This window comes from Phodopus roborovskii, unplaced genomic scaffold (genome assembly GCF_943737965.1).
Source record: "Phodopus roborovskii unplaced genomic scaffold, PHOROB, whole genome shotgun sequence".
Taxonomy (NCBI): domain Eukaryota; kingdom Metazoa; phylum Chordata; class Mammalia; order Rodentia; family Cricetidae; genus Phodopus; species Phodopus roborovskii.
In genome coordinates this window covers 17349074-17925789 of record NW_026126447.1, presented here as the reverse complement: position 1 = coordinate 17925789, position 576716 = coordinate 17349074, and the positions used below count along the sequence as shown (strand labels likewise).

Sequence of the window (576716 nt, the reverse complement as noted above, 5' to 3'; positions counted from 1 at the left end):
TGTCTTATTAGTCTTTTGCTACTATTTATTTTTCCAAGTGGTGTGTGTGTGTGTGTGTGTTTCTATTTTAAAGACTGAAAAGGGCATGGAGTTGGGTAATCTGGGAAAAATTAGGGGAGCAGAAAAGTATGATCAGAACATATTGTATGAAATACTTTTTTTCATTAAAAGGCAAATAAAATAAACTTTTAAAATTAAAAATAAAAATATAAAGGACACACACCAAGACCAGTTACGGTCGGAAAAACAATCTAAAACTAAATCTGAGAACCATGTTGGGTACTACTTATAAAAGATACATCTAGGATAAATAGTGGTTTTGGCCAAAATACAAGTGCAAAAATGCAGTGTCAACCCAGGTGTGTTATAGTCTTTTAGAATAGTGGAACAAAAGGCTATAAACAAAAATATAAAGAATAAAAGTTACTGTTTGGTAATGCAAATGAAATATATCAAGCATGTTTCCCATTACTTCCAACAAGGAAATAATAAAATTGAATGAATAATTTCAAAATGAGCAGAAAGTGACTCCTGAAGACAAACATTTATGAATAATGTTCAAATGAATATATATAGTTTAATCAGGAAACTATATATATTCATTAACTGTGATGGAGGATGTCCTGTATGCTGCGAATATGTGTTGCTTTTATTGGTTGATGAATAAAGTTGTTTTGGACTATGACAGGGCAGAATGTAGCAGGGCAGGAAATCCAAAAACAGATATAGAAAGAAAGAAATGAAGGAAAGAAGGAAGGAAGGAAGGAAGGAAGGAAGAGAAAGAGAAAGAAAGAAAGAAAGGAAGGAAGGAAGAAAGAAAGAAAGAAAGAAAGAAAGAAAGAAAGAAAGAAGAGTCAGGAGATGCCATGTAGGTAATAGAGAAACAAGATGTGAGGTAACAAGCCATGAGCCTCATGGTAAAACAGAATATTAGAAATTGGTTAATTTATATGTACAGCTAGCCAGTAAGAAGCCTGAGCCATTGCCCAAACAATTATAATTAATATGAAACCTTAGAGTGGTCATGCGGGAACTGGCAGGAGGTGTGTGTGGGGGGGAGCAGGGACCAGAAACCTCCAACCAGGTAAGTTGCCTGCTGTCATACCTAAAGATCTGAGTTTGATCCCTGAGACCCACAAGTTAAAAGGAGAGAATTGACTCCTGCAAGTCTCCTAACCTCCACTTGAATGTGCTGCCATGACATGTGTACCCCAGACCCGAGCATCCCCATATACCCCATATACTCCATGAACATAAGTGAGCTAGGTAGTGTGATGGCTCAGCAAGTAAAGGTGCCTGCCGCCAAGACTGATGAGCACGAGTTTGATTTCCAGAGGATCCACATAGTGAGAGGATAGAACTCACTCCTGTAGGTCATACTCTGATCTCACACACACACACACACACACACACACACACACAGAGAGAGAGAGAGAGAGAGAGAGAGACTTACAAACATAAACAAAACTAATGAGAAAAAATATTTTTAGAAGAAAAGAAGGAAGTTAAATATACAGCTTAATAATAGTAGAGAAACTACCTTAAATGCCCTTCCCCAATAATGAAATTGATGACTTCCTTATATGCCATCCTAGAGCCTTCATCCAGTATCTGATGGAAGCAGAAGCAGACACCCACAGCTAAGCACTGAGCTGAATTCTTGGAATCCAGTTGTTGACAGGGAAGAGTGATGAGCAAAGGGGTCAAGACCATGCTGGAGAAACCCACAGAAACTGCTGACCTGAACAAGGGGGAGCTCATGGACTCCAGACTGATAGCTGGTAAAGCAGCACAGGACCGGCCCAGATCTTCTGAATGTGGGTGTTATTTAGGAGGAGTGGGCAGTCTATGGGGCCTCCATGTAGCTGGATACTCTTTCAGCCAAGACACATATGACAGACTTTGAAGATCCCCCATGGAAGGTCTCACCCTCCCTGGGGAGCATAAAGGGAATAGGATGGGTGTTGGGGGGAACAGAGGAGGAGGGGAGGGTGAGGCAACTGGAATTGACATGTAAAACAAGCTTGTTTCAAATTTAAATAAAAAAATATATAAAAAAATTAGAATAGGACCACTATTAAAATACACATGCATATTTAGAGAAGGTACAAATATAAATTTTTATTAGGGAGAAAATACTGTAAATATTTGAATTGTTCCATATTAGTTCATTACAATAAATTCCAATGCTCTTAAAATATACAGCTTAAAGAAATAGGAAAATTACATGAAAAACAAACCTGAAATTGATTGATCTTACAAATTTAAATGAGACTACAAATGACTTATAAAACCAAAGTTGGTTTTTAAAAATATAAATAGAACTGGTCAGTTCTATTTATGTGGCAGTTTTAAGAGCAGAGACAGGACCAAGCCATGCTCTGCCCAGGAGGAATATGGGAGAAGGGAAGTGGCAGATGCTGAGGACTCTGCTGGGAAAGATGGATGCAATCAGATCTCAGCTACTGCTACAGTCTTGGGAAATGTCAAGTTAACTGTCCTAAAGACTTCCCCATCCTCAGAGTAAGTCTATAAGTGAATTTGTGCTTCCTCCAGAATGAAATCTTTTACACTTCACTAGATCAAACCACAGCAAGGTTAAATAGAGCAATGGGGGGAGTTTATTACATACGTTTATAAAACTCTGTCATAAGGGGCATGTGTCTTCTAGAGAGCTTTACGCATAATCAAATGCCCCAGTAGGACTTGCTTGGGGAGGCAAATCAACATACCTTTTTTATACATAAATGCCAACAGTTTAAATTTCCCATTTCTTTGGATGCTTCTGGGAATTCTTCAAAAGCTTGACTTCTGTGACTCAACCTATAGCAGCAACTGTGACTCATAGAGGTGGCCCTGTGACTCTTTGCTCTTCTATTTGCTATCTTGCTTTGTAGAGAACACCCAGCTTCTCATTTCTTCCAGGCAGTTTCCATTGCCTTCTTCTCCAGGGGATCTTTTCCTCCCAAACCACACACTTGGGAAGATCTGATGCTTCTAGGACCTAAGCCTGAGCCATCAGTGCATTCATCTCTGGGGCCATTTGATTAGTTCAAGAGAGTAAAGTGATCCCAACAAGGACAAGATACAGTGGTATTTTTGTTGAGCCCCCTGGGGGAAGTTAGCATTCTTTCCACTGGGCTTGAGTTGCTGGCAGCCTTATTGATGCCATGTATAAAGGAGTCATGAAGAATGGATCCCAGGGATGGTGACTGTGATATCAGAGGGATTCCTGCAACAATCTTACAGCTTGAAATGGGTCTACTCTTCAGCCTTTCAGTCTTGACATCTGTCAAGTTCTCACTACAACAAAGAACAGAGTTGTTTGATTGGCAGAGCAGTGAAGTGAAGTCTGGGTCTGAAAGCCATTTGAAGCTCATGTCTACCAACATACCAGCTCCCCCTCTATCCCTCTCTCCCCCCTCTCTGACAGTTTCCTCAGTCATGGGTGGTCATTCATATTTCATCTGCCACATGACTCAGAAATCTCTCCTCTGTGTTTACCCAAATGGAATGGAATCGCCACTAGTCAGATACCTTTGTTTCCATAGTCACCAAGTTTCTTTTGAGCTGTTCTGACAGCTTTTGTCCAAAGAATTTAAAATTTCCCCCAAAAGGCCCCAGCTCCTCCTTCCAACCAAACTGCTCACCACTTTTTCCAAGTGTGCCCATTCCTGTCAGAGTTTTGCATACCTGTGTGCAGAGGAGCCTGGTGAATGAGAGCTGTGCCTCGGCTCTTCCAAGGCCAGCTCATGTTTCCTAATTCACCATGCCCCTATCTTGGGAGATAAAACCCTGGTGAATAACTTTTCAGTATACAGTAAAAGAGATAGGGGAAGGTGGAGGACCTTTCCGAGCTCTTAGCAAACATTTTGGTTCAAGCCACACATACACATTTTTAAGACCGCTAATTTTTTTCCCTAACATTTAAATGTTTTCAACTCACTGACTCAGACTTATTAAGGATTAATAAACCTTTGCAAATCTCTTCTTGTCCGCCATTTTAATAGATCTGTCCTGCAGCAGTCTTATCCTCACCCCCTCAAAATAAAACAACACCAAACAATAAATCAAGACCACTGAGATGAAATCCAGTCTCACATCACAGAACAGCGGCTTTATGGGTGGAACGTGTGCTTGCTAATTTCAAGAACAAATTATTGTGTTTTATTTAGTGCAGTTCAACTTATACCCCTTTAGCTACAGGAAATAAAAAATAAAACCCACAGGCCAACTTTAATTTGGCCCATTTTTCCTTTCATGAACATCCCCATGGTACAAGAAACTGGTTAATGTCAAGTCCAAAAACCCCTCTCTGTCCTCCTGTCTGAGAGTAAACAGAGCCACTCAAGCTGAGGAGTTAAGTCACCTCCCATGTCAGAGTGCCTTATGAAGCTTCGATATTAACAAGGCTCCTACCTGGCAAAGCCCAAGTCAATATGTAATAGATTTAGGCTCGCTTTAGCAACTGGATTTTTGGTAAATCTGACCAAATTAAACCCAGTATGCAAACTAATAAGGAGATTCCAAAATTACAAGATGCGTGCTCCATAAATATGTATGTCTCATAAATGGTGAGGTAATGAATAAAAGGAGATCTGGTGTCCCTTCATGGTTTCCTAAACTAATCTTTTTCAGTTGAAGCAATTCTGAGTAAATATTAAATCTTTATTAAAGAGTAATGATTAAGAAAAAAAAAAAAAGAAAGAAAGAAAGAACCAGACCAAGAGTCTTCTTCCCTTAAGCTGGGAAATATGAGCCAAGTTTTATTGAGTATAGTTTGGTTGGGCTCAGTGAGAAGAAACTCATCTCTGTGTTCTAACTGCTGCTTATAAAGAAAAGGGGGCAGGCACTTGTGGTCAGAGGAGACAGAAAAAAGGAAACTGAGAACTCACTGGGTTGAAGTGGTCACACAGAGGCTCATAGCTGCATAACTGCAGGGATGGCTCGGTGATTAAAGGTACTGGCTACTCTTCAGGAGGACCCAGGTTCAATTCTTAGCACCTACATGGTGTCTCACAACCATCTCTAACTGCCATTCTCAGACATCCATGGCCTTCTTTTGACCTCCTTGGGCAATGTGTACTCATACACACAGGCAAAATACCTAGACACATATAAAATATTATTTTGTTTTGTTTTTGTTTTTGTTTTAACAAATACAAGAAACTGGGAATGATCATTGTCTTTATTTCCCACTGAAATGGCTTCTGTGCAAGTTTTCCAAAACTGGCCTCCAACTAAAAGCCACTCTGATTGGCTCCAGAATTCAGCTGTTCAACTAATCCTGTGAGTGCTCTTAGGTGAGCACCCTCCCAACGTCGTGGAGGAAACTGGCTGATGTCAAGTTAACAAGCTCCCTTCCTCTCAACTTCCTCAAATGTCAAGAGGGACAATAAGGACAACTGCAAAGCAGGTTCTGGAGAGATGATGATGAACTGATTCACACAGCACTGGGGAGACAAGAATGGCTGTCATACTAAGAACACATTAGATGTTAGCATTGTCATTGAACTGTTATCTGAGGTAAGGGAACCAGATCACAGGAAGATTCCAGATCACAATTCTGTAGAGAAAGGAGTGTCATGCATTGAAGATGTTGCCTTTAAATGCTCTTCCAATAGTGTGATCCTTTATCTTAGCATGTGGGCCCGTGCCACCAGGACCAGCATTGACAATGCCTTCAGCAGGGAGCGGGCACCTGGTTAAAAACTGAATTGGTTGGAATAGAATAAGACCCCGCCACAGTACCCCACTTGTGGGTTGGTACCCCAGCTATGACCCAGAGGGGAAAAATACTCAAAGAAACTAAAACAAGAACTGCCCAGCTTTCCCGTTTGTGGCTCTGTGCTGGGAAGACAACTATAAACCTGTCATTCTGGTGGCAAAAAGATGATGCCATGTAACATGCTGAGCCGACTCAGCTTCAGACCTGGCGTCTGTTCTTGGGGCCTCCCTCACAGGCATTGGTCATTGTACTAGTTATGGTTTTTGTTGTTTTCTTGGGAGTTTTTGGTGTTGTTTTTGTTTTTTTTTTGTTTTTTGTTTTTTTTTTTTTTGTTTTTTTTGTTTTTTTTGTTGACTTGATAAAAGTTGGATTCTATCTGAGACGATGGAAACTCAGTTGAGAAAACACCTCCATTTGGTTGTAGGCAAATTTGTGGAGCATTTTCCTGATTAACAATTGATGTGGGAGGGCCTGGCCCACGATAAACGGTGCTATCCCCGGACAGATGGTTCTGAGTTGTGTAAGAAAGCAAGCCAAGCAAGCTAGTAAGCAGTGTTCTTCAATGGCCTCTGTTTCAGTTTCTGCCTCCAGGTTTCTTGTTGCTTGGAGCTCCTGCAGTGACTTCCCTTGTGATGGACTCCAGACAGTAAGCTGAAATAAACCCTTCCTCCCCAAGTTCCCAAGTTGCTCTTGGTCCTGATGTCTATTGTAGCATTAGAAACAGAACGAGGACAGGCACTGTAACTATATGAGTATTCTAGAGCAAGACATGTATTGCATAGATTGGGGTTATCTATGTACAAGGGTCCTCTGCAAAGGCTAAAGGACTCAGCTTCTCTCTCTGTCTCTCTCTCCCTTTCTCCCTCCCTCCCTCTCTCTCATTTGATTTTTTTTTTTTGAATCAGGACCCTATGGAACTCTTTCCTGAGTCTCCTATCTCAGCCTCCCAAGTGCTGGAACATCATGACTTGTATCACCAGTCAGCTTAGAACCCTTTTAAGCAAATGTGTGAGCATCAACATCTGTTTCCTAGCCCAGGCATCAGCCATATTCCTTGCTTTCTTCCTACATCCTGACTGTTAAACATCTATTGGCTCTCCTTTCTTAACAACAACTGGGTACTAACATTTCAACTTCCTGATCACACATAGAAGCCAAGGGTATGTGGCTGTCCCTGAAACTCCAGCTATTTCTTTATTTGGGCTGAAGGTGTCCACACAGCTGCTAGTGCAGTGGGGGCTTTCCAGGGCCAAAGCAGAGCTGTGCAGCATCTGGAGGCAGTTGGTGTGAGGCTAAGAGGGCAGTGTGGGTGTTCCCTGTCACTCTCACCGCTGTCCTTGACCTCTTCCTTCACTCCACTCATCCCTCTGACATGCCTTTCCTTACACACCATTTCCTCCAAAACCATGGCTCTTGAAGAAAGGAGTGTCAAGGAAAGCTCGGTTCTTTATTTTATCTGTTGTTGTCATCCACGCCATCCCATGCTAACTAATAAGAAAGTGAATATCAGCTGTCAGCCAAAGTATCTGTTGGTTAAATGAGTCTTAAGTCATCTTCAATTCTGCCTTTCCCTGCTCACTCCTGTCCCCACACATGGCCTTTCTAGACTTGCAGTCAATTTCTGAGGGGGAAAATCTACACCCAAAAGCACGAAATCAAGGAAAGGTACCAAGAAACACATAAAGGATGTCAAGTCCTTTGGAAACAAGCCCTTTAATGTTTACCTGAGCCTGCTTTTGGGGAGGCGGAAGCCACAAAGACAGACATCCAGGAGCCACCTCCTTGTTCTCAAATGACTCAAGGACTTTTCAATAAGGATTTCAGCAAGGGCATGATTGTACATTACAAAAGGCCAGGGAGGATCATTTGGAGACAGAGCAACAGCCAGCTAGTGTTGCAGATCCTGTTGTGTATCTGAGGCATTTCCAGGTGACTTCTGATTCTTGTCCCTCAGGGCATTGTCCCACAACCAGAATTGATTGGTTTTTATCAATGAGTCACCTATCTTTGAGTTCATATCTCAAGAGAAGTGTAGTCTTTGTCTGATAGCTTGTGGACCAAACCCACATCAGTAATCCCTTGGCCACCAGTCCTCTTATGATGCAGGTGTGCAAAACCAATGTATCTGTCCTCTCTCAAAATGCACACCCAGAAGGTACTATTATTGCTATTAACAATACATTAAGTAAATGCAGAAGTGACTGCAAGCAGAAACAACAATCAAAACCCCAAACCAAGAAGAATTAACTTTGTACCTTCGCAATGCACAGTATATCACACTCACACAACCAATTAAAAGGGCATGTCATCTTGTTTGGAAAGCATCTATTGATTTTCCAGCTCATCAGATCAGGTTGATGTGTCTTTCGATGGCCTCTATGACATCATCAATATTTTTCTATTTAGAATAATGACTTATTTTATATGCCAACAGCTATAAAGAAACAGTCTACCTATATATATTTCCACAGACACCAGCTAGAGAGCCATCTGGTTTCTCTTCTTAACATATGATATTGGTAATCTGGGGCAAAAGACATGTTTTGGTCTTGTCATGAGACTCATTTAGAGACCACAGTAAATTTGTTTAGTTTAAAAACCAACCACTAAATCATATTTTCTCTATTAGCGGCTGATGCTCTCCACTGTATTTGGTGTCCAAATTGCACTCATTTTATAGTGAATTACATTCATTTCAGAAACAGCCCCCAACTCCCTTCCCTCTGCTGTCCAAGAAAGCAATATAGCCACCAGCTGTGTGATCTTTGGCAAGTGACTTAATCTCTCTGAAACTCCTCTTCTCGTTTATCAAATTGGAAGAGGCTCTAGGTGCCTTATACGTATTACTTCCTTTAACCTTCACAGTAGCCCCACATGCTTAGGACTGTTAGCAAGCCTGTTCCATAGGAGGGGAACAGGCACTGAATGGCCAAGAAACTTGCCAAAAAAACAGTAAATTGTCACTTGATGAAGCCATGTAACTGTCTACAAATGTTAATGTCCAATAGGGCTTGCACTACAGGGTTGAGTAGGGACCCCAGGGTTCATCAAATCAGGGAAATACCAACCCAGACTTCTGCCAGCTGCCAAGAAGGCATTATAGAAGAGGGTTGGCAAGCATTCCCCTTGCCTTAAATTCCCGGTTTGTCCTTAGCGTCTATATGCCCGTGGACCAATGACATGTACTTCAGCTGCTTCATGGTAAAGTGGTGACATGCACGGGGCCCACCGTGTAAGGTGACAATGAAGCTAAAATAGCTCATAGCACAGTGCTTAGACAAGTGGCTAACACAGTCAATGCTCAATAAAGGCAGGATGATGCTTGATTTTCAGTCTTGGGGTCATTCTGGGTTCAGACTCCAACTGATCCCAGACATGAAGTTCTGGCTGGATCTCTTGGTTCAGACTCCAAGCAGTCCTAGATCAGTGTAGTGGCGGGGTGGGTGATAGTCTATCAGGCCCGGTAAGGGACTGATCCTGAGGTTCTCTCAGGTGGGTTCAGACTCTGGGTTCACAGAGGGCAGCAGAGGTAGAACTAGGGATACTCTAGAGAGGGGAAGGAGGGACTAGGTAGCCTGCCCTGGTCTCCATCAAGCTACATGGCTGTGGGGTTCCTGGAAGAGGGCAGACCTGGGGTCAATGAAGACTCACAAGGGGGAAGGAGATAGACCAGGAAGAATGGCTGAGGAGGGTGGTAGAGGAAGAAATAGAGAGCCCTGGCTTTGTACCAGGAGCAGCAGCTGAGTCCCAGAGGGATAACGATGGGCTGGCAGGACTGGCTGGAAGGCAGCAGTAGCAGATATAGGAGTATCCTAGGGAGACCAGAATGGGGGGAGGGGAGGGCACAGGTAGCCAACCTGAGTGCCAGCCTGATGTGGTGACTGTGGGGGTCCCTAAGGGTCATCATGCCCTGAGATAAACTAGTTTGATGATAGTCTTGGCACTTTTCTAGTGGTAGCTCTCATTGGTTAGCTGGTTTTTCACTCCATCTTTCTCCCTGTTCTCTTTTCAAGACTAATCACCAACAGTTTAGGGTGTGCACCTACCAAAGTAATCCCAGCTGGCCCTTTCACTTCTACCAAGGAGTGGAGGGAAGCAAAGTCAAGCCACCAACTCCTTGGGAAAGCATCTTCGGGAGGAAATCCAAAGCACAGAACTGAAGTCTGAAACTTCGACCTGATTTCAGTCCTCATTGAACTGGGTCACCCTGGGCCAAGTGTCTCTACCTCGCTGAGCAGCAAGTCCCTCTCTCTCAAAAGGGGAGACTGAGGCAGAATTGTGGTCTTCATAATGTGTTCTTCTAAGGCTAGTGGCCACAGCAATGTGTTTGCAGGCACCCTGGACTGGGAGAGAAGAAAAACCAAATACCTCATGGTCGTCCTACTGAGAGGTTTTTGTTGGTGTATAAAGTAGTTTTATCTTCCTGAAATAAAGAGATAGCTAAAATTTCAAAGTGGGGTATTTTAACTAATAGACTCAATTTTTATAGAGCTGGAGATATAGCTCAAAGGTTGGGTGTTTGCCTTGTATGTAGGGCCTGAGTTCAATATCCAGCACCACCCCCAAAATTTAGATTTTATCTCTATAGTTACTTTAGGTTCTATGTGGAATTCAGAAGACAGCAGAGAACTCCTGGGTGCTTCCTTTCAGCTTCTCTCTCATCTCTCCTCTTTTCTCATTAGCATCTTACATAGCATCTTACATTGGTGTGCTATCTTATTATAATCAGTGAGCACATGTTAGCTCATTATTACAACTGAAGTCCACGCTTTACATAAGGGTTCATTCTGTTGGACATCCTATAGGTTTTGCAAACAGCACCAAGTGCCTACCCTTGCCATACCATACAGAAAACCTTAGTGTCTTAAATGAGCCTTGTGTGCTCTGCTATCTATTAAGCCCTGGAAGCCAAGGGCTTTTTGCTGTATTTGCACTTTTGCCTCTTCCAGGATGTCACGTAGTTGAAGTAATAAGTATGAAGCATCTTCATATTTACTTAGAAACAGGCATTTAAGTTTCCTCCAGTCTTTCCTGATGGGTGTATGTGTTTGCTGAATAACATTTTTATCTATCTACTCACCTACTGAAGGACATCCCAGCTCTTACAAATGTTGTCAATTGTAAATAGAGCTGCTATGAATATCTGTGGGCAAGGTATTTCTATCTACAGAAATTTGATTGGCAGCTGTCAAGAGTTCCATCACACTGAGCCTCTTGGATTCGTTTATTTATTTTCTGTTGCTAAAATAAATTATTCTGGCAAAGAGAAACTTTGGAGAAAGGAGCTTGTTTTGTCTCACAGTTCCAAATGGACAGAGTCCACCATTGTGAGGAAGACATGGCAACAGGCAGGGAGGGCATGGATGCAGGAGCAGGAAGACAGCTGATCACCCTGAGTGCACACACAGGAAAACAAAACAGCAAGCTGTAATACATCAGAGCCTATCCTGGCAATGCACCTCCTCCACCAAGGCTCCACCTCCTAAAGGTTCCATAACCGTCTCAAACAGAGCCATGAGCTGGGGACCTAGTATTCAAGCACGCAAGCCTATGGGGGACATTACTCAAACCATACCTCCTTCTCAGTCATATCACTCATCACAGTGTCTTCTTTAATGAGGTGTCTGTCCAGATATTTTGACTATTTCTCATTTGTTTGTGTTTGTTTTCTTATTGTTGTTATTTATGCGTGTTATTCTTGAATTTTGTATTAAATATATTTTTGAAGACCTTTTCTCTTGGCCTGTGTCATTTTTTTTTCTTAACAGTTTCTGTCTGGGATCACACTGGGAATGTGAGGATGACAGGAACGTGGGACCTGCCCCTGCAAACATGAAGCCATTTAATGGCTTTCTCTTCTTTACCGGACTCATTCTTCCCCTTAAGTTACCAGGCCAGACTTGTCCCACTTTACTTAATAATTGACCTGCCAACCCCCAGGGATCTGACTACTTGGCTCAAGACTGCAGGGAGCTGCATCTGTTTTCTGCTTGCACTGAATTGAATAAAACTCTCTGCTGCTTAGAAAAGAAAAAAAAGAAAAAGAAAACTAACCTTAATTGATCTTTCATCTCATTCCAACCATTGCAGTTTCCTAGTTGATTTGAATGAAAGATGTAGAATGTTTATAAGTAGTCTGTGCTTTATGCTTTGTCTGCTTTGCTCATTGCTACCCAGGCCACAGAGTGTGATGCCTATGTGAGGGTCACCACCAATAATGCCACGGCTCTTGCCACAAATGTCCTTCACTAGTTTTCCGTGAGAATGAAAGTTAGAGCTGTCTTATGAGGAAAGATAATCCTGCCTTCAATTTCCCTGGACATATGCATCTTTATGGCTAGAACCTGCCCTTGCCTTGGAAAAGATGCCCCAACTGAAGACACAAGGGAACAGAGACTAAAAGGACACAGTAAACGGGGACAACTGCTTCCTGCCTCTCAGCTCAGGCAAATTCTGAAGCATGACAATCCTGAATAAGATGGGGGCCACCTGCTGGCATAAGCAAAAGGCTCTTCTGTTGCCACCCCCACTTACATGGGCATTACTGACTTTCTTTAAGGAGTATGTGTGGTATCCATTAGAACTATGGCAACTGGTGCAGCCAGAAAAATGTCTCTTGGGTTCTAAAGAGCAGCACAAAGACAAATCCAGGGGACCAAGCACAGGACTTCACAACAAATTGAGATGGATGAGTAAACATCTTTGGCTTAGATGATCCCCAAGTAAGTATAGTGTCCTATTGTGCACACTTGTTAAAGTTACATATATAAAAGCTTATACCAGTTTGTCAAAGCTATGATAACAAAGTACCACACACTGGGTGAATGAGACAGCAGATATTTATTGTCTCACACTTTTGGAGGCTCCAGGTTCTAAATCTAGGTATCAACTGTGCTGGTTCCTTCTCAAGGCTGTGAGGGAACGATATGTCCCAGGCATCTCTCTCCATGTCTTAGAGAAGCCATCTACTCCCTGTGTCTCTTCACATCACCTCCTTTCTCGGGGGCATCTCTGTGTCCAGATTTCTCCTTTGTATAGTATACTGATAATGTACAATTAGGGGCCACCATGATGCCTTCATCTTAACTAATTACAGTTGCAGTGCTCTGATTGTTGTTCTTTTGCTATAATTATTGCCTAAGAAACACAAACATGAGACTCAGTGCCCACGTGGAGTTTATTGAGAGAGGGGAGAGAAAGGGGGCCAGCTGGTGGCCAACCAAAAGCAGGGGAGAGAGAAAGAGAAAGACAGAAAGAGCGGAGAGAGAGAGAGGGCAAGAGAGAGAAGGGGCGCGCTTGGCGGGCTTGCTTTAAAAGGGGGCTTGTGCATGCATAACTGAGTCCCCTGAGCAGTCAGGTAAAGTTTGAGCAGCCAGGTAAAGCCTGACATAGCAATGACATGGTCATGAGCGTCCCGCCCACCATCGGGGGCGGGGTTAGCAGACTGCTGTTTCCCAACACTGATCATCAAATAAGATCACATTCTGAGGTAGAGAGTTGAGGCTATATCACATGAGTCTTGAGAAAGACATAATTCAAACTTCACCTAGTCCTCTGGTGTGGGGGTTTACAAGAATCTCTTGTCTCCACGAGTCAATCAGAAATAGATGGCTGGGAATGTGAATCAGTGAAGGTAGCCTATAGGGACGTTCTCAGCTCTCCTCACTCTAGAATGTTGTTCTTTTTCTGGTAAAGCAGACATGGTAAAAAACAAACAGGTTCTAATGTTGAAAAAAAAAAATAGTGAAAGTCACATGATGCTTCTCCCATCTTTGTAAAGAGTTGTTCTAAATTGGCTGCACTGTAAATGACCCCTTCATGCAGCCAGAGTCATGAAACAAAGGCCATGTCCCCTGTGACCTGCATTCAAAGGTTCGGTCCCAAAGCTTCCTGGCCATGCTCAGGATCCTCAGGATTGTTACAGCATCGTTGTTTCCATTTTTCCCAATTCCCTCAGCCACCTTCTCCCGCTGCTCTGTGACACACAGCTGCCATCCCATCCCTTCCCATCTCATATTCTTAAGGGTGTCTCTAGGGTATCTGGCCCGTAGGACATCCCTTTTGTGTACAGCCTCTGGCCCAGATTAAAATCTATTTTGTTTCCTTTCTCTGGTGTCGTGAGTGTGCAATGCTAGAAGCACAGATAAACATGTGTTTCTTTCCATGACGTCAGGCTTTATTGAATAACAATAAATTCACAAAGTATGGCAGTTTCATGCACAGCTATTTGCCAAGTAGTTCCGCTTTTCTCGATAGGCTGGCTGAGGCAAGCGTAAGTAAGTTTTCTTATTCCAATCTTAATCACTAATATCGACTTTCAGATAGCACATTACACATAACATAGTAAATAAATCTCTATGCATGTACACATGTAGGATAGATACAAAGGTAAAGAGGCCACAGCAGAGTCCACAGAGTTCCAAAGAAGCCTAAGAGGTAAAGAAGCTGAATAACAAATACCCAGAGAGTCTCTGCAGGAGTTCGATGCCAAAGCCAGGTTGGAGATGGGATGGAGATGCTGTTGCCACTGCTGCTGAGCTAACTTGCAGAAGGGAGGTGTGGTGAAGGCTGAGGGATGAAGGGCAGGCCCAAGTCTAGAAAAATGAATGGTCGGTGGATGGTGCCAGCTCTAGATAGTTAAACAGGCAGATAGAGGGATGGAAACACCAGCACACTAAGTCAAACCTGGGACTGAACCAAGCCCAAGCCCAAGCCCAGAGGCACTTGGGAGTTCCCGGCCTATTGATCCCTTGCTGTACATACTGAGTGATAAAAGTGATGGGACAATGTGACCATCACCACGGTAACAGTGTTAGGTGTCCTCCCCTTCAGTGCCCAGGTGAAGGAGCAGAACCTTTTCCTTAGTTTGGGTTGTCTGATTTATTCAGCCTGATTTTCCTGATTCAATATTAATACATCCCACATTCCTATATTCTCAATTTACCTTGACATTTGCTTTGATGTTAGCTTTCTATTTTTATGAATCAATTAGTTATCAGTCTGTGCCTAATGGGTGGTGTCAACAGATGGTGTTACCACTGTTCAAGCAAGGTGTAGAGTCATCCTCCATTCTCAAAATGGAGTCAAATGAGACATGTTTATAAAATGGAGAGTTTTGGAGCCAGGGCATGGCCTGACAGAGCGCTGTTTTTTACAATCTAGGGTGACTTAGGGTGGTCCACATCAACTAAAGTGACAGGAAATGGTACATAGGGAGAAGAAGAGGAGATTAACTCCCTATAGATTTGCAAAGTCAGACCAGCTGCTCCTGAGTGAAAGAAAGCCACTGGCCTGTAGATTGTGCAGAAAACAAAGCACTGGCTTTGTTACAGGTGAACACCAGAACTGACCCAAGTTCATCAAGCTGCTGTGTAATTGTAAATTTCATCCCAACACCAGCAATTTCCAGTTGTTACAGCTCTGGAACCCTACTTCTATGGAGAAGGGTCCAATTCCAGCTTCCTTCTAGAAATTTCTGTCTGCCTTTCTCCAATTTTCCCTATCTCAGTTAGATGGCAAGTACATTCTTTTCATTACTTGAAAAGCCATGCCTGATATCTGTTTCTCTCTCACACTTCTCATTTTTTTTTGTTTGTTTGTTTTGTTTTTTTTATCTATAAGCAAATCCCTCCAACTTTATCTTTAAACACATCTCAATTTTCATACTTCTCATCATCCCGGTTCCCCTCACCTTAACCTGTCCCATCACCGCCTTAACCTGTCCCATCACCGGGGTTAGTGAAAGCACTGGTGTCTTCTATGTGTGGTTTTCCTGGCATCTTCTTCCTCTGATGCCTTAAAACTTACATCAAGTAGTGTCACTCCTCCATTCGAGGGCTTCTGAAGCAGATGCCCAGTCATTCCCCAGTGTCTATCATTCTCCCTTCTATTAATGCAAGACTCCAAGCTTTTATCTGGTTAATAGCTAATAACTGACTCTGCTTTCCAAGCCCTTTTTCACTTGGTGTGGACAAAACTGGCTTAGGGAATATGGGTTACAAACAGGAGTAATATGTACAGTATCCTGATCTTGCACTGAGTGAAGGGAAAACTTCCTCCCTTCCTTGCTAATGGGTCGTTGTTGATTTGTTTGCCGTCTGCCCTCTCCCTGACCCTCAAGGATCTGATATCCCTCGGGAAGGGGCACTGTGGTCTTGTTCTCCATCTTAAGCACATATTACTTTCTGAAAAAACAATTGGCTGAGTGAATAAACACTCTTCTCTTGCACATCTGTAAAATGGGACAGTTTCTACCAGTCCTCTTGAGTGAGGATAAGGAGAAAAAGACACCAATGGCTTTGTGTGATAGCTGTCTCTTGGTGGATAACCCATAAATGTTAGCAACACAGTTTGGGAGATTGCCTCAAGATTTCCTGGGCACAGCAAGTTGAATTCTAGAAGGACACTTTTCTATTTAAATCTGGAAATTATTTTGGTTTTCTGCAGAATCAAAGAATTATTTTCCTGTCATAATATCTCTGTCTGTCCATTGCTTCCTCCTCTCAGCCCTCTCACGTTTGTCTCTGTTCACTGGCAATATCCAGTTATTGGCTCTGTCATTGATCCAGACAGCTCTGAAACCATTTCTCATCTTCACTCTGATCACATCCAAGCCTGGAACGCTGAGAAACAAGAGTCAACCCGAGACAGCAATCTCGGGGGAGGCTCCCGCTCGTTGTCTCTTTCAAGCAGGCGGAGAGAAAGTGTCTTGTATTTCTCCAACTTGAATACAGCTTTGCTGATTTAGCACAAATTTCCCATAAAGAGCTGGCCTCTGGGGAGCAGACACTGAACTTGGAAAGTTTTATCCCAAAAGGGGAAGGTGTCGTAAAGTTATGAGTGGCTTAAATGTAAGGGGTTGGAGCTGTCGGGAGCGGGGTTGAATGGCAGCAGTTTTACAACTCTGTAATTATATTTCCTCCCTTGAATGTTCAGTTATCCCCCAAACAGCATCATTATCCCGTTCACCCGATGCAAAGGGACATTATTATTGTTACCAACGAAGCTACTCCCATGATAAAGCGGGTTGTTCTATCAAGTTTTCTCTTATGGTCAATGAAAAAAATGACAATTCATTTCTTCTCCACCAGTTAAATGCTGTCTCCAGATGTACATATGTGGGATCCATTGAAGTCAGAGAGACTTGGACACATTTGAAGTCTCTTTTGTTGGCAAGAAAGTAGAGTTAAGTCAAGCTCTAGAGCAGTGGGCCTCATCCTTCTTAATGCTATGACCCTTTACAGTTCCTGATGTTGTGGTGACCCCCCACCATAAAGTTATTTTTATTGCTACTGTTATAAATCATAATGTAAATATCTATACATGACCCCAAGGGGTCATGACCCAGAGGTTGAGAACCACTGCACACACGAGTATGGTGTGTGTGTGTGTGTGTGTGTGTGTGTGTGTGTGTGTGTGTGTGTGATAGTGGTGGTGGCGGAAGGCACTTACTGAAGGCACTTAAAGTCTATTTTTGAGGCTACATGGCATAAACACAGATGGTTTGATTGCTCTTTGAACCCTCCGATGGCCGTGCTCAAATGTGAATGAAGGAAACAGGGGAGTGCACAGAAACAAACATCAAGTTTATAAAAACATGAGAACTATGGGTCAGGTGGCAGAAAGCATAGTAGGAGACATGACATTAATGTACAAGTTTTGAGGCAAGCAAAGCAAAATTGTATTTGAATACAAGCCTTGCTGCTTCCTAGCTCCATGCTCTTGGACAACTTCTTAAACAATCTAAGCACTGGCAGTCAAGATTCCTCACCTTTTGCCATCTGTAGCAATAACTACATTGTGTCTGAGAAACCGCAGATGCTCCAGTAGCAGCACTTGTAATGGCAGGAACAAGAGGCTGGAGGACGTTGTGTGACTTGCCCTTGCCATCATTACACTTGGCACCCTTCTCTACACACTCACATACACAGACACTCTGGATAGAACCATCAAGACTCTGAGGTATGATACACTCTGATAAAAGCCCACTGTCTTGCTTTCAAGTCCTCCTCAATCACAAGGTTGACCCTTTTACCTCTGTCTCAATGCAGAAAAGTCCTCGTTTTTAGGCCAACAGCTCAAGCCACTCAACACCGAGCCATTCTCACTTAGAACTGGCTCCTAGTCTCCCGTCCATTCTTACTAGCCATTGTGAATGGATGCCCAAGCTTAAACAAGTGGCCGTGGATGCTGCAACCTTCACGAAGCTGTGAAACTTAAATAATATCAAATGACCTAAAATCCTGCCTAGCCATCTGCCCCTTCCATGTACAGCACTTGTGTTTGTGGTTATAATTATCTGTATGGTAATCTGCCTAGAATTTGCCTCCTCCACTAGACTGACTATTTTGTGCAGAGTAAGGTTTGATGAGTGAATACAAAACAGGAGTTAGAGAGTAAGTTGAAAACTGCAAAGCATATATCAGTGTTAGTTCCTAATGTTCTAAGACAGCATGCAAACACCAAAGGACTGGATTACTGGGGTGTCATGTTCCACCAACTTAATTATGTATTTAAGAGATTTGCCTTGTGCAGATAGGGCAGGAGGCATATTACTTCCTAAGAGTGGGAATTATGGTTTTAGCCCATGAAATATGAAAATTCATCACAGAATCCTGACCCAGAAGTTTAAAATTCTGCATTGGGGGTTGGGGATATGTCTCAGTTGTTCACAGTTGGTACTCTCCCATGAGACCTGAGTTCACTTCCCCAAACCCACACCAGACAGGGTTTCTGATATCTGAAGTTACCTGCACTTGTGTGCACTTGCCCCATCCCATAAATAAACAATTGAAAAATACCTTCAAAATTCTGTAGAATTGCTTATTTGGGGAAAAAAGAGAAATCTTTAAAAAAAAATTAGGCCTATGTATATGAGAGATGCCTACACTGTGTCTTCACCTGTCAATTTATTCACACATTTATGAACTTTTAATTAAATTCCTATTTGTGTCAGGCACTGTCAAGGAGGTGGAGGGCGCAAGGATAAAGCAGGGTTAGTGATCTTGTTTTCCTCTACCCATCTATTTAGGAAGCAGCTATGACAACATCACATGGGCAATAACAAAGAGGCACACATGGCAGAGGCAATACAAACCTAGAGAGGACGCTCTCGCCTCTCACTTTGAGTGGGGGTCAGTGCTGCAGGAAGCCTTCCAGAGCCCATGACAGTTGAGCCCATGATGGGTAAATGTGAACTTTTGAGCTGAACCTGGTGAAAAAGATACATTCAGGTCTTAAGAAGGAAAATGAGTGGTGACGGGGTAGCTGAGGTCACGGAGGACTGAACGTTTAAGTGTGTGCCACCTTGGGTTACAGGCATATGGATAATCCTGGGTGGAGGTGGCTGTCCTGGGCCATGTCCAAGTCCATCAGCTGCCCAGGAAGTCAGAAAGAATACCTGCAACCACAGCAACAGAGGAACACTCTTAGCAAGCAGGGACCAAGGAAGACATTTCAAGCACATTCTAGCCACTTGTGAAGTTCCAAGAGGACGATAATAAACTGTTTCCAGTGTTGTCCCAACCAAGTCAGAAATGTCAAAACACCACAGAGGACTTAATCGTCCTCCACGACAAAGAAGTCTGAAAGAGCAGAGAGGGTTTATGGCTGCCATCTTCCTACTCTCACAAATGCACTCTGGTTCAAAGCAAGGAACATTGTTAAATACAGCATCATTCTTCCAGAAATCAAAGGAAGTGCTTTTGAAAGCCTCTGGCTTCATCCTGAACATTTTGCAATTTATGCATTTAAAATCATTTTCTAAGCTGGGACAATGACACAAACATCCATAGAACACAAGCTGCTGTGGATAAGGTTGAGCTTCCTGGTCGAGTTGAACTGAAAAGTGCTGTTACAGGGTGTTTTCATTAAAAAAACAAGTTTCCTATTATTTTTAAAGAATTCTTGTTATAAATAAAAAATATTATTATTCAAGTGCATGCTGAAACGGAATCATGCCATTCTTACATAATGTTTCATTGGATTGTTGCAACCCATAAAGAAATCCAATTAAATTCCCCTTGCAGGCACAGGCCTTCATTCAAGGGTCTTGAAAAAGCTAGTTTGTTGTATTGTATGGCAGGTCGATGAATCGAGAAGCAGAAGGGCCTGTCCCATTTCTTGTCCTGTGTGACAGGATGTGAAGAGAGTCCGCCAGCAACATTTCAAAGAGCCGCATTATCAGACAACATAAAGGCACCCATCCATCCTGCCGCTCAGCAGCTCTGATGCAGAGTACATGCTCCCCCGTGTCTCCATCCAACCAGCAGCTCTGAACACCCAGCAGTTAACATATTGCATTCTAGGGCTCAGACACATTCACTGTTCTTATCCTAGAGACATGGGACAGAGGGTAGAGGCTGGAGTGTGCCAGAGATAAGATAATGTTTTTGAAAACATTATAAAGGAACAGTCCTGGAAACCACACTATACACATGTCTTCCCTACCTGGAAAGAAAGCAGAAGTCAATATGTCACTGATTATGCTATCTTATGTTAATGTGTGTCTTGGTTGCTCTTTGGGTTGTTTGTGCGTTATTCTTTCATTGATTTAAATACTATGTGGGGGTTTCAATTGTTTCCAGACATACAGGACTTTTGTTTTTAAGTAAAAATTTGTGATAAGTAAACAAACACACAAAACGTTTGCTCTGTCCCTCCTTACCATGCCTCTGGCATAAGCAGAAAGGCCCTCTGAACTCACACTGTGTACATGATGTCAGCACTGTGATGGACTCTTCCCTTGCTGCCAGACCAGCGGCAGAGAAACTAAGGTTGGAGCAAACACAAAGAGGAAAACCCAGTGGACACCAGGGAGAAAGAGGAAGCGCTTTGCATTCCTTCCCCAAGTACTATCTGAAAGCAATTCTGTTCTTTTCTCCTACTGACTTGTTTTGTTTGGGCCTTATTTTTCACAGCAAACTTTTTTTTTTTTTTAAAGCAGCAGTTGCCTAATTCTCTTCTACCATTGTGTAAGCAAACATGAAAAGCATATTTCACTGCAGCTGGGGTTGCATAGGACAAGGTTTTCCTTTCGTGTACCTTCCTCCTACACAAAACAGTCATATCTCACAATCCAATTTTCAAAATAATTCACTTATGCTGTTTCCCTCCACAAGAAACATAAGCTTGTATTTGTCTTGCTTTAACAGAGAGCGATGACTTGATTGGTGACAAGATACATAGGCAGATATGATTATTTTATGTGCAAAGATCCCCAGGGAAGAAAGCAGCGGAAGTAAGTGGGAAGCTACCCCAGCTTTTCCAGGTCTGGTGTTTGCAAATCAATTACATGTCAGAAATGATCCTTTCAAGTTCAGGTCCAGAGGGAGAGCTGGTGGTCAGCGATGTCCCTTGGGAGGTGGGGGACCCACTGGTGAAAAGGCGAATTGAAGGTGGGCTGTGGCCCACTACAGAGGGCTCAGAGCACTCTCTCCATTTTTTGGGGATTTTAAGCTTCTTTCTACAAACTATACCCTCCTTTTTGTTAAGCACAAATCAATGCACAATGAAGACATCAAACTAAAGTATAGAACAGTTTAAAGAGTCTCTCTACTCTACCCTTCTAAAGCCCAGATAAGGCACATGAATGTGTGGGTCTATCCTACACATGAGTCCATGTATGGCTTCCTTCAGACGAACCCTAGATTTCTCTTGAGTGCAAACGTAAGACCTCCTTGTGTACCACATCCAAATTGGACACAGATTCTCTCCCACAAACTAGCTGGGGTCCCTAAGAAACCAATCCAGATGAACTATCAAATTTGCCAGTCCTCAAGGGTCAGAACCGCAAATCAGCCTGTTACTGAATTTGGCCCAGGCTCAGGGTGTGCAGTGAAACTTGAGCTCCTGCAAGTTGCTCTTAACCTCAAGTTTCGCTGTGGACATTGCTCCAAGATGCTCGAAGTTTTGCTCTCTTTACTAGAATCCCAAGGGCACACACACACACACACACACACACACACACACACACACATGCATGCACACACACGCACACACACACACACACACACACACACACACACACACCAGCCCCTGAGTCACAATTCTTTTATTAAAGTCAACAGGAGTTGGGTTTCACCAGCTCTATCTTATCCTTTAGAAGAACCGTAACTGTTGACTGAATTATTTTCCCAAGAAAAACAGGCCACATTCTGAGACCTTATTAGAAACTGAAAAATAAGATAAAGGTTGTTGCTCTTTGAAATACAATGTTTTTCATTTTTATCAAGCATCATTTGTAAAATGTCCTCAAAAGTCTAGGAGAAATGGAGCATAGACTGAAGAATGGCCTCTCTCCCTTGCACACATGTGGGATCTGAAAGAAATGAGAACTCTAGAGGATGTGGCCAAATGGCTCATGCACAGCAAGATGAACTCCATGTCCAATCAAGCTGCTAATCTGTTTTGAGGAATCTATCTGCACCTCATTTTCCCTTTTGCAAGCCAGAGTTCTCATCACCAGGCAAGAAAATTAAATTACTCCAAGTACCTACAGCCATAGTCATGATCCAATGCAGTTGTAAAGAAAACATCTGATGTTGAGGTGCATACTCCCCAGAGATCCAGGAGGAAGAGATGTCACAAAACGCTACAACCAAGTACTGGGCATGCAGAAAGATGGGAGAACTTACCTGTGTGGACACCAAGCAAGCAGCACTCTTTGGATTGGCAGAATGTCTTTGGTAGGACATGGCTTCTGAAAAACATTGACAATTACAGGTGAGAACTAGGCAAACCGAGGGATTCAAGGCTGTTTGGGACACATGATTGGGGTAACACAATTTTCTTCAGGGGGAACATAAGGAAATACAAGAATACAAAGCCATTAATGATTGTGATGTTGATAGTAAATTGATCTGTCTCTGAGTCCAAAAGAGGACTGTGAAAATGGTGTCCTGGACCCGTGTGATGTTCAAAGGAGACATTGCAACAAAAGAAAAACATCTATAAGAAGTTGTCATTGAACTAAAAACATAGGCAAAGAGCAGAAATGTAGAGTAGTGCATTAACTCTCCAATTTCTAGTAAATTTCCACTAAGAACCAAAATAATTTAGGAACACATATGTAGCTCAAGGGGAACTGTTGATGTTCAGATTATAGTAAACTTTGAGTACTTTATTTCCTTTTTCACTGGAGACCTATTGACTTTGGACAAAGAGATGTTTATCAGGTAGGGTCATACTTGGCTGAAGGGTCTGGCTTCCAGGAAATTCTCCAGGTATCCTGTGACATCAAGTGTTGCAGCCATCTTCTTCCACCTAAAAGGGAAAAACCAACAGTCAGGAAGAAGCAGAGAATTTCAGCCTCGCAAATGACCTCTTATATTCAGGCTTGTCCAGATTTACATGAGACCAAGAGTTGATCTGAGCGTGAAGCAGATAGAAGGTGCTGTTGGGCCACTCAACAAAAAGAATAATTTCAAGTTAGGTCAGACCTCCAAATGAGCCCAAACAAATGTAGCCCGACAGACAGCTGGTCCTGCCAAGCAGCGACCAAACATTATAAGCAAAATTAGCCAATTAATGGGCTCTCATGTCTCTTGGCTGGATTGCTGGGGCAGCACCAGTGTGGCATTAGAACAACCCCCCACTCCCTCCCCCACCTACCATGGTGCATAGGCAGGCCCTCCACCAGGTGGACAGCAGAAGGATGGTGAGGCAGGAGGGAAGCCAGATGGCCTGGCTTTGAGGAGCTGTGCTCAGCTTTTCCTCTCAGCCACACCCTGTATAGCCTTCTGGAAGTGATTCCTGCTCTCTATGCAAGCTCCAAGCCAGCATTACTTAAATGGATGATTTTCACATATCTTTCTCCTTGAAATCTTTGGATTACTGTAGCAACCGTTTCCTTTTGAAGACTTGGAAGCATTTGATGATCTCTCTTTCATCTTTACAGCACAGCCACAAAAGAACATATGGAAGATGGACACTGTCCCCATTTCATGGGTGGGGAGGCAAAGGTGAAAGAGATCACATCTAGTGCACATATTCATGGGGCAAGCTAGAAGCAGCCCCCACTTCCAATTACAGACCGGACAGCGTATTCCAGCTACACGCTTTGGGTTCTGTTAAAGGATGCTTTTTAAGAGAAAAGATGCAAAAAACACTTCCCTCCTAAATTAAGACAAGTATGTAGCTGCTTGTTTTGTATGCCACGGAGAATAAAAATGCTGCATTTTGTGGCGTCTATAATGTGACTGATGCAGACGTTGAATCGATGCAGCTTCAAAATATGAGGCAAATATCATAATAGCATCATTTGCAATATTTGTAAAAATAGTTCCAATTAAACTCCAGAAGTCCATGTTACATGCTGATGATCTGGGGCGAGGGGTGGGTGCCGAGATGGGCTTTTTCTTAGAAATTCTACTTTGTCCTTAAAGGAGTCTACATGAGGAAGGAGTCTCAGTGTCTACATGAGGAAGACAAGCAAATACAGGCTCAGGAGGGTCCCAACTCCATCACACACCCAGTATAAAAGCTTCCCCTCTAAGAAGAGGTAGGAGCAGCCATGTTGATCAAGGCATTAACACTGCAGAAATGTATAGCAATGTAACACATGAAGATCATTTGGACTCAGGCAGAGCTAAACAGAGTAGGGTAGGAAAGTGTAGAAGTAGGTAGCACATTCATTCCTTCAACTGCTCCTACCACCCTCTGGCACACTGCTGCCACCACCCTCAGCACACATGCTGGAGGCAGATGATCCCTAGAGACCTGAGGGACCGAACTGTGGTTCAACAGGGGTGGGGGTGTGCACCTTTGGAAGTGGGGGAACATATGAATGAAGCCTGCATATCCCCCAAGTCACAAGTGAATGACAGAAGCAATGTAGCAATCCAGAAAGAACGTGTTCCACCTCCTACAGGAATAGGGAAACCACACAAGCATCTCAGAAAAGGAACTACCCAACTAAACGTCGACTTCTGTGAGTTTTTAATAAGCCAGGGAAACAAGGAGCCCATGACTTCTCATCCAAGTCCCCTGCACAACTTTCTGAGAGTCCTTCCCTTAAACACCAGCCTCTTCCTGACTAAATATGTCATTCCAGCCCTGCTCATTCTGCTTGTTAGTACAATGGTGCTAATCCGAGCATGGCTCACTTCAAAAGTTCACACACAGATCCTCCTGATAAACAGTTGTTTTTCAGCCAGACCCATCAGTGGTTCCCCTGTCAGCCCCTTTCAAGCATGGCACCAGCTTTTCAAAATGTTGACAAGAGTTCCCCTCTGTTGCCTAGGACAAGCCATGGTTGTCCTTTTCTGAGCATGTAATTGTCTCCTGGGGAGAGCAGACCGTCTACCCTGTGGCCCAGCCACCTGCCTTTCCCATCTCAGCAACTGGTAGCTCAGACTCCAGCAAACACGAGCGAAAACTGGAAAGATCAGAGGTTGGAGGCAGAATGGGGCGATGAACCATCCGAAAAACAGGACCAATTAATGCCACCCACTGTCATCTTTAAATTGCTGCCCTGGAATATGAGACCACAAAACCAGAAGGGCTTGCCTTTCTCTTTCTAGGGAGGGTCAAACTGTGTCACGCCAATGGCCAGTATGCCTTGTAAGGCAATGGTGCTCCAACATTAATTTCCACCAGGGAAACTTGTCAAATATGCAAAATTATGAGCTCCAACCTCAGAAGTTCTGATTTAACAAACCTGGGGAGAAGCCCAGGAAGTACATGTTTGACAAGCTCCCCCATGATTCACAGACAAGTGGCCTTGAACTACACTCTGTGAAACTGCTTCAGGATCTTGAGCAAACAAAAGTCCTTCACCTCCCTAAGGAACACATCCAGGAATTTCAGCACAACATTCTGCGTTCCATCTATTCCTGAGGATGTTTGAGACTAACTAGAACATTGCTTAACAGTAAAACAGAATGCATCTAAAGCCGAGGAAAAGAGAGCCAGGTGTGAGGCACCCCACTCCCTTCACCCTTGCATTCCAGGCCCCAGTTTCTTATAGCTAGCTTTCTGATGGAAAAACTCCCAGAGGGCCTGGAGCAGTCAGTTTGTAGCCTCACTGACCCCTGGGGGTGGGGAGGATGTGTCTGGAATTAAGCAATTAAGTAGCCTACTATTAAAGGGTGGCTGTGCAAAGACACTAACCTGAAACTTAGCTCTCCATCAGACGTGCCTCCTCTACTTCACTTTGAGGACTGAGACTTAAATGTAGGGCTTTGTTCGTGGCTCCCAAATTCTCATTGTCCTGATCATTTCCTTCAATACCCTTGATCTCAGCTCTAGCTTGGGTAATGTTCTTGTTAGAGCCAGGAATCCTCTGTAGGGCAGAGAGGTGTGGTTACTGCCATGAATGCCATTCACCATGCATTTCCAGCTCACCAGCCTTCCTTCTTACCCACTTGGTAAGATTATACTTTCTAGCTCCCTTATGAAATGAGTGGTGAATGGAATTTATGTGGGTCACTTGTTAATAAAACATTTAATTGCTGGAGTAAGACCTAGGAAGTTCTCTTCTTTCAGACAGGGAAGCTGGCAATATTTGAGATGGTGACTGTCATATCTGCCTGTGTTCCTGAGTGACGCGGAAGAGCTGAGCTATTTGCTGGTACCCAGGTACGTATTTTAGATGCTATTGGCTGAGAAATTTCCCTGGCCCATTGAGCAACAGACTGAGCAAAGTTAAGAGCAACCCTCTTTGTTTTAGGTCGTGATTCTTCTACATTTTCTGGCACTCTTTCTTGACTCAATATCAGGTGTGTTTTGACACTTTTCGGACAGTGTGTCTAACTGAGGAGCAGCCTCTCCTTGCTGGGTGCCTTTCCCTCAGCTCACACAAGACATTTAGAGTTACACTTCTTTCTCCCCATGGCACAGTGTTGCTACCCTGTCTGATCGAAATCTTTTGGCACACCTTCACAATAGCCATAGACATAGTTATCATCTCATCTAGAAGTTTCTTCATCACTACAGGTTTTGCCTAGAGTTTGGAGCTGTGTACAAGTATAACCAATTGTGTTGCCACTATTTTTTCATGATGATAATGTAACCGCTAGAAGTAATTACTTTCCAACAGCTGCCTTGTCTACCTCGTGTTCTGATTGCGAAGGACAGTTGGCAAGTGAACCTCCTCGGATGCAGGCTTTGGCAGCTCACGTGACCATCTGGTTTTGCAATGATGACAAACGAAATTACTGCAGGTCCTGGAGCCTTGGTCCCTGGAAACCATCAACAGAATGACAGCTCCTTCTCTTCAGCTTGTAGCAAGCTCTTCCAGGCAACTAACCACCAGACAGGGGCTCTCTTCCAGAATGCACAGCTTTTAATCTTATTTTGAAGAGCTAATTGTGTGATCTCAGTACTGGGATTATTCCTCATAAAAAAATTTCCAAAATTGTAATTCAGTGTAAAAGGATGATTATAGTCCCAAAGATACAATGACATAAAAAATGTAAAGAAATGGCATTCTTAAACACCATGTGATTTCATAACATACACACATGTAAACAAATAATTTCTGACAATTTTTGCTGAAATTATAAATCAGAAAACATATTTAGTTAAAAATTGATGCAAAAGAGGATAGAAATGCAAACCATTATTCTTTTCTCTAGGACTTGTCTCTTGTATCTGAGCCTGGGAGATGACTCTACATGAAAAAGGTGTTCAGTTAATACTTAATGAACTTGTATTTGATGAACTTAACCCCAATATACTAAAAGTTTTGTTAACACTATGATGTGCTTGAATAGATAAAGTGGGAGTAGTTATGTATAATATAAAGATTTTTATATTAAATATGAATGCACTTACTCTTCCAAATAAATTTATTGAGTGCCTACTATGTGTTACTAACTAGTCTAGGGCTATATATAAAACTATCAGGCTCATAGCATCTATATTTAAATGTAGAAGACATAAAATAAATAACAAATAAGTAGGGTAATCCTAAAAAGGAAAACAACATAGGAAAATGGGAGGTTAAGGGTGGGAACATCAGATATCTTCTCTTTTAGAAGAAATCTAAATGAACCAAGAGTTAGACATGTTCTCTATTTATATAGACAGCATTCTAGAAAGATGAAACAGAATGTCCAAAGGCCAAGAGGCAAGGACTGTTTGGAGTAAAATAAAATATGAAGAATGTTGGGAGCTAAAATTGTGAAGGTAGGTGGGGGCCAGGTTATGAGGTTCTTGGATACCATTCATGGAGAGGACTTTGTTCAAAATGAAGGGAATCAATAGGAAATTTTTGAGCATGAGGATTCTGGATTAAATTTTTTGAACAAATCTTCACTTTAGGATGGAGAATCAGGCCAGTTTGGAATACATAGTGTCTTCCCAGAGCCAGTTATACTTGGTTATATGAGCTTTATTCTTCATGCTTGAGATAATAGACAGACTTTGATTTTGATGAAAAGTACTGGGGTGTGGAGTACTCAATTCTTGCCTTTATGTTACTACCTTTTGTCTCAAAACCTCACCAGAGGAACACCACAACAAAATCCAAGAACCAAAGCATCCAAGATGGTTCCAGAAGCAGCTGGGAACATGAATAGGTTCTTAGGAGAGGTGTAGGATGGCAGTATCATTCTCCAGTGTCTCTACCTTAAATGTTCTAGGAAATGATGACAAAGGACCTTTGCAGCATCTTTATTTTTGAGAACTAACCAAAGGTGAGCTTTAGGGTGTTTTGGCCTCTTGCTACTTTGGGTTGGTGCCAAGCTATTTTTAAAGGAAGGATATATTTTTTTTTTTTAATGAAGGCTTTCTCTCTCTTCCAGTGAAAGTTTTTCTTCAGCCACTAAGAACTTTGTAGAACAATTTTCCCAATGCAAACACATGTTTGAGTCTTTGGTCAATTACAGAATACCCCAAGAGCTTTGTCTTTAGAGTGAGAGGCCACAGGAGAAAGACCAAGAGATAGACATAAAAGGAACTGATCATAAAAGCAAGTGAGGCCCTGGACATGGTGGTGACCTCTCCCCAGTCCTAAGTTGCAGCTGGTGCCACTTTCCCAGGCTCAGAAGTTAAGAAGTTAGGATCTGCCTTCTCTACATGATGGTTTTAAACAATCTATACTTCTCTGACTTGAGTTTTTCTCATTTGTTAAAAGAGAGAGAGATTGGGTCTGGCTTGGGGAGCCAAGTCTTTGATCCCAGTGCTCAAGAGGCAAAGGCAAAAGGATAATGAGTTCCAGGCCAGCCTGGGGTACATAGTAAAACTCTGTCTTTACAAAGCCAAGGGCTGGGAATGTAGCTCAGGTCATAGTGGCTGCCTGGCATGTGAAAAACTGCAGGTTTGATGTGTGTGTGTGTGTGTGTGTGTGTGTGTGTGTGTGTGTGTGTGTGTGTGTGTGTATAAGAGAGAGAGGGGGGATTAGAATAGACAAGTGATCCATGATCACTTTGGCTTTAAATTCACACACAAAGAATGCAAACCAGCATATTTTAGAGTAGTGACATCATCCTGTAAATGAAAACAGATCAGAGGGAAAGATGTGGGGGCATTATAATTGGGGTGCAATGCTGTGCTAATCAGTTCTCTGATAAAATGGAAAAATAATTACAGGTTTCTATTCTGAGAGAGAGATGATCATCTGACTTATTTAGACCAAAGTGACAACTTGGGAAAACCCCACACAGCTCTTCTGGTCTCTCTTTTGGATATGATAAGGTTTTATCTCCCATGTAACTTGACCATCTAGGCTTCAGGCAATACCAGTGATAGTTGAACTTCCTGGTCCTTGAGATTCTTTGAACTCTTATGAGCAGAGCAGCAAAATCAGCCTGCCTTACCTCCCTCCCTTCCAGTTGGGACATTGCTAGGGAACCATTGCTGAGGCTGGCCACTTTTGCCTGTGTCACAGCGACCCAGCAAGGGTGCCAAAACCAGACCCTCAGCATGTGGGCTTCACAGGCAAGCTCGACACATGACACCCCCCCCCCCGCCCTTCACTCTCACAGAGTGGAGAACAAATTCATCCCTGCACAGCAGAGATAGTGTGGGACACTTAGCTTCTGCTCTACAACATGACAGGGTGATGGTTTGCAGTGTCCTGTGTTGTGTAGTCTGAGGGATGCTGGCGAATAAGAGACAGGGCTTGTGTTCCTGACCTTTCTCACAAAAGTACGGTCAGGGGAGGGGAGGGAAAGGGGAATGGAGAGTGAAGTCTAGAGATCTGGGGGAGGACTGTTGCCTCATGAGCGGCCATAGCCATAAGGCACTGGAACCCATGAACTTTGCTTCCCTGCATCTCCACCTTTCCCTCAGAAGCCTGAGGTTAGGAAAATGTCTACTTTCCCATTCAAGCTCATCATCCCTCAAATTCCTTAACGAGAATTCACATCTCTCTTCCTTATCTCTCTTTACCTTTGACAGTACATTTGTAAACACAAGGTGGACCCTGGTAGATTCCTACCTGCTGCCAATGGTGACAGCAGGTGCATGGCCCTCTGGAAGTGGACAGGTACCCTGGCTGCCAGTGGTTGAGAAACAGATTCGCAGACAGCCGCTGCGAGTCGTTGGAGAAAGCAGAAACCCCAAATTCAATTTGATGCCCCCTGGAGACTTCTGAGTGAGTAGGCTTCTGGGAAGGGGCCTCAGATAGAGAAAGGAAGTGCTTTCGGAGTACAGTAAGGGGAGTAGAGAAACCACAGTGTGGAGGCATTGCCCCTAATGCAGGGTGTGCCCACTAACACCAGTCAGAGGTGGTGCTCCCGATAGGAAGCGCTGAAAACCCCTGGACCAGGGGGCAGGAGGGAATGTTTTTGCAAGAGGCTTGGTCACCCTACTTCACTAGCATTGACAGCTTGTTACAGACTCTCCAGGGTCTAACAGAGAGGCATGAGCAAAGGGTTTGCCGACGATCCACCCCCATGCACTGCTCATCCCAAGCCTCTGTGTTTTAAACAGAGGCTCCAGCCTGAGGCCAGGGACTCATGAGTGCTATGCTGAGGTTGGGCTCCAGAATCAAACAATCTTAAATCCAAGGCCCAGCTCTGCCTGTTAACTGACTCTGTTATTTTTGGCAACTTGTTAATGCCCTTTATTCTCAGTTCTCTAGCCCCAGTTTAAGTATTATACTACTTCACAGGGCTGTTGTGAGGATTAAAAGGGGTGAAGTATGTGTGGTAGCTGATTTTGTGTGCTCATTTGGTTGGATATTGATCTCAGCTCTTTTGGTTAATCAACAATTCAGATATTACTGTAAAGTATGTTGTAGATAGAATACATATTTAGATCAGTATATTTGAATAATGCAGATAACCTTTTATAATATAAGCTGGCCACATCTAGTCAGTTGAAGGCATTAGGAGAAAACACTGTGGCTCCGCAGTGAGAAAGGAATCCAGCGTCCTCTTGCCTTGAGACTTGAGACCACACCAGAGACATTTCCATAGGCCTCTACCTTGCCAGCCTGCTCTGCAGACTTAGGGTTTGCCATTCTTGTGATCTTGTGAACCAATTCCTTGAAACGAATCCCGTTTTTTCGCCATCTACCTCCCAAACCCCATTGGTTCTGCTTCTCTAATGGAGTAGATAAGAAATACTGAGTAACCCCACTTCTGGTCACAGTATTAACTCAATAAACTTTATTCCCTTTAAAGATGTTTAACTTATTCATTGATAATTTCATATGCGAGTACAACGTACTTAAGTCATATCCTCTCCCTATCTTACCCACACTACAACTTCCACCACACGCTCCTGCCACATCAAAGCCTTTGCAGCTATAAGAGCCAGGCACAATGGACTGAAATTGACAAGACTTTAAAGTCAAACTATTAGAAGCAAAAAGTAGGACAATTATGTTTTAGACCTTCTGTCATTGTGACAGGATACCTGACACAATTTAAATTTTTTAGAAATTTATTAATTTTAGTTCATGGTTTCATAAATTTCATTACATGGATGAGCTTGAAAGTCTTTCTGTGCCTGGCTTTGTTTAACATGTCTATTATGTTCATCTGTGTTATTGCAAATGATAGGATTTTCTTCTTTTCTAAGACTGAATAATGTATGTATGTATGTATGTATGTATGTATGTATGTATGTATGTACACACACACACGTAGAGAGTCATTTTGTTTCCTCATTCTTCTCTTCCTCTCTGGGTGGGCACCCATTCTTCATGTATCCTCCTGTTAGCCTCACTTTTCAGACCTGAGTTCATGACCTCCCCAAGCCCCACAGCTGTGTGAACTCAGCCTACTGAGCCCTGGGGACCTACCACCCAGTGTAGGTGGGAGAGACTGGAAGATGTAGTTAGCTGGGTGGGAAGGCCACTCCCAGGAGGCCACATTCTGTAGTGGAAGCCAGCCCCACCCCTGACTGATATTTCAACAATTCCAGAAGGAGCATTTGGAAGACACTCTGCCAAAGGGCTACTATTGTTCTGCACTGGGCTTTGGCTAGGTCACATCAGGGCTTCTCTACAGAGTCACAAAGCCAATAGCTGAGGGGAGGAAGAAGCAGAAAGAAGCATCTTGAAAAAGAGGTCAAAGGCACAGAGCACCTGAGGACTCAGCACTATTGTTTTTGGTCCTGACATGGTCCATTGGGAGAAAGAATGGGGATGAAGATCGGGGACTTTGAAGTTAGACAGCCTGGAGCATTGTGACATTGCTCTGTTTTGTGGTCTAGAGCAAGTTGCTTCTCTGAGCCAAACCTTAACAAGATAGGATGGTGGTACCTTCCTTGTTTGGTTGGTCTATTAATTGGGGGAAACAGAGCATGAACACAGTGCCTGGAAGTACAGTGTTACAGGTGCTCACAGGCTGAGGAGCAGCCCTTGAGTGCATGCTTGGAAGCTGGTAGCTATGAGGGCATTTTGTTTTTATTCCCAGTGAAGGAAAAAGGGTGCAAATGCCCACACTCTGTCGTGGAATTCAAGGTCAACTTTACCTCTCCTCTGGTGAGCTGGTGCCCCATCTCCTCACAAAGGTCACACAAAAGAGGAAGTGCCAGGATGTAAGTCACCAGCACACTTTCTCAGAGCAGCTAGATGGGCTCTCAGAGCATCCATCCTCTGGGTGGGCTCTGCTGTCCCTAGCAAACACACCCAGCCCCACTTGGCTTCTACAGTCACAGAGTGGTATGGCCGGCAGCCATGGGAGAGTTCTTTTCCGAAAGTATGTTTTCTGTATAAACACAATTGTAAAATGAAAGCCAAGTGTCAGTGATGGCCAGTTGCACCCAGCCCAGCCCAAGGGTCAATGTGGAGGAGGAGAGGCCCTGTGTCCCATCATGTTGTCAGGATGCACAGACCCTACATCCCCCAGATTCCCTTGGCTGGAGCAATTTAGAAAGGGTCAAGGAAGAAAAGGCAGCAGGGAGGAGGGGGAGGAGGAGGAAGAGGCAGCTGTGGTGGCTAGGGACTTATGCTTAGCTGCTCCCTCTCCCAGGCTCCACAGCCTCGCTAGACTCAGAAAAGTAATACTCCTTCCACTGACTTGTCATTTGACCCATAAAATGTACTGCAGGGGCACTTAAGACCTCCCCTGGGGCAGCATCTGTGCACTTCAGACTCCAAAGCAGAGTTACTGACCATGGAGATGGCCCCGCCATCAAAGAGCCTGCCGGATGAGCTGGGTCCTCAGAACCCCTGAGCTCTGCAGCCATGGGCAGAAGTGTGGAGAGACTCTCTAGCTGCATGTCCATGGCTGGGGTTGAGTGGAATTTTGGAAGGATGATTGTTGGCAACTAAGCCACGGCTTCTTGAAAGCACAAAGCAGGATGGACACACCTCTGTGGGTCAGGAGACAGTAAGCCTGCGACTTGAGCGGCAGAAGCTTTCTGCTCCCAGTGCCACTGTGGCTGTGTAATTCCCTCTCTGACACCCCTGATTTTCTGTCTAACTGATCTTTCCTCCCCACGCCTACCACCATGGGAGTTAAGCTCTTACTCAAATAGCTGTCAAACACTGCTGGTTCTAGCCACATTTTGTGGCCCATGTCTCTTGGACCTGCTTTAAAACCTCGGTGCTTCAAGGAGGGTGGAGGGCAGGGGAGGACATCTAGAGGTGTGACAGGCAGAGCTGGGTTCTGAATCCTTCCAGATGCCCTGTGGTCTCTTCAGAAGGAAAACTTAAGACTCACAGCTGCAGGGCTACAAGTGTGGGGTGAAGCCACCGAGGGCCCCCACATATTTTCCTTGGCTCCTGCACAAGCTGTTGACATCGTTTCAGACTTCACCATTCATGCTCTGCTGTTTGGAGCTTGTGGGCCATGTGCGGCTAGGTTCCAGAGTCTGGGGAAGGTCTGATTGCAAATTGGATGGTGGTGGTGGTGTGGAGGTGGTCCCACTGAGTTTGTAAAAACAAACAAAGATGCACTGAACCATGTCCTTCCTCCACTGGAATGACGGGCGAGGTGAACTCCGCCCACTATCAGCCCACTCCTTTAGTGTACAGGGACCCAGCCAAGACTAGAGTGGCAGAGCCTTTGTTCTGGTTCTAAGATTGGGAGAAATGATGACAAATGTTTGCTGCAGGTAAGAAAAAGCAGAGGTTCCAGTAGCAAATTCTGTCACATCCTTCCAAATGTCACTTGAGCCTGGGCCACTCTGGGCCCATGTGCCTTTCCCTGCAAATTCCACATTGCAGGAAAACCTTGTTAACAGTTCCCAGAGGCCCCAGAAAAGGAAATGGCAGAAGTCAAATGCGTAAATATTAGGAAACTGGGCATGTACGTGGGTGGGAGCACTCTGCGTGTGAGGATTAATGGCTTCAGGTGCCAGCTCTTCTACATGGAACTCCTGTGAGGAGAGCCTCTTTGAGCCCGGCTCGCACAGCTCCACAAAAGCTCTCCCATTCTGTGTCAAAAGGACAGCTAGGAAGGGGATCAGTAGTGTAGGAAAGCTCAAGGCAGATAAGAAGAACCAGACAAGAGTGCCTCTCACTACCCAGACGTCACTGCGTCACTGTGGTGTTGAGAATGTGGGACCCTTGCCTCCCACCAGGGACAAGGAGACTTAGCGCTCAACTTGCCCGGCCTGCCTCTAAGGCTGGCAGAGCTGAAAGTGAATGTCAGCAGTACTCATGCAACTTCCACTGACGGCTTCTGTGCAGAGGGTCAGGGATACTCTGTCTCCCCTCGCCCATCTCCCACAGGGTTCTAAGCAGCCAATGCAACTGCAGGAACTGGGAATCCCCAGTGACGGTTTTGAAACTGTTAAAGAAGCAGTTCTTTAGGGTGAGGGTGACTTGTAGTATAAATACTCTCATGGGGCCAGTTTTAGGCTGACTAGTATTTGGGGACAATTTTTTCTTAGCTAGTTAGATTTATTTACATCTTGTGAGCAGACGGACTGACAGCTACTGTTCTGGATTATTTTTCAAAGCCTCCCACCCCCACATTCAAAGCAGAAAATATAGAGTCCAGGTCCACAGAAGATGTGGGGTAATCACAGTAGGAGGGATCACTCCTCGTGGGGACTTCCCCAGGAAAGCTGCTGATCAAACTCCCTGTATTCAACTCTGTGTGGAGGAGAAATAAGCTATCCTCACCATGGGACGACAAAACTTAAGTTTGTTGGTGCTGGTTACCCTAAGTAATATATGCAGTCACCACAACTGTCTGCACTTAGAGATAAGGAAGTTGAGGTTTGCAGGTTCATGGATTAGGTACCACGGCTTGTAAGTGGAAGAGCCAAAATCTCTATCCAGCCCCGTAAGTCTCCAAAGCCTGTCTCTAGGCTTTGCTGGCTTTCCATGAGGGAGGCCAGTGTGTGTGGCAAGGGTTCTGAGGGCTGCAAGCTTCCCAGAAAAGGAAAACAGTCTCCCTGCCACATCAGGCCTGTTCTGTGGTGTCTGCCGCATTTTCAGGGAAGTCTGGGAGGAAGTTTGGCCATCTGAAGGTCCCAGGAAGATGGGTTCGTTGTGTACAAGGCACTACAGTTGAGGGCAGAGCATGGGTACTCTTCCACTGAAGAACTCCTATCCTGACAAAGACTTTGCATGCAGGTAGACTAAGTGAGACCCCAATGGCTATGAAACACTCACTACCAGGGGCTGCAATGTTTGTGACAGTTTGCTGCAGCAGCATCACCCTAGTTAGATGGGAGCTGCCAGGGTGCAGAGCCCAGAAGGGACCCCAGGAAGCAGCTGCCTGGCTTTGACTGCCTGCAGGTCCCAGGTAGCTTATAGATGTCACCTTTCAAGCATTTGTTTTGCACCTGCTGCTGACATACAGCTGTGGTTGCTACCGCTCACAAGACTGTCTTAGAGACTGACAAAGGATTTGTTGTTCTGATTTCTGGATATGTTTAAAAGAAATATCTGACGAAAGTATTTGAACAAGGCCACATTTGGTTTGACATTTAATGAATCACCCGTGTTGAAAAGGGGGGGAAAAAGTACATGAATTTGGGACTGTCTTGAAAAACACCAACCATGGAAACTCAGCAGGGTGATAAAATGAATCTCAAGGCAGTGGTGGGGTGGGCCAGGGGGAGGGGGGGGGAGGAGGGCAGGGAGTGGCTGCCTGCTCAGTTAGATGCTGCCTGTCCTGGCACTGATGGAAGTCAGGCAGGAAGTAGCTGTGAAGTGTCTGACTTTACTGACAAGGTCTCTCAGAGTAGCCCCAGCAATTCTCACTGCTTTGGAAAAGAACCCGATGAGGTTAGGTTCATTACCAGGCAATGGTGGCCCATGTTTATAATCCTGGGGCTCAGGAGACTGAGGCAGGAGGCTGGTGAGTTTGAGGCCAAACTGAGCTATATGAAAAACAAACAAACAAACAAACAAAAAGATGCAAAGAATGAAAGCCGACTATCCTGAGTACTAGAGCACTGCGCCAGGGTTAAGTAGGCAACGTCCCCTGAAGTCTTCTGGAATGTTTGAGATACAGATTTGCTGCTCAGTCATAGACCTGGGTGGCAACCCTCTGAGCCTGTGCCCCATGTCTCTCATTCTGACCCTCTAGAGGAACAGAACCTTGGCTTTGTCCCTGGCCTCCTTGGCAAGAGTATTTCCCACCCACTACCCACCCGGTAGATCACCACTGTTCACAGCTACTTCAGGCTCCCAGAGGTTCTGACGTAGACTGGAGAGCACAGCCGAGGTGTGAGTCGATGGACATAAAATAAGTAGCTGCAAGGCTGAGAGCCTGTCTGCTGAGCTCTGGAAAATACAGGCTTCACAGACCATTTCTCTCTGGGTCCTGCCCAGCTCCTCCCAAGCCTTGGCATCCCACCATCCAAGGGGAGGAATGGTAACTAATAATAGACATCATTTCCAATAATAACACAGGACTCTCATCCTACTATAGAGTCAGAGGAATTAAAATACTCTGTATGAAAGAAACGGCTTGTTTCATGACTCGACCTTTGGCAAACATGGCTACCAATCCCCAGCCCTCCCTGGGCTGGCCTGTGCAGGTGGAGACAGGGAAATTGCGGTCTTTGCATCACTCACTGGGCCCCTCCCCTGTGGAATTCACCATCTTACTCTTCCCCCTCCTCTGTCTTGCCATCATTCTGTCCCAAACCTGCATCTGAGCTTGCTTCTTTTGTCTCAGGACTGTTGGAGCATGTCCAGCCCAAGGCCTAGGCCGTCTGAGCCCTGAGGCTAGAGCTATGAATAGTAAACTTACTTAAAACCTCATTAAGTTTTTTTTTTTGTTTGTTTTATGCTATTCTTGATTATAACATTTTGCAAATAAAAATGTTATGTTTGTTTTAATATTGATGGTTAGATATGCCTTTAGGTAATAAAATGTAAACTCCTGGCTCAATTGGTAAGGTGCTTGCAAGCATGAGGACCTGAGTCCAATCCCCAGACCCCATTTGAAAAATTCAGGCATAGTGGCAAGTGCTTGCAATCCCAGCACTAGGGAGATAGAACACAGCTTCCCTGCAGTTCACTGTCCATCCAGCCTAGTCTCTGAGGTGAACTCTTTGCCAATGAGAGAGAGTCTCAAGAAGTAACGTGGCTCCTCAGGAACAATACCGGAGGTTGTCATCTGGCTTCTGCACCCATGCATGCACGTGTGTGTACCACACTGTGATGGCTAATCTCAGTTGTCAACCTGACTACATCTGGAATTAAATAAAATTTCCTTTTGCTGAGCTTGACTGTGGGGGATTTTTAGTTAATTGGATCATTTGAGGTGGACTCACCCTAAATCTTGGCAGCTGAAACTTTCTTATGGCAACCTATGTAAAGGGCAAGCTAAAAAGAAGCCTTCACTCTTTCCCTGCTTACCTCACTCTGGTTCATTGGCATTAGAGCCATTCTTTGGGGTTCCCACACACACTGAACACCAAATGAGACACATGGCCTTGTGGACTAAACAACTACTGGATTCTGGGACTTTCCACAGGGAGATCGCCATTTGTTGGACTAGCTGGACCACATCCAGGAAGCCACTCTAATAAAACCCATATTTATATTCTATCAGTTCTGTTCTCTAGAGAGCCCTGACTAATAAAATACAGACACACACACACACACACACACACACACACACACACACACACACAAATAACATGCAACTAAGTGCCTAGGCATCAAATTTAAAAGCTGGTACATATGTTTTGACACATATGTAACTATATCTCCAAACGTTCCCTGTAGTTTCTCCCTTCACCCATAAGCAACCACTAGTCTCATATCACCATGGAAAAAGACACTCTTTGGTGTCTGTCTCCTTTCATATAACAGTGTTTTGGTGTTTATGCAAGTTTTCACATATATTGGTACTTCATTCTTTTTCTTTGATAAGTAGCATTCCATAGTGTGAATATGCCATGCTGGTTTTAGTTGCTACATACTTGATCTTTTTGAAATTTTAATAATGCTGTTGTGGACAATCTAACACAAAGATTTATAATGGCATATTTTCACTCTTCTTAGGTAAATAATAGCTGGGAGTAGACTTCCTGGAACATAGGATAAGTATGGAACTTTCTAAGACGTTGTCAAATTATTTTCCAGATTGGGTGTTGCCATCTGAGACCCCACCCACAGTATAGGAAATTGAACATACAATGTTTTCCACACTTGGAAAGACCCCTGGCTGCCACCTACCTCTTATCTCATAAGCCATCTCTACCAAGGTGCATAATGTCCAAAACAAATCACAAAAGATACACCATACCTCAAACTCAACTGAAGTTGAGTGTCCAGAGGAGTGAAAGAAAAAACACCTTTTGTTGTAAGGATGGCCAAGAGGTGGCCACCATCCCCTCAGCCAACATTTTATAATTGAAACTGATCACTTGGAGCTAAGCAAAACTGATCGGTTTAGTGGCCAGCTTGACAGCTGCATACCAGCCATCAGAGAGAGGATGGAAGGAAAGTACTAGTCTTCTGGGTACATAAGCACCCCAACCTCATCAGGTGTTACAATCATCTCCATCTACTGCAGAAACTATGCCATTGGCACAATGTCCATGTCTGTGGTCCATGTGAAATGAATTCCTCCTTTCTCCATACCCCATCCTGTTGTGGTTCGCTTCACAACTTAGAAGAATTATTTATGTGCTGAGCATATGTCTATTATATGGCACGATCTCAGAGGTCTCTGTGCTCTGGTTATCTTGGATCCTGAGGTTTGGCACCTACAGGAGTGTTTACTGAATTCTTTATGTTGAAAACAAGTCATGCCCACCAACTTCTCCATTCAGGCACACTAGTTATCTGCAAGCTGCAGCTCCCCAGCTCATCAGCATAAGGGTGAGGCCATGGGCAACAGGATAAGACCACTTAACAGCTGAAGCAGTCAAGTGAGAAGACCTTCCCACATTCTGGATCTTTCTTCCTTCCATCACCTGCCACTTGACTCTGAATTTTCAAGGCGGGTACCTTGCACATTGTATCCTGAATGTCATATGGAAAGGAACCCTCTGCTGCCTCTCTGCTGAGATTTGGGCCCGGGGAATTCATTTATCATACTGTGTGAACCAAAGCAACTCAACTCGCCAAATGGTGACTAGTCTCTTGTCCTTCCATGGCCTTTCTTTGAGTGCCATAAGGTAGCAGCTAGGTCTCTGTCTCACTACAAGTTAAGAGTAGTGTCTAGTTCCGGTATTCAAGGCAAACGGTTAACTGACTCTATAGCTTCACATGCCAATGAGTCCGAAGGTTTTTGGTTTATTGCTCTGAGCAGGCTCTCACTATGCAGTCCAGGCATACTCTGAGCTGTGTTTCTTCCTATCTCAGCCTTCTTAGAGACGTCTGTCATGACCAGCTTCCTTCCATTAGCTTTATATATTCTTCGGGTCCCTGTTTGGGGATAAGCTCCTCCAAGTCGGGTACTAATTTTTGCTCTATGCCCTTAGTTTTAGTGCTTGTTGATTTAATAAGTATTTGCTGAGCATCTACTATAGGCCACTCATTATTCTAGGTGCTAGAGATAGGACAGTGACACAGGAAGAGCAGGACTATCCTCAGAAAGTCTGTAGTTTTAGACTTGTGCTGTGACAAATACATGAGAACAGTGACTATTGTTGGGCTCATGGTTTTAGGGATTTCATTCCTTTGTTGGCTGCATCTGCTGCTTTGGGCCTGAGGAGAGGCCCCATTCTTGGTATCAGAAGCATGCATCAGAAGTTGCTCACCCCAGGGCAGTCAGGAAGCAGGTAGAGAAGACACTAGAATTAGGAACATGCTGCCAGGAAAACGCCTCAGTGACCTACTTCCAGTCTCTGACTTTTTACAGCCTCCTGGTGATGCTGTCATACTCTGAATCCATGGAGGGATTAATCTACTGAGGCAGACGGAGCCCTCGGGATCTGGACTCCAGGTATATATACATACACATATATATATATATATATATATATATATATATATGTCTCCAGGCCCAATTTTTATAAAGTATTAAATGCTGTGTATTTTTTCTGCACCCCACTTGACTGTAATCTATTAAAAGTCAGGTATTTCCACAGAGCCCTCAGCTGGCAACCAAACCCTAGGCCACGAGCTTCAGTGGGACGGTTCAGATTTAAACCACACTATATAAAAGGCGCAGGCATGGTGAGTGTTGGAACAGCAGGAGCGGAAACTCCCACAGGACTTGCTCAGATAGCATTGGCCCACCATTTCCAGAAGCTCCATTTTACCCAGCAGTGTGCACCCTCCACTGAGTTCTAAGCCTCTCAGGACCGGGGCTCTGCAGAAGTCTGGTCCCTACAACTGTGCTGCCGCATAGCAAGCATTTCATTAATGTTCATGGGAGCAGGAATAATGACTTCTACACCATGATCAAAAACAGGTTAGGAGGGAAAGTGTTTGTTTGGCTTACATTTCCACATCACTGTTCATCACCAAAGGAAGTCAGGATGGGAATTCTAACAGAGCAGGAACCTGGAGGCAGGAGCTGATATAGAGGCCATGGAGGCCTTCTACTTGTGGGCTTGCTTCCCATAGCTTTCTCAGCCTGCTTTGTTACAGAATCCAGGACCACCAGCTCAGGGTACCACCCACAATGGACTGGGCCCTCCCCCATTAATCACTAATTAAGAAAATGCACTGCAGGCTTGCTTGCCTACAGCCTGATCTCAACTGAGGCTCCCTCTCTCTGATTTCTCTAGTTTGTGTCAATCTGACAAAAACAACAACCACAACTCTCCCCCCTCAAAAAAAAAAACCCAGCAACACATAATTATGGTATTTGCTGTTAAGATTATTATTAAAGTATTATTAAGAGCTCAGCAATTTTAAAGGAATAAGAGTTTGCCCTTACTCTCTTAGTCCTAACATCATCCCCTCAAACTAGTTATTGTCCCCTGTTCTGAAGGAGAAGTTAAAGATCAGGAAACTCCAGTGACTGTCCCTGATGCTGCCTGGCTGGAAGTAAGTGTCAGAACCAGCACTGGAACTCCTGAGCTCCTCACAGAGCCACTCTGTGACCCACAGGGCTTTTAAATGCTCCATATATTCCTTTTTAACTATGAGGAGCAACAACTACAGTCCACCATTCCTGAGAGTTGAGCAATTCATCCCCCTCTGCCATTTGCCCTGGCCTGTTCCACTGCCTGCCCAGCAGAAGGAAGGTGGGGGCTTGTGGTAATTACAGACCGTGTTGTCCTTTTCATTTATGTCTTCACAATCCAGCTTGACACTGTGTCATAAAAGTTTATGTACTGTGTTCTCTCCGCTCCTCACTAATATTTGCCCGCATTCTCCCTGGCCATCCTGAATCAATACCATCTTTCCCTCTCTCAATAAAGAAGGGAGCTGTGAACAAGGCCCAAATGTGCACAATGACTATTTGCGGCAATTAGACGTCACTCTGAAAAATGACCACTCTGAAGGAGAGTGCACACGATCTAAGGACTGGCACATCACTAATGTCCCCCACTAGAGACTCTGAAAATTGCCAGGCTTAAAAAAAATATCCTCCGTCCCCTCCGCTCTTCCCTCTTTCCCACTGTCCTGCTTTTCTTTCTTACCAGAGATAAGGAGAGAGAGGAGCATTCAAATTAGGGACCCCAGCAATCGATTTTTACTTGCAGTTGGTGGATTGTAATCAATGTTAATTAACCAGGGTCTTTTTCAGTCCAGGTTGGGACAGGAGAGTAACTGCACAATATTTTTGACCAAGACAACAGATATTAATGGGCTTTGGTCAGTCAGAGGGCAAGATTGGGAGGAGGGCTGGTACTGAGAGAAAGGGAGGAGGGGAAAGTGTGCAGGAGAGGGAGGCCGGGGCTGCTCTCCTCTGGTGGCCCTGTCTGTGACCTCAGCAGCTTTCTTGAGAGCCTTGGCATGAAGTCCCAGCTGCTTGTGTGTCTTTGAGGAAGGAGCAGACTTTCTGTCCTAGATGGGGTACATGTAATCCATGAACCGTTCTGGCAATGGAATCTTCGTGAAGGAGGCGATGTCTATGGCCGCCCTAAAGCACAGCTCACATCTGGACACTGTAGCCCAGTGGGGAAAGTAGGGAATTTAACCCAGACAGCACTTTCTGGATGTGGAGTTGTCCCTTGGCTTACTCATGCATCATTATCAGGACAATGGTACACAGAGATACACTGTTACATACCAGGGGAGGGTCAGAGGTTACGGTAACAAACAGTACAGAGTCCTCAGCCCCTGGGAGGCTGCCTTGGTAGTTCCCCCTGCCAAGCAGGAGCCATCTTTACAATGCAGCCCACAGAAGAAACCCCTAGCCATGCCAGTGACACTTCCTTTAATGTGTCAGAAGAAGAGAAAAAGGAACAGTTGGAATTGAGAGCAAACTCCCTAAAAACAATCCCCAAAGTCCTGTTTCTGGCAGTACAAGATTACAAATATTTTGTTAAAGTAGAAACTAAAAGTACAGTAGCCCATGGGGACTGGTCTCCTTGAAGGTTCACCAGCAGGTGCATTTTCTTTACTATGTCAATACCATTTTGCTCAGTGTTCTGCTACCTCCAAATGAGGCTTCCAATGCATCTATAAGAGGCATGCTCCTGAAATGCCCTGGGGTTGAACATGCATGCCAGAGAATAACTGTGGATGATGACGTAGTCAGCAAGAATATGAACTCTAATCACGTTGAAGGGTGCCTTGTACTCTGGGATGTGCAAAGTCCCTGTGGTTGTGACAGATAAGGGCTCCTCTTCTCCCAGGCACCTGTAAGGGTCTTCCTCTTGAGGAAGCAGGATGAAACCAGAGAAAATCTGGGAAACGAAGTGGAAAGAATGTAGAAAAAGAAACAGGAGGTGTCAAAGACCTGCATATCAAGAGGCAAGCCCTCTGTTGCATGTTGGGGACCAAAAGGAAAATGCTGTCTTGTGTCCAGGTGCTCACAGAATTCTGGGTTTGATGGGAAAGGAGAAAAAATAGCAGACAGCATGTTCACATGGGGGACACATGTGTGGATACATGCTGCTGAGAAGGAGTGTTCATGGAAAAGGCGTCATCAGCAAAGAGGGGCTAAGAGCAGATGGACAATGAGAAAAGAAAGGAAATCTGGTGCTAGCTATCCCAAGATTCACATACCCAGTCCTAGGTAACACTGCTCTCGGAAGTAAAACTGTCTTTTCTGGAGCTACTGATTATAAGGCAATCTGAGGACAACCTGAGAAGCTGGGTCAGTCATTTCCATGAAGTAATTAATAATCATGAAAAGATGTAGGTAGAATTGTGTTCTGCATTTGACTATGCTGTAAACCATAACGTGTGGTGGTCAGCAATGGAGACTGTGGATACACTAGCAAGATAAGGGTGCAGTTGCAGGGAAGCAGCCACACCTACTCTGTATTTAAGTGGGTTTGGGGGGATCAAAACTCCAGTGATCATGTTCACACAGCAAGCACATTAGCCACTGGGCCTCCCCCAGAATAAAATTCTACATTTATCTGCCCACAGACAAATGTGAACTTAAGTGTTAGATGACAAAGCTGACTCAGGAGACACTCTCTCCTCCTACCTTATAAAGGGAAGGCAGTACCTTTCAGGGTGCTAAAAACCTACATTTACCAGCTAAAGACAATCAAGCAGATACCTTTTGATAGAATTTACAGGAATCCCTCTTAAAAGAAGCTGACTCAACTGGGAAACAATTCCTTCCTTTCATGGACATGATGGCATACTGTCATTTTGCCACTTAGGTAACCCTAAGGCTGAGTGGGGAGTTCCAAAAACCAAGGTTCCTGTTGACCATAAAGATACCCATTCTAGCTCTGGAAATTCCATCTCTAAGCATCAGATTACATGAAAGAAATTCAACCTGTATCTTAAGTCATTGTAATTTGGAGATTGACAGTACCTTGTTTACTGCAACTTGAGTAAGCCATCACCTACTGTGCAAGCAGATAATATTGCTAACAAAATTGGGAAATTTCAGAGTTCTGTGGGTTCTAGAGCTGTTTCTTCCAACCCAACCAGGAGAGCTCAGGGGAAAGTGGCAAAGTGTAAGAGGAGTGGTAAGTTATGCAGAGGAAATACTAGCAAAGGATGACCCCTGGGCCCACCAAACAAACTCAGTTTAGACAAAGACCAGGGGACAAGCAGGAAGGTAGTTGGAGAATATGCACAAGCAATGTGAAAGAAGAATGGGACTAAGAACTTCTGTGACCTCCCAGGAGCTGGGGCTGCCAAAGGGTGGAAGGGATTTGTCCACATAAGGTCAGCCACCCCCACCCCATTTTCCCTGTGTTCCCTGGTCTAGTTCACCTAGAACCCTCCAAAGGGCACCGTCACCTGTTACCCACATTGGTCATGGTTACACCTATGAAAAGGGCCAACAAATTTAACCAAGTCCCCCACCTGTGGGTTTCCATAGCCATATCTCATGAGTTTCTTATAAGTCAAGTGGAGAGCCTTGGACAGTCTTTTGAGTAAGGAGTCTAGGGACATCATATTTAACCTTCGTATTTCACTGGGAAGTGAGGCCCAGGGAAGTCATTCTGGACAAGGGGGGAGCTGAACCAGCTCTTATTCTTTCCTTTAAATCTCTACGTGCTGCTGAAGTGAATGGTTCATGTCTGAGGCCCCATGCAGAGGGAACACGGCAGACCATGATGACAGTTTCTTATTTCAAGAAACCTCACACTTCAAGGTACTTTGAAGAATACATATTTTTGAGACTAACTAAATATTTGGACTGTGTCTTCCCATCCTTTCTTTCTACTCTAAAAGCAAAAACAAGTCTCTGTAATTTGGTGAAGGAATTGACTTGGATGAAAGAGAAGCTCTAACTTGGTGACCACACACAGGACAGTGTCCTGAAGTCTTGAGTTCTGACACACATCTTTGGTGGTATCTCAAAGTTTCCAGTGAATCACCAAGAAAACATAGCCAATCCTCTCCAGTGAACTTGTGGTTGCTATGTGAAAAGGTCACTATGATCCACCCTCTTCACACCACAAGCTAGCAATTCAAAAAGCCATGTTAGCATGGCATAGGAAACCATAGAGATAGTTCATCCACACATTAAATGATAACTACAGATGGCTGTTAATAGACTGCATATATTTGTGAGGACCCTGAGGTATGACATTAGACCTTATTTTATGGCTGAGTGTCTGTGTCCCCCTCTGACTTCCTTCCCAACAAGTCAGTTAGAAGCCCTGTTAAGCCATCTTTCCACATGTGTTTCGTATTCCTGAGTGTCCCTTAAGCTTCCTGGAGAGTCTGATGCCCTCCATGCTTTGGTGGCTCCCATCTTATCCAGGTCTTTCATTCCTAGATAGACGCAGCATGATGGTTCATCTTCACTGTCAATTTTGAGTCATCCAGGAGACATGCTTCTGGGTTTATCTCTGGGTCCCACTGAGTATGGAAAGGGGGCTGGTGAGCACAGGCCCTCCTCTCATTGCTTCCTTTATATATGAGAAGTTTCTTTATATATGAGACGTTCTCATCATTGCAGCTGCATGCCATGCCTACCATTATGCCTCCTGCCATGATGAAGTGTATCCCCTGAACCCTGAACCAAGATAAACCTTCACAAACAAGAAACTTAATACATGGGGCATCTTGACACCATTGCCTAGTTGAATCTCTAACTTTGGTCTTATGTTCACATATAAACTGTTGTGATCCCACTCCTTCACTTGAGGCAGTTACTCAAGATGAGCCCACACAGCTTACACACATGTTGTTGTAATTTTAAAAACACCTCAAAGAGAATCTCGCCTCACATAGGAGGTTTATTAGAAGAGGAGAGAGAAGGAGCAGAGAAGGGGGCAGAGACCAGTAGCTGGAGATAAGAGTGGCAGAAGAGAAAGAGGGAGAGAGAGAGAGAAAGATGGGGGATAGACAGAGAGAAAAGGAGACAGAAGGTGGGCAGGACCCTCTAAAAGGGCAAGTAGTGAGTGATGTGCACAGGAGGTGCTCTTAGTGGCTGAGGAGGTATCCTGTCAGGACCCCAAGGACAGGCCATTCCAGATGCCTGAATGCTAACACATGTACTGAGCCCAGTGACAAAACTCTGGATACACTTGGAGCTTTATTGCTTCCCAGGCTAGCTCCCCCCACCCAAAAGACTTACCATGACCTTACCTTTTCCCTAAAATCTTTTCTGAGTTCCCTAAACATCACTGGATTCAAGAAGTGCACAAAAGAATGAGTGAAAATGTTCATGTAATCCCGATTCTAGTAGAAACAGAACACTTGGAAAGCTGAAATACTCCCCCAGCAGAATAAATTTCAAGACAGAGGTACAATGTGATATTATGCAGCCAAGAAAGAGCAGAGCAAGACAGACTGGTGTGTAATGACAAGAGACAGAGTATGCATAACCTGATCCCGCCACATAAAAATGCAAGTTTCAGCTGGGCATGCCTTTAATCCCAGCACTTGGGAGGCATGTGATTTTGATGCCAGCCTAGTCTACATAGTGAGTTCCAGGTCAGCCAGAGTTATATAGTAAGACCAGGTCTTGAAAACAAAACAAAACAAATGAAAGAATGCAAGTTTCTATATGCATATTATAGCTGGAAGTCTACAAGAATTCTTAATCATTCAGGTCTCTGAACTGGAGGTCAGAAATTGAAATATTTTTACTCCTTTAATATACATTTTTATGACCATGAACTGCTTTTGTGACTAAAAACATTTCTATTTTAAAACAAATAAAGGATTTTCTCCAAGTGTATCTGACATACCTTTCTCCAGGTCAAGCAGCATACCCTTCACCAATTAAAAGTTGTCTTATCTTATACGGGGTGTGTCCATAGGTCATAGAGCACTGATGTAGGAAGTCAAAAATCAATCGAAAATGAACCAGAAACCTTAATGTAAGTATAAAACCTCTGAAAGTGTCAAAAACAAAGAATACCACAATTCTTGACATGGACAAACACTTTCAGAAATGAACTCTAATATCAGGAATTAACTGCTGTGGTCACATGAAAGCTTTACATAGGAAAGGAAATAACTAATGGAATGAAGAGACAGCCTACAGAGTGTGTCAGAATCTTTGCTGTCAGTCTGACGAGGGATTTGTATCTAGAGTAGGTGGAGTTACTGCTCAGGGACAAGATTCTTGCCTCAAAGGCACAAGACCCAGGTCCAATCCCTAGCACTTCCAAAAATAGGAAACTGCTAATTGAATCATAAATGGGCTAATGAAACAATCCTCAAAAGATGAAGTACAAATGGCAGATATACATGAAAAAGTGTTCAACATCACTAGCCAACAGGGACATGCAAATTAAAACATTGAGATTCTAGTTCATACCAATCAGAATGGTTACCATCAAGAAAACAAATAACAGCAAATGATGGCAAAGATGTCAGGGAAAGGGAGCTGTTATGCATTGCTGATGGGAATATAAATTAATCCAGCCATTATGGTTCCTGCAAAGGTTCCTACAAAACAAGATTTAAATAGAGCTATCATGTGACGCAGTATGGCATTTCTAGGTATACACCCTAAGGATACTAAGTCAGCATACAACACAGACACCTGCTCATCCTGCATACCTGTTGGTTATAGCACTGTTGCCAATAGCCTAGTGTCAACCTAGGTGTCTACCAACAGATGAATGGATAAAGAAAAAGGTAGTACATGCATTCAAGGGAGTTTTATCCAGCCAAGATGGAAGGAATTATGTAGTTTTCTGGAAAATGGATACAACTAGAGATCAACATATTAAGAGAAATAAGTCAGACATGCAAAGATAATACATTTTCCTTTGTCTGTGGGTCTTAAGGTTTTATATGGCTAAATAAAACCATTTATATACACCCGGTATGAAAGCAGAAGGGAGACAAGGGGAGTGGGGTGGCTACTAGGAAAGAGGAATGGAGAAGGTGGAGGAGAGGATGAGAGCACAAATATGGTCCACGCACACTTGAAACAGCTTTTGTGAAACAGAGCCCTGTGCACACCAACTAGACATCAATGAGAAACTAAAACAGAAGCCATACCTTCTGCAGGTTGTAGATGCTCTTGACACAGACACACACGGCTGCCTCACCACTCCCTGAACAGCCCCAGCTTCAGACGCCCATGGAAACTGAACAAATCAACATGTGCACAGTGGTTCTTTGCTTTTAAGACATCATCAGGCTCTCAAGGAGGCACTGGGCCACTGGGATGCAAAACGCACAGAAACACTTGAGGACCAATCTGCTGACTCTCAGCCAACTGTCACTTTCCCCTGGCTTTAAGGTTTTCAAATGTTGTCTCTGGGAGACACTGTGTTATAACCAGGGTCGAAATCTATCACTGAGACAAGAGTCGCTCTGCTGAAAGAGAGTGTGTAGAAAGGTGGCTGCATGGGCCTGGTATTTACCTCTCCCTCGTCGGCTGTTTGTTGGACTTGGTGTGAATCATTTAAAGTGCTGACCCATGTGCTTGAGTATCAGTTCCACTGCTGGCTGGAAAGCACAGCCAGTAGATCCTTTTGCCCTTCTAAAGGACAGAATACAGGATGTCAAGGGCGCTCTCTGCAAACAACAGCTGTGTGCTCTCCGTTCTTTGCAGACACACCTAAAAGCAGAAGTTCAAACATAGTAATGTCTGATAGACCAAGAAAGGAAGCTGCACTCTATTACTACCCACTGATAACATCAAAGCACCTAATGACTACACAACATCAGTGTGGGGGGTCACTTCTAAAACCCACTCCCACACCCCAAGATTTTTAAAATGTTAGTTCCACCCACATCAAAAAAATAGCCCTTGAGCGGCTTGACTTTATCAAAGTAATCTGTGGGGTTGTGATTTGTAGAGAGAGAACACCTTAATATTCTCACATATTAACTACTAAGACTGTCCATACAATAGTCACAGCACAGAATAGGAGGGAGTTGAGAACTACCCCCCCCCAGGAGCTGGGGCAAGCAACAGTGGTCAGCATGAGCAGAAAGTGTAAATGAATGGACTTAGGGATGCACCAGCGCTATTCGAGGTCTCAGCAGGCTGCTGCATTGGGAAGTTATCAGAGGCTCCCATGAGACCCAAATCTGCTGAGTGCTGTGTGGGATTTCAGGGACATGGGGAAGGCCCAGGAGCTATGACTCAGATTAGGCAAAGCGCTATTTCCAGTGGGAAACAGCGTGAGAAGAACAAAACAGAATAAAACTGGTGGTACAAAGAAAGAAAGGTGACAAATTGGGGATAACACAAGTAGACAGAGCAGTTGATGACTTCAGTTCAGTCCTCCAAATATTTGTGGGGTGCATTACTTTGTAACAGGGATCAAGGACTCTCTGGGGAGAGGGGAGCAAACTGACAATTTTGAACAAAACAGATTTCCCTACCCTTACAAAGCCCATACTTTATGACGACAGATAAGACAATTAATACCAGATGCTGCTGATGGGAGCCAGGTGCGGGCCCCAGTCCATCAGTCCAACAAAAATGTTCTGAGCTCCTAATCCACTAGGAAGATTTGAAGAGAGAAAAGGGAGAAAAGAGAAGAGCTTGAATCAGACTGTCTGAAGCCCTGAGAAATTCACCAGGCACATCACTTCAAGGGCAGAGGGAGGGTGCTCCCTGGGGTTTCTACCTTCCCTCTGCCCTGAAGGTCTGCTACTGGCTCCTCTCTAATGCTGCATTGTCGTACACAGAGATGACTGCAGCAGGTCCAGCTATTGCTTTCAGATAGATCACCCCAAGAAAATGGGCATGGCTCCTTCTAGAGAGTTCGCTCCTCGAAGCCCCAAACATTTTCTCAGATCTCATTGGCCAAAGTCAACATAACACTTTTAGTGGCCGTGCATCATAGCTGAGTCCTATGTTAGGTGCTAGGAGTAAACATAGAAATTGCACATCTGCCATAAAGCCACATTTATATTCAACTACTGCACTGTCTACTCTTAGGACACTCAAGAATGGCATTGAGGAAGAGAGATGAAGGAGTGATAGGAGCTGGTCAAAGGGCAAGGACAGACTGCTAGAGAAGAATTCTAAGTGTAGAAGATTCCATGAGTCCTGGTCAGCTTCTGTTTTTGGCACTGTTGCTATAATAACTTCTAAGACTTTGTCAAATTAGCTGGGAACCTAAGGATCTGGGAAGGTTGTGGAAGAGGCAGAGGATCGGGATTTTTCTGTGAGACTGTATCTCCTAGTAATGTCAGAAGCTACATCCATAGGCTCTCACCAACATGACTGCCAGACGTGAGCCAAAGACAACACCAATGGACACCCCAAAGTGAATGGGTGAAAGTCCATAAGGCCTCAAGCCTACACAAGGAACACGGGCAACTGAGGAAAGCTGGTATTCCCAGGGAAATAGTCTTCCCTGGGGGGAAAGCATACCAATCAGTTGTCTACTACTAAGTGGTCAGCCCTGAAAAATATTCATATAAGTAACATTACATGTACTGACCAGGTAAAATAGGAATATATATGTATACATATGTATATACAACAATGCAGTTACAATTAATGAAAACAGAGCCCATGTATTTGAAAGAGAGCAAGGAGGGTTTATTGGGATGAGTTGGGGGTTGAAGGGAGGGAAGAGAAAGGGGAAATGATACAATTATATTGAAATCTTAAAAAGTGTTTTTTAAAAGCTAGGAAATAAAAAGTACTTAATAAATCCAGCTTCCTCTCTGAACTGTGAGCATGAGATGAAAGGCAGCAGGGCCTGCCATACTGGCTACAGCCCTTGACTCTGACAAAGCCAGAAGCCATTGTGTGTTTTCAGCACAGATCTAGCATGGTCAGATGTTGGTGGTTGCTTGTCTGGTGGTGGTGGTGGTGGTGGTGGTAGTGGTGGTGGTGGTGGTGTGTGTGTGTTTATTTTTTTGTTTTCTTGTTTTTTTGGGGGGTTGGTTTTGTTTATTGTTTGTTTGTTTTATTTTGGTCTTATGGAGCAAACACAGAACTTTGAATTTGCTAAGCAGGCCCTCTACCATTGACTTCCACACTCAACCCCAGATCATGCTTCTACAAAAAGGCCATGCTTCTGTATGGTTGAGGAAGATGAACGACAGGTTAACAAGAGTCTCTGGAAAGACAAAGGTAAGAGAGTCCTAGGGCTTCGCCTGTCCCTGGGTGGCAAGCCTCCCACCACATGGGAAACGCAGAACTCCAAGGCCTGGATCTCTCTTCCCACTGCCTCCATCCGGTAAGAAGTTGGGAGATTGCTGCTGAGCCTTCTTTAGGGGTTGGCAGGACTGCAATCTGAAAGGAGAAAACATTCTCTGCCCTGAAACTGCACAGGAAGCCTGGCAGTGACACTTCCCCAAGCTCCTGTGGCATCAACTTAGAAGAGAACCCCTGTTGCTTGAAACACAGAGGTGTCTAGCCTCCGGGACAAGGCATTGCTTATGTGGCCATTTTTTTTTAACTGTTGGGGCCTCTTTCCTGAGCTTGTGTCAGTCAGTGAGCATGGAGTCAGCCCAAGAGGCCTACCTCCATGAAGGACCCTTTCCAATCCAGCTCTTCTCTGCCTGCTTCCTGCTGAACAACAATGCAGCTCTGGCTGCAGCCAGCTTCCTCAGACTCATTGCTCTGGGCTGTCATTTCCTTGTCTATTAATAAAAAATGGGAGGGGGATCAAAACCAGATTCAACCTCGGGGGTTTTTTGGGGGGTGAAGAACATCCTGTCTGCTAGGTACTCCAAGTTCCTCAGAAGAGCAGAGGAGAAGGCATATTATTCATGCAAGACAATGTTTCCTACCTCCTCCCCGGGGAAGGTAGAGCGTGGTCCCCCCACACCCTCTCAGCACACTCTCTCCCCACATCCAGCCTTAGGGAGGCTCTGATGGAGAATAAATCACCTGTAGCACAGGCCTGGGAGCCAGGGAACCACGTCACAGGTGCAGAGTGGGCAGTCCTCGAGGGCCCACCCGGCTCCAGCCCAGCTGTGATGGGGCCAGGCTGGGAGGCAGCAGCTCCCTGGACCCAGCCACTCCAGGGACTGACCCTCTCCTGGCCACCCTTCGAACTTCACATAGGCCCCATCTTCAAGCCTGAGCGGAACAGGAGGCCCATTAATAACGCATCCCTGGACCACAACTTCAATTCTTGGGAGTAATAACTAGGGTTTTTTAATCCACCCTGCACATTGGCCTGCTTTTCCATTTTGCTACAGTCACCACCTGAATGGGATTAGAGAAAACAAAATATTCACTAGAGATCACATTTCCCTTTCCTCGGTCTTTGCCTCCACTTGTTGGAAGACAAAGACTCAGGAGGGACTGTGGCTCTGTAGAAGTTCCCGCCATGTAGCTCTGGGGGAGGACATAGGCTCTGTAGGCTCTGCGTAGCTGCAAGGCAGGGCATCTCGATTCACCTTCTGAGTCCAAGGAGTGGCACAGGTGGGCCCACTTCTGAAGGTTGTGTCAGCAACCAGAAGGCTTGTCTCGGGATCAAAGCATCCATGTCTTTGCCTAAGTGAAAGACCTGAGGGAGGAGGTAATGTGTTCTTGGAGAGAAATCGTGTTGCTGTGTATATTTCCAAGGCCTACCGGTTCTCTGTGCCTCCCAGAAGATAACCATGAGCTCCCTGCTCCCCAAGTAACTCATCTCCCTCCCTCCCTCCCTCCCTCCCTCCCTCCCTCCCTCCCTTCCTTCCTTCTGTGCCCCTTTGTCTAGCCCTTCCTTCCTGATTAGGGGAAGGAATTTGATTATCTGTTTTTGTGGGCACTCCATAATTGTTTGGGGAAATTTTCTCAGTCTATTTCTTCTCCAGGATGACTGTTAGAGAGCCATAGCCAGGACACTTGATAGTATGTGTTTGTTGCCTTACACATACCAGCTCCCAGCAAGACAGGGTCACGGACTTCTTTTTGGCCAGTGTCCCCTACCATGGTGTTTTCTTTGTCTTGGAGAATTAGCTAGGCTTCATGGGTGTTGCATACAAAGAACCAACAGGAATTTGGTGATTTGAAAAACAGAGAGAAAGAGAGAGAGAGAGAGAGAGAGAGAGGGAGGGAGGGAGAGAGAGGGGAACAGGAGGAATCAGATGGGATCAGTGCTTATACAGGACCCTGCCAGGAGGAGACAGTCTCAAACCTTTCAGGGACTACTCTGGGTACCCTCAAGGGGGACCTGGCATTGTAGAAGCCATTTGTTAATAGCAAGCTCTTTAACTTCCCTCTCTGGACCACAGCTTCACTTGAAGGTCTCCTTCTAACTCAGTGATAACCATTTCTCTGGCCTGTGAACTCTGGGAAGTGGTTTTAATAGACCCCTTTCCTAGGTAATTTCCACAGAAGCATCTCATTCCAGAGTGTTTTCCTCCCAAGATGCCATGACGGATTCTCAAACCTCTAAGACACATCAGATCCAAGGAAGCAGGACAATGAGTGCAGTACTTTTCACCCTTAGCCATGGCATCCCTCTGCAGTTTCAATCAGGAATCCTTCCTTCCTTCACTCATTCCTTTTTTTTCCTTTTCCCTTCTTTCTATTTCCTTCTTTTCTTCCTCCCTCCCTTCCTTCCTTCCTTCCTTCCATCCTTTCTTTCATCAGAGCAGCTGGATTTTTGAGGAAGTCCTTAAAGCAAATTTCTCAGCAAGATGTGCTCTGTTGTACAGGCTAAGTCCCTGGAAGAAAGGGACTTGGCATACAGTAAGCATAGCCCTAGTAATAGCTCCCTGCTAGTGTGTACTTTACCACATGCCGAGGACATTGTAACTGCTATCTCTTACCGTTAAACATGCTGAGTGGAGTGTAACTGAACCCTGTTATGGAAACGACACCACTTTACAGTGACGTGGCTACAATGCAGACGTGGAGTCAGAGGTTCACAGTTCTAACCCTAACAGACGGGGTTGGAATTCCCTGCATTGTTCCTTTTCTAGTTGGGAGGAGACAATGTCTTCTCTAGTTGTCCTGTAAGACTGCTGGGGAGAAAATGTAAAGAGATTGCTTGATAAGTCCTGATGTTTATAAATCTAATAAGGTGGACAGCCGGATCGCACCGTGGGCCGTCAAAGTCCCAGAGTATCCTCCCCACTCAGTCAGGTTGCCGCCTCTCCTCCATCTCATAGCACTCTTGACTGGTTTGATTAGTAGTTTGGGCTGTGTAAAAGGCAGTATTGTCACCTGGTCACTGCCCTAGTTATTGGAACTTCCCTGACAGGAACTAAGAGACCTTCCCTTTGGCCAACAGGAAGCCCAAGGAGTTGGAATCTTCCCATGAGTCTCAGGGTGCTGTGGGGAGTGGGAACTGAATCCTGTGCCAACCAGAAGAGGGGCTTGCGCCAGCTAGAAGAGGGGCCCCACACGGTTCTGACAAGTTGTCAGGGCACCTTGTAGGAGAGACTGGAGTGAGACAATGAGACAGTGGTAGGCAGGACTACCCTCGACTAGGACTGCTAAATTATACACACCTCTTGCTTGATTTGAACCCAAACTGTATGTAGCCCCAGGAAGACGGATCACTACACCTCATGATTATTCCTTTTACATTGTAGCTACACTAAATAAATCTTTCTCTGCTTCTCATTTTTATTTGTCTCTTAGCAGATGAGAGCAGGTGATTGAGCCTAGGCTTTTAAGTCTCCCGGGACCCGGGTTTTGACACTAACAACTCCAGTAAACTAACTGCATAGTAAGTTAGCCCTAGGTTCAGGGGCATTAAACAGCAATGAGCGTGTATGATCTCCCAGAATCTGTGAGCATCGGGAATCTGGAAATGCTTTGTTTGGGTCTTTCATGAATTTCAGCTAATATTACACTTGCGCCAGGGCTGCTAAAGCTTTATTGGCACCGGATAATATACTCCCAAGACAAACTGCTGGCATGGAGCTGGATGTTGGCAGGAGGCCTCGGTTCTTCCTCATACATGATTTGGGTGTCCTCAGAACGTAGCGTGTAACTTCTACTAAAGTAATCAGTCTAAAGATGGAGCCATAGATCCTCCAATGACCTGGGCTTGAAGGTCCCATACTATTGCTCCCACCACAATCTGTTTCAGAAAGGAGGTGAGAAGTGGGTGCCCCTTTAAGGGAAGAACTACCAACGAGCTGGAGGCTATCGTCTGAAGCAACTGGTCACCTCAAATATGTTTTTTGTTTTGTTTTGTTTTTTGTCTTGGCAGTCAACATTTAGGCCTTTTCCTTGATGTTTATTTGAGTCAAATCAAAGAAGGTAATACAGAGATGAGTTTGGGGATGAGAAGAAATCACAGTAAGGCATGAGCTAGAGGACTCTAGGCTACCGGATCACAAAGTGATTTACTGCAGACTGAGGCACATTCTCTGGGAAGACAGGTGCCCAGTCAAGCCTAAAGGCTTACAAAGCTTTTGTCCTAGAGTGGTTGCCTTGTTCTCTTGTTAATTGTTGAATCTCTTACTTATTCTAGAACCAGGTAAGCCTTCCTATTGGCTGTAGAGCTTGGAAAAAATCACTTTGGGAAGTGTCTCTTTGAAAGGTAGTTATTCCAGTCATTCCCATTTTCTATCCTGCTTTGTCTCTGACAAAGGTTGAGTAAGGGATTATGGCAAGGGCCATGAACTCAAGACCAACAGTGGGTAGCCCAAAGGTAGTGGAAAACAATTAGGCATGCCCAATTGAGGCAGATTGGAAAGCAGAGGAACACTAAGTGGGTGATTTTCACACAGCACTTTACAATCATCCCTACCTAGGTCTGCCCGCTCAAATTATTAGACTTTCAGATAAAGGGCAAACATCAGATTTTATGTGAGTTCTCCTGATGTTTAAGAACGTCCTGCTTATGCATATCTTGCAGATTAGCTCATTCAGTCCCATTGCAACTGTCCATAGAGGGCCTTGCTGTGTGAGACATTAGGGATATGATGCCCACTCATAGCTCTGGTCCACAGGGCTCTCTGCTCCTCCAGCAGATGCATGCCCAGGAGGTTTGGCTGTTGTTCTGTTGTCTCTGTGGGCCCCCTCTGGCAAACATGCTCAGGGAGGTGTTCACTTCCCTGCTTTTCAAAAACAAAGGTCACAATGTTAAGTCCCAGTTTTATGGGGAGTTAAAAGAGAAAGAAGTGTGCCGAGCTTTAAATTCCTGGCTCAGGGCCTGTTCAGAGGTGAGAGACTGTCCAGAGTCTCCAAAAGAACATCTTATCTCTTGAGGAATCTTATCCTTTTCAGCTGAAGTAGCTAAAAGTCAGAATCAGGACCTGATCCCGCTAAATAACAAAATAGCTTTAATTCCCGCTCATCTGTTTCTTACCTGAAACCTGGAGTGTCCATCTGGAAAGGAGGGGCCTTAAACATGTTCCCATTTGAGAAGATCCTGGCAAAAGCGACACCTGCCATCTGCTGAGACAAGCCCTTGGAAACCCATCTAAGGCAATTCCCTCCAGCAGAGGCTCATTCTTTCTGTTCACCATAGTTAACCTCATATACTCCAGACCTGGAATGGAGCTGGAGCTCAGCCATGACCCAACCTTCCAAACACAAAAACTCAGAAGAAGGCTTCTAGACAGAAACGTCATAGTCTCATTTTTCTGATTTATATTAAAGAAAATACCTGTGCTGAGGGAGTATTATGTGAGCCATTAAAGGAGATGGCATCATTTCTGATTGTCTTGAATGTATTTTTATCAGAGATTCTAGGTCTAATGAGATGAAGTGTCTTGAAATACTTACAATTTATCACTTAAAAATGGGTTCATTGATGAGGAATGTGTTCATGTATTTAGGAATATATATTGTATGTATGTACATACATGTATGTATGTATGTACATGTAACAACAGTGAAAGGAAAGGAGACTATGAATTTGAAAGGGAGCAGGGTGCACATGAGGGATTGGAGGGAGGAAAAAGAAGGGGAGAATTATGTAACTATGTTATAATATCACCAAAATAAAAATATATTTAAAAAAAAACAAAACCATTGGCTTCAAGGTTAGGTAAATAGCTCAGTGAGTAAACAACATGAAGGTCAGAGTTCAGACTCTTAGCACCCATGTAAAAAAGCCAGCCAATCCTGGAGGCTTAACCCTGGTGAGTCTCACAGGAAGCAGTATCACTGTGAACAAGTTTTTGTAGTTAGCATTGTTCCTTACATGGCTAGAGAATACCTATTGCTGGTCAAAGCTGAGAAGCAAGAACTCACCCAGCCCCTGCCTCCACAGCATTTGCTTCTCAGCCCTAGAACTCTGCTGGTTTACAGCTGATTGTGCTAAGAAATTGCCCAAGCTAGAACCATGATCACTTTTGCCTAGCGTTTTGGCCTCTCAATCTGCTGGCTATTGTTACCGACTCCAGGCAAACCACCCCTAACACTGACCAGAGACTCACAGTTCAGACTCTCTCTCTCTCCAGCTAATTGTATCTACCCACAAATGACTGCTGTGTCTACCCCAAGATGAAAAACAAACCCCAAAACATAATTATTATTGTTGTTGTTGTTAATCTGGGTACTCTGGATCTTATCTTTTTTGTTGTATCCTCTATATCTGCTTAAATTTAAGAAATGTAATCATGTCACAAAGAAGGGGTCAATTTTAAAGCTATGTGTGTTTTACATAAGTTAGTTACAGTACTGTATTAAGAGATTAACACATCTCTCATTGGTATAGACTTTTATACTGAATCTATGGGAAGCCATGTTGCCAAAGCAGAGGAATGGGACTGCTGTGGAGTTGGACAAAGGGACAGAAATATCTCAATGGAGATGATTCAAAAAGCCTGAGACGGGGAACATTACTGCTACCCTACTTGTAGTAGCAGACCTTGGAAGCCTGAGAGGCTTCCAAGCTTCCATGCCCAGGCTTCCTGCTCACCATTGAGGAGCAGTTCAAACTATCAGAAGTTCCTTGAGTGTCCAGCTTAGGAAAGCAGTTCTTGTCGTAGCTCTGCAGAGCCTCCAGGAGAGCACGCAGTGACAATATCACCTTTACCCAGGCCCTGTGTTTCCCATCTGAAAAGTATGAAAATGAGAAATGGGAGAAGACACCTATTATGTGTCTTAGTCTCGAGAGATTAATGCGATTCTTAATTGGACTCTTTGATCATCTCAAATAATGGCATGTAAAATATTTAAATGTATGCAAACTATTCTTTTGAAGAAATAGACAGAGAAACAAAACATAGTCTTGTCCCATTAATCCTCAAACTTTCCAATAATGCATTAAACAAAAAAAGAAAGAAAGAAAGAAAGAAAGAAAGAAAGAAAGAAGAAGAAGAAGAAGAAGAAGAAGAAGAAGAAGAAGAAGAAGAAGGATCCTACTTCTCACTGAGCATGGAACTCTTAGCTGTGCCTCTAGCTTGCTCTGAGACTCTAACATAGCCCCTTCCTTGCCAGCATCTTTAAGCATGTGTGCAACCACAGGCTGAAGCATTACATTGGTGTCCTGAGCTCACAGCCTTGAATTCAGTGGGGCCAGGCCTTGTAACTATCACTCATACCTGGTGAATTGTACCTTTTCAGCACAAAGAATGGAAAACAAATTTTGCACATTGTGATCTAGACAAAATTAATTGCTAACAATATTTTCCACTATAGTTACCAAATCTCACAGTCCTCTTCCAGGTCCCCTCCATGCTCCAGCAGCCTCCCATGGACCATGAAGCCTCGGATAACCTGGTGAGGGGCTGCTTCCAAAGCCGGTGTGGAGATAAGAGTCTTAATAGGATATGACAGGGTCTGAAGGTCTACAAGAAGGTCAAGAAATGGTTTAAATAATGTTCAGAATGCCTAATACAAATGGTTTTCCTTCCTGTGTATCCAGAACAATCAAAAGGCATTCTGCTATTGTTGGTGAATTACTTCAGCAAAATTGTTTATCACCAAGTCTATTAGCCTATAACATAAACATACATATCAGCTATCTTTTGGAGTAGGAATTTATTCAAATTGAGCATATTCATGTACATGATTTCAAATCCCTGGAGGGGTCCAATTTGGGTCATTCCAGTTCCTGGAATCTTCATTTATATCCACTCATTCTACAACCTACAAAAAAAAAAAATCTGTCTCAAACATATACATTATGTTTGACTTATGAAGCTTCTCAGGAGGGCATGTGGCACTCATTTTTCAGTCAAAAAATCAAGTAAAACCAGGGGTTAGTTAACTTAGTTTTAAACACATTAAAAAAAAGGAATATAAACCACAAGGTTCTAATGTTTACTTGTCAAATGGAAGGTGGTCAATAAATATTTGTGATCAAATCCTAAGAGAAGAAAAAAGTGGGGGTGGGGGAGGCTTGAGGTAAAGCATCTTTCAGCCTCTTAGCAAACAGTGCAGACCGGAATGACAAACTGTGACAAACACACCAGAAAGATGAGCAAAGATACTTCCTGTTCCCAAAAATGTCATCAAGAGGGCAGTCATTTGGGGGTTTTGTTGTTGTTGTTTGTTTGTTTTTAATTGTTTTTGAAGCAACATTCAAAGTTCAAAGCAACATTTTCTGCCAATTTTTTTAGTCTATTGAAAATGAGAACCATTTTTGATTGAGTAACATATAGCCAACCTGAACATTTTTGTTAACTTGCCAATGACAACTTATTTTGTATTATTATACATAGTGCACTCTATGCATATGTGTGTATACACATATATCATGTGAAAATAACACATAATAAGTGCATGACATATGCAATGCTATTTTAAAATTTTTTCTTTGATAATAGGTCATATTATGTGCTGGGCCCTGGTACTCAGTCTTCAAAGATGCTTAAGACATAAGTTTCTGAGAAACCTACAACCATGTAGTATTTGAAACTTTAAAATATTTTTGTAAAGACAGTTGTTATTTACAGGAAATATTTTTTAAGTATTAAAGGGTAAAAGTCACCTTATTTTCCTTCCTTCTCAAATGGTACAGAATCATTATAGATATGTGTGTATATTATGATATACACATATATGCATATTTATGAGTATACATTAATATGTGTGAGTTCTATACACATATATATTGAGAGAGGGAAATCAAGCAGTGTGGTAAACTGGAAAGTGTGTATAAAGCACAGCATTCTCTAGAATGCTGCTACACTCCAGGAACTAAAAACTGCTCTAGAGATGGAAAATTCTTTCCCAGTTTGCTTATGAAGTTCAATTATATCTAGAGTTTATAGCAGGTATTCAGTATGTCTGATGCTAAAATTTCATGACAGAAGACAATTATAAACAAAAATGCCTACACATGCCTGGAAATGTTGAGAACCTCTGGTATACATGAGGCCGCTGTATCCTTGTTGCAACTTTTCTGAAATTCTGAAATGCATTCAGAATCCAGAGTGATGAGGAGACTTGGAGAGGGCAGGGAGGCAGCCCCAGAATTGCAAGGCTGGGTACTGCAGCCCAGGCCAGGTGGCACGCCATGCCTAACCCGGAAGCTGACATTTGGCCCAAGCCTGCAGATTGTGGCAAGTGTGCTCCTTAGATAAGGACATGGCCTAATCCTGACAAGCCTCCAAGGAGAATTAAATTCCATATCATTTAATTTTATTGTTTAGCATATTTTACCATATTTTAATAAGATACAAATAGAAAAGCCATGTCTTTCCTAAAAAAATGACATCCAATTCAGTAACAATCCTTTGTTACACAGAAATTCTGACCTCTAAACTTTCTAAAGAGATGGAAGTTTGGGGGCGGCAAACTTCAGAGTTCAGCATCTGAGCCAGCACAGTTGCTGGGCTCATGGCACACAGGGTGAAAGATCCTTCAGGATTTGGGAGCGGCCAGGTACTAGCCTGTAAACTTTCCTTTAACTCTGATGGTGCCTTGTTAATGACACTGGCTTTACATCCCAAAACAGCAAGCCCTGCCTGCTAGGCAAGAAATCTGACCCTGAGTTGTGAAAATGCACAGTCAGAAAGCATGGGCTCTGAAAGGGGCAAACTCTGGAAAAATTATACTTTTCTCCCCATGACAGCTGCCTTTTGTTTGGGCAAATCATTTGGGGAGCTAACAAAAAAGCAGTTGTTTGCTTAATGCCAAGCCACAAAAAAACATGGAGCCTTCCTGCCCTTCTAGAAGCAAACTCCCTACCCTAAGCATTCTTGAGGATTTGCCTACAGATGGAGGTACTACAGAAAGCACCCACTGTCCCCAGAGCCCCTTATCCCAGGCAGGAGCCACCTCCCTCACCCATAACTCAATAGGACAGGAATCCAGGGAGGCCAGAGAACTCAATGCCAAGTTTGACCAAGCCAAAGAGTGGCTGTAATGGGTGGAGTGGCCTGAAAGCAATTCGTTAATGCACATGGCCGCCCTGCCTGCCAGTTGCCAGTATTCTGGGCCAGAAGAATCTGTTAAAAGAGCATGAAGCCTTGTGTTCAAAAGTTTTGGAGTTTATAACATATACAGGCTCATACACACATGCCCAGAGATACACAAACTGCTTGTGATACATACATTTGATGCCAAAATAAACAAAGCCTTGGCCAAAACCCTTGTAGGCCTGCAACAGGCCAATGTAGCATTTAAAGTCAGAGGCCAACAGCAAATCCCAAACAGTGTTTGTCTTAAACTTAAAGTCACAAGTGGGTATTGCTTTTCCTTTAACAGAGTGGTTTTCTAATATCTTCACTCAAGAAAGATCCTGCCGTGGAGACTCCTGAGGCAGCTTTGCTGTTAGGTGAGTTCATTACCGTAAATCCATCCAAGGCAAGTTCCAATAACAATTACGAGGCCATCAAACCATGAAACCCAGTGACTGCCTTGGATCTGTGACTGATGCCAGGGAAAGGGGAAAGAGAGGTGATAGCTTTCTACAGCTGTCTGGTCTCCTGAGTTTATAGAAGCACTTACTCACAGGGAAGAAGGGGCAGTTTTCCGGGCCAGTCAGGGGATGCACTGTGTTCCCAAGCCCGCAGAGACCTCCCGGAAGTGTACAGGATGCTGATCTTCCTGAAGATGAGACTCCTCACACCTTCCCTTCCAGATGCTAAGTGCTCCGTCTATCCTCTATATTAATGTTCTCACCCTGTGGGTCATAACCCCTTCAGTGATCATATATTGGATAGCGTGTATATCAGATATTTACAGAATGGTTCATAACAGAAGCAAAATTGTAGTTATGTAGTAGCAATGAAATAATCTTATGGTTGGGGGTCACCACAGCATGAGGGATGGCATTAAAGGGCCACGGCATTGGGAAGTTGAGAACCACCGCTCTGTAAAGTCTGTACCCGGAGAAGGGTTGATGCCTTGTAACGCCAGAGTCTAAATATTTTAAGCCACTCTTACTTTTTCATAAGATGTGTTATTGTTTTAAATTTGTGACCTAATAGCCCTGACTTGAACTGAAAGAGTAAGAATCTTTGGCCTGCAACTGGGAGATTTGTTAGGTGTGCTGAGGGCAATTTTTACCAAGGAGTCTCTGTACAGAATTCCCTCAAAGCCTTCAGGTCTCGATTTAATTCCCTAGTCCTAAATCAGCCAAATCCCAAATGGAATGATCTCTCTTGGTACCATATACTTCTCCTCAGCTGCTGCATTTTAATGTGTGAGCATTTATGCTCTGCCTCTCCCACTGAACTCTGTAGATCAAAACTATGCCTGGGTTGACTGCTACCAGTGAATGGCTACATGATTGTGTGGCTGTAGAGGTGGATGGATGGGTAGGTAAAAGGAGAGATAAAAGGATAGAGGAATAGATGAAGGATACATGAATGGATGAATGGTCCACTTTGGCCTATCCATCTTCCCCTGGTCTTGCCTCTCAACATCTACATGGTTAGCATCCAACCTAAAGAAGTTCAGTCTCCTGGGGTTGGTGTTAGGGAAGGCTTCTGAAGACTTGAATCAGAGCAGGAACTGATGAGACTGTCTGCAACAGCCCAGGAGCAAGTCCAGAGGGCACAAGACAGAGAGGGAGAAACGAGATGCAGGAGTACCGGGGGAGAACCATCGCTGGCGAGGGTGGGGGGCGCTTTAGGGACCTGGAGGGAAACCAGAGGGGAGAGGAAGGCTGAGCTCAGCAGAGGTGAGGGAGGCAGCTGAAGAGGAATCAGAAGAATCCATGTCATCGGGACAGCAGAGCTGACAGGGCCTCTCTGAGTGGGCTGCGGGGAGGTGGGAGAAGCAAGTGGTGGGAAGAGAGGAGGGAAAGAATCTTAACCAGAAAAAAAAAAAAAAAAAAAAAAAAAAAAAAGTAAGTAGCAGAGCGAGAAGGAAACAAGATGAGAGAAAAATGCTGGCCCCAAAGGCTGCAGAAGGGGTACCCAGGGTGGGAGAGCCAAAGCCACAGTGCCTTTGCCAAGGGAGGAAACCATAGGAGACCCACCCAGCCAGAATCTTGAAGTCTCAGACTTTTTCCACCTTATGAGCTGTAAATTGATCTATTCAGTTAAAGAAACCTGGTTTTTATTGAGTAATTTCCTCTGAACGACCTCCAGTTTTGAAAATGTCCCCAAACTTCTCTGGCTCTCCCTCCTCCTCCCGAGTCCCCACGTCAATGCCGGTAAATCACAGGGAGGCGCCCACACCCCCCCCCCTACAGTTCCATCCCCCTATAACCGCTCCCACAGGCCCTTGCTTCTTGTCAGACTGCTTGGCTATTCCAGATATGGCCCTTGGTGCTCCTGGGTGCAGAGACCCCAGAACTGTTTGTTCTGCCAGCCAATTCCCAGCATGCCCCTTGCTGAACTCACATCCCGGCAGCCTCTCAGGAGCCCCCAGCCACAGAAAGGATTTCTCACTGGTCCTGAGCCACGTCCTCTGCCTGGCCTCAGATATCAAGGAAATTTCTCAATTTCTTGTCTTTGCTTTCAAATACGGCCTCTTGCAGATGAAAACAAGGGGCTCTTTATGGGAAGCTGCGCTCATCTCTTGCTTTTACATTGCGTCTTTTATGCACTATCCCTCAAAGCGTTTTCACAGACAAGTGCCATTGTCTTTGCCCTTACAGATGGCACCAAAGAAAAGCACAGAAAGTTAAGTGGCTTAATGAAGGTCGCTGGAAATGTCAGAGCAGATTTGAGAAAGGAACCAAGGGCTCCCTGCTCCCAGGAGCAGCACCTGCCCACTCTCAGGCCTGGCTGTCAGCAGCCAGAGGTCTTGAGTGCCCCGCCCCGCACCTGCAAGCCTGCAAATCCACTTCAGTGTTGAGGCTTGCCACTCCCATGGCTTCCTAAACATGAGCTCCAATGTTTGCTTGCGAGGAAGGAGCCATCTTGCAAAATCAATTGAAGGACAATGGACCTGCCAAGACCCTGAAGAGTTGGCGGGGGGTGCCCCCTGGGCCCCTCAGGAGGTGATATGCAGGCGTCAGGCTCTGAAAGAAATTGCATTACCTGGGCAGCTGAGGTTTTACTGCACGCTCAGTCTGAAAGTTGGCAAAGTAGTAATCAATGAAAAGGAAATATAATTGAGAAGATTAAAAGCTGAGGGTGGGTATGGACCGGGGAGGGAAGTGATTGCTAAAGAGGTCCATTTGTATAATTTAAAGGTCGATGCCTCTCATTAAACTCACATCTCCAGACACTCAGGGGATGAAAGAGAACCTCTCCATGCTGACTGGCTGACACCTAAGAGTTTTCTTTGGCCACTTTCAAGAGCAGTGCAAGGCCAGAGAGACATAAGAGGCCACTGGGAGGCGAATTGAGGGGAATCAATACTCAAAGAACATCTGGAGATTTGGATATTTGAAAAATACCACAGGATCTTCCGACCCTCTCAGAAGATAGCCAAACTTCTCCACTCCACCAGAGCAAAAGCTAAATAGGTGTTCAGGGAAGGTCCAGGCTTCGAGGAGCAACAACTCTGCTTCTATCCATGCCAACCCCCTCCCTCCCTGCACACACATGGGTATCTTGCACAGAATACCCATGTTCTTAAGACTTTGGCTGATAGCATGTTTACTTACTAAATAGCAATTGTATTTGTCTCTGAAACAAGTGATGGGATTCTCCTTCCCACTTTTCCTAGAAAGGAAAGTGTGTAGGAGAGAAAGAGATAGGAAGATGGAGACAGAGCAGTCAGTCCACAGGTCTAGCTAGGATGCCAAGGCACAAGCCATGCAGTGGACCACATAATGAGTGCCCCCCAACTTTGCTTTGGGGTCAAGTTGCTACCATGAATTTATCTATTGTATCTTGGTTTTTGTGCTCCCTCCATTTCCTTTTCCATCCTGGTGACCTAATCTGGGAACCCTATAAATGTGTTTTGAAAACCTCAGGGTACAGACAGAAGAGCACATTTGATCAACTTGTTAGTTACTATTGTGGTATAAGATATTAGCACAGATTTAGCAGCTTAAACACATGTTGTTTAGACCTGTTTCTAGGTGTAGGAGGAGTCCACCATGGTCTGGATGACTATTATGCTTGCGGTCTCCCAAAGATGAAATCAAAATGGAGGCCAGGCCTGTGTCTGATCTGCCTTTTTAGGTTCAGGGTCCTCTCTGAGGCTCTTGCAGGTTGTTGGTAGAACCCACCTCATGTTGAGGTAGAACCGAAGTACCCGACTGTTAATTAGGGATAGGTCTCAGCTGATAGAGACAGACCACTATCCCCTGCCCAGTGCCTTTGCCATAACAGCAGCCTGTGACTCTCAGGCCCCAGAGCCCTTGCCTTGTTCTATTTCTGGTCTCTGAGTGCAGATTTATAAGGCTGATGTGGTTAGATTAGGGCCCCAAGATAATCTCCTTTTGATTAACTCAAACCCAGCTAGTTAGTAACCTTAATTACATTTGCAAACCACCTTCTCTGCCCTGTATAGGAGTGACTTGTTGTCACTGTGATGAAAATACCTACCCCAGATGATTTAGTAGAACAAGCTTATTTTGGCTCATGTGGAGCCCTATCACGTTGGAGCAGGCGTGGCCGGCCAATTCAGTTCATCCCCCAGCAATTCAGGGATCAGAGAAAGGCAGGAAGTGGCCAGGACTAATGGACCCCTAAGGACCTATGCCTGGTGATTTCTTCCAGATAGGCCCCACCTCCTGAAGTCTCCATGGCATCTCCCAATAATGCTATCCGCTGGGGACCTAGCGTCCCAAACTCTAGCCCGTGGGGCCATTTCAGAGTTTCATGTGATGTAAGGTAATAATGTGGCTTCATAGTCACCGGTCCTATTTGTCCTTCTCTGAAGGAGGGGATGGGGGGGCAACTAAGAAGCAGCAGCTGCTTAATTCAATTCAAATTTCAGATGAAAAATGGTGGATCTTTCAGAATAATTACTTTCTATACAATTGTTAAGACAAGCATATTAAACTATCACCAATTGTTTATCTGAAATTCAAATTATTGGGCATTCTCCATGCCCTGGATCAGGGCCTGCAGTCCTTGGCCCCAGCCCAGGCTGGCACGATCCTGCAGGGATACAAGGCACTTCTGTGAAGCAAGCAGCTGAAGCACTTTGTTCAGGCAACAGCCCTGGGACGATAAAGGAGGCCTCCACTGCCTTGTTTCCACAGCATGGCCTTCTCTGCGTCGTCCCCCCCCCCCCCCCATGGCCCAGGCTTGTCAACACCCTGCAAACTCAAGAGAGTGATGGCTGTTCCCAGGCCAGCCCTAGCTTTGTGGGTGGGGCATGGAGTCTAGAGAAGAGAAAGGGGGTCCGGGAGAGGTAGAAACAAGCCCTGGCTCTCTCCATCCGTCCTGTGTGGAAGATTGAGCAGAAGCTCTGGCCTCGAGGTGGGCCACACGGGCTCTCCAGACGAAGAAAGCAGCCCTGAACCGGCGGTTTGCCTTGTGAGCCATGCTTGGCTCTCCTCGCGCTCCTCCAGGTCCCTGCCAGCAACACTTCCAACCCTGGCCAGCTCAGTGCTGCCTTTGAACAGGCCAGGCCCTATTAGCCTGATCCTGGGATGGGTTATTCTTTCCAGCTTTCACTAACAAAAATCCCCTTTTGTTTGGACACTCAAGTGGCCTCTAGGAAAGGGGCTTTCATGAGTTGCCAAAAGTGTTCAGATGCGGCAGCGTTTGCGTGTGTGGCCAATTCCACAGCACCTCTGGGCTGATCCCACAGGCTTTTCCCAGGCAAGAATCCGATGAACTTCCAGCAGACCCCCCACTCTTCCCCCGAGCTCTAGCTACATAGGCAGGCCTCTGGCTGTCTGGGCGGCTGGAGATAGGTTTGTGCGTGGACTTTTTACTCTTATGAAATCAATCTGAGTGGAGAGAGTGATTTATATGAGCACCAGTCAATGCGTTATTAGAATTAATATCATTATTTTACTGCTTCCTTTTTTAGGTTTTTTTTCCTCTCATAAATCAATTTAGTTCGATAAGATTGGGCTGAGTTTCGCTGCACACAGATGAGATAGATCAGTGCTGCAGAAGCGAAGGGCCATTTGGTGGGTCCAGACAATGTGTCCATTGTCTTCTGATTTATGGAAAGCTGGGTTAGTGCTGGTGTCATACACACTGGGGGATGTGTTGAAGGTAGTGTAGTCAGTCAGGTTTGTGTTTCATCCTGAATGCTATCCTTATAGACCCATCCTTCCTCAGTCTAGCATGCCACAGGCTAGCCTTTTCTTTGGACACATAATGACCACAAGAAGATGGGTGGGTTTTCTTCCAATCTTCACATTTGGCAAACACCATACACTAAACTGTCTCTTGTTTGTTCGAGTTTCCTTACTGTTTTTTTTTTAAAAAGGGCCTACCTGAGCCTTTTTCTGTCTCTATCTTTCTCTCTGATTTGTATTTTTTAAGACAAGGTTTTGTGTAGCCCAGTCTAAATACCAACTCATTATGTAGCCAAAGGTAACCTTGAACTGACCTACTATACCCACCTTCTGAGTACTGGAATTATGTGCTACTGTGCCTAAGGACATGGGACTTTTCTCTTTGTGGTACTGAGGATGGATCTTGGGAGCTCACACATGCCAGGCAAGTGATTCACTGCTGACCTGTAACCCAAAGCCAACTTGCATCGTGTGTGTGTGTGTGTGTGTGTGTGTGTGTGTGTGTGTGTGTGTGTGTGTTCTACTAGGCATAGAACCTAGGGCCTCATGAATCTTGGACAAGTGTGCTATCTCCTAGTCTTTTTCTTTTTCTTTTTCAGACAAGTCTTGACTTTGCGGCTATCTACTCAACAGAGCCTTTTAGAAATTCCATGCAAATTGTTTTTGCACCCATTCACCTTGTTCAATGCCTCGGCAGCCCCCTTTCCTCTTGTCTGAAAATGAGACATAAAAGATATAAGATTGGGGGATGAGAATGAGGGCAGGGTGTGCCCCTATCAGTAAGACAGTTGCTCCTCGGAAGAATGCAGACCTTAACTGTCTAAAGAATGCCAGCAGGCTATGGTGCTGTGTTTCCCTAAATCTATAACCAATAAGAGACAAATTCTTTTTCCTCTCTTGGTGCTGGGGAATCTGACTGAGGTCCTTGTGTGAGCTCTCCTACTTTATTTCTCTGCAATAGACAACACCATGACCCAAAGCAACTTGGGCTGGACAACACCAGGACCCAAAGCAACTTGGGCTGGGGGGGGGGTCAGCATACAACTCCACACTCCAGTCCACCTTTAAGGAATGCCAAGGCCAGAATTCAAGCAGGGCAGGAACCTGGAAGCAGGAGCAGAAGCAGCACATGGAACTGGAAGGAACAGCCTACAGCACTATTACTGCCTCGGGCTGTATGTGTGACTATTCTTCCCAGGGTGGGTGATGAGTTTTCCAGTGGAAAGTGGGTGAAGAAATGGCTTTTGGAAATGGAAAGAGAATATTAGCATGTTGGGTCTGGAACATGGCCACTAAGATAGCACTCAAGATGGCATTAAAAGTTAGGAGACCTATGTCCACTCCCCCTCCTATGAGATGGGGTGTTGTCTGAAAGAAGCTATCTGCAAGTGTACCTGCCAGGAAGAGCAGGAAAAGGGAAATTAGTTTTCTTTAATTGAGTGTCACTGAGTGTATCAACTACACTCCAGGACAGTCCCCATGCCCAGAAGTAGTTGCCCAACACAAAGCAGAGTCCATGGGTTTTGTTTTAGATTTTTTTTGTTTTATTGGAGTTTGCTTGTTTTGATTTTCATTTTTGTGTGTGTTGGGAGAGGTGGGAGATGGAAGAGGGGAGACAGAGAACATGAAAATATGAAGATGTAGGGGGCACAGGGAGGAAGGGGGATCTGGGAGGAGTTTAGGAGGGAGAAAGAAACCGATCAAAATATATGGCATCCAAAAAATTCAATTAAAAAAGAGATTCTTGCCACCTGACATGTGTGTGGTCCACAGGACAAGGCTGTGCTTCGTCACCAGGGTAGCTGAGGAGCTCACACACCATCAGTCCTGCTGTGCACATGGCCAGACTGAAACTCAGACAAGCAAGAGCTTTACCAAGACGCCGAGGGAGGCCCCAGCTGCCTTCTGTGTTCCTTTTCAGGTACGCTGTTTTGAATAAATACATTTTTTCTTGAATATTCTTCTATCTGGGCTGTGGTGGCATTGATGATGGTGTCATTGAGGATGGTAGTGACTATTATTTCCTTGTATCTCATTGTCTCACCCCTGGATTCTCACTCATATCTGAGCCTGATGGGGGGAGAGAGATAAAGAGGGGAGAGAGAGAGAGAGAGAGAGAGAGAGAGAGAGAGAGAGAGAGAGAGAGAGATGCTCTCCTTTGCTCTATTCAGCCTCCTGGTGGGAGGTGCTGTGCTGGTAAGGTTTGTCCCAGAAAAAGAAACATAACACCATAGCATGTGACCATACTTTAACTATTTATTGGACATGCTCACAGATCATTCCAGAAAAGGATTCCTTTTCAGGAACAGGAATATTGCCAGTGTCTTTGTGTAGGTTTTTATTGATGTGGAAAAGCACTGTGAAGAAAAGTAACATGGGAGGAAAGAGTTTATTTCAGCTCACAGCTCTCAGGTTACGCTCTCTCTATCCCTGAGGGGAGTCAGGGCAGAAACCTAAGGCAGGAACTGAAGCAAAAGCCATGGAAGGATCGTGCTTACTAGCTTGTTCTCATGACTTCAGTTTACTCTCTCACACAACCCAGGACAACTGGCCCTGTGGTGGCATTGCCTTTTGTGAGTTGGACTCTCCTTTATTGGTCATTAACCGAGACAATGCCCTACAGATTTGCCTATAGGCCAGTGATGGAAGCGTTTTCTCAACTGAGGTTTCCTCTTCTTCCCAAATGACTCTCTCTTGTGTTGAGTTGACAAAACACTAACGAGGATGCTCGCTGGTGTCAGAAAAGCTGCGGTCAGCTACTGTTTCAGGTAAATTACTTGATTGTGGTGAATATGATTGCTCACTGTATAAAACGGACTTATACTATTCTATTTTCCAGCACTCTGAGTGAGGTCTGGGTCTGTGGCAAAGCTCACTCTTTGGGAATGTGTGGCATAACTTTAACACCTACACACTGGCTTACATAGACGGACACCACCAAGTCTAAGATCACATCTCCATACAGTGAAGTGCAGGAGCTCTTCCCATCCTGGCCATGAATATCATGGTCCTCCTTGCCACTCAAAACACCCCTGGGCTGCAGCGTCTTGGCATGGCCCACAGGCCCAGCTTCCCTCTGCGCCGCCTATGCACTCTTTTGATTTTATTTTTTACTTTTAACTTTCTTATTTTTTTAATTAAGTTTATTTTAGAACAATCTTTTCTCATTTTCCATACCAATCCCAGTTTATACTCCTTCCCCTCCCCCTGCCCCTACACTTCCTCCCATCCACTCCTTGGGAAGGGTAGGGCTCATCATTTTGAGGAAGGGCCACTTTGATTTTATCGTGTTCATTTGTATCTGACCATCTCTACTCTGCCCAGCACTGCTACTCAGAAACCCTTGCATCACTACCCTGGTTTTCCTCTTTGGTCCACTTTCCTCCAGTGCTCTCAGCCTTTGATAACAGAGACACTTGGCTCACTGATGGGAGTTGTCCTTCTGTATGTATGTTTCTCTTACTGGTTAATGAATAAAGCACTGTTTGGCCAATGAGGCAGAGAGACAGGTGGGACTAGGGGAGGAGAACTCTGGGAAAGTTCTGGGAGGGAAAGGTAGGCAGAGTGAGCCTGCCAGACAAGGTCACTATGCTGCCAAAGGAGTAACAACATGCTGGGGCATCACCAGGTAAGCCACAGCCTTGTGGAAATACATAGATTAATAGAAATGGGCTAATCATTAAGACAGAGCTGGCCAATAAGAAGTCCTAGCCACCGGCCAAAAGTTTTACAATTTAATACAGCATCCTTGTGTTCACTTGGGGCTGAGAAGGGCTGAGGGACCAGGCTGGTGGGAAAGAAACCACTGCAACAGCTCACCTTAGTGCCATCCATCTCAGTGGAGGTCCTGACAAAGACAGATGGCACACGCAAATTAAGACTCCAGAAGGATTTAATAAGAAGGTCTGTGTTGTGGGATGATCTGTTCGTACACTGTGAAGTTGTGTCACTTGAACTGGTTTAATAAAAAGATGAATGGAGGGCAGGGAGAATGCTGGGAAGAAGGAGGAGTCACGAGCCAGATGCAGAGGAAGCACAGTGCACAGGAGGAGAAGTAACAGCCACGAGCCCTGTGGCAGGATGGAGATGAATAGAAATGGGCTGATTTAAGTTATAAGAACTAGTTAGAAACAAGCGTAATCTTCAGGCCAAGCTTTCATAAGTAACAAGAAGTCTCTGGGTCATTATTTGGGAGCTGCCTAGAGGGACAGAGAAAGACTCCCTACAGGCCTATTTGTCAAGGGAGAGTGGGGTGAATCACAAAGCATGATGCAGCTTTTGGACTGGGGGCATGGGAAGTGTTGCTGCTCTTGGTTATAAAAGATAAGGAAACAGGTATTCAGAAGCTGCCAGAGATGAGAGACTCTCTTGTGAAGGGACAGTAGCCTCAGTTGAAAGGACCAAGGTGACAGGAATCCTTGGTCGTCCATTCCTGTCCTCTCTTCTAGCATCTCTACTGGACATACTTCTAGTGTCAAAGAGCAAGCATGGGGCTTGGGGCAGGGAGGAGCCAGGCCAAGGAACCAGAGAATCTGCTCATTAAAGAGTGTGGCTTCCTTTGGCCCACCCACTCAGCACCAACCTGCCTTCAGCTTCTGCAGGCAGCAGCATCCAATCCTTGCTGGGTCAGTACTCAGCACTGGTCTAGACAGCTGGAAGGCCTGGATGCAGGATTCTGGGGTGAGACTGTCATTCTGTGCAGACTTTTACAGACTAAAGTGTATTTTCAATCCTCAGTCCATTTTCCTTCCTTTCTTTAATTTGCAGTGCCCTGCTCTATATTTTGTGGAGCTATTTTAAGCATACACAGGAGATCATCTTGCTATACACAGGGAACAATCAATGTTCTCATTTAATAATTCATTCTTTCATTAAATGCCCCAAGTAATTAAATAAAACATGAATAAATTCCACACTGATATTTGCTAAAGTTTTCTTCCTAGAGAATTCCACCTGTTGGAGGATGTGCTGGGCCTGTTGTTTACCATGGTGAAGAATGAAGTGGGGAGCTCCAGGGCACAGTCGCACTTCCAGACCTCACCGTGCTATCGACCAGACGCCCACTGAGCACTCCATATTTAAATGTGTCGCTCCCAACAGTCAGATAGCCCTGCACAGTTTTCAGGAAACTGTGCCCAGAGCAAGACAAGCAGCACCTCGCCTGGGTAACATCTACAAATGTGGACGGTTGAATAGCAAATTTGTCAGGTGCCAAAACCCCTGATCTTTCCACAGCTCCTCACCTCCCTCCTTGCCGCTGTCGTTTCTCTGGGAAAATGAGTAACGCAGAAGCTTTCACGAGAGCTCACAGAATTCTCCATTCCCCCCCCCCCTTTTTTTGGTTTTTCGAGACAGGGTTTCTCTATATTGTTTTGGAGCCTATCCTGGAACTAGCTCTGTAGACCAGGCTGACCTCGAACTCACAGAGATCCATCTGTGTCTGCCTCCCGAATGCTGGGATTAAAGGCATGGGCCACAACGCCTGGTCAGAATTTTCCACATTTTAACACACCATGACAACAGTGGCATACACTGTTGTAGTTCCTAAATAGTTTTGTCTTGCCATTGACAATACACAGAAATAGAAATCTTTGCAAGTTCTTTGTAAGTTGAGATCATTCAGATCAAGATTCCAGACACACCCTTAAAGGAAGGGCCAGGTGATTGCAGAGGGAAATAGTGGACGATACAAGAGAGAGGGAAATTGGAAATCATTGCGCTTCCTGGTAAATGCCGTTTCCCTTCCTTTCTTCCACGGAACCACCCATTTGGATGCATGTTAGATAAGAGTAGGCTGGGGTATCTAGAATGTTCTTTAGCTGCAGACGTTTTAAAGAGATTTCAGTGGAACTGCATAAACGAATTGGCTAGAACAGGGCTGATGGGAGCTGAGAGCACTGTCCTCCAGGCTCTACCCCACTCATCTCCCTGGGGTCCCTGGAAACTCCAAGCAGGAAGCACAACTCTAAGTCTTGGAAAAGACCAACATCAGGTAGGCCAGCCCACCGGAGATTGAGTCCACCGGGTCAGGGGCGAGCAGGGTCTCATTTCAACACTGCAGGTTCTGCATATTTGATTTTCATCAAAGAATTCCAACAAAGCCCTTTTTCTTTCACCTTTGCAGGTCCCTTGTTTCGGATGAGAAAATGGCGTATGGTTTGTGGCCTGTGTGTGTTGTGTCTGGTTCCTGTGGTTTGTTTTCCTGCTTTGAAAACGAAACCCTTCATGGCTCTGAGATGGAAAGCAGGCCACGTTTTGTCAGCGAGGCCATTCGTCATGTTCCCCAGAGGGGACTGTGAACTCCCGCAGCCTTGGGCTCTGCCAGCATACAGACCACCCATGTTGTAGAGCTGGGAAAGCCACCAGGCAACACATCATAAAGCCAACTGGGCACTAGGCTCTCTGCCAGTAGCCCTCCCAGCCCTGGGGACTCAGGTCTGAAAAATCCCAGGGACAGTAGATCTCACCTGGTGACTCAGGTCTCTTGCACGGTCAATCCTGAAGATGAATTGGGTGGAGGTTAAACTTGCCTAATAGTCCAGAACGAACAGGGCCTCTCAGATCTGCCCCCCCACACACACACCCAGAACAGAGCTCAATAAGGAAATGACTTTACTGCTCTGGTAAAAATTGTTTGGCTATATTTAAGTTCCTCTCTTTTGTTATTATTTTTTTTTTTTACAGTTTTGCAGAAAGCTAGTTGTAAAAACGTAAAAAACGCTCTGCCATGCAGCAAAGACTTCTGTTAGCAAACCTCTGCACCTGCTGTGTAGGGGAAGCAGGGGAGGGAGCTGTGCAGAAGTGGGCTGCAGAAGGAGTTCCCACACAGCTGTTTCAGGCAGCCTAGTGACTTAGCAACTGCTGTCTCACCTGGAAGCTCACTGAAAGTACAGTGGGGTCTCGTCTGGGTTTGCAGAGCTTGGAGCTTGGAGTCTGCATTTACAACAAGGTTCCTGGGTGACTGTGGCCAAACCTGCTTGAGAACTAGGCTATTAGGGAGAGGTCAGTTATAGGAGTCAATGTCCTTCAGTGGGATCCCGAGAAGGTGGGTTTTCCTCTCTCTGGAGGATGAAGGCAGCACTGAACTGTTCAGGACTGTTAGCAGAGCCAGGAGAAAGGATGCTGTTGTTTTGCAAAGGTGTGTCAAGGGGAAGGTGATGAGTACAGAACTCAATCTTCTGAATCTTATTGTTTTTAATGCTTGGTGTAAATGTGGAAATGCACCACTTAGGCTGGGAACCAGAGTGTAGGTCAGAGCAGGAACTGATCGTAACTGGCCTCAGCCAGGAACAAGCTGAGCCCAGAGACTCTATTTAAAACTCTGTTCCGTCTTACGTCTCAGTCTGTTTTTATAGAAAGTGATGACTAATTCCCACTGTAATGTCAATAAAGATGTCACAGAAAACAGAGCCATACCCTTCCTTGGTTCCTCTCATTTGAACCTTCCTCTCATTCATTTCAGAGATGTGCATCCAAGGTACCACTATTCACGCAGGATGAAATTCAGACACTCACAGAGCAATGGCATTGCCAGGCCTTCTTCTACATCCACGGACAAGGCACCCACTGTCGTGAACCCTTAGCTTTGCAGTGGTTTCTAGAACTACTGGAAACAGTCCTAACTCTCTATTCCCCATTGACTGACCCCTATTCAAGAACATGCTCAGCCGGACTTGAGCTGGATTGCTCACTGACCCTGGGGCAGTTGCTCCTTTGACAGCACCCAGACTAGATGATGGGTCCTGAGTCAGGTTTCCCAACTTCATGACTTCAGCATGTGTGACAAAGGGACCGAGCACTCATGCTCTTACAACATCTGGCATGCTCTACCTCTCGGGCCACAGTATGTACACTTTGTAAGGGGGAAAAAATAATCCTAATTATCTCATTCCTTTCCCATAGGGTGGAATGGTGAAGTTTCGATGGGAGGAAGGATGCTGGAAAAAAAAAATAGTTCTTATCTCTTCCTGTACATTATCTGAATCTGAAATCCAGTGATGAAGATGTATGTGGTGGAGGAGGATCCTGGGAGGAGGGGGAATTCCCAAAACCACTCACACTATCTGTTCATGATTTACATGCAAACGGGCGGTGGAGTAGAGAAGAGGGCCACCACCAGCTGTGGCCAATCTCCCATGGTAACAGGGAGAGAAACTGCACAGTTATGAGGATAGAAAGGGGGGCTAGATATTGAGAAAATGATAAGAAGAAAATTAGAGTTATAAAAGAAAGATAAGGTTGAGGATTCAGATTAAACTATTTTAATGAGTTATTTTTCTATTGCTCTGACCATCCCTTTTTTACTTTTAAAAGAAAAGGTATTTTTCTCCATTGTCATAGTCTCCTAGAAGTAATTTGCTGCCCCAAATATCTGGGAACTGTTGGTTGATTTTTCAAATCCCTCTCTTGACATGAGAACAGAGCTTTCGGCCATACCTATCAGGACCAGTTAACTGGAGTTTTAAGATTTGCTTCCTTGTGTGTGGGGGGCCAGAAAGCAGAAAAGTGGGGCTCTCTTCATCTTTACTGCTCTTCTTTTAAAATTTTTTTATGAGAGGATTTAAAATTTTATTTTCTTTTGAGTGTGTGTGTTTTGCCACCCCACCCCCAATGTGTATACTGTGTTCACGCCTGGTGCCCTCAGAGGCCAGAGGAGCGCATTGGATCTCCTGGAAATGGAGTTAACACACAGTTGTGAGGGGTCACATGGGTGCTGGGAATCAAATCCCAGTCCTGTGGAAGAGCAGCCAGTGCTCTCAACTGCTGAGCAATCCCTTTGACACCCCCTTCCTGACCCCAAATAATAACTTTTTAAAAAAGCATGAACACAGGCAACTTCCAGTCTGCATTCACGGTCATATGATCTATCTATTGCTACCATCGTGGAAACCTGGTCTCGTGGGGATTTCATTGTCACTGTGTATGGAATGTGGTAAAGATGAGCAAATGTTTCAAAAGACATACATGGGACATTTTTTTTTGTGGTCAACTGGTGGCTCTGTGCCAAAGCCACCTCCTGTCACATCCTGTGTCACAAGGGAGGGTCTTGGAGTCACATTTCCCACCAGTCCTCTCGGTGTGGCATGAGCTTGTCAATGGCTCACAGCCCTTGCACAAGATTTGAAAGCTGTGTTCTCCAGCATCAGTGTTGTTGTGCAGTGGGCAGCCACAGGGGTTTCCAGGCAAGTTTCAGTGAGTCACCTTCCCTGGCACTGTTGGCTTGTGGTATTGGCTTCCTGTGTACTCTTAAAATCTACAGTGACACTTCAATTAGGGAACTATAGTTATGCAGGTAGCCAAGATTAGCAGAGGGAACACCTAACCCCAGCTCCTAGACCCTTCCATTGTTATAAGACTTACTCTCTCTGGATTGAATTATACCCAGGTTGTTTTCTGTGTCCCTGCCCACATACTGACAATGAAAGCCATTGGGACAGAGAGATCACAGCGAGGGACAGGAGCACATAAGCACCTTCTCTCCTCTCCCTGCTGGCACAACTAACTTGCTGTTTTCTAGCTTCACGGTGCCCACTCTGTGTCCATGCAAGGTGACTAGCTTACTACTTAGCCCAACCCAATGACAATATACATCCATTAACAAACCTACATTGGGTAGGCCCTACTCATGCATAATGTTGTAGAAGTTCTGCCTGTTATATTAGAGCAAATGAAACTGATGTTCAAAGAGATTGAGAGATTTGGTCAAAGACTTCAGTTCCTTACCACTTTGGACTTGAGCTCTAGACTTTATGAATCACTGTCCATCTTTTCTGTGACATTTGACCTTACTTTGCCAGCCCTGTAGCCTCTCGCTGCCATGTATTAAATAAAAGCATTGGTTAAGTCAACATCTGTGACTTTGTCAATGAACAGAGACTGCCTTGGACTAGCCAGCACAAGCCCAAGGCAACCTCAAATATTTACAGGCTTGTTATGAATGGCCCAGGCAGTGAGAAGTGTGAGGAATCAAATAGGAAATTAGAAAGAGGAGAACCAACATGGTTTTCACATGCTTCATTTTCTAGTTATGTAGTGCTAGGTCAGAGCATGTAAACCTCCATAACAGTGGCTTCATCAATCAAGCCAAACCGTCAATGTGAAATGAAATCCCGGAAGAAGGGCTAGGGAGGGGAAACAGGAAGGGCAGCAAGGTCCACAGTCCTAAAGAAATGTATAGAGTACTCCCAACACACAAGAAAGGTAGGAGAGAGAGAGAGAAGACACCAGTGGTGGTCAAGAAGAGTAAGTGAGCATTGAGCCAGTGACTTTAGTTAGGGTTTCTATTGCTGTGAAGAGACATCATGACCACAGAAACTCTTATAAAGGAAACATTTAATTGGGTGACTCACTTACAGTTTCAGAGGTTCAGTCCATTATCATCATGGTGGGACATGGCAGCATTCAGGCAGACATAGTACTTAAAAAGTAGCTGAGAACCCTACATCTTGCAGGCAACAGGAAATGCTCTGTATCATCGGGAGTAGCTTGAGCATAGCAGACCTCAAAGCCCACCCCCACAGTGACACACTTGCTCCAACAAGGCCATACCTCCTTATAATGCCACTCCTTTTGGGCACTATTTTATTTTAGACCACCATAGCTACCAAGAGGAGAGCTTTAGTTAGAGGTAAAACAGTACTGAATAAATAGAAGGTGATCTTTCCCCAGTGGAGCAAAGGAGATCTGTTTTTTTTGGCAGCAGCATGGGGTGTAAGATGGGGGTTGTTGTTGTTGTTCTTTGAGGCTGAGTCCTTTGCATTCTCTTTTACAGGTTTCCAATGCTAATAGCATCAGTTCTACAACAGATTGATTTGAGTTTAAAAGGAACCACCTATGCCCAGTGTTCACCATTCTCTCAATGGGATAGTCTGTGGGAGCAGTGTAACTCAAAGAGAAAAGTAGCACTTCAGTCTCTCCCCTTTATCGCTCTTTTGAAAAAAAAAAAACTGACCATTCCCAAACACAGTAAAACATGCGAAGCATGATGAGGCCACCAAAGCTGGAGCTCTGCCAACCCAGAATAGACACTCAAAAGACTGTCAACTGAATGACATGTAGAGTGCACGAGGGAGAGTCCCAGGGGATGGAGTTATCAGGACAAAATATTTCTTAGATGCTTGGAGCTTTTAAACCCCTCCTCCCTGTAAACTCCCATCAGATCTGATCCTAAAAAGGCTCTACCTTGAGAGAATATGAAGACAGAGAGAAATGGGAGTTCATTCTAGAAAGCTCTCCACCATCCTGCATTGCACCCAAGACTCCCAGCAGCTAGGACCACTTCCTGGCATAACGAGTTATGCAGAATCTTGGCAATTCTCCTCTGAAAGTTCGTGTGAGGGTAGTGAGATGGCGCTTACACACAATGCAAGTAAGCAGATTAAAATTTTTAAAGTAAAAATAAGAAAATAATGTCTATGTCAAGTGCAAAAGACATGATCTTAGAGTTTAAAACTGCATCTTCTGTGGTGGAAAGAATGGAACTCAGTGGAACCCAGCCCTGGGACTAACCACATTTTAACTGAGTGACCTTGGGGAAAAAAACCAGCAGCCTTGCATTGCTCTACTTCAAGAATGAGACGTGGAGAAATGGATTGTGTTCTGTGAGCCTGCATTCCAGTGAGCATAAAATGGTAAGAGTGAGAAAATGCCTTGGACAATGTGAATGTTCTCAGCTCAGAACTCATTACCACAGTCTTGTATTCCTAGCTATGGTAGCCCCTTCTGCTTGCTTAGATTTTAAGTTATAATCAGCATTGTTTATTTATTTGTTTGTTTGGTTTGGTTTCTCAAACAGGGATTCACTGTGTAACAGTCCTGGCTGTCCTGAAGTTCACTCTGTAGACGAGGCTGGCCTCGAACTCACAGAGATCAGCCTGCTTCTGCTGCCCAAGTGCTGGGATTAAAGACATGTGCTACCTCTGCCCTGCAGTTATAACTTTTTTAAATGACAAAACAAGAGCCTCAATAACTAATTCCTAACACATAGGAACAGCAAACAATCACCACTGACTTACAAATAGCACATCAGCAGCCATACCCTCTGCCATAACACGAGCGATGGGAACATCCACAGCAGCACTGATGTGCCAGCAGCTGGACCATAGCATGAGATCAGAGTGGACTGTGTCCTCACTAATAAATGTCAACTGGACTTGAATTGCTCAGTAAAGCACAGTTTAGACAAAGCCAAAAAGGAAACCAAAGCTTTCTCGGTAAACTGGAATCCCAAAGCATAAATAAAAGATTCCACCTGAGAAGGGTGATTTATTAGCTCTCACTTAGCAAGAGGACGCTGAGTCCATTCAGTGACCACAGCTCCAATTGTTTGTTATTGGTTTATGAAACACTCTTGATGTGTGTGCTTGCACACACACACACACACACACACACACACACACACACACACACACACAGAGAGAGAGAGAGAGAGAGAGAGTTAGAGAGAGAGAGAGAGAGAGAGAGCATTACAAAGTTCTATTAAAAGAAAACCTGAGAACTCCGTTTTGGCTTTTTGAAGTGTATTGTTTCCAAGAATCGTCACTCCCCCCAAAGCCCACCTTGTATATGCCAAGCAAAGCATCCTCTACCTATGTCAAAAATGCTGATAGATACAGGATTTTGTTAGCCAGAGAGTTAAGATTTGGAAGCCAGGATTCCCAGGGCTGGACACTAAAAAAAGGGGTGATCCTCAAGGCAAAGACACTGAAAGTCTTAAATGTAAATCTGGTCACATCAACCATGAAGACAGGAGTGAGCCTATTCCACAGGAGAGGAGTTCAGCCTGATGTAATCTTGCTTCTGATAAGGTACTTGATTAGAAATGCTGCATAAGCGTAGAGTTCAACCAGTTCTCCAAGACAGAGATGTTCCTTGCTAAGAGTAGCCATCTACAAACAAAATGTCCCAAGGTTTTTTTACTTTTTTTAGTTATACATGGCCTAAAACATGCAAAAGAAGTTTTCTTTCCCAGTGTAACTTAGGCAGTTTTACTAGATCAGCAGCAGATTTGCAGCACCGAGAAGACATGGCAAGCACAACATGTGAGCAGCCTCGCTCTGCAGTAAAGATAAATGGAGCATTAGACTAAAATTGAGAGAAAATACCCGGTGAGTGGGGAAGAACAAATTGAGACTCGGCGACTGTCTCTGGTTTCTTTTTCTGGTTTAGAATCAATAAGAAGCAAACACTTCAGTGGCACTACACAACACAGCCGACATTTCAACATTTAAAAGCCAGGCTTTGACCATGCAAACCTGTCTCAGGGGTCCCCACACCTGACAAGATGCCTTTTGTCTCCAGGACCAGTGCTGGTGCTGATGTGTTTGACCCTTGGAGGTGCAAACAGTAGGGAGATTATTACCTGGAGAGGGGGTGGTGAGTACACTGTGATGGGGTGGGCTCTGTTGCTCTAACATCCCCTCCTGCTGGTCCCTCTGCTGTCTCCTTCATGAAGGTGGGCTGACAGTCACCTAAGACTGTCTTTTCCCTTATTCCTGCTCAATAAGCAAGAAAAAAAACTTTCTCATTTGTGGAGTAAAATCCCTTCTCCTCCATCTTTTTGACCGACATTAAGTCTCCTGTCCTCACTGTACTTGCTATTGAAAAGAACTAAGAATGAATGGCCCTAATTCTTTGTTCCAGAGGTATTGACTAGGAAGTCAGGTAGCTGGGACCCATCAGACTAACTCCTGGACTCAGATTTACAACAAACTTTGAGTCATTGGAGTTGCACCAGGATGGGAGGTAGACTAGCACAAATCAGGGACTAAAAACACCCAACAGTATGTGCATTAGAACCCTCTGAGCTGCCCAGGAACGGGGAGAATAATTTTGGCTTTGATGGCGGTCTAGAATTTAAGAGGTATTGTAGCCTTCTGTGAGTGAAAAAGGGATGTCTCTATACATAACTCTAAGTACTTCTAGTCCAAGAAAATGGATTTTAAGTTCTGCAAAAGAGATGGACTCAAAGAAACCCAATACCCAGATAATGCATGATGGCAGCTGTTGTATGAACTACAATAATAATGAGAAACAAAGACATTCCTCATAGCAGCAAACAGAAGCACCAACAGTTGTCTAAGGACAGCAAGCTGCAAAGGGGGACATCCCAGAAGGAAACAGAAAAGCCCAAATGTTCCCAAGACAAAAGTCACCCATTACAGAAGAGGAGACTTGGGACTCATTATTTCTTTTAGATAAGGGCACAAGGTCAGAAATGTAAAGATAATTGGATTGTTCTGAGTTCCTTGTAAACTGCTAAGAATAATCCTTTAGCCCTTCTTTCTCTCCCCAAATGAAGGACATTTACCATAATGGAAGGTCTTCCAGAATCCCTCAATGTTAGACAAGTTAGAACTGGTTACTGGCTGCATAGGGAGCATTCAAAGTTGGGTGTGACATTGGCTTGAACCTCAAAGAAGTCCTTTCCAGATCTTAGCAGCTTCAATAACCCTGTTCTGAAATGGAGGAAGGAAATAAGGAACATAACAAAAAACAAGGAAAAGTATAGGAAATAAAATTTTTAAATGTTACAATATAATTCATATTCTAGTATGCACACACACACACACACACACATACACACACACACACACACACACACACACACACACACACACCATTGCCCAAAATGTTCATATGTTAAGATGAATGTATGCTTTAAGTCTTAAGTCATCTTGTACTGAGCAGAAATGGCATAATTTCTGAGAGGATTAGATGCTCACAACATATCCCCAAAATCCACTGTATGATAATAAGAAGCCAGGGATTATATAATCAAGATTCAAATAATGCTAACAGTTTAAAATGCTTCTGGGGAGGGTGGGAAAACAAGATGATTGGGGACAATATAAAGTCCATTAACATGAGCTGAAAAAGCTCAACTGCATAGATCAGGGGATGCCTGCTTAATGGCTGTAGGTTCTGATGGGGTCTTTTAGTTGACCACATTTAAAAAAAAAATGTGACCATTAGTGTAATGTAACATAAAAAATCAATATATTTAGATCACCAAATGTGATAACTTCTCAATTTTCCAGTTAATCAGACTACATCCAAAGATCTACCTTAGTTTAAATACTATGGTAGTTAGTGAAGATTTTTCAAAGTAGGACACCTTCATAAGGGAATGTTGGGGAAAGGCAGAACTCTAGAGACTCAGTGTGACCTATGGGATTAGAAATAAAGTCACTCGGTGCTATTCCACAGAAATAAAAAGCCCACAGGTTCCAGTTCTGTCTAAAAGCAAGACACAGGTAAGGCAGACACAGGCTCCAGACCCATCTGCCTGGGTTCAACTGTTACAGTGGGTGGATGTGCCTAAATTTCCTCATCTGCAAAGTGAGACTACTTCAAGCTCCTTTTTCATGGTGTTCTGATGAAAAAAAAATACATGCTATTATAGAGGTAGTGTTTAGAGCTGGGTCCAGAATTATAACAGACATTGAAGTCTCTGCTACTAAAACAAGGGAGTGGAGTTTTCCTTGGCAGTGAGATCTTGTGTATGCAGATGCTAAGGCTCTTGTTACAAAGTATGAACAGGGTGGTTGAAAACCACAGCAATAGTCTCACAGATCTGGAGATGGGATATCTGAAATCTAGGCGTTGTCTGATTTGGTGCTTCCTGGGAATGGAAGAGAACCTGCCCAGGCCTCTCTCTGAGTTCCTGGCTGCTGGCTGGCAATCCATGCTGCTTGCTGAATTACAAAGCACCACTAATCTCTGCCTTCATCCTCATGTGGCTTCCTCCTCCCTGTACCTATGTTGGTCTCCATACTTCCTCCTTTTCAAGGATACTAGCCATATTGGATTAGGGCTCAACCTTAGGGCTTCTTTTGGCTACCAGATAAAGTCATAGTCTGAGGTACCACAGTTAGGACTCCCACATAGGCAACTGTAGAAAACAATTCAAACCATAACAAAAACAGGCCGGGTGGCCTCTGGCCAGAGGTGTTGCTGACTTTAGTCCTACAGTGCAGCCAGGTGGACATTTTTTTTTTCTAACACTATTTTCTGTCATATCAGGAATCTGACACATAATCCAGGGTACAGTCAATTGCTTGATTTCTTAATACAGGGATCTGGCCTCAAAAACTCATGCAGGAAAAGCCTAGAGCAATGTCGCTATCACTGTTACTTCCCCTGTGGTTTTCCTGTCTAGGCTGGTAGTTACTCCTTTGGAGCTCAGCTATGTCCCAAATCATCTATATTCTTTCTTTGTTATTTATTTATTATAGTCTACGTTCTTGCTTCACTTATTTCTTCCTTATAAAAGAACCAAACTCAGAATCCAGCAATTCCGGAGGAGGAATGATACACCTTCCTAGCCCTGGACCACTGAAGATATTTCCTGCCAGCGTCCATGTTGCCATCAGAACATTCAAGGAGCCTGGAGTCATTGAATGGTTGTAGGTTCATTTCCACCTGATAAAATGGGTTATTTTTATTCTGGGGTTATTTCATTAATTAATGGCAGTGTTGTGGTTATTTTAAGTTTCCCAGTTACCTATCAATTAAAGATCAATTCACAGAACAGCTATGTTTATTTAGCACTGTGGTAAGTGCTAAAGCTTGAGCTTCAGACCAAACATATCAACTTGTAGGGCTGGTTTACGAGCCCCAGCAGCCCAATAAGCAAGGGTATTCTGCTCATTCCTAAGTCCATGGCCATAAAATGCCTAGGACTTCCCCCACTTTCCATGGTGGTGTTTTGAAGTACTGCTTCCTTGCTCCTTATAGCCCACCCTTCTAACCCCCTGCCCTCCTCAGCCACTGCCTGAGACTGCCCCATGGCTCATGCCAACTTCATGCTTCGAAGAGTGTGGCACTGCATTTGGACTGGTCTTTTTTCTTTCAGTTTTATTGAAATGGTATTGCCAACATTTACATATACAGTCATGATGTACACGGTGGCTTTGGTATGTATATGCATTATTAAATAATCATCATAATCCAATTAGCATCCATCCCCTCACATAGCTGTCTTTGCATGTGTGGTAAGAACATGTACTCTCTACTCTCTAGAAAACAACACATTTTGGGATGCTCACAGTCATCACAAGATATAAGGTTTTATCCATCTTGTGAACTGCACATGTGTGCCCTTTGTCACCATATTCTCATAGAAAACAATGACTTCAATATTTCCTAGGCACCAACATTACTTTAGCAGCTACACTTGTTTTTTATTTTAAATTTTATTCATTTTACATACCAACCATAGTTCCCACTCCCTCTCCTACTCCCCCCTACCTACCCACCTCCCCTCTCAACCCGCCTCCTATCCACACCTCAGAAAGGATAAGACCTCCCTTGAGGAGTCAACAATGCCTGGCACATCAAATTGAGGCAGGGACAAGCCTCTCCCCGCTGCATCAAAGCTGAGCAAGGCATTCCACCATAGGGAATAGGTTCCAAAAAGCCAGCTCATGCTCCAGGGAAAGATTCTGGTCCCACTTCCGGGGCCCCCACAAACAAACCGAGCTACACAACTATCACCCACATGCAGAGGGACTAGTTTGGTCTCATGCAGGCTCCCCAGCTGTCTGTCTAGGGTCTGTGTGTTCCCACATGTTCATGTCAGCAGCTATAATTCTGGGCATCAACCCAGAGTTGAGTTCCCAGCACCCACATTAGATAGCTCACAACTGCCTGAAACCTCAACTCAGGGAAAGTAGTGCCTCTTCAGGCCTCCATGGGTACTGAGACACATACACATACCCTTATACAGATACACACATATAGCATGGTTAAAACTCAACCCATTTAAAAAAGAACATTTCTCCTCCCCCATTTGTCTATTAATAAGTGAGGGTCAGTCAGGTTCGCTCTATAACAAAGACCTACATACAAAAATAACTTCAGTGGGAATCCACGAATAGCTTTAATTGCCCTTTTCCCCTTAATGCATTAAGATAGTTTGGGCTGCTGGTATAGGTTGATCTTGTCTAAGATTGGCCCCACCCTGCAGGTTAGCTCTCCTCTACATGTCTCCCATCTTCCTGAATGGGCACTTATTTAAGATGTGTTTTTCCTATGGCCAAACACAAGAAGGCAATCCAGCTCTATTTCAAGCCTGTGTTCACATCGTATCTACTAATCTCCCACTGGTCAAAGTGAATCACTTGGTCCAGCTTATGGTCAAGAAGTGGGGAAGAGTGCCCTCACCTTTTCTTGGCAGGGCCATGCAGGCATAATATCATGTAAAGGGATGAAGACCCTGGACCAGAAAGTTGACCTCTCCATGGGGCAAGTTGCCTATGAATGGCTCATATGCCATACAGCTGGCTTTCTGGCAACAGTCTGAGGCAGTTACAACTGTGACCACTGAACTCTCCAGCTCCCCTCCCCTTCAAAGTCCATGACATTATGTCAAAAGCAGCCCCGCCCACCTCATGTTGTTTTATTAAAAGCTTTCTACCAGGCTGGGAAGTTAAGGGATCCCACCTGCATCTAATATACAGTAATTTACTAATGTAACACAGCACCATTTGCTTTTTTTTTTTTTTTTTTTTTTTTTTTTTTGTCCTTCCCTCAGTCAGTTGCCTGCTTGTTGCATAGTCATTGGCCAAATTCCAAAAATCATAATAGGAAAGAGAAAAAAGAAACTATTTAGAAGATGATTATCTGAATACCCAAGCCTTTCTCCAGGCAATGAATTCACGATGAGTGTGACCAGCATTTAAAATAATAATAAAAGGAAAGGAAAAGGAAAACTTCCCATCAGAGTCCTTAGCCCACAATATGAAGCCGCTTATTTGTTCACAGCCTCTCATCTTTTCAGAGCCATTAACCTTGGTGGACTTGTCAGGGTTTCAACAAGTCATTGTTTAGCTTTGCATGTCCCTGTTGGCTGGACGTGAGGTTCCAATAATCACAGGTAAAGGCAGATGTCAAATTAGATCATTCGAGGTGGAGCGTGAGAACTCTAGCAGGAAGGTGAGTTGAACGGGAGAAGGTGAGTGGGTGGAGAAGGGGAGAAGGCTGCCAGGGACACAGCATGCTGCAGAACATGGTACAAAACCATGGCAACCCTACGTAAGGTTACAGATAAGGTTTATGCTTCTGGCAACATGAAGACAAGCCTGAGTCTCTGGCTCCCTCCATCACAATCAACCTCAGGACTGGAAAACACCATGACAATGGAAGACTAGATTTAGACACACTATGGAACTACTGCCTATGAGGACAGTGATGGAGGAGGGGTTGAGAAGCCCTTGGTACTGCTCTTGCCCACATTACTTTGGGAGGGTGATTGTTGGCCTCTTTGTGCAGAAGGAGCTGGCAGCATCAGCCAGGTGGTAGTTATTCGGTGAACTAAACAGCTATGCCAACATCCTGCCGGGCAAAGAGCTGATGGAAATGGCAGCCTGGCCAGCTGGCCTCCAGCATTCACTACTCTGCCGCCTCCACGTCTACTCATCCGCAGACTGTCAGCATTGGGAGTCTATAATCAGAAGCTGCATGCATTCTACAAACTGATTAGGACTCGACTTAGAAGAAGGTCTATATTTTATCTGGTGACTCAATACAAATGGACAGCTGTGTGTGAATGAAGGAGTGTTTCATAAAACAATGTGTTTACTTGGGAGATACCTTCTGTAATTTTCAACTATTCTAGTCTGTGTGTGTGTGTGTGTGTGTGTGTGTGTGTGTGTGTTTTTAAGTGCTGGCCGACTTACTAAGTTGACTTTGTGACCTACTAATGGCTTTCTACCCAGAGTTTTAAGAACTGATCTATAGAGATCATTTACTCCCCAAGTTGCTTTTCTCTCAGCATTTAAGGGGGATCCTGGATATTGTCATGGACTGATGGAGGAGACAAAAAGCTGAGGGTTAAGACTATAACCCTGTAGGACTTGGAGCCTGATATTGGCAGCTTAACCTGTCCTTCTCAGAGTACAGATTGAGATGGACTATAAATACAGCTGGCCATGTACAGTAGCTGTTGCCTCTGAAGGAAGCTGAGTCCCAGGCCTGTATACCCAGGGCCTAACTTGTGCAGCCATCAGGAAGGAAAGACTACTGGTAAACAATTTGTACCACAAGAAACAGTTTTATTATAACATACAGATCAAGAGAGTTAAACAAAAATAATAAATGCCCTCAAATAGATACAATTGGCAACACAAGGAAGAAACAACAAATGAAAAAGAAGTTTTAAAAAAAGCATTGACTTTAATCATGAAAAGCTTAATATTTGATAGAATAAACACCACAGAAATGTAGCAGGAATGATATAGTCCAGTGATGATGTAAGTAGGGACAAGTAAAAAAGAGAGTAGCTGGGTGTGCTGTAATCCCAGCACTTGGGAAGCTGAGGCAGGAGGATCACCAGAAACTCAAAGTCAGCTACATGGTGAGTACCATGTCAGTCTGCATTATAGAGTGAGACTCAATATATTTTTTAAAAATGTAGAATTTATTAGATAAAATCTAGATGAGATGCTAACACCTGGATAGCAGGAATCTAATTCTAAAGTAAGGAAACAAACAGACACCATGCGGGGTATATTTGAAAAGTAATGATTAGTCAATTTCTCATAATTAAAGACTATAAGAGCTTAGAAAGTTTCAAACAAGACAAATGAGAAAAACCAACACTTTGACATATTAAAATGAAATGTAAGAACATCAATAATGAAGAAAAATTTTGGAAACTTCCAGAGGGAAAGAGCAAATAACCTTCCTGACTTCAGAATTATTGACAACAGCTGTGAATACAAGACGAGGTATAAAAGCCAAAAAATTTAAAAGGATAATGAGCACAAAAGCAATGATGAAAATATAACTCAAATACAGAATACTGCATCTGCCGAATTATGGTTTAAATAGAAAGGCATCATAGACACATTACAAGTGTGCAAGACATTAGCAGGCTTTGTTACTAAGAACTACTTAGAAAACTCAGATAAGAAGTAAATTCAAATTCCTGGAGGGGGAGTGAAAATATGGGACTCAAATAATCTAGTATAGTTTATTATTGTCTAAAGAAACAAAGGCCAATAAATTGAATATAAAGATGGTATCAATAATGAACCAGAACAGATGTTTTAAATAATATCAACAAAAGAGGAGTAGAAACCCAGGAGACATAAAAATGAGGTAATGTATCTGCCTTGTTCAAGGGAAGATTATGGGTGGATGAAAAATGATGAATGGTAAGTAGATGACAGATAGATTGATAGATGATCTATCTATACATAGATAGATAGATAGATAGACAGACAGACAGACAGACAGACAGACAGATGATAGAATGGACATATGGATTACAGACCTGAGATGTCGATGGTATAAATAAATATAGCACAGGAGACACAGCTTTGCTAACATTGCTTTTGCCTGCATATCAAAAATATGTGTAATATAAGAGAAAAAAATTAAAAAGACATTCAAGGAAAATATGAATTAGAGGCCAAATGTCAATTTTAATATCTAATGAAATAGAACAGACATATACATAAAAAGACTATCAAGCATTGTAGACAAGCACTATGCAATCATTATTGGGGTATATGTATCTCATAATACAAACTCAGAATGTATAAAATTGTGATACTAAATCTGGGGGAAATAGGAAACAAGACAACACTCAGTCCCAGAAAGCACAAATGACTGAGTAAATTCTTTGTTCAATTTTAGTCACAGCCCAACCTTCAACTCCAGTTTGTAACAACTGAGACTCCCAAGGGCCATCAGAATAATAGAAATTAATAAAAGATATATGTGTACATTAAACAAATTTGATTGGAAAATAACACACATCTTAGAGAGGCAAAGCAATCTACCCTTCAGCAGGTTTATTCATTGTTTTATAGTTGTGATTTAGATGTTGTGATGATTAATCAACTCGGATGATTTAGAAAAGCCACAGGGATGCATCACTCTGGTTTAGCCATGAGGGTGTTTCCAAAAAGGGAGGACTCGCTGAATGTGGCACCATCCTGTGGACTGAGTTGCCTGGCTGGAAGGAGAAAACAAATTGAGCTCTAGCACTCATCTCTCTCTGCTTCCTGACTGCAGATGCCACACGACCAGCTACTTCATGCTTCTGCCTCCAAGCCTTCCCCTGTGATATGCTATGACCTCAAACCACAAGCCAAAATAAACCCTCCCCTTCTAGAACTTTTGAGACAAAAGGGAGCTGATTGCATCGCAACAGCTCTGACCAAATCAATGGGTAACCGTTTGATGGATTCATGATTGCATGGACTGTCTGGAGTGGTAGAAGCTGTGGAAGGCAAGGCCTGATGGAAGCAAGTAGACAACCGGAGGCCAGCCTTTGAAAGGTTTGTCTTGTCCCTCAGTTCTTCTCTCCTCTCTCATCTCATCTCGTCTCATCTCTCTTCACTTCTCTCTCTCTCCTCTCTCTCTCTCTCCTATCCCTTTCTCTTCCTCTATCTCCTCTCTCCCGTCTCTCCTTTCCCTCTTTCTCTCCTCTCTTCTCTATCCCTCCCCTCTCTCTCTTTCCCCTGTTTCTTCCTCCACCCTTCTTGTTGACCACGAGTTAAGCAGCTTTCCTCCACAGTGCCCTTCCACCACAATGTTTGTGCCTGGCCATAAGCCTAAAAGCAACAGCCCTGGCCAATGGTGGCCGAGACTCTGAAACCGGGAACCAAAATGACCGTTTCCTCCTCCAAGCTGACCTTTTTAAGGAATTGGTTTCACTGACAAAAAATAAAACTGACATAACCTAAGACTGACCTAGGGGGAAACCAAATACTATTGTAGCAATAAAATGGCTTAACAATATTCTGCTATATGAGTAGCTTCCTCTTGCAGCAAATAGGAACAAATACAGAGACCCACAGCTGGACAAGATGAAGAGAGCCAGAGACCTGGAACATTCAGCCCTAAATGGAGTATCTCAATCAAAACTCTCCCCTCAGGGCTCAGGAACCCTGAAGAAGAGAAGGCAGAAAGAGTCTAAGAGCCAGAGGGGTTGGAAGACACCAGGGAAACAGGCCTTCTAAACGCAGCAGGATGATGCACATATGAGCTTACACAGTCTGTTGTAGCATGAACAGGGCCTGCATAGGTCTAAGCCAAAAGGGGTCCTAGCACTGAGAGGGAAAGTGGACACAAACCCTCATCTCTAACCCAGAAGCTATCTCTAATTGACACACACAAATTTAAAAAAAAAAAAATGGTTTTTTCCTATGGAGTCTCACTGGGCAGGCCCATGTCCAGCTATAGATAGGCAACACAAAATAAACTTCTTCTTCTTCCTCCTCCTTGTCTCATAATGCTTTGTGTGGACATTTTCCCCCTACAAGTCTTTTGCTTATGTATCATGGTTTCCAATTTTTTATGTCTTAAAATGATCTTCTAGTAAAAATGTTTAAAGCCCTACACTCCAAGAAGCCTTACAATCAACACATATTCCAAAAAATGTGCTCACGTGGCTTCTAACACTGCTCAAATGTCAGTGTTTGTGGGGAGTGGATAGGGCAACAATTGACAATCCATTCTTCAGGCTGCTATGAGGTAGAGGGTGTATTTGGAGAAGTTAAACATATTGAAGGATTCTAGTGGGAAAAGGCAGTTTGAAACAGGTGTTGGGCAGGGAGGAGGAGATGACCATGAGAACACCTCAGCCACATAGCAGTAGATGCAGAAGAAGCAGGTTAGAGGTGGCTAAAGATTTGCTGCATGACTTAGCAGAGGGGATTAGAAGAGACCAGTTTATAAAGTTGTGGCTTTGAGCTATGGACACCAGATGCTGCGGGTGCTGGAGAAGAGGAAGTTGCGGTGGTATCCTTCAGAATATGTTAGCTTTATTGCAGGGGTGTATTGTGTGATATATGCATGTGTAAGGAGAGTTATGCAAATATAGGAGCGGGGTCATTTCTATAGGGGTCAGATTAAGCAGAAAGTCTGAGAGAGTGATGGCAGGGAAGAAAAGTCAGGAGTGTGAGCCTTGACTTTGGGGGAAAGGCACAGACCAGTAATAACCAAGGGAGACACTGAATACAAGAAAGACAAAGAAATATTGACTCAGCATACAAGTGTCATGGGATCAGTTACAGTGACAGGGAATTTCAGTGGATGAAGACTAGAGGAAATTTCCTTGGCTGTCATCATTGAGAGTCCAGGCATTGATCCTGACCACAAGATGGGAACCCAGTGTCCAAATGCCACCACCGCCAGAGGCCCATCTCTACCCATCCCTTTCTTCTCTATCCAGTGTCTTCATCTTTCTCACGGGGATGGGCCTGGAAGCTCGTGGTTATTGTCTCATCAGCTCCAGATGAGAAAGCACCTCCTTATCCAGAAAGTTCCAGTGGAAGTTCCAGTTTGGCTTGGATTAGTCCAACTTGGCTCACAGGCCTATCCTTCAACCCATCTTTCTGGCCAGGCCTGGATGAAAGTTCCATGTTTCCCTACCCAGGCTTACCTAATTAAGCACTGGGGAAAGGAGTGTCACTGGATCCCAGACTGTAACACAGCAAAGACAGGATGTGAGTGTCCTCAGGGAGCCTGAAACTGGTACCAGTGAGAGGAGGGAGTCCGTGCAGAGATACACTATCCATATGCTAAATGCCATACAAAGGCAAAGCACAAAGCAAATGAAGACAAAAAGGAGGCCCCGTGAATGAAGCAAGACAGCATCTCCTCTCTGCTCTATCTCCCTCCTGTCTTAAAGAGAGAATTTGAAGGAGGACAAGAGCCCTCCCAGCCTGGGATCCACAGGCCTGGCTCTCAGCCCCTCACCACCCACTGCCAGGCCTTTGGAAAGAGCCATGCTTCCTTTAGCGAGGCCTTTGACCTCTCAGGTGATAAAGAATGTCACTCTGGCTGCTGAAAGCAGCCTTGTAATGTGAGAGCCCAATCCTCCCTGGCTGGACTTTCTTGCCATACTCGTCATAGATTCCTTCCTTCACAGCAGGTAATTTTTCCAGTGACAGCATCACTACCCCCTCCGCCCATAGCCCTCTCCTTCAGACTCTGCAGTGGTTTGGGCTGGATCCCGAGTTCCACTTCAGGCAGGGTGCTGGGATTCATCCAAGGACCCTGAAGGGCTCTATGTTATATGAATCATCTCCCTCATGCCCCAGGACATCAAATCAGACTTCACCCCTGGCTCGCTCTTTCCTAGCCCCAGCAGCTCATGGGAGTTTAAATCAGGACCACAGCAGCAGCTCATCAGAACATCCTGGCAGGCTCTCCTTGTCAGGATAGCCCTCAAAGGGCAAAGGAGAGCCAGGCAGATGGACAGGACAGAGGGCAAGACAGACAGAGGGAATGTAGACTTCATGCCCCTGCTGTGAGAGGGTGAGCCATGACTTTCTTCTCTGCTGTTAACATCCAGCTTGAAGGGGACTGCAGTGGCTCCCCTTAGGAATCTGATGGCTTCTTTGAAGCATGCCAGCATTACTGGGCACCGCCAGCCTCCTCCAAGTGAACCAAGTGGTGATGTAAAGAGAAACATCTCTGCCTTGGGCTTCAGAAGGAAGGCTGCGAATATAGTTCCAGACCTGTCACTGTGACTATCAAGGCAGAAATGCCTCACATTCAGCTCCCCAAATAGCCTTGGAAATCAAGGGGCAGATACACTAACACATTACAAACTCTAATGTGGCACACACCTCCTTATTAGTACCTCATTTCCTTTAAGTCCAAAGCATTACCCAACATTTCATCAAAACCAGCTTGATTCTGGAGCCCCTATCTGCTCCTCCAGTGAAGTTCACATACCGACACCTCTGTGTGCTCTACACACACACACACACACACACACACACACACACACACACACCACATACACCATATACATACACAATGCTAGGTAGGCTTCAGTTGATCTTCCTGATCACTGACTTTATCTGGACCAGTTTTATTTGAAATGACCACTTATCACTCTCAGTCTGAACTCCACAAATGATTGCACAAAAAAAAAAAAAAAAAAACACTTCAAAGTGGCAGCATATGCATATGTGCCCCTGGGCACACACAGACAGACTCAAGAAGCTTTCTTGCGAGATGTTGGTTTCTGAGAACTAGCCCTTTCTCCTGACTGGATACAACAAATAGGTCTAAGTCTCCATTATAATGGATGTACATGCTAAGCTCATACAGTGGTTCGGCTGCCTGAACAGCACATACTGTTCTTTTATTCAGCAGCACAAAGTCTAGGTCCTCTGTGTCAAGACCTCATGCATCTACCTTGATCTTTACTTGGTCTTAATTCTCCCTTCTGTAAAATGGGTCTAACATGCCCCAGTGGGAATGAATTTGCATTGGCTCATGTGTTAATTTCATCCAGACCTTCCTAAACATGAAGACATGGTTACTACCATCTAGTACTGGCATGCTGAACCAGGAGATGCAGCCTTGCCTGCAGACCCTGCAGACTGCTTGAGAACACACAGCACTGAGGCTGCTCAGGATGAGCAGCGCTGTCTCCATCAAGCTGCACTGATCACCAACTCGGGTTTCTATTGGACACACAGATAAGGTCAAAGGAGGAGCCTCCACAGTGGCCACTGTGCACCAAGCACTGTGTTTTACTTGGATTAACTCCCTTGCTGCTTGTAATTCCTCCACTGGGGAGAGAGCTGTCATGACGCCCATGCTCACAGATGAGGAAGCAATGCCAGAAGAGTTAAGCAACTTGCTCCAAAAGTGCAGCTTGAGTTTGAGCCCAGGCTGGTGTGAGTACCTGTGCCCCTCTTCAGATGCAAGGTATGACAGAGGGAAAGCCAGTGAGCGGGGAGCCCTGTGTGTACCCAGAGAGAACACAGAGCCCTTTCTTTATTTCCTAGTGACAGATGACAGGCTCTCAGATGACCTTCCCTCCTTTATCTCTGGCTTGTGCGTGGTCTGCAGTGAACCTGTATTACTTTCAAAACAATAACCCTGAAACGATCATTTGAAAGAGCACCTCCCATTTTGTGTTTCTCAAACCACGGAATGGTTTGAGTATGAATGCCTCCCTCCCAAATATACATACGTTGGTGGCTTTGCCCCCCGATGATGGCACTATTTTGGAGGTCCTGGACCCTTGGGATCTACTTGGAGGAAGGTCACTTGAAGCAGATCCTTGGGGGCATCTTATCCATGGCGCCTTCCTGTCTCACTCTTAGCTCCTGGTCCTCTGGGGTGGATGAGGAGTCCTCACCCTCCCACCCACATGATGGTATGCCTAAGTGCACGGAGCACACCCTGAACCATCTGAAAATGTGAGGCACATGAACAATTCCTCCCTTGGGTTGTATCAGTCGGGCGGTTTGACACAGTGATGAGAAGACTTCCTCAGAAGGACTGTCATGCCTTTCAACCCATGCAGCAGACAGTCAGTGAGCTCTGACCATCCCTTCTATGTAGCCCCCTACACAATGGCCTGGATGGAAGAGGTTAGTCTACAGCTGAGAAATCTCATAAATAAGAAAGTAACCTCACACACCCTAAGCTATCCAAGCTCCCGATGTCATGAATAGCCTTGGAACATAGTGGAGAAAATGGAAAAACCCATTCATTGGAACCAAATTTCTACATCCTTCTCTACTTTGTCTTCTTGAGGTGAAAATGGGTTGGCTCCTACTTGCCTCACATTGGGCTTCCTATGACCTCCTGGTTCCTAAGACAGTCAAAAGAGATACTGAGAATGTATGTGCCACCTTTGGGGCACTACACTGAGCTCAGCAGATCAGTGCCAAAATTCCCATTCTTCGGATGCTAAAACGGACATCTCAGGACTCAACTTGATCAGGTTCATAACATGAGTGTTTGTCGCTGAGCTATGACACAAATGCAGGCACACCTGACCACCAAACCTACAGTTCCTCATGAGGGAATAGTGCCACCTGGTTTAGAAAGCCACCCTTCCAAAGACACACACCTAGCCTAAGCCTCTCACCCAAACTGGCACAGCAGTGGTATCTGACTGACCGTTGCTACTTTTGGTGTTGTTTTAAGTAAAAAGCTTTGTAACTCTTATTCTACTTCAGCCAGCCTCTCACTTAGGGCTTTTCCCTCAGGTTCACAACATCCTTCAGGGTCCCTCTGGCTCTCTGAGGTGAAAGCAGCCAGCTTATGAGAAAAGGCACCCAGAGAGACACAACCTCACATCAGCCCCTAGGTGCTGGCCTGCAGGCTTTTCCCAGAATGGGCCTGAAGTGGGTGGGAGGGAGGGAGCGTTCACTTTGCTCAGCCAGTCAGCTCTCCAGGCCAGCAGCAGTAATGGAGAACGTGACAAGCTGTCACTAGAAGCCAGCTCAGTTCTCCAAGACTTAATGGTAGAATAACACAATAGGGTCAGACTAAAAAGGTTCCCTTATGAAAATTTTATCAGCAACTTTGGTAAATGGCTATGGGAAAGGTGCTTTGCTCCCAGGCAGACCTGGGACCCGATTTTACAAGGTACAAGCAGCCTGCATTGCCTCACCCCCACAAGATATTAAGGGCACTCAAATTGAATTAACACCAAATCAAGCCGGTGCACTTAACAATACAAATGCACTTAAGGGATGCCTCAGGATGATTTGTGACTAAAGAAAGCAAAGCAGAGAACAGACTGCAAGCCACAAGGGTGGTGTTGTGTGTCATATACAGGAAAAGCCATAAGTAGACCTTAGGATACCGGAAAACCATGAACTTCGGGGCCTCACAGATATCTTAGACCAAGCTAGAAAGTAGAAGGCCGCTTCTGTGGTATGCAGAAACAATTGGTAAATAAATTACGGCCAGTTTTCTTAGTGGCATGGTCTCCATTACCTCTGACAGGAGTGGAGCCACTCTGTCATGAGACGAAGAAGAGACAAATAATGGCATATCAGGTAGCACCTCAGGAAACTCTTTACCAGTTGCCAGGACCCTCCATGACAATGATCACACTAATATCCTCAGTGACAGCTGAGTGATGAGACCTGACAGGCAGTCCTTGACAAGTCTTAAAGAGAACCAACGGGAAACGTCCCCAGCAAATGAGACCCAGAGTCAGAGCCAGCCCTCCCCTGGGGTTTCTCCTTTTGTCCCTAAACATTTGTCTGCCCACTCCCCCCAAGTGTCTTACCTTTGCAGCCTAAACTCCCTCACTCTGCCTACATCCATACTCACACCCCCTCACCTCTTTCCTGCACACACCCTGTCCACTGAGCTGGAAGACAATTGGCCCATCTTCATAGCTGAGTGGCTCTTCCAGATGATCTTGGAAACTTGGATACATTCTGGACTTGGGAGAATTCAGGAGGAAAATATGGCCTCGCTGGGGACTCCTTCCCATCAAGTGAAATACACACATAAGCGAGCTTTTGTCATCCTTTCACGGAACAAGCCGCCTCCACCCAGGGTCTCCCTCAGAAAATGGGCTCCATTTAAGTTGGAGGTGGCCTAATTTTACCAGAGGTAAAGCTGTTGTTCATCTAGTCGTGAGGTACCTCGGAAACTGGGGCAGGCCACTTCGGATTTCCACTACAAAACAAAGTTTTGAGATGATGTGAAAGACCCTTTCTAACTACTGTTGAGCCTCAGCTAGGTCTTGCTGGATGTAGGAGGTTGGCATTATCAGAGGGGAAAAGGGAAGATCAGCACCCTCCCCTGAACTACCTTGGGCCCTTCTCTACTAGAATTTGGCTGAGGGCTGTAGGGGAGTGATTACTTCATGCTTTTTCCCCCATTGTAAAAATAAATGCACTTGCATCTCCTACAACATTCTCCGGGATTTGTAGCGGGGTGTAGAGATAAACATCATGGACAAAATCTTCGGGAACTGGGAAGCACTCACAGCTATATGACATAATCATGGGGATAGTTATATTAAAAATGTACCTGCAGATCCCCTTCTCATGGGAAAAGTGGGACCTAAGTCCAAAGGAAGAATTTTTAAACCACCCATGGTTTTCCCTAATAGTAAGTAGCCTTCTCTCAGACTATCCAAAGAAAGAGATGAGAACAAATGCAAACAGAGCCTGTTAATCTCCCATTTCATTGTACCAATCCCCTTTAGCTTCTTCCACATAGAACGCTAAAAGAAAACAACAACGTATGTGATCTCTAGCATCCCTGAAGTCACACAACATACCTGGAGGTGTAAGACAAGTGCAGCTTCTCCTTTCTCAGAGCCAGAGCTCTTCCGCATCCACAGACTATTGTGGCAAGGTTATATCCTACCCACCCACCAAGTGACATCACTCTAGGTTCTGTCTTCCACTCTCTCCACTACTCACAATTGTTCCTTATCTATCGCTTACATGGTTTATTGTCTACCCTCATTAGTCCTCTTGTTTATGGTTCCCAAATCTTTATTTAGGAATGATTCATCCAGTCACCACTGTTTGCTGCACATTGACTGGTACTGACCATGTACCCAGCACAGGGTAGGTATGTAGAGGACAGGGGAGACTTAATGCAAAGAACCTACTGGCCACATCACCGTCTAAGACATGCACCTGCCTTTGATTTCTCTGCTTAGCTCTATTTCACTCTAAAATGCAGACCGCTAAGCTGATTGCACTACCTCTAGCAAGGATTACCTCCTACAAAGTAGAAAGGGTGTAGAAGGAGCACCACAGAATTAATCCTGCTCTCACTGTGTCCCATAGGCCAATCTCTTATACCAGGCACTGAATTGCTTGTCCATGTGCCTCTCTGACTCCAACACACGTGAAGCTTTTTAACTTCAGGGTTCTTCCTCCTACTCAGGTCTATGTCCTAAGCACACAGCACAATCCTGCTAGGCAGCAGGGACCTTGTAAGCCTACGTAGAATGAATATATGCCATAAATGCATAAATAAATGACTTTCTCTGTCCGTGACTAGCTATCTCTCTTATTTCTTTTCTGCTAACTATCGCCGGCCTTTGATCCACAAGACTCACAGAGGCAGTGCAGCCTAATGGTGAATGACATAGGTTCTCTCTTGGACTGGGATGTGCTAGCTTGTCTCCTCCTGCCTTTCAGGAGCAGATTGGCAAATATGCAGGATTTTTCTCTCAAGCTGTTTTTAAATGGCTTTTTAGTTGAGATGGGTCATGATAAGGGTATTGTCACCACAGAAATTAGTATTACACACTAGCGATGTGTAGTTCAGGTCTGACATATATGAATCCTGTGGCCTTGAACAAGCTACTAAGTATCTCAAAATATGGCTTCATTATTTATATGATAGAGGTAGTGAGTGCAGCTTTACAAGGTTACTATGGGGAAAGATTAAAGTCTGTAAGATTAAACTTAGTACAGGTTTTTGCATAAACCTTTTAACAGAACTAGTTACTATTTCTAGTCTTACATTTCAACTAACACATGCTTTTATGCCCCTACACTCTTTTTTTCTTGTTTTCCCAAGAATTTATGACAAGAAGGGAATATAGAGAAATGAGCCATACAAGTAGAGACATAAATGAAAAGCCAACAAGAAGGAAAATGAAAACTCCAAATCACAACGTTATACTGGCCATAATAGAGCAAGAGCCACTGAGGGGGTAGTTGAACGTACCTAGGTATAGTCAATGCAACCATGCTAGAGCAGGGAGTACTTGCCGTGTTCTAGGGCGATCTCTCAGGCCATGTGACAAGGAAATGAGGCCTGTGGGTGAGAAGCAGGGCAAGAAGAATCAACCAGGAGCACTAAGGAGCACACAGGGATTGCCAACATGGAGCACTAAGGAGCGCACAGGGATTGCCAACATGGAGCACTAAGGAGCGCACAGGGATTGCCAACATGGAGCACTAAGGAGCGCACAGGGATTGCCAACGTGGAGCACTAAGGAGCACACAGGGTCGCCAACGTGGAGCACTAAGGAGCACACAGGGATCGCCAACATGGAGCACTAAGGAGCGCACAGGGATCGCCAACATGGAGCACTAAGGAGCGCACAGGGATCGCCAACGTGGAGCACTAAGGAGCGCACAGGGATCGCCAACGTGGAGCACTAAGGAGCGCACAGGGATTGCCAACACGGAGCACTAAAGAGCACACAGAGATTGCCAACATGGAGCACTAAGGAGCACACAGGGATTGCCAACATCAAGCACTAAGGAGCACACAGAGATTGCCAACATGGAGCACTAAGAAGCACACAGGGATTGCCAACATCAAGCACTAAGGAGCACACAGGGATTGCTTTCACTTTCAGCACCTGAAGGGCTTTCTTCCATGCTACAGGAAAGCCCTTGAGGCAGGGGAATGACGTGGCTTGCCTGAAGACACCAGGCTGGTGACAATAGAATTAAAATTAGGTCCCAGAGTCCCATCTTCAGATCCACTCTGCTCCTCTGTTGGGGCACACCCTGCTGTCTCCCCGCTCCAGCAAGATCCACTTTGTGATAACAAAAAGATCAAAATATCTTTCAAGATTGAACAGAATCACACTCAAATGAGAAGAAGAAGGGGAAAAAAATCCTACTGGCGTTGAGATAGAGGGGACTTCCCAGGGAATTTCCTACATGTTACTGTGACACATGAAAGAATGACAAGCATAAGCCCAGTGGCAAGAGCAGCTGCTGGGGGGGGGGATGTCCTCATTTTGTTGGCTTTTGTGGGGCTATGGTTATTAATTCATGTTCTTTTGTGGGCCACTCTGAAGTCCAGGTCTTTTTCCAGCTACTCCTCTATGTAGAAACTTTCCCCCAAACTTCTGTCTGTAGCTCCGACTTCCCTTCACGAAACTCTCTGCTGAGGTGGTAGATGGGTGGACACAGAAATCAAATCTAGTTTTCCTCCCTCTTCTTTGGAGAGAAGCAGCCAAAGCAAGAAGGTGTAAGCAGCGATCGATGGACCCACCGAAAGGTGAGGAACAGGCTGTAATCCAGAGGGTGAGCGAATCCATTTACCTTCTGGTTGACAGGAGTGTTTCATTGATCAGGCAGCAAGCAGGCAGAGCCCAGCACGGGGGGGGGGGGAGCTCTACTTTATAGGGATCATGTTAGTGCCCTCCAAGCTGTAGCCATCCATATACACATGAGCTGGTCCCAAAGTCACCCCTCCCAGTGTGGCTCAGAGACAGAAACCCTTTCCTCAACTCCACTCAGAAATGACTCTGGTAGTCCCTGGCACCGTGTTGACTGCCCTCCCCCAAATCACCTGCCTTATCTGTCCAAGATCTCTTTAGATGGACCTGCATTGACACACAGGGGCAGGAACAGCCACCATCCTCCAGAGAGCACTAACAAAGGCCCTGGGAAGGGAAAAACCGCTGATTTGATTTTTAAAAATACCTTTCTGTTATTTGCTTTACGCACGGCAGAATTTCACCACACTTAAGTTGTTTATCTTGCCATAAGCATATCTCTGAGGTCTGCCACTCTGCCACCTGTCTGGGTGACTGAGGGAAATATGGACTCACTGTATTTCTATATATGCATACATGCGCAGGAGGCATCTCTGGGCACGTGTCTGTATCTGTGTGTGAGTGGGTGTGTGTGTGTGAGAGAGAGTGTAATGTGAGAAAGTGTATGTGTGAGTGTGTGTGTGTAAGTGTGTAAGTGTGTGTGTAAGTATAAGTGTGTGTATGTGTGTATGCATGTGTGTGTGCATGTGTAAGTGTGTGTGTAAGTGTATATAAGTGTTGTATGTGTAAGTGTGTAAGTGTATGTAAGTATAAGTGTGTGCGTGTGTGTGCATGTGTGTGTGCATGCATGTGTGTGCATGTGTGTGTGCATGTGTGTATGTGTATGTGTGCATGTGTGTGCATGTGTGTGTGTGTGCATGTGTGTGCATGTGTGTGCATGTGTGTGTGCGCGCGCGTGTTTGGGTGTGAGTGAGAGAGCACCCACACACCACAGAACAGGTGGGGATCAGAGGATAACCTCAGGTATTCTTCAAACCTGCATCACTCTTGTTGTTTGATGCTATACTGTGGACTCCAGGCTAGCTGCCCGTAGCTTCTAGGGAATTCCCCTGCCTCTGTTCCTCCTCAGTGCATGAGTGCCAGGATTAGACCCATCACACTAGCACATCCAGCTCGCATATGAGACTTCTGGCGCTCCAAACACGTCTCAGTTTCATGCCATAGATGCTGTTACTCATTGCAACATTTCCTCAGTCCTTGGTAAGACTTTTTAAATGAGTCAGATGTGATAAAGCAAGCAAACAAAGAAATAAATAGTATCCATTACTAAAAGCCAAACAAGAAACCCACAATCCAACTAAATGCTATTTGCTTCACCTATCCCATGGAAGTCCTGTGTGCTAAACACTACTGTTCCTCTGCAGATATCTGCAGCTGGCCATGGTTCCCAAAAAAGACTCATGTAGACCCCAGTCCCACCGTTTATCACTTCTGTGACTTGAGAAAAGCTGCCTTGACTTCCATCCTTTGTGTGTAAATGAGAATTTTATAGTAATAATTGCCTGGTGTGCCTTGCCCTATCAATATGAATATTATATCAAACAGTGGCGTGGTACAGAAATAGTACCTTATCACTGTGATTGAGATTTTGCCAGAATCAGGAGCATCCAGACTAAAATTGGAATGATTCTAAGATCCTCACAGCCCTGCCCAAGGATGACATGCAAAACCATGAAGCATTCCATATTTTTGGTGGAAGGAGAGAACCAACTCCCATAGTTTTCCTCTCCTCCACACGAGGCAGACGCATGCATGCACACACAAATAAATGTAAAAAGACTGCATTTTAATGAGGCAAGCATGCATTTCAGGAGATAAAAATCTGGGTTGTTTAGTTCTGGAAACCCCCCACACACACACACACACACACACCGGCTTCTTTTTACAACTCATAGTGAAACACTGTGAAGACAGCAACAAACTGGCCATGTGTGGGAGAAAGTTCCGTCTTGGGATGTAGTGCAGTGATACATGGAGGTGAAACCCACACCTTGTCCTCCGCTGTCCAGACAACAGAGTTGAAAGTACAAACTTCAGAGAGTAAGTGCCGACTGTACACCCTGAACACAAAGAATTCAAACACTTGGACTTGCACTGGGATTGTTTTCCCAGGGTCAATCCAGCCTCAGAACTTAGTTGAGGAATTTACTTTGCTCGTTACTTCAGGGACATAAAATGCTCAGTTGAGACAATTATAACTCTATTCTGGAGAACAACAGCTCCAGCTTGACCCATGTTTTATTCCCACCTCTCCTTTGGGCTTTACCTACAGCACCCCCGGGGGGGAGCACAGCTGGGAATTGGGATCTTTGCCGGTCTATTACAAGGTCTTTTTGTGTTCTGTGTCTCAAGTTTCTGAATCTGAAACTTGTGAAATACAACTTGCAAAGCACCTCTTTATGCAGAATACCACCAGAATCTTACCTCCTCCTCTACAAATGAGGGAGAGGAGTAGGTGCCCCTGTGGACAAAGCACCGGCTCGGCTCTTTCAAATATATCTGAACAAGAGCCCCTTAGGCAGACAGCAAGGGACCAGGATGTTCCAGGCTGCCACCGCAGGCTGACAGGCGAAGGGGCTGAAAACTGGAGGAATACAGAAGGTAGGCAAGTGCTCTCACGTGGACAGTGAGGGGAGTGTGGAAGGATGTGGTCATGGGGAGAGAGGAAAGAAAGATGAATGAGGCCTGAGTCAGTCATAGGCTAAAGCAAACAGGAAGGTTTTAAAGTGAGATTTGAGGGAAGGAAGTGGTGCTGAGCAGGGAGGGAGCAATCCAGAGATCTGTCTCAGAAAGCAGCCATTCTCCTTTTTAGGACGGTCTGACTCGTGTGAATATTTCTTGGCGGTACTGACAGATGAGTGGATCAACTTTTTTATTTATTTTTTTTTAAGTGCAACTGGCTCTAGTCTTTTCCTAGAACTTGAATCGGAAAGAATTGAGACTTTCAATTTGAAAACATCCAGAGTCTCACTGGTGTGAAAGGCAGGGGCCACTGCTCTGAGCACACCAGCAGGGCCACTTAGATAAAGAGCACATGGGAAGCGACCAACTCCGATCAACACCATGAGAGTGTCCATGGCCATCTCCCTAACACTGCGTCCAGAGCATCTCTGCACACCAGGGAACATGACCCAGGGAGAGCCTGATGATTTTCAAATGTGGAATTACATGAGATAACCCCCTGCCTGGCCAGGGGCCCCATGCAAGAAAGGACTAGGTGGATGTGTGGGGCTGAGAGACTAGAGAAAGCTCCCATATAAAGATGGAGGAGGGGGTTGGCTAGCATTTCATGGAAAGCATAGAGACTCTAACCAAGCCTAGGCACCCATAGTGCCTTCTGAGAACTAATCTTAGGATGGTTCTAGAAGACAAAAACAAATAAAGGAACAAATCCTCACAAAAATGAACTGTTTGAAGGACTTAACCAAGATCAGTAAACCTTCCATCTTTCCAGCTCCTTCAGAAATCCCCCTTCATGCAATCCTCTCAGAAATTATTCTCCCTGTGTTACAAAGGCCGACAATATCCCCAGGGCTTCAAGACTAAGGGGGTTTTCATTTTATGAAATCTGTGTTTGTACTCCACATGTGTATGGTGCCTAAAAAGGCCAGAAGAGGGCATCAGAGCCCCTAAGACTATGTAGGTAGTGGGATTTGAACCTGGGTCCTCTAGGAGAGAAGCCGAAGCTCTTAACTGCTCTTAATCCCTGAACCATCTCTCCTGTCCTAGATACCAGGTTTTAAATGCTTATATTATTTTCAGGCTTAATTAACATATAATCATTGTTGTCATTTATGATTACTATCTTACCAAATACAGTAATCACTATCCCCCAAATAGCTACTCCGATTTAAATTTTGAGGTTTTTTATTTGTGAGAGAGAGGGGGTTGGGAGAGAGAGGGAGAGGGAGGGAGAGAGACAGAGAGCACCATGTATGCACAGATGCTCATGGGGGCCAGAAGAGGGTACTACTCTAGGGCAGTGGTGCTGAGAACCGAACTTGGATCCTTAGGAAGAGTGGGGTACTAGTTCAGAACAAATAAAATTCCAGTTCCAGAGTTACACCTGTCACAATCCATGTGTGGCAACTAGTAGTGGGTTAGACAGAGTGAATTACTGTCATTGTAGAGAGTTCCACTGAGCAATAATGTTCTAAGACAGTATTCCCCCATTACAAATACTTGGAAAATACATACATTTGGGTAAAAGAAATAAAATTCTCAGTTACCCACTATCCAGTGGAAATCACATAGATATTTTGTCAGCTTGCTTGTCGTGTTTGAATGCATCTTGTTTTGTTTGGGTAACTTAGTCATGATCTATTGAACAGTCAGTGTAACACAGTCTGCCTTTTTACCTTTAAAGCAAGTCTCACCCTATGGGTACAGCTCACAGGGGCAAGTGACACTACCAAGCAATACATTTCAGAAAGCTCATTTTTGAGGTGTGGGGGTGTTTCGTTATCTTTTTATTAGTCACATAGAGTAGATGATCTTTTAAAAAACATACTAAAGGTAAAATTTGTAATTGGATTTCATTTGCCAGCTTAAAAGGGGGGGGGCCAGCAAAATGGCCACATCCCACAGAAGTTACACCTCAACTTTTTATTGGGAACACGCCAGGACTACCAGGCTCTGGAAGGGCCACCTGACCTGGTGGTGACATTCCCTTTTCACGCCCCTTGAACTTGGAAGAAGCCACATGTGTGTCATCGCACACCATAACACCCATCTCCTGCCACTTTAGGATGTACTCAGCAGATGCTAAGGAAGAGCAACGTGCTGTGAAATGAGAATAATCATCATAAAATTACACGTTTCACTTGCCAATAACTAAAACCGGAGGATTATGCTCTCTCGGAGCCTTCATTCCACCACATTCCCCGAGCCTGGCAAGGCTGCTGTGAGCAGCTTATGAGAGAACTCACAGCAAAGAGCCCACACAGAACCTGGCATCCTCCTCCAGAAAGCTTCCAGAAGCCTCCTCCTGCTGGCTGCTCTTCTGCAGAATTGACTGGGCTTTGTCTCCTTTGCTCCAGGTTCTTCTAATTCCCCTCTTTGTGATAACAAGGGCCCCGCCTTCCCACCTACCCTAACCACTCTCCCTCCTCAACTAACCACTCCCAACCAAGCTTGGAGTTTTACGATCTTGCAAACCCCAGACTCTCTCTGCTTCCTGGGACCTCTCTGAACTCTAGATGTATACATTTGCCTGAACATTTTCTTCAGGCATTTCAAAGCCAAGATACGATTTTACCCCGTTCTCCCCCATCAAACAAGCACAGTAACAAAAACTCCCATTCTTCTCAGTATTTCTTTGTCTGCAAGTGGCCTTACTCAGGTGCAGACCTGGGATCCTCCTGACCCTTCTCCTTTTGCTAAAGTTATTAAATCGTGAAGATGCTACCTTTCCCAATTTCATCATCCCAGTAGAACCACCATCCTCTCCTGCCTAGACCACCACAGTGGCCTCAGATTCCACTCTTTCTCCTCACCCCACCTGATCCTGGCTCACTGAAATTTCCACCGCTGCTGTATAACCTCTCAGGCTGCTGCCATCAAGGGGTGAGGGGGAGGAGGGGAAGATGCAATAAGCATCAGCTTTGCAGGTCTTGACACGAGTCCAGGCTCAAGCTGATGGCAGGGACTCTGGGCACTTTCCCTTGGACTCTCTGGCTTCAAGCTCCTTGTCTGTCTAGAGCAGAGCCACCCCCTAGACCTTTCAGAGGACCTCCACCTGAATTCTATAATCCCAGGAACTTGCACTCATCGGGTAGGATTTGTCCAGCTACAACTCTGCAGAGAAGTATTCCCACAGACACAAGATGAGGAATGTTAAGACTTTGCAAAAGTTGCTGTTCCAGAAACAGCATGTGTGCAGGATGTTCCTGGCCAGGACAGTGTTATCAAGGAAGAGCAGAAGCCTGTCTGTCGGCAGCAGACTTAGCCGTGGCTCAGTGGCCAGCATGCTGAGAAAGACAGGGGTCTGGAAAGGCTCACCCTCTGTTTGAAAGGGAGATTTTCATGGGATGTGCTTGTTCACTCTGGATTTTAATGACTTTTCAAAATGTAACTGGGGCGGTGTGGGTGGGACAGATAAAGGCAAGAGATTTGTAGCATGAACAGAGAGAGGAAGAAAAAGAAAGTGACAAGACCCAACAAATTCAGCACTGAGCCTCTGAATACCATGGAGTTGTCATCATAGGAACCTGGTCTTGGGGGTGGAGGGCCCAGACCTAGCACTTAACAATATTGTGGCCAAGCATTCTGGGGCACACCTTTAATCTCAGCACTTGGGAGGCAGAGGCAGGCAGATCTCTGTGAGTTTGAGGCCAGCCTGGTCTACAAAGATAGTTTCAGTATAGTTGGAGCTACATAGTGAGATCCTGTGTCAAAAAGAAACAAAGGAAGGAAGGAAGGAAACAAGCAAGCAAGCAAAGACAAACAAGCAAAAAGAATACTATGGGACAAATTTCATTTTAAAATCTGAAAAGCCCAACTGTATACAACATCCTTTGTTTAGCTCAATAGGTCTCGTTTCCAATAGGAAGAAAAGCATTCTTCCCTATGAAGGTTTTGTGAAAACAAAATAGTGTTGTATTTGTGCAATCCAGAGTTGTCTTTGTCCAGAATGTGCCATGACTCACATGCTGACAGCCCTGATGAGCAGCCCATAAGGAAGGCGATACTATAATCATTCCATCACACAGATGGGGAAACTGAGGCACAGAGACATACACCCATTTATCTAGCTAGTCAGAAGCAGAAGTGAGGCTTAGATCCTCGAACCTATGTTTGTGGCCTCTAAGGGTGTTTTGGGGGACTTAAAGACACTGAGCAGATTGGTAGCTGTTCAGATCACAGGACCTGCAGTAACTAACTCACTGGCTGTGATATGCCTTTCTCCTACCTTTCCTGCCCTGCCCTGTTGCCATGCAAACCACCACCCTCTGTATACAGCAAGCGTTCTGCACATTCCCTCCAGCTCAGGCCTCAGGCAGTATGCCCTAGGAAGGCGCTAGATCCCAGCTTCTTTAACTGTGCTGCATGTCTCCATATGAAGTGCGTGAGTGTAAGGCCACAGAAAGTGTCCGGGAAGTCCTGAGTTTCTGAAAGAGCAACGGCCAAGCGCTAACTGGCAATCGATGCATAACAAATGTGCAGGAGTCTGGCAGTGGTCACCTGAGATGCACTGTGACACTTTACTGCAGCCTCCCTCAGGGTTCAAAGCATCACATGACTCCTCCAGACCATGCACACCCTGTCCATTCCAGTGATGCCAAGGACATCACTCCTTGGCGTGCCCTGGTTTAGATTGGAGGCCATTGTGTGTGATGAACTGAAGGGTTTTTGCTGTACATACTAAGAGTTCTAGTCTCACAGCATCATAATAAAGAAATTATAGAAAGCAAGTTTCAATATTTCCCTGCCATCAGTGGTCAGCACACAGGCATGAAATTGGTTCATCTTTGGATCTCCTTGGGTTAAAATGTTTGATTTTTAAAATTTCCTTTTGAGTTGCTAACTTGAGTGTCATAAGAAGAGATCATTAAGAGAATGTTGACTGAGGACTAGGACAAATTTTTCAACAATTTCTGAAATGACCCTGAACTTACATCTTTCCCTTTGTTCTGTGTATTTACACAAAGTACCATTCTCAGCATGAAATATAAAATCGAAATACCAGTTAACTCTGAAAAATCAGTAACGATGCCCTATCCTACAGGATTAAATATTCATTCATGATTTAATTCTCATGTAAAAATCAACAAAGACACATCATCTCATTAATGTGCACATTTGTTTTCGCCTTTAATAAACCATAAAAGTACAAATAATTGTTTTAGAATAAATTATTACTAGTAAATGTTTGATGTATATACCTTTTACATCACTATCTGTCCAAAACCATATAAACATTTCTTGGGTGAAGGGGCTGAAGGGATAGCTCAGGCAGTAAAGTGCTTGCCATATAAGCATAAGGACTTGAGTTCAAATCCCCTGCACTCTTGTATCAGTTGAGCAGGGACTGGGATCCCAGAACTGGGAAGGAAGAAACAAAAGATCCCTGCAGATTTCTGGGCACCCAGTCTAGCTGGATCAACAAGCCCCCAGTTTAATGAGAGGCACTGTCTCAGAAAATGTGTAGTGTAATCAGGAAAAACATCCAACATCAATTTATGGCCTTCACACACACACACACACACACACACACACACACACACACACGGATTTTATCAGATTTTCAAAAAGGTTGAGTGGAATAAGTTTAAGCAGCCCTGCTCACAGGACAGAGCAACAAGCTCTTGGACAGGAGGCAACCCGAGCTCAGCAGCCAATGTCAGCTCTTGACGGGTTAGTACTTGAACTGACTCCTGTGAGGTTATCACCAGGCACAGCACAGCCTTACACCCCTCTTGGGCACCTTTCACCTGTCCTTTCTTCTGGGGTCCTGTTTCCTAACCCACCTGCTGGTGTTGACAATATATTAGTTCTTTCTGGACCCCAAACCCCCACCCAGGCCAGATAAATGCACATGGTGGGCTCTTCCATAAATGCCAACTCACAGCATGGCCATATGACAGCCCCAGAAGTCAGTCTACAATAATGGCAGAAAACACTCACTGCATTCTTAATGCAGGCCACGCCCCCCATCTCTGTTGACACAGAGGCAGCAGTCCCTCCTGTACCCGTGAGGGCACGTGCCAAGCCTCCAATGGATGCCTAAAATCACGGGTAGCAGTAACCTCTTTGTATACTCTATATTCCTACACATTCAAACCTATGGTAAAGTTTAATGTATAAACTAGGCAGAACAAACTAAGAAACTAAGAAAATAAATAAGAACGACAGAGAAATTATTGCAATAACTGTAGTGGAGTCTCATGAGTGGAATCGTTACCTCTCAAGCTCTCTTGGTTTCTGTTGTACTATAGGACTATTTGGGGACCATGATTGACTGTGACACAGACCCTGCAGACAGTGAAAGCGTGGATGGAGGAGACTGTGGCGCAAAGGAACTGTTGATCTTAATCCACAATGGAGGACACTGAGGTTGGACAGGGATAAATAATTTATTGAAAGGGCCAGGATTTGGATACAAGTAGTGATTTGTAGCCATGCTGATATTCCAACTCCTTAAGCAACAACAGATTTGATTCGGTATCTCTGGTTGAACAATGAAATTAGTGGCACTTCTTTTGAAATTTTAAATGGAGTACGATGACAATTCCCTTTAAAAGAATGGGCACATGGCTATGGGTAGGGAGTGAAGGGGCGAAAGCTGAGACACAGGGAGGCCAGTTCTGAGGCATGGGAGCAGCGGCAGGAGGTGAAGAGGACACAGTGTGCACTTCCACATCCAGGGTCGAAGGAGACCTGAGGGGTGGGAGGTGGGTGGGATGGAGCTCAGTGGGGTAGGTCTGGGAGCATCCCAGATTTCATGAGAAAACGTGCAGATAAATAGAAGGAGAGGACAAGGGACAAGGTAAGTAATAGCTGAAGGAGCAATAAGGCACATGCATTATGTGAGTATCATCACATTTAGGTTGAATTTAAGGCCCATTCCATGAGATGGATCCATACACGGCACTTCTAATGTGGCCAGGAACTGGGCATTAGTCATGGGCCTAGGGGAAACCTAATATTCCACCAGAAGAATATAACAATAAAATGACTCCTAATGACATACTGCTATACCCATAGAGGAGGACATTGTTCAAACCTCATCAGAGAAGTCTGTTCATGCAGTAGATAGTAATTAAGAACGAGATTTACAATTGGACAATGTGCAGAGAGTGGGAGACTTTGGAGACCTCAGGCTTAGATGGGATGTTTTGGGGATTTTTTGTTTGTTTGTTTGTTTTTTATCAAATCCCACCTCTCAAGGCTCAGGGGTACTGAGTGACTCCAAGGACTCAGCATCTTCCCAACACAACAGGGCTGACACATATATGAATACACAGAGACTATGCCACCACACACAAGACTTGCACAGGTTTAAACCAGGTAAAATCCCAGCACGGAGATGACGAAGTGGACACAAAGTCCAACCCCTAACCAGGATGCTATCTGTAACTGATTCCTGCTGAGAAAGGGAAAATCAGTCTTCTCCGATGTATGCTCAGTAGATACATCAACCATACTGCAGGACAGGCCCCTTGCCCAGTACAGTTGGCCAAAACATAACAAACTCCATGTTGTTTGTAAGCCTTTTATTTCTTTTTGTCTTATTCGCTTTCTTTTTGTCTGCTTTAATTTTCATTGGGTTTTTTGGTTTTGTTTTTTTATATTGTTTTCCCTCCCTCTCCCTCCCTCCCCTCCTTTCTTCCTTTTCTTTCTTTTTGAGAGAGAGAACATAAAATTAGTGGGGAAAACCTAGGAGGAGTTGGAGAGAGGAAAGAATATGGTCAAAATATATTGTATGACAAAAATTTTTTTTAAAAAAATAGCTAGCGGGAGACTAAGAGGTTCTGCCCTGGGCTTGCTGAGCTCCAGGTATACACAGACCGTCCAGATACAAGTGTGCCCACTTGCACTAAAGAGCAGAGCTACCAATCAGACTTGGAAGCTGCCAATCTTGAACTCAGGGAACTCAATACCCTGCAGTTTGTGAGACAGTTGAGGAGGACTGGGAAATAAACTCAGCAGGCAATCATGCAGCCTTCAGAGTCTGCTCAAGGTTGGGCTGCAAGAGTAGAGGCACTCGAGGACGTCTATAAGAAGACGCGAGACAAGAGGAGAGGAGAAGCAAGCTGGCTGGAAACAAAGTAAAGTGATTTCCTGAAGGAAGAGCCTCACTGTTGAGTTCAGGGAAACACAGCACATCCATTGGATGTGTCTGTTTGACAGTCTGAGCCACAGCTCTGACAGAATACCATTAGTGGGCTAGCCGTGGGGAAAGATCATCCTACTGGAAGCTCCTGGACTCTCATCTAACCATCGCTTCGAGCATGATTCACCAGTCTGGGGCTTGGAGACTCCCATGACCTGGCCATCATCCAGACCCAGAGTTCTATCTTACTCTCAGCAGCTCTTTTCAGCATTCATTTGTTAGGAGTCTTCCCCCCCACCCCTCGCCCCCCAAAAAAAGTGCTTCTACCCAAATTCTGCCCAACTTTGTGAGTAAACCCATATGGCGAAAAGTCCACTCTTCTTATTATATGCAGAGAGAGTTGTGCTCAAATCTGTCCTTTGATTCTCCAAGCTATCAATAGGTGATGGCCAAGATGCCATGGAAAACAGGCCCACAAGAGCTTTGCTGCATCATTGAGGAGACTGTCTTTCTCTCAACTGGCTCAAGTTCTTTCAAATAGTACATGGAGGGAGACTTTCACTTACCTAAACTTTGCTTGGAATGGACTTTTGGGGGTGAAAAGTAAAAGGACATGAGAGTAACTGGAGTTTTTAGGGATGGAGACGAGTCACCAAAACCAGCCACTTCCGTGGGTTTGAACTAGGGCCGCCTCGTTCTGTCAGCTATGACAACCAACACTTTCTTTGGCCTCCCCAGACTCCAGAAGAGAGTTCAGTAGACAGACCAGTGCTCATTGGTGGCTCTTGCCATGTGGTATATGCCCACCAGACAACCCCTCCTAGGGTCTCCCTGGTTCCTATCATTCTGAACCAGGCATGTTGCCTGTCTCTAGAAAAGTCTGGAGACACTTCTGATTGTCATAGCACAGGAAGGTGTGGTCACCACCCACACTTAACAGCTGGCTAAACCTCCTATGGTTTACCTGACAGCCCCTTAACAAGGAATTATCTCTGTCTAAACACCAGTGGTGCTGAGGCCAAGAAATCTGCCTGGCAGTATTGAGACCCAGTTGCCCACAATGGCCTCCTTATCCCCAGGCTTCTGCTGTGCTCTCCTGGGATTGTTCCTAAATGAGCCACTTGCACTCAAATCATTATCTCTGTCTGTGCTTCTCAGAAGATGGGAGCAAGACATTATCTAGTCTGGTGATCTTCTAATGACACTGGAAAACCAAGCCATGAGGTTAAACATACTGTTTTACATTGTTACAGACAAAGTGAATGTCCAGATGCATATGAAACAAACAAGGATACCCACCACTGAGCTCCCGACCCCATCCCCTTTCTTCCTTTTGTTTTGAGGCATCTGAGTGGCTCAGACTGACCTTGAACTTGTAGTCCTCCTGCTTCAGGGATTATCACATGTGGCTCATAGGACACATAGTAATAAACACTGAAAAGAGCAGGGACCAGACCTAGACGGAGTCATCCCTGTCCTGGACCCTGAGGTGGAAGCGATGAGCAGCATCTCTCAGAGAAACCCTAGTTTCTTTTCCTCCCAATGAGAGACTTCCAGGGCAGCACGAGAGTAACAAAAACAAAAAAAAACAACAACAAAACCCCACAACAAACGAAAACCATTCCAGATCATTGAAGGAGCTCCTCCCTGTCACTTCTTAGTGCCAAAGGACAAAATGGCTGCACATAGGTCCAGTGTGAAGGTAGGTTTTGCCGGTGTCACAGCCAGGGGGGTTACATCTGTTTACAGTACAGGATGTATCACTCCTGAGAACTTCCATACCGTGTTCAGAGAAACAAAAAGGAAAAGGAAAGAAAGGGAATTAAATCTCTGGCTATATTTGATCTATACTTTTTTTCCTCCTGGGGTTTTTCATCATATCCACTCTGAAATGCCATTAAAATAAAACCCTATGTATACAAGCAATAGATTTTAAAAAGAAAGGAAAAAACCCTAATATATTGAACAACCCAACATATACAATTTGGAAGCAGTAACCAGATCCTGTGTTTTGGCCGACTGTAAACTGGGAGGGACGTTGTTTTTCTTTTGGTTATTCTGCCAAGTTAAAAAGGAAGTTGGAGATTAGAGCAAAATATTTAAATCAAAAATGAATCCTTCAATGAAAGTCGCTTGATCCCCTGCCTTCCCAGCCCTGCCTTTCTTCCCCCTGTTGGAAGCATATTTCTCTATGAAAAGAAGTGGTGTATTGTTGTAGAATAGAAGGGAGACGGCCCACTGGGGAGCACACCCATCTCCTCATCTTAAAAGTGAGAGACAAATGACCTAAGGTCTCTTCCCAATCAAATACTGTCTCTATATTCTCAGAATAAATGGCACCATTTTCCCTGGGGAGCTCCTTTCTCCTCTCTCTCTCTCCCTTCCTCTCTTTCTCCCTCCCCTTCCCTCTTCTCCCCGTCTCTGTTTCTATACCCATGTTAACCAAGTTTCCTAGACCCTGAAACGTGGGTTAGCATGGGTAGAATGCTGGGACAATACATTGTTCTCCAAACCTTAAGCGAGAAAGACCTCAGCTCCTCCTAACTGCTTCATTATATGTGTTTTGGTTTCTTGAAGTCGCCCTCAAGTTCACACAAGAGATGTACAGACAGCTGAGGTCCTAGGAGTAAAATTAGAGAAGGGGTCCAAGAAAAAAGAGGCCAGGAACAGAGCTACATCTAGTAGTCACACAATTCTACCACCGCTAGCTCAATGTCTGCTATCGAAAAGATTCTGTTCTGGTCTTTGAAGAAGAACAGGTTCATGTGGCCTTCATGGTCCTGAGCCCAATTCAAATGTGTTTACAAACAATACAACATCAATAGTGAAATGGGACTTTATGACCCCGTGCCCCACTTATTAGAAGCATGACTCAAAACTGTGTGCAGAAAAACAAAACAAAAAAAAAACAAACAAACAAACAAAAAAAAAACCACAGCCCAATGTATCTCTGGAAGAACACTGTTAAACAGGGCAGTGGGGGGGGGGGGGGCTGCCATTCTAGGGACTGGATACACTGTATACATCAAAACTGACTCTTGTCTGTGACTGGTTTTGAAAAAATAATTTCTTGACTCTCCTTTTTGAATCCCTAAAAAAAATGTTGGCAATACAGTACCAATGACAGTCATCATAAATTAACTATAGAGTCATGCAAGGTATAAAAACTAAAAGATAGTAGTATGGGAATGTATAATAATAGTTTTGTTCTCCAGAGGCAAGAACGAATTATCTTTCACATTTGCATATATTAGGTATTTTATTTATTTTTGGGGGTGGTTTTATGTTTTGTTTTGTTTTTGTGATTGTGATTATACTGGAATTCTTTTTTTTTCATAGTAATCTTTTTTTAATTTTTATTTTTCACATATCTATCCCAGTTTCCTCTCCCTCTCTCCCTTCCTCCATCTCTTTTCCTCTCTCCCCCCATCACATGCACCCTGACCACCCTCCCTTCCCAAACCCCCCCTCCACATGTAGGGTGATGCCATCCAGGAGGGGTCATCTAGATCTGTCAAGTCATTTGAAGTAAGGACTAGGACTTCTCTCCTGTCTCTAGGTTAAGGGAGTATCCCTCCATGGGGGATGTGTCCGCAAGGTCCTTTTGTGCACCAGGAATACATCCTAGTTCCACTGTCTGAGGTCCCTTAGACTACCCAGGCCTTCTACCTGAGACCTATGTTCAGGGGAGCCTGAGTCAGTCCCATGCTGGATTCCCAGCTATCAGTTTGGGGGCCTGTTAGCTCCTCCTTGTTCAGGTCAGCTGTCTCTATGTGTTTCTGCAGCCTGGTCTTGTCCTCCCTCTCTGCATCTGGATTCTAGTTCAGCTCAGTGTTTAGTTATGGGTGTTTGCTTCTGTTTCCAACAGGTACTAGATGAGGGCTCCATGATGATGGATAAGTTAGTCGGTGATCTCATTATCAGGGAGGGCATTTATGGTAGCCTTTCCACTGTTGATCAAATTGTTAGTTGGAGTCAGTCTTGTGGTATCTGAACATATATTAGGTATTTTGACAGTTGAAAAAATTTAAAGTCCCATGTGTATACGTGTATCCTGATTTTTTTCCCCAGTCTCTCTAGCTTCATCATTTTGTGACCTCAGAGTACTCCAAAGCTGACCTTGCAACAAAGATGGGCAGAGTGGTCATACTGCCTTTTCCCTAGCATAGCACTGGCCAATGCCCATGCAAGCAATCTGAAAGCCTGGGAGCCCCCTGGTGTGCTTTTACAAAGGTTTTAATTGGGAAAAGCCACAGCAGCACCAAGCAGTCCTTGTAGGGCTCACACATGAACACCTGCCAGTAGACACTTTCTCTGATACACTTTGCTCACCTATAGTGTGTCTGAGGCAGAAAGGAATCTCTCAGTTCTACCTGGTGTGTATGAAAGAGTGAATGTGTACTCACAATGATGATAAAGGGACTCTTGGTCCATGGCACACTCCCTCACCAGCAACCCCACCTAAAGAAGCTGCAGGGCAAGTCTCCATTACTCACTCACCTGTGTGGGAGCTCTTGGTGGCAACCATACAATGATTCATACTGAATTTGAATGGGGATTTGAGCTCCATACACTCTCCAGACCATCTAGATTCATCTCCACAACTTGTCCTCTGGAGATGTAGTTCACTTGGTTTATTCCCTGGAAGCAATTACAGTTCAGTCAGATCAACTGACTTGCTTAGGGGAAATGGCAGAACAAAATCCTGCACTCTTCAGGACCTGCTCAGAAGCTGGCCCTGCTGGTTGGCCTATCAAGCCGCCACTTAGTTGATAGCATCCTGTCTCCATGCCTGCACAGGACTTTCTGTTTCTCACCTCATTTCCAGTCTTCCTTCTCCTAGTACATATTTTCCAGGCTATGATGGGCTTGGCCCAGGCTGTGTCTCTAGCTCACTGGAGTCTGCCTACTGCCAGCTCACAATCCCAAAGACACTAGCTGGATCCTTCCAGTTTCCAGAATTCTCACTTCTCCTCAAACAAGTTGAGTGAGTCTGGGGCAGTCAATAACACTTTAGCTGTTTCTTCATCAAATAGATACAATAATCACAGCTCTCTCTGGGATTAACTGAGACCCAGGGAATAGGATTTGTAGACACAAATTTCCAAAATGGCTTGAAATGTACATCAAGTGTATTCAAAATGATCTCCAGTCCAAGGCCAAGTTGTCCACCTGCATTTCTCCCTCTGTCCACAAAGAGTGAAAGTTTTTCACCTTTCCCAGAGAAACCTGTGCTTTGCAGTATGGATTCCAGACTACGTGGCTAACATTAAACCTCATCAATAAACTGCATTTCTCATTCATAAACCACCAATAGGGAAATTTCGATAAGGAATCTTGATTTTGTTTTGTTTTGTTGTTTTTGTTTTGTTGTTTTTGTTTTGTTGTTTTTGTTTTGTTTAAGACTAGTCTTGCTATTTGACTAGCTTGGAAATCAAAACAGAAATCTACTTTGAGTTTGAGACTGGGCATGGTAGCCCAAGAGGAAGTCATAGCATTTGAGTGGTAAAAATGGAAAAATTAGTTCATTGTCAACCTCAACTACATATCAAGTTCTAATCCAGATGGACTACGTGAGACCCTGTGTGATGAAATGACAAAAGAAATAGGAAGAAAAGCAGCCATTTTAAAATACAAGCATCATCATGTTTAAGGAAGCCATGCCTAGCTTTCTGGGATTGAGTCACATGCACTACAATCTCCCAGCCCCTTAGCCTGATATGTATAGTCTACTACATACTGTTCCTTTTCTCCCACCATTTTTTTTTCTAGACCCAGGGGTTATTTGCTGTCTTAGATAGCTTACCTATGCATTTTTCCCAAGGCTTTGCCCTGCACCAAGAATGCTCCCCTGCTTTCCCTGATCTCTTTCACAAAATTCAACTGGCACAATCCCACATGTCTCCTACAAACTGCCTTGAACATACAGTGGGCACTGGAAGCCCCCTTGCCCTTCACATCTGTGGCAAGTTCAGTGCTGCCTCCTGACCTTACTGGTATCAGCTGAGGAAGGACTAAGCACCCCCCCTTATATGTTAATGTCTGTGCTCCATTCTACCTGTGTGCTCCAAAGCCCAGCTACACACACACACACACACACACACACACACACACACACACACACACACACTCACAAGCCACTCATTAAAACTGCAGCAGTTACATAGCACCAAATTGCCCCACAGGCTTGCACAAAAGAAATATTCTCATACATAAAGCAATGGGATTAGAGAAATTCATCCCTCACAAAATACTTTTTGGTGGCTGAAAAGGGAAGAGTCTTCCTTTCCTCAGTCTCAACAGAAACTGTGCATACGGGTGTGTTTAGGGTACAGAAGTAGAGAGAGGCTTGTTAATTTTAAAGCCACATAGCATGTTTGGCTAAGACTGTGACTCCATTTGTGTATTTCAACCACGTAAAATACACCCTGGGATTTCGGACTGAGAAAAATAGCCATATAAGGAGAAAACACGGCATTCCCTATAGCCGCTCTTGTAAAACACTCCATGATTTAACCCTCTGCTCGGACAGATCCAAGCTCCTGCACTTCACAACTGCAAACAATCAGATTCCTGGGAAGAGCACTGCCTGTGACCTGCATCACTGGGCACAAAGATCACAAACAAACCTTGACAGGTCACACTCAGGGCAGCATGACCCACCAAAGCCCTACAGCTGCCTGTCTCTCTCTCTCTTTCTCTCTCTCTCTCTCTCTCTCTCTCTCTCTCTCTCTCTCTCTCTCTCTCTCTCTCTCTCTGCTGTGGGCCATTCTGAAACATGCAGCAAGACAACTCTGAGGCCTCATTAATCCTCTCCTCTAAGAACACAGGATTTGGGGGTCTGTCTCCATCTTCTGGGTGAAAGGCCATCAATCTGCAGTTCCTCCACAAGAGCTGTAGGAACGAAAAGAAGGTGTAGCAGGAGAAAAGGGAACTCCAGGACCAGCAGCCAGAGGCAGAATCAGGCCAACTGCTGGCCTCCTGGGCTCAGTACCCATGGCCTGAAAATGCTAGTGTTCCTGGCTGGGACCTCTGGAACATGCAGAGGAGGGGTTGCAGGACAGAGGGGTGACAGAGAAGCCAGCTTCACGGCATGTCTGCAGTCTTCATCTTGGTAGCTATTCCTAATACCTCTGATAGGCAGTCTTCCAGATGGTGATGTTGAGGTTCTGATGTCCCTCACATGTAATATGTGACCTATCATTAGAAATATAATGGCAGACACTGCTCATTTCCTTCTGGTATACAGTCTAATCTTTCTGGTGGTAGCAGGACTCTCCCAAACACTCTCAGAAGCACACGCACCAGGAAGAAGGAAACGGTGTACAGCTGGAAACACAATTTCCCAACTCCCATACTACTCAGAGTGGCCATGTAACCAATTTCTCAGTGGAGGTATAATAGTCACAGTTATGTGTCCAAATCCTAGGTCAGGTGTTATAGGAGAAAGAAGGTGTTTGTTCTTCCCTTGAGTGAGCTGGATGCAGATATGCAAGACAAGATGAGATCAACACTCTGGGCTGATGGAGCAAATTAGAGAGATGCTGGTGGCTTTATGGGGCAGTGCCATCTACCTGCCAGGTGCTACCCACCTACAAACACTGCTCCCCTAAACAATCCCATCTGAACAGTGCCATTTCTCAGGGTCCTTGTGACAGCAGTGTATCCTGTGTCCTAACTAATGCATGTGACTTTTTGCTGCCTCAGCTATGCAACGAATCTTGAGGCCATACTAGCTCACATTAATTTAAAAAGCAGAAGGGGGGAACCACAGCTGAGTTACCTAAGAGTCAGCAGTCTTCCCAGACCCAGATCGCCCTCCCTGAGCCCTGCATGGGTGAGAGTGAAGGCCACAGTCCAGCTCCCTCCATGATGGAAAGGTGTCCTTGGGAAAGTCTGCCTCCATAAACGAATTCCAAGAACAAGGGTCCCAGCCCTCTGCCGCAACCAGAGGACTGTGTGGGAAACTGTCATTCATAAACCGATGTATTCAAAGCACCTTCGTCAACAATTTTTCAAGCATGTGTCACATCACAGACACAGAGATATGAAAGCATACACTGTGGTTGCAATTTGACACTTCCTTCTTGGATGAGTTGGCCCTTTATGCTGTGACGTGATTAGGTTGTACAGAGTTAAGTGGTTTGCATGTTGTTGATGTTTGTCATTTGATATTGGAATAGATTTGCAACTAATGTGGTTATATATAATTTCAACGCATATTCCTTGCTTTGTGTATTTGGCTAATGACTCATCACTAGCTGTTTAATTTGTATTTACTTGATACTATGGAAATGGTGTTTGACAAAAAACAAAACAAAACAAACAAAAAAAAAAAAACAAAAAAATTTTGAGTGATTTTCTTACTCAGTTCAAAATGGGTTCAAAAGCACAGAGACAAAGAGACAATTCACATCAGCAATGCATCTGGCCCAGAAATCCCTAAGTAATGTTCAATGCCAGTACTGGCTCAAGAAGTTTTGACTAAAGACAAATGTCTTGAAGATACGAAATACAATGTCTGACCAATTTACAGCAGTCTCAAAACTCTTCTAGCCATAAGAGAAATTACCAAGGAATTCACAAGCCATTCAATTGGAAAGATCAGCAGACAAATTAAAAAAAAAAATCACTATCCCAGACCATCATTATTTCTTAGGAAACATTTATGAACTAATGTGACATACAACAAATTTATAAAAACTAGCTATCACTGTTGGGTGAACGATAGCTGGTCTGAGCATCTACAGTAGTGGTTCTCAACCTGTGGGTCTCTACCTCTAAGACCATCTGCATATCAGATATTTACTTTACGATTCACAACAGTAGCAAACTTGCAGTGATGGCATAGCAATGAAATAATTTTATGGTTGGAGGTCACCATGACATGAGGAACTATATTAAAGGGTCACAGAGCTAGGAAGGTTAAGAACCACTGGGCGACAGCTTATTGAGTCTCTGTAAAATGGTTACTTCTGCAAAGTGTGCTCCTGCAAATGTATGAAATGCACCGAACATTGTGTTGCAGGTAGCTGGCAGCTGCCAGCAGGGAAGAGCCCAATTCTCCTTGACAATTCCCAGACTTATGGGCAACAACCAGAGCTTCACTTGCTGAACAGGTTGTGTGATGAAATTTTGCCTCACCCACTACACTCACCTGACCTCTCACCAACTGACTGACTCTTCTCTAAGCATCTGAATATTTTTCCAGAAAAAAAAATGCTTCCATAAGCAATATGATTCAGAAAAAGCTTTGAAGACTTCATTGAATCCTGAAGGATGAGCTTTGATGCTTCAGGAATAAACAAACTTATATCTCATATCCCATGAGAAAAATTGTGTTGGCTGTGATGTTTCCTATTTTGACAAATAAAACTATGTTTGAGCCTCGTTATAATGACTTAAAATGATGATCCAAAACAATGATTCTTTTGTACCAACATAGTGGTATATATTAGATTTTAAAAAGTAAACTTTATCCCTAATCATTAATTTGGTCCTTTATCTGGCATAAATTTAACTATATTCAGCCTTTTTGTGGTCTAGGCCTAATAGGGATTTTGCATTCTTCTGTTGAATTCTGTCCTTATATTTTAGGAAAATCTCTAATAAACCACATAGATTTTGACTTTTCACGTATGTTAACTGAGGCCATTTTTATGGGCTTAGGATTTATTTGTATTATCTTATTGTGTGCTTTCCTTGCCATATAGGCTTTGCTTATTTTTCTAAATTTTTAGAAAACAAATCAAGCTTTCTTTATTCATCTAATCTTGTTCTATTAATTGGTAATTAATACCTTATTTATGTATTTATGTACACATGTCATATTTTTAGACATATTTTTAACACACATCTTGACTTTGAAAGTATCAGTCATTTCTCTTCACCTAGAAATCTTCATAATGTCAGTCTCTTCCCATCTTCCTGACATAAGTTTGGCACCCAATATCTCATCCACTTTTTATATCCTTAAAATTCATCAACATTGGCATTAGTTCCTATAGACAATTCTTTTTTAGGTTTAATTTCCCTTACTTTTTGGGTCAACTTTTTTTCTACTTGAAATACATACTTCAACAATTTCTTCCTAGGAGTCTTTATGAAAACAAAACTTAAGTTTTTTGTTGAGTGGTATTTTAGCTGGATATAGAATTAAAAGTTTGACATTTGTTTTTTTAGTAGCATTTTGGCCATATCGTCTTAGTACCTTTAGAGTTAGTGGCTACTACTGAGGAGTGTTCTGCCTATCTAATCATGTGTCCTACAGGGAAAAATTTTCTCTATGTTTTTTTTAAAGAAGTTTTTAGTTTTATGGTTTTCTAATTTTATTATAATGGATTTAAAGTTTAGATTTATATATTTTTTTCAGTTCTTGGCTTACTGTGATTTTTAAATACTTTTATTTTTTAATAGCTACAAAATTACAACTTTTTATCTTTGACTATTTATTCTTTGTTTTCTGTTCTCTGAAACTCTCCTGCTCTCTGTACTGTTTTTTTGGTTTCCCATGATTTTGTTTCTGTGATGCGATCTGAATTAGAATTAGATATCTTTCAGTTCAATTATTTTTTTTAAACTTAGCCATATCTACACCATTAAAATTGATAGTTATAATTACCATATCCAGAAGTTTTGTTTCTTTATCTCAGTTGTATTTTCCTTTTACATGGCATAGTATTTTAAAATAGGATGTCTACTATAAGCTCAAGGTATTTGAACACTTGACCTCCATCTGTTGGAACTGTTTAGAGAGGTTCAGGTGGCTCATCCTTGCTGGACAAAATAATGACTAGGGCCGTCAAGGCTCTAAAGCCTCATGTCGCTCCCAGTTGCTCTCTTTGCTTCCTGCTCATGCTCTCAGTTGAGATGTGAGCATCCTGCCTTCTGCCCCTGATGCCATGCCTCCCAGGCACAATGGGCTCTATTCTTCTAGAACCATCAGCCAGATAGACCCTTTCTCTGTACTTTACCTTGGTCTTGTTGTCTTATTACTGCAACAGAAAAGTAACTGATACGTATGGCATCACATTCATATAGTATATTTCTGATCTCTTATTGAAACATCTTTGAGCAATGTAACTATTAACTGAGGTTCTTTAGAGTCTGGTCCTGATGATGCAGATAAAAGGTTGTTCCCTAGCCCACTTTGCAATTTTGGAAAATGAGCTTATCTTCAGAAGGGCTTTATATGAAGAGATCTAGTATTGCTTGAGTTGAGGGAATTAGATATTAAGTGTCATACAAACAAACTAAGCATTATATAGGCATTCAGCTTAGAATCGCACTTTTTTTTATGTTATTGCCTTAACCTGGGTATTCCTAGATCACATGCATAGCATAAATTCAAACTCCAGGCCCAAGTAACACAGAGGACTCTAGTTGAGTTAAGAGACATTCTTTTTTAACCAAAAATGCCAATTAAGAAAAATAAATTTTTGGTTTGGGGTATTTTTTGTCATGTTACATTTTTGTTTGTTTGCATCTGTGCTGGTAACTTTCTTAACCTGCACCTGGCCTGACATGGAAACTACAAAACGTAGGCTTCATTATTCAGAACTCCTTGCCTTTTCCAATCAAAATCTCTACACAACTCACACAGTCTCTGTGCTTCTAGACCAAGTGGGTCACGTTGGGTCAAGAATCCATGTCTAGTGCAGCCATCTGCAGACAAAGTCTCAGTGCTTTACAAATTCCCTTTGTTCTGCAAAGAAAGATAGAAAGACGGCCTAGAGGAAGGAAGCAATCGTTAGAGGACACAGAGTAATTATTCTTCTTCACTCTTCTTATACAGAGCTCTGCTTTCAATGTGGGCATAAAATTATTAAAGGTAAGAATAAGCTTGTGTAACTGAGAGGGACGTTAGATATGCCAGAAGAAAAATCAGGGTGAGCATATTTTATACAGTGGTAGAATTTATTTTCAGCTCTGATTAAACTGGGAAGCTGCCCATTCACACACCTCCTAGCCCAGCGACTGACATAGTAGATATTGAATAAACGTTGGTTGAAAAAATATCAAACATTTGCTCCAGCCTGTTGTATGGGGGGAAAGCAACAGACAGGGGCAGCAGGCAGAATGTGTTCAAAGAGAAACAGAAATCTGCAAGGCCATGCCAAAAGAAAGAAACCTTTCCTAGAGAAATAAGAAACGTGAGGCAGGCAGGCAGAAAAAAAAATACTAGAGGAAAGCAACCTCTTTTGAAAGCCATTGTAAAGGCTCAGAACTTGGAGTGAACTTTGAATGTGCACCTAGAACAGAGATCTTCAGCTCATAAGCCCAAGTCTGGTCACAGAAGACAGACACCAGACACCTTCACCTCTAGATATGCCTGGCCCAGATATGCCTGTGGTCCAGGAAGGCCAAGGGGCCATCTGTGAACTTGGAATTTATAGTCAATAATGTATTAAAGTACATGAATCTCAAATCATCCTATAGATTACTTTTTAATCTGGTCTTCATGGGTCTTGGTCTGTAGACACAAGCTAATGGATGCATCTCCAAATACTGTTATGAATGACTTGATTAGCTTAAGAGCTGTCGACAAGATGATGTGGGAACCAAGAAGACACCTCATCCTACAAAATGCTGCTTAGTTGTTTATTATTGTTATTGTTATTATTATTATTGTGAGTCTTCTTGATAAGTGTTAAGATTTTCTTCAGGGAAGGTGTTAAGAGGGGCAGGCTAACTGAAAACTAGAGTCCAGCAGACTTGTTGCAGAAATGGATGAGATCTCTTTCCCATGATATGGTTTTAAAAAGAGGAAGCAATACTGCAATGCAAAGTCCTAGCTTGCTAGCTTACTGGTAGCAATTATTTAAGCACAAGTATGTGTGCAATGTGTCAAATGCTTGTGTGTGTCAAATCAGATAGCTTCCCTCCATAACCCGTTAAATCTTTGCATCTCATCATCGGGGATCTCAAAGACAGAATTACCAGTGGGAACTTGGCAACATGACATCCGAACCCCGCCACCCACCTCACTGCAGAAACAAAGAGACGCTCTGCAGGGCCCCAAAGGGGATGCCAGAGCCAATAACCCATTAGCATATATTGTGCCTTTCTGTGCCCAGGTAATTCTTGCTAGGAATTGCCACTAAGTGGGTGACACACTTGCCTTCTTCTAGCTTTACTGAAAATATTTGAAATATGAGAGGGATAAGCATGCCATTCAAATTTATATCACAAGTTAGGTGAAAAAATTCTACTGTGCTCATGTCAGACATTCATAATTCTGGGGCAGCATCCATCAGGCTGGTAAATACCGCAGTGGCTTCTTCCTCCCTGAGCTCTCTGTGTGGGCCCCACAGATAACCAAGAGGCACAGTTGCTGAGGGACATCACAACTGGATCTGGGTCCCAGGGTGTTAGGAGAATGCAGACAATTTCCCAAGTCTCTCTGTCAGTCCTCAGTTTTCTCTCAGGGTAACTGAAAAGTAAACGTGATCTTTGTAAACAGCAGCAGTTGGGTGCACATAACCCCTTCCTTCCAGAATTCAAGAGGACAATGCCTGCTGGAAGGTTCTGGCATAGCTCTGTAGACACTATTCCTGCTTCTCCATCTTCATGACCTGCTTTCACTGACAACAGCACCTCAATTTTCTCCTGAGGAACTTCTCTCCCATTGCTTAGGATTTGGGTGCCCTCCTCTGGCCAACAGCTGGGAGTATGACCCACACTAAGCCAACTGGAATTGCCCTTCAGAGACTGTGGATTTCGGTCAAGAGTGGAATTATGATAGAAAGCATTTAGAGCTGATTAAACCTGGAACCTACACCCTCAAATCCTTGGCATTGTTCTCATGACGCCATAGACTTTAGTTGCCCTAACTCTTGACTCTTCCTGGGTTTTTGGAGCTACGCCATGCTCTGACAAGGAAACCTTTGTTTGCTCCTTGGATGCAACAAGACTTCCCTAACTTGTGACAGGACTTCCCCTGCATAGATGAGAAAATCAGTCCTCAGGTCTGGGAAGTAATGCGGAAGCCATGACTCCTCTCCTTGAGACAGCCACTAGCCCTCTCCCTACTGCCGGTCCTCCACACTGCTTTCTTATGCTCCACATCATCCAAGTTAGCAAGCCATCATCTGGTCAACTCTCAAGTCTCTTCTTATTCTCCGGGTACCAGCCTGTTTTCATAATCCCTTCATTCTGAAATCGGTCATGGTGTGCTGCTCTCCACAATCCAGAAACTCGTTCTTATATCCCTTTCCTGACAACAGGTCATTCCAGGGGAGAAAGTCCTTGTCACTTGAACTTTGGCAGCATCCTGCCCCCTTGGCTTTCTCTCCTGTCACCTTCTCCTGGAGAGAGAATAAAGTTTAGGCTATTGGTGGTATGAAAGCCTATCCATGCACACATGCCATGCATAACATTCCCCTGGCCTGCTCGGATGCATTCCTAGACAAGAAAGCTCTTGATCTCACAGCCCATTTGGTGCCATTTTGTGAGCTGAGTGGCACTGGCCATGCTCCCCCTCCTAGAGAGCAAGCAATGGGAGTTGAGTACAGCAAGCTGGGGTCTGCCTTGCTCTTTGGGCTGCCTAAAGAGCAGAGTACCACAAATTACTATATTCTCTCAGAGCCCTAGGTTGAGGCTGAGGGTGTCAACATGGTCCATTCCACCTCATCAAGTTTTCCTACCCAAGCCTCATCAAAGCTTCCTGAGGTCAAACCCAGTCCTCGGGAAATGGTTGGGATTAGAATTCAGGCTATTTCTTGCAGCTGGGAAACACATTCTCTGGGCTGTCCTCGGGAGGCCTGTAAGGAATTTACACCTGTGATTAACTTCACTGGCCATCCAATTTCCCTACAGCCCTGCACAGATCCAGTTGAAAAGGCGGCTCTCTGGCAACGAACAAATCGAGTTTGAGTGAGAAAGCAGTGAGATCCAGGTAATTTAGCATTCTGTAATAAATACTGCCAGTGCAGCCAGGAAGGATGTTTCCAGCATATACAATGAGAGCTGGGCCTGCTGGTCAATACATGCACAACCTAACACATTCTGTTAGTTCCAATGAACTGTTTTAAAAGATATTTTTATGATGTGAAATATTAAATTTACTATTTATTTGAAATTTCCCATGTTACTTAAAACTAGGCTAAGAATTGACTTTCTGTGATATTCAGACGTACTCTCCGGCCAATAGGATGCCCACATATGTGGACCATGTGTTTGTGTTCCAGTTGGGAGGTTACGCTTATAAATGCAGGCTAGAGAACCTATTTTCAATGACTATTCTTCAACATAAACTTTATTTTAAAGCCAAGCCAATCACCACTGTCAAAAAAGTAGGCAAAACTCAACTACTGATTGTTGCAATCGGTGAGGTGAACTCTTATACTCAGGCCAGCATTTAGCTCTGCCACACTGAGCGCTAGAAAATGGAATCTGAGGCATGGGATTCCAGTGTTTCTGTACTCTCCTCATTTCCATGTCTGTTCATCTTCATGTCGATTTCCCCTCCACTCTCTTCAAATGTCATCTGTGCCCTAAATGACAAGCCAGGAGGAGCACCTCTTCAGAGATTACATAAGGCATAGGGACACTGGGGGAGGAAGGAGGCAGTAGACCCATGCCAGTGTGGTGAGCCGCCACCACAAACTTCAGTCTGAATCTCAGGAAGGGAAGTGAGTCAAGTCCCCTGAATCCTGTGGTGACAAACCCACAGCCTGTCACCCTCTTCCCTGTCTGTGGGCGCACCCCTGACCAAACATGAAGTGCCTGGTGCAAAGCAGGGCCAAACAGACCTCCCTTTTTCCTTAACAGGCCACACAAACTCTACTGTGTTGTCTACATTCTTAACCTACGCTCACCGGAACCAATACAATCTATATTAGAGAGCATGTTGGAATTCTTGAAGCACTTAAAACAGATGAAGTCACTGTATTCATGTTTACATACAACAAATGAGCATATCTATAACTGAATATGAATCTATGCCTGTTCATCCACGTAAAAGCGGGCATACAAGTACCACAGTCATAGAAACCATACTACTCATGACTGCAGTGGTGGCTGCTGCTTCTGCCGCCACTAGGGGTATAAAAAGCAACCCTGGTTACCAGTCTGCCATGGTCTGCATGTGTGTGACCAGCTCCCACATTCATGCGTGAGAACCTCAGCCCAGCGATGAGACCAGAGGAGGCTCTGCCCTTAAGAATGAGAACACCATCACCAGGACAGTCCCAGGGACCTGCATCGTCGCTAGCTGAGGACATGTAGATGGCCCCGATGGGAGGAATGGACCCGTTAAACCTGCCAGTACCTTTAACTTGGATTTCCCAGCCTCCATTTTTACACTTGCAGCAATGATCATTTTGACTTTATAGCTTGGCTTCAATCAGACCCAAACTCATGGTTATCGAGTTAACTGCCACAGCAGGCATTGTGGCACACTCCTACTATCTGAGGTACCGAGGATTGCAAAGTTAAGGATAGCCTAGGCAACATAGCAAGACAACAGTTCAGTTTGTTTGTTTGTTAATTAAAAAGTAAAACAGAGCTGAGGCTATGTGTAGCTTAGTGGTAGAATGAGGGCCTCCTGTGCCCAAGGCCCTGGTTCTACCCCCACCACTGTGAAAAGCAAACAAGAAAATAAACTATAAAGAGAACCCCTCCACAGCCCAGGCTCCAGACAAGACCCCTTCCTGCAATGGCCATTCCCACCTGCTGCCCTTGCCCTGTGGTTCGAGACCAGCTTGCAGGCTGCCCTCTCCTTGGAAAGATAAGTTAGTACTTCATTGTCCTGCTTGGAATCCCTGACTTCTAAGGCCACTGGAGGAAGCTGATATAACACAGAAAGATGAAACTTGCTATGCCCCAAATGCCAAGCCATCTGAATATGTGGGTTTTAGCAAACAGCCTTGCCCAGTTCCACGTGTGGCATTAATATCAATAGTTCTGCAACCAACAGGGTGAGTCTCCCTTTTAGCCTCGTGCAGATGTTTAATTAATCAGGGATGTCGTCCTTGTTTGCCCTTGACTGGGTTTCCCTGCTGATTACCCACTGGAAAACTCAGCCCTTTAATGCAAACAACGTCCTGATTAAAGTTTTGTGCTGAGCACCAGGTTTGGGGAGCAGGACTTTCATTAGTGAGCCAGTCTGTACTGTTACATTCAGTTCTGAAAACTTGATTTCTTACACAACAGGCTTTTTGCTTTTTTATGTATCAAGCCTTCGTTCACTCCCTTCTTTCCTCCCAACTTTAGTTTCGGGGGAGGAAATTTTGCTCGGAGTGAATATAAAGTATGAAATTATTCTGACTTTAGCACAATTCCAAGACAAATGGAGTGGTAGAGCGTGAGGCGAGGTGTGCCTACCATTTGCTAATAGTATCCAATACTCCGATCCTTGGTCAGTATTACGCTATCCCTTCCTAGGGGGGTAGGGGTGGGCAGGAGATGGGGATCAGATGATGAAATGAAAACCTTTAAATAAAATATCATTCACACAAAGGAAAAGAATTTTCCTCTGGGTCATTATCAGTGGAAGCCCAGTGAAAAGATAATAAGCACAAGATTCCTGATTAATTAAACATTTGTGCTCATTGTATGCAATTATTCTGGGGGAAAATCAACTCCGGGACATCTGTTTACTCAACCTTGGGTTGAGAAACCACCAGACTGCCCCTGCCCTGAATCTCCAGGCACAATGTCAAGATACAGAACCGCTAGCTCGTAAGACCAAGGAAGGCCCACTGATTTTCTAAGTTAAAAACATGACCACGCTATAGAAGCAATGAATTATGAAGCCTGCATAAATGCATAGAGGGTTAAGTGGGGAAATCTAATGTGACAATGTATTAATATAACACATATTTACCAATATACAGAATCATTTTATGCTACAGAGCAATTAAATATAGATGATAAACACTTTCATGGACACATCAATTATTACTGCTTTTTACCCAGTGAAACCACACTGCTATCTTTTTTTCCTTTTTACCAAATTAGGTTGCCTTTCAAGATTTTCCTAATACTACTTACTAACTCCTGAATTGTCACCCTCATGTTATGTTTTCATCCCTGGCAGGTGTAAGTTGAGGAACTCCCCTGCGTGGCTTTTGAAAACTTAGTCACAGACAGAAATGGATGCTTTTCCCACCTGGCTACTGGTGAGCAAGACCTATAAGTTGCATGTTGAAGAGAATCAGGGTATGAGAGGTTCAACAGAAAGCCAAACAGAGGACAAGAAGTCAATAAGAGAAGAGGCAGGGTAATCAAGTAGCAACTGTGGACATGGCTTGATTACCTACCAGCTAAAACCCAGATGTTCTGGAGCACGCTCCCATCTCAATGCCAGGGAACCCAGTGGGGTAGTCTGGGCTGCAGCCAGGTAGCCTTGATGAGAGATATGAGGGGAACTTAATGTTTGAGGGATTATTAATAATTCCACACCTGACTACCTCTTGTCCACTTGGTCATTTCCATATTTACCCAACACCATATGTGCCTGCTGAGCCTTGGCTCCAATAAGGCAGAGTTTGGATGATCTGGAGCCTCCCAAGAAGGAAACACTAAACCTTTAGTTTCCATGGAGCACTTAGCACAATACTCCTCTAACCCAAACCTCTCCAAAACGCACATGAAGCTTGGCCTTGTGTTCCTGATTCATTTCATCTTCCGTCCTTACCCAAATGATCCTGCCTGAGCTACACTAGGGTTCTAACTGTCACAGCTTGTTTTCTATTGCTATGTTAATACCATGACCAACAGCAAATCATGGAGAAAGGGCTTTATTTTACCTCATAGATTATAGCCCATCACCCAGGGAAATCACAGCAGAAACTCAGGGCAGGAACCTGGAGGCAGGCAGGAGGTCATGGAGGAAGGCTTCCTACTGGCTTTCATTCCATAGCTCATTCATCCTGCTTTCTTATACCATCCAGGACCAAATGCCCAGAGATGACACCACCTACAGTGAACTGGGCCCTTCCACATCAATCAAGAAAATATCCAACAAATTTGCTTACAGGCCAATCTGATGACTGAGATTCCTTCTTCACAGCTGTCTAGGTTTATGTAAAGTTGACAAAAACCAATGAATACAATTGCCCTCTTGTCCTATTCATAGACCCAAACATATCACTATTAAACAAAGAGGAATTAATCAGGGCACAGTCATGATCAAATCAAAGCAAAACCAAAGTCCTCTCAGAAATGTTAACAGCTCAGTGTCTGATGTCTGGGACTCATGATCTTCTGGGCTCCAAAAGGCCTGGGCAGCTCCACTTCCCAGCTTTCCCCTCAACAGCACGAATAGCTCATCCCATAGGCTCTGGCTGGCTCATCTCCACAGCCACTGCTGTCCTTGGTGGTCACCCAGTGGTGATGTCATCTGCAATTCGATGGTGTCTCCATGCACTGTCAGCTACACCCTCACCAATGACCTCTCCCAGACTCTCTTCAGCCCTGCCCTACAACACCAAGCTTTTCGAGCTTTCAAAACCAGTATCACACAGGAAACTCTTACACATTACTAAGTTTGGCTACCTTAGCCTCTTCTCAACCACAGCCTCTGTGTGCTGTCCCTGAGAGATCTCAGAATGTTAGGTTTGGCTGGCTGGCTGGCTAGTGAGCCCCCAAAGAACTGAGTGTCTTCACATCCCCAGCTCTGGAATTACAAGCACATGCCATCATGACTCACTTTTTTATTTTGTTCTGGGGACCAAACAGGTGCTCATGCTTGCAATGGCAAATATTTACCAACTGGAGGCATCTCCTTAGGCTCAGTCCTTCTATATCATATGTCTCTCTCTTCAATGTGTGTTCCTGTGATCAAAGTCTTGTTAAAAATCTAAATTATAATTCATGAAGTCTGAGCTGATGCCCAAGTGTCTACATTTCTTACAACTCTTGAGTGGTCCTGGTGATGCTAGTTAATGAACCATAGTTCGCAAAAATGAAAAATTGGATGGGCTGAATCTTTTGAGGAATATATAGCTGAATATGTCTTCCTAGTACCTCTGGCCATAATCTGTAGGAAGAAGGGGCAAGCATAAATATAAAAGGCTTTGAAATGCATCTTTTATCAGCCGTGTGATGGCATACTCTGAAATACGAACATCCAAGAGGGTGAGTCAGAAGTATTTTGAGTTCAAGACCAGCTGGTGCTACAAAGTAAGACACTGTCTTAGCAAAACAAACAAACAACAAAGCATCTTCTAGACCCCATATGCTAACCAAGAGGTGAAGTGATAAGAGAAGCAGTGCCTTCCACCATCCCTAAAGATAAACCAACAGAAAATAAAAATAGCTTGGGAGTTTGTGGAGGCAAAATGTATTTTAAAAGAATGTATTTGCCACAGATTACCTGTGATGTTCTAAAGGGCAAGGCACCCCAACACACCAGAACTTCCAGGAACGTCTTGGTGTACTTTCCAGAGTCTGGTGCTGCATGTACTGTCACCTCTCTGCATGCTCTTATCGTAGTGTTTCTGTTACTTGCATTCAAGATATGTGGGAACAACTTTCACTGGTCACACAAATTCTTGTGTTCTTATGGCTTTCCTGTAATGGGACCGTTTTTTAGACATGTTCTATACTTTGCAGATGAGGGGTGTATGGCTTATGAAGCTGGCCACATGTCACATAGCAGAAGGTAAAATCAAACTTCTTAAGGACAGCTAGTCCCAAGATCCTGTTCTAGAACTGCTTTCCTACAGGTCCCTCCAAAACTCTTGTTTGTGGTGGGCTAAAAGACCTAGATCATTCTTTGCCTTGGGGTAGGATAACAACCAAGAACTCTTATTCCTGTGTGAGGTATCTGCTCTGATAGGGAACCCAGCTCTTGAAGCAGACAGAAAGATTTTGGCTTCCAAACTTAAATTTTTTTCTCTTCCTGCCATGTTTTTGTTGTTTTGTTGAGACAGGGTCTCATTTACATCAAGTTGGTCTTGAACTCACTATAGAGCTGAATTTAAGCTTGAATATCTGATTATCCTGCCTCTGTGTCTCAAGTGCTAGGGTTACAGACATTCAAGCACCACACACAGCTTTCATGAACCAAACTCTGGGATTCATGCATAAGTACTCTATCAACTGAGCCATATCCCCAGCCTAATCTCCTTCTAGATAGAGGTGCTTTGTGTTTCAACAGAGGGGCTTAGGCAGGTTAGAGAACAGATAGTACGAACACATTGTATTGGTTCCTTATTGCTCATGTGACAAACTACTACTGATTTACTTAGCAAAAGGAAACATATCTGTGACAAAAGCAGACAAATGCCTTATACCCCATTAGACAGTCATTTACTAGTGTAATGGAAGAAATAAAATATTGAATGAACTATTAGTGACACCCACTGGACCTCCCAAGTTCACAGACATCTACTTATTTCTGAGCATGTCCCCATCCCCACCCAGGAGAAAGGAGCTAACTACTTGAAGGAATCCAGGCAGTCATCTTGGGTGGAGTCATTGTAGTCCATCTCTAACCTTTAAAGCTTACTTCTTTGGACAGGCCAAAAGCAGCGCTGCTCATAGGAATAAATTATGGTCGTGATTCATAAGTCAGTGTGTCAAGGTTTATTATTTCTCAGGTTGCTAGTCATTTACCATACTAATCACATCTCGCAGTCAAATTCAGATCACTTTTAAAAATGCAGAGTTAAGGCCCAATGTACGTAAATGTATTGAGTCAAAGAGTTCTTAATTCAGATGGGAACCTCTCAGTGTCTTTAATGTGCTACAAACAGCTGACTGGAGAATGAAAAATACTATGCCCTGAGATACTTTGACCTTAGAACTCAGTAAACACTAATCAGAACCCTAATTTATGTTTTCAGAGCTCGAAAAAGACTTGAATCAGACTCTGGAGGCTCTAAATAATGATGTCTGTCTAAGGCTTGATGGGGTACCCGCAATTCACAGGAAGTCCTTTGGACATGGTCATGGTGAAATGCTCCATATCCCATCCTATGGTTTCCCTCTACAAAGGTGTATGAGGCAGAAATGGACTGCCAGCTGACTAAGACAGAGACCAACCAACAACACTGCTAGGAGGAGGAAAACTCCTTTTTTTTTTTTTTTTTTTTTTTTTTTTTTGTCACAGAGACAACACTGGCCTGGAAAACACAACAAGGTAGGATGAGAAAAGTTTCACCACCAAGTTCATGTTTTACAGCTTGCAATAAATAAATAAATAAATAAATAAATAAATAAATAAATAAATATCAACCCTGGGTTCAGCAATAGGGTGACTCCTAGAGAAACTACAGAACCGCTGTTTTCAGGGCCTAAAAGTACATCTTCATTCCACAGTGCAGACCCAGACCAGCAGTCCCCCTCTGGGAGAATCTAAAGACCATACCTCATTAAGGTGCATACAGCTCCTGCCAGTAATATGTCCCACAAACCATATGGGGCTAGGGCAGTGGACCCTGTGAGGAGGCCTAGGAGCCCTCGGGCACACATTAATGCAGCATTTCCATCCTGCTCCACAGGGAGAGCAGACACCAGTACAGAAGCATGTGGGAGGTCTCAGGCCTCCTTAAGCTCCCTTGAGACTTTCTTTCTGAAACTGAGCCAGTGAATTCAATGTCATTCCAAATGAACAATGTTTTCCTTGTTTCCACGTCATTTAACATGTGATGTCCCATGCATACTCTCCCTCTTGCTGGGAGACGGAGAGAGAGAGGGAGAGGCACTCTGTTCTCAGCCCATCTGTCTACTCACCCCTCGCCGTGCACCAAATGTCCTAGACAGGCTTCCAGTAGAGGCCTCAGTGTCTTGTTCTATACCAGGCAGGAGCTAAAAACAGGCCACAGTAACAAAACAACCCCACAACTCAGTGGCCTAGGAAGGTAGGTGCATCTAGCTCACTCTTCGTGCACATCCCCTATGCATCAATCAGCAGGGGGCTGCACTTTGTCCTCCTTGGGGACCCAGGCTAAATTCCTTTACCATCTCAAACACAGCTAAGTCACACAGAGAAAGGAGGTGGAGAAACTTATCTCGTACTGATTCTCAAAGACTTTGGTTCATACTGTGGAACAGTTCTTCTGCACATGGTGTGAATGTATGTCACTATGATTGATGTAATAAACAAGCTGACTGGCCAATTGCTGGACAGGATAAAGTCAGGTGGGAAAAACAAATGGAGGATGATGGGATGAGGAAGGGTGAAGGCAGAGGAGTTGCCAGCAGGTGTTGAGGGAACAGAAGACAAATGTGCCATGCTAATAAAGGTGCCACCATGTGGCAGAGCATACCTAAGAAATATGTGTTGATTTAAATATAAGAGAATCCCCCATGACAGTGCCCCTTACCAGCAGGAAATAGTTTGGAAAGAACGACGCCCAAATTCCTAAATATTGTCTATGTTTGTTTTCATTTAAATGGACTTGGTTATATAAAATAAATAAAAAAAATAAGTATGAGTTAACTAGTAATAAGCCCGAGCTATTGGCCAAGTATTTATAAGTAATATTAAGTCTTGGTGTGTTTATTTGGGAGTTGCTGGTGGGACAGAAACTTCTGCCTATAGGTTCACATCATTTTATTAGTAGTATTTCTTTTTACAGCAGCTACCACTATTAAAAATCTATCAAACTTTACAAACATCAGTCCATTTACTCTCCACTATATCAAGCTCATGATGAATTTATTTGCCCTGTTTTGCTAGCAGTCATGTAACAGCAAAATTAAGTAACTTATTATAAATCTAGCAATGGCTTAACTCCTAGTCCAGTTACTACCAAATCCTTGCTTTTAACTAATTTGCCTTCCAGACTTGAGAAGTGTCTCTAATTATCTGAGCTTATTTATGTGAGAAATCATAGAAAACTAAAGCAGCTACAGTTATATATTAGAATTATTGTCTTACGGGAAAGGAAAATTTAATTAAAATTAAGCTTCAGCAAACACAGAACGATTAATGGAAGTCTTGCATTCCTTGTCTATTTGGGTGCTAGTGAAATTCTAGCATACTGTCCTACTTGTGAAAACTTCATTTGTTCAGTAATTATTTATTTTTGTCTTTTCTCCAAACACCTCTTGACATGCCTCTGAATAACTGTCCATGGTTCCAGACCCTGTGGATACTTTTCCCTCTGCCCAGTCAGCGGTCTCCAGCTCTGCACTTGTAATCCTTGATTTCATGCTCAGCAACAACTGGATGAACTTGCAGTTTTTAATGCCTAACAGCTTCCTTGACTCAGTTACCACTTGTCAAAATATTTTGATGTTTTATGCGGATAATGAAAGCAAATATTTGAAATGTGAACTATTCTGGAAAGCGCCAAATTTATGGTAATTATTGATTCTAGGTTTTCCAAAATCATTCCTGTGTGTGTGTGTGTGTGTGTGTGTGTGTGTGTGTGTGTGTGTGTGTGTGTGTTTAGGTAACCCGCTACTTTTTTCCTTTCATTTTTTAAATTTCATTTTACATTCAAACCACAGTTCTCCCTCCCACCCCTCCTCCTGCCCTCCCTCACCTCCTCCCACTCCCCTCCACCCACACCCCAGCCCATCCCCAGTCCACTCCCCCTCATGAGTAAGGGCTCCCATAAAGCCAAAATCAATCGTTTTTAGGGTGCATGTGTGCAGGGGGGTGCTGGGGATGGTACTCGATAGTAGAGTTCTTGCCTACCACGCTAAGCCAACAGGTTTGAGTTTCAGCACACATACACAAAAGTGAAATTCCCTCAAATGTGTCTTTCTTTCTCTATCACATTCTTAATCTTGAGACCCAGATTTCCCTTGCAACTGGACTCTTGCCCTTGTGTTTGGGCAAACCAGAAGCAGCGGTTGTCCAAAAAAAAAAAAAAAAACTGAAATCTGACAGCCTTCTAATAAAACTCAATATCCTTTCCATAAGAAATCAGGTTCTACCTGGAATGGTCCATCATCCATCCTCCCACAGAGGGAACTAGCTTCTCTTCTAGTAAGAGCTTAATAAGAGCTGTCAGTCTGGAACCTGGAAGAAGCCAGATTGAAATTTTTCTGTCACCTTAGCAGCTACCCATGAATCTACTGATTTTTAATTGTCTGATGCCCCTCAGCCCCATGGTCAGTGCTCTGGCAGCCACTCAGGTTATGGCCTGGCAGAGCTCTGGTTCAATGGTATGAAGGTTTTAATTAAGTCTCTATCATTCTATTTACCAGTAAAACTTGGGAGTCAAAGGATGGGGTGAAAACCTGCTAGCTCAGAAAGATTGCTGACCTTGCTTTTAGGTCAGAGACACAAGAGACACACCTCTTCCCTCATCCCAAAGCTCAAAAAGGAAGTTCAAACTCTAGTTCCCGTCCTTTCCTTCCTATGAGTCTTCTCTATCCAAATGGCTGGGTTCTCTATGGCCGATTCTGGTCAGCTAGTCACTGGCCCTGATTCAAGGTTTAACTTTATCAGAGTGCAATCAAAATATCCCACAATGCCAGGTTCTCAATGGCAGCTGAAAGATCTTTGCCTTCACATCATGGGAGCAGCTGAGGAAACACATCTCAGATCATTTCTCTAGGGACACAGACAAGATGGTGCAACTCCATCTTTAAAAATCCACGAAGGCCGTGGCTTAGAAGTTAGCTCTTAAATCAAAGGTTTGGAAGATGTGCTCTGATGTTTCGACTTTGTGACAAATTTGTTCCCATTTTCTTAAATTAATCCACTGCTTCCTAAGTCAGTCTTCCAAACAGCCCTCGGGGTAAAAGCCTTATTACCTGTAGGCAAAATGCATCAATCTTGGATGCCAACTTCAACTGACAAAGAGGCTAAATAATAAGGGAGTGCTTGGGGAGAAGCATCGGTGGCTCTGGGCAATTGGTTCTGAGTGCACACCACCTTTGAAAATAGGCCATTCTCTTTCCTAGGAGCCCCAGAATGCTTCGTAGTTACCCTAGATGGTTGGAAGTTTCCTAACACTATTCAAAAAAAGGAGTCAAAATCAGTTCTACAATGGACTGAAGAGATAACCAGGCCTCTCTCTGCACTATAGAACAACTCCACAGGGTCATTCATTTTAAGACCCATACAAGAAGTATGACAGAGAAGCCCAAGGAACGAGCCAGGTGAGATGAAGGGTGCTTTGACCTACTACTGACTTTGTGAACCATCAAAGCTTACTTAAAGGAGAAATAAGTTGCTTTAAAAGTTAATGAATAAAAAGGTCTGGATATGATCGGGGATAAAAAAAAAATAACATGCTGTTGTATAACAGACATCAAAAATATTTTTAAATTGAAAATAAAAAGAAACTCATCTTCAACATCGAGACTTTCCTGTGGAATGGAAGGCACTAGAACCAGCTTCTGGCCATTTCCTAAGATAATAATGTCAACATTTAACCTCTCAATATAAAACCCTCATTGCCCATGCCTTTCCTATTTGGGAGCTTCTTTCACATGTTATTCTAGAATGGGCTTTAAATTGGCAACTCAGCTTTGAAGAAACTGTCTGACTGATGCTATTGTGGAAGTGAGAGGTTGGTATCCAGCATTGTCCTGCCCATCCTTTTGAGTTTGTAGATATTGAGAACTCTGTAACTACTTGCTGTCTCCCTTGCAGTGGGGCTTTGGGTACCACTGTCACAGAAAGACAGAAGTGCCATGTTTTGTGCTCCCCTGCCACCTGCAGCAACTTTGCATTAGGCTTGCTGTGTAACACAAATAAATAAAAGACCCAGAGACTGCATTCCAGGTTCAAGTTGAATAATCAGAAAAGCAAAGCAGCTGGCTACTATCTTCCTACCTCTACCTCAGGCTGAATGGACTGATCCTGTCTCCACGAGCTCTCACCAAGCCTCAGAATGAAACCTTTCCTAAGTGTAGCTGGAGAATGAAAAGCCTCTTTGAGACCCTGCTTCTGTCTTACATACTTCCCTAATGTTGGGATTAAAGGTGTGAGCTATATTTCTCTTTTAGGCTGATTCACGCTTGTGTAAATCTGGGTGGCCTTGAACTCACAGAAGTCCATCTATCTCTTAATTCTGAGTCCAAGGATTAAAGGTGTGTGTCTGGCTTCTAAAGCTCATGCCCACTTCGCTTTATGCATCTTCAGGCAAGCTTTAATAAATCATAAAAATATATTACTACATAGCTGGTTCTCCTAGGGTGGCTTCCCAGCTGTGGTGGCTGCGCACACATCAGGAGGACTTCTTCCTGTGAACACTATTCAAAACTAACTGAAGTCTGCCCCTTAAGCAGAACCTACAATGAGCTGAATCCCTGTCACCTAGATCAGGTGGGTCCCCTCTCTATACTGACCTTGACCGACTCTAAGTTCACTCTGCCTCACTTATAATCAAAGAAATAAGTCTGCCATGTAGGCCAGAAAAATTATTTAATGACCCTAAATTATATAGGTGCAATTGCCAATGAAGCAGATACTCACTCAACTATAGGTTGGAAACACAAACTCCTTGGAAACCAATTAGATAAGGATCGAGAAACCTGAAAAATGTATTTCCTTCTTAGAATCCTAATTTTAAAGTGTAGAAAAGGTTTTGTAGACTGTGGCATCCACTGATAAACTGCTTATAATGGCTAAGATACAGAAACAAGCTAAAAATATAATCATAAAAACTATTTGTAACCAATGTGATATGACCAGGGTAGCACTGAAATGTACCTGTATGATTCCAAGTAACTTTTAAAATGAAAATGGTAATTTTATATGACAAAACATATAACAAATAAACATGTAAGTGCACACAGCAAACAATGAGTTATCACATGCATAGCCTTTTCTGGGTAGAGTCTAGATAGCATTTTTCCTCATTTCGTAAATTTTCAACTTTTCTCTTCTAATTTCTTTAATTAAAATTGCATTTAAAAAACAGATAAGCCAAACTTCCTTACATAAAAGGGGTTATCTTTTACCATCTTACACTGATCAGAATGGCTGACATCGAAAATACCAATGCTGGAGAGGATGTGGGGAAAGAGGAACACTCCTCCATTGCTGGTGGGAGTGCAAACTTGTACAGTCACTTTGGAAGTCAGTATGGTGGTTTCTCAGGAAAATAAGAGTCCATCTATCACAAGATCCAGCAATTCTACCCAGCAATACCCAAAGGATGCACATTCATACCACAAGGGCATCTGTTCAAATATGCTCATAGCAGCATTATTTGTAATAGCCAGAATCTAGAAGCAACCTAGATGCCCCTCAACTGAGCAATGGATAAAGAAAATGGAATGGAATACTACTCATCAGTAAAAAACGATGACATCTTGAAATTCAAAGGGAAATGGATAGAACTGGAAGAAATCACCTGAGTGAAGTAACCCAGACACAGAAGGACAAACACGGTATGTACTCATTCATATATGGATATTAGACACAGAGCAAAGGATAAACCAGCCTACAATCCACAACCCCAGATAAGCTAGGAAACAAGGACGACCCAAAAAGACATACATGGACCCCCCAAGAAGAGGAAAGGAACAAGATCTCTGAGTAAATTGGGAGCATGAGGGGAGGGGAATGGAGGTAGAGAGAGGAGGGGAGAAGGGGAGGGGTGAGGAGAACATGAGGGATCAGGAAGGTGTAGTTGGGGGAGGGAGAGAGAAGGAGAGCAAGGAAAGGGATACCTTGATAGAGGGAGCTCTAATGGACTTAACGAGAAACCTGGCACTGGGGAAATTCCCAGGAATCCACAAGGTTGACTCCAACTAAGAATCTAAGCAATAGTGGAAAGGCCACCTTAAATGCCCTTCCCCTATAATGAGATTGATGACTACCTTATATGCCATCCTAGGGCCTCCATTCAGTAGCTGATGGAAGCAGAAGCAGAGATTCACAGCCAGGCACTGAGCCAAACTCCTGGAATACAGTTGTAGAGAGGGAGGAATGGTGAGCAAAGGGGTCAAGATCAGGTTGGGGAAACTCACAGAGACAGCTGATCTGAGCAAGTAGGAGCTCATGGACTCCAGACTGACAGCTGGGGAACCTGCATAAGCCCTAACTAGGTTCCCTGAATGTGGGTGTCAGTTGGGAAGCTTGGGCAGTGTATAAGGCCACTGGCAGTGGAGCCAGTATTTATCCCTAGTGTATGAACTGGCTTTTTGGAGCCCATTCCCAATGGAGGGATACTCTCTCAGCCTAGACACAGGGGGGGATTTGGTCCTGCCCCAAGTGATGTGACAGACTTTGATGATCCCCAATGAGAGGCCTCACTCTCTCTGATGAGTGGATGGGGAGGGGGGTTGGGGAGATGGTAGGGGGAGTGGGAGGATGAAAGGGAGAGGAACTGGGATTGGTGTGTAAAATAAGATTGTTTTCATTTAAATTAAAAATTATTTTAAAAGAAATTTTTTAATATTACATGAACTAAAAAAGTTATCTTTAACTTACATGTATAAAAAATGCTTGTGGTTAAATTTCCACAGCTCACATTTGTCACCCCTCCTGGCCTGTTACTTAATATTTATGTAGCGAGCCCTTTAATGTCACAGGACTCTGGTGCTTTACATTGACTTTTATGATCTTGCTGGGAAAAGGCTAGTTGCACAAAAAGGTGTTTGTGCACGATGTCTGTGTGCACATCATATATCATTTTGGATTGCCAGACAGCAAAGGAAGAACACCATAAACACTCATTTTTACTCCTAGATGGATTAGTAATTTGCTAAATTTCCTTGTAATTGCATCTAATTATTCATTACATTAGAGTACAAGGTGGTGGCTATAAATTTTCAGTGAAAACAAAATTTAAATACAATGCATCCAAAGTGTCTCCATAGGCTCAAGTGGCAACCTGTTTTCCATATTAGGGAAATCCAACATATGCCAACAGACACACGCTGCTTCTTAATGTGAAGGAGGTAAGGGAGCCAAGGAAGCAAGGCTAAGGTTTTGCTACTCGCTTTTATGGGGAGACTGCAGAGAAAGCCCTGCCAGTTTCTCTCATGGACAAAAGCACGTTGGGACCTAACATGTCCAGGAGCGGGGAGTTTTAAGTACCCCTCCTCAGCATTCTGCCTAGTGAGGTGTGCATCTCCTGGTGATTCAGAACCATCCTGGCTATTGCTGTGCCCACCATTCATCCCTTAACTCGCCATCCTTTACAGAACACACGCCTGTAAAATGATTGCATGGGAAACAAAGGTAATCCACTGAAGGAGCAGGAGGGAAAGTGATACATATAGCAAAATGCTATGACTCAAGGCAGCGGGCTGTGTCTCCGGGATGGCCTGATCATGATGCATCCCTGGGAAGAAATTTCTATCTAAGCAGAGTATCTCTAAGCTTCATGGAGGAGGTGGCAACACAACTGGACCTCAAAGGACACTCCACAGTGGGCAGTGCACACAGCTGCTGTGAAAAATGGTTAGGCGGATCCTCATAAAGCTAGACACAGAATTGCCATCTGGTCCAACAATCGCACTTCTGGCTATATTTTCCCAAAAAGTGAAGGCAAGGGTGGAAATGGATACACTTGTTCACCCATGTCTGAAGCAACTCTATTCACGATAGCCAAAGGTGAAATAACCCAGTGAGGTGACTGGATTTGTTATAATGTGGGAGAGATATATATGGCTTATTCAGCCTTTAAAGGAAATGGAATTCTGATGAAACAACATATCAACAACCATTCAGGAATTTAAATTAACTGAGTGATGTAAGCAAGACACAGAGGGGTAACCACTGTCTTATTCCACTTAGTTGAAGTATTTATACACACTTGACTAGATCTGAAATCACCTAGAAGCTAAGCCTCATTGCATGCCAGTGAGGGATTGCCTTATTAGAGTTAACTGAGATGAGAAAACAGAACCTTAAAGCAGGTGTCACTCTTCTCTGGCTTTAGTCCTGAGCTTGCCAAAGAGAAGACACCAGGTGAGCATGAAGACACCATTGCTCTCTGCTTCCTGACTGTAGACATAAGGTGGCCAGCTAGCTCCAGTTCCTGCCACTGCAGCTTCCTGCCTTGGTGGGATCTACACTGTGTGCCAAAATAAGCCCTCTCTCCCCTAAGATGCTTTTGTCAGAGTTTTTTTTTTTTCAGCAACAGAAAAGGAATGAACACAACCAATCATAGTAAAATCTATAATGTCATAGAGTAAAACCCATAGATATGTGAAGTGAAGTAGTGTGTAACAGGAGTTGGGGAGGGCTTTATCGGGAAGTTAGAATACATGGAAAACTCATTGTTTTAGTTGGGAAAGATGAAAGACCTTCTAGAAAGGGATAGTAGTGATGTTTATTTAATATAAATGTATTTAGTGACAATTAACCATACATCTAAAATGATCAGTTTTATGTTGTACATGTATGAGCAAAAGAAAACACATTTAAAACTTGATAATTTACAGAGAGGAAAAAGGCACTTGAGGCAGAGAAACAGCCAAAGCCAGAGTCCTGAAGCCGAAAGCTGGAGCTTCTGTGCAGAAGATAAGAAACCATTTCATCAGAATAATATTGGATCCACAACGGGGAACACCAGTAACACCAATAGACATAAACATAACCCCCAAAGTGATAGACACAAGAGAGGGAAATGGGTCAGGAAGCTTTGGGACCTTGATTCGTGTCCAGAAGTCAGAAATGTCCTTGGTTCTATACTGGATGGAGACCCGAAATGCCAGAAGAGGTCTCAGCTTCCTGCTCTTTCTCTCCCTTCTACTCAGCTGCGTGGAAGCTGAACTGAAGACATGACTGAACCTGACAGGCACCTGGACAGCTCATGGGTGAGCAGCTGTGCTGACCATCTCGCTGCCCCGGGCCTCAAACCAGGTTTGGACACGAGAGCTCTATAGTCCCTCAGCTAGCAGCTTGCTAATGCCCCATTCTCCAGGACCCACTGTTCCTTCCATTCAGAGGTTTTGCTTTCTTCCTTCCTTTCTTTCTTTCTTCCTTTTCTTTTCTTTTCCTTTAAATTTCCACCTATAATCCTGTAGTATACTTTCTGTCTAAAACTCACCCTTCTGTGGTTATGAATTTTATTCTTTGAATTCATGATACAAGAACTAACTACATGATACAAGTACTAACTAACTCATTTTCTGTGTCCCTTAGCTTCCGGCATCCAAACTCTTGAGTTAAAGTCCACCTGAAGCTAGGAAGCTTCTGGTAGCTCTCAAAGGCACTCCCCAACACATTTCAAAACAGTGTTTGTTCTGTACAGGCCCTACACTATCTCTGCTGTATTATGTAATTCGTTCTCTTCCAATCAATCCGATAACAAGATACTCGCTGTACTAACCTGTCCGGAGACTGAACATTCATCTAGTCACCCTGATGGGGCACCAATGACAGACCAAAGTACAATTTCACAAAAGAGCAAGTTGGCAAGCTAATGGATTTACCGTGAAGGGTTACGTGCTAGAGCACTAGTGATACCCAAACAACTTCATCAATGCAGAGTTCCACCCCATCATGGATGATGACATTTGAAAGCTGTACCATAGAGTCCTGCTTTCATTTAAACTCCCATGCTGTATATATTCTAGCATCTCTCCAAGATGGAGTAAAGGCTGGACTCCAACAGAAGGATCCTATGACCCTCTCCTCCTCTCTCCACCAAGGAAGGTCAGCAACTCTGCTACCATGAATATAGAACTGTCTGTGACTGTATTGTTCTGTTTATTAGCAGCTCATTGTACCCTGGCTAAAGTATTCTTACTCAAAGATGGCATCATGTTATGACTAAAGAAAAATGCCATAGAACACTTATATTATCTCAAATTCAAATTAGAGCTCATTCATAGCAAATAATTTGTCCTGGATGTATCAGAATCCAAACCTCACTGTGTATGTATGTATGCATGTATGTCCTAGAAGTCATATTGCACACTTACCCCTACTGGAGAAGTTTGGAGTTTGAGAGCCACATTGAGAAAGTGATGATGGAATGTAAGCAGGAAACAGAATTCCATGCAGCAGGACGGCATTAAGAGAAGTATGCCCAGGAAAGAGTAACCTGGAAGTTGAGTGTAGGAAGGTTGAAAGGCAGGGGACTAGAAAGGAACTTGGAGTTTTTACAAGGAATAAGAAACGATGACCTGACTGAAGAGGCTGAGCTGGAAGAGGAGGGTGGGTGGAGACAGGAGTTAGCTTTAAGGATTCTGAAACAGACTTAAAAAGAACACAACCTATTCAAGATAAGCTGTGGGATTTACTACTGGAAAGCTAATGCAACTTTCAGAAATAGGAAGCCCAGATAGAAAAATACGTAGATGAAGGAAGAATTTACATTGCATCTGAGGTTAGAAGTGCTTCCAGGACTACTAGAAAAGGCGCTCCTTAGACTACTGGAAACAGATGTCAGACCACAGCCTGGGAAAACCAAAGAACACAGGTGTGAAAACCATAGCTGCATTCCTGGACTAAAACCTGCATGTTTTAAAGACATATGAGTTCCTAGGATTCTCTCTTGTCTCCTGCTTGTTCACTAACCACCAATATACCCTAACGCTACCAACCATCCATGGTCAAACAACAGAGGGGTAGTGGACACTTGATGTCTCGAATGTGAGCAAGGAGGATCATTTTGAAACACAAATGTGGCATTATAACAAAATTTCAATGGAAAAAAATGGCAATAAAGTTAAAAAAAAAATGATTACCCCAAAGAAAGCCAATTAGCAGACAGGATCCTTTATGGTACAATAAGAAAAAAGAGGAGAGACCCAGATAATGAATCTATAGTGCCAATTTCTGACCAATCAAAGACATAAGCCAGGAGTGAAAACTTGTGTGTTGTGTTGTATGTGTTTACAAGGTTCTCAACACAAGGAATAGAAGAGTCACGACTGGAGACACACTCTTGTGAAGAACCCACATCAAGAAGGAGATCCATCCTAATATCCTCCAGGGTAAAAGGGACAGCAAACTTGCATGGATACTGTGGCCATGGCAACAAAGTGAGCATCAGGAGCCACACAAGAAGCACTGCATGTAAAGGCAGCATGGAGGAAAGCCCCAGGGAGGTAGAAATGAAAAGCATCCTGTTTGCCCTGGCCTTCAGTAAAGTACTTCCTATTTGTAGATAACAAGTGGATCTGATGCTAGCAGATGGCCTGACGGAGTGACAGGGGAGGGAAGGAGAGTCCTCTCCCCTCTCATTTCTTCAGGCTCCACAGAAAAGGAATGGACATCAGCCCATTGAGGGCAAGGCTCTAGATTGGGAAGGTGTCCCTGTGGTTCACATGGTCCATGCCCCCTGCCTTCAGAAGGGCAATGCTGACTTTCTTGTTCTCTCTGCTAATCTCTGCTGCTCGCCCACCTCATCTGTCTTCTCAGATAGCTGTTAGCTTCTGGACAATGGGGCCTGCCTCTTTTGCCACTGGACCTGGTATCTGACCAGCCCTGGTGCACAACAGGAGTAGCTACTGCTTGACTATAACAACTGCAGAAATGGAGTCGTTTTTTTTTTTTTTTTTTTCTCCTCTGTTACACAGAAGGTGACAGTGGTTGCAGCCCTACCTCTGTAGAGTATGTGCTTTCTTCTTCGTTATTAAAAGAAACTCTATGTAATAGGGCTTTGGTGTCACTCCTAGTGACAGAGATAAGTCCATTTGCCTGTCATTCTTTTTTCAAAAAAAAAAATATGTGAATAAGTTCACATGAATCATTAAGACTTCATGTCTAAGGGAATTATATTGCAAAAATCAAAAACACAATTTTTTCATAGCACTACTGCCTCTCAGATTGCATCTTTCATATCTGTTCCCGGGACTGTCTTCCAGCAATTGTTCTTCAATGTCACTGTGAACATTTGTCTTCTCTGCCTGTCACATTTATAGCATTTTGGCACTCCCTATGAGGACTTCATCAGGTTCTGGGTCCACGTCCAAGCTTTGAAGTTCTATATATATATATTGCCTGGGAATAACTCCCTTCCACCGTTGTTTCCCAGGCATCCAGCAGCCCATCTACTAACACAGCACTAATATACTCTAGGTCCACATCTGAATATTGGCACCAATGTGCAAGATTCTGTTTTTTATTTTTTTTTTATATCAACAATGCATCTCCAGCTCTCTGGGTACCAGTTATGTAGCCTCCAAGTCAACACAATTCTGAGACTGACTCCCTGGGGTTAGTGTCAGATGGCAGAGTCCGCACGTACACACTGCCTTTAGTGCAGAAGCCAGCCACAAGTTCCATGTTGCTTCCAGTTGCTTCTGACCAACCATCTATAAATTGTGTGCCCACAAGCCTGCCTCCATGTTTGATGACTTGTGTGAGCACTCACAGAATTTAGAAAGCAGTGTGTTTTCCTATTGCCACTTTATTCCAAATGATAAAGCTCTAGAGCAGCCAAGGAAGAGACACTAAAGAATGGAGGAAGAGTGCAAAGTGCCCCAGATCCCATGTTCCCGTGCCCTCTCTGAGCTCAGTGGTCCACCCTCAGAAAGTCAAGGTTAAGGACAACATGTCCACTCCGCTAGAAGTTATCTGACTCACCATTTAGGTTTTACAGGCCCCGCCTAAACACTACTGACTGAATCACTGGCCACTGGGAGTTTGGTCACCCTCAGGCCCCATCCTTTCCCCTAGGTTGGAGATGGGAGTGAAAGTTTCAACCCCCTAACCACAGGGTTGTTTCTCTGGCTACCAGATCCACCTTGGAGCTGCTCAAGGGCCACTGAGAGAGTCACCTCATTAGGTAAGACCATACAGATGAAATATGAATAACAAAAGATGTTCATCTCACTCAGGGAGCTCAAGAAATCACAAGGGCATAAGAACTGGAGACAAACTCCCAATACCAATTCTTAATCACATCATATCCATCCTGATTTTAGGTCTAAATTTTATGTGTCAACCAGCCCCCAAGACAATGGTTCTTAACCTGTGGGTCTCGACCGCTATGAGATTATATATCAGATATTTACATTATAGTTCATAACAGTAGCAAAATTACAGCTATGAAGTAGTAATGAAATAATGTTATGGATAGGGAATCACCACAACATGAGGAGCTGTATATTAAAGGGTCACAGCATTAGGAAGGTTGAGAACCACTGCAAGGAATCCATACACTTGAAAGGCCTAGGTACTTCAGCAGGAAGTGAGGGTGTGCAAATCTTTACTTTAGGGGGGCTTATATTACTGACCTCTCACGAGGGCTTAAGTCTTGTCTCCCTGCTTTGTCTTCTTCTAATCACAGACTCACAGACTCTTCAGCTCTGAGCTGTTGCTCCTCATTTGCTCCCAAACCCATTTCGTAGAGTGCTCAAGGCTGATGATCCTAAGGTTGTGAGGTCAGGAACAGACTAGAACTCCTGTCTCCAGAGAATTCCTTCCTTCCTTTCTTTATTATTTATTTATTTGGCCCAATACCCTAGAGTAGTAATTGCAAGTGCATTAAATAACTCTTAGGGGGGAAATTCTTCCTCTTTCTGTTGTCACTAGCTTAAGCAAAGAGAATTCTCCATCTTGCTCCTAGTGGCTCTGGAACTTTTAGATTAAACTCTGAAAACAAAGCTAGAATCAATAGGGACTCCCGCTGTCTTGATTTATCCTCTCTGTTTGCATTCCCTTCAGAAACTTCAGAGAAAAGAGCTGGAGATTGAGACAGACTCCGAATTAAGTGCCCTATATCTTGTCCACCTATGTACACCTATACAGTGTGTGTGTGTGTGTGTGTGTGTGTGTGTGTGTGTGTGTGTGTGTGTGTACCATATGGTGTGCTACGGCGCTAATGTGAAAGTCGGAGAACAAACTTGGGTTCCGGTCCTTGACTTCCACCTTGCTTGAAATGGAGTCTCATCCATGAAGCTTATACTAGACTAACTGACCTTCAAGATCCTGGGAATTCTCCTGTCTCTGCCTTCTGTCTTACCACAGGAGATCTGGATTACAGATACAGGCTCCTGCATTTAGCTTTTACATGGATAACTCAAGTCCTTACATTGACAATCAAGTGTTTTACTTACTGAACCATCTCCCCAGTTCTGAATATATTTTCTGCTTCTCTGTTTCCTGAAGTTGGCAACTGTCTTAGGGTTTCTATTGCTATGGAAAAAGACAAAAACAAAAACAAAAAAACCTGACCAAAAAGCAAGTTGGGGAGGAAAGGGTTTATTTGCTGTTTATCATGGAAGGAAGACAGAACAAGAACTCAAGCTGGGCAGAATGTTGGAGGCAGGCACTAATGCAGAGGCCATGGCGGAGTGCTGTTTACTGGCTTGCCTCCCATGATTTGCTCAGTCTGCTTTCTTATAGAATCCAGGACTACCAGTCCAGGAATGGCACCACCCACCATAAGTGTGCCCTCCACCACTGATCACTAAATGAGAAAGTGTCTTGCAGCTGGATCTTATTGAGGCATTGCCTTAGCTGAGGCCCCTTACTCTGATGACTCTAGTGTATGTCAAGTTGACACCAAAACCAGCCAGTGCAACTGACCCTCTGCCAACTGGACACACAAACCCATCACCGTTAAGCCACAACTCTTCCTTTCTTATTTCTCCCCAAAATCTCACATTAAAATCACAAATAACTTTTAAAAGACAAGGAGGCTGTTTCCAGCTGGCCTCAAGAATTATAGCATTTTTGTGGGAAAGAAAGGAGGACTACAGTTGGGAGGAGGAGCATCACGGTCTAGTTTCTAGTTCCTAGTTCTGCATGGTGTGAAGAGGACTGACTACTGTATAGGAACTGAACTTAAAGGATTGATGTATAAATACAAATACAAGCCTAGTGTGCTAACTACTGATGGTATACAAGCTAGACAGTGGTGAACACTGTTATCTCAGCACTAGGGAGAGGAAGGCAGAAGGATCAGTTCAAGGAAAACCTGGACACCATATGATCCAGGCTCCAAAGAAAACAAAAACAAATTTATGATAGTATGGAAACCACTCTAAAGACTCAAAAGGTCGAGTCTATCCTAAAGGCCCCATCATTTCAGAATGCAGTTGTATAGAAAGTCAAGGTTGGGACCAGGCAATTAACAGAAGAATGTATGGGATTAAGAAATTGTATGCAATATTTTCCCTAATTTCTCAAAAGTCCAATGAATCATTTCTGTTTTTATTTTATCCATGGTCAAATGATTTCATCCCAATAAATACAGAGCTCCCTCCCTAACTCTACCAAACTAAATGTTTTCTCTGTTCTGCTCATATCACTACCATTTTGATTAAGTTAAATTAATTTTTAGAAGGATCTCTATATATCTGAGGGTACAACAGGAAAACAGGGTAGAGGTCTATTCAATCACCTAGCCCCAAATGCTTTCAAAGAGTTGATGGCTTGCATTCTCCAATTATATTGTACAGATTTATCATTTGTCATGTTAATGGCCTCTGGAATAATTTTTTGCATTTTAGTAGATATGGAAAAAAGGGGAAGGAGAGGGACAGAGAGGAGGAAGGGAGGGAGGGAAGCAGGGAGGAAGGGAGGAGCTGGGATATCTGCTCTATCTTAGTGTATCTTGACCTGCTGGTGCCTCCTGGATACTTTCTGTGCCGAGGGAGGCAGGACCAGGTGATGACAGAGCTCCTTTCCAGCTCAATAATTCAAGGATTCTTCTGCTTCAAAGCATGCATGATCACATAACACAGCAACCCCCTCACTTTTTCTGGACACACAAGAAGTGGAGAGTTTGCTTAAAAATTTATTGAGGAAGTTGGGAAAAGAGCCATCAAGAGATGCACAGGCAAGAAGGGGCCTCTGGGAAGACATGTTCCTGTTTCAGCTCAGAGCTGGTAATGTTTACCCACCAGCTAAGACATTGGGGATGGAGAACAGAAGAAAATGGTTGATGATCTTAAAGGCAGCCTTCAAGTACATGGATTACATGTAACAAAAGGACTGAATGCTCTAATTGGATCTTCATCACCTCATCACGTAACATGGAAACCAATGCTGCTAATCTCTAGATAGAAAAAGCCATGTGACCCTTGCAGTATCTGAATATGAAGTGGTCAAAAACAGCTAGCCATCATACAGACCAGGTTGTATGGGTACATCTTTTCCAAGGTGCCTCTGGCTTCCCTCTATTTCCAGTAATAGCATTCATTGATGTTATGTTGATTTCTGGGGCTGCTTCTCCTGGTCCATGCCTCACACCAGTGAGAGATTAAAAAGTTACAGTCCTTGGCAGAATCCTGTGCTTACTGGAAATCATTCAGGCTATGCAATGGGTCCCATGTGGTCCACACTTAGTTAGCTGCTGCCACAGTAGTCACTTTAGCAAAGGACACTTTGAGGAAAGATAGGGAAAACTGTGAATACCAAAGGACAACCCCCCTCATGTTCAAGTCTGGACTCTTGGATTTCATGTGCACCTGCCATTCTATTGCAAATTATCTAATGAGTTTCTGGAAGGCTTTGAGTTTGAAGAGTGGTTCACAAAAGACATAGATAATAAAGTGGTGTAGATGAAAAGATTAAGCTTACTTGGATGGGGAGTTATACCCCACAAGTGTGGTGCTATCTCCTCTGTAAGAAAGTATACTGGGGACGAAGACAGTAACACCACATTCAGTCCCAGAAGTCAGGTCATGACTTGCTTCACTTCTGCTTGGAAGTCCTTGCCAACATGCCCAGTTCAGAAGTGGACTGTCCCTGATAGGGTCTCTTGCACATCCCCATTCTGTGTGATGAACCCTCTTTCCCTTCCTCTGTATTAAATGTGAGACCATCAGAGACCTGACACCATCCTTGCCTTGCTGTCTTCTTCCTCGCTGCCTGATGCTACCCATGGTTTCCAGGAGTTTGGATTCTAAGAGGGGCTTTTAAACACAGATCTAAATGTGTTTTCTTCCCATTTCATCCTGTTGGTTTTAAGAAACAGCAAGCCTATTCCTACTTCTCATCATCCTTCCCCCCATTTTTCTTGCTAAATCAGGAATAATGCAGTGAATAGTATGTCTTTTTTGGTATTGTAATTCTTCCCTTATGGGAGAAAAAATATTTCAGTTGCCTGTCTTATGCTGTAGCTCTGTTACCACCTCATTACATATATTCTGCTTTCCAGTCTTGTAATATACACTCAAGCCCATCAGTGATTTGGAAGCACCCCTTATTCAAATGGTAGACCCCATATACCAAGGATGAATGCTACCCCATACAAAATAGAGGAAGATGGTGGCCCTAGGACAGCCCTCACAAAGACCCTATACTTCCAAATGGCCTGGCCTGGTTTCAAGTCTTATCACCCCTCACAGAGATGGCAACCAGCTCCATTGTAGAAGGAGGCACATCATCCCATATAACTTGGAGAAAGGTAGCCATACTGGAATTGAGCCTGTAGATGCTCCTCCCTCACACAGGTCAGCCTCAGTTTCATGCCTCATCACCATTTGAAGAGGACTATATAACCACTTCTCCCCAATTCATCTTTGGGTCTACTTACCCCAGATAAGGCCTCAGTGACAGGCCAAGATAATGAGCCAACCAAAGTCCAGTTTAACTAACGAATGCATTTATTTGCATTGCTTAAAGAGGAAAGGTAAAGGGTTACTTACAGTGGCACAGGTAACTCAAAGTCAGCTCTATCACTAAAAGGCCCCCTCCAGCATGGGGAATGACTCACAATGTACAGGCAGGTTAGCTGACTTCTCTACGCCCAGGCAATTATTAGTTTAGTTAACCATGATGAGAGTGGTCTTATGATTTGCTTAAGTTTCAGGAGGCTCCTGACACTTTTGCGTTTTATTCACTGCTTGTGTCATGATGCATCTCCATCCTCCCTTCTGGAGGAAATATTTCCAAAGACAGGAAATCACTGCAGAACACAGATATTATCTGATCTTTTGGGCATCAACATCTGTTAGTGTGAGGTGGTGTACAGTGTTTTATTTTTACAAGAGTATGTTAATTATACAAAGTATTATTCACACATGCATACAATGTATTTTGATCATAATTCAACACCTTTACTACCTTTTTCATCATCTTTTCTCTACCCTTATACATTTCTTTTGTAAGCATTTAGTGTGTGTGTGTGAGAGAGAGAAGAGAGAGAGAGAGAGAGAGAGAGAGAGAGAGAGAGAGATCTTGTCAGGATTCTTCCAGATTCCTAACACCCACTCTCCTTTACTTTCATGCTTTAAAAAAAATCTAGATTCTGCATATGAAATAAAACATGTGATACTTGTCTTCTTGTCTTTGTGAATGTGGCTTTTCACCCCTTAAAGCAATGATCTCTAATTTCATGCATTTGCTTGCAAAAACAACTTTTCTCCTTTCTCTTCTTTTCTTTTTTATTTCAAACAGGGTCGCATTAAGTTGCCCAGGAAGGCCTTGACTCTCTCACTCAGGGCTGACACTTATAATCTTCTACCTCAGCCCCACAAATAGCTGTGTGCACACACATATATAAACGTGTGTGTATGTATATCTACGACGTGTGTGTGTTACATACCCTTTATCCATTCATCTGTTGATGGGCACCGTAACTCAGCTAATGTGAATAATGCAGCCATGAACATGGGAAACAAGTAATATCTATCACAAGCTTATCTGAAACTTCTCAATACAAACCAGGAAGTTGTGCAGCTGGAACACATGAAAGTCTATTTTTAGTTTTGAAGGAATCTGCATACTAAGTTCCATAACAGCAGGGGCAATTTATATTCCCACCAGCCATGTAAAAGGGTTCTTTTACCTGCTGTATTCTTACCCACATTTGTTGGCTTTGATTTGAATTTCCTTGGCGACTAATAATTTTAACATTTTATACATTCTGGATCTAAGACCCTTATCAAATAGTGTAGTTTTCAAAGATTTTCTTCCATTTTCGATAATATTCTTAAAGTTTATATTTTTGAGGCCTTATTTTTTTGCTCATGTTATTGTTGCCATATTAAATATTCTACTGCTAATGGACAGGCCACAAAGAGTTATTCCTCTGAATTTTCTATAGTCTATACTTTGAGTTATTACTTTTGGTCTTCTGTCTGCTTTGAACTAATTTTCTATGAGGTTCAATATGAAATGGAGATCAAATTTCACTCTTTTGCATGTTGTTATTCAAATTACCCCAGTATTATTTGTATTAAAAGAGCTCACTCTGGGGCTGGCAAGAGGACTCAGCAAGTAAAAGTGCTTGCTGCCAAGCCTGATGACCTGAGTTTGACACTTGATGGAATTGAGTTATATAAATTCTCTTCCAACGTCTACATGCACACCATAGCAAGCATGTACATATGCAGGAAGGAAGGAAGGAAGGAAGGGAAAGAGAGAGAAAAAGGAGGAAGAACAAACTAAAACACAGACGTGTGTGTGTGTGTGTATGTGTGTGTGTGTGTGTGTGTGCACATTCACAGGTTTGGACCTCATGCAAACCAGACAAGAGCTCTGCCACTCAGCCGCACACCCACAACAACTGTTACTTATTTTTCCACTCACTGGTGTTACCACCTGTAATAGGTTTTTATGACAAGCTTACAGCACAGAAATCCTCACAGTCCTAACTGTGGGGTACATCATTTCTTTAGAACTCACCTACTATAACCAGAGTTCTCATCTTTCACTGATGCAAACCTGCCTCCCTCACATCAGGCTTACCCCAGTCTTTCTCAGAGATGTTCAGTTGTCTCTTTGTTCTAAAATGCAGCACTTTCTCTCTGGCCCATGGATATGACGACTCCTGACTCATTCTTCTTGACCCTTCCCTTCTTCTCCTGTATATCTGTTTGGACTGCTAGGCCTCCCTCAAACATTCTCAAAAGCTTCATTTTAATCCTGCAAACAAAGCCAAGACCGTGCAGTTACCCTTAGCACATTTTTCCTTGAAGGTGCAAGGTGAACACAGAAGAAATTGTAAGGGATAACACAGAGTTGCACCTGCTTTTGCTCATCTGAACTTTTCCCACCACATCCTTCCACAGGGTATCAACTAGGTAACTCCAACTTTAAGCCCTGTCTATGACCCTAGTTCCAATGTTGGAGGACATCTCTCACATAAGTGTGTACTTGGATACTTTTCTGTGTTGTCTGGTCCTATCAGCTTGTAGTTGGAGGTTTCTCATCCTGTCCACCAGTTCTGGCATAACCACTCTGAGGCTTAATATTAATTACAATTGTTTGGGCGATGGCTCAGGTTTATTACTGGCTCGTTGTCTCTTATAAATTAACCCATTGCTACTCATCTGTGTATTGCCACATGGCCACAGCATTACCTCTGTTCTGGCATCTTTCTCCTTAGGCTGCTGCTAACATCTTTCTTCTTAGGTGGGTGGCTCTCATTCTTCTTGACCCTGCCCTTCTTCTCCTGTTTATCTGCTTGGATTTCCTACATAGCTATATTCTGTCTTGCCATAGGCCAAAGCAGCTTTAATTATCAACCAATGTATTCATAGCATACAGAAGGACATCCCACCTCATAAGTGTGCCCTTGACTAATTCAGACCCCCAAAGTTCCTTCTACCAATGAGACCAGAAAATCTTTTCTTCCCTCAAGCCACCATCATTGCAATCTTGCAAATTGCCCATTGATGGGTTCTCAGGAGTTACTGAGGAGAGCAGTTGAAATCCACATTATCTTCAAAATCTTCTCCCAGAAAACAACCAGTTTTAGGAAGAACTAAGAAGCTCATAAAAGTGTCATTAAACATGAAGATCAGGTCCCCCTGTCCTGAAGTGGACAGGAGAGCAGTCAGAAAGGACACTTGGGCCCTTTGGAGGCAGTAGATGCTCACCTCCTGTCCTTACTGGACATCAACTCCCAGATACTGGTTCTGGGAACCCTGTTCGTTAGCCTAGAGTATCGTGATCACTTCACCCACTCTACAGTTGATTCTCCAGTTGGTAAACATCTTACAAAAGTAATTTTTCTAAAAAATAATGTTGTGTCTTATTTCCAATTTGAGCTTTAGGGAGATGTGTTTGCAACATGGATTTGTTATCTTTATGCTTTGTGTTCATTTTCTTTACAGTTCTTTCTGGGGAGTAAATGAGAATCACTTAGTAGTTCTAATATTCTTCAACTCAGACAGAGAGGCAAGCACATATATCAGTAGCCAAAGTAGCAGAATATTGAGAGTACCAAATTCTGTGAACAAGAATGATGTAAGTGTAAGTGACACACATTCAGTTTTTAAAACCCAGATCTACTTCTGAGTTACTTAGTTCAATGTTATTTAGAAAAGATAGGGAACTAATTTTTAACAGCACATATTTTATTTGAGCTGCAATAAAAATAAATTTGAGAAAAACATAAATCATGAAAGTAGACAGTTAATGGCAGTAATCTCTGGGCTCTGAACAAAATGCATCATGAACAAATTGAATGCTGGCAACTCTGTTAAAAATAAATGATGTTGCTTTTATTCCCAAACAAGAATTGATCCACCTCATTTCTTCATTGTTAAAATTCAGAGGGAAAAAACTCTATTTTGCAGTCTTAGTAATTTGCATCTTTACATCCCAAGTGCTTAGCAGAGTACCCAGCACAACAGAAGCTCACACAAGATGTTGCTGAATTAAGTAGAGGGGAAATGTGAATGTTCTCCACTCAGTGTGTTGTGATTTGTGGAGATGTGATTGCTTGCTTCCCCACAGTGTCCAGCCAAACTCCTCTGCAAGATAAACTTTACCCTCTTCTTGCTGGTTTTATGTGAGTGGTTCTCATTACCCAAACTTTATTACTGTGATTCTATGGTATCCAACCAAAGTTTCACAGACTGAGTCCTTTCAATACTCATATTTCTTGCACAGTACTTCAATCAATCAGGGTTTTGTGGGAATGTAAGCAGAGGTGTTGCTGGAGGATGAGCAGGCAGGCAGCAGGGGGCCGTGGTCTCTCCCGGGACCCTGGAGGAGGAGAAGCAGGCAGCTCAGCTCTCCTTCACCTTCAGTGTGCACAGAGAGCCCAACACAAAAGCTGCAACTTAAGCAAAGGCCTCTTCTCTGTCCCTGATCTTTCGGCTTCCTCAGTATTGACAATCCTCTGATGTAAGAATTGCTTCCCAACCCTAATTACATCTGAGATGACAAGGACACCTAAATCTAAGAGTACATCACTGAGAGGTACTCATTCAGGATCACACACACACACACACACACACACACACACACACACACACACACACACACACACCTAGCTGAAGAAGCTGAAGTAGCAGTAAGTACTTTGTTGTATATCATGGCACTACGGTCATGGCCTTGAGGCATGCCAGAAAATTCTAGATGAGAAAAAGGGGTTTTTAGAGCAGGGTCCCAGGAGCATGTTATTTGGGTGACCACGGGACAGACCAGACCACTTAGCATCCCAGTATCTGGCCTCTTTGGAATTTCTTTTCTCTTTGCCCTTTGAGAGCCCACCATCCAGCTTACAAATAAATACACAAAGATTTACTTAAACATGTCTGGCCTTAGCTTGGCTTGTTTCTAGCCAGCTTTTCTTAACTTAAATCATCCTGTCTACCTTTTGCCTCTGGGTTTTTACCTTTCTCTATTCGATATGTCTTTCTTTACTTCATACTCCATTGCAGGTTGTGTGGCTTTGTGTCTGTGTAGCTAGGGGGCTAGGTGTTTGTGTGTCTGTGTGGTTATGTGACTGGGTGGCTGTGTGTCTGTGTGTCTGGGTGGCTGGGTGGCTATGTGTCTGTGTGTCTGTTTGTGTGTCTGTGTAGCTGGGTGGCTAGATATTTGTGTGTCTGTGTGGTTGTGACTGGGTGTCTGTGTGTTTGTGTGTCTGTGCATCTGTGTGGCTGGGTGGCTGGGTGGCTGTGTGGCTGGGTGTCTGTGTGTCTGTTTGTGTGTCTGTGTGTCTGTGTGGCTGGGTGGCTGTGTATCTGTGTGGCTGGGTGTCTGTGTGTCTATTTGTCTGTGTGTCTGTGTATCTGGGTGGCTGGGTATTTGTGTGTCTGTGTGGTTGTGACTGGGTGTCTGTGTGTCTGTGCGTCTGTGTGGCTGGGTGGCTGGGTAGCTGTGTGGCTGGCCCCTAGTGTCCTCCTCTCCTCCTGTTTTTGCTCCTCTCTCTTCTTGTTCTTCTCTATTTATTCTCTCTGCATGGCAGCCCCACATATTTCTTTCTCCTGCCTTGCTATTGGCTATTCAGACCTTTATTAGACTAACCAAGTGTTTTAGGCAAAGTAACACAACTTCACAGAGTTAAACAAATGCAACATAAAAGAATGCAACACATCTCGGCATCATTAAACGATGTTCCACAGCATAAACAAATATAACACATCTTCAACTAATATTTTATAACACCTTTCTGTTAATACTGGGGTTCTGACTCATTCAAAGCACTGTTTCTCAGCCTCTTTTACAACTAGGAAGCCAAAGGAATGCAAAACAAGAGGTGATATTGTGTCTATGGATCTTCTATAATTTCCCTTCCTACTTTTTGGAGAAATAGACCAGGCTGACCTTGAACTTGCAATCCTCCTATTTCTACCTCTGAATTGCTGGGATTATGGCCTCTTTAACTGCTTAATTTGTAGTTCCAAGATTCTCCCCTCCTTTGTTTTGCTAGTTCCTAGTACACATATGATGGCTGTCATCTATGGGGTGATCCTGAGGGATGCTGGGAAACTGAGAGAGGGATAGAGACCGGATTCCTAGACATACTAGCTTTGGATCACCTTGGTTTCTAATGGAAATACTGTTTTGTCCTCTTTGAGCTACTATAGATTTTGTTTTCCATTAAATGCAACCATAGTAACTCCTAATTGGGGAAGTAAGGCACAAAGGCCAAGCTGAGAGTGAAGAAATGAAGGAGCAGCTGCCAGGAAGAAACACTGTGACGTGACCGTGTTTGTGCCACACAAGCCAAGGAGGGAAAGCCATCCACAGCAGAGTGACTACATCAAGGTACCGTTAGTAAGAACTCTAGTATCCCCTGGACTTATAACATTGATATTGCAGGAGATTCTTATGAGTCTGTTCAGGTTTTGAACAAGACAGAAACCAGACTGAATTAAGTTGACTGGAAGTTGGGACCACAGGTAGATACTTAGGATGTCTGTCTAGATAGAAAAGGCAGGAGCTAGAATGGTAGCTCAGGGTGGAGTGAAGGGGTGGAGTCAGGAAAGGATAACTTGAAGACTAGAGGCTCTGAGGCCTAAGAGATAGGTAGTGGCGAGGTATTAAGTATGAAGAGGAGAGGGCACAAGTCTTTATGAAGACTAAGTGCTATGGCATCTCCTTGTATCTCTTTGGCACACCTTGCATCTGCAACAAACCACCTTCCAAAATGGGTTCAGCAATCCCAACATCTTCCTCTGAGCAGCCACTGGAAAACACCTCAGAGCCAAGCTGACAGGCTCCTTCCTCTCTGTGCTACCCTGTCCCTAATGCCATTCACATCCTCATTGTGCCCCTCAAATCTCTACAGTTCTCTGCTCTTAGATACTGGTGACTTTGCCTTGACTAAAAAATGAAAAGCTTTAAAAGTGAATTTTAAAATCATTTTTCCCCTTACCTCAAACCTCCAGTAATGCAGCTTTCTATCTGCCATCCTTGCCATAGAAATGGCAATCTGAAAGGCACACATTGCCTTAAGTTGTAGCCAACATGGTTAGCAAAAAGGTCTCTGGAGAAACAAGCTTTGGGTTTACAGGTTTACACACTTCAGGGTTTCATAGATTTTAGCCAGGGGCATATGGAAATGAATGTGTGGGTACTCGCAGGCCCTACAATGATTCTCATACCATGAGGAATTATCCTGCCCTGAAGCAAATTAGGGCCAGCTAAGACACATTTCCTTAAGGGATTTATGGGTCTACCACAAATTAGATTTATTTCAAAATCCTCACACTGGATGGATGGATAGATAGATGGACGGATGGATGGACAGACAGACGGATGGATGGATGAATAAGAACTAGAAGGGAAAAAAGAGATCTTAGTTGTCAATATCATCCAGAGAAAAAAGCCTAAGACCTTTCTTCCAGACTCAGAAGACAGGTGACATGACGATTTGCCCACACTTAAGCAGAGAAGTGTTCATTTTAATCCGGTGCAACATCAGAACAAGGTGGGATATCACATCCAGTTGGAAGTGCAGTGAAACCAAGAGACTAAAATTGCTGCAGGGTGCCATGTGGCTGTGGGTACAAGAGCTGGACACTCCTCTTTATGATGATTCTAACCGCAGCCCTAGTGAGGTCTCATGATGGGCTAAGCTGTAGATGCCTGACTGTCCCCAGGGCACCATGTAAGACCCTGTGGGGTCATGTACAAGCACACAGAAGGAGCGAGGCATGACGGTGGACAATGAGTTAACTCACCCTGAAAGAGTCAGAACAGAGATCTGAATAGAGGTTCGTTGTGGGAAAAATGAGCTCAACGTTAGGCATTCTTGGCTCTGGAAAATGTGAGGTTCAAGCTGCTACAGTATAGGCCTAGTGTCTATGATATTCCTTTCTTTCTTGTAAAGGAGAGGAAAAGAGAGAGGAAGAGCTGTGTCCAGCACCCAGGGAACCCTGGATCACTTCCTCATCAAGTTCTTCATCCTTCAGCCAGGGAGTCTGGCTCCACTGCCAGGGAAGGAACAACACTGACTGGTGGGGGGAGTATCTTGTAGGCCTCTCCTTTCACCTCTTTCTTCTAACTCTTCTCTTGCTCCTCTTCACGGCAAGGCTCATCCAACTAGAGAGAGGGGAGTCCCACCTGCCTTCCTCCATCCTATTCCACATCACCTTCCCCGTAACATCAGGTATCTCAGAACTCTCCTCTGCTACCTTTGGGTGGTTCTCAGGGCACGGTTTCACCCCTGCAGTGGGGAACCACTTGGCACTCCTTCATTTGTGTCTAAAACATGGGGGAGGAAGGACCATGGAGGGCAGCTTGGGACAGGTAACCTTGGGTTAGGAGGAGGAGCATGGAGAGCTATCCAGCTTGTCACCATGAAGGTAATCATTTCGCTTCATTGAAAGATGTCCAGGTGACAAAACAGCCCTACAGACTACAGCTAGGATATCTGAATCTTCTTCGAATCCCCCAAGACAGCGCCCCTTACCAGCAGGAAGTAGTTTGGAAAGAACGACGCCCAAATTCCCAAATATTGTGTATAAATGTTTGTTTTCATTTAATTGGACTTTGTTATATAAAATTAAATAAAAAATACTCTATATGCATAAAAAAAAAAAAAAGAAAGATGTCCAGGTGCCACACCTGGATCTAGCCAAAGTCATTTCTTGCCTGACCTGCTGGTTCTGCTGAAAATCCTATGCATCCTAACTCCCTTAAAGTCAAACCTTGCCTGCTGGAGTCCCAGGCCCCTCCCAGAGATCCGCCTATCTCTGCGGGTCCACTTGGAGTTCCTGCAGGCAAGATCCTTGACCCACAAATCCCGGCCCCTGCCAAAGAACGAGGTCTCAGCTGGAGAGCGCCAGTTTCCAGTGAGATCCCACTACCCTGCAAAACCTTCTCAAGTTCCAGTCCAGCCCTCGTCCTCTTCTGCCGGCTGTTGGCCAGAGAGAAGCCTCCTAGAGAGCTTGGACCACACAGAGATACAGACATTGAATCTTTGATCCACATAAGCCCATCTGGGAAGGACCATAGAGAGAGGGAAGAGACACCACCAACACCTACAGGAAGAAACTATGGGAAGAAGGCAATACAAGAGAACACCTAACAACAGAAAGACAAACATGACACCACCAGAATCTAGGGAATCTACACCAACTAGAATGGAACACAACAACAAAGCAGAGGAAGCAGAAGGGTACGACTTAAAAATCACCATCATAAAAATGATAGAGGCCCTCAAAGAAGATATGAGAAAATCCCTTAAAGAAATAGAGGAAAAAACAAACAAAAAGAGTGGAAGAAATGAACAAATTCCTTAAGGAAAGTACAGAAAGCCAAGAAAAAACAATTAACCAGGTGAAGGAAACGGTTCAAGATTTGAAAACCGAAATTGAGAAAATAAAGGCAACACAAATGGAAGGAAAGCTGGAAATTGAAAAGCTGGGCAAAAAATCGGAAACCACGGACACAAGCATAACCAATAGAATTCAAGAGATGGAAGAGAGAATCTCAGGCGCAGAAGATAAACTAGAAGAAATAGATTCATCGACCAAAGAAAACCATAAATCCAACAAATCCTTAACACACAATATCCAGGAAATGTGGGACACCATGAAAAGGCCAAACCTAAGAATAATAGGCATAGAGGAAGGTGAGGAAGCCCAGCTCAAAGGTGCTGAAAACATATTCAACAAAATCATCGAGGAAAACTTTCCAAATCTGAAGAAGGACATGCCCATGAAAGTACAAGAAGCATACCGAACCCCAAATAGGCTGGACCAAAGAAAAAAGACCCCTCGACATATAATAATCAAAACACCTAGCATACAGAATAAAGAAAAAATATTAAGAGCAGCGAAGGAAAAAGGACAGGTAACATATAAAGGCAGACCTATCAAAATTACACCTGACTTCTCCATGGAAACCCTCAAGGCCAGAAGGTCCTGGATAGATGTTCTAAAAGTATTAAGAGAACACGGATGCCAGCCTAGGCTACTATATCCAGCAAAACTCTCAGTCAGTATAGATGGAGAGAACAAGATATTCAATGACAAAACCAGATTTTCCCAATATGTATCTACAAATCCAGCCCTACAGAAAGTATTGGAAGGAAAATTCCAACCCAAGGAAGGTAACTACGCCCACAAAAATGTAGGCAACAGATAATCCAACTACACCAGAAACCTAGGGTGAAGCAGAACAAATATATTCACAATACCACTGCCAAAAACAAACCTAAATCAAACAACCATCAACAATCAATGGTCCTTACTCACCCTCAACATTAATGGTCTTAACTCACCTATAAAAAGACACAGATTAACAGAATGGATACGAAGACAGAATCCATCCTTCTGCTGCATACAAGAAACACATCTTAGCTCCAAAGATAGACATTACCTCAGGGTAAAGGGTTGGGAAAAGATTTTCCAATCAAATGGAAATAAGAAGCAAGCAGGCGTAGCTATCCTAATATCTAACAAGCTAGACTTCAAACCAAAACTAGTCAAAAGAGATGAAGACGGTCATTTCATATTCATCTCAGGAGAAATCCATCAACACAAAGTCTCAATTCTGAACATCTATGCCCCTAATACAAAGCCACCCACATTCGTAAAAGAAACACTACTAAAACTCAAAGCTCATATAAAACCTCACACACTTATAGTGGGAGACTTCAATACACCACTCTCAACACTAGACAGAACCACAAATCAGAAACTCAACAAAGAAACAAAAGAATTAACAGAAGTTATGTCTCAACTGGGGCTAACAGACATCTATAGAACATTCCATCCAAAGACAAAAGAATATACCTTCTTCTCTGCTCCACATGGAACCTTCTCTAAAATCGACCACATACTAGGAGACATAACAAACCTCAACAGATACAAGAGAATAGAAATAGTCCCCTGTATCTTATCGGACCACCATGCTTTAAAATTGGAATTCAACAACAATACAAATAGCAGAAAACCTGCAAACTCATGGAAACTTAACAATGTGCAATTGCACCACTCCTGGGTCAAAGAAGAAATAAAGAAAGAAATTAAAGACTTTCTAATATTCAACGAGAATGAGGATACAACATACCCGAACTTATGGGACACCTTGAAAGCAGTGCTACGAGGGAAGTTCATTGCACTAAGTGCCCATATGAAGAAAACAGAGGATAGTCACATAAATGAATTAACAGCGCAACTGAAAACCTTAGAACAGAGAGAAGCGAATTCACCCGCAGGAGCAGACGCCAGGAAATAATCAACTTGAGGGCTGAAATCAACAAAATAGAAACCAGGAAAACAATACAAAAAATCAATGCAACAAAGAGTTGGTTTTTTGAGAAAATCAACAAGATTGATAAACCTTTATCCAAATTAACGAAAAAGCAGAGACAGAACATGCAAATTAACAAAATCAGAAACGAAATGGGGAACATAACAACAGACACAGAGGAAATCCAGACAATTTTCAGGTCATACTTCGAAAATCTGTATTCCACAAAAATTGAAAATTCAAAGGAAATGGACAAGTTTCTGGATAACTATCACTTACCAAAATTAAATCAAGAACAGACAAACAACTTAAATAGACCTATAATCCGAAATGAAATAGAAGCAGTCATCGAAAGCCTTCCAACGAAAAAAGTCCAGGGCCAGATGGATTCAGTGCAGAATTCTACCAGACATTCAAGGAAGAACTAATACCACTACTCCTCAAACTGTTCAACAAGATAGAAACAGAAGGTTTATTGCCAATCTCTTTTTATGAGGCCACAATAACTTTGGTACCCAAACCTCACAAAGACACAACTAAGAAAGAAAACTACAGACCAATATCCCTGATGAACATCGATGCAAAAATACTCAATAAAATAATGGCAAACCGAATTCAAAAATACATCAGAGAAATCATCCACCATGATCAAGTAGGCTTCATACCTGGATTGCAGGGATGGTTTAACATACGAAAATCTATCAACGTGATCCACCATATAAACAAACTGAAAAAGAAAAACCATATGATTATCTCCCTAGATGCAGAAAAATCCTTCGATAAAATTCAACACCCTTTCATGATAAAGGTATTAGAGAGGTCAGGGATAACAGGAACATACCTAAACATAATAAGAGCAATATACAGCAAACCAACTGCCAACATCAAACTGAATGGAGAGAAACTTAAGCCAATTCCTCTAAAATCAGGAACAAGACAAGGCTGTCCTCTCTCTCCATATCTCTTCAATATCGTACTAGAAGTTCTAGCTAATGCTATAAGACAACAAAAGGAGATCAAGTGCATCCAAATTGGAAAGGAAGAAGTCAAACTGTCTCTATTTGCAGATGATATGATAGTTTACATAAGCGACCCAATAAACTCTACCAGGGAACTCCTACAGCTGATAAACACCTTCAGCAAACTAGCAGGATACAAGATAAACTCAAAAAAATCAGTAGCCCTATTTTTTTCAGACGACAAAGAGGCAGAGAAAGAAATCAGAGAAACATCACCCTTTACAATAGCCACAAGCAACATAAAGTATCTTGGTGTAACGCTTACCAAACAAGTAAAAGATCTATATAATAAGAACTTTGTGACTCTAAAGAAAGAAATTAAAGAAGATACCAGAAAATGGAAAGACCTCCCATGCTCTTGGATAGGTAGGATAAACATAGTAAAAATGGCAATCTTACCAAAAGCAATCTACAGATTCAATGCAATCCCCATTAAAATCCCACCACAATTCTTCACCGACCTTGAAAGGATAATAATCAACTTTATATGGAAAAACAAAAGACCCAGGATAGCCAAAACAACCCTATACAATAAAAGAACATCAGGAGGCATCACCATTCCTGACTTTAAGCTCTACTACAGAGCTATAGTTCTGAAAACAGCCTGGTATTGGCATAAAAATAGACAGGTAGACCAATGGAATCGAATTGAAAATCCTGATATTAATCCACGCACCTATGAACACCTGATTTTCGACAAAACAGCTAAAATTATACAATGGGGCAAAGACAGCATCTTCAACAAATGGTGCTGGCACAATTGGATGAGGGTGTGTAGAAGACTGCAGATAGACCCATGTCTGTCGCCATGCACAAAACTCAAGTCCAAATGGATCAAAGACCTCAACATCAATCCAGCCACATTGAACCTCTTAGAAGAGAAAGTAGGAGGTACCCTTGAACAAATTGGTATAGGAGACCGCTTCTTGAACATAACTCCAGGGGCACAGACACTGAAAGAAACAATTAACAAATGGGACCTCTTCAAACTTAGAAGCTTCTGTAAGGCAAAGGACACAGTTGACAAGACCAAACGGCAGCCCACTGACTGGGAAAAGATTTTCACTAATCCTATATCCGACAAAGGGCTGATCTCCAAAATATACAAAGAACTCAAGAAACTAGTCAACAAAACACCAAATAACCCTATTAAAAAATGGGGTACAGAACTGAAGAAAGAATTCTCAATGGAGGAAATCAAAAAGGCTGAAAGACACTTAAGAAAATGCTCCACATCCTTAGCTATCAGGGAAATGCAAATCAAAACAACTTTGAGATACCATCTTACCCCTGCCAGAATGGCTAAAATTAGAAACACCAGTGATGACTTATGTTGGAGAGGATGTGGAGAAAGTGGAACACTCCTCCACTGCTGGTGGGAGTGCAAACTCATACAGCCACTTTGGAGATCAGTATGGCGGTTCCTCAGGAAAATGGGAATTAGTTTACCACAGGACCCGGCAATCCCCCTCTTAGGCATATACCCAAAGGATTCACATCAATGCAACAAAGACATCTGTTCAACTATGTTCATAGCAGCACTATTTGTAATAGCAAGAACCTGGAAGCAACCTAGATGCCCTTCAATTGAAGAATGGTTAATGAAGATGTGGCACATCTACACAATGGAATACTACTCTGCAGAAAAAAATAATGGTATCTTGAAATTCGCAGGCAAGTGGATGGCACTTGAAGAAACCATCCTGAATGAGGTAACCCAGTCACAAAAAGAGGAACACAGTATGTACTCACTCATATATGGATTTTAGACCTAGATCAAATGATCACCAGCCTATAATTCACATCACCAGAGGAACTAGGATACAAGTTGTATTCTAAGAGATTCATATAAAGTCCCTCACAGAACTGGGAAGGGACAAGTCCCCCAGACCTCAGGTATAGTGGGGGAGGACAGCTAATGGAGAGAGAAGTAGGAGAAAATGAGAGGGAGGAGAGGAAGGCATGTGCGACCAGGAGGATTGAGCCTGGTTAGGAATGGAAAATAGGAAAGAGAGAGAGAGACAGAGACAGAGAGAGAGAACATAAAAGAGGGAGCCAATATTGGTTTGAAGATAAAGTTGAACACAAAGAAAGGTCGAGGGAACTACAAGACTGCTCCCAACTAACAATCTCAGCTTCCGTGGAAAGGCTATCATAAATGCCCTTCCCGGAGAGTGAGATCAACAACTAACTTCTCCATGGAGTCCTCAACTAATGCCTGTTGAAAACAGGAGCAAACACCCATACATAAACACTGAGTCAAACTAGAACCCAGAAGCAGATGGAGAGGACAAGACCATGCGGTAGAAGTACATAGAGACAGCTTACCTGAACAAGGAGGAGCTAAGGGCCACTAGACTGATAGCTGGGAAGCCAACAGGGGTCTGACTCGGACCCCCCTGAATATGGGTCTCAGCCAGAAGGTCTGAGCAGTCTAAGAGACCTCAGACAGTGGAGCCAGGATGTATACCTGGTGCACAAAAGGACTTTGCAAACATATCCCCCATGGAGGGATAACTGCCTTATTCTAGAGATAGGAGAGAAGCCCTAGTCCCTACTTCACAGGACCTGTCAGATCTACATGACCCCAACTGGATGGCATTCCCCTACATATTGTATTGTGGTGGGGGGTTGGGAGGGGAGGGTGTTTAGAGTGCATGGGAGAGGGTGGAGAGGGCAAAAGGGAGGGAAGGAGGGAGAGAGGGCTTGGGGGGAGGGAGGGAGGGAGGGAGAGGGAATTGGGATCGACATGTAAAATAATAAAAAAAAAAAAAAAAAAAAAACGCTTTGACTCCAAAATTTAAGTTGAAGAACAAGTTACTGGGGAAAAGTATTTCTATTTTTGTTTCCACAGAAAATGAAAAGATGTGGATTCCTTCCAGACTAATGTGGTTTGATCACACCAGACCGCCTGAAACAGAGTACAAGCTGATCCTACATTCCAAACAGCTGGACAAAACAGCCCTACAGACTACAGCTAGGATATCTGAATCTTCTTCGAATCCCCCAAGACAGCGCCCCTTACCAGCAGGAAGTAGTTTGGAAAGAACGACGCCCAAATTCTCAAATATTGTGTATAAATGTTTGTTTTCATTTAATTGGACTTTGTTATATAAAATTAAATAAAAAATACTCTATATGCATTAAAAAAAAAAAAAAAAAAAAAGTCAAACCTTGCCAATGTGCCCTGGCAGGGATGCAAGTCTTATGTGAGCTCCTAGGACTCCTGACATAGGTGTGCATGTACATATACACAGCCACACACCACCCTTCCATGCTACATGTAACATGTAACATTCAGGGCTTCTAACTGAGCAAGCATCCTCTTCTGCCTTCTGTGTTATTAGTTCTCCTAAATCTTCCCATCCCAATTACAGTACGGCCAGCCTTAAGAAACATTTACCTGTAGTTGTTTCTGTTCCAGCTTGTGTCCATTCACTTTTTTGGTTATGCTCTCCATCAAATGGTAATTTTCCAGAGGGTTGTGTCCCTTTTACCTGCTTAGAACTATACTCCTATGTCTCCTCAGCACCAGGCCCTCAATAAACATCCAATAAGCAAATGGCAAATGTGTTATCCAAGCACAAAAATTGCATGAACCTCCCCAGAGGAGTTTGCCATCATTTGTAAAATGACTATTAGTTGACAGCCGTTAACTTTGTTCACTGTTGACACTCATGCTGTGCTCTGCTAGGACAGCTCCTAACTCGAAGCACTCACTGGGAAGGATGCAGGTATTAGGGCCTAACCACTTCTGTTCAACAGGTAGTTTTTGGTCAGGCACTGCCCACTGGACTAAACATATTTTCAGGGCACTATGACCACTCTTTTAGCCTCACCTTGTCATTCAGATAGGTAGACTCAGCGGTAAGATGAATATTCAGGGCTGATCCAAACGCCAAGGGATACGAGCAAGATGTTGAGGTCTTTGTGACACTGGGAACGGCCACGCCTATGTTCTTAGTTCACCCCTGGAGTCAAATGAAGAAGGAACAGCCTAGAGCTTGTCCTGTACAATTCAGATCAGCAGTGAGTGCATGCCAAAGGTGCTTGGTGCCCACATTAAGGAGTAGAGCAGAGGAATAATAGAGGTGGCAAGCTTTCTAGTGGAAGCAGAGATACAGAGTTATAGCCACTTTGTGCAGAAGGAAGAATAGCCCTAAATAAGAATGCAAATGGAGGGCTGGAGAGATGCTCTGCAGTTAGGAGCACTGGCTGCTCTTCCAGAGGACCCAGATTCAATTTCCAGAACCCTCATGGCAGCTCACAACTGTCTGTAACTCCAGTTCCGAATGATCTGACACCCTCACACAGACAAACATGCAGGCAAAACACCAATGCACACAACATAAAAATAAATAAATCGTTTAAAAGAAATAAGAATATACATGGACTTGGGCAGTGGTGAATATTTTGGCTGAATGATCGCAGGCCTGAAAGACTGGACACTGATACAAAAACCTGGACTAGAGCCATGAACTGATATGAAGGATGTAGGACCTGTGAGGAATTTTGTACCACCTGGCAAAGCCCACCTGAAGCTGCCAACTGTAACCAGACATTTCTCTCCCTTTAGCCAGTTCCCAAATAACCACTCAGAGACTTAATATTACAAACTGTTTGGCCTGTTAGCTCAGGCTTATTATTAACTAGTTCTTACAACTTAAATTACCCCATTTCTATTATTCCATGTTTTACCATGAGACTTGGTGGCTTGTTACCTCATTTCTCACTTCTCCAGCAGCTGCTGGCATCTCTCCAACCCCTGTAGCACTGACCACGCCCATTGGGGGGTGGAGCGATGGGCGGAGGTGACCTGAGGAAGGAGGTCGGAGGGGGCCAGGAAGGCGCACTCTCTGGCTTGACTCGGACAGGAGAGGATCTGGTTGAATTTCCTGGTGTTCATCTGTCTAGGTTGTAAGTTATTTCTCCCTGAATAAACATCTATTCGGCCTATTTGTTTATCCTGATCCTTATTTACCGCAATAAACCCCACCTTCTTTCTCCCTATATCTCTGCTTGGATTTCCTGCCTGGCTCTATTCTGCCTGGCTATTGTCCAAATAAGCTTCTTTATTAACCAATGGTAATATAAAACATACTTACAGCATACAGAGAGGCATCCCACATCAACCAACCTTAGAGAGGGTACTAAATAACCAAATAAATGCAATGGCTGGGAAAATGATGTTATTTCTCTTTAGCAGCTACTATAGACCTGGCATGCTAGCACACAGAGTAATCCAACTAGTAGATGCAAAGGCTGTTTGGACTCAACTGTATGAACTGCTACCTGCCTAGTCAGTATTGAAGGTCTAACCTATCGGTAAACTAAGGATGAGGCACAGTTGGCCATTTGGTGAGAAACTGACTGCAGTGACTCCTTGATGTAGGAGACTAGTGGTTGGTCTCAAAGGAATAGACAGTAGATATTTGATGAGGGTATGGCTTTGCCTTTCCTACCCAGTGTCTCAATAAACATCACTCTTGGAAGGCTAATGACATACAGATGGGGAAGGACACACAATACAGTGTCTTACCATGAGGCCACCAGTCCAATGCAGGAAAACTGGGATCCACGGGTTCTATAACATAGTACTACCCAGAAGCAATCAGCTTACAATGATAGGAAAGCCCTCTGAAGACTAAGTTATGAGGGGGCACATTCCCTGACAAGATATGGTGCTGTGTTCTGGGATGCCGAACACATAAGAATCCGGGAGCTCTAAATGGCTGTGTGTTACAGGAAGGCTGCACAGCTCTAGGATCAATGGCAGAAGCAGAGGAGGCTCCATTACCATCACCCTGACAATCCTCTTGGCTTGGGTGTCCTGTTCCCACAACACAAAAAGCATTCAGCCATGATGGAGGTAAAGGACCCCAAAGAAAAAAATGTCTTTTTCCAAGGAAGAGATTAAGGATCTTTCTGGACTCTAAACTACAGCTGTGACCTGAGCATACAGAATCATATGTCTGGACACAAGCAAGGCAGAGGGCATGCTGGTTTGTCACAGGAAGTTGATGTAGCCAGCAGAGATGGAAAGGACTCTGCTACACAGCGTGGCCAGGACGCAATGGAGAATCCACCTGGGCACAACCTGGGATGACTTCTCCCAGTTTTGATAGTGAAGGGTCTCAAAGGTTATGAAAGCAGCAGAGGCAATGGCAGAGAGGAAAGGGAATTCTTTTTCACTACTGAAGTTTTAGTGTGTGTGTATGGGTGGGGCACACATGCTGAGGCAACATTTGGAGGTCAGAGTCAGAGGACACCTTGAGAAAGTCAGTTCTCACCTTCCACCATGTAGATCATGGGGAGCAGACTCAGCTAATCAGGCTTGGTGATAGACCTCTTTACCCAGTGACCCATCTAGAGGACTAGGATGAGGAGAATTTTATATATAGCGCTGAGATCAAATGCAGGAGTAAGGGCTGTAGTTTGTTCTCCTACCTTCCCTCTTTTAAATTTTTCCTCAGAAAGCACATTGGAGCCCTGGAAGAACCACTTCTTGATCCTGTACTGCTCCAGCAGCTTACTGCTCACCTCCTTCCAAGAAAAGTTTGCTTTCCTCTTGCAAATGATTTGGTTAACTCTGCAAAGAATTCAGTTAATGCAGCAAAGGATGCGTTTAACTCTGCAAAGGATGAGGTTAACTGACCACCACTGCCACTGCATCTTTGTTCACACACATATAATAGGAGCTGAGGCTATGTTCTTCTGGGCTATCTTAGCCAACTGTAGAGCACGGCAGGGTGCCAGGGTCTGATCGTTTCTACTTCAAAAGGTCCCTTCCAATGGATCCTCCTTGCTGTGAGCTCCACATTGGATTAGCAGTGCCTCAGCTTTCCTGCTGAGTCCCTTCCTTCAGCCTTTCTTGCTCATTAGGTGGAGATCATCATCACAGCCTGAATGCATTTTCTTCCTCTGTCTTCCACAGGGTCTACTCAGTAAAGTTTGTATTCTTCTGACCCTGCCTCAGTATCTGCTTGGATGGCCTCAAACTGACATAGAGAGTAAAATATATGTAATTCAAGATGCAAGTGGCAAGACTCTCATACTCTACCAATGAAAAACAAGGCTCGTCTGAATATTCTCTCTAAACATATAATATGCCTGTGTTGTGTTCCATTTTCATTGCCTTGCTTGAATGGTTTTTAGAATTTGCCTTACTATTAATTAACATACTGAATAATACACCATAGAATTCAAGCAATACAGATCTAAAATTATATATGTATGAATGTATATATAAAACTTTGGTCTCAATCCCCAGAGTTAACCATGTATAACCTTCTATAACCTTCCAAATTTGACATGTGTTTTTATGAGTAAGTAGATGGTCAGTAAATACTGTTTCACAACAACCTTCTGAATGTTTTTAACTTAAAGCTATTACTTTGGACATAGGAACATCTTTGTGTATCAATACACCTCATTCTTTTTTAGCAGCTGTTATTATAATTTTGTCAACAGGTTTTATCATGGAAGAACACGAATATCTAGGCTTGGTCTATTAAACAAGGCACCAATGAATCTCCAGATCACTGTATATTTTTATTGGAATATCTTGTCCTGTGTAGTTCTTTAGCTAGGTATGGTCACATGAATCTGGAATCCGTACTATCTGGAAAACTAAAGCAAGATCACTTGAGCCCAGGAACCCCATCCTAGGCAGCATAGAGAGTCTCCCTCTGTCTTTTGGTGTTAAAGAAATTATACATTTTCAGGCATGTGTGCTACAACTATTTCTCTTCTCTGTTTATCTTTAAACACTGTTTTGGTATGGGTTTTTTTTCTCTCTCTCTCTCTATAAACTTTTATCAGTATTAAATGCTCACATTTACCAGTGTTTTATTTTAGGCTTAGATTCTTTTAAAGGCTTTGTCTGGGCTGGAGATATGGCTCAGCAATTAAGAGCACTTGCTGGTCTTCCAGAGGACCAGAGATCAGTTTGTAGCACCCACCTGGGGTAACTCACAACTGCCTGTAACTCAAGCTCTAGGGAATTTGATGCTGTCTTCTCACCCCCCAGGCACCTATCTGCATGTGCATGCACACACGCGCGCGCGCGCGCACACACACACACACACACACACACACACACACACACACACACGGCAAATGGCTTTAAAAGGCTTTTCTGTACCAATACAACAAAACAAACCTCTGTATATTCCTAGCACACTCATCATTTTATGTATTTAAAGCTTGACTTTTAGGAATTTATTTCAATATAAACAATGGAGTTTTATCCTTTCCCAACTAGCTGCCAATGATTCTAATATCATTTCTTAAGCAAAACATCTTTTCCCTCCAATGTGAAATATACTAAATTCCCATAGTATCTCTTAATTATCACATTTTCCATCCCATAAGATCATTATAAAACCCATGTTACTCAGCCATGTGTGAAAAACAAATTAAATAAACAACAGAATGGAAACAGTCACAAAGACTTGACAGTAGGAATGTTCTTTGGGGACCACTTCACTGTTAGTGTTCTGTCCAAAGTTCAGCAAGACGGTCCACACCTCCAGTGTTTGCCATAAAAACGAGATAGTATGTCTGATGTGATCTGGTTGCTTCCCTCCTCTTGATATAAATCTTTCCCGTCAGAGCTCTTGGACTTCATAAAAGCATGGCAGTTTTAACTAGCATGTAACTGAAAGGAGGCTTTAAACTTCAAAGCCTGTTGCTATTACACCAGCAACATCAAGAACATAAGGGGGTCAGTTGCAGTGAGAACTGTCTTCTGTATCCCTCTGCAGCCAGATAGCCTTTCTGAAGGTGACTGCAGACAGACAGGGCCCTGCATCTTTGAAGTTTACTCAATGCAGAATCAATTCAAGAACTCACAGATACTATTATCAGCTGTGTTTATTCACATCCCAGAGAAGGGTTTAATTAACATAATACATATTGGTCAATTCTTTGCTTTTAAACCTTACCTTTTGCCCATCAGCAAATCGATATGTATTTTAATCTTCCTGTTTTAGAACTGGTTTTGAGACTTACAGCAAAGAAGCGAAGATTCCACAATCATTAATTGCTATTATCAGCCCCTTTCAATTCTTAAACATCAGCAGGTTCTTAAGTTTCTGCTTTCATTCTTTTACAAAGTTATCCCTTCTTGTTTATCACTTGCTCCTGGTGTGTCTTTCAACTGAGTACAAACTTTACAAGTAGACAAAAATGAGAAGGAAAAGAATGCCCTGAAATTCTGCATCAATTAACCAGTTTGCCTGACTTGGTCAACAGCTCTACATGAAACTCAAGCCATCCAAGCACTTTATGACACTGTAAATTTCCAATGCAGTAGCCTCATAGGTTTTCCTCTTCTCTTCATCTAAGTAATATGTGCCAAATGGACATGGCTTTGCTTGAAATAATATGGCACAGCTTTGTGGCTGAATTCAGACCTATGAAAATCTGAATGGAGATTTTAAAAGTAGAACAGCCTCTTTTACATCAAATACCAAATGGTAAGATCCTACCAACTTAATTGTGATTCTTAAAACTATGCACTGTGTATATGTGATAGTCAGCTTCCTGCAACAAAGCACCTGAGACAAGAAGGAAGAAAGGGTTTGTTCAGCTTGTGACCTTAGAGGTTTTGGTGTGCAATTATCTCATGGCATCCAGGAATAGGAGAAGAATGGGAGACATGTAGAGAGAGAGGAGGCCACTAAAATACACACACACACACCAAAATACAGACATTTTTACAAACACAATACTTGTGCAATATTGAAGGCACTAACACTTGCAGAATATTGTCCTCATATTAGGGTCCTACCCAAAAAGGCAAGAGGCTACACTTTATAATGCCTATGCTATGCTTTCTGAAGACTAAAAATGTGTTCTTTCTCATTAACCATGTCAGTCCTCAGAGCTCCAAACTACCTACAGTACTACCCATTTGGCTAGGGACCCTTGTCATATCTGGCTTTGCCTTCTTTCTTGCCTTGTTGCCCACTTGGAATCTGCTATTCCAAAACCAAATGGCAGTTTCATTTGATGTGAAACCCTTATTTTGGTCTATTTCAATGCCAAGGACTGCAAAATCCCTGGTCCACTCTGCATTGTATTAGAAAGTCTGTTTACACTGTCAAAGTGGTTCTGGATGAGAAAATGATTTCTAAGATGAATTTCAGATTTTCTAACTTCAAATTTCCTAACTTCAACTTTCTGTTGAAGACAAAAGACACCAGAATACTTACTTTTCAAAAGTCAAATAGATATCCGCACACACCATAGCCTGTCTCCCCCACAGATACAGGTCTTCCCTGAAACTGAATGAACGAGCTTCTTATAGGCCATTCCCATCACAGACAATCACAGCTACACAACAGCACAGGCTATTATATCACCTTACCCAGTTCTCTGGCGACACTTCAGGAGAGTTCTCAGACAATATTACAAACCCATTTTTATTTTCTGAGTCTTTGGAAGCATGGCTGAAGATACTGTAAGAAGATACTCAAGACTTTTCTGTATAATGTGTGTGCTTCAGACAATCAATTCTCGCCCCACAAAATGATCACATAATAAAGGCAACACTGCATGTTTCCAGGTCTGAGAACATTTGGTAGAGTCCAGAAAGATGAAATAAAATAGTAATAATATCATGTTTGTGCAAAACAAAAGATAGATGTTTCTAGAAAACGTAACCTATGAGAGAAAAAGAGAAACAGACTCCCACACTCTGCGCCTGATTTTAAAAAGAGACAGGAGAACCAGAAAACAGGAAGGTACAGCCTTAAAAGGTACTTTTCAATTAAAGAGAAGGAGAAAATCATGTAAAGGGATCTAGACAAGAATCTATCAAAGTGGGAGGGTCACCTCACCAAGCATGGGAGCATCAACTCTTCCAAGAAGTCCTTAGTTACGGACTGCAATGAAGGGCAAGAGTGACGGGTAGGTGAGATGTGAGGGCAGAGTCAATGAATCCTGAGGGAGTCCTATGCAGATGCCCTTTTCCTACCTCTCAATGCCCACCTCTTCTCTTCTCTTGTGTCTGCTGAGCAGGAAACAGCCAGGGGGCTCCTCTCTGCCTAGACACAAGTGATTATAGAGAAATCTTTAAGTTAAGTTCTTTCAGGTTCTATAGCTGAGAAGTCACAAGTGTCCGTGCCCTGGACCAGGAACTGGAGTTGAAACAGGCCGTCAGCAGAGAGGGGAATGTAGCAGTACAGAAGACAGCAGCAAGGAGCGGGCACACAGCCCCACAAACAGGAGAAGACCACACTGGGAGAAACAGGCCCTTTGTTCCACCCACACCTGGACTGTGATCTGTAGTCCCCTGTTCTGTCCAGTGACTTGTGAGTGAGATTACCACCTCCTAACCACATCACCCTGGCTGGGAGAGTGGCTACTGTGTACTGTTTAACACTCTCACAGGATGCTCTTGAGAGCTCCACAAAGAAGGTCTCATTGTCCCTCTCCCCCCAAGAGGACCCAGAAGTTCAGAAGGTTAAATAACTCACCAAAGGTCACACAGCTGCTGAGCAAATTTGCTTCTGAATTCTCAAACCTCTAACCCAGGGCCATAATCACTAAGCACAAGCTCACTGTTGATAAGCCCTCCGAAATGCACGAGGGCTATGTTATTACTCATGCACAGGTATTCATGTGCACCAGGAGAGGAAGCATGTATGAGGAGCCAGGATCTTCTTAGAAGTCTGCATTCTCCTGGTTCGTGGATAAACTACAGCTACAATATGAACTTCATCAGTTCAGAGTCTCTAACAGAAATATAAGCCTCTTCTGGTATTAGAAGAATTGGGGGCTTTCTATTGTTCATTTAAAAAAAAAAAAAGGCAAACTCCTCCCTTTCAAATTATTCTGCTTTATAGTACAATTCCTTCTGGCTCGGAGGAGAACTTCAAACACTTTTTCAAATAACCCCAACCATTTAATCTATACCTTTAGGAAGTCATGCTGAGAGTATATGAGAAGGAGGCACACAGAGCCAGAGAAAGAGGTGAGGAAGGGAGAGGCTGGGAGAGAATATGGGGAGACATTTCTGGGGCAGGGGAGCGCTCCCAGGTTTCTGGCCTATATTCAAATGAGCAGGGTGTGTCTCTTTGAGAGAATGGATGCCATTGTTCAAATGGTTTCAGCCTTCTGCTTCTTTTCTCCAGAAAGACTGTCCCAACTATTTGTCACCCCACACACTGGAAGTTGGGACACTCAGGCTTATTGACAAAATGCTGTATAGTGGATACTTTAAGCTCCACACATTTGTGTCTAATAGTTTAGATACTATGAGAAGCAGGTTCCTAGTTAGGATGGTTCTCAAGGCAGTGGAGGGCTGGTCCTCTTTTCCTGACTTGTAAATAGATTCCTTATTCCTTTCCGCATCCCTTCATGACAAGGGGCTGCTGGTCTGGAAAAAAACACCTGAGAAAACACACTCAAGAGAAAGGCTTACTATGGCTCAGAGGTGCTATCCCATGTTGAGTTAGTGTATTGTTTTTTTTTTTTAAATTGCTGTGATAATACACCATGACCAAGGAGACTTATAAAAGAAAGTCCATATGGCTCCAGAGGATTATTCTGTGATGGTAGAGTGGGTAACATGATGATGGGAACTGAAACCATACGCTGAGAGCTTGATCAACAAGTAGGAGTCATAGAGAACACTAGTAATGGTGTGAGCCTTTTGAAGCCTCAAGACTAGCCCCCAGGCATACCTTTCTAAAAGGCCACAGCTCCTAATCATCACTGAAGAGACCGAAGAGGCTTCATCCAGAAACTGATGGGAGCAGATGCAGCTCCACAGCTAAACATTAGGTGGAGCAGAGCTGGGGAAGTTCTGTGGAAGAGGGGGAAGACGGATGGAAGGAACCAGAGGAGCAGGGGATATCATGGGAACATGACCCGTAGAACCCACTGACCTGGACTCATGGGGGCTCAAAGGGATCAGGGAGCCTATATATGTCTGACCTAGGTCTTCTGCATAGCTGAGTAGCTTGGGGTACTGACAGCTGAGTTGCTGACTCTTTTGCCTACTTACTGACCTTTTTTCTCCTACTGGGTTGCCTTGGCTTACATGGGATAGTATACACCTGGTCTTATTGTAGCAAATTATTCTATGCTTGGGTGTTGTCCCTGGGAGGCCCGCTTTTTTTCTGAGGGGAGACAGAGGGAAGTGGATCTGTGGAAAAGTGGAGGTGGTGGGGAGAGATTGGGGGAGGGGAGTAGAAACTCCAGTTAGGATGTAATGTATGTGAGAAGCATAAAAATAAAATTAAATAAAATGAGATAAAAGATAACAATTCCCTCTAAATCAACCCACGATCCAATACAACCCACTTAAAAATGTCAGTGGCATCTTCCAAAACATTGATGAGCTTAATCCAAAATTTACCCAGAAACTCAGGCACTGTGCCACTATTGCTGCTGTAAGGACCAGCCTTCAGCAGCTCAGGGATGGAAGGGAATCCGCAGAGTCGGTGAACTAGTCACTCAACTTGCCTTTTCTATCTGAGAGTAAAACCTAATTCTCTGGAGTGGATGAGGAAGGGAAAAAAGTATTTACACTTATAGGGTCTCTTCTATCATCTTCTCTATCATCTCCTTATTTCTTTTCTTATTTCTATCCAGTGTATCCCTTCTGTCTATCATTAATTTTTCCTCTGTACCTTACATACATATATATACCCTCACAAAATCTTTCAGGCAATATAAAAATTACATTCTATTTTTTCAAGTGAAAGATTATAATTAATGCAGATGAAAAGCAGCATTTTTTTATTTCCCACATACATTCATACCCAAGCAACTTGTTGTAGATTAACAGAGTGTAAGCAAGCAAGCTATTTTTCCCAGCCATTCTTTTGCTGGCAGGCTGCAGTTTGCGTTTAGAAAGAAAGGATCAATCACTTAAAAAGGTAATTTTATAAAAAGTTTTAAAAGAACCACAAATCTAAACTTTTATGTATGAAAAACAATTCATCGTTTCTATTTTAAATCCTGAGGATGCATATCCACTCATCAACAGTTTTTTATTAAATCATATTAGGAAGCTGAGGGCAGAAATAGGTACAAGGAATTAATCACTGCCTTTGGTCACCAACCCATCTTAGCAAGAAAGGCATGTTAGCCCGGCTATTGTCCTTGCTCCCAGACCTCAATGAGTCCCTCACTCAACTGTTAAAAGTATGCTTTTCTGAACTTTAAATTGTTTTCCAAGATTTTCTTCCATAAGCCACTTTTTAAAAAATCTTAACCTAACCTCAAGCCATAGTTTTAATTTTTTATTCATTTTACATAACAACCACAGATTCCCTCCTCCCCTCTCCCCCCACCTCTCCTCTACCCTCCATCCACTCCTCAGTAATATTTAAAGCTTTGTTTTAGCGTTGATGCACACCAAAACCTGAGAACACATCTCTCAACATTAAGATTAAAAGAGCTTCAGCTAGTTTAGCTTCTGGAACACAACTGTTTTTCTTAATCATTAAACCAAACCACAGTGTGTACAGCTAGCTCCTCAGGGGAAAACTATGAGTCCCAGCTGTGTGACACTTCCTTATTCCCATTTCCTATCCTCTGCGGCCACTACCTTACCAGGACCGGGACAACACTATATCTTGCTTTTATCTATATTAATTTCCTACCAAACTAACCTTCATCACAATCCCTTACAATATTTATTTAAAAACCTTCAATCATCCAGATTCTATTTAAACTAACACTATTATTTATAAAACCATTGCTTCAGCTAAACAGTACAGCTTCATAACAATCCACAGATAACAGTGTCCAGTAGAATGGGGTATTTCCACAAGACAACCATACTACATTAAAGGCAGTGAAGATTGCCCCACACTCATTTACACCATGCCAGATACCAGAGGAAAAAAATGGCAGGAGCAAACCTGTAAAGATACATGGACAGTCGGCTACAGTCATCTATATATCGAGGCTCCTGGAATGTTCGTTTTTTGTTGTTTGTTTGTTTTTTGTTATCCTTGGCTCCTTTAACGTTTTGCAAGGGCTGTCCAGGTTCCAAAGCCTTCCCTGACTGCTCTTAACTGTGGACACCTCTCACTTTTAGAATAGAAGTGCACTTAGAAAAAGAACACTTTTCTCTGATTGAAGAAAGAAAAGGCAAAAGCTGAGATGTCCTAGTACAGATTCTAATTTGTTTCTTTCATGTTTGTTTTTCTAGGCATCTAACTAAATTTCACTCATTCTGGATCACATTTAAGATTTTTTTTTTCTCCTCCGTTGCTAGCCAAAACCTTAAAATCTTGCCATTGCTGAAACTTCGTGGATACCTGACAGCTGTCCCCTGTCACTGGGGTCCTATCCCAATCTAAATGAGGCTCTCTATTTTCCATAGTTTCCCATAGCAGCATAACCTTGCAGGCTGCTTCACTGGGAAGGCTCTGTCAACAACTCAGCTCTCCAGTATCAAGTGCAGTAAAGAACTCAGTTGAACCACAGGAAGATTATCTTCAGATAACAAGAAGCCAGTAATGTTCAAAGCTTCTGCAAGCTTCTGCTGTATGACTAACATTTAGGCCACTGCTTTGAACACACATGTCTAAGGATCCCACACATCCACATACAAGATGATTGAGAGAGAGAAATCCTGTTTCATCTCCTTCCTACAGATGACTCTGCAACTAACAGCCTGTGACATCAATTAAGTATTAATACCATATCGGTGACAAACAAACCTACCTATTGCAATGCCAATAGGAATGGAACTTGTATACAAGTACACCTAAGAAGACCTTTGGAGTCAAATGTGTTTGAAGCATCTATAAAAGATCATGCACGCAGGGCTGCTTTAAGAAATGCATGCAGGGATGCTTTAAGAAATACGTAAGCAGCCAATGGTGTGAGTCATATTATTTCTGGTGTTTAGGTGTGTCAATCACCACATTGCACAGTGCAAGAAAGTCTTACAATGAAATTGCTACTGCTCAGTATACACATGTGTGTGCCAGCCATGAGGGTGGGGCATGTTCCTTGCAGAACCAGAGACATGTGTTTTCCTTTACTCCTTTCTCTTTGTCTTTCTTTCTGTTGTCCTATATTTGGAATATTGAACACTTTTCATTTAAAACTTCAATATTTTAGGTCTCACAGTTTTGAGCACAGGCATTTTAGTTACAACTGTTTTTCTTTCTCTCCATAAACTAAATAGAAAAGAAAAAAAAAAACTATACCGTTGCTGGAGTAGTTAGAGAAAAGGGTTTCAAGTATTAGAGTGATGAAAATTTTGGAAAATTTCATAATTGAGGGAAATCATTAAAACTAATTAACTTCATTTGTAACAAAAGCTTTGATAAATGACCAGGCATATGGTACCCTCATGAGTACATAGTAAGTGGGGAGGAGATACCCTGCCAGGAGTTGTAAACTTCAAACTTCAAACCATTATTTTAAGCAACAGTCAATATAAATTCTTTCAAGGCTGAATTTCTTTTCTAATAACACTAAAAAATATGCCAACAAAATGAGATCAAGTAAATAAAAAATCATTTAAAATAGACTCTTAAGAAAAGTTAAATACATTCAAAGTGTGATGCATTTATGAATTGACAGGCATTCGAATGCATATTGGAATCACAGGTTAACTGGAGAATTACCCAAAATGATGGTACTAGAGTGTGACTGAATGATGATCCCATATAGACAGCTGCTATTCGTTCTGTGCAAAATCTAGGAATATAGAATTAAAGTCTAAAAATAAATAAGTGGAAATTCAAGTTATGAGCATAGTCACGATGATTTAAAAGACAGAATTTTTTTTTTGCTAAAACTGAATGATTAATATGCAGATCTTTTAAAACTTGAAATTTTACTGCTTGCATTAATTTCCCAAGGACATTGTAATGCATTGTCACAAACTCATGGGTTAATAATAAATTTCTTCTCTTACAATTCTGGAATCTCTGAGGGAAACTTTTCCTTGTACTTTTCAGTTTCTCGTTTCTAGATTCCTCAAGTCTGGTTCTTTTCTTTATCTTCAAAGCATCTTTATCCAGTCTCTACATCTGTCACTATGTTACCTTCTCCAGACTCTGCAGCCAAATCCACCTCAGCCTCTCTCTTAAAAGGTACCTTTTCCTGTGTTTGGGTCCCATCTAGAAAGTACAGAACAACTCCTACACTCTTTTCCCACAGTGAGGAAATAGTCACATGTTCCAGAGATTAAGATCTTTGGGAGAAATATTCAGTTTGCCAGAAAAAAAAAATTGATGTGTATACCATAGCAGTGTTACAATAAACTCTTTCTTGGTCAGCCACATTCAATGGGTGGAATAGCTTTCTGAGACTGCTTACCCACCATTATCTTCTCCAAAGGTCTGTTGCTGACAGTATCCATGAAGTGTTCTAGGCCTAGATAGACACATTGGACAACACAGTAAGGGTTGAGTTCATTTCAAAAATAGGAGCAAAACTCCCCAATCTTTCAGTTACTAGCTGCAAATCCAAAATAGACTGATTCATATGTATGCATGCTGTTGTATCTAATCAACAGACAAGAGATCTCAGGGGCCAGGAGATAGCTCAGTTGGTGAAGTGTTTTCATGAAAGCATGAGGAACTGTGTTTGGTTCCTTAACAGCCATGTAAGAAATTGGACATGGTGGCACATGCTTGGACTCCTACAGCTGGGGAGGTGGAGATGAGGAAGACTCCTGGGGCTTACTGGTCAACCAACCTAGCCTCATTATCATGTCTGAGGTCCTACTAAGAGGCCCATCCTCAGAATAAAACAGAGGGCATAGCTCCTGAGGAACGACAGCTCAGGTTGACCTCTAGCCTGCACACTCACCTGCATGCACATGTAGCCACACCTATGCTGTAACAAGGGGTGGGAGTTGGGGGTGGACGGGGTAGAGAGGGAGGGTGTTAGTACTTACCTATGGAATAAACTCCTTCCCTGGTGTGGACAGAGAGCTGAATATTCCAAAAGGACAAAAGACAAAGCCACTGAGAAAACAAAAGCAACTTCATCCCTTCAGTATGGGAAGGACCTTAAGGTTGGGAGTCTGCTTGGATGTTTCACAGGCCCTTGGGCTCTCCACTTCCCCTACTATACCTGTTTCGATAACTGTCTACCCATGTCCTTTGATATGTATATCCATACATATGTGTACACACACACACACACACACACACAGTCTAGATTTCAAACAATAACATAATGTTTAAAAATATTAATAACTGGACAAGACAATTTAGAATTACAGTCCCGGGCATATTTATTCCCTGCTACATCCTGTTTCTGAGTTGCAAAATGCTATCATCTTAGATACTCTGTTGTGCATGAATAATATGTGATACAGATTTCAGTTGTTTGTTTTGATTGCATTAGAGTTTTTCTACACAGCTGAAATAGCTGCTGAATAAAAATTACCTTCCAACTGCTACATAAGGAAACTTGTCTATAAAACCTGTGCATTGAGATAGGATCAACCCACCACTGTTAGGAATGTATTCAGCCCTGAAAATAAAGTAGCTGGGAATGGTGATGGTACCATTAAAAATCCACAAACAGTGAACTGAGAAATAGATTAACTAGGTTTCCTATGAGGTACACATTAGATAACACAGTGGTCATTCTATTGTTTAAAAGATAACTTATATAAATTACCACTGAATTGGCATGTCTTGCTTTTTCATTGTGCTATGTCATTCCAAATCATGTATGTTAAAATGCTGACAAACCCTTGTTAAGTCCACATGGCTTAGGTGTCAAAACAATAGTTTTCGGCATCCCCTGATAGTACCATCCAACATAGGTACTTTCCTAGATCACAGAAAGTTAGTAAGAAAATCCACATCCTGAAATGTAAAGCAAAACTCCCCTCCCTGCAAAAGCATTTGAAGTAACTCTCCTGAGAAATGCCACGTCCATACATCATGCCTAAAGAGTTGAAGAAGCTGAAGAGCAACTGTCCTTGCCATGGAGATACAGATCTCAAATATGCAGCAATTGGTCACTGAGGTGCTCAGAGCAGTCTAGAGTTCCTCAGATCTCCATAGGACATGTCATTAAATCTCCTCCTCCTGCTGTGTCTGACTTCTGGGAGGAAAGCATATGGTATAAATATTACTGCACTTGGTGATGAATACTAATGATCGCTCAGGAGGCCCATCTTTTGGCTCCTATGGCCGCTCTATCTAGTTGCTTATAAATGTGTCATGCTTCCATTGCTGTAATAATCTTATTTTTTGTTTACAGATCAGAATTCTCCATGCATAATCTGTCTGTAAGAGCACACACAGAAACACGATTTTATTTTTTGAGTTTTCCCATTAATACTTTGAAATTAAAGTAAGCCGACTTTAGTCTGACTAAGGCCTGTGCATGGCATATTTTATAAATGCACTAATTCCTCTTAAACTACTAGGATCTTAAAGTAGAGCACATACACACACACACACACACACACACACACACGTGTGTGCATATGGTTTACATAGGGTAGCAATGACCTCCTAGTGTGAGAACTGGAAGTTCAGTGATAACATGTAAACTACAAGCCTTGTATATCAGCATCCATACAGAACACCCTCATCATTGTAGGCAGAAGGGAGGATCTTGAAATGTGAAATTAGCCTTCTACCTTTATGAAGACAACAGCACATTCTGTGTTCTGTATACCAGCTGAATTCCATATAGGTAACTTTATTCAGAGCACATTGAGAGTTCCAAAGAATAAATTAATTAAATAAAAAGAATTAAGAACAACTTGGTTAAAAATAGAATTTTACTCCTCATAAAAAGCTTTCTAGAGTATGATACAAAGCTGATTATCCGGGCCCTGTATTTTAAGAAATAGTATGACACAGTATGACATCAATGGTCATATATCATTGGGGTGATCTGGATAGCCCAGTAAACAATTTTTGTACAGATTTTATTTCCCAAGGCCAAATATCACAAAACACAATATAGGTTTCACAATACAAACTGTTATTTTCTAATGTGTCCATAATGAAAAATTCTATAATGGAAGATAATATCAAATATAGATTTGATATCAAAATTCTTTGCCAAAAACTATAGTTAACATTAGAAGTTATTGTCACTGGACAGTTAAATGATGAATACAAAAACAAATGCACATTACAAGTATTCTTTTGTTCTTCACTTACCATGATGCAAACTGCAAGGAGTTAACCTTTAAGGGTTAAAGAGTTTAATCAATGTCAATGCCTGATCTTCTGACGGCGATAAAGAACAGTCTGTCTAGCGATACCCAACAGAACATCACTTTGTCAAGCCACAAAGCGCCCAAAAGCTTGTCAAGTAAGTTACCAGAAACCTCTTTGTGGTTAGAACTCAGCTCCTTCCTGCTTGACCTATTATTTGATATTTGACCACTTGGTTGCAAGACACTTGCTCTTTCTAGCTGAAATGTCACTGGGGCATCTTGTCAGCTCCCCGACATCTCGGCCTGACATACAATTTTACTTTTGTGTGCTACAAGGCAGAAAATGCAGGGCAATGGCCTTGTTTTAAATTCTGTCAGCATCAAAGACGGTCGTCACTCTTGGGTCTTACCAACAACAAAAACAAAAAAAAAAAAAGAGTCTATTCTGAAGGTCAAAACGGCCGTTACCTTGAAGTTTTTCAGCTTATACTAAATACATCACCTGCTACACTGGCGTGGGAACTGTCCTTATAAAGTACCTCAGCAGTCCACAGAAACTCTCCCAGCAGAGCTGCTCTTCCTTCCTATCAGATACAGACTTGATAAAAGGACAAGGTTTTCAATACCTTCAGGGACCAGATTCAGCAGTTAACTTAACTTGTTCAAATAGGCAAGTGGTATCATGTAGCTTTACAAGGAGCAACCTGACCTTCTCACATTGACCAGGAGTGACATTATTGTGCGGGAGGAGAAGCACTCACATCATTTCTGTTTTGCACAACCTGCTTAAAGTTTGCAACTAAATGCTTGTCTTCAGCCGAGCTGACAAGAGAGAAGAGGGGCTCAGTGAACCATGGCAGGGCTGCCATGAAATGACAGGAATCATTGGCATACATTTCAAATAGCTCTCTCAATCCTATTAAAGTATTGCAGTCTTGCTTTAAAATAGACAAGTATGAAACAACTTTGATAGATAGAGACTAAAATGGCTTATTGATTTTTTTTTAAGTCCGAGGGAAATTACCCAAAATGTGTCATTCTTTAACATTTAAAAATATGTTACATAAAAATGAGCAACTGTGATAATAAATAAAACTTACGGAGGAAAAGTGTGTTATTTCATTATTTAAAGAGACAGCGATCCCTGCACACATCAAGATATCACACAATTTTTTTAAAGCCCACCCTCACTTGTATTAAACAAAACTCACCTGAAAAGAAAATCCCCCTTCAAAACAATTTTAATTATACCATTAACTCTTCCTCCACTTTTTTTATTTCATAAAGTCATAATCCAATCTGAGATGGTCTTTTGGCATTAGCAGGTATCACTGGAGAGGACTGAGATGATGTTAGAGAATGGGGTGCTGTATTTATGAATGTCTCCTTTAAAAAACTGTAAGTTGTATCAAGTTCTGCTTGCAGTGGAAGAAATTCCCCAACTGTGTCCCCAGGAAGGACAGCTCTTGAAGGGATGGAGAGGTTGGAATGGTCCCGGGATCCTGTCTGTGGGAAGAAAGAAGCACACTGAATTTTAAACCCTGAAATGATATCAACAAAAACAAACGAGAAAGCGGGCACTGCTTGAGATGTAAAATGGGATGGGGCTTGCCATTAAGTAATCTATATGAAACTATCTAAGGAAGCAATTTTCCAGTGTAAGTGAATCAACTGAGCATATTGTAGTGTGCTTTCTTGTTGGACTATCTTTGGATCACTAACCCACAAACAGTAACACGGAGACGTATTAATTACTAAAGCCTGGCCTTAGCTTAGGTTTGTCTCCAACTAGCTCTAATAACTCCAACTGACATGTTTATATTAATCTACAGTCTGCCATATGGCTCGGTCATCTCTGCTCTGTTCTGAACATCTGACTTCTTCAGAGTCTTACTGCAGTCCCTTGCCTCTCTTCTTCCCAGAGGCCTCTCTATCCCCTAAAGTCCCACATAACCTCTTCCTGGCTGGCTACTGGCCATTCAGCTCTTCATTACACCAATCAGAACAATATCTTCACACAGTGTACAAATCTCCTACAACATCCTATGTCATAGGAGTTTCAGGACGATGGAGGAACAGCAGAACTTTGTATGAAACTTTTTCAAAAGTTTTATATGGAGAAGACAACACAACTAGGCATTTTCCAGATCAGCTTCAATTCTTTAATCATACAAAGAAACAAATACTAGTAGAATTTGTTCCATTAACTTATAATGTTCTGTAGTGGACTACTTAGGAAGTAAATGATCTGTGGTATTCATTTCTAAATTACTTTAAATGATTTAATTCGCAAGTTTAATATAAACAAAAATAAGTGATTCCTAGAAAATAATACACTATGAATAAAGTCTGGTGATAACTTGTGTTACACCTTCAATAACAATGCCAGCACCTGTTTTGGTTAAGATAGTTTTAACCATCGGGGAGTCATATATAAACATAGAGATTACACTGTAAAATCAGTTTCTCATATGTGAGTACATATAGCATTGTAGACTCCAAAGTCAAACTTCAAAACTGCCACGTACTCATAAAATACTTGAAAACAATATTAACATTTGATAAAGCTACAATTTGAAGTGTAAGAAACAAAATACCAGTAAATAGTTGATGGGAGATGTCATTCTGTAAATATGTTTCTCATACTGGTTAATGAATAAAGCACTGTTGGCCAATAGGAAAGGAAGATAGGTGGGACTAGGAGACGAGGAGAGAGGAAGTAGTAAGGAGGAGTCAGATGTAGAGACTGGGGAGAGCAAAACGCCAGGCCCTCTCTCCGGTAAGAAGAAACCACGTGGAAATACTTAGATTAATAGAAATGGGTTAATACTTAAGACAGAGCTAGCCGACAAGAAATAACTAGCCAACGGCGTTGTATCAAATACAGAGTCTCTGTGTGTTATTTGGGGCTGGTGTGGCAGTGGGACCAGACCGGCGGAGGGAAAAACCTACTCGTTACAAATAGTAGTTAATATTTAATGTGAATGAAGTCTTAGCAATGAAGCAGATGCTATTTTAAAACATCTACACATATAAGAAAATAACAACAAATCTTTAACCAGAATTTTCCAGATTCCCGGCAAATGAATGTTGGTGAGACAACAAGGCCAGTATGGGTGCCCACTAAAAACATGCCAGTTTACATTGTTTTTAAAACACCTTTTTCTTGGATTCCCCTTAAGTTTTGATAATAAAATAACATAAGGTATAAGGGTCTGCTTCACTCTGCCATGTTATACAAAACTACTTCTACATGTGGAGACAAGGTAGAAACCACTGCTGGTGTTAGAATCATATTAGAAATTCTACTGTTGTATGTGTTACCATTTTTGTAGATTTTTTTAAAAGTACAACTGGAGAAAATCAATGTGTGCATCTAGTACCTAGTTCAGCAATTTTCTTTGATCTCTCTTCTTTTGATTTCTTGATACTCCACTGCAAGCAGATAGCTGATGGAAATCATCTCTTTTCATGCTGGAAGTTTTTTTTTTTTTTTTTTAATTGCCTACAGTGCCACTCGGTTGTCTCCATGAAGCACAGGATTTACTAGATGCCATGGAAGGAAAAGAACACCCAAAGGCATACATGCATCAGTCCTGGAAAGCAGGGCTAAGGGTGCACTAAGAGCCATCATTCTGGGCCTGGGCACCTTAGTTCAGAACATGAGCAGAGGCACAGGGTATACCAGAGGCACGGGGTGCACCACAGGCCCGGGGTGTACCACAGGCAGAGGGCTTACCACAGGCAGAGAGGGTGCACCACAGGCAGAGAGGGTGCACCACAGGCAGAGGGTGCACCACAGGCAGAGGGTGCACCACAGGCCCGGGGTGTACCACAGGCAGAGAGGGTGTACCACAGGCAGAGGGTGCACCACAGGCAGAGGGTGCACCACAGGCCCGGGGTGTACCACAGGCAGAGAGGGTGTACCACAGGGAGAGAGGGTGCACCACAGGCAGAGGGTGCACCACAGGCAGAGGGTGCACCACAGGCAGAGGGTGCACCACAGGCAGAGGGTGCACCACAGGCAGAGGGTGCACCACAGGCAGAGGGTACACCACAGGCCCGGGGTGTACCACAGGCAGAGGGTGCACCACAGGCAGAGGGTGCACCACAGGCCCGGGGTGTACCACAGGCAGAGGGTGCACCACAGGAAAGGGTGCACCACAGGCAGAGGGTGCACCACAGGCAGAGGGTGCACCACAGGCCCGGGGTGTACCACAGGCAGAGGGTGCACCACAGGAAAGGGTGCACCACAGGCAGAGAGGGTGTACCACAGGGAGAGAGGGTGCACCACAGGCAGAGGGTGCACCACAGGCAGAGGGTGCACCACAGGCACGGGGTGTACCGAAGGCAGCCCCACCATCCTAGGCTTTCTGTTACCAGAACCACTTCCAGAGCTTGTACCAGCTGACTGTGTGAGGTGGTGGCCTCACTACCCAACTGCAGCTATGAGAGGTATAGCCACCGCCTAATTCCTCTCTGCAGACCCAGGAGTTGAGCCACTGCTGAAAGAGCCGAGGACAGTGAGACTTGACTCTCTTCCTTGCAGTCTTCAGCTTACTTGTGGCAATGGTTTTCAATGTAGTCAGATGAAGCTTCAAAAATGTTTAGTCTTTTAGGATTTTACAATGTTGGTAAGTTACAGCAATGTGTTCTGACGTGACACACAAAGTGAAACTAATTTTAATATAAGGTGATTTATATCAAGAATTTGAGCACTCTGTTTTGAGAACATTCTGCTTTTATTCTGTTAGCAGAACAGAGAGCTACAGTCCCCTATGTACAGGAGGGCAAAACTCATAAGACTTAACGCTGCCCTGCCGGTTCTAAGACCTGGAGCTTTGTGGCCATTCTCTCTGCAGGCCACCCCCAATGGCAATCACCATTCTCCTCTGCTCTTGTGGATGCAGTAGATTCTGACCGTGTGCTCTCACATGGAAAGAGAAGCGATGTATTTGTCCTGGGCTAGGATTCCTTGTTTCTGTCAGTGCCATCACAAGCGACAGGGTTTCTTCATTAAGTCTGGGTGCCATCCCATTCTGAAGATGCTCCAAACTTTGTCTATTCACCACCTAGTGAACACTTGGGCAGATCCCATAACCTGACTTGTAAAAAATGCTACAATAAACACGGCGCGCAGACATCCCTTCAACAGACTGACTTCTAATATTCTGCATAAATGCACAGAAGTGGCACAGGATGGAGGATGTCACATGGTAATACTATTTAGCTGGGGGGTTTTGCTCTTGTTTTTTGCTTTAGATTATGTTTACAACTTTACGATTCAAGTTCTGGTCTTAAGAAATCTGTACCTGAAAGGGAGGGCATCTTCCTGGGTGTCTTCTTGATGTCCTACACTACAGCAGAGCAACTTTACCAACCTGACCAAGAGCCCTGTTTTGCCAGAAGCAGAGATGCACACAGCTCCCTGAAATACGCTGCACTTGAAGCCCTCCCTTCTGTTCCTGTGAGTCCCAGCCCAGTACCCCACAAACTAGAAGGCTGCCCTTCAGGGAAGCGCTCCAGCAAGCGCCGCCGTGGTCTGAACACTCTGCAGGTCTTGGCACTCTGTGCAAGGCTCGGGTTTGCCTGTTGTTGCCCTTCTTTTTACGTGTCCGTTTTTCCACATGTGTAAAAACACCCTTTCATCTGGTAGAGTGTTTTTAACTAGGTAACCTTGAAAGGTGGTGTCAAGTATTTCTGTACTGTTTTAAATCAGCCTCAGCTTTTGCACACTTTCTTCAGACCTTACGTTCTTAACACAAAATAATCAAACAGCCTTGGAGGAAAAGAGAGGGATGGCGGGAAGAGGTAAAGGGTGACTGAGGGAAGAAAGAGGGAAGAAGGAAGGGAAGAAAGAGAGAAGGAGGAGGTAAAAGAAGAGAGAATACAAATTCCCTTAAAGAGCTTTATTCCTCAAAGGCGTCTAGCCAGCACTCAGGCTTATATTTGCGTAAATGAAAACAAATGGCTGCTTCTGCTACGAGAATCACTTGCTGTACTCTTAGAAAATATGTTTATTCCTTGAAAATGGGATAAAATTTGATTTTAAGTTACTTAGCTTAAAAAAAAGCCAGCACAATTTCTACTGAAAGTTTCAACTGAGAATTTGATGTTTAAGTAACAATTAAATATTAAGTATTTTTCTTGTTGCAAATAATATTTAAAAACCTGTGGAAATGCTTTTTTAATGTAACAAAGAGGTAAGGATAGTAAACTAACTTTGTAGCAGAGATCAATAAGAGTTAATATCATTATCTGATCTTACACCCTAAGTCTGGGAAGCCTGTGGCTGTTTAAACTTCTTCATAAACTGCTTAGATGTTCTGGTTGTCTCATATAAATCTAAATTTGGGCAATTTTTTAAAAAAGAAATTGGTTACCTGGAATAAGAGCTCAGTGTCATGTGAATCTTTATGGAAGTACTTTTATTTTCTCAATGAGCTGTAAATGGTTCTATTAGAGCTGTTATAGTTGATCAGGCAAACACACACTCACAATACAGAATGTACCTACTAAATTCCTCCATTTAAGAAATTTGTGAGATGCAGTAATTGAATACACCCAGTAGCCATTTTTTAAATTATGATTTTCTAAGAATGTTTCCAAACAAAAAAATAAAGCATTCATCTAATAATAAAATAATCACACAATAAGTTGTCTATAAATCAAAGCCAGTTTGCCAGCCAAGGCTTCTAAACAGCTAGAGCAGCTAGCCATCTGTCTCCTGTGCAGCAGTCATGATCCAGTTGTGTTTACAGCACTTATGGTTAAAGAGGTTAGGGGAAGCATGATCTACTCATATGCAGGCCATGCTAAGCACATAGTATAGTGGAGGTTGGCAGACTGCAGCATCCCTGCCAAGTTCTGCTATAATTGAACTCAGCCATTTGAGGCAGGTACGTTAGCCTGCCATAGTCTTGAATTCCTTGCCTATAAAATAAGGGTTGCAGTCCTCAACTCTGAAGTACTCTGAGTCTGTTAGAACTCCATGTGCAGTGGTATATGATAAAAATACTGGTAACTAACTTCTGTGTGACATTAACTTAAAACCTAGGTGTTTCTATATCTAATACTTGAGGTTTCAATACAAGGTTTTGAGAGGTAAGACAGACCATTGTTCTTTAGATGTATATTCTTTTTAATTTCACTTTTCATTGACTCTTTGTGGATTTCACATCATGCATCCTGATCCCACTCATCTCAACATTCTCTCTCTTCTATTCTCTTCCCTTGTGACTTCCTGCCCAAAACAAAATTTAAAAGTAAAACCAAAACAACAACAGTAACAACAAAATACATATTTTTAAAATCAAAATCTCGGCCTGGAAGCGATAGTGTGGCCCAGTGAGTCACACAGTACACCCTTTAGTCCACACACCTTTACTTGTAAGTGTTCATCAATGAGTCATTGGTCTGGTTCAAGACCTCTGGCTCTATGGATACTGGTCCCTCACTGGGACTCCTCTTGGATTAGATATATTTTCTTTTTTATAAAAAAAAATTTTTTTTGATTCTTTGAAAATTTTATACAACACATATTCACTCCTGCCTCCCCTTAACTTCTACCAGATCTGCCCCCAACTCCCTACCTACCCCTAACTTTCTGTCCACTCTTCTTTTTTTAATTTAATGTCTATCCATTGACTCATATTTGTGATTTCCATATATTTCTGGGTATGGAGTATACCATCCACTAAAGGATGATCAACCTACCAACCTACTAGGAGACAACCCTTAAAGAAAATTGACTCCCGCTCTTACACAGAAGCCATCACTGTCCACAGCTATTCTTGAGCCCCTGCCCACTCCGTGCTATAATAATACTGCCTGGCTTGATCTTGTGTAGGTCTTATGAAGACAACCACAGCTTCTCTGGGTCCCTGGGGGCAGTGGTCTTGTCATGGTTTTCTCCTCCCCAACCTCTGGCTCTTACATTCTTTCCACCCCCTTTTATTGTAATGGTCCCTGAGCCATGGGAAGGGGGTGCCCCATTTGTGACTGATTCTTAGGCAGAAGGAATGCATACTGTCCATGGCTTTTACATATAAACTAAAACTTCATTCAGTTAAATTCTGTAGTATACTTGTTATTGCAATCTCCATGCTGGCATTTCAAGCCCATATGCTGCTGGCTGCTTTTACATAGAGTGCAACAACTGTGTTTATTCTGATGAAGAAACCAAAGCACCCACAAGAGGGAATGATGATTAGACTATTTCCACTCTAATGTCTAATATGTTCTTAGCACTAGACTCTCAATACTTAGCATAACAGAATTTTCTTTCCTCCAAAAATATTTGTGCATCATGTTCCACCTCCCTGCTTTCTAGTTCTAGCAAGCTGGAGTCACAGGACACCACAGTTTACACAAATCAGAATTGGAACTAATCCAGGAAATTGTTTTCTCCTGTGGAATATTCACTTCCCTGAGATATAGACATGCACATATATGTCCACCTTCAAACATACATGCATTTATACATGAACTTACACAAACATCTGTTATTATACTATTAAATACTTATTTCCCTTAGCTACTATTCTAACTTCTAGTATGCAACTGCAAACCTTGCAGGGTATTTTATACATCCTTCTCCCTCTAAGTTACTAACCCTTAGTACACATTAGCTTGACTCTTGTGCTTACTGATGCAGGACTGCAGGGAGTAAGAGGCAGTGGAGACTTAGAAAGAGCTCTCTGGTCAACAAGCACCCTTCCTAGAGGCTTAGAAAAGTCACTCACAAAAATAAAAAGGAAATCAGAAAACTGGTAGAGCACCAACAAACATTTGTCCTCAGGTGGATCCCAGCTCTCAGGTCTATCTGACTGGCTTGAATTCAGCCTCAACAGCTTGCCTAACATGGAAAATTAATGGAGTAATAACTCTGTGCCTCTGCTTCCCCACAGCCAGGCTCTTAGCCATACAATGTTTGAGCTCTCTGCTCCCCCATCCAGTCTCATGTATGTTTTCCCTGATGTAATGCAATCCAGTTAGCACTGTGTATGTACTCCACAGTACATAGCCAGCCCTGGCCTAGCCATATCTTCCTTTACAGTTGAGATCTCTACCTTTCAAACTCTGGTCAGGATTTCCCTCTCTGTTGAGAGCTTTTCAGAACCTCTCCCCACCTTTTCCTAACTACACTGATGACAAACTGCTGATCAAAATTTATATTTCCTTGTGGGAATTCATACTTATTTATATTTTTTTGTTTTCCTATAAAACAATGAACATGCCGTATAATAAAATAAATCATGACTTTGTATTTCTAGCATAGCCATTTAGCTAAGACTAAATATGAATGACTAAGTGAACAAAACACCAATATTATCACTTTATGGTTTGGGTCTCATGTTGGTATTTGATTATTTTATGTGTAACAGATTACATCTCACAAAGAAGGACCACAGTACAGCAGAAAAATATGAGCTTTGAAGCTATGGCCTTCTCGGATTCTTCTTCTTCCTTCGTTATTTAGTAAGTATGTGACCTTTGACAGATTACTCACCCTGTTTGAGCCTATATCTTTATCTGTGAATCCTTGGGATTGTTACAAAGAGTAAATGAAATAAAATCCACAAAATGCAATATTTGTGTTTGACTTCTCTTTCTGCTCTTAGTGATAACAAATTCCAAGTTCATTTTTATAGCTACCATGTACTGGGTTTGTATATAAGGCACCATGCTAGGCTCAACTTGGTAGCCATTACAGTAATTCTCACGCTTCAAAGAGAAAACCCTATGAGTACCCCTATCTTAAAATTGAAGAAACTAGGGCTCAAGAGGGGTAGAATCATGTTGCCCTAGGTTACTGCTTGGTATGGCAGAGAGAGATGTGAATCTTGTTCTGGTTCAATTGTTCATACATTGACCACTGTCCTCTTGTGGTACCCAAAGTGGAGATTGCCTCGGGTTTACTTCACATCTAGAGCCATTTTGTATGGTAAAGGTTCAGCAGTCTCAGTGACTGGAAAAGAAAAATGAACGCATTGTGCTGGAGGCAGAAACAAATGCTTTCATTTGGAGAAGCGTTGCTGTAGCATAATCTGGTGTTTGAGTATGCAATGCACCACCGGAAATAAACAAGCTAGCCAGCATTTACATGAAATGAATGTCCCAGTCTTTTTCACCAAAATGTTAAGTTACTGTTAGGTTCCAATGTAAAATTTGGAGCTGAAGTTTTAAATTACCCCAGAACAGTTAACTTAATTTTAAATTATTTTAAAGATGTCTTATGCCTGACATGGTAACAGCTCCCATTATCTGCTCTTGGATGTTTAAATTTCCTGGTGTGATAAAGGTTGGAAAAGGGAATGAAGAACTTTCTGGACAGTTTTTTGGGCTTTTTTTTTCCCTCTTTCCTTTACACAATATGCTCTGTTCCTGACCTCTCATTTCCCACACACGTAAGGGAGAGAGTTACAGAAATGAACAGGGAAAAAAAAATCACATCACCCTTTTCCTGCCTTAGAAACCTGTATTTCCAAACAGCTCAGAGAGAATTCAAAATGTAAATATATTCGTATGATCAAATATACAAAAAGAGTAGCAAGAGTACAATGTAGGAAATCCTTGGCTGAACTGTTTTTTAAAAATGTGTAACACACATGGTCACCACGGGAGTGGCTTTCTTAATTTACAAGACTTGTGCAGTTAAAAGAAAAAAATCTAATTGGAAAGTAAACTATGGAAGTGTATTTGCTACAACAGCATTCAGTTGTAACAGAAAGCCCCAAATGCTTTCTTATGCAACAAAGAACATATCATTCCCTAGTGGGACTAAAGGACACGGAGTACAGTCCAAGCCATTTCTATCTTGGTGGTCTACACTTAACTTCTTAAGCTTCCTGGAACTAAATGTGGAAGCTCTCAAAGTGTCAGCAATCAAACGTGCAGTTAGTGCATCTTCAAGTTATTTTTTGTTGAAATATTTGACAATGAAGTTTGCTGATTAGGGGAGCTGGAGAGATGGATCAACTGTTAAGAACACTGGCTGCTCTTCCACAGGACCTGGGTTCTAATCCCAGCACCCACATGGTAACTAACAACTATCTACAGCACTAGTCTCAGAGGATCTGATGCCCTCTTCTGGCCTCCAATGGCACTGCATGCATGTGGTATAGACATATTTGCAGGCAAAAAACCCATACACATAAAAATCTTTTTAAAAGGAAGTTGCTGACTTTTTCTTTTTTAATCAGTAATATTAGGTTTAGGTTAGGAGGGAATTTCCAGAAGTTTTTGAAATGTCCCTAAACATACTTCTGCCGTGTATATATCTATGTGGAGTGGCATTCTCAATACCAACCACTATAAAACAAAACTATCAGTCAACTCTAAAAAGTGTTAAAGATGCTCTATGTCCTGAAACACTAAATATTTAGCCATTGTTTGAGTCTTTCTGTAAAAGTAAACAAGCATCCGTCCTATTAGAATGAAATTTTATTTCAATGGATGATAAAATGGTATGAAGACCAAAGATCCATTTTAGAAGAAATTTCTTTATGACTTATAGCAGCAAATTTTTGCTTTGAATATTTAGTTTATGTACTTGCCAAGGGCTGCAGAAGAGCTGCTTGGGTGAAAAGTAGTCATTATTGGGAAAAGTTTAAGAAGCCCCGCTCTCTAGTGCACCACATGTATTGTGTCCAGCATGTGGCAAAATCTGCTGATGAACGGGCTGCATTCTGGGAAGAAGAAGGAAAGAAGCAAAGAGAGAGGAGCTGTTTCCATCTGAGGGTAGCTCTTAAAACTGAATAACCGAATACAGCGTGTGTGTGTGTGTGTGTGTGTGTGTGTGTGTGTGTGTGTGTGTGTATACATGAAGGCCAGGGTCAACCTCAGGCGTCACTCCTAGGATGCCATCTATATTTCCTGTTTGAGACAGGGTCTCTTCCTGGTATGAAGCTCACCAAGTAGGCTATACTAGGTGGCCAGTGGGTCTCAGGGATCCACTTGTATCTGCCTCCTCAGAGCTGGGATTATACATACACAACAACATGCTCACTTTTTACATGGGTTCTGAGGATCAACTCAGGTTCTCATGTTTTAAAGGCAAGCACTGACCATGTCCCCAAACAAGCATTTTTAGTTTCATCTCATTGGCTTGAGCTTAAGTCATATAACTAACAGGTTTCTTTGGGGGAGAGGTGTCTAGGCAATGTAACTTATTTTTCCCCTTGAACTTCACAGGTAATATTAAGAAGTTCAGTTACTAAGAAAGAAAGGCACAGAGGAGGAAAGCCTGGTAGCCTGTATCTCAGGCACAAATGGCCTATTTGGTTGAGATACGATGGATACAATAGCCAATGAATATGTGGAAAAGTAATGCTACATTATGATTAAAGAAATGCAACACAAATACGCCAAAGAGAAATGGTTTTTCACCCATCAGATGGAAACCACACAGGCGACTGGCAATGCCCACTACTGAGAAGGAGGAAAGGGAAGCTTGTGTCACGTGGGTATGAAGCTGGTGAAAACTTTTCCAAGCCCACACTTCTAAATGTATTTACCCTGTATCTTGCCATGTCTGCCACAAGGCATTTCTTATATGAGCACCTCACAAATCACCAGGAAAAATAACTCAAGTATCAGGGCACAGTCCTGTAATCCCAGTACTTGGTAATCTGAGGCAGGAGAATTGCATGTTTGAGAGCAGGCTGAACTACATAGAAAGATCATGTCTCAAAACCAATTAATCATTGATCAATTCATGTAAAACCTCCAGAAAGGAAACTAAAGTCTCCATCAATATATGTCCATTTAATCAATATATGGCATGTGCAAATAATACAATAATTTTAAAATCTGAGGCAAATATTCCAATGCTAATATAGGAATAACTTCATGTGCACATTAAAAATAAAGATTTTGTACATATGCACAGAAGCCCCTTGACCACAGTGCGCCACACTCCATACACACATCATAAGGTGACCCTGCACTTTAATACATCTACCAAGCACAGCTCAACAACACAGCACAGTGCAGCTATTTCCTCCTGTGACTACATGGCTGACTGGGAGATACAGCTCATTGCTGCCACTCAACATCACAGGAAAATATCCTATGGCAGGTGGCTATCCCAGGAGACCAGAATCCAAACAGAAGTACAATTTCTACTGATAAATGCTGGTTAGGAAAGATGGCGAAAAAAATTGCTATGTACATCCATGGTAACTCAGGTGTGTGTGTGTGTGTGTGTGTGTGTGTGTGTGTGTGTGTGTACACGTGCGCGCACGCAAGCACATGTACACACGGTAGACAATATATGCATATGTATGTGTCTTTTCATTTATAACCCAAACATGAAGATATATCCATATGAGCATAGCTTTTTTTTCTAGAAATGAACATTAAACAATCAACTTTGGAATGTGTGTCATAAAAAAGGGACTATGTTTATATCTCCCTATTATTTGTTTATGTATGTATGTATGTATTTTGCTTTTTTTCAAGACAGGGTTTCTCTGTGTAACATCCCTGGTTGTACCAGAACTCACTTTATAGACCAGGCTGGCCTCAAACTCACAGAAATCCTCCTGCCTCTTCCTTCCAAGAGCTGGTATTAAAGGTGTGTGCCACCACCAACCAGCTGTCCTGATAATTTCTTCTCTTTAAAATTATTTGACTCATTGGCCAAGGTTATGAACTGAGTCCTCAAGACTAGAAATACAAATGATTAACCAGTAAATTGGGAAAAATGATATACCCCCTACTAGCAGTTAAGACTGGGACATAAATGAGATATTTCAAGCCAATGAAAAGTTGACTTTAAATGATGGCACTAAGTGTCAGTGAAAGCACTGTAAAGAGACATTTGCAAACTGCCACTTACTGTGCACGGTGATGGAACCATGGTAACTACCACCGGCCAACTGTCCTGAAAGACTAATGCATGTGACCCAACAATTCCATTAATGATTAGCTTCCTTCTATTAGTGGTAGACAAAATCTGGAAATAATCCAACATTTAACCACAAAGGCATAAGCTAGACAGCTACACTTACCTTGGAGGGCACTGTGCAGCTATAAACATAGGGCGTTACACCTTTGGGGTGCAAGGGCAAATGCTTAGGCCTGAAAAGGGGTCAGCAAACATTCTCTACAATGGATCGGATAATATTTGGCAGATAATATTTGTAGGCTATATATTTTCTACTATGTCGGGAGCCGTATTCGCCATTACAAGATGGCGCTGGCTTCCTGCTTCCTGGTTCTTGTTTACAGCATTAGCTATGTTAATTGCAAATGCGCTACTATATGGTAATTTCTATATGGTAGCTCTCCCTATCAGAGAGGCTATATCATTTGGGCGTTTTGCGGAACACCAATCACAGACGAATACGGCTATTTAAGCCGTGCGCATTTGGGGCTTGGGGTCCTTCTCCATCAGCATGTAAAGAGCTCTACAATAAAGATTCTGCTGGACAAATCTTCGGTTGCCGCGTCTTCCTTATCGGCAAAGGTTGCTCGCGACACTACTATACCTAAAATGTATTGTTTTATTTAAAAAGTCATAGAAAATATGTAAACAAATTATCAGAGTTATATCCCAATAAAATTTTGTTTGTGGGCCCTGAAATCTGAATTTCAACCATTTTTATGACTCACAAAATATTCCTTTGGCTTTTTTCCTACAATTTAAAATATTAGAACTGTTCTGAGGTTGTAGTTTGAATGTAAATGGCCCCTTAGGCTCACAGGGAGTGGCACTATTAGGAGACGTGGCCTTGGTGGAGGAAGTGTGTTACGGGGATGGTCTCTGAGGTTTCAGGAGCTCAAGCCAGGCCCAGAGGTCACTTGCTGTTCCTGCTGCCTGCTGATCCAGATGGAGAACCCTCAGCTACCTCCCCAGCGCAGGGTCTGTCTGCATGCCATCATGCTTCCAGCCAGGATGGTAATGGACTAAATGTTTGAATTGCCATTTTTATGGTATCTCATCCTAGCAATGAAATCCCAACTAAGACAAAGATCACATATCACAGAGAAAGAGGTGACAGGTGGATCTGGCCCACAAGTTGCACTCTGCTATAGCTGATGTAAGTGAAGAAGTGACTAACAGAGTTACATAAGGGATTTGTTCAAGGTACTAAAGTTTTCGCCATGTTTTCCTTTTCTCCTGTAGTTCCCAATTATGTACAAGCAACATAAGTTACTTTTATGCCTACAAACCTTTTATTAAAAACACTAGTATTATATATGCTGAAGCTGTGTATTATATGTGTGCTAGAATGTTTTAGAATAGCTGTGACTGAAATGTGTGGTCAGAGGGGAAATGCAATTGTTACAGGTCCCAAAGGGCATCCCTTCTAGAGATTCTGAAAGAACACTCTCAAACCTTTCACTAGCACTGAAAATGTGCGAATGCAAATGTTCACACTGAATACCCCATCTCTTCCCCCATAAGGCAGCTCCATACACAGGGAGGCACTCACAACCCCTACATGTTCACTCGGTTCCAAACAGAGCTTCCCTGTGCCAAATTACAGTCTCTGTGTCAAAATGTACACAAGCCATGCCCTCTCTGGGAACCACTAGGAAAAGCTGTCTGACTTTTCACCTTTTCATTACTGGACAATTTCCTCTTGAAGTTATAAGCCTTTCTAAATGCCAATTGATAATAATCTAAGAGCTTCAATATGAATACTTAGAAACATGTCCCTCTGATGTGGAAGGACAGCATGGTTAACAGAGTCACCTAGAGTGGCTTCCTACCAACACAAGTGTCAGTCAGCCTTGCTCTTAACAAGCTTTGTAATAAATTCTTATTTTATAGTCTGAAATGCAGGTTTTTTTTTTTTCATACCCTCCCTTTCCACTGTTTCGGGCCATATTCCTTAGTTTTCCCATTTTCTTACATCTAAGATCCCGAAGTTCCTTATGGAAGCTGCACACTGTGTTGATTTCCCTAGAGACAGCCTACAGCAAAAGTTCTGTGTCCTCCAGGGTTGTGGACCCTTTGAGTGTGGCAGTGCATTTTTGGAGGGATGGTCTGCGTTATGTAAGAGAATGTGATCTCTCTGAGTCAGGGAAGTGCAGTTCAGATCATGTGATCTGGGGCCTTACCTGTGGAATGTCCTCAGATCACAAGCAATGGAGAGTGTGTTCTACAACAAATCGCTTAGCTAATAATGGCATTTCTCTTATGATATGCAATAATGTCACTTCTGATACAGGCAAAGTTTCAAACCATAATAATCTCTTAGGAGAACATCCTGTAATAACTTTGAGAAGAATGCAACAACCACCAATTTACACGATAATAATCATAGAGTCACACTAAAGTATTATCAACCTCATGTAATAAATTCCCCATGCTTGCATACTGTACAAAATATAGCTAAGCCTATAGATGCTGTGTATCTTAAGTTACCTTTATTTATTAATTCTTCTTTAGAACCTTATTTATTGACAAATAATAATTGTCTGCAATATGGGGGGAAATGTCATAATTTTGAATGCTGTGGGATGAGTTCCAGGCTAATTAACACTTATAATATTTCACATTCTCATTTTTCCCTATGATCATAACATTTAAGACCCACATTTAGCTATTTTGAAATAAGTTTGTATTGACTATAGCTGCCTTGCTGTGTCTTAGAACAGAAGAATTTATTTCTTGCATCTAACTGCAACTTTGTATCACTTGACCTACATTCCCCTTTTCCATCATACCACAGCCTATCCAATCTAGTCTGTACTTCCACTAGCTCAAATTACAGACGCCTTGTCTAAATTGAAATCTCATGTCACCTGGCTTTCTAGACCTGGCTTTCACTCACCTAGGATCTTACAATGGCAGAAAAGCATTTTGTTAATGGTTACATTGTGTAAGATTGAGTACACATAGCACATTTTTTTCAGTTCATGCACTGGTGCTGGGCACTTAAGTAGTACCCAAAAACATCACTGTTGTGAACGAAAGAGCAATGATCTTGAGGGACCACACTGTCATGGTGACTCAAATCTTTGGCATAAATACTATGAATTGGGATTGCTGAATCATATAACACTATTTTAGTTCTCTGGCTTTTGCTTGGTTTTTTGTTTGTTTGTGTTTGAATCTCCATATGGCTTTCCAAAATAGATACACTGATTGGCATCCCCATGGTCCCCACATCCTTGCCAACACTTTTTCTGTTCCATCCTCTGGATAACAGCCATTCCAACAACTGTAAGGGAAATCTCCTATGGACTTAATTTGTATTTCTCTGTTGAGTAGTGATGTAGAGTACAGAGAGACATACAAACAGATAGATAGATCCATAGAAATACAATATATTTTTGACCATATCTACAACCCCCACTTCACCTCTCCAACTCCTCCCAGACCACCTGCAACATGCCTGTCAACATCATGTCCTTTCTTTCTTTTACTTTAGCCCACTGAGTCCAACTAACACCGCCCAAATGGTTGTTAATGTGGAGCAGTCCTCTGAAGAATGGGTGACCTGCATGGCCACACTCCCTGCAGCCTGCATGCACTCTTTAAGAAACTACTATTCAACCTGTTTTCTCAGTTTTAAACAAAGTTGCTTTCTTTAAGATATTTTTAAAATGTGTGTGTGTGTGTGTGTGTGTGTGTGTGTGTGTGTGTGTGTGTGTGTGTTTGCGTGCATATATGAGTACAGGTGCCAGAGAAAGTCAGAGGTATTGGTTCCCCTAGAGCTGGAGTTATAGGCAGCTGTAAGCTGCTTGAAATGGGTTCTGGGAACTGAACTCATATCCTTTACAAGAGAAGTAAGCACTGGTACCAGCTAAGCAGTCTTTCCAGTCACTAGGGTTGTTTTCTATCCAGTTACTTGAGTTCCTGGTATGTTTTAGACATGAGTCCCTCCTCTGATGTAGGATTTAGTTACAATCTGTGGGTTTTTTCTGTGTTTTGTTAAATATTTCCTTTTCTGTGCAGAGAGGTATCCAGTGCCTACAATGTATCAGATACTACTTTCAGCTGTCAAGATGCAGTGGTGACCTACGACCTACACACACACACACACACACACACACACACACACACACACACACACACACACACACACACACACACACACACACAACACACGTCCCTATTTGCAGAATTAATTACTAGGCCTTAATTAAGCAGTATCCTGAACTAGCTCTCCTTGAATCACAACTTGCTAAAGTAACTATGTAACTACACAACTGTTCTTTTCCTCCTGCTGGCTCTGAAGAACAGAGCTGAAAGAGTCCCAGAATTATGCATTGTTCTGTGGATTCAGAGAAGGTTCCAGAATGAGCCAAGCTGCCCTGGTCTCTGACCTACTTACATGAACCTGGTACACCCCTGTGCAGTACCCATCCAGGCCACCACCATCTGCCACTCTTAGATCTGTGATCCCTGCATCAGGTCCTGCCCCGGATGCCCTAGAGGGCTCACTGGGCTACACAGGTAATGTTACCACACAGATCAGCCATACTTTACAATCCCCTCTCCAACTTTTGAGAACTCTGCCTAGAATTCAGTGTTAGCAGATTCTGTCACAAAACATTCTCAGCTGCCAACTGTGGCTTCCTTTTCTAAAAGTTCAGTGCCAGTTCAAAGAGCTGCATACAGAAACGACACTAGGCCACCCTCTCCATTGCCCATCTCTTTCTCTGGCTATGTGCAAAATATGCCACTAGTCGCTCAGAAGCTCCCAGAGCTTTCTTTCAAATTAACTACTGAACATCAGTGTGTAAGAAAGGCCGGCACTTATTTGAAATGGAGTTTGGATTCAGAATCGGATGTCCCCTAAATGGTAATTTCAAATGGTTCTCAAAACTCTTAACTAGAATTTTTCATCAGTTCCTCAAAGTGCCTCTTTCTTTCACCATTCTAAATGCATGTGTTTGGGTGGTGCCTGGGATTGCATCCAGAGCCTCGTATATTCTGGGCAGGCACTCTACTATCCAAGCTACGTCCCCAGTGCCCTAAATGCATTTAATTTTTTTTAAACCTGTCATTTTTTTTTCAGATTGTTTCCCACCTTATCTCTTCTTTTTTGTACATCCTCTAATTACTTGAGAATACTTAAATTTACTATTAAAGATGAGCAATAAAATGTGATAAATGAAACTACTAAGAAGTATTAAGCACAGATAACAAATCAGCAAGTAATTTTCAAGACAGAGACAGAATCCATCTGATAAGAATAAATAAGTAGCTTATAAGACATATTACTCTGTAGAGTGATGGAAAGACTACATAGGGTAGAGATTCTAAAACTGGCCCTAGAACTGCAATTAAGACCCAGAGCTATTCAGCGGCCTATGCAGCAAACACCACCTACATGGCAGGCAAGCTTGCCCGAGTCTCCCTTGGAAAGTATGCTAGTCTAAGTGATTCCAGGTACCTCCTTCTCAAACTTTATCCCTGGTCCTTATAACCTCCAGAATGGAGCAAGGTGATACAATAGGTAGAGGTAGGTTGTGTGAATAATGCTAAAATACCAAATCCTGTGAGCTTCTCCCCTGCTTGCTCCTAATGGTATCTTTTTGCTCTCCACAATGGGCTTTGATCCACTGAAGCAGGCAGCCATGTAGCTGGGGCCTGTGCGATCTTGGGTTTAACATCCCTGGGAAAACTTTTCAGTATCATACACTGCTGCCTCCCACAGAATATCACCTCTGCTCAGCAGAGGGATGACCCCAAAGCTTGTCCTGCTTTCCCCTGACTCAGAGCAGCTTTCCCACTGCTCTGTGCTTAGACAGAGGCTTCTTTGTTTTCAAGGTTCACCTCTGATATCCCCTTTCCAGCAACCTTTCTCTGCCATCCATTGCCTTACACTAGGGTCAGGTACCTCGCCTTTTATCCTAATGATCCTCTGCTTTCATAGACCCCCCCCCCATCTAATATGGTAGCCACATGTCACATAAGTGCTTTTAAATTAATTAGGACTCAAAGTTGAAGTTCATTTTCCTGCCCACATGAGCCATGTCCCAGCCCCTCAAATGCCATGCTTTCCAGTGCACGGCACTGGTTTGGTGATCATTCCTTGAGCAGCACAAGTGTGGCTGGGTCTGTTTGTGTCTGTTTCTCAGGGTTACATGCAGTGCAATTACAAAATGGTCCTCTGAAAGCCTGCTTAGTATCAGGTAGATGAATGAATAAATGAGCCTCCACATGTATGTCATGCTTTGATATCAAACGCTTCCTGAAAATACCTTTATTTTAGAGTTTGATTTTATTTTCTTTAATTTCAATTTCCTTAAGCTCTTCCTTTTCAAGGGACCTCTCTCTTCCTGTCTGTTCATTGTTTAGACCTTTGGTAGCTACACTGCATTTTGCCTAGACCTCTCAGGGAAGCTAGGAAATGAAGCTTGTGACAAAAGACAAGATGAGAGTCATGGGCGAGTGTCCATTCTCAGGCCACGCAGACAGACATCCTACAGCAGAGAACGCACAGCACCCCCACACACACACACAACACACACACCACTGCTTTAATTGCCCACGTTCATCTTCTCTTGAAGAAGACACTGTTGTGAGCTAAATTTGGGAGTGATGTAATTGTTTGATGTAAACCTTCAAAGTTTCCTTTGAGGTGAATGTCTATCTGCTTGGGTAGAAAGGGGGAAAAGAAGGAATTTATATTCACTTTGCTAAACACTAGCATCTTTTGTTCAATCATTTGAATGCAGGACAGTTAGAGGGTAACATCTTAGAGAACAAGAGTTGACATCCACAGTGTAAAATCTTGTAAGGTGCTTGGATTCAATGAGAGAGAGAGTGAGACGAAACCATATTTCAGCTTCCTAACTGTGTTCCAGTCAGCGGGAACTTTGTGACAGGTCTCTGTCTCTCAGCTACACTTGACTGGCTTTTGCTGACATTCAGCTGTCAGACAGCAACCCTTTACCAGGCCCCTAACATGCTCCACAGCTTCACCCAATTAACTCCCTTTCACTTGCCACAGCAGCAAAGAGCTTCATAATAGGTGGTCAGGGTGCGTGGTGTCTGCCTGCCCTCGAACTGCTCACACACAGCAAAATGTTTAACTGCTTTCCTTCTTGCCTGTGTACTCAAAACCACCATGATACAATTTGGTCATTTCATGGATTGAACTGGACAGGAATCTAAGAAATATTATAATAATATATAAAGCGACTCTAAAATAGGTCTCAATGATGAAACTTCAATGACTCAATAATTTTTCTGGAAATTTTTGTCATACTCCTCAAATTTTTGGATGAAATGCATTGCACTTTCTGACTAAGATGTAGAATTTTTGTGCCTGTTTTGAGAAATGATCTGAGTTGTTCACGTATTTTCTTTCATCTTCCTATATGTTTAGATCTAAGCATATCATCAATTTTCATTTATATGCTCTGAGAATCTGAAGATTATGAAAATAAATGTTACATTGAAAATAAAGAAAAGTAACAGTAAACTCTATGATATTCATAAACCTACATTCATAAAGCTACGTGATGAAGACAACACAAAGGGTTGTTATTTTAAGGTTTTTATCATTGACATTCAAACGCATATCCCTGTAGAGATTCAGGCAGACTTAGGATTTCAATTCCAAGTATTTCTATCCATAATCAAAGGTGAAAATCTAATTAAAGGATAGAGAGTTTTAGCCTCTGCTAGCAGAGCTAACCCCAGCAGAGATGACTCTGTACCAGGCTAAGTGGTCCAAAGATAACTTGCCAGTTTGTGTGAGGAGACTTCTGAAACTTTTAGCATCAGGTCTTTAAGTAGCTGTGTTCCCATGGTATCTCCTCAAACTGAAATCTTTCTCTGCATAAAACTAGCATGTGTTGTTGAACACAGATCACATTAAACTGAAGCTTAAAGTAGAAAGCAATGTGAAGTGAATTAGTGGGTAACATAGAAATTTCCCAGTGTCTGTTTTGTTCATGGGATAGAGCCATCTAAATCTAGAATCTAGTTCATCTGTATCTCTTCTTTTATTATCCTCACACAGATAATTATCACTTTTGACTTACATTACTTAATACCATTTATTTAATTACACGGTGCCAGAGAGGTGGCTCAGTAGTTAAGAGCACTTGCTGTTCTTGCAGAGGTCCTGGACTTGGACTCTAGCATTCACAAGGTAGTGCAAAGCTATCTGTAACACCAGTTCCAAAGGATCCAACATTTATCTTCAGACTTCTGTGGGCACCAGACATACGTGGTGTGTGTGTGTGTGGTGCAAATATATATGTGTGTGTTATGCATATATGTATATGCAAGCAAAATACTCATACACATAAAATAAATCTAAAATAATTTTTAAGAAGTACCTATGTGTGTGTCTCTTCTCTCTCCCCTCTCTCTCTCACACGCACGCACACACACACACACACACACACACACAGAGTCAGACCCATGAATAAAGGTCTATCATTTCATTCTACTTATGGGATAATACAATATGGTGCTCAAGAACAAGGGCTTCGAGAATTCTGAAAAGACAGCATTGGAGAAAGCACCAATACCATCTAAATAACTATTGCCCTAACAGAACATAACTATTTGGAACTCTGGAGTATCATAAAGGTTTTCAACCTCCAGGGGAGGGCTTGGACAGCTGTGCTTCATTTTAGTTAACTCCAGCACTTACTACAGCAGCAGCTGTCCATTTGCCTCACCAATTCTCATAACCAATCTTGTGTACAAGTTCAAGGAGTAGCTTGCAGAACACAGACTGAAACCTCCAAGGACCTGTACCTTCCCTTCTCAGCAGCACAGAGGAAAGGGTTTTATTGTTATGCACCTTCCACACCCCTCCCCCTAGCTGAAGTGACAACTCGGGGCTTCAAGTTGGTATCTTTTCCCTTCCCGTTCATTATTATTTTCAGAGACCACACAATAAGCCTAGAATAGCCTAGAATAGTTAAAAACTTCTTCATATATGTCATCACACAAACACATGGAAGGTAACATCAGAAAGCATTAGAGAAAATTAGTTTCACCTCATGATGATACTTGGCATTAGAGACAGCCACAATGACATCAACCACCACAAAAGCAAAACAAAACAAAACAAAACAAAAAGCCCAGAAAACCCCAAGGAAGGGATGGGGTCTCATTTCTAGAGTTCACACATTATTCAAATGACCAGTACCCCAACAACACCAACAAATCACAAGGAATTTAAAGAATCAGGACTAAACAGCCCATTCAAAGGAAAAGAGCAAATGGACAGGAACTTGATGGCAGGTGTATAAGACAAAAACTTCAAACAACTGTCCTGATGATGCTCAAAGAACTAATGGTTGGCATCAGAAAATAAAGAAAAATGATGTCTAAACAAAACAGAAATATCAATAAAGAGAAAAGACTACAGGAAACCAAAAAGAAGAAAAAGAACCTGAAGAATACAGTAATTAAAATCAAAAGGCATCCATGACAGCTACTCAAAAGCAAATCTGGAATTCTGAGCAGGCAGAAGAGTCATTAAGCTTGAAGGTGGGACAATGGAAACCATTGCTCCTAAAGAGCATAAAGAGAAAAGGATGGAACAAGAGTGAACAAGCTTAAAGGGACTTGCAGTATTAAATCAAGGGACCAACACTGTGGGAGTTATAAGAGGAGGGAAGGGAGGGATAATATTTGATGAAATGGTAACTGCTAATGTCTTCAATTTGTCAATACAAAAAGCTCAACAAACGTGAAGTCAGATGCATTCAGATGACTCATCCCAAGACCATGAGAAGACAGAAAATCTTGAAATCAGTAAGAGTTAATGAGCTGTTATGGAATATTCCTTTACACTGTGTGAAGATGTGTCACTGTGATTGGTTTTATAAAAAGCTAAATGGCCAATAGCTAGAAAGGAGGTATAGCAGGGACTTCTGGACAGAGAGCTCTGGGAAGAGGAAAGAAGTCACCAGCCACAGGCAGAGGGAACAGATATGCAGGATGAGGAATGTAGGCCATGAGTCATGTGGCAACACTTAAATTAATAAAAAAAAATGTTTCCTTTAGGTTATAAGAACTAGTGGGACAAAACTAAGCTATAGGCTAAGCTTTTATAATTAATAATAAGTCCCCATGCCAGGTGTGTGTGTGTGTGTGTGTGTGTGTGTGTGTGTGTGTGTGTGGTGTGTGTGTGTGTGTGTGGTGTGTGTGTGTGTGGTGTGTGTGTGTGTACAGGCAGCCCAAAGCAAAGTCTGTCTATACATGGTGCCCAATATGGGGCCACATAATATATCTACATAAGGCCTGAAAAAGTTTAAAACAAACAAACAACAGAATTTGGAACACAGAGTCAAATATAGCTTCCTGGTGACCGTGGTCTCTCCTGTAGGCTTGGTAATGAACAGAGACACATTTACCAGCTGCTGCCTGTGGGTTGGAGCCAGCCATCAGCAGCATGCACTGAGCTGAGACTCATAGAAGTTTAAGATCAGAGAATGATGCAAATGCTCAGTAAAGACAGCTCTAGACTGGAAAAAAAACTCTTAAATAAGTTATAGTGTGTTTTAAATATATATATAGGCTTGAAAAATAAAATGGATATAGAGAGTCAGAAAAAAAATAAAGTTTATAAATAATGTGATGAAATCTTTACAGAGGATAAAATAATATTAAAAAGATAAGCCACATAGATGGAAAGTACACAGAGAGTGGATCTTTTATGGCATCTTGTTTATCTTAAATTTTTGATTATTAATGAGCAAAAAATAGCTGCTGAGAGACACTGAATTATGGAAACTGCTAAATTAAACCTATAGAATTTTTTAAATGTCTTTATTTCAAAATGGAAGTCAAAAAATACATTGCATTAGAGAGAGGTTATGCTTTTGTTTCCAAAAAAAACAAAAGATGTGTGATTCATTCAAGGTTAATGGAGATCAGATTTCATTGGGGGGACATCCTGAGAATCTTGGCTACAAACATGGGGGAGGAAGCCAAAAAAGACTGCAGGATAGGAGATATGTAAGCTAATCTCTCTTCATGGGAACAGCTCAGAAATACTATGAGACATGATAAAGATGATGAGACATAAAGTGGACAGATGACTTTTACCTATTCAAACATAAAATAAAAAAGTCATCTTTAACTGATTTGTGCGCACTATACATCCCATACTTCTGTAAATGCAGATATATGTGCTACCTTTCAAAGTTTGTGTTTTCAGAGCAAGGGGACCAGACACCAATGAAAATAAGTGGCCCCATGTGATTCAGCCTCTCAGAGTTCCTCTGTTGCAAATTCTTCAGAGTTCTACATCCAAAACAGCTTCAAATCTGCAGGCTGAGATGGTCCAACCTCAGAGAGTATGCCAGCCAGAACTTCAGATAAGTCTTGTATTAACCCATCACACTGAGACTGGACAACAGCTAGCTCCCCCAGGATTTGTCTGTTATAATAATTTTTTCAAGGTATTCTAAATATGCCAGCACCCTCAGACAATAGGAAGCAGTCTAGAAAACATAACACCCACATTCCCAAGAGGTGGAGTGGACATTTTGGTCATTTGGTAAGTTATAGACATTTGTCATCTTTTGGGAAGGGGAGCAGTTGGTTACAAACTGTTACTGATCACCATCAGGGAAAAAACAAAACAAAGGAGATTAGATTTTGGGATCTCTTTCTGATGGGAAAAATGAGGATATAGTATAGAAATGATGGGATGAAAGTATAGATCGTTGAGTCTACTTTTAAACAACCAATGGCCTGAAATATTTTACATTGGTGGATTTTTGAATAAATTTTTGTTACATATGTCTACTCTTGTTTAAGGTATATATTATACCTATGCAGATCGTTTTTATTTAAAGCTTTCAAAATATATTTAGAATATTAAAGAAATAGGTTAGTAATTAGTCATCTATAACAAGGTCAAACAGATATATTTTAGATAGATTATCTTCAAACACTTCAAAAACCTACAAAATATTCATTTAAACTGTTTTAATAACATAAGACTTTACATAACAAAGAGACATGTCTGCTTCTGGTAGCACCAATCTACTTCATAAAAGGATGATGGACATTGAAGAACCACCATATGGAGTTTGCTTTCTTTGTGGCAAAAGTTAGACATTTGGGCAAGAAACCACCCTTACTTCAACTGCTGATAGTATGCTTTATAAACTGGACTGATGAACTTTGTCAAGACAATGTGAGACAGTCCTTCAAAATTCCTTTTCTCTGCATTTCTTGTTTACTCGAGTAATATTTTATTTTTCTCGGTTCTCTGATAAATTTTAAAATGAGATAATGACAGTTTTCTTTGTTACCAAATTTTTAAAATTTTACAAAAGAGATATAAAGTGTATAAGGTTGAGAGGGAAAAAAAAGCTTAAGTTGTGTTTTAAGATCTATAAAGATATTTTCTAGGTTGGTTATACAAGCTATGATAAAAAGTACATTAGGTACAAAACTTTTGACTCACCAAGATAGGATAGATAATACAGCACTTTCTCCAAATTTGCTAAGTACAAATGGACTGGATATTGTAAATGTAATTCTTACCTGATAATTGTTCTTATTGTATATCGTTTTACTGTGTTAGAGTTAAAAATCTTTTTTTATTTAGACAAAAATGGGGAAATGTTGTGGAATATTCCTTTTCACTGTGTGTTCCTTTACAATGTGTCACTGTGATTGGTTGAATAAAAAGGTAAATTGGCCATTAGCTAGACAAAAGGTATAGCAGGGACTTCTGGACAGAGAGAGGTTCAGGAAAAAGAAAAGTGGAGTCCCTAGTGGAGGTAGAGAAGACAGACATGCAAGAAGAGAAGTAAAGGCCAGGAGTCACATGGCAACACATAGATCAATAGAAATGGGTTAATTTAAGTTATAAGAGCTAGTAGGATAAGCCTCAGCTATAGGCCAAGCTTTCATAACTAATAATAAGTCCTCCAATGTTTTGATGAGCTGGTGCTCCCCCCCCCCAAAAAAATGTCTGTCTACAATGAGTCACATACAAGACATCCAAAAGATATAATTTTGGTTTACAAATGTGTGTTTTGTTTTATACGTGACGAAAATACCATTTTTTGACACTGTGTCATGACCATCAGTGGGGAAAACATAATCTTTTCATCAGTAGTTCTAGAAAAACTCAATACATGCAGAAAAAATGAAATTAGACCCTTGCTAAATACCATATATAAAAATAAAGTAAAAACAAGTAAAAGACCTATCTATATGTAAACCTAAAATCTATAAGGCTCTCAGGAGATGGCCCAGGACAAAGCTTTGTGGCAAGTAGATTTGGCAAAGATTTGTTGGATGTGATTCCAAAGGTATAAACAGAAAGAAGAAAAAACAGACTAACGGGCCCTAAAAAAAAAACTTAAAAAGACTCTTCAGCAGAGGAAAGCAAAGCAACAACTCACAGAATGAAAGAAATGTCAGTAAACCATGCACCTGCTAGGAGATTAAAATCCACATAGACACAGAGTTCCTGGGACTCAGCAGCAAAATCTAAGTTCAAAATTGAGCAAAGCTTTGAGGGAACACTGTCCAAAGATGGCATGCAGTTGATAAACACGTGAAAAGACAACAAACATCACTAAATCACTGGGGGTGCAAAGGAAAACTTCAATGAGATATGACATTACTACTATCAGTGGCAACTATCAAAGAGGCAAAGCTAAGAGTGCTGGCGAAGATGCAGCACTGGAGATCCCGAGCAATGATGGTGGGACTATCAAACCATACAACCACCATTAAAGTCATACGGTAACTCCTTTAAAAAAAATATATATATATATATCAGAATTCCAACACCATCCTGCAATTTTACTTCAGAGTTAACACAAAGAACTGAAAGCAATTTTTAAAAAATGTGGACAGCTATGTTATTTAGCAGTATTATACATAGTAGCTAAAACAAGAAAGTAAGTCAAGTCAATTGACTTGATAGACTTGATGAATGAATAAGCAAATTGCAGTATACAATATAGTGAAATGGGCTGGGCCTGGTGGTGTGTATGCCCTTTAATCCTAGGACTCAGGGGCCTGGTCTACATAGTGAGTTCCAGGCCAGTCAGGGCTATATATCTGGGGACTGGAGAGATGGGTCAGTAGTTAAGAGCTCTGGCTGCACTTTCAGAGGATCCAGGTTCAAATTCCAGCACCCACATTGCAGCTCACAACCATCTGTAACTCTAGTCTAAGGGGATCTGTCAACTTCTCATGGCCTTTGTGTATACTATACATTTGTGGTACAAACACATACTTGAAGGCAAAGCACACCTACACATAAAATAAATAATCTGTAAAATATAATACAGTGAAACAGTCAAGAAAGAAAGAAAATTATGACATATATGCTACAACATATATACAATCAACTCTGTGGACATTATGTTAAGAAATCTACAAGAAATTATACTATATAGGAGGAGATACAGCACTCAAAACAATGATGGCAGTAAGTAAACTGGTAGCAGAATTTTGGAGATGGAGAGTGATTTTTAAATTGCCAGATGGTTTATGGTTATAAAGTTTCAGTTTTACAAAGGAAAAGAGATAAAGAGATGGTAGTAAGGGTTTTAGACTATGAATGAGTCTAAGATCACACATAAAATAGTTCAGTTGTATTTTAATCACACTACAGAGATGGAAAAGAAAGGCCAGAGACATACCTCAGTAGGAAAAGGAACTCACCACTAAGATTGACAATTGGAGTCTGATTCTAGGGCCTATATAGTGGGAGAGAACCAGCACCCACAAGCTGAGCTCTGACTTCTGACATGAGTGTGCACACATACACACATTTGGGGATGTGAACTCACATGGGACATGAACACACATATGGGCACACAAACATACAAACAGACACACACACAGGACATGGACTCTCACATGGACACACACACATATCACACACAAAAAATGAATAAGATGTAGTAACAAACTTTAGTAGGGAAGATAAAGTAGTATCTTTGGGTTCATACTACCTAGTTCAAATCTTTTTTTTATTTTATATAACCAAGTCCATTTAAATGAAAACAAACATTTATAGACAATATTTGATAATTTGGGCATTGTTCTTTCCAAACTACTCTGTAGCCTCTTCCCCTAAAACAAGGAAATAGTTGCCTATTGGGGGTAAGAGTACAGAGGGTTAAATGAGTCTGTGATATAGATGAAGCATCATCAAAGTCCCTAGTAAACAATAAGCTTAACAAATAATACAATTGATATTAATAAATACTAATGTTGCTTATCATTCATTATCATTCATATGCACTTAGCATTTGACATGGCATGTAGTAGATACAAGGAACTCAAGTACTTAGGAAAGTAATAATTAGGGACTTGGTTGATTATTTCTTTCCTTTCAGTATGAAACAAAGTAAACACTGTCCATGGGAGAAAATGGGTAATGACTTGAAAACCCTGAGTTATGATGGTACCATTTTAATGAATTAAAAATATCCCTAACACATGAATGGATAAAGAATATGAAATAGATAACAATTAGACATAAAAAAGAAGGCAGTGCTGTCCCCAAAACACATGAATCAGAAAGAGACTGTGCTAAGTGAAACAAAAAACCAGGCCTTGAGAGTGCCTCATCTCACTTATGCACAGAACCCAATTGCATGCCTTAAATATACACAATTTTTATTTGACAGGTAATTTAATGTCCTTGAGAAAAACAAAAATGCCTAAATAAAAACTATGAAAAAGAATTTGAAAAGTTTCTTAGGAGTTCCTTTTTCCAACAGACAACAAAACAAGCAAAAGTAATAAAGTAATTTCCTAGTTGTGTCATAACATATTAGCAGAAACTGGCTGGATAAGACCCGCAAAATTTACTCTAAAAGTTCAATAGGCTCAACATCTGAAGTCAGGTGTCAGCAGAACCAGACACTCTCTGTCTCGTCCATTTTCCCTCAATGCCCAATATGTATGTGTTGTTGTAAGGATAGCAGCCCACCCTGGTCCAGATGGCCTAATTTTAATTTAATTTTCATCTGTTAAGGACTCTATTTTCAAATAAGGCCATATTTTGAGGTCCTGGGTAAACAAGTACTTTCTGAAGCACTCCATTGAACTTACTACATGAACTATGACAACTTAAAAGAGAATGACTTACAGTGTGTGTGTGTGTGTGTGTGTGTGTGTGTGTTATGTGTGTCTGTGTCTTTCTTTGTGTATCTATCTGTCTGTGGCTGTGGGTATGCATGCACATGGACATCAGTCAGTCTCAAATGCTGTTCCTCTGGTACTGTCCACAATGTCATGTTTCTACACAGCCTGGATCTTACCAAGGAGGCTAGGCTGCCTGGCTACTAAGCTCCAGGGACTTACCTTTCTCTGCCACTCCTCAATGGGGTTATAAACATGTACCACCATGTCCAGAAATCAATTGGGATGACTTAAAAGTATACTAGATGGTATTATGGCATAAACTTTTATCCAAACATTCCACAAAATGCTCTGAAGGTTAATGTCCATGAATGTTAACATCTCAGAATGCCTCTACCATATGCACAACTGAGATGTTACATTGAACATATGTATGAATGAATGGTTTGTGACAATGGTAATATATACCATGAGTTGTTAAATTTTCAAATCCACGTTACAGCAATCTGCTTACCAAACAAGTGAAAGACCTATATAATAAGAACTTTTTGGCCCTAAAGAAAGAAATTAAATAAGATTCCAGAAAATGGGAAGATCTCCAATGCTCTTGGATAGGTAGGATAAATATAGTAAAAATGGCAATCTTACCAAAAGCAATCTACAGATTCAATGCAATCCCCATTAAAATCCCACCACAATACTTCACTGACTTTGAAAGGATAATAATCAACTTTATATGGAAAAACAAAAGACCCAGGATAGCCAAAACAACCCTGTACAATAAAAGAACTTCAGGCGGCTTCACCATCCCTGACTTTAAGCTCTACTACAGAGCTATAGTTCTGAAAACAGCCTGGTATTGGCACAAAATAGACAGGTAGACTAATGGAATCAAATCGAAAATCCTGATATTAACCCACACACCTATGAACACCTGATTTTCGACAAAACAGCTAAAAGAATACAATGGGGCAAGGACAGTATCTTCAACCAATGGTGCTGGCACAATTGGATGATGGTGTGTAGAAGACTGCAGATAGACCCATGTCTGTTGCCACGCACAAAACTCAAGTCCAAATGTATCAAAGACCTCAACATAAATCCAGCCACACTGAACCTCTTACAAGAGAAAGTAGGAGGTACCCTTGAACACACTGGTATAGGTGACCACTTCCTGAACATAACTCCAGGGGCACAGACACTGAGAGAAACAATTAATAAATGGGACCTCTTCAAACTTAGAAGCTTCTGTAAGGCAAAGGACACAGTGGAAAAGACCAAACGGTAGCCCACAGACTGGGAAAAGATTTTCACCAATCCTATATCCGACAAAGGGCTGATCTCCAAAATATACAAAGAGCTCAAGAAACTAGTCAACACAACACCAAATAACCCTATTAAAAATGGGGTACACAACTGAAGAAAGTATTCTCAATATAGGAAATCAAAAAGGCTGAAAGACACTTAAGAAAGTGCTCAACATCCTTAGCTATCAGGGAAATGTAAATCAAAACAACTTTGAGATACCATCTTACTCCTGCCAGAATGGCTAAAATTAGAAACACCAATGAGGACTCATGCTGGAGAGGATGTGGAGAAAGGGGAGCACTCCTCCACTGCTGGTGGGAGTGCAAACTCCTACAGGCAGTTCCTCAGGAAAATGGGAATTAGTTTACCACAGGACCTGGCAATTCCCCTCTTAGGCATATACCCAAATGATCCACATCCATGCAACAAAGACATGTGCTCAACTATGTTCATAGCAGCATTATTTGTAATAGCAGGAACCTGGAAGCAACCTAGATGCCCCTCAACTGAAGAATGGATAAAGAAGATGTGGCACATCTACACAATGGAATTCTACTCTGCAGAAAAAAAAAATAATGGAATCTTGAAATCCTGAATGAGGTAACCCAGCACAAAAAGAGGAACATAGTATGTACTCACTCATATATGGATTTTAGACCTAGATCAAAGGATCACCAGCCTATAATTCACACCACCAGAGGAACTAGGATACAAGGTGTATTCTATTCTTCTAAGAGATTCATATAAAGTCCCTCACAGAAGGGGGAAGGGACAAGTCCCCCAGAGCACAGGGGAAGTGGGGGGAGGGGAAGTAAATGGAGAGAAAAGTAGGAGAAAGAGAAGGGGAGGAGAGGAAAGCTCTTGCATCTAGGAAGATTGAGTCAGGGTAGGAATAGAAGAAAGACAAAGAGAGAGAGAGAGAGAGAGAGAGAGAGAGAGAGAGAGAACATAAAAGAGGGAGCCATTATTGGTTTGAAGAGAAAACTGAACCTAAAGAAAAGTCTAGAGACCTACAAGACTGCCGCCAACTAATAATTTGAGCAACCGTGGAAAGGCTACCATAAATGCCCTTCCCGGATAGTGAGATCAACAACTAACTTATCCATGGAGCCCTCATCTAATGCCTGTTGAAAGCAGGATCAAACACCCATACATAAACACTGAGTCGAACTAGAACCCAGATGCAGATGGAGAGGACAAGACCAGGTGACAGAAACACATAGAGACAGCTTACCTGAACAAGGAGGAGCTAACGGGTCCCCAGACTGATAGCTGGTAAGCCAGCATGCCACTGACTCAGGCCCCCTGAATATAGGTCTCAGCCAGAAGGACTGAGCAGTCTAAGGGACCTCAGACAGTGGAACCAGGATGTATCCCTGGTGCACAAAAGAACCTTGAGAACACATCCTCCATGGAGGAATACTACCTTAACCTAAAGACAGGAGAGAAGTCATAGTCCCTACTTCAAATGACCTGTCAGATCTACATGGCCCCACCTGGATGGCATTGCCCTACATGTAGATTGGAATTGGGATGGGAGGATGGGAGGGGAGGGTGGTCAGGGTGCATGCGAGGGGGCAGAAAAAGTAAGAGGGAGAGAGGGGGAACTGGGATCGTCGTGTAAAATAATAAATTTAAAAAAAAAGAACAGATAAAACTGTAATTCTATCCTCAACTAGATAGAGCAGAATGAAAGTGGTATTAAAGTAATAGCAAGGCCATTACAGACATCCTTTGAAATTAATCATCACACAGCCCAGAGGGAGGTACATTTGGTACCTTCATTCTCAACATGTGAGGAAACTGAAGCATTGCTGAATAGGTCAAACCAAGATCACATAGAATGCAGAGCCCACATACCTAGCCACCACGAATGAGCTACTTAACTGGAAAATCAGTGTTTACATCCTTGCTTCATCACCTATGATTCTAGGATAGGACCTATACCTCAGAGTAATATATCTGTATAGGAATGTTGCAAGTATTGAACACATTGAAACATATAAGGCCATGACAGTGACTTACACAAGGAAAGTACCAGACAAATGTTAGCTAATTCTCCTCCTCTTTCCCTTCCTGTCCTTCACCAAGCCCTGGTTTGAAAACTATATACATCATTATAGAGAAAGATATAGACAGATATAGATAGACATGAGAATATATACTACATATGCATATATCATATATCAACATGATCTGCTTTGTTTCTTATTCATAATTATACTTTTCTTTTGAAAATAATCTCCCTTGGTCACTGGGTGGGGAGGAAGTAACCTCAGTGGAAAATTATAAATGACCTAGTACAAGAAAAAAGGCAGCCATGGTGTTTTGCAAAGAGCTAACAGTTTCAGCTCTTGGCTTTTTTTCCAGCATCATCCTGTTGCTTTTCTAATATCACAAATAGTACCTTTATCACACAAAAAAAGAACGATTGTATATAGTGTGTATAGAAACCACACAGAATTGCAAACATAGGTTAAAATCTCAACAACACCGAAAGAGAACTCACAATTCAGCTTTAATTTCTTGTAAGTCAATATGCTGCCTGTTCACAAAGCTCCCCTGCCTGAAATTCCTTGTTCTAACCCTATCCTCACTTCAAAATAAAGCTGAAATACTCAAACATATTACCTAATCACTCCAGGACAAATAAATCATATTTAAACCCCATGAGAATTTATCACTTTATTGCATTATGTTTCTGTCCTGACTCACCAACTAGATTATAAATTCCATCAAATCAGCAACTCATTACATCTCTTTGTATTCAATCCATGCGCAGACACAACTATTTTCCTTTCATAAAAGATAGGAAGAGTAAAAGCTCTAAAAGATTTTAGAACTCTTCAAAAGGAAGCAGAATTCATCGATTCCATAATCTACTTAGTAATGGGAGTCAAACACAGCATGGGTGCAGAATACCCTAACTTCCAGACCCCATGCTTAGCAGAAACAAAGCTGAGCAAGGTATGGAGACCATGGTCTTTATCAGGTCCTAGATAGGAGGTGTGAACTAAATGAGAAGCAGATCTGGAATATACTGAAGATGGCAAACTGAATCTGGAAACTTGCATTACCACAGGAAAAGGCTTTCTGATGCCCACCCTCATCCTTTCATATCCAATCACAGTCCCTGGACAAGGCTGGAACTTCCAAATGAGCTGGACTGGGAATTAGATATTCTAATAACAGAGGCATTGAGTTTTATATCCAAATGCATATAAATGTCTTTAGAAATACATCTCAGTTCTTCTGTGTGACCCCAAATAAATATAAGATGCTTGCCAGCAAACATTTATTAATTTAAAATATTAAATCATTGTCATTACATTGTTAAAAGACTTCATGTCAATCAGGTGGTCTTGTTAAGCATACAGTACTCTCCCCAATTACAGAAATAAAGCATGTATAATTTACTAACCTCTACAAACATGCTTCATGTGTACCTTGTAGATTATTTTCATTAATAGTGTATGTGTGTGTGTTACATGTATGTGCATGTGTGTGTGTGTGTTTGTGGGGGATGGGATGGGGGTTTGGGTGTGTGGGTGTGTAGGTGTATGGGGACGTGTTTGTATGGGTATGGGTGTGTAGGTGTGGGGGGTATATGGGTGTGGGGATGTGTTTGTATGGGTGTGGGTGTGTAGGGGAGGGGTGTGTGTGCACAGTGAATAAGATACAAATACTCAAGCCCTGATCTACAGTGGATAAGTCAGTAATTCACATCAGCAGGTTCTCTCCTTTTCTGTCTCCTCCTCTTAAGGAAAATGGGAAGGGTGTGGAAATACGATTTTCAGTAATAGTTTGACAAAGGAGGTGACCTGGCTAGCAATGAAGTTCTGAGCCCACAGAGAAAGAGGGACAAGTACAGCCACAAAACTTTGCTTCTGTCATCTAAATTTCCAACTAGAATTCATAGTATAACCTTTAGCAAATGATTCCTCACATCTTGTAAGAAAACTAACATGAAATAAAATGATGAAGACTAGAAAAATAAAGTCCTATAACCTTCATTGGCCCCTTATCTTCTTGAAGTGTATCGTCCCAATTTGTGTCAGGCAACCACTGAGAACAGAGGGTAACCACAAGAGTAAGCCAAAGTCAGTGCCTATCAAAGCATGCCCTAAGCCAAAGTTCTGCAAAACGAAGACTGTTATTTCTTCGCAATTCCTCAGCTCACACAGAATCATAAGAACAAACGCAAGATAAGGAAACTTCAAACCTAGCCTAACATGGGAGGATACACCTTGAATTCTTTGTGCATGAAAGCAGCTTCAAAAGGAAAGGAGGAAGTCCTTTTGTTCTAGGTAAAGGATAACTGTAGACCTAGAGAATCTGTCAGTCTTTATACACAGCCCCTTTATACTGAAATGAAAAAATTAGGGTTTTTTTTTTTACACAGAAAACTATAAAACTTTTATTCAGACTTAAATGTACTTGTCCCATAATGATCAGTGTAAACCTGGTCATTCTTAATATTTTCCCACCATCGCATCACCTGAAATACTTTTTTCCAGAAAGAACAACTATTTACATCTTTAGGGTATGGGTTTTATACAGACAATCAGTAGCTCTGACCCAGACTCTGTTATCTTGGGCATATTGCATCCCCTCTCTGGGGCTGAGTCTCTTCACCTAAGATGAACAAATAGTACTTCTTTTATATGTTTGAGGTGAAGATTCACTCAAATATTAGATGAAGTAAAAACAGAGGTAAAGCATGCCTCCATAAAAATCTAGTAATATGAAGATGCTATTTCTTGTCGCTGAACACTATACAGGACACTGATGTCAACCCTAGTTTGAATCAGGAGTCTAGCACTCTTTCAAAACAAAATCCACTTATCTATACACATGTCCATTCTTATGAAGAAAATGGCAAATTCTATTTTGCTTGTGCTTTACTACATTAATTTTGAACCCCTAATTCAACTTGAACAAATGCTGAGTTAGTTCACTAATCTTTCAGTAGTCAGCAAGGAAGATGTCTCTTGACCACACACATTAAGGGATTTAATGGGGGGGGGGGGTTCATTTGGGTCTCTCTCGAGTTTTCAGTTTGACATAAACTGAATTTTAAGCAAAAGTTTTTCACAAACCTATTACAAGAATTATGAGTTATGCATTTGGTTTTCAACTTCCTACCATGCTTTTGGGATATTGCTTTCGTTTTAATTGATGGCAATTTTTTAACTGTCATTCATGTCATATGAATATGTTTATATATCCAATATTGTATAGAGTTACAACTACCTAAAATATATAGTTATTCATGATATCTGCAGCAATTGTATTCAAAAGTCCAAAGTATTGGAGCCATCAAATAATTACAACTTTTAGTTTCCCTGCAGGTGAAAATAGACAAGTCTAATCAGCCTTCTCACCCCAGAAAAAAACGGGCAATATTAAAATATTAAAAACTATTTAATGAGGTCCGTTTCCTTCCAAAAGTAAACCACGTTTGGGCCTGAACAAGCTTTAGGCGAGGGAAGCTTCAAACATAACATTTTAAAAACTAGCCATTATTTCCCATGTTGAAAAAAAAATACAATTTTATTTCCTAACAGCAAATGAAACTGTCAGGAAAATTTAGGTGTAATAAAGTTGGGTGGCTAAACCAACATGTTAGATTTAAAGTAAAACTGAATTAAAGGAATTAAAAGTAATTCTTGTGTCAGTTGACCCTTCAAAAATACTACTCAAAACTTACTGTTTTGAACAAACAGAGCTTCCTTATTCTTGATAAAGTCATTAATGGTGAAACAAATGAAGTTGTGTGTTCAACAATACATTGATTAAAACATACTGCTTTTGGCAACTTTTCCACTGAAATAAAAAGTTGTCAAGCAAGGTGACGTTAGTGGTACAGAGTTTTAAAATGGTGGACTCAGTCCAAGGTTAGCTAATAGCAGCTGACATGCCCTGGAATCTTGAGGCCTAAATCAACATTGTTTTCACAGCTGTAATTAAGCCACCTAATCAGAAGCACATTTTGACGGGACAGTTTCTGGAAGCCAGACATTACAATTTCTTATGCCTGGAGCGCAGTGGCTCAGGAGAGGTCCATATTTAATTTTGGGTTAAAAGGGGGTGGAGGGCAGTAAAATTCCAAAGACCGCTGAGATGAAGCAGGTCTGTGTGCTCCTGCCTTGACCAGCCTTGCAGCTCCCCACCCATCCCACCCCCAGCTCTCTGCTGAGTCCCCCCCCCCACTCTTAAGTGGCAGCTGTACACAGTAAGATTAAGGGCTGCTGCCAAGATCAACAGATGAGCTGGTCTGAACCGGCTCTCTGTGTGTTCTGATTGTAAATTGTGCTGGTGATGATTAGAGAACTCTAGCACAGGATGTCAGCTCTTAAAATCGTCCAGAGAAAATCATTTTTTTTTTTTTAAGTTCAGGGAAAAAAATTAACTTTTTTGTGGGTTGGTGCATAGTGTTGTGTCTATTACTTTCATATGATTCAAGTGAATTCACCCAAATTAAGCAACTCTGTTATTAAAAAGAAGTGCGGGTTGGCTCACGGTGGGGACCTTCATCTTGGTCTGTCTATACTGCAGAGCTGTGCCCTTCCAGTGGCACAGTAGCCATGTGCATCTGCCACCTGCCAGCAGAGGATCCTACTAAAACAATGATGACAACCCAGGATGCCATAGTCACATGTCACTAAGTAACGGTGTTGGTAACATTAACAGGACCAAACAGCCACCTTGTTGTCCACAGCACTATTGTATTCTGTAGCATTTAAACTTTCAACCCCAGAGGCCATTGTAAAACTATCAATATGAAGGCACTAGTCACTGGAGTCTGATTACATTTAGTTCTGCATTTTAATTACATATGGGTTCCATTAACTAAACCTTTTGCCTTATAGGCAACATTTTAATCAAATTACTATAATTTTCAAATATGTTACAATAGTTTGACAAGTTAAAAGTTCACATTCCTGACATATTAAATATCAAAAAAACTGTATTAAAAAGGAAATATTTCTTACAAGTATACTAATCCATTTTCCAATTACTTTGGGGACTTTTTGACTACCTAGTTATAAGTTATATTCTGAGGTTTATATATCTAGTATGCTTTTGTGAATGGTTTCTTGGTGCGGAATATAACCAAATTTAGAAACATGTTCACTTTATTGATGTAAGTTGAAACAGGAACAACATAAAACATAGAATTCAGAATTCTAAATTGCTATTTATAACTCAAATAAATGGATTTTAGAGTAGTTCAGGAATTCAGATTTCATTTAATTAAAACTCTCCATCTTATAGCCAGGAAAACCAAGCCATGAAGACTGTGTGGTTTGCTTCCCAAAGCTTTGAGGTGAGTCAGTAGGCAAGTTTTCTCTAGAACCCAAATTTCCTGTTTCTCTGTGTCATGTCACTTTGCAGTGTAACACTGACCACTCTGTGTAAGATGAATCCCACATCAGACAAAAACTCAATGTAAGGAACAAAATTAATGTAGTAAAGCACAAGCAAAATAGAATTTGCCATTTTCTTCATTTTAAATCAAGTGTAACTGTGATTCTGTATAGTCATCTCCTTCCAGAAACTTTCCTCATCCCAAGGAAACCCATACCCATTCAGAGCTCACCTCCATTGCCTCCTTCAGCAACTGTCAACCATTCACCTGATTCCTGGCAATATGGATTTGCCAGTTAGGGACATTTCTTATAAATGGAATCATACAAGTGTGGCCTCATGAAGACAACTAAGTGGTTTTGAGCCATATTGCATCATGGATCAAAATTTCATGGTACCTTGGGACTGGAGAGATGGCTCAGCAGTTAAGATCATTTGCTGCCTGTGCAGAGAACCTGGGTTCCTTTTCAAGCATCCACGTAACAGCTCACAACTGCCTCCAACTCCAGTTCTAAAGGATCTAACACCCTCTTCTGACCAGTGGACACATGCACAGTACATACATACATACATACACACACACATTCATGCAAATAAGATGCATAAAATTTTTAAAATACTTTTTAAAGTATGGCAAACTGACATAAATGTATGTTTTTATCCCTTCATCAACTGACTTCCATTGAGCAAACACCCTTGGCTATGGTGAATATTCACCCGCTGCTATGCAGAAGAATTTTGTCTGAAAAACTGCTTTGGATTCTTCTGGATATAAACATAGGAGAAGCCTTGCTGTGTCAAATGGGAACTTCAAATTTAACTTACTGAGGAGTCATCAAGTGTATCTCCTAAGTATTTGAATACTTTTTTCATGTTCTTTATGAAAGTAACTAGTAAAATCCCTTGACTAGTTTTAAAATTAGGATATCGTTTACCTATTGAGTTAAAGGGTCTTAATATTCTCTACATTAGACTTTAACTAGATAATTATAAACATTTTCTCCCATTCTGTTAATTATATTTTCACTGTGTTGGCTTTGTCTTTTCATGCATGAAAGTTTTTTTTTTTTTAATTTTGAAGAATTCTAGTATATTTGTGTTTCTTCTGACTTGTACCCTTACGTTATTGTATCTATGAATCAATTACCAAATCTAAGCACCTAAAGATTTAAACCTCTGGGATTTATGGATTTTTCTCATTGTTGAGTCTTATACTCGGGGCTTTGATTCATTTTGAGTTAATTTTTTGTATGACAGGAGGCTAAGTGTCAAAAAATACGATTTTAAAACATTTATTTATTTATTTCTCGGGGCTCAGAGAACCTCATGAAAGAAGAGGCAGGAAGAGTGTAAGAGCCGGAGGGGATGGAGGACACCAGGGGAACAAGGTCCTCTAAATCAACAAGACTGGTGCAAATATGAACTCACAGAGACAAAGGCAGGGGTCTGCATGAGTATGTAGCAAATGGGATCATAGAGCTGAAGGGAGAAGTGGACACATGTCCCCATCCCTGACCTAGAAGCAGTCTCCAAATGAACCACTTGCAAATGAAAAGTTGGCTTCCTCCAAAGAATTTTACTGGGGAAACAAACTACTCTTCTGGGTAGGTTGCATAACCAGCTGTAGATGGCCAAAAGAAAATAAACTCAACAGCATCTTTGGAGGTTCTTTATCTCATAATGCTATGTCACAGTTTTTCATTTTTTCAAATTTTTAATCTTATTTTATTTATTTTTACTCTCTCTTTTAACCCTATAGGCTTCCAGTTTAATGCTTTATGGGATTTCTGAGTACATGAATGAATGAGTCTGTTTCTTGTACCTTCTCTTGGGCTCTTTTCCTTCTGTTTGTTTGTTTTGTACTATTCTGATGTATTAGCTTTTGTTTTATCTTTTGTATTACATTATTATTCCTTAGATGCCTGTTTGTTTTCTTTTTTGTTTGTTTGTTTTGTTTCTGTTTTGTTTTGTTTTGTTTTTCTGAGACAGGGTTTCTCTTTGGAAGCTGTCCTGGAACTAGCTCTGATAGACTAGGCTGGCCTCGAATGCACAGAGATCCACCTGCCTCTGCCTCCCAAGTGCTGTGATTAAAGGCATGTGCCACTACCATCTGGCCTGCCTGCTTGTTTTCTAATAGGTATAAAGGGAGCTGATCTGAACCAGAGATAAGGTAGAAAAGCACTGGGAGAATAGAGTGAGGAAGAACAGTAATCAGGAAATGTTATGAAAGAAAATCTCTTTTCAATAAACAGAAAAATTAAAAACTAACCTCTTACCTACAGCTTTTAAAATGAGTATAATTTAAAATATAATAGCTTTATTCCATTTTATAAAACATAACCTCACAGTTATTTGAAGCTTTTGGCTGTGAAATATGTTACTGTATAAATTATGTGGTGAGTATGCCAAAAAATAGTTTTAAAGTATCTTTTTCTTAAATTTCCTCAGATTCCTTAAATGCATCACCCTGCTCTCTTATCCCTCCTGCCTGGAATCTTTCTCTGGTAAGGTAAAGGACACAGTTCGTTATTTTTCCATACATAAATATAACCCTACTGACTATATATAGTGCAGGACTGAAACCCAGTGGGCTCCATAAAGGATTTGAATAAATGCAAACACATGATAAAATCATGTGTGAAGTGCCTGTGTGTATGTATGTATGTATACCACATGCATGCCTGGTACCATGGAGTCCTGAAGAGGACACTGGATCCCCCCAAACTGAAATTATAGATGGTTGTGAGCCATTTGATGTGGATGGCAAGAACTACACCTGAAGAACACAAGTGCTCTTGACTTCCGAGACAGCTCTCTGGCCCCTAAAATACACTTCTCAGAATGAACTTTCTACTGACTGTGTAAACTAATTTCTACATTAAACAATCCTCTCATACTCCCTGCTGCTGTATGGCTGAGGCACATTTCATATTAATTTGTTTTTTAAATTGTCACCAACAAACATCTCCTGAGCCCTAGCATGTGAGTAAAAGGTACTATGCTGTTCTGTTAATGTGTGCAGAGGCAAGAGCCATAAAACATTCAACAAAACTTAAATTATTTAAATGGTATGTTGAAGCAATACTCTGCTCTGCCACAAACATTCTTGGAATTTTGTCCCTTTTTATGAAGGTTCATAAAGAGACGTACCCAATTCATTTAATTTTACCATAGACATAAAATATGTAAATTATTCTACTCAATCTTGCTGTCATTAGGAAAGACCATGACCCATAGTTTGATGAGAATTAGTCAGGAAAATGTAGTATGGGCAAGTTCAGAGGACCTGTGGTTTGTGTAGAGGATATGATGAACAGTAAGTATTTGTGGAGATATGTTGCTTGTACAAACAAAGCCTGTCTGACGGTCAGAGAATAGAGCTTGCCACTAGCTAACCATAGAGTTCTGGAGGTCTGTACAGACAGACAGGAAGTGAGGTAGCTGGGTGGAAACAGGATATAAGCAGGGAGAAACAGGAATTCAATCTCTTGTCTGTTGATATGCTAAGAAGGTAAGGTGTGGCTTGCTCCTTCTCTCTAATCTTTCAGTATTTCGTCAATATCTAACTCCAAGTTTTATTACTTAGACCAATTAAGAACTCCATTCATAGGTATTGTACAAGTATTATATAAGGAAGGCTCCTTCAATTAATATTAATTCAAATAGATCAGCATTTCTTAAGGTCAGGCGGTTAAAACAGATTATAAAATCAGATAGCACACCACCTCTAAGACTCACAGTATGGTAAAATACACAGGAATTGATTGTGTAGTCAAACTTGTGTGGTTCCCAGACAAGAAGGTGGAGTGATAAAGGACATGGTAAAGGGAACCCTTAGTTCTGCCAAATGGAGCTATGTCAAAGAGCCAAATGGAGCCAGAATCTCTTTGAATGTCCGTGACAAAAATCTTGCACATTACTGAGAAAAACATACAAAACAAAAATATATTTTGAGTGGAACTATGCCATGGCCACTTCTGTGTTTCAAAAGGTAACTCTGGCATTAACGTGGCAGATAGAATGGAAAAGTGAAAATTAGATCTAGGAACATTTATGCCAAAAGAATGTTCATTTTGCCAAAAACAGTTTTGGAATTTTGTTCCTTTTTTAGAAAGTGTGGTGAAGAAGATAAATGTCATTTTATTTGAATGTACATTCTGTAATACAGGGAAACATATCCATACAGGTAGAAAATAGAGAGAAGAGTATAAATCTGGTGGTTGAGAGAATAAGGCTTAGCATTTGTGGGTTTTAGAGGAAATGTGAAGCAGAATGGCCAAGGTTGTGCACTGGCCAAGGGAATGTTGGTAAAAGTAGAATTTGGAAGGTAGAATTTGGGCCCTTCCATGGTTGAATAATACTCATTTCGGCACCTCAATGAATATGAAGAATCTTCAGAAAATCTAAGTGTAGATATCTAGCAAGCAAATGATGCCCTCAAGAACTTAAATGGAAAGAAATATAGAAGAGTGAGGTATTCAGAAACAAATTTTGTTGTTGCCATTCCTTGAACAACAGACAAATTAAAACATGTAGGTGCCAAAATACATCTTATATACCATCCTTTACTTGTTTATCTATCCTTATAATACTTCATCAGTGAAGAACACAACTTTACAAAGTCATATTTATTATGTATACATGTTTATTTATTTACAAAATAATATTCAGTGTTTAAACATCATATAAATATGTTCATATAAAGTGTATAATCTCATACTCAAAATTCACTCACCCAATGATGCACCATGAAAATGGGTCTTATCTTTTTTTTTTTTTTTTTTTGACTTTTTAAAAAGTGTTATTGTATGTGTATGGGTGTTTTTCCTGCTTGTATGTCTGTGCACCATGTGCATGCCTGGTGCCTATAGAGAATAGAGAAGGTATCAGATTCCCTGGATCTGGAGTTACAGGTACCTGTGCTGGGAGTGGGTGCTGGGAATCAAACCAGGGGCTCTGGAAGAGCAGCCAGTGCTGCTGACCACCAAGCCAACTGAGCAGACCCAGAAGTGGACTGTCTCTAAAAGTGCCACACACGCACTGGAAGTGACAGTCTGAGGCCAATGCAATGTGAGCTGTTACCTCCAGGGTCCCGTTTGCTGTACAAAAGGCCCTTCAGTTTTCAGAGAGTGAAAAGTTTGGAAATGAATACCAACATCAAAGATAAAGTCTTGTATTGGCTGAGCTGTCACCAAGTATTTTATGCTTCCCTTACTTAGTTCTGTTAGTATCCGAAGGCCAAGGCTGAATGGAGCTTATGATAAACATACAGGAGGTTCAGTTGGCTCACTTAGAAAGTATGTGGTATTTAGCAAAATGTAAAATGAGTGTTGACTGGCATAAAAGGTGGGTGAGTTTGGAGGACAAACAGAAAATAAAATAAATTTAGAGCATGAAAAATAACTAAAGCAAAGAAAGGAGGTGTGTTTACCAAAGAGAAGTTAGTCCAGGAAGTTCTCAAAAGCGGGGCCTGTCACTGCTCATGGGCCATGGATCTGGCCTACAAGCTCCCCTTATCCTCCAGAGTCATCTCTCACAAACCCCCCCACTCTCAAGTGTAGGCTCTCACAGGCTCCTCACATCTTGCAGGGTCAGCTCCTTCCAGGTCTCCTGCCCCCTCCCCCTTCCACGGCGAGCTCTAACTACAAGTCATGGCTTTCAGCTTGTAAGTATGGAGTGCTTTCCTCTATCAGCCCCTAAGTCATCTCTATTATCTCACTCAGATGTCAGCTCCTGAAGGCGGCTTTTCCTCACCCCACATGTGAATTCAGTTCTCCAGCTATGGCTGCATTCTCCATCTCCCTGTAGTACTGGAGACCAGCTGCATGTTCCACAGTGCAGTCTCAGGAAAGCACCAAAGAATCAGAGTGACCCCAGTGAGTTCTACCCAAGCATGGAATGAGACTCAGAATCTACACTCCGCACCAGTGTAGAATGTGACCTCTCATAATACATGATGCCATGCTAACAGTTGCTTGTTCTTTTTTCCTGCCTATATGTAAAAAAAAATCCTCATAATTAACTAATTAACATATTTTAAAGCTTAGCTGCAGAAAATGCATAACTAACAGAAAAATAACTTTGTACGTAGGCAAGAGAATCAATATTGTGCACCTACTAATATTTCAGATATTGTCTTTATTCTTTTAACAACCTTACAATGTAGGCACTTCCATCTAACTATTAAAAACATCAAAACTGATGCTCAGAGTATTTGTATGAGTAACAAATAACAGTGCCAGGATGCACTGTGTGTAGGGCCTGTGAGAAAGTGGTGATGACATGTGAGGTGTGTGTTAGAAGACAGGACTAGTTAATAGGATTCTGAAATGACCAAAATAAACACTAGAGAAACCAAACACAGGCATTAAGGATGTGACAGTTAGAAGCATAATCAAATTAGATTATAAAATAAAAGGGAAACTTATTGTGTAAGAACAGAGTGGAAACACATGGCGGTGGGGTTGGAAAACCATAGCAAGCAGTTTGGGATTATATTGTATACAGCTGTTTAAGTGCAGCGACTTTAACAGAGGGAAGGTATGTAACCAACGCAGGAATATATTATTATATTATTCAAATTTCACAATACAATGTCACTCATTAAACAGATTATTAGACAGAAAGTTCATCCCTCATTTAAAAACATATTTGGATTCCTTGTCCCTTCTAACAAGCTATCAAATCATTACAGACTCTCAGACATTTCTCTCAATGTTAGGCAGAATGACCTCCCCCTCACCTGTGTTTCCATGGATTTTCTATGCCTATTTTTGTGTTTGTTATGTTCCCAGGAAAGAACAGGAAACCACAAAGGCAGAGATCATGTTTTATCCATCTTAATCCCCATGTTTCAAATGATGCCCACTCAGAAAGTAAGATATAAAGTGATCTATACATAACAGACACAGAGGTGCATGAATTCTGGCGACCATGCAGACAAGGTGGTACACAAAGTACTAACTCTATTTCTGTGATGTTTGAAACACCTATGTTAGCAGGCATTAATATTCACAAATATTAGCTAAGGAATAGCAGCTGACTGAGGTTAAAAATCTTACCCAAAAAGACAAAGAAATTTGAATCTAGGATGCTATGACTGGACACTGTGGTCACTGTCGTTCCTAGTGTACACTATGTTGCTCCCTAAGATAAAGTAATCCCTAAAGCCTATCTCTTGAATTTGTTACAACTGAGGTATCTTGAGGAAATACCAGAAGGACCTGCTGAGGACTCTGAAAAGCAAAGAAAAGTGAGCAGAGTTTGGAGAAGAGAGCAGGATGTACTCCATAGAACTGTATGTAAGTCTCCTGTTTCTTTTCCTTTGTTCTTGCGTCCTTACATGGAGCCATGTCTGGCCAGATTTCTAAAGGGGGTACTGAGAGCCAGGTCTTTCCTTTTTCTCTTTCCCTGCTTTGTTCGAAGGGAAGACTCACTCTCAGCAACTGTATGGCAGCGTAGACAGATAAAAATCTAGCCTTTAATCCCAGCACTCAGGAGGCAAAGGCCAATGAATCTCTGTGAGTTCAAGGCCAGCCTGGTCTACATAGCTAATTTCAGGACAGCCAGGACTACACAGAGAAACCCTGCCTCAAGAAACTAAAAAATAAAAATAAAATTCTAAAAGAATCTCATCTTTATGGCAAGAGATTAGACAGGAAAGATGCCCCTGGAAGTTGGAAAGTTGGGGGAGGGTTATCCAATAGAACACTCGAGAAAAAGGAGAGAGAACTACAGGAAAAGGCCCCTTCATTTAGTAGGCACTCCTGAGCTATGCAGGCCTACAAGCAGCAGAACAGTGGATCTGAAAACTGAAATACAGTTTAAGTCAACCCCCAGGTGTCAAAACAATCCCCGAAAAGTACAAACATAAGGATACTTAGAGCAATTTAAAATACAGTGGGCATTACACCAAATATCGTGTATTGGAAACACTGTCACAGAAAGTGTTATTCTCAACTAGTAGTCTGAACTTAATTCTGTTAGTTGCCTGGTAAACTGAAAAAATACAATCCTTAACTACATCCGAAGTATTTGTCCTTAAACCCACAGATAAGTGTAGTCCTCACTCTTCATCAAAGAAACTTCTCCAGATCTCTATGAGCCTGAAGCCAGCCTAGTCTACAAAATGAGTTCCAAGAAGCCAGAGTTGTTATACACTGAAATCATGTTTTGAAAAATGGAAGGAAGGGAGGGGGGAGGGAGGGAGTGAGAAGGAAGGAGGGAGGGAGGGAGGGAGGGAGGGAGGGAGGGAGGGAGGGGGAAAAGCAAGAGATAAAGAAAGGAAGAAAGGAGAAACTTCTCTCTGGGGCAACAGATAGAGACCAATATGGAAAACCACAGTAATTAAATTACAGTTATGGAGCCCAATTCCAACTGATACATCTGCAATAAATCTCCTGCATCTAAGGCTTGGAGTACTGAGTAAGCGGGATGAGAAGATTCTGAGAGCCAGAGGGACAGGGAATTTTCCGTGGAACTGTGTCCCTAGTAACATTAGCAGATACATCCACAAAGTCTCGCCAACATGACTGCCCAGCATGAGCTGAACAAGGGCAATTGTCATGCCAAAGTGGATGGGGGGAAACCCATGAGGCTTCCCCTGTACTCCTGTACTCAAAAGACTACAGGCACCAGAGGAACACTGAGATTGAAAGAAATAGTTTTCCCCAGGGAAGACCACACCAGCTGGTGACCCACACAGACAAGTAACATCACACAGACTGAGTAGACTGTATTTGTGTATTTAGAAATGATATATGTTATTATATCTAGAAATACATATAAGAAAGGACCCTAAATTATAAAAGAGCAAAGAGGAATGTATATGGAAGAAGGAAAGAGGGAGAAAGAAGGGTAATTATAATCTCAAAAAAATAAATAATTTTAAAAAGAGCATATATGAAGTCATGTAAGAATTACTGAATACTTGAATTTAAGAAATAACACATGTCAGTTCCACTTAAAATTTCTTGGTTAAGCAACTTACCTAGTAAGGCCTAAATTGTAAGGCTAGGAGACATGCCATTACCCATGTAACTAGAAAAACAAGGGAAACTTCAGAATGCCTACCAGAGAAAACAAATGAAGAAATGACAATCTTACCAATTCTTGGCAAGAAAAATCAATAAAAAAAATGATAAGCTGGAAAAATATAAATATCCTAAGGATTATAATAAGAATTAGAATTTAAACAATACAATGTGTAAAATGTTCAAAAAATATTCTAAAATTATTCAACACACCGAAAGTAAGAAATTTTGTCACATTTTTAGGAAAGGCAATAGGGCTGGAGAGACGGAGCAGCCGTTATAGGCAGGGTCACAGCTAAAAATAAAAGGGGACAACAAGCACACAGTCCTCCTAAAATGAAGCAGATAGTGAAATTATAAAACAAAGACTAAAGCAGTTACTGACATTCTTAAAATGAATGAAAGCATAAAAATTTTTAGCAGAGAAAATTATAAAAGAACAAATTGAAATTTTAGAAGTAAAAGACTTATAGTACTGAAATTAATATTTTATTATATGTGTTCCCAGCAGATAGGAAAGAGGAAATGTATAGTGAACCTGTGTGAATTCACAGAATGTTTCTAATCCAAACAACGGGGAAATAAAAAGGTGGGGGAAAGTGGGGGAAGAAACCTTGAATACAGTTTCCTGCAGCAACTTGGTTCTGCAGAGATCCTGAGAACTGATAGCTGAAGACCTCCCACATTTAGGGGAAGATACAGATGCACAGATTCAAGAAACTCACTGAATGGGACAAACTCCACTCACTAACCCACAAAAACCTAACAACTAACTAATATGCATCGACATATTGCAATCAAACTGGAAAATTCTTGAATGAAGGTGGTGGAAAAACAATGAGACAATAGAGCTAAGAGACAATCATTTGAGTGTCTGTAGATTTCATGCCAGAAACCACTCAGGAAAAAGGGAAGTGGCAAAGTATTTACATACAATGGGAAAACTACTGTCAATACAGAATGCCATATTCAATTAAAATATTTTCTAAAAATAAAGTGAAATAAAAACACTGTAAAATAAAAGAGAACTAACAAAATCCACCATGATACTGAATCTCTAAGACAAATACTTAAGTTTTCCTTAGACTAAAAAAAGGATAATAAGCAGTGATTTAGGTCTTCAAGATAAAGAAGTTGAAAATGGTACCATCTAGGTAATTGTAAGAGATTTGCCTTAATAAATTTTGAAATTATGCATAGCTGTTGAAAGAAAATATATATATTCACACACATATTTATGTATATATTGTGTATGAACTACATTATAAATGCATATCTATGTGTGTATGTAAATTGTGATATAATAATGGAAGAACAAATGACTTATATCCTAGTAAATTTTTTTTAATTTTTGAGATTACCTTACAATCACATTATTTCTCCCTTTTTATCTAAGTCCTCCCATATATCCCCTCCTTGTACTCTTTCAACTCATTACCTCTTTTTTCATTGTTATTGCATGAATTTATGCCTAAGTATATAGATATATATTCCTAAATAAACCTGCTCATATGCATGTCTTCAGGGCTGATCACTGGTATTAGATAACTAATTGGTGTGCTCTTCCCTGGAAAAGACTGTTCCCTCTTCTCAGCAGTCCTTGGTTGCCTGTAGCTCTCTAGTCCCCATCTACTTTGACCTTGTCTACTGTTGACCTTGTTCCTGCTCACACTTGGGCAGTATGTTGGTGAGACTTTATGGGTTGTAATGTATGACATTACTAGGGGACACCATCTCACAGAAATCCTATGATCTTCTGGGTCTTAGTATCTTTCAGCCCCTCCTCAGCAATGTTCCCTGAGGAAGTATTCTGTAGATATATCCATTAGAACTGAGCTTCATAACTCAGCATTTGTACTGGTGTGGTTTTCTGTAATGATCCTTAATGGGAGTGAGGACTCCTTGTAAAGTTTTATACTTTTCTTGACAAGGTTAGTAACAACATTAAGATATATCTATATATCACTAAAATAATGAAAAGAGACATATAAAAGCCAGTAGACAAATTAAGATGGAATACTGAAATAAAATCATATAATCAAAAAGAAAAAAAATTAAGGTAACACCAAGAAGCAAAAACTAAAGAAACAAACATTTCTTAAATGATAGAGAAAATGCAACCCTATCAGCAATTATTAGTTATAAATGGCCTAATTCACTAAAAACCAAAGACTTTGAAAATGCATAAAGGAAAACTAAACCATTCCTTTCTAGAAGAAATTCACATTAAGTATACAACATAGGTAGGTAAAAAAAGAAAAGGACTAAAATAAGTCATGCTATGAATTGAAATGTGATAAAAGTAGACTGTACTGGACAGAATTTTAGAGACCTGTATTTAGGGGTCTCAAGTCAATAGACCTCAGAAATCACTCCTATCTTAGGACCCCTGGACCCTCAGAACATACTGCATCTGTCTCACATTCAGCGGCTAAATATTTGAGGAAATACAAAATCACTATGGTTTGGAAAAGTTCATTTCCCGCATACCCATCCACACCTTTCTAGAAGAGCTTTTGTTAGGGTAACCAGTGGCCTCCCCAGGTCAAGTGTAAAGGACATTTTCAACCTCTGTTCTACTGTGTTTCCAAAGCTCCTCACACTACTGAATACAGATTCTTCTTGCAATATTTTGTCATGATGGTATATTTTGGGTTTTTTTTTTCAAAACCTCCTTTATAACTCAGGAATTATAAGTTGAATTTTTCAAGCTTTATCCTCAGGCATTTTTAGACTGAATTTTAAGAATGTGTTAATAAAAAGAAAGAGGAAGATGGGCCTAGGAAAGAGCAGAGAGCTCAGTTTTTTGAATATACCAATGTTGTCATAGACAGAAAAGCACACACACACACACACTCAAGCTACAGTACTACAGTACAAAGCAGAACAAAATGATGTCACTGGAAGTGTCAGGCTAGCAAATAATGCTCCTGAGTTGATGTAATCAATTTGCTATCTGGATAAAGGTTATTAAACTAATAGCACACACACACACACACACACACACACACACACACACACACACACACACACCACTAAATACTTGGCAAAGAATAAAGCATTTGAACATTGCTCGGTTGACTTCACAATGTCTGTGTGAGGAAGTAGTACCATTATCCTCTCTTGAAGTTGAAAACCTAAGATCCAAACCCCATTGTTAGCAATGGACAGAACTAGAATCTATGAACCAGATGTGGCTGAGGCATCCCGTCCTTCTAACATGAACGTGACTAAAAATCCTAAAGCCAATTACTAATCTAAGGACAACAAGGAAGCAGTTTAGGAATTGCATTTATAAAATGAACTATTAAACTAGCAAAAATAATCACCTATAAGACCCTATGTAATAAAACCAGTGCATTTTCAAAAGTAACAGAAATGCACTTACTATATGGGTTATAATTTATTTATAACTAAATTTTGTTACAAAAAATCATGTTAATTGTTGTAACATTTTAATTAGTAGCATTTCAAATGGATACATGCTCAAAGCTCATGCTTTTAACCCATCAAATACTATTATTGCCTCTCATACACATCAGACAAAGTCTAAGGCTTGCCATTTTCCCTCCCTCAAAGTTCCTCAGAGGTCCAAATTAGAAAAAGCACATGCAAATGCCTTGACAAAAGAAAAAAACCACCATGAAGAGTTTATAAATAGTGATGCTCAACAAACACATACACAAAGAGCACACACACAAAGACACCGAACTTCCAGGGATGATGCCACATCACCAGGAGGACTCCTCACAGAGCATGCTCCATGAGAACCATGTGAGAATGAACACATCTCACAGGTCAGGTGATGACAGGGTGTGTTCAGACCAGAAAGGCAATTTTGGTATAACAGTAAGTAAAACCTCATCAAAAACCAAACTGGCTAAAAAAAAAAATAACAGAGAAAAGACTTTTGTTCATCAAGTTTTGCCTTTCTTAAAATACAAGTAATTAGTTTTATGTGACTAATAGTAACAAGTAATAAGGATTGGTACAACCCGACACAGTTAATATAATCTAAACAGTACAATACAATACTAACAAATGAGATCAGGAAGAAAGGTAAATATGTAAGTTCAAATGTTCAAATATGCAGTGCTCTTTAATCTTAATCTCTCTTAGTAGAGGTCAAAGGATCATTACACTCTCATTAAAAATCTAATAAAGGAATATAAAATTGCACTGACACCCTAGGTCCCAAGTAACTGGCTTTTGATATTTATTAGATAAATAATGCGGGTAATAAGATTCTGGGCTGATTGAGGTTTATTTGGGGAAAATTCACTTACACAAGAAACAGACAAGCGAGGCCAGTTCCTGCTCCAAGGTTCTCCTCCAATCTCCTCTGTCTCTGACCCGGAAGTAAGTAAGTGCATCCAGATAGGGACCCAGACCTAGACTCCACCGGCCACGCCCACAACTGTCCCACCAACCCCCCCAATGGGCGTGGTCAGTACAAAGAGTGTGGGCAGTGATGGGAGATGTCATTCTGTATATGTTTCTCATACTGGTTAATGAATAAAGCACTGTTGGCCAATAGGAAAGGAAGATAGGAGGGACTAGGAGACGAGGAGGAAAGAGGAAGTAGGGAGGAGGAGACAAGATGGAGAATCTGGAGAGAATAGAACCGCCAACTGCCTCTCGCTGGTAAGACCACATGGAAATACATAGAAATGGGTTAACAATTAAGACAGAGCTAGCCTATAAGAAACAAGTAACTGACCAACAGCATTATATCAAATACAGAATCTCCGTGTGTTATTTGGGGCTGGTGGCGCGGCGGCGGGAGGAAAAACCGTACTCCTTACAAATGGCACCCACGTGGCTAATAAGAACTTACACTTAAAATTTAACAAAAGCTTAAAAAAGGGTTTTAGAAACAAAAGAACAGAGACAAGCTAGGTTTCTTGGTAACAGTATTTTTCCTGGTTGGACTCTGACTTGGAGAGACAAGCAGATTGCGCGGCTCCTTTAAGAGAGGTTTCCTGACTCAGCATAAGCAGCAAAAAACCTGCAAGGCTTTTAAGAAACTCAGCTAACAATTCACTGGTGTGTACAAGAGCTGGCAATGGCAGGGACCATATCTCCAAGCCAGCAGCATGGGGCTGGATGTCAGCTTAGACCAAGGCAGTGAACACAGCTCTCACTGCTGGCGGTAAAATAGCTGCTGCCAATTGGATAGACCTCGGCTGACACAGCTATGACTTTCATTTTCACATTGTTGTTTACCTGATAAAAGACTCCTGGCCAGAAAAAGATAAAGATTTACAGTAAAGATAGATTCACATTAAGTAAAAGCTAAAGGTTTACAGTGTGTTTAAAAAAAAAAATAGGAAGGCTTGGGAGAGAATAAAAAAAATGGTTTTAAAAAAACAGAACAGCTGGGTGTGGTGGCACACACCTTTAATCCCAGCACTCAGAAGACAGAGGCAAGCAGATCTCTGTAACTACAAAGTAAACCTGGAATGCAGAGTAAATTCCAGGACAGAGATACACAGAGAAACTCTGTCTCAAAAAATAGAAAAGAAACAGAATAATAAAAAAGCCACAGATGGAGAGAATTTGTATACTGTATGGTATTATATTGTCTTTGTATTGTTTGATTGCTGAGGAAACAACAACTGTTAAAGGAAATGCTGCTGAATTAATTCAATTTATATATTTTAAAAATGCTTTGACTCCAAAATTTAAGTTCAAGGACAAGTTACTGGGGAAAAGGATTTCTATTTTTGTTTCCACAGAAAATGAAAAGCTGTGGATTCCTTCCAGACTAATGTGGTTTGAGCAAGCCAGACCCCCTGAAACAATGTCCCAGGTGATCCAACATTCAAAACAGTTGGGACAAGCCAGCCTTGCAGACTACAGCCAGGATTTCTGCGTCTTCTTAGGATCCCCATGACAGCACCCCCTATCAGCAGGAAGTAGTTTGGAAAGAATGACGCCCAAATTCCCAAATATTGTTTATAAATGTTTGTTTTCATTTAAATGGGCTTGGTTATAAATGGTTAATGATCACAGCCAATTATTTTTAAAGGTAAAAAGTGTATTATGGTATAGATATGAATACTTTGTTTTGGAATGGATTTTCATTTATTAATACAATTTAAGATCAATTTTGTGATATGTATATTTCTCCTCTTGTTTAGGCATTGTGTTTATATAGCTCATTTAAATGTAATGTATAATTTAGTACAGATTTTAGATAGTTACCTATAATAGTAAAAACTTATAGCTAGGTGAGTTTGGTTTTCTATATATATAGAGATGTATTTGAGATAGATAGGAATTCTTCAAATCTTTCAAAGACCTACAGAATATGGCATTTAAAATGGTTTAGGGTTTTTCTTGACAGTGAGACATAACTGCTCCTGGCAATACCACCTGCATCAGAAAGGAAGATGGACATTGAAGAAACAAATTCGTATGAAGTTTACTTCCAATATGGCAAGACTAGCCATTTGGACAAGATACTGCTCTTGTCTGGACTGTTTGACATTATGCTGTATAAACTGGACATGCAGGACCCACAGAAAAGTGACTGCTGATTCAAGATGGACATTGCTACAGCGTTCCTGCTTCATGGAAGAGTCTGCAGGACACAGAGGAAAGTGACTGACAAACTACCAATACAAGAAGACAGTTTAAAGTTTCCTGCTTTGCTGAAGAGTCTGCCAGACACACTATGACCTATGGGCTGAAGATGGAAGATTACAAAAGAACTTCGGGTGACCAGGCAGTGAGTTGTCTCTGTCATTTCTAGAGTTTATATACTACCCTTCTGTGGTCTTTGAGGGACTTGAAGACAGAGAGTTATGGTTACAGTTTTCCTTAGTATTAAAGATAAGTTACTTAGACTTTAGACACAAAAAGATAGGATAGATGATGGAATATTTTCTTCAAATCTTGCTAAATATTAATGGACTAAATAGTGTTAACTGTGATTCTTATTTGATAACTGTTATATTTTGCTATGTTAAGGTTAAAACCCTTCTTTTTATTTAGACAGAAAAGAGGAGATGATGGGAGATGTCATTCTGTAAATATGTTTCTCATACTGGTTAATGAATAAAGCACTGTTGGCCAATAGGAAAGGAAGATAGGAGGGACTAGGAGACAAGGAGGAAATAGGAAGTAGTAAGGAGGAGCCGAGATGGAGAATCTGGAAAGAATAGAACCGCCATCTGCCTCTCGCTGGTAAGACCACGTGGAAATACATAGAAATGGGTTAATACTTAAGACAGAGCTAGCCTATAAGAAACAAGTAACAGGCCAACAGCATTATATCAAATACAGAATCTCCGTGTGTTAATTGGGGCTGGCGCAGCAGCGGGACAAGACTGGCGGCGGGAGGAAAAACCTGTACTCCTTACAGGGCGGGGTGGATATCTCACTACAGATAAATTCCTAATATATTCGTCTTCATAAATATTAGGTATCAACTGTGGTCAGACTGCTCTTGGCCCAGGGTGTCTCTGTGGCAGTGGCAAAACCCTCAAAAGTGCTTGTATTTGTAGATCTTATCTGGGGTTCAACTGAGGGCAGGGAGCAAAGGGACAGTAAGCACATACATAAAATAGCCCCATGGGCCAGTGGATGACAGCAGCTATGGCAAAAATAGGAAAGCAAGAAAGGCAAAAATGTGGGCCAAAGAGGGGCAGAGAAGAGTGGGACAAGGAAGGAAGGGTTGGTTGGTGGCTGCGTTGCCAAACACCACGGTTCCAAAGGTGTCACTGCACTGCTGGCAGTGCAGCTTAGACCGGAAGGAAAAAGCAGAACCCAACCTCCCAGGGCCAGCCATGTTAACTCCTGCACTACCAAGCATCATCATTTAAAAACTGTAGTTTTTATTTAGAAGTCACCCCCATGCATTACAACCACAGCAAAAAAGGAATAACATACACTCCAATTACTAACAGCCCTCTGAATGTTTGTTATATTCCACTACATCACAAACATATTCATTTTATAAAATCCCCCAAATGCATATCCCAAATGTAGATTTTTTTTTATTTTTAGTTTTAAATTAGCCCAAATTTCATCATGGCTAAAATTTTAAGACATAAAATGAGTGCTGAAACAGAATTTTAATCATATAGATGAATCACAACACACATCTTTAGCTAGGCATGTATTATGAATAAGTCTAGTTTTCTACAGAGAATAATCACATGTTCTAATTACCATTTTGGTTATACGCATAATTAATAATATTCTGTCTTAATGGGACACACTGAATCTTCAGACAGTTATAAGCTTTAACTATGCATACTGCCAAACCCAACTGTCAGCGCACTGTCTAACAAAGGACTTCTGATGTAGTGTTTGAGTGTGATAACAATATGCCTATGTCTGTACATGATACAGTGCAAAAATTAATTGCTTTTTTTTTTCTTTAACATTCCTCCATACTAATTTTATGTTATTTGATTACTCACTTATCCTAAATTACACACACATGCACACACTCACACACAGCTATAGCCAGACGATCTTATGAGTAATAAAAACATAAAGGAATATGAAACCATTATGGTCAGAACTTACTGATTGTAAACTTTCATTCTCTCTTAGACAAGCTGTATGGAGCTCAGATTTCAGAGTTGCAATGTGGTTTCGGTGCGATGTCATTTCCTTCTCTAACGTAGAGATTCTAGCACTTGCAAGCTGGTAGACATCCATGAAACTTTTAATCATGGCCTTGAGAATTAAAAATAATGTCACTTACAATTCAAATAGAGTTATGCCCAATGCAGAATTTACAGAATTTGAAAGCAAAATCGTTAAAATTTTAAAAATAAACAACTTTTATAGTTCCTAGAAAATAAAGATAAACCTCCCATTTTATATTGAAATAGTCACCAAGAAAGCTCTGGGATGGGATGGGATGGGATGGGATGGGATGGGATGGGATGGGATGGGATGGGATGGGATGGGATGGGGAGGAAACTCAGTTGGGAAAGTGCTTGCTGGGCAAGAGCAAGAAGCAGAGTACAGTCCATGTAAAAGGTCAGGCAAGCAGTTCACATTTATAACCCCAGTTTGGGAGGACACAGGAGGATTTATAGGGACCACTGGCCACCAGCCTATCTTAATACTCTGCCTCAAAAAACAAGGTGAATGGCCCCTACGAGACAAGACCAGTTGCCACTTGTACACACGTGCACATACACCCCCCCGTGTGCATATACACTTGCACACAGAGATGCATACATGTGCAAAGATATAAAAGTTTTGGGGGAAAAAATAATTGAGTCTTTATTCCAAAGGATTATTTAAATGAGGTGTACTTTGATCTGTTGTGCTTAACATTTGGAACACAGGTTTTAAATATGGCACATTTACTTTCTGCACTAAAATTAAATTCAGGTTGTAATTTGACCTAAATTTTCATCTTATAAGAGACAACACATCAGTATATGAATAATATTAATATTTCATTATGAACTGAGTTAGTAAAACTTCCAGTCTACCTAACACATGTTTTGAAACAAAAGAGCTCAAGTAATCCTGTGACTTAACTGCTGATTCCTATAATGAGAGAAAAGTGTCATTATGTCCACCAAATAAGACACAGGTGTCCTCAGATACAATCTGCAAAATAATAATAATATAATCAGGTGCTGGCTAACTAACCAAGTTAATGAAATAGTACAGACCGCAGGTTGCTGAGATCTGCAAATGGCTAAACCATGTTCTAAAGACTTCCTTAAAAGAAACCTCCAGTGAATTTTAACCCAAAGGATCCTAGTATACCCTCTTCAACTTATCTTACAAAGTGCTCCAAGTACATCACATTAATTCAAACATTTCAAAGATATATGCAAAAGCAGTACTCTTGAAGGAAATGTTCCTACTACAGACATCATGCAACGAGAGACGGAGTCTAAGAATGTGCAAATTACATTCAGTCTGATGGTCCAAACTGAAAAAGCCTTGAGAGACCAGCTATTTATTTTACCAATCCTGAATGCATATGGAAAATAATTTAGTGAGCAGGTAAGAAATAGTGTTCAGTGTCTGAGAAGCAGAAGTAGGGTAGTTACTAGAAAATTCAGGGGTTTCCCCTAATAAATCCCTATTTGCCCTCAAACATCCTTCTCAGACAGCAGCTCTTTCAAGAACCATCTACAAAGCCCAAAAACAGTAGTTAGCTTCTGTCTTCACTCCCTGTGGGCTGCTCACACCAGCTTTGATTGTCACATTCATTGCAGACATTGATTATGTTACATTTTTTTCTTCTTAGCCAGACAAGCAGTTTGTGAATCCAGGTTCTATGTCTGCACACGTCTGAATCACCAAGAGAGTAGTCCACAGTGAGTATCTGAGTAAATGAGTGAAGTAACAACTTTTGAAGAATATATTAATTAAAAATTAGAAGAGATGAAAAACTGCAATCTACCTATTGGAATAAATTACCTTATAGAAAAGAATAAAGATACTTGGAAAATATCATCTTAATGTTCAATCTAATGGATAAATTATTAATCACATTTTTCTCAAGAAGAGGGGAATAAAAGCATAGCTATAGGTATAAAAGAGAATACCTAAATGAAAGTTCTCTGCCCAACAGTAAATTGTGATACTACCTGGGGTGTGGGTAGATATCCCATGTCCTAGCTTACCCCACCTTCAGTCATTTTAAAGTAAGTTTACATCTAATACTAACAAGGTATTTCCTGAGGGGTCAAAAGTATGTAAAAAGTCAGACACAAATGAGCTGGAGATACACTTCAGTGGTAGAGTGCATGAGGTTTGCATTTATCCCAGAGGTGGCAAAAACATCCAATTGCATCTGTTTCTTCATACATCCAATCTCTCTTCATTGTTCAAAATTCATTTCTCTTCTCGAGTGAGACACTAAATCCACCCAGTTCTTGCTCTGTTACACACATAGCACTGTAACACTGTGTCCTCAGGGAACACTACACAATCTCTAGGGCCTTCATCTCCTCCCTTGCTACATAAAATAAGAATGAAAGTTACTTTCCTGTCAACTTCCAAAACTGTTGTGAGACTCAGACATCTAAAATACATAGTGTTTACTGATTATTCACTACAGTCAGGAACTGTAGTATAAGCTTCATTACATCTCCTTATAGTAATCACATAGTGCTGATACTGTCTTTAATTCTTCAGGATAAAGCAGAAGGATGTTATCAAGCTAGCAATGTGGCAATGAGATTCAAACCGAGAAATATGTAAAGCAAAGCTCTTTTCCTAACCTGCTAATTGTATATCTTATAAGAGAGGCCTCTGAAGTGATAAACTCTTGAACCTCACTGTAATACTAAAGTACTACTTGAACTTCTGCAGTGAAATCCTAGTGACATAACCTTTGGTAGGTGATTCACATATGTATGTATACACACATATAAAGTATTCATTAATATATTCTTGCTATAAGAACAAACATTCATAACTGCTTATTGAAGGAAAATGGGATTATTCTTCAATCAGCAAAATGCTCTTAGATTATCATTTCAATGTTAAGTCACAAAAGTCACAGCCTTTAATATTTTGAGATGAAACAGTTCAATATTTTAAGAGCAATCCTGCTTCCTAAATTTGTAGAAAGTATTTCCTGGATTCTTGGATGTAAAAGGAATAGATAATAAGAGATCCTTCAAAGCTTGTTTTGAAAATATAAACCATTTAAGGACTTAGCAAACAGCTCTCCCAGCTTGCTTAAGGTCCTGGGTTTGACACAACATCTCAAATGAACCTAACCATGAACTATGGGACTCCTGTGAAAAGCCAGTTCCTTCACAAGGAAAAAGATGCCCTGCTGGTATAAGTCATAAAAATATCATTCTGAATTAACTAAGGGGGGGGCAGGCACAAGCATCTCATGACCCCTGACCAGTCCTCTGAAGCTGATGCTCTCACCCTATTCCCGTTATCAAGTCACCATTGTTTCACAGTAGGAACAGACAGAACAGCATAAGACTATGTGCAGCATGCCCAGAATCTGAGTGCCCTATGTCATCTTTCACCCCATGGACTTAGCATATAACTTGCAATAAAGTCTGTACCTCAAATGGGTTCATATAGTTACCTCATAAATAGGGGGAGTCTGGACCAAAAATATTTTAAAAATTTAGAGATAAGATGTAGTGTTAACAATTGACATTAGCAAGGTAAGAGACATAAAATGCCTGTCTCCATCACTTTTCAACTACCATGATAAAGCGACATGACAAGAATCAACACCCTTCACAATAACCACAACTAACATAAAATATCTTGGTCTAACTCTATCCAAGCAAGTGAAAGACCTGTATGATAAGAACTTCAACTCTTCGAAGAAAAAAAATTGGAGAAGATATCAGAAGGTGGAAAGATCTCCCATGCTCATGGGTCAGAAGGATGAACATAGTAAAAATAGCAATCTTACCAAATGCAATCTACAGACTCAACACAATTCCCATCAAAATCCCAACACAATTCTATACAGACCTTGAAAAAACAATACTCATATGGAAAAAAGAAAACCTAGGATAGCTAAAACAATCCTGTACAATAAAAAAATTTCCAAAGACATCACCAGCCATAACTTATTTCAAGATCTATTACAGAGCTATAGTAACAAAAACTGCATGGTACTGGCATAAAACAGACAGGTGGATCAATCGAAGCAAATCAAAGACCCAAACGTAAATCCACACACCCATGGACACCTGAACTTCGACAAAGAACCCAAAATTATACAATGGAAAAAAGAAAGCATGTTCAACAAATGGTGCTGGTCTAACTAGATATCTGCATGTAGAAAATGAAAATAGATCCACACTACAGCAAGGGAGGGTTGTAGGAACCAGAGGATTAAAGGACGCACCAAGAAAACCTGTGAATCAACTAACCTGAGCTCATAGGGACTCATAGAGACTGAACCAACAACAAGGGAGTTTGCATGGGACTGATTTAGACCCTCTGCATAAGTGTGACAGTTGTATCACTTCTCCTTCTTGTGGGACTCCTAACAGTTGGGGCATGAGCTATCTCTGACTCTTTTTCTGGCTTTTGGAACCCTATTCCTCATATACTGGTTTGATTTGTTCAGCCTTAATACAAGGGATGTACCTAGTCTTGCTTCACTTGATATGCCATGTTTGGTTAATATCCATGGGAGGCCTGCCCTTTTCTGAATAAAAATGGAGGAGGAGTAGATTGGGGGATAGAAAGGAGGTGGGCGAGGAACCCAGAGGAGAGGAGGGAGAAGAAACTGCAGTCAGCATGTGAATAATAATATTAATCCTCATCATCATTTTAAAAAGAAATTAAAGATGATACTGGAAGATGGAAGTACTTCCCATGGTCATGGTTTGTATGATTAATATTGTAAAAATTGCTATCCTACAAAAATCAATCTACATATTCAATGCGATGCCCATTAAAATTCCAGTGCAATTCTTCACAAAAATTGAGAAAATAATCTTAAATTTCATAGGTAAACACAAGGAAACCAAGATTTCCAAAACAATTCTGTAAAATAAAAGAATCGCCAGGATTATTACCATGTCTTATTTTAAGTTATAGCAATAAAAGAGCTATAGCAATAAAAATTTCACAATACTGGCATAAAGACAGACACATTGATCAATGGAATATAATTGAGGACCTGGATAAGATCCCATACTTATCATAATCATTAACCATTAGAGACATTCAAAGCAGACTTGAAATAAGGAGTCTAGGTATCTACATATATTTAGAAATTGACATCTACGAGTATAGCTAGAAAGAAATCTGGCTATGACCTCAAAGACTATGAGGAAACAGCAACAATTCTCACACACTGCTGCTGAGAATGACAAGCAGTACACACATTCTGGAAAAACAGCCATATACTTGTATATGGCCCAGCAATCACATTCCTGGGCATTTACCATGGAAAAAAACGTGGGACCATACAGCCAGTGCGCAAGTGTTTGTAGCAGGTTTATATGTGGTAGTCAGGAACTGGAGACAGCAAAATACCCTTCAGTGGAGGAATGGTGAACAAGACAATCTACTAACACATTTTAAGAGCACTAAGTTGATTTAAAACGAGCCAGTATCAAAAGGTCATATCCCTAACACATACAAAGTAATCTGATAATGTAGTTGATAGATATACATATAAACTACAGCACCTATGTCAGGTTTCTTGATTTTATGACTGTCCTAAAGCTTCATGAGATACAGCACTGAGGAAATGGATAGAGGGGACACAAGAACTTCTATTACTACCTTGGCAACTTCCTGTGAATCCATAATTACTTCAAAACTAAAAAGCAATCTACAATACTCTAATATTTATAAAGAGAATTGGCCTTGTGGTTTTAACTCTGTCATATATTTTTCGGTTTGGAGTAGTAGAGTAAGTACATAGGAAGCATGAATTCAGTGTGAAGCTTCAGAGTGGCTGTTCAAGCCATATAAAATTCACTGAGGCATATAGACTTTGGGTCTAGTTAATTTCACTTTGTATTATGTATTTTCAAGTTTATAATAAAGTTTTCACTTAAAAAATAACTTAAGGTGGTGTTTTGTTTTTTGTTTGTTTGTTTTTGGTAATGCCATTTATTCTATGATAGGCATTCAACAATTACAACAATTAATGAATTGCTTCTCCATGCAAACAAGTCACGAAACTGGTATCATTTCAGCTGTGTTTTGGTTAGTTTCTACATATATTCATACACACACACACAAGTGAAAGTGAATCATGAATCCAAGTTCAGTTTCCTCTTTTGGCATTTGAACTGGCCCCAGACTTGACTTCTCTCATCACTCAAGATTTTTACAGGCACCCTCTTTGAAGGATGTAAATATAGTAGCTTTTCAGGTATGAGAAGGGCCTCATGGGAAACCATGTTCAGCAGAGTTGCAGAATATTTTTGCAGCAGACTTTTTTAGAATGATGTTTTCTTTTTATCTTGTTTAGACACTAAACTTTTTTTTTTTTTTGGCTTCCACTCAACCATGGCATATACAACTTAAATGTGCCAAAAATAAAACCAACTCTTTTTCAAATATGTTGTTTTCAATCAGAATTGAATCAAGGCCAGTTTTAAGGCTAAGTGCAGATGCTAGATTGATGGTGATTACTGCTCTTATTAAGTTGGAGGTTAGCATAATAGAGTACTAAAGGGATAATGACATATAAAGAAGAAATCATATGTTGAATTCCTATATGAGTACAGAAGAGTGACTGAAGAATAATTGAAGACTGGGGGGGGAGAGTTCCTATTGGGAACCATTGCATATGGACACAAAACCATGAAAAAGCATCAATAATCTTGGAAAAATTCAGAGTAGTGTGTTTCTCGGAAGATACTGCCAGATCAATAGCAGCTACAGCCGCAACACAACAGTCATAATAAATTACCTCACTTTGGGAACTTAAAACTTTAGGTATCTACAAAATGCTTATTATATAGATAAGGTATAGGTTGCCAATGTGCTTATTAGTGTGTTGCAAATAGAACGTGATCAGCTGGGAATGGTGCAGCTAGTGGGTAAACAGAATTGCGATGTGTAATGAAGAAACCTAACTTTATTACTTTATCTCTCAAAATTATCACCATTTTTAAGCACCTGCCATACTTTGACAGCATTAGGCATTTTACAATGAAGATTATTAAAGTTGTATGGGATTCCATTGACATGTGGATAAGGTACACTCTGTAAAAGTATGTAAAAGAAGTTTTATTCCATTGTAACAGTGTGACCTGGAATTCAGGTAGTTAAACATTGTTCAAATGTCAAAATCATAACACACCGTAATGATTTATGAAGATGTCACACAAACTTTTGACAACTAAAAGTCTGTTCCTTGGATATCATATATGTTGTTCTTCAACTCTTACTAAGGAGCATCCACCTGTATGGGATGATTGACATTACTCACTCACAAGGGCATTCCCTGATTACACTAAATAAAGCACACACAACCCCAAACATAGTCTGTTTTCTGTGGCAGCATGTATAATCTCTATCTGTACACAATCTTTGTGTACCCATTATGTTCTGGGCACTAAAAATAGAGTGCTTTAATCCTTGCTAACCTGGGCACCCTTGTGAGACATATAATAAGGAAAGAGATTATTGCACTGTGGGAAAGTAAATCAGCATGAGAACAACACAATGTAAAAGAAGAAGGAAGGCCGTTTCACTCAGTAATGAGAGGCTTTGTGAGTTAATCGTGAAGCAAGACATCAATGAAAGGATAGAGGAGCCTGAAGATTCTGGGTGAAGGCAGATATACATAATAACAAGGCCAGCAAGCATAGACACTATACCTTTAGATAAGAGGAGAGACTGAGAAGAATTGAGAAGTAAATGAAACTTATAATGCTCATGAAGTTCCTGAAACTTACAAGGCTTGCAAGACCTCTTCTCGAAGTTATTTAAGCAGTGACAGTGGCCAAGGGTGAAGGACTCTCCAAACAATCAAGTTGCCTTCAAAGATGCAGTTTTTGTGATTTGCCATTCATGCTGGGGTAGGATTTTCACTGATGCAGCTACCTTTGAGTCATCACGATCTGAAAGAAACCCCTCGTCTAGATGCCTATAAATTGCAAAATCCTTCTCTTCTAACTATTTAGAAATAACTTTAACACATGGACCATTTTGGTGCAAGGACAAATTGGTTCTAAGGTATTTCTGATCCCCAACTAAAGCAACACATCTACTTTCTGTACTCTATGAAAGAAAAACACAGTGTGAAACCCCATGCAAGCCTGTGATGCACAGGATAGAAGAGTTTAAGTTACCAACAAGAACACTGTAGTTCTGTGGAGGTTGAAGCAGTGATGTGTGTCACTGTGTATAGTCTGTTTTGTACCACCAAATTCTGGACTGTAACCAATAATATTGTCAAAAGCTTATAAAGTTTGGGAGTCTTATGGGGCACCATTAGCCAACAACTCAAAACCAGGTTGCCCATTCCTGGTACTGTACTGAGGGTTTTTGTTTGTTTGTTTGTTTGTTTTTTGTTTTTTTTTTTTTTGGTAGCATATGGCATTTAGTTGGGGGGTATTGCCTTCTCCCCTTTAAAGGATAAGTCCACTGAAACCACACACACACACACACACACACACACACACACACACACACACACACACACACAGCTTCTACAGTAGTTTCCATAAGGCTTGTTCAAAAGGTCTTTAGTGTTACTTATCCCTTATGAACCACAGAATATGGATAAATCTAGCTTGTACTGAATTAGAAGTTTCAACCCTATTGGCAAGCTTTTAATTGTCCTAGAAAGTGCTATGAACACTACCAGAGGAGGAAAGCAATAATTAGTCTCATCCAGCTATGAATTCTGCCACTAGTGCAATAGTGGCATGAATGTTATGGCTGCGACCATTCACTTTTTTTTTTAATGGATTTAAGGTATACACATGAAATGGAACCTAAAACTGACAATGTGCCCAAAAGCCTGTGGCTAAATAAATCAAAGGCCCTAGGGAGAAAACTTACTACTCTTAATCTGCTAAATGAGCATAGTATTGACTCCTAATTGCTTACTGTTATATTGACAAATTAGTGAATTACTCAACCCTCATCAGAGAAGCCTGTTCTTGCAAACAGTTGGCAATTAACACAGAAACATGCATTGGTCAATATGCCAAAAATAAGAAATATCAGAATACTCAGTCCTACATAGACATCCCTCCCCTCAAGGTTTGGGGGACCTAAGTGGAAGATGGGGCACAAAGATTGTTATGAGTCAGATGTAGTGGATGACTTCAAGGCAACAATGCCTTCCATACACAGCAGGGTAGATGCATATGTGAACTCACAGTGGCTATAAGCATCAAAAGACCAAGCTCAAACCAGACAAAATCCCTGCATGGAGGAGAGGAGGGAAGCTGGATACAAAGCCCCACCCCTAGATAAGGAACTGGTGGCATTTTATTGCTGATGGGAGAGGGAAAGTCAGTATTCTTCAACACACACTCTAGAGCAGACTCAGTGCCTAGTAGTAGCTGATCAACACAAATTGGATTTGGTATGTTACATTTTTGTTCTGCTTTTTTAACAAAAAAAAAAAAATGTGACAAAGAGAGAGAATGAGAATATGATGATGGGTGGTGGGAAGGTGGGGGGAGGATATAGGAGAAGTTGGAGAGGAAAGAAATATGATCAAAATGCACTGTGTAAAACTAAATAATAAGTAGAAAACGTTTTTTTAATGCTATTCAAAATAAATAGCAAATATAAAGAAATGTGCCTAACTGCCAATCAATGTGCTAATGAATACAACCAAACAAATTAATCAAAGGAGTACTCCTTTAAGACAGCCTGGAGTGCATGCCTGAAATCCCAGAATTTGGGAGACTAGGACAGGATGATCCCTAGTTAAGGAACAACCTGAGCTACACAGCTCCTACGTTTCACACAAGGACCTTTCTTCCCTCAGTGACAAGAAGGGGCAAGTTCAAGTGAGTCCCCAAGAGGCATGGGGCAGCAAGGAGCATATTCTAAAAGTCTCCATGGCAACCTCATCTGCCTCACTTTAGAGCTGAGCAGTGTGTTATCATGTGCTGTACTCCAGCACAGACCCTGGGAGGAGGACAGGGGACTGGGAAAGGTGGAAAACAGGTCAAGGGCACCACGGCATCTAGACTTCCACCTAGACTCATGCATGTCCAATTCCGTTTTCTAAAATTGAAAGGATTTGCTGTCTTGTACTGTTTAGTTCTTCAAGTTTAGTGTTTTGTTATTTTTAAAAGAAGTTACTAAAAGAACAATTATTAAAAAGATTTTTATTTTTACTTCTAAATTAACTGAATCATGTGTGTGCCTGTGGATATGCTCATGTGTGTGCATTTGCATGTGGAAGCTACAGGTCAGCCTTGGGTGTCACTTCAGAGAAGCAGTTTTGAGACAGGGTCTCCATTGGCCTAGAACTCAGAAACTGGCTAGGCCCGCTGGCCCAGTAGCCCCAGGGACCCTCTTTTCTCTCCACTGCTGGGATTACAAGTATGTTTCTTCATGTCTGGCTTTTACCATGTACTCTGCTCGCATTTCCCAACTCATGTCCCAGCCTGTTAAAGGTTTTCCTCGAGACTGAAATTCTGACTCTTGTAAAGTGAACTCTCAACTTAGTTTTAATTTGCGTTTCTCTGATTGCTAATAAAACTGAACAAACACTCACTGGCCATTTGTATTTCATCTTTTGAGCACTGGTCTCTTCGTTGGCCAATTCATTGAGTTGTTTTGTTTTTGTTGATTTTCTGAAGATATTAATCTTCTGGTCGGTATGTAACTAGAAAATATTTTCTTCCATTATGCAGGGTGTCTCTCTATTCAATTAGTTATTTCCTTTTTGATGTACAAGCTTTTTAATTTCATGAGGTCCCATTTGTCAGTTGTGGGCATTATTTCCTGAGCAACCATAGGACTATGAAGAATGTCCTAATCAAGTGTTTTCGCTAATAGTTCCAGGTCCCATATTAAGACTGTTGATCCATCTGGAGCTGTTTTTTTGTTTTGTTTTGTTGTTGTTGTTTGTTTGTTTGAAGAGAGTGACAAATAAGGATGTACTGTCATTCATTTGTACATGGATATCCTCTTCCCAGAACTATTTATTAAAGGGGTTATCTTTTCTCCAATGTGTGTGTTGGCCACCTTGGCTAAAATCAAGTGGCTATTGTTGTGTGGGCTTATGGGCAGTTCCTTTACTCAGTTCAGTGATCTACATGACCATGTCACATTCTGTAGTATAACTTGAAATAACATATCCAGAATGATATTTTTTCCTTATGATTGCTTTGACTATCCAGGGTCTTTAGTACTTCCATATGAATTTTAAAGACTTCTTTTCTATTTCTATGAAGAAACAGCATTGTGTTGTTAAGATTTATTATTATTAACTATATGTAGGGGGCTGCCCATGTGGGTACATGGGTGCTTGTGTACATGAAGCCAGGGGGTCTCAAATCCCCTGGAGCTGGAATTACAGATGGTAGTAAGTCACCCAACATGGGTTCTGGGAACTGAACTCTAGTCCTTTGGTCTAACAGCAAGGGCTCTGGTTAATCTCTCCAGCATTTTTTTAAACTTTTTCTTTTTGACACAGGGTCTCACTGTATAGTCCCTTGCTGGCATGGAACTCACTATGTAAACCAAGCCATCCTTGAAATCACAGCGATGCACTTGCCTCTGTCTCCCAAACACTGGGATTATAGGTGTGCCACCACACCCAGTAATAACACTGGAATTTTGATTGAGACTGCATTTCATCTGGAAATTGCACTTGTAAGGCAAACATTTACACAATGCTTCTAGTCCACGGACATAGAAGCCTTTCCATCTTCTAGTGTCTTCAGCATTTTAAATCTTTCATTGTGAGGTCTTTTCACACCCTTGTTTAAGTTTATTCCAAGGAATTTTTGAGGCAATTTTGAACAAGAATTTTCCCCTAATTTCTTCCTCAGCATGCATGTTATTGGTATTCAAGGAGGCTATTTGATTTTTCATATGTTAACTTTCAGTTATGTCACTTTACTAAAATTGTTTCTCAGAAGTGTTTTCTGGTGAAGCCTTTTGGGTCTCTTGTGATACAGAATCTTACCATCTATATATAAGGATACTTTGATTTCTTCCTCTCCTACCTACATCCGTGTTCCCATCTGTTATCCTGTTGCTGTATCTAAGACTTCCAGGCTATATTGAGTATGAGTGAAAAAACTAGACATCTATGTCTTGTTCCTGATTTAATAGAAATACTTTGAGAGTTTTTCTCCCCATGTTCCTTAAGACAGCTCCTAGGCTATTGTATATATCCTTTATTCTGTTGATGTGTTGCTTCTATTCCTAATCAATCCTGACTTTTTGATAATAGTCATCTTTAAAGTCATGAGGGATGGGTCATTGTGGTTTGATTTTTTTTTTATTCTGCTAGTTATTAGAGATACCGAACAATTCTTCATACATCTATTAGCTACAGTATGTGTTCTCTGGGGAAATGTCCATTCAGGTTTTTAGACATTTTTAAATTGGGTTACCAGGTTTTGTTCTATGAGTTTCATTTATATTTTAAACATTAATGTCTTATATGCAGGTTTGTAAAATTTTTTTCTCCCATTGTGTAGGCTGCCTTTTCATTTTGCTGACTGGCTTTCTTAACAGAATTTTTGTAAAGATTTATTTATTTTATAATTCAGCGCTTGTGTCATATCATGGTAACAAGAAAGTTGAAGAGACAAAGTCCTCCCTAGAAGGATTCTATCTGGTAAATACAGGAAATGCTAGATTTCACTATCAGAATTTTATAACCTTCAGTGAAAGCTATTTCTAAACAACTATGGCCAACGGCTTCTAAACACATTTAGGTGAAATACCTACTGGGATGCTTTATGATGGATAAACCGGGGTTACAATAATGAAGAGTCTTAACACTAAAAGAGAGACATGCAGACACAACGTACCTTCTGAAGAGACACGACAGGAAGTACATGGCATCACCATATAAAATATTTCTTTAGAAATATCAATACTCAAAGAGAAAAATTTTGAGACAGGGTCTCCTGTATCTCTAGCTGGCCTTAACACCATGTAGGTGTTGGGAACTGAACATGGGATCCTCTTCTAGAGCAGTAAATGCTCTTAACTATTGAACCATCTCTTCGACCCCCAAGAAGCCTTTTTCTTTGATAAAGTTCATATTTTTACAGATGTTGTCTATGTTTTTGATACATTCTCAAAACATAACTACCTGAACTAACATCAAGCTTCTCTCCTTTTTTCCCAAACTTTTCATCTAGGGGTTTTAAAGTTTAATGAAACTGTTTTGAGTTAGTTTTGCTTATAGCATAAGATAAAGGTCCATTTTATTCTTTATTCTTTTTATGTGTGTGCATTTGTGGGTGCTTAAGCATGTGGAAGCTCAGGGATCCATTTGCTTCTGTCTCCCCAGTGTTATGATTACAAGTTGCTGGGTTGCCTTGCACAGTCTTGATGCAGGAGAAGGAGCTTGGTCCTGCTTCAACTTGATGTGCAATGCTTTGTTGACAGCTATGAGAGACCTGCCCTTTCTGAATGGAGACAGAGAAGGAGTGGATGGGGAGAGGGGTAGATAGGAGGCAGGGGAGGGAAATGGGATGAGAGGATGGAGGGGAAACTGTGCTCAGAATGTAAAATAAATGAAAAAATTTAATTAATTAAAAGAAACCAATATGTCTCTCTGAGCCCAGCTGTTTTATGTGGGTGATGAGGATCAAATTTGGGGTCCTCTTACAAGCACTTAACTGAGTTCTCAGCTCCAATTTTATTCTTTCATTGATGTGTTCAAAAATAAATATTTAAGCTATGATTCTAGCAACTCCACGTTCAACAAGTGAAGAGAAGAGGGTTTACCACTGTGAGACAATTCGGGATCACATTTAGTTTTCCTCTTCAACTCAAATACATACATGCATGTGAAACATTAAAATCCACTTGAGATTGAAAACCTACTTCAGAAAACTTACAGCATCTGTGAATCACTGAAAGAGATGACTTTTGTATGGAGTTTTAGACCGAATGATTTACTGCATCTCCCTTAATCCTTAAGTTGCATATTCATTGCTGTATTTTCCTCTAACTGCTGTCACTTAAATTGTCATGGAGAATAGGGCAAATCAGGGTCAGTTTATATAAGCGCCATCAATCTGAAGAACTTCATCAGTCTTTATTTCAAGGCATTATGCAAAGAAAACTGACATTAAGAGGGCCTTAACTGACAGCAAATGAAATCAATCAGCAAATCACTAAGCCATAATAAACTCACTCAATTTGCAGATAACCCTTCCCGTTCCAGGTCTTCACCTAGGCAGTCCATCAAACAGGAAGATAAAATGAATAGCAATTCTGGTTGTAGCACTTGAAAGTTCAAGTGCTCACAGGCTCCCGTCTCTTAATAATAAGACACAAAAGGTGTTAACTAGCAAGGTTACACTTGTGCTTAAAATTGGCTTCAAAAATGAGAGAAAAAGAAAGAGAGAGAAAAGAACAAGTTTAGGGTTTAGTTTTTGCCTTTTTACATTAATGACAATAATTGCATCATACATTTTCTGTGAGGGCCACCTACAACTGAAACATTAAGAAAAAAATCTGTACTTTTTTGTTTTGTCAGTTTTCTTTTTTGCTAAATACAAATCAAATATTTTACACATAGGCAAATAATGCCACCATTCCACAGAGTTGGAATGTGAAGTATAAACAAAAAATATATAAACAATGCACATAACAACAACAAAAGGGGTTCAAAGGAAAATACAAAAAAAGAGCACTGATGGCTGAAAATTTCATAATTAAGACAGAAGTGTATGGTGAACATCCATCCCCCAGCTACGGCTTGGCAATGACTTTAGCCTACACTGGAATGCACACTGCGGTTGTTAATAATGTATTCTTTTGAAGGCACATGTGAACACATCCTCAATCAAAAACTGCCAAGAGTCAAATCACTAAAATATTCCTCCGTGTACTTAGTTCACTATTCCTGACCCCAGACCTTTCACAGCCTAGTCCAGCAAAGCCTCCGCTCATACCTCACAGGCACGTCATTCATCCATCTTCCTACAATCCTGAGAGCCAAAGCAAGACGGCTTCATCACCCTTCCAGAGGCAGAGCGGAAGCTCGCTGATGCTGATGGGCTTGACAAGGTGGTGCAAATGACTTCGCCCAGTTGCTCTGACTCTCCACATGTCCTTTCTAAGACCTTGATGCCTTGCTCCTTAGAGAATGGGAAGATTTTATCCTTTCCAAATGTCATCTGTTAACAAACTACTATCCTAATCAACATAATGTTTTAGCACGTTCGGTGATAAACAGAAACCTGCAGCCTCACAGCCTCCAACTTATCAAGAGTCTGATTTGTTCGCTTATATCTGATAAGAGCATATTAACCATGGCTGGGCACCATGGCATCTTCTACCTGACCCAGAAACATGAACCAAATACGAAAGAAAACCATTTCAGACATGCCATGCGCTCCTCAGTCATCCCGAAATGCACCAGAATGGGAATCCATTTCACAGAACTAAAAACTGATGTGCCGGAAGAAGGAAGCGCTAAGAGCTCTGGGAAATGGTGACTGTGGGGCCGAAGCCCAGCTCACTGTTGGCACCCAGGGAACGATAACCCACGCTTATTTTTTCCAAATAAGAATAAAGCTGTGTCCCATGAGAAGGGCAGTAGTTGTACAAAATAATGAAAATCCCTGCTACATGCAGCCTGTGTTTAAGGAGGGCCCAGTCAGTTCCACAGCAGAGGCACATAGCCTCTTCAATTTTCCTTTAATGCCAACTCTGCTAAGGTTTTACTTTCTTCCAAGTACGTTTTCCTTAAAAAATGAAATGACAAAATTAGAAAGATTACTTCGTAAATCATACCCATTTTAAAGCACTCCTAGCACATTCTACGCAGTGTGAGTTCAGGTCACTGGTACCAGACTATCCCCACACATGACACAATTCAGCATGTGTGAGCGCCACAAGCATGGAGCTATGGGGATTTGCAGAACCGCAGCAGAAGCCACTGCAATTCCATTCTTTGCCCTCATGTGTCACCTTGTTCCTTTCAAAGGTCAAGGAGATACAAAATGTCCTGATAGAGGTAGGGGGGATTAAACTTCTGACCCAAACACATGTAGTGAGATGTGAACTATCGCATTCATCAAATATTTCTTAATGCACAAACTCTGACGCTTTTACCAGACAGTTTCTGGCTACAGTGTCCAAGACTAACTACATTTCATCAATGCAGGTAAAGGAAAATACCTTATCATGAAAAATGATTTGAAACAAAGCACAGAAACTAAGGGAAGAAGAGTAGCATGTTATCTTTTAAAACTGATATACCTAAACAAAATAAATAATAAATAAATAAATGACCTAGTGTTACTGGGTTAAAAATAATACTTACAAAGCAGTAGGTATGGCCTTGTTACTATTTACATATGGGAATGCATTATAAATAAGTGATACTTGCTTATGAGCTTTATTTATGACTAAAAATAACAAGACAGATATGTGTGTGTGTGTGTGTGTGTGTGTGTGTGTTGGCCTGGCTGTCTGGATGCCAAGTTTTAGACAATATTAATTACCTTTTAGACTCACTGAGGGTATGATTTTTTTGTCCATCATGTACATCTTTCATAATTTTTTTTTAAAAATCCAATTTTTAATGTTAACAAGTTTTCTAGCTAGTTACATTATTTGAGACAAATGTCACCATATACCAAGGCATATGATACTGTCATAATATTACAATATGTTATAAAGCTAATGAACCACGGTAATAACATTTTTAATCAAATATATCCTTTTTATTTTAAAAAGTAGTGCTTATTATTTTTAACAAGACTTTTCACTCAAAAGTTGGCTCATTTTCATGTTTAAAAAGGTAATAGTTCTCTGAAAATTCATTTATGCAGATGGGATGACAGGAAAAGGAAAATATCAAGATGGTACAGTCTTATAAATGACATTGTCTAACATCTCTTAATTTCTAAGAATGCCAAAAATGTAGAAGTTCCTTGCAGAGCAATTAAAAGGCTGCAGGACTAAAGTGCTAAGAACATGCTCGGGAAAGTCTACTACAGATGAGCGCTAGCATTTTTATTCTCAGACAGTTTAGGTACCAATACCATTTATTTCACCCTTCTACAAATAAAAAGTTAAAATATTTCCTTAAGAACACTCCTTATGACTTACCAACAGCAACACAAAAAATAGCTCAAAGGAATCGATAGACCTAATAACAAATATAGATGTAAAAACAATGGTACCCCACAAGTCATGAGTGGACTATAGAATAAAACCAGTGTGAGCAAGGCCTGCTACGACACTGCAGGATTATTGCACTCACTGGGAAGGCTGTGTTGCTCTAAACATCTTTATAAATAAGTGGTTGCAAATGAAGACTCTCAAACGAAGTACTCAAAACACATATTTATGAAATATACTACATTTCCGGGGGTGTAGTTATTATGCACCAAATCTTAAAACACCCTATTTTGACAGACTGGAACAGTCTCAGCTAGACGTAATAAGAAATGAGCACAAGTCCCTTAGGAGTATGTGCAGCTGTGACAGAAGCCTAGCCCTGGTTGACCCTGCCAGGCGTCTGAAATTTCTTCACCCATGTGTACTGTGAGCCTCCTCTGCTCGGAGTTCCAAGGCTGAGGCCATGACAAGGAGGCTTGTGGAGTTCTAACAAAAACTCAGTGTTTACAATCTATGTGTTACTACCCAATAGATGAAGTAAGTTGAGCACAGACAAGCAAAGCTATGCGTTCTCATTCATGTGTGGAAGAGAACTGAGATGCATTGAGTAGAGAGAGAGCCCTGACTATTGAACCTGAGAAGCTAAGAGGAGCAGGGCTCAGGGTTCTGCAGCACAGTGTGGTGGGTATAGTTTACAGCAGTTTGTCAGTTATTTCCAAATTACTAGAAGCAAGGGTTCCCAACCTTCCCAATACAAACAGCAATGTCTGAGGTGATGGCAGGTCTCTAATTACCTTTATTGGATCATTTCCTACTGCTACTATGTATTGCATATATCCATGAAAATATTGTAGTTCATAGACACACACACAATTACTATGTGCCAATTAAAAAGTTTTAAAATACTGAATTTTAAAAGTGTGTAGTTATTTTTTTTTTTTTTTTTTTGGTTTTTGAATGGAAAATGTATCTGTAAATTTGTCTCCAATAAACCATAAACTATGACCTACACCGATGTATAATTAATACCTTTTAAATGGAATAAAAAAATTGTTTCCAAGGTTTTACTATTATCACTTACACTGGCTGTTTAACTCCTCAGCTTCAGACTGAGAACTTCAGCCTCACAGTCAGCTACTTTGAAACTTAAATTTGTTCTGCCATCTACCAGACTTTGATCTGAGGAGAATTACCTGCTGTGGTTGTTGTTTTCCAGTTTTAAAATGGAGATACTGCCACTTGTCTGACAGTCACATTAGGGAACGAAAGCTGCTGTCATCATCACCATCATCGGCATCAGCATCGTCAATGTTATTGTCTTCCCAACTTTCTAACTACCCACATATTACTAAACTACAATATGTCCTGTGGATATCAACAGAAAACTTACCTGAGCATTTAGGTGTGTGGTAACATGTACAACTGTTAGAAGAGTTAAACTATAAGTCCTTCCATTTCTTTCTTGCTATTCCTATATATCACAACCATAGAGGATTAATGCTTTTACCCCCAAAACAGCATTCTAGGATGCATTTCCTTTAAATCAATGAGATCCAGGGCAGGGGAAATCTTTATTTGTGCATTTTTGACAAGAACTAAGCCTTGTAAGAGTGAATCAAGATAGCCAAAAACAGTATTGTTTTGCACTTACTAGAAAAATTTCAAATCATATTGTATTTCAGTCTATAATGAATTTGTAAATAGATAATCAAATTTAAACCACACATTTAATCTTGTCCTAAAAAAATGGCAAAGCCTATAAAAGAAAGTAAAAATGTCTTATGCCTAGTTATATAATTATATATTTAGATAAAGAAGCAACGAACATTTTTGTTTACAGAGGATGACCCAGGCTATAATACCAGGTTAAATTACAGTGTAGAGCATGCAGAAGTTAACACAGATCATATGAACTAATATTTATCCAAAATTAAAATTAAACTTCTAAATGTTAATAGTGAATTTTTGAAAAAAAATTCCTTTTAATTATATCGGACAATCAGGAGAATTGTTAAGTAAGGACAATCTCCTTTGTAATAACAGGCTTCCTATAATTTACATAATACTGATGAATATTTTCAAATGAAGGCTTTGGGCAGTAAATGAAAAATAATGTGCTGAATTTTGTGTTTTACAACTTATAATGTAATATGAACTTTAAGGAAAATGATCACAAAAATACAATCATGCTAGAACAGGACAACTTACAACATTTGAAAATGAATGATTCTGAGAATAAGTTCCTGAATTAAGTTTAAAACTACCCAAGGTTTCATGAATTGATATTTTGAGCTCTAAAATGAAATGGCCCCAGTATGCACACTGTGGTGCAATGCTCAATAAAACTAAGAACTAAGAGGTAAAGGGCTTCTTATGCAAAATTCAGTTAGGCTCTAAGTTTTTCTGAAATTAAAATGTAGATGTATTTTAGAATTAACATGGAAATTTTTCAGAGATATGTCCTGAACTTTTTTATGTGAAATAACTTATTTTAAAACAACAAATAGAGACTAGCTTGAAAGGGTAACAGCCTATTATCTTACCATCTTCCACTAACAGGAAAGTGGTTCTTTTAATATTGCACTTTGACATAAACACATACTTTTCTTTGTGAAATGCTTTTCTGCATTATTTTAATAGGCTATTCTGGCTTGAAAAAAAACATGGTTTTATGCTACATGATAGAAAGCATTTATTTGCATCTCATCTAAATTATTTGCAATACTTTTGAGGCTTTCATTCTCTTCCAGTTAGTACAATTTATTTTTCTATACATTTTAGTAGCAAACAATGTTATTTAGACTCTAACCTGGCATGCTACAACCTCTGGCCCACCCTTGAGTCCTTCCATTGCAAAGGTCTCCAGGTGCAGTTTGGGTAGCTGCAGGGTGAAGTCATTCCTACTTGCTGCAGTCCGTGACAGCGAGATCTGATCTCTGACCTAAAGGGAAAAAAACAGCATCAATGGTAATTCCCCTTCAGACACATTAACTGGGATGAACTGGGTCCCCTTGAGCCCACTGAGTGGACTTGCATTGATCGCTGGACCTGAAATCCATGAATAAATTTAGGACTAATTGATTTTTCGTTGCAAATAAATCTCTAATTCAGAGTGCTGGGGGAGAATGTTAAGAAGAAAAAGCATCCTTCTGCTTAGAATGAAGAGGGGAGACGAGGCACAGGAGCCTTCTGATCAAGAAGCTTTGAATTACTCTTTCACCATTCCACTCGGAAAATAAACGGGAGGGGAGGTGTAACAAAATCAAAAGCATGCAGCAATCCTATTATCACTTTCTTAAAAGCGTGTTTAACTGATATTAGATCTTGTGTGTTGTACACAATAGTTACTAGGCACTGGGTTTTAAAAGGAAAACTTCACTATACATACTCTGGAATAAGAACAAATACACTCCACACAAAAGGATACTTAAAAATACACAAGTAAGAGGTTTGTTTAGCCCTCTCAGACTTACAAAATTGTAGGACTTAATTAATCTTAAGTCTTAACAATGAATACAAAGAAACCTTCTTGGTCTCAAAACCTCTAAATAAGATAACTGAAATAAAAATCAGTAGCATTTGTACTATAGTTTAAGTAGTCAGAGGTAAGAACACAAGCACATCCAGATGGAGTTCTAATTCGTAGATATTGTAGGCAGTTGATATCACACTGCCACCTTCTGGACAAATCAGCACACACGTAACAAATACAAAGAAACTCCAGTATTTAGCCTTATGAATTCTACAATCTATTTTGCATCTAAGATAAAGATCTCACCTGAAATGCAAATACACACATATTTTCTAGCTATGCATGTGCTTGGGTAGATCTTTTAAACAGTTTTTATTTGCTATCATAAATTCAACAAATACTATAAAACTACATTGTATGGCTCGGGGAGATGGCTCGGTGGTTAAAGAGCTTACCACACAAGCATAAGGACTTGAGTTTAGGCCCCCCAGAACCCATGTAAAAACGAGGCATATGCTGGAGGTAGGGACAGGTGGTGATCCTGGGGTTCTCTGGCCACCAAGTTCAAACAATCCAGAGCTCCAGGTTCAATGACAAGTCCTATCCCCAAAAATTGGGGCGGGAGGAGCAATAAAGGAAGACATTGTCATCAATCTCTGGCTTCCCTGCCACTGTGCATACATGTGCTTATCTGCACACACAAAGCTCTCTCTCTCTCTCTGCTACATGCACACAAGCACGCACACACACACACACACACACGACATAGTTTTTATAAAGAAGCACACATCAAGAATGATGTTAAGTATAAAACATAAGGTTAACTGCCAAAATGAATATATTTATATATCTTTATTTGAACAACCTCAGCTATAACATTGTCTGTAATCTTGTCACACAGAGGCTGAGGCAAGAGAATCCCAAATTCCAGACCAGCCTGGGCTACATATCAAGCTGAAGGTCAGCCTGGACTGTGCAGAGATAGCCTGATTCATCAATCAATCAATGAAATAAAATAAAATAAACTCTCTGTTTTTCTATTCTACTTGGGCAACTTGTAAAACTGTTAGGATCATTTATTACCATATAAATCAGTTAGATGAGAAATATAATCATCTCACACATTGTCATATTCTATAGGTTTTTTTCTTAAACCAAAAAACACCCATAAATAGACAAAGACATTTTTAATTGTCTATGCTAATCTATGGGTAAAACTAAGAATCCTTGTTTCCCAAGCCAGTCCCAAGATTTTCTATAAACAAGGGAATGTCAGAGACTTTCTGCAAGTGTGGCAGTGTGTCTCACAGAAGTGAGGACAGTACATGCTCCCTGGGGTTGTAATTCACAGCGTGTGGTTTACCTCTAAGTCTTCTGCCAGGGTGAAAATGCTACTGAACTTACTTAGCATGACAAAATAAACTATATTTTACAAATATAACTGCTTCAGATTGTACGTTTCTTTGGTATGTAAACTTCCTTCCTTTTGTCACCAGTGATCACTCAGATAAAAGAAAACATTAATGTGGATTAAGGTACTGAGAATTTATCAACATCAAACCACTAGTGTTTGCCTTCTACCCTTCTGAACCATAGTCAATATATCTAAATATTTTACTGCACCCTGGCCAATTCATTGTTTGATGTTTAAAAACTCACCCAGAATCAAAGAAAATTTATTAAATTTGAGCCCCCAAATGAGATACTATTAGCTTTGAAAGTCAAGTTTAACTGTGATATTGATAATTCTCTTTTCTCTGTGACAAAATTCACTAGGGAGTTTCTAGATGTCAAAGTACAAAGCAGATTGCTAATGTGGGCAAAGAGGGGGAGCCCATGCAACACAGGTACAGCCCACTGCAGTGCAAACATGGGGGTGTCCAGTAGCCTCATCAGACACTAGCTTGCACCCATGAAGGCCTGGCATACAATGAGCAGAGAGCCATATTCCTCCATATTTGCTAATAACACCTATGAGAGAAGCTGAGGCTCTTGGCATATATAATGTGATACTTTTAGTTCCCCAGTCTGGCCTTTAATGCCTAGCACTGTGCTATCATGCCTGACCTAATTTTCATATGAAATACTTCTAATTAGTTAAAAAAAAAAAAACACTCTGCTGAAAGTTGGCAGTGCCACTGAGAGAGAGACGGTAGCCCAGGACTCATCATAGATCTACATCACAAGTAGCTCCGCTAAAATTCTGAGAGATTTTTTTTTCCCCACTTTTAAATTACACTGAAACTTTGAAAGGTGTCTAAAAATGTCCTTCAAATAGCTGTAGGAAAAGTTTTTAGAAAAATCTTGAAAAAGGATTGTGTAGGATTTCTTTTATCTTAATGGATAAAGAGAGTAAAACCATCAAGCTGCGGGCGTATGAATAACTGACACCAGGGCAGGCGAAAGAAAGCAGTGCAGAGAAGGAGGCTCCGTGAAGGGCAGGGAGGGAGAAAAGACACAAGGGTGTGAAGGAGAGGCTGCTGAGGGACGTGGAGAGGCTGTGTGAATTTCTGGAAAGGCAGGGAACAGACTCCCGGAACAGCACGAGAGGACTCGCGCCTGCCACGGGATCCACTCCTGAGAGAACAAAACGCTTCAGCACCAAGTAACTAAGAGACTTTTCAAAGGGGAGAATGTGGCTTTTCCTTAGAAACACTGCCCACTGAAAACAAAATTATTCTTTTCCAGAAAGACAGTCTAAAGCAAATTCCCAACTACTTTTAAAAATTTTTTTTGAATTAGAAAAATGAAACTATTTTTTCTAAAAGGAGTTCACTTTTTAATATAAATTGGGATAGTCACATGCCCATGGATTAAGGTATAATTTCAAAACGGGCAGTGGTGGTGCGTCTCTTTAATCCCAGAGGCAGTTAGATCTCTATGAGTTCAAGGCCAGTCTAGTCTACAGAGAGTGTTCCAGGACAACCAGGGTTACACAGAGAAGACAGGTGGGTGATTGATAGATTGATAGACAGAATTTCAAAAAGTCAGTCTTGAATTATGTTTACCCCACTGATTGTTCTGTGATCACAACTATATCCCTCTTCACTCTTACAGATATCAGAGATAAAAGCATATATGATACTTTCTACTTCAGACTGTTTAATGGTTCATTTTTAATGTTGAGTGAAATTTTTGTATTTTATATATTTAATAACATTTTTAAAGTAGTATAATTCCTAATATTTTAAAGACTTATTTCATTTTTATTTTTAATCATATATATATATACATTTAATTTTATATATATATACATATATATACTATATATATATTGTATATATATAGTATATATATGTATATGTATATATATATGTATATATAGATATATATATCTATATATATACAATATATATATATATTGTGTCTGTGCATGTAAGTATGCATGCCCACAGAGTCCATCATAAGGTGTTCCACAAGGGCCCCCTGACCTGGTCCTCTGCAAGAGCTATATGAGCTCTCACCTGCTGAGCCATCTTTCCAGCCCCAGGTTTCTCAGTATGTTTGTTTAAAAAGAATAAATTAGATGCATTACTTCTGCTCTGGAATTTTAATTTTTAGAAGGAGATATTTACTTTCTCTCTTACTTACTGTTGATCTTTAAAAAGCAAGTATTTCCAATAGATAAGAGAAAGGAACAGAATTCTAAAGCTCAAAAGATTGTCTATACATAACTATGTCTTTTAAACTATTAAATAATTTGCTTCTATTTGTGAGATTAGAAATCTCATGATGTTCATGGACTTAATCCATTTCCACTTCCCTGATTAACTGTTAAGTGCAAACTGCCAATGTGTTTTCTAACTTCCTTTACTTCTGTATTTATGCAACAAAGTTGTTTATGCCAGATAAGGTTGGTCATTTCTAGAAAATTACTTAACTCATTATTTATTATACACAACTATAAATCCTTCTTGACTCAATAGATACTATGCTAGCTAGTTTTATGTCCACTTAATTCAAACTCCACAAAATCTGACTATAGGCAACCCTGTGTACTATTTATTCTCTTGATGGATGATTTATGTGGGAGGGCTCAGTCAACTGTAGGTGGTTCTAGCTAGCCCCTAGGCAGGTGATCTTGGGGTGAGCAAGTCAGAAGGAGCAAGCCAGTAAGTTTTCCTCCACAGCCTCTGCTCCAGTTAGTTCCTGCCTCTAGTTTCCTGCCTTGGCTTTCCTTAATGGACTTTCACCTAGATTACATAAATCAAATAAACTCTTTCTTGTTCGTGATGTCTTATTACAGACATATAAAGTCAAAACAAGACAGAAAGAAGGAGATTATGAATAAGAACTAAAATAGATTTAAGACCATATAGATTTAAGAAGATATATACAGACACCCTGCGCCCTGAATGCCTGGTAACAGCAACTAGTATTAGGACTTTACACATCGTACTTAAAATCTGCCTAAAACTTTACTTATTTCAATATATTATGGCCAACATTGCTTCAAAATAAACCTTTTACTGTACGCAGACTGCTATAGTCTCTATTCTTAGCAGCCCATGTCCATGACACACTCTACCCTCCAGCCTACCTTTATCCTACTTTTGCTTAAGCAATTCCTCCACTTCTGCTGATCCACAGTGCTTTCTCTCTCTTCTCCATTTTAGTTTTCATCTTATGAATAACAGTGGTCTACAGACTACTTTTCCAACTAAATACTAGAGAGCAGTGTATAGGTGCACGTTCTAGCCCAGCTACAAAATGCATCCTTTACTGTACATGAGGCTTTCCTGGAGGACAACCTCATCCATGTGTTATTGTTACCTACACTTTATCTTCTCCTACAATAACATGTTGAGTGGTTTTCAGGAAAAATCTCTCATCTACCCTGCAGTTGCAAAATGAAAATACAGTATTTTCCCCTATAAAATCTTTCAAAATTATTTTACTAGAGATCTACAAATAATGTCTTTTGAATTAGTTTTATGTCACCAACACAGAGTGTCAACTCAAAAGCACTCTATGGTTCCTTTTTAATACTGAATTTATGAAATAAGTATATGGTTTCTAATTGTTTTCAAGCTTTGCAAGGTCTACCACCACTTTGACTGGGCCTTAGTTTTCTGATCATACAGTCTAGCATCTAATCAGGACAAAATGTGGTTAAGACAAGATGAGCAGATATAATGGAGAGCCTTTCATACATACAGAGGGTCAGCCTGAGTTTGCTATTTACTGGCCAGTAACACAAATAGCAAGAAATGTACTGCACATCAAGATGGTATATAAATGTACTGCACATCAAGATGGTATAAGTATGTGATCAGATAAAACCATCAATCTAAATTGGTGAATTCTACAATTTACAAGAGGAAAAAAATTAAATATGCTTAGTTTGGAGATTCTGATACATGATCAATAATAGAAAGAAAAACCAAAGTATGTCAAAGTATGTCATATTTATTAAATATGATTTTATATGTGTGCATATATATATATTAAAGCATTATATCTACTTATAACAATACCTAAATTAGAACTTGTAGAAGTACTTTATACTTTTTTTTTACAAGACAGGGTTTCTCTGTATTGCTTTGGAGCCTGTCCTGGAACTAGCTCTGTAGACCAGGCTGTCCTTAAACTCATAGAGATCCACCTGCCTCTGCCTCCCACATGCTGGGACTAAAAGTACTTTACACTTTTAAAGTACCCTTCCCTATTGATTGTGTGTCTTCACCTTGTGAAGTAGGTATCTCTAATATGAAAATAAAGAGTTCAGTGTTTCAAAAACGTCTGTTTGGAGCTACATATAGACAATTGATACTCGTACTTAAAATTTCAGTACTTCTCTCATTCTCATTTCAGAACAACAACAACAACAACAAAAATATTTCTTCCTTTTCTTTGTCTCTTACCTGGAAACCTCATTTATGTTTCATGAAACATAATGTTTGTGTTTCATAAAAATAAGCCCATTCCATGAGATGACCTGACTCTGTTAGTGTGGCCACGGACTAGGGATTAGATAAGTCATGGGCCTAAGGGGAAAATCTACTACTATTATTCTGTGAAAGGAAAATAGCAACGAAATGACTCCTAATGACATACTGCTAGATCCTTAAATCAGAGAATCGCTCAGTCCTCATCAGAGAAACTTCTTCCTACAGTAGATGAAAGTTAACACACAGACCCACAACCTGACAGTGTGCAGAGAGGGAGACACAGCCCTTAATGGATGTCTTTATCAACCCCCTCAATCAGGGATCTGTATGGAGGAGAAGGCAGAAAGACTGTAAGAACCAGAGGGGATGGACGGCTCCAAGGAAAACATGGCTTCCAGACACAATAGGACTTAAGCACATATGAACTCATGAAGACAATGAAAGCAGGCACAAGACCTGCAAAAATTCAAACCAGACAAAATCCCAGTAAACAGAAGGAGATGTGAATACTAAACTCCTCCCATTACCAAGAAGCTGTCTATAATTGATGTCTGCTGGGAAAGGGAATGTGGTGTCACCAGTATATCAACCACACTGCAGGGAACGTCCCATGCAGTAGCTGGCCAACACAAAACAGATCCCATGTGTTTCTGTATGCTTTTTATTTTGATTCTTTTTGTTGGTCGTGGTGGTGATTTGTTTGTTTGTCTTATGGGTTTTTTTTTTTAGTTTGCTTGTATTGATTTTCAAAATTTGTTTTTTATTTGTTTGTGGCCTTCTTTCTAATAGAGAGAAAGAACATGAACTTTGATGGATGGGGAGGTAGGAGGATCTGGGAATGGTTGGGGAGGATAAATATTATCAAAATATTCTGAATCAAGAATTTTAAATAAAAATATATTAAGTTTTCTTTTCTAATATTAACTATTTTTATTTTTATTAGTTTAAATATGATAATTTTAAAATTAGATTTGTAATAAGAAACAGAAATGGAGAATATGAAACAATTTTATTCTTCTCAGTACCACAGTTACTCTCATTTATCCCCCTTTGCTCTCCTTTCTTCCTGATGTGTAACACAAACAAATAAAAGACCCAGAGACTGATTTTGGGGTTCAAACTTCAAGCTGAAGATCAGGAAAGCAAAGCAGATGGCTACTAGCTCTTACCTCTACCTCAGGATGAATGGGCTGGTCCTTTCTCCATGAGCTCTCATCAAGCCTCAGACTGTAATCTTTCCCAGCGTGACTGGAGAATGAATGCCTCTGTCTTATATATTTCCCTAATGTTGGGATTAAAGATATGAACTATAATTCTCTTTTAGACTGATTCATTCTTGTATAGCTCTGGGTGGCCTTGGACTAACAGAGATCCATCTATCTCTTAATCCTGAGTCCTAGGACTAAAGGTGTGTACCACCACCTCCTGGTTTCTGGCTGCTGGGATTAAAGGTATGTGTCACCACTGCCTGATCACTATAGCTTGAGTGACTTTGCTTTTCTGAACCCTCAGTAATCCTTAATAAATCATAAATAATATATCACTATACTGGTGCCTATGTGTGCATGCACACACACACACACACACACACACACACACACACACACACAGAGTAATTATTCTGAAAGAAAAGTTACCTATGTACAAAACTTCACATAATCGTCATAATCCCCAAACTATGATTTCCCAGAAAGTAAGAGGTCTCCTGACCAACACCTATTTCAGAGACCTTGGAAGTCTCTCAGCAGAGGCAAGCACGCTGTTGGCACTGTAGCAAGCATGGACTTTTATAACAAAGGAGGAGGTGAGAAACCAGCCTTGACCTGCAACTTGCAAAGCCAGCTGCTGTCACCAAAAAGAAGCAAATTCAGCACCATAACCATCCCTCAGTTTAGCTATGTTCCGTCACAAACACCATACAATGACACCCAGCACAAACACATACAATGACATCCCAGTATAACCATATACAGTGACATGCCAGTACAACCAACCACCACACTGTATAACTACATCCCAGCTACAGGCAGAAACAACTGATCTCTTGAATCAAACCAGCAAGTTAGCCACATCCCAATTAAAGTCTGAAAAACTGAACATTCAGATCAAATTATCAAGATGGAAAATCAGGTGATTTAATCATATTTTATATGGGTACTAGACATCAAGAAAATCTGTATGCTGCCATATAATACTGCTACAAACAGATTACCTTGGGCTATTTAAACAAACATAAAAACCCAAACTTGAGAACAGATAAATATGTTTACAAATCAATAATTCTTCCACAATTAAATACTTTCTTTCTCAAAATAAATTGTTTCAAAGAGACACATGCAATTTAATTTCTTCAGAATGGAAGCCACTAAGCATAGTGGCTGTCATAGTCTTAGCTGTCAAGGCTCTAAATCCCTCCTGTACTGGCATGCCATTTCTAGTTTGGCTAGTTCAAAATGACACTGAACAACATGAATGACATCACACAAGAAGGCTGTATGGACAGGGCCGTCACTGTCAAGATGGCTGTGTTAACACCTATATGCCTGTCGCAGCTGATCTTTAGCAAACAGGATAAAAAAAAAATGAGACTAGAGAGTTCATAGATCACAAGTAACATGTAGACAATCATTGATGAGCCACTAATTACTGGCTTCTTAGAGCAACTTTTAAAATACAATCGGTTCCCTAGGGAAAAAAATGATCTCATAATCTTTCACTCTTTTTAATTCATTGGCAGACAAGTCTAAAAGGATAATCAAGCAGGTATATATATATATATATATATATATATATATATATATATATATATATATGCTGAGTAACACTTTAATGAGAAGATTATACAATCACATTTAAAGGCCTGGCTATTCAATGTCTTCTTCAGTCATGTCGGGACTTGCTTTCTTTTATTCCCCAGTATACTCTAAAAAGAAATGAGTGCCTTTTACTTTAGCATAGTCAAACTAGTCATTCATTACCTGTATGTCAGTAGCAGGCCTCTTTCCTAGAGGTATGCTCACCACTGACTTTCTCCATTAGCTATTGATCAGGCAAAGTAAACACAGATGCTATTTTTAGCAATCAAATAAACAAAATAGATGGAAGTCCCATCAAGACTTACAGTGGAATGTGGAAATAGCTTTTGTTATGTTTAGAGCCTGGATGGTAGTAAAGTTTGACTCAGTCAGCAAACATCTGTTAAGTACCAGAATAGTGATAGATGTTGTGGATATAGAAACCAGGAGACAGAATTCTATCCCTCAATGACTTCCAGCTCCAGTGGCATAATTAATCTCTCAGAGTGTGTTTTCTAGCCTCTCATTTATCCACGGTGGTGTGTTCTCCTGTCAGTTGCTCGCCCACCTTGCCTCTCTGCCAGAATATTATGCTAATCAATCTTAAACCTTTATCAAGCACTGATTTCCCCTAAGGTTCAAAAACACATGTCCTGCTGGTTATTCCACATTACCTTAAACTAAGTACTTCAAAAGTGAAACTCATTTTCCCCTTTAAAGGTGGATACCTGCATTCAATCGCACCTCCCATCCCACATACCATCACTCCCAGACTTTTTCATCCCAAGGTGCCATTTTGCTAAGTTTGTATCATTTGCTTTGATACCACCTACCATCAATAGTCTGATCCGTGTCTTCACAGTACTCATCAAGCCTAATGGTATAGCCTCCTAATAGAACTCTCTATTCACAGACTCACAGCAAGCCAATCTCTTACACTCTCCTTGCCTGTGATATTACACTGAAGATATCTGGTTGTCTATGCTTCTATGACCTTACTCACATTAGTATGTCTGTTTTCATTTTCTTCCCACCACAAGGACCCACCAACCTACTCACATAGTACTCTTCTATCAAACCTTCAGGTAACCTCTGAGTTATCTAAGGATGCCCCACATTTGAATAACTATATGAATGTGCAAGGCTACATCTTGTAGATGTGCATTTATCAATGAATGCTGGAATATCTGTGTTTCATGTTGAGGGAGATGCTATAATTGGTAGGAGGCTGAATTAAATCCACTAGATGGGCTCAAGAGAAGCTCGGAAGAACATATGAAAAAGAATGAAGGTAATATACAGGACTTATGGTGTACTATAGTGTGTGTGAGAGAGAGAGAGAGGCAGAAACAGAGACAAGCAGGGAGAGATGAGGGGTCAACAAAGAGACTACGGAGAAACAGTACCAGAAAAGTTTGAAACCGTTCAAAGATGTAATAGTTGGGGCAGTGATGATCATCATATTTCCCTGCAAACTGGTATAAAATTATCAAAAACAGGAGAAGTCTACCACTGTCCTGGTCCAGCCTCCACCACAGGAGGAGTCCCGACACCACCCACTGGAGTAGGAAAGCCATTGGAGCTTTGGACCTGTTTGCACCCAGCAGAAGAGAACCTTGGTCCCATACCCACCCAAAGAGGGAGAGACCCTACCCGTATGCACTGGAAGAAGAGATGGACAGACAACAGTGTAAGAATACAGTCAACTCCCAGACTAATGTGGTTTGATCAAGCCAGACCACCTGAAACAGAGTACCAGGTGATCCTACATTCAAAACAGCTGGACAAAGCAGCCTTACAGACTACAGCCAGGATTTCTGAATCTTCTTCGAACCCCCCATGACAGCGCCCCTTACCAGCAGGAAGTAGTTTGGAAAGAACGACACCCAAATTCCCAAATGTTGTCTATAAATGTTTGTTTTCATTTAAAATGACTTGGTTATATAAAATAAAAAAAATGGGGAAAAAAAAAGAATACAGTCAACTCAGGAGAGAAGGCTTAGTCCCTACTCCAAATGACTTGACAGATTTAGATGAACCTTCCTGGAAGGCATCACCCAACATGTGGAGTGGGGGGGGGGGGGAGAAGAGTGGAGGGTGGTCAGGGGGCATGAGAGAGTGGGAGAAAGGGAAAGAGGGGGGAGGGAGAGGGAACTGGGATCGATATGTACAATAAAAATAAAAAATTAAAAAACAAAGGAAAAAAAAAGAATACAGTCAACAACAGAAAAATCAAATACGATGCCACCAGAGTCTAGGGACTCCACACCAGCAAGACCTGAACATCCCAGCACAGACAAAGCAGAAGAGAACGACCCTCAAAACAACTTTATGACTAAGATAGAGACCCTCAAAGAGGTAATGAGAAAATTCCTTAAAGGATTGGAAGAAATAATTCAAGCAATGGAGGAAAAGACAAACCAAAACTTACAAGAAACAATTCAGTGAGGTTTGAAAGCTGAAATAAACAAACAAAAAAAAAAGAACCACAAAGAATAACACACACACAGTCTGAGGGAATGCTGGAAATAGAAAAGTTAGGCAAATGTTCAGGAACTACAGATGCAAGTATAACCAACCAAATACAAGAGATGGAAGAAAGAATCTCAGGCACTGAAGATACACTAGGAGAAACAGATTCATTGACCAAAGAACATCTTAAGACCAACAAATCCCTGACACAAAATATCCAGTAAATATTGGACCATGAAAAGGCCAAACCTAAGAATAATAGGTATAGAAGAAGGTGAAGAAACCCAAATCAAAAGTGCAGAAAATATATTCAACAAAATCATAGAATCAAATATTCCCAACCTAAAGAAAGGCATGCAAATGAAAGTACAAGAAACTTACAGAATGCCAAATAGAGTGGACCACAAAAGAAAGTCCCCTCGCCACATAATAATCAAAACACCAAACATACAGAGTAAAGAAAGAATATTAAGAGCAGCCAAAAAAAAAAAAAACAGGCCAAGTAGCATATAAAGGCAAAACTATCAGAATTACAAGAATTACAACTGACTTCTCCATGAAAACTCTGAAGGCCAGAAGTTCCTGGATAGATATTCTGCCAACACTAAGAGAGCATGGATGCCAGCCCAGACTACTATACCTGGGAAAGCTTTCAATCACTATTGATGGAGAAACCAAGACATTCCATGACAAAACCAGATTTAAACAATATTTATCAACTAATCCAGCCATACAAAAAGTTCTGGAAGGAAAACTCCAATCCAAGAAAATTAACTACACCCACAAAAACATAGGCAATAGATAATCCCACTTTACCAACAACCAAAAGAGAAATGGGGGAAATCCATACATAATACCACCAACTGTTAACAACAAATGCAAAATAAACAAGAATTATCAATCAATGGGCATTAATATCTCTCAATATTAGTGGTATTAACTTGCTTATAAAAAGACACAGGCTAAAAGAATGGATAGAGAATACACATAGTTATGGTTATAGTTTTCCTTAGTTAGAATTAAAGATAATTTACATATAAGATTTTAGACTCATAAAGATAGATGATAGAATATTTTCTTTAAATCTTACTAAATGTTAATGTACTAAATATTGTTAACTGTGATTCGTATTTGATAACTGTTGTGTGATATATTTTGCTATGTTAAGGTTAAAACCTGTCTTTTTATTTTAGACAGAAAAGAGGAGATGATGGGAGATGTCATTCTGTAAATATGTTTCTCTTATTGGTTAATGAATAAAGCACTGTTGGCCAATAGGAAAGCAAGATAGGTGGGACTAGGAGACAAGGAACAGAGAGGAAGGAGTAGGGAGGAGATCCAAGATGGAGTATAGAGAGAGAAGAATATCAGCCACTTTCTCTGGTAAGATGAGACCACGTGGACGTACTTAGATTAATAGAAATGGGTTAATATTTAAGACAGAGCTAGCCGATAAGAAGCTAGTAACTAGCCAACATAATTATACAGAATTATATCTAAAAAAAAAAAAAGAATGGATAGGAAGACAGACTCCATCCTTCTTCTGCATAAAAGAAACATGCCTCAACTTCAAAAACAGATGTCACCTCAGATTTAAGGGTTTGGAAAAGACTTTCCAATCAAGTGGACCCAAGAAACAAGCGGGTGTAGTAATACTTATATCTAACAAATTAGACTTTAAACTAAAATCAAAGAAGATGAAGAAGGTAATTTCCTATTCATCACAGGAGAAATCCATCAAGATGAAGTTTCAATTGCGAACATCTATGCCCCACATTCGTAAAAGAAACATTAATAAAACTCAAATATCACATAAACCTCACACACATATAGTGGAAGATTTCAACACCCTGATCTCAACACTAGACAGGTCCACCAGATAGAAGCTTAACAAAGAAACAAAGGAACTAACAGAAGTTATGACCCAATTGGGTTTAACAGACATTTGTAGAACATCCCACCTAAACACAAAAGAGTATAACTTCTTCTCAGCGCCACATGGAACCTTCTCTAAAATCGACCACATACTCAGCAATATAGTAAACCTCAATAGGTACCAAAAAAAAAATGGACTAACCCCCTGTATCTTATCAGACCACCATGCTTTCAAGTTAAAATTCAACAACAACACAGAAAACCTGCAAACTCATGAAAATTGAACAATGAGCAATTGCACCATTCCTGGGTCAAGGAAGAAATAAAGAAATTAAAGAGTTCCTAGAATTCAATGAGAATGAAGACACAACATACCCAAACTTATGAGACACTTTGAAAGCAGTGCTGAGAGGAAAGTTCATAGCACTAAGTGCCCACAAGAAGAAACTGGAAAATAGTCACATTACAGAATTAATAGCACAACTAAAAGCTCTAGAACAAAAGGAAGCAAACTCACCCAAGAGGAGTAGAAGCCAGGAAATAATCAATTTGAGGGCTGAAATCAATAAGGTAGAAACTAGGAAAACAATACAAAGAATCAATGTAACAAAGGGTTGGTTCTTTGAGGAAATCAACAAGATAGACAAATCTTTATCCAAACTAACCAAAAGACAAAAGGAGAACTTACAAATTAACAAAATCAGAAATGAAAAGGGAGACATAACAACAAACACAGAGGAAATATAGAGAATCTTAAGATCATACTTTGAATGCATTCCACAAAATTAGAAAATTCAACAGAAATGGACAATTTTCTGGATAGATATCACTTACCAAAATTAAATCAAGACCAAATAAGCAATTTAAATAGACTATAACCCTTAATGAAATCGAAGCAGTCATGAAAAATCTCCCAACCAAAAAAAGCACAAGGCCAGGTGGTTTCAGTGCAGAATTCTACCAGAAATTCAAAGAACAGATAATACCAATACTCCTCAAAGTCTTCCATACAATAGAAGCAGAAGGGTTATTGCCAAACTTTTTTTACAAGGCTACAATTACCCAAGCCACACACAGACACAACTAAGAAAGAGAACTACAGAACAATATCCCTTATGAACATCGATGCAAAAATACTCAATAAAATATTGGCAAGTTTAATCCAAGAACATATCACAGCAATCATCCACCATGACCAAAGAGTCTTCATACTAGGAATTCAGGGTTGGTTCAACATATGAAAATCCATCAATGTAATCCACCATATGAGCAAACTTAAAAAGAAAAACCATATGATCATCTCACTAGGTGCTGTAAAAGCCTTTGACAAAAATCCAACACCCCTTCATGATAAAGGTCTTAGAGATCAGTGATAACAGGAACATACCTAAACATAATAAAACAATATACAGCAAACCAACAGCCAATATCAAACTAAATGGAGAGAAGCTTAAGACAATTCCACTGAAATCAGAAATAAGACAAGGTTGCCCAACCTCCCCATAACTCTTATATTGTACTTGGAGTTCTAGCTAGAGCAATAAGACAACAAAAGGAGATCAAGGGGATACAAACTGGAAAGGAAGAAGACAAACTTTCATTATTTGCAGGTGATATGATAGTTTACATAAGTGACCCAAAAAACTCTACCAGGGAATTCCTACAGCTGATAAACACCTTCATCAAATTAGCAGGATACAAGATTAACTCAAAAAAAAATCATTAGCCCTACTATATACAGATGATAAAGGGGCTGAGAAAGAAATCAGAGAAACATCACCCTTTACAATAGCCACAAACAACATAAAATAGCTTCAGGTAATGCTAACCATACAAGTGAAAGACCTATATAATAACTCTGAATCTTTAAAGAAAGAAATTAAAGATGATAGCAGAAAAAGGAAAGATCTCCCATGCTCTTGGATAGGTAGGATAAACATAGTAAAAATGGCAATCTTGCCAAAAGCAATCTACAGATTCAATGTAATCCCCATCAAAATCCCAGCATAATTCTTCATAGACCTTGAAGGACCAATACTCAACTTTATATGGAAAAACAAAAGACCCAGGATAGCAAAAACACCCCTGTATAATAAAAGAACTTCCGGGTACATCACCATCCCTGACTTCAAATTCTATCACAGTGCTATAGTCATGAAAATAGCTTGGTATTGGCACAAAAATAGACACACAGACCAATGGAATCAAATTTAAAACATGGTATGTACTCACTCATATATGAATTTTAGACATAGAGCAAAGGAGTACTAGCCTACAATTCATACCACCAAAAAAACTAGGAAACAAGGAGGACCCTAAGAGAGACATACATGATCCCCCAAAATAAGGGAAAAGGGACGAGATCTCCTGAGCAAATTGGGAGCATGGAGGGAGGGGAGAGGGAGTTAGGAGAAAGAAAAGGGGAAAAGAGGAGGTGGGAGGTGGGCATGAGGGAGCAGGAAGATTGAGACAGGAAAAGAACAGAGGAAAGCAAGAAGAGAGATACCATAGTAGAGGGAGCCATATCAAATGTTTTTCTCTTAGAAGAAACCTCAGAGAATTTAATGACCTCAATATTGAGATGACACCAAAAAGAAAAACAGAGGCAGGGTGGTGGCACAAGCCTTTAATCCCAGCACTCAGGAGCCAGAGGCGTGAAGATCTCCATGAGTTTGAGGTCAGCAAGGTCTACAGAGTGAGTTTCAGGACTACACAGAGAAACCCTGTCTTGATAAACCAAAACAAAAGGGAGGGAGGGAGGGAGGAGGGAGGGAGGAAGGGATGGAGGGACGAGGGAGGGTACGCTGCACAAAATGGAAGGGATAGTCAACAGAATAAAGAAGAAATCTATGGCTTATGAAAAATATTTACAAACCTGAAATTTGTGAAGGGGTTAATTTCTAAACTAGAAACAAATTGGTGGCAAAAGAAAATAAATCTAACTTAATAACTTAATTTAAAAGTAGGCCAACAATTTGACTGGGCACAAACGAGCAACAGGCATCTGCAGAGGTGCTCAGTATGACTGATGAGGCAAATTTTAAAGGATACAGTGATGTACCATATCTCTGCTTGCCACTGTAGAAAATGGTAATATTTTTTCTCAAAATTTAAAAACAGAACTACTGCATGGTCCAACAACCCCACTTCAGAGCATTTATCAAGAGATGGGAGTCAGAATCTCTAAGAAATATTTACACTGCCATGTTCATCCTACCACAATTTACAATAGTCAAGCTGTGCAAGCAACTAAAAATTGTATCAACAGATTAATGAAAGGGAAAATGTCATATACACACAACAGAATATCATCCGGGCTTTAAAAAAGAAGCTTGTCATGCAGTATGCAATGATGTAGATGTGCTCTGAAGACAGCCCAGTCACTGAAGTCAGCTACTCAAGATGGAATACACCACACAGCATTCTATGGGGTGAGGTGTGTGAAGCAGTATAAACCCTTAGAAGCTGAGGGTAGAGTAGTGGCTACCCAATTTACCCTGGTTAGGCTTCTGTCAACTTGACATAAGCTAGAAGAGAAAACCTCAACTGAGAAAATGCCTTCCACCAGACAAGTCTCCAGGGCATTTTCATGATTAATGATTAATATGGGAAGGCCTTTCTGGGAGGCTGAACTCCACTGTAGGCAGTACCAAGCCTGGGCAGGTGCTCCTGAGTTGTGTAGGAAAGCAAGCTGAACAAGCCATGAGGGGCAAGCCAGTAGGAAATGTCCCTCCCTGGTATCTGCTTCAGTTTCTGCCTCCTTGAGTTCTTTCCCTGATTTCCCTTCATGATGGACTATGACTGGGGCATACAAGCTGAAATAAAGTCTTTCCTCCCCAAGCTGCTTTTGTGATCATGGTCTTTATCACAGCAATAGAAAGGTAACTAAGAAAGGAATTGGTACCAGACTATGAAGTATTGCTGTGACAGACCTAACCATGCTTTGGTGAAGACTGTAGTGACATTTGATCCTTAGGCTGGAAAAGCCATCAAGAGCTCAGAGTTCAGTGAGCTGATCTATGGAATCTTGAGAAATAAGAATGTTGACAGCAATATGGACGATGGAGGCCTGGCTTGTGAAGTTTCAGAGGGACGTATGAAGGTCCCTTAAAGACTCTAGCATGGCCATTTAACATTTTGTTTTCAGATGCTGTGGTTCTAGGATCTGGGCTCATCCCTAAGGACCAGCTTTCTTGGTACCAGAAGGCAGCATGGTAACTTCTAAAGGAAGGAAGCAACCAGCAGTACTACCCAGATATATGATGCCTTATGAACCACAAGAAGCAGCATGTCATAATAACCCTAACCATGTAAGGATGGCATGCATATCTTGGTGGTGACCAACAACTCTAATTGAACTTAAGTCAATTCAACAAGAGAGAAATTATGCCTGGTACTTGAAACCCAGCCAGCAACCCGGGGCTGGTGAAGTCACGGATCTTGGAGGAGAACCGACAACCACCAATTTACTAAACCAGCATCATCCCTAACTACACTCTAAACAGTAATCCCTATATCCACAGATAAGTAGAGTCCTCACCCCTCCTCAGGGAAACTTCTCTTTGAAGCAGACAGAGACCACTTTAGAAAAGCACAACTGACCCAAGTACAGAGTGGTGGAGCTCACTCCCAATGGCTACATCTACAACACAGTTCCTGCACCTAAGGCCCAAAGATCATTGCACAGTGGGAGCGGGAGATTGTAAGAGCCAGGGGGACAGAAACTTTGCTGTGAGGTCCTGTCTCTCAGAAATGTCAGAGAAGCTACACCTGTAAAGTCTCATCAGCATGGCTGGCTAAGCATGAGCTGAACAAGGACACCAGTGGTCACGCTAATGTACACGGGAAAAGGCTATGAGGCTTTAACCCTAGACAAAGAACTACAGGAAATTAAGGAATGGGAGAAGAGGAGAAATAATTTGCCCTAGGGTTAGCCAAAAGATCATCTCTGAAAAGATACATGCAAGTAACATTATACAAGGCCGAGCCGGTTACATGCACACACATATTAAAGAAAAAAGACCAGGAATTTGAAAGAGAGCAAGGTGGAATATAAGAGAAGGGCTGGAATGCAAAGAATGAATGGGGAAAGTGATGTGATTATATTATAATATCAAGGAATAAAAACATATAACTAAAAATAAAATAAAAGAGACTGTAGTTCTGGTTGGCTGAGGCTGAAGAATAAGCTGTGATTAATAAGAGCCACTGAGGTGAAACTTTTGCTTGCCAGTACAATTGATGCTGAGTTACTAGAACTGAGAAATTAGTGGTGATTAACACAAGACCAGTAACACTGAGGCAAAATCTTCTGGTGTGTTCTCTTAGGGTCAGCACACAGAGGCTGTGATCCAAAAGGGGCCAAGGTGGTACCATGTTCTGGCAGCTGAACTTGGCAATGTGTAATAGTTTCACAGATGGCTGGTTCACAGGTGGCATGAAGGGGTCATAGAAAGCAGCTGAGGTTTGGCATAGGAGAGGGCAGAAGAGGCCTTTAGTAAAGGTACAGCCTCAGTTGCATGTAGCAGAAGTCCCTAGACTGAAGGGGTCATGGCAAGAAGCTGAGGCTAGGCATCAAGCAGCAAGATCAGAGTCCCTGAGAGAGCCCGGTGAAGTTATTGGTGAAGGCACAGGCCAGTTGCAGTGGAGAGCCCAGAATTCTGGAGATAACTAGGCGATGACCACCAAAGATAGTAGAAGCTGTGCATGGAGCCAGCCTGAGACTGAAGCAAGTGGGCGTGTGCTGCAAACAGCAGAGTTAGAGAAATGGAGCCCACTGGTGCCCAGAGGATCATGAGTGGGTCCCAGATGTCAAGCACCGAACTTTAAGTGCTGCTGAGTTCTGGTTTTGCTGTTTCGATTGTGACCACACCCTGCTTGCACTCTGAGTAAGAATGTAAGTAACCCATTTCTATTTCACAGGAACCTGCAGTTAAGGCTGTGGAATACCACAGAGATTTTAGAGACCTTTGAGAAGCTGTGGATAGTTTAGAAAGGCTTTGTACTTTTGAGAATGTGGATGTTTTAAAATGTATGGATCTTTAAAAACGGTAAGAAGTATTAATATTGATATGAGAGTATGGAGATGAATAAGTGAGGAAGGATTATGTTAGAAAAAAAAGATTATGTTTTAATAGTTATGTATCTTTGTATCAAGTCGACAAGGTGACAATCGTCCTGGTTAGTTTTTTGTCAATTTGACACATTAAAGTCATTTGAGAATCATGAATGTCAACTAAGAAAGTTTCCATTGGGTTAGCCTGTGGGGCTTTTTCTTGATAGATGATTGATGTGAACAGTGCCAACCCTGAGTATGTGGCCCTGAGCTGTCCTGAAAAGGCAGATTGAGCAGGGAATGAGGAGCCACCCCATAACCAACACTCCTCCTTGAATTCTGCTTCAGTTCTTGCCTCCAGGTTCTTGCCCTGACTTCCTTGTATGATAGACTGTGATCAAGATGTATAACCAGATATAAACCCTCTCTTCCCCAAACTGCTTTTGGCCATGGTCTTTATCACAGCAATATAAACTCTAATTAATACATAGCTGAAGGAGTGAGAAATGAGGAGCTACTTCCATGGGGAGGGAGAATAGTCAGCTTGTCAAGATGCATCTGCAAGTTAGGAAGTCTCTTGTTCACTGTTCTTACAATTAACCAAACAGTACACTAAATCTACCAGGGGAATTGAGATGATAGCATCCTTTATTTGGGGGGGCTGTCAAGACTGAGTTTGTGTGTGTGTACGCGCGCACGTGCGCGCATGCACACGCACATGCATGTGTGAGTTGCCCTGACTGTCCTGGAGCATGCTCTGTAAACCAGGCTAGTTTTAAACTCACAGAGATCCACCTGCCTCTGCCTCCTGAGTGCTGAGATTAAAGGTATGTGCCACTACTAACCAGCTAGTTCCCATTCTTATTACAACAAAATGTGATTATTTTAATGATGGGAAATCTTTTAGATACCAAGAAAAAGAAGTTGAGAGTATATTGCCCTAGAACTGTGCAATCAACAATGACAAGGGAATCTTTCCAACTATGATGAAGGACTTTAGACAGTAACTAAAACCTACTAAGAGAAATACAAAGAAAGAGAAAAGCCTTTGCAGAACTGAATGAAAATGAAAACATAACATACCCAAACTTATAGGACATAATGAAGTCAGTTTTAAGAGGCCAGAAATATACACTGAATAAAAAAGACAGCATCTTCAATAAATGGTATTGGTCAAACTGGATAGCTGAATGTAGAAGAATCCAAATAGGTTCATATCTATCACCCTGCACAAAACTCAAGTCCAAGTGGATCAAAGACTTCAACATAAAACAGACTGAATTTGATAGAAGAAAAAGTGGAGAACAGTTTTGAACTCTTTGGCACAAAAAAAAAAATACTGTTAGCACAGGCACTAAGATCAACAATTAATAAATGGGATCTCATGAAACTACAAGGCTTCTGTAAGGCAAAGAACACTGTCATTTGGACAAAAGAGCTGTTTACAGAATGGGGAAAGATTTTATCAACTGCCTGTCCAATAGAGGACTAGTATCCAAAATATATAAAGAAATGAAAAAACTGAATATCAAGCAAACGAACACCCAATTTTAAAAATGGAGTTCAGATCTAGACAGAGAATTCTCAAAAGAGGAAACTCAAGTGGCTGAGAAACATGAAAAGAAATATTCAGCATCTTTAGCCATAAGAGAAATACAAGTCAAAACTACTTGCAGATTTAATCTTACACCTGTAAGAATTGCTAAGGTCAATAAAAACAAAACATGGTTCATTTGGCAAAGATGTGGAGTAAGGGGAACACTTATTGTCAGTAGGACTACAAACTTGTATACTATGGAAATCAGTGTGACAGTTCCTCGGAAAGTTGGGAATTGAGCTACCTCAAGATCCAGCTATACCACTCTTGTGCATACACACCCAAAGGACACTCCATCCTACCATTAGGACACTTGCTCAACCATGTTCATTCCTGCTCTATTCATAATAGCCAGAAACTGGAAATACCTAAGAATTGATAAATTGTGGTACATTTATACAATGGAGTATTACTCAACAGAAGGTAATCCATGCCTAGTACTGTAAATCTAGGCAGCTTTGCTGGTAAGGTCATAGACTCGAGAGGAAAACCAATTACTGCCATTTTCCTAAGCCAGTATAATTTTTAACTGCATTCTAAATATTTGTACCCACAGAGAAGTGTAGCTCTGACCCTTCATAAAAGAAGCTTCTTTCTGCAGCTGACTCCATTACAGAGAGCCACAACTGATTCAAATCCAGAGAACAACTGACTATTCCTAAGGCTCAGGAAACATCGTGGAAGAGAAACAGAAAGACTGCAGGAACCAGAAGACCAGAGCATGGCTGTGAAGTAATGCCCTCTATCTATGACAGTTAAGTTGTAGCCATGAAAGCTAAAAACTATGGCTGCCTAAACAAGATTTACACAATGACAATACCTGTTGACATGACCATGTGGATGGGAGAAACCTCACAAGCTCTTGTCCCTAAACGAAGAACTATGGCAATTAATGGCTGCTACAAGAAGGAGAATTGGTGTTCAATAGGGACAAACTCCCCAAAAGGGTATCCAAATTAAATCAGTCAGCCCTAAACACATATACCCACTATCAACACCAAATGGATTCAGCAGGCTATACTTACATATGCATTATATGCTTGCAGTAATAACTAAAGAAGAGATCATTAATTTGAGAGGGAGTGTGGGAAAGATGAGAAGAGCTACAGTGGAAAAAGAAAAATGAAAATTAGATAAATACAGTACTCCTATGAAAATCTCAAAAATTTACATTTAAGAAAAAACTGAAGGCCACAGCTAAACACTGAGCCGAAAACCCTGAATCCAGTTGCAGAGAGGGAGGAGTGATAAGAAAAGGGGTCAAGATCAGGCTACAGAAACCCACAGACAGCTGACCTGGATAAGGGGGAGCTCATGGACCCCCCCCCAGACTGATAGCTGGGAAACCAGCATTGGACCGACTCAGACCCGCCCCCCCCCCGAACATGGGTCTCAGTTAGAACTGGGATCAATATGCTGCAAAATAAGAAAAAATAATAAATATATATTTAAAACAACTGAAGAAAAAAAAAAAACAGGCATTGGTGGTACATGCCTTTAATCCCAGGATTTGTGAGGCAGAGGCAGGCAGATCTCTGTGAGTTCATGGCCAGTCTGGTCTACAAAACAAGTCCCAGGACAGCCGAAGCTGTTATATAGAGAAACCCTGTCTTTAAAAACAAATCAAAACTGAAAATATACTTTAAAAGTAAAATATTTTTTAAATGTATGCAAGGAGTAACCAAAATAAAGATGAAGTAGCTATATTAATTAATACTAAATAAAACAGACTACAAAGTTTTCTACAAGAGACAAAGATAATACACAATGATAATTATGAGAATATTAATTCATCAAGATGTCACAGTTCCACATATGCAGACCACCATAAAATCAAAGAGGAAAAACTGACAAAATTAAAAGGGAGAAAGGATTCAACAATATTTGGAGACTTCAACATCACAATATCATTAATGGTCATAATAACTATATAGGAAAGTTGACTGACATTATAAAGTACAGACATGGGGGGAAGTCAGAGAGAATATACTACCTAACAATAGCAGAATATATTCTTTTTAAATATACATTTAAGGCTCACCAAAATGGGTCATATTCTATATCCTATAAGAAGAACTAAATCAGAACTCACCAGCAAAAAGATATCTGGAAAATTCACATTTATCAATTGTTTAACATGAAAGCATCTTAGTTTGCTTTCTATTGCTGTGACAAACACCATACCAAAAGTAACTTGAGAAGAAAAGGATTTATTTGACTGATTCATTCTGATTACACTGCACCAAGAAAAGAAGTCAGAGTAGGAACTCAAGGTAGGGGCTTGGAAGCAGGAACTGAAGCAGAGGCAGTGAATGATATTTACTGGCTTGCTCACCATGGTTTGTTCAGCTACCTTTGTGTTATATTTTTTAATTAATACTTTGTGAATTTCATATGCACCCCAATCTTCCTCATTTCCCCACCCCTCCTTATCTACCCTTGCAATCTCCCACCCACAAGAAAACAAAAATAATTTAAAAATTAAAGAATAAAAATGCAAAAAGAAAACACAATCTTAAAGTGGAAGCTGCATCATGTCACATACAGTGTATCACCCAGTCTACCCTTTTGCCCAGAGTTGCTTGTAAATGTTCACTGCAATGAGTCATTGGTCTGGTCTGAGGCCTCCTGGCTTCTGCTATACTATCAATACCAGAGCCACAACAGGACTCCTCTCAGATATCCTGTTGTTGCCCTGTGTCAAAGCCTTTGAGATTTATAAGGCCCCGTTTACTAATTGTTGGTCTTATCGCCTGTGCTACTGGTGTCCTGTTCAGATAGTCCTTTCCTATGTCAATGAGTTCAACACTGTCTCCTACTTTCTCTTCCATCAAGTCTCGGGATCTATACAGAAGAGGCAGAAAGATTATGAGAGCCGGAGGTGGTAGATAACACCAAGGAAACTGTTTTCCAGATACAGTAGGCCTGATGCATATTGTGGAACAGAATATTTGTTTAACTATGTAAAGATGTGCTGCTGTTTCACCTTGCTTGCCTCAGGCACCTGATTGGTCTAATAAAAAGCTGACTGGCCAATAATAGCTAAGCACAAGAGGGTTGTTTGCGCTGGCAGGCAGAGAAAAAGGGGAGCCAGCCAATCAGACATGGAGGAAGCAAGAAAGCAGGATAGACAGAGTGTAGTTGAGATAAATGAGCTTCGGGAAGCACATAGATGAATAGAATTGGGTTGATTTAATTTAAAAAACACAAAGAGCTAGCTAGAAACAAACCTAAGCTAAGGTTGAGTATTCCTACCTAATTATAAGTCTCCACATCATGATTTAGGGGCTGGTAGTCCAAGAAAGCCTGTTATAGATGCACATATGAACTCACAGAGACTGTGACAGCATGCCCAGAGCCTGAACAATTTAAAGTCAGATAAAATCCCAGCATAAAGAAAGGAAGTGGGCACAAATTCACACCCATAACCAAGATGCTGCCTTCAGTTTATATCCCTAAAAGAAGGAAACATTAGTTTTCTCCAATGAAGTAACTAACACTAGGTACATTTCAAAGCAGGCTTCATCCTTAGGAGTAGTTGACCTACACAAAATTGGTTCCATGTTTTTATGTGCTTTTTTGGTTGGTTGGTTGGTTGGTTGGTTGGTAGGTTGGTTGGTTGGTTTATTTGGTGGAGTTTATTTCTTTTTGGTTGTAATTATTGTTTGTTTAAGAGAGGGAAAGAACATGAAGCTGGATGATAGAAAAGGGGAAGGTCTGGGAGGAGTTAAGGGAAGGAAGAGAATATGATCAAAATATATTGGATAAAATTTTTAAATAAAAAATGCAAAAGCTTATGCACAGCAACACAATTAACTGAGTAAAAAGATAGACTACAGAATGGGATAAAATCTCTACCAGTTACACATCTGGTAACAGTTTAGTTTGCAGAATATACAAAGAACTCAACTCAGAACACAAAACAGCAAAAGAACAAATAAACTAACCAGTAAGTAGGCGAGAGAGTTGAACTTACAGTTCTCACCAAAAATACAAAAGGGCAATAAATACATGGGGAAAATTTTTCAACACATTTGACAATAAAGAAGACAGAAATCAGGATTAAACTGAGATTCCGAACCACTCTAGTTAGAATGTCTATCATCGAGACAAATGTTACATATTGAAAAGAGTGAAAAGGATAAAAGGGAGGGGGCATTGACATTGCTGATAGGAATGTAAGTTAGTTCAGGCTCTATGGAAAAAATATTCTCCCATAAAAAGAAATGAACTATTAATACATGCCCCAAATGTTTGAAATTTGAATAAAATATGCTAAATGAAAAAAGCCACACAATAAAGGCCATTTACTGTATGGTTGTATTTATTTCAACTATCCAGAATAGAAAAATCCAAATAGATAGGAAACAGATAAACGTGTATCAGAAGTAGATGAAGGACTTTCAAGAAATAATTGCTGAGTGAACACAGCATTTATTTCAGGACTATTTAACTGTTATATGATTAGCTAATACAAGCATGTGAAACAGTGCAACTGTACTGAAGTCACCAGACTATGCAGTGTAAGATTTATTGTTATGACTGTGTGTGTGTGCGTGCATGCGTGTGTGCGTGTGTGCGTGTGTGCTGCGTGTGTGTGTGTGTGTGTTTGTGTGTGTTAGATTCCATGGGTGGTTGTGAGCTGCCTGATGTGGATACAAGGACCCAAATGCAGGTCCTCTCTGCAAGAGCAGCAAGGGATCTCTACAGCACCTGAATTATACATTGTGCATCTTAAATGGTTAAAATGAATAAGTTTTTGCAGAAGAAAAGTTCAATAGATATAGATTTTCTAAAATATAAAGCCAGCTAGGAATACAACTCAATAGAGAAATGAATGTATCTTAAAATGTACATAATGAAACACTCTAATGACTCCTTCTTGTTTTTCTTTTCCTTAACCCCTAAACCTGAAATTGATCCCCTAAGAATATCAATAAAAAAATTAACTTCTGACCTCCATCATAGACTCACATCACCAGGAATAGGAGCAAATGCCTACAATCTCAGGAATTGGGAAATGGAGGCAGGAGAATGGTGAACTTTAGTCCAACCTGTACTATAAAGCAAAACCCTATTTCCAAAAAGAGGCATCAATAAATACATGGTTTTTCATTTCACCATTTTTATTATATGCTTGCATGTGGCTTTATGCACATATGTATCCATGCCTGCAGGGACCAGAGGCATCAGAATTTCCTATAGCTAGAGGTACATCTGATGTGGGTGCTGGGAATCAAACTCGGGACTTCTGGAAGAGCACTTGTTCACTGCTGAGCCATCTCTCCAGCCCAACAAATTTTTAAATAATCAAAATTATTCTCTGGAAAAAATAGTTGTCTCTGTCATAAGACTGGCTCTAGGATGAGACATTGACCTACTCAAGGCATAAAATACAAGGATGCCAATTCCCCCATCACAGGGTGTTGAAGTGTTTGTATATAACTTAAACTACCTTCCCATATGTTTTATATTATTTCTGTTGTTGCTGCTAGGTACTGAACTTAAGTTTCATGCACGCTAATTGCGCAGTCTACTAAAGAGTGGTCATCTCACTTCCTGCCATATTTTTTTAATCATCTCTAGGTTATATACCTTAAAAAAATGAACATGCTATAGAAATGTCAATGTAGTTGTATCTCCACTGTCTGAGAACAACAGCAAAAGTCTCCACATGTTTAGCACAGGCAGATTTCTTTTCTAAGAAGATCTGAGAAGGGGTGGCTATGGAAATAGTGCAGTCAGTAAAGTGTTTGCTATACAAGCACAGTGAGTCTAGGTCATCACACCTACACAGAAAACTAAGGTCGGTGGTACACATATAAAAATAACAATGGGATTATAGATCAGCCATATCCCAAATGTAGACAGAATTTTCTGTCCAGCCCAGTCCCACTGCACTTCAATCACAAATAAACACACAGAGGCTTATATTAATTACAAACTGTTTGGCAAATGGCTCAGGCTTCTTCATGTCTAGCTCTCTCTTAATTATTAACCCATTTCAACTAAACTATGTAACACCATGAGGCTGTGGCTTATCCATAATGCTCTGGCATGTTACCTGTTTGGCAGCTACACAGCATCTCCCCAGCAACTCTTTGTGTTTCTCTTCCCATCATTCTTCTAGTCTGGTAGCCCCACCTATACTTCCTGCCTGGTTATATCCTGCCTGTCCATTGGCTGAAATAGTTTTACTCATCAACCAATAAGTAATATACATTCACAGCATACTGAAGGACCTCTTCCATCATCCTGGCATTCACTGGCCAGTCAGGCTAGGTGAATCAGTGAGCTCCAGACTGAGTGAGAGACCCTGTTTCAAAGATTAAGGTGGACAGAGCCAGAGGAAGATACCTGATAGCAACCTCTGGTTTCCATATACAGGCATGCACACACACACACACACACACACACACACACACACGTGCACATGACTCATGGGTGCGTATGCACACACACACACACACACACACACACACAGGAATAATCTATGCTTAGTGAAAACTACAGGTGCAAAACTATTGACTATCAAGAACCAACTGTGTACATGCTTTTTCCTCTTTTCTTTTAAGTTAAAGACTGTGTTATAAGTGTATGTGTAAATACTTATGTATATATGTATATGTTTTCATGGTGAGGGGGTAGTAGTGATGATGGTGGTCAGAGGACAACTTCCAGGACTCAGTCCCTTCCATCCAGGTTTTAGAGATAAGCTCAGGTCATCAGACTGGAGCAGCAAGTACGTCTACCCTGTCAACCAACTACCTGACCCACATGTACTTGTAAATAAAAGTGATTAATTTTTCTTATTAAATACCAGTGCCAGTCCCAAGTGGGATTAAAAAATAGTATCTAGACAACTGCTTTATACAATATAAGTTTTAAATTCTGAAAAATTTGGAGTGTGTCAAGCTTAGGAATTAGCAAATATGATTAAAATATTTTAAAATGTGGAAATGTGTACATGAAAACAAAAAACTTTATTAAACTAGAAGTATTATTTAAATTTATTTCATCAACTTACAGTTAGTTTTATTCTATAATAATAACTGATACCCTTAAGCTGTGTGTTAAAAGCAGTAAATGTAGCTATACCACACTATCTGCAAAAACACCAGAAAAATACCCACGCAGCATGCTTGGGCTAAAGACAGGTAAAGCTACCTCCCTGAGAGCTTCAAGACCCTCTTACTAACCAATCATTTTCATCTATATTTCATGAAAAAGATAACTATCCATAATTACCAATAGCCTTTACTAAATTTTTACTTCAAGCTTGAAAATTAACTGATAAGTTAAACACCACCATATTCATTGACAAAGCCATAAATCAAAATAGTTATCCACTACATCTAAAGTAGGAAGAGGCAGACCAGTGATGCAGGCATCCTTATTTTATATGACAAAAAAAAAAAATAAAACCCGAAGAACTCTGTGACTATATTGTCCTGTCTCATTACAGTCAAATAGATACTTCCCATTTTCATAAGGACAGGGCCTAATATTTGCACTTCATATCGACAATGGTTTTCCATGGCATCTACATCGGACAAGTTGGCCTCTACCTAACATTTCTCTTCCATCTGGAAAGCTGAACAATTGGATTTCAAAGTCAATGTTAACAATTAAAGGGCATGCTACACACAGTTCCATCCTAAGACACAGCAGATACATATAATATTCAAGATACACTTTGTTGAACTGTTAAAATGTATTAAATATTAGTTAATTTTTTCTTTTTGTTTTTGTTGTTGTGTTTGTTTGTTTGTTTGTTTGTTTGTTTGTTTGTTTTTAGAAACAGGGTTTCTCTGTGTAGCCCTGGAACTCACTCTGTAGACCAGGCTGGCCTGAAACTGACAGAGATCCACCTGCCTCTTCCTCCTGAGTGCTCAGATTAAAGGCATACACCACACCACCCCAAGCTAGTTCCTATTATTTCATTTCTTCAAAAGCATTAGTTTTATGAAGGGACAAATACAGAGCCTATATGGGTCTGAGCTATGTCCAATGCATATGTTATGGCTGAGTATCTTAGTATTCTCCCAAAAATGGGAGTGGGGAGAGTCTATGACTCTTTTGCCTGCTCTTAGGAACCTTTTCCTCCTAGGGGGCTACCATATCCAGCCATGATATGAGGGGTATCTTGTTAGGCCATGTTTGGATATACTGGGAGGCCTGTCCTTTTTTTGTTATTGTTGTTGTTGTTGTTAAAGGAAACATAGGAGGTTTGGATATAATATACGAAAGAAGAATTTTTAAAATGTAGTAATTTTAAGGTATTAAAATTCTTGTCAGTCATTCATTAGTTCCATATATTTTAAAATTATTAAATGTCTGCATTTCTAAAATATTGTCAGTGAGACAATAACACAAATACATAAAAAAAACCATTACTTTTAATAATGAGGGGTTGCCAAATATCTCGGTGGACAAAAGCACTTGTCACCAAGCCTGATGACCCAAGTTCAATTCTCAGAACGCACATGTTAGATGGAAAGAAATAACTTCCACAAGTTGCTTTCAAGCCTCTGTAAGTGCACCATGTGAACTTGTGTGCATACAAACACACACATACACACACACACACACAGAAAGAGAAAGAGAGAAAGAGAGAGAGAAAGGGTACATAAATAAATAAATAAATGTGAAATTTTCTTAATGAAATGAACACATCTTTTACTCTAGATTAAGTTGCTTCACACAATATATAGCTACCAACTTTTTACAAATGTAACACATTTATGCTGTTAATTACTACATATTAAGTCACAGTTGGTGATAAAAAGTAATCAGTTTTGAAAATAGGTTGTTAAATAGATTTTTCCTTTTAAGAATATATTCATACAAGTAATAAATTTCCATTTGAATAACTTTATTACCTAGCTAAGGTACACAACTATTGCCAAATATATCCCATCTCTCCATGTGTACATATATGGACAGTTGTTTGATAGCGGTCCAATATTATGTCAGGTGAGAATGGTGGTGATCTATGGATCACTCAGTAAACACCACAAATAACTGCCATGCATTTAGGCCAGTTTGGAGAAACTGTAATTTTCATAGTTTTACCAAGTACCTAAAATGAATTCTAGAAAACAAATGGCAGTATAGTTCCATAGTCATTGCCAAAGTATGATTTTGCTAATTTATCTTGAAAGACAGTCAAAAATAATTAAACCACTTTACAGTTAATAAAAATAATGATCAAAATAGTCATAGCACAAATTTAATTATTTTTTAAAAACATTAATACCTTATGAAGCATGTTTTCTACTGTTCTCATGTGATTAGCAACACATTCTTTGTCTCTAGAAAAAAGAAAGAAAAGATTAAATGTTAGTATAACCCAACTCTTCTTATATTTGTTTACATTTTAATCACTATTACTAGCTGTCTTTGATCCCCTTTTAAAGCATAAAACTTGATGCTGGAAAGGTGGCATGGTGAGTGAAATGCTTGCTGGGAAATGACAGGAACTAGATCCCCGGCACACAATGGGAAGCCATTTCAGGCAGTCTATAATCTCGGCCCTCACAAGGTAGACACAGATTCCTGGAGCAAGTTGGCCAGAATGATTATAGGAAACTGGTGAGCTCCAGGCTCAATGAGAGACCTTGTTTCTACAAAAAGAATGGAGAGCAATCACAAAAGAAACTCAGTGTTAACCTATGGCTGTTATATATACCACACACACACACACACACACACACACACACACACACACACACACCAAAAATATGTGAAAAAAGTACAAAATGTAACCATAGCCACTGTTGTATTTACACTTAAATCTTATGATCACTTATGCTACTTGTCCTAAACTGGAGGAAAGAGACTGTAAGTTAAGAGAATGTAAAAGATAAAAAATAATTACATTATTCATTATTCATAATTTAAAATTTTCTGAAAAAATAAGACATTCTTTAAATCATATTGGTAGCAAAATACTGTAAGTGGTGATGCTGTGTAAAAAACTATTAGCTATCTTCACAAACTTTTCATGGTGCCATAATTAAATTAAACCCTCTTTGATATGGTAACACTTGTGCAGTTAGAAGTTTATTTCTTAGCCTGTGTGTTTAATTCAGCTTTCATAATGAAATAAAAACTCTGAGTGAAAATGTTAAAGACTAGATTTTAATAGTAACATATGAATGGAAAATGTAAGCAATATGTGACACCCCAGTTTTTAAGCAGTCTCCTATAGTTGTACAAGATCCCATGCCCACAGAAACCAGCCATAAACACCTGAGTCCTGAGTTAAGTGCAGCACTATAAAAACACAACAGAAATGCAGAGGTTCTACAACCCTGTTTTCAGGCATCGAAGAGCCTCAGTATACTGTGAGACTCGGGCTAACTATAGTCTTTCTTCGCCCAAGGAGAGGAGATGGAGAAAATGGCATCAAATCTGAGTCAGTTAAACTTACATTTTTAAAAATAAAAATTATATACATTTAATATGGAGATGCAATGTTATATAGCTATGCAATTAAAAAAAACTACTGGTGGTTATTCAAATAAGCCAGTACTTGTACTTTGGAATTCATTACTTGCGTAAGTGATGTCATCAACCCAGAAGCAATAGTGCTGTTCTAAACCCACAGATACCTACTCCATGATTTACAGGCTCTATCCTGTGATTTATAGTGTACATTCACAATTCACAGTTTGTATCTAACAGAAGTCTGTTAATAGTAATATTTTTGTACTTTCATGAATTAAAAATTCCAAACACAGTGAATCAATTAGAATCACTTGTTTCTTTAATTCTTTTCATTATGCTGTTGAACAATAGCCTATCTTAAGGTAGTCCATAAACCTTGCTATAGGGGACAAATAAAAAGCTCAACAAAACTGTTGAACTTCAAATAGATGTATGGAAAAACATTCTCTACATTTACATAGCTGTTGACACTGAAATGATATTTTTTTCTATAAAATATACTATAGCATAAACCTACATAAGTGTAAATGGATTCCCATGATCAACCTGTTTTAGCTGCATTTTGAGGCTATGATACACCTGTTGGTTGTTTACCAACATCTCCTTCTGGAAATATTACTTATAACATCGGGAGACACTACAGAGCAAAATCAGGGGTAGAGCCAGGAGAACAGAAGGTGAAAAGGAATAAATAATATAAAAATACAAACAACATAACTGTGTGAAACTTTCAAATACACAATTTGTATCCTGCATTAATGGAAACTGGTTTCAAACATGTGATGCCAGCACTGAGCAACCAGCCCTGCGTAATGTGAGGCTGTGTAGAGGCTTATGCTTTCTGAGGCTTCTCTATAAAATATACACTTGGTGTGTTAAGAGTTTTCTTTTGGAGGGTATATCAGAGAATTTCAAAGACAGACAGCTGCACTTTTGTTTTCTAGCACTGTATTATCCAGGGCTAAAACCCAGAGCATGAAAGTAAGAATTGATCTTTTGTCTGTTTTAAGTGATCTCCCCACGGCCCCGGATGCTCACTTGGCTGCCATGCGGAGGGCACTCTCGGCATCGTGGATGTTCTCCTCCAGTCGACGCTTGTCCTGCTCCAGCTGGGTAAGATGTCTATTGAGCTGACGCAGAGATTGATCTTTCCTTCTCAGCTCCATCTTTGCCTCGGAGAGACTCTGCGAGCAGACAGAAAACAGAGTTACTTGTCAGTCCTGATAATTAACTTCAATTTATGCCATAGGCTATTAGACAGAGAAGAACACAGCCTGACTGAGAAGGAGAGCTGGGTCATTACACATCAAGGTTTAACAAATTTTCTGCAAAATTTTTATATACTTACTAATTTGAAATGAGTACTGTACCATTTTGAGAAATATTGGGCTACAAAAAAAATGCAACTCTTATTTTATTGTGCAAAATAAACAAAGCATATTACTAAAAATTTCTTATTGTAGAATCTCAAGCCATAAGTGCTTGCTTTTAATGATGAAAATTAAAGAATTGATGGGACAAAGGGCAAGAAGATTAGATTCTATTTAACTCTAGACATAACTAAGAGCTATCAGATGCACCCCCCCCCCAAGAGTGAATGGTGGAAAGAAAGGAACCAGAACATCAGAGGAAAAGGTGGGCTCATGTTTTTATAAATGTTTGTGATAGATTGTTCTACACATTTCAGTAGACAAGTGGGACTTGGAAATAATATTTACCTGCTTCCTAAAGAATAACTTCAACATCAAGGATAGCTACATAAGTATGATCAGCATATTTTAACTAACAAAACACTTAATACTGCTGTTCACAATGAGTTAAGGTTTATAAATGTTTTCTAATCACAGACATACAGACTTTAGATTCACAGCTCTCTAAATACAAACTTAGCACAAGAATTCCAGCACGCAATTGCACAGGTTGTTGTTGTTGTTGTTGTTTTTTTTTTTTTTTTTTTTTTTTTTTTTTTTTAAGGGTAAAGGGAGAAAGTATTAGAATCGGAAACAATTTTAAGGAATATTTTCTAGAGTTTAAAATTCTAGGTTGTAAAATAGTATAGGAATCAAATGATCCCTGAACACCAAAAATCTGCTCATCCCTTACCTTCCAAAATTTCTAAAATAAGCCTATTGAAGAGTTTTTACAATTAAATTTGTGTAACAGTCAGCCAAACAACTGACTGCACACACTTCTGCTTTATTCTTTTTGCTAGTTCAGGCACACATGAATATCCACAGCTGTGTTTCACAACCCCCATGAAAAAGCAATACACCCTATTTCATGTGTGACTCTCTCTTCTTGATGTAGTCACAACGAGTATAAACCTAGGCCACTGACGTGAGCTAAAGCAATTCATTCCAAATGATAGGGAAATGAAAGCAATCCAGTCAAAAAGGGTGATTTAAAAAAATGCTGCAAGCTTTTAAATTCAGTAATTCACTTCCAGTCAAGTACCTACTACTTGTGTATACAAGCATCGAAATAAACGTAATAAGATAACAGTGGTTACTCACTATCTACTTAAATTTCTTTTCAAACTCTAATAATAATACACACTTAAGAACACTCCAAAGGTGATCAAGGGTACTGAATGAAGATGAGGGGGAAGAAGTTCCAGTGGGCTATGGTGATCTTCAGTAATAGCAACAAACAGCATTTTTTTAAAAGCTAAAAATGAGTTGAATACTTTTCCCTACAAAGAAATGATAAGTACTTGGAAGGCAAATGTATTTGATCTGAATTAGGCATTATATGATTTATACATGTATTAAAAATATCATATGTTACTATAGAAGCTGGGCTTTATTTTTATTTTTAATTTATCTTAAATATTTGAAAAAGACTATTTCACCAAGGGAATATTTAAACAATGTTTAAAGACAACAAAGAACAGATTTAAAAAAAAAAAAAAAACATTCCAGTTCTGGTAATTTTGTTAAGATACTTAAAGGCATTGAACTAACAAGAGATTCCTTGTTTAAAAAACAAAGCCTATTTGGTTTAAACTTAGTATTTCTGATATATCCCAATCAATTTTTTAAAAAAAGGGCTACTTCTCTACCACATTAGCATAAAGTTTTAACTCTTTTTGCAAGGGAAATGATAAATGTGTGCTAATCCATTAAAACTGCCTTGCTCGGTAAGTTGTAAGACTGGAGTGCTCACTTTTGAAGGGGCTGCTGGGACTTCAGCATGCTGTTTCCAGCCTTGCCTGTCCAATCTGAGCGCGTATGTTTGCTTCATTTTCAAACCACAACACCCCATTCAGCAATCTGTGTTGTACATCCACAGAAGACAGAGCCCAGCATCAGAGCTTTCATATAAGCCACACTCTCTCATGGCTGTCCCTTTAAGTTCATCTCTTAAGAGCAATGACAGGCCACCAGACCCCCTAAAGCTTATACCATCACAGGAATATGGAAACGAAATACAAAGTTACACAGATCCTTGAGTGTGAAGATGAAAATGTAAGACAGGATTTTCTTTTTTAAACAGAACACCGTTGTTTGGCATTTAGGAATAGAAATCTCATTTTAAAGAGTTGGGGGACATAACCAAGGAATCAATAAATATGAGTGGGTCCCAAGGTTCACGCAAATGTGTGTAAAACACAAAATTATAAAGAGTGGACCAGAAAGATATCTTCTTAATATTAGCCTTTCTGATAAAAAAAATTGAGATTCTTTTAAAAATTCTGAGGCCCAGTTAAAGACAACTAATTTTATATACACCGTATACTTATATAAATCTATTTCACAAATAAGATACACACCCTACTTGTAAATTTTTAGGTTGTGCTTTTCTCTTCTCTTATTCAGATTCACCTAATTAAAACCCACAATAAATTTTATGGACTCTAATATTTCCAGCTGAATGATGGAAACCAAGAGGGTGTGCCTCTGGGCAGCAAGGCAACAATGATAAGCAGCAGGTTAGCCACTAATTTCTCAACCAGGGTAGATTGTGAAAGTGTGATGTTCTGATATCCAAGAAACTGTTCAGGAGAGAATAGGATAAATCAAGTTTAATAACTCTGCTCCTAATTGTTCCCCCAATGCTCAACTCTAATTACTTGGAGAACTCTCCTGACTGTCACCTGATATTAAGTTGTTGGAGGCTGAGCCTGGAACAGCGAGATAATCAATAAACATTTAGTGGGGAAAAGAATGAAGATCCTGTTAAGCAGTGGGAACCTGCAGCACCCAAAGCCCTTCTGCTCATGAGAAAACCTATGGGACAGCCATAGTGATTGCAAAGCAATAATCCAAAGCACTGTTTTTAGGCCTTGAGGCCTTTAGGCAACAGTGCATTTGAGGAAAAAAGGTTAACACGGTCACCCTAATTACAGCCCACTTTCACATACTTCATATATAAGCGAAGACAAGCCAATTAGGTAGAAAGGAAGATAAGGGAAGTTTTATTTGTATACTAATTAAACCCCTGATGAAATTAAAGGAAAAACATACAGCTCTGTAATTGTGTCTGAGAAAGGTCACTCCAGGTTCAGTTATCAGAACGGCACAGCCTTGAGATACTTCACTTAATCCACAATACAGCCCTCATTTTGTACTCAGGTCTTAATATTTACAAAAAAAAGAGAGAGAGAGAGGAAGAGAAGGAAAGAAAGAAAAGAAAAGAAAACTCATAGCTGATACTGAACTTATCTTTAAATGGTGTGGTGAACAATTTGAGCTGTTAGAAAGTTAATGCTACATATTATAATAAGAGACTTTTAAAAGGTAAAGATGTTCTGCTGACCCGAGAACTCATGTGTCAATATTTTCATCAAAGATTCTACCTTTCATTTTAAATCCAAGAATGCTTTAAAGCAAACTTTTTACATCACATCACATCTACCACATATCTCTGTGCTGTTTCTTTTCAGTTACTACTCACCTTCATGTATACCTCTCACCATCCAAGAGGAGAAAAGCAGATCTCACAGTAAACTACTACTACAGGAAGGTATTCTCACCCAACTAGTGCCCTTAACCGATCATAAAAGGTTATTTACTAGTAATAAGAACTAGCAAAGCACAGTGTGGACACAAAGAAAATAGGTAATACAGAAGAGCTTATGGATAAATATATGGCTGGGGTATTAAATACCCCATATATTTTTAAATATTTTTACTTATGGTTTCTGAAGTTTCTATATTAAACATGTTACTACTGAATAAAAACACAAATTATTTTAAGACATTCATAATTTTGTATTTCTAAATCTTTGAATATTTGTTAATGCTAATAATTTATTTATCACTATAAATTAAAATTATATTGCTTTACCCTGATAACACATTTTATGTAGTGAAAACAGATACATTGAGATATAATTCATGTGCCACTCAATTACTCTTTGTACAATTTATGGGGGTTTGGTATGTTCACAGAGTTTTGTAGCCATCACCAACATAAGCCTTTTTTATATTCTTTATTTTACGAAAAAATTTTAATGGGATTGATATGTAAAATAAGAAAAAAATTAAACAATAATAAAAAAAAGAAAATCTTTTTAAATGATGGTTTAAATACACTATGTCTAATTATTTCAGCAAACTCTAATTTAAAGCTACACAAAATATATAAGGCTTACAGTTTTGGTAAATTATTTTTAAAATTTTAAAATTCAGCCAGAAAGTAGTGGCACACACCTTTAACCCCAGGACTCAGGAAGCAGAGGCAGACAGATCTTTAAATTCAAGGGCAGCCTGGTCTACAGAGTGAGTTCCAGGACAGCCAGTGTTACACAGAGAAACCCTTTCTCAAAATAAATCAACAAAAAAAATTCATAAAATGAATTCCCTGAATCAGAGTATTTGATTAATAGTTGTACAGTACAAAACTTAGGTATCTGATGATCAACACATCTCTCTAAGGAATATTTCTGCATGCCGAGGGACTGACCTACAGGGTTTTTTTCTCATGAGTACATTCTCATGCTGTAGACCATTAGGCCACTAGGAAAACTAAGCCCCAGGAGATACAGCCCTTTATAGATTTTCTTTCGTCTAATGGGGACTATCTTTGGATCCACATTCCTCCAGACTAAAAGCTAATGGCTGTTCAATATGGTCTAAAAAGTCAGTCATTCAAAGTGAAAGCAAGAAAAGAACCTTTAAACTATGTTTCTGAGGGAAAGGAAAATGTAACAATCTTTAAAACTAAGTTTGCAGTGCTGAGACTTGACTCAGTAGCCCTTCATGCCATCCATGCACAGGGTTACAGGTTTGATCCCCGGCACTGCAAACAGTGATGATAAGAGAGATTACAATAATACATTTACTGCTACCCAAGTGTGACTTCTGAACAAACACTCCTGGCTAACAGTAAACTGGGCAAAATGTTTCAAAGCTAGAAAAAGAAATAATGCCATCTTCAGCCAGTTAGAATGTGACACCTAAAACGTTATGTTAATAAAGAATTAATTTGAATTGCTAATGGGAAATCAAATTGTATGCTCACAGAAGCTTCAATGTTTAAATGATGCAACCATCAAGTTCATTCCAGGGCCAACAGGGGTAAAGCTAAAACTCGCTATAGTCTACAATTAAATCAACAATCTGTGAGCTGAGCAATTAGGTAATTTATAATAAATAACAATGGAAAGAGATGGCACTAGGTGGTAGAATTAATTTACATATTTTTCTTTCTCTATAACTTTATTTTAGAATAACAATTATGTTATGTGATTTTAAGGTAGCTTCCCTAAGGGGATTATTTTTTATCATTTTCTACTATTAACTTCACATGGAAGGTAGACAACATACTTATGAAATGAAGCTGAACAAGTCCATTTTCAGTATGGAATAGATGGCAATGTCTGTCCGAACTCATGTGTCTAGCAAGGCAACAGATGTGAAACTATCCTCTAGCCAAAAGGGACTAAATACATCTTTAAAAAATAATGCAATAATCATATTCATAGACCTTATGTCACTACATTCTTCTTTCAACAAATCTAAACTGAACCCGGCAGCCAGCCAGCAGTTGAGAGACCTGCAAGCAGGCTGCACCACCACCACTGCCAACCACTGGACTCTCTTCCCACAAGACTCACTCCATCACTCAAACCCACCTACCCCAGCATCCTTCCTGGGGGCATCCCCCTCCCACAACATCAGCAGACAGTTTAGGCACAAGCACCACCTACACCAACCAGGTGGAAGAAAAGTCCCACTCTGCCTCCCAAACACACCTAACCCAGAATTATTCTGCACACAGCCCTCTCTGGCATCATCAGCAGACCCTATAGGCACAAGCACCACCTACACCAATTGGAAAAACAGATGGGTAAACGCCAGTGTAAGAATACATTTAACAACATAAAGAGCAATATGGCACCACCAGAACCCAATGTCCTACAACAGCAAGACCTGAACATCCCAACACAGATGAAGCAGAAGAAAAAAACCTTAAAAACAACTTTATGAAGATGACAGAGGCCCCTAAAGAGGAAATAAAAATTCCCTTAAAGACATTAAGCAAAAGATAAACAAAAAATTGGAAGAACTCAATAAATCCCTTAGAGAAAGCCCCTACCCCACCAAAAAGAAAAGAAAAGAAAGAACAATCAAACCAGTGAAGGAAACAGTCCAAGACTTGAAATTTAAAAAGAGGCAATATAGAAAACACAAAATGAGGGAAATATGGAAATGAAAAGTCTATGTAAATGAACAAGAACTACAAATGCAAGTATAACAAACAGAATACACGAGATGGAAGAGAGAATCTCAGGTGTTGAAGATACAACTGAAGAAATAGATTCATCAGTCAAAGAAAATGTTAAATCCAAAAAATTTAACACAAAACATTCAGGAAATCTAGGACATCATGAGAAGGCCAAACCTAAGAATAGGAACAGGAGAATAAGAATTCCAGCTCAAAGGCACAGAAAATATATTCAACAAAATCATAGAAGAAAACTTTCCCAACCTAAAGGACATGCTTGTGAAGGTATAAGAAGCTTACAGAACACCAAATAAAGTCTGCTTGCCACAATAATAACCACACTAAACATACAAAATAAAGAAAGAATATTAAGAGTTGCAAAGGAAAAAGACCAAGTAACATATAAAGGCGGACCTATCAGAATTAGACCCAATTGCTCAATAGAGACTCTAAAAGCCAGAATGACCTGGACAGGTATTTTTCAGACACTAAGAAAACCAGCAAAACATTCAGTCACCATAGATGGAGAAAACAAGATATTCCATGACAAAAATCAGATTTAAACAATACCTATCCACAAGTCCAGCCCTTCAGAAAGAATTAGAAGGAAAACTCCAACCAAAGGAAGTTAGCTGCACCATGGTAACACAAGCAATAATCTCACACCAGAAAAACCCAAAGAAGGGAAACACACACATACTATCACCACCAAAAACAAAACCAAAAAGTAACAGGAATTAACAATCACTGGTCATTAATATACCTTAATATTAATGGACTTAATTTGCCTATAAAAAGACACAGGGTAACAGAATGGATACTAAAACGGGATCTATCCTTCTGCTGCATACAAGAAATACACCTTAACTTCAAAGACAGACATTACCTCTGAGTAAAGGGGTGGGAAAAGATTTTCCAATCAAATGGACCTAAGAAGCAAGTCAATATAGCTATTCTAATATCTAACAAAATAGACTTGAAACTAAAATTAATCAAAAGAGATGGAGAAGGACAATTCATATTCATCAAAGGAAAAATCCATCAAGATCAAGTCTCAATTCTGACATCTATGACCCAAATACAAAGACACCCATATTTGAAAAAGAAACATTACTAAAGCTTACATCACACCACAAGGACACTTGTTCAACTGTTTATAGCAGCATTATTTGTAATACCCAGAACCTGGAAACAATCTAGATGCCCCTCAACTGAAGAATGGATAAGGAACATGTGGTACATTTATACAAGGGAGTATTACTCAGTTGTAAAATAACAATGACATCACAAAATTTTCAGGCAAGTAGATGGAATTAGAAAAAAATTATTCTGAGTGAGAAACCCATACACAGATAGACAAACATGATATGTACTCACTCATAAGTGGCTATTAGGAGTAAAGTACATGATAACCAACCTATAATCCACAGCCCTAGAGAGGCTAGACAACAAAGAGGACCCAAAGAGGGATGAATGGGTTTCCCTGGGAATGGGAAATAAGAAATCTCCTGGATAAACTGGGGCAGAGGTGGGGGGGTTGGGGGATGAGAATTTGAGGGAGTGGGTAGGGTAGATTGGGCATGGGAGGCAGGCTGCAGGCCAGAACAAGGGGGAGAGTAAGGAAAGAGATGTTGCTTTTTCTTTCCAGCCTGGTCCCACTGCCATTTAGCCCAAAATTAAACACGCACAGAGATACTATATTAATTATAAAACTTTTTGGCTGATGGCTAGGACTTATTGGCTAGCTCTGTCTTAATTATTAACCCAATTCTATAAACCTATGTATTTCCACATGGTCTTGGATTCCCAGAGAATGCCCAGACCTGTTACTCCTTTGGTGACTACATTTCATCTCTCCCGTGCCCTCTCTCCCTACCTTTCCCAGAATTCTTGTGTCCTAGTCCTACCTATCTTCCTGCCTCTATTGACCAGTGTTTTATTAATCAACCAATAAGAGAAACATATATACCAAAGGACATCCCCCATCAAAAAGATGTCTTGATAGGGGGGATTATTTCAGGGTTAGAGAGAAACCTGGTGCCAGGGTAACTCCCAGGAATACATAAGGATGACTCCAGCTAAGAGGGTGCCTGAAATGGCCATCTCTTGTAACCAGATTGATAACTACACTAATTGTCATCAGAGATACTCTATCCAGTAACTGATGGAATCAGATGCAAAGATCCACAGCCAAGCACTGGATTGAGCTCCAGGACTCTTGATAAAGACAGGGAGGAGGACTGTTCAAGCCAGGGGGCTCATGATGGGCTCGAACAAATGACAGATGATCTGAGCTTATGGGAGCTCATGGACTCTGGACCAACAGTTAGGGTACCTACATGGGACCAACTCTGAATTGGTCTGTTTGTAAGGCTTCTAGCAGTGAGATCAGGATCTCGGGCTTTGCTGGCTTTGGGAAACCTGTTTCCCATGCTAGATTACTTTGCCCAGCCTTGATGCAAAGGGAAGAGCTCGGTCCTGCCTCCACTTGATGTGCCCTGCTTTGTTCAAGTCCATGGGAGGCCCTACCCTTTTCTGAATGGAGATGGAATAATGGATGGGGATAGATGGGAGTTTGGGGGAGGGGAAGGAAGGAGAGTACGTAAAATAATGAAAACATGTTAATTAAAATAAAATTTAAAAATAAATAATTTTTAAAAATAAATTAATCTAAATCTGCATGTAGCAACTAAGTTTCTAGGTTATTTCTACTTTATTATTTACATAAGTATATTCAGATACATATAAACGCAAATAATCATGTGCATATATGTATATGTTATGTGGGCTTGCACTTAAGTGCAGTGCCTCATGGGCCAGAAGAGGGCACTAGGTCCCCTGGAACTGGAGTTAGGCAGTTTTAAGCATCCCAAACAGTGGTGCTAAGAACTAAATTCAGGTCTTCCGCAAGAGCAACAAGTGCTCTTAACCAATGAGCCATCTCTTTAGTCCCTGACCCAAGACTTAATTTTTAAAATAGCTCCTTTATTAACACAGTTGAAAAGTATTAAAAGAAAAGAATGTCTTGTTGAAGTATTTTTATAAATCATATGTTAGATGAACAACAACAGAGCAGATGAGCAATGAAAATTCCCCTTCAAATTTCAAAGTATGCTCTGAGATTCTGGTGTAAGATATCTTATAGCTATTGGTATATTCTCATATCATTCTTTGAAAATAGCTTTCTAAATTCTGTTCATATGCAAAGAAACAAAAAACAAATCCTTCCCAGTAAACATGAAAAGTTATCCATAGCAAAATGAAGAGTTTCATAAGAATGCTCAAAATGCACTGACTGCTGCTTAGTCTAGGCCTACATGCAAATCATAGAACTCTTTGTGACAACCTAGAAGAGGCAGATGATAGTGAAAGTTGGAAGGGAAATGGTTAAAATATATTTGACATATTTTACATGCCAAACAAAAAAAGCCCTTTCCACTGGAAAATTCACTCAGCAAGAAACAAAACAGATAAAAGGTAGCTAACTACACTCACCATGACACATGGCATGTTTTCATGTCTCCCATACATGTTAGTTCAAATCATACTTGGAAACTACCTTCATGTGACAATAATCATGCTATTGCTACAGCAAAATCAGCTCTTACACACGACTTCCACTTGTTCCTAACTCCTGAGAAATGCATGGGGATAGAATATACACAACTCTTCCATTGGATTTTACCACCTAGAGACTTCTCTGAATCTTTACACAACTGAAGACACTAGGGCCAGGCCTGGCACTTACATCTGCACTCCACACTTGGGAAGCAGAGGGCAGAAGAATCACAAATTCAAGGCTGGTATGGGCCATAGAGAGACCCTGACTCAAAACGCAAAGTGGGAGGGATTCAAGACATCCAAAAATATTCAATTCCTTGGTGATACTGTGAATGAGTCAACTGTGAATTAAGCTGCAAGAAACTGTCATTTAGAATGTAAAGTGTTGCTTTAAAATTGAGAATTACCTAAAATAACAATCTAAGAATACTTTGTAAAGGTTTTATTTGTAGTTCACATAACTACACAAAGTGGAGAGAACAGGTTTGGGGCATGTGAGTGCTGGAGTTGGGAGATAAATGTGGCTATGAACCACACCCCCTTTCTCTGCAAGAGCAGGACACACTCTTAATCACTAAACCATCTCTCCAGCCCCAAGAATTTTTAAAATATGGGTAACTAACAAAGGTCTCATGTAGTTGGGTTCTAAACACTTAAAAGAAATCATTATTGAAAAAAATCAGTTTCAAGAATTTTTGGTGATATAACCAAGTAGGGTAAATATACCTTTTAATAATTTTAAATATCCTTACATTCAAATTTTCATTATACTACAGAATTTAAATTATTATAATTTAACTCAAATATTTTATATTCTAATTTTAATAAAATAAGTCAAAGGCATAATATAATGGTCATGGCTGTGCTCACAGCACTTGGACATGAACTCATGTCACCCTGATTTACAGAGTCCTTTAAAAGAAGGAGAAGCAGGAAGAAGAAAGAATCACTAAAAGCAAGTCTCTTTGGAGAAGCCAACTCTCCAGTTTGTCTTACTTCTTCCCTAAAATCCTCTTTCTCTCAGCCCTCATGCTTAAATCAATCTGATTGAAATATGCTTTATAAACTCCAACTAGTTCATTAAATAAAATAAATAATAGTTGAGTAAATTTCATTACTTTTAAAAGTCTGAGAATAAATTTTGTGTATTAACTGTTGATTTCTTAATTTTAAAATGTCCCTTAGTTTAGGGATCAATTCAGACTATACTGAGCACCCCACTTTGATATGAAGGAATTAGACCTTACAGAATGCTTGAACGACACCTCTCCTAAGGGTGCAATAAATTCTTGCCATTATTATTACTGTTAACCTCCCTCTCCCCCCCCCCAATACAATCCTTGGAGAAAACATTACTTCAATGAGAAACGAATGGCACAAACATCATCATCATCATCATTATCATCATCATCATCTGGGCACTCTGATGACACCTATTCATTATATTCACAGTCTAGTAAAGAAGAAAACATACTAATTTCTACTTTATACAAGGGAAATCTAAAAATCAAAAGAGTAAAGTCCCCAACTCAGTCATGTAAAGGGTATATGGTTGCATCAAATATGAGCCCTTGTGTTTTCAACTAATCCTCTTTGATGGGAGATGCCATTATGTATATATGTTTCTCATACTGGTTAATAATAAAGCACTGTTGGCCAATAGGAAAGGAAGATAGGAGGGACTAGGAGACAAGGAGGAAAGAGGAAGTAGTAAGGAGGAGTCAGCATGGAGAGCCTGGAGAGAACAGAACCGCCATTCCTCTGCGCTTGGTAAGACCACGTAGAAATACACAGAAATGGGTTAATAATTAAGGCAGAGCTAGCGGATAAGAAACAAGTAACCTGGCCAACAGAATTATACCTAATACAGAGTCTCAGTGTATTATTTGGGGCTGGTGCGGCGGCGGGACAAGACCAGGCGGCAGGTAGAAAAACCATAGTCCTTACAAATGGCACCCAACGTGGCTAAGAACTTACACTTAAAATTAAACAAAAGCTTAAAAAAGGGTTTTAGAAACAAAAGAACAGAGACAAGCAAGGCTTCTTGGTAGCAGCATTTTTCCCGGTTGGGTTCTGTTTTGCTAAAGACAAACAGATATTTGCGCGGCTCCTTTAAGGAAAGATTCCTGACTCAGCATAAGCGGCAAAAAATTGTATGGCTTTTAAATAACTCTGCTAACAATTTATTGGCGTGCATGAGAGATGGCGATGGCAGTGACCACATCTCCAAGCCGGCAGCATGCCTGCTGGGTGGCAGCGTTGACCAGGGCAGTGACCACAGCTTTCATTGCTGGCGGTAAAGGTACCCACCGCCATCTTTTATAAACCATGGCAGAAACAATAAAGACATTTATTTTAGCAATGTTGTTGTTTACAAGATAAAAGACTTGTGGCCAGAAAAAGACAAAGATTTACAGTAAAGACAGATTCACATTAAGAAAAAGCGCTAAAAGTTTACAGTGTGTTTTAAAAAATACGTAGGCTTGGGAGAGGAAAAAAATGGTTTTAAAAAGAGAGTGAGGAGCTGGGTGTAGTGGCACATGCCTTTAATCCCTGCACTTGAGAGACAGAGGCAAGCAGATCTTTTGATTTCAAAGTAAACCTGGTATGCAGAGTGAATTCCAGGACAGATAAAAGCTATACAGAGAAACCCTGCCTCAAAAAATGAAACAATAAAAGTAAAAGAAACGGAGTAATAATAAAGCCACATAAAGATGAAAAGCTCAGAGAGAATCTGGTTACTGTATGGTATTATATTGTCTTTGTATTGTTTGACTGCTGAGGAAGCAACTGTTGAAGGAAATGCTGGATTAATTCAATTTATATATTTTAAAAATGCTTTGACTCCAAAATTTAAGTTCAAGGACAAGTTACTAGGGAAAAGGATTTCTATTTTTGTTTCAATAGGAAATAAAAAGCTGTGGATTCCTTCCAGACTAATGTGGTTTGATCAAGCCAGACCCCCCTGAAACAGAGTTCCTGGTGATCCAACATTCAAAACAGCTTGAACAAAGCAGCCTTGCAGACTACAGCCAGGATTTCTGCATCCTTTAGGATCCCCATGACCGCGCCCCCTGTCAGCAGGAAGTAGTTTGGAAAGAACGACGCCCAAATTCCCAAATATTGTTTATAAATGTTTGTTTTCATTTAAGTGGGCTTGGTTTTAAATGGTTAATGATCACAACCAATATTTTTAAAGGTAAAAAAGGAATTATGATATAGATATGAATACTTTGTTTTGGAACAGATTTTCATTTATTGATACAATTTAAGGTCAATTTTGTGATGTGTATATTTCTCCTTTTGTTTAGGTAATGTGTTTATATAGTTCATTCAGAAATGTATTGTATAATGTAGTACAGTTTATAGATAATTACCTATGATAGTCAAAACTTATAACTAGGTGAGTTTGGTTTTCTAGATATATAGAGATGTATTTGAGATAGATAGGAATTCTTCAAACCTTTCAACGACCTACAGAATATGGCATTTAAAATGGTTTAGGGTTTTTCTTGACAGTGAGGCACAAATGCTCCTGGCTACACTACCTTCGTCAAAAAGGAAGATGGACATCGAAGAAATTCGTTATGAAGTTTATTTTCAATATGGCAAGACTAGCCATTTGGACAAGATACTGCTCTTGTCTGGACTGTTTGACATTATGCTGTATAAACTGGACATGCAGGACCCACAGAAAAGTGACTGTTGATTCAAGATGGACATTGCTACAACGGTCCTGCTTCATGGAAGAGTCTGTCAGACAGTCTGCAGGACACAGAGAAAAGTGACTGACAAACTGCCAGTACAAGAAGACAGTTTAAATTTTTCTGCTTTGCTGAAGAGTCTGCCAGACACACTATGGCCTATGGGCTGAAGATGGAAGATTACAAAAGAACTTCAGGTTACCAGGCAGTGAGTTGTCTCTGTCATTTCTAGAGCTTATATATTATCCTTCTGTGGTCTTTGAGGGAGTTTAAGACAGATAGTTATGATTATAGTTTTCCTTAGTTAGGCTTAAAGATAAGTTACATATAAGACTTTAGACTCACAAAGATAGGACAGATGATGGAATATTTTCTTAAATCATGCTAAATGTTAATGGACTTAATATTGTTAACTGTGATACTTACTTGATAACTGTTGTGTTATATATTTTGCTATGTTAAGCTTAAAACCCTTCTTTTTATTTAGACAGAAAAGAGGAGATGATGGGAGATGCCATTATGTATATATGTTTCTCATACTGGTTAATAATAAAGCACTGTTGGCCAATAGGAAAGGAAGATAGGAGGGACTAGGAGACAAGGAGGAAAGAGGAAGTAGTAAGGAGGCGCCAAGATGGAGAGTCGGGAGAAAGCAGTATGCCGGCGGACTCCCCGGTAAGAGAAATACATAGATCAGCAGAAATGGGTTAATAATTAAGGCAGAGCTAGCGGATAAGAAACAAGAACCGGGCCAACAGAATTATATCTAATACAGAGTCTCAGTGTGTTATTTGGGGCTGGTGCGGCGGCGGGACAAGACCAGGCGGCGGGTAGAAAAACCGTAGTCCTTACACTTCTTTTCTTCTATTACCACAATATTAATAACCATCTCCATGCTTTCAATAAAACCCATAAACTGGGAAAATGCGATAAAAATTAAAAAACAGTATTTCAAGTTTTTACAAAATTCCACAAAATATGTCCAGAAGGCTGCTTTCTTTTTTTAATTTTTCTTTTATGTACATTGGTGTTTTGCCCGTATATGTATCTGTGTGAAGGTGTTGGAAGTCCTGGAGTTGAAGTTACAGACTGTGGCAAGCTGTCACGTGGACTCAAGACCTCTGGAAGAGCAGTCTGTAAGTACTCTTAACCACTAAGCCATTACTCCAGCTCCTAGAAGCCTACTTTTCATCACGTTGAAATGAAGTCTAGCAAGAGGCTCAACATTATTTAATTATATCCTTTCTACATCAAAATACAATGACTTAAGGCTCTTTTATGACCCTTGAGAATTAGTCCAATCAGACTCACCATTCACTTGTTCAAGGGAACACCTCTCAGGAGGGCAGGCTCACCTTAAGCCATGCTAAAGGAAAAGAGGTAACTTATCTTTCTCTTTGCTTTTTTCTTTGGATGTTGGCCATGAACTACAAATGCTTTCACGGGTACTGTCTTAGGTTTCTATTGCTGTGGTAAAGAACCTGGGGAGAAATGAGCTTATCTGACTTACTTATCCCAAGTCACAGTCCACTGAGGGAAGTCAAAGCAGAAACCCAAGGCAGGAAGTGAAGCAGAGGTCACGGGTGAACGCTATCCGTGGCTTGCTCCTCATGGCTTCCTGAACCTGCTTTCTTACACACCCCAGGACCACCAACCCAGAGCTGGCATGACTTGCAACAGCCCTCTCACATTAATAATTAAGAAATTACCCTACAGACATGCCTACAGGCAATCTGATGAAGGCATTTTTCTCAATTAAGGTTCCTCTTCATAAATCACTCTAGCTTGTGTCAAGTTGATAAGAAAGAAGGGAAAACCCTCAGACAGGTACTTTGGTCTCTTGCACTCTTCTGTAAAGCTCCCCTCCACGTCATGTGGCTGTTTGTTTGCCATATGGTCAACCTCTATGTCTCGTTCACATGGCAGAGCTCTTTTTTCTATTAAGCCCACACATATAAATTTATTATGAACTCTCTACAACTCAACAATGGATTCCTGTGTGGAAACAAAAACAACCACTCTCATTAATAGTAAATAAACTAAGGTTAAAAAATAAATATTTGCAAATCAAATACACACGCACACACACATACACACACATATATACACACATATATAACAAAACAACAAATCTACCTCATAGGTCTGTCTGTGATGTGGGTCAGTATCCTTGAAAGGCCCGTGGGCTACAGGTGTGCTCATTAGGTTGTGGCACCAGTGAACTTGGTGGAACCATCAAAAAGTGAGAATAATAGAACATTAAGATTCCTGGAGGAATGAACCCAAAGGGCCACCGGAAGCACACTTCCTGCTCTTCACTCTTCAGCCACCATCAGGTGAAAAGGATTCCTTCCCTACAATTTCCTGTCATGGTATACTATGCTGCCACAGACCAAAGCAACAGAGCCCAAGACCATATATAGTCAGAAGCTTTGGAATCTATTTGAATACACTTTCCTCCTCTAAACTCGTGTATTTTGTCATGGTAATAGAAAACTGGCTAATACAGCACTCTATCATGGCATACATTTTTAATTCACTTATTTTTAAAATTATAATTACATCATTTCTCCCATCCTTCCCCCCCACCCTCCCTTATATCACTCCTTGCTCTATTTCAAACTCTTTCCTCTTTTTTCATTAATTGTGTATGTGTTCATAAATACATAAATACAACCTTCTCAGTCTGTATAATGTTACTTGTACATAAGTTTTCAGGGCTGACCATTTGGGATTGGATAACCTGTTGGTGTGCAGGTCCCTGGGGAAGACTATTTCTTCTGCTCTCAGAGTTCTTCAGTTGCCTGTAGCTCTTCATGTAGGACTGAAGTCTTGTGAGCTTTCCCCCATGCACAACAGCATGTCTATTGGTGTTCCCCTCATTCAATTTAGGCTTAGGCAGTCGTCTGTGTGGGTGGGATTTTATGGGTGTAGCTTCTACGTTCCTAGAAGACAGAAAACTCCCTATCCAAGAGACTGCCAAAACATTACAGGGTATTGCTAGTTGCACCCTCCCCTCGCCCTGCTCCTCAGAGGTAGAAGGTAAGTTCCTATTACTGAAGACATCATGCACTTCAAACACAGGCAGAGGTCCCTGAGCTGGAACCCACCTGAATTCCTCCTCCCTGAGGACTAGCTTTCATGGTACCAGAAGGTTACCATGGAAACTTCCAAAGGAGAGAAGCAACCAATAGACCTACCTAGCTCTGACTGAACTCCAGGAATGACAAGCATGGCACATAACCCTAAGAATGCAGAAGTGGCATGCATGCCACAGCTCTCTAATTGGACATAGACCCATTCAAAAAGAGGGAAGCCATGCTTTGGTACTAGAAATAATAAATCAATACACCAATTTGTGTACCTCAGTATCTGTAACTCCCTCCCCTAGTTAAGGAAACCTTAGCCACTACTGAAAGACACTCATTACCTAAATTAGTTCAAAGTGTCACCTTCAATAACTTTTGCCACACAGACTAGCTTGCAAGGTTACAGTAATAGGAACAGTAAAGGAACTCATATTAAAATGTATTCATCAATATATAACAACAGAATTGCATTAGACTTAAAAGAATACCATTATCCTTGCCCCTACACAGATAAAGTAGAGAAAAGGGGGGAAGGGAAGGGAATGAGAGACCAACATCTGAATAAGAAACTCTAGAGCATTCCATGTCATAAACATTTTCCTGCAGCAGAGCTAACTGAGGGAATACAGGCAAAGAGCAACAAGATGGCCCGCTGTTTCACCTGGCTGCTCATTTCCCATGTAGTCCTGATGCTGCACACACTCTGACAAGGAACTGAACGACTGTGGTTCTCCCCTGCAGAAAACATACTTCATTCAACATGACCACTGAACACATACTAATCTCTTCACTTGATGTCTAGCTAAAGATGCCCACATACTGTAACCCTGAAGGAAAGCGATGTCTACATATTACAACACTGAAGGAAAGAGATGTCTACATATACAACCCTGAAGGGAAGAGATGTCTACATATTGCAACACTGAAGAAAATGTGGGTGTTTTATGTTTGAATCTTAGCCCTCTAAACAGGAGACATTTTAAAAAGATTAAAAGCAGAGGGCTGGAGAGATGGCTCAGCATTTAAGAGCATTGGCTGTTGTTCCAGAAGTACTGAGCTCAATTCCCACCAACCACATGGTGGCGCTCAATCATCTGTAATGAGATCTGGCGCCCTCTTCTGGCCTGCAGGTATACAGACAGACAGAAAACTATACATAATAGATTAAAAGCAACATAAACAGTTTGCTGACTTGGGTATAATGAAAGGCATATTCCCCAAAATAAGATCATTTCTATCATTTCTCCATAACAGCTTCAGTTACTCCCTGTTAAATTTCCATAGCAATTAATCAAAAATACTTTTGCCAGTGTGGGTTTTTGTTTTATATACTTATCTGAAAATTCAATGTAAATGCTGGATATAATTGTAATATACTTTCATTCATCTAACATATATCTAACATCTAATATATGTATATGTGTATATACATATATACTCATCTAACATACATGTGTGTGTACAGTATTTCTCTACCTGTCAAAGCCATAAGGAACAATAATAACAGGACTGTTTTCTGAATTTCTATTTTTTCCAGACATTAGTGCAGCTGGTACCCACAGTAACTCCATAAGAAGACTATTACTATCTCACTTTCCAAATGAGAAAACTGAACCACTGAGTTCAAATGACCAGACAGCACAGAGTGTAAAACCAGGCCATCTATTGTATAAATGAATATACACTTACATACTAATAATAAAGTATTCCCAGAAATAGCTATCAGAGAAAAGATGAAGAGTTTTAAAAGCTGGTGGCACTAGAACTCAGTGCTCAGTGATGTAACAACATCCTCAGACTAAAAGTAGATGTCCACTGAAACCCGAGGGGAAGACAGGGCACTGTTAAATATGTCCGTAGAATGGGTGAAATCAGTACAAATATCAGACATGGTCGGGAAATTTCCTTGCACATGATTTGGACGCAGCACTTTGTGGGACTGCATAAGGATGATGGGGTAGGTGGGCTTTGATAGGGACAATGAATCTGTAGGCTCCCATCCCTTGTCCTTTCAGCCAGATTTGTTTTAACATTTTCTGTGAGCTTTGAGTAAGATTCTGTTCAACGCTCAAATGTGCCAACTGCTGTCACAGGAGGCATGGAAAGCTGCTGAAGGGTTCCAAGCTGTGAAGCAGGATTCCCTAAGCTGTCTTGGGACCACACGTGCAAACTGGAACTGCCAAATGGCAGTGGATGCCAGAGGTCATGCTGGACCCACTACAACAGATCACATGACTCCTTGCTAGGGCTCTAAGCAATATTTAACAGGATTTCTCCTTTAAGGAAAAAGATTCATAGATATACTAAATTCTGAAAGATTCTTTTAAATACATATGTTGAAATAAACAATTTCCTTAATAACATAAAGGGTATTTTTATCAAAATTCACTTTTATGATCCAGATGGACTAAACTTTATTTTCATTTTCCACAAATGTAGCATACCAACTATATTTTGTTTCTACTGATAATACAAAATTCTGAAGATTATTTCAATTATATGAAGGCCTTAATGCCTGAGTCAAAGCACAAATACACAATGAAAAGAATATATTACTTTAGAAACCCTAACTGCAGCCAAAGAACTATGTTTTCTGAGGGGAACTACCTTGATGGGTCTACATTGTTTCCTACTGTGTGAAAGAAAACATTCAATTTGTTTTAACAGCCCTGAGTGAGATGTAGAATTTCACTTTCCCTCTTTACCCCCACTAATTATAAAAAGAGAAGTAGAGAGGTACAATCAGTAGTACAACGCATACTTAGCATGCATTACGGGTCTGGGTTCAATTCTTAGCACCCAAAAGGAGGGAGAGAAGGAGGGAGGGAGGAAGAGAGGGAGGGAGGAAGGGAGGGAAGGAGGAAGGGAGGGAAGGAGGGAGAAAGAAAGGTCTAAAACAATCCTAGTATCAACAACAGTCAGTAAATTCACATACCACCCCAAGAAAACAGTGTACTGGGGGTAGATCTAAGCCTTATTGTAGTGCCTATAGAAACAGTGCTTAGGAAAACACCTGCATTTGTTCAAAGAGTAATACCTGAAAAATAAAGTGTGAGTCTCATATATGGATTTTAGACCTAGAGCAAAGGATCACCAGCCTATAATTCACACCACCAGAGGAACTAGGATACAAGGTGTATTCTAAGAGATTCATATAAAGTCCCTCACAGAAGCGGGAAGGGACAAATCCCCCAGAGCACAGGGGAAGTGGGGGGGGGCAGTGAATGGAGAGAGAAGTAGGAGAAAGAGAGGTTGAGGAGAGGAAAACACGTGCAACTAGGAAGATTGAGTCCTGGTAGGAATAGAAGACAGGAGAGGGAGAGGGAGGGAGGGAGGGAGGGAGGGAGGGAGAGAGAGAGAGAGAAAGAGAGAGAGAGAACATAAAAGAGGGAGCCAATATTGTTTTGAAGAGAAAATTGAACCCAAAGAAAGGTCTAGAGACCTACAAGACTGCTGCCAACTAACAATTTGAGCTTCCGTGGAAAGGCTACCATAAATGCCCTTCCCGGATAGTGAGATCAACAACTAACTTATCCATGGAGCCCTCATCTAATACCTGTTGGAAACAGAAACAAACACCCATACATAAACACTGAGTCGAACTAGAACCCAGATGCAGATGGAGAGGACAAGACCAGGCTGCAGAAACACATAGAGACAGCTGACCTGAACAAGGAGGAGCTAACGGGCCACCAGACTGATAGCTGGGAAGCCAGCATGGGACTGACTCAGGCCCCCCTAAATATGGGTCTCAATTAGAAGGACTAAACAGTCTAAGAGACCTCAGACAGTGGAGCCAGGATGTATCCCTGGTGCACAAAAGGACCTTGCGAACATATCCCCCATGGAGGGATAACTGCCTTAACCTAGAGACAGGAGAGAAGCCCTAGTCCCTACTTCAAATAACCTGTCAGATCTACATGACCCCAACTGGATGGCATTGACCTACATATGGAATTGGGGTGGGGGATGGGAGGGGAGGGTGGTTAGGGTGCATGTGAGAGGGCAGAGAGGGTAAAAGGGAGGGAGGGAGGAAGGGAGGGAGGGAGAGGGAACTGGGATCAACATGTAAAATAATAAAGTAAATTAAAAAAAGAGAATTATGAAGTAAGAATCCTAGTAAATGTTGGTCCAAAAAAAATAAAGTGTGAGTGTGTGTGTGTGTGTGTATATGTGTGTGTGTGTATGCACAAATGAATGTATATTTGGTGCTCACATTTTTCATGCAAGGATGTAGATATGTATGTACATGTGTGTCATATGAGTGTATGCATGCCAGCTCGTGTGTACATGTGTAGGAGCATACGTGCATGCATGCATGTGTGTGTGTGTGTATGTGTATGTGTATGCACAAATGAATGTACATTTGGTACACACATTGTGCCTGTGCATGTGAGGATGTAGGTATGTATGTACATGTGTGTACATATGAGTGTATACATGCCAGCTCGTGTGTACATGTGTAGGAGAGTGTGTGTGTGTGTTTGTGTGTGTGTCTGAATGCATGTGTGCAGGTGTGTATGTGCATGCATGAATGTGCATGTGTGTGTTTCATTTATTCTAAGGAAGCGCTGTACTAGTATAACAAAATATACAGGGTTGCTTCAGATTTGATTTGTGTGCATGTGTGCATGTGTGTTTACATACTCAGTAAACAGTACCATTTGAGTCATAAACTCACAATAAAATTAGCATGTTTCATATTTCTGCTAATCCCTCTGCTATCAATCCATTCACCTGGGGGGGGGGAACAGTTCTAGCCTTCTAAATGAGCGAGGTCACCATCTAGCGGTGGTTCCTGGCAATCTCAGCAACATGGCTTCTGGAACCCAGAGAATGCTAAATGAAATGCATCTGACCTCAAGCACACATACTAAATTTGCTTATAAATAACACAAATAATTTTTAATTTTTTAGTAATAAGAAAGACCTTACAGAAAAATTGTCACTAGACATGTGAATTCCTAAGATAACTGTTTTCAACCCCATATAAATAACAGAGACCTAGATACTAAAATGTAAAGTTTGATCAAATTCAGTCAGTATGGCTGAATAGAAAATAAATTAGTTTTTGTATGCATTACAATAAATTGTGTTGTTAGTCAAATTATTCGCTCACCTCCCTGGAAGGAACATACAACTTTTTGTCCTACTGGTTTCAAGCTTTACCTGCATAGGATGGCCATGCCGTGTCTGGAAGAAAAACCTGTGTATTGCTTTCCTGCTGAACTCAGAAATGTGTGCGGTACTTACCTTGTTCACTGAAATGTAGCTAAAAGTAAAATGTCGACTCCAGGAATAAACAAAATGGCAAAGTGACTGCACAAAAATTTCTACCACAAAACCAACCTGTCCCAGTTAAAGAATGCCTTATCAACCCAGAGAGTGAGGATCATAGCTGGTGTATGGTATGCAAAGGAATATTCATCATGTAAGGCCACTGAAACTTCAGGGTGGTTAGTAACACTAATGCAATCCAAAGCACCCTAGCATAGTTCCACACTTGGCAGTTCTGAAACTTATGTGTCTCCAAAATATCTAGATCATTTAGAAAATCAGCTTCTATGCTGATTTAATAATGGATTATCAAGAAAAGAAGTGAGTTAATAATTGTAGTAAGTCTGCCAGGCAGTGATGGTGCACACCTTTAATCCCCACACTGAGAAGGCAGAAGCAGGAGGATCTCTGAGTTTGAGGCCAGCCCAGTCTATAGAGGGAGTTCCAGGACAGCCAGGGCTATTACACAGAGAAACAAACACAGTCTAGAAGAAAAAAACACATAAAAATTGTAGTAAGTCACTTGAGACAAGGTAGTATAAAGACACACACATATGTGTGTGTGTATGTATGTACATACATATATATATATATCATATATCATACTGCTATTTATATAAAAACATTGACTATGTATAATACTAGTCAAAATAAATTTATCTGTCCAGCTTCAATTTATAAAGAACATGTTTTTTTCAAATCTCTCTTAACATATTTAATACATGCAATATTTAAAAGTAATTATTTATCCATAAAGATATAAATAAAAAGCACATATAGAAAAGTTTTCTTTCTCTGCCTTTTTAAAATTATAGCATGAGTATAAAGCATAATATTATGTTTTAAACACATGTATGGTATACACATTGCACTATATACATTAAATGCATGCATTTAAAATGAGATGTATGTGCCAAAATCATCATAGAGACACTCCTTTCTTCCTAGTATTATCAATATAACATGTAAACTTTATTTAACTGAAAGTACATTAGACACATCAAGTTCAACTTTTATCATAGTTTTACATTCTTGTACAGAACATCATAACAATAATGAAAATCATTTAAGAGTCTTCAACTACACAGCAGTGTAGTAAACAATTACATAAAATTTATCACAGACCCTATTCTGAATTTTTAATATAATTTTTAATTCCGTAAGTTTGCATGGTATTTCCCAGAAATAAAAGTGTTCAAAGCTCAAAGTACTGAAGTCCTATTCACTGTCAAACTATTTAATGTTTAAAATATTACAATCTCAGTTTGCTAAGATTAGTTATCAAACTCCTCAAGGAGAGAGACCATGGTGCAGCATGCCCAAACTTCCAAATAAAACCTGAGGATGTTAATTAAATTTTTCCTAGAAACAGAGAAGTATAATTATGTAGAATATGTAGCTCCACATTGCAGTAAAATTACCTCTAAAATGAATTAAACACTGTCATTTAATCATGTCAGAATTATGAACATATAACTGGGTAATTACCCAATTCCATTAAAAAATGCAATGTTCTAAAGTTACAATAATGGACTACAATTATAAAGTATTTCTGAGACAAAACTATCACTGAGGCTGGTCATAGTGTAAGGCTTGTAATTCTAGCACTCAAAGGCTGGGACAGAAGGATCCCCTCAAATTCAAGATCAGCACTGGCTATAGTGCAAATTCCAGGCCACTATGGTCTTCAGGGTGATTAAACTTTTATTAGCCCATTAACTTATAATGTAGTGGTTTCTAATTTAAAATTGGGCCCATCAACACTCTGCATCTGGGTGAGAGTTGTGTAGTTTGGTCTTTTGTGCGGCCCCTAGCAGTGGACCTGTCCCTGACATGAGCTGGCTCTTTGGAACCTATTCCCTATTGTGGGATGCCTTGCCCAGCCTCAATGCAAGGTGTATAGGGGAGGAGCATGGTCCTGCCTCAGCTTAATATGCATTGCTTTGTCTCCTTGCCCCTCCTGAACGGAAAGAAGGAGTGAATGGGGAGGGGAAGGGAGTAGAAGGGAAGTGGGGGGCACAAGAGGAGAGGAGGGAGGGGAAACTATGGTTGGTTTGTAAAAATAAATAAATAAACCCCTAAAAATAAAAATTGGGCCCATCAAAACAGCAAATAGGGACTGTAGAGATGGATGGAGGGATTAAGAACACTACTCTTGCAGAGGACCCAGGTTTGAGTTCCAGCATCCACATAATGGCTCACAGCCAAATGTTTGTAACTCCAGTTCCAGGGGCTCCAACACCCTCTGCTGACCTCTGTGGGTACCAGGTGCACACAAAACACCTACACTCATAAAATAAATAAAATTTTTAAACATGAAAATATCTTAATAATCAACAGTAGACTGCTTAAACCATATTGAGTCATGTTTTAGTTCATTCAAAAGAAATAATTTTATAACAAAGGAAACCGTTAATATCTTCCTCTGTGGCAAGTTCCTAGCTCTTCAACCTGAGCTTCCATGGTCTGTGTTTTAGTTTTTTGTCCTAAAATTATAGGTGGTACTATTTGTCCCAAATTATTTTAAGGATTAGATGAGATGTCACCTGAAAACTACTTAGCATAACTAAATCCTAGAAAAATCTACCTTAGCTAAGTGTACATAATGTTAAGAACAGATGCTAACAGAATTTCCATGGTCTCTGAAGCCTTGCCCTCAAAGTTTTAAGTTTATAAAGAGCCTCCACTATGGTTGAAGATAAAACAAACCACTAAGCAAATGCAAGATAATAGAAGTTATTAAGATTACATATCCAAAATACATAAAACATTTTAGCATATTATTAATTCTATTACTCACAGGAAATTCTTTGTATGTGGCAATAAAGTAAAATAATATCATTTGCAGAAACTTGAAAACTCTAATGTTCAGACAGAAATGTATAATTCCAATTAAAATATAACTTCATTGAAAGATGGCTGGCCAAATGCCAGCCATGCTAAGTCAGTCAAACTGAAGAAAGGAACGGAGAAGGAGGCTCGTGTTTTATGTGGAAGCCCAGCATAAACCCATTCATCTTATTACATTTCACAACCAAGTTTAAAAAGTGAAAATACTTCTATGTCCCCAGGAAAGCTGACTAGAGACGCCCTACAGAACATTCTCCTGAGTGGAACTTCTTTGCAGAAAGCAAGGCAAACATGAGAGGCCCCGGCAGGGGGTGAAGAAATCAAAGCCAAATACTCTAATACCTCTAACTACAAAGGACGTTAATACTGAAACAGGAACTGATGAGGAGGGAGGAAGTGAGGATCGCAGGCGTAGACAAGCCAGCCAGAGAAGTCCTATACAATGATATGTAGACTACCAAGAAAATATGATTTCAAACATTTTTAAAGGCAGTTTTGTAGACCTATTGATTGCTTTTACACATTTCAAGGTAAAGTGGCTACTTTGTAATTGACTCAGTAATATAACAAAGACCTTTCAGGAACCAGGAATTTGTAAGACCCATCTCTATTTCTGAGAGAAAATCAGAAGACAAGGCTCAAACCTAACTAGAATACAATGTACGTGTGTATGCGCGCGTGTGTGTGTGTGTGTGTGTTTGTGTGTTTGTGTGTGTGTGTAACACACAGCTATTTATATAAGAACCCCATTTTTCTTCCAAAGCACAAGTCAATAAATCTTTTCTTCTGCACTATAGATTCCAAGGTCATGGCCAAAGATGTTTATTAGTATAATTACAATGTAGAAATAATACCACTAAGCCTCCAGTTCCAGATTTCATAAGTTAATAGAAATAGAAGATTAAGGAAAATGCCAAGTAGCTTTTATTTCTCAGACACTACAGCATTCCTAGAGGGGCTCTCTCCTACAGGACCTTCCAATTTTGTTTACATGTAGCCTTCAATGTTGCTAAAAATACTTGCCAAACAGTTTTGTAATTTAAAAAATTAAGGTGCTTCCTTTTTCCTTTTGTTTAAAACTATACTAAATCATTCTATTATATTATCATTTAACATGTAAACTGTATTGCTATACATGAAGTATATTTTAAATGATTTAAAATATTAAGAGATAACCTAGGGCAGAGGTAGAAAACAGCAAATTGTGAAACAATGGGAAAGGCCTCATTTAAAATACAATGAATCCTAAACATCAAAGGATTTCCTCAACAGGATCTTTGTTTAATTTCTAAGTACTCAAACAGAGTTTGACATCTACCTTGTACAAACTATGAACATACACAATAGCAACAGGCTTGACTGGCCTCCCATCCACCATGGTTTCATGTATTAATCCCTAGTAATGAGCAGAGAATCCCAACTTCAAAGGCCTGGTGCACTGCGCCGATGAGAAAGAGAATGACAATGAATAAGAAAGTGTAATCCCTGCCACCTGGATTTTCTTCCGTGAGATCTTTACAACCCCCAGAACGGAATGGCCTGCTCCAGACAGCTGTGTGTGAGTCGGTTTGTTTGGGGAAAGTCTCCTTTTCAGTACACTTTTCTTTAGATAAGCAGTGAACAGTAACAGAGAACTCAGAAAAACAAAAAACACCCTGCTTGCTTTTCTCACTGAAATAACATATATGATACTGTTGAGAATGTTTACGAACCCTTTGTTGGTATGGTGTATCTGGCATGCTTAAAACTTAAAGTAAATCTCAACAGGTAACCTAGATCTACTGAGTCTTTCATATCTTGCCCCTAAGAACAACAAAGATACTTTCTTGTAAGAATTTTAGCTTAAACTAGATCTTCTACTGATGTCTTGGTAATTTAGGAAATGCAAAACCTGTCCAACAGCCTTCCAGCGAGGCTGACACTGTGAGTCCTGCCCCTGCTTGAGAAGCACTGGTATAATAAAGTGAGGTAAGGGCACAGGAGGACCAGCCCTCAGCCGAGGAAAACAGCTTCAAACGCTACCTTTAATGATCTCCGTGACTGTTAGCTCACTCATTCAGTAGTCTGCTGCTTTTTTTCATATTTGTTATCATCACGACACAGAGTTCCTATTTTGGTATACAGCACATGAATCTCTTATATAGAGTTTGAAATGAATGTTATTGATAACCATCAGAGAAAACATATGCTAGACAGACTTATAGCACCTTCTGTTTTAATGTTTAATGTCCATAACTTTCATATCCTGGTATTCAAGCCCAAATCTTCAACTCTTTCTTGTCTTCTCTCCTTCCTCCCTCCCTCCCTCCCTTCCTTCCTTTCTCTTTCTCTCTCTCTTTCTCTCCCTCTCTCTCTCTCTCTCTCTCTCTCTCTCTCTCTCTGTCACACACACACACACACACACCATTTTAGTGCATTTCAAGATGCACTTTCACTCTAGGCATAGCTCAATGCTCTTCATCCCCTCAAACTGCACTGGACCACGTGTTCCTTCAGGTGATCGTGAATCCTTTTTCTGGCTAATTTTTCAAAATAAACACATATCTACTACTTTCATGTCCTATCCACACATGAAATACAATAGAATAGACATCTTAGAGTGAACGCATCTGAATACATACATTCTAATGTTTACAAGCAGATAGAACTTGGTCAAGTTACTAACATCCCTGTCTCCCTTATCTTCCTAGCCTAAGAAGAAAATTATTTTGCCTGCATGATCTGTTCATGTTAACGCTGTAAACAATAACATGTCTGAGGTGTCCATCAGAAAGCAGACACTTATAAACAAAAATGCTTCCCCTTGTTTGTCACATGAAATCTGATCTTTAGCCCCATAATTCTTGAAGAGCCAATGCTCTGAACAGAAGGGTGCAGTTCCCAGTTTCTTCTGGATGCCAATCAAGAAAAGAAAGCTCACCTGTAAACTAAGGATCTGTGTGTAGCCAAAAACATTCATTCATCTTCTTACCTGCTCTGTGATTTTAGAAGAAACTTTGTTTTAAAATTTAACCACCAGGGTTTTTTTTTTTTTTTTTACAAATAATACTTGGGCTTCCCTAGCTCTCCCCACCCACTTATATTTCAAATGCTTGTTTCTCAGAGTTCAGGAACAGCAAGCTATGTATTTAAAGTCTTTCTTTTGAAAACTTATCTTCTTTTAGAGTTTCTACATATAAAATAAGACTATATAATGCCAGGTGTTGGTGACACATGCCTTTAATCCCAGCACTCAGGAGGCAGAGGCAGGTGGATCTCTGTGAGTTGGAGGCCAGCCTCGTCTACAGAGTTAGTTCCAGGACAGGCTCCAAAGCAATATAGAGAAATCTTGTCTCGAAAAACAAAACAAAAGACTACATACATAAACATTTTAACAATTTTCCAATAAATTCAAACCCACTGTTTACAATCTCTGGTTATGTCATTCCTGAGCAGTCTCCATGAATTCTTACCATCTGTAAGATTTCTCTCAGTCCTGTTTCCTCACGTCCTCCTTAGCCTCAGGCCTTCCAAATATATCGGATCCTCCTTTCATGCCCTCAGGACATTTATTACCTTTTATACATTTTACTACAATCACAACTATATATCTCCTCATTCAAATTTATGAGCATTCCAAATTAAAATGAAAACTCAAACCATAATCTTTCACACAGATCTGATGCCTCTTACAGTTTCCATGGGCACACACAAGATGACATACATACACACATACGCACACATACACACATATATAAATAATAATAAATTTTTAAATTAAATAAACAAACAATTTTGTAACAAATTTGTAATTCAGAAACTAAGAAGGCCTGAGGTTCAAGTGGAAGATGACACTGCCTCTTTACACCACTCTCTATGTCAGAAGCAGGGAAATTGTCTTCTTTAAAAGAGAAAACTTTATATCTAGAAGAGTTTGAAAACAAAGATACAGTCTAAGATGGGAGTAAATCAAGGTACAGGAAACAAAAACGAATTGAAAGAATGTACTCAGAATGTACTTAGCCACCTATTTGTCATTCCCCTAATCATGAGGACCCCCTGTGAACACAAAACTTGTGAGGTTGACAGTGGCTTTACTCCACAAAACAAACCAGAACAAAAGGAAAAAGGTGGGTGGAATTCTGCCAGGGATAAATAAGCAACTAGCTCTGAATGCTAGTGCACACTCATTAGAGGTCACCCACAAGCTTACAAGCAAACTCACAGCCTATTCACTCTAAAGCAAACCAATCAGTCACCAAGACTTGCCTACATACAAAAGATCCTTAATCAGCTTTCCTTTCCCTTCATTCTTAAATGTGGATGCCCAAATACAGCTTTCAATAAATTTGATGAAAACCTTTGTTTCAGTTTCTAGAACTACATAACAAATTACTTCCAAATGTAATATTCCAAACTATTGTTTGTTGGGGTCATGTGCATTCTGTCCATCAAAACATAGGGTACACCATACAGAGTCTGCTCCCTGGTATGCACAGCTTGGCTGAAGGCCAGAGTGTGCAGTCATCTGAAGGTTCATCCACACATCTGGATGCTGTTGGTAGTTTGTTGCATTAGACCTTAGCTCGGCTATTAGCTGAACGAATGCTTTCATAATTCACTGGTATGTGTGTGTGACTAAACACTCAGAGAATTATAGCTATATTCCAACAAAGAAGAGAAAGATGAGAGAAGAGACTGAGAGGGAAGGAAGTCAAATAGTGACAATATGAGTAAAGCTTTTTAGATAAATTCTCAAAAGTCATGTTGCATTGTTTCATTAACATATACAAAAATTCAAAGACAGGGAAACAGATTCTGTGTCATGAAAAGAAGTTGCAAAATTCTGAAAGCTCTTATGGAACCACACATATTGCTATCATGGTGGTTTGTTTTTTCAGAATACAATCTCCATACCATCCAACGTGAAAGAAAAAGATCAGTAGAAACAAAAAGGAAAGATTACATACCTATAGATATCACAAGCACGCGCGCGTGCGCGCACACACACACACACACACACACACACACACACACACACAAAGAGTATTCAGGGAACTGAGGAGAATGTAAGAATTTGAGCTAGTTCCAGGACTGGCTCCAAAGCAATACAGAGAAACCCTGTCTCGAAAAACAAAGCAAAACAAAACAAAAACAAATGTAAGTATTTGTCTATTGCTTGCTTGTTAAACAAAGAGTGGCACACTGCTACTTAAGAAGAAACCAACTATTTTTAAGATGCAATATAAAGCAACACTAGATTAAAAGATGGCAACCAACATAAACCATCTCAGAAGGCTGGGTGGTGGTGGTGCATGCCTTTAATCCCAGAACTTGGGTGGCAGAAGCAGGCAGATCTCTGTGAGTTCAAAGCCAGTCTGGTCTACAGAGCAAGTTCCAGGACTATACAGAGAAACCATGTCTCAAAATATTTTTTTTAAAAAATCTCAGTAGAAATTATAAAGAGAAACTCATATTTTACAAATCTAATATAAAATATCTGAATATATAAATATACAGATATAAAAGATCCACAGAAGACTAAGTGTTCAAACATATGCACCTTTAGGGAACATTTCGCTTTCACCAAGATACTATTTATAACTTATATTTATTAATGGGAGGTAATTATCCATAGGGATGATAGCCACCTTGCCTTTACATCATCAAATAAATATTCCCTGAGTTCATGGCAGGATGGCTGATCAGCCTACTTCCAGATCTCTTTACTCTTTGTGTTTTCAGTTATCATTCACATAACTGGTATTTTTAAGGGAAGAAGCGTTAGCAATCTGAATTCTAAAAACATGGCACACCGGAAGCTGTATTTCTAATATCATAAACAAGAAAAGTATTCTCTAAAATTCAGAGTAAGGGAATTTAATTCATACCAAAACAGTAATTTTGAGAGAGTTAAGTGGAACAGAGAAAAAAATCAAATTCACTCAATTTGTTCAATTAATATTACTTTTCCAAGAATAACAAACAGATCGCTATCATTCAAATCTGAGTATCCTAGAAAAAGGAAAACTGTTAACACCCAGCTAACCTGAAGTGACAAGCCTGTACCAGGCTCTCTGAACAGTATTCTGACCCTCGCTGGAATCCTGGCAATGATTTGACCATTCAGAGGAAAGAGCATCGAAGAGTACATTAGAAGGAATTGTTCTTTTTTATTGAACTTTTTAATTAAAATGTAATCACATCTTTCCCCCCTTCGCTGCCCTCCCTCCAGCACCTCCCACATCCATGACCCTAATTCAAACCTCTCCTGTGCTGGTTAGAAAGACAATGGGAAAGTGAACTAACCGTGGCTGTGAGGGGACACTGAAGAGAGGAATTCCACGGTAACGGGTGAGATGAGAAAAGAGTGGAAGGGGAGGCTCTAATTGCAGAGGGAGGAGGAGGTCAACACAGAAGGAAATGGGCAAGGAGAGACAACTACTACCAAGAACATTTAATAAAGCTTCAAGGGATCATGTTATTTTGTAAAATTACACAATATACATGTGTATACATATTTTTACTGAGCTTGTGCCACCTGGGCTGAAATGCTCCGCAACTAGAGCCACAGGCTAGTGCCACCTCCCCCTCCTACAAGCATGAGGACCCTCAACCCAAGATGTTTAGAGTGGTCCAAGTGACTCCCAAATCAATATAGGATTTTGTCGTTGCTTGCCTTTCAGAGGTTGGAGGCCATCCCCTATTGCTTAAAAAACACCACACATTTTGGACACAGGACTTAGAACATCCAAGCTGATCTAACCCAAAAGCCTCCTTTCTGCCGTATAGTTTCAGAGTTCCAGAAAGTACTATGTGAGCTTTAAGGAAGGGAAGCAACCAATAGTCCTAACAAGCTATGCAGCCAATGAATTGGTACAATAGCCTGCATGGCAAGCTATTCCTAAAGGTACAGTAATGTTACTCCTATCTTTGTGATAACCAACAGCTATCTAATTGTACTTAAGATACATTCAGTAGGAGGTAAATCATCTCTGATACTAGAAACATAGCCAACTACCCAGGGTGAGTGAAGTAATGGATCTTAGAAGAGAATCTACTTCAATCACTTTACAAGACCAGGATAATTCCTAACTGCATCCTAAAATGTACCTTTATACCCAGGAATAAATGTAGGTCTCACCCCTCATCAAAGATGTATGTATCTCTTTACTGCAAATAGAAACTACTACAGAAAACCATAGCAGGTCATGATTCACAGATCAATGGGATGTGTGGAGATCAGCACCAACAGATACATCTACAACAGAACTCCTCCACCTAAGGCTCAGGCAACATCATGGAAGGGGTGGGCAGAAAGACTATAGAAATAATTATCCTAATCAAAGTACTAAGATCAGTCTAATATAGAGAACAGTATTCATCAAGAGTACCAAGTCACACATATACACTGTCAAGCTTTTTTGTATGGCTGGTATAAAAAAATCAGTCAGTTTCATGCATAAAATATGCTTTGTCATGTAATAAAAGGCGTATCTTAATGACAGAAAAGGAAAAATTTTGTAATATTCACAATTTTTATCTAAACCTCAACTAAAACAGGCTCTTAAAATTCAAGTGAGGCCACAAACTTGGAATGGCCAAAGACTGGTCCAACTTGTGATCCATGCCAGGAGAATGAGCCCACACCAGACACTCCCTGGAACACCAGATCCCAGAGGCTTGTCAGCCCACAGACCTAGGATACAACCAAACATGACTGGCAAAAAAAAAAAAAAAAAAAAAAAAAAAAGTCAATGAAATGTTTCTGCTATGTTGTAGCATTTTCTTGCCAGTAATGTGTTAGTGGCCACACCCCTTTGGATGCGGCTTCAGGTGCAGCATAAAGGGGAAGGTAGAGAAGCTTAGGGCAGGACTATACTCTCTCTCTCCTCCCTCTCTTTCTCTCTCTGATTGGGAGGGCAGAGACTGCTGCTGGAGCAGGAATGTTGCGGCGGTTCTTTACTATCATCTGTGTACGTTGTTCCCCAATAAAACACCCATTTATCATTTATCTTGGGTCTAGTGAACTCATTACTACCCCGCCTTCACTGCTATACTTGTAGACTGGAGCCTTGTATAATCTTAATCAGAGAGGCTTCCTCCAACAACTGAGGGGAGCAGATGCAGAGACTCACAGCCAAACGTTAGGCAGAGCTCGGAGAATCCCTGGGAAAAGGGGAAGAAGGGTTGTAGGAGCCAGAGGGTCCAGGACACTATAAGAAGACAGCCCACACAACCAACTATCCTAAGCTTATAGGGGCTCACAGAGACTGAATCATCACAGAGACTGCATTGGTCTGATCTAGATGTATCCTCTGGATACATGTCACGGCTGTGTAGCGTGGTATTCTTGTAGAACTCCAAACAGTGGGAGCATAGGCTGTCTCTAGCTCTTTTGCCTAGTTTTGGGACCCTTTTCCTCCTAGTGGATTACCTTGTCCAGCTTTATTATGAAGGGATAATAAGTCTTATTGTAAGTCTTGTTGTAACTTGATATTCCGTGTTTGGTATATGTAAAATATGAAGATCTCTTGGAATCACAAATCAGAATTATAATTTTCAGCACAAAAACTCCTTAAAAGTATGAAGAGCTGAGAGAGTATCAAGCTAATCAGGGAACACCGCCAATGTTTAATTTCTGTATAAGGCAAGTTCATCATGCATACTGTCTTGTTCTCTGAAATTATTTTTTTCTCTTATGAAACTATAATACTCATCTGAATGTTTTGTGACTGACAACTAAAATAATGAAAAGTCTTTATATTGTGATGATCTGAGTATACATGTTCAATGGCATTAGTTCTCTTTTCTTAAAAAAAAACCTACAATAACAAACTACATAAAAATTTATGAACAAAAACATAGTTGCTAGTATTAAAATAAAAATAGCTAATGCTAATAAGTATGGAATTAGACAGGTGCTCTTACACACATGAAGAAAAATACTGGACTTTAGAAAAAACCCCATCCAATGCTTTAAAGGAAAAAGAACAGCATACAAACTTTGAAACACCATCTTTTGTTTGTTTGTTTGTTGTTGTTGTTTACAATTTTTATTTATATTAAAAACAATCTTGTTTCACATGTCAGTTCCAGTTCTCCCTCCCCTCCTCCCCTGCCCCACACCAACCCCCTATCTCATCCTCTTTCTGCTCCCCAGGGAGGGTGAGGCCTTCCATGGGGAGTCTTCAAAGTCTGTCATAGCATTTGGAGCAGGGCCTAGGCCCTCCCCCATGTGTCTAGGCTGAGGGAGTATGCCTCTATGGGAAACACCACTATTTTAAACTCAATAACTCTTCTGCCTGAGAGCTCTTGTTGAGATACAGTCAACAATGCAGTCAAAAGTGGAACTACAGATGAACTAGTAATGTTCACTGGAAGTGTCTGTTTTGTTTGAGACAGTACCACTAGGTAAAGCAGGCTGGACTTGAAGTCACAGAGATCTGGCTGATCCCTTCCATCCTCACTGCTGGGATTAAAGTCATGAGTACCATACTGACTGTATCAAAAGTTTTTAAAATTATTTCCTTTATTTTTGAGATTATGATATAATTAGGTCATTTTCTCCTTACCTTTCTTTCCTCTAAATCCTTCCATATACCTTCCTTCCTATCCTCTTTCAAATTCATAACCTTGTTACACACACACACAGAGAGAGAGAGAGAGAGAGAGAGAGAGAGAGAGAGAGAGAGAGGAAGGACCTAAATACATAAGTACCACCTTCTCAGGCTGTGTGGTGCTACTTGCATGTATGTTTGTATGTATCTTTTTAGGGCTGACCATTTGCTATTGGATAACCAGAAAGTGTACTCTGAAGTTTTAAGGGTGAAAAATGCTACAACCTGAATATTCACCAAAAGGAAAACAATTAAATACATTGAAGCACATTCATGAGACAAATATTGCATTAATGTATTTTTGAAAAATTTTTTAATATTTTTATTTTGTTCTAAGAATGTTTAAATAATCCTAATAACTGTTTCTAAATGGCAAATCCATAAATCCAGCTGCAAAATGATCACCTTTAACTTATCTCCCTCATATCTACATTATGAAAAATCTCTTAAATTCTACCTCTCATCATCTTTACTCTCGCTACCTTGGTCTGAGCCACCATCATATGCAGTCAGGATTCTACTGAAACCCACTGATTTCCTTCTGTTTCTGCTTTTGCATTCCTCCTTTCAATAATCTAATGTGTATCAGTTTCATTTGCTAATGCAAATGAAAACAAAACCTCCTCTGACCAAAAAAAAAACCAGAGTACAAAATATAGCATACTTCTAGGTTGATTTGTGAAATTTTTAATAAAGTTTATATACAAATGATAAGTGGGATTGCATAAAAGGTTTTGTTTATTAATTATATAATAAGCATGCTTAGTTACAAAAGAATTTTAGGTGCCTGAAAATAATTATGCGAAGTAAGTGATAATTTAGTCCTGAGGCACATGCCTTTAATCCCAGCACTACAGAGGCAAGCAAATCTCTGAGTTCAAGGCCAGCTGGACAGAGTGAGTTCTAGAACAGTCAGGAATACACAGAGAAATCCTTTCCTGAAAAGCCAAAATAAAGGGGAAAAAAGTGATAGTTTTAACTTCAAATAACTGAAAAGCCAAGACAAAGAAAAAAGAAGCGATAATTTTTACTACAAATAACAATTGACTTGAGAACAAGTTAAAGCATGGGAAAGACTGTTTAGTCACCTATGAAAATATGCACTCTGAAAACAGCAACATATGTCCTAAGCTTAAACTGAAAAGGTAGGTATTACACTCTAGTATGTGTTTTCCCATTGCTCGGGCTAACAAAAATGAGAATGACAGTTTATTAATCTTTTAGCTTCTAAATTGAATTTTCTGCTAAGCTTTAATTTATAACAGGATATGAACACTGTTGCTTTCTTTATTCTTTTCCTTGACCTTCATATAGAAGTGACCACCCCGTAGGTCTCAATAGTGTAACCCATTAGGAAGATTAAAAAAAAAGTATGGGGTTAAAGTAAAAAATTATAAACATTTTAAATTAAGTAATGATGTTAATAATCCTACGCTGTGAAAATTAGTTATATGGTATATATTATTTTTATCATACGTGGGGTGTGTCCGTTTAAAGATGCTTAAATAGCTTAATATATTTTTCTTATTATTAGCATATATTCATTGTACACAGTACTTGGATACATAAAGATATTTTCACATACTCTCTTACCCTCTTTTTTCCTTCTCACTACTGTTCCCCCTTTGCTTCTATATGCAGTTTCCTTTCTAATTTCGTGTGTGTGTGTGTGTGTGTGTGTGTGTGATATGTATATATAAAATCTAGGAACCGCAAATGAAAAAATATATATATTTGTCTTTGTGAGACTGACTTAATTCACATCTGTCGTCCTGCAAACATGACTTTGTTCTTTATAGTTGATACAAACTTCAACATAGATCTATACCATGTTTTCTTTTTTAATGATTTATTTATTTTATTTCAAGTGCATGGAACTGGAGCTGTGAGCTGCCATATGAGTGCTGGGAATTGAACTCAGGTCCTCTGGAAGAGCAGTCAATGCTCTTAACCGCTGAACCATCTCTCCAGCCCCCACGTTTTCTTGTTTGAGAATTTAATACATGAATACACTATATTAACATCATTTCTAACTTTTCCTCTCCCTTCTCCAACTCTTCCCATATCCCATCTACTATCTAATCTGAAATGTATGTTCTCCTCTTCTATAGTTATTATTGTTACAATATGTATATATACACAAATATACATGTGTTTATATAACGAATACTGAGTCCAATTAGTGTTGCCCGTATGTCATATGTTTGGTCTTTCACTTGATGAGGTAAGACTGTCCTAAGATATTATTTGAGGCTATTTTGAAAGGCACTGTTTTCCTGATTTCTTTCTCGGTCCATTTGTCATTTGTATATGGGAAGGCTACTGATCTGGTAGTTAATTTTATATCATGCTACTTGGATGAAAGTATTTATCAGCTTTAGACATTTCCTGGTGGCACTTTTAGTGTCGTTTATGTATGAATCATCTCATCTGCAAATAAAGATACTTTGACTTCTTCCTTTCCTATTTGTATCCCCTTGATCTCCTTCAGTTGTCTTATTGCTTGCTCTAAGACTTTAGGTACTATACTGAACAGGTATGAAGAGAATGGACAACCTTGTCATGGTCCTGACTTGTGGGGAAATGTCTTGAGTTTCTTTCTGTTTAGGTTGATATTGGCTGTGAGCTGTAAATTTGCTTTTATTATGCTGAGTCATGTTCCTCGTATCCCTAGTCTCCCCAAAACTTTTATCATGAAGGAATGTTAGATTTTGTCAAAGACCTTTTCTAAATCTAATGAGATGATTATGTGGGTTTTTTTTCCTCTCAGCTTGTTTACAGGATGAAATACATATATCAGTTTATGTATATTGAATTATATCTCTGTGATAAAGCCTACTTGATCATGGAGGATGATCTTTTTTATGTATTCTTGGATTCAGCTTGCAAGTATTTTATTGAGAATTCTTTCATCTATGTTCATAAAGAAAGCTGCTCCATAATTCTCTTTCTTTGATGCATCTTTATGTGAGTTAGCTATCAGAGTAACCGTGACCTCATAAAATGAATTGGTCATGTTCCTTCTGTTTCTTTCTTTTTTTTTTTTTTTTTTTTTTTTTTTTTTTTAGACTAATTTGAGGATGACTGGCATTGATTCTTTGAAGGTCTGATAGAATTCTGCTCTGAATCCATCTGACCCTAAGCTTTTGGGGCAGGAGGGGAGATTTTTCAATTACAAGCCTGTTTCACTAGAGTTATGGGTCTGTTTAAATTGTTTGTTCCATCTTGATTTAACTGTGTCACAGACTGGGAAATTCATCTATTTCTTTTAGGCTTTGCAATTTGGTAGAATACATATTTTTTTAAAGTTTTTCCTTTTGATTCTTTGGATTTCACCAACATCTGTTTTAAAGTTTCCAATTTCATTCCTAGTTTTATTGATTTAGATCCTCTCTTCGTCATTTGGTTAACTTGCTAAAGTCTGCCAATCTTGCTGATTTCCTCAAAAAACCAACTCTGTTTTATTGATTTTTTTGTACTGTTTTTTATTGTTTGTTTAGCTTCTATTTAATTGAACACCAAATAGATAGAAACAGAAAAAAAAAATCTCCCATGACACGTACAATAATCACAACACTAAATATACATAGAAAACAAAGAAAAGATGTTAAAAGCTACACTAGATTCCTTGACAGGCAACTCTTTCATTAGATTAGGAAAATTTTCTTCTATGATTTTGCTGAAAGTATTTTCAGTGTCTTAGACCTGTGTTTCTACTCCTTCCTCTATTCCTATTATTTGTATATTTGTCTTTTCATAATGTCCCAGATCTCCTGGATACGTTGTGGCTGGGTTTTTGTTTTGGGGTGTTTGTTTCTTTGTTTGTGTTGTTGCTTATTTTTTTTAGATTTAACCTTCTTGTGTGTGTGTGTGTGTGTGTGTGTGTGTGTGTGTGTGTGCCTTGCCTTCAAAACCTGAGATCCTCTCTTCCATGTCTTGTACTCGGTTGGTGAGGCTTCCTCAACTTTTCATTTACAGTTTTATTTCACATTGACATTTCTTTAGTGATTCCCTTTCTTTGTTATATTCTATTCTTATGTCTTGAATTGTTTTCATTATTCTATTCAACTACATATGCTTTCATGGTCATTTATTCATATTCTCCTTAAGGTTCTTGAACATATTCATAATTGCTATTTTGAAGTCCTGTACTTCAGCTAAACTGTTTTCTTTGAGCTTATTATTATAAAGTTGCTGTTTTCTGGAAGCATATTCAATTGATTACCCACATTTGCATTTCTGCACTGAGATCTAGGCATCTGAAGTTACGATGTTTGAGAAATTTCTTGATATAACTATCTGGTCTCGCCTTTGATGGATGAGTGCTTCATTCTTTCGTTGCTGCTTCCCCAATATGGGTCCTATCCAAGTGTGGCGGCCATGTCTCAGAATCCTAGTCAAATATGGCTGCTGTGGATTCCTCATAGAAAGCTGAAGGCTCTGAATATCCTAGCCAAGTCACAAAGGACCATAGATAGGCTAGAAGGGAAAGCTGAAAGGGGTATCAGGAAGACCTTTGGTCCACAACAAGAAGCTCAGTCTCTGGAGATGAAAGTGGGCTGAGACTCAGTAGCCAGGCAGCAGCATGTCTAAGATAAATCTAAAGATACTAGACTTGGAAGAGAAGAAGGATAAGGGCAGTGTACCTCAATCTCAGTCTAGTGTGGTGGCTGTGGGTCCCTGGTAAAAAAATGTGTTTTGTTGGTTGACAGGGAGTCCCAAAGGAATGGTGACAGGACAGAAAGGCTGAAAGGGATGTTAGAAAGAACTATGGGTACCCTGAGTCCACGGAGGCCAAGTCCAAAAGGGATGGATGTGGGCTGGGAAGAGGAGCCCCTAGGGTCTCTTATGTATAGAATCACTTACTATGAATGAATATTTTTAACCTCTCCCCAAACCATTTTCTCTCACCATTCCAGGATTTTTATAAACAAAATTATAAAACCATGATAAATAATATAAGGTTTCATAATACAGTTTCAGCTGCCATTACTAAATTCTCAGTAGCCATTAGGATGTAAGCATTCTTATAACTAAATTCAGGATATATTCTCCACAAAAATAAGTACTACAGTTTCCAAACAGTGGAGATCCCGACAATACTTATATTGATAAATTAGATGGTCAGCTCTTATTTTTAAGAAAGATAAATAGGAGACTCTTTTTAGGTGATGATCCTATGAATACAAAATATGTTGTATCTTCCAGAAATAATGAGCATTTACTATGCTACAGCTTACAATTGAAAATTATATATGAATTTAATAAATACCTAACATTTCAGGAAGAAATAAATCTATATAAATACAGCTATTCTAAATCTAAATTATTCAGTCTTTGGGAGAAGGGTAGTGGGAACAGGGTTTCACTGTGTAACACAGTCTAGCTTTAAAATCATAACCTTATTCTTCACCTTCCTGAGTGCTGAGATGACAAACAAGTGCCACTGCATTCAAATTATCCAGTCATTCTTAACCTCAGACTTCCATTAGAGAGAAAAACAGAGAACCTGTATTCCATACAAGCAGTGCCATTTCAGGAAAATGCCATGATGATGTTCAGTCTTCTGCACTGTTCCCACTTTTGCTAAAATTACTGTCATTTCATGAGTTTCCATTTTTAGCCTCATTTACTCCCCAATTCCATCAGCATATTATTTACAATACACATACATATACATGCTAAAACAAGGTATATCATCAAATTATAATTTTCAAAGTAACACAGGGAAATCATTTTGGGACAGTGGAATGGATATTCAGATGAGCCAAGTCCAGGAATGGCACCAACCACAGAAACAAGAAGTATTGGTGGTGGTCAATGGTCTTTATTTTCCTAGGTTTTTCAATACCTGATAAACAATTACATTTTAAAACATGTAAAGACTTGACCTCATCACATATTATATTCATTCCAGCTGAGGTACAAATGTTCTTAGTTGCTGGGCAATCACAAGAACTTAGTGCTGAAATCCCCTAAAGCCTTCTGTGTGCTCTCTACCCACAGTAACATCCTTGCTGAAGGATTTTCAACCTTTTTCTGTATGAATATTGGCTCTACAAAAACTAGGCCATTTTCAAGGTAATTTCTCATCTAAATGGTCCTTGAATCATGACAGGGGTATATACTAAGAAAAATAGTCTATATTCATTTGTGAAGAGACTAGGGTTCATGTTCCTCACTAAGTAACATTTTTTTTCTATCCACTCTCCAGAACAGCTCCCTCATCACCATGTGTCTAGTAGGTGTACTCTCTTATACCCATTTCACAGTAGCCCTTCCTGACTCCCAGCTTCATGTTAGCAGATTTCCCTAAGCTATAAGCTAGGGCCTAAATATTCCTATTCCAGTTATCAACTCTAGCCTCCAACCAGTCTACAATGAGCTACTGACACTTCCATTCCTTTATCTTCATTTCTAGTACTGAAATATCTGCTCTCTTTAAGCTTAGTTGTTTACTACAAAGTTCACGTGTTATAAAGTATATAGTTTCCATTTACCATGATTTAAATGTGTTAGAAAATTAATTTCCAATGCACTCCTGTTGAAAACTAAAACTCTTTAAAGGTATTAGGTCATGAAGACTCTATGCTCATGAATGGATTAATGTCATTATTGAGGGAATGGGTTACTAGTTATGGAAGTGAGCTCCTTAGAAAAGGGTAAGTTTAGCTAACGTCCTTTTCTCTTGTACCCATACTGTCTTGCACTCTGCTTCTGCGACAGGATGGCCTTCACACAGTGCAAGGACCTTGATGGTACTCTTGTACATGCCAGGATTATAAAAATAAATTTCTGTTTTTATCAATTACCAAGTCTGTAGTGTTCTGTTACCTCAGCCAAAAAAAGGACAAAGACACCACTCAATGTGTGACTGTATCCTGCACAGTCTTCATTACTTATTCTTTTGTTTTATGCTTACTTGTTTGCAATTTATCATATATGTCAAAAAATCCTTAGCTCACTCACAGGCCATAGTTTACCAATACATGATACAATCTAACACAGCCTAATATAAGAAAGAAAAATAATATAATCATCTCAATGGTTGCTTAGAATATATTTTTCAATATCAAATATCAATTCATGTTTTCAATACATATAATCTAGGAATAAAACTCCCTTAACTTAATAAAGATTATAAACTAAAAACCACAGGTAAATTCCCTTCTCTTTTTTTACATTTATTTATTGTGTGGATGCATACATGTATGAGTGAGGGTACATACATGCCACATCAGGAATGCATAGGTCAGAGGACAACTTATGGGAGTCGTTCTTTCCTTCCACAAGGTGAGACATACATACACACACACACACACACACTAAATTAATCAATACATAAGTATATGTAAAGAAATAACTAAAACTAAAATCTCTAAAGTGTAGTTGTTTTCATATTACAAATCATAGGTAACATTTTTACTCTTCTCTATTTTCTGTATCTTCTATTCATGAATGTGTTTTATTTTATAAATATGAACCTATAAATCTTAATGTTTTAAAGTCTTATGAAAACCACAGAAGAATATTTATCAAGTACATAATTGGTTTCAAATAGTATCTTAATTTAGTCTCATGAAAATCCTGTAACTTGGGTATCATTATCCCTATCTCTGCAGAAGAAAGTAAGGCTGAGAAAGGTTAAGTAATTTGCTCAAGTGACAGAACTGGGATTTGAATTAGAGAATCCTTGTTCCAAGGCCAGGTTTTTTTTCTACTGAACCATGCTACCTCCCACAAGAGAACATTTTTACATTACCACCTGCTAGTTCTAATTAAGAGATAGTAATTAAACAATTTTCCACTCCTGACAACAATATTTAAGCTACTCATATTTTAAAGAAACTAACACAAGCAACTCTATCTTCTGAAAGGTACAATATCTAAACACAAGTGCCAGCATTTACAGAAAGACTCCCATATGACCTGTTAATTATATCACCTATTTATAGGACATGAAGCACAAAAATATTTAATGATCAATATACTTATAAAAATTCTCAACTTGATTAAAAATCAAAGAAATATAAACTAAATAGCAAACATATGTATTAAGTTAGCAAAAAAAAAATATGTAATTAAAAACTGCCAGGTTGGCCAAATGTATAGTTCTCAAATATCTAAGAGCTAATAAAATTCATTAAAAACTTGCTGTGGGCCAACTGATAATATGTGCACTTTTAAAAGCCTGGTGTGGTGGCATATGACTATAATCTCAGCACTTGGAGGGCTAACCCATGGGAATCATGACTCCAAGGTCAGTTTGGACTATATGACATGATTCTACCTCAAAAATAAAATAGTTTGTGGCTTTTGACCAAGTAATTCCTCATCTATGAGTTAATCCTAATTAAGAAATCCCAGATACACACACACACACCCACACACACAAACACACAAAGATTTAGGTACGAGGGTATTCATCTTATACTACTTTGAGGGAAAAATATGAATGAAGATGAAGATGAAATAAATATTAATTTATTAATAATAAACTAAGTTAATAGAGTACACATGCATCCAGGGGTTAACAGAGTCTGGAAAAGGGGGGATGCTGGTTAAATAGTACAAAGTCATAGCTAAACATGAAGAATAAATCCTATTCTTCAGGGACTATAGTTAATAACAATGTATATTTCAAAATTACTACAAGAGTGGATGTTAAATGACATAAATAATGCATATGTTAAAAAGCTTTCATCAGAGGCTCTTTAAGCAGAGATAACTCAGATCAGCTTCAGGAAGTCCCAGAAACTGACCAGATTCACTAGGCCTCTCGTATGCAGAGTAAGCAACAAAGCTTCCTGCTGAAAGTCACTGTCAGACAAGCTAAGCTGAAGAGGACTTTCGGCCAAAGCAAGCTGCCAAGAAGACTCTCAGAACAAAACTGCAAAGACAGTAAAACCAGACCAGCTGCATGGAAGAGGTTTCAACCAGAGTCACTTAGAAAGGACACCCTACATCCTGTTGAGCTGCCTAGGGCTGTGCAGTGTGCTCCAGGTTCTGAGCTTTGTGAGCTGTCACGCATGCTGGGATGCATCTGTCTTTGAGTTGTTTCTGCTCCTGTTTCAGTAATCCCTACCCATATTACTGAAAATAAACCTAAAAAAACTCATTGGTTCACCAAGTTGAACTTTGGTGTATCCATACTTTGGAATGTCATGGTTTCCCTATCTGGGGTGAGTAGACCTGTGTGTTGCATCTCCCCATGGAAAGTTTTGTCACACAACCCAATCTTTCCAACTCTAAGTATATAAATTTTGTCAATCAAAAAGGAATAAAGCAAAATGTTACATATATTCAAAAGAATCCAATTTTAAAAAACATTATTAGGGACTCTGCTGAAACATGTTCAGGGCCTGCACAGGCTCTCAGTGCTGAAAAGGAGAAGTAGACATAGTCTCCCATCGCTAACCAAGAAGCAATCTCCAACTGACATCACTCACAAGGAAAAATTAGTTTTCTCCAATGGAATCTCATTGTATATATTAACCACACCTAAAAGTAGGCTTCCATGACCAGCAGTAAAGGGCCAACACAAAACAGACTCGAAGGCATTTTTGTAGATGGTTTGTCTCATATGACTTTGTTTGGGTACATTTGTCTTATTGATCTTTTACTTATATATTATGATTTCTGAATTTTCGTTTTTATAGGGTGTGTGTGTGTGTGTGTGTGAAGTGTGTGTATGTATATATTTCTTGTGCTTTCTTGTCTTTGTTTCTCCCCCCCCCCCCCGCCGTTTAGTTTTTACTTGCCTGTATTTTCTAAAGAGAGTGAGAAAGAAAGGATGTGGAGTTGGTAGGTAGGTAAATGGGGAGGATTTGCGAGTAGTTGTCAGAAGGGAAACAATGATTACAACATATTATATGTGAAAAATTATTTCCAATAAAAAATACATTGTAAAAATTATTACTGGAAACACGCCTACTTTGTTTTCGACTAGTCAGTAAAGCCCACTTTTAGGTTTTCCATACGTGTCCATGATGACTTGTAAATGAGGACAGAATGACACCTCACATCATTCTTACAAACCATTTACAGAGAAAGATTTCAAACAGTTGGATCTATCCGCTACATTCAGGAACTATACATGACATACACAAACACACCAGGATGCATACAAGCAACAAATAACTCATTATACAAGAGATGTTATACCTTAACAGCTTCTCCGAGAGTCTGGTTTTTGTCAGCTTCCTCACTGGAGTGCAACTCAAGTCTGTAATTCAATTCCTGTAGTTGCTGGGCCTGTTCGTTCAACAGCATTTGTGCCTGCTGTTCCCGAAGTAATGCATTATTTAGTTCTTCACATGCACTTTCAAACTTCTCATGGGTGATCAATTTCTTTGAGAAGAAGAGAAAAAATCAGTTGCAAGCCAATTGTATTGCAGTACTACTTATTTTTCAGAGCTGTATTTGGTAGCATAAAGAACATAACAAGGGGCTGGAGAGATAGCTCTGTGCTTAAGAGCACTGACAGCTCTTCTAGATCAGAGTTTAGTTCCAAGCACCCACAAAGGAGGCGGCTCACAAGCACCTAGGACTCCAGCTCCAGGGGACCTGATGCCCTCTTCTGGCCTCCGTAGGTACCTGAACACACATGTCATATGCTCACACAGGTACATAAATAGAAATATGCAAGGGTAAACATTTGTAAGAATTTATTATAAAACAAAACATAAAATTTATTTTAGTCAAAATAAACTATCACTTTTGTTTTTAAAGTATAATAATCATACTTTCTTTTTATTACTATTTTTTTCTTATTTTACATATCGATCCCAGGTCCCTCTCCCTCCCTCCTATGCCTCTCAACCCCCCTTCCATCCCATACTCCCCCACCTACTCCACAGGGAGGGTGATGTCTTCCAGGAGGGATCAATAACATCTGTCAAGTCATTTGAGGTAGGAACTGCCTCTAGTTTAAGGGAGTATCCCTCCATGGGGAATGTGCTCCCAAAGTCCTTTCGTGCACCAGGGATACATCCTGGTTCCACTGTCAGAGGTCCCTCAGACTGCCCAGGCCTTCTGAGACCCATGTTCAAGAGGTCTGAGTCAGTCTAATGCTGGTTTCCCAGCTATAATAATCATACTTTCAAAGTTATCTCTTCTAGGATTTTTTCTAGGATTTTGTCAAAGTTTGGTTTGGTTTGGTTTGGTTTGGTTTGGTTTGGTTTGGTTTGGTTTGGTTTGGTTTGGGTTTGGTTTGGTTTGGTTTGGTTTGGTTTGGTTTGGTTTGGTTTGGGTTGGGTTGGGTTGGGTTGGGTTGGGTTGGGTTGGGTTGGGTTGGGTTTGGTTTGGTTTGGTTTGGTTTGGTTTGGTTTGGTTTTTTGGGCCAGGGTTTCTCTGTGTAGCCTTGGCTGTCCTAGAACTCTATGCAGACCAGGCTGGCCCTGAACTCCAGAGATCTGTCTGCCTCTGCCTCCCAAGGGCTGGGATTAAAGGTATGCACCAATACCACCCAGATTCCAAATTTAAAAAAACTTTTAGTAGAGATTATGACTATGGAAAAATACTCAAATGACCATATAAGTATTGGAACAATTGCCTGAATCTGTGTTTATTGTGTTATTGCTTAGATCTCTCTGGCCCCATGTCCTCTCTAGCTGCTCCTACCCACAATTCACTCTCATGCTACCTTGTATTTTTTCACAGCCACTGTAATCATCAAAATTTATATTTTGTAGGTATATACAGTGAAGCAAGATTTTTATTCTGCCATTCTTAGTTTCTTTTTTAAAACAATTCAAATCAGGTTGCATGATGTTTGCTGAATTACCCGAATCTACTTCACATCCCCTTTCACAGCAGGAAAGCTGTGACTCTTAAATAACTGCATGGCCATTTTAATGAAGCTCTTCATCTCTCAATTTTCTGACAGAAAGAGAAAGCTTTGATTCAATTAAATTTGAGGATAACTTTATAGCATGAGTATTATATAATGCTAAAATATCACTAAATAATCCAATATCAATATTCAAATTATAATAGTGCAAAAGTATAAGGACAAAAATTATTCAAGATATAAGAGACTTTTGTCTCCTCTACAAAGAGCAGGCTTCCCAATAGGAGGCATTTTAAAAGGGAAGTTTCCAGGTAAAAGCAATTCTAAACAGTCACATTTCATCATATACCTTTTAGGAAATAGCTTTGCTAATCACATGCCTGTATCAGTTGGACAAATACAAGTTTTAATTAAAATAAAAACACATGCTTCAAAATGGCAATCTGGGAAAAATAAGACAGGTTGGCAGGTAAAAACAGTTGTTGCCATGCAAGCCTGACAGCTTCAGGCTGATTCCCAGAACCCAAGCAGAAGAGAGAACCAATTGCTAAAAGTTGTCCTCTAGCTTCCACACTCATGCTGTGGTACAAACATACACATGAGCATGCATGTACATACACCACCAATACACACACACACACATACATACATACAATGATAATAAACTAATACATTAATTAATTAGTTAGTAAAATAAAATGAAAAAATTCAGGGTATATAATCCACTCTTAAGGACAGGATCCATGCCTGGCAGTAGATAGCCAAAATAAAACTAATTCAATGACATTTTTGGAGTTTTTTTTGTTTTTGTTTTTGTTTTAACCTTACAAGTCCTTTACATATATATCATAGTTTCTGGTGTTGTATTTTCATAGGATTCCTGTGTGTACAAACATGGGTGTCTCTGTGTCTATAGATTTTTTTCTTGTACTTTTTCTGTGGCTCATTTGTTTTTTCTGCATGTTTGTTTGTTTTTCCCTGTTCTAGTTTGTTTTTGTTATTTTTTTTAGATGGCCTGTTTTCTAGTGAAAGAGAGAAAGGAGGGTGCAGAATTGCATGGGAGGGGAAAACAGAGATAATCTAAGAGGAGTTGGGGGGAGGGAAACTAGTCATAATATATTGTACAAAAAATAATCTATTTCAATAAAAATAAAATGGAAAAGTAAATAACTGAGGGTTTTAAAACAAAGCAGTCCTATTGAAGGGATTTCAATAACCAAACCACCACTGTAAAGTAGAATATATAGATAGATATATCACAAACCCCAGTTTACTAACGCAGATCTACTTACAGAATGCTTAAATTCATTTAATTGCATTTGCAGATTCTGTGATTTGTCAAGCTCCTTTTTCATTTCATTCAGGGTCCGCTTATACTCTGTGACCTCTAGGCGCAACGAACGGCGTTCTACTTCAGTGGCATGCAGCCTTTGTGTAAACCCAAGTATTTGCTTTTGTAATGATGCAGTACTTTTCTGTCGTTAAATAAGAGTACATTTACAAACATCAACCACGGGTTTACTAAAAAATCAATAGCAATGAGCATTTTACTAAATTAAGTTTAACTCAAACATTATATAAAAAAATAATACTATCTACTTCTAAACCAAGTAAGTAAACTTAGTCAAGGAGCTTTAATTATTATTATTAAAGGTTTATGTGAAACTAAATTATTCATAAGCAATTTATTTAAACTATAAATGAGTCTGATACACATTCTAACCCACAAATCCTAAAGTCACTACTAAATGAAATAGCACATACCATAATGGGCATATGGCTACGCAAACCATATTTCAGGGCCAGCGTGTTCACTTTGTGAAGTCCACGGGCCAGCCTCTGAACCAGGGAATCTTTCTCTACATATGTTATGCTTCGGCTGCTATGCAGAGGTATGCTTTCCATTGCCAAACTAATTTTATCCATTAGTTTTGCAAAAGAACTCTTGGCTGCACCTATGAGTAAATGTCCACAAATTCTGGAATTTGGATCTTCAAAGGAAAAGAAAAGCACAAAATATGAGTTGCCTCATGTTAATTTTACAGTGTTACTGATCACAGTTGAATTTTTCAGTTATATAGTTCTCATGCATTTGTAGTCCCGTCCCCATCAAGCTTTACTATGAAGAGCTGAACACAGCTTGGCTCACAACTGAGCAGAACTCCTACAGGAAACTTCCTGAACTTACAGCCTGACCGTCACAGGGAACAACATCACTCTAGAAAGTCACTTCCCCTTTACTTTTCTAAAACTTCATATAAATTTTGTTTCTATTCATGATTATGACCGCTTATGACCTTGGTGCCATAATTCTTACATTCTCAGACAAGAAAACACAATTTTCTTTGTTCAGGAGATTTAAAATTATACAACTATACTTACTTATTTCCCCATGGGATTTCAGTAACCACCCTGTGTCTAGTAGGCTTGGGGGTCCCAGTAATGCTACACATCCTGCTTACTACCAGACCCTCAGGTCTGTAATTAATAACTGTGCTTAACGTTGATAAACAAAACTGTCACTACTCCTCCTACTAACTGATATTCCAGATATGGTGAATAGACCTACTTATGACTTCACAAAAGTTATGTAATTTCATTTTCCCTATTTTAAGCAGGTCTTAACCTGTCATTACTTGTCTTATAATGCTATCTGTGTGAAATGACCAGCACCAAAAGAGTCTTCATGTACAAATCTAGTAATGTGTATTCTACATTTCAGTAGTCTCTACTACTGGGAGTTTAATGTAAATCTTGACTTCCTATCAGAAGGGCAATGTTATCAAATCAAATTGTATTATGTTAATTGTGGGATAATATACAGTTCAAAATGAAACAACACTGAGGGCAAAAAATGGTCTCCTACGGCATTAAGAACTTCCTCCCTAATGCTCTGCATTCTCCCTTATAGACACTGTTTCTTCTACTCCTCAATGTATGGATAGAAGGATAAATTTTATATGCCACATAGCAGTCAAAATTTGAAAATCATACTGCTTCAGAGTTATACATAAAATAAAATTGCCAGTTTAGTAAAAGTATATTATTGTGCATATAAATTTTATTCTATTAGTTGTTAGTGCATTGACTTTTGAAAATATATGTAATATATGTTCATTCTATATGATACTTGTTATGGATATACTCTCAAAGAATGTCATGGACAAGGTCATACAAAGTTTAATTAAAATACATAATTTTTTGTTAATAATGAGTCATTTAGTAAGCAATGAATCACAAAAAATTACTAGCACAATTACATGGCATTTAGCACAAAATGTAGAACAGTTAGGCAAATAACTAAAAGCAAAACATATTAAATAATTCACTGTTCAGTGAAAGAACAATAAAATTTAATTTCTCCTAATATTCAATATCATACATCATTTCAATATCAAACATACATATTCTGTGTCTCCAGTTACACTGTATTCTTTTATTTGTCATCTTTCATTTCCAACTGTCCTATCTTCACTATGCCACTATATAGATATTTTTATATATTTGTTGGATATATCACATTCCATTTTACTTTCATTGAAGAGCAGCTGCAACAATACTGAACTCAAGAATGCATTCAAAAACACCAAGAGAAAGTAATATTAATTTTTATTTTATATCAAAATTACTTTTTAAGCAAATATAAAATATGATTTTAAATTTTTAAGTAATATAAAAATAACATTTTCAATAAAAAGAGCTTTAAAATAAAAATTCAACTAACTAAATTATAATACAGTGGGTTTTTTTTAGCTGTATCACTGAAATGTGTTTGGTAGACAATAACCACTAAGAAAGAGAAAATTAAATGACAATTCAATTCCACAAAGCATTCTTCTGAATTTTTAAGAAGTTGGGAAAAGACACATTCCAAGTTCCTGAGTGATGATCATCATGAACTACAGTCAGAACACTAAATAATTTATGTTTTAAGAAGCATTTTTTTCAAAAGAGCTCACATTATCATATGGAATACAATTTCATAATAAAAGAGGAAAAGATACTATAGTGCCAGAATTACATATTTATTTGCATGACAGAGAACAAAAGTCACTAGAAATCCTCTTGTTTACTTGTCTCATTTTAAAATGTATGTATAATATTTTTATGTTAAAGGATTTTGCTAGTCATTTTCCCAACTTAAATACTGTGACCTTTATAAAGAAGTAGATCACAGGTTACAAAATTACTATTACCAATAGAAGAGGCATGCTTTCACAACCACAAATAAATCTTCAAAACATATTTCTAAACAGCCAATTGGCCTAGCAATTCTAACCATGAAGGTTGTGGGTCTTCTGGAGTGGACAGGGAGTGACTTCAGGAGTCCTGTCCTTCAGCTGCAGCAAGTAAAGCAGCTTGATCTTTATTTGTCAGAGCAAAGTACAGATATGAATGTCCATGACGCTGCATGCAGTAAAACGAGAAGTCTTTAGAAAATATTACAGAAATCTATTGCTACTAAAAATACAACCACTGTATTGGAAAACTAGAAGTCTACAACGAATTTTCTAAAATGAAGCTTTTCCAATCAGAAAGAGTGAGCAAAGAGTAATAATGAATTAACAATAACGTGCATAAAAGCATCAATGATGAGCAATGTTAATAATTCCAGTAATGCTACTAATTTAACATTGTATTTTAAATGAGGTATCACACTATAGTCCAGGCTGAACTAGAAATTTCTATGTAGACCAGGCTTGCTCTGGAATCCTCCTGTTTATGTTTTATAGTTGCTGGTACCACAGGCATGTAAAACCAGGCTGACTAAAGTCTTAGTTTTTTTTTAATATACAGCAATAAATTCTTATTAACAGAAATACAAGTTCTCACTGTTGTGACCTTCCAAATATGAAACTCCAATCTTGACATGACCATAATTAGGCTTCTGAGTTAGGCCTTTTTAAGCTATGATTTCCACAAAGTTTGCCAAAGCATCCAATAGAAAGTAAATTGAGGAGCAACTTATTAGCAAGGGTGTGTTTGAGTCATCTAACTCCAAGGCAATTGAGATTTAATTATAGAGAAGATGTGTAATAACACCTACTGACATTCTACCTGTGACCATATACTCTTAGGTATATTCAGAGATATGTGCAGAAATCAAATCAAATACATTTGTTTCTATCTTTAAATTTTTGTTTTAGAGCAGTGGTACCAAAACATTTGGCTACCTATGTTCTATTCCCATAATGATTGATATTTCAGCCCTTCGATGAAAGTAGCATCCTCCCCTGTTTGAGGTAAATGATCTCTTGCAGGGCACACCATTTGGATATCTAGAAGAGGTAATTTATCTCAAGTGGGTAAACACTATCACAAAAGCAAAAAGGTTGCCACCTTTCCAGTATTTATAGAGGCAACATAAAAACTGGGGTCTCTGCCCATGGCCTATGAATACATCATCAAAGTTTATGAAAGTAGTGGTCACTATAAGTACTATCTAAAATGTGACTTCAAGTTCTCATTATTAAACTTCTGGTTTTGTGAAAAAAAAATAAAATCAGTATACAGGAAAAACATTAGTATACAAGAAAGAGATAAAACAATGGACATTTGCATATTCAGAAGATATGTCTACACAAGTTACTTTTTTCTCTAATAAACATTAGCTAGAAGCACCTATTAGCCCATGTCTTAGTTAGGGTTTCTATTGATGTAATGAAACACCATGACCAAAAGCAACTTGAGAAGAAAGGGTTTATTTCACTCACAGTTCCATATAACAGTTCATCATCAAAAACAGAGAGGTCAGGAACTCACACAGGGCAGGAAACTGAGGCAGGAGCTGATGCAGAGACCATGGAGAGGAGCTGCTTACTGGCTTGTTCACATGACTTGCTTAGCCCGCTTTCTTATAGAACCCAGGATCACCAGCCCAGGGATGGAACTACCCACAATGGGCTGGGCCCTCCCCTATCAATCACTGATTACAAAAATGCCCTACTTACAGGCTTGCCTATAGCCTGATCTTACAGAGCCATTTTCTTAATTGAGTCTCTCTCCTCTCAGATGAGTTTAGATTGTATGAAGTTGACATAGAAACTGCCTGGCACAGCCAGAAGTTACACATGAGAATGTTAAGACTGAAAAGGGGGCAGAGTCACATAAATAGCATATAACAGCACACACTTAGACACCAAATTCTTAGCCAATGTTCAACCACAGTCAAGAGCACATTCTCTCTTCTAGAAGATAGCTTATGTAAAATTCAGAATGCATTCTAAATGCCCAACTTTTAAAAAGAATCACTAATTGAATTTTCTTTAACCCAAGAATAAACACAGGCAACATGGTTATTTAACACAATTAAAAAGTACTACTTTATGTTGGCATACAAGAACACAGATTTCCTGGGGCTGGACAGAAAGCAGTCACAGTGATGCTGTCAATCTACAATCCTGATGCTTAAAGTGGTTTAAAGTTTCAGAAAGATCTTAAAGGGGAGGAATAGCTAAAAGTGGCTCAGGGGCAGAATGCTTACCTCAAATGCACAGGACCTGGGTGTGATCCCAGCACTGAAAGAAGGGAGGAGAGAGAAGAAAGAGGAAGTATGGAAAGTCTGGAAGAACACATAAGAAAATATATGAGCATTAAAATAAATATTCCTGAGTGGTTTTAGTAATCTCCTTTCTGTCTGTCAATTTTCCTACTCTGCACACTTGAAATTAACAGATAAGATGATGTGTGGTTACAGTGAGTGACTTCTTTGACTCATGATGTCAAGGGTCTTCCTTCTTGCGGCATAGACCAGTGTCTCCTTTCTTGTGGCCTAATCAATTTCATGTGTGTGTCTGTCCACTTATTGACTAGGGATATTTCAATTTGCGTTCACATTTCTTTTTACTATTATTAGTGCTGTGAGGATTTATGCTCACACCTCTATATAGATGCATGCCTTCATTTCTCTTAAATATATACATATATTAGAATGACTAGATTATAATATAGGCCAATGCCAATATTTTGAGAAACCACAAAACTCTGTTCCAAAGCAGCTCATCATTGTTACTCCAATAATATATGAATGCTTTCATATTTTACCTTTCCTCTGAGCAAACAAAATCCTGTAGATTGGTCAAGAACCAATGTGAAGATGATAAGGATGGCAGACTAGAAACACACTCTGGATTTTTATAGATCTCTAGACTTCCTATTGCTTAGAAGAGAGAAAATAACCAATTTGATTACAGTGCTTTAAGTGGGCCTTCCATAAATTACAAAGACAGCAGAACTGTGGCAGCCCCAAATATACAATATGATTTTATTAGAAAAAGTAATTTCCTCTTAATCTTTACATACTAATTAAAATAAAACCACCTCTCCTTTCCACTCATGTGTGTACACGGTTGCATGTTTGTGTACATGTGTACATGGTTGCATGTTTGTACATATGCACATGTGTACACACACATGGCAGTCAGAGGCTGACGTCTCACTTGGCTATTCTAACTAGCAAACTTGCTCTCGAGCACTGGTGTTACAGGCAGGCCATTATACCTACTCAGCCTTTACATGGGTGTTGGAGATCCAGACTCCAGTCCTTATGCTTGCAGAGCAAGTGCTTTACCCACTTAACCATCTTTCCAGCCCGAAAACTATCTCTTAAAGTGTTAAAACTGGGCCTGGAGAGATGGCTCAGCCATTAAGACTTCTTGCTGCTCCTGCAGAAGACCCGAATTTTGTTCCTAGCACCTACAGTGGCTCACAACCATCTGTAACTCTAATATCAGGGGAACAAGAAGCCCTCTTCTAACTTATGAGGTACCAGCACACATGTGGTGTACCTACATACATGTAGACAAATCATTCATACACCTAAAATACATAAATCTTTAAAAATTAGAGTTAAAACTGTATGTAACCTGAAAATTGCCCTGAAATTTTAAACCAATACATTTTTACTTCAAGTTTTTATAAATTTCTCTATTATTATTGATGCACTAATAATGAATAAAATATTTTCCTAAGCAAAGCCAAAAGAAGATAAAGACCATTTCATTCAAGTATTTCAGTAGTGTACTCAGTCTGCTAAAGTACTCTATGAGAAATGTCATACAACCATCCCTATTTTATACATAAAGAAACTGACACAATTTCCTTTTCTTTTCTGGCTGCATCTTTTGTCATACTGGGGATTGAACCTAAGGCCCCTTGTATGTTAGAAGCGACTGAGTTTAAACACAGAATTTTTTAACTTTTTATTTTCAAAGTCTCACTAAGTAAACCAGGATGGCCTTGAACTCAGTGTGTAATCAAGGCTAGCTTTGAATCTCTGATCTCAGAAACTGAGAATACGGGCCTGCAGCACCAGGCACACAGTGCATAACTTTAAATAATTTGTCCCAGCACCACACAGCTGGTATCAGAAGTCGTATTTACATCTAAAATGCTGTCTCCCTTAAAGTAAACTCCACCAATTTTAGCCTATAAAACTAATAATGTGTACCTTAAGTGTACAGAGATGTGTGTATAAGTTTTTACTAATGTTTACACTACTTTCATGGTAAAAGGAGAAAACTACAATTTAATCCCACTTATAGGGTAAATATCAAATAAGATGTTCTGTGGTATTATTTTTGTAAATTCTTTGTTTAGGGTTTTTTTTTTTTTTTGCTTTCAATTTGGCACAGATTTTTATTTATTTATTTATTTATTTTTATTATTTATTTTTTTATTTAATTTTATATAACAAAGTCCAATTAAATGAAAACAAACATTTATACACAATATTTGGGAATTTGGGCGTCGTTCTTTCCAAACTACTTCCTGCTGGTAAGGGGCGCTGTCTTGGGGGATTCGAAGAAGATTCAGATATCCTAGCTGTAGTCTGTAGGGCTGTTTTGTCCAGCTGTTTGGAATGTAGGATAGGGTTTATTTTTTAACTAGGTACATGGATATTTCTGCTTGTGAGTATATGCACATGGGTGTAGGTGCCTGCAGAGACCAGAAAGGGTGCTGGATCCCCTAAAACTGGAGCTGTGAGCGGCCCAGCAAGGATGCTGAGAACTAAATCCTGACTGCTTTTCCAGAGGTCCCAGGTTTGATTCCCAGAGCTCATGTGGGGATCACAACTGACTATAACCCCAGACTTACGGGATCTGGTCCCTCTTACGGCTTTCATGGGCACTGAACACATGATGCACAGACATACACACAGGCAAAACACCCATACACATAAAATTAAAATGCAAAAACTTAAATATATTCATTTCATCATAAACATGGCTATATTAGCTGTCAACACTTTAATTACATTTATTACACTCATAATTCCATGAAAACCATTTACCTTTAACTATCTGAAAATGTTTATTTTTCTCTAGTAAAATATCTATGTTTCTATTTGAATACACTTAAGAATGAAAATGCATAAAAATGTATTAATCCCTCATTATGTTTGGAAAAAATTCTTCTATTGTTCTGCATTAGTTTTCCTGTCGCTGCAATGAAAATACCTGACAGAAACAACTAAAGTGAAGAAAGATTTCAGAAATGTGATTACACTATAGCATGGGAGCCTGGTGGAGCAAAACAATTTATGCCACGCAAGCCAGGAAGCAAAATCCACCAAAAGTCCAATTATATTATCTTCTAAAACCATAATACACAACTTTAACTTTTATATTGAAACACAGAAAACCAAGAATAGCCAAAACACTCCTAAACAGAAAAGGTAATACAGGAGGCAACACAATACCTAATCCTAACTACACTACAGAGATCCAGTAACAAAACAGCATGGTGCGGACATAAAAACAGACAGAGCAATAGAGCAGAAGACCCAGATATAAGCCCACACAGCCTAGCCACCTGGTTTTTTACACTATTTCAAAACATACATTGAAGAGAACACAGCCTCCTCAACAATGGTGCTGGGGAAAGGAATTTCCACATTTGGAAAACTAAAACTAGATTCATATCTTTCGCCTTGCACAAAAAGTATGGATCACACATGGACTGGCCTGTCCAGAGACTGCCAGTGTCCTGGTCCCACCTCCACCTACGGAAGGAGAAGCCTGCCTTCCGGTGCCCTGCTCAGAGCCTCCTCAGGACTGGGGACTGCACACGGGGTAACCCGTCCCAACAGACCAGCCCATCCAGAGTCTGCCAGCACCCTAGTTCCACCTCCGCCCACTGGAAGAGGACAGCCATGGGAGTATTGGACCTGCTTGCACCCACCAGAAGAGAACCTTGGTACCATAACCAAAAGGAGAGGGAGAGACCCCCACTGGTACGCACTGGAAGAAGGGATAGGGGTAGATGACAGTATAAGAACCCAGTCAACAACAGAAAGATCAATATGACACCCCCAGAGTCTAGGGACTCCTCACCAGCAAGACCTTAACATCCTAACATAGATGAAGCAGAAGAGAACAATCCTAAAGACAACTTCATGAAGGTGATAGAGATTCTCAAAGAGGAAATGAGAAAATCCTTTAAAAAAAAAAAAAGTGAAAGAAAAGACAAACCAAAAATTACAAAAAACAATTCAAACAGTGCAAGGTTTGAAAGCTGAAACAGAGACAATTTAAAAAATAAATAAATAAATAAAACAGTCTGAGAGAATGCTGGAAATAGAAAAACAGGGTAAACGATCAGGAACTACAGATGCAAGCATAACAGAAGACAAGTGATGGAAGAGAAACTCTCAGGTGTTGAAGATACACTAGGAGAAATAGATTCATCAACCAAAGAAAATCTTAAGTCCAGCAACTCCCTAACACAAAATATCCAGGAAATATAGGGCACTGTGAAAAGATCAAACCAACAAATAATAGAAATAGAAGAAGGTGAAGAAACCCAACTCAAAGGTGCAGAAATAGTACTCAACAAAAATCATAGAAGAGGGATACTCCCTCAGAATAGACACATGGGGGAGGGCCTAGGCCCTATTCCAAATGATATGACAGACTTTGAAGACTTCCCATGAAAGGCCTCACCCTCCCTGGGGAGCAGAAAGGGGATAGGATGGGAATTGGTGGGGGTATCAGGGAGGAGGGGAGGGTGTGGGAACTGGGATTGACATGTAAAACAAGCTTGTTTCAAATTTAAACAAACAAAAAAAAGAATCAAAGACTTTACTATAAGACCTGAAGCTTAGAAACTAGCAGAGGGAAAAATCTGTAAAACATTTCAAATTCTAAACAGAAGGAAAGGTTTTCTGAAAAGTATTCCAGTAACAAAAAAGAAAAAAAAAGATAATTTTGATCAACTGGATTACTTACAATAACAACCTATTGTTTGGCAAAGAAAACAATCACCAGAGTAGACAGCTCATAGAAAACGTCTTTGTCAATTATAAACAGATAGTGAGTTAATATCTAGAATGTATGAAGTACTGTAAAATTAACCACCATTAAATGCATTGATGATCTGAATAGACAGTTCTCAATAGAAATACAAATGGCCTATAGGAACTGGAAAAACGTATTCACTGTCTTTAGCCATCAAGGGAAATGTGAATTAAAACCAATGTGAGAGTCTATCTCAGCCAGAGCACAGTGGCTATCTTTAAGAAAGCAGAATACAACAAATCCTGGAAAGGATGTGGGAAAGAGGAGCCTTTATATGTTGTTGGAAATACAAATTGATACACTCGCCATGGAGTTCAGGGTGGAAGTTCTCAAAGAACTAAAAATAGGACGACTGAGTGATGGAGCTACACCATAAAGATGCTTATACATCCATGTTACTGCTCCACTGGTCACTACAGATAAGCAATTAACTAAGCTTAGATAGCCCATCAACAATGGACAAATACTGTCTTTTTCTCTTATTGATTTGAGAAAAGGAAAGGGACCAGCAAAACAGGGTACGGGAAATGTTAGGAAAGACAGAAAGGGAAATAACATCAAAGTATAATTTCATATATGCATGAATTTGCCATAGTGAAACTCAATGAATAACTTTTAAAAATTAATTTTAAGATAATGTGGCTATCACATCTATTTATTACACTAAATCCAAACACTATTATTATGTTCTATCAAAAACATACATTTTTGTTTTGAATAAAAAGCAAAACTATAAAACCAAAATTCCTCATTTAATTTTGTTTGAAACAACCTGAAGAAATCATATTTTTATATATCTAAAATTATATGTATGTGCTTAATGTCATGTTTTCACTTAATCTTTTTAAATAATTAAAATTTTAACTTTATTTCTACTTCAAACACAGCATGCTAATGCTCTGCTAATGCATAAATATGCTTTCAGATTACCAACATCTTGGCTACACTTAAAAATAATCTGAGAATCATAGCTCCTGAAGAGAAAAGTCTAGGTTTAGACGTGAAATTTTAATGAAATTATTCTCATTTATATTGACCTATCTTTAAAATTTTAATTATATCTCGCATTATCATCCCTCTGTGCTTATACGTCCCTAACAGGGAAGCCTTAGCAGGTCAGGTCACACCAATGTTATTGCTAATGCATCACAAGGACGATGACCAGGCTGTGGTACAGCTCACTCAGAGTATGGCAACATTTCTTACAGCTTAGAAACACCATTACACCTTCCCTACACACACATGCACATAAAAATACACAACCTGAGTCAAAGGAAACAAATTTCAAAAATGCATGTATCATCAAATGAGATGTGGCATTTTCCCCTGGCTATTATTGCTCAAGCTTCTGAAACTTAAGGCCAGAAAACCAAAACCAAGTAACAGTGTCTCCATTACTCTAAAAAGAGGGAACTTTGGGCTGGAGAGACAGCTCAGGGGTTAAGAGCACTGGCTGCTCTTTCCAAGGACCCTGGATTAATTCCCAGCACTCACATAGTGGCTCACAACTGTCTGTAACAGTTCCAGAGGATCCAACACCCTGTTCTGGCCCCTGCTGGCACCAGGAACACACACGGTGCATAGATTGTATATCTATGGAGGCAAGACATTCACACCCATTTAAAAAGTTAAAATTAAAAGTAAATGAAAAAGAGAAAACTAATGGTGTGCCTTTCATAGGAAAAACAAATCACAAAGGGGTAAGAGTGGGATAGGTACTTTTGCCAAAAAAAAAAAAAAAAAAAAAAAAAAATGCCATTTGGGTTCCTTTATAAATAAAGACAAAGTTTGTCATCAAAATTTACTTTCATTTACTGTATCATTAAATACAGATTCAATGTGTGGCTAAATAAAAAAGACAAAATTAAAAAAAAAAACAGATGTATTTTCCTCCAAGACAATGTATGTATTAACATTTGTACTGTAAGGGATTTCTGGGCATTTTTTTAAGTATCCTTTGCATAGACATAAAAAGTGATCATACCGGTTTTACTGATGACTTCTTGCAGCTCAGCCATAGAACTGACAATCGCAGCAAAAAGGTCGGAACTGGTGAACCAAGTGAGTGCTTGTACACAACGTAACTGCTCCCTTTGATGTTCTGCAGAAGTGTAAGGACCCATCATGAAACGCTACAAGTTATTCAAATCCACACTTAAATTTCATAGCAGCGATCAGCAACTTAAGTAAATCAGACATTGTATGCCTAGTGTTCTCTACTACGGAAAATCTAGTTACATCTGACTAACCTAACATCAAATAACAAGCATTTCCTTTAGTTTTGGTTGTGTTACAACACCCTGATTCTTAGCAGCTGCTAAGGGTCGTGGGTACAACGGCCGAGCACTTGTTTCATGCAAGTTAGCCTTGGGGTTGATCCACAGGCATGAATTTTAAAAAGTTAACAACTAAATCTACTATTTCCTTAAAAATAGTAAAACACTCCAAAGAAATGTCAGCTGGAAATTAATATTTGCCTCATTTTTAAACAAGTTTTCAAGATGTTTTTAACTCTCATCATTTTATTCTGCTTTCATACTGAAAGCATGAATAACTGATTCTGGTAATTTTTAAGGTTCTTTTTTTGGGGTTGTCACAATTGAAAAACTGATGTATAAACTCTCCACTAGACCTTTAAAAAAAAGATAATTCAAACATAATAAAGTTAGACAATATTGAAATTATATATATTTGTTTCTCAATATCAGTTTACAAAAAATCAAGGATTTATACACATATACATCTGAAGATAAACTGGACCATGTTACATGATTTGACATATTACATAACTCTTTGAAGGTTTTGTATAATAGCCGACCACATGCACATTTATTTCACTTACATACAAACTTAGATTTTTTTTAAAAGCACAAATTATCTTACTTGGAAATTTATGCTTGTCTTTGGGCTCTCCTGTACACACCAGCATGCCTATGCCTTCTTTACAACTTTCCATCCAGGTAAAAAGAGAGGCACAAGATTGGCCCAACCTCTTGAGTCTGTTTGCTGCCAAAATTGCAATTGCACCTTTCCGGAACACACGAGTCAGTCCTTTAAATGGTTTTTTCTTTAGTTTGGCTTCTTCTTGTTTCTTTTCGTCTACTGCTGCCAGTGCCTGGGCTAGAGTTCTAATTTCCAGTTTGAACAATTCCAAGCCATTGAATTGCTCCTGGAGAAAGTCTCTCTGTGTGGACAAGGCACAGGACCTGCTATAGAGGGGATACAATGCACCGGCCATCAGTGCACATGCTGCCAGCAAGCACGTCTGTTCCCTCTGAGTCTTGGCCAATGCGCTTTTGAAATGTGAATTCTCAAGAACCAGTTGTTCATGTGAGTTTTCAATACGGTTCAATTTTTCCATGTTTTTTTCTGCAATTTCTTGAAATTTCTATAAAAGAAGTCAAATCACACATATAATCTTAGAACAAAGAAGCATTTTACTAATTTTCATTAATACAAAGAAATATACTTTGGCTGAAACTACTAGTTCCCTTCAAAAGATCTGTGTTATAAAATATCCAAATGGGCAACCGTGGGCCAGACAGCTTAGATCAGAACGTGCACACAGACCTCAAAAATCTCTTACACAGAAACTTTCCATAAGCCATAACACATAAATTTGCAAGTATTTCACAAATTTCCTGTGTACTTGCATATGAATACACATATGTAGAAAGGGAAATATGCTTTCTGGGCTTATTTTCTCCTTTCCACTCCCCAATAATTATTATTTCCTCTTAAACAGGAACTACACCAAAAACTGGGTGGGTTTTATAGTAAAAGATATTACTGTTGCCAAAATAAACAGAGTTAAATTAATGATGTAAGAAACAGCAATTAATCAACAGCCTGTCGTTTCTGACAAGCAGAGACTGGTGCTGAATATAAGCTCTTGTCTCAGCTTCTAACTTCCCAGCAGGACAGCACACAGCAGCCCTACAGCAGGAGGAATGGGCAGGGGTGAGCTGGGCCTCAGCAGCTCTCTAATCCTCTTTCCCTAATTCCCATTCTTAGATTTCCATTTTAACTTGAAACCAAAAATAAACATTAACTGAAAGAACCACATTTTAGAAACTAGAAATAAACTGGCCATCTATGAGATCTTATATGCAATCATTATGGTTTGTGGAGGTAAAGAAAAAAGTTGTTTTTAAACTAATAGATTCTACTTTACTATTCATTCATCATTCAGTGAATATTATAGACCACTCACAAAATTTAATATGCTATGAGAACAGAGAGATCAATCATCATTATGGCGCAAGGCTATAGTAGATACATGCCAGGTTGACACAGCACCAAAGGGCACTTGACAGAATGATGTTGACAAGCTTTTGAAGGGACATGACAATTAAAGGAAAAAGGGGAGTGAGTTATGCAAAAGAAAAAAATTTAAACCTACACCACTAATAAGGAGACCTGATAATAGCAACTCTTTAATAATTTAATCTAACCTTGCAAACAACCATGATTCAACAGCTGCAGTTAGATTTTCATTTTCAAAGTGAACCATCATGACATAGGCATGAACCTCTTTTTCACGAATAGAAAACTAAGGGAGTTCAATTCTAGTATGATAGTCATTTAGAAACAGAAACATTATTCTCAGTATCAGTGTGGCAAAGTCAAGTTCTGTCTTCATAATGAGACTCCTTCGGGACATTAAAGGAACCATTTCTCTTTGTACTACTGGCTTAAACTCTACTATGTGAAAAATTTAAAGTTGATCTTTGGGAGAGATATATGATGTCTTATTCAAGAGTTGCCCAGTGAACACCCAGAAGAACAAAAGGCACTTGTAAAATTCACATTGGCAGGAAAGCCTCAAAAGACATCAACATCTAAGGCAAGTCATGCAAACACTCGGCCACAGTGCAAGATGTGGTGGGCAGGGCTGGTAGCCAACAGCAAAATAATTTCAAGCTAGCAGACATGACAACAGAGGAAAATAAATCCTAGGAGATAAGTTTTCCAAAGACAGAAAGTAGGACACACTCAGATGCACAGGCAAGCAGGTAAAGGGAAAAGGAAAGAATAAAAGAAATCACTATTTGAAGGATTAATTTATTGTATGCCTTCCCTTCAGGAAAGGAAAAACAGAATTTTAGAAATGGACTTTCTATTGAATGGAACTGGAAATTGTATACCAAGTAAGGTAACCAAAACCCAGGAAAACCAATACCACATTAGTCTCTCTCATAGGCAGATCCTACTTTAGGATGTTTAGATTCGAGCGTTTAAGTCGGGAGTGATAGTAAAGGCCAGTAGTTAGAAGCAAGGGAAGGAAATAGTAGAAGGAATGTGATATGATAGTAGAGGTGAGCTATTGCCTGGGAATCAAGATTCACTAGACTCAATACAGGTTAAGTAAAGTTTACTCGTGGAGAATGCACTTTCACAAGATGTGGATGACTGCCCCAGACCTAATCCTACTCTTGGTCACATCCCCACCTGTGACCATGTCCACTTAAGTGTGGTTAGTGCTACAGGTGTGGAGGGGGACAGGGAGTGGAGGGGAATATCTCACTACAGTGAACAATACTGGAAGCAGAATGATTTGAGCAAGGATGTGGTTTAAGGAACAGGAGAGAAAAGGAGATAGAGGGATAGTTAGCAAAAGCTAAGGATGCATGAAAAGGTCATGTGAAAACTTATCTTACAAGCTAACTTCTAAAAAGTTCAAAAGGAAGCACCCTGCACAGATGGACAGTGCTGCTTCCAGAAGTCATGGTGCTAGATGTGGGTTGCTTCCTGATGAATTGTTAGTGAAGGAGGCTCCAAGGGTCTCTAAAAGAATACAAGCTACTACCTTTGCTCTTCATTGCCTACCACAACTAGTGACCCTATTTCTGAAAACACCACACACTTTAGTTGCAGGACATCAAAAAAAAAAAAATCACACTGAAACTGAAATGGAAGTCCAGCCCTCTCCTCCCCCCCCCGCCCCCCACCCATGGCTAGCTTTCATGGTGCCAGAGGGTATTATGCAGGCTGCTGGGAGAGCAAAAACAGCAATCAATCATCTTTCCCAGCTGTGTGAACCCTGTGCGAGCTATAATAGTGAACTGCTAGGCAATAGTTACAAAACTGTTGTGGAAGTAACCAAACATGATCTGCTTAGATTTGAGGCCCCAGTCCACGGAAGGTAATTCATGCCCAGTTCTGCAAATATGGTCAAAAGACCATGGCTGGGAGGTCATGGGCTCTTGGGGGTGGGATGGAGGTTCGGGGAACAGGTGCTACTGTTGAAATGGACATGGTGTCAAACTGCCTTCCAAATATTTATGTTCATACCCATAGATTAGTGCTACACTCAGTCTTAGGAATATTGTTTGCTGTGGACAATAGTTAATGTGCAGACTCATAACTGATAAAAGTGCTATTGAGTGTTTATTCCTAAACAAGACATTTATCATGTCCCCCTCCAAAACTCAAGGAACATTACAGGAGAAGGAGTAGAAAAAAATGGAAGAGCCAAAGGATGTGGCAGAATGCTCTGAAACACCTTCTTCTCAACACGGCAAGGCTATTGCACTCACAGACTCACAGACCCTGTGGTTACCAGCACAAGAACAAAACTCCATCACAAACCAGGGAGTCACTCAAGAGGCCCCACCTCTACCTGAGAAGCTATGGCAATTAAAGGATGCTGATGGAAGGGAAGCCACTTCCTTTAGTATTATAGCAACTGATAAGCTGCTCCAGTAAATAACCTCCCCACCCATGCTTACACAAACAGCCTCAATTTAAACTTATTAAGTCACAAGGGAAAAACGGGAAGAAGGAAGGAGGAAGAGGGAGAGAGGGAGGGAAGACAGAGAGAGGCAGGCAGGCAGTTTAGCAAGAGAGGGGGAAATGAAATAAGGCAATGGAGAGAGAAAAACTGACCAAGCATGTTGTAAAAATGTATGAAATTCTCAAGGAATAAAACAACAAAATAAGCATTAAAAGTGTACCAACTCTAGAAGGAAGGAAAGCAATAGTTCCTCTCCTTCTGTAGAACAGAAGGAGAGAACTGTTTTTATTTACTCCACTCTTCCTTTTCTAGGCCTGGTCCTACCTGTAGTATAAAAGTTAAGGGATGAAGAAATGAGAAAATAAAGATATTGTATCTTGCCCCCACCTACATCTCCACTGAGGGTCAATCTGTGACAGCATTATCCTACCAGTGAACTATGTCCTAGGATTCCACACAAATACCATTGGCAAAGTAGGTAGTGCCCCAGGGGAAATGGCTATTTAAAATATACAAGATGAGCAGCAATGCTTACAGGGATTGCTTCCATGTACATATCCTCATATGGGAAGCAATCTCTAAGAAAAGAGTGACACTCTGGGTATAGCCAGATGAATAAGAAAAGTAAGTATTTGGAAAAAATAAGAACCAGAAACTAAGACACCATGCTCAGTGAGAGTACCAACTATTCAAAAGGCCTAGAAAAAAGAGAATGGTAGGATCCGAGCAGTTACAGAACATATTGAGAGGCTTGTGTAGTGAGTTAAGGGATTTAACTCCCCCCAGGAAAGCTGTAAGAGGTCATAAAATCCCAGAACATTACTACACTAAGTAAATGAACATGCAGATCAGAAACATTAATATAACTGCTAAGTCAAAGTAGAGTTGCATGGCGTGTAGTTAGAAAAGCAAGTCCTGAAGGTTAATTCTAGACTCTCACCACGAGTCAGGCCCACCTGTTCAAGGAAAAGCAAAAGAGGAAAAAAAATCAGGTGTATGAGGGTACAAGAGGCTGACCAGCAACAGACACACAAGTAGAAAAAAAGTGGGCCCTGTATCTCAGGCTTTTAATGTGTCTTTTTAAAAAATGGGGGAAAATATTATTTGCTAATTTTAATACTTATTTCAAATACATAAAACATTCCCATTGGTATATATCAACTGGATTGCTGAATGCCTCATTAAAGAAAAGATTCAGGGAATGAACAGGAACAAAATACAATGAAATATATATGAAAATCTGCCTTGGTGGTGGCACATTAATTAATTCTAGCTCTCGGGAGACAGAGGCCAGCCTGGTCTATAGAGCGAGTTCTAGGACAGCTAGTACTACACAGAGAAACCATGTTTTGAAAAAAAAAACAGAAACAAAAAAAGAAAAGAGAGAGGCCATTATGAAACTTTGTGTACCAACAAAATAGCTAAAAAGTAAAAACAAAAATTAAGAAAAACTTAGGTTCATTTTAGCACATGACAAATCTCAAACTCCTTCACAGCATACAATTGAACACTTGAGACAGGTTCATTTTATAAATAATGAAACTAAACCCCAAGTCCTTCACCTGGGCTCACCTATGTTATTATGCAGCCTTCCCACCTGAAGGATTCCTAGACTTTCCCTCAAGTCACCAGCCTTCCCCTGTGATGCTGTCCTCCAGCTAATGAAAATGGAGAGCTTGGTCCGTTCTTTACATTAACCTGACTGCTTCATGCCACAATTTCAAATGTTCTCAAGCTCCCTTCCATCTCCCCTCACACCATCAGAACATCTTCATGGCCCATTTCAGCTGTCTATCCTGACATGTTTTACTATCATTCCCATTCACAATGATCTAGACTTTGTCTGAACTTAAAAAGCACTTAGGCATCCAATCGCCACACTGTTACCTGCTGATTCCAAGTGTCCGCATCCCCTCAGTCCTGAATACTTGGGACTGATTGTTCCTAGAGGACAAGAATTACTTACTATGCAGTCTGTCACATCACAGTGCTCTATACCCTGCAGGTATCTAATAAATACTGAGTGAATTAAGTAACTCTATTAAAAAAAAAAAAACCATCCCTGGGCTTAGCAGAGTTTTGTCTAGAACAGCAACTGAATAAAAGCCTAATTGGTGAAAAAAAGCTTTACAATGTAAAGAACAGGGAAGAAAAATCTAGTAAAAACAAGGTAATTTCCACATATATTTTAGAACTTACAAGTCAAAATTCTGTTTTAAATCGATTCTGACTTTCCACAGGGACTCCCAGAGATATACATTATTTACTATGAAGTTCTCTTGAAGAACAAAGCCTGTTTGATGGTCAGGCTAGAATCAGCTGTACAGCAAATCTGCCCTCAAAAAATCAAGTGTTCTCTACCTATAGCACACATCAATTTCATATGGGGCAAAAGCATTCCTCATACTGAAATGGCCTACCCTACCCCAGGGTGTTTAACTTATAAATAATAATAATAACAACCTCAAATTCCTCCAGAAAGCCAGTCTTATCTTGAAATTTTAGTAACTCAAAATACAGGATGCATATCTTTTACCCAAACATTTTGAGCATAACAAAACAATTACGTAACTTGACTACTTTTTCTTTTCTGGGTGATAAATTCAAAAGTCTGTCCAAAATCTGGAAAAGGGATACCTTCTCCCCTGTGGGAGTGTGCTTCCTGAAGCATGGGCTCCCAGGGCTGCCTGCTCAGCTTGTGGAACCCTGAAAGCTTTGAAACACTGCACCATCGACCCAGGAAGCAGACAAGAGTGCACACCATGGACTGGTTTCAGACACCAAGGACCTGAGTCGGGACATCTTGTCTAGGTTACTTACCTTGCCTTTTATGCAATGGCAATATTGAAAAAAAACGGCAAACACAAACGTATGATGTAAATACATCTCTTTTAAAACAAAGTGTCTTTTGTGGAGACAGATCTCTCATACAGGGATGGTGGGGTTGAAATGGCACAGCCAATTTCAACCACAGTTTGACCATTATTTAACAAGCCAAACAGAATCGTTGTATGATCTAGCAATTGAATTATCTGTATCAAATACATACTACATGTGTGTGTATGCATGAACCCTCAAGCTCCATAAAGATTTATTTCTTTAAAATGTTTTCATTACATAAGTTTAGCATGTCAAACACATGTGCCAAAAATAAAATATGCTTAAGTTTATGCTTTTATTTCTAATGCAATACAAATTATAAAAATCCCTTTGGTTCAACCAGCTCTTCCTGGGGTAGGGGGAGAGGAAGTGTGTGTACCAGACATTCTCCTTTTCATTAGACATAGTAATTGTGTTGATACAAAAAAGATGCTTGGTTTGTTGATTTGTTGTTGTTGTTGTTAAAAAAAAAAAACTACTCAAAAAGTTAGTAGTATTATCTCTCAATCCTAATGTGTCCCATTTCTCTCCTTTCAGACCTGCAGATGGGAAGGAATGGCTCAGCTCTCTCTCCTCTGTGAAGAGGAGACTTCTCTCCTTTCAAACTCTGGCCTGCTCTTTCAAATGTACAGCATTCCTTTGATAATTAATATATGTATATTACCTTGTAACAAACCTTACACTCGAGCTGCTCATGTGCCTCTCCAAATGCACTATACCCTTCTGTTTAGTGCCTCCACAACAAACCCAGTACCCATATATACATCATACAGCATAGAAAGTACTTATTAATTGTAATTATATAAAATTATTGGTGGCACACGTCTTTAATTCCAGCATTCAGGAGGCAGAGGCAGGTAGATCTCTGTGAGTCTGAGGCCAGCCCAGTCTACAGAGTGAGTTTGAGGACAAGCTCCAAAGCTACACAGAAAAACCCTGCCTCGAAAAATCAAAAAATAAAAATCATCTTGATTTTTTTTTTACCTACAACAGTAACTTTAAAATATAGTGTATTGTACTAAATCTTCTATTTCTCAGGGGAAAAAAGCTAGGAGAAACATGAATTAGGAGAACTACCCTCGTCTGGCATGCAGGTGTACAAGCAGGGAGAGTAACATAAAAAATATACATGCATTGTATGCATGCATACATACATACACTCAAATAGTAAGTAAATTTAAAATGCAGAACCACAAACCCCAATTTGTTTCATTATTTACTCCATTTTACTTTTAACAGTTTATTTATTTATTTATTTTGTATGCTTGGGTAGAGATGGAGTATACACATGAGAGAGAGAGTAGAGAGAACTAGAAGGATCCTGGGGACCCAACTCAGGCTATCGGCTTGGCAGCTGGCATGCATTCTTACCCACTGAGTCATCTCACCAGCCATGTGAGTGTTCAGAAATGGCACAGCTAACCCCTGAACTAAACACTGCACCGAGTGCTACCCTGACTCAACTGAGAATGAAGACTCTTTTTTCTAGAACGGACATTCTTGGTCCACTAATGTAATTTTAAAAACCCGAGCAGTGCTGGTACACGCCTTTAATCCCAGCACTCGGGAGGCAGGGGCAGGTGAATCTCTGTGAGTTTGAGGGCAGCCTGGTCTACAGAGTGAGTTCCAAGACAGGCTCCAAAGCAATACAGAGAAACCCTGCCTTGAAAAATTAAAACAAAAAAATCAAAAAAAGAACATAAATACTAAGATTGCAAAGTAAAGTTAGTCCATGGAATGAGGGTGCACTTACTCTACCCAGATTATCAAAACAGACACGTAGGATGTATTGTGGGATGCTTCAAATATATTTAAACTCAAGAATTCTCCACTCAACTATCAAAAATCACCTAAAACTAAAAATATGCTGGAATATCAAAACTGGTTTTATTTTTAAAACTAGCTCTAACAGTATTTATGCATCATAACTGCTTTTTCAAATAAAAACAATTGAAGTTACAATATTGTTTGTTTATTAACCACACATTTATAAAAGTCAAACATGAAACAAGTCCATAAATGAGTATTTTGTTTACTACAAATCCCCTCCACCAATGATTATTGCCATCTGATATCATCAATCACCTACTACTTCCCACAATCCTAAGCATGTTCTTATGAACATAATCTTTGAAAATTCACTAAGTGATATCAAATTATCTTATTTGCATTTTACTTTTAGGGTAACCAACTTCACAGAACTGATTCTAGCAAAATTTTCTAAAAGTAAAATTCAGAGATCAGGTATCATATATTGCAATAGTTTTGAACTCAATATAAAGCCAAAATGAATTGTCCCTGCATATTCAATCATACCTTGTGAAGATGCAAACATGAACATAATACAGACCATATGGCAATACATAATATTACATTACTTTTATAAATAATGAAATAAGAGTTTTAATTTGCAGACGGATGTGCCAAACCTAAATGTAACAAATTCTTTAGAGAAAAGTCTTCAAAACTTCTCCTAAAAACTGTTTGCTATCAGTGTTTGTGATGATGTAAGCCCTCACTTCCCAAAGTAAACTGCAGAGCTGTAGATGGCTCAGGATGTGGAGGCACCTATCACCAAGCCTGACAACTAGAGTTCAACCCCTGGGATCCACACAGTGGAAAGAGAGAACCAACTCTTGCAAATTGTCCTCTGATTTTAATGCTTGCACTGTGGACAAAACACACACACCAGAGAAATGAGTATTTGATTTAATTTTTAAGTGATTTGCTATACCATGCTACACATATAGAACAAAGTGAGTGAGTTTCAGAAACTGCTAGTTATTGGAATTAAATTGGTGTAGCACTGAAAACAGGAAGTGAGCACAATAAAGTACAGAATGTATAAATATAGTAATCTGAAACCTTGAAATGTACAAAAGCAGTTCCATATAGAAAGTATAGTCTTTATTGGCCACATAAGGTGGCCTGACTTCAATTGCAGTGCTTGGAGGCAGAAGCAACAGGATTTCTGGAGTTCAAGTCAGTCTGGCCTTCATAGGGAATGCTAGGTGTCTCGTTGTGAGTCCTTCTCAAGAAAGAAGTGGGGAGAGAAAGGATTGTCTTTTCAGGGGAAAAACTATATGTGAAAAGGGCAACCTCAACCCATATCTCATACTTCTACAAAAACTATCTCAAATTTTACATAGATCTACTTAGAAAATTTAGAAGATAAGTGACTAAAAGGAAAAACTAAGAAAAATCCTGATCATGCACTTTGAGAATTTTTATTCTAAAAACCAAAAACAATCTATAAGGCAAAAAATTGAAAATAGGAACTTTATCAAACACAAATGCTACTGGGTTGTAGCTCAACTGGTAGACTAGCACTTGATGTTCAATATCTAACTATGAGGGGGGAAATGTTTCTTCTATAAATTAGGTGCTGCTAATGGTACAGGAGAATATATCCTTAAATAATGTATCTGACAAATGACAAGTTTAAAACGTGTGCAAAGCCTTAAAAGTTCATACTAAAAAAAGAACCCAAGCCAGGTATGTAACTCAAGATCTTAGCTCTTGGGAGGCTGAGACAAGAGCGTTGCCAAGAGTTCAGGGTCAGCCTACTATGCACAGTAAGTTCAAGGCTGGTGTGGAAGGAAACCTTGCTACAGTATAAAATAAATAAGTCAAGAGTAAGCAGCATGTATCTTTAATCCTAGCATTTAGGATGATCTCTATGAGTTTGAGGCTAGCCTGGTCTACAGAGTGAGTTCCAGGACAACCAGAGCTACATAGTGAGACCTATCTTGAAAAAAATAAACAAGCAAACACCAGACAAAGACTGCACAGGGCTGGAGATGTGCACAAGGCTGCAGATGTACATAGGGCTGGTGATGTGCACAGAGCTGGAGACGTGCCCAGGGCTGCAGATGTGCAACACGCTGGAGATGTGCACAGGCCTGCAGATGTGCACAGGGCTGGAGATGTGCACAGGGTTGGAGACGTAGACAGGGGTGCAGATGTGCCACACGCTGGAGATGTGCACAGGCCTGCAGATGTGCACAGGGCTGGAGATGTGCACAGGGTTGGAGATGTAGACAGGGGTGCAGATGTGCATACACCTGGAGATGTGCACAGGGGTGCAGATGTGCATACACCTGGAGATGTGCACATGGGTGCAGATGTGCATACACCTGGAGATGTGCACAGGGCTGGAGATGTGCACAGGGTTGGAGATGTAGACAGGGCTGCAGGTGTACACAGGGCTAGGCGTACAGCTTAGCAATAAAAGTGCTTCCTACCATGTACAAGTTCCTGGATTCAGTAAAACACACACACATACAAACACACTCATGAGGGAGGAGACAGAGACAGAGATATTCAGACAGACAGAACCAAAGACGGAAAGGGGGAAGAAAAAGTAAAATGGGGATAGAAAGGGATAGGAAGAGGAGGAGAGAAGAGAAGGGGAAGAGAAGGAATGGGAGAGGAAAGGATGGAGAGGTGAAAAGGAGGAGAGGAAAGCAGCCAGAATTGTTTGTTCCTATTCAAGCAATTTCACTTCTATTAGCCTGGTGTGGAAGCATATGCCTGCAATCCTGAGATAAGAAAACTGTCTTGCTGAAAGACACTTAAGAAAGTGCTCAACATCCTTAGCCATCAGGGAAATGAAAATCAAAACAACTCTGAGATAACATCTTACTCCTGTCAGAATGACTCAAATCAAAAACAACAAAGACAGTTTATGCTGGCGAGAATGTGGAGAAAGGGAAACACTCCTCCACTACTGATGGGAGTGCAAATTTACACAACCACTTTGGAAATCAGTATGGTGGTTCCTCAGGAATATGGTAATCAGTCTACAACAAGATCCAGTAATTCCACTCTTAGACATATACCCAAAAGATGCACATTCATACAATAAGGACATCTGTTCAGCTATGTTCATAGCAGCATTATTTGTAATAGCCAGAACTTGGAAGCAACCTAAATTCCCCTCAACTGAAGAATGGATGGAGAGAATGTAGTACATTTACACAATGAAGTACCACTCAGCAGAAAAAAAATGGAATCTTTAAATTCCCAGGGAAATGGATGGAACTAGAAGAAATAATCCTGAGTGAGATTATCTAGTCACAAAAAGACAAACATGGTATATACTCACTCATATATGGATTTTGGACATAGAGCAAAGAATTGCCAGCCTACAATTCACACCACAAGAAAAGCTAGGAAACAAGGAGGACCCTAAGAGAAAATACATGATCCCCAAGAGACAAGAAAGGGACAAGATCTCCTGAGCAAATTGGGAGCATGGAGGGAGGGGAGAGGGAGTTAGGAGAAAGAAAGGGGGAGAAGAGGAGGGGAGAGGTGAGCATGAAGGAACAGGAAGATTGTTACAGGGAAAGAATAGAGGAGAACAAGAAAAGAGATACCATAATAGAGGGAGCCATTATAGATTTAAGGAGAAATCTGGCACTAGGGAAATGCCCAGAGATCTACAAGGATGACCCCTAACAAAAACAACTTTAATCAACAGTGGAGAGGCTAACTTAAATGCCCTTCCCCAATAATGAGATTGAAAACTATCTTATATGCCATCCTAGAACCTTCATCCAGTAGCTTATGGAAACAGAAGCAGACACCCACAGCTAAACACTGAGCCAAACTCCTGAAATCCAGTTGCAGACAGGGAGGAGTAATGAGCAAAGGAGTCAAGTCCAGGCTCGAGAAACCCACAGAAAGTGCTGACCTGAACAAGGGGGAGCTCATGGATTCCAATCTGACAGCTGGGAAACCAGCATAGGACTGACCCAGATTCCCTGAATGTGGATGTTAGTTGGGAGAACTGGGCAGTCTATGGGGCCTCTAGTAATGGATCAGTATTTATCCCTAGCATACGAATGGACTTTGTGAGCCCATTCCACATAGGGGGATACTTCCTCAGCCTAGACACATGGGGACAGCCTAGGCCCTGCTCCAAATGATATGACTGACTTTGAAGACTCCCCATGGAAGGCCTCACCCTCCCTGGGGAGCAGAAAGGGGAAGGGATGGGGACTGGGGGAGAACAGGGGAGGAGGGGAGGGTGTGGGAACTGGGATTGACATGTAAAAAAAGTTTGTTTCTAATTTAAATTTTAAAAAATTATATTAAAAAGAAAACTGACATGAATTCAAAGTCAACCATGGCTACACAGCAAGACCTGGATAACATGAACAAATAATAACAAAAATATGAACAGATAATTAGCCAAAGAAAGTATATAAATGACAAACATTTAAATAAGTACTCAACTTTATTACTCACTAGAGAACACTAAACTTGATTTAACTTTAATCTAGAACTAAATGTCATATACTATATACCAATTAGGACAACTAAAGTTTGGAAGAAGAAATTATGAAATACAACTCTGTCAAATTGCTAAGAAGAATTTTAAAAGATTATATAACCGCTTTGGAAAACAATGTAATGTTTTCTTAAATATACACTTAGCATATAACCCAGACATCAGACTCCCATGTATTTATACAAGAGAAATGAAACCTTGTGATCACATAAAAGCATTTCCATCAATATTTAACCACAACTGCTAAAAACCAAGGAACCCAAAAGCCCATTAGCAAGTGTCCAGAGATAAGAAAACAACCATACAGTCTCAGAATGGAACAGTTCCCTAGAATGGAAAGCAATTGCTGGCTGACATGCAGACAGCACGGATGATCAGAGGTGGGTTTTTCTACGTGAAGGGTGTGACCTGGGTGGCTGCTGCGCTGCAGGGCACTGTGGTAAGGGCACAACTACAAAAATGACCACCAAGTCTGTGCCTTCTACGTGTCCCAAGTATGAGCAACTCATAAAGCCATACTGTGAAGCAAATTACATGGGAACAATCAATGTAGGGAGAAAAAATGAACCTGAGCCCTTACTAGGCATCACACAGGTTTTAATTATTACTGACCATATGGACATAAAAAGTAAAACCATGAAACTTCTAGATATAATAATAAAGGCTTATTATCTTCACTGCCCTGGGGTCATGGAAGACTATTATAACAAAAATAAAGAACCAAAACGGAAAAGGATGTTTGATCTCTGTGAGAACATAAAGTGATATTACCATTTCAGGAAAAAAATCCTTCTTACAAATGTACAACTAAGAACGACCTGACAACTGCGCTCTTTGAAGGTTGAAGGTAGCCAAGACAAAACACTTGTACAACATTTTTTGCATAAAATTCCCTTATAATAGCCCCAAACTGGAAATAAACCAAATATCCATCTGCCCATTTGCAATAAAATTGTGATGTGGCTACAAAATGGAATACTACTAAACCATAAAAAAATAATAAACTACTGATACATAACAATATAAGTAATATTATGTTCAAGTGAAAGAACAACTCTAAGCTGAAATAAGCCAACATCAAGTGAAATAAGCCAACTCCCAATGAACAAATACTGAATAACTCCATTCATACAAAATTCAAAACCTTATGCAGTTGGTCAGTAGCGAGAAGCAGGAGAACTACATGAAAAGAGAAAAATGACAGGCCAAGGGCACAGAACATCTGACAACGGAGATGCTTGGAGCCTTGATAGAATAAGATTATGTGAGTGCTTACATTAACCAAAACACAAAATTATCCATGCTTGGAGGGCACACCTATAACACCAGTACTAGGAAGACTAATAGCGCAGGAGGATTGTGAATCTGTGCTACATAAAGACATTCTGTCTCCAGGAGGGAAAAAAATCAAACTGTATACTTGTGAGCTCCCTCCACTGACCTGGATCTTTTACTTTGATTTAAAAATATAGAATTATTATGTGAATATAATGAACAAATGGCTGTTTTCAGGAAATATGCTTGCTGATTAATTCAAATCCACATAGAAATGCCTAAGTTCACATAGGGCCTATAATTCTATTCTTAATCAAAGCTTACACCTCAAAGTGATGTTACAACTGTAATTCCACCTCTCACATTAGTGGATATGTGAGATTTTCACCACTGTGATGAAAGCTCTGAAGAAGTATAAAGCAGGAAGTGTTTTACCCTGGCCTGTGACCTTCGGCTCTGTCACGAATGAACAACACCACCAAGATGCACAGCAGGAAGGTAGGCAGGTGAAGCAGCTCACCTCATGGTGGACAAGAAGCAGGAAGAGAGGAGTCAGGGCAAGAGACCTCTTTCTAGGGACACCCCCAGTCAACTGCTTCCTTCCACCAGGCTGCACCTCCTACTTTTTGCCACCTCTCAATAATGCCATCATATCCAACAGAGGTTTAATCTGTTAGGTCAGAATGCAATGGACCCCATCATCTCCCCAGAGCCTATCAACAGTAAACCCCCAACTCACAAGCTCATGAGAAAATTTCAACCCCTAAGTCAGTATCACACATTTTAACCACAAATGAGCTTAAGTGATAGTTCAGTCAAGGCCCCCAAAATGGAATAAGCTGCATAAAAGGCAATATTTTACAAGACCTCCTAATGCTTTATTTTAAAAAATATATAAAATATTTCCTCATTTTACCAAAAAGATAAGGGTTTTAACAACAACAACAAAAATTATCTTCAAACTCAAGTAAAAAGACAATCCTTAAAGCAGACACACAGAGAAATAGACAGGTTATTTTTATCACATCAATGAAACAGGTAACACACCTTCTAGCATCACCTGAGAACTAGAATTATAATTGCAGGTCCTACTGTAAAATGTCTGTGAGACGTATTTTATCTTCTATGCTAAGTTTGATTGAGCATGAAGATTTAGGTAGCTCCAAACATATTTTCTCCATATGAATATGAATTATTGCCATTTATATATTGTTAATTATCATCCTTGACTGTAAGAACTAGTATAATGATGAGTGTGTGTTTGTATGATCATAACATAAAATCTTCTTAAAGGCTTAAACTGACTTAGAACTGATACAAAAAGCAAACATTTGAGGTATGGTGGTGCACACCTTTAATCTCAGCACGTGGGAGGCAGAGTAAGCAGATCTCTGAGTTTAAGGCCAGCCAGGGCAACATAAGGAGACTCTGTCCAAGAGGAGGGGTGACATAGAAATGGTTAAACAGAGCAGCTGTTTTCTAAAAATACCTCCATTAATTCTTTGCAACTGGTAAAGAGTGTTTCGATGAGATCCACCCAACCCCTCCCCAGGTGCCATAGAGCAGCGCACCTGTGCCCGCCTCTGCACTTCCAGGAGAAGTTCAGAATACTGGAACTCCAGCTCCTTCTTTTGTTTGTGCCAACAGCTCTCTTGGGCCTTGATCTGCTCTGCCACTTTGCTGAAGGTGTCTTCCTGTGTCTGCTGAAGCTCTCTCATCGTATCAGACTTGTTTTTACAGATATACTCCAGATGACTTATCTACAAATGGAAATGAAACACAGATTGAGACATGATGTCACATCTGTGGATCAAAAACACACCTATACTCTCCACCTGTATCCTCTAACATGCATGCTGATTAATGTTTTGACGCTATGAGCAGCTATTAAAAACATCAACTCAGAGAGGTAAAGCACATATTTAATTATCAGTCTGCTTTAACCCGTGGTACCAACTCAGAGTCAGAGACAGCATCTGCTTCTCAGTTTATTCCCGCATTTCTTAGCCCTTCTTCATAACGCCTTCGGTTGTACCATTAGTACACTGAAAATAAAATGCTCAATAATACAAGGTCTCACTTCTAAAGTTGGGCCATTTCATTAATACAACATATTTTTTTTTAACTCACAGCACTGTTTTTCTCTTCTGGTCTGTTAACAGCAAAGGTCATTGGAACTGAGATCTAGGCATTACATCACAGTTTATTTGTCACAAACAGCTCTGATCAGTTCAACAGACCCAGGGAAAATAACAGTATCTTAAATGACAACATACATGACCTACTACACCTCTTAACTTCCTATAGCAAGAGCAGGGCTTTTTCCTGTTTGGAAAAAACTCAGTTCCTAGGTTTACAGAATGGTAAAGTGACTGTAAAGCCCACTGTTTTAATTATAAAATATACATTTCCCATCCTCAAATATGGGTTGTGTTTTCTCACATAGTTTGTGACAGTTTGAAGAAACAAGTGAAAATGTGATTTAATTTTTTTCTAAGTACTTTTAAAACAATACTTCATATTTCCTAAGCAAAGACTTTTAAGATGATGTTTTTGAATAACCACATCCTGTTTCTATCTTATGCTAACATAAAAAGTTGGTTTATTAATGTAAATGACTAAGTTCTTTGAATTGCTTCATCAGTAAGATTAATTTATCTTCGCTTAATTAGGTCCCTGTGGCTAATACTGGCTAGTAGTATTAGCATGTCCTGCACAGAAAGTGGAGCTTAGAGACTTCATACAGACTTCAGTCACATTTACATGCCCACAGCAATGGCATCAAACTGAGTTGTAGACAAGCCATAATTAATGGTACTGAATTATTAACATCTAGATTCTTTTTGAAATAAGATGAATGTCAGCCTCTCTTAATGATACTGTGATGTGGACAAATGTCACTGAATTTAATGGAGGTATCTGGTGCCTGAGGACAGTTACCTTCTCATTAGCCCTGTTGAGGTCTGCGATGAGGGCATCAACATTCTCCTGCAAGACTGCACAAAGCTCAGACCATGAGAATTTGTCCAACATGCCTTCCGGTTGTTTTATGAGCACACAGCCTGCTACCAAGTGCTGATACAAGGTGTGGAGGAAGGTTAGCTTCTCCTGCAAGAAAGAAAAGACTCGTTAACTCCTAAATATAAACACTGTAGGAAGTCAAATACACAATACAAGTAGTGAGGCATTTTTTTTAATCTAGAAGGAAAATACTTAAGTTTCAGCTATTATCGCTTAGATGGCCTTTTTTCCTCATGTTCAGAACCAAGCGTTAGATAAAATACTAATGTCCACTTTAAATTGCTTAGACTTTTTAGACTGGTGTTCAAAACACAGCTCTAATTAGACGCCAGAAGACAGGGCCTGTGATCCAGCTTGCTACTGCCGGGAGGTGAGCACCTGCTTAGGTCTAAGTTTTAAAAATCTATAACACAGGTATCTGGATTAATTTTTATGAGATCCTCCAATTTTAAGTCAATATAGTAATTCTCTAATTTCCTACTTATATTTTAAAAACAGATGTTAAGTCATAAAATGGCAATGAGATAAGAGTGTTGTTCCACTCTAATGAATGGAACGCATACTGTATCAGCATCTGTACTTTACATGGCTGCAATCACACAGCTTTCTTCTTCCCCAGAGATTTGACTCAACTCACCACTTATAGGAAATCTATCCCGACCCCCTTAGGCAAAGCATACAGTGATATGAAAGATATGGGAGAAGGGCTCATTTGTTTTCCCCACTTTAAGGTTTATATTGCATTGGGCACACTGGGCATCCGTGGGTGTTTAAGTACTACAAAGTAGCAGAGCAATTTAAAATGGACAGGTTGCCCAAGACACATTTTCAAAACTGTCCAATTACAAATATGTTTGAAAAACCCTTTAAAAGCATATTGTCATTACAATCATTAACTATCCCCTGCTGAATGGCCTAAAGATATTTACTCTGCTCTAGAATCCAGTGTAACTCTGACTCATCTTGAACACACTTGGAGGACTTAGTTACTGAGATGACAAATTGCCCTCTTTATAGAAACTTCATCTCAAAATGTGAGACTCAAAAGATGAAGTAATTGTGAACACTTTATGTGGATAAAATCAGTTCCCTCAAAATGTCCTACTATATCAGGAGGAGGAAAAAAATTTGAAAGAAGAAAAGTTGGGGGGAAAATGGAAATTATAATGCAGATTTAAAAAAAATAAAATATAGTAAAGTCTTTGTTTTGTTATTGGAAATTGTAGTGACTGTTTTCCTGAACATTTCAAAGTAAATTACAGTAACTCATCTATATACTATATCACTTTTTCAAATACAGTAATTTAAAAATAATGATTAAGCAAATAAATAAATATACTTACACCCAAAAAAATTGGCTCAAGGAATTAAAAATTCCCAGTACTTGGGAGGCAGAGGCAGAGGCAGAAGGATCTCTGTGACTTTGAGGCCAGCAGGTCTACATGGTGAAATCCAGGATAGCCAGGGCTCTGCAGGGAGAGACCCTTTTAAAAAAAAAAAAAAAAAAAAAGGAAGAAAGAAAGAAAAGAAGGGAAGGGAGGAATGAAGGAAGGAAGGAAGCAAGAAAGAAAGAAAGAAAGAAAGAAAGAAAGAAAGAGTAAACTCTGCTGCTACAAATGTACTGTGCATTGTCCCTTTAAAAGCAGTTAAAGGTGACTTCTACACTCTCAAGTGGTTTGGAATGTATAAAAATCTGATTAAGTACAATCATATGAGTGTAATATTCAGGGACTAAAATCATTGTCCTCCACATGTTTACTAAGATCATAGCTCTGCTAGAAGAAGCTCCTCCAAGAGGATGACTCATTTTGTCACCACGAAATTCTTTTTGCTCGGGCTGTGATAAACCAGAGATGGAGTCATCCATTTGGTGTGAAAAGATCATCACAAGATCCAAAATCCATTCACACATGTTGAACCCAAGCCCGGCACTCCAGACACTGACTTCACAGTGCAGTCAGACTTCTGGTTTCCTTTACTTTCACCATCATCTGCTGTGTAGAGCAATTCCAATCCCTTCATGTGGACACAATTGAAATCCCAGACTCTAAGGGTGGAAGGAATGTTTCCTTTTTACTCTCTTGGCATTGGAGTTTGTATTTGTTGAAATAATGAATTCAATATGCAGGAATTTAGATAAACGAATCCATCAACCACAGGAGCTCTATATCCCAGAAGTAAAAGAAAGTTATAGGCAGAACAGGCTCATACAGAATATGAAATCTTTACCATGATATTTAAGAAGTAATCATTAATAGGACTTGAGAGATGGTTCAGCAGTTAAAAGCACTGACTGCTCTTTCAGAGGATCAATGTCCAAGTCCCAGCACCCACATGGTGGCTCACAACTGTCTGTAAGTCCAGTTCCAAGGGCTCTAGTATCCTCTTCTGACCTCTGTGGGCAGCAGACATCCATGTGGTACACAGACATACATGCAGGCAAAGCATCCAGAGGCATAAAATGAAAACAAGTAAATCTCATAATAATTTCAATAAGTTACTAGTAAATATAAATGGATAGACAACTATCCAGAGCATCTAACTTGCAGTTGTAATTTTGTGAAACTTTTCTTTTTCTCCGTTTCCATTAGTAGATCATAATTATAAAGACTAAGGAGACTGTCTGGAGTTGTTATTCCTGTTGTACAATTAAGAAAATTAATAGCCAGGCTCTGTGTAAACAGAAAAAACAGGATCCAAGTCCAAACCTATTTGGTTACAAAAAAAATTCTTTCCATCATGCCACGCTGTAGAATTACCCTAATAAAAAATGATGTTGTTACTGGCAAGTAAGCCAACCTTGACAAGACAGAACAGAAAATGGCAGAGTGAGAGATGACAGATTCAAGAAGAGGAAGAAAGCTGATGGTGCAAGTAACATAGGGGTTGAACTAGGTTACCTTTTGTTTCTATTTCACAAATTAGGACAAGGAGGCAGCACCAGGAAGGGATTTTTGCAGCTGCGAGGAGCATTTCAAAGTGTGACACTCAGACCATTTTTTAAATTAAATCAAATATGTGTAACACCAGTCATTGGTGCGTGTAATATGCCCAGCTGAGGTCAGTGAAAGGCCTTCCTATCCCGCTTCTATCCTGGGCGATAGATAGATACCTCGGTGTCCTTGTGAAAGGCCTGGGACAGGCTCTGCAGCTCACTCTCGCACTGGGCTGCCCGTGCCTTCTCCTTCTCCCAGCTGTGGAGCACGTTCTGTAGCTCCACCTTGAGCGTGCTTATCAGTGCCTCCCTGTCTGCACACTTGGTGCGTAGATGGCTGAGCTCCTTGTGGACATCAGTCAGTTTACCCTGCAGCTCCTGGCAGAGACACCAAACAAACAATGATCCAAATGGCAGAAGGCGAGAAGCACCGACGAGCAAACACATGATGAAAATCTCTGAAACCCTAGCATGGAAGAATCGCCATTTGCTTATGATGCTCAACATTCGGGATATTTCACTGTTTGTGTTTGTGTTTTCTATGAAGAATGTTTTCACTCAAAAATTAGAAAATGTGTAATGTTCGAACACATAATTTTTATTAAAACTGCTTACTCCAAAAAGTTATTTAAAAGTTTTCCCCTTAACTTATTATTTTTAAAAAGTTGATTTTTAAAAAATCTTTAATAACAAATAACGTGGAAAACCATAAATCTCTTTACATTTAATGTGACATTTACTCTCCAATAACATTTCAAATACTAATAGAAATCTCAAGAATATGACATAAATTTCTACTAAACTACGCTATCTAACAGCCTCCATTACAAAGGTAGCTTCAACACCAACACTACAGAATCCCAGTGAATGCTGGGAAAAGTACACTTTGCAGCATTGTAGCTGAAACTAACACAGAAAATTTTAAAAAACTATTTGCTTGAAGCTTCGCCAACTGTGGTCTCGGCCCATTAGCCAGGCATGATGCACTAAAAACAATGGCTCCACCAACAGTGACAAAGCTGACTCGACAGATATGCTTATACAAAATGTGTTTAATACTTATCTAAAGTGGGGTGTTAAGTCTCAAAGCATTTTGATCTATAATGTTATAATTATATCAGAGAAACGAATTGTTCCATTAACCAAAAACAGTTTGGTCAACAAACAAAAAAAAAAAAAATTAATGTATCTCAAAACTACTTTTAAAATGGAGACTTTAATTTCAGGTCTCTCTAAAATAATCCCCTTCATAAATTTATCTCTTAACAAAGGGAATAAGTTAAGCTAAATTGCAATACCTTTATATTTTTAGTGTGAGACTCAACCTTTTGTTTGGTAGAATCAAGTTCATTGGATGTCTTTTCCTTGGCTTCATTTATGTTGGTTAGCTGATGGGAGAAAAATAGTTTTTTTGACATTTCTTCAAGAAGGAGTGATCCAAAAGCTAAGTTTCAAATGCTTGCTATGCAATTACTTAGGCATAAATATTTCAACAGTGATTGAGTCTTAGGCATAACACTTCTTTTGGTTAAAGGCTAAGCAGTTTCTGTCACAGGCTCACCTGGCTGAAAAGAAAGCAGTCAAGCCTTAAAAACGCCAGGGATGATCTTATTGTGCTCACTATACAGATAAAGGATTTCATTCTTACTGTAAACATAACTTTATTCTCAAAGTCCTGCTGGACCAAATGCCAGGAGCAGTGGCATGTATAAGGAAAGAAGAGAGGGCAAGCAGGAGACTGTTTTACTTTACATCAAGAGGCTATTCGCTGGTCGCTCGCTTGCTGGCCCGCTCCATGTGACAGCTTCGGGCCGTCACACGCAGTCCTACGGGAAAGGCTGTGGCAGGTCGTCAGTTGGTCCTGCACTGCCTGTGATTTACTGTCTTTGACAGTTCATTCTTCTTTCTGTCAGGCTGCTCTTCTTGCTTTCTTTGCGGCCACCCCCTTGGTCTCCCCACTGCTGTCTCTGGCACTGGTTCACAACAAAGCACATTACTAAGCCAAAGCCTGCTGAGTCGACTTTTCAACTGTGCTGAGGATCATGTGACATTCATCCTCCCAAATAACAATTCGCTGTGGGTAATGTGTTCCTAGTTACTCGGCAGCTTCCAGGCCTAGGCCTCTGAAGAACTTCAAAACTACTAACGATCCAGGTTGTCTTGTCTCTCTAGGAAAGGACTTAGCAATGTCTGTTCTTCAAAGAACTTAATTGTTTTAATGATCACTTTTTCTTCTGAACAATTATAGAAAGTGTCTAAAGAACAGACATATCCTTCTTTGTCCACCCTACACAGCTAAAATAAACCAATACAGTACACGAAGTGAATTTGCAAGTTTTGAATTACATAAAACAAAGAGATAAACTCTAAGCCATGTGACTTGTCTATGACTGTTCAAAAATCTGTTGTTTTGCTAACTATTGTAATTACTACATATGCTAATTTGACAAAATATAACTAGACAAACTCTTCAATTTTTAAAGCATGAATTCATAAAATATTTTAATACCCAAGAAAATTATTAATTCACACATTAAACAATACAAATGAGATGACAAACAGAAGCATGAGCCTGTTTAATCTGCAAATTAAAAGATTCCAGTCTACATCAAACAGACACTTGTCTTTAAAAACTTCTAACACTTAACTCCCTTTAGAACACAAAGATTAATTTCCCTTTTTCATTAAGATTTCTGTGGTTTACAAACCCTTAAACTCTTGATGAAACCTGAATTTCTACTAGCTACCCCCAGATCATAAACATACTGACACTTAAACAGAACACATTTCACTTAAATTACTTGCACAGATACATCACACAGGACACAAAGTGACAGGGTCCTTTCACAGTGGGAACGAAATACTTGAAGTGTGGGAGTAAGCCACACTTGAAGAAAGAACAGTGACAAGTAGTTTATTATTTCTGTATCTGTGAAGCTGTCAATTCAACATCCCCAATCTTTTTGACCTTTGTAACAAGCAAAGGCTGCATACTGGTACTGCCCGAAGGCCGTGTGTGGAGCCAAACAGTCCACGTGTTACCTCATTAGACGCATCTTCCAGCTTGTTCTGGTAATCTGTCAAGGTCCGCCTCAAAGTCTCAAGGACAACAGAGAAGCTGGGAGGCTTATCTTTGTCCTTGTGGATGCCTGAAGAAAAATATGGGATGAAAACACACCCTTAAAGTCGCATAGGCACAAAAGCTAAGCAAACAGTAACAGAGACATTACAATTAGTAAGAAAGCAAAAAAGACATGAAACATTGAAAAGAAATTTATTCTCCAAGTACATGGCTGTACAGCCAAGTACTGATACTGTTTCTAAATAAGTGGCCAAATTAAAGCTCATGATATATTAAGTTCAAATTTATTTCTACCTTATCAAGACACTTATCTTCCCCCATATCGCCTAAGCAATATCAGGGTTTGTACCTACTATGAAACAATTAAATCATCTATACTAGCATTGTTGAGAGGAATTACATGTACTTACTTTATATGTTTCTGGTCAGCAGGCATTTTATAGTAAGATATTTTGCTTAAGCAATAACTTCTGAGCCAAGAATATATCATTTTTATTTAGAAATATTCCTTATTATTTAGTATTTTCAGATTGAAATTTTAAATAAACAATAAAAATGCTACTAAAACCCTGATGGTTGACATTCATTATAAAATTAGGAATATTTTCATATTATACCCTCAAACTATTTTAATGTAGATGTGACATAAGTCAAATTAATGGAACCAATCAATGTTACATGGTCAAATATAACTCCAAATATTATGTCAAAAGAATGAAAAGTTGAGTTTCAAATACTGCATTAAGCTGATTTTTATTTACTATTTGTTAAATTTTTAAAAATCAAATATCAAATTTAGTTTGAAAATATTCATACAAAAATACTTTTCATGTCTGTACAATTTCTTATATTTTATGTATTATATTTTATAACCCAAATATTTCACTTTATAAAAACCATTTTCAATAAGGAAAATTTTTTAAAGAAGCATTTGTGAGCTGGGCACAGTAGCACATGCCTTTAATCCTAGCACTCAGGAGACAAGTAGACAGATTTCTGTGAGTTGGAGGCCAGCTCAGTCTACAAACTGAGTTCTAGGCTAGTCAGGACTAAATAGTGAGACCTTGTCTCTTAATGGAAGATGTTATTCTGTATATGTTTCTCTTATTGGTTGATGAATAAAACTCTGATTGGCCAGGCAAGAAGATAGGCAGGGCTAGGAGATGAGGAGAACTCTGGAAAGTGTAGGCAGAGAGGAGTCATCATGTAAGCCCAGGAAGAGATCTCCAATAAGATAAGACCATGTAGAAATACATAGATTAGTAGTTATGGATTAACAATTAAGACAGAGGTAACCAATAAGAAGCCTAAGCCACCGGCCAAGTTTCATAATTAATATAGTGTATATGTGTTCATATGGGGTAAGGAGGCTGTGGAACTGGGCGGGAAATCCCATAACAGTCTCTAACAACAAAAAATAAATAAAAGAAGCATTTGAAATGCATGTTTTATGGTTCATTCAGTCACACAACTAATTAAATGAATTCTCACTGTGTATTAATTTGGGACATTAGACATGCAGAAGTAAGTAAGGTCAGTGTGGCATCTGTTCTACAATATGCAGTGTAATAGGAGGAAGGGGTAGTAAATATACAATGATATTACATCATTCATCCATTTTTTTCAAGTATTCAGAGGCTGGAACTCATAGGGGACAGGAAAGAAGACAGGAGTAAAGAGAAGATGGGGAGAAAGTTCCCAGTTGATAAGAAGTCAACTTTATTCATCTCAGAATATTGCTGATATTTAAAGCTCTAATTTGGAGAAAATATTGATAAAGTTAAGACATTTATCAAGGTATATTTAAATCCTAAGTATAGATACAAGTTAGATTTTCTTAAGTAAAACTAAAATATTCAACCAAGAGCCAAAAGCAATATGAAAGCAATACTTATTCTAAACAGAAACACACACACACACACACAAACAAAAGCTCTGAGCCACAATATCAGAGGAAATGACACTTGGAGGAGTGATTGAGTTTGAAAAGATGACTCATTACAATTTTCCCCAACATAATATTTTTGTTAATTATCTGGGAATTTTGTACAATGCATACCAATCACATTAAAATCTCATTCCTCCCAGGTCTACCTTCCCACCCTTGTACACCAATCCCCCTCACCAAAAGAAAAAAAGAAAAAGAAAAAATATACCAAGTCCACTTTGGGTTGGCCATGTACTCATTAGAGCGTGTTCTAACTCCTAGTGGCCAGCCCTGTAAAGAAAACTGAGTCCTTCCCCAATCCCCGCCAGAAGCCATCAACTGTGAAGAGCTACACTTGAGCATCTTTATCACAGTTTTAAGGAGTCTCTTCAATAGCTTCATGTCTGGACTTTGGTTTTTGTTGTTTTCTGGGAAGAGGTTGTCCCAGCAGCCTTCAATATCTTTCATTCTCAGTTATGAGTCTGCAATTATTGATACCACTCCAAAAGATGTCTCCCTGCCTGCCGATAGCAGCGTGGATCATGGACATCAGCGCAGCCTCTGGCAATAACACAGAGGACAGTGACATCAGCATGGCCTCTGGCAGCAGCAAGGATCATGGACATCTGCATGGTCTCCTGCAGCAGTCCTGATTGACAATCTCGCTGAATATATTTTCTAACTGCTCTCTTAAACAAGATTAAAAGTTGTATAATTTTGCCACTGCAAAAAGTAAGCTGTAAATAAATCATTCAAAACCAGCCAGAAAATCTGCTAGTAAGTTATAGAACTTACTCTAAGAAATTTAGAAGAAAATCATCCAAATATGAACATTAACAGGTCAATCTGCTTTCTCCTTACTTACTTACTTACATACACATTTACATATTACATAAAACTACATTGTCTTGTCTAAAAAGTGTTCATACAATACACTTTCCTTGAAATATAAATTATTTCAAGGTGGCAATGTAAGTATGTTGAACCATTTCTACCATGAAATAGATAGTGCTTTATTTTTATTAAGACTCATAGGTATAATTTTCCTTTCCTAACTATAATGTTTCTAATGGAATCAGTCTTAAGGTTTCTATTGCTATGAACCTCAGCAGCTCCTATAAAGGAGAACATTTAATTGAGGGGACAGCTTATCATTTAGAGGTTCAGTCCATTATCATCATGGTAGGACATGGCAGCGTGCAGGCAGTCATGGTGCTGGAGAGGTAGCTGAGAGTCTGACGTCTTATGCAGGGCAACAGAAAGTGGTCTGTCTCACTAGCTGTAGCTTGAGCATAGGAGACCTCAAAGTCCACTCTCACAGTGACACCTTCCTCCAACAAGGCCATACCTCCCATGAGTGCCATTCCCTTTGGAGACTATTTTTTTTAAACCACTACTACAATCACTATAAATTTACAAAACACCTTATTCACTACACTGTACTCCAAATATCATTACTTCAAAACCAGAACACTCACTTTATAATGCAAGAAATAAGGAAATGGTTGGTTTCAATAGAATCCACAGTTCTCAGTGTTTTCTATAACTCTCAAGTATCTGACACACACACAAAAATAAAAAAAAAAAATTAGTCAAATGGTGTTTTGAAAACTCATGGTGTTGGACAGATGGCAGCAATTTCTGTATAGTGTTGATACTTTCCCAGAAGTAGTACACTCTAAACCAGCAATCAATACATGGTGTTGCTTCTCTTACTGTCAGGATCCATGGGTCCTGAGATCAAATAATTTTTTTTAAAAGGCACTCGGGAGGCAGAGGCGGGCAGATCTATGTGAGTTTGAGGCCAGCCTGGTCTACAGAGTGAGTTCCAGGACAAACTCCAAAGCTACACAGACAAACACTGTCTCAAAAAAAAAAAAGAAAGGAAGGAAGGAAGGAAGGAAGGAAGGAAGGAAGGAAGGAAGGAAGGAAGGAAGAAAAATGCTAGAAATGACAGTAGTTCAACTCACTATTACCCTTCATGAGGTAAGAGTGAAGGCTCTAGCTGAGTAATGGTGGCACACAACTTTAATACCAGCACTCAGGAGGCAGAAACAAACAAGCAGATCTCTGAGACTAGACTGGTCTACAGACCAAATTCCAGGACAGCCAAGGCTACACAGAGAAACCATATCTAGCAAAAGAAAGAGAAGGAAGGAAGGAAGGAAGGAAGGAAGGAAGGAAGGAAGGAAGGAAGGAAGGAAGGAAGGAAGGAAGGAAGGAAGTGAAGAATTTGTTTCCTGTCACAGATTGTGGGCTTGGCTGCTTTAATTCTTAATTCTCAAGAAAGACTGCTTACAGAATGAAATACAGCAATGGTCCCATTGACATTACTACTGATACTGTCACCTGGTCTCCATGAAGAACCACATGATAGGAAAACAAAGAAAAAAGGAAGCTCTTTCTGTCCCAGGGAAACTGGCATTCATTATCAAGGCAAATAAGTAGTAAGAAGGAGTATATCTAATACACAGAAAAGACTTGCAGAGAGCCTACTACTCCATCCATGTGTCATAAATGTCAGTGGAGCCAGGCTTGGTAGCACAAGCCTTTAATCCCATCACTAAGGAGATCTCGTGAGTAGGAGGCCAGATTGGTCCACACATTGAGTTGCAGGCCAGCCAGAACTGCACAGTGAGGCTGAAGCTCAAAATACAAACAAGGAGTTAATCAACAGGGAGGAAAATCATAAGATTCTATAGATGGGAATAGTGGAAGAAAAGATGGATTTTTAAAAGTTCAAAAGTTGCACTGGCCTCATTTATTTCTCTGTTGCCAGGTAAATGCTATGACCAAAAGCAACTCAGGGAGGAAAGGTGTTTATTTCAGGTTACAACTTTCAGGTCACACTCCGTCACTGAAGGAAGTCAGAACAGAGCAGGAGGGACGATAGTGGATAAATATCTACCATCAAGGAGATAACACAAATGAGAAGCTGACTGAACTTTTCATTCTGTTTCTTTTGCTCTCAGTGTATGTGTGTGTGAAAGTTGTATGTGTGTGTGTATGTGTGTGTGTGTGAGTGTCTTAACCAATTTATGTATTCATACATACATACAATGTAAGCTAAATATTTATCTGGTTTCTAGTACTACTGTATGTCTTCAACTTTTCTATACATTATGATTAAACATCATAAAGAACCACATGATTATTTTAGAAAATATAATTAAGCAGTATTCATTATTTTAATTATGTAAATATGTTCTTTATGAACTATAAGTACTAAGTATATAAGTATATAGGTATATACATAGGTATATACTATTAGTATATATAATATATTTACATATTTATACATACTGCAAGTACTATAAGCGCTACAATTTAAAAATTAAAAAAATCAAAGTTAACAAAAATCAAGATGAAATTTTAAAAATGACTCACTTTAACTGAATATAATTTACATCTATGAAAAAGAAACAAAAAGGGGAGAACAATAGTGCATTTTGAAGCTTAACAATGAACAAGAACTGAGATTCATTTCTGTGAAAGCCTATGAATTTTAGGTATGGCTTTGTGTACCAGTTCTTCTGTTGTAATAAAAACCAAGGTGAGGAAGAAAAGGTTTATTTTGGACTAAGGCAGAGGCCACCATAACTGGGAATGGAAGACAGTAGTCTAGGAAAGTGTGGCAATATGACAGTATGGCAGTGTAAGTAGGAAGCTGGCTGATCACATTTTCATCCAACCAGGAAACAGAGAGAACAGGAAATAAAGCCTCAAAGCCCATACCAGTGGTGTACTTCCTCCAGCAAAACTCTACTGCCTACAGGTGGCAGGACCTCTCCAAACAGCACCACTAAGTTTTCAAATACATGAGCCTATGGGAACCTTCTCATTCAAATCACTATGACTGTGAAGTAAAAATGGTGAGAAGTGGTAAATAAAAAAGAAATCACAGAAATCCAAAGAAAAGAAGACAGAGTATAGGAGATTGTTGGAAATGAAGAGCAATTATTATGAGAGTGAATACCCCACAATTATTTTATTGTAATCAGTCACTATCTCTAACACACTGTGAAGAGACGGAGCCAGAGAAATGGCCTCTATTTTTGGCATTTAACCAAAGAACAAGTCTCTGAAACAAAATATTCTGACATTTATGGGCATTCTTAGCATTAGGAAAAGTTAATAACATACATATGTTGTCATATATTTCTATAATACATTTCATGTATTTTTACACAGATTTGAAATATTACAGGATGTTGAGTACTCTTAGGAAAGTCACTCCATAGGACGTCATGAATTAAATCTATAAGACTTATGAATGACTAAGAACTTGGTTTGCAGTCCTCAAGAAAACCAGGAGAATGCAAGAGAGAAAATCTCAGCAAACAGCATGAATAGGAACTGGAATGCTGCTCCTGTAGCCACCCTCGGTCTCTGCAACTGAAGAATCTCTGGCTACAGCACATCCAACAGTGTTTATAAAATAATCAAAATTCTAAAAATGACATGAAGTGTGGGAAATATTCTTATATGAAAGACGTCAAGGAAGAGAAAAGAAAGAAGAGTCTAGTCCATTTTCTTGATTTTCCTAAAGCCACTCCCTCAGACTGCCCAATCTATTCCTAGGTGACATTTATATGCCTAAAAGCATCCAAATCTGTGGCTTTTTTTTTTTTAATGTGGTTTGTGCGCATGTTTGTGTATCACCTGAATGCAGTGCCAGTGGAGACCACAAGAGAGCATCAGATGCCCTGGAACTGGAACTACAAGCCATTGTACACTGCCATGTGGGTGTTAGGAACCCTGGTCCTCTGGAAGCTCAGCCCCTGCTCTTAACAACTGAGTCATGTCTCCAGACCCCCTAGACTACTATTTTCATGGCTTCTTTAGTCTATCCAAGTAGAAGGAAAAACAGTATTTCTACAGTATTACAGAGTATTTCCTCAAGGAAAGAAAGGCTCAAAGAAAGCCTTTAGGAAAAGTCTACCACACTGAGGCTTGAAGACTGAACCACAAGGAAAGTCTTGTGAAGACACAGTCACATCCCAATGTCTGCCAGCTCTAGAGCATAGCACACACTGTATCATAAGAAATGGTGTACTTGAGGCAGAAGACTGCATGGGCTCAAGGCTGAAAATGACCTCCCCCTCAACCCTTCATCCTCCCCAAAAGAAAACAATGGGGTTGAAGCAGTACTACCTCAATATTAGTAGCAGGTAGAAAGCAGAGTAGAAACAAATGTCCCTGATTAAGTAGAGGGAGGCTGCCTTATCTAACAAAGTGAGCAATCCAGGAAAAAATCTCTGTGATGCATCAGGGACTGTACAACCTCTCCACTCAAGGGTCAGTCTTCCTGGTGACTATTTACTAAAGGCTCCCAGAGACTACTATGCTTTAGAAAGACTTCATAACTACATTGATAACTACAGAAATTAAAGTGTAAAACAGAGCCAGCCATAGTTGGAAGGCAGAGACATGCAGATCTCTGTGAGTTCAAGGCCAGCCTGCTCTACATAGCGATTTCCAGGCCATCTAGGGATACATAGTGAATCCTGCCTCAAAACAACAACAAAAGTAAAACAGACTTCAACATTCTTTTAATTCATATATGCTTCTATTCATTAATTTTTTAATGACTGTGCCACATACTACCTTATACATTAGTGAATAAGAGATGACATAGATACAGCAAGAAAGGCACTAAATAGTGTGTCAGAAATGTGTAGCAATAATAGGTGCTCGGGCACAGAAAAAGGTCCAATGGAAAAAGAAGAGTGGCGGTTAGGAAGAACACATGGGAATATGCAGTGGGTGAGTTTAATGGACACTTGAACTTGGGCTTTAGAACAGCAGGGAAGAGCTATGCTCCGCCAAAGAGTATACTCCTCCAAAACAAAAATAATAACAAAACCCTCCATCTAGAAAGAACATCCATTATAAACACTGCTAAGACAAGAGAAAACTCGGTGTGTTCAATAGCTAGTAAGAAGCCAGCCAGATGACCTGAACCCAGGCAGCAAATTAGTAGCAAGTGGTATCAGTGAATAAGAAAGAAGAGAAGCCAATCATTGCTAGCACTTTGGCTTCTACATGTAATGCAAAGCCTGGGCAGTTTGGAGCAAAGAAAATCCATGCCATAACAAGTTTTTGTTGTTATCTTCTGGCCTTATTGAAGAATAATTGACTGTGAGTTCAGGTTACACAATGATTTGTTGTATGTTCACACTGTGAAGTGACTCTCATGATCAACTTAATTAACACATCCATCATTACATGCAGTAACTATTTCGTGGACAGGGGAGGACAGTGAGGGCACTTAAGATTGAATCCCTTCACAAATTTCAAATATACAATGGATTATTATTGACCAGACTTACGATGCTATAAGGGAAAGTTTCCTTTAAGGGAAAGTTTAGAGCTCATCATTTCTGTTAGTCAAGAATGCACAGACAGACTCACAGGAAGCAGTGTGGTCAGATCGGTGCTGGGAGCCTTAGGGAATGAGCCGGGACTGCCATGCCGATGAGAAAATAAAGGCGATCCTCTGTGTACAAAAACTCCTGAGCACCCCTGAACTAACTCAACCTTTGCTACCTGAAGACAAACTCATGGGTTACACTCACTTCAGAGAATTTCCTAATGTATACGACCACAAAACTAAAACACCAGGCAACTACTGTCAGTTCTCAACTAAGATTAATTCACAAAAATAGTTTTCAGTCATTTAATTTTAATTTTTCTATTTGTTATTGTTGCGGGGGACACACACAGGCCACAGCACTTGAGTGGAGATTACAGGACAGCTGAGAGCTTCTTCTTCCCATGTGGATTTCAGGGAGGTCTCAGGCTTCTGAAGCAAGCACGTCTCACCAGCCCAATCATTTCATTTGAAAGAGCAAATTTTAAACAAATTATGTAACTTTGTCTGCACATCTCAACTATGGATTACTTTCCTGAAGTCCAGGGTAGATGCAGGGCACATGTTGAATTTAAATGAACATGGAGGCCATCAGAGGAGACAGAACAACTGCCTACTTATGGCAGCAACAACAGGGATCTGGAAACTCCTCCCAGGCTAGCTGATTACAATTTGTTGTTCACTCTAAGAATGTATCACCATGGGAATTAGTTTACCACAGGACCCGGCAATCCCCCTCTTAGGCATATACCCAAAGGATTCACATCAATGCAACAAAGACATCTGTTCAACTATGTTCATAGCAGCACTATTTGTAATAGCAAGAACCTGGAAGCAACCTAGATGCCCTTCAATTGAAGAATGGTTAATGAAGATGTGGCACATCTACACAATGGAATACTACTCTGCAGAAAAAAATAATGGTATCTTGAAATTCGCAGGCAAGTGGATGGCACTTGAAGAAACCATCCTGAATGAGGTAACCCAGTCACAAAAAGAGGCACACAGTATGTACTCACTCATATATGGATTTTAGACCTAGATCAAATGATCACCAGCCTATAATTCACATCACCAGAGGAACTAGGATACAAGTTGTATTCTAAGAGATTCATATAAAGTCCCTCACAGAACTGGGAAGGGACAAGTCCCCCAGACCTCAGGTATAGTGGGGGAGGACAGCTAATGGAGAGAGAAGTAGGAGAAAATGAGAGGGAGGAGAGGAAGGCATGTGCGACTAGGAGGATTGAGCCTGGTTAGGAATGGAAAATAGGAAAGAGAGAGAGAGACAGAGACAGAGAGAGAGAACATAAAAGAGGGAGCCAATATTGGTTTGAAGATAAAGTTGAACACAAAGAAAGGTCGAGGGAACTACAAGACTGCTCCCAACTAACAATCTCAGCTTCCGTGGAAAGGCTATCATAAATGCCCTTCCCGGAGAGTGAGATCAACAACTAACTTCTCCATGGAGTCCTCAACTAATGCCTGTTGAAAACAGGAGCAAACACCCATACATAAACACTGAGTCAAACTAGAACCCAGAAGCAGATGGAGAGGACAAGACCATGCGGTAGAAGTACATAGAGACAGCTTACCTGAACAAGGAGGAGCTAAGGGCCACTAGACTGATAGCTGGGAAGCCAACAGGGGTCTGACTCGGACTCCCCTGAATATGGGTCTCAGCCAGAAGGTCTGAGCAGTCTAAGAGACCTCAGACAGTGGAGCCAGGATGTATCCCTGGTGCACAAAAGGACTTTGCAAACATATCCCCCATGGAGGGATAACTGCCTTATTCTAGAGATAGGAGAGAAGCCCTAGTCCCTACTTCACAGGACCTGTCAGATCTACATGACCCCAACTGGATGGCATTCCCCTACATATTGTATTGTGGTGGGGGGTTGGGAGGGGAGGGTGTTTAGAGTGCATGGGAGAGGGTAGAGAGGGCAAAAGGGAGGGAAGGAGGGAGGGAGGGCTTGGGGGGAGGGAGGGAGGGAGGGAGAGGGAACTGGGATCGACATGTAAAATAATAAAAAAAAAAAAAAAAAAAAAAAAAAAACGCTTTGACTCCAAAATTTAAGTTGAAGAACAAGTTACTGGGGAAAAGTATTTCTATTTTTGTTTCCACAGAAAATGAAAAGATGTGGATTCCTTCCAGATTAATGTGGTTTGATCACACCAGACCGCCTGAAACAGAGTACAAGCTGATCCTACATTCCAAACAGCTGGACAAAACAGCCCTACAGACTACAGCTAGGATATCTGAATCTTCTTCGAATCCCCCAAGACAGCGCCCCTTACCAGCAGGAAGTAGTTTGGAAAGAACGACGCCCAAATTCCCAAATATTGTGTATAAATGTTTGATTTCATTTAATTGGACTTTGTTATATAAAATTAAATAAAAAATACTCTATATGCAAAAAAAAAAAAAAAAAAAAAAAAAAAAAAAGAATGTATCACCATCACAGGATGAGAGAGAGTGTGCTTTGATTTGAATAGACTTTCTCTCAAAGATTCATATACCTAGAGATACGTAGACTTTAGGGATTCAGCATACATGTCCTCAAAATAGTGCAGGATATTTTTAATGGGTCATATTCTCTATAAAACATTAAACAGAATTACTTAGTATTTGACCACAATTACTGAGAACAGCTCAATATCTAATAAGCAACTACTTCATTTTAATGTTAGACATTTAAATTACAAAACTGCCAGGCGTTGGTAGCACACACCTTTAATCCCAACACTTGGGAGGCAGAGACAGTTGGATCTCTGTGAGTTCAAGGCCAGCCTGGTCCTCAGAGAGAGTTCCAGGACAGCCAAAACTACACAGAGAAAAAACCCTGTCTCGAAGGGGAAAAAAAAAAAAAAAAAAAAAAAAAAAAAAAAAAAAAAGCAGACTAAAAAGAAAACAGCAATCCAACCTGAGCTAGTATAAGCAGAAATATAATCCATTAAGGAAATAAGCAATAATAATACAGGGATTAAACACATCCCAAACACATATGTGAGTCAGTGGTAAAAGGCACCCTCATAGCAGTTCACCAGAAGAGATAATCTTAGAGAGATTATTAACAGAAATGGAGGTAAGTATGACATTTATCATGACAGACCAAACAGACAAGTTGAAAACCAACACCACCTCTAAGCCTGAAGGGTCAAGCAGAAAGCACACTGTCACTATCAAGAGCCCCATCTATGAAACAGGATCTGTCTGGTACAAGGTGCAGCTACTAAAAAAAGGAAAAGCTACTTCATGGGCACACCAGAACAGAAGGTGGGAAGAAATAATATCCTGACTTCTTTATTTTCCCACTCTTTCAAATCCCCTATTGGTACCTACAGTGCAAACCTAATAAGAAGCAGAAGGCAAAGGTGCCCAAATGATTAAGTCAGCCTCACACAGCACAAGGCAAACCACGCACTAGAGGAGAATGGATCCACAAAGACAAAAGAACTAATCATCACAAACAGCAATGCCTCTATACCAAATCATTGCGTACAGTCCTCTCTGGCAACATGTCTCTTATAATCTATAGTGTAGTCATGTATATAGAAACTAGACATTTAAGGACATAGTTACTGGGGCCAGCAAGATGGCTCACAAGTAAAAAGCCTAATGACCTCACAAATTGTCTTCCTAAACTGACACACTGTGGCGTGTGTGCATATGCACACATGCACACAAACACAATGTGTAGCACTTTTAATTCTTTAAGATTTTTTTAAATGGGTATAAGTGCTTCTCTATATTGTGGAAGTGGAGTTATGGACAGCTGTGAGCCGCCATATGTTTGCTGGGAACTGAACCCAGGTCCTCTGGAAGAGCAGCCAGGGTTCTTAGTCTCCGGGCCACCTCTCCAACACCCATATTTTTTTTTTATTTTAAATGATTACTAAAATATAAGAATGAAAAGTTACATGTGAACTTTATAAAATCACAGCTAAAACCATGAAATATCAAAGCAGACTGAAAAGGCAGAAATGGTGCATACTAAATGTCTAACAGCTCACCAGCTGAGAGACCCACAGGTCATGAGCTAAAACACAGGCCCTGAGGAGGCTCTTCTGCTGTCTCAAAGACAACAACCTCCCTAAAATTCTGTTTCCTAACAAACTCCCTTCCCAAACCAATTCTGACTGCCTTAAATACACATATAATATATATAACATGTATATATACGCATTAAATACATATAAAGGAATTTAATGTTATTCCCTTTTTTAAAGAATATAATCACATCATAAAAAACAATTAAAGAACTGAGACAAAAGAAAACAGGGAGGAAGGTAAGAGTTCCAAGTTAAAGCTACTGTAAGCATTCATGATGCAAAAACGGAAAAAAAATTAAGAAAGTAGACATTGTAAACAGTGTATTAGCCAGTTCCAAAAGTATTTCCCTGATATTGTTAAAGTAGATTAATACTAAACCAAAAACACTTTAGCTGAGCACTATCATCTCCAGAGCACATACATGTGCATGTGAGAACTGGCTCAGAAAGCAACAGTAGACTGCTCCAGCCTGTGTCCTACATAACCTTTGCAATGTGTGACCTTTAAGTTGCTGAAGGTTGCCTCAGAACTTGGCTCACTTTGATGGAAACATCTGTTCCCCTTGCAGGTACACTGTAAGGACTCTTCTCTCAGTTGGATTCAGAACACAGCAAGTGAGCCCTTGTCTGTCCAACCACACAGACTTCAACACTTGTAAATCAAGCTCTGAGAGGACAACAGCAGGTCCACACTCCGTCACCCTTTCTCAGCCAGCTAGGCCAACTGACTGCTGTGAGAACTGCTCTTATCATGTCATCAAATCAAAGCATGTTGAGATGAGGGACTAGAAGAGGCATCTGCAGAATTCCCCAACTGCAGTGACTTTGGAACATTGACAGATGCATCTGTCATCTTATACCTTCAACTAACCTGATGTCCACTGGGCTGACACAGTAAAGCTGTCCAAGATCGATTCCAATTCTTTCACGTTATTTTCACATGTCTCTACTAGGAAGGCCTGGTGCTTCTTAGCCTTTTAATTAAGGGGGGGAAGCATACATAATAAGGTTACATATTGTAGTAGCCACAGATTTTATTGTGAATTTATACAGCATAATTAAGTCTCAACAAGTTATTAATTACCAAATTCAAATCCATTACTAATAAACTCTTGTCTTAACATATTTTTACTTGGCCAAATGTACAACTGTACAAAGTCTAGGATAATAATTCACTGAGGACTTTGTGCCTCACACTTCTTAAGTACTTGGTAAGGTGAGCTATGGTGGTGCATGCCTTTATTCACAGTACTCCAGAGGCAGAAGCAAGTGGATCTCTGTGAGTTCGAAGCCAGTCTGATCTACAATCCCAGTTTCAGGATAGCTAAGGCTATTAACACATAGAAACCCTGTTCTGGGTCTGAAGTTAGAGGAGGACTAAATATTTTGTATATAAGATACCTTTCTAAACTTAATGTTGTGGCAAAAGATAGGAATTTTATGATAATAAAACTGAAACAGGAGGCTATAAGAAGGCTTCATGGGGAAAGTGATCACTGCATAAGCATAAAACCTGAGTATAGACCTCTAGAACCAGTCATGATGGCACACACCCATGATCTCAACACTGGGGAAGCAGACATAGGAACTCATGGTCAACTAGTCTAGACAAATCCACAAGCAGCGGGTTCACTAAGAGACTATCTCAATATATAAGATGGAGGGCAATAAAGGATCTTACACAATGCTGACCTTTGACCTCTACCTGCATGAGCATGGGTGTGCACACATACATGCATGTGCATACATACATACTCCACAGAGAAAATGAATAAATATAATTTTAAACTCAGAAAACTTAAAGAATGTTTAAAAAAAAAAACCTGCTTGCAGTTACATGGCAAGCTTTCAGAAGGCAGTCAAGACTAAATGCAGGCAAGACCAATAAATAAATCTAATGCAGAAATCAAGTGATGGCATTAGCAGTGAAAGCAGAATACTAGACACAATGTAGGAAGTACCCTCAGTAGGTAGAACAGCCAGGCCTTAGAACACCACACTAGGTTACATAGCACTCACCAGACTCCTCCAACAAAGAGAGACAGTATCAAGATTAGGGATTCATACTAAAGAACTGGGTAGGTTTCAGGGCTTGGCAGGAATTATGGAGGTCAAGGCCATTTAGGCTGCTTATGTTCTCTGGCTTTCTTGCTTGTTTGCTTGCATACTTGCTCACTGTTGGCGGGGACAGTGAAGAATTCACTGCTGGCTCAAATTCCTCAAAAGAGACAAAAGTCATTTCTAGCACCAACACAATCCTGGTAAGTAGCAGGCCTTAAATGAATACTTGAAAATGAGCAGAGAGCAAGTAATACAGAGAAACATGAGAAGCAACTGAACACACAATGCAAAGCCAGGGTAAGTCTGGGAATCCTTTACAGGCACTGTCTAAAAGTTGCCTATAGAATGTTGGATGGAAAGGGAGAAGAGACAAAATGGTCTTCAGGAGCTCCAGCATCTCTACCAACTAAAGAGGACAGAAGAAAAGGGAAAACTGGAGAGCATAATACCACAAGAAGAATGTTTGAAGGAGAATGTCAATTGTGTTCAGTACCACAGAAGGGCCAAGCAAAGTGAGGACTAACAAGTGTCCACTGGGCATGGAGATCATTACCAGTTTTAAAGAAATGTTCCTAGCTACAATACAGCTGTAACCCAGGCGGAAATAGGTTGAAGAAAGCGTAAGCCTGCCATTTTTCCTAATCCAGGAAACAAATTTCAGAAATATTCTTTATGGTAAGAAGGGAGGAGAGGAGCCTGGGGTTGGTGGCACATGCCTTTAATCCCAACACTCGGGAGGAGGAGGCAGGCAGATCTCTGAGAATTCAAGAGCTAGTTCCAGGACAGGCTCCAAAGCAATACAAAGAAGCCCTGTCTCAAAAAACCAAAAAGAAGAAGGAGGACAACAAGGGATGGAGGGATGGAAGGAGGGAGGGAGGGAGAGAAGGAGGGAGGGACAATGTGAGAAATCATCACACCATTCAGATACCTTTATTCAAACTTGGGAATTCATTTCTAGAATTTCCCATTTAATATTTTTGAACCATAGTGGGTCTCAGAAAAAGAATCACTAACCACTAACCACAGCTAATAGGGAATTACAGAGTGTTAGAGATGTATAGTGCTTGCCTAGTGTGCTCAAGGTCCTGGGTTCAATGCACAGCAGGGGCTAATGTATATGACAAGTAATTGACTCTGGATTCAGGGCTTTGCTCGGTTACCCTGACTATGTCAACTTCCTTGACCACAGTCTTCACAATAGCACTCCATTTTCATTTGAGTAGTTGTATTTTCAATGTGAGTAGCTCAGAGAAGCCTCATGAAGAGTGGGTTATTTTTCATCCTCACCAACATATATTTAACACCAAGACAGTACCTAGTAGATAAAATAAGATAAATAAATGATGTGATCAACTGGTCTCTTTTGCATGGAATGGGAAAAACCCTAAGTTATGGTGGTTTGTTAAACTTAATATTGCAAGGATAAATTCCCTGGATATAGTAAAATTATTTTTTTAATCCTGCTAAAACTTCTATTTGTCAGGGTCATGATGGGAGATGTCATTCTGTAAATGTTTCTCTTATTAGTTAATGAATGAAGCCCTATTGGCCAATAGGAAAGCAAGATAGGCAGGTCTAGGAGACAAGGAGAATTCTGGGGGATGTAGTAGAGAGAAATCAAGATGTAAGGCATGAGAGAAGAGGTCCAGACCCTTTCTCCGGTAAGATAAGACCATGTGGACACACTTAGATAGACAGAAATGAGTTAATATTTAAGACAGAGCTAGCCAAAAAGAAGCTCTAGCCATTGACCAACAGTTTGATAACTAATTCAGTGTCTCTGTGTGTTATTTGGGGCTGATGCAGCTGTGGGTCCAGGCTGGAGGGAAAGTGCTGATAACAAAATGGAGCCTACAATGTGGGTACTAAGAATTTCCACTTAAGGATTCCTTCCAGACTAATGTGGTTTGATCACGCCAGACCACCTGAAACAGAGTACAAGCTGATCCTACATTCAAAACAGCTGGACAAAACAGCCCTACAGACTACAGCCAGGATATCTGAATCTTCTCCGAATCCCCCATGACAGCGCCCTTACCAGCAGGAAGTAGTTTGGAAAGAACGACGCCCAAATTCCCAAATATTGTGTATAAATGTTTGTTTTCATTTAATTGGACTGTTATATAAAATTAAATAAAATTTAAAAAAAAAAAGAATTTCCACTTAAAACTTGACAAAAGCTTAAAACGGGATTTTAGAAACAAAACAAGAGACACAAGCAAGGCTTCTCAGTAGCAACATTTTTCTCAGGTGGGCTCTATTTTGCTAGAGACAAGCAGAGACTTGTGCAGCTACTTTAAAGGAGATTTCCTGACTCAGCATAAGCAGAAAAAAATCGCAGGGGTCTTTTAAGAGGCCCTGCTAACAACTGAATGGTGTGTGTGAACAGCTGGCTAAAACAGCCCCAGCTTTAATTTAGTAATGTTGTTTAGCAGCTAAAAGACTCATGGCCAGAAAAAGATAAAGATTTACAGTAAAGACAGATTCAGATGAAGAAAAACCTCTAAAGGTTTACAGTTTGTTTTAAAATATACATAGGCTTGGGAGAGAAAAAGAGACAGGATAAAATGGTTTTAAAAAAGAAAAGCAAAGAGTATCAGGCACACACCTTTAATTCCAGCACTTGGGAGGCAGAGGCAAACAGATCTCTGTGATTTCAAGGCCACCCTGATGTACAGAGTGAATTCCAGGGCAGCCAAAGTTACATGGAGAAACTCTGTCTCAAAAAATGAAAAAAAATAGAAGTAAAAGAAACAGAGTAATAAAAAGGCCACCTAATGATGGAAAATATGCAGAGTCTGGATACTATATACTATTGTGTTGTCTTTGAATTGCTCAATTGCTAAGGAAGAAACAAAAACTACTAAAATACACTTGATTATCAATGCTGCTGAATTAATCCAATTTATATATTTTTTTCAAAAAAGATTTGCCTTCAAAATTTAAATCTAAGGACAGGTTACTGGAGAAAAGAATTTCTATTTTTGTTTCCACAGAAAATGAAAAGCTGTGGATTCCTTCCAGACTAACATAGTTTGAACAAGCAAAACCACATGAAACAATGTCCCAAGTGGTCCAACATTCAAAACAGATGGGACAAGGCAGCCTTGCAGACTACAGCCAGGATTTCTACATCTTCTTAGGATTCCCATGATATTACAGCATCCCCAACCAGCAGGAAGCAGTTTAGAAAGAACTTCACCCAAATTCCCAAATATTGTCTATAAATGTTAGTTTTCATTTATATGGGGTTGGTTATAAGTGGTTAATGATCACAACCAATCTCTTTTTAAAGGTAAAAAGGGGATTATGGTATAGAAATGAATGCTTTGTTTTGGAATGGATTTTCATTTATTGACACAAATTTAAGGTCAATTTTGTGATAAATATATTCCTCTTGTTTAGGTATTGTGTTTGCATAGCTCATTTAAAAAATGTAATGTACAATTAAATACAGATTATAGATAGTTACCTATGACAGTCAAAGCTAGATTAGGTTAGTTAGGTTTTCTAGGTATATAGAGAGATATATTTCAAATGGATAGGTATTCTTCAAACTTTTCAAAGACCTACAGAATATGGCATTTAAAATGGTTTAGGGTTTTTCTTGACAGTGAGACATAACTGCTCCTGGCAACACCACCCGCATCAGAAAGAAAGATGTACCTTGAAGAAACTCTTTATGGAGTTTGCTTCCAATATGGCAAGACTAGCCATTTGGGCAAGATACTGCTATTTTCTGGACTGTTTGCCTTTATGCTGTATAAACTGGACATGCAGGACCCACAAAAAAGTGACTGCTGAAACAAGATAGACATTGCTGCAGGGTTCCTGCTTCATGGAAGAGTCTGCCAGACAGTCTGCAGGACATAGATAAAAAAAAAAATGACTGACAAACTGCCAATACAGATGAACAGTTTAAAGTTTCCTACTTTGCTGAGAAGTCTGCCAGACACACTATGGCCTATGGACCAAAGATGGATGAGCCAATGTACAAAAGAACTTTGGATGATTGTCCAGGTAGGGGGATGTCTCTGTCATTTCTGGAGTTTATATACTATCCTTCTGTGGTTTTTGATGGAGTTGAAGACAGATAGTTATTGTTATAGTTTTCCTTAGTAAGGATTAAAGATAAGTTACATGTGAGACTTTAGACTCACAAAGATAGGACAGATGATAGAATATTTTCTTTAATTCCTGATAATGTTAATGGACCAAATATTGTTTACTATAGCTCTTATTTGATAACTCTTTTGTTATATATTTTACTATGTTAAAGTTAAAGTCCTTTTTATTTAGATAGAAAAAAGATGATGATGGGAGATGTCATTCTATAAATATGTTTCTCTTATTGGTTAATGAATAAAGCAAATAGGAAGGCAAGATAGGTGGGACTAGGAGAGGTAGAGGATTCTGGGAAATGGAGTAGAATTACGATGTGATCTCAGAAAGAGAGGGCATGAGTCTGGTATCTCGGTAAGATAAGACCATGTAAAAATATATATATTAGAGACTATGGGTTAATATTTAAGACAGAGCTAGCCAATAAGAAACGTTAGTACTGGCCAACAGCTTTATTCATTAACCAATAAGAGAAACATATTTACAGAATGACATCTCCCATCAGTGTCATGCTGAGAATTTCATCAGCTGTATTCATAAGGATACTGTATGCAGCTTTCTTGTGTCTGTGTCTGTGCCTGTGTTTGTTACAGTGCAATATTACTAACCACAGAATGAAATGTAAAGTGTTTCTCTATGGTTTCTCAATAAATTTGTATTAATTCTTCTTATGTGGTTAGAGTCTACCAATAAAGCAATCTAGCCTGTGTTTTGCCTTTTAGGATTTTTTGTAATTAAAAATTTAAACATCATACTTGATTTTCTATCTCTTTTTAAGTTATTTTGGTGGTGTCTGTCATCACACAAAACTGCTTATTTTAGCTAAATTATCTAATTCATTAGCAAACAGATGTTTATGGTATGATCTTATAATTATTTTTATTTATTTATATTTTCTCTGTGGTTTAATAACTTGATTTGTTTATTTCCTTGACAACTCTATCCAACTATTGTCTATTTAGCTCAATTTTCAAATAACCAACTTTCAGTTCAATTCCTCTATTTTTTTTTTTTTTTTTTTTTTTTTTTTTTGCGTTGTGGGGGGCAGGAATCCCTGGATATCCTGGAACTTACTCTGTGGACCAAGCTGGACTTGAACTCAGAGATCTGCCTGCCTCTGCCTCCCAAGTGCCAGAATTACAGGCATGGATTTCCTCCATTTTCAATCTCTTTGTTTTCTTTCCTTTTCTCTGTTTCTTTCTCTGCTGTTTTGAGGTTTGACTCAAGTCTCTGGAGTAGGAAGTTAGGTTCCTGGTTTAAGACTATTTCTTCTTGAACTTCCATCTTAACCACACTAACATTCTATAAAGTTTGGTATGTTTTCAATGTATTTCCTAAGTCCTTTGTGATTTCTTTTTAACCTACTTGCTACTTAGAGTATGTTCACTAATAGTCTCATATTTGCAAATTTTCCCCATGCTGTCTTCCATTATTGATTTCTAATTTAATTCTATTATATTTAGAGGCTTCATATAATTTTTACTCTTTTTCTTTAGGCAGAGATTAAACTGAGAGCTTGTACATGCTAGGTATGCTTTCTATCACTGAGCTATATCCTCAGACCACTATTTATAATTTTCAATCCTTTTAAAGCTATTGACTTTTCACATGGCCTAGCCTACAGTCTGCACAAAAGTTTCATTTGTACTTGAAGAGTGTGCTCTACCACTGATGGATGTGTTTCCACAGACATCTGTAAGGTCAAGTTTGTTTATAGTAATGTTGAGTCTTTTATTTGTTGTTATTATTCCTACTTGGGCTACTCATTACCTTGGAGCCATGTCACTGTGTGTGTGTGTGTGTGTGTGTGTGTGTGTGTGTGTGTGTGTGTGTGTGTGTGTGTTTAACCTTCTATGACACAGTAACTATCATTGTAAGACATGCCTATTTACCTATAGCAATTTATTCCAAAATCTACTTTGGTTGCTATCACTCCAGCCCCATGTGATTATTGTATGAACTGTATTTTTATCCTCCATTATATTGATACATATATTGTATTTAATGCTCACCAAAATCTGTGTGATAAAAATTGCTAGTGCTATTTTACAAATGAGCAAATGGATCACAGGAATAATCACACAGCTGCACTGACATGGGATGGCATTAAAACGCAGTTCAATCTGTCTCCAAAATATGTTCTTTCCTACAAAAAATTAAATATCAAGTAGAGCCCGCCTTTAATCCCAGCACTCTGGAGATAGTGGCAGGTGGATATCTGGGAATTCAAAATAAACGAGTTCATGAACAGACAGTTCTCAAAAGAAGAAACACAAATGGCCAATAAATATTTCTAAAGTGTTTACCACCTGCAGCCTCCAAGGAAAGGCATATTAAAACTACTTTGACATACAGGAGCTGTGCTGCAAATACATCCATTGGGAGTGGGCTTCAAAACTCTGCATGTAACAACTCTGTTGTTACAAAGTGTGTGTGTGTGTGTGTGTGTGTGTGTGTGTGTGTGTGTGTGTGTGTGTTTACTACAAGCACCTGATTTTTAACAAAGCTGCGAAAATTATACAATAGAAAAAAGAAAGCATCTTCAACAAATGGTGTTGGCATAACTGGATACTGACTTGTAGAAGACTGCAGATAGATCCATGTCTATTACCAGCCACAAAACTTAAGTCCAAATGCATCAAAGACCATCAGGGAAATGAAAATCAAAATAACTCTGAGATACCATCTTACTCCTGTCAGAATGGCTATCATCAAGAAAACAGACAACAGAGATGACGAAGATACCAACACAAAAGAAACCTTATTACTGCTGATTGGAATGTAAGCTGGTACAGCCATTATGAAAGTGTGAAGGTCTCCTGAAAAACCAAGCTAAAAGTATCAAATGATCCTGCCATATCTCTCCTACACATACACCCAAAGGACTACAATCAACTATAACCTATCACATCCATGCTTAGTTGTTGCATTCTTTGCAATAGCAAAGAATCGGGGGCAGCAGATGTTCATCAGCAGGTGAATGGTTACTGAAAATGAGGTGTATACACACAGCTGCAGAGAAAAGGGAACCTGGAGTGCGAAGAGATGGCTCAGTGGTTAAAAGCACACACTATTCTTCCAGAGGACCTGAGTTCAGGCTCTGGAAACACTCAGCCCACAACCACCTCTACTTCCACAGGGATCTGTTGCCTCTAGCCTCTATGAACACTATACACCTATACACATACACAGGCATGCATGTGCATGCACGCGCACACACATACACACAAACACACAGAGAGAGGGAGAAAGAGAGAGAGAGAGAGTAAAAGTAAATATAGAAAAAGACACATAATGAAATTTGCAGGATCCTGGAAACTAGTTTATTAAGCAAGGTGACCCGGATTCAGAAATACACACACTCATGTTCTCCTCCTGCGGTATAGTGGTTGGAATGAGAATGACCCCCATAGACTCATATATTTGAATACTTGGTCTCCAGCACATGTCAAAGGAGAATGCTCACCTCTTAGCCGTAGGCAAGCACAGAATAAATATATAGAGGAGTCTGGGACAAGACATAATCGTACCCCCAAAAGGACATACCCTTGTGACCTACTTCCTAATAATGCCATCAAAGTGTGAGTCTACCATCAGATTTGTCTGCTAATTAAGTCAGAGCTCCCATGATTCTATTACCTCTCAGTGACTAGATCCACTACCTGTGTGGACCAATAATTAATATTTCAAGCCTATCAAGGGATACTTCATATACAAGTCATTACAGGGTATTCATATAAGTCAAAATCAATCAATCTCTCTGTCTCTCTGCCTCTGTCTCTCTGTCTCTGTCTCTCTCTCTCTCTCTCTCCCTCTCTCTCTCCTACACATTTTTACCATTTTATTTTTCCAAGGCTAAAACTAAGATATTTTCAAATTTTACCTACTTACGAATTTAGGAATCCAGCCCCATGTAATAATTGCCTAAATATACAAAGACACAAACTTGATAGACACTATTTTACAGTCATTAAGAGAGACAGCGATATTTACATGAGCTAAAAACAGTGCTCATGGTATTAATATTTTTCTTTTGTAAAAAATAGCGAACAATTTCATTAAATTTTTAGAATAAAATATTCATTAACCCATTAGTTTTGAACATGTTCAACAAAATCAGGAAAATGCTCTCTACAAAATCCAACAGGACATTTGAAGCAAAAATATCAAAGAACATTAACTTCGCCACAGAGCATAACAAGCAAAGAGCACTTCCAAAATTCTATCTAATGAGAGCAGTTATTATTATTATGCAATAAGTTGAGTCTCCAAAGCAGAGAAGATGTTCACGTGACTTTTCAATCATAAGTTCTTCAGGGAATAAAACATTGTTTTCAGCAAAACCTCACGAGAACTAGAATTCCCTTTTCAATATATGGTCTCTCCTAGCGCTCCAGCTAAATATTACTGAGTGGCAGGAAAACAAATCTCCAGAAATGATGGACTTAAGGAAATCTCATTGAAGAAAGCACCAGGCAAGTCATAACAAAGGCAATTTGAAGATGAAAGCTCCCCTGTTTCTAAAGGAGAGAGTATCAAAACTCAGTTCTGTCTGGCTGACCTGCTGCAGCTACTGAGGCTGGGGCTGGTTTTAATAAGCATAACAGCCAAGCAGTTTATACTAGAAATATAGCTCTGTTCCGTGGCTGGTTAAATCATCACTCAGTTCGCAGATTTTACAGCTGAAAGCTACATTTTTTAGTTTAAAACTGTAAGTTGTTTGTTTAGTATGCATATGTGAGGGGCATGTACGATGCACACTTGAGTGCAGGAGAGGGCGTAGGAGCCAGCCACGGGAGCTGGAGTGACAGGAGGGTGTGAGCTGCCAGCAGGGACCCTAATCAAAATATTCCCTGGGTAAATTCTTTCAGGATTCATGTCCTATGCTCATGTGAAATATGAGACTAATTTTCTTTACGTTTTAAGTGTCTATGTTAAAACTCAATTATATGTTATTAAAAATCACCATATGCCAACAATTTACTAACCAGACAGTGAATTAGAATTTCACTGTAATTAAACTCACCTGGACTTATATCTGTAAAATAAAGTTTTTAAAACACCCAAAAGGGGGGGGTGGATACAGGGTACACACCTCTGACCCCCAGCACTTGAGAGACAGGTAGATCTCTGTGGCTTTGAGGCCAGCCTGATCTACATAGTGACTCCAGGCTAACCAGAACTACATAATGAGACCATGATTAAAAAAAAAAAAAAAAAAAAAAAAAAAAAGAGGCATTTACCCAGTTTTGACTATTCCAAAATTATGTTCTTTATTTACATTGTATGTCTTGGAACAGAGGGGCAACTGCTTTGTGGGAGGTTTGCTAACACTTTGTATATCCTGTACTAGGTCATCTCTAAATTCTCTTCTGGACCTAAGGCTTACTCTATGCCGTACCAGGTTATACAGCGTTATTTCTATCCCAGACTGCTTGAAACCCTTGTGTCTTATTAACAGCATCACAGCTTCACTAGAAAGTTAATGAGGACAATGGCTTTGATTTTTCTCTTCCAATGCAGCAGAGAAATTTAAGACCAAGGCTTGATTAATGATCCTGAACAGGAACTAAACAAGAAACATGCTGTTAGCATGAAAACAGAGTGTTGCCCCTCTATACCAAAACACCTTTGCTTAAAATAAATATCAGAAAGATTGCATAGGACCATGAAAATAAATGGCTCAAAGGTTAAAAGCACACAGACTGCTCTTCCAAAGGTCCTAAGTTCAATTCCCAGCAATCATATGTTGGCTGAGATCTTGTGCCCTCTTCTGGTGTGCAGGCAATACATGCAGGCAGAACATTATACATAATAAATAAATAAATCCTTAAAATTTTAAAAGAAAAACAAATGAGTAACATAAAGAAAATTCATTCAATACAGTAGTTTTCAGCTTCCTGGCTTTTTCCTTATTATCAAAATACCGATATTTACTAAAGGCAATGACAGAGGAACAAGAAAATCAAAAGAACATGACAATAAAATTTAGGAAAAGCAATACTAACTTTTATAGAAAGTTATTAATAACTAGAGAGAGAAAACATACTTACTGGAAATACTATTTTCATTCAATAATTTTTCACTAAATGATATTTAAATCTCCTAATACAGTCAGGTAAGAAAATAACAATCATTTCGAACAGGGTCAGAACAATGGTTCCTCAGGTGAAAGCACCTGCTGCTTCAGCCTGATGCTCTGATTTTAATTCCCTGGAACCCATACTAGAAGGAGAGAACCAACTTCCAAAAGCTGCTCTCTGACCTCCACACACACCCACATATGCATCACACACACACAGCAGTAATAATAAATAAAAGGAAACTTAAAACAGAAAACACAGAAGGCCTCAGGGCTGGGATATAAACTCAGTGGTACAGCTCTTGCCAACCATGCAAAAGGCTAAGGTTTCAAGCGTCAGAACTGCAGAAACAAACAATTAAAGTTGAAAGAGAAAGGTAATAGGAAAGGGAAAAAAAGGCAGATAGATGAATAAAATAAGACATGTAAGAAAAAGACAGAATTATATATGTGTATGAAAATGTCAAAATGAAATTATGATGGCAAATCTCAATTATCACCTTGATAAAAGAGCCTCTGGATATGACTACCAGGGATTAGGCTGAGCTAAAGACCGGCCCACTATGGAGTGCCATTCCCTGGGCTGGGATCCTGCATTGTGTAAAACAGAGGAAGTGAGCTTGCCCAGGCAGTCATCACTCTGCTTCCTGACTACAGATGAAATGAGACCAGCTCCCTCTTGTCACTCTGCCGTGTCCCCCTCAACTTCATGGACTTTAGCCTTCCACTGTGAGTCAAAGTAAGCTTTTCTTCTCCCTGAAGTCACGTTCCTTAGAGTATTTAATTCAGCAATGGAGAACATAACTTTGGAACCCTGTCGCTGTGTACCAACTTAACAATAAAAATAAGACACAAAGAATGTGAGAGATGAAAGAAACAGAAAACATTATGAGTTTGACACATAAACTGTACATTGCTTAGGCTGCAACCCAATATTTTTAAACATCTCATTAGTTCTGTAACTGCTTTTAGTGACCTATAAAGCTTTAAAGACACAATTAGTCTACAGTTTTCAGCACTCTTACCAAAATAATCATGTTTAATAGAAAAGAATGCCAAGCAAAAAAAAGTTGCTGGTAAGCTGAAACTTACCTTAGTTTAGACTAAGTAAAAGTCAAATTAAAATAAAACATCTATTGCAACCAAGTAAATTTTCTGATCACAAAACACCCATCAACTTCGTGGTGAATTAAGTTAATCTACTCATTAGAGCTCTAGGCTAGGACTAGGAGAAATGGTGCAACTTATGGCAGTGATAATGTCTGAACTGTGCACTCTTACACTCTGACCCACTTTCCAAACTCCTGAGAACAATGTCTAGTAAGCAAGCAGACCAAATCCAGCCATCAGCTCCAACATCCTAGGGTATTTTTCTCTACGGATTCATCCCTTTGAACTAAGAGTTAAGAACCAGGACACGCACAACACAGCTCAGTGGTCAAGTGCTTGCCTAGAATGCAGAAGTCTAAATATAAACTGTGGGGGGAAACACAACAGTCTATAACATATATGTTATGCATATCAGTGAATATACTCTAGAGTGCACTAAATAGGAAGGTCTTACCTTTGCAAACCCTACATTCTAATAACAAATGATCCACATGGCAAACAGGATTGGCCCCTGGATCTGAGCATACTGAGTATCTTACAATGAATAGAGTTATATAAAATGTAGGAACACTTGAAAATACTGAAGAGGACTTAGAAAAATGAGTCAGAGGTTGAGAGCACTGTCTGCTGTTCTAGAGGTCCTGGCCTGGGTTCAATTCCCAGCACCATGCCACAACTGTCTGCAGTTTAGCTCCAGAGGATCCAAAACCTTATTCTGTGCCCCTTAAACTATACGTTCAGACCAAAACTCATACATGAAAAATACTAAAACTCAAAAATAAATTTTAAATGCTGAAGAGTTTTAATTTAATTCCACAATTACCTTTCTTCTTGGAAGCATTGATTTGACCACTGATTCTTTTGTTTTTTATTTGTTTGTTTGTTTTGTTTCAAGACAGGGTTTCCCTGTGTAACAGTTCTGACCCTGGCTGTCCTGGAACTCACTTTGTAGACCAGAGTAGCCTCAAACTCACTGAGATCCACCTGCTTCTGCCTCCCAGGTGTTGGACTAAAGGTGAGCGCCGCCACCACCCAGAGATCACTGATTCTGAATATAATCCTTTTATTACCTTCTTGGAAAAGAAAAATAATATTCATTCTCCTTTGTATGGAATCTCTAAGAGCTATGGGACATAACAGAAAGGGATGCAGCCAAGTCTCTGAGGAAATGCGTATGATGAAACAAAGCTTGAGGAAGTACAGTGTTACTACAAACTACATCTTCTTCCCTGCTGTGCTTCCCACCAAACTTTACAGAATGGACAGGCATTTGTTAATGGACAACAAATTAAAGAACATTTTAATCAGCATGAGTAAAAAAATATAATTGTAAAAGTCAAAATTCTGTAGAGATGTGTTAAAGAACCAGAATTCTGACAGATGAAAGGAAAGGCCATCAGAACAGTTAACATGAACCCAGAATAAAGAGCCCTAGACTACATGACAAGACTCTGGGCATGTTCTGATGTCACGGGGAGATGCTGGTGCCCTTCCAACAAAGTCAGTTCAAAAAAACATATCAAGTCAGGTGGCAGTGGTCCATGCCTTTAATCCCAGCACTCAGGAGGCAGAACTAGGCAGATCTCTTGTGAGTTTGAGGCCAGCCTGGTCTACACAGCTAGTTCCAAGACAGGCTCCAAAGCTACACAGAGAAACCCTGGCTCAAAAAAAAAAAGGTGGGAACCATATCAATAGTTTAGGGGGGAAACTGAGCCATAGCTAGCTTACTCACAATAGTCAATTTGATGAAATATTTATGTAATGTAATGTTTATGTATAAAATTGTAAGGAATTTAAGTCAATAAAATTAGATCTATTGCTTATAAATACTGATTATTTTTCACCTAGGTAAAGATCATTCTATACACTTAGAATAAAAAGAAAAATAATAACCTTTGGGTACATTTTAAAGTATCCTATAATTGAGAATTATTAATTCAGTTGGTTTTTCCCAACTGTTCCAAGTTACAGAGTTATGTATATATTTGATGTAATTGGTACTTCCAGTTTGAAACTTCTCTAACAATGTCACTAAAATTACTTTCACACTATTATCTCATGATACATGGTAGGGCATAAACTTGCTACACATCAAATATGGCCCAATAAAGTCATTGCCATAGGGTTTTTATCTTTATCCTTACCATTACAAGTTCTTCTTGTAACTCACTGCAACTTTTTTCATTATATTGGAGTCTCTTTGAAAGATCTATAATTACTTTCTTCTGTTCTTCGATCTCTTCATTTAGTTTCTTATTTTTGGAGAAATACTCTCTTTCTAATCTGAAAAGTTAAAAATGTCAGAACAGGTTTTTCAAATGTACTTCTCTTTCACATAGGTAAGTGATATTCTATATGTCATGTTCACATGCCAAAAGGCTTTTTAATTCCATTTTTTTTCCTTTTTCAAGTTAAAAGGTTTATGCATTCTTTAAAGAAAGACTTTAAGGGAATAATAACACTTCTCCTTTGGCAGTAGGTATCTGTACTGTGTCCAAGGTAATAGGCAAAAGAGACTGAAAGAGTATGGACGGGGCCTCACCGTTATTTTTGATGCACAAAATCTACCCATCTCAATTCAGTCAGTTCAGAAGCTGCCTCAAGACTGATAAAAGTCAGTGGGGTAGGTTTGTGAGGGAGTATGCATGCAGCACGATCATGAGTGTGCAAAGAAACACGCCTGTACATGCAGACAGAGAAAGGGGGGCAACAGCAGAATATCAAGTGTTCCCCTTCAGACGGTCTCTTACTAACCCGAAGCTCATTGTTTTTGGTTGGCCAGCCATGCCTGACTTCCTACATGGATGATGAGGATTCCTACTCATGTGATCTTACTGACTGAGCCAACTCCTGAGCCCCCAAGAAAATCATTTTAAAATTGGTGGTAAGGTTATTAACATACAACAGAAATGAAGCAAATATTTTTATCCCTACAAAGTAGAACTGTTTTGATATATGGAAAATTCGAAAAGGAAAAAAATCAAACATCATCATGAAACTATTTGAGGACGTTTGCTGCTCTAGTTGGAGGCATGAACCTGGGAGAGTGGGACCTAAAGATGAGGTGGACAAAAGTCTCATGAAATAGCCAACTTTATTCAGAACATCAGGCAATTTATAATCTAAGAGTTTAAGAAGAATCGCCTGAATAAAGTATACAATTACAAGGATAAGTTATATATGACAAAAAAAACATGTTTTTTCATTGAGGCGCATGAATAACAACAGCTAAAGTAAACTCCCTCCCATCCCCCACATCTGGGAGGGGCACGAAAACATCCCAAAACACATCTTCTGTGTTTTGAAGAAACTGAGGTCACAAGACTCTTGTCTTGCTTTCTTGAACTTTTCTCACAAGCGCTCAGAATTCTCACACGACTCCATTCTTGGACTGTGCTGTGAATATGAGGAAAGTACAATGATACACATGCATAAAAATGTCATTAAAAATCTCACTATTTGGGGTTCATCAGAAAGCCTCTTGAGGTCTAAAAAGATCATTTTAAGGTGGTAACACAAGTTAAGATAAAAAATGGTTTAGATATAAAACTTTAAATTCATCAAGATAAGATAGAAAATAGAGTATTTTCTCCAAATATGTCAAATACAAATGGACTGAACATTGTAAATGTAATTCTTACCTGACAACTGTTCTTATTGTTTATAGTTTATTATGTAGAATTAAACCTCTCCTTCCTATTTGGACAAAAAGGGGGAAATTTTGTGGAACACTCCTCTACACTGAGTGAAGATGTATCACTGTGACTAGTTTAATAAAAAGCTGAATGGCCATCAGCTAGGCAAGAAATGATTAGGCAGGAATTCCCAGAGCAGAGAGCTCAGGGAAAAAGAAAGGAGGAGTCGCCAGCCAAACGAAGAGGAGCAAGACATTCAGGAGAGGTGAAAGCCATGAGTTATGTGACAACACATAGATGGATAGAAATGAGTTAATTTAAGCTATAAGAGCTAGTGGGACAGGCCTAACCGACAGGCTAAGCTTTCATAATTAATAAGTCTCCATGTCATTTTTTGTGAGATGGTGGCCCAAAGAAACATCTGTCTACAGCTCAGTGGTGATTACTCATTGCTATTGCACAGAACCAGGCTGAGTTCCCAGCACCTACATGGCAGCTCATTTCCAGTTCCTGGAAATTCAATGTCTTCTTCTGACTTCTGTGGGTACCAGGTATACATGGGTTGTACATGCACAAATGCAAAACACTCATATAACATTAAATAGAATAAATAAACCTTTAAAAACTGTTTAAAGACATAGTTCAGTTATGGCCCTTCCGTTGACTACAGATTATTAAGGTATTGAACCCCAAGGAATCAGAATTTCTCTAAGAATCCCCCCCTAGAAGGAAAAGGCTGAATCTAGCCAAAGCAGAAACTGATCTCTCAGAAAGCAATTTCATATGGCTCTGGCAACTTGTCAGACTACCCAACAGGAAAGACTGTAATCAAGACAATGGTGATGGGAAGGACCACATCTTGATCATGACTACCCAGTTATACATACTCTTCGCCCTCTATTTAAATCTAACCCTGGGGACCCAAAAGTGGCTTAAAGAGTTACTAGACCCCTTTCTCCTTCTGCCCAATGAGACAATATTGGATAAAACCTTTCTCTGGCCTTTACTATTATTATTTATCTCTTTAAGTGGCCTACTGTGGATGGGTGACAAGACCTGGCTTGTTAGAGCTGCCAGAGTTCTAAAGCTAACAACATGGGAACAATTCCCTACTGCAACCCAGGGTCCAGGCTAATCCCTAGGGCAGTCATACTAAAAAGCATGTGATCCCAAGGCCCTGTAAATGACTGGTAGCCTTCAACCCTCCACTTCCCTGCCTCATGTGGGTGTGTGGCCCAGCTGGCACACCCTACTGTGGCCTAGAAAGCAGTTAGCAAATAGGAAAGCACATACCTTGCCAGGAGTTGAAAGCGAGGCTCAGGCTTGTTTGTCTAGAATCATTTAGTTCCCAAAAGGAAAAAGGACACCCTCCCTTTACACTACCTCATTCCCACCCTCTAGGAAGAGATTCCTAGTGGACTAACTAAAGAAACAGGAAGTCAGGCTATAGAACAGTTATTCAGAACAACTTTCCCATTTCCCTATGTAGATAATTTCACTTAGATACATTTATTAAGGTGTTGCTTGTCAGTGACTGGATTGTAGTAGGTGACATGCAGCACAAAATGCAGGATGCTTTTTATAGACAATATCCAAATAATCCAGGTCACCAAGATCCCCATTCTCAAAGACTTGGGTATTCATGCACCTGAGCTATTCCTCTAGAACATTCCCAGGCACTGAAGAAGACAACTTTAGAAGTCTTTCTATTTCTAGCCAGGCAGGGGTGGCCCAGGCCTTTAATCCTAGCTCTTGGGAGGCAGAGGCTGGCTGATCTCTGTGAGTTCAAGACCAGCCTGGTCTACATGTGCTAGTTCCAGGACAGGTTCCAAAGCTTCAAAGCTACACAAAGAAACCCTGTCTTGAAAAAAAACGAAGAAAGTCTTTCTATTTCTAATCCTGGGGGAGTGGTTAATCAGGGACACAACACAAGATCTTTCCTATTGCAAAGATATCAAGGATCAACGATACTATGGCAATGACTGGATCATGGGGCATTTCACTGGAACTCTGGGGAGTGAAAAATGGTATGTTGACCAAAAGTGATAAAGGGCACATTTCACAGGTATATGACATCACTCATAAGGACTTAAAAGGGCACTTCCTGTTGCCTTCTGATCAAGATGTAGCCAGCACCAAGTCTGCCTGCACAGCACCATGCCTCACGCCATAATGATAACGGACTAAACCTCTGAACTGTAAGTCACCACCTCAATGAAATGTTTTCCTTTATAAGAGTTGTCATGGTCATTTTCCTTTCTGCCACCGCCATGCCATCCAAACTGAGGAAAACCTGGAAACTCCAGGACCACATGAGCCATGACCCCTGCCTCGGGAATGCTGGAGGCATGCATTACCCCAGGATCAACTTCAACAAATTTCATCCTTGTTACTCTGGGAAAGTTGGTATGAGAAACTACCAGTTAAAGAGAAACCAGAGTTTCTGCACACTGTCACCTGGACAAATTGTGGATACTAGTCAGTGAGCAGATTTGGGTCAATACTGCAAAGAACAAGACCGGAGCTGCCCCCATCACTGATGTTGTACAATGGGGCTACTACAAAGTTCTCAAAAGCAGCCTGTCATCATGAAAGCCATATTTTTCAGAAGAGATGAAAAGAAGATAAAGGGTGTTGGAGGTATCTGTATCCTGGTGGCTTGAAGCTACCCAGGGAGATTAATTAAATGCTAACATTTCCCAAAAATAAGTAAATAAAGAATTGCCGTGATCATGGTGTCTCTTCACAGCAACAGAAACCCTAAGACATCTGTAAAGAAAAATTAACTCACGAAATTTGCAGGTAAATGAATAAAACCAGGGGGGAAAAATGATACGAAGTGAGGCCCCCCAGGCTCTGCATACCCTCTCTTATATCAGAGTCCTAGCTTCAAATTTTCTTTTTCCTGGTTGAGACAAGGTTTCTCTGTATAGCCCTGGCTGTCCTGGAACTCACTCTGTAGACTTCGATCTGAGATCTGTCTCCTCCTTCCTCCCAAGTGCTGGGATTAAAGACATGTGCCACTCTCACCTGGGCAAATTTTCTGTTTTGTGTGTTTAACAGGAAGCATACACAGAAACTAGGAAACTAGAAATGAGCCACTGGGTTGTGGAGGATACATGGGGATGCAGTAAAATATATGTGAAATTAAAGCAGAGAGGGAGATTACTAGTGGCAGAAGAGTTCAATCAGATAATGGAAAGATAGGGACAGGGAACTGAGGGGCCAGAGGAGACTTAACTAAAATAAAGTGTGCATGAAGAAGCTACTTGGAACCCTATGACCTTGCAATTAAAAAAAAAAAAAGTTATGTAACAGCATGGGGAGAGTAGAGCGTATGTTATATGAAAGAACAGGGGAGGGAAGGTAAAAGAACAGGGGAGGGAAGGTAAAGCTCCCAACAGTGATGAGGGCAGGGGTGGAGAAAAGAGTAAGGAGTAGGTTAGCCAGAACTAAGAACACATGAAGAAGCCATATGAAATCCCACTGCTTTATAAACTAATTTTTTTAAATATTTCTTTTTTAATAATTTTTTATTTAAATTTAAAACAATCTTATTTTACATACCAACCCCAGTTCCCTCTCCCTCTCGTCGTCTATGCCCCCAACCAACCCCCATCCCACCCCTAGGGAGGGTGAAGCCTTTTATGAGGGATCATCAAAGCCTGTCACACCATTTGGGGCAGGGTCTAGACCTTCCCAGTGTATCTAGGCTGAGGGAGTATCCCTCCATGGGGGAATGGGCTCCCAAGACCATTCGTGCACTAAGAATAAATACTGGTTCCACTGTCAAAGGCCCCATAGACGGCCCAGGCCTCCTAACTGACACCACCTTCACAGGACCTGGAGGAAGTTTTACCAAGGATACCCCACATAATGAGCCATGCTACTCCCAGAAGACAAGGATATCAAAGGAAAATCTCAGTGTCAGGCACAGGTCACCTTCTGAACTGGTTAGTTTTTTGTCACCTTCACAAGCCAGGGTCAAAAAAAAACCACAATTGAGAAAATGCCTCCATCAGACTGGCCTAAGGGCAAAAATCTGCAGGGAATTTTCTGGTTTAGTGATTGATGTGGGAGATCCCAACCCATTATATATGGTGTCAACCCTAGGTAGGTACTCCTGAGTTGTATAAAAAAGCAAGGTGAGCAAGTCATGAAGAGCAAGGCAGTAAGCAGCAATCCTCCAGTTTCTATTTTGGTTCTTGCCTCCAAGTTCCCATTCAGCTTGAGTTCCTACCTTGACTTCCAGGCATGTAAGACAAATAAACCCTCCCTCCCCAATTTGCTTTTATTCATGATGTTTATCACAGCAATAGAAAGCAAAGTAAGAAACTTCCCAACAAGTTACTGATCAAAGATGCTCCAGAGGCGCCCAGCTACTGTCACTGCTATGGCTTTTAACAGAACTGGATGTTAAGACCCTACTGCTAAAGACACCAGCCACATGGTGTGGTTGCAGGACATAGAGAAATCGGTGTGGAAATGACCAGGTAACTCTCCTTGATGGCTGGTTTCCTAATGTTGGACGATACAATGTAGGCTGCTGGGGGAAAAAAGGCATCAGTAGTCCTATCCACCACTAGGCCCTGCTTGCTACACTTTTGACCTCCCAAGCAAGATGTGCCAACTGGTACAACAGGGGCAATGCCATTTATGGAGGTAATTATAACACAATAATCCAATCTCTTGATTGGAATTTAGGCCTGCCTCACAAGAGGAAATTCATGCCTGGTATTATAAACATGGTCAAAACCCATGGCTACAGAAGCCATAGGCCCTGGGGAGAAAAAAAAAAAAAACCTATTGATGTTGTTCTATATAGTCATGGTGTCAAACTGCCTTCTAAATATATATGTTTCTATCTGTAGATCTGTGATGCTTCCAACCTTGGTCAGAAACGCTTCATTTTCTAATATTTATCTATTTATATTTTAAAAATGAATTCTTCCATACATGTTTGTGCACCATATATGTGCAATAACCTTGAATCCAGAAGAACTGGAATTGTAGATGGCTGTGAGATGATATGTATGTTCTGGAAACTGAGCCCAGGACTTCTGCAAAATCAGCAAGTTTTTTAACCTCCGAGCCATCTCACCAGCCCCGGAAAGGCTTTTTATTGCAGTGAGTAGTAGCTAATGCATGGACACATTACCATTTAAAGAGCTAAGAATACGTAACTGTGAATATTTTTCAATACATTAAGGAAGAAGACAAAGAAAGAATGTAAGAGCTGGAGGACAGAGACGAATGCTGCAAAATATTGTTTTCTGGCCCGGCAGTGGTGGCACCCTCCTTTAATCCCAGCACATGGGGAGGCAGAAGCAGGCAGATCTCTGTGATTTCAAGACTAGCTGGTCTACAAAGGGAGTTCCAGGAAATCTAGGACTGTTAAACAGAGAAACCCTGTCTCACAAAGAAAAAAAAAATTGTCTTCTGGAAATGACATGGCTGTCAAACACATGAACTCATCTCCACAGGATCAAGCCAGTTAAAATTGCCAGCATGGAGAGGCAAGGGCCCAGGCTCCACCCCTACCTGAGGAGCTACTGGCAGCTGATGGCTACTCAGGGAGGGAGGGTCACTTTTCTTTGGGAGTGTGGTCACTGGAAGGTTGCCCATGCCTTAGTAGATTACTGCACAGCCATATGTATATGAGCAGCACCTGTTGGACTCAGTGGGTTAAAAAAATAAGTAAACGATTACAAGAGGAGGATAAGAAGTTGGAAGGGAGATGTGATGGAAAGTAGGAGAAAAGAGTGAAGGGAGAATATTATCAATGTACACTGCATATGTGTATGAATTTTTCAAGGAATAGATAAACTTTTTAAAATGTAGCTCATGATTTTTTGCCTAGTAAAAAGTAAATACTATTCCAATGTAAAAACAAAACAAAAAATCAATATTTTGCAGGCTAGCTAAAAAAAATAATTTTGGAAGATTCTTAAAAAGACCCAGAAGCAGAAAATGAAGTAACTGGTGGTTATGATTTGAATATGAAATGTCCTCCATAGGTTCACGCACTTGAAGACTGAGTCCCCAGCTGATGGCACTGTTCTAGAAGTCTGTAGAAATTTTGAGAGCTAAGGACCAGCTGAAGGAAGTGGGTCACTGAGAGGTGAGCTTTAGAGGGGGTAGCCCAGCCCCATTTCCAAACTGGCTCAACCAGATGTGGCCCAGCAACCTTGCTTTCCTCCCACCATGGACGAGAGTAGTCCTGACAACCACGCCTTTTCCAGTCTGAGGTATGAGCTAGAAAAATCCATCCCTGCCTGGTTTGGTGGTGTGCAGCTTCCATCCCAGAACTCAGGAGGCAGAAGCAGGGGACCTCTGTAAGTTTAAGGCCAGCCTGGTATACAGAGTGAGCTCCAGTACAGCCAGGGCTATGCAGAAAGACCCTGTCTCACATAAGAAAATCAAAAATATAATAAGAACAGTAATAATAATAATGAATCTATCCCTGCTTAAGATGTTTTTGCCAGGTGTACAGTCAGTACTCATTAACTTACACACTCTCATCCGTCAAGCAACATCATTCTCATAGCACACAGAAACAGAAACAGCTTTCACATTACACACAAGGAAAGAAATTATGGGATAGGAGAAAAGATCTGCAGGAATTACCAATGAGCAGCAGGGCTTTAATTATTGTTATCAGTACTACTGCTGTTATTATTAACTTATACTGTTAAAATACAGTTATATAAAAATAGCTAAGGGGCTGTAACAAAAAAGATGACAAAATAACTTTAAAAGCAGGAAAGGAGCTAGCAAGGTGACTCAGTGGGTAAAAGCGCCTGCTTCAAAGTCTCAGCTCCAATTCCTGGGAGAAAACAACTCCTTTAAGCTGTTTTCTGACTTCCACAAGTAAGCCATAGCATGTGCAAAAGGCCCAGAGTAAGATGGAATGTCATGGCAAAGAGAATGTAGTGGAACAAAGCTACAAACAGCAGGGCAGCCAGGAGGCAGAGCGAACAGAGAAATACTGGAGACGCGTTATACTCTTCAAAGACACTTACTTCCCGACAATAATGTGGAATTATAAGTCCATCAACACATTAACCCTTTAATTAGTTCAGAGCCCTCATGAACCAGCGAGGGACTAGGCTGCAGCCATTAGCCCTTTTGGAGATATTTCCTACCCAAACTGTAACAGGATCATTATACAAAAGAACTAAAGGACTTCAGCAAAACTGTCAAGCTCCAAAAGAGAAATAACAGCAAAACAAAACTTCAGGAAAGAATTTCCTTGGCAGTCCAACTACATACAGACTGACAGAGGTAGAGATCCTTATAGCAAGCATGTAAAAATCCCCAGCCCACCTATGAAGACACCCTGTGTCCATGAAAGAGAACTGTCTACCTTCTACTTTGATTTGGCCAGGGCAAGGAACATACTAGTTCACCAAACATGCTTATTAGCTCATTTTTCAAAATTGTTTAACCACGGAGAACCCAATCTGCCTTCCTACAGGTTTACATAAAAGCAAGACTTTCATAAAAGCTCTTCATATATATTTCTATGCTGCTTAATATTTGAACATATATTTGAATAGTTGAAAGGATTCAAACATACTAAATGTGCAGACTCAAGCAATGATTAAGAGAAAATAAATGGAAACTATGTCCTGAGACATATATAGAATGTGATCCTAGAGGATGCAAGGAAATTCAGTTAAGGGCCAATGAGACAGCTCAGCAAGTAAAGGTCTTGCCACACGAGCCTACATCTGAGTTAGAAACCCTGAAGCCACATAAAGGTGAAAGAATACTAGCTCCCCAAAGTTTTCTTTTGACCTCTACAAACATACCCCCACAAACACTAATAAATAAACTCTTTGACAAGGAAAGAAGACACCTTGGCTAAGAAGTACCTCTTAAGCTAAACAATAGTGGAACACAGCTGTAATTCCAGCTGATGAGGAAAGCTGAAGCAGAAGCATTCCAAGTTGAGGGCTACCTAGACTACATAAAAAGTTCACGACCAGTCTGTGCACCTACACAGGACTCTATCTCAGCACAAAAATAGAATAGGAAATTGGGTTGATAACATGAACTTTTTTTTTTTAATTTTTTGAGACAGGGTTTCTCTGTGTAGCTTTGTCAACCAGGCTGGCCTCTCACAGAGATCTGCCTGCCTCTGCCTCCTCAGTACTGGGATTAAAGGCATGCACCACCACCGGGCGGCATGAACTTTTAATCCTAGCAAGTGAGAGGCAAAGACAGGCAGATTTCTGTAAGTTCGCAACCAGCCCAGTCTATATAGCTAGTTCTAAGCCAACCAGGGATAAATAGGCTATACACTGCCAAAATAAATAAATGCACAAGCACACACATGCGCACACACACAAAAAGAAAAAAGCTAACAAGGATAGCTTAACTCTTATTTTGCGGACAACAGTTTTCAATATATACTACTGAGGAATTTTTTGAAACATTAAAATCTTCCTTTTTTTACAGTATTTCATAGACTCTTCAAGATTAATGGCTTTTTGAACTAGGAAAGGTTGAAATGAGCAGGAGTCAGAAGCTGACACCACTTGTGAACTATGAGCCCTTACTCTTATTAGAATTATATTTTCATGTCTAAAAATAAGTATTAAAAGGTAGCAGAAAGCCAGACAATAGTGATACCTGCCTTTAATCCCAGCACTTGGGAGGCAGAGACAGGCAGATATCTGAGTTCAAGGCCAGCCTGGTCTACAAATTGAGTTCCAGGCCCAGTGTGACTGCCCCTCCTTCTACTGCCTGCAGATCAGTGTGTAGAACTCCTCTCCAGCACCGTATCTGCCTGCAAGCCAGCATGTCACACCATAATGATAATGGACTAAAGCTCTGAAACTGTAAACCAATCCCAATTAAGTGTTACTTTATAAAAGTTGCTGTGGCCATGGTGTCTCTCCACAGCAATACAAACCCTAAGACAAGGAGAAAGCTCAGTCAGTAATGTGCCTGACATACAAGCATGAAGATCTGAATTGAGATCTTTAACTCCAGCTCTCAGGGAATAGAGACAGGTGGATCTCTGGAGCTGGCTGACCAACCAGTCCAGCTGAATTGGAGAGCCGTAGGTTCAGTGAGACTCAGCCTCCAACAGTAATAACAGTGATGATAATATAGACAGCAACTGAGGAAGACATTCTACTTCAACCTCCATCTTACAAACGCACAGGCACAGACACAAACGCATGCATACTCATATCACACACACAGAAAAAAACAGGATAAATAAAATTTAACATCTCATAGGGTTATTTGATGGCCATATACATAGGGAACCATAATGCACACTTCCCACTAGTTGTAATTACTGCTACTACTATTATTTCTACAATTCAAAACCATCCTAAGCATTATCTCCCCTTGTAGCTTATAAATTAAGGTATCTAAGACATGGCTATATTAATTTTAGAAAGACAAGTACACTGATATATTTACTTTCTAGTGTATAAATATGTTTCTGGAACTGTTCAGAACACTTCATAACAAGAGAGCATCCCCATATTTGCCTACAAGGGCACCCATGTCGGTCTTACGAAGACCTTTGCTCTCCAGTCTACCGCAGACATTAATAGCAGCTTTATATTATTACATAAAGCACTACATATTCAAACTCAGCAACCATAAACCCTTCACACAAATTTAGAATGTTACCATAAGATACTTACAAATTCAGTTTTGTAAAGCTTTCTTGTGCGTTATGCTTTTCTCGCTCATATGCGCTTTCCACTTCTTTAAATTCATTCTTGATCATTTCCAGGTCAGCAACAGCCTCTGCTTGGCTGGCTTTTTCTACTTGTAAAGCCCCCTCAAGGTCTCGAATCCGTAACTGCCAGATGACAGAAAAGCAATTTTAAAAAGCTAAGAAATGTGTTCCCATCTTAAATTGAATAGACTGTTTTAGCAACAACAGGTTATCATTTATCTGAACATTTCTTTCTTTCTGTTTTGGGTTTGAAAAGTAAATAAATGGAGCTGGCCCCGAACCCTAGACCCTCCTGCCTCTGCCTAATTCAGCAAATGTTACCTGCCTGTGCCAAAATACATACAAGCAACATTATCTGGACTCCACAGATTATACACAGGAATGTATGTGTGTATATACAAATGCATATATGCGTACAATAACAGTTAATGAAAATAGAGGTCATAAATTCAGAGAGTGGGAAGGGGTATATGGGTGGGTTTGGAGGGAGAAAAGGGAAGGAAGAAATGTAATTAAATTACAATCTCAAAAATAAAATATTAATGCACAAAAGTCAAAAAAAAAAAGGAAATAGACAAAAGCTTAGTCTCTTAATGCATTTGATGGGAGAAAAACAGAACTGAGATATGAAAATCATTAATTAATACAGTATCTAGTCTACCATACTGCTTAATCTTTGCCTTCTAATGCATTTGCATTTCTTTTATAAAATGTTATAAATGATTTCTGAAACTAAAAGAAACATTATGATGTGAATATCATCATAAGCTTAAACATGGGCTAGCAAGTTGGCTCTGCAGGTAAAGGCCCTTGTTACCTAGTCTAAAAACCGTGTTCAGTCATCAAGACCCACATGGCAGAAGGTATAGCATCAACTCCCACAAGTTGTCTTCTCTGACTTTCACATGTGCATTGTGGCATGTACACACATGCATATGTGAGCACACACACACACACACACACACACACACACACACAAATAAATTAATCTTGAAATTTTTAAAAAATCTTAAACTTCTACCCCTGGAGATATTTTTACTGTAGATGAAGGACCTTTACATCGAACAACACTATCTGACTGAAATAGTCATGGTGATATGACTTGATAACTTGGATTTCCTTAATATAATCTGGAAGCAGTGTAGGGGATAACTACACGACACAACTGGCTTGAGGTAGGATTAAAGCTGGGAGTTGATTTTAATAATCTCTCAACAGATTTAAATTTTGCATAATCAACATCTTAAAATTAGACACCTTGTGTCTACCAACAATGGAATAAACACACAAAGTGCATTCTCTCAAAACAATGATATACAAAACAATGATAAACAAAACTCTTAAATAGCTATATACCGTTTTAAGGAGAGTCTGTAACACTCTCTGTGGTATATCACAGAATAGGGTATTGCACATACTGAAGTGGGACATTCACTTTGTCTCTTTCTGTGGCACTGACCACGCCCATTGGGGTGGAGCCAGGGGCGGAAGTGATGGGGAACTAGGTGGGGGGGTGACGCTCTCTTGCTAGCCCCACGGGGACAGGAGGACTTCCGGAGGCATTCTTGGAAGCAGGAACCTGCTGGTGTTCACCTGTCTATGTTGTGAGCCAGACTTGCTCTGTGAAGGATGGCTAGGGTGTGGCAGGTGTGGCAGCTACCAGGCACACTGACATGGCCCTGGAGTAGAACTTGCTCAGTTCACTCAGCACTCTGGGAGCTGTAATGCTTTCAGTTTGGAAATATAAAGAGAGGCGTGATGTGGCATGTGGGAGAATGTATTGTACATGTTTTTTTTTGGTTTTTTTTTTTTTTTTTTTTTTTTTTTTTTGCCTACTGTAGTAGAAATGTCAAATTCCCAGTCACTGTTATGAGAAGCAGTTGACAGAACTAAGTTTCATGGTTTATAGTGTAGTTTACATAAAGAACATTTCTCTTCACTCTCAGTTTCAACATATCTTCTGTATTATCATGGATTGTTGTCATTTAACTTAAATTAGTTTTTTTTTTTAAGAATAGAAACTATGTTTAATCAAATAAAGAATGGCCACATTGAAAAAAAAAAAGTGAGAGGTGAGTGTACACCCATCATGATGAAGTAGGAGCATCATCAGAGAACCAAACAGGTAAAGCCACTCAATCATGGACTTAAGAAGCATGAACCAAATAAAACCTTATCTCTTGAGAGTTAAGGTTCTTAGGTTAGGCTGCCTCGGGTATTCCATTATAGTCACCGAAAGCCGACTAATACTGACACGAGCCACTGGGTCTCTGTCACACATACTGCACTCTTCCATTGCAGTACAAATGTACCCACAGATGAGACAAGACTTAAGAGCAGACAGTGGTGAAACCCTGACCTGAGGCTACCCAGTGCCAACATCTCCCCTAATCGAGTATCCGAAATTGTATCCTTACCCTAATTGGGTAACCATTCTCAACACACACCTTAATTTCTTAGCAGTTACTACCTGAGAAGATTCATGGCAAAAAATGTTTGCAACTTACCTGAATAATTTCAGAGTTAAATTTTGATTCTAAATGTGCTGCTCTTTCTGCTTCAATGTTCTCTTCTAACTTCCTCACTCTTAGAGTAGTTGCCTAAAAAACAAGTTTAAACACATAAACATTGGCATTAGAAGGACACAGAGAACACTGATCACAGAATTGTGACTTTAGATGACTTAGGCTAGGTAGCCAGGATGGCTTTGAACCCATGCCTTAGCTTCCCAAGTCCTATTACAGGTGTATCCCATCATACCATAGACCCATGTCTCATACATCGCAGGTGGGGAGTGTGAATTTTCTAATCTTACTGAGATATAGCTTAATTAGGAAGTAACTGGCTTCTGGCACACATGTCCATGACAGCTGTTACAGAGTATAGGCTTTACATGGTCCCTATGTTTCATGGTCCTTTCTAGACACACTCTCAGTACCTTCATACCAAGAAGTCATTCTGCTTAGGGATTTCACCGTTCTGCATTGCACAAGCACACAATTTGCAAGGCAATTTTGTACACTGTGAGACTTGCTTTATTTGGATTCTACAACCTTGTCAATATTTTTTTTTCTTGAGACAGTCTCACAGTGTAGCTATAGCTGGACTGGAACTCACATACATGTGCCTGCCCCAGCATCCCAAGTGCTGGAATTAAATGCATGTCTACCATGCCCAGTCCTTCCAATATTCATTTAAGATTTGCTTTTATTACTTTAAATTGGGTGTAGGAAGGGACCTAGGTGCATGTGAATACAGTGCCTATGGTGGCAAAAGGCCTGGATCCCTTTAGAGCTTTAGTTATCGGCAATTGTGAGGCATCCAACATTAGTGCAAGAAATCAAGCTCAGGTCCTCTACAAGGACAGCAAATGCTCATAACTGCTGGGCCACCTCTCTAATCCCCCATTAATATTTCTTAACACATTATTACATTAGCAAATAGTTCCCAGAGGCTGGAAGCACTAATTCCAAATTTAAAAACTAAAGATGGTTGAAATCCAAAAATGACAAGTAATACTTTGTCTAACTGTGGTAAGTTTGAATGAAAATGGCCCCATAGGCTCACAGAGAGTGATTTTTATTGGGAGGTGTAACCTTGTTGAAGTAGGTGTAGCTTTGTTAGAAGAAGTATGTCACTGAGGGTGGGCTTTGAGGTCTGAGATGCTCAAGTCCAGCCAGTGTGTCTCAGTGTCTTTCTGCTGCGTATGGATCAAGATGTAGAACCTCAGCTCCTTCTCCAGCACCATGTCCACGTGCATGACACCATCCTTCCTGCTGTGGCAATAATGGACTATGGACTAACCCTCTTAACTGTAAGCTAGCCCCAATTAAATGTTTTGGTCATGGTGTCTCTTCACAGGAACAGAAACTGTAACTAAAACAATAATTCTCTCTCTTTCTCTTTCTCTCTCTCTCTCTGCCTCTCTCTCTCTCTCTCTCTCTCTGCCTCTCTCTTTCTCTAATTGGTTTTATAAATCATGGTTTTTCTGTGTAGCCTAGCTGTCCTAGAACTACTCTGTAAACCAGGCTGACTTCAAACTCAGAGATCCACCTGCCTCTGCCTCCCTAGAGCTGGGATTAAAGGTATATACCATTATACACAGCTAACTTAGTCTTTGGTTTGGTTTGGTTTGGTCTGGTTTGGTTTGGTTTGGTTTTTCCAGACAGGATTCACTATGTAGCCCTAGCTGTCCTAGAACTCACTCTGTACACCAGGCTGGCCTCAAACTCACAGAGATCTAACTGTCTCTCTACCTCTCGAGTGCTGGAATTAAAGGCATTTGCCACCACAGCCCACATAACATAGTCTTCTTAGAGGTAAAATTTTGACATTTATATCCTCTACTATTTGCTTGAAAAATAAGTATTCCATTCAAAAATGAAACTAGTAACTATTAATAGTCAAACGTGAAGATTCAAACAAAGCATTAAAAATGGGAGATGATAAAATTTGAATACTTGATAATACTAAAGAATAATTTACTTTCTGTGCATGAATGTTTTGCCTACATGTCTATAAGTGGACCAAATGTATATCTGGTGCCCTCAGAGGTCAGAAGGCATTGGGTCCCTTGGAACTGGAGGTATGGACCATTATAAACCACCATGTGGGTCCTAGGAATTAAACCTAAGCCCTGTTCAAGAGCAAGTGTTCTTAACCACTGAGGCATATCCCCAGCTCTTATTATTACTTTTAAAAATAGATAACAGTGATAGCTTAAACTTTCTGTCTCTTTGAAATATAAACCAGAGTATTCATGAGTAAAATTATATTTCAATTGTATTTAAATATATTTAAGCTGCCATGAATACTGACCATTGCTGAAGATAACTAATGACAAGAGACAGGCACACAAGAGTGGTCATTACAGTATTCTTTCTGCTTTCGTGTATGCTTAAAATTTTCCATATAATACTTTTATTTTTGGTTTTCTGAGACAGGGTTTCTCTGTGTAGTCCTGGCTGTCCTGGAACTCACTCTGTAAACCAGGCTGGCCTCAAACTCATAGAGATCCACCTGCCTCTGCCTCCCAAGTGCTGGGATTAAAGGTGTGCATAACTACCTCCCGGCTCTATATAGTACTTTTTATAGATTTTTAGATTTGTTTTATGTGTCTGAGTGTTTTGTATGTATGTATGCCTGTTGCCTACTGAGGTCAGAAGAGAGCATCAGATCCCCGGAACTGGAGTTACAGATCAGTACTTTGCACCAACAAGTGCTCTTAACTGCTGAGTCATCTTTCCATCCCCATGATAACACACACACATACATGCATACACCTAAATAGAACTAAAATAATGAAAAGGCATAACAATGACCCAACTTCTGTTTCCTATTGCTAAAAAACAGTCCCTTTTAAATTATGACTTTACATTCTCATAACAATGGACTCCAGAAGTTAAGAGTATGAATCACAGTGCATAGTATAGCAGAGAAATTTTTATGCATAGTGCAGACTGTAATAAACAATAATTTGGGGAAACCTATGCTAATAAAAAATTTACGTGGGGGCTCAGGAGTTAAGAGTACTGGCTGCTTTTCTAGAAGTCCTGAGTTCAACTCCCAACACCCACATTGCAGCTCACAACTGTATATCAGGAGTTCCATGTGATCTGATGCCCTCTTCTGATATGCAAATTTACATGCAGACAAAACATCCATATACATAAATACATAAATAAACCTTCTTCAAAATTATGTAAACCTCACAAGACAAAGCTGACTTTGTCAGAACACAGTATGTTCATTTCTGAATATGTAGATCATTAGGCTAGCCAGTCACAAAAAAATAATCCATGGGTATTGGGAATAAGACTTTAAAAACTAATAGAATACAAAGAAATTAAATCAGTCTAACAATGTCTAAGCCTTTTTCTCAGTTGCCAAAAAGTCTATGAGTAAGTTTACTTATCAAAATGTTGGTCCTGTATTTTTTTCAGGGAGGGGGGTGCATGCACAAATACATGTATGCACATGTATGAGGACACCAAAGCAGCTTTGGGTATTAAATCTCAAACACCACCTGTGGTTTCGGTCTGGTTTGAGTTGGGGTTTTTAGAGGGAGGTAGGAGACAGGGCCTCCTGGGAGCTTGGAACTCACTAAGAGACTAACCTGGGCAGCCAGGGAGCCTGGGGGATCTGACTGATCCATCCCAGGACTGGGATCAAGTGCAAAGTAAGCACTTTACCAACTGAGCCATTTCCTCAGGCTCATACTTACTAAAATACAAAACATTCCACAATGATGATAGAAGAATCAACAAAATATTTTTTATTTCTTATCTGTATAATTCAGTAACTAATTAGTGATCTATTCCCACTCAAACACAGCAGGAAGAAGTTCTAGTCTCCAGAGCAGAACAAAGTGCAATAGGCCAAAGTAGTAAGCTGGAGATACACCCTTGTTTACACACCTTCCGTTTTGAAATGGAATGTCCAAAAGAAAACAAATTAACATGCTACAGCTATTAACAAATCAGCAAAGCAATAAAAAATTATCAAATTTTTAAACCAACACTTCTCAATAATGGGATTTTTTGATTGGCATAACTAAATAAATGCCCTCCTAATTTTTTTTTTTTTAAATCTTCCAGTCTGGTGAATTAACTCTTACATCCAGCAGAGGGTGCTACAGTAACATCAACCTGCAATTCTCTCACACACATTTACACATATATACACACACACATACATACACACACACACACACGCATATACTGTAATACTAAAGAATGGTAGTATAAGTCATTAAATATGTCATTCATATTGTATTCTGACATAATCACAAAATTACTGGCAGAAAGTGTAACATGATTGTTATTAAAGTTCAAATTCAACCTGAATTCTTAAACTTAACTACATATAAGTTAGTTATCAATATATAACTTGGCCAGTAATAAAATATTATACTATATGTTTACTAACACTGAAAACTGGCTTCTACATATCACATAAAATCAAAACATATGATTATTTTTTCATTTCTTCCCTTATTTATTGGGGTAATATGTACATGTAGAGGTCAGAAGACAACTTGCAGGAGTCGGTTCTTCCCTTCCAGCATGTGAACTCTGGGAACCTAATTCACATCACCAGGCTTAGCAATACATGCCTTTACTGGCTGAGTCAACTTGCCAGACCAAGTATATAGTTCTTTGTATAATATGTATCCTGCTATTTATGTGATGATTGACATGTCCTTTATGACAATATACCTGCTGAGAGATTTTGTTTAGTAAATTCTATGGATAAATATAGTTCTTTTTTATCTGATTTGTATCTCACTAAGTCATATTAAACACAATCAGATAACCTTAGGAATGTGAGTTTTCAACCTTCAAATAAAACAATATCTAGGGGCTGAAGAGATAGCTCAGCAGTTAAGAGCAGTGGCTGTTCTTTACAGAAAAATTGGGTTCAATTCCCAGCACCCACATGGCAGCTCACAACTATCTATAACTATAGTTCCAGGGTGTCCAACAACCTCATACAGACATACATGCAGACAAAACACTAGTACACATAAATAAATTTTTTTAAATGTCTAGAAGGCTGTCTCCTTTCAGCCTTGGGAGCACGTTACTTATCACAAACCAGGCATGAGCTGCAACCCAGTTCAGCAGTGGAACTAAGCAGACACATCCAGATGTTTTTCACACTACATCTGTTCCTATAGCTTGCATGGGCTTATTCTTAAAGTTTCATGACAGTTATGAACATACATGTCAGTGAATGTGCTCAAAACCTTAACAAGACAACTGAGACTATTACTAGTATACTTTCTTCTCCTCAAATACAATATATGTTGCTTAGGAGACTGTATATGGATTAAAAAGAATTAGTCAGGAAAAACTTTCCATGCATTGAATAATATAAATAAAAATACCACAAAATAAACAGCAAGAGAGAAAACTGGGGAGGAAATCTCACCCAAGTACCTCTTACTTAACCACTGCTCCCTAGGGATCTGTATAGGATTGTGTATAGGACTATATATAGGATTATGTCCTAGACATTTGCAATTTGCTGCAAAATAACAGCAACTCATTCAAGTGGAAACTGATAATTATTTTTCCAGATTTTTATCATCTAGTAACTCCTGTTATTTATAACCAATATGGTAATAATCCTTTTTCTAAAAGTGATTCTGAGGAACTGAATCATCAAAAACTGATTAATTCTATAATGACTCTTCAATAATCCATTTTATTTTGTTATAGTTAAAGGCTAAGCATAATTTATTATACATTTGTTAACATTTAATCACAGTGTTATTCCTCAACTGCCCAAAGGAGGAAAAACAGTCACTAAACTTTAAGCTTTTGTTTTGTTTTGTGTTTGAGACAAGATCTCCCTGTATAGACCTGACTGCCCTTGAACTCACTATGTATACCAGGCTACCCTGGAACTAACAGAGATCCACCTGCCTCTGCCTCCTGAGTACCAGAGTCAAAAGAGTGCAATACCACAGCCAGCTAAACTTGGAGCCTTTGGACGGAAGGTTTCAGGCTAGTGAAATGGCTTAACAGGTAAAGGAATTTGCCACCAAACATGATGACCTGAATTGGGTCCCTGGGAATCACATGTTGGAAGGAGAGAACTGACCCCAAAAAGTTGTCCTCTAACCTCCATATGTGTGCTACAGTACACACACACACACACACACACACACACACACACACACACACCTCTAAGTGCTAGAGAGATGGTTTAATCAATGAACTACTTGTTGTGCAAACATGAGAAACTGAGTTTCAGTCCCAGAACATAAAAAGCCATGTGTGACTGTGCTTCATGCATACTTGTTATCTAAGAACTGGGGAGACAGAGACAGGAGGCTCCCTGGGACTTGTTGGCCATCCAGCCTAATTGCCTAATTGAATTGGCAAGCCACAGGTCCCAGTGAGAGATTCTGTTTAGAAAAATAAGGTGGATGGCTCCCAAGGAATAGCACCAAAGATTATCCTCCGTCCTCTGCAACTCTGACCATCATTCTTCAGGTCTATCCTCTTCTTCCTTAACATAGGATCTCTGATAGCCAACAATTGGGCTAGGCTGGCCAGACCACTGTAAAGGGCATAAGGTCCTCGTGCTCACAGATAAACACTGGGGAAAGCAGGAATGCTAAGCATGCACAGATGAGATGTATACCTGTTTCCAACCTACAAAACCAGGAGTGGATAGTTAATAGCCTGAATCAAGACTATTATGTTTAGCCCAGATAAACTCATCCTCCCTACACCTTTATCTTAAGTATCGTTTCTCATTTCCTTAAGGGAAATGTCACATGAACTTTATAGCTTTATGACCTCTATGATGACCTAGACTACATCAGGCCCTTAAGGTATAGAAGCCATTCTTATGGAAGAGGTCATACATACTTTGCAAAGGAGTTTCAGTATAGCTACACCCTGAAATGTATTGTCATAACATCACCAGGAAACTTTTTTTCCAAAGTTGTACTGTACTTAAATATGACTAAAATAAACTGCCTGGTGTCAGATTCTAGAAATCTGAACCAATACGCTGACTACTGAGTTGCACTGAAAGGGACTTCCTTCTTGCCTCATGTGGATTGTTACTCTGCCAGTAACAATCTGTGTTTGCAGAGAGCCCACAGACACAGCCAAGGGATCTGGCTGTCTCTGTTTCCCCAGTGCTGAGGTCACAAGCACATGTTCCCATAGGCCTGGGGATCAAACTCAGGTCCTCAGACTACATCTCCAGCCAATGTGGGCTATCAGCACTCAGCTTGCTAAGTCTCTGGCAAGATGGTCAGCAGGTAAAGGGACTTGCCTCCAAGCTTGGTAACCTGAATTTGAGCCCATGTAGTAAAAGGAAAGAAGCAACTCTTTTAAAAAGTCCTCTGACCTCTGCATGTCACACACACACACAAACACACATACACCCCAACACAAATGTAACTCAATAAAACACTTAACAGACACCACCTTATAAACAGTTTACTCACCTTATAAATAGTTCAGTGAACAAAAGTTCTACTATTTTAAATATTAGTAATAAGAAATCAGATACCAAAGATGGAAATATTATAAACAAAATTCGTGGGTCACAATTTCTGCTTAGTGTGGTATTACTAACTTAACTTCTTTCAAAACTGCCTTTATACTTGTGGCCAAGCCTGACAAGCTAAATTTGATGCCCAGACCCTAATATACAAGGATTAAAAAAAACTTCTGTCAGCTGTCCTCAGCTCCACATGTATACCACGGCACACACACATGTGAGGACACACACAAACATATAAATAAATAATGAGCAAATGTAATTAAAATCTTTGTCTTTACCTTTTCTTCAAAAAAATAGTATTTTGAAAATTTTCATGTATTTCCAACTTCAAAGTGCATTAGGAACATAAGGTATTGTGTTTAAATGTATAATACTTGTAAACATGACCATACAATTCAAGTACTTTGTCATTTACCTACTTTATAGTTGGCAATCGGCCAACAAATGGGCACTTAAAAATAACGCCCTACATACAAATGCATGAAGGCGCTTCTTCTACTTTGGTAAAACACCAAATGGCGGATGATGCCGGTGCATCGGGAGGGCCCGGAGGACCCAGGGCCCAGAATTAGGAGGCTGCGGCGGCTTCGGCAGAGGCTTCGGCAGCGGTCTCAGGGGCCGCGGTCGTGGTCGAGGCCGTGGGGCTCGTGGAGGTAAAGCCAAAGACAAGGAGTGGGTCCCTATCACCAAGCTGGGCCACCTGGTTAAGGACATGAAGATTAAGTCCCTGGAGGAGATCTAACTTTTCTCTTTGCCCATTAAGGAATCCGAGATTACTGACTTTTTCTTGGGGGCATCTCTTAAGGATGAGGTTCTAAAGATCATGCCAGTACAGAAACATACAAGGGCTGGCCAGCAGACCAGGCTCAATGCTTTTATTGCTATTGGGGACTACGATGGTCATGTTAGTCTCGGTGTTAAGTGCTCCAAGGAGGTAGCCACAGCTATCCGAGGGGCCATCATCTTGGCCAAGCTTCCCATTGTCCCTGTGAGGAGAGGCTACTGGGGGAACAAGATTGGCAAGCCCCACATTGTTCCATGCAAAGTGACAGGCCGCTGTGGCTCTGTGTTGGTGCGTCTCATCCCTGCCCCCAGAGGCACTGGCATCGTCTCTGCTCCTGTGCCCAAGAAGCTACTGATGATGGCCGGTATTGATAACTGTTACACATCAGCCAGGGGCTGCCAAGGCCACCTTTGATGCCATCTCTAAGACCTACAGCTACCTGACCCCTGACCTCTGGAAAGAGACTGTGTTCACCAAATCTCCTTATCAGGAATTCATTGACCATCTTGTGAAAGCCCCTACCTGAGTCTCTGTTCAGAGGACCCAGGCCCCAGCTCTGGCCACCACATAAGGGGTTTTATACAAGAAAAATAAAGTGAATTAAGTCTGTTTTTAAAAAAAAATGCATGAAGGCTTTAAAGAGATGGACTTAGCAGGCCACCTTCATAGGAGGCCTTAAGAAAACTGAAGTGTGTTTGTCTTGCCTTTCCCTTCAATGGGAGCAGGCATTTAATTACGAAGGCTACTTCCCCTGCCTCTGTGCTACTCAACAGGACATGACAGACAGAAGCAATGCAGCATGTATTTTCAGACAGTCTCTCTCCACTGCAACCTTCAACAGACTCTTCTGTGCTCAGAATTAGTTCCGCATCTTCTCTTCTCTCTCTTTTTTATTGCGTTAAGACTTATTTCCCATGATAATAAACTCCCTTTATTATAAAGAGCTTTACAAAAGCCACAGATATTCTTTTATCCAGTTCACTTTTCCCTTGGTCCCACAGTATCTAGCACCACATATGTAAAATTGGACAGGGAGTTTGTTTCATTAACCTAAGAAGCCACTGATCCATGTTATACTGACAAAGCCACATAATGGTATCACATTTATAAATATATTGTGTTGTATATACAGATGTCTACATAAACACTTTCTTTTTGCCCAGGCACATAAGAAACTACCTTCATACAGCAAAAATACTCACCAAAAATATTAGATAATTAAAGGGCAAAGAAAATGGAGTGTGAGGTCAGTGTGCCCCAGAAGTGATAGACACCGACATGCAGAAAAGGGGCGTCAAGCCTCAGGTGCTGTCTCTCTGATGTGCCTTCCCCCATCTAGGCACCTGCCATTTTAAGGTGCCACTCCATTCAGAGCAGGTCCTTTCCCTAGTTCCCTACCTCATGTGCCAATCCTCCCTCCAAATGCTCCCACAAACACACAGGTACAATTCACAGTTCTACAATCCCTTAGCCCAGTCAAGTCAGTAATTAAAGCCAACTCTCATGTCCAGCAACTCCATCCTTAGGAATACACCAAAGATAACTGACAACATACCCTCATAAAGCTTAGACATAAATATTTATTACACCATAGTTACTATTAGCTAAAATGGGGAAATAACGTAAATGTCCTTCAATTCATATATACATATATAAGATATGCAATGGATGAAAAACTAACATTCAATCATAAGAAGGAAAAGAAAAATGACACGTGCTATAACATGGCTAAACACTGCATATACTATACTAAGTGAAAAAGTCAACCACAAAAGACTAAATATTACAACTGCACATGCATGAACTATCTAGAGAAGATGAGTCTACAGGGAAAGGAAGCAGATTAATAGTTGCTAGTGGCCCCAAGGGATGGAGAAATAAGATAGTGATGTCTAAAGAAGATGAAATTTCTCAACCAGAGTGGTGACAACATTATGAGATTCATTGTGATAACTGTACAATGTTATGAATATACCAGAGGCCAGTAGCTTGTATACTTCAAATGGGTAAATTTATCATATGCAAATTAAATCTCAAACTTTTTAAATAACAATATGAAAAGTTAGAGCTATATGTATCCACCCTACCACAAACAACTGCCCCTCCCTAACCATCACACATAAACTGGAGATTCATATACTAGAGAAAAAACCTAAACCAGAGACTAGACAAAGAAATGTAGAAGAAAGGGGGCTGGAAAGATGGTTCCGTGGTTAAGAGCACTGACTGCTCTTCCAGGGGACCTGAGTTCAATTCCCAGCACCCCATGGCAGTTCACAACTGTTTGTAACTTGAGTTCAAGGGGATCTGATGCCCTTAAACAGACATACATGCAGACAAAACACTAATGCAAACATAATAAAAGTAAGTAAATGATGAGAGATGTCATTCTGTAAATAGGTTTCTCTTATTGATTAATAAATAAAGCCCTGTTAAGGAATAAAGCAAGATAGGCAGGACCAGGAGACAAGGAGGATTCTGGGAGATATAATAGAGGAGAGTCAAAATGTAGAGACTTGAGAGCAAAGGTCGGTACCCTCTCTCCAGTAAGATAAGGCCATGTGGAAACACTTAGATTAATAGAAATGGGTAATATTTAAGACAGAGCTAGCCAATAAGAAACGTTAGTAACAGGACAAGAGCTTTATATCTAATACAGCATCTCTGTGTGTTATTTGGGGCTGACACGGCTCTGGGACCAGGCTGGTGGGAAAACTGCTCATTACAAGTAAATACATTTTTTTAAATACACAGAAGAGAAAGAAATGTACAGTCTTAAGTCAGAGGCAAAACTTCATAAAGTATGACACCATGCTGTATTTCCTTTTGCATTTTATAACAACCAATCTAGAAATTAATAGCTGGCTCTTTGGAGAAATTATAGAAATGCAAAGTCCTGGATTGCAACATTTGAAATTTTCCAAATAAAACTTGTGTTGCATCTCCACATCCAATGTTTCCAAAAGCCCCAGCCCTTCTATTCAACTGGCTGCCTGATCTCATCACCCAGATATTTACCAGGCATGTCAAGCTTACCCGCTCCTACTCAGAAAATGGAAAACGACAGTAACCTATTTGCTCAAGCCAAAATCTTTATTTAGCATTGATGGCAGGGTCTGCTGCACACACTTGTAATACCAAAACACAGGAGGTTAAGGTAAGAGGACTGTCCTGAGTTCAAGTCCAGTCTGTCCACATAGTAAGTTCTAAGGCAGCCTGGTTTAAAGCATGAAATCCTGTATCTAAAATAAATAAACAAACAAACAAACAAAATGTGTTAGAGAGCTAAGCAGATAAAGGTACTTGCTGCCAAGCCTGACAACCTGAGTCGGACCCCCAGGAGCCCAATGATGGACGGGGAAGAGAGCTAACTCCCTGCAAGTTGTCATCTGATTGCTATATAAGTGCCATGGCATGCACACAACCACACACACACACACACACACACACACACACACACATTTTATTAGGGTACAAAAATTGTCAACTATGCTATAGAAATGATCTCTGTTTATCCTGATTTATGATGTCCTCTAACTGTGAAGTCACTGCATGAATACCGTGTTATAAAAACTGAAAAGCCATACCTCAAATTCTTTTCTCAAGCGTTCTTCCCTTTGAGTGCTAAATTCAAGCTCACTCGTCTGTCGCTGTAGAAGGTCAGAGCAGTCCATATGTTCTGCTTCTAACTGCTCCACTTTTTTCTGCATATTTTGCACAGCACTATCTTGCTCCTGGAAAATAATTCACTTTTCGTTTATAAGCCATTAATAACCACATGTTATTGTACAGACAGCACTGAGGAAAATCTGTGTTTCGATTATAACAGCAGGCTAACCTGTAGAGGCAGGAGACACTTTGATCTTTCCCACAGTGTTTCATAATGGACATGTGACTCTTACAATTTGATAAGTGTGATTAATAAATATTACACATTATAGGACATTAGAATGTTATGCTAGTTCAAATGACCTCTGGGGTATTTGCAACAATGTTGTAGCTCAGCTGTCATATATACTTTCTCCTGTCATTAATATGTATGCATATTTAGGAAGACAAATAGATATGTCCCTTTGTTGATAAGAGCTGATTAGCTTGAACACTTAATAATGACCCTTGAGAGACATTAACGTGAGCTCACACTACTTATCGCTTAGTGCTCTTAACATCATAACCACTAGATGGCTGTGTTTCATTTTCTCTTCAATGTTCGAAAACCTCCTCAAGGAAAATAATGAAAGGTTCTCTATTTAAGTAGCTGTCATTTTCCAATTAAACTCAAAAATCATGGCTGGATTTTATTGGAATGTAAAAGAAAATTCACATGTATACAAAGGTATTTTCCAAAATAATCTAAAGTAATCTAGTATCCTCATTTTCACCTCAAGCATTTAAAACAGTAGTTCTCGAAATGTGGGTCACAACCCCTTTGAGACAAACTACACTTTCACAGGGGTCACCCCAAGACTATCAGAAAACAGAGATATTTTTATTATGGCTCACAACAGTAGCAAAATTACAGTTATGAAGTAGCAATGAAATAATTTCATGGCTGGGGGTTACCACGACATGAGGAACTGCGTTAAAGAGTCGCACGCAGCATTAGGAAGGGTGAGAACAGCTACTTTGGAGGAGTCCTCTTTCCTCCACCAATACACATGGACACAAACACGGAACATGGGGCTGCCAAGCATCCCTGACCACTTGAAACAGAATCTAGGTGAATAAATTTCAACTACAATTCTCTATCAAAGACTGTTATTTTTTAAGTACCACTGTCACTGGGCAAATCCAGGTTCCCTTTTTTTTTTTTTTTTTTTTTTTTTTTTTTTTTTGAAGGGGGTGCAGATTAAAGTCTCCTTAATAGAATCATTTAAAAAGAAACTCAGAAGCCCAAGGACATTTTACTATAATTAAGAAAACAACAGGACAGGCAGGCTATCAATCTCAATAGTCACTGGGAAAACGAAAAAGACATTCTTTTTTTGAGTTAGGGTCCAAGAAAGCCAGCATTGCCAGCCATGCAGATTGGTGAGCAGCTGCACAGGGGAAGGGGGAAAGAGGCTTCAAAGAAACAGTGACAAACCCCAGACTTCTGGCCATTATACTGAAGAAAAGGAAAGAAAACTTATGCCTTCCCCCCCCCCCCCGAGTTAGAACCCAGATTATTCTTCCCATTTCCTCAGCATCTTCAGGTGAATCAGCCCTCCTGTGGGGTGGTCTCCCAGCCAGGTGATTGGTAAGACCACCTATATTACCTCTTAAGGAAGGAGAAAACGATATCCAATGTTCTAATCTTTGGAACAGATCAAAATGGCATGCATTCATTCATCCAGGGCCAGAGGTAGTGTCCATTCTTTTGACCAGGAGGAAGTACTTTCCCGTTGAAGGTCTCAACAAAGCATCTTAATGTATTGCTTTAAATCCTAGGGAATGTGTAGATGAGCTTCCCCTTTCTAAGGTTACCAGGGAAACAAATGGAAGGTGACCACAATGGAGGGATCCATCCTCAATGGCCTCCAAAGCTACTTCCTGTAACATCAATTTCTATATACATACATACATACATAATTTGCTACCAAAAACTGTTTGGGAAGTACCTTTCATATGTAAAAGCAGGTTAAGAACATTAAGCACTATACAAGAATAAGACTCTATTATTATCCACATCAGTCCCACTCCTTCAAGCAGTCACTGACAAGAATAGTAACTCAGTCGTTTTCATGTGCCTTTTTATTAGCATATATTTATTGTGCTTCATTGTAACGTTTTCACGCAAGTGTATCATGGACTTTGACTATATTCAACCTCCACTGCCTTCTCTTGTTCTCCATTCTCCTCCCACTGGTCCCCTCCCCCACTCCCAGAGAAGACCGCTTTATAGTTCCATGTAATGTACATGTATTTCTTAACTTTTTAACAGTTATCTGTATTATGTGCGTATGGGTGTTTTGCCTTCAAGTACGCCTGTTCACCAAGTGCATGCAGTGCCTGTGAAGGCCAGAAGAGGGAGCTGGATCCTCTGGATTTGTGTTCAGCCTCTGCTATTTTTTTTTTTTTTTTTTAATTTGATCTGATCTAATCCTGAGTGCTTGAATGCTGAGAATGCATCTATGTGATGCTGGGAGGGGGAGGGGTCAAATCCAGGGCTTTGTGCATGCTAGACAAGTACTCTACCAGAAGAACTCCATCCCCATCTGAAAACTGAGATTTTTGGAGAGAGGGGGAAAAATGCAGAAGTATTAGAAATGAAAAACTTCAGTGAATAATAAAAATAATCCATTACGCATGTATTATTTTGTAGGAGAAACTGTGGCAGCCTACCCTAGTACAGCAGTTTTACACACACACACACACACACACACACACACACACACACGCAGACAGAGAGACGGGGGAGGGTGGGGGGGGAGAGGGAGAAAGAGAGAGAGGGAGAGAGAGGAAGAGAGAGAGAGAGAGAGAAGGAGGGAGGGAGGGAGGGAGGGGCCAGCCCACAGGAGCATGCGCACTTCCTCCCTGAGCCAAGCCTGCCTCTACGCCTAGAAACTGCTGACAGAGAGACACCTGACCCAAAGACACCAATGGGAAAAGGACATAAAGCAGAGTCAGCACCTGAGCCAATGGGACCTTGGGAGGGGGGATAAAGGCAGGCCTAGCAATGTTGATGTTATCCCACTTGGGAAGCAGAGGCAGGTGGGTCTACAGAGCTAGTTCCAGGACAGGCTCCAAAGCAATACAGAGAAACTCTTGTCTCACAAAGATATAGATAGATAGACAGATAGATTAGATTAGAGTAATGATAGATAGATAGATAGATAGATGGATGGATGGATGGATGGATGGATGGATGGATGGATGGATGGATGGATGGATAGATGGATGGATGGATGGATGACGGCAGGCCTAACTTCCTGAGTAAACAAGTCTGTAGCACGCTCTGCTACTCACTGACTCCCTGTGCCTGAGCCTGAGTTATTGGTACTGTGTGTTCTTACCTGCTCCCCCATGGGGTGCTTGAGCAGTGAGACCTGCAACATTATTTGATATATTCTGTCTTTCATTTTTCTTTTCTTTTTTTTTTTTTCAAAATCTGTTTCTTTGCTAAATTCATCTCCCATGGTGTCAAATTTCTCATCCATGTTGCTTTCTTACCAAAGTCCCAAACTGACTTTATTACCACAATCTTCTGCTTCTTGAATCCTCTTTGAAGTGGCTTTTTTAAAACAAGGTTTCCCTGTGTTGCACTGGCTGCCATGGAATTCACCCCAGCTTTGAATTCAGAAATCCATCTGCCTCAGCTTCCCAAGAGCCGGGATTAGAAGCATACACCACCAAGAACAGCTCACAACTAATATTTTTTTTAAGATTTATTTATGTATTTTATGTGTATGAGTACTCTATCTGCATGTATGCCTTTATGCCAGAAGAGGGCATCAGATCCCACTATAGATGGTTGTGAGCCACCATGTGGTTGCTGGGAATTGAACTTGGGACCTCTGGAAGAGAAGCCTTAACCACTGAACCATCTCCAGCCCAACTGATCATTTTTTTAAAAGCAGATTTTGAGTTCTTTCTTTATTACCTCAACAATTTTGTTATAGTTTTGGTTTGTTTACTTGTTTTTTTTTCTGTTATTGAGGAGTTACAAGCTTCAGAGGGGTCATATAGATTGGTACACCCAAAAGTACATGTGCTCGGAGAGTGGTAACCTACATTATGGGGTTTGGGGTTTTGTTTTCACCCATTGCTTGGGATGGAATTTTTTCCCCATATTTTTTGTTTTCTTTGTTTTGTGGGCATCTTTTTAGTGCATAGCCTTCCCTTTAACTTAAAATCCTCAGTAGCATCCAGAGGGGGAACAGAAACAAGGATTTAAGCCAGATACTAAAATGCAGGAGGCAAAAAAAAAAAAAGAAAAAGAAAAAAGAAAAAACAATTGGGTACTTTATTTGCATCTTAGATCAGGACATAAAATAAATAAGCTGGGTGTGAATAGGATAAATGATACAAATAAGCTGGGTGTGAATAGGATAAATGATAAGTTTAAAGACTATTACAGCTAAAGGCAGAGCCAGTGAGATGGGTCAACAGGTCATAACATTGTGCAAACTTGGTATCACCTAGGTACCATCCCTGGAAGACAGGTTTATAAAAAAGAAAAAGCTGGACATGCTGCTACACATCTATAATCCTTAGTCCTAAGGTGAGGAGGAAGACCAGACAATCATCAGAAGCTTATGAGCCAGGTAGGCTGGAGTACACAATACAGCAGATACAAAACTGACCTCTGCATATGTGTTACGCCATAAACATGCCTGGGATTCAATTTAAACGTAAGTTTCCAGGGGAGTGGTGGTTTGGATGAGAATATCCCTCAGAGACTCAGGTGTTAGTCTGTGATTGGTGGTGCTGTCTGGGTAGGTTTAGGAAGTAAGGCCTGGCTAGAGGAATGAATTATATCACTGAGGTTTCAAAAGCCATGTGCTATTTCATTGTGTTCTCCCTGGTTCCTGTTAGCAGGTCAAGATACAGGCTCTCAGATATCCCTGCTACCCTGCCTTCCTGATGCCACACTTCCCAGCCATGATGGTGAACTCTTGTCTCTCTGGACCCATAGCTCAAAATAAAGTCTTCCTTCTGTAAGTTAGCAGTGTTGATCATGGGTGTTTTATCACAGCAATAGAAACCAAATTAAGACAACAGTTTGTACCAGGAGTGCAGTGCAGTCATAAAGAACCTGATCATGTTTGGTTTTATTGTTGTTGTTGTTTGTTTTCTTTTGTTTTGTTTTTATAAGAGTGTGAAAGACTCTAGATTCTAAGGATCATGTCTGTGAGTCAGGGTTCTCGATCCAGAGACAATGGCCCCCGACGGGATGGGGCCTGAAGGCGTCATCGAGAGTAACTGGAATGAGACTGTGGATAGCTTTGATGACATGAATCTCTCAGAATCCCTCCTTCATGGTATTTATGCCTATGGTTTTGAGAAGCCCTCAGCCATCCAGCAGCGAGGCATTCTTTCTTGTATCAAAAGATATGATGTGACTGCTCAAGCCCAGTCTAGGATTGGGAAAACAGCTACATTTGCCATATCAATTCTGCAGCAGATTGAGTTAGATCTGAAGGCCACTCAGGCTTTGGTTCTGGCACCCACTCGTGAGTTGGCTCAGCAGATACAAAAGGTGGTCATGGCATTAGGAGACTACATGGGTGCCTTTGTCATCCCTGTATTGGGGGCACCAATGTGTGTGCTGAGATGCAGAAGCTGCAGATGGAAGCTCCCTATATCATCAAGGGCACCCCTGACCGCATGTTTGATATGCTTAACTGGAGATACCTGTCCCCCAAATACATCAAGATGTTTGTACTGGATGAATCAGATGAAATATTAAGCTGTGGGTTCAAGCACCAGATATATGATATATTCTAAAACCTCAACAGTAACACACAGGTAGTTTTATTGTCTGCTACAATGCCCTCTGATGTCCTTGAGGTGACCAAGAAGTTCATGAGAGACCCCATTCAGATTCTTGTAAAGAAGAAATTCTTATAAAGAAGGAAGAGTTGACCCTGGAGCGTATCTGTCAGTTCTACATCAATGTGGAAAGAGAGGAGTGGAAGTTTGACACATTGTGTGACTTGTACAAAACCCTGACTGTCACCCAAGCAGTAAACTTTATCAATACCAGAAGGAAGGTAGATTGGCTCACTGAGAAGATGCATGCCTGGGATTTCACCATTTCCGCCATGCATGGAGATATGGACCAAAAGGAATGTGAGGTGATCATGAGGGAGTTCCAGTCTGGTTCTAGAAGAGTACTAATTACAACTGACCTGTAGGCCAGAGGCATTGATGTGCAGCAGGTCTCCTTAGTCATCAATTACCTTCCCACCAACAGGGAAAACTACATCCACAGAATTGGTGGTGGTAGTCGCTTTGGGCGTAATGGTGTGGCTATTAATATGGTGACAGAAGAAGACAAGAGGACTCTTCGAGACATTGAGACATTCTATAATACCTCGATGGAAGAGATGCCCCTCAACGTTGCTGGCCTCATTTGAGGAGCTGTCCTGCTACCTGTCTCTAGCCAGGCTTCAGTCCTGGAGGGCTGAAGAACAGCTGGAGGGGGGAGGGAAGGGAGCCAAGGGATGGACATCTTGTTTTTGTTTTGTTCTCTCTCTCTCTCTTTCTCTCTCTCTCTCTCTAGTCACTTTTTGAGGCAAAAAGAAGGAACCATGAACAATTAGACATCCTTTTCTTTGGGATAGCTTCTGCCCCAGGTGCTGTATCCTTCCCCCACCGCCCAAAACACTAATCCATTTCCCTAACCTAGCCACCTGATTCTAAAGACTTACCTACTACCCCAGCCAGGTCTCCAAAAGTGAATCAAGGAACTAATATATGTCTGGCCTCATTTGCTAGACCAAATCTACAGGGAGAGTCCCTGGGGTATGACGTCCAGGAAATTATCCCCAGGTGAGGGGAGCAGGGGACAGTTATTTTGCATAGTATTTATTGATTCAGGAAACAAACACAAAATTCTGAATAAAATTACTTAGAAACAAAAAAGAAAAAAAAAAAGAATGTGAAAGACTTTGGTGCTTTGAACTAAAAAGCAGTTGAATGCTGTAAGTTTGATTTCATGGCCTGTCTAGTGGGGGCTTAAAAGACAGTACTGAGATCAATGGACTCTGGAGACAAGCTCAAATGGTTTCAAAGGGGAGCAACACTAGCTACAGGCTATGGGCTATAGGACATTCTTGTGAATGGTTTGGTTTGGGTTTGGTTTTGGTTTGGGTTTTTTTGGGGGGGGACCATTTTCTGCCTTTGTCGTAAGAACTTGTCTGTTGTTGATTTTAAAGAACAAATATACACTGGAATAAAAGGGTGCCCTTGAGGAAAGGCCCCCCCACCCAGCTAAGCCTCCAACTTGTGAAAAAAAAATGTCAAAGGAATTTTCTGATGCTAGAACCAACAGCAAACAAAAGCTGCTAAAAATGTGATTCAGGGGGGAAACTCAATCCCAAACTAACAGCTGAAGGTGACGGTGTCTGTAGACTCATGAAAAGACAGGAGTGAAGGCCTCCTGGAATCTTCCTCCACAGTTTGAGAGAGCCACAGAAATTGGCAAAATGTGGCATGAGTGTCCAGAGAGGACAGGGAGCCCTGAGAGGCCATTATGTGAAGCTGTGAACAGGAAACATGAGTTTCACTAGAGACCCCAAAATGTTAGAGGTGCCAGACATCTGCCAGGGAGAGCTGCTCACAGATAGTAAGAGCAGCCCAGGAGAAAAAGGTTTGTTTCAGGCAGCAAAGCTGGAAGGTCAGAGCGACCTAAGCCCTTTGACATCAGACAGGGAACAACAGCATTTAGAGTTGGTACTGCTGGGTTACAGGCTTGCTTTGGTCCCCCGTGTCCCCCTTCTGGAATGGTCATGTATGGTCTGTGCAACTGTATCTTGCAAGTATGTGGCTTTCTTTTTAATTTTACAGGTGATTATAGTTTTCAAAAATTGCCCTGAGTCTCAGAAGAGACTTTGGAATTTGGACTTTAAAAGAACTGAGACTATAAAAGACTGAGAACGTTCAAGGCTAGACTAAATATAGTTTCCCATTATGATATGACCATGATACAATGGGGGCTGGGAACAGAATGTGGTAGTTTGAATGTTTCCCATATGCTCAAGCATCAGAATATTTGGTCCCCAGCTGGTGACATTGCTTGAGTAGGTTTAGGAGGTATGGACTTGATGTATGCCACAGGGGGCGAGTTTGAAGATTTCATAAGTTTTGTGTATTAGTTGCTTTTCTACTACTGTGCCAAAACACATAACCAGGGCAACCTATATAGAAAAGCATTTAATTGGGCTTACAGTTTCAGAGGATTAGAGCCTATGATGGAAGAGCAAAGGCGTGGTGTCAGGAAGAGCTGAGAGCTCACATCTGGATCCTCAAGGGGGAGGTAGAGAAGACACTGGAAATAGCACAAGTCTTTCAAAATCTCAGAACTAACCCTGAGTAACCTAACTCATCCCACAAGACCATACACCCCCAGTCCTTCTCAAATAGTTCCAACTGGGGGCCAAATATTCACACATACAAGCCTATGGGGCCACTCCCATTCAAGCCACCCCATCAGTTGCTGCCTCCACTGTGGTCCCTCTGTTTCCTGCTTATAGTTCGAGATGTGAGCTCTCAGGGCCCTACTTCAGCTGCCTGCTGCTATACTTCTGATCCACACTGATCAAGGACTCTTATTTCTCTGGAACCATAAGCTCACGATAAACACTCCCTTCTATAAGTTGCCTCAGACACAGTGTTTTATCACAGCAATAGAAACTTAACTAAGAAAAGAGACAAACCATAGCAAAATCTTCAATGAGGTATAACAACTGATAAAGGCTTCGTAGTTGTTCATAGGTGAAAATAGTTTAATTTACAACTTGCTATGAAACTACTAGAGGATAAACTCTACCAAACCAGAGGAAAAAGAGAGAGAGAGAGAGGAAGATGCAGAAAAAAGTAAAAGAGAATCCAACATAGGAGAGAGTCTCAGGAGAATGGGAAAGGAAGAGCTATGTGTCTATCAAATCTTATGATGCTTACTGCATTCATACAGAGAACTACAGACAGACTCGCCGGCCATCTGTACCAACACAGTAGTGCCTAAGCAAGCTCCATCTACCTTAAATATGGGCTTGGCTCCCATCAGCCATGTAAGAAATGAGTTTCTCTACTCAAATATTCATTTCACTTTGCAAAAGTATCATCTCCATGTGGCCTATGCCCTAGAGTTACAAGTTAGCTTCACCAAAGCTTCCTTTGGAGACTATTCATCCCTTCTACCAAGTAGAATCAAATTGTATAAAGTTTATTACTTCTGCCAATGCATAATAATCATTACATTCATTCTGTGTATATCTGACCAAATCAGTTTTTAATGTATTTGTTAGTTTTACTCTAGCTGATTTTGTTATATAAACACTTCCTTTTTTTAATTTTTCAACTTGAGAAATGTACTTCATATAGTTCTTGCTAGTTTTATTTCACCATTAATCTACTTTCATCATACAATCAATATATAGATTAGATAGGTAGATAATTGAATGAGAGGTAGATAGATCCACTTACCTTCAAGAATTAGAGCCAGTTGTGATGGCGCACACCAATAGGATTTGCTGAAGGAGGAAGAGGCAGGAAGATCACAAGTTCAAGGCCAGCCTGGGCTACACATTTTTGCCAGGTGGTGGTGGCATATGTCTTCAATCCCAGCTCTCAGGAGGCAGAGGCAGGTGGATCTCTGTGAGTTCAAGGCCAGCCTGGTCTACAAAGCTAGTTCCAGGACAGCCAGAGTTAGACAGAGAAAACCTGTCTCAAAAAACAAAAAAAAATTAGAAGCAATAACTGTCCTCAGGAACTCTAGCCCCATTCTTTTTTTATTATTACTTTTATTTTTATGTGCACTGGTGTTTTGCCTGTATGTATGTCTGTGAGAGGGCGTCAGATTCCCTGGAACTGAAGTCACAGACAGTTGTGAGCTGCCATGTGAGTGCTAGGAATTGAACCCGAGTCCTCTGGAAGAGCAGCCAGTGTTCTCAACTGCTGAGCCATCTCTCCAGGCCTCTAGCCCCACTCTTAAACTCATCTTTCAATTCTCTTTTTTTCCTGGTTTTTCGAGACAGGGTTACTTTGTGTAGCCCTGGTGGTCCTGGAACTCACTCTGTAGACCAGGCTGACCTTGAACTCACAGAGATCTGCCTGCCTCTGCCTCCCAAGTGCCATTGCCAGGTATCTTCTTTCAATTCTTAATGAGGTCAGCTGCCTATGTGAGATCTCTGTGCTTAGAATATATTATTGGTAGGGGAAAGGGGACTACTGGGAGTGATAGAGAACAAGGGCATACAAGGGATTAGAAAAAAAGGGAGAGGCTAACAAAAATAAATTATGTATGAAAATCCCATAATGAAATTTATTATTTAGTATGTTAATTTGACACTACAAAAAGGGCCAATAAGATGACTGGGTGGGTAAAGGCACTTGCAACACAGACACAAGCTCAGCAACCTCAGTTTGATTACCGGACCCACCTGAAGGCAGAAGGAGAGAAGTCACCCCAGAAAGATGTGCTCTGATCAAAGCATCCATGCCCCACACACAATCATAACCATTTTAAAAAACACATTAAAAAAGAGTATATACTGTGTGTGCCTATATTAACTATAAATTTACAAAATAAAAAGCATTTATCCCAAATCCATAGTTAACATGATGATGCATAACTTTCTTTAGAGACAAAGCTGATCAGCAAATATCTCATACATGGAGCAGACCTTTGGGTGAAACCAAAGTAGTTCCTCCAATTATTTGAATGTCCAAATATTTGCTTCCATTCAACTTAACGTAAGGTTATTTTTGCTCTATTTAAGTGGAATCACACTTCCTTGATATCAAAACATCCTATGTTTTAGTTACTTTTCTATTGCCATGCTAAAACATCATGAGCAAGGCAACTTATAGGACAGGTTTATCGGGGTTTACAGTTCCCAAGAGTAAGAGTTCATCACTGTCAAGCAGGAAAGCATGGCAATAGGCAGGCAAGGCTGCTGGAGCAACTTTAACCGTCCCAGAGTCTATAACGGTCTCAAAATTCAGTCTCTTCTGAGATGTATGTATCTCTAAACTGTAATCCCCTATAATATCAAAACCAAAAAGCAGATCAGACTTCAACATATAATGGCACAGGATATACATTACCTTTCCAAAATGTAGGGAAAGGAGCACAGTGAGGAAACACTGGACCAAAGCAAGACCAAAAACCAGCTGGGCAAACTCCAAACTCCAAACTCTGCATCTCCATGTCTAATGCCAAAGCACTTTTCAGATCTCCAACTCAGTTTGCCTTGGTTGACTGCAACACACTTCCTTCTCTTGGGCTGTTGCCACTCCATGTTAGCAGCAATCCTGGGCAGGCAACCCATGGTTCTGTCATCCCCAACAACCCAGGGTCTCAAAGTCAATCTGGACTTCACCTTCACAGCTTCACATAATGGCCTCACTAGGCCGCCATTCAGGAATAAACCTGACACCTGCCTGGCCTCAGCAGCTTTCCTTAGTCACAGAGGAAGGCTCCATAACACCTTTATTCTATCCTTAACTCAAGCCAGAACCATATGGCTGAAACTGCCAGGTTCTGGCTTTCATGGCCCCCTCATTCAATGACATCTTCACCAGCTTTCTGTCCTACGGTGCCTAAGTTTGGCTGTCCTTGAACTTGTGCTGTAGACCAGGCTGGTCTCAAACTTAGAGAGCTGACAGCCTCTGTAGCACCACAGCTGGATCTAAGCTCTTCTTTAGTTCCTTTTCAAAAGTTGAAAACTTAGCTGGGTGGGATCTTCTCCTGGCATCACCTCTCCCTTTACTCCATTTCTTAATGCATTTATCTCCTGGAACACAGGATTTAGCTCTATTCCACTCCCTGAAGCCCCTTTTTTCAATCTGTACATTTCGTATTTTTATTTTGTCATCTTGCTCCTTTTCATTATAAATCTTCATTATATTTACCATTAATAATCAAACAGAGTCTACACTAGGCTGTTTTGAGATTTCCTCTGCCAATGGAACTAATCCAAAACTCTTCACTTTAGCCTCAGGCAGACTCTTTGGACAACCACATTCTACACCAAAATACCACAAGAACTATTTTTAGGCAGCATACTAAAATGTTGCTCCTCTGAAATGTCTTGAACCAGCCCCTTGCAGTTCAAATCCCTCTTAGCACACTGTCTTCCATGTTCTCGCTAGTATGGCCCCAATATGTAGTGCTTAAAGCATCCCATTGCTTTCCTAACTCAAAGTACCAAAGTCCAAATTCCTCCAAACCAAAGCATGGTCAGGCCTATCACAGAAGTTCCCCCAATCCCTGGTACCAACTTCTGCCTTAGTTAGAGTTTCTATTCCTGCCAAGAGACACCATGACCATAGAAACTCTTATAAATGGAAAAAAAAAACTTTAAATGGGGTGGCTTATATTTTCAGAGGTGCAACAAGGTTGTGTGTAGGCAGATATGGTGCTGAAGAAGTAGCTGAGAGTCCTACATCTTTCAGGCAAACAGGAAATGGTCTGTCTCACTGGGATTAGCTTTAGCATAAGAGACCTCAAAACCTGCCTCCATAGTGATACACTTCCTCCAACAAGGCCATACCTACTCCAACAAAACCATATACCTCCTAACAATGCCACTCCCTTTGGGGGGGCCATTGCTTCAAAACACCACAAAGGTCATCTCCACATTAAAATGACTTTTCTAAGTATCAGACAAACACTTCACAGGAATCACTAAGCAAATGTGAAAAGACATTTCTACAGCTTCACTGCGTCATTTCTTCTGATGCAATACCACTCGGTTATCCTTGTTTTCCTGTGCTGTTAGGGCATGATATTAAAAAGAAAATCTTTGCTTGTTTTTGTCATCCTCAAGCATTTCCTCTGTTCTAGTAGTTTGAGAGCTTTAGGTATGACTCTTTTAAGTCTTCATTCCATTTTGAGCTGTAGTTGGTACATGATGGTGTAATCTCATTTCTCTCCTGGAGGGAATCCAATTTCCCATCTATTGAAAAGACTGAGGTAATAGTGTATGCCTTTAATCCTAGCACTCTGGAGGCAAAGGCAGGCAGATCTCAAGAGTTCTGTGCCAGCCTGGTCTACAGAGTGAGCTCCAGGACAGCCGGGGCTACACAGAGAAACCCCATCTCAAAAAAAAAAAAAAATGTCATTTTTTAAAACATGTTCTTAGCACCTTTATCAAAATCAGCTGGGTGTAGATCCAGGGTTTACTTTGAAGACCTCTCTTTCATGTGTACATGCTGGGTGTACATGCTGGTTCGACATGTACACCTTAATAGTTGATAAAGCCAAGTAGCACAATGCTCCTTCCTGCTTTGCTATGAGATAGTTTTGACTATGAAGGATTTTATGGTGGCTCCATAAAAAATTAAGGATTTGTGGTTGTTGTTGTTCTGTGAAGGTTGTCATTACTGTTGTTTATTTGGTTTAGCTTGGTTTTTGAGACAGGACCTTGACTTCCTGTCCTCCCCTGATGAGAAGGCACTGTTGAGATTATAGCCATGCAGCACCACACCAGGCTCCATCGCCGCATTTCACTGAACCTATAATCACTTCCCAGGTCTGCTGTGCAAACCACACACATCTGGCCTGATGAACCAAATGTCAGGGCTACCAACCAGAGCATGATGACTTCCAGGCAGCAGCATGGCTAACAGCTCCCAAAAGCATCTCTGAAGCTCCCTGCCCAGCTTGCAGGCAGCTCCTCCAAAGACAGCTTCTTGTCCTCAACAACTGGGGGTAGTCCTTATGAGCCCTGTCATTTCCTGAGCTTCCTGAGTTCTGAACCCCACTCCTTCTTATTCAGAGGAAAGAGCTACACAAAAGTGTCAATAATTTCTTATGCGCTGAACGCATGCCTACAGTGTTTCATACATGGAATCCCTGTAACGATTCAAACTGGAAAGAACTTAATTCTCAGTCAGGCAAATATTAAATTAATTATGTTAAATACACAGAATACAATTATACAGCAGTCAAACTGGGTGAATTGGAGCTATTACATTAATTTGTCTAAATCTCAAAAGAACAAAAAGACTAACTGGACAAGTATGCATATCAAAGTATATAGACAACATTCAAGGTCAAGTTCACAGTGGGGGCTCTGCAGTGGGGTGGGACAGTGATGAGTTGGAGAATGATTCAAATGGTCTTCCATGATATAAAACTGTATTTTGTTTCTACATCTGAACTGAGACTAGCAAACACTAAGATGAAGTACATCACTGGTACTGGCTGCTTATATTAGGTAGTGGCTTTTAAGTTTAGTAACATAATCCAAGTCTGGTATGTATTGTAAGATACAGATCATTTTGCCTCTACCAAAATACATTTAGCTTTAATTTTTGTCACAGAATTTATCTTCTAATCAAATGAAAAGTGACCTCAGTTCTTGCAAGAGAGAAGTAAGGTGTGGGATGGACTAGTAATTCCAACACTAGAGATTTGGGATATTCTTTCATCTGTCCACTAGAGGGAAGTGTTGAACTTAAAATGTTTTTTTAAACAGCATGTTTTTGAACTGACATTTAACATCACAGGAAACCAACCACATTGTGCTGTTAGAAAATAAACTTGTTTTCTTTCCACATCTTCTACAAACACATACCAAAAACTATGAGTCTTTATATGTTCTCATGTAAACAACACTTCTCAGAATCCAAATTGTAGCTCCAATGCTGGAGAATTTTAATTACCCTGGTAGAAGTATATTTTAGAAAATATCAGAGCAAACGTGCTCTTTCTAGCTTAGAAAACACATCAGTGAGGCAATGTACAACATTAGTCTGGGATAAGGTTTCTTCTGAAAGGACCAGAACAAAAAACAGTTTGTTCCTGTGTTGTAAACTGTACACTGTGGAGACTGAAGACTGAAAGCTCAGCCTTGAGAACATGCTTTGCTCTTCCAGACCCAAGGGAGGCTCAGAACCATCTGTATCTCCAGCTCCAGAGGCTCCCACACCTCTGGCATTTGCAGACACCTGCTCTCCCCCCATAACCAAAAATGAATTTTAAAAAGAGTCATAACCGTACAGAGTCATAAGGGGTCACTTGGATAGAAAAAGATTTTAAAAATAAATAAATAAACTTTACATTGTGTCATAACTAGCAAAAATCCATGCTTATCATCATCGGTCTTTTTCTCTACACCTAGACCAGCTGTGGGTGTCTATGTTAATCACCATCTACTGAAGGCAAACATTTATTTCTGTGATGAGGGTGAATGGGTGTATTAATCTATGGATTAAACAATAAATCATCGGGACTGAGTTTAATACTGTCTAGTAAGTTCTCTTGGAAGAAAATATGGGTTTCATTTTGTATATGTAGACTTAAACACAATCGAAAGTGGTTGGTTACTCTCACAATGTTTGCAACCAATGTTATACCAATGGGCATGTCTTCCTGGGTAATTCTTTTTTTTTTTTTTTTTTTCTTTCTTTTGGGTCTTTGAGACAGGGTTTCTTTGTGTAGCTCTAGCTGTCCTGGAACTAGTTCTGTAGACCAGGCTGGCCTTGAACTCATAGAGATCCACCTGCCTCTGCCTCCCGAGTGCTGGGATAATGTGGCTCGCTGGGTAAAACTGATGATGGTTTTTCTCCTCTAAGAGCATGCACAGCATCTTCCAGCACTGTGAAAGCCAGCCATTGGGGATGAAGCTTCCCCATGTTGATTTCTCCATGTCCTATGGCTCAAATATGTACGGTCTTCAGCAACATGGCCTGACAAGTGATGGAGAGTAACCAGCAGCAATACAATAGCCAGTAATGTTCACGGATCTGTGAGGCTTTATGGGAACATCACTGGCCCACAACTCCATTCTGGCTCTGGGCTTTTTATTTGTTTGCATCTGGTGTCTAGCAGTGTCACCCTGCTAGATTGTAACTCCATTTGAAATGCTCATATATATGCATATGTATCTCAGGAAGCATCTACATAGGCTTCCACATGAGCTCTTGGAAAGATCATTAGTGTAATTATCCTACCCTGCATACCCTCCTCTAGCCTGCCTTCCCATCCCCAACTCCAATTCAACTCTTCTGTTCCATTAATCTCCTGCAAATACTTTGAGATTTTATTTTATGTGTATGGGTATATGCCTGAATGCATGTCTGTGTACCACATGCATGCAGTGTCCTCAGAAGCCAACAAAAAGCACTGGATGTCCTGTGACTGGAGTTACAGACAGTTGAGTCACCATGGAGAAGCTGGGAATTAGACCCAGATCTTCTGTAAGAGAGGCCAGTGCTCTTAATCCCTGCCATTGCTCCAGCCCCATCATTAACCCTCTTTAGCCCTTTATAACATTGCATTCTATCTCCTTCTCCTTGGCCCCTTACTAATTTTCTGACCATTTTCCGAAGTACAGACATCTGAAGAGAAAGGGCTAACATTCAGTAATAAGAGAAAATGTGATGCCTGTCTTTCTGGGTCTGGTTTACCTCACTCAGAATAACTGTTTACAGCTCCATTCAGTTACCCAAAAATTGCATTTTTCCTGACAGCTAATAATATTCCATTATGTAAATATTCCACATTTTCATTATTCACTCATCAGCTGACAGACATCTAGCTGTTTCCATGTCATAAACATTGTGAACTCAGCAGCCATGAACCTGGATGAGCAATTAACCCTGGAGGTGCAGGATCATTGCAAAAGAGAATGAGCAAACACTGTAAAAGCACAGGCAACAGATGACTACAAAGAAACAGTGTCTTCCAGACACAGCAGGTCGGCTGTACATATGAACTCAGTAGTTATGACAGCTCACACAAGAACTGTGAAGCTAGACCAGACAAAATCCCATAGCAAATCAATGAATGTAGTGCATCATAAATGGGCTCAAGGACAGAAATCACACGATCATCTTAATGGAAGCAGAAAAGGCTTTTGACAAAATATGGCAGCTCTTTTTTTTTTTTTTTTTTTTGATAAAACTCTAAAGGGGGTCTGTGAATGGTTCCACAAGAAGGTACTTGTACCAAGTATAAAGATACAAGTTTGACTGGGGAATCTGTACAGTACAGAGGCTTGATTGATAAAATTGTCCTCTCTCTCTCTCTCTCTCTCTCTCTCTCTCTCTCTGACACACACATACAATAAATGTTTAAAATTTTTATTTTGTTTAGGAGGGTGACATTCAGCCAGCGGTGCGAGGAGACGGACCTTCCACCCTACACCATGGCAGAGAAGGCCCCGGCGCTAGTAAGCACTGCTGTGACTTACTCCAAGCCTCGATTGGCCACATTTTGGTACTACGCCAGGGTTGAACTGGTTCCCCCAACCTCTGCTGAACTCCCTGCAGCTATTCAGAGTGCAAAAAAAATAATTCAAAGTGCTAAAACTGGTAGCTTCAAACAGCTTACAGTTAAGGAAGCTGTGCTAAATGGTTTGGTCGCTACAGAGGTGTGGATGTGGTTTTATATCGGAGAGATCATAGGCAAACGTGGCATCGTTGGCTATGATGTTTGAAGACTGATCTTTAACATCTTATTTTATTTGAGTTTTTACTTGAATGTTCTTGAACCACATGTAATGAGACTGCTATCTGAATAAAATACTAGCTGTCAAAAAAATTTTTTTTTATTTTGTTTAAACAAGGTCTAAGGAAAGTGGAGGTAAAAGGAATATATCTCTTATGTTTTTGGTTGTGAGCCTAGCCTTTAACGGCTGAGCCATCTCTCCAGCCCAGAAGGAATATATCTCAATATAATAAATGCTATATATAACAAACCTATTGCTAACATGATACTAAATTAAAACAAACTCAGAGTATTTCCACTAAAATTAAAAACAAGGGTGTCTACTTTCAATATTTTTATTTAATATGTTACTAAGGTCTTAGCTACATAAATAGAAGAGAAGCAAATAAATACAATTAGGAGAGGAAGATGTCATAGTATTCTTATTTGTAGATTGTATGATTCTACCCATCATAAAGACCACACCAGAGTCTAGGCATGGAGGCACATGCCTTTAATTCCAGAATTCTGGAAGCAGCAGATCTCTCTAAGTTCAAGAACAACCTGATCACACATATAAAAGTCCAGACAAACCAGAGATACATATTGAGACCTGTCTTTAAAAAAAAAAAAAAAAAAAAGACTCCACCTGAAAACTCTTAGAACTAATAAATACATTTAGCCAAATTGCAAGTTACAAAATTAAGACAAAAAATTAATAGCCTTACTATATAATAATAAGGAACAGGTTGAAGAAAAGGGGGTCAGCAAGATGGTTCAGCAGGCAGAGGTGCTTGCTGACAAGCCTGATGACCTGAGTTCAATCCCTAGAACCCACATAATAGAAGAAGAAAAAAAAAATCATACTTTCAGGATGGAGAGATGGGTCAGTGGTTAAGAGCACTGGTTGCTCTTCCAGAGGTCCTGAGTTCAATTCCCAGCAACCATATGGTGGCTCACAACCATCTGTAATGAGATCTGGTACCCACTTCTGGCCTGCAGGCACACATACAGACAGAATATTGTACATAACAAATAAATAAATGTTTAAAAATAATCATACTTTCATCTCCACAAATGGCACTGACATGCATGCACACACATATGTATTAAATAAATAATGTAATAAAAACAAAATAAAACCAGAAGACATCAGAGGAACAATCTCCTTCACAATTACCAAAGTTTAAAAAAAAAATACCTTGACATAAACCTATCCATGAAAGTGAAAGACCTCTCTAATGAAAACTTTAAAATATGAAATTGAAAAGACACAAGAAAGTGGAAAGGCCTCTGTCTTCTTATATTAGACTGAGATATTAGAATGGATATTGTAACAATTGCTATCAAAAGCAACCTACACATTCAACTCAGTCCCTATCAGAATTCCAACACTATTCATTGCAGAAATAAAAGAACAATTTTAAAATTGATTTAAGAACACAAAGACTTTGGTTAACCAAAGCAATTATAAGGCAGAAAAATAAGCCTAGAAGTATCGCCAAACCTAACTTGAAGTTATATGACAGAGTGACAAAAAAAAAAAAAAATAGTGCAGTAAAACACAAGAATAATTCAAGTGACAGAATAGAAGATCTTCACAGCTACAGACACCTAGTTCACAAAGAACCCTCAAATACTCATTGGAAAAGAGCTCTCCATTAACAAAAGCTACTGAAAAAAACAGGTGTCTATACCCAGAAAAATAAACTGTCCTCATCTCTCAGTCTGCACAAAATCAACTCTTAACAGGACCAGAGACCATAACACAGCCCACAACTCTGAAATTGCTGGGGAAACATTCCAGAAATGGACATGTGAGAACTTTCTGATAGGACTCTAGTCCTATCAGAAGTACAGACATCTATTGACAAATAGATCTCAGGAAAGTAAAATTTTTCTGTACAGCAAAGGAACAGAGAGTTGAGTGAAGAGATCACCTAACGAATGAGAGAAAATCTTGGCCAGCTATACACCTTACAGAGGATTAATATCTAGGATAAACAAAAACCTCAAAATAACATAATCAAACAATTGGCTAGGGAACTGAACAGAATTCTCAAAAGAAGAAATAGAAATGGGCAATAAACATTTTAAGATTGTGTGTGTGTGTGTGTGTGTGTGTGTGTGTGTGTGTGTGTGTGTGTGTATGGTTGCCATGGAGCTCAAAAGAGGGCATCAGATTCCTTGGAACTGGAGTTATAGATGTTGGTGAACCACCATATGGATACTGGGAATTGAACCTGGGTCCTCTGGAAAAGCGGGCAGTGCTCTTAACTTCTGAGACATCTCTCCAGCCCCACAAATATCAGTCAATTGGTCAATATCCTTAGATCATAGAAGTACAAATTAAAACTACTTTAAGATACCCTCTCACTTCGATCATAACAGCTGTCATCAAGAAACGATGGATGACAAATGAGGGCCTTCAATCTGTGGAAAAGGGGAAACCTTTCTTTACCACTGATGATAGGAATGTAAACTTGTATAACCACTATAAAAATAATTAGGGGAGTTTCTCCAAAAACTAAACTCCCCACAAGTTCTTGGCCAGGGAGGCTTCTGAAAGCCCCAAAACAATACTGGCTCTTGCCACTCCTATTGGTTTCCCACCATAACTACATATGTGCTGGATAGTTGTATATTAACTTGACCCGGGCTATTGTCATCAGAAAGGAGGGAGCTTCAATTGAGAAAATGTCTCCATAAAACTGGGCTGCATTCAAGCCTGCAGGGCATTTTTTTTAACATTTTTTAATTTATTTTTTATATTCCAATCCCAGTTCCCTCTCCCTCCTCTCCTCCCACTCTCCCCACTCCCCCCCCCACCTCCCATCTGCTCCTTGAAGCAGGTAAGGCCTCCCCTAGGAAATCTACTAAGTCTGTCCCATCATCTAATTGAGGCAGGACCAAGGCACCTCTCCACCCCCCCCACCCCTGTGTCTAAGCTGGGCATGGTATCTATCCACATAGAATGGGCTTCACAAAGTCAGTTTGTGCTTTAGAGTTAGATTTTGAACCCACTGACAATGGCCTCATATATTGTCCCAGTCATACCATTATCACCTCTATTAAGGGAGTCTAGTTCAGTCTTATGCAGATTCCCCATTTGTCAGACCAGAGTCAGTGATCTCACCCTAGCTTGGGTTAGCTGATTCTGTGGATTTCCCCATCATGGTCTTGACTCCTTTGTTAATGTTATTTCTCCTCCCTATTCAATTCTACTCCAGGCGCTTGGCCCATTGGTTAGTTGTGATTTCTGAATCTGCTTCTATCTGTTTCTGGAAGAAGGCTCAAGCTTCTCTGGGGTTATGGATTGTAGGCTAGGTATCTTTTTTTGCTTTATGTCTGGTATCCACTTATGAGCAAGTACATACTATATTTGTCTTTCTGGGTCTGGGTGTTATCTCACTCAGACATTATCTTACTTAGTAGTTGATGGGGCAGAGCCCAGCTCATTGTGGGTGGTGCCACTCCTAGGATGCTGGTCCTGGGTTCTATAAAAAAGCTGACTGATCAAGATATAGAGAGTAAGCCAGTAAGCAGCACCCCTCCATGACCTCTTCATCAGCTCCTGTCCTGACTTCAGTGGTGAACTATAACATAAAGTGTATGCCAAATAAATTCTTTACTGAAGCTGAGCTAGAAGCTTTCTCCCTGGTAGCTACTGTATAGTGCCAAAAGGTACTTCAAACTGCTGGAGGAGAGGTATCTATCAATCATGGTCTTAGTCAGATTCAGATCCTGCATACTATATGACCAAGGTGTCAGGCAAAATATGCCCACTGGTGCAATAATGGCATGACCTTCTATGAGGGCTACCACTTGACTGGATCTGAGGCCTGTTCCACAGGAAAGAGTTCACGTCAGGTATTGTGAGTCTTGTTAAAAGGCAGTGAGTAGAAAGGACGCAGGAAAAGCACAGATGTTACATGGCTAAATGCACATGATGTGTCTGTCAAACTACCCACTATAAAGAACACCTGAGTCATAAAAGAAAAATATAGTTAACCATTTTCTAATTCAACTCTGTCATGGATTTTTCAAGTGTGTGTGTGTGTGTGTGTGTGTGAGAGAGAGAGAGAGAGAGAGAGAGAGAGAGAGAGAGAGAGTTTCTTTATATGCTATAATAGATAGTAAAATGTAAATCTACTATGAAGCAACACAGACCATTAGCTTTGGGTCTGGCTAATCTCACTTTATGATGTTTGCTTTTTGTTTGTTTTTAGCGACAGGAGACAGGGCTTCTCTGTGTAGCCCTGGTCATCCTGAAACTCAACTCTGGAGACCAGGCTGGCCTTGAACTCACAGAAATCCACCTATCTCTGCCTCCTGAATGCTGAGATCAAAGATGTTCACCACCACTGTCCAGCAACAATAAAGTTTTAAAAACTAAAAAATTGTACCTTCTCAATATTATCTATAACTGAGCATAGTCAGGCACACCTTTAATCCCAGCACTTGGGAGGCAGAGGCAGGCCTGATCTATGTAGTAAGTTCCAGGACAGCCAGAGCTACATAGCAAGACATGGTCTCAAAACAAAAACAAACAAAAAACAAAAAACAGAACCCAAAACCAAACCAAACAAACAAAAAAACCTAAATATTTATATTTATGCCCACAGAGTAATGGTACTGTCACCTTTAGACATAAAAGCATCTTTTTTGCTGTGGTTAGCAGTTAACTTCAGATTATGATAACTAGTTAAAGTGTTAAGAATAAGTGACTGTAGGGGCTGGAGAGATGGTCCAGATTAAGAGCACTACTCTCCAGAGAACCCAGGTTCAGTTCCTAGCATCCACCTAGTGGCTTACAATTGTTAGTAACTACAGTTCCAGGGGATCCAGCACCCTCTTCTGGCCTCCAATGTCACTAGGCACATACACAGTGCATATTCATACAAGCAGGCAAAACACTCATACACACAAAAAATAAATAAATAAACCTTTCAAAAGAATAAGGGTAAGTGACTGTCAACTGCTCATCCACGCCAAGGTTCATGGAACATGAAGAGGGAAAGAATATAAGGCCTGGTGGACTGTGAGAAGTGCTATGGAACTGTCCCCAAGCACCAGATTCCACAAGTCAACACACTGAAGTGGAGAGGGGAAGAGGTTCTTGAGGTCACACCCACGCCTAAGAATTTAGAGGCAGTTAATGGATTCTAGGAGGAGGCCCTCATGAGGACCCGCCCCCTCTAAGTATCTATAGGCAGTTGGTGGCTTTAGGGGAAGAAGAGACATTATCTTCTGTGTTATAGCAACTGCTGAACTGCCCAGGCTCCTGCAATAATCCCCCATCCATGCACCTGTGGGCAACCACAAGTAAACACAACAGTGCACCCCAAAACAGATGTGAAAGTAGAAGGGGAAAAGAATAGGATCAGCAGAAGTAGACAGAGAGTGCATACAATCAAAATACACTACATACATGTACGAAAATGTCATAATAACAAATCCATTACTTATCTGGCCGTGGTAGCACACATCTTTAATCCTAGCACTTGGGAGGCAGAACCAGGTGGATCTCTGAGTTCAAGGCCAGCCTGGTCTACAAAGAGAGCTCCAGCACAGCCAGGGCTGTTACACAGAGAAACACTGAACCCCCCCAAAATTATTTTGTATAATTAATGTATCCTAATGAAAGTCAAAAAAATCACCTACTTTAGGTAAGTAAGCATGGTGTCTCATGCTGAAAATCCCAGCACTCAGGAGGTGCAAGCAGGAGGATCAGGAGTTGAGGAACAGCAAGAGATACACAGCAAGTTTAAGTCCAGCCTAGTCTACATGAGACCCTGTCTCAAAAATAAAGGCCTATAAATCATACACACTATGCACCGAGGCTGTCCAACTGAAATATCCATGCCATCTATTTGTAACAACCTCCCTACTGTCACATCACTACAAGTGAAATGTGGCCTTCCAGAAATCAAAGACTTAGAATTGTTTTTCACCTGAGTGAGCCAGCAAATTAACTATTAATAAAATGCAATAGCATAAGCATCAAAAACACATTTTAGAACCCTAATTATTTTTAAAATACCTGTACTATGAGCTGTAGCTCTCTTCGTTCTGCTTCCCATTGTTCTGCTTGCAGTCTAAACTCCTCTGATGCAGTCTCCCTTATGTGAGACTCCATCTCTTGCTTCTCTTGCTGGTGCTTTTCCAGGGCTTCCTTTATGTGGATAAAATCTTGCTTTACTATTGCATCAGTAAAGGTTACCTTTTATCTTTTAAACCCAGTTTAAATGTATAAAAGAGCTCTCCCTTGAATAGACTCTCAATCCACGTTAAAACCTTGGGGCTGGGGATGCAGCTACTTGTAGTTGCTTAGCATGCTTCAAGCCCTGGATTCAATCCCCAGCATGAACAACACCAGGCATGGTGGTACATGTCTATTGTCTGGGGATTTGGGAGGTGGAGGCAGAATAATCAAGTTCATGGTAATCTTTGTCTATACTAAGAGGTCAAGGCCAGGCAAAGACACATGAGACTCTGTCTCAAAAAAAATTAATAATTCATGTTTAAAATCTTAATAAAATTATCACTTTGACTATCAAAATATAAATCTGAAATAAATAAATTCAACATCAGATGTTGGGACAAAAATGAAAGAAACAAAAATAAAGTACAGTTAGTAGGGAAATATTTACCTGTGAAAAAAATTGTTTCATCCCTAAAATTTATATGCAAACCTGGTAAAGAAAATGGGTATTTCTTCCAGGTGATGGTGGTATATGACTTTAATCCCAGCACTCGGGCGGCAGAGGCAGATGGATCTCTGTGAGTTTTGAGGCCAGCCTGATCTACAGAGCAAGTTTCAGGACAGGCAATACTACACAGAGGAAGCTTGTCTTGAAAAACAAAAATAAACAAGCAAACAAAAGACTATTTCTAAATGTTAAAACTTTGATAATACAACTACTCAGTTTAGACTATAACTAATTTCTAATTCTACAAGTAAAGTATAGTTTCAATGGCTTTTTCTTTATATATACCACATTTATGAGATCTAATTAGGTCCAAATCCTTAATATAAAATGCAGGTCTTCTGTGAAGATCAATTTTCTAGCCTACAGGTTTAAAACAAAGTCCTCATTAACATGGGGAGAAAAGGTTTATGGTTTACATGAGGGGAAGAAAGGGGGGATCTGCCCACATAGATCTTTTTTATGAATATTACCCTCTTAATGTCCACAAGCAGAGAGCCTCCAGAGCCTGAGACTTCCCCTACCCCCAGGACTTAAAAAGTGACTCCTGTTCAACACCAAACTCCCCTATCTATCTCAGTGCAGGTGAACTCAAAGACAACATGCTAAACTCCAAGTAAAGATATCTTAAGCAGTTGAAAAGAACATATCAAGATTTCATACCTTAAGGTACAAGCTAATTGATATAAGGAATAGTGCCTTCATCACCCTTCTTTTTTCCTGGTGTCACATTTTTTTCAGGCAAAGTGACACATGTCCCCCAGAGACTTACAGTAAACACACCTACACATCCATCATCCAAACACCAGGGTATGGCAATGTAGTGGCAACCAAGAGGCAAGCCAGGATTATTGACAGGGAGAAAATAAAAGTAGATCAGCTGACACTGTCTGGGGACACTTGTGTCGAAATTTGTACAATTGCTAGATGTTGTGTGGTAAAATCATTTTTAAGAGAAAACACAATATAGGGAGCAAATAAAGCCTGCATGAGTGTGCGTTATTTGACACGTGGGTACAGCCATGTCAAGAACCAGTGCCTCAGCCCTGTGGGAGGGGCAAAGCCTACCAGGTGAAGCTCAAAAAGGATGGTGAAGCCTTCCTTGAGTAGAGTACTGATAATATGTACAGAAAATTTCCACCATAGCTTTCTCTAGACCTTTGTGACCTGAAAGCTGCTCTCCTGCAGAGACTGCACTAGTGAAGATGAACTAACCCTGCCTCCTTGCTCACCTGAGCACCACAGCCCTGCCCCCATGCTTATCTGTGTGGTAACCACACCTCCTTGTTTAGCTGTAAACATAAACACACTGAGCTTCTAGGATGCTGAGGCTTCTTCATCAGAGGGCCCAGAACACCCAATACCAGCTTTTTCATGTCCCTGGGTCGGTCCTTTCTTCCTTCTCTTACCTCCCCAATCAAATCAAGTCTGCAGCAATGCATAAGAATAATGTATACTTAAGGAAGATACGGGGCATTTTTACATTCTTTTCTTCTTTAAAAAGTTTAAAGTATGGGCTGGAGAGCATTGGGAGCATTGACTGCTCTTCCAGAGGTCCTGAGTTCAATTCCCAGCAACCACATGGTGGCTCACAACCATCTGTAATGAGATCTGGTCTCCTCTTCTGGCCTGCAGGCAAACATGCAGACAGAACGCTGTATACATAAATAAATAAATAAATCTTTAAAAAAAAAAAAAAAGTTTAAAGTAGCCAGGTGGTGGCACTCGCCTTTAATCCTAGCACTCAGGAGTCAGAGACAGGTAGATAGGTAGATCTCTCTGAGTTCAAAGTCAGCTTGGTCTATTGAGTGAGTTCCAGGACAGCCTCCAAAGCTACAGAGAAATCCTGCCTCAAAAAAAAAAAAAAAAAAAAAAAAAAAAAAGGTTTAAACTATTATATTGGGACTTGGGAGACAGAGGCAGGAGTTTGAGGCTGTTCTGGTTGAGTTCCAGGACAGCCAGGGCTACACAGAAAAACCTTGTCTCTTGGAAGAAGGAAAAAAATTAAACAGTTACTTCAAAATCATGGCATACATCCTCAATTCAATATCTACTGTCTAAGTTGTTTGTCAACTTCAACCCTAGTCCCACTGGAACTGTAGGGAGTCAAAAAAAAAAAAAAAAAAAGGACCAAAACAATGAAAATATATACCTCACAATAGCCTTAGTAAAAATTAAGTGTTTTGCATTTCATTATTCATCACAGAAAGTGCCCTACATAACAAGGCACTACAAAACACAAAATCTTCTATACTTTTACCATATTCAAATGAAATCTAGAACTCACTTTTTGTTTGTTTTTTTTTCTGGACAAAGGGATTCTCTGTGTAGCCATGACTGTCCTGGAACTCATTCTATAGTCCAGAATGGCCTCAAATGCACAGAGATCTGCCCACCTCTGCCTCCAGAGTGCTGGGATTAAAGGCATGAACCACAACTGCCTGGCTAGAACCCACATTTTTAAAATCCACATTTTAATGTTGCAAGAACAAAAGGGTATATGTCTTAACTTTTACAGTTCTTTGGTTTGGTTTGGTTTTTGTTTGTTTTTGTTTTTGGTTTTTGGTTTTTGGTTTTTTAAGACAGGGTTTCTCTGTGTAGATTTGGAGCCTGTCCTGGAACTAGCTCTTGTAGACCAGGCTGGTCTCAAACTCAGAGATCTGCCTGCCTCTGCCTCCTAAATGCTTTGATTAAAGGCTTTAACTTTCACAGTATTAGAAAGTAGTTGTTGCTTTCCTTTTGGTTATCATTTTTTCCTTTTGTTTGTTTGACTTCTTTTGTGTTTCTTCTATTTATTTGTGGTGATGGCAATTAAACCCAAGGCCTCAGACAGTCCAGTCGAAGCAAGGACTTAATACTGAGATCAGAGACCTCAAATGCTTTTCACAAAACAGTAGTCATCTTAATATGATGCTAAAGCCCAACAAAGGAGATCTGTGAAAATGCCTCTAAAAGGGAGAGAGGGAGGGAGGGAGGGAGGAAGCAAGCAAGCTCATCCAAGGGTAGTCTGATTTAATATCCACCTCAGTGGATATTATATAGAGAAGCTTTCACTTAGGTGAAATATTTTACCTGTAGAGTTTTTTGTAGCCTGGTTTTCTCTTGCATAAGTAACTCGTATTCTCGATTGCAATTTTGAATTATATTGTCTCTTTCCTCTAAATCACGTTCAAATCTCCTGCATTCTTCTTTCCATTTCTCTTGTGAAGTCTGAAATGTCTTCTCGATTTCATTTGCTTTTCCTTGAAGTTCTGAATTCTGAACTATTAAAAACATGATAGAATTAATACACTCATAACTACAAATTAATCCATTAAGAGTCTAAGAACCTAACCAACGGAACTTTCTTTACTACATTATCTTTAGGACAAAGTGTTTAACTTTCTTACTCCAACAAACTCTAGAAAATCCCACTGTCCCTGTAGTACTATACTGATTTTTCACTCTCTTCCTTCCCTCAGATGGAGGTGATTTGTTGATGTTTGTTTGTTTTTCAGAACAGGGTTTCTCTGTGTAGCTTTGTAGACCAGGCTGACCTCGAACTCACAGAGATCTGCCTGCCTCTGCCTCCTGATTAAAGGCATACATCACCACTGCCCAGTGGAGGTGATTTTTCTATGAGACAATATAGTATATTCTTGAAGGCATGCCCATGTTTAGGTATACCTCCAGCACTAGCTGCACCTAGCACTAACTTTTCCCTCTTTTCAAGAAAACAAATCTGGCTGGTGCACACCTTTAATCCTAGCACTCTAGAGGCAGAAGCAGACAGATCTCTTGAGTTGGAGGCCATCTGGTCTATACGGTGAGTTACATGACAGTCAGGGCTATGTAGAGAGACCCTGTCTCAAAAGAAGACAGATACACACACACACACAGACACACACACACACACAGACACACACACACACACACAATCTATGAGTACAAATAGTTCAGTGGGCCAAATCACTAGCCTCAGAAGCCTGATGACCTGAGTTTGATTCTGATTCCACAATAGAAGAAAAGAACAAACTTTGGAAGTTATCCTCTGACCTCCACATTGTACTCCAGTACACACACACACACACACACACACACACCACATACTTCTATACAATAAGGAGCTTTTTTAAAGAAAAAAACTAAATGTGTGTTTTTCTCTCTTTTTTTTAAAACACAGTCAACTAGGATTACTCTATATCATGTATATTATGGAAGAGTGTGTATGAGTGTGTGGTATATGTCATGTATTGTCAGCTGTGCTGCTCTATCGCTCTCCATATTTCTCTGAAAAATGGCTTCTCTCTAAACCTCTAGCTAAGCTGGCAGCCAGCAAATCCAAATGGTCCTCCTGTCTCTGTCCTCCACAACACTGGCACTGCCTTTATTTACAGCATGATCTTCAGGACAAAATCTGTGCAGTTACGCGTGTATGTGTGTTCATGGCTGGCTTTTTATGTCAGTGCTGGATACTTGAACACCAGCCCTCATGCTTAAGAAATAAGGACTTTTACTGAGCTATCCTTCCAGCTCCATCCTGATCTTCTAAAAGACCATGTTCCGAGAGCTACTTTATTTTTTTTTTTCTAAGATTTCTTTATTTACATGTCTTTTGCCAGCATGCACATATGTACATCCCACATGTAAGAAGCCCTCAGAGGTTAGAAGAGGGCATCAGATTCCCTCTAAATGGATTAACATATGATTAGGAACCAAATGTGTGTCCTCTATAGGAGCAACAAGTACTCTGCACCCCTGAGCCATCACTCCAGCCCCCTAGAGTTACCTTTTAAAGAAAAGACTTATTTATTATGTATAGTGTTCTGCCTGCATGTATGCCTGCAGACCAGAAGAGGACACCAGATCTCAGTATTGATGGCTGTGAGCCATCATGTTGCTGGGAATTGAACTCAGGACCTCTGGAAGAGCAGCCAGTGCTCTTAACCTCTGAGCCACCTCTCCAGTCCAAGCTAGTGTTTTTAAGGCTCAAAGTTACAGTTTTTGATGTTACATTATTAGAAACATGTTAATTTTAACACACCTTAACAATAAGAAAGTCAGGAAACTCCGGCTCAAATGCTACTGTTGCAGCCTCAGCTCTTAGCCCTGCCCCCACCACAGAGGCACTACTCGCCTCTGGCCCTAGCAATGAGCAGCACTCATACTGCTGTTTAAGCATCTAGAAAAGTGGGGAATGGTTTCCAGGTCTGTATTTACCAACTAACTCCCGATCAAGTCTCTCTGATTCTCTGACCACTGTTACAAGGATTCAGGCATTATGCTGGTCTACCCTTGTCATCTGGCAGAATGTACTCAGGCAGTACCCTGGTCAGCCAAAGTGCAAAGCACCCCTTTAAACGAAAGACTTCCTGCTGCTCCCCTGTCTCCCTCTTCTCTTCTGTCCTCTCTCTGTGTCTCTTTACCCATTTTCTTATTCCTCCCCACAACCCCTCACCCCTTGACCTTTCTAATAAAACTTCCCACTAAGGTCTATCCACCTGGCATGTTTGTGTTCCCCTCCCCCCACCTCCCCCCTTCTCCCTTGCCTGCCATGGAATCCACCAAGGTTCCCCTTGGGATTTATCCTAACTCCACAGTAGGAATGGAAATGCCTAGTTAAGTTTTAGTGAAGAGGGCTGGAGAGATGGCTCAGAGGTTAAGAGCACTGACTTTAATTCCCAGCACCCACATGGTGGCTCACAACCATCTGTAATGAGATCTGGTGCCCTCTTCTGGCCTGCAGGAATACATGAAGGAAGAACATTGTCTACATAATAAATAATAAATTAAAAAAACAGTTTTAGTGGAGATAAAAATGGAGTATGCATTGTGTTGAACAAAAATGCTGATTACATTAGTACCATGAATTTAAAAATCTCTTTCTGTTTTGCATGGATCACACAAAAGATGCAAAATTCAAAACGGTAAAATAATGTATAGAAGCATTTCCCTGACATCTTTCCATAGTGCAGCAGTCAGTGTTCCAGGCAACAAGTCTGATGCCTGGCCTCTGCAGTCAGCCTACTCTGCTCCTGCTTCCTGACAATCCCTTTGTTCTTAAGAAACTTTACACTGCATCCTGGGCCTTCAAGGTGAAATCCAGTGGTGTGGTCAGTCTGACAATTCACATTCTTTAGTCGGCAGCTGTGTCAGGAACTTCAGTGATGTCAACCTGCTTTCTCTTCTACCACCATCTCTGTCATCTATTATTTGGATTGTCCTCAAATTTCCTCATCTCTTCTCTATTTTCCACTCTGTCTTCTGCACCTTAATGGCTGGGAATTTCTTTCATTTTCATCTCAAATAATTCTATTAATGTTTTTGTTTTCACTTTTTTTTTCATTTCTAAGCTTTTTCCTGTTTTTTGTTTGTTTGTTTGTGTTTATTTGTTTTTGTAGCTTCTGATTCTTTCCTTTATGGAATATATCCTTTTTTTATGGTATATATTCTCTTTCTACTCTAAGGATCAACACTGTTGTAAATTTTCACTTCCCCACAGAAATATATTTCTTCCAAGTTGATTTTTTTCTCTCTCTCCATTTAAGAGTTTTCCTCAAATATTTGATGATTCTTGGTTACCTACTCAATTGAGAGTAAAGAAGCTCTTAGTTTCTGGCCTCAAAATTCTCACGAGGTACAGAGACCTGGGTACTAGTTTCTGGGAAGCCAGCAGGAAAGGGAACTGCAGGAAATGGTTCCTGAGCACTCTGCCTTAGATATATGATCTTCCTGGGTTTGCCAGGTCCCTCTGTTTGACCAAGTACAGAACTTAAGCACCTCAACATCTGCTAAGAAATGAGTGACTGCAAAGCAATATGCTCTTTGAAGACATCTGAGAATCAGATGTCATCTTCAGGCCATCAGACATGCATGTGATACACAGACATGCATGCAGGCAAACACCACTACATAGAAAATATTTAAAATATTCTGATGGGTGGTGGTGGCCAATGCCTTTAGTTCCAAAACTCAGGAGGCAGAGACAGGCAGATCTCTGAATTCAAGGCCAGCCTGGTCTACAGAGTAAGTTCCAGGGCAGCCAGAGCTACAAAGAGAAACCCTGTCTCAAAATAAAATAAATAAATGTATGTTCCAGTCTGCCCTAGGCAATTGTTAAATTTTTGCTACATTTGATTTATCAGACATATATGTATGCATTTCCAACCACAAAGAGAGGATCAAGACATCTCACGACTACAGTTCATCATATATGTCAACAGAAAAAGTATTAATATGATCACTAACTAGATACAAGACAGTCTTACTGTTTTGAGTAAAATTTACATACACTGAGATGCACAAATCTTTGCCACTTAAGACTTTACAAAGGTAAGAGCTGTAGGTGACACTTCTATTAGCTTACCTAAAGGCCACACCTCTTCTAATCCAGACCACTCCAAAACATAGAAAATGTCCTTCAACCCAAGATGTTTCCTCATTTTTTTAATTTTAATTTTATGTATATGGTATTCTGTCTGCATGAATGAATATACACCACTTGTATGCTTGGTGGCTACAGAAGCTAGAGCAGAGTGTTGGGTGCCTGGGAATTAGTTGGAGTGAACAGATGGTTGTGAGCCTCCTTTTGGATGCTGAGAATGAAACCCAGGTCCTGTGGAAGAACAGTGTTCTTAATCTCTGAGGCATCTCTCTAGCCCCAAATACCTCATATTTTTGCCTATTGCCTACTCACCTCAGAGACATTCACTATTCAGATTTTATTCACTAACAATTAGCGTTTTCTATTGTAGAACTTTATATACATAAAATCATATACGATATCTTCATATATATACATATATATATTATTTCACTCAACATATTCTAAGAATCATTCTTTTGACTGCACATAGTAGCTGCAATTTTGGGCATGTGCCATTGTGCCTGGCTAACAACAGGAGTCTTAGTAGTAAATCACCAGCAGAAAATGGGTAGCTGTAGGTGTCATACATTTCTATACTACCAGAATTTAATTATCAATACAAGGTTATACACCAATATGAATCTCTGACAAATACAATAATGTTAAAGGACACAAAAGAATACATGCTAAATTATTCAATTCCCATAAAGTAAAACAATAAAAAAGGAGAGAGGGAAACTGGGGCTGTAGAGATGGCTCAGCTGTTAGAACACTGGTGGCAGCTCTTACAAAGGACCTGGGTAGGTTTGATTCCCAGCCCGAAATGGCAGCTCACAACTCCAGTTCCAGGGGATCTGATGTCCTCTTCTGGCCTCCACAGGCACCAGGCACACATGTGTTACCCAGACATTTCAACTTAGAAAAAAAGGAAAATATAAATCACACTATCAAAAACTAGTACAGTAATTAACACGATCTGGATGCTTGCTTTGAGTTACATGGTAATTTAAGTGAATTCATATATATTAATTTATATTTAAATAATAGTTTACTTATAGCTAAATCCTACATAAAAGGATTTGGGGTGTTAAATGTGGTGCCTTTTTCTTTTCTAGGCACATAATCTAATGCAGTGACACATAAACCTATGTAATCAACAAATCACCTACAGCATTTCTGGACATACAGTCAGGCTAGAAATTCTGGCTCAAATTATATGTTATGAAGGGGTCTAGAGTGTATGTAGAACACAGAGACACACATACACACCTCCTTTGTGATTCTGAATGGTGCTTTAAGAGCAAGCATTCTAAGCCAGACAGTGGTGGCACATGCCTTTAATACCAGTATTCAGGAGGCAGAGGCTGGCAGATCTCGGAGCTCGAGACCAGCCTGGTCTAATAGCTACTTCCAGGACAGGATCCAAAGAAACCCTATCGAAAACCAAAAAAGAAAAAAGAAAAAAAGAAAAAAAGAAAAGAAAAGAAAGAACAAGTATACAAGTATTCTAAAACCCCGATTTAGCAGACTTCTGTACTCTTATTTTTTTCCCAAACATGCAACAACATAAAAATATTAAATGAATAGTCCAACTGGTAGAGTACCTGATCAGTACTCACAGAACTGTGTGTTCAATCACTGCATAAATCAGGAACAGTGGAAAATGTCTGTGACTTCAGCACTCATGTGGTGAAAGCAAGAAATAACCCAAGCTCAAGGTCATCTTCAGCAACATAGCAAGTCTGAGCCATCCTAGGATACTTGACACCCTTCTCCCACCCCCAGAAATGTCTCAAAAAAAACTAATGTAGGCCTGAAAATCCAGTTCAGTGCCAGAAGTGTTTGCTTGGTATGCACGAAGCCGTAGGTTAAATGTGGAAACAATGTTTTACAAACACGCAAACTAGTCCCTTGAGTGGAAACCCTACATGAGATCCATTATGGATGTGCAACATCGAGCAAAGATGCGTCCCTAAACTGGAAGCAGAGAAGCTGCCTTACCGCAGAGTTTTTCCTGAGCCTTCAGTGCCTCGGCCAGCCTCTCTTCAGCAGCCCTTCTTCCCAGACCAGCCTCCTTTCTAACCACAGCCAGGTCGTACTCCAGACGCTGCCGCAGCGCTCCTCCTTTTTCCACCTCAGACCGCAGTCTGGCAATCTGGCTCTCGTAGCTTGACAGCTAAAAACAGATTCCTGAGCTCATGAACTAGAACTAAAACATGTCTCCAAGATGATGAGATTTGCATACTCAAGCATTTACATTTCTTAGCAAAAAAAAAAAAAAAAAAAAAAAAACTCGATTCACATTTATCAGAATTCACAAACTGACATCATCTCCAATACTACAAAGAAAGTGCTTGCCTTACCAGACAATAATCCTAAGGGCCTTATAGACTCCTTCAGAAGGAAAGCCTTTTTAAACAAAAGGGGGGAAAAAAAGAACATCTGAATCACAAAATCATGCCTAGAAAACAAAAAAACAAGCAAACAAAAAAAATGCATGACAAAAACACTTAAGAATTCATATATTCCTCTACTTTTATTTCCTAGATGTACTCAAGAAGAAAACAGGTTGGGGAGGGGCTCATCCAGATCCCTTCCAGAGGACTCTAGCACCTGGGACTCCCTCCAGTCTCAGGAATTCAACTCTCTTCTACCCTCTGAGGGTACCTACCCACACATACACACACACACACACACACACACACACACACACACACACACACACAGAGACGCTCATATAGACACACACATAGAAAATAGAGGGGAAAAAAAGGTTTAAAAGAAGCAAATGGCAACAAAAACACAATTTAATGAATGCTGTGTTATTTTTCTTAGTTAAAATAACAGCACCAGCATAAAATAATAAAAGTGAAAATATTACAGACATTTAACACATTTCATCAATTACTGTGACAAAAAAAATGGCTTAGAAAGCTAGAATGTGATAATCTATAAAGTCCTTTGTCACTCTAAGATTGTGATATAGTCAATGGTTATATAATTTACCATTTATAACTAACATACTAAATAACATTTAACAGTTGCTATTTGGTCTAAGCTGAAGGGTCTAAGTGCTACAGAAAAGATGATAGACTAAATTTTGGTTTGGGTTTTTTGTGTGTGTGGTTTTTGTTTTTGTTTTTGTTTCCAAAAAAAAAATTTTTTTTTCTCTCTCCAAAAAAAAAAAAAATTTTTTTTCTCTATATATCCATGTCTGTCCTGGAACTTACTATGTAGACCAAGCTGGTCTCAAACTCAAAGATCCATCTGCCATTGCCTCCCAAGTGTTAGGATTGAAGGTGTACACCATCACCGCCCAGCTAAATTTTATAAAATAAATAAAAACAAAAATTTATGATAGTTTGAAGGAAAGTAAAAGTAATTTGTGTTTGGTTTTTAAGAGGTAAAAAGGAGAAAGAAAGTGGAGTTAGGTGGGGAGGGAGGAGAGGATCTGGGAGAAGTTGGAGAAGAGAAGTGATTAGAATATAGGTATGAAAATTTTTTCAATAAAAAAAATAATAAAATGCTAAATATTTAAGCAAAAAAGTAAGTAAAGGTCTGTGCTTTAAAAAAATAATAATAACAATAATAATCCAGGCAGTGATGGTACATGCCTTTACTCTCAGCACTTGGGAGGCAGAGGCAGGCAGATCTCTGTTAGTTCGAGGCCAGCCTGATCTACAGAGCGAGTTCCAGGACAGTCAAGGCTATTACACAGAGAAACCCTGTCTTGAAAAACAAAACAAAACAAAACAAAAAAAACCCTAAAATGTAGCTCACTAGCAGAGCAATTGCCTAGCATTAGCTAGGTTTCATTCCCATACCACATACACACACAAAAAGAGAACAAGATTTAAATACAGAAATAAAGAAGAGTAAGAATACAAAAGGTAAATACATACACATATAATTTATGAATTCTTTTAGAAGGGAAAGAAAACCAAATACACATGTACCTATGAAATGCATACACACTAATAAGATGTTATTAATAAAACAAAAAAGATGATTTCTGAATTATACTAATTAAAATTCTATAAAATATATAAATGTATTTATTTAAGAAAAAGACTGTTCCATGATTCATACCCTAAGAGTCTACATTATGATTTCAAAAATGCATATGGTTTAAGCCTTGCACGATAATACACACATAAGATCATAGCATTTGGGAAGCTGTGGCAGAAGGACTGAATTGAGGAAGCTGTTACATAACAAGAACTCTCTCAAAACAGTATTTTTCTAATTTATAAATTCTTTAGACATCAGTCACATCCATCAAATAACATGCAAAGCCTGTAAATTAAAATACATCTGGCTATCAGGATACCTGCTGCCACGCCTGACCTCAATTTAGTCCCAGGTACAACAGGTGTCTTAACTAGGGTTCCTGTTGCTGTGATGAAACACCACGGCCAGAAAAGCAAGTTGAGAAGGAAATGATTTATTTGTTCTATATCACTGAAGGAAGTCAGGACAGGAACTCAAACAGGGCAGGAATCTGGAGGCAGGAACTGATATGATGCAGAGGCCATGGGTGGGTACTACTTACTGGCTTGCTCCCCAAGGCCTGCTCAGCCTGCTTTCTTACAGAACCTTGGACCTCCAGCCCAGGGATAACACCACCCACAATGGGCTGGGCCCTCCCCAGGTCAATCATTCTGGATCTTATGGAGGAATTTTCTCACTTTCAGATAACTCTAGCTTGTGTCAAGTTGACATAGAGCTATCCAGCATAACAAGGTACCACAAGTTATCTTTTGACCTCCACGTGAGTGTCATACCATATGCACTCCCACACACAAAGTAAAATGTTTTAAATGATTATAATACAACACACAAATAAATATAAGAGATTAAAGTTCAACTGAAACATCCTTATATGATTCTGCTGTTTGAAAGTGTTTTCTTCATTGCCGTTTCCTTTGAAGCACTAGAATGACAGTGGCAAAGGTTAAATGTAGTTTCTAATATGAAATGAAAACAAAAACTGAAACTCAACTTTGGGGGGGGTCACTGGAGGAAGGTTCAAGAGAGAACGGTTTCTCTGGATAGCCCTGGCTGTCCTGGATCTTGCTGTGTGGATGAGGCTAGCCTTGAACTCAGAAATTCACCTGCCTCTACCTCCCAAATGTTGGAACTAAAGTATAAGCCACCAACCACACCTGGCTGAAACTCAACTTTTAGCATCACTTGGGAGGAAAATAAATTCTACCTCTGCATTGTGCTTAGTTGTCATTTCTAATTTCTCCTTCTTAGCCCGATGGAGTTTCTTTCTGAGATCAGCAGTGATATCTGACTCTGTTTCATTTTTAAGCATTTGCTTTGTATCCATTGATGCACTTTTCAACCTACAAAACAAAGGTCATAATAAGACATAATTTTCATGCAATAAAAATATTCTAACAGCATTTCTCATAGCTTATTTTAAAAATAATATGAAAATAATAGAATATGATAAGGTCCTAGGATAATAAATTTACAACCAGGTAAATTTATTTTTTGAAGTAAAAATTATTATTTGGATTAAAAATGCAAAGTGGTATTTTACTAGTAACAAATATTGTCCACTTAAAATACACCACATTTTTCAAGCTTTGTATCTAAGCCAGCCCATCACATCAAATGCTGGGTACTTTTGGAAGAGAGAGATTTCCTTCTTTTTTAATGTATTTCAATCACTGTAAGTGTAATACACATTACAAAAAGAAAAAGTACAAATAACAGAATACAAATTCTTTTTTTAATAATTTACTTTTATTTTATGCTCATTAGTGTTTTGCCTGCATCTATGTCTCTGTGAGTGTGTCATATCCCCTGGAAATGGAGTTACAGACAGTTGTGAGCTGCTATGTGGGTGCTGGAAATTGAACCCAGATCCTCTAGAAGAGCAGCCAGCCAGTGCTCTTAACCACTAAGCCATCTCTCCAGCCCTCAGAATACATATTCTTGCTTTAAAATGGCAAACTAAAGCACTCTATTCTCCTTGAAAAATAACAGTAATAATAACAACAACAGGAAACAGATCCCAGGTAGAGAGCGAAAGGCAAGGAGAAAAGAAGTCACAGCAATAGAACAGGCAGAAAAATAACTGGTTTACCTAACAATTCAAAGCACGCAGTAAGGAAAGCAACTAACATGCTAAAGGCACAGCTTACAGCAGAGGACTTTGTCTTTGTTGAGTTCTTATCAACATGACACAGCTGGAGTCCTCTGAGAAGGGGAACCCCAATTGAGAAAATATCTCCATCAGGCATATAAGCAAATCTCTAGGATATTTGCTTGATTGCTGTGGGAAGGCCCAGGCCACTGTGGGCAGTGCCAGCCTTGGGCAGGTGGTCCTGAATGGTCTAAGAAAGTAGTTAAGAGCAAGCCAGGAGGAGCAACCAGGGAGTACCATTCCTTCACAGCCTCTACTTTATAGTTCCTACCTCAATATGCTACCTTCAGGTCATACACTCACTTCCCTCAGGGATGGAGTGGGGCTTGGGAACTGTAAGCTCAAACACACCCTTTCCACCCAAAAATGCTTTGGTCATGGTGTTTCTATCACAGTAACAGAAAAGCAACCAAGACAATCTTCATGTCCAACCAAGACAATCTTCATGAGTCCTGCTTGACAAAGAGCATGAACTGCAGGCCACTGCTGCTGCTTGGCCTCACAGTGAATTATACCCCATATTGCTAACTTGGCTGAAAGTTGTCATGATTATACCAATATAAATACTGGGTAACAAATTTAACCAAGACTATATTAGTACATGTGGAAAAAGTGGAAAAAAGATGACATGACTGGAAACTAAATTATAATTATCTGTGGTGGGAAGTCAATAGACAAAGATTAAAACAAAAATCAAATAGCAGCATTAAAAAAAAATGTCAAGTCATTCAGATGAAAAAGAAAACTATCTCAAAGAGCTAAATATGATGATTTCTAAAAATCAAGAAAGAGATTCATCTCAAAGACATTAGCCCTGTCTCTCCAACAGCAGTAGACAGGGGTAGGGAAGTAGATTCAACAATATTTACATACAACTATTTTAACTTTTTCAATACCACTAAAATAGAATAGATAAAAATCAGTGAAACCAATATTTAGTTCTTTGAAAAGATAAAGGTGACAAATTTTCCTAGATTAACAAAGAAGAAACTCTGAAGCATTAGGGATTGAGCTAAGGGCTTCACTCATGTGGGCAAACACTCTACCACTAAACTATAGCCAAGCCTTCTTTTTACTTTTTGTTTTGAGACAGGATCTCACCAAGCTGCCAAGGTGGGCCTTAAACTCACTCTGTAGACCAGGCAGGCCTTGATCCTGTGATCACTCTACTTCAGCCTGCTCAGCAGCTAAGATCACAGGCCTGTACCACCAGACCAAGCTGATGCCCAACCTGATAAAGACCATCTACAATGTAATGGTTAAAGGCTAAACTGTTCCTCTAGAGAGAACAGTCAACAACACTATTCAAGATTTTATTTAGCAATCTTAAATGGTGAAGAAAGGGAGAGAGGGGAGGGACAAAGAGAGATGTATATTGGACTGGAAATCCAGGTTTTACTACAAAGGATATGATTTTATAAGAAAATTCTAAGAAATCAAATGAGAAGAAAAATAACTAAAACTCAATTTCAGCAAGGTTATAAAAATACAAGATTGGGGCTGGAGAGATGGTTCAGAGGTTGAGTAATTGCCCTCACACAGACATCCAAACAGGCAAAACACCAATGTACATAAAATACAAACAAATAATTATTTTAAAAGATATAAGATCACTGTGTAAAATTATTACTATTACTATTATTATTTTGGTGTTTCAAGACTGGGTTTCTCTAAGTAGTCTTGGCTGTCCTGGAACTCACAGTAAACAGACAGAAATACAAGGGAGAAAATGTAGTCAAGGAGAATAAACAAATCTCTAGCAAGAGGAGAAAGTTGGGACGCACAGACCTGTATGATCCAAGTTAACAAAGTGCACCAGGGTCCCGAGAGCCAATGCTATACTTAGAAGGTGCTGCTACTCTTTCAGTCCCAAGAAAGCTACGTCCTTCACCACCCCATAAGGATCCTTGCAATTTGCTTCATCACCCACTTAATTCTCCCTGGTTCTTGCAATCGAAAGCATTCTCCAACTAAAGAAAGAGACTGGAGGCCTACCTTTGGGTATCCCCAGTACTGGCATTACTTGAAGTGTTTAAACTCATGGTAAGTCTTCCAATCTTTCACAGCACCCCACTGTTTCTTAATGTAATACTCCTTTGTGGTGATGTCTTGACTTACAGGTTAGATGGACAAAGTCTGTTAACATAATAAACAATACAATAGCAATTTTATATTAGAATCTTGAGGTGAGATTTATTTTGATCTATAGCCTACTTGTTAATTTTTAAATTACTGTAAAGAATAGAACACAGATAATTCCAAAAAACCTATCCCATAAAGCTAGATGTGGTACACACACCTATAAACCCAGCACCTGAGGGAAGCTGGAGGACCAACGCAAGGTCATCCTTAGCTTAGTAAGGTAGAGGCCAGACTGGGATAAATGACATTCGGTCTCAAAAGATAACAATGATCATAATGCTATAGGCCATTTTATCTGAAAAGCATCAAAAGCAAAATAAAAAAGGAAAAATGTTCTTTAAAAACATGGTAATAGTTAAATTTTTTCTTATTTATTTATTTATTTTATTAGGTATGTACAGTGTTCTGCCTGCATGTATCCCTACATGCCAGAAGAAAGTACCTGATCTCCTTACAGGTGGTTGTGAGCCATCATATGGTTGCTGGGAATTGAACTCGGGACCTCTGGAAGAGTAGCCAGTGTTCTTAACCACTGAGCCATCTCTCCAGCCCCAGTAATAGTTAACTTTTAATCTACTTTAGTTTCTAAATAAAAATAAGAGTGACAAATTATTCTTGCACTTGGAAAGGAATACATACACACACACCAACCTTTGAACACAGAATTCAGTTTAAATATATGAGATTATTTTAAAACAATGTTGTCAATGAAGATGTCAAAATACTCCCAAACAAAAGATCTCATAATAATTTCCTTCTTAGTTTCACATTTTTTATTCGAAGACTCAAAAAAAATAAAAATAAAAACCCCACAATAGTTAATAATCTAGTCAAACATACAACTCAGAAATGTCTTTTGGTGTTTTAATAAGCCCTAATAAAATATAGGCAGTAGTGGTGCACACCTTTAATCCCAGCATTCAAGAGACAGAAGCAGGAGGATCTCTGAGTTCAAAGCCAGCCTGGTCTACAGACCAAGTTCAAGTACAGCCAGGGCTACACAAACAAACCCTATCTCAAAAAACAAAAACAAAAATCCTAGGAAAGAAAATTATACCACTATCTTCAACCAGAGAAACAAATTGCTATTAGCAAATCTGTGGCACTAACAAGCAAAACAGAAAACTAACCTACTGATCCAACCATATCACATCACTGTGAAAACATTTCTTACCAATCTGTAGGAGATATCTTCCTTCATAAATGAATGTCATAATTTAACCATTACCTCCCAAGAGGAAGCAGAAAAAAAAAAAAAAGAGGGTTTGTCACTCACTCTGGCTGACCTGCTGGAACACTCTTCTACAGGAGATATTCCGAATTACATAAAGCCAACCATGTAAATCAAGTCACCACAGTGTTAAAATATCGCTGGGTAAATGCTATTAAACAGAGCTAACACTAATGCAATATCAATATCCCACAAATACCTCCTTATAGTGCCTAAAATCCAATGTCTTAAGAAAGACTGAATTTTAAACTCAGAGACTGAATCAGCAGTGTACATGGCCTTAGGCAAGACACTTAAGAGTCTTCAAACATCTTCCCTCGCCCAAAAAAGTTACAGATGGCAAGCTTATGTGTTCTAAATCCCACACATAGCACACCCAGGCCTCGGCCACTATCAGTTTTTATTACTGGGTCACTGAACTTGGAAAAGCTTAATGATCCTCAATAAAAGGGAATAGCTGAGTAATGTGGTCTGGAAAAAGAGGTAATAAAATAATTATTTAATGATCTTGTGAGTGTACAAAGGTACCCAAAAGATGGAAACAAGAGGAGAAAAATTGTCAACATGTTCTGCCTCTGCCCCATTAACCAATACTCAGAAGAGACTGTGGAAGGAAGCTACTCAAATAGAAGGCCAAAACAAACCCTACTGCCGAGAAATAATGGTTCCAACAGTGACTCATGTGACTGAAAGAAGAATTTGGTCCAGGGAAACAGGATGAAACTTTAGTCAAATCCAGAAAAGAAAAATCTAATTTCTCCAGTGACCTAAATAACTAAACCTGATGACAAACACTCGTGTCCCCTGCAGCATCCAGAACTAGAGTTTGAATATCTAGAACTCTGCTCCCTACAACACTGCAATGAAAGCACTGTCCAGTTTTTCAAAGGACAAAAAGAAAACATAGAGTAGAGCAGAAATACCTTCAAAGTAGCAGAGTTAAAGGACCAAATTCCAAGCTTGGGTGGTATAGTGCCATACCGCCCAGCTTTAATCCCAGCACTTGGGAGACAGAGGCAGGTGGATAGATCTCTGTGAGTTCAAGGCCAGCCTGGTCTACAAAAAGAGTTCCAGGACATCCAGGGATGTTACACAGACAAACTATGTCTTGAAAACCCCTCCCACAAAAAAGGACCAAATCCCCAATCATAACTAAGATTCCAAAGCCTAAGTTCTTTCTGTAGGTCACATGATTCAGAACGTGGAACTATACATGATCTTCCCCTAGTTTTATTACCATTGTTTTCCATTAAGGAAAATAAGCTGGGACAAAGAAGCCAAATGACTTGCCCAAGACCACTAAGGGGATGTGGGGAAGGTGACACTGGCACTCAGCCACATTTTTTGCTTGTTTTTGGAGTGTGAGTCCCAAAGTTTTTTCATATTACCCGGATGCTCCCAAAGATCCGACCCCAAACAAGCCTCCTTCAGAACGTTTGGAAGAAGAGTTAGAATCTAGCAGAAACAGCCTCTTCTGTACTCAGAGTAGTGTCCAGGCATCACTGACACACATGAAAAAGGATTTTGCTTTCTTGTTTTTAATTTTATTATTTTATGCATATGAGTGTTTTGCTTGAGTGTATATGTGTGCTCCATGTATATGACTGGTGCAAACAGAGGTTAGGAGAAGGTGTAAGACTCCCTGTGGCTGGAGTTACAAACAGTGGTGAACATCAAGTGTATGCTGGGATTCAAACCTGGGTTCTTTACAAGAGGAACAAGTCCTCTTAACCACTGCGCTATCTCTCCAACTCAGCAAAGGTTTTCATTTCAGAGGGAGGGCAGGGGGATCAACACATACAAAATCTCCACACACACATGCATGTATACATTTATAGTCCAAGGGCATGAGAAAATATTTCCATTTCACCCTCTGGGGAAATGATTTTAGATGGACTAGAGATGTAAAACAGTGGTAGGGAACCAGCCTAACAAGCAAGGGACCCTGAATTTTATCCTCGCCAGCACAGAAACACACAAATAACAAAAATAACTTTAATTTTTAAAATTTTTATTAATTTTTATGTGTATGAGTGTTTTGCTTGCATTATATGTCTGTGTAACATGTATGTGCCTGGTCTCCTGAGAGGCCAGTAGAGGGAGTCAAATACCCTGGAACCAGAGTTAAATATGTTTGCAAGCCACCTTTTGAGTGCTGGGAATTGAACTCAGGTCCTCCAGAAGAGCATCCAATGCTTTTTAACCTCTGAGCCATCTCTCCAGCCCTAGAAATGTTTTAGATAGTAACAACCTTAAAAATGTTTATTTTTGTTTTATTTTCCTTTGTCTTGGGAAGGGGGCAAAGAAATAATTGATAACTTTGTTGACTTTGTTGCAATAAAAACAAATAGAAAACATCATTTTTTTCTGTGCATTTAGGCACATAATATCTTCAACTCTAATGTCTTCTAGACATAGACTTTGTATAGAGTTCCACAGAGAGTTTCTTCAATCCCCAGATCAGATCACTCAGACAGATGATGTGGTAAACCATGCTCCCCACATCTTCATTCCCAAAGTTACTTTATTTTTTAAATTCCATGTGTCTTGGTGTTTTCCCTGCACGAATGTCCATGTGAGGGTATCAGATCTCTGGAAGTGAAGTCACAGACAGTTATGTGGGTGCTGGGAATTGAACCTGGGTTCTCTGGAAGAGCAGCCAGTGCTCTCAACCACTAAGCCATCTCTCCAATCCCCAGAGTTATTTTCCTATGTAATATCCTGCACCTAACAAGGCACAACTACGACCTGCTTCAGCGACAAAGGGGACAGGATGACAGGATGACACTGCTATGAATATAAGACTGTTGGGGTGGCAGTATTGTTCATTGGCACAGCACTTACACAAAACATGCAGTATCCTGTCATCAAGCCCCAGCATTCAAAAAAAGAAGGAGGAGGAAGAGAAGAAGGAGAAGCCAAAAAGCCTACCACCTTTTAAATTTTTATTTTATGTACATTAGTATTAGGGTATCAGATCTCCTGGAACTGGAGTAATAGACAGCTGTGAGCTGCCACGTGGTTGCTGGAAATTGAACTCAGATCCTCTGGAAGAACAGCTGGTGCTCTTAACCAATGAGCCACTCTCCAGCCCCCAAAGCTTATTACCTTTAAAAAAGCAAATTGCCATGCTATGAACTACCTAAAGGTAAAGCCACAGGGAAGTTCAAGCAGCCTCATGGCCTCCACCCAACAGCTAGTATACAACTACATCCCTCAAACACACCATTCACATGAAAACAAACTCTGTCAGGGGCCTGAGTAGGGGGCAGATTCCACCCAGTCTGCCTAGAATTAAAAATACATACAGCCCAGTAAGCACCTTGTAAGTCCTCAAACAGAGGGCCCAGCTCCAGTGCACCAGGACTAGTAAACCCCACAGACTGTAATAACTGAGATATGCTGTTGCCCAGCTGTGGCAGAAGACACCTAAAATCCCTACACTTGGCAAGCTAGGGTAGGAGGTCCCAAATGCTAGACCAGTATGGGCTACATAACAAAATGCAGTTTCAAAAGAATCCAGGAAATTAATAAAGCAACATTCCAAGTGTGCATAGTTTTAAAACACTGAGTTTGTAATAACTTGTTATACAACAATATAAAATTAATGTTGATAGTTTGAAAATGCTCATAGGGTAAAAATTTTTAAAGTTGAATAGCACAAAAGAAAAGAATAACAGGAGAATGGATTCTCAAACCACTCTGGCTACAAGTATGTTGAATTAAGGCTCTTGGTTTGTTTTTTATTGGTTTTGTTGTTTTTGTTTTCATTTTGGTTGGCTAACTGATTTTGTTTTTTAAGACAGGATCTCACTGTGTAGCCCTAGCTGGTCTAGAACTCAATATGTAGACCATATTGGCCTCAAACTCAGAGATCTGTATGCCTCCTGAATGACAGGATTAAAAGCATAAGCCACCATACCTGGTTAACTGGTTGGGTTTTTTTGTGTTGTTTTGTTTTTGTTTTGAGACAAAGTTTCATTAAGCATTCCTGTTAGGTCCTTCCTGGACTGAAGAGAAACTTCTGTGACTGTAATCCAGAGAGGAGAAAAGAGAGGAAAGAGAGGAAAGAGAGAAAAGAGAGAAGAGAGAAGAGAGGAGAGAGAGAGAGAGAGAGAGAGAGAGAGAGAGAGAGAGAGGAGAAGGAGGAAGGGGAGGGAGGGGATGGGAGGGGAGAAAAAGGGGAGGGAAGATAATGGCCCAACAAAATTGGAGGAGGAAACAATGCCAAACACCAATGGACACAAAAAAATAAATAATTTAAAAAAATAAGCAAAAGAAAAGAGGTGTGACCACTGAATAATGAAAAAAACACTCTATATAAATGAAAAGTATGAAAGAAAAATATGGCAAAACTAATGAAAATATAACTACTCCAAAATAACATAAACATTGGGGAAAGGTGCAGCCAAGAAAGAGGCAAGGAGTGTGGCAGAGCATGGCTTTAATCCCAGGACTCAGGCAGGCAGAAGCAAGGCGATCTCTAAGTATGGTCTTCAGAGAGCATTCCAAGACAGCCAGGGCTACACAGAAAAACCATGCCTGGGGGCGGGGGGGGGGGGCTGAGAGAAAGAGACAGAGAAACTCTCAAGAATGCCAGATTTGGTAGCAGAAACAGGTGGATTTCTGGGGATCTCTGTGAGTTCTAGGCCATCATGGTCTGTCCAGCAAGTTCTAGGCCAGCCAGGGATACACAGTGAGACCCTATCAATAAAGAAATGAAAGGAAAGAATGAATGGAGAGAGGAAAGAGGGAGGGAGGGAGAAAGGGAGAGAGGGGCTGGGCAGTGATGGCACACATCTTTAATCCTAGCAGTCAGGAGGCAAAGGCACATAGAACTCCAAGTTCAAGGCCAGCCTGGTCTACAGAGGGGGGAAAAAAAGATGATGGACGGATAGATGGATAGGCGGGTGGGCAGGCAGGCAGATAGAGAGATAGATAGATCATCTGGGAATAACAGAAGTCCCTGAATCTAAGTTCAATTCCCAGCACCACAAAAAAGAAAAAAGAAAAAAGAAAAAAGAAAGAAAGAAAGAAAGAAATTAAATTCATCAAGGTAGCAACAAAACAAACTGTACTTTAAGAAAACTTTCCTTAAATAAGAAAAACATTTAGCTGGGCATGGTGGCACATGCCTTTCACCCCAGCACTTAGAAGGCAGAGACAGGCAAGATCTCTGTAAGTTCCAGGCCAGCCTGATCTACAGAGTGAGTTCTGAGACAGCCAAGCTTATTACTACACAGAGAATCTGTTTCAAAAAGAACTGAAAAAAAAGAAAAGAAAAAGAAAGAAAAAATGCATTCCACATTTTGCAAAACCAAAGTGGTACTTAATACTATCAACACAACCTCTTCTCACACCCGGGCCATCTTGGTAGCTTCTCTTGGTTGGGAAACACTGGTAGACAAAGGCAAGATTTTTAGCAGTGAACCTTAAATGATACCACACAAATACATCACTCTTCTCTTGTTTGTAGATTTGAACTATTCATGCTATTCCTGCTAAAATATATAACTGAGTGTTATACATACTGTCCAATAAGAATTTTTAAAAATAAATAATATGTCATATGAATACATTATTTACAACTATAATTATATATAATTCTTCAATAAAAATTCACTTTAAAAATAGGCCAAAGGACCAGTTATCTGGCCATCCTAAAGGGAAGAAGATTCTACTTTGGATGTTAAGGACCATTTCTAGCACAAGTTTCCCTACCAACATCTAAACCCTTCCCTTGTTCTTCCACAATGTACTCGCCTCTCATCCAGTCTGCACACATGAGAGGAAAGAGTGGGTGTGCAACGAGTCAGAACCTAGAATCGAGCACTTACTATGTGCCACATAGACAGCTAAGCATACTTGATCTCATTCTCCCCATCACCTTATTTCACAGATGGGAAAACAGTTTCCCAGAGGTCCAGAGATCTGTACAAGGATACTCACTAGAAGAATTAAAATGCATACTCCTATCTAGATGATTTCTAATGACACTATACAAAGTAAACAGGCTCACAGCCTTCCAGTTGTGTTTGTCTAGAAAAGCTATGCCTCCCTGAGCACACAGCCAAATTTCTCATTCTTCCATCTTCAAACTGGTGAGCACTAACTCAACAACCATCAGGTTTCATCAAGTACTAAGCCAGCCCCTCCATCCTTCCCACTCTTGCTTAAATATAAAAGGAACTTATGACCTGTGCTCATGACACTATTCCCCTATCTTCCTAGTTTGGGTGTCTTACCAAATAACGTTTTTTTTCCTTTTGTTCTCAAATCATTCAGGCTTTCTCAAGTTGGGAGTAAACGGCTTATATTCCCTAATACTAAGTCCGGTTTTGTTTTTGGGTTTTGGGGGGGGGGTGTTTGTTTGTTTGTTTGTTTGTTTTTCCACTAGCCACAACACCTGCATAGGGAATGTCAGCAGTTACTTTCACTTGGTAAGAGGGGAACTTAAAAGCTGGAGGGCAGCTCAGCCATAGAACATTTATTTCATGCCTATGATTCCTGTTCAGTCTCAAACACCTTCCATCCACACCTGAAAAAAGAGAACTAAAACAGATATGATGGTCTTTCCATAAAACAAGGCTAAGTTTGTTTGAAACAAACAAAAATTTAATGGCATGTTAAAGACTAAGCCCCTTCTGCTTATCCGACATAAGGAACCTTAGGTCCAAGAGGTTAGGTGACTTAACCCCCGTTAATAAACGGCTGAGCCAGGATTTGCACAAAAGGCTCCAGCCTACAATAACTGCCTTCACTTTTTCTAGTATCAGGTTGCACTGGCTTCATCTCTCTGCCTTTCACAGAAAAGCATTTTCATTTCTGGCTCTACCACTGTTTGGTCGTCACTAAGCACTGTTAAATGCAAATAACAAAACGGTGACTTGTTTTCTCCAGTATCATGAGAAGTATAAAACATCGATGTGTTTGATATCGACTCTAAACAGTTACCTATTTGCCTGAGATGAATACCGTAAAGGATTAAACATTCAAAAAATGCACTTCTACACAAATTTCAGCTTTAAAAGATCACAGCTGACTTTCCTTGGAGTCCTGGGGGGTAGGCAGAAGTTGCAGAGCAACCAGACACAACGCATTGTTTTGCTTCTCAAACCTTTGTAGGATGCCTAACGCGTGGCTAGCATTTAAATGAAAGAGAGAAGAAAAGCTGTGATCCTTAGGTACCGATTCCAAAGAGCTCCGAAGACTCTGGTCCCCACCGGTCCTCCAGGTAGCACGGAGGATGCTCAACTCATCTACTTCGGGGTGGGCGGAGAGCCTCGGCGACGAGCTGGAGGCGTGTCCGCACCGGCGAGCAGCCCCAAGCCAGGTCTCCTCTCAGCACCTCCCGGCCCATGCACCCACAGCCCGCGGTTACCTCGGGCTCACGTGGTCCAGCCTGCACACCCACGACCCCCCGGGCAGCTTCAGGTGTAGGGCGGAAGGCCAGGCAGCCCCCAGGAGGAGGAGTGACAACTGAGGACAGACGATGGACTCTAGGACCGGGATGGAGAAAGTCTGCGAGGTGAAGTTTACAACGGCCACTTCCGGGGGCTGGGAACACGCGACGGGGCTCCGGGCGGCCGCGACTTTCTCCGCCTCCCTGGCCCCGCCCCGGCAGGCCCGCCCCTCGTCTCCGCGTCCCCAGCGTCCCGCCGCCCGAGCCGCAGCGCCAGGGTACGCGCTCAAGAGAACGCGGGCTCGCGCTGGAGGGGCGGGCCCGCGAAATCGGGCGCGCGCTCCCGCGCTAGGCGGACCGGCCTGCGCACGCGCCAGGGATGGGGCGCGCGTGCGCAGACCACATGTGTGGCTGGAGTGCGCCTTTCTCCCGGTGCGCGCTCCATCTCCGAATTTTCTGTATCTTCTCCTTGTCTCAGAGCTCCCGGAACCGACTAACGTGCACATTTCCAGCTTCTAATCCCTTTTCCCTGCCTACCAAAGGGTAACAACCCGTTCCTGCCCTGTGAACTGGCTTTCGGGGCCTGGGAACCTCCCTGCGACCGCAGCAGATGCCAGGGTCCCCAGGGAGAGTCTGCCCAGGCTTCGGCACAGGTGGCGGACTCTCCACAGCGCCCTCCGCTCGCACAGTCTTTTCTCCCACTCCCTTTGTGTCTCGACTTGGGTGGAAAGAATGTAGGTCGGTGCTCTGATGCTGATGAGCATCTTTGATTATAAATATTGCAGAACCGAATTCATTGGCAAATAAGGCCTTGGTCCCTTCGCGTGGGCTCCATCTCTGCTAGATATCAGCCCCTCCCCCTCCTCTCCCACAATTTATAAAGAGCTTTCTTTGGTTCTCCCAGTAGCCGCTTCAGGGGATTGGAAAAGCAAATCCTCTTTTGTTCCTTGGCTTTTGTAAGCCTATTCCCCAAAGAACAATGCAAATTGGCGGGATTTTGATGAAAGGTTTTATCCTTGCCACCACTACCTTCTTCTTCCACAAGAGCTGATACTAAATGAGCCTTTTATGTTAAACTTGTCCTGCGTTGGTTGGAATTGGCGTGAACTAGGTGTTGGGATCGTCCTTGCCTGCTCTGGATCTGAAAAGCCAACAGTCCTAAAAGCAAATAGATTAAAACTGATTCTTGAGCTGCTGAGGAGCTTTAGCTGGTTTGATTAAAATAGCTTCCTTGCTTCTTAATACTTTAGCCAGAAAAGATAATTGCTTCAAAAACAAACACAGCTGAAGGAAACATAACAATAGCCCACTCGGGAATCAAATGGAGACCTGAGATAAATGATATTAGAGGCTTTTGTTGGGGGGGGGATGATTTTTTTCTGTTTTGTTTTCGTGGTTTGGTTTATCATGATAAACCGAGAAAGTTACGTTTTAGAATTCCCTATGTACCCAGCCAGACCCCAAATTTCGGATCCCCCAGCCTCATCCTCCTGAACACATCAGTTCCTCGTGTCTCAGTAACATCACAGAAGGAAGTATTACATTGCAATAATAAATGTTAAATGTATTACACTGTACACTTTAAAGAAAATTGTGTGCCATAAAGCCTTTCACACTTAATTTACTTGGTTTTTAGAATTTATAGAATACAGTGCATGTACCCAACACAGAGCTAGGTGATAGAAATACATGATACAAAGCACAAGTGCAATGGGGATCAGAGAAAGGAACTGTTAAAATCAACCTTGAGCACATGGAAGCAATTTATGGAGAATTTAAAGTCTAGTATAGGAAGGTAAAAAGGTTCACTAAAGTAACAGCAAATTGGGACAGAAAAAAAGCAGGAGGCTTTGAAAAGGTAGATGCTTTGTGTACAGGGGAGAAAGAGTAGAAGATCTGCTAGAGAAATATCCTCAGCTTGGATCACAGAGAGCCTCTCAGGTCATTTAGCAACACAGCTAATGAAAGTTATAGTAATTACATATTGAACCTGATCACCTCAGAATCCTTACAGACTTTCTATTTTTCTCTGGCGGTTACAGGTCTGATTTGTGTTGTCTCTTGTTTGGTTACAGGCTGTATATAATGAGATGCCCTCCACTGTTGTCTGCACTTGTCGCTTCATCCCTTCCTCCTCTTCCTACCAAGCCTTTTGAGAGACAATTAGAGTCACCCCAGCACTCTCTCAGAGCAGCTTACCACCTCCATAATGACCTCATTACCAAATCCCAGACCCCTTGGCTGTGCTAAGCTTCCTCAGATTTCTCTCCAGCTAGTGTGAGGATATGCTCATCTCTCAGTTCTCACCATTTTAGTGCTGGTAAAGTCAGCCCTCGGTTTTCACTTAGTACCTGATGAGGGTATTCAGTCCCACAGAAGTGAACTGACATTTGATTATTTCAATCTGGCTTTGAAGTTTTAATTCTTATCCAGCAGTTCTGATTTAGTATCTGGCAGTATTTATTGGCGGTGGTGGCTCTTAGATCTGTTTCCTTTCCATTGTAGGCAGGGTCTCACTGCACACAGCCCACAATGCCCTGATGACCATTCTGCCTTAGTCTTCCAACTGCTGCAATTATCAGTTTGTACCACAATGCTGGTCTTGGCTAGCAGTACTGACATCTGACTATCTAAAATTTATCTTTCTTGGTTTATCATGAGTTGCCCAAACAATTCTTCTGCCTGTTCATAAAGCTTAAAAATCTCAGGCAAAAAGCATATATAACATCTTTTTTTTTTTTTTTCCTTTGCCTTCAAGATCTCAATTCTTAACACCCAAGAATTCTGCCTTCTCTCTCTCTGTATTCATTCTATGCCTGCTTCCGAACCCTCGTGTCTGGTCCCTGTTTCTTCCTACCCAGACACTTGTAATAGTCACTCATTCCCTTCTCCTGTGCACTTAGCAATTAACATGTAGAGCATTTTTTAATTGACAACTATAAGAGGAAAGGATCAAAAAACAAAAAAGGCCTAGAGGCACATGTATGTTTGTATGTTTTTGTGGCACAGGGGAGTGTTACAGCAGGCTGCACATGTGTGAGTCTCAGGGCTAAGCTCCAGCTAATTCACCTCCCCTTGACCCCTCCACAACTCCCCCAGAAGGCTCAAGCACCAGGTGCTTCATTATTACAGTGTTTGTATCAAGTCATAGAACTGAAAAGCCTTGGCATAATTGTTGCTCTAGGTGGCTCGGGCCCTTTGTTCCTTCCATATGCTATAACAGAACCTTCTTTCTGAAACAGCGCTGACTATGTTGTTACCTGGATTAATTCTGGTGTCACCCCATTGCTTACAGGATGAAACTCAAACTTCTCCTGTGTCACTGAAAAGACACTCATCAGCTTCCTGCTGCCCTTCCAGCACTGCCTCCTCCTGGATACAACAAATCTTTCTCATTCTTGCTGCCAGTGAAAACATACAACTTACAACTGGGATAACTGTGATAAGATATATAGACTTATAAGAAGGCGTGACATACGCAGTTTAATACAAAAGCTTAAAATGCAGATAACATTATAAAGCATACACTGTGTGCCAAGTTCTATGTTTTATTCCTTTTTCTTTCTTTCTTTTTTTTTTTTTTTTTTTTTTGAGACAAGATCTCTCTACATAGCCTTGGCTGTCATCCTGGAACTCACACTGTGGACTAGGCTGACCTTGAACTCACAGAAATCTACCTGCCTCTGCTTCCTGAGTACTGGGTTAAAGGCTGTGTCACCATGCCCAGCATGTTCCAATTTTCAACAGTGTTGTGGCAGCTTAAATGAGAAATGTCCCCTATAGGCTTCCATATTTGAACACATATTTGGGCACTGTTTGGGGAGTCTTAGGAGGTGAGGCCTTGAAGGAAATATCCCACTGTGAGTAGGCTTTGAGTCTTTAAAACCTCATCTTCCAGCTTACTCTTTGCTCTGTGCTTGCGGTTACAGATTTGAACCCTCAGTTTCTGGCTCCTTCCACCATGCCTACCACTTGTCACCACCGTGTGTCCTGACCCATAATGGACTCTTATCTCTCTGGAAATGTATGCCAAACTCCTCCTTCCATACATCTATAACTCCAGATCCAAAGAATGTGACAATCTGGCCTCCACAGACATATAATTTAAATATATAAAAATATGATTAAAATATAAAAATATTTTTTTAACAAAAGGACCTCACCTAAGAAGATATATAGAAATAATTACATGAAAAGACTTCCTACATCGTGTGTTAGATGGGAAAAAATCACTACACACCTATCAGGATGACAAAAATCTGGAAATACTAACAACGCAGTGTTTGGGAGGCAGAAGCAGGTGGATTTCTATGAGTTTGAGATCAGCCTGGTATACGTATTGAGTTCCAAGACAGCCAATGCTGCCAATGCTACATAGTAAGATCCTGTCTTGAAGAAGAAGAAAAGGAAGGAGGAGGAAATTGTCATTCTTGAAAGACAGTTTACCCATTTTTTTATTTTGTTTTATAAGACTAAACATGCCCTTATTCTGTAATCCAACAATCATGTACATTAGAAAACATCCACACAGACTCCAGAATACAAATGTTCCTAGCAGCTTCCTTCAAAATTGCTCAAAGTTGGAAGCAAGTAAGATACCGTTCACTGAGTGAATGGATGGGTGAACCAATGGTGTCCAAATGAAAAGAAAGAATAAGGCATAGTGTCACAGGCCTATTGTCCCAGCAGTCTAGAGCTTGCAACAGAAAGATAGCAAGTTGAAGGTCAGCCTAAGATACAAAATGAATTCCAATCCAGCCTTACCTATGAGTCAAGAGCATATCTCAAAGAGAACAAGATACAGAGGAAACTTACCCTATAGGAAACTGCCTTACTGTGATCACGAATACACTGCTCTTATTTCCTACCGTGCACCCAGTCCCAGGTATTTCTCTGACTTTTAGGGCCTTTTCTATTACCATTTAGCTCAAGTCACCTTAGGAATCTGTGACTCTCCATTTTGAGACACTGAATGTAACAAATGTAAGACACTTTTAAATTTGCTTCATCAATTTTTTTTTTTTGCATCAACCATTTCTGTGATGCGATTTAGAGAAGTATCTGAGGGCATATTGTAATTATTTATTCACACCATATTGCCTTCCAGGAAGAATGCACCAGCATGGAATCGTATGAGAGTGTCTATCTATTTCCTGCTACTTTAGGCAGTACTGTGTTTTATTATATTAAAAATTATGATTTGATAAACAAAAATGATATATCTTTTTTATAATTTTCTTTTAATTTACATTTATGTAAAGATTAATGGAGTTTAATGTATCTAAAAATGTCACATTTATATAACGGGAAGTATGAGTCATCACTATTACTAGGAAAATTTAGAAACCTTACAATGCCTGAGAACTTAATTTCTAACCTGACAAAGAACAATTAGAGCATGGTGTGATGTGTATGCCTTTAATCTTAGCACTTGGGAGGCAGAGATAAGTGAATCTTTGTAAGTTTGAGGCCAGTCTAGTTTATATAGTGAGTTCCAGGACAGCCAGGACTATATAAAGAGATAGTCTCAAAAAGGAAAAAAAAAAAAAAAAAAAACAAGCAAAAAAATAGAAAAGAGTAATTATATTAACAATGCTTATCTAGTCATTCCTATTTGGTAAGGTAGTATCTTTTAATACATTGTTAATTATTTAACCTATTTATTATTGTCCTCTGAAGTCCTATAGAAAGCACAAATTGACAGCAAAAACAAAAAGAAAAAAATATTAAAGGTTAAGGAGGAGGCTTGGAAAATAGCACAGTCAACAAAGTGCCTGCCATACAAGTGTGAGGACCTGAGTGCAATGTCTAACATCCAGGTGTGATGGGTGGCACATGCTTGCCATCTCAGCCCTGGGGAGGCAGTGTCAGAATCCCTGACTAGTCTACTTGGCAAGCCACGGATCCCAGAGACCTCACCTCAGAAAACCAAGTTGGAAGACTCCTGAGGAATGAATGCTGATGTTGGCCTCTGGTACATGCATTTGTACACACACACACACACACACACACACACACACACACACACACACAGAGAGAGAGAGAGAGAGAGAGAGAGAGAGAGAGAGAGAGAGAGGGCTATGATAGGAGTAGGATAGATGTATGCATAGTAATGATGTTTATGCACATTATGTGCAGTAATAACTTACTTGTTACAGTGCCCAGGACTGAACCCAGGAAGGACCCTGTGCATTCTCTGTGTGGTCGGTGTCTGCATATTTTCCTCTCCCAAAGCTCGCCCAAGGCTTTCAGCTTGGGGCTCAGATGCACAGAACCATTCCCCATGGAGAGACATTTTCTGGTGCTCAGAAGGCAGGCCTTCCCAAAGAAAAGAAAAGCAGTACTACTGCTTACAGGGCCGTCCTCCACTGTGAAGGAAAGTTGGGAGCCAGGAAAATACACAGTGGACCTCTTTCCACCATGTTTGTTTCCAACTTTGAGAAAAGGTCACTTTTTTGTTTTGTTTTGGTTTTTTGCCGTGTTTTGAGACAGGGTTTCTCTGTAAATTTGGAGCCTGTCCTGGAACTCGTTCTGTAGATCAAGGCGGCCTTGAACGCACAGAGATCCTCCTGCCTTTGCCTCGGAAGTGCTGGTGCGCACCACCGCCGCTGCCTGACCCAAAAAAAAAAAAAAAAGTCACATTTTGGTGTATGGCTTTTGAGGTGGTTTGAATGAGGGTGGCCCCTGGAGGCTCCTGATTTGAATATTTGCTTCACAGTTGGTAGAAATGCTTGGGAAGTATCAGGCTGGGGAGGGAGTGTCACTGGGGGGCGGGCCTTGAGGTTTCAGAAGACTCCAGCCATTCTCAGTGTGCCTCACCCTCTGTGCCTCCTGCTTGTGGTTCAAGACGTGAGCTCTCAGCTGTTCCTGCCACCATGCCTTTGCGCTGCCATCATGGACCCCAAACCTCTGGAACCATAAGCCCAAATGATATACTTTTTTATCAGTTGCCTGGGTCATGGTGTCCTATTACAACGTAGAAAAGTAACTAAGACTGGTTTGAATGTCATAACTACTGTTAGAGAAAATAACAGATCAAACAATGAAACTATGTACCAGCTTATGAAAGGAAGCCAGGCTTAGGTATATAAGTCTTCCATAGACACCTGTTGAGACATCAACATTGCCATTAGAAGACACTAATCAGCTTTTGGTTGTTACTAGTACTACCAGAATACAGAAGAATACTGAGGGGCTCACAGAGAAGCAGTGTCAATTTACAGGCAATGGAGAGAGAGAAAAAAAAATTCTCTTAAAAATATACTTTAGGGGAACTAGAGAGATGGCCCTAACAGTCTTTAGACTAGCCTTGAGAAGTTGTTTCTGGGTGGTGGTGAGACACCCTTTAATGCCAAAAGACGGCATCGGTTCTCTGGGACTGGAGTTAGAAATGGTTGTGAGCTACCATATGGGTGTTGGGAATTGAACCCAGGTCCTCTGGAGCAGTATCCAGTGATCCTAACTGCTGAGTCACTTCTATAGTCTAATTTGCTGTTTTAAAAATGAGAATTTGTAGTTTTTGTCTTGTAAACAAAATGAGTCATTCTCTCTGGACTTTTGGCATACTTTTAAATCATTTGGCAAGTTTTTTTTTTTCTCAAAGAGTTAAGAAACTAATAATTGTTACCAGTAATTGTTATATTTGATATTTATTATTATTAATGTTTATTTGAGAACTAGAGATTAAGCCAAGGATCTCATACATGTTAAGCCCTTATTCTATCTGGGACACATTCCATACCCTTTTATATAAGAGTTACTCTTGCATTTGAGTGAAATAGCCTATAGACATCTCCTCTCAATTATCTGTCCCAAATTTAAGAGCCAAAGTTGAAATAATCACATTAGGTTATTATTTCTTAGAAAACAAAACTTTCTTTGAATTCACTAGGATAGCCACAAGTTCAGCCAGACTTGATTAGGTCTTTCTGACATTTAATTAACTTAAAACTGATGGGGAGGAGGATGGCTGAAGAGATGGCTCAGCAATTAAGAGCATTGGCTGCTCTGAATTCCCAGCACCCTCATGGCAGCTTACAAATGACTAACTCCAGTTTCAGCACTTCGGACACTCTTACACAGACATAAATGCAAGCAAAAAGACCAATGTAGGTAAAATAAAAATAAATTATTAAAAAAAAAACTGTGGTGGAAACACTATCAAATTTAAGAGAAAAAAATAAAACCATGATATCTTTTGATGATTGTGAATTTCTGTGTAAATAATAAACATAATATTATTGTTGTAAATCTATCCTTTTGCCTAGTGAAGGCATTAGGATCTCCTCCCACCCCACCCCCCAGGAAAAGTTATTGCTCATCAGCAGAGGGCACTGCAGGACACAACAACACAGCAGGAAGACCCCCTTGGCCTCCAGTTTTGTTTTGTTTTTTTCCTTTAGTGTGTGTGTAGATGTATGTGCATGTGTGTGTGTGCAGCACATGTTCACACTGAAAACAGAGGCTTCTATCTTCTACAGCACAGCACCTTTTTTTTTTTTTAATATTTAGTTTATTTTCAGTCATGTGGGTGTCAGGAATTGAACTTGTGTCCTTCTGGAAGAGTAATGCATCTACTGACTATCTCTGCAGCCACATTCCTCTCTTTTTTTTCCCTCCCAAAACAGGGTCTCACTATGTAGTTCTGGCTGTCACTATATAGACAAAACTGGTCTTGATCTCACAGAGATCTGCCTCCCTCTGGCTCCCAAGTATGGGATCAAAGGCATTCACCACTACTCCAGGCGGGCTCTGCTTTAATTCTTCGGGGTAGGAGACTGACTCAGAGATTCACCTGCATCTGGAGTGCTGGGATTGAAGGTGTGCACTACTGCCGCTCAGCTTCACACCATTTTATTTTCATTTCTTATATTTAAATTTGAAACAAGGTTGTTTTACATGTCAATGCCAGTTCCCTCATCCTCCCTATCCTCCCTTGTCTATCCACCAACCCCCCATGCCATCCCCTTTCTGCTCCCCAGGGAGCAGACTTCCATGGGGAGTCTCCAAAGTCTGTCATATCATTTGGAGCAGGGCCTAGGCCCTCCCCAATGTGTCTAGGCTGAGGGAGTATCCCTTTGTGTGGAATGAGCTCCCAAAGTCCTTTCATATACTAGGGATAAATACTGATCCACTACCAGAGGCCCCATAGACTGCCCAGTCCTCCTAACTAAAATCCACGGTCAGAGGGTCTAGGTCAGTCCTATGCTGGTTTCTCAGCTATCAGACTGGGGGACCATTTTATTTTTAACTTCAAGAAAATTCTAGAACTAGAGAGATGGTTCAGTGGTTAAGAGCATTTGTTGTCCTTGCAGAGACCCCAAGTTTGGTTCCCAGTATCCACATGGTGGCTCAAAACCATCTGTAATGTTATTCTAATTTCAGGGGATGGCACCGGGCACTCACATGTTACACATATGCATGCAGGCAAAGCACTTGTTCAAGTAAAGTAAGTAAATCTAAAAGTAAATATGAAAAAAGAATGTATTGTCTTCTAGTCTGATGATGTTCTGATGTTTTTCATATTAAAGAGCAGATTTCCAAGGTAAATGGCCCATGACTCTCACAGAAAGACCGGTGCCAGTTATTTTAAACACTAATACTCCAGAAAAATTCTAGAATGTTGCTGCTTAGAATTATTTTTGCCAACTAGAGACACTTAGTCATCCTTAAATTACTGGAAAAATCTTACTGACCAGAACCACAAACTAAGGAGTAAACAGATCCTACCTACACTGGTCAGATCAAGATGTCTGCTTGAATTAAAAGACCTCATCCAAGACTTGTGAAACCAGATCTGTGTGCTTGGATCCAGAGTCTGATGAATCAGTCTGCATAATTTGTTTTTTTATTTCGTTTCTTATTGGTTGTTTTGAAAGGTTTTGAATTAACTCTGCTATCTATAGTTCTCTATTCTTCATTAGGCTTCTTGCATTCTTTGCCGATAGTCCCTAACTTGAGGCTGGGGCGATCAAGAGCCCTTCCTGTTTTTGTGGAGAACCTGATTTTAATTCCTAACACCCACATGTCTGCTCACAACTGTCTGCAACTCTAGTTCTGGGGAAACTATTGTATGATACAACTTTTCCCGAGGAGATGTTACACACACACCTACTCACACCAGACAGAAAACCCATGGCAGATCGAAGTAGTGATACCACTGAAATCCGACTTGGTGAACCAAAGAGTCTTAGCAGGAATACGGGTGAGGGGGTACTTACAGACAGAAATGACTAAAAAATCCAGCTGCATCATTAAGGCCCACCCCAGCATGGCAACAGCTCTCAAAAGCAGAGAAACCTGGAGCACCCTGCACAGCCTGAGGCAGCTCAGTGCCCTTTCCAAGTAACTCTGGTCTTAAACCTTTTCCAGGCAGCATAGCTGGTTTCTGCTTCTTCCTGGCCTCAGACCCATCTTTAGAGGTTGGTTTTCTGAGTCTTTTTTGCAGCTTACCTTGACTGAGAGTGAATCTCAGCAGTATTTATTGCTAGGGTGGGGGGGGGGTGCCAAAAATAGATATTGGAGGAAAGACGGCATCTTTTTTTTTTTTTTTTTTTTTCTTTCTTGATTTGGTTTTCTTTTTTAAATTTTATTTATTTAACCCCTTAATTTGTTTTTTTTTGAGACAGGGTTTCTTCATGTAGTCTGAGCTGTCCTTGAACTCACTCTGTAGACCAGTCTGGCCTCTAACTCAGAGATCTGCCTGCCTCTGCCTCCCAAGTGCTGTGATTAAAACCCTGTGCCACCACTGCCCCATTAATTGTACTTTTAAAATTAAAACAAAACAAAACCCCACAAGAATCAAACAGCCATCACTAGGCTGGTGGCATGTTCCTTTACTTCCAGAACTTGGGAGGCAGAGGCAGAGGCAGAGGCAGAGGCAGGCAGATCTCTGAGTTCAAGGGCAGACTGGTCTACAGAGTGAGTTCCAGGACAGCCAGGGCTATACAGAGAAACCCTGTCTCAAAAACTAAACTAATAAATAAACAAAAGAGAACCAAACAGCCTAGTAAACAAATGGACTAATTTAATGAATAGAGAAGATGAAATGGGGGGGGGGGCTGGAGAGATTTGAAGAGGTTAAGGGCACTGGCTGTTCTTCCAGAGGTCCTGAGTTCAATTCCCAGCAACCACATGGTAGCACATAACTGTCTATAATGAGACCTGGTGCCCTTTTCTGGCATGCAGGCATATATGCCGACAGAACAATATATACACAATAAATAAATAAACCTTTTTTTAAAAAAGATGAAAATAAACATAAGAAAAGTGTCCAACTTCTCTAGGTGTGGTAATTTGAATGTAGCTGGCCCCCATAATCTCATAGGGAGTGGCACTAAGGAGGTGAGGCTTTGTTGGAGTGGGTATGGCTTTGTTACAAGAAGTGTGTCACTGTGCAGGCAGACTTTCAGGTTTCCTATGCTCAGGATACTGCCCAGTCAGTTGCCTTCCCCTTGCCTGCAAAATGTAGCACTTCCTCAAGCTCCAGCACCATGTCTGCCTTAATGGTACCATGCTCCCTGGCATGGTGATAAAGGCCTGAACCTCTGAAACTGTAAGTGAGCCACCCCAATTAAATGTTTTACTTTACAAGAGTTACTGTGGTCATGGTGTCTTTTCACAGCAATAAAAACGCTAAGACACACTAAGTGTCTGCTTTGATAGGCCTGACCATGCTGTTGTTTGGAAGGCTATAGAAGACTTTGAGACTTTGGACTGGAAAAGCAGTTGAATGCTTTCAGTGGAGCTTACTGCGCCTTCCTAGTAGAAACATGGAAGACAGTGGTGCTGAGGCTGATGTGGCCCAGCTCAAGAGGTTTCAGGAGGGAAGAATATTAGTATAAGACCTAGAGACCATTCTTGTGATGTTTTGACAAAGACTACAGCTGCTTTTTTTGTCCTAGTCCTAAAAACCTGCCTAAGGCTAAATTGAAGGGTTTTGAATTAATTGCACTGTCAGAGAGATTTCAAGACAGCCTAGTAGTGAGTGTGTTGTGTGGTTATTAGTAGTCATGCGTATGCAAATCTACAGTGAACAGAGGCAAGGGAAAGTAAAAAAAAAACAAAAACATACACATACATACATACATACATACATACATACATACACGGTTTGGGGAGAAAAGGAACACCAAGAAATGCAGTACTAAAGCCAAGTCCATTGCTCAAGGAGATAAAAAGTTTAAAGAAAGGCCTGATGCTAAATGGAATAAAGGGAGTGTGACATCATCAAAAGACTCCACCCAGCTAAGCTTCCAGCTTGTGAAAAGGACTCAAAGAGGACCTTAAGCAGTGAAAGAGACCATAAAAAACAGAAAGCCGATACAAATGTAATTGAATTGAATGAGGGGGCCAAGTTCCAGCTCCAGCAAGCAGCAGAACTTGGAAACTTCAGCCACATGGTTCTGACTTTAGAGTCAAGGATACAAGAAAGGGGTTGTGGAACCTCCCTCTATGGGTAAGGAAAGCTGCTGAGGCAACGAGGCATGTGTCAGGGGTGTCCTTTCATGGAGGTCCAGAGAAAACATATGAAGCTGTAAAGGTAAAGCCTAGATTGCTTTGGAGACCCCCAAGATTTTGGAGATGCAAGAGTCATGAGATATCTGCTGAGAAAAGCTGCAGGCTGGGTGTGGAAACCACCCAAGGGAGAGAAGTGTGGTGCAGTCAACAAAGCCGGAAGGAGTTGGAGATCTGAAGAGCTCTTTGACATCAGACATGGAGACGCAGTGTTTGGAGTTTGCCCAGCTGGTTTTCCATCTTGCTTTGGTCCAGTATTTCCTCACTGTGCTTCCTTTCCTCCCTTTTGGAATGGTAATGTATATCCTGTGCCATCATCGTGTGTTGGAAGTTATGTGATCTGCTTTTGATTTTGATCTTACAGGGGGGTTACAGTTGAAGAGATTGCCATGAGTCTCAGAAGAGAATCTGGGGGTTTAAACTGTGTTGAGACTGTGGTAGATTACGGGGAATTTTGAGGTTGCCTTATGACATGGCTACAAGCCTATCAGGGCCAGGGAGTGAGATGTGGTGGTTTGAATAAGATTGGCCCCCATAGGATCATATATTTGAATGCTTAGTGACCAGGGAGTGGGATTCTTTGATAGTATTATAACGTGGTTAAATAAGGATTAGGATAAACAAATAGGCCGAATAGATGTTTATTCAGGGAGAAATAACTTACAACCTAGACAGATGAACACCAGGAAATTCAACCCGATCCTCTCCTGTCGGAGTCACGCCAGAAAGAGAGCCTTTCCTCGCTCCCCTCCGACCTCCTTCCACAGGTCACTCCGCCCATGGCTCCACCCCCCAATGGGCATGGTCAGTGCCACAGACGGACTATCTCACTACAGTATTAGGATTAGGAGGTGTAGCCTTGTTGGAGAAAGTATGTCCCTAGAGGTAGCTTTGAGGTTTCAAAAGCCCCTGCCAAGCCCAGTTTCTCTCTCTCTTTCTCTTTCCCTCTGTCTCTCTGAGCCTATAGTTCAAGATACAGCTCTCAACTACTTCCACACACTATGCCTAGTTACCACCATGCTCTCTGACATGCTAGGCAAACATGAGCCAGACACATCCTCAGCCTTTTCAATTTTTTTTCAAATTTTTATTTGTTATTTATTTACTTATTTATCTACTTGTATTCATTTATTGAGACAAGGTCTCACTGTGTAGCCCTTGCGGCCTGGACATCACTATGTAGACCAGGTGGCTTTGAACTCAGGAATCTGCTTGCCCCTGCCTCTCAAGTGCTGGGATTAAAGGTGTGTGCCATCATTCCTGGCTTTTATGTGAGTTTAGTTATTTCACATTTATTTATTTGGAGTGTGTGTGAGTGAAGATCATGGAGAGGTCAGAGGAGTTGGCTCTCTCCTTCCACTACGTGGATTCTGAGGATTGAACTCAGGTCATCAGCTTTGGTGACAAGTGCCTTAACCTGCTAAACATCTTGCTGGCCCCTGTAATTTCTATTTTGAGGCAGGAACTCACTAAATGGACCACAGTAGCCTTGAACTCACATTGTTGCCCAGATGGGCTTTGGATTTATGATCCTCCTAAATCAGCCTCTTGAGTAGCCGGTGTGACAATTAATACTGACTTCGAACTTGACAGGATCTAGAATCACCCAGGAGACACACCTGTAGACACACCCGTGAGGGAATTAACTGAGTTACTGAGGTAGGAACACCTACCCAAAATGTGGATAGGTGGCGCCCTTTTATGGGCTGGGGTCCTAGACTGCACGAGAAGAGAAGAAAACTGCGTCCTAATCAGGGACGCAATCTGACCTCATGCCCTGCCCCTGCCACCATGATCTCCCTGCATGGCAGACTGCACCTTTGAACTGTGAGCCGGAATAAACTCTTCCTTCCTTGGAAGTTGTTTCTGACAGGTTTGTTTTGTTCCTTTGTTTCTCCAGGGTTTTTGTTTACTTGTTTGGTTACTTTTGTTTGTTTGTTTGTTTGTATGTGTGCGCAAGCTAGAGTGCCAGCACCGTGTTGTGTGGAACTTAGAGAACACCCTCCCTTCAACTACATGAGCTCCAGGGATCAAACTCGGGCCATCAGGTTTGATAGTAAGGGCTTTTACATGCTAAGACATCTTGCCAAACCCAATTTAATAAACAAACAAACAAGAAATCAATATCCTGGGCTACAGAGATGGTTAAGAGCACTGTCTGCTCTTCCAGAGGATGTAGTTTGATTACTAGCACCTACTTGGTAGCTATAATTGTCTAAAACTCCAGCCCTAGGGGATCTTATACCATCTTCTGGTTTCTGTGGGCTCCAGGCATGCATATGGTGCACAGACACATATGTAGACCAAACAATCAACAATCACAAACATAACAAAGTAAAAAGCTCTTTCTTCTTCTTCTTCTTCTTCTTCTTCTTCTTCTTCTTCTTCTTCTTCTTCTTCTTCAAGACAGGGTTTCTCTGCAGACCTTTATCTGTCCTCAAACCCATATCTTGTTTATTTTTTCTTTTTTTTCTTCATAACAACTGTGACATGTGTGATCAGTCCCCCTGTGCCATGTACTCCTGTCATGCTATGCTGTGTTCCCACAGGTCCAAAACAAAGCGACCAGGTGACCATGGACTAGAATCTTTGACATCTTGAGCCAAAATAAACCTTTTCTCCTTCTAAGGTGATTGCCCAGTCATTTTTTTCCCCACATGACTGACACAATGGGGATGGTAAGGAGACTTAAAATGAGGTACGTATTCTGTATTTCACTTCTACTGGTAAATGTTAGCCAAATAGGCTATCGTAAATTACATGTATGCTAGCATAATTCTTAGAGCAAGTAGGAAGGCACACTATCCACCTACCTTGTAACCGCAGCAACGTCATCCTCACAATCTAGACTCAACAGCACAAGGACAAACTAAAATGAAATTCTGATAGAGAAATGGCCTGCAGGAAGGTAGGACAAAGGGAAAGAACAGAGAAGAAAAAGCAGAATTACAGAATAGAGACCTAACATACCAATGATGGCATTAGATACAATCCACTTAAATAGACTGACTAAAGCACAGAGAGGAACATCATGGATATAAAACATGACCCAATTATAGTGTGTCTCAAAAACACCTAACAGGTTAGCTTAAAATAAGAGGGATAAGGAATAAAGGAGGTAAGGAATATGGTCAAGCAATATATGTATTAAATAAATTAAAAAAATAAACCACTGGAAAAGTCATATCATGCAAAGTTTATCAAAAGTAAGCAGGAAGGCCAGGCATGGTTTACGTGTCTTTAATCTCAGCACACAGCAGGCAGAGGCAGGCCGATCTCTGAGTGTGAGGCCAGGCTAGTCTATAGATTGAATTTCAGGACAACCAGGACTATGCAGAGAAACACTGCCTCTCAAAACAAAACAAAACAAAACAAGAACAGTAAGCAGGAAGCTGGGCTCAGTTGTCCAGGCATGTAATCCCAGGAGACTGAGGCAGGAGGATCATAAATTCTTGGCCCGTCTGAGATATGAGAGGGAATTTATGACCAGCCTGAGCAATTTAGTGAGAATGTCTCAAACTACAAAACATAGAAGAAAGGGCTGAGAATGTAGCTCAGAGGAAAAGTGCTTGACTAGCAAGACCAAGGCATTAGGTTCTGTTCCAAGCAACACAGGGAGACAAATACAAATCCAGCAAGCAGGAGTAGCTACATTACTAGGTAGAGTTGGTCTCCAGGGAGAAGATGACAACAGTGTAAAAATAGATAGATAGATAGATAGATGATAGAGAAATCAAGAAGAAAGCGTTCACACACACACCCCACAAAGCTACAAATACACAAGGCAAAACCTGTGTAATTGAAATGGAATAAAGATTAAACCCACGATTAGTTAGAGACTTAAACACCCTTCTCTACTGCTGACAGAATCAGAAAGCAGTAATGGGGGGGGGCTGGGGTGAGCGTGCGCGCGCGCGCGCGCACGCGCACACACACACACACACACACACACACACACACACACACACACACACACGGGGTGGGGAGGTATGATAGTATGTTACAATCGTAGCAAACCAGACACAAAGCTGAAGGACCACAGCAGTTTCCAGGCCAGTGTAATCTACACAGCCTGTTCCAGGCCAGTCAGGGCTGCGGACTGAGACTGTCTCAAAAACAAAACACCCCATCCCCCACACCCAGAATCGGATACTATCTACCAGAAACCATAATTGTTGAATATTTCACTTAGTTAAAGCATCCCTTTAAATATTTCTAAATGTCTCTGTGTGGTGTTCCTTTATTTGCAATGTTTTTTCATAATAAAATTTAAAAATATACAAGAAATTAAAAAACGTTAAAGATGCTGGCACACAGGGAGCGGGGAATGGCAGTGCCTTCTGCCTGATGCTCTACCACCGCCGCTGCCTCCTCCTCCTCCTTTCGCCTCCTGTCCATGCTGTACTCCATCAGTAAGGACCTCCAACCTCTTTTGTGAAGACGCAACTGAAGAGACGCTGAGCTCCACAAGAACCCCAAGGGAGGAATGGAGACTGGGAGAACAATGATCATATTATTTTGAAGGGCAGGATGCTTCCGTGGTGCAATTTAAGATCCAAGAAGCTTGCACCGCTTAGTAAAGCAATGACAGGCTATTGTGAAAGACAAGGTTAGTGAACTAGGCGGCTCAGATTCCTGTCTGATGGACAGCCAATCAATGAAACAGACACGCCCACTCAGTTGAAGCGGAGGATGAAGATACAAGTGAGGTGTTCCTGCAGAGGACAGTAAGTTTCCCCTGCAAGTGCAGAGTGCTACTTTATTCCAGAATTTTGTTGCTCCTACGAATACATTCTCAGCTAGAAAGTAGCAATTTGGTTCCCCACAAACCGGAGTATGTTGTTCTTTATTCTTTCATTTTCCCTTTCCTCATTCTTCTTTTTGTGCACAAAATGCATATTGAGCCTTCAGGGGGAAAAAATGTCAGTGTTATGTTTAGTTGACATCAGGTCTTGGTTCTGCCCCTTTTCTGTAAACTAAGATCAAATAGGCGCCTGAAGAGATGGCTCAGGAGTTACTAACGGGTACTGCTCTTGCAGAGGACTCAAGTTCAGTTTCCAAGCACCCATGTCAGGCTGCTCATGATGGCCTATAACTATAGCTCCAGGCTTTGGCCTTAGTAGACACACATGAGCAAATACAAATACAATACTTAAAGAACGGTCAGTTGAGTAAAATTATAGCTCAGTGGGAAAGCAATAGGATACATTTATTTATTTATTTATTTATTTATTTACTTTTTGAGATAGGTTTTCTCTGTCACAGCTCTGGCTGTCCTAGAACTCTCTTTGTAGACCCAGCTGGCCTCAAACGCACAGAGATACACCTGTCTTTGTCTCCCATAGTACTGGAATTAAAGATGTGCACCTCCACTGCCTGTCAGGGTATTTTGTTGAATTTTAATTGTCTATATTTTTTGACCTGAAGGTGCAAAAGCTTCTGCATGAACTTGTGCATACATGACCTACTGGCTACTTGTGAACTTTTTAGAAGGAAGAAGGGAATCTCTCTCGGTGAGACTGAATTTCCTGGAGTCAGTATTATTGGGGTCAGAGTAAACTTTTTGTTGTAGTTTTGTGTTCTGTTTGTTTAAAATATTGTCTCTTCCTTATATTCCATGGCAGCCTATAGTTCTTGATCCTTTCACTCCAGTCTCTTAGGTGCTGGGATTGGGACAGAGACCATCATACCTGACTCTAGATATTTATTATTAAAGTTTGAAGAACTAGGAATATTGCTTGGTTGGTAGAGTTCCTGCATAGAAGGCAGATGAGGCTGAGTTCGATTTCCTGTTCAAATACAACATACAACATCTATCCTGTTTTATGCCTGTAATTCCAGCACTTGGGAAATAGAGGCAGGAGGATCAGAAGTTCAAGGGCATCCTTGCCTACATAGCAAGTGTGAACAAGCCAATCTGGGTTATATGAGACCCTGTCTCAAAAAATAAAAAGTTTGTGAAATTCAAGCATATGGCATTAATTGGCCCTTTACTTGTGATTTTTCTATTTTCCTTATAAGCACTAACAGAACAGCAGACAAGGGCCCAGTTCTGTCTCTTCTACCTCTCGAATTATGTAGAAAGAACATGAAAAGTTCTCACAGGAACAAAGCAGACATAGCACTGGCAAGAAATACACACTATTCCAGTGTCTCCTCATTCCTTTCAAAGAGAAGCTTCTCAGTGATTTCATTCTGTGTTATGAGTATTTTGCACATGCATGCCTGGTGCCTACAGAGGTCAGAAGAGGGCATTGGATGCTCTGGAACTGGAGTTAGAGACAGTTGTAGGCTGCCATGTGGGTGCTGGGAATTGAACCCTGGGCCATCTCCAGTCCCTCAGTGTTCTCTTTACTCATCCATTTGATTTCTCACTCACTTAACAAACCATGATTTTAACACATATTTGGAAAGTTTCCAAGATTACTATTTCCAAATATGTCAAATTCAGGATAAAAATGTGATTCTGTCGAACGGAATGTATTCTGAAATAATAATATATTTCAAACTTACTATAACATTTTCTCGCTAACCTTTAGATTACTTTTATCCTGCAACATGTTAAAACATTTCTAACTTGTGGTAAAAAATTAAAATATATGCTAACTGCCAGACTGAAACATTATATATATGTATACATACATACATACATATATATATATTCCCCCTTTAATTAAATATAGAGACATATGAAATTTCATTTTTATGATTTTTGTTTTAAAGTTTATGTGTGTGTCTATGTGTCTGCCATATGTGTGCAGGTGCCTACAGAGGCCAGAAGACATCAGAGTCCCTGGAACTGGAGTTATAGACACTTATGAGCTGCCCAAGTTGGATGCTGTAATTAAACTTGGGTCCTCTGAGAAAGAGCAAATGCTCTTAACTGCTTAGCCATCTCTTCTCTCCAGCTTCCTACTGTCTTTATCTAATGACTGATACAAATGAAAGACTGGAAGTGAATATTTCAATGCAGTCATTAAATATTATTCCTTGGTTATGATACATCTGCTTAACGGAAGTAGTTTCAATAGACTCTCATGATGAGTAGTTTATCAAAATCTATTATATATGTTAAATGGCTTAGTCACTGTTCTATTGCTGTGAAGAGACACAGTGACAACAGCAACGCTTATGAAAGAAAGCATTTAGCTCAGTCAGGGCTTGCTTACATTTTCAGAGGGTTAGTCCATTATCATCATGGCAGGGAACATAGCAGCCCACAAAGTGCTGGAGCAACAACTGAGAGCTACATCCTGATCCACAGGGGAAGAGAGACAGATAGGCAGGCAGGCAGATAGACTCAGCCTGGCATGGGCTTTTGAAACCTCAAAGACTACCCACAGTGCCACACTTCCTCCACCAAGGAGGAAGTGATCCTTGTAATCATTTCAAAGAGTTCCATTCCCTGGTGACTAAACATTCAAATATGAGCCTGTGGAGGCCACTCACATTCCAACCATACATTATTTGATTACTTATATATGATTAAGCATTACAAACACCCATCTGAAGAACTGGGGAAATGGCTCATGTGGCAAAGTGCTTGCCACACAAAAACAAGGATTTGAATTCAGACCCCTAGCACATATGTGAAACAAAACAAAACAGCAGTGGGCACAATGAATCTGGAGTCCCAGTGCTGGGGAGACAAGAATAGAAGGTCCCTGGAGTTCATTGGCTAGCCAGCCTTATTGATGAGCTCCAATGTTCACTGAGAAACCCTGTCTCAACAAACAAGGTGGAGGGCAGTGAGATATCTCAGTTCGAAAGGCACTTGCTGATAAGCCTGACAGTCACCTGAGTTTGATTCCTAGGACCCACATGCAGTGGGACGTATTCGTTGGGACTTTTGGATCCCCAGTAATGACACAGCGATTTATTATTAATTATGAAAACTCCGCCAATAGCTTAGGCTTGTCCCCCTAGCTTCTTTTTGTTTGTTTTTGTTTTTTCAAGACAGGGCTTCTCTGTGTTACAGCTCTAGCTGTCCTGGAACTCACTTTGTAGATCAGACTGGCCTTGAACTCACAGAGATCCCGCCTGCCTCTGCCTCCTGAGTGCTGGGATTAAAGGTGTACGCCACCAGCATCTGATCCCGCTAGTTCTTATAAGTTAAATTAACTCATTTCTATTCATGTACCTGTTAGCACATGACTTGTGGCATTCACTGTCCTCCTGCATGTCTTGCTCCTTCTCTGTTTGGCAACTCTGCCTTCTGTCCTGAAAAATCTGTCCTGGAATTCTCTTTGTAGACTAGGCTGGCCTCAAACTCACTGAGATTTGCCTCCTGAGTGCTGGGATTAAAGACAGGTGCTACCACTGCCTGGCCTGTGTCACAGTGGTACATCTTTACACAGTGTAAAGGAATATTCCACAACACCCACATCGTGTGGAAGGAGAGAAGTAACTTTCACAAATTGTCTTATGACTTCAACATACCATGGCATTCACACACACACACACACACACACACACACACACACACACACACACCCGTAGAGCAATAGAGAATGACACCTGAAGTTGACCTCTGACCTTCACAAGCATACACACATGTACTTATGAATATGTACATATACTACCTGCACACTCACACACAAAACCTATCTGAATGTAGAGGAGATGGAAGAGGAAAGAGAGAGAAGTATGGGGTAAACAGGATCAGTGTATGTTTACATATATGAAAACGGCAAATAAAATTCATTTTTTGTATTAATAGCATGCTAGTTAAAAAACATGAGGAAAAGCCTATGCTTTATTATCACACACACAAATGCAGATTTAAAAACCCATCTAATGGGGCTGGGAAGATGGCTTAGTGGTTAAGAGCACTTGATGCTGTAGAGAACTCCAGTTTGGATCTTAGCATTCACATGGTAGTTCACAATTGTCTGTAACTTCAGTTCCTGGGACCAGAAACCCTCTTCTCATCTCCATGGGCACAAAGCACACATGTAGTACACATACACACAGGCAAAGTACTCACACACATTAAAAAATAAATAAGTAAATAAAACAAACACTCAAACCCCACTCATCTGATGATTATAAATTGCGAAACACCCAAAGTAGGTAAAGAATATAGACCACCTAAATGATCTCCATTTAATATTTTTATTGACATTTTTTTAATTTTTAAATATCTTTTTAGTTTTGGAAATTCATATAATTACACACTTTCCCCCTTCCTTTTTCTTATTTCAAACCCTCCCATGTACCACCCTCCTTTTGCTCTCTTTTTTAAAAACCCACCTAATGGGGCTGGTGAGATGTCTCATTGGGTAAAAGCACTTGCCACCAAGTCTAATAACCAGAGAAACTGTTAGCATTCAGGCATTTACATTGGCCTGCCCTCGGGGACCTAACAGGACACTCAGCAGCAGCCGCCAAGATGTGACACTGTCCACACTCCTATGCACATGTGATATATCCCCTTACAAAAAGCAAGCCCTTCTCACCCCACTTTCTTTTCCTCCTGCTTAACATCAGAGACTGACTCTGCACCTCCATCCCCCAAATAAACAGTGAGCTCTGTTGCGTGGTGTGACTTTGTGGCGCCCCTTGGCTCCAATCTGCCGATGTTACCTTCTGCAGTTAAAACATTACAACCTCTACTTTTCCCTGGGACTCACGTTGTAGACGGAACTGTCCTTTAGCCTCCACACATGTGCCAGAGCACACAAACTAATGAATAAATAAGAATATAGTAAGAGTTTATTGAGACAGGATCTCGCTGTGCAGCTTTGGATGACCTGGAACTTGCTGTGTAGATCAGTGTGGCCATGAACTCACAGAGATCCTCCTGCCTCTGCCTCCCAGCTGCTGGTATTAAAGGTGTATGCCACCACTTCCGGCCAATTTAAAACAAAACAAATGTTTACAAAGTTAGTTCAAAAAGCTACACAGCTGAAGTCGCATATGGTGGTGTGGCAGGAGGAGCAGGAGATCAAGGTCAGTCTTGGCTACATGAGACCTTGTCTCAAAAAACAAACAAAAAAGGAAGAAGGAACAAAGGAAAGGAAGACTGGAGGGAAGAGAAAATGGAAGGACCAGGATCAGAAGGGAAGAAAAAAGACAGGAAAGAAACAAACACCTTATACAAATGTAAATTGAAAATGCATGATTCTGTGAGTATGTGGCTCTGTACCTGTGTGTGCATACGTGTGTGATACGTGTGAGGTGCACATGCATGTGTGTGGCTGTGTGTGTGGAGGCCAGAGGTCAATCTTGGGAGGTTATTCCTTAGGAACCATGTACTTTATTTTATTTTTTGTTTTATCTTTCTGAGACAGGGTTTCTCTATGTAGTCCTGGCTGTTTTGGAATTTACTCTGTCGGCCAGGTTGGCCTTGAATTCAGAGATCCTCCTGGCTCTGCCTCCCAAGAGCAAGGATAAAGGTGTGTGCTACCACTGCCCAGCTATATGCACCTTATTTTTTGAGACATAATCTCTTGCTGGTCTTTTCTCTAAGTAGGCTAGGCTAATCCCAGGGATCTTCTGATACCTCCCAGCACAGGCAACACACCCATGTGTCATCCTTGCTGGCTTTTTCTCCCTTGGGTAGTGGGGTTTGAAATAATGTTCTCATTTGCACAGCAAGTACTTTATTGAGCTACCCCTTCAGCCCTAGCAGGGTAATTAGTATCCATAGAACATTTAAGAACCTCTTTCAACTACTTTCTATTTTCCGACTGGTACATGAACTCGATTTTTAAAAAGCTGTTAATCTTCATGTTATTCTAGGTTAATAAATCTTCAAAATAGATATATTCAAGCTAAAAACTTCCTACTAATCACTGTGGAAAACATAATAAGTCAGAGATACTTATATTAAAAAGTAAGAGCAAAAATCCAAAAAACTTAGGTGGTGGTGGCACATGCCTTTAATTAGTACTCAGGAGGCAGAGGCAGGCAGATCTCTGAGTCTGAGGCCAACCTGGTCTACATATCAAGTTCTAGGACAGCCAGGACTGCAGAGAAACCCTGTCTTGAAAAACCCCAACAAAACAAAAGCCAAACAAACAAAAAGCTTGCTTTAATTAATTTGGCCATGATGGTTTGTTGGTGGTCTTTCTTCTTGCATCTTTGGGATTAGAAATAATAAAACAGATTAGTAATTATTATTAAGGATAAGGTAGTTTAGCAAGACCATATGAGAGAAGAGTTGTGTCAAAGTGTGAAAGAATATTTTTGTAATAAACAACAAGCTTCATTTGGAAATACTTTTATTAAATATATTTTAAAATTTATTTTCTTTTAAAATTAGTGTGTATGTATGTATGTGTGTCTGTGTGGTACGTGCATGTGACTCAGGTCCTGACTCAGGTCCTCTGGGAGATCAGCAAGCACTTTTAACCACAGAGCCATCTTACTAGTCCTATTAAATGATTTGTAGAGAAAAAAAAATTACTGCCTTTAAAGCCAACCTTAAGTATATGAAAAAAATCATAAAATTAAATATGAGTATTTTCATTTAGTTTTTTGTTTCCAGCCCTAAGGATTGCCAGGCCTCTTGCCTGCTGGCTAAAGGCTGGCTTCCAGCCTAGTTGTTCTCAACCTTCTTAATGCTGCAACCCTTTCATCCAGTTTTCGTGTTGTGATGACCCCTAACCATAAAATTATTTTGTTGCTACTTCATAACTGTAGTTTTGCTACTCTTAGGAACCTTTTTTTCCCCCATTATTAATCTTAAATATATGATATGTGATCCCTTCATGATTCACAGGTTTGAGACCTGCTGCTCCAATCTCTATTTCCTGAGGAGCACATGACATAGACTCATGTGTCTTCTGACCTGTTTTCTTAGCCTAAAGAATTAGAGTTGTGTCAATGCTTATCATTATTAGCAATTCTATCTTGAAAAAAAAATTACCTGGTACCTGCAAAGCATGGGCACCAATGAACACAGTGTTGGTTCTAAGTGCTCTAAAGACCAGGAAGATTGTAAATTAGAATTTAAGTCACAGTGGTGGTGAATGCCTTTAATCACAGCATTCGGGAGGCAGAGGCAGGTGGATCTCTGTGAGTTGCTGGTTTACAAGAGCTAGTTCCAGGACAGCCTCCAAAGCCACAGAGAAACCCTGTCTCTACAAACAAAACAAAAACAAACAAACAAAAGAAAGAAAGAAAGAAATTAAGTCACTAGAAGAAGATAGCTAGATGTGATTTTTGGATTGAATTATTTAGGCCCAGAAAGAGTTAAACAGAAGAGCTGGTAAATGGGACCATCTGGGGAATGGGGTGGGTTGGGGGGAGATTGTTAGGGAATTTGAAGCTGGAATAAGAGAACTGGGCTGCATCTACTTCCAGCATCTTTTTCTAATTATGGAGCATGCTCATTCTTCTGCAACCTCCAGCTTTCCTGCAACCTAGAGGGCTTGCAAAATCACAAAAGGGTGCAGAACAGAGAACTGAAGGGCTGCAAGTAAGCTCAGGCTTCTTGACTCCACGTGTGCTTGGGAAAGTTCCTTAACTTCTAAAAGCCTCCCCCCCCCCCAAAAAAAAAAAAAAAAAAAAAAAACAAACTTCTAAAAGCCCGCTTTCTCACCTATAGAATGGGAAGAATGTAGCTTGGGTTTTGCCCAGGCACATTTAGGTTTGCCTGCCCTCTTTGGCTAGCTGGTTATTTTAAAAGTTTATTCTTTCTTGGGTGTTTGTGTGCGTGTGTGTGTGTAGGGGGAGGTGCAAAGCTCTGCCAGTGGCTTCCACACACCTAGCCATTTCCACCCCCTCCTCCCTTTCCTTCCCTCCCACTTAGATTCAGAACTGCTGTTCCCAGGGATCATTGCCCTTTGTTCTCCAGAGGCTTAAACCACCACCTGTTTTGCCTTGCTTTGTTGTTTAAAAGGTATCGCCTGTTGTGGTCACACTACTACTTGCTAAAATTGCCAAAATGTACTGCTAATGAGTGTATGTATCCTATTGGTTCAATACTAATACATCAAGTGCATTTCCGTTTTTTAAAAATTTTCTTATTTTCTGATTATTCCCACTCACAATAACCACCTCCTTTATCTGTTGGCATGGCCATTTAGCACTAACACAAAGCTATCTTTTAATAATAATATACATCTTAATGTGATATTCTCTGTGTGTGTGTCTTTCAGAAAAGGCTTTGCCTACAGGTTGGCCTCTAATTTCTCATCCCCAGCCTGAGTTTTACTGCTGCATGGATTACAGCCATAACCACAGTAAATTTTCTCTACAATTTGGGATGGGAGTGGGGCAGCAAGGTGGCACAGCGGGTAAGGGCCTCCCCCCCTCCCCCCCGTTGCCAAACCTGGTGGCCGGAGTTTAAACTTGGACCCACATGGTGGAAAGAGAACCTACTCGAACACTGTCCCCTGATCTCCATAGGCAGTGGCCCCACCACAACTAAAGAAAGAAAAACAACAAAACAAAACAAAACAAAACAAAAAAAACCCTCCAAAATTAGGGATCTGGTTAAAATGCAGATCAGCGGATGGGGGAGGGGCTGAGCTGCTAGCAAGTCCTCAGGTAAAGCCCGTGCCGTGAAGCCTTAGCACAATGGCTGTTTTAAGACCCTACAGAACTGAGGGCAACGGGAGGGGAGGTGCCGACAAAAAAAAAAAAAAAAAAAAAAAAACGATAGCTGGGTGCTGCTTTGATAGTTATTACTCAGGGTTAGGACCGCTCTCTGTCCCTCTTGGAGCCCAAGGTTTACCACCCACACTTGACAATTGTTTTGGTAATTGCTTAGTTGTACTCTTCCCTCCTTTATTTTCTTCCCTTCCCTTCTTAATCAACAGTCACATAAAAAAGGGTTGCTTTCTGCTCCCATCTGCATTGAAACATCAATAATCCAGTTTTTTTTTTTTTTTTTTTTTTTTTTTGATGTCTCCAAGACAGGGTTTCTCTGTCTAACTCTGGCTGTCCTGGAACTAGCTTTGTAGACTAGGCTTTGTAGATTTACAGAGATTCACCTGTCTCTGCCTCCACAGTGCTGGGATTAAAGGCGTGTACCACCACTGCCTGGGAACAGTCCAGTTTTAAATAATCAATTTTACCTCTTTCTTGCCATGCAAGCTTGGATAGCCCCCCTAATACACAATATCAAATTCAGAATGGGAAGCTTGAAGTAATGTCACCAATATTCCCTTTATTTCTTTTAGTTCCACATGGAACCCTCTGCACAAGGCAGATCTACAGTTGCCCCTTGCAGGGTATTTAACACTGGTGTGTCTATTTTCTTTTAAAGGCATGGAGTATCCCTTTAAAAATGAAAACCCCTCAATTTTTCCCTATTCAAACAAAGCTTTTCCTGATTTATTCTCAGCTGAGTCTTTACTTAAAAGCAGTATTAGATAGATACTAATGCTTACCTATTTTATAATGTCCTTAATATTTCTAGCCTTTTTTATGTAGGACATATCTGATCTTGTTTATGGCTGTATATTCAACACCAAACAGTGCTTTAATTATAAATAGCATTTTGGGGGAGATTCAATGAAGGATGAAAGAAAAGATTCATTTTTTAAAATACTTAGATGCTTTCTAATTTACTATACATTTATTGGGAACCTGAGTGTTAATGGACAAGTAAAATTAGACAGTTCTGGTACAGTAAAAACCATGAAGTGTCAATCTACATCAGAAGGCCAGGTATATTACAAAATATTAAAAACATGCATTGGCTAAAGGATCACAAATAGGATCACCTTTAAGAGAGGAAATATGTAGGGGTTAGTAACACTTCTCTCTGGTATCACCTACCAGCTGCCACTCTTTAAGGAAATAAAATTTTAAGTGCAGCTAAAATTCATTTTGGGCCCAAATCCATATCCTAACAACCCAACTACGCCTTTGGTGTCATTGTTATGTACCCTGAACGTTTTGCATTCATTGGGACTGCATTATTCTTAACGGTTCTCCGTGGTTAAAATGTCAAAGAAATGAAATAAGGCTTTCTCATGTTACAGTCCCCCTCCCCGCCCCAAAAAGGACACCGCAAAGCCCATTCTGCGAAGTTTAAGAGGCCTACAAGGTGCACACCACCCTGCAACCGCTTCTAATTTGATCTCTGGGTTTGTGCAAAGCTCTCTTTCTGGATGATGTAAACCGCGCAGGAGCATTACAGTTACCACTCCCCCTCCCCCGTGGAGAAGGATGCGAGAACAAGCACCTTGGACTGCCAGTTTCTCTTAAACATGCAGCCGTGGGCTACAGGCCCGGATACCCGCCCCCAAACCTGGTGCACAACAATCGTTTCCTCCCTCTCCGCCTTTTACATACAGTACACATACAAATACACACACGCAGAGCAGCCAGCAGGGGCGGGCCGGGCGCGACCACTGTGTCAGCCGCGGGGGAAGACGGCGGGCCTCTCGGGCGCGCCTCACTCGAGGCCCTTCCCTTCACTCCCGCCCCGCGGCACCTGGCTGCAGCTCCCTGTAGGTAGGAGCACCTGTGGGCCCTTGGGTCTCTAGGAGCTCAGCTTCCGAGCCACGACCCTCTCCGGTCGCTGCGCCGCCCCCACCTGGGCGTGCAGTTGGTACGGCCCAGCGCTAGCGGGCGCCGAGCGGGAGCCGCGCGGGAGCGGCGCAGCGACGGCGGCGGCAGTGGCGGTGGCGGTTGCAGCTCCGAGCCGTTGAGACGCCTCTGCGGCAGCTGGTGGCGCAGGTGGCCGGCGTGGACGTGGGCAGAGGCGGCCAGCGCGCCCCGCAGCTCCAGCGTCGCCGCCCGGCAGGTGAGGGCCGCCCCGCCCCCGCTCGGCGCGGGTGGGAAGCGGGCGGCCGCGCTCACTGCCTCCCTCCTCTCCCGCCGCGCCCCTCCCTCGTGGGCTGCGGCCCGTGGGAAAAGCCCTGCGAGCGATGGGGTGGGAGGCCGGGGGCCGGGGGCCGGGCAGCATCCCTGCCTCAGGTGGCGGCGACCGCAGGCCCCGGCGCTGCTCGGGGCCGAGGCCGCGCTCTGAGGAGGCGCGCAGGCGGCTCCCCCTCCCCCTCCGCAGCCTCCCCTCCCCCTGCCCTCCTCCCCGCGGCCCCTCCCTGGGGTTTGCGCTTTAACCGCCCTCCCTGCTGTCCCTCGCAGGCGCGTCGGGACACCCCGAGGCATCCTCCCCCGCCCGCGGGCCCGCCAGTCCCAGCTCGTGTCCGCGCTCGCATCTCCCGATCGCGGCTGCGCTGCTCCCCCTTCTGGTCTTGGGACTCCCGGCGTCGCCCCTCAAACATGACTCGCGATTTCAAACCTGGAGACCTCATCTTCGCCAAGATGAAAGGTTATCCTCATTGGCCAGCTCGAGTAAGTGATTTGTAGCTCCGGTGTAGCGGTGCGGCAGCCTTTCCAGAGGCCTGCTTCCCATCGTTTCTTCTCCGTTTCCTTTCGGTCCTTCCTCCCCCTCGCTTCCCTTTACCGTTACTTGGAACCCTTCATTTTAGTTTTTCTCGGTACTCTCCCATGCAGTTGTAAAATTCTGTTTTCCTGCACACCCGCGGTTTCACTAATGGCTTGCTTTTGAGTCTGACAGGTGTTCTTAATAGGAAGTATTTAGAGATGACATTCAGTTTAATGTTCCATTGTAGGCGAGATCATCAAGTACGATTTTTATGTTTAAAAATGAGTGAAAACCCTTGACATTTCCTTGATTTTGGAATTTTGAAAATAGAAAAGTCATCGAAATAGGAAAATTACAAATCCTTGCAGCATGCCAGAAATGATTAAACTAGATTTATGCATATTTAATACAGGCTTTGCAGATGACGATGCACTTGGATCTTTTTATTCATATCCCTTGCTTTATGACCTTGAAGAAGTTGTTTTACGTTTTTCTCCTATATTCCTATGGGGGGGCAGGGAGGGGTAGACCATACCCTGGGTTCACCTGTAACCGGAGAAGTCTTAAGACTCAAGATGAGACATAACACTCAAGCTCCATTTTCAGAAAAAAATAGGGTTTTTTTTTCTTTCTTTCTTTTTTTTTTTTTGTTTTGTTAGTTTTTAATGGTGCCTAGGATCAAAACATAATGGATAGTACTTACAGAATTTTGATTGGACAAACTCAATCATTTAAAAAATAAACTGCTGCTGTAAACTGTAATTATTTTCCACACAATTCACTTGTTTTTATTTTTTTGTTTGTTTGTTTTTCCACAGTTTTTTTTCTGTGTAGTCCTGGCTGTCCTGGAACTCAGAGATCCACCTGCCTCTGCCTCCCAGGTGCTGGGACTAAAGGTGTGTGCCAACACTGCCTGATTCATTTAATCTTTGAAAGGTATTTCTTAAAAATAATAAATCCCATTGTTATAGTTATGTTAGCAGGCAAGATGAAGGGGAGATCCCTTTGTTAGAGTCATTACGTAGAGCACTGCTGTCCTTCCCCAGCTTTCCCCTGTCTGGAGGTGTACTTTTTTGGTAGAGCCTTATTTGAACAAACCTTAGTCATAAACTTTTGTCTGTCTATATATTGGTGTTCTCATTTGTTTCCTATAGGAAAACCTTGTAACTATTGCTTTGTTCGAGCTTTGATTTCAGTATATATTGCAAACACCTTTACGTAAGTGAACTAAAACTGAATTTCTTTATCCTCCAGTTCTTAGTTACATATAATCATACACTTCTAATACACTGTATTTCAACTTTAAATAAGGCCTGCTGGACTTGGGAAGGTTTAAGGACCCCCACCCCCACCACCACACGTACACATTTTACAGATAACAAGGCATCTGTGCTTATTTTGAGGTGTTATAAAAGTCCAGGATTATCTGATATCCATATTCAGAGTTCCATATCCATATTCACAGTTCCATGCCACAATGTAGTGAGAAGCCAGGTGTAATTGCTTTTAAAATTTCTACTTATATCAACGGGTGGCACATGTCTTTAATTCCAGTACTGAGGAGGCAGAGGCAGGCGGATCTCTGAGTTGGAGGCCAGCCTGGTCTATAGAGTGAGTTCAGGGACAGGCTCCAAAGCTACACAGAGATGCCCTGTCTCAACTACCCCCTACCCCACAAAAAAATTCTCCTTTTGATGGCTGGATGTGTGTCTTTGGTTAAGAGCATTTGCTGCTCTTCCAGTGTACCTGTATTTGGTTCCCAGCACTCATGCTAGGCAGCTAAAACCACAGTGGTCTGTGAGAAATTCCAGCTCAAAATTGGTACCTGTACACATGTGCACATACACCTACATTTAGTTAAAAATCAATTAAACATTTTTTTAACCTGGTGTTGGTGGTGCCTGCGTTTAATCCCAGCACTCAGGAGACTGAGGCAGGTGGGTCTTTGTGAGTTCAAATCCAGCCTGGTCTACAAAGTGAATTCTAGGATAGGCAGAGCTACACAGAGAAACCCCATCTTGGGGGGGGGTAAAATATATATATATATATATATATATACATATATACATATATATATGTGTGTGTGTGTGTGTGTGTATTTTTTTTTTTTTTTTAAAGCCATCCTCTAGACACTTTGGGTGACTGAGAGTGCTATGCTATTAAAGGTAAAAAATAGCCTTTGGAGGATCAGAATATTTCCTATTGATTTAAATAGGTCTCTTTTTTCCTTCAAAATTAACTGTTTTCTCCCAAGACAGTGTTTTTCCATGTCATTCTGGCTGTCCTGGAACTTGCTCTTTAGACCAGCCTGTCCTTGAACTCAGATCCACCTGCCTCTGCCTCCCAAATGCTGGGACTAAAGGCATGTGCCACCACCACCAGTTGAAAAATTAATAGTTTAAAAATGCTTTATGTTCATGGGTGTTTTGCAGATATCTATATCTCTATCTATCTATCTATCTATCTATCTATCTATCTATCTATTTATCTATCTATATATATATCTGTACACCATTTCCATGACTTAATGCTGTGCAAAATTGTTAGATTCCTGAATAGTTAGGAGCTGCTGTGTGGGTACTAGGAATTGAAGTACTCTTAACCACTGAGACATCACTACAGCTACAAGTTCTACTATTAATGAGTTAATTTGGATCAGAGTAGGATGCTTTTATCCTTTCCCCTTCATTTTCTTTTTCTTAGAAGCAACTGAATTTGGTTTTTTATTTTCTCTTTTTTTGAGAGGATTTCTTTAACAGCCCTGGCTGTCCTGGATTAAAGGCATGCTGCACCACAGTCTGGCATTTTCTGACTCTTAATTGTTCAAACATTGGGAAAAATGCTTTAAACTTTTTTGCCTGTCTTCTTTTATATTACTTTTTAGAAAAATTATTTCTGTGTGTATGTTTGTGTGCCATATGTATGTAAGTACCTGAGGAAGCCAGAAGAGTTGCTATAAGGGGCTTGATGGTGGGTGTTGAGAACTGAACTTGGATCCTTTGGAAGAATTGCAAATGCTCTTAACCACCAAGCCATTTCTCTAGCCTCACATTACTCTTATTTGTACAGCCCTCCTACAGGAATGCTCAGCAGGTTGAGACTTCTATATGAAATGCTTGATGTCAAATGTGTTTTAAAGAGGAAATAATTGGGGATTTTAGGAAGCTAATCGTGGTACACTGCTTTATGATTTGCTGCTGGTAGCTGGGCAGTGGTGGCGCATGCTTTTAATCCCAGCACTCAGGAGGCAGAGAAAGACGGATCTCTGAGTTCGAGGCCAGCCTTGTTTACTCAGCGAGTCCAGGACAGTCAGGACTGTTTCACAGAGAGACCCTGTCTTGAAAAACAAAACAAAAAAGATTTACTGCTGGGCTGGACAGTGGTGGTACAAGCCTTTAATCTCAACACTTGGGAGGCAGAGGCAGGTGGGTCTCAGTTAAAGATCAGCCTGGTCCTACAGAGAGGACAGCCAGAGCTGCACAAAATGTTGCTGCTGGGATGATTTTTAATAGCAAGCACATGATAACCTTAGTTTTTTTTTTTTTTTTCCCCAAAGAAATCAGGATAAAAATGTTAGATGTATTAAAAAAAAGGGGGGGGGGCACTGGTATCAGTGAAAATTTTGCCAACAGAGTTCTGGGGGAAAAAATCTTGCCTTTAAGAACTTTAATAGATTTGTAAATTGGGTCAATTTTGTATCAGCCTCCATTTGGGGTGTCTTATTCTGAGTTAGCTCATGTGTAATGAGGTGTGTAAGATTTAAGAAATTTTAATTTTTCTGATCTTTCTTTTAGGTAGATGAAGTTCCTGATGGAGCTGTGAAACCACCCACAAACAAACTACCCATTTTCTTTTTTGGAACCCATGAGACGTAAGTCCTGGTAGTGTTAAGCTCAAATGACACTTAATTTTGCAGAGTTTAGGCATAGGAGAAGCAAGTAGAGATTTCACATTTCAAGGGGAAGTAACAGTGAAGTAGAAAACTCGTTCTATTTTTTTAAAGACAGGGTCTCATGTAGCCCTGGCTGACATGTACATGTAGCTGTACATGTAGACCAGGCTAACTTGAACTTGTAGATATCAACTTGTGTTTGCCTTCCATGTTTAGAGATAAAATACTACCATATCTCGGCTGATCTTCAAATTGTATAAAATTCCCTAAAATTTTTTTGAAATTTATTTTTCAGTTCAATGCTGGGAACATGTGTTGTTTGTTTTTTGAGGCAGGGTGTCCCTCACTATTTAAGAGATCTGTCTGCCTCTTAAGTGCTAGGATATGAATGTGCGACCATGTCTGACTGGGCATTTTTGTTTTAAGATAGAGATTAGAGACAGTACATCTTGGGAGAAATTAAAGGGAGAGTTTAAAAAAAGTTTACTTAATGAAATAGATGCTACATGATCAAAAAGAAATCCTCTCCATAATTCCAAGAGTGATGGATGGATGGATGAAAGTCAAAAGACTTTGCGTATTCTTTGTTAGTAAAATAAGGACTGCCTGGCACTGTGTAGGTCTTGTCTTGTTAGCCACACAGATAATGTGATGAAGAAAAGAGGGAAAGTAAAACTAGACAGTGTCCTATGTGTATTTCTATGATCCCCAGAGGCAGTCTGTCTGACCTACTGCCCCGGGTGGACACTTGGCTACGGAACTGACTGGGTGAAGGAAATTGATATTCTGTATAGCTGAATGTTGAACTGTTTTGTTCTTGTAACCATGAAGGCTATCTCAGTTACGTGCCCAGCTTATATTCTTAGATAACTATACTTAATTATCCTTATGTGGACTGTGTAATTTATCTGAGTTGGACTTACTGTAATTTCTATAGAATAGGGTAGTTTACTTGAGATGAAACAAAATTGTTGATACTCCAATTATCATTATGCATTTCCCCCCTTTTATTCTTTCATATATTTCATCCTGACTACTGTTTCCCTTCCTCTCCTCCTAGTCCCTCATCCCCATATCCCCTTCTCTATTTTCCTTCAGAAAAGAGCAGGCCTCCCAGGGATATCAACAGAGGCAACCTAGTAGGAGCAATCCTTATATTCTTGGTTTTGTTTTGTTTTTTGTTTTTCCGAGATGGCATTTCTCTGTGTAGCTTTGGCAGTCTTAGAACTTGTTTTGTAGACCAGGCTGACTTCAAACTCAGAGATCCACCTGTCGTTGTTTCCCAAGTGCTAGGATCAAAGGCGTGCATCACCACTACCCAGCCCATAATTATTTTTTGAGAACAGTTTTGGAACTAGTATTGGATTGGCCTTCATAACATTGAGTTTGAGTTTTGTATATGAGACTACAACTTGTAAGGAATACAGAATTTCTGATTTCAGGGTAGTGTTCTACATTTTAGAGACAGTCTCTTAAATTCAGTAGGAAAAGGGGTCTGTTTTATGTCCATTGGTATTTTGCCTACGTTCAGAAATCCTGGAACTGTAGTTACAGACAGATATGAGCTGCCATGTGGGTGCTGAGAATTGGGCTCCATCCTCTGGAAAGAGCCAGTACTCTTAACTGCTGAGCCATCTAGCCTGGGAAAGGGGTCTTTAACAGAAACTGACTGTGTATAAAAATAGGGATTTGTATGGTGTGGTGCAAGCACTATAATGTATCACATGCAATTGTAGTTGAAAAAATGTTCCAGTGCCTACCCTAGACATGTGGAACCATATGTGATGTGTGGGGCCCAATGATTTTATATATATGTATGTGTGTATGTTTTTTTCCCCTTGTTTTTTGAGGTAGGGTTTCTCTGTAACCCTTAGCTGTCCTGGAACTGACTCTATAGTTAGGTTGACCTGGAGATCCACCTGCCTCTGCCTTCTGAGAGCTGGGTTTAAAGGCGTGCACTGCCTCCTCCTGAATAGTTAATAACACTTTTATTTCAAAATAAGATTTATTTTAATCTACGATAGATACACATACCATTTACCTTTGGAAAGACAGTGTTGCTATATCCCTGTTGTTCTGATTAACATTTTAAAAACAGTTTTTAGAAATAAATTAGTGATAACTAGGTGTATGATGATCTTTTCTGCTTCTAAAATTTGGGAGGGTAATTTAAATTTTTGAATTTGGATTTTTCTAAGATAGAAGTTTATTATAATAACCCGGAGTTTACAGAGATGGGAAAGAAAAAATATAGAAACAGAAGTAGTAATTCAGGAGAATTCATTGGTTACTAAATTCTTTCCCTAATGTATTCTTTTCCTTAATCCTTTTTTATTGTCTTGGCAGTCAAATTTTGAATACTAGACCCATACCTTAGGTATGCAGTTATCTTTGTTGTTTTTTTTTAAAGATTTATTTATTTTAAGTGTATGAGCACTATCTGCATGTATACCTGCATGCTAGAAGACAGCATCAAATGCCATTATAGATGTTTGTGAGCTACCATGTGGTTGCTGCTCTGGAAGAGCAGTCAATACTCAATCATTGAGCCATCTATCTCCAGCCCCCATGCATGGTTATCTTAGAACTAATTTAGCCAAAACTGATTTTTAGTAAGTAGTACTGATATGGACCCAGTTAAAAACTTCTGTTGGATTACCAGACTCAAAAGTCTAGATTATTGATTCTCAACCTTCCTAATGTGGCCTTTTAATATATTTCTTTATGTTTTGGTGATACCCAGCCATAAAATTATTTTGTTGCTATTTCATAAGTGTAATTTTGCTACTGTTGGGAATTATAAATATCCGATAGTAAGATATCTGATGTAACCCACAAGTTGAGAACCACTGTTCTATATGTTAACCTTGATTTCATAGTAGTCTCTCCTATTTACTACAAAGTTCTGATTGACCTCCTCTTTTAAAGCTCAAGTTCATGCTGTAATCATTCCTATAATTAGTATTTTTTACATTAGTGTATCTTTATATTTCAATCAGATTCCTTGTCCAAAAATATTCATTGATTCCCTATTATTACCAATAACTAATGACCAACTAGCAATAAATGTTGATTATGAGATCCTGTATGAACTAATCTGTTTTTAGCTCCCTAACCACATTATTTTAGCTGAATTTCTTAATACATCCCTAAACTCCTCCCAGGTCCTCCCACCTCCTTACCCATTCATCTTTGTTTTCTCTCTAAACTAAAACAGAACAAAAACACACAATAATGAAACAAAAAGCCTATAAGATACTATGGGAGTCTGTCTTCTTTCCTTTTTTCCTTCCTTCCTTTTTCTTTTTTCTTTCTTCCTTTTTTTTTTTTTTTTTTTTAATAATTTGACTGTTTTATGTGCATTGGTGTGAAGGTGTCAGATCTCCTGGAACTGGAGTTATAGATAGTTGTGAGCTGCCATGTGGGTGCTGGGAATTGAACCCAGGTCCTCTGGAGGAGCAGCCAGTGCTCTTAAGCGCAGAGCCATTTCTCCATTCTGGGAGTCTGTGTTTCTAACCACACGTTTTTATTGTATATTAGTGCATGGTGTTGGGGAGGCATAGATTGGATAACGTGGGGTCCATTTTCTGTTTCTACTTTCATGTGTGTTCTAAGGACCAGAATTCGTTCATGTTCTCAGGCTTTAGTAGCAAGCACTTCAATCAATCACTTGAGTCAACTCCCCAGCCAGCCTGCATTGTTGTTTTCACTGCCTTGTTTCACCTTGCCTGAGGGTTCTCTTGCTTTTTTCTGGAAAGATTATGCTTTCTGATATTGAAGTCATTCAGATCTTAGCTCAGTTCTTCCTGTTTATATTCTCTGTTGAAATGATGGGTGGGTTTATTTCCTTCTCTTTGATTACAATTGAAGAGCCTGAACATCCTATCTTGTCATCATTTAAGGGGCTGACATGTATTAGTTGTTAATATTTGATAGTGGAAAGCTCTTGTGCTAAAGTCCTCTTTATAAATTTTGTTAATATACTGGACAATCCTAAATACAGTTAGATTAGAAATCTGTCATTTGTTATATGACCTTGGGCAGGTCTTTTCCTAATTTGTAGAATAATAAGAATAATATAATCTATGCTGGAATTTCAGGGTATAAGCAGGGTATTACATGAAAAGGCTTGAACATGTAATATAGTTGGCATATGCTAAACATTAAGTATTTAAAAACTGTATCATTTTGGGTTTGGGAGATGGTTCTGTCAATAAAGTGTGAAATAAACATGATGACCTGAGTTCAGATTACTAGTACCCATGTAAAAACCTGAGTGCAGTGGTGTGCTTCTATAACTAACCCTGGGGTACAGAGACAGTTGGCTAGTCACTGTAGCCAAATCTGTGAGCTCCAGATTTAGTGAGAGACATTGTCTCAGAAAGTAAGATTGAGGGAAACAGAAGAAAACAATCTTGCCATCCTCATTGACAACATGCACATACACCTGAGCCTAGACATTCTTGATATAACACATATTGTAAAGCTTTGACAAGCTTTTGAGAATCTCTACTTGGATTTGTGAGTTAATAGCAACATATATTTGTAGTCTATATAAAATATTTACATTATATGTAAATTATAAATGTTTATTTATAGAACCTTAAAATAGTAATACATTCTCTTATTTTCTTTCTTTCTTTCTTTCTTTTTTTTTGAGACAAGGTTTCTCTGTAACAACCCTGTCATGGAACTCGCTTTGTAGACCAGGCTGGCCTTGAACTCAGAGATCTGCTTCTGCCTCCCAAGTCCTGGGATTAAAGGCAGGTCCTAGCACTCTACAGTGTTTCTGATTTTTTGTTTTTTTTTTTTTAAACTATCCTGGCTATCTGAAGCAATACTCTGAGCTCTATTTCTCTGAAATCTGAAATTGTAAGTTATTTTGCTGCTTAGTGCTTTTAATGTAAAAGGTGAATGTTCCATTGTAGAAATCTTAAAATATATATGTTATATAAATTGTTTTAAAACCTGCGTAATTCAGTTTCAGGAATGAAGGTACATGGGGAATTACTGGTGGTCAGGAGGAAATAAAGGAATGAGTCATAGGATTGAGTTTTTATTGCCTTCTATAATAGTAATTCTGTTTAACTTCCTTAACTCCTACCACTCTTATCTACATGTGTCAATGTTAGGTGTGTATTATGATTCCCAGCACGCCGTAAGATGGACTGTGTGATTAACCTGAATAAAGCAGTAGGTTCATGGCATCTAGTGCTACTATACTTGTGATTTGATTATCCCACTGTCTATATTTTATGTCTATATTTTAATTATTTATTCATTTATTTGTTTTGATGATACCGGGACTTTGCATGTCTTAGTTTACTACTGAACTATATAGTCATCCATTGTGTATGCTTTGTATTTTCACCTCTGGAACGGAATTCTTGGTTCAAGTGACAGCTTAATGTGTAATCATTTGAGAAACTGCTAGATTACTTGCAGAGAGCATTCATGTATAAATATCCCAAATCCCAAATTCTTCGTTTTAGTTCTTTTTTCTTTTTCTTTCCTTTCTTTTCTTTTTTGAGACGTTTCATGTGTATCACGAAGGCCTCAGACTTTAAACAGATGCTCCTGCTTCTACCTTTAGAGTAGAAGCATTAACAGGCTTTTGTCACTATGCCGTACATGGACTTTGTGATACTGGGAATGAGCCTAGAACTTGCTACATACTAGACAAGCACTGTACCAAATAGCTATATCCCAGCCATAAATTGTTGTTTTTATTTATTTCTGTGATTGGCTAATGATGCTGAATGTCTTTTGTGTGTGAATTAAAAAAGATCTTGGTATGGGCAGTGGTGGCTCACACCTTTAATCTTAGTATTCAGGAGTCAGAGACCGGCAGATCTTTTTGAGTTTGGGTTTAGTCTGGTCTACAGAGTGAGTTCAAGGACAGCCAGAGCTACACAGATAAGCCCTTTCTCAAAATAGGAAAAACAAAAGATCTTGGTCCAGGATATGATGGGACACATCTTTAATTCAATACTTGGGAGGCAGAGACAGGCAGGATCCCTGTGATTTCTAGGCCAGCCTGATGATATACATAAAGTGCCAGGCCAGTCAGGGCTAATTACTGAGATCTTGTCTTAATTTCTTTTTTTTTTTTTTTTTTTTTCTTTTTTTGTGTGGGGCTGGTAGTGTTGGAGACATGCATCAATGGTTAAGAGAACTGTAGATGACCCAGGCTCCCATCACCTTATGTTGTATAGCTCACAACTGCATGCGGCTCCTACTCCAGGGGATCTGACATCTTCTGACCTCTGGGTATTGTACTTATGTGCACAACCCTCCCTTCATTTTTTAATTGCTCACTCAACTTTAGATTTTATATTTTTGGTTGTGAGCCTACCTAGCCTTTAACAGCTGAGCCATCTCTTCAGCCCTCAACTTTAAATTTGACCAAAGGAGCAAAAAAGTTATCTGATGCAAACATTCCTAATTAAAATTGAATGTTCTTGTTTCAATTCATACTACAAACACATCTTTTATAGTCTGCCCAGTTGAATGAAGTTTTGTGTGCTGTTGTGGAATCATTTTGATTTTCTAACTAAAGTTTAGTGGTAAAATGCTGTTTAGTGGTTAGTACAAGAAGGCTATGCTTTCTCTTAAACACAAGTTAAATAAGCTTTGATTAGGAATTTAATGTTAAAAGAATTACCAGAAAACATTAAATCAGCTCTCTTTGGACATGATTTCTGGCTGTCTTAGAACTCACTTTGTAGACCAGGCTGGCCTTGAACTCAAAGAGATCCATCTGCCTCTGCCTCCCAAACACTGGAATTAAAGGCATGCACCACCAATATCTGTCTTAAATAAGTTATCTTTAAACTGAATTACACATTAATGAAAGCTAGGTATTTGACTGGATTTTGAAAATGTTTTGATTACAGGAATTTAATCCTGTATGTACTACTTTCAAGAGGTATTAGTTTGTGTTCACTTACCTTTTCTGTCAAGGATAAGAATTGACTGTACATATGGATGAATAAAAAGATGATGTCTGAGTTCATTGATAAAATGTATTTTTTTTTTTTTTAAAACAGGATTTTATGTAGTTCAGGCTGGCCTCATACTTGCTTAGTAGCCAAGGATGGCCTTGATCTCTTATTCTTGCTTGCATTCCCCAAGTGCTGGGATTACAAGTGTGAACCACCATGCCTGACAAAATAAATTTCATAACATTTCTTTCTAAACGTATATTTAGGTGTTTAATAGTAACCATATTTAAGTTGTGAAAACTAGCCAGGCTTTTATCAACATAATTATTGACCTTCCTGGGAGACAAGGTGGGTCTTGGATATACATATTATACAGTGGAGGAGATATGGTAACTGTTGTAATTTAAAAATTGGTATGAGAGAAAGGCCATGTGACAGAGCTCATGGGGAGGGGTTTTTCTTTAGGGTAAAGGGAATGGGAAAAGGGGGAGTGGAGAGGAGCGGCTTCCCTCTGGAGCAGGAGCACCAGAAGAGAAAAGAGAGGCAGGAGTTGGGGAGAGTGGGGGTGGTGGTGGTGGTGCACATGTTTAATCCTAGGACCAGGCAGGCAAAGGCAGGGCAGATCTCTGGAGTTTTTGGCCAGCCTGGTCTACAGAGTGAGTCCTAAGACAGCCAGGCTACACAGAGAAACCTTGTCTTGAAAAACAAAACAAAGCACAAAAAATTGGTTTGTATATATATTGTTTATTGGATCATGTCATCTGGTAGCGTAATACATATTGAATTGAGGTTGCTTTGCACTTACGTCCTCCCTTTCTGTTAACAGTGCTTTTTTAGGACCAAAGGACATATTTCCTTACTCAGAAAATAAGGAGAAGTATGGCAAACCAAATAAACGAAAAGGTTTCAATGAAGGATTATGGGAGATAGATAACAATCCAAAAGTGAAATTTTCAAGTCAACAGGTGAGTCATTCTATTAAAATTTCTTCTTCTTTAGTGTTAGAGGAAAAATAGTGTCATTGTAAATACATAACCAATTGAAGAGCTTTACAAGCTTCAGATTGTTGTGTTGTTTTTAGGTTGAACCTTGACATTTTATGTCTAAATTGTTACTAATTGAATGGCTAAATAGATCTCAAAAAACTCAAACACTTGGCTGCTAAGCTCTCTCTCTTTTTTTTTTTTTTTTTTTTTGAGTCAGGGTTTCTCTGTAACTATGGAGCCAATGCTGGAACTCCCTCTGTAGACCTGGCTGGCCTCAAACTCACAGAGATCCACCTGCCTCTGCCTCCTGAGTGCTGCAATTAAAGGTGTGTTACCACTCACTGCCTGGCTGCTGAGCTCTTCTTATTGACAGTAAAGTTTATTTAAATTATTATTGAATTTAAATCCATAATTTAATGTATTGTTAGATTCAGGGCTCTCAAATTTTATTTATTACTGTATTTTTGAGATGTTTGTGGACATAGGCTGTTGTGCATGTGTGGAGGTCCAGTACATCTTGTGAAGTTCTCCATTCACCTTTACACAGTTCTGGGGATGGAAATCGGGTCAGCAGGCTTGCATCAATGAGTATCACATACCTTTACCTGCTTAGCCATCTCACTGACCTAACTGTTTTATAAACTTATAGCATATGCCCTTTATTTTTCTTACAGATTATAGAGTGGTATTAGAATGGACCTTATGAACTAAATATGTAACAGAAGTATTTACAGCCACAATGGAAATTTTACCTATTAATTCTAAACAGCCTCCTGCCCAGAGCTTTTAACTTATTTTCCCTTTTTTCTTTATTGAGGTTTCTCTGTGTAATACCTCCCCCAACACACCTGTCCTGGAACAACTTCTGTAGACTAGGATACCTTCAAACTCACCTTCACCCTCCTCTGCATCCTGAATGCTGGGATTAAAGGCATGGGCCACCACAACATGCTTGTTCAGTTTTTATTCTGTAACAGAAATAATGTTTTTCTTCTTATTTTTTTCCTGTTTTTGTACAGATAGCTTTTTGTTTGTTTGTTTTTGTTTTGTGTTTATATGGGTGTATGCATAATGTGTGTGTGTGCTACAGTGCATGTGTAGTGGTCAGGTACATCTCTAGAGTTGGTTTTCTACTGACTTTTAACCATAGTTGGTGTTGGGCTTGCTCAGCATGTACCTATACCTGCATCTTGTGGTCCTCTGATTCTACTTTAATAATGTTTTTCTAAATTACCAATTGCACTCTTGAATATTTGAATGCTCTATAACTTAGATAAAATGAGCCAGTGTAGCTGCTAAGAGATGGCATACATCTTTAGTGCCAGCACTTGGGAGGTAGAGGCAGGCGGATATCTGAGTTCAAGGCCAGCTTGGTCTACAAAGAGACTTCTAGGACAGCCAGGGCTACACAGAGAAAACTTGTCTTGGAGGGAAAAACAAAGCCAAACCCAACCACTGTTTACACCAGGGCTAGAGAACTTACAATTGGATGTTTATGAAACTATTCTTCACATTTTTATTAGTAAAAATAGCTTCTTGCTAGTCTTGGTGGCACATGCCTTTAATCCCAGCACTCTGGAGGCAGGAAAAGGCAGATCTTTGTAAGTTCGAGACCACCCAGTCTATAGAGTGAGTTGCAGGACATCCAGGGCTACACAGAGAAACCCTGAGGTGGGGGACAAAAACCAACCAAACAAACAAAAATCTGATGTTTTTTTCATATTTACCATACTGTTTCTTGCCTTTGACAAATTTTTAGATGTTCTGTGGAATTTTGTCTTTCCTTGCTATACCAAGACTTCCTTAAATGATCTTAAGTCCCTTACCATCTCGTTAGTATTTGTCATGGTACTCAGCATAGTATGCTGTAATTGCTTCTGTACCTGTGACTGCCACAGTCCTTAGGCACACTGATCAACTTGCTGATTTGATGCATGATTCTCAGGCCCACATCAGTGAATTATTCAAATTAATTTAAAACAAAGAAATCTGACCATTGTGACGTAAAACATTTTGTAGTGTTAAGGAATAATTTTCAATGAGAGTTTTACATTGTTTTATTCCTTTACAAAAGAATTTGTGGTCAAAAAAAGTTTGGAATTTTTGAAACATTTTGATTTTCTGAGTTAGTCATTTCAGCCTTCAGTAGTTTTAAAGTAGTGATACACCCCACTCCCAGCCTTTTTAGTTTGTTGATGTAAAACTCAGGCTGGCCTCTCAGAATTTACCTGCCTCACTCTCCTGAGTGCAAAAACTGATTATTTTAATTGACAGTTTAAAATGTTTTTTTGAGGCAAGGTGTCAACTACATATCCCAGCTTGGCTTTATACCTAGTTGTTTGTTTAGCTTAGGGTGGTCTCAAACTTGGAGCCATTCTCCTACCTAGAAAGCTGGGATTATAGTAGTACCACTCTCTGCTATAAAATTCTAAAAACTACGTATATTAAATGTCCTTTGCAAAAGAAATTGGGGTACTCCTTAACTATATTTTTCATGAGTAGAAAGTTTTCAAGTTGGGTAAACCAGTTTTTAGAAATTAATTTATTCTCCATAGGCATCAACTAAACAAGCAAATGCATCATCTGATGTTGAAGTTGAAGAAAAAGAAACTAGTGTTTCAAAGGAAGATACTGATCATGAAGAAAAAGCCAGCAATGAAGTATGTTTTATATCTTTTCTGGTTTAAGAAGAAATGAAGAAAATATATTTATGGAAAGTAGTTATATTGAGCACACTGCAAGGGAGGAATAGTCCTGAGGGTGTCTTAAATACTGCCTGTGTATTTATAATTATTACAAGAAAGAAATTTTAACGTTTGTCAACTGGCAGATTAGGAAGTAATCTTTAAAATATTTGAAATTGAATGAAAACAGATTTATTTCCTCAAAAATTAAATCTGGTTTATAAAATGGTTTATGCATGTTAAGCCCTTGATAAATTCCTGTCGCCTGTGGAGGGCATTGGATACCCTGGAACTGGAGTTAAAAATGGTTGTGAGCACTGTGCTAGGAACAGAACATGGCCTCTGTAAGACCAGCAGTTGCTCTTAACCACTGAGCTTTTTTGCTTTTGGATGGATGTTTTTATTTGAAATTATTTCTAAGTGCAAAACAGGTATAACTATAAAATAGGTTAGTTTTATTAGGGATACTGTTTTTATAAAATGAAGCAAGAGAGATGGCACTGAGAGAACTCAAGTTCAATTCCTAGCACCCACTGTCTGTAACTCCAGTTCCAATAGACCCAATACCTTCACACAAACACAAAGGCAAAACACCAATGCACATAAAATGAAAATTGTGGGCTAAAAATGCTTTAGAAAATTAGACTGAAAATATTTTAAAACTAGGTTTATTATCTGAGTAGAGATACTCAGCCATTGTAGACTGTCTTGATTATTGTTCTATTGCTGTGAAGAGACACCACAACCAAGGCATCTCTTATAAAAACAAAAACATTTAATTGGGGCTTGCTTACAGTTTCAAAGTTTTAATCTATCATCATGATATGGGAGCATGGTGCTGGAGAAGTATCTGAGAGTTCCACATCTAGATCTAGAGGTAGCTGGAAGAGAGAGACACTGGGCCTGGATTGAGCTTCTGAAACCTCAAAGCCCACTCCCAGTGCCATACTTGATGACTAAGCATTCAAATATATGAGTCTATCGAAACCACTCATATTCAGACTTCTGAAAATAGCAGGTAGTCTGTTTTGAATATATTAATTGTTGCTGTCACTGTAATACTAAGACTTCATAATTCTAAAGTCCAAGAGATTTCATCTAGCACTTTCAGTGAAGCGTGTTTGTGACTTTTAGTTTAAGAAAATATCTTACATACTCTTGTATAATCTATTCAATTTCAGTTGTGGCTTTTGCTAGTTTTGTCTGTTTTTGTTTTGTGTTTTAGGATGTGACTAAAGCAGTCGACATAACCACTCCAAAAGCTGCCAGGCGAGGAAGAAAGAGAAAGGTAATTTCCTTAATACACCATAGGAATTTTAAGAAATTTTACCTAGTGTGAGGACAAATGGAGAAAAGGAAAACTTATTTGCACTTGATCTATGCCCTTGTATTTGTAAAGGGTAAGTTGGTTACTTAAAGCTATGGTACCCTTCACTTTAAGCTGAGGTAATGAAAGGAAATAAAAAGTGAACCGGTTTTCATTGCTTTCAATCTTTTGCTTCATTTTTTTTCTATAAAAGGGAAAGTATATAATCACATTATTTTGTTGTTAGGATTTATTTTTATTATGTATAGTGTTCTGCCTGCATGTATGTCTGCAGGCCAGAAGTGGGCACCAGATCTCATTGCAAATATTTGTGAGCCACCATGTGCTTGTGGGAATTGAACTCAGGACCTCTGGAGGAGCAGACAATGCTCTTAACCTCTGAGCCATCTCTCAAGCTTTATAATCACATTCTTGATAATTTAATAAAGTAAAATATTTATATGATTCAATACTAATACATGACTGTAGTCCATTGTGCTAGTTTATTGTTGTGTCAAATGAAATTGGCAATGACAGTATACCCTTGGTATTTATTTCATAGGCTTTTAATTCATTTTAGTTTATTTTGTTCACACCTTTCTTTGATTCATCCTACTTACTACATTCTAGATGTTTGTATGCCAAAGGTAGAATTTAATGTCTCATGAAGTAATAGAATAGTGGCTTTTTTGTCCTCTGGTGTACATGTGGCAACTAATGTAATAACTTTCCAGTTTTAAACAATAGGGAAAGAAAGGAGCAGGTCATCTGAGGGTATATATCAGGTGCATACAGTGAAATTTCAAGACTTTGTGATGCATAATTTATTATTGATAGGCTTTAAAGTTGGATGGAAATGGCTGTAAAATTACAATGTTTTTCTGAGGAACTGAAATTATAGGAAATAATTGAATCATCCCAAATGTTATGTGACTCCCCTTTTAAGGCAGTGTGATGAGAAGAAATTATATTAGGACAATGAGATCAGATTAGTGAGAAAGTTAGATTTTTAGAATTGATTGTACTGGCACAGTGAATAAATCAGGTTTCTTGCTGATTTTTTTTTTTTTAAACCAAAATAAAAACAGGAATGCTTCATTTTTTTTGAGCTTTGCTTATTGTACTCTGCAATACAAAATGGTTGTTGTTGTTTTGTTTTTGTTTTTGTTTTTGTTTTGTTTTGTTGAGGCAAGGTCTTTTTGTGTATCCCTGGCTGTCCTAGAACTCACTGTATGGACCAGGCTGGCTCCAAACTCATAGAGATCTGTCTGCCTCTGCTTTCTGGATGCTGGGGTTAAAGGCCTATGCCATCATGTTCAGCCCACCTAGAGTTTTAACAAACTGAAGATTTGTGGCAACTCTGTTGAACTAGTCTTTCCAACAATATGTGTTCATTTTGTGTCATGTTATAGTAATTCTATATATAGATTTTGTTATATTTGTTAAGTGGTGTAATGATCTTTGATAGTTTTTAAAGGCGTTACAAATTGCTTACATATGACAACTTCCTTAATTGATACATGTTCTGACTACTCCCCTATGGGTCATTGTCAGTCTTAGATATATACTGAGATTAGTCAGTTTATAAAAGGCTTCTAGGTCTTCAGGTAGAAAAAGTCACAGGCAAGCTCTTTAAACTAATAGCTATAAATGATTAACCTTAGTAAGGAGGGCATGTTAGTAAGCTGAAAGCTAAACCTACTTCTTAGGCCTGTAAGCCAAGTTGCGGATGCAAATTAGAAGCAAAGGTTCTTGTACAAAATTCACAGTGCAGGACAAGTGAATGCTGGAATGGTAAGAAAGTACAACAGACTCATTGGTGCTAAGGAGAAAGTGTTAATGGTCAGGATAGAAGATTGAGCCAAAGGCCAATCCAAGGCTAGGCTCAGGGAGGTGAGAAAAGTACAGATGAACAGATGAAACTGTCATGGGTCAGATCATGAGATGCATAGCAGGAAGCTGCCTGCACAACATAAAGCTGCAAGTATCAGGCGTTGAGAAGCTCCATTAAGTTACCCGTATGTAGGTAAGATAACTGTGACTACACTCAGTGAAATCTTCAGTGGAAACAGCCTTACTTTGGAAGAAGTTGCCATCTAAGAATATACTCAGTGTCTCTATTCAAAACCTCAGAAGACAGTGTGATCACTGGGTCTGGGGCATGTAGTGACTTGAAAATGAACCCATTTTGAAAACCCTAGACCATTTAGGACTTAAACTAAATGAACCCTGCCTCTTCATTATAAATGAAACCAGAAAGCCTACATGGAAACTGTTCACAGCTTGGTTGCAGTGGAGTCCTACTGCTGAGGAAATGGAGTCCTTTCTAAAGATGTTCAGTGACGCACACCTGGTTGTTGAGGTGCTGTCATATGATGAAATGTGCAAATACTCAGTGAAAATGTTTTCCTACCTGTGGATAAATTAACACTTGTTGAGGAGCATTGAAAGTGATTTCTTGATAAGAGTCTCACCTGGTGAAGAGACTGCAAATGTTGAAGTGACACTAAAGGATTTAGGATATTATATACATGGCTGATAAAGCAGCAACAGATTTTGAGATAGTTGACTGCTATTTTGAAAAAAAAAAAAGATTCCTGCATAGTACAAAGGAACATTTGTGCATGAAATAAATCAGTTGATGGGACAGATTCAATTTTTTTTTTTTTTTTTTTTGTCTCATTTTAAGAAAGTGCCACAGGTACTACTACATTTAGTAACTACCATGCTGGTTAAGTTGTAGCCATCAACACCAATGTAAGGCTCTCTATTTGGCAAAACAATGTGGCTTACTGAAGGCACAGGTGAACAGCATTTTGATCTTCTCTTTCCATGTTGATCAAACCTGGGGCTTTCAACATGCTACAGTCAGAAATTCTACCACTGGATAGGTACCCAAAGCTCTGTTTGCTAGCATTTTAAACCAATGAGTCTTGTTTCTTGGTGCTGGGACTCAATCAGTGCTTGCACATGGTGGGCAAGAGGTCTGTCCCTGAGTTAAATGCCTATCCTAACTTCCCTAAGTTGAGTTATGTGCATTGGTCCTTTTTTTTTTTTTTTCAAGATTTATTTATTATGTATACAGTGTTCTGCTTGCATGTATATCTGCACACCAGAAGAGGGCACCAGAAGTCATTATAGATGGTTGTGAGCCACCATGTGGTTGCTGGGAATTGAACTTAGGACCTCTGGAAGAGCAGCCAGTGCTAACCTCTGAGCCATCTCTCCAGACCCGTGCATTGTTCTTTTTAAGACAATATTTCCATATATCTAATAGACTGCAGTACAGTGTACATGAAACATTGATATTCACCTGGTATTTGCTTAAATGCCTGTAACAAGGTGAGGGGACATAGCAGTGGCTTAGCGTGAGTAGGTCATAAAAGGCCTTTCTAAGGAGTTCGTGTTGAATTCCATAGACATAGGCCTTATTTCCAAGTTACTTATTTTGGTTAGTGTGAGAGATGGGATTTAGAACACTTGGAAATTCAGTGATAGCTAAATGAAATAGAAGGTAAAGAGCAGACTGTATGAAGACTCCAAGATGTTTGCCTGAGTGACTGTGTACGGGATATGGACAGAGACAAGTTGGTTTTGGGTCAGAAGAAAATGTTAAATACACTTGGGAATTGCAGTGAAGATACCTATAATAGTACAAGTACAAAAGAGGGAACGACAGAGCCACTGGTATAAAGGTAAGATATTAGAGGGGTAGGTGCAGAAACCAAAACTGTGATGGGATATAATGGAGTTGAGGGAAGGTGCCTCTTGAAAATGGTGACTGGAAGACCGATCAAGAGAAACCAGAAGTTACATTTAAGCAACAGGAAACAGTAGTGCTCAGTACAAAGGATCCAGTGAGATGTATGGTAGTTAGCTTATTCAGGAGATTTCAGTTCCATTTAGGGTAAGTGCTTAGGACAGAAGTGAGATGAATAGATTGAAGAATAAATGTTTAATGGTAACTTATTTTTGAAATCTCAGAGAATAGAAAAGTAATGTAAAAGCATCAAGGATTTGCATATATAAAGGGAACCATTTAATGTGAAACAACAGTAAAAATCCTAGCAAAACTAGGAAAATTTGATAGTGAGGTGGATTGAAGGGATTGATTTAAAAGGAAGAGATGCGCTCACTTTGACTCAGGGGAAATCAAGGGAATTCTTTTTAGCTGTAGTTCCTCTTCTCATTCAGTTTAGATCAAGATTTTGGTTCAATGGATAAATGGATAAAAGTTTATGTTAGCTATTCAGGACTTGTCGAAGGTCAAAGAATAAACAACAGATCTGAGATGTCACCTTCAAATACAGAAAGTGGTTTCATGTTTGTACTCTATCCCACCCTGCCTCCTAGGCTTCTTAAATTTAGTAGTCTTTGTTCAGGATTTGTGAAACAAATATGAATCTATTATGCATATGGAATGGCTTTAGGAAAGAGAAAAATAATACAGATGCATATTGGGATAGTAATGAGAAAGGAGGAATCCAGCATTTTAAGTAAAATCTAGTTAAAATGTGAATATTAAAGATATACATACATTTCAAATGACTGAATTAGTACTTTGGTCAAAATATTTTCATGAGAAATGGTTTTTACTTGCATGATTTTGCACTAATAGTTGTAAACCTATCCATGGTAGGGCCAATTTTTAATGTTAGAGTTTATCTTTTTTATTGTATTAACTATTCATGAATATGTCACTTAACTGTCTATTGGTATCTTCTCAAATGATCCATTGTACCTGTAATTCTTACTTGCTTTCGACTTATTTCCAAATGCAGAAAGGGTAAGTGACTAAGTTCCTTTTGGCCTGAAGAGCTGTTCAATCTGTTTGAACCTAACTTTGAAGTACCTTTGACCTTTACCAAGTTAGCAGTAGAAAGAGTTTCACCTTTGGCACTTGAGGAGCTTTATGGAAATATAGTTGTCTGGTTCTTTAACATGGGGTTACAGGATATTTGGATTTGGTTTTTTTTTTTTTTTTTTTTTTTTTTAATTTTGGTTTTTGGAGACAGAGTTTCTGTGTGGAATAGCCCTGGCTGTCCAGTTCAGTCTTTTCTTTTTTCCCCTTGAGACAGGGTTTCTCTGTGTAACAGCCCTAGTTGTCCTGGAACTAACTCTAGACTGAGATAGCACTCTGCCTCTCCAGTGATGGGACTAAAGTCATACACCACTACTGCCTAGCTGATCCAGATCAGTCTTAACCCCAGCTCTTAATGTGCAATTTTTCTTTTGTTTCTTAGGACAAGCAAAAAGTAACCTTTGGTCAGTTTTAATATTTTGAGTATGCATTACTCATAAATTCTCAGAAATAGAGCCTTATCTAATCTGGGCATCATTGATTTAAAAGGTAGATCGAGCTGGGGGAACCCTGGTGGCAAATGCCCTTCTGTTGTTTTGAGACAGGGTTTCTCTGTATTGCTTTGGAGCCTGTCCTGGAACTCTCTCTTAGACCAGGCTGGCCTTGAACTCACAGAGATCCTCCTGCCTATGACTCCCAAGTGCTGGGATTAAAGGCATGCACCACCACTGCATGTTCTTGGCTGTATATTTCTGTCCTTCCCCTCAATTGGAAGTAACAAAAGGAATGGTGTTTCTTACTAAAGACCAAAGGTAAATACATTTAATTTTTTTGAAAATATATTGAATTTTAATTAATCAAGTTGGATTCTACATGTTTTGGGGTACAATCTTGCTCTTTCTTAGGTAGGCACAGGTAATAATTAAGTTCAAGTGGCTCTTTAATGTCTGTTCTTACATCCTTTAATTGTTCCTCCTTTTGCAATTATAATCACTACCATGTATCTCCTAATGTTTTCATTTCATGTCTAATATGTGGTTCTTACCCTTATATTTTCCCAAAATGCTTTAAGTCAGTAATAACTGATTGTAGTTTGGGCACATTAACTTTTCAGCCTTGTAGTTTGGAAAGGTTTCTATGAGAAAATAAAAGTGGCTCCTATAAGAGAATATCAGATGTCTGTCTCAGTTGAAAGATGAAGCAACTGTATATTAGCAAAATTAATGAATTAAAAACAGCAGTGTGATTTGTTAACTGCATAATTGCATTATACTTTGGTTCTCATCAAAAAAATGTTACCCTTATTTTTTCAAATAGGAATTTTTAAAAGGGTTATTGAAAAAAAAGGTGATACTCATAATTTTATTGTTCAAAAGTAATAAAATCATATAGAAAGTATGCTGATATTTATGTTATTATATGGTTTTGCTAAATAAGTTAATTAAAATTTTGTGACTCAGGCTGAAAAACAAGTGGAAAGTGAAGAAGCAGGAATGGTGGCTGCAGCAACAGCTTCTGCTAACTTGAAAGCAAGTCCTAAGAGAGGACGACCTGCAGGTAGACCATTAGACTTTAAATACTTCTTAGCTTGTGATTAATTTTCCAGTCCATTAAAACATTGCTGGCTCAAGTGTTTTTGAATAATATAAAAAGCAGTTGATTAAAGACAGTCATGTGTCACTTTAAAACATTACCACATGGCATACACCTTTAATCCCAGCACGAGGCAGAGGGAGGCGGATCTCTGAGTTCAAGGCCTACCTTATTTACAGTGAGTTTCAGGACAACAGGACTGTTTCACAGAGAGACCCTATTTCGAAACAAACAGAAAATCATTCCGATAGGATATTTGTTTAGTATTGATTTAACAATTTGGCAGAGTAAAACAAAAAAATCAAACAGAGTAGAGCCATTTTTTCCTACCTCATAATAGGATATTTACTGAAAATTGTTAAGGGAATTTCAAGATTGGGAAAGAAAGAAATTAAAATCTATTTATATGATTTGTAGTATTATAATGAACCAAATTGGTGATAATAAAGATTTTGGTCAATACTGATACAAAGTTCCAAATATATATGTAAAATATATAAAAACTATTATAGAAATATGAATTCTGAATAAATGATATTGTTTTCTCATACTTGTTTAAACAGCAATGAAATGGTTTTTAAAAAATATATACATATTTCAAAATTTATTCTTTTATATATTACTTACTGAGGATAGATTCCCTTTCCTCCACTTCTTTCAGTTTTTAATCTGTCAAATATAATAAGGACAAATGGAAATTTATGGTAAATGCATTAAATTTTCACTTTCTTGATGCATGGGGTTACTAGTTACACCCTTAAATAATACTTTTTATATATTATACAACTTTTGTATTCTATATAATGCTTTGCATTTAAAAGGGAAATTGTATTTTTTCTTTCTATTTGAAAATTAGCTACTGAAGTCAAGATTCCAAAACCAAGAGGCAGACCTAAAGTGGTAAAACAGCCCTGTCCTTCAGAGAGTGACATGTGAGTTTATTTTTAATATAAAATTAGCTATTGAGGCCTCTGTAAATAAGTAGAAAACTTGTGTTCTTTTTTTTTTTTTTTTTTTGGTGTGCATATGTTATATATAGTATTTGCTTCTATTGCTATTCTGATATTTGTGAAATTAGAATGGAGGTTAGTATAAACGGGATTTCTTGGGATTGTAAATTTGGTTATTAACCTTATTTTTGGGGTATGATAACAAACTTTGGTAATGTTAGGATAAAAGGGGCAGGGTAGATTGCTGGAGAAATTTCTGGGCAGCTTATACCCAAAGTAGAATTCAAATACTACCTTTTTATGTTACATACATACATACATACATACATACATACATACATACATATTTTTTTTAAATAGTATAAAATTAATTTTAGAATGCTAAGTATTCAGTTACTAAAGCAAGAAGTGGTTTGCTGCCCCCCCCCCAATCATCTTTTCCCAACTTGAGAAGGGATATAATATTTAGGAAATGATGATTGTATCTAAACTCAATTATCGGTGGATTTACTAAGCAGGGCTGGTGTGACGCATGATTCTGGTCCCAGCACTCTGGAGGCAGAGGCTAGTTGATCTCTGTGAGTTCAAGTCCAGCCAGGGCTACACAAAGAAACCCTGTTTCAAAAACAACTGATTAAAAAATAAAACAACACTGTATGGTAGCATTTGGCATGTACACATGCCCATATGCCCAGGTGCTCTTAGAGTCAGACTAGGGTATCAGATCCACTGGAACAAAGTTTATAATGGTGAGCCATCTGAGGTTGCCTTGGGAACCAAACTCTACTCTAGTTTTCTGAAAGAGCAAGTATTCTTACCATTAATCCATCTTTCCACTCCTGAACTGATTCTTTGAAGGATTATTGATTCAGGAATAATACTACTGGAGGGCTGTACTTTTCAACCAAAACTTGACACTAAAAAGAGCTTTATTTCCAAGCTAGCTGTTAAAAATGAACAGCAACAAAGAAAAATGGCAGTGGAACAAACACACAACAAGTTCTTTTGGCCAAGACTGTGTGTATATTTGTGTATCCATTTCTTGGTATTTGGATATGTATTTAATACATAATTTTTACTTGCCGTTAAAAAATTGTCACTATTCCTTAAGTCTGTGGCTTTCATGGTTTGCTTAATAAAAGTAACTGGTCATATATTTACCATTATATGCTTTTCAGTCCCTACAAATGACTGATTTTATTTCTAAACCAAGTGTGTTGTTTTGCCTGCATGTATTTCTCTGTGAGGTGGAATTAGAGTTGTGGGTGCTGGAAATTGAACCCGTGCCTTCTGGAAGAGCAGTCAGCATTACTAACCATGAAGCCACTTTCCAGCCCCTAAAACCAATACTGTTATAAATATGTAAAATATAATTTTACTAAATGGGAACTAGGTTGCTGGGATTTGAACCCAGGCCCTCTGGAAGAATAAGGGAGTATAAATGAAGGTTGAAGAAATGGCTCAGATGTTAAAAGTATGCTTACCTCTGTACGTATAAACACATACATAAATACAAATAAGTCTTTGAAAAAAGAAAAATTATAAATGAATACAATACATAAAAGTTCATCTTCCATTGTTGTGCTCTAACATAGGGTTATTGATGAAGACAAAAGTAAAAAAAAAGGGCCAGAGGAAAAACAACCTAAAAAGCAGCTAAAAAAGGAAGAAGAAAGTCAAAAGGAAGAGGATAAGTCAAGAAAAGAACCAGATAAGAAAGAGGGGAAGAAAGAAGTGGAATCTAAACGGAAAAATTTAGCTAAACCAGGGGTTACATCAACCTCTGATTCAGAAGATGAAGATGATCAAGAAGGTGAAAAGGTAGAATCATATTCATACCCTCCCCATTTTTATGGTATGTTTGTATATATTCAAAATAGCACACTTGTGATAATCAGGTGTCCTTTTTCTGTGTACTTTTGTACTTGTATGGTTTGCATGTGCCCTTGGGTGGATGTGGGTTATCTTTCTCAGATGCTTTTGACTTGATTCTTTAAGAAGAGTTTCTCAAGCAAACCCTAATCTTGGTAGGCAGTTTGCTCTGGGGATGACCTGTATTTGCCTACCAAGGCTGTACTTATGGGTGGACCACAATTATTTGAAATTTTGGGCTTTGGGGGATACAGACTTAAATCCTGTTGCTTACATACCAGGAACATTAACTGCTGAACAATCTCCCTAGCTCCACATTAGGTTAATTTTTTTGTGTGGGTGGAATTTTGAGACAGGGTTTCTTTGTAGCCCTGGCTGTCCTGGAACTTGCTCTGTAGACCAGATTGGCTTAAACTCAGAACAATCTGCCCCTGCCTCCCAAGAACTGGCACCACCATCACTCATTGTTATTTTTATGTTGTCTTCATGTGTGATTGCTTTTCCTGGATGTATGTGTGTGCTGGTATCTCCAAAGGTCAGACAAGGCCATCAGATCCTCTGAACTGGAGATGTGGATGGTAATAGACCCTCCATGTAGGTGCTAGAAGTTGAGGCTGGGTCCTCTGTCAGAGCAGTTAAATGTTGTCAACAGTGTTATCAATTCATATTCAGCCCCGTCACTTTATGTTTTGAGATAGGGTCTCACTGAATCTGTAGACTAACTGGCCAGCCAGCTTTTTTTCTACCTGTGATATTGTTCCCCATCCCTTCCAGCTGTTTCAGATGTGTGCAGTCATACCCAGCTTTTACATTATTTATTCTTGAACTGAAAGCATTTAATCCACAGAGCCACTTCCCCAAATACTTTGTAATTTTGTTCTTTTAAAGTTTTTTAAGGTAGGCCCCCCCCCCCCCCCCGTAGTCTTGCCTGTCCTGGGACTCCCTCTGTAGACTAGGCTGGCCTCAAACTCCTAGATCTGCCTGCCTCTGCCTCCTGAGTGCTTTGACTAAAAAGTGCTTGCCACCATGCTTTGCTTGTTAATAGTTTTTAAAAAGGTTTTCCTTGCTCTCCCCCCCCCAATACAGTTTCTCTGGCTGTCCTCAAATTCATAGATTCCTTGCTTCTTAATACATAGTGTAATTCTTATGCGGTGAGCATTTATTTTTGTGAAAGTTTACATGGGTTTATCTTTCCTAATAGAACTCCACTTGTTAATATAAAAGACTCATTTGAAATTTTATTTCTAGAAATTAACATACTTCTACTAACCCAGATATGTAAGTAGAAGTTGTAGATAATCTAGATGACCATGAGTAGCAAAGACATAGAATTTATACATGAAATTGTAAGATTTTATGAAGTGTAATTTTATTTAGATGCCATTGCATTTTATTAGCTCTATCTTTGTGGATAGTCCTGAGGTATATGAGCTTTTATATCTGATTTGTCTGAATATTTTAGAAAGCAAGTTTTAATTTTGGGGTGGGTTCCAGACAGGATCTAACTATACAACCTTGGCTAATCAATCTGCAGACCAGACTGGTCATGAACTCATTGGGCACCTGCCTCTGTCTCCTTAGTACTGAGATTAATGGTGTGTGTTACCATACACTGCTCAAAGCCAAAAACCTTAATTCCATAGCTTCACAGTTATCAAGTTAAAATACAAATAGCTTGTTATCCTTTTAGCCATAGGCTCACTTGTACAGGAGGGTAGCAGGCTAATAGCCACTGTCAGGGAAGGGTTAAGGTGTGGTCATGCTGCTTAAGGAGAATTGCTTTTTTTAAAACCAAGATTGTTATTTCAAATAAACAGAAGAGAAAGGGTGGAAGAAACTTCCAGACTGCTCACAGAAGGAACTTGCTGAAAGGCCAACATGAGAAAGAAGCTGCAGAGCGGAAACGCAAGCAAGAGGAACAAATGGAAACTGAGCAGTAAGTGTTCTTTTAGTTCTATAAATCTTAGATTAATTTTTTTAAAAAGAGTAGTATGAAAGTTTTTAAGTAGACTCTCATTTTCCAGGCTTCATGAAGTCTTTTGAAACAATTTCCCATCTTAGAAAAATCCTCCCTATGTGCTATTTCAGGCTCTTATTATTTTCTTAAAGCGTGAAATTCACTGAGGTAGTCCTCCTGTGAACTGTTTGTAATTTAAAGTGAAAGTGCAGTTAGGTTTTGTTAGTGTTTTACAGAGTACTTATCTTCTATTTCTTTGTATAACATGTTAAACATAAAATGATGAAAATATTGGTGGAGGAAGAATACAGGAAATAATTGTATTTGTCATACCACCAGCAGGCCTGTATAGAAATTAGTAAAAATAACAGAAGCACAGTTGGAAACCCAGAAGCCGATAAAAGTAAACCCAAAGGCTTGCAGGGCTTGCATTTTATGTGTACAATATGAATTAACTTTGAATTACATTTTGACACTTGGAAACAATATACATTTACCATGAGGAATGTCTTCCTCCTTTATTGTATACATTTTGTCAGTACAAGGCATAGTCATGCTATGATAATTAGGCTTCATGTTTTATCATAAAGCTGCTTCCTAGTTTATCATTAGACTCTTTTAGACTGATACTTTTCCTGGTTTATAAAGTGTCAGAAAACAGTGCTTTTTATTGCTAGTGAGATGATTTTGAAAACATGTTGTAGGTCACTAAGATAGTGTGACAAATAGTAAAAACAGTTTTCTTTAGCTTTTATGATGCATCTGCAAGCTGAATATCTTTATAGATACATTGTCTCTGCTTCTGTAGCTGTTTGGAGGATACAGAGCACTTTAGTTGCTTGAGGGAGTTTAAACGTGATTAAAATGCCAGACCTTGGGCATATCTGTAAATGCCGTTATTCCTGTCCTTTCTCTTCACTGAATAACTGTGACTGTTGTTGCTTTTAACTGTGCTCCCTGACTTAAGGCATAAATTAGTTGTTGCTTAGTAAATCTAGCCCAATCCTTCTTCAGAATCTTCAAGATAATCTTTTTGTATTTCAATTTCTTTTGAATGTCCTCCAATGTAACTTTCTCAAATTCTAATATTTGTGTTTTCTTTCCTTCTCCTGTTATTACAAAACTTTGTACTTGGACAGTTTTGCTCTGTAAAGCATTTCAGATGCAACTTGTGTGAAATGCATTATGCAAAATAAAGTTTATTGTATTGTATTCCCAGCCAAACAACATGTAATCTACAGTAATAAAAAATATATCTCATTTTGGGCTCAAAGCATTAATCCAGTAACTGAAAAGAGAATACAAGTGGAGCATACAAGCGATGAAGATCTTGAGACAGACTCATTGGACTGAATTTCCCCTTCCCCCCCTTGATGGAAGAAATGTTCCAGATTCTAAATTGAGGACTTCATTATTAATGGCATTATTAACTGTGTTATGATTGTTAACAAAATATCCTGTAAGGTACACACTACATATTAAGGTTGGCCATCATTCCTGTTTTTTTTTTTAAACCAAGCTTAAAATGAAGCTTTGTGTTTGAAAGTTATAACAAACATAGATGAAGATGGTGGTTGTACATTATTTCATTTAGAAAATATGAAAACTCATTTTGTTTTGAAGCTAGGTGTTAAACTGGAATAGCTATTACGTTCTTGAAAATGGGGCAATTGTGCCCTACCCTTGAAATTCTTTTGTTGTTAAATTCTTTAGTCTTGTTTTTTTTTTAATCCTGAGAGATTAAACATTAGACTTGTTAAGAAAATGAAACTGTAACCAAAATTTTAAAATAAAGTTTTTTTTTAAAAAAAAAACCTGATTTTTAGGTATTTTTTGTTCTTGTCTATTTTAATTGGTTCATAATAGGGCCTGAATGCCAAGCCAAGGTACTAGAAATTAAAATTTCTAATTTAAAAGGTTATTTTTGTTAGTAATATGGTTCTTTTTCATTTATGAAATGGTATGTAAATATCAGCGGATGTCATTTAGTTTGATAATAATGGCATCCTCTCCCATTTTAAAATAAAATCCACAGTATCAGCTTAAAGCAGGTCTAATCTCTACTGAAGCTAATTTCAAAGTCCCTTGAATTACCTGCCCTTTGGAGATGTGGGGAACAATTTAATTGGTCTACTTTAATATGCTTTAAAAAAATAGGAAAAGAAGTTTATAAAAATCCATTAAGCATTTATAGGTATTCACTTCCCATTTTGGCTTATTTGGCCAGTGATCTTGAAATTGGATTTTTAGTGTCATATTTCACTGTGATAGCTTCAAAGTCCCTGAGAGACTAAGTTAGACTGTTTGAGTTTTGCATGTATTTATGCTAATAATGTAGCACTGCATAGTTCTAGAAACTAGTCAGTGTCCTGTGTTGTAGACTGATTTATCATTTTTAAGGAACATTTTTTTAAGCCTTTACATAAGGGAATATGGGCATCTGCTAACGTCAGTCACAAAGTTCCAGTGTTTTGAAATATTTGTGTTAACATTTGATAGGCAGAATAAAGATGAAGGAAAGAAGCCAGAAGTTAAGAAAGTGGAGAAGAAGCGAGGTTAGTTATTTTACTTTCTAAGACATACAAAATTACACAAAGAAAGTTTATGTAAGCTGGGTGTGATGCACATGCCTGTAATCCAAGCATTTAATGAGGCACAGCCAGGAGAACCAGGTTCCAGGGAAACCAGGGATACAAAGTAAGACCCTGACTTAAAAAAACCAAAGTAAATAGATTAAAAGATTTTTAAAGTCAACAATTTAAAAGTGAGTTTTGGAATTCCATCTTGTGTTCTTATATCCTATAAACATACCTTTTCAAGTCTACTGGTTCTACATTGAATTGCATTTTAAGCAACTAAAGTAAAGTTGCTAATGTCTGTATATTTTAATGCTCATCTGGTATCAGTTTTGCAACCCTGCTAAGCACTGGAGGTTTACCCATTTTTATAAATAGCTTGCATTTTAACAATGGGTAAGGTGAAACAGAAGAGCTGACATGTTCATCATCTGGGACACAGGAGCTTAGAGACAAAATGCAGCATAGTGCTAAAATTTTGAGCTTTTATGCTGCATTTTTCTTCTCCAGACCATATATTAAATTTAGTAAGTAATTTCTTACACTATTCATCTATATGGGCTTCTTAAAAGATTACTAAGAAAACTTTGCAACCACCATTTCTTTTATTTGTTAGACTGTACAGAGATGTGGTGTGGGGAAAAAGTATTTACTGTTTTTCACATATTTCAATTTATAGAAACATCAATGGATTCTCGACTTCAAAGGATACATGCTGAAATTAAAAATTCACTCAAAATTGATAATCTAGTAAGTGTTTAACCTCATTTAAAAATGCACTGCTTTAATAGCTTGATATATTTCCTCACATGACTTAAAGTGTGTAAATTTAAGATAAAAGGAACCATACCTGGCCATTTTTGTACCTACTGCCTTAAGAGCTTTAAAAATATCTTCAGAAGTGGATTATATAGATACATTGGTAATTAACAGTTATGAAATTGCTGTTTTGTCATGAAGGATGTGAACAGATGCATTGAGGCACTGGATGAACTTGCTTCACTTCAGGTAACAATGCAGCAAGCTCAGAAACACACAGAGATGATCACAACCCTGAAGAAAGTAAGTGGTTTTAAGACCTGTAAATCTCACATCTTTTCTCATTTCTTCATTTTTAAGGAAAAGTGTAAGTAAATTAATTAGGAAAAATAATTATGACTTGTTTTCTCAGATACGGCGGTTCAAAGTTAGTCAAGTTATCATGGAAAAGTCTACAATGTTATATAACAAGTTTAAGAACATGTTTTTGGTTGGTGAAGGAGATTCAGTCATCACCCAAGTGCTGAACAAATCCCTTGCTGAACAAAGACAGCATGAGGAAGCAAATAAAACCAAAGATCAAGGGAAGAAAGGGCCAAACAAAAAGCTAGAAAAGGAACAAACAGGTATGTGCTAATAACTTTAAGCTGGGTTTCCCACTTGTCAATTGTTGGCTAGGACTACTTTTGTAATGGTTTTGTTACATATATAAGAAAAAGTGGTTATTGAAACCACTTTACATTGTATATTTATTTATTGACCTTGAACCAGCTGAAATGTTTCTTAGTCAAGATGATTATCAGTATTAACAGTGGAGATTATATTAACTCAGAGTACTTGTACACAGTCTGGTATGATGTTGTGTAGGGCGTTTTGAAGGACTAGAGCAGTAAAACTTCCATCAAAACCATTGTTAATGACAGTTTAGTTTTTGGGAAAGTTTTTAAAAGCTGTGCATCAGAATGTCTTCTAGAGAACCAACATTTCTTCTCATTTGCCAAAAAATAACAATGTACAGTAGTCATACAACCAGAGCTGCTGCATTGTAGTTGGGGCCTAAGATATTGCTTGTTTCTTTCTGATCATAGCCATCAGGTTTTCAGTGTTGCTTAGTTACTCTGAGCATGTTGTGCACTGTATTAAGTAATATTATATGACTTAATTGTTACACTTAATAGTAGCATAGATGGAGCCAGGAATAAGATGACAGTTATGTATATGAAACTGAGTCTTATGGTCAAGATATAACACTGCTGGTTCCACCATAATTGGCATATCATTGTGGTAAAAATCAATCCTTCAAGACAAAACAAGAAAAACTCTTTGGCTTATTAGATTCCCTTAGAGACTTATTAGTAAGTTTTACAGGAAAATGATAAGGTCATGTCAGTTGGAATATTTTGAGCACCTTTTGCTCTAAAATCCTATTTAATATAAGATTTAATTCTCTAAAAAATAACACTACATGCTATGACCTTGAATATTTAAGATAATTTAGTGTATTATTTTGTATGTGCTAACAGTTTTATATTCTAAAGGTTCAAAGACCTTAAATGGAGGATCTGACACTCAAGACAGTAGTCATCCACAACATAATGGTGACAGTAATGAAGAAAGCAAAGACAGCCACGAGGCCAGCAGTAAGAAAAAGTAAGGGCAGTAAGAAAAGTCATGGATCTTTGTCAAGATGGCTCAGATGGACTTCCATTCCCAGCTCCCATATAACAGCTCAGAGTGGTCTAACCCCAATTCCAGAGCATCCACTTTCCTTTTCTGGCCTTTTGGCACCAGTCAGTCACATGGTACAGAGATGTACATCCAAGAACAACATTCATACACATTAAAAAAAAAAAAAAAAAAAAAAAAATGGAAAATTTGAAGGGTCTTGTTCAGTGTGGCTTCTAGAGATCCTCTTGCTTTGGCTTTCCCAGTTGTTGGTACTACCCTTGTCCTTGACTAATACATTTTTATTTTCCTTTTCAAGACAAGGTTTCTGTGCAGCTCTGGCTGTCCTAGAATTCAGTCTGTAGGCTAGGCTGGCCTCAAACTCAGATGCCTGCCTCTGCCTCCCAAGTGCTGGGTGAGATTAAAGATGTGAAAGCACCACCTGGCTTTATTTATTTTTAATTCATAATTTCAGCACAATAATACTGTTCCAAAGTCCTCCCTAAGACTCAACCATGCTAAGGAAACACTATATCACTGAGCCCTATGTCCGAGTGATAGTTAATAGTTCTCTTTTTTGTTTAACACTCCCTTTCAGACAAAGGTCTCACTTTGTAATTTGCATCCTTGGCTGTTATTGAAATTGCTATGTAGACTAGGCTAGTCTTGAACTCAGGTAAGTCTGCTTCTAGAGTGCTGGGATTAAAGGTGGGTGCCACTATATCAGCCTTAAATTATGAATCACAAAGTCAGGATGAACCGGAGAGGTGGTTCAAGTGGTTAAGCTTACTTGCTGCACTTCCACAGGACCCGGATTCAATTCCCAGCACCCACATGATGGCTGGTGCTCCCTTCCGGTGTTCAGAGGAACATCAGAAAGAGTACTCATACGTTTATTTGAGGTCATCCTGAACAAACTAGTGAAAGTACCTTAAAAAATAACAACAGCAGCTGGGCGGTAGTGGCGCACACCTTTAACCCCAGCACTCGGGAGGCAGACAGAGGCAGGCAAATCTCTGTGAGTTTGAGACCAGCCTGGTCTACAAAAGGTAGTTCCAGGACAGCCTCCAACACCACAGAGAAACTCTTGGCTAAGGCCGAGTTCAATACTTAGCACCAGGTAATAGAATGCAGGCTACATAGTGACACTGTTTCATCCCTAATACCCTAAAAAGTTTACTGAGACAATGTCTCCCTACATTCCCCAGGTCAGCCTTGAATTTGTAGTTCTCCAATTGAGAACTACTGAAAGAATACAATTTTTTATTGAACTTTATTAGCTAGTGACCCTAACATCTTCTTGAATTGTTAGAATTAAAAAAAAAAAAAAAAAAGTCACAGGTACAGCCACTATCTTATTTTATTAAATAAGAGATGGCTGAGTGGTTAAGAGCACTGAATGCTGTTTGCAGCGCTGATCCTCGCTCGTTTCATTCCCAGCATCCACATGGCAGCTCACAAGTGTCTGTAACTCCAGGATCCAACACCCACACAGACATGCATGCAGACAAAACACCAAATGCACATAGAATAAAGATACATCATTTAGATATTTGTCTAGTTCTTATTTTATGTTGTCATCACAGATACAAATTATGTTTAAATAAAATTTATCTTAAAAGTTAGTGCCAGATCTAGTTTCTCACCAGATCTGTGTATTACTTTAACTTTAGATATGCTTAGTGTTTCTTTTTTTTTTTAATGGGACTTTTTTTTCCTCAAGAGAAAACCCTAGACCTTATTGTAACAGGTTTCTTTTTTCCCTTTATTTTAGGTCATCTGGAGAAGAGAGAGAGGCTGAATTATCTCTGAAGGAATCACCACTAGATAACTAGGTTGGCAGTTGTGGGGTGTAAAGAATATGTGAAGTCTGTTGTGAGTGGCTTCATTTTGAAATACTTAAGCTGCTGAAAGGGTTAAATTTTTATAAGCATAGGTTTTGAGGTTTTAAGTAGTTTAGGGGAAGAAAATCCCTTTATGTTTGTGTAAAAGTAAAAATTATTACTAATTTTCTGTGTGCAGTATTAACAGCTCCATCCAGTTCAAGTGTGAGGGAAACCTACTTAGAAAGGTTCGCCTGCTTTGTAGACATGACTAGTGTATTCTGGTTAGTGTGTGTGTTCATGTGTAATTGGTAGTAGGCCAGTTACATTTTCAAACTGCTACTTGTATAAATTGTTCCTTTTCTCCCAAATACTGTGGGTTTTGTGCATAGTTTTTACAAATCTTGGATTTACCAGACTGTCTTTCCACTGTTTGTGGGTTTTTTAGAAGTTGAGCATTTTTATGGTTGATAAAATGAATGTTACTTCTAAGCACTCACTCCTTTTTATCACAAGTTGACTTTAACCTCAGTCTATTGTGCTGCATTAACTTGCTTCTTTGTAATAATGTGTAGTCTGTATGACAACTAGACATCCAAATGATTGTTTTAGAAGGTACAAATCTGTTAATTTTTGAAAGTAATTTAGTTTTAGGTCTGGGAATTCATTGGAGTCAGAACTAAAGAGAACAGACTGGGTATATATAGAAAGTTCATTTACAATATTTACTAGTCACAACAACCTAAAACTTGTTTTAAATCTTGCACTCTTTAAGAAGGTCACACATTAAGGTGCCCCCCCCCTTTTTTTTAAATTGTAATCAACCCATGATGCTTAAGTGGTAAATATAAATAAGGAAGTTAACATAATTGAAAACAAGGGATTGGTATTTAGTTTCTGTATCAGACATCACAGGATTACAAAAGTAAAAGGTAGAAACATCAGGTGTTTCAAAGTAGTAACTAGATAGTCCATATGCACAAATGTAGACTATCACAGTCTGTTAAATTAAGGGATAGCATTTCAAAGGTATTCTGAATAATCACGTCAGTTATTGGTTTCCAGTAGGAAAAGTTCATTACTGTGCTTTGAAATTTAATGGGAAAGTGACTTAATACCAGTGTTTGTGTGTGGTCTGATTATACTGATCTTGATTTCTCAGATATTTGTTTTCACTTATGAAAAGAATTTTGAATTAATCAATAATTGGACTTTTCCTCTTATGATTGAACTACTGTTTTGGGCAAATGCTGTATGTTATATATACACCAGTCTTCTGTTTTGTCCGTAGTACAATTTTAACTTGGACAAAAATTATTCTAGTTAAGCCATAAGTGTCAAATGTGTAAACTTGTTTTAATTAAAAATTTTTCTACCAAACTCTTAGTAAATTATTATTACTGCTAATTGAGAAGAATTACTGAAAAAATTCTATGCTTCCTGCTAAGGAGGTAGTGTCCCCTTTAGCTATTGCTGAGACCCTGTTAGTAGTAACCTCAGGAAAGCAGTCACTTGCCTTGTGTTGATTTCCCTTTTCTTTCTAAGCACAGGTGATTATTAAGCTTCAAGAAGCTATAGCATACTTAGCCCCAGAACATTAGCAGCACTCTCCTAGTTTATGTACCTTCTTGGGTGGGCTGTCTTGCTTTGACTGTATATGTTCTTTTGAAGCACAGCTGTCTTCTTTCTAATCTTGGCATTGTCTGTCATAGGGCTTATTTGCAGGCAAGCTATCACTCTCAAATTCTATAAACAAAAAATTTAGTTAAATCCACATCTGAACTAAGATCTATTCAGTGTGATAGCCACCTCTCCCACTGTATACTACTCATGTGTATATGCATGTATGGATACCTATTTTGAATGTTAGTTTTCTCAGCTGTTTGAGTCCATTTCAGATGCCTCACCTTAATGAGAGATTCTGATTGTAAGTCTATATTTATAAACAGTATGTGCAGAGCTCATTAGACCATATTTGCTATTCTAGCTAGGAATTCTACAGCATGAAAGATTTTTACCATGACAGTGATGTGGTACACTAAAAATGTTCCTATTCATAGCCACTTACCTGATTAAAAATGCCAGGTGAAGATGGAGTCTGCCATCTACTCCTGAATGCAGATCAAAGATTTCAGTTAACAAACTTTATTCCATTGGTCAGAGAATAAACTATCTACTGCAAATAGCAAAATTGTAGTTTGAGACCCTTAAAAAATGAAGAAATTACTAAAAAATGTACTTAAGTTTGTGTTGTGTAATTCTCCAACAACTAGGGATGACTCCTGTAAAATTACAAGGTGTAATTATCCTTAAAAGAATTGTGAAGCATAAGCAAGATGCTTGAGGAAACAGCTATTTTCTATACAGCGATCTTTTGCAGGTATATCCACAGAATGTTCACTGATAAAGTTGTGCCATTCATATTTACCTCTGTCCTTAAAGTGACACATGAAATTTATTATGTTGTATTTAATAATGGCATAAAGAAAAACTCAAGTCAAGGGCTTTAGAGCTTGTAAATATAAATTTGAAATTCTTTATGTAAACTAGTTGGAATACCTACATAATTGATAATTGCAGTAACCTGGTTAGTGTTTCCTTATTTCCACCATCAAAGAAATGGAAAGTATGTGAACTTTTGGTAAAAAAGAAGTAGAATAGCATTCTTAATAAATACTGTGGTTTATCTGTTATCTGTCATCTTTGTCTATTATGCATTAGGGATAACTAACTTCTGGAATTTACTTTTGGAGAGTATGAACATTAGTGAAATATCCACATGAACTGCCATATTACTCTAGGAATTTCAGTGTATTTAATGTTAACACCAGTCACTACAGAAAAGTAAGAAATTAAGGTGCATTGTAACTTAGCTTTGATGAGTAAATGGTACCCTGTGTTGGCTACAGTACTCAACAGTAATGCTCCAGACATACCACATGCAGGCACTTGTCATCTCCATGTCAGTCGCCATAATGGATTTGTGACATTTAAGTCCATGAAACATGCTTCACGTCTTTAAACTTCCCAATCTTTAAAGAGCTGTGTAGGCTTCATTGTTTTTTTGTTTTTTTTATATAAGGTAATTATTTGTTCTTAGACATCTAAAAGAAGATTCAGCTGAATTTAAAACCTAGGACAGAGAAAGTAATGGTTAAAAGTCTTTGTTATTATAAACTGTTCATTTCCTATCCTAAAAGTTTGCACAAAGTATTTGATAGAATTTGTCTAGCAGTTTTCTTCTTTCTATATTGTTACAGTAAGGAGGCAGAAGAATGGAGGCACCAAACTGGAAATCTTTTCTCTAATTTTTACATGCTCAAGTATTATGAAGATTAAGTGAGCCATGGGAATGTAAAATCTATTATTTTCTTCAGCCATGACTTTAAATGACATTTTAAACTCAATGTATTTGTGATTTCAAGAAATGGGCTTCTCTTTGAGTAATGCTATGACCATAACTTAAAGTTGTTTTTTTTTTTTTTAAGATTCATTCTAGTCTCATTAAAAAAAAAAAAAAAAATCAAAGAGCCCAAAATTAAATTGACTACTCCTAAATTTCTGTTGGTTATCAATAATTTGTTTTTAATCTCTCCTTACTACAGATATTTCAAAGGTCTTTACCTTGGCAGCTTCATAGTAGGAGGTGTAGTTCTTACATCCTTCAAAAAATTTCTTTAAAAAGATTACTTAAGAATTGATGTATTTATTGTTAACTGCATTCTATCATTAGCTAAACCCATTCGGGTACAGAATGCAGGACTCGGAGAAAAGAATCAGAAGTTGTGTTTCCAAGAAGGTTTATATTCAGAGTACAAAAAAGCATTTCAATATCTCAGTAACATAAGCAACTTAAATAAAAAGCCATAACAACAAAACACTATGTAAGAAGTGCAAAATATGTTAAACCAAACTTATTAGGGAAAACAAAAAAATATTCTTTTTTTTTTTTTGGTGGTACTAATTAAAGGTTCCTGGATCAACATAAGGATAAGCAAGGAATTCGCCCAGTTTGTTGCCTTCGGAATCATAGTGGAGCATTCTGAAGCAAACGTCACAAAAGAAACATGGATCAACTGGTGCAAAGGTGTCGTTGTTCGTCACCCATCTGTAGTTTAAAAAAAAAAAAAGTATGTTATTTTACAGCTAGGGTTTTTATGCTTCAACATTATGATTTACAGCCTATAACAGTAGTTCTCAACATGTGGGTCATGACCCCTTGGGGGGTTGTTGAATGACTTTAACAGAGATCTCATATCGGGTATGATTTATAGCAGCAAAATTACTATAGTAGCAGCAGAAATATGGTTGGGAACTGTAGTAAATGGTTGCAACATTAGGAAGGTTGTGAACCATTGCTCTATAACAATGCACAAAGAACATTCTCACTACTTCCCCAACAGACTACCAACACAGTAGGGACATACAACAGGAAATGCTGCAGACACAACCATGTTTCCTAAGATTTACTTTCAAGGATACTCCCTTAACCTAGAGACAGGAGGGAAGGGGTAGGCCTTACCCAAATGATCTGACAGATTTGATAATCCCTCCTAGAAGGCCTCACCCTCCCTGGGGAGTGGGTGGGGAATGGGATGGGAGGGAGAGAGTATTGGGATCAATATGTAAAACAATCTTTTCTTTTTAATCAGAAAGCACACACATTTATGAGAACACCTGTCCTTTAAGTAGCTCACTTGTTTTCTAGTAGGCCACCCTGGAAAACTAACAGATGTAATTCAGGCTGGCTTGAATGAACCCAGTGCCTCAACTTCCTGAGTGTTGGGAATAGAGGCATATGTCCGAATACCCAACCAAATACTTACGTTTTTTAAAAAGGCGAACTTATACATATCTAAGTAGAGAGTATGATAATTCTATATGTGGACACTATATCCAAGCTCTTCTAGTTACTCTACAATGTGATTGACTGGAGATAACATCAAACTATAGAAACACTTGAATTTTCATATCATCCCTGTACTGTATCATTCTTGTTTTTTAACAAATGCTGATTATTTTGAGAATGCATGCATTTTAATCTACTTATGAAGATAAAAATACTACAGTTCAGTCTGTACATGGAGTACAGGTAACAGTGTTTACCTGAGATTGTTTCATGCCATGTCACTGGTCACATGAAATTTCTGTTTTTAAGTTTCTCTTGTTTATCATATTATATTAACTTTTTTCTGAATGTTCTGGAAAATTTGAACCAATTTCTGGACTTTCACTTTGGTAATTGTTTTCTGTTTTACTAATGACCCTTCAGACAAATATTGTGATAGAACCCAAAGCTAACTGGAGATGTTGAATTCTCAGCTATTTTCCTGAGTAGTTACCAGACTTTTTGGCTATAATCCTAGCACTCAAGAGATTAAGGCAGGAATATCAGAAATTCAAGATGAAATGTATTTACAATATTGGTTTGAGGACAATCAGCTCATGCTATGTGAGACCCCATCTTTAAAGCACGAATAGAAATAATTCCCACAGTGTAAGCATGCTGACATCACTCAAGATTGAATCCACATTGTGCTGTGCTCCCACCTTCTCATTTTTCCTCCTGGATGTGAGGTCTGTGCCCAGGGCAGCATTAAACTCAAAATCTTCCTATTTCAGTCCTGAGAATATAGGTCTGTGTCATGTCACAATGATTGATCAGGAACATAAACCTTATTTTGGCTTCATGAATAACTGAGATTAAATGTAAATGACAGCCAAGAAGCAGAGAAAGCATGGCTCCTTGGAGTTTGTTCTGAACTTCATGCATATATTTCTTTGTTTTAAAATTGTATAGGTTGTAGCCTCATGCTGACTAACAGGCAGTAGGCTCTGGGTTTGATCCTTTGTACACAACTGCACTAACACTGCAACATAGACAAAGCTTCTGAACTCCAAACCGAAAGCAGATAACTGAAGTACTAAAAATGAAGAAAGCTGTCACTCACCTAGCAGTATACATCTTGCAAACAAAACATTTTCTGGTCCATAGCCAATGCTTCTTGGTAAGAAGGGGATAAAGTGCTCTATCCAAACAGTCATCATGATGAACAAGCCTTTCATGAGGAAAACAGATGAAGATATTGAAATGCAAACACTATTCCTGTTCCCCAACATTCATAACATGGATTGACTTATTTTTTCTTTACAAAAAGATTTCAGTAAACTGATTGGTTTAGGCAAAATACTTAACTCCATACTGGGGATGTAACAGTCCTAGAGTTCTTGCCTAGCTTACTAAAGGGGGGGTCACTTGTGCTTTTCAGATTGAGCAAGGAATTAATTTCTTGACTCCCCTTAGGCTAACATGCTGTGACAGTATTTTTTTTTTTTTTTTTAAATAATCTATCAGAGTCCTTACTATTTAACACAGCACTGTATAAGCAAGGCTGCCCAGTGATACCTTACTTAGATTAACTTGCTATTACTACATGACTTCTTCATTATTAAAAACCAAGATTTGGATCCTTGAATGACCTGAATTAGATGTTAAATGTCAGAACTAAAGTGCCACTAACTAGCTGCATGGCTTTGGATAAATTATAATCCACCACGGAACAGTTTAAATCCTAAAGATTTGTTACTTCTAAAGTTTACAAAACAGGTATGGTGACGTATACTTCTAATCTTAGCATATGACAAAAATAGGCCAGGTTTTCTGTTTTTAAGTGTGTTGAGTGTTGTCCCAGATGTATGTATGTGCAACACATGCCTGCATTGTGCCACAGAAGCTAGAAAATGGTGTTGGTTTCCTGACATGGAGTTACAGACGGTTGAGCCATGCTGTGAATACTGATAATCAAACCTAGCAGAGGTCTGCTGGAAGAACAGCCTGTGCTCTTAACCACTGAGCCATCCTTTCAATCCCAAGGGCCTGGAGTTTAAGCTTAGCTACACAGCAAGTTTGGGCCAGCATGGGCCACACACATATTTAAAAAAAAATGTGTGTGTGTGTGTGTGTGTGTGTGTGTGTGTAAATAAGAAAGTAGGTTTTTAATTTTTTTACGGTTAGCAAATAAAAATATACTATAAGTAGGTTTTAAAAGTTATAAAATATGAAATTATGAGAGCTTACCTTTACATTCTTAATCCCCAGAATTTTTACATGGTACTTGTGTGCATGTACTTGTGTGCATGAGGTTACATGGTACTTGTGTGCATGTAGGTACCTGAAGAGGACATGGGGTATCCTGCATTACCACCCTGCCTTACTGCCTTGAGATGATCTCACTAGATCTAGAGCTGGGTTGGCAGTCCCAGTGACTCTCCTGTCATCACCCTCTGTGACACTAGAGTTACAGGTATGCAAGGCCACACCTGGCTTTTCATATGGCTTCTTGAAATCTGAACTGAAGTCCTTGTACTTGCTCAACAAGCAAGCACTCTTACCCACCAAGCCATTTTCTCAACCCCTCAAGCCTAAACCATTCATTACTTTGGAATTTAGTTAGTTACTACTATAGAATTGCTATGTTTTTGATTAAATTGAGATACTTAAAAAGTATGGAATTTTTAATCTTTCAATACATACTTTCTTATAGACTTCCAACATATATTTTGTTTTGATTTATAGACAGTCTCTTATTAAGTAGTTCTGGCTGACCTGGAATTCACAGACATCTGTGTACCTCTGCTTCCCAAGAGATGGGATAATAGGTCTGCAATGCAGAGTGTCCACTTCCTGTTACAGGGAAAGCAGATGTTTGCTGCTCCCAAGCCATAGTGATAATTCTTTAATTCTCTGAATTTCTTTTTAAGGCATTTATACTTTGTACTGTTAAAGAAACAGACATAGTTAATGAGATATCTCAGTGGGTAAATGTGCTTACTGTCAAGTTTGATGACTTCAGTTCAGTCCCCACAACCTACATGGTGAAAGGACAGACTCCTACAAGTTGTCCTTTGACCTCCACACTCCTGCTGTAGCATGTCATTGTTAACAAAATATTCTGAGTGATACCACATACCTTATGTCTGTAATGACAACCACATGTTCACAGTCTCCCTGGTGACAGTATAAGTAAGGGAAGCCAAGTTTAATATTCAAGTCATTAAATGTGAAATCTTCCATTTTAGCAGTCTGAAATTTTCCATATCCTCGATCATGGGACTCTGACCACTCTATAATAGTTCTGTTTTGGGAGAAAGGTAAGGATAAAACATTATTAAAACTTGAACAGGAAAGAAAAAGAGTTCATACCTGTAGTATTTCACAAAATCTGGCCTCCTAATTAAATGGATGGTAACCCTCTAAAAGGGAAAAATCCTTGTGGTTAATAAATTCTTGGATTAGGACAGTGAATTTGGACTCATAGGTAACAGCATTGGTCACCAAACCTGATGACCTGGGTGCAGTTCCTACAATCCCCACTGACTCCTACCAGTTTTTCTCTGCTCATGTGTGTCATGGTACAAACACATACACCCAAGCTTCTAGAGTTTAAAAAAAAAAAAAAAAAAAAAAAAAAAAAGCTAAAGGGGGGTGGGGTGGGGATGTGCAGGAGGATTAGACACTGAACTTCATCTACTTTTGAGTAACAGCTCTTTTTTTATTCTTGGGTTTTTGTACCTTGAGACAGTGTCTCACTGTATAACCCTGGTTGTCCTAGAACTCAACTATGTATATCAGGATGCCCTTTTCATCTCAGTAAGGACCAGTTTTCTGGGGAGGCTGTGTATTATGTACCACTTTAGCACAAACAATAAATGTTAAAACACTGCCACATTTTCTTCTTAGTTATTTCTGGGAACAGATTTTTTTTTTTTTTGCTTGCTTTTACAAAAAAGTTAGCATGTACTGAGATCAGAATGTTGGTATTTCTTAGTTTCAAATTCTAATTAAGGAGCTAGGCGGTGATAGCAGTGGTGAACACCTTTAGTCCCAGCACTCAGGAGGCAGAGGCAGGCAGATCTACTGAGGGAATTTCAGGATAGCCAGGGCTGCACAGAGAAACCCTGTCTCGAAAAACCAGGAAAAAATATTCTAAGTATTGATTGCTGTGACCCACAGAAACTAGATCTCTTTGGGGTGCTCAATTATTTTTAAGAATTGAGAGCAAGTGCTGAGAACTGTGGCCATTGGTAATGAAATAAAGTGCTAATAAAATGCTATTAGAAATGTGTCCATCTACTTAACCAACAAAGGGCAGCAGAGATATTCTCTAGCTCGGAGGACCTAGGTTTCTTTTCTGGTTCTGCTACCACCCACGCTCACAAGCACATAGTGTTCCTCCCTCCTTATACACACAATTATCTTGAGAACATAAAAAAAAAAACCCTAAGGTTAATAACCAGTACCTTAGTGGACCTAATCTTTTTAAAGGTACAAGCCATTCAATGCAAACTTTATACAATGCCTGGGGATGGAGAGGGGGCCTCAAAAATACAGTAAAATTTGTGGAGATGTCACTAAGAGCTAGAAATAAACTGGGCATGGCGGCACACGCCTTTAATCCCAGCATGCAAAAGACAGAGGCAGATGGATCTCTGAGTTCCAGGACACCAGGGTTGCAGACAGAAACCCTGTCCTGGGAAAACAAACAAAAATCTAGTGGTAGTGCATGCTTTTAATTTCAGCACTTGGGGGGGGGGGCAGAGGCAAGAGGTTAACTGAGGTCTAGGCCATCCAGGGCTACATAATGAGGCCCTTCTCAAAAGCACAAAAGCCAACAGGAAAAGATAAAAAAGACTTTGAGAAGATTCTTGGGACCAGTACCTGCTTAAGTCTCTGCATTCCGGGTATCTTTTGTCATTGTAAAAGGTTCCCTCAAAATAAAAAAAAGCTGATTTGTATAGGTCCTACAAGAAAACAGATGGTATTGAATGAAAGGACATTTCTAACCGTTGTATTCAAAATTTATACACTATAAAAATCACATGAATACCTGGCAAGTCATATTTGGGGCCCCCTGTGCTGCCGTAAGATGATAAAAAAATCTTTGCTTACTTACCCTTACACACATACACACCCCCCACATTGAGAGAAAGAGGTAGCTCTTCAATTTTATCCTGTTGCTGTTTAATCATAGGCTTGATTAAACTTGTGTTCTGAGACTCAAGAAAGGAACCCAAATTGATTCTACTCAACTTCATTGTTCATTTACTATGTGCAACCTACATTATCAGTTATTTTTATGTCAGAACTAGAAACTCAACATAGCTTCTCTAATAACAAAGATCTCTTAGTTGTTTCTCTGGCATTTCTTATTTTTCAGTGTTCTTACAAAAACTTTCTATTTTTAGTAACTCTTAGAGCATGACGCTGTCCTAGAACCAGGCTGGCCTTCAATTCAGAACCTACCCTGCCTCCTGAGTATTGAGATTAAAGGCATGTACCACCAGGATTTCTGTTAAGCAGTCTTGCCCCATATAACATAGTGGTAGGCATGACTGGTCTCAATCCCAAGGCTCTGAATCATACCCCAAGACTTCAAGAGGGTAGCCATGATCTTCACTGCAGTAGTCACTGAATCCTTAGGGCTTGGTATTTAGTTAAGGTACAATGTCCGTCTGGCAGCTAGAACACAAACCTGTCCTTTAGTATGCTTCTGAAGCAGTCAGAACTGTAAACTAAAACCTAAAGTAAAGTTTCAAGGGCCAGTGTGATGGCCTGGGAGGTAAAGTGATTGCTGCTAAGCCTGAGGGACCTAAATTTGATCCCTGAATCCTCAAGGCAGAAAAAAAGAACCCACTTTCACAATTGGTCTGTGACTTCCATACATGGGCCTTGGCACACACTTCCCTATACAAATTTTTTTCAAATTTGGTTTTTTGAAATAGGCCTGACTGGCCTTGAACTCAGTGTACACCAGGCTGGCCTTGAACCTAGAGATCCACCTGCTTCTGCCTCCTGAGTGCTGGGATTAAATGACATAACTTCATCATTCAGGAGGCTGGAGAGATGGCTCAGAGGTTAAGATCACTGGCTGTTCTTCCAGAGGTCCTGAGTTCAATTCCCAGTAACCACATGGTGGCTTACAACCATCTGTAATGAGATCTGATGCCCTCTTCTGGCCTGGGGGCATACATGCAGACAAAACACTGTATACATGATAAAGATAAAACTTAAAAAAAAAAAAACCTCATCATTCAGAAGGCTGAAGCAGGAGGATATTGTGAGTTTGACACAATGAGTTCCACCTCAGCCAAGGTTACACAGTGAAACCTTGCCTTAAACAAACAAACCAATGGAAATAAAGTAACATTTGTATAAAACTCCATCAGAAGTGACATGAGCAACTTGTGAATGCCTTTTCACATTATTGCTTATTTACAAAAACAACTCTAAAAGGACAAAAATAGTTTCCACCAAATATTACCTGGTAATAACTTCTCACTCTATAAACAGGTAGCATATGGGCAGGTTTAATGGTGCCCACATGCAATCCCAGTACTTGTGAAATTGAGGCAAAAGAGTCACAGGTTTCAGCCCACTCAGGATACATTGGAAGACAGTGTATTTGATACTTGATCAGAAAATACTAGCACTATTTACATGTTTTAAAAATAGAGTCCCATTCTAAAAACAATAATAAATAAACCCCCCAAACATTAGCAAATAATTTTTCTACTTTAAAGCTACAGGGACTTAAATATACTGGAGTTACCTAAGTTCAGGGACATTGGCAACAACTTTTAACAGTTCAGCTTGCTGTAAAAGCTGCAGCCCCCTATAAAAGCATCCACAACTGCCGGTGGGATACATGCCATGAAACCAACAAAAACATCAATTCAAGGACTATTTGTGTACAACGGTGTTAACATACAAAATAATTTTGGGAAAAAACTGAGAACTACTGAACATAGGTTAGTGAATACATGGGGTTCATTATACTGGTCTCCATATTTATATGTTTCATAATTTCCCTTACAAATGAGGGGGAAAGGGCTGGAGAGATGGCTCAGTGGTTAAGAGCACTGCCTGCTCTTCCAAAGGTCCTGAGTTCAATTCCCAGCAACCACATGGTGGCTCACAGCCATCTGTAATGAGATCTAGTGCCCTCTTCTGGCCTGCAGGGAAAGCATGTAGACAGAATACTGTATACATAATAAATAAATATTACAAAAAAAAAAAAAAAAAAAAAAATGAGGGGGGAAAAGGAAATAACATTGTAAAATGCAAATGTCAATGAAATAGTCTTTTTAAGGCTCATTAAGTAAGTTGTGAGGCTCAAGCCAGGCAATGGTGGCACACACTTTTAATCCCAGTATTCAGCAGCAGAGGCAGGTGGATCTCTGTGAATTCAAGGGCAGCCTGGTCTATGTAGTGAGTTCCAGGACAGCCAGGGTTAGGTAGAGAGAACCTGTCTCCAAAAACCAATAACAACAACAAAAAGACATTAGGTTTAATTAATTCCTCATTTTAAACTTCATAAATACAAATTTTCTAAAATATCCACAAAGCCCTGTGCTAGAGGCCTGCCTGTGAAGTTTAACCACACTGATGGTTAATGCCTGTTCACCAGGTAGTCAGTCACCCATAGCCAGCACACTGACAGCAGCAGGGCTTTAAGAGGGAAACAACAAGGATCTGACTTAAGCCCCTATCACTGCTTGCTGAAGTCCCTATCACTGCTTGCTGAACTCATGACTGATCTTTTGCTTTCTAAGGCCAGCATATACTGGGCACATGGTGTGTGCTCAAAGATCATGCTATTTAGACAGAAGCAGAAAGAATATAACAGCGGATGTGTAAATATCATTAAATAAGACAGGGGGCTAGAAAGATAGCCTAGTGGTTCTGAGTATTTGCTGCAGTGCTAGAGAATCTGGGTTTCATGATCAGCACCGACATGGCAGCTCACAACCCACATGAAAGGAAGTACACAAGCATTTGTAACTTCCAGGATACAGTGCCCTCTTCTGACCTCTTCAGGTACTACATACACGTTACATGGACATACAAGCAGGTAAAACACTAATACAAATAAGATAAATTTTCAGAAATATAAGTAAGACAATAAACTATTTGTAGTCCTTGCTTAGAAAAGTCTCTCTTGAGATTTGATCATTCTCTTTGCTTAGGCAAACACTCCCTCACTTCTGAAAATATTTTGGGCAGTCCACCTGACACTTTGCTCCCCTCCAAGAGACTCAGGCATTTCTGTTTCATGAAGGAAATACCAGCAAAGATCAGATCTTCACCATCTATCTCCCTGTCTGATACAAGCCTGTGTACTTACTGACCCACTAGCAGTAAAGGGGTGCAAATGACTGAGGCTCTTGGTGAACTCCAAGCTTCTCCTTGAGGTAGTTAAGGTGGACTGAAAAATCTTACAGCATTTTACACAGGAAAGGTTGAAGAACAAAAATCAAAGCAATAAATAAGGCCGGGGCTATAACTCACTGAAGAGTGCTTCCTTAAGTTTAATCCTAAGAAATATAAATAAAGATGAATAAAGCAGCTAAGGTGAAGTCCCAACTATAGGGAAAAGGAAAAGAGAACCCAACTGGCCAGATAGCTAGTCGGTCAGTATTAGCTCAGGAGGAGGAGCACCATAGAACAGCTGTAAATAGTGAGCACTGAGGAACACACAGCAATGCCTCTGAAAAGCTCGAGGGATGGCAGGAGGAGAGATGGCAGCACCTTTGTCACACAAATCATGAGAACACTCAGTCAACATTCATGACCCTGCTGGAGCAATCATGGTTTCCTTTGCCTGCTGTTTTCTTCTTCTAAGGGAAAGGTCACTTACTTTGCTGATGTGCTCAGGGGCTTGGTCTGGAGTGCTGCTGAATTCTCCACCAATCTGGAGGTCGCTGACACAGCAAATTGAGTCTCTAAGTTCAGTTAGCTTCTGACTGCCCAATACCAACATAGTCTGGTACGGTTTGTGTTCTCTGTGCTGAAGTCAAACAGTAAGAAGTGTCCATTTTAAAAACCAGTTAACCACAAATCCCACCAATACCTAATCTAAATGAAGTTACTACTTTTTTCTCCCTGTAGACAGAGTCTAAGTTGTAGCCCTGGGTGTCCTCAAACTCAGACTGATATGCCTCTGCCTCCCAAGTGCTGGGATTAAAAGTATGTGCCACCATGCCAAGTTTAATTTTCTTTATTTAACCTATCCTCTTAGGCTGGACTCAGAGTTCAGTAGTATAACACTTGCCTAGTATGCACGAGGTTTTGAGTTTGATCTATAGTACTGAAAACAAATAATTATATTCATAAGTTGGCATTCTGTATTTTCTTATTTTTTCTGTATTTGTCTATACCATATCCATTAATTAGAAGACCAACCTAAAATACTTCAATTAGTGGTAGAGTGTATGTCTATCATGTACAAGGTGCTGGATATAATTCAGCTGAGTGGGGGGGAGTGCTGTTTACCACCCTACAACCCACAGCTCAAAAACCAACCAATCCTAAACTGTTTACCCTTCCTATAGAAACCCTTAAGAGTTGTATAAGTAACCCTCATTTCTTTGGAACCAAAACCCGTCAACCTTGTGTGCTCTTTCTTCTTAGGTAGTATGAATTTACTCTGATGATGTTAACCTCTCCTATCATCATCTAATCACCTCCCAAAATTCAAAATCCCATGGGTACAACCAAGACACAGATTTTAAGTTTATAATCCAGGTGCTACTAAATTGACATTAGGACTAAGAGCCTTTAGAATACAATTTCATCCAGCAGCAGTGTCTTGAATTTTCCTGGAAGTTGCATCACTCAAGTTGCAATCTACATTCTACTCCCAAGTTATAAACCCAAAAAATTCAATTTTGAAAACTGGCAATTAGCCAGTCTGGTCTCCAAACTGAATTCCAGGACAGCCATAGCTGTTACACAGAGAACCCCTGTCTCAGAAAAAAACTAAACAAAACAAAACAAAACAAAACAAAAAAAAAAAACCTGGCAATTTGAGAACTCAAGCAATGCAATTAGCAAGTACAACCAAGGTGCTTCATAAAAGCCTACTATGTGCAAATTATGTATAGCAATATACTTAAACCACTGTTTTTAAATTCATTTTTACTTTTAATTCTGTGTATGCCTGTGTTTCCATGTGTGAGTATGTACATAGGAGTGCAGTTGTCTGAGGGGGCTGGAAGAGGGTGTTGAAGTCTTTGTCGATGAAGTGACAGGTGGTTGTGAGCTGAGCCATTTGATGTGTGTACTGGGAACAGAACTCTGGTCCTCTGTAAGAGCAGTACTTGCTAAGCCATCACTCTAGGCCCTGAGCCTGTATTTTGAGAACTTAAAGACTTGTACAATTCGAGTCTGCTTTCTCTGCTTCCTGTTTGTGGTTTGAGATGTGAGCCTCAGCTTCCAGCCTCAGTGGCCATGTCTGCTACCTGTTGCCACTGCTTCACTATTATAGACTCTAACCCTCTGGAACCATAAGCCCCAGCCAAGGCCTTCCTTCAGTAAATTGCATTGGTTGTTGTGTTTTCTCACAGCAATAAACAAGACAATACTGGGTATCCCTAACTTGTTTTCTGCATTGTCATCAATGAGGAACTTCCCAGGGATTCTGAACTGAGGAACAAAGTTCATTCCATTACTCTATTAGCAAATTAGAATCACTCTGGAGGTATGTACATACTTCCAGTTGCTTCTACTGCAAAATCAGCCACACATATCATTGTTAATAAATGAAATCATTGGTTAAAAGACGTAATTTAACTCAGCTGAAATTTGTTGGAACATTTCTTATTAAAACAAAGAACTCACAAATACATCCTGATGGTCCTAAAAATAAGATGTCAGACTAAATATGCTAACATTTATTTTGAAACTTGAGATAGACTCAAATAATTAAATGCTTTGATAAAAGTTACTTTTAGGGACTGGTGGTGTCCCCATGCCTAGTATGCTTGAGGTTCTAGGTTCTACCCTAACACTCAAAATTAGGGTACTCAGCCATGAAAACCAGGTTTCACTACTGACCTTATTAAATATAACAGGGTACAAGATGTTCACAGATAGGATAAGCTCCCCTTCTCCAATCATGTCTTCTGGATTTTCAGGTTTTTTCCCAAGTGCATGATATTCCTGAAGAAAATGAGACCTTGAAATCAGCCACTGTAACTCAGCTAAGAGGCAATGCAGCACAGAGCCCACACTGAGGGAGGGCTCCAGTCAACCTTGGGTTTGATGCCGAATTCTAAGTGAGGAATGCTTACTCTCCTTATGCTCAGCTTCACCTATTGAATAAGAGTAAGTACTTCTTTGTGCAGATTTTTTTTTGGAATATGTACATAAAATATGTAATAAAACATCTGGTGCTATATGCTTAGCCACTAATGATAAACAGAAGTATCAGCTAACACTGTTCTGAATGGCATTTCTCATCACTATTCCTTGTTTACAACCTTTAAAATGCTTATAAAATCAATTTTAACAACGATCTTGGAGGCTCTGCAACCTATTCAGATTATAAATATACACGTATGTATAAAATCTTTAATATATCATATTCTTTTATATGTGCTTAATAGTTATAAGAGCTACTAATGTGAAGTAGTAAAATGCAAATGCAAGATGTTTTAAAAATTAGTGGGAGTCAGGGCTGGAGAGATGGCTTGATGATTAGGAGCACTTAGCGCTCTTGCTGAGGTCCCAGGTTTAGGTCCTGGCATCTACATGGTGGCAGACAACCACCTGTAATTCCAGTTCCAGGGTATCTAATGTCCTCTTTTGCCCTCTGTATGTGGTGTACATTCATGCATTCAGGTATACACACATACATTAGTATATATATATATATATATATATATATATATATATATATATATATTTTAAAGTGGGAGTGACATCATGCAGAGTAGGAAGCTCTCTTTACTGAAACAGCCACTAGGCTGAGAAGATAAAATGAAATTACCCTGGAAGTCTGGAAACTGACTGGATATTCCCACAGGCAGGTGTGTTTGGAGAGGGGAGAATCTGATTGTATTCTGCAGATAAGCAGTATGTGCAAGCCAATACTTCTCCCCACTGCAGATGTGAAATAGCACTGAGTTCCCAGAAGAGCAGACATGCAGAGACTCTGTCCTTAAAATGTGGGGTTGTGTTTTGGTTGATCTGGTGATGGCTTAAGGACCTGGCCAGGTGCTTGCCTTGATTGGCCCTGTAGGCAGTACCCAATAGAACCGCTTATTGGAACAATTACATAACCTTTCTTAACAGATAATAGAATTACCAATGGCCACAATTAATATGCACATAGCAAAGCAGCCTGGGAAAGTAAAAAGCATTAACAACTAATGTCCAGTTTTCAACAAAAGCACGCACATGGAAGAGGAAAATACGGCTCAAACACAAGAAAGAACTTTATGTTAATTGAACCAAAGGAACCAAATTCATTGAGATTACTAGGTAAAGAAGTTAATTAGGGAGTCAGGTGTAATGGTGCAGGCTTTGAAACCCAGCACTCAAGATGTAGAGGCAGGCAGATCTCTGTAAGTTCTCTCTGATATCTCTTTGGCCAGCATGGTCTACATAGTGACTTCAGGACATCCAGAGCTAGTGTCTTGAAGAAAAATCAGTTAGTTAATGAGGGCTGGCAAATGGCTTAGCAGGTAAAGAGCTTGCTGCCAAGCCTGGAACCCATAGAGGGAAGAAGAGAATTGAGTCCTCTAAATTGTCCTCTGACCATACATACATGCTATGGCAGTGTATGCATGTACACATACACCCTGCCCAACAGTCTCAATAACTCTCTCTGAATAAATGTAAAAAAGTGTTTAATATGGTAATTATTCCTAGAAGCAAATTCTAGACTCACATATAAATAAAAGCCTATTGAATTAAAAGCACATACAATAATATGCTAAGTCAGCTGTCATAAATATGGTCAATGAACTAATAGAAACCAATTACTTAACTACAAGAAATGAGGTTCCTCAAATGATTTAACAGCAGATTTTTCATCGGAAAACAAGACAAGAAACAAATCAGAAGACACACTTCAAACCACAAAAGAAAGTAGTTACCCAGAATTCTATATCTAGTAAAACTATCCATTACGGATAAAGGAAAGAAAAAAACCCTGGGATACACAGCAACTGAAGAAACACTAGCCACAGTAGATAGACCTTGTTCAGACTGAAGTGAGAAGGTAGTGACTTGAAGCCACACAAACAAGATAACCTATAAGTAGATACTTTCAATGTATGCAGAAAAGGAAGGAGGTGGGAATCAAAATGATACACAACAAAAATCAATATCTAAAGTAAGGAAATAATGGAAGAACAGAAGAACAAAGACCAAAGAGTCCAATAACAGAAGTGCTTTCTTACCAGTAACTAGTATACCTGTAAATGGATGACATTCTCCTATTGAAAGGGCAGGCTGACAGACTGGATTACAAACACTATTCAGCTCTATGTTGTCTACAGGAGACTCATTTTAGACACCAAGACACAAACATGTTCAAAGTGAAAGTAGAGGGTATTCCATGCAAACCATAATAGAACTGTTGGAGGCTGTTTTACTATCAGACAAAACAGGGTTTAAGAAAGATTATGAGACAGTAATAAGGGTAATATAGTGGATAAAATGTGCCATATAGCAGTGAGACACACAGTTTTATAAACATACATAGATCCTAAAATATATGCAAAAAAGCTGATAGTTAGAAAAAATTCTGGACTTGGATATTTTTCTTTTGTGGTTTTTTGAGACAGGGTTTCTTTGTATAGCTTTGGAACCTGTCCTGGAACTCACTCTGTAGACCAGACTGGTCTCGAACTCACAGAGATCCACCTGCCTCTGCCTCCTGAGTGCTGGGATTACAGGTGTGAGCCACCACCACTGCCTAGCTGGTGAACTCAATAGGCAGTGGAAGAACAGAGCACTAAAAACAAAGGCTAACATAAATAAGCAGAACTCTCCTGCCAACAGTAGCCTCCTCAGGTGCACATGAGCCACTCTGTAGGACAGACCACCAACTAGACTGAAAGGAACTAAAGTTATACAAAGTAGTTGTGATCACACGTCAGTAACACTAGAAATCAGTAACAAGGAAAAACTGAGAATCTTAAAAATACAATAGTACAATCATACATAGTAGTGTATGCCTATTACCCCATCAATGTGGGGACAGGGAGGACTGGTATGGGAAGATTGTAAAGTTTGAAGCCATCCTGGGCTATAAAGCGAGACCCTTCTAAAAACCAAACTGATGGGCTGAAGAGGTGGCTCAGAGGTTAACTACATTCTGCTCTTGCAGAGGAACTCAGTTTGGGTTGCAGCATCCACATAGGGTAGCTCACAACTGCCTATGAATCTAGCTTCAGGGACTCCACTGCCTTCTTCTGGCCTCCATGGGCACTGCACTCATGTTCACAAATCCAAACTCAAGCACACACATATACACATATGAAAATAACACAAAACAAAAAAACCCATTTTTTAAAACAACCATAGGAAAAAATATACAAGGGAAGTTAGAAAACACTGACAGACAGTGAAAGCGCAACATACTGAATATACTTCAGAGAAACATCTCCATGTGAAGCAACCTTAAAATTAAACTGTGGTAAGGAGTTATAAAAAAAGGAGAACAAACTAATTCCAGACTTAACAAAAAAGGCAAATAATATGCCTTTAATTCCACACTCAGGATGCAGAGAAAGAACTAATATAAAATACAGAAAAAACAAAACAAAAAAAAAAAAAAAACCAAAAAACAGAAAAATTATCCAAATCCTTCTGACTGTGAGTCTATGGAGAGAGCGGCTGTGATGGTGCAGTGGATGAAGACAATGTCTGTGAAGGCTGACAACCTCAGTGCTGCATACAAGCACCAGCTAGGCACAAATAGGATCTAGGTGTCAAAACAAAACAAAAGCCCATTCTGTGTTAAAGTACTTGGCTTTAGGTATCTTTAGGAAACTTTTTTTTTTTTTTCCATATGTGATCAAATAAAAATGGTACTCTAGTGAAATACCCCATCCCCTAGCATTGGGGATCTGAGCCACAGCCTTGTGCACTGCAAGCTAGCACTTGGCCTACACCAAATCTGACTGCTCACAAAAGGGATCATGTGGCCCTTCACACTGGGAGACCACTTAGTGTTCCCTGCTTCCTAGAAAGAAATTAATGTAATGGCAGGGAGAAGAAGGGAGGTAGAGGGAGGAGGAGGGAGGGAGAGAGGGGTTGATTATACCACCAAATTAAATACATGAAACTCATCTTGTCACCCTTTTCTGAAGTTGCTATTGTTAAAGTGTCTTATCATGCTTTGTATCAGCCAGTGCTAGAGAAACCTTGAATAGCTTCTGTGCAACACAATTTTATATTTTGAGTGCCAGTGGGGTGGCACACACCTTTGATTCCAGCACCAAGGAGGCAGATGTGAGCAGATCTCTCAGTTCAAGACCAGCCTGCTCTACACAGCAAGTTCCAGGCTTGCCAGAGCTATACAGTGAGACCCTGAGGTCTCAATAAGACACACATACACACGTACACACATAATTTTAAAACTGTTTTTTGGGGAACGGGGTGCCTTGTACCCCACCTGTGGGCTGATGTATTGCTATGTACAAAAGAATGAAGGTTAACCCTCATTTTATATCACATATTAAAATTAACTCAAAAGGAGCTGCAAACATGGTCCCACAGTTAAGAGCATTTACTTTTTTACAAGGACCTGGGTTTGGTTGACAGCCATCTTTAACTCTGGTTCCAGGGGATCTAGCACCCTCTCTGGCCTCCATGGGCACCAGGCACACAGGTGCTGTACAGACCTACATGCAGGCAAAAACCCCAAACATACAAAATAAACATTTTTTTTTTTTAAGTTAAAAAAAATCAAAATGATCAAAGACCAAGCCTACAAGCTGAAACTCTTAACACTCTACAGAAAAAACAAAGAGGACAATCTTCACAGTACTGGGTTAGTTTAGTATTTCTTAAATATACCCAAAGTCAGAGAACAAAATACAACAACAAAAAAACTGGATATTCTTGATCTCATCAAATTTTAAAACATCAAAAGAGTGAAAAAGACAATCCACAGAATGAGAAAAAATATTTTCAAATTTTAAGTAAGGTAAAGCTTTAGCAGTCAGAATATCCAGTCATGAGACAATACACTTTAATTGGTAAAGAACTAGATGTTTTTCAAAGAAAACATACAAAAACCATCAGTAATTAAATCAAAAAATGCTTAGCATCATTAACTATTAGGAAGAACAAATCAAAATTATAAAGCAAGATAAGTGACTACTAGGGTGTTTATTCTAAACAAACAATATAAGAATTGCAAAGGATCTGGAGAAACGGAAGCTTCAATGAATTACTAGTGGGAATACAAAAATGTCGATTTTTATGGAAGACAATACATACAGAATCATCACACAAGTACATAAAATTTCAGGCAGTCACCATAGTGCCTAGCAATTCCACCCCAGGCATGTCAGTCACAAAAAGAAGTGAAAATAGATCCCAAACACTTCCAACACGTGGAAACAACTTATAACAACGTGTTATATAAAACGTGGTATATCCTTGTAAAAAAAGATTTCATTCAGCCATAGGAAGGAATGAAGTTCTAACATATGCTACAATACAGATCAATATTTAAACTTTATGCAAAATAAACCATACAAAAAGAAAAATATTGTATAATTCCACTTATGTGAATAAGGTATATACAACAGCAATTTCATACAGACCAGGGTTACTATGTAATGGAGAGTCATTTCTTACTGAGTATAGGATTTGTTTGGTTCTGAAAATGATAATCAGTAAACATTCTGAATGTACACCATGTCTCCTTCTTCCCCCTTTTTGGCTGTTTGAGACAGGGTTTCCCTGGCTCTTCTGGAACTCGCTTAATAGACCAGGCTGGCCTCAAACTCACAAAGATTCACCTGCCTCTGCCTCCCTAGTGCTGGGATTCAAGGTGTAAACCACCACACCACCACACCTACCCAGGGTCTCACTGTGCGCCACAAAGACCAGGCTTGGCCTCTCAGATCTGCCTAGCTTTGCTTTTTTTTGGAGGGGGGGTTTGTTTTTTTGAGACAGGGTTTCTCTGTGTAGCCCTGGAAATCGCTCTGTAGACCAGGCTGGCCTGGAACTCAACAGTGATCTGCCTGCCTCTGTCTGCCAAGTACTGGGATTAAAGGCATGTACTAAGACCACCAGCTTTTTTTTGGTTTTCCAAGACAGAGTTTCTCTGTGTAACCAACACTCCTGGCTGTCCTGGAACATGCTTTGTAGATCAAGCTGGCCTCAAACTAAGAGATCCGCCTTTCTCTGCCTCCCGAGTGCTGGGATTTAAAGGTGTACACTACTATGCTTGGCTCTAAAGTCACTCCTAGAAAATTCTTTTTTATTACATTAAGTTTATTTTTCTGTTTACAGGTGTTTTGTTTGCATGTATGTTTTTGTATCATGTATATGCAGTGCCTACAGTGGCCACTAAGAGGGCAACTGTCCCCATGGAACTGGGAATCTAACCTAGGTCTCCTGGAAGAGCAGTCAGTGCTTTTATCTGCTGAGCCATGTCTCTAGTCCAAAATTTTTATTTTATTTGTGTGTATGTGAATGTGTGTATGTGTGAGTATGTGTGTGTGCGAGTGCATATGTGGCAAGAGCACACCACTGTGAAAGAATGGACCAGTAGGGGGCAACTTTTAGAGAGCCAGTTCTCTTTCTCTATCATGCTGGGCTTGGTGGCAGGCACGTTTGCCAACAGTGCCATCTCACCAGCCCCAATGTCACTTTACTAAACCCTTGAAATAGACAAAAGTTTTCATTTTATTAATTTCTAACATTTCAAAAGTTCATTTGTGTATATTCATTGTATATGATCCTGGGTTTCATTAGGCTATTTTCTTTTTTTTTATATTTTACTTTATAATTTTTAAAAATTTTACATGTCAATCCCAGTTCCCCTCCCTTCCTCCCTCCTTTACTCTCTCCCCCCCCCTCACATGCATCATTAGGCTATTTTCAACAAGTTATTAATTTGTTGCATTCCATCCTCATGTCCCACCCTCCCAAGGTCTTGCTATGTAGACAAGGCTAGAGTGGAACTTACAGGAACCCTTCCTGTCTGTCTTTGGAGTGCTGAGATTATAGATAAGCTCAACCCTGCCCAGACAAAATGGTACTTTGTTATGTAATTCTACCACAGTTGACCATGGCAACTCTCATAAAAGAAAACATTTAATTGGGTCCCTTGCTTACAGTTCAGAGGTTCGGGACATTATCATCATGGTGGGACAATGATGGTGTGTAGGCAGGGCAGACATGGCGATGGTTGCAGGCAGCAGGAAATGGGTCTGTCTCACTGAACGTGGCTTGAGCATATTATGAGCCTCCAAAGCCTAACTCCACAATGACATACTTCCTCCAACAAGAATGTAACTATCCCAACAAGGTCACGCCTAATAATGCCACTCCCTTTAGGGGCCGTTTTCTTTCAAACCACCATATGCTTGTCACTTTCACTGTCTTAGAGTTTCATGCATGAAGGAATGGATAAGAACACAGTTTTAAAAACTGGTTGTGATGGTACACACCTTTAATCCCAGCACTCAGGAGATAGAGGCAGGTTAACCTGAGAATTCAAGGTTAGCCTCATCTACAAAGCAAGTTCCAGAATCTGTTCCCTTCCCAAAAGAATATGGTTAAAGTAAAACCAGGAGCAGAACAGAAACATTCAGGGAACAGAGTGGTAAACAGGCATAGATTTAGTCAGATACCAACAGAAAGAACAAACTAAAACCAAAGTCAACCAAAGATGCCAGGTGGTGGTGGCGCATGCCTTCAAGCAGAGAGGAGTGGAAAGGTGAAACTTACCATTTCATAAACAAACGTTTCTTGTCTACAGGCGCGGTCTATTGTGATGTTTTCTTCCCGATAGTCCAAGAGCCCCTTCCTAACACTGACATGGACACATGAAAACAAAATAGTCAGCATTGCATACCTGAATATTTAAAACATCTTTTTAAAAAGACTTATTTGTGTGTGTGCCTGCATGTGTGTTTGTGCACATGTGTAGTTGGTGCCCACAGAGGCAGAAGAGGACATCAGATCCTTCAGAACTGAATTATGGATTTGTGAGCCATGTAGGTACCAGGAACTGAACCCAGATCCTCTAGATAAGTAGCATGTGTTTCTAACCACTGAGCATAACGTTTTTGTTGTTGTTCTTTTTAGCAGGGATAAGAATCAAACCCAAAATTTCATTTATGCTAGACAAGTACTCTACTCCTGAGCTCCGTTAACCAACTCTAATCTCATAACTTACTTTTTTTAGACTACTTTTAGACTTAAATTACAAAAACAGCACCAAGACTATATCTTATATCTCTTCCCATAGGTTCTTCCTCCCAGTATTCTCCGGGATCACAAAACCACAAACAGGAATTTTATTCCATGAGTTAAAAATTTACTATTATTTTGTTACATAAATTGTTCTAGCTTTAGTCATAAGCCCAGACATTCAACAGGCTCTGATCTTTTATTATTTTGGGTAGGGGAGGAAGGCCTGCATTCCTTGGTTTATGGAATCATGGGTATTCAAAACTCATTCTCTACTTTTTCAATCCTGAGTTTTATTGAAGAGGGATTTTTGTTTACTTTAAAACAAAGTCTCATGTACCCCAATCTTTTCTTGAATTCACTTATAGTAGGGGATGACCCTGAACTCTGGATCCTTTTGCCTGCACCTTCCAAACATCACTTACAGATTACACACCATGTCCAGCTTGGAAGACAAATTTAGAAGCCAGTATTTTGATTACTAGTTACTTCTGCTAAGTCTTTCAGCTGAGACAAAGTCATGTATGTGTTAGCCCATGAAAGCATAGGCATCTATATTTTCTGTGCCTTTGTAATGTATTAAAAATTCTAAATTTAACGGATACTTTTATGTGCATGTGGTACACACACATGTGTGTAGATGTATGTATGTATATGAAGGTCAAAGGTTGACACTGAACATCATGATCCTTTATTTTAATTATTTATTGTGACAGGGTCTTACTATATAGCCCTGCTAGCCTGGAACTTGTAGACCATGCTGGCCTTGAACTTAAGAGATCTTCCTACCTCTACCTTCTCAGTGCTACAATTAAAGGCATACACCACCATATCAGGTTCTACTTATTATTTTTCTAATTACTATCTTATTTTATGTATATGGGTTGTTTGCCTACATGTCAGTCTGTGTGCCACATGAGTGCCTGGTGCTCATGGAAGCCAAAAGAGAACATCAGATCTCCTGGAAATGGAATATAGATGGTTGGGAAGCACCACATGGGTCCTCGGAATTGAACCTGGTGATCTAGAAAAGGCAGCCAATGTCTCGATTGAGCCACCTCTCTACTGTACTGTTCTCAGGCTCCAGTCTCTGCCTCACCTGTGCTAGGGTCCCTTGTGCACCACTGCATCCTTTAAGGGCCTAGGGATGCAATTCAGTTGTCACGCAAGCACTTTCCTGATTAAGCCATCTCCAAAGCCTTCCATTTGGATATTTCAAATCCCAAAACCAAGCCCTAAGACTCATCATAGTGTTCAACTTACTACTTCTCCCAAGTGAGAAGGATGGCTCTGAGGACTATTACCTGTTCAAGTTCGGCAGTCACACAGGTCAGTTCCCGAGCTGCTCCCCTGCAGTCCATGACAACATTAACAGGTGAGTGGCTCTTCCTTCAGCCTTACATCATCACCAGCATGCATACTCAGGGTTGTTCTCTGCATCCTCCTTAGTGCTTATACATTTGTAAAACACACATGCGGGCATACATTTTCTTTGTTTATAATCAAGTGTGTGTGTAAGCCAAAGACAATCTTTAGTGTTGTTCCTCAGGAGTTATCCACCCTCTAAATTGTATTTATTTACTTACTTTGATTTTTCAAAGAGTTTCTCTGTGTAACAGCCATGGTTGTCCTAGAACTCTCTCCGTAGACCAGGCTGGCCTCAGATCCACCTACCTGTCTCGAGTGCTGAGATTAAAGGCATATGCCACCACTGCCCCATTTAATTCTCTGTTTTGATGGGGTCTCACTAGACCAGTGTAGCCTTACACTCATGCTCAGCCTCCCAAGTGCAGGATTACAGATGTGAGCTTCCACATCCAACTTGCAAAATATTTGTATCTTAAATACATACACATAGGAGAGTATTCAACACACTATGGCAAATCCACATAGTAGAATAAATAATGAAGCTATGATGAAGTTTGAAATCAGTGACTTCCAAGACATAGTAAATGAAGAAAGCAAAGCCACACAGTATATGATGTGGAGGAAAGGTAAGCTGGGCATTGGTTCTTATCTACAAACATACATGTTTCCACCTGTTCTGTAAAAAATAGTTTTCTTTTGCCAGCTGGCACTCATTAACTCTATAAATAAAGGACAACAGGGAAACCTTGCACTGTATGTAGCTCATGTGGGAAGGCTTTGCTTCCTGGTCTGATGTGCCAGCTCAGGTACAGTTCCACCATGTCAATGTGCAGCTTCTGCAGCAAACTGCAGGCCACAGCACCTAGTGCTCAGCTGCTTTCCTTGCCACCCCTTTCCCTGGCACACCACAGTAACCGCCACTCAGGAAACATAGGCAGGCCCTCTCTTAAGGGCTCTGGGTCTTACTATTGGGAAAGAAAGGCCCTCCTCTAGGCCTGGGGTAGGATGCTCCTTACACTCACCCTGTCATACACTCACATTTCCTTTATGGTTTAGTCAAGGCCCCATTGCTCCAATCCTTTAAGTTTTCTTCTTGTTTTTGTTTTTTAAGAGGGTTTTCCATATAGCCCAGGCCGTGCAAGAACTCACTGTGTAGTCCAGGAGGTCTTGAACTTAACAGTAACCTTCCTGCCTCATGAGTCTAAGTGCTGAGATTACATGTGTGAACTACTATGCCCAGCTATAAATAGTCCTTTAGATTAAGCTTTCTCCATGAAAGTGACTCTTCTGTTTTTCCTCCTAATTGAACTCAGACTGCTGAAGGAGATAAAATGCACAAGTATCCACTGATTTGAAAACACAAACAGGGTAAACCAAAGTTGTAGAGAGAGGTTGTTTGTCTGCAAGGGGTCAGTAGGTGGGAAGTGAGGGGATGGGAAAGATTAGTAGAAACCAAAACTGTGTGCCATTCTTAACTCTTCATTGCTATGGTTACATTTCTCCTTATTTTTATGCCCTATAAGGCAGTCGGGCCAAATCAGTGGTTTTAGTTTTGTTTTGACTTTGGGACAGGGGGTCAAAGCCAGTGCCCTGTGCATATTCAGTTTTGCTACCAAGTACATCTTTATTCTAGGGTCTTTTGACACAGGTCTAATTTGTAGTCCAAGCTTGCATGGGACTTGGAGTGACCCACCACAGTGTTTCAGCCAGGATTAGAAGCAGTTGGAACTGTGGTCCACATACCCACATTATCTTTCTTAAAATTTTTAATGTAAATTATTGGTTCATATCCCATCTCATTTTCTCATGGGGTGTTTTTGTCCTATATATGGATCTTGTAGTACATACTTGATTCTCTCCAAATTCACAGGCTATCTTTTGGCATTATTTAGAGTACTTCTGCCCTATAAGCATTTTATCAGTTCCTTTTCACTTTCTGTGATTTGAGTTCTGGTTTTATTGCACTCAGATCTCTCGTCACTTTCTGCAGTAAGTTCTCTCTGCAGTCTCATTTCCTCCTGAGTTTCTGTGAAACTTGGAATCAATTTAGAAGAGTCCCAATTTCATGGTGCTTTTTTCTCTGTCATTCTAGCAGCCCTCTGATTTTTGTTTTTACATTTATTTGCTTACTCTGTGTGTGTGTGTGTGTGTGTGTGTGATCCTGCTATGTTGGATGTACAGAGGTCATCCAACTTATGAGGAGTAAGTTCTAGGATTCCAGGAATTGAATTAAGGTTGTTAGGTGCCTTTACCCACTAATGCATTTTGGTGGCTTAAAATCTACTTTTAAAACATCCTTCCTGGTTTGGCTCTTAGGATGAGAGTTACTGGTCTTCCAATTTTGTGGTTTTCTTTATTTTGCAGAACTCTTACAGTTTCATCTTATCCTTTAAATGGTACATGTTGGTTGGAACAGTAACCAGTGCTTTCTTGGCCACACCAGTGAAGGTGTGGGAAACAGATTTTGCCATTAGCATATGTAGTATCAATAATTCCTTCTCAGATTTCACATTTTAAAACCTTCTGTTTTAAGTGGTTAAGGTGGAGAGATGGCTCTGCAGATAAAAGCACTGGCTGATCTTACAGAGGACCCAGATTCAATGCCCAGCACCCACATGGCAGCTCACAACAATCTATTACTACAATTCCACGGGATCTGGCACCCTCACACAGGCAAAACAAAATAAAAATAAGTAAGTCTAGCTGGGCAGTGGTGGTGTATGTCTTTAATCCCAGCACCTGGAGGCAGAGGCAGGTGAATCTCAGTTCATGGCCAGTCTGGTCTACAGAGTGAGTTCCAGGACAGGTCCAAAGGTACACAGAGAAACTCTGTCTCAAAAAAGAAAGGGAAACAGAGTGGCAGAAACTTATAGTGAAGGGATTTTAGATTTCTTTTTTAAATAGACAGCCTGGACTTTCTGGCAATCCTCATTTCTCTGTCTCTCAAATACTAGGATTACAAATAGGAGCCACCACTCTGGCTAGGTTTTTGATTTTATTTTTATGTTAATTTACTGACAGAAGAAAGCAAGTTTTAGGGAAAGACAAGCATAGAGCTAGATTTAGGCTTTTTAAAAAGTATAACATTTAACAATATTAAGACTAATGAGCATGGCAGAGGTGTTGCACACCTTTGAGCTGTTACACAGAGAAACCCTGTCTTAAAAAAGAAAATAAATAAATAAAAGAAACAAAACAACTGGTGCTTGTTTCTATTTTTGAGCCATCATATAGCCCTGGATGGCCTAGAACTTACTCTGTAGACCAGGTTGGCCTCAAACTCACAGAGATCTATCTGTATCTGCCTCCCCTGGGATTAAAGGTGTTATGTCATCATTCCTAACAACAACTGGTTCTTTACAGTGAGTATTTAAGAAACACTGAGTATTTAGCTTGAACTCCAAGATCTACATTAAAAAATTACAGCAAATTTAAATATGTATTAGAGGTTTTGTGTTTTTAATTTTTTTTTTTTTTTAGATGTAAGAATATCACCTTGGGAGCTGGAGGGATGGCTCAGAGGTTAAGAGCCCAGCATCCACATGTTGGCTCACAACCATCTATAATGAGATTTGATGTTCTCTTCGACATGCAGGCAGAACGATACATAAAAATAAATAAGTACATAAATATATAAATATTTAAAAAAGAATATCATCCTGATTATGCAAAATGGTACTTCTGGAGCTACAAACTGATATATAGATGGGGGAACAAAACCCACACAATTGTACCCCATTTTCGCAGAGTTAAATCAAGGAAGTCCAAATGTTTAAAAAAAAAGAATTAACCAATGTTGAACTCACTATGTAACCGAGGCTAGCCTCTAACTTGAATTAATCTTCCTGACTCAGCTTCCTGAGTGCTGGAATTACAGCCTCAAGCCAGGACATCAAACGCAATGGTTGAATTTAAGTAGTGGTGATATAGAGAATAATACTATACTTTCCAAAGTGGAATATTCAAAAAGTATTCAGATAAGTAGCAAAAAAAGGCGAACAGTGTGGTGTCCTGCTTCACCAAAACCAACAAAAAGCATACAACAAAACAAGATCATACCATAAAGTCACTAGGTCAGTGTTCTCTGGGATGACTTCTGGGTCTTCACCTTCTTCGAGGCATCTCAGTTTATCAAGGCTTGGAAAGAGGGAGGGGTCGGGAGAGGAAGGAAAAGCAACATTTTATGATCAGCCATGCATTTTTAACAGCGGGTCGGAGCTTGTCCTGAATACATCACTGAATAATTAAGAAGTCTTATGAAATCCAGCAGGCGGCTCAAAGGAGGCCAGAAGACAATGGTTTTTGTGCCAATGTTATACTGAAAGATGGATGTTCATTTGAGTACAGCCAGTACAGTTATTAAATGGAGGTCCACTACAAGTAAGTTTTATATTTCTACCCTCAGGTAAGGTACTTTTGGGGGAACCGAAGGAATAACATATTCACAGAGACCACTAGAGACTACGGTTAATTGGGGTTTTAACACTGCTCTGATTAAGTCTCATCCATCCTCATGTACTTCCATTGTCCGAATGTCAATGATAGGTACATACCGCTGTTGCCCCAACAAGCGCCTTAAAGATCAGAGAACGGAAAAGTCTTTTATGCAACTGTCGTGTCCCGTTACTGGATCCACCCTCACATAAACTGTACTTCTGGCCTTCCGGAAAGGGTTTAGGGGGATGAAGGGTACCAGCCCTCGCCCGGATGAGTACCCGAGGAACGCAGGGAGAGTTTGCACCCAGCCGGACCCACTCTGCGCCCCGAGGCCGCGCACTCACCCGCACACGACCCTCAGCTCTGCTGCCGCCTCCAGACTGCAGCCCAGATCCCCGGCCACCGCGGCATCCTCTAAGCCGTTGTCCGACGCCCCTCCGTCCGCCGGCTGCGCGGCTGCCTGCGGCTCGCTCAGCGACATATCCCGGGCCCCCAGCCGGCCGCGCCACAGCTCCCCAAAGGCGCCCACGTGGAACGCGCGGGTGTGAAGCTCCGGAAGCTCGTAATCTGGGAAGCTGCCGTGGCTTGCACTAGGGACTGGGTGCTGCGGGCCACCCGCACCGCCGCCCTGCGGGGCCTCCGCCATGTCAACCGCGATCCCTTCCGGCAAAAGCTGAAGAGTGAGTGTCGCGGGGCGTGACGGGATTTGTAGTTGCGCGCGGCTCCGGGGCGGCGGGCGGTTGCGCAAGCCAGACCTCAGAAACTACATTTCCCGGCAGGTCGCGGCCACCGCCTGGGCGCGGCTCAGTAGCTGTGGGCAGGGCTGGGTGCATTGTTCTCTCCGCTTGTCCGAGGGCAGCGCCTCTCGGTGTGTTCATGGCGGAGCTGAGCGGTTACTGGGACCTACAGTTACTTAGACTCACTGGGGCCTCTCTCAAACTTTCCTCAGCCCTGGTTCGTGGGGGGAGGGACTTTTGTCCACCTGTGTTGCGAGCTGTGCTGCTGCCCTCCTGTCTAGAGTGAGAGAGTCTTGAAGGACTAGGTCCAGAGGCACCGAGACCGGTTCGATCAGAACCTTCCGTGCCTTCCTGTATGCATGCATAATAATGCTTATGGAACGTCGGTTATGCATCACACATGGTTCTTTCTTAGCCATGATGTATATTTTTAAAATTTAACCACTCTTCCAGGGAGAGAGACTCGTATGTGAGTGTTAAAGGGATAAACCTGTAAACTAGCAAGTGGAAATAGCTTGAAACTCAGTGGGTCTAGATACTCAAGAAGCTTTTGCCTGTCTCAGGTGTTTCAAGGATCCAAACAGGGTGTGCAGTACCAATCCTGGCTAGTATGGCTGTCATGTGACACACAGTGTGTAATTCATCCATTTAAGCTATTCTTTTGGTAACTTTTAGAATATTCACAGTTGAGCAACGATTACTTTGAGCATTTTATCACCCAGGGAAAGGAAGTTGTTTGCTTTTAACTATGATTCCCAATCTTTTCAATTTCGGCCAACAACTTAAAGGCCTTGTATCTGTAGAGGTTTGATATCTGGGCTTTTGGAAATAGGATCTCACTATGTAAACCAGGCTAGCTTCGAATTTATAGCAATCAGCCTCCCTTTGCTTTCCAAATACTGGGATTAAAGGTGTGTTCCATCACACCCAGTTTATTTTTTATATTTAATATAAATATGTAATCATATATATGATCGTTTATAACTGGTTTCTGTAATATTGCACAGTATTTCTACCTTTTAGAAAGTTTCGGTACTTTATTCCTTTTCTGGTTGAATTAAATTGTAGTGCATGGATGTTGCACATTTTATTTATTGAAACTCATTGGATGCGCTGGGATGTGGCCCAGCTGAATAGAATATTTGGCTCACATGCATGAAGTCCTGAGATCAATCCTTAGCACCACATAAACCCAGTGTGATGGCACACACCCATAATCCCAGCACTTGCTGTCTAGAGGCAGGAGGATCAGAAATTCAAGGTCAACTACACGTATATAGGGAATGTGAAGCAAGCCTGGGATACCCTGTCTCTAAAACAACAAGAGGGACTGGAGAGATGGCTAAATGGCTAAAGAGCTCTGGGTACTCTTCTAGAGGATTCTGGTTCAGTTCCCAGCACCCACATAGCAGCTCTCAACCATATAAAAACTACAGTTCCAGGGCATCTGATGCCCTCTTTTGGCCTCCTTGGCCACCAAATGTGCAAGTAGTGCACAGATGATATATACAGGCAAATCATCTAGACACATTAAAAAAAGAAAAAGAAACGCCAAGTCAAAATAATAGGAAATTAAAACAAAGGGGGGGGGGTTGTAGAGAAATGGTGCAATGGTTAAGAATACTTGCTACTTGCTGTGAGCCAGGCGGTGGTGGCACACACCTTTAATCCCAGCAATGGGGAGGCAGGGCTAGGTGGATCTCTGTTGAGTTCTGAGGCCTGCCTGGTCTACAGAGCTATTTTCAGGACAATCAGCGCTGTTACACAGAGAAGCCCTGCCTCGAAACCACGCCCCCGCACTCCCCTCCCCAAAATGGCTGCTTTTCCAGAAGACCCTGAGTAACAGGATCAAGTTGACAAATGCTTTCCCAAAATGGCTAAGGAATTTCAAGTTGCCCTAGTGGCACAGAGAGTTCCAATTTCCACATTCTTTCTACACGCTACCATCTGAATGTATTATCTCCATCTCAGCAAGTGTGAAATAGTATCTCATTGTACTTTTCATTTGCATTTCCCTGATGGCTAATGAGTGAGCATAGAAATCACTGCAGGGAGGGGAGGCACAATGCCTGTTGTGGAATATTATTTTAACTATGCAAAGATGTGTTACATTTGTTTATGCTATGGACTTGGAAGTTTCACATCACTTCCAAGTTGGAGAGCACCTTACGCCTAGCAAACAGAGGCTTAAGAATGGAATATTACTTTAACTATCTGAAGATTTGTAACATTTGTTTCTGCTGCACTTGTTAATGATGTAAAAATGTTACATTTGTTTATGCTACATTTATTTAATTATGTAGAGATGTGTTACATTTGTTTCACCTTGCCTGCCTACGGCACCTAATTGGTTTAATAAAAAGCTGAACAGCCAATAGCTAGGCAGGAGAGGACTAGGTGGAGCTGACAGGCAGGGAGAATAAGTAGGCGAAATCTAGGAGAGAGAGATATGAACAAAAGAGAAAGAGAGGGGACATGCCTGGGGCCAGAAGCCAGGTAGCTACTTTACAGTGATAGAGACAGCAGAAAGGTAAGATATACAGAAAGAAAGAAAGGTAAAAAGCCCCAAGGCATGGGTAGGAGGTATGCATACCTTTAAGTCCTGGTCTACAAGAGCTAGTTCCAGGACAGCTAGGGCTACACAGAGAAACCCTATCTTGAAAATAAATAGATAAAATAAAAAAAAATATTCACAAATAATAAGTCTCTGTGTCATGATTTTGGAGCTGCTTGGTGGCCTAAACAAAAAGGCCTGCTACTAATGCACCTTTCATAAGCTTAGTCTCTTAGAAAAAAGAATTTAAAAATGGAGTCAGAATGAAAGTTGAAAGAAATTGTCAGTTCCGAAGGAAACTATAGTTCCCCTGTTGGACCCTAATTCTGGAGTCCTGATGGGCCTGTGGAAGAGCCCCGTGACACAAACACCAAAACCAGGAGATGCAACAAGCAAGAGGTGTTTATTGAACAAGTGCACTTGGGTGACAGCAATCTCGGGGAAAGCTGCACACCCCTCAGAAGGTCCAGGCCTTTTTTAAAGAGTGCAAAGAGGCATACATGCATAGGGCACAAGGTGATTGATTACAAAGTATAATTACATAGTACAAAGTATAATTTCATTTTTGAGAGATCGCCAGGTGTGACCTATTCTTCTTTAAAGGAAAAACAAAATGACAGGGAAAGACCCCAGACTGTCTGTTGGTCAGGTATGACCCAGCCAGGACCGTTCATCTGGAACCATCTGTTCCAGGGTTGGGGCCCATTTCCTTGATGTGGGCCACGACCTGGGAGGGACTTCAGTCCCTCTACCAAAAGATTGATGATTCAGTTACCAGCCCTATTTAACAGAATCAGCCTAGCATGACCACTAGCCCCGTCACCATAGTAACTTTCTTGTTCTCATTTTTTCCTTCCATGTCCATTCTTTATGATTTTCTATATTCTGCTTGCAAGAATTATTCTCCTGCCCCTTTCCTACATCCTTGCTCTGCAAACTAAAATCTTTCACCCCCAAAACCCAAAAGGCAGTCCAAATATCCAGAAATTAGCTCAACCTGGACTACAGGAGGATTTCTGGTGGTTAGTTAAAGCCAGCATTTATCAGGGACGTGTAAAGCTAGTTCCCATCTACCAAAAGGAATCATTTCCCTTACCTCTGGGGAAAGGGATGTATGATCTCCAGTTAACATATACCTATTGCATCTATCAGTATATCAAGGTCCATGCTATCTTCCACGCTTCCCCAGTCCCTACTCACAAGTATGTGTTATACATTTCAATGTGCCCACACCAGTTTCCTAGCCCTTCCCTCTCGCTAGCAACCCATCCTCCTCACAACTCTTGCTATTTCTCACTATGCTCTACTCTCTATCCCCTGCTATTCTCCCCACTCGAAGACATGTTCAGCCTGCTTCTTTCTCTCTCTGCTCTGGACTCCTCCAGAAGTCTCTGGCTGAAGGGAAGCTGGAGACCAGAGCTGGACTCCTGCCCACCTTGAACACTGGTGGAATGTCGATCATGCAGAAAAGACTAGCATATGCCCTGTATGGGAAAGAAGAGAAAGTCGTCGTGAACAATGGGACAGCACCAGTCCATCTAATACACAGTGGTC

The 576716-nt window shown here is 40.3% G+C and overlaps 3 protein-coding genes and 1 pseudogene across 3 annotated transcripts; 2 read left to right on the top strand and 2 right to left on the bottom strand.

The window, feature by feature from the left end:
* Window positions 1–183906: 183906 nt before the first annotated feature.
* On the bottom strand, window positions 183907–467634 carry Ccdc171 (coiled-coil domain containing 171). Its single transcript, XM_051188124.1, has 24 exons — window positions 467503–467634; window positions 464289–464463; window positions 458015–458205; window positions 454276–454407; window positions 430735–430881; window positions 418839–418931; window positions 416294–416454; window positions 405132–405270; window positions 390484–390586; window positions 377220–377326; window positions 375476–375565; window positions 374355–374555; window positions 371162–371329; window positions 369793–369981; window positions 353919–354423; window positions 353020–353136; window positions 341503–341729; window positions 341031–341213; window positions 338112–338297; window positions 293235–293380; window positions 291004–291058; window positions 260397–260528; window positions 240422–240574; window positions 183907–185653 (listed from the first exon to the last, which is right to left on the bottom strand). Exons 1-24 carry the CDS (start codon window positions 467620–467622, stop codon window positions 185435–185437), a joined length of 3939 nt encoding a protein of 1312 aa, XP_051044081.1. The 5' UTR covers window positions 467623–467634; the 3' UTR covers window positions 183907–185434.
* LOC127224909 (eukaryotic initiation factor 4A-I-like) lies at window positions 435974–437208 on the top strand (annotated as a pseudogene).
* A 39667-nt stretch (window positions 467635–507301) lies between the features above and the next one.
* On the top strand, window positions 507302–543217 carry Psip1 (PC4 and SRSF1 interacting protein 1). The gene is made up of 16 exons (XM_051188122.1): window positions 507302–507444; window positions 507786–507995; window positions 511824–511900; window positions 519692–519830; window positions 522407–522511; window positions 523761–523823; window positions 530103–530199; window positions 531092–531167; window positions 532781–533006; window positions 534875–534993; window positions 537514–537569; window positions 538270–538340; window positions 538551–538652; window positions 538762–538975; window positions 539888–539999; window positions 541789–543217. The coding sequence occupies exons 2-16, from the start codon at window positions 507924–507926 to the stop codon at window positions 541847–541849; spliced, it is 1590 nt and encodes a 529-aa protein (XP_051044079.1). The 5' UTR covers window positions 507302–507444; window positions 507786–507923; the 3' UTR covers window positions 541850–543217.
* Window positions 543218–545523: 2306 nt separating this feature from the next.
* Snapc3 (small nuclear RNA activating complex polypeptide 3) lies at window positions 545524–572555 on the bottom strand. Its single transcript, XM_051188121.1, has 9 exons — window positions 572216–572555; window positions 571494–571571; window positions 565602–565686; window positions 557733–557837; window positions 555535–555684; window positions 551556–551638; window positions 549808–549972; window positions 547789–547896; window positions 545524–545945 (listed from the first exon to the last, which is right to left on the bottom strand). Exons 1-9 carry the CDS (start codon window positions 572515–572517, stop codon window positions 545798–545800), a joined length of 1224 nt encoding a protein of 407 aa, XP_051044078.1. The 5' UTR covers window positions 572518–572555; the 3' UTR covers window positions 545524–545797.
* Between the last annotated feature and the right edge of the window lie 4161 nt (window positions 572556–576716).

Coding starts and splice junctions, on each gene's coding strand:
- Psip1 (XM_051188122.1), top strand. CDS start 507,924: ATGACTCGCGATTTCAAACCTGGAGACCTCATCTTCGCCAAGATGAAA. Junction 530,200..531,091: donor TAAGAGAGGACGACCTGCAG/GTAGACCATTAG, acceptor TTTGAAAATTAG/CTACTGAAGTCAAGATTCCA. Junction 534,994..537,513: donor GAACAAATGGAAACTGAGCA/GTAAGTGTTCTT, acceptor AACATTTGATAG/GCAGAATAAAGATGAAGGAA.
- Ccdc171 (XM_051188124.1), bottom strand. CDS start 467,622: ATGGATACAAAGCAAATGCTTAAAAATGAAACAGAGTCAGATATCACT. Junction 353,137..353,918: donor AGACAAGCATAAATTTCCAA/GTAAGATAATTT, acceptor ACACTTCTGCAG/AACATCAAAGGGAGCAGTTA. Junction 293,381..338,111: donor CTCTCGGAGAAGCTGTTAAG/GTATAACATCTC, acceptor GTCTGCTCGCAG/AGTCTCTCCGAGGCAAAGAT.
- Snapc3 (XM_051188121.1), bottom strand. CDS start 572,517: ATGGCGGAGGCCCCGCAGGGCGGCGGTGCGGGTGGCCCGCAGCACCCA. Junction 571,572..572,215: donor GAGCTGAGGGTCGTGTGCGG/GTGAGTGCGCGG, acceptor CCTCTTTCCAAG/CCTTGATAAACTGAGATGCC. Junction 549,973..551,555: donor GAATGCAGAGACTTAAGCAG/GTACTGGTCCCA, acceptor CTCCCAAAACAG/AACTATTATAGAGTGGTCAG.